At 36.5% G+C, this 526715-nt stretch overlaps 3 protein-coding genes and 1 pseudogene across 4 annotated transcripts; 3 read left to right on the forward strand and 1 right to left on the reverse strand.

Annotated features, from left to right (window-relative positions):
* Positions 1 to 32189: 32189 nt before the first annotated feature.
* PDE3A (phosphodiesterase 3A) lies at positions 32190 to 344235 on the forward strand. Its single transcript, XM_043563131.1, has 16 exons — positions 32190 to 33338; positions 216174 to 216224; positions 279047 to 279304; positions 280773 to 280927; positions 286981 to 287105; positions 302960 to 303179; positions 306564 to 306649; positions 309702 to 309856; positions 311227 to 311364; positions 317604 to 317715; positions 323977 to 324090; positions 324225 to 324424; positions 326064 to 326267; positions 327474 to 327629; positions 330031 to 330289; positions 340155 to 344235. Exons 1-16 carry the CDS (start codon positions 32379 to 32381, stop codon positions 340394 to 340396), a joined length of 3435 nt encoding a protein of 1144 aa, XP_043419066.1. The 5' UTR covers positions 32190 to 32378; the 3' UTR covers positions 340397 to 344235.
* Positions 344236 to 346480: 2245 nt separating this feature from the next.
* On the forward strand, positions 346481 to 433235 carry SLCO1C1 (solute carrier organic anion transporter family member 1C1). The gene is made up of 15 exons (XM_043563133.1): positions 346481 to 356096; positions 360788 to 360957; positions 362386 to 362527; positions 379631 to 379763; positions 391561 to 391685; positions 395048 to 395194; positions 397075 to 397173; positions 399158 to 399403; positions 400448 to 400612; positions 408316 to 408511; positions 412537 to 412702; positions 415547 to 415731; positions 417774 to 417838; positions 427905 to 428022; positions 429530 to 433235. Exons 2-15 carry the CDS (start codon positions 360829 to 360831, stop codon positions 429750 to 429752), a joined length of 2139 nt encoding a protein of 712 aa, XP_043419068.1. The 5' UTR covers positions 346481 to 356096; positions 360788 to 360828; the 3' UTR covers positions 429753 to 433235.
* Positions 433236 to 442089: 8854 nt separating this feature from the next.
* LOC122474016 (solute carrier organic anion transporter family member 1B3-like) lies at positions 442090 to 522286 on the forward strand. Of its 2 annotated transcripts, XM_043564951.1 has the most exons (17): positions 442090 to 442224; positions 451890 to 452022; positions 452795 to 452869; positions 456926 to 457056; positions 484833 to 484974; positions 488489 to 488621; positions 491820 to 491941; positions 493294 to 493440; positions 493601 to 493699; positions 493968 to 494210; positions 495251 to 495415; positions 497016 to 497211; positions 501120 to 501285; positions 503383 to 503567; positions 509225 to 509289; positions 512384 to 512501; positions 522016 to 522286. In XM_043564951.1, the coding sequence occupies exons 4-17, from the start codon at positions 456970 to 456972 to the stop codon at positions 522221 to 522223; spliced, it is 2076 nt and encodes a 691-aa protein (XP_043420886.1). In that variant the 5' UTR covers positions 442090 to 442224; positions 451890 to 452022; positions 452795 to 452869; positions 456926 to 456969; the 3' UTR covers positions 522224 to 522286. The 2 variants fall into 2 exon arrangements, with proteins under 2 accessions (XP_043420886.1, XP_043420887.1); XM_043564952.1 differs by lacking the exon at positions 452795 to 452869.
* Positions 485625 to 488398, reverse strand: LOC122473045 (annotated as a pseudogene).
* Positions 522287 to 526715: the final 4429 nt, after the last annotated feature.

Genomic DNA, 526715 nt, shown 5'->3' on the forward strand with positions numbered 1-526715 from the left:
ATTATCACATACTTGATGGCTTCATATAGTATTCATTTATAATCTCACAGTTTGTAGATTGGAAGTCCAGCACCATGTGACTGAATTCTCTGCTGAAGGCATCACAAAGCTAACATCAGTGTGTCAGTTGGCCTGAGTACTCATCTGAAAGCCATAGACAAAAATTCTCTTCCAAGCTCATTTGGGTTGCTGGCAGGATCCAGTTCCTTGTGGCACATGACTGAGGTTCCCATTTTGTTTCTGGCTATTGGCTGGAGATGACTTTCAGCAACCAGAGGACATGTTCCAATCTTTTTCACATGGCCCCATCAATTTTTTTTCCAGTTTTTTAAAATGTTTATTTTTGAGAAAGAGAGAGAGCACGTGCGTGTGAGAGGGAGAGACAGAGAGGGAGACACAGAATCCAAAGTAGGCTCCAGGCTCTGAGCTATCAGCACAGAGCCAGATGCAGGGCTCAAACTCATGGACCGTGAAATCATGATCTGAGCTGAAGTTTGACACTTAACTGACTGAGCCACCCAGGCGCCCAGCCCTATCCATCTTTAAGTCAGTAATGGCATGTCAGATCCTTCTTATAACTTCAAGTCTCTGGACTTCCCCTTCTGCTACCAGCTGGAGAAAAACTTCCACACTTAAAAGGCTTCATGTAATTAGGTTAGACCAATCTGGATAATCTTCCTGTCTTAAAATCAACTTATTAGTAACCTTAATAACATCTGCAAAAACCCTGTTGCCAGGTAACATAACATGATCATAGGAATAACCCCAGGGGGTGGAAATCATGATAGCTATCTTAGAATTCTGCCTATTACAGTGGATGTTCTATTTCAATCACCCTTCCTGGTTATCACCACCTTTTATTGTTTTCAAACTGTGATACAATTCTCTAAGTTCTAGCACACTAATAATGCAAGTGATACTTACCCATGGAAATACAAGTGAAATGTGCATGCTACAATGCAAGAGATTGTTGCCCCATGGATAGACTACTTTTGCATCTGTTTATAAATTCGTTTTAGCATTCCCTGTTGCATATATATGTATGGTTCTTTAAACTCACCTTTGAATTACTTGGAACATCTTTCTAGTCCCCTCATTAAATAATGGATTAAATAAAATATTTAACTTGTGTTCATTTTATATTTCTGTGTATGATTTGACTTTAAAAAAATTGATCCTTTAACAATATTTGTTATATGTAAGTTACTATAGTGTTCATCAGTACACAGAAATAACAATCTTAGGTAAGGTCATAAGAAGCTAGGTCTTTAAATAATTGAAAAGTTTCCTAGAAAGGAAGGAGCATAGTTGAGTGGAAAAGACATTATTGTTTTAAGTGAAATTTTAGGCTAATACCTTATAGAAGGTATGGAAAGATGTCTCAGTTTCAACAACTTTATAAGTAATTTTTTTTGGTTAAAGGGTAATAGTGAGTATGTATATTTAGTAATAGTAACACAAGAAGGATTTCCTTGAGCTTTCCCTAAATGAAGGAAAGCCACGAGTAGATGGGTTTACTGACCAAGGGTCCAGAGAAGTAGAAGCATTGATTTTAACTGGCCTGTGTTCCTGAGAACATGAATGAATCATTCATGAAGCTGTCAACTTGTACTCCATCTTATAATTTACAGCTTTGTGGATCAGTAGCCAATATTCAATCATTATAACAAAATTTGTAATTGCACTTGATTTGGTAATTATTACATGAACACTGCTGTTTGCCTTCAACTTTATCATTAGGTACAGATCTTTCTCTTACAATGAGGTTACTTCCCAGTAAGCCCATTATCAAAAATATCATTAAATCAGGGCACCTGGGGGGCTTAGTTGGTTAAGCATCAGACTCTTGATTTCAGTTCAGGTCATGGTCTCAGGGTTTGTGAGTTTGAGCCCCACATTGGGCTCTGTGCTGACAGTGTGGAGCCTGCTTGGGATTCTTTCCCTTTCTCTCTCTCTCTCTCTCTTTCTCTGCCCCTCCCCCACTTGCATTCTCTCAAAATAAGTAAATGAACTTAAAAATATATGTATCATTAAATCAAAAATGCATTTAATATTCCTAACCTACTGAACATCATTGCTTAGTCTAGCCTACCTAGTACCTACTCAGAACATTTCATCATTGTGAAGGAAATCTCCCACAAGTCTATAATACAAATTTATTTTATCCACTTCAGGATGATGAAGAGTTTTATCCTACAGTTGAGTGAAATCATCCAAAATAAAGCCTATTTTATCATAAAAGTATTGAATAGCTCATGTAATTTATGGCATCCTGTATTGAATGTGAAAAACAGAATGCCTGTATGGGTACACAATGGGTGTAAGTGCATCAGTTGTTAACCCTTGTGATTATATGGCTGACTGAGAGCAGTGCTTCACTGCCACTGCCCAGCATCAATAGAGAGTATCATATTACAGATCACTAGCTCAGGAAAAGATCAAATTCAAAATTCAAGGTACAGTTTTTACTGAATGCGTATTACTTTCACACAATCATAAAGTAGAAAAATTGTAAGTTCAAGCTATGTAAGTCAGGGACTGTCTGTAGTAAATAATTTAGAGTGCCCTGGCATAAATCAGGTAACTAGTATGCTTTATACTTTATAAAGCAAATATAAGTACTCATCTTAAACAGAATTTTAAAACAACCTAAGTGTCCATCCATGGATGAATGGATAAAGGAAATATACACACATGCGCGCACACACAGACACACACACACACACACACACACACACACACTGGGATATTATTCGGCCATAAAAAAAGAAGTAAATCTTGCCATTTGCCACAACATGGATGGACCTTGAGGGCATTATGCTAAGTGAAATAAGACAATAAAGGACAAATACCAAATGTTCTCACTTATCTGCAAAACCTGAAAACAAGAACCAAAATCTAAACTCATAAATACAATAAATTGGTGGTTGCCAGAGGCAGGGTGGGGGTGGGCAAAATGGTTGAAGGTGGTCAAAAGGTACAAACTCCTAAGTCATAGGGATGTAGTATGTAATGTACAGCATGGCAATTATAGTTAATAATACTGTATTGTATGTTTGAAAGTTGCTAAAAGCGTGGACCTGAAAAGTTTTCATCACAAGAAAAATAAATTGTAATGATGTGTGGTAATGGATGTCAACTAGAATTATGTGATGGTAATTTTGGTATATACAAATATGAAATCATTATGTTGTATACCTGAATCTAACATGATGTTATATGTCAATTATATCTCAATGGAAAAAAAATTTAAAAGAATGGGTCTATCAATTGGCTTGACTAGTATATTTTTATGTATCCCTGAAAGATATCTAGATCTGTCACACAATTGATTATACTTAGCAATTATGACAGGCCCAGCATTCTGAACTTGAGTTTTGCACAAACACTTTGCTCCATTTGTTTCAAAATATCACAGATTATAATGAACTGCAATGATAAAACATAGAAAAGTTTTTGTGTTTGGATGCTAAACAGTACCCCAAATTGGCATTTTAGTTTGCTAAAAATAATCTCTAAATAGGTAATATTACTATAAATTCTCTTTACACAAAAGAGTGAAACTGTAACTATGGAAGGAAAAGAAAGATAGCTAAATTTGCTTTACTTTGTTTCTAAAATTTTATATTCTGTTATTAGATGCAGGAAGTAATACACCAGATGTTTTCTGGAAAGTTTGTTTTAAGAAAACAAATGTCTTAAATTAGCATCAATGAACAGTAACTTATTCAGTAAGAGTAGCTTACTTAAAAGCTTCTGAACTTCAGAAGGAAAGCATAAGGCTATACTTGGCCATCATCCTTACTGAGAAAAAATAATTCTCATAGGAAGCATCTTACCATGACTCACAGTTTTGCATCCATGAGAAAGGAGGAAGAGGCTAATGCTGAAATCAGTATTAAATGCGTAAAATAAATCTATATTATAGACTTGTAGGGGATTTCCTTCAGCATGATGAATAATTAGTCATTTCTAGATTCAGTGAGTAGCAATTTCACCTTTAACCCCTCTCACTGGTGCTGTTTTTTGTTTATTTATTTATTTTGAGGTGGGGGGGGGGCATGTGCAAGTAGGGGAAAGGCAGAGAGAAAGGGAAGAAAGAGAATCCCAAGCAGACCCCACACTGTCAGTGCAGAGCCCAACACAGGGTTCCATTCCACGAAACGTTAGATCATGACCTGAGCTGAAATCAAGAGTCTGTTGCTTAACTGACTGAATACCCAGGCACCCCTCACTGTGCAGTTTTTTAATACAGGCATTTGGCCAAGTAAGATCAAGCTGTTGTGCTACAATCATGAAGTATAAAGTACTGCTTTTAGACTTTACAAGTAGAATACTTCTATTTAAGTAAACTGTATAGATTGTGTTTATTTGTACTACTCTAAAACAAACCCTTGAGACAGTGTCACTTTTAAAAGTGACCTAGTATGGTGCAGAAAATATTTATAAATAAGTCCAAGGAACAAATAAAAGTGAATAAGCATATTCCAAAAAACCAATGACAACTTGCTGGAGAAGTTTTTACAAATATCTAAAGCTGTGGTAAGATAGACTTGACAAGTAAATATTATACCTTTCCAGCATCATCTTCCAGTGTCTGTGAACACTGACTTTGAGTGCAGCTGTCTCATGGTCACATCGAGCTGCACTTTGAATTTCTTGCCTTTGATGCATTCCTGATTTTATTGGTGCTTAAAGGCAAAGTTTGGGTTCTATTTATTTTAAATGCATTAGAGAAATATTTGCAGAATTACTGGATTTATAATAAATGCCTCTAACAAACAGATATGTTAATAAACCAAGAAAACTACACCCTTATGGATTCACTTAGAAAATTGATAAAATTGCTTAGTTGATGACTCTTAAACATGAAATATTTTTTGAAGCTTTTAAAAAGTGTTAGTGGTTTTTTACACAAGGACAATCAAGTTTAAAATGAATGCCACTGTTCTGTTAGATTTCAACAAATGTAACCTTAGAAACGTGTTTAATTGTATATTACCAAATGAAAGCGGAAAACATATAGGCTATAGAGCTCTAGATATAGAGCTTTACAGGGCCAAAGTAAACAATTACAAGGGGAAGAATTTAGTGTATATACATGTGGACTACATTATGACAGGCAATTGTTGGACCAAGGTTTTTAACTAAATTGATATCACTACTCAACTCCGACTCTTTCCTTTGGCCAGCACAGACTTCTCAAGTCCACCCTGGCCTCCAAAACAACATTCAAGTTCAGCTTTCTCCATGAGGTCTTTACAACTAATTAAAATTACCTTGATGTCTTCTCACCAATACAAAAGTCAGTATCAAAAATGTTTCACTCGCATATGTACTGTGCTGTATTAGTTTCAAGGTGCGTGTGTGTGTGTGTATGTGCATGTGTGTGTTTCTATGCACATGTGAATCTTGTCCCCCATGCAGGAGTTTGCACTTCTCCATGTGGGAAGCGTGGCCTCGTGCCTTTTTATTTCCCATGGTGCCTAAAGTTATTAAGCATGAAATGGTTCCACTGTAAAACTCCAGGCTGCAGCCAAAGGGGTTTTTAATGGGGTACACAGGAAGTATACTAGAATCCATGTTTTTACCTAGTGGGGGATTCATTTTCATCTTGGACCTAAGCTGGAATTTATTCTCTGAACCAAAAGCAGTAGAATATACACCTCGTCCTTGCAACTGCTCAGCAGAACACAGAAGCAGCAAAGAACACTCAGAGAAGACAGAGAGTTGCCAGGCTGCTCAAATAGAGACAGAAGCCAGTCCTTGTATAATAAATACTAGCAGTGGCCAGTTAGCTGACAGCAAGGAGTGAAACAGCTTTCATATTGAACTACGTACAGTTTACAAAGACTCTATATTGAAATCTGAAAAGCAAGCAAAATGGAAACTGAGAATTTTCTACCAGCGGTAGGAATTTGATAAGATGACATGCTAATCCTAGTACAGAAGAGTTAGGGGTATAAAGAAAACAATATGGATGACAAATTGACAACACATAGAGAAAATTCATTTGTGCTGTACCTGAGTAGAGACATTTCACTAGTCTCACTGAGTTAATAATACAGAATTAGAAAAAGAATTTCCAAACTCTACTCAATATTATTTCTAGTTTGTTATGTATACGTATCCTTAAATGGAGGTAAACTCTAATGCAATTCTTATTTAATACTTTTCTTCCTAGAGCCTTGAGATAAAGAAACCCTCTAGGTATCATTAATGATAGAAATCTGAACCTAGTCACTAGCGGACATGATTCTGGTCCCTGTATTGAATATACCAGGGCAGCATTCTTTATAGAGGATCTGTGTGAGAAAACTTACTCTCATCAGGTTACAATACACTAACAGCTGGCTGGGCAAACATGTCTGTTCACTAAATTCTTGTGGATTTGTTTAACCCCAAAAATTGCGAATATAGGAATTTCTTCTTTCGAGCTCAGTTCTAAAACAGGATAAAACTACCTAATAATCTATACACATTTAAAAGAAAAAGGCAGGGGCACCTGGGTGGCTCAGTAGGTTAAGCATCTAACTTCAGCTCTGGTCATGATCTTGTGGTCCATGGGTTGAAACCCCACATTAGGCTCTGTGCTGACAGCTCAGCTCTCTCTGACCCTCCACTGCTCGCTCTCTCTCTCAAAAATAAATAAACATTAAAAAAGAAAAGAAAAAGACAGGGTGATATTGGGTGCTTAATAACCTTGGAATTAAAAGAGAGAAAGAGCTGGATCTTCATGAGCCTTAGAGGTGACATTTACTTTGGTCTGTTTACCTAGGCTCAGAGTTTGAAATCCCAGCCAAAATAATCTTGTCAGTCACCCAGAGATTGTGAATGTCAGGATGGCTAACTTGCATTTTCTAAACTCATAAGAGGCCAACTTTGTTAATTTACTATGTTATAACTTAGAACTCTTGGTCACAAGTGACAAAAACCCCAATGTCAAGCTCGCTTAAACAGAAAGGAAACGTATTGATTTAAATAACACAAGTAGTTTGGAGGTTTAGTTAGATTGATGGTGAGATTCAAACAACATCAAAATTATCTGGTTCCCTAGCTTGAGTTGATTTCCCTCCACATGTTGGATTCATTTGCAGACATGATCTTTCCTCTTGAGTAAAAATTTATTACTGCAGCTTCAGACTTTACATCAGATGTGGAAGGGAGAGCATCTCTCTCCCAATAATCCAGGATTCTGTTGTGGTGATTCCCACAAGGTCATACACCTATCTGTGTACCAATCACCAGACCAAAGGGATGGGATGTGCAATGTTATGTTAGCCAGTCCTGAAGCTGAAGGTGAGGTCCCACATGATTGTGTAGCAGAGAGGGAGTGTTCGTTATTCCTCGAAGGGAAAGCTATGCATTATTAGAAAGTAAGAAGGATGCTGGGGGCTGGGGGAAAGGTCATTTCATTATACAATAAAAAATACAACTGAACTAGCTGTTGACCTCAGCCTGAGAAGCACATTCTTTTTCCCTAAGCAAGCTAAAAATGTGGATACAAATTATCAGCATTTTTTTTTAGTAGACAAAGAATTTGATTGAAGGAAGTTAGTTATGTGATTCAAAATATTTTGTGACGACAACCTGTCCTATCCTCTTCATGTTGATTGTATGTTCTTAAGTGCTCTAAGCATTAGTTGCTGGGCCTTCCTGCAGTCCCATGTACCAGCTCCCACACCTGTTGTATGGAACTCTAGCTGGTTAAACAAACTCCATTTTAAATTTGAGCAGCCAGTTGCCAGCAGAGATTCATTTTAGAACTCTAATGCAAAACTCTAATGTCAGTCTGTTAGACTTTGGTGGATTCTACAGACTGGCACATTGCCTAGAGCATGATACTGATTTATTATTATTTTTCTTTCATTTTCTTGAAAATAATGTCTGTTCATTAAGTGTGTAATCTTAGGCAAATCATTTAATCTCTCTGGATCCCAGCTTTATCAGTTGCAAATGAGATGAAATTCCATCCATCCTTTCCATATTCTTTATGACACTTTGTCACTAAAAGAGGTCATTAAATTGTCTCCTTTATTTTACATGTTGTGTATATTCATGTTATCCTTTTGCTAAGTTAGCACGTTGATATTAAATTCCAAATCTTAGTGGCTTGGAAAAAGAGAGGTTTCTTACACATGGTACGTGTCAGCTGGGACTCTGCTCCTTATCATCCTCATTGAAAAACAAGGCTGGAGGAGAAGTCTGTACCCAGGAAATGTCAGTTTGATGGCAAAGGGACAGTAACTGGTGGAGCCCATGCCCTGTATAGATCACTTCTGCTCATGTTCCATTGACTAAAGCAAGTCACTTTAGTGACTCCATTGACTAAGGAAGTATTAATGTGGTAGGAGGTGAACAGGCTCAGAAGAGTAAGCCTATGACAAAGAGCTGAAATACATAATTCTCTCACAAGAAAGGATGACTCACTGCCCAAGTACATTAAAAACTTACATTATATTGCCTTATATTACCTTATGTTGCTTTATTTTAAAATTAAAAAAAATTAATATTTATTTATTTTTGAGAGAGAGAGAGAGAGAGAGAGACTGCACACAAGCAGGGAGGGGCAGAGAGACAGGGAGACACAGAATCGGAAGCAGGCTCTAGGCTCTGAGCTGTCAGCACAGAGCCTGATGCAGGGCTTGAACTCACGGACCGTGAGATCATGACCTGAGCCAAAGTCTGACCCCTAACCCACTGAGCCACCCAGGTGCCCCTATGTTGCCTTATTTTTAATGTGAATTAGTAAGACACTTAAAAATATATTAGAACATTGTATAGCCCCATTTACAGTAAACTCAGTAGAGAGGCTGAGAATATGGGACTGTAGCCCCATTTACAGTAAACTCAGTAGAGAGGCTGAGAATATGGGACTGCTCTGAGAAAAAAGAATGTCAAGTAGATGTTGCAGTGGTAATGAAACCTGTGGAGAAGAATAAAATAAGTATGAGCCCTGGGTTTGTGACTTGATCTTTACTCTGACTTCTCCTGGTTACCTTTCAAAATCTGAACTTGGGTGGCACAAATGATGATCCCTCAACAAACTGAATATCAAATATTCACCAAGTAAGTGATTGCTGCAAGATATAAGCGGATTTAGCACATATAAACATGATATGAAATTGTAATATTGATGTGGACATGAGGCTCTCTTTCCCCTGAAGGGCTGCTGTGACATCCAAGTCAATGTAATGCAACAGCTCTCGAAGTGTGGTCCAGGAGACCACAGAGTCAGCAGTCTTTGGGAATTTGTTAGAAATACAAAATTGGGGGCCCATCTTTCTACCCAGTGAATTGGAAGTCCTGGGGTTGAGATCCTGCCAAGCCCTCCAACTATTTCTGAAATTCACTAAAGTTTGGAAACCACTGGTCAGGGAGTATTCTTAAGCCTCTGGGACTTCAAACCTGAATAGGTGACAGCTTGGGTCTTGAGTGCTAATGGCACATCAGCACCTTTGCTTCTGTCTAATAGAATCTAGTGCTGTTTACAATCTTCATCTTCACCTGAAACAACGTAGCCTATATAGCCTAGTGTTCTAAAACTTCAACTAGATCGTTGACATGGATTAGTGTGAGAAATATTTCTATATCACCGCATATTTGCTTTAAAAATATGTTTTAGCTATTTGCCTCACTATGCCACTTTGACCAGTGTTATGTGATCTTGAAATAAAAAACCTTGTCTTATTTTAGGGTCTGCTTTGCCAAAAATATTTATGGCTTTCCCAGCTTTGCCAGGATAGGAAAGCTGCAGGGGTTTGGTTTATAGCAAGCCGACTTGTGTAGGTCAAGGAGGCCTGTGGAAAAATCTGAACTGTGCCTCTTTCCCAAACCAAATTCAGGCCATGATCCAAGAAAAGGGAAATAAACACTCAGGTGAAGAATTGTTCATTTCTTCTGGAATATTTAAAAGATCTTTCCTAAGAAGGCTTGATTTAAGATCAAAGAAATAGGATTAAAAATAAAGCTTTAGTGGAAATTGGTGAGTTTAATATTTGGGATTGGATAATTAGATAGTGCTGGGTTCCTAGCCTGTTTGAAATCTTCAGATCATTTTGGGATAATTCCTTTTTAGCAAAGTATAGCTCCTTACTTACGTTAGCACAGATATATTACTGACTGAACCTCCCATTGTTATTCTGGTTAATGTTTCTGAATATACTTTGGGCATTTTTGTAGATTTCTTTAAAAAAAACTTTTGTCTATTTTAGAAAACTATGTTATTTTTTTAAATAGAAGGATGACTTCTATAACTGAAAATTTTATGCTAAGATTTATGCTTTCTACTTGGAAGTGTTTACAGTTCATGCATTTAGATGCTTGCCTGACATTTTTACTTAGTCATTGTTGTATTTTGCACAATTTCTTTCCTTTAGAAGAAGGTACTGGGGGAGGACATAAAGATATGGTAATATATTGATAGTTAACATGAAAATGAAAAAAAAGGGTAAAGAATACCTTTTCAAGATCATATTAATAATCTGATTTTCCCAGGACATATCAGTCTGGAAGCTGACATGAATAGGGTGCTACAATGAAAGAACACAGGGAAAAATAATAACAATAAAAAATGTATTTCTAGCAACTGCCATCGCTGCTATAGCACCTCCTGGCATCCCTGTGTGTCTTTCTCTGTGCCATCCATCACATCGCTGGTGTTGACACTCCCTTTGTGACATCATTCACATTACAATACAGTCTTGCCTTCATTTCAGTTTCAAAAGCACTTACGGTGAAGACAAGTACCTTCTCACGATTAAACTCTACAGATGTGTTCCTTCTTTTCCCACAGTAGCACTCTTTCCCCCTATTTGATTTACTGATCTAGTCTCTTACAGCCTCCTTCCCCAAAGAGTCTGGCACAGGTTTCCTGAGGGCTGTTCCAGGAGACAATTTGTGTGACACATTATTTTGCTTCTTTCTTCCCCTCTTGTTCCCAGTGTGTTCCAACTCAGATTCAAAAACAGTCCTACCAGGCATGAGCTTTTTTTGTTGTTTTTTTTTTTCAAATGTATACAGTCCCTGAGAGGTAAAGAGTACACCATTTTTGCCTAAATGCTTTTAAAAAGCAATTTAGGAATCGTGTCCTGAGTTTAGGCCCTGTGTTGGGCTCCATGCTGGGCAAGGAGCCTACTTAATAAAATAAAATAAAAAAATAAAATAAAATAAAACATTTGCTATTTTTTAAATGTTTGTTTATTTACTTATTTTGAGAGAGAGAGAGAGAGAGAATATAAGTGGGGTAGAGACAGAGAGAGAGGGAGAGAGAATCCCAAGCAGGCTCCACACTATCAGCACAGACCCCAATGTGGGGCTCAATCCCATGAACTGTGAGATCATGATCTGAGCTGAAATCAAGAGTCAGACACTTAACTGATGGAGCCACCCAGTCACCTCTAAAATACATTTTAAAAAAAAAAATACCATTTATATAATTTCAATAGTCATTATAGGGCCCAGAGTAGGGGGTGTTGAGTTAGCTTGGGAGTAAAAGAATCACAAGGCTTTGTCATGGTCATCTCTTACTTGATTATTGGTGCCTATAATGGACTAAATGTTTGTGTTTCCCCAAAATTCATATGTTGAAATCCTGACTCCCAATGTCATAGCATTAGGAGGTGAGACCTTTGGAAATGAATTAGATCATAAGGGTAGAACACTCATAAATGGGATCACAGAGGGGCTTCTGGTTGGCTCAGTCAGTTAAGCATCTGACTTTGATTTCTGCTCAGGTCGTGATCTCACAGTTCATGAGAAAGCCCCGAGTTGGGCTCTGGGCTGACAATGTGGAGCCTACTTAGGATTCTCTCTCTCTCTTATCTCTCCTCCCCTCCCCCCTGCTCATTTGTTCTCTTTCTTTCTCAAAATAAGTAAACCTAAAAAAATAATAATAAATGGGACCACAGAGAGACTGTGGGGAGCTCTCTCCATTCCTTTGCATGTGAGGACACAGGGAGAAGTCAGCCATCTGCAACCAGGAAGTGGGTTCTCACTGGATACCCAATTGGCTAATGTTTTGCTCTTGGACTTCTAGCCTCCAGAACTGTGAGAAATAAATGTTTGTTGTGTAAGCCATCTAGTCTATGATATATTTGTTATCAAAACCCAAGCTAAGACAGTACCCAAAAATACGGTGCCAGGGAGGAGCAAAATGACCAAAGGGCAAAAACTTAAATAAGATCACGATCCAAGATAGTAGGTAAAATATTTTATTGAATGAAGTATGGCAGCGGGGAAGGAGCTTAGAATGAAGCATTCATTGAAGAATAGAATCAGGAGACATTAAAGACTCCAATGGGTCCAGGAGAGGTTCAGAAGCACAGAGATCCATAAGCACACAAGCACTGTCTATGACAGTGGTCTTCTTATGCACAAGATGAGGAATTTAAAGTAAAAGCTATTCCAGACCTATTAATATAGTCTTTTACTATCCTTTGCATTATTTAGAGATTGGGAGATTCCTTAGACTTGACTTTGGGTGTAAGCTACTCTATCCATTGAATTCAACTTTGATCAACACTGAATCAATCATTCCTTCCTTTATTTTAACCTTTCTTTCATATACTGGTTGCTTCTCTCTGTGTTGCATTTATGTGTAATCTTCACCCCCACTTTCCACCTTACCTACACTTCATGATTTACAGTCTGGTAAATCTTACTAACTGATTGTCTACCCTGAGCTAAAACACCAATAGTGAAGAAGCATCACTAACTCTCAAAGCTGTTGATCTTTTTCATTTTCAAATGGCTTTAATTGTTAGAAATGTCTTCCTTCTGATCACAAAAGCATGTACTCTACAATATGATTGTGCAAGTAAAATGTGGTTTCTTTACTACATCAATGGCTGCACTGATGTCTGTAATACCTGCCTACTACACACACAGACATTCCAGAAAATGTGGACACTGCAGACTTACAAATGAATGATATTTCTGTCTCTTTTGATTCAAAGCAGAATATTCATTATTTCTAAATTGCACCTTCCTTGCAGGCTGGTTTCAACAATACATTTTTGATGACTGAATTTCCTTAGGTAATTGCCCAGTCTTTCAGGTTTTGCTCCTGTTTCTTTGTTCCCCCAAGATGGTATCTAAGTAGATGAGGACAGCTTACTGTATTTCCCTGTCATCAGGGAAGAAGTTTCCTCATATTCATATGGTATCCTCCAGATTATCTAGTCTCTGATGTGAAAGTGCAATATAGTCTGCCTCTTGGTATTGAAAATTTTGAGGGATGAATGGTCCCATATAGTATTATAGGCAAATATGAAAGTACTCAACACTGCAGCCCATGAGCTTGGCAATTTTACCCCCATTGTGAAAGAGCCCACCCATGATAACCTCTTTAATTTAATGTCTCTGTTCATCTGCTGGTGCTGCCAGCACATCTGCGGCCCCTTACTAGGGCATGTGGGAACCATTGGGGTCCCTAAACACAAAATATAGGCCAAGGGAAACCAGGAACATGGCTACAACTTGGTAGATATCCAATATCCACAAATGCCTCTGAGGTATCTTTTCTTAGCAATGTTTGCTATGGCGCTAAGCTAAACCCTGTCACCTTCTTTGGGACCTGAAGCTCCCCATTGCTAAACGGGGGGAAACTATCCCTATTTCTAACATTCACAATCACTGTCACTCCTTAAAAAAATTTTTTACTGTTTATTCATTTTTGAGAGACAGAAACAGAGATTGAGAAGGAGAGGAATGGAGAGAGAGGGAGACACAGAATCTGAAGCAGGCTCCAGGCTCTGAGCTGTCAGCACAGAGTCCAACATGGGGCTTGAACCCACGAAATGTGAGATCATGACCTGAACTGAAGTCGGATGCCTAACCGACTGAGCCACCCAGGTACCCTGTCACTCCTTTTAAAGCTCAGCCAATTGAGAAGAGTGTCTAACCCTTTTGCTCTACTCTGTCTCCTTTCTTCCACAATCCCTGAAATGTGATGCTTTTCTCTACCTAATATCTGTCCAGGTTTGCAAGCCTAATAGCCAGCAATGTGCTGACAAATGTTTAACAACTGGCACTTTGTGGGAAGAAAACTAATTTGTAGGGTTTGCAGAATTTCATGGGGTAAGTGCTCCTACACAGCCAATTTCTAGCTACAAACATGATGTCTCTAAATGAGTTATGGAGTGATGCATATAACTAGGTCTTGGAAGCCAGTACCAGCCCACCCCAGCACACCTGCTTAAGGTCTAATGATCACACACTAAGCAGAGGATTTGCTGTACAATTATCTGTGATCTGAATCTTTTAGCTTTCCTAAATTGATAGACTAACAATATTCTTTTTATCCCTTTTTATTCCAGTTGAGCTGCAACTACAGTGCATATTCAGGGAGGATTATGTTTTGTTTCATGTATTTATCAAATTTTCCATTGTTTCAGGAAACTTTCATGGTATTTGAGCAGCCAACAAATCACACCTTTGTGAGTCTGTTGGTTCATGACCTTGGGAATTCCTGGGTAGGATTTGAAAGTGGCCCTTGTAAACAGAGAGCAGGGGGAGATGAAAGAAAGGTCAGAACACTCCAGATTGGTAGGTGACAGCTTCAGTAAGCAAGGGAAGTTACACTCAAGCCTTGTCTTGAGTGACCGCAAGATCTTCTTGGATCTTTACACCCACCCCCTCAGAGTCTTGAGTTTATACAGAGGACTTAACCAGGTTCAGTCACGCATCCAGTCCAGATGGTCTCCTTAACACATTACTCTCTCAAGGTTGCATTCCCAAAGTGGCTCCTAGTGTGGGAACAGTGGGCAGAACATACATTCCAAGGACAGGGGAGGGGCTGGAGACTCTGATTGCCCAGCTCTCAGGCCAACCTGCTGTCACATACTCTCAATGACTTCCTCTGATTCAATCTGCATTTATCTCTCTTGAGATTTGTGTCAACTGGTATTACAGGCAAAATTCCATGATTTCTCCTTATATAGTGAAACCCAATAATTGACATATTGAAGTATACATTAATTTATCATAAAACTTTCTCCTTTATAGTTTTTCCAAACTGACAAGTGTGTTTGTAATATATTTAAAGTGCACAATGTGATGATTTGATGTATATATGCATTGTGAAAGGATTCCCCCCATCAAGTTAATCAACACCTCCATCACCTCACATATTTACCCTTTTTTATTTTATTTTATTTTATTTTATTTTATTTTATTTTATTATTTTATTTTATTTTATTTTATTTTATTATTATTTATTTTTTGTTAAATTTTTAATCTTTATTCCTTTTTGAGAGAGAAACAGAGTGTGAGCAGGGAAGGAGCAGAGACAGAGGGAGACACATAATCCGAAGCAGGCTCCAGGCCCCGAGCCATCGGCACAGAGCCCGACGCAGGGCTCAAACCCACAAACCGTGAGATCATGACCTGAGCTGAAGTCAGACGCTCAACCGACTGAGCCACCAGGTGTCCCTATTTTATTTTATTTTAATTAATTAATTTTGGTGAGAACATTTATGCTCTACTCTCTTGGAAAATTTTAATTATACAATATAGTATTATATCAGCTACAGTTATCATGTTATACATTAAATCTTCAAACCTTATCCATCTTATAATTTAAAGTTTATACCTTCTAACCAATCTACTCCTATTTCCCACATACCCTAGCCCTTTGGCAAGCACTGTTCTGTTTCTGCATTTCTTTGTTTTAGATTCCACATACAAGTAATACCATGCAGTATTTGTCTTTCTCTGTCTGACTTATTTCATTAGCATAATGCCCTCCAAATCCATCCATGTTGTTGTACATGATGGGATTTTCTTCTCTTTTTTTAGGACGGAAAAATTCTCCTCGTGTGTGTGTGTGTGTGTCCTATTTTATTTATTTAGTCATCTTGCCGATAAACATTTAGGTTGTTTCCATCCTTGACTATTGTGAATAAAAGCCAGATATAACCTGCAATTTCTTTTTCCAAAAAATAAACGTTGCAAAAAACATGGAAATACAGATCTCTTTAAGATAATAGTTTCATTTCCTTTGGCTGTAGGACCAGGAGTGGTATTGCTGGATAATAGGGTAGTTCCATTTTTAATTTCTTGAGGAAGCTTTATGCATTTTCTGTAGTGTCTGGGTCATCTTATACCACCAATAACAGGGCACAATGGTTCCCTTTTCTCCACAGTCTTGCCAGAATTTGTTATCTCTCGTCTTTTTGATAGTAGGTATCATAACAGGTTTTAGGTACCTCCCTTATATGAAGACTGGGAATTACAAATTATCTAGGTGGGTAGGTTACATTAGTAATGAATTTTATTTTGGTAAAGGTGACTGTTTTAAATTTTTTTTTCAACGTTTATTTATTTATTTGGGACAGAGAGAGACAGAGTATGAACGGGGGAGGGGCAGAGAGAGAGGGAAACACAGAATCAGAAACAGGCTCCAGGCTCTGAGCCATCAGCCCAGAGCTTGACGCGGGGCTCGAACTCACGGACCGCGAGATCGTGACCTGGCTGAAGTCGGACGCTTAACCGACTGCGCCCCCCCAGGTGCCCCAAGGTGACTGTTTTAGATTAGGATCCCCAATAAGCAGGCCCTGAGAAAGGATTTGAATGCAAGGAGTGTTTTTGGGAAGTAATCCCCAGGATGCACTGGCAGGGGGGTGTGGAGTGAAACAAGAGAGGAAGGGACAGGAGAGCAGGTGCATTAAAAAGCAAGTTAGCTTCCATGAGCCCCTGAAGCACCATCTCTTTGGAAGCTTCTGAGAGAGTGTGCAGAACACCACCATCTCTCAACTATCACACCTGAGATGTTAGGAAACTAGAGTGTAAGTTATCCATTGCCATTTGTCATTGACTGGGGGCAACTGCCAGGGACTCTGGCTCCCCAGCACTTTTGGCCTGTTTCATGTATGGATCAAGCATGGACCTGTGGCTACAGAAAGACCTCAGGCAGAGGGGCACAAGTGTTAACACAAAGAGGTTTGTAGGCAATTTTAGGGCAAGTGCTGATAAGAGGGACACGACCAATGTCTGCTCCAGTCCACCCCTTGTACCACCACATCCACTCAGGCCCTGCCTGAAGTTATCTGTTTTGTAACTGATTCCACAAAGTTCCGGCAAGTCTCTCTCTCTCTCTCTCACACACGCATACACACACACACACACACACACACATAATTTCCGAAACAAAACTACCTCATTTATTACCCATTTTATTTTTATTTTTTAAAATTTATTTATTTGAGAGAGAGAGAGAGAGAGAGAGAGAGAGGGTAGGTGAAGGGCAGAGAGAGAGGGAGAGAGACTCCCAAGCAAGCTCAGCACTGTCAGCACAGAGCCCGATGTGGGGGCTCGAACTCACCAACTGTGAGTGAGAGCATGACCTGAACTGAAACCAAGAGTCAGACGCTTAACCAACTGAGCCACCCAGGTGCTCCTCCACCACCTGTTTTAGAGTCTCCTCACTTTTCAGCCAGCACTTGTCCTGGCTTACGTCTCCCACCTGGTTGGGCAACACAGACCTAGGTCCTCGGTGCATTGTCTTGAAGATGTCAGATTATCCCCTGAGATGGAACGCACCAGGAGGCTCCACAGTGAATTCCATGAGTTCTAGCCATGTTCCTCTCTGCTCCCAGTATGCAGCACAACCCTATCAGCTCATGTCAATCATTATAGTAACTCTTTTCTTTGCCCGCTCTTCTATTGGCATGGGATGCCCAATATGCCTGGATAGCAGCCAAAGTTCTAGGTGCAGTGAAGGCTCTGCCCCACCACCCTTCCCTCCCCCATTGTCTGTGCCCTTATGAGGTCATTCTCCATTCTATCCTGCTAGCATGTTCTGGCCTGTCACAGTGTGTGAGACTAGCTCTCTCTGCAACCAGAAAACGTCCCCTGGCAGAGATCAGCAATCAGAAGTCACTGGTGTGTACGACCAAGGGATATGGGAGAGAAGTGACAGCATCTGTTACACTTATGCTACAAAGTATTTGTTATAAAGGGGGGCTATGATCTTGTGGTTTATAATAAGAAAGACATATTTGTTCTTATGGCACAGAGCTCCTAAAGCTCTTGGAATTTCCTAAGTGATGAGAGTGATAAAGGTCTCTTTTGTTATGTTAATGAGACAGCTCTCGGAAAGCACCTAAGGATAGGTGCAGAATCAACCAGGTGCTTTGAGGGTTGGAACTCTCAGCCCCATCCCCAACCTCTAGGGAGTGGAAAGGGGCTGGAGGTTGAATTAATCACCAATGGCCAATGATTATAATCATGCCTATGGAATAAAGACACCACAAAAACGCAAAAGGAGAAAGACTGGAGAGCTTCCAGGTTAGTGAGCGTGTGAAGTTCAGGGACAGTGGCATACTCAGAGAACATGGGAGCTCTGCACCATTTCCCCACACTTTGCCCTATGCATCTCTTCTATCTGGCTGTTCCTGAGTTACATCCTTTTATTATTTATTTATTTATTTATTTAAATGTTTATTCATTTTTTGAGAGAGAGATGGAGACAGAGCATGGTTGGGGGAGGTGCAAAGAGAGAGGAGGAGACAGAATCCAATGCAGCCTCCAGGCTCTGAGCTGTCTGCACAGAGGCCAACACGGGGCACGAACCTACAAACTGCGAGATCATGACCTGAGCGGAAGTCTGATGCTTAACCCACTGAGCCACCCATGCACCCCGAATTAATGGACCCGTAATCTTGTAGGTAAAGCGTGTCCCGGAGTTCTGTGAACTGCTCCAGCAAATTAATAGAACCCAAGGAGGAGGTCATTGGATCAATCAGCTAATCTATAGCTGATTGACCAGAAGCACATGTGACAAACAGGGCTTCAAAGTCAGATGACTGGTGGGGGGGAAGAGAATGGGGGAGTCTTGTAGGACTGACCCCTTAACCTGTGGGATCTGATACTATCTCTGGGTAGATAGTGTCAGAACTGAAGTGAATCGTAGATGCCTCGCTGTTGTCTGAGAACTGCTTGCTTGGTAGCATGGGAGAAAAAAGTCACACTGGAGTGTGATAATAGATATGAGGTAAAGAACCACTGGCTATACTATGAACTATACATTTATGTACCTAATTGCATTTGATAGCTGGACTCTAAATCTTTTATCACTCAAGGTATCCCTTATTTTATTTTATCCTTCATGTTATCATTTGGACATCAAAAATCTTTACATAAGGAAGTCCTGGGGACAGAGAAAAGGAAATAAAGCAGAGCAGACATAACCAGTGTCCTCCCAATTTTCAGGACCTCTTCAATAAGGACAGAGAAATGCAGCTGTAAAAGTGAGCAGGACTTGAAGAGCTCAGTTACTGAGTACAACGTGTGAGTTTTCCGCAATCAAGTGGTAACAGAGAGTAGTCTGTTCAGATCCCACTTAGCTCTACTGCTTGGGTGCAAGAGGGAACTTATTTTAGCCGTCGGCCCAAATATATTGGTTAAATTATTACCATTTTAATTTGGAGGCAGCTGAGAAAATATATGGCAATTACTCCCAGTGACCACTAGATTCAAGATGTCTTTTCATTCATTAATTATTAAGGATTGGGCTTTTGTAAGAGGAGGTGATGGTGACCTCTCTCTCTCCCTCTCCCTCTCCCCCCCCCTTTCATTTAACACCTCTTTCATAGAGGTGCTGTGAGGATTTCTGCCTGTGTGGTAATGAGGTTCAGTAGCCTGCTTTGAATTTGTCAGTGGAAAAGGTGTTATAAAATTTTAAAGTAAAAAATATACTACTACTAATAAGGATGTTGATCTTGAAATGCAATATGAAAACCAGAGACTGGAAATTTAAAATTTGTAATGAAATGCTCTAAAGCTGTGATCTCTTCAGACCTCTGGAGTTCAGCAGGGGTGGGCCCAGGGAAGACTTGGATGGAAGAAGATGCAGGATGTGGTGGCGGTGATTCAGTAGGTGGCCCTCTTCCATCCCAAGGTGGTCCGGAGCCAGCTCCCAGCCCTGGGTTATGGAGCACTGTGCTGCAGGAGAACCATCCATTGGATGAGATGTAAGACTGAGTTTCTGACCACCTCTGCTCATTAAAAATTCTGGGGCATTTTTATAAGGTTAAGGATGTATCCTTGTGTTCTACAATCTGGTTCCAGTTGGGTAGCAATATTGGCTTCTTGGTAAAGTCTAGAGAAAAGAAAATGCATGGAAATTTCAGGAAGATGGTTAGCATTCCTATAGGAGAACATGCAGATAGATTAATTCAAAATTTTATCCCCAAATCTTATTTTACAGAGTAGCAAAACAAAACACCTGTTTGAGTAAGTTTCTTATTGGAGTGTAAATGTATTTGTAGATGAGAGATAGATCCCCTTTCTTGGTAAGTTTATATAATAGGGGTTAATTTAAGGAGCCACTCCAGTATTTATATATGGTGATGAAATATAATTTGAGGTATTTTCTGGGTTTTGGTTCAGTCCTTTGAATAACTCATCTTTGGGATACTAAATGGAAAAAGATACATAGTGAATGATAATTGTGTTGATTTAGAATAACCTGAAAGCTTTTCTTCACCCCGTTTAGCTCTGTGTCATCCGTAACTTCCTGAACTCTTAGTTCTATGTCACCTATAACTTTACATGTTATACACTGTGATTACAAAAATCAGAGCAAGAATGTAAAATTTATTCTTAATAAGAAATGGACTAGGGTAAAAAAAAAAAAGAGAAACAAAAATTAGTATAAAGATTAGGTCAAGGAGAGGAGAGTGATTATCAGAGAAAACTTGTGCATTCTGAGATTTATTCAGAGTCACCCCTTTGTTGGGATGTGAGAAGAACCACTTTGCTTTCTCCCTTGCATCACTTACTATTCTTACTGAGCTCAAAATGCCCCATTTCTAGATTTTTGTTAAAGAAAATCATTGAGCCTAAGCTCCCTATGTGATTTGCCATTTCTGTGGAAAGTTACCATAGCACTGTGGTTCCTGTAGAATGAAAAAAATGCCTCACAGCTTCAGGCAGACATCAGCTCAGATTAACTAATATGGCACTTCCCTCTCTGCCTCTGAATGTGAGATATTGATTATATTGAGAAGCCCTGATGTCTTCTTTTCTGAACTTCATATTAATGGAAGAAATAGTAGACTAGCATATTGCTTTCTGTATTTAAGTCTTTATGAGTACATAATAGTTACCTATGCACACTGATTACTTCTTTTCTACAGTCTCTACAGGTAGTTAGTTTTAAATGCTGTATTTTGACACTTTTGCTATGCTTTTAACATACTTATTGTGTTCAAGCCAACCAGACATGCCATAGTCATAAGTGAGATTGCCCTTTGGGGGCTAATGCTTTGAGGGAGGCAAGAATATAAGAGACAGTATAACAGTATAATAAATAGCCCTAGATTCTGTAGGATCCAATGCAGCTACAAATAAAAATAACATGTAAATGTAAGGATAACTGGTCAAGTGCCAGTATTCTTTAGCTACATTTACTTAAAGGTACAAAATATATAATTGCTGGATCATGGTATCAACAGATCCGGAATCCAGACTGAATTGTGGGGTACCTTAGCTGAGGGACCCGAAATATCTGCATCTCTGTTTATATTTATTTTGAATTATCCTCGTTTATAGCAGTTAGGATGCTATCATTCTCTCCTCCCATTTCATGTGAACAATGTTAATAAATCGTCTTTAAAAGCAAAGACTAAAACTATATTTAAATGAAGTTCCCCCAAAGTTCATGCTATACCACTTTTCTTTTACAAAAGACCTACATTGGTACCTGTTTTTGCTAACTGAAAGAAATCGAAGAGGATTTTGACGTTTATGAAAAGTGGCAAAAAGTGCAAATAACATTCAGCATGTGTTTGACAGCGAGCCGAGCTGTTACAGAAGCCGTGCACACTCTGAACAGCGAGTGGTACCAACAAGCTTCTTCTTGACAACTACGCTGAGCATCTCAGCATTAAGCCACCATGACTTTGACCTGTGTCTGTAGGAATTTGTGCTTTATCTCGACTTATTTGTGCACCCGTTAGCAAGATGTGTCTTAAAGTATAAGAAAAGCCTCAGAGAGGTTATTTTGGGGGTCTAGGAATGCTCAAAATTTTCCCAATGGATTAATGGTAATTGCTTCTTTGCTTGACTCCACTTGGGCTTACAAAACTTTACATAGATACACTCTACTTTCAGATCGCAGGGGAAGCCTGTACTTGTAAGTATTTCTTTTCCGGATAAACTGCTCTATGAGAGCCAAATACTAAATTTTTATATTTTTAATATTCTTCAGTTATACATTTATTTTGCTTTACATGATATCCAGCAATTATTTTATAACAGAATTAACCAAATATCAAAAGAATTTCAATGTGTGACTAGTACAGAGAAAACCAGTGCATTTTTTAAAAATGATCTGCCTAAGCATAGGCAGAAGTAATAGCAATTCTCTTTTTAGCAGTATCACAGATAATGCAAAATATAATTTGTTTTCTTTTTATATTATAGATTTACATGTAGTTGTGAGAAATAATTAACAAATTCACATACCCTTTACTCAGTTTCCCTCAGTGATAACATCTTGAAAAACAATAGTACAATATCACAAGCAGGACATTGGCATTGATATAGTCAAGATACAAAACAGATTCAGCAACACCAGGATCCCTCCAGGTGACCTTTTGTAGCCACACATATTTCCTAACCACTCAGTCCCTGCACCTGGCTCCCAACCTCTGCCAACCATTAATCTGTTCTCCATTTCTATACTTGTTTAAATTTCAAGAATGTTATGTAAACAGGGTCATACAATATACAACATTGGGGGTTGGCTTTTTTCATTCAGCTCAAGTGTCTGGAAATTTATCTAAGTTTTTGTGTGGATCAGTAGTTTGTTGCTTTTAATTACTGAGTGATTGGTATTCTGAAAAATACATTCATTAAGTTCTAAACACACCTTACTAGGAATGCTGCTTTACCTAGGGGATCCTTGTTTTTGAGTAAAGTGCACAATGAAAGAATAATAACACATAATGAGAGGGCTATTTCTTGCTACAGTCTACTTTTAAAATTCTGGTAGTTTAAATGAACTATGAGCAAAAACAACATGAATGTATCTGGAAAACACAGTTAACATTTTTAAATTACATTAATATAAACATGGATCCATGATCATGGGAAGTAATACAACAGTTTTGTTCTCTTCTGTAGTGCAAAACCAGACCTAGAGCATTCCAGAATGCTGCTGATAAGCAGGTATAAAGGTACAAAAGATACTGAAGGGCCAAAATCCATGTTGCTCAATAAACTGTTCTACAAACTGGGGATCTCTCTCTCTCTCTCTCTCTCTAATGTTTATTTATCTATTTTTGAGAGAGAGAGTGAGAGTGCAAGTGGGGTAGGAGCAGAGAGAGAGAGGGAGAGAGAATCCCAAGTAGGCTCCATGTGTCAGCACAGAGCCTGACACAGGGCTCCAACTCATGAACCATGAGATCATGACCTGAGCCGAAATCAGGAGTTGGATGTTTAAACAACTGAGCCACCCAGGCACTCTATCTATTGGGGAAAATAAAGCTTCATAAGATTTCAAATATTTTGAATGCTGGCTGCTATGTATGGAAACTAACAAAGTCTTATTTTGTATTTCCCCAAAAGCAGAATTGGGAAATATATTTGAGAAGAGGCAAATTTTATTTCAGTGTTAGAGAAGGCTTCTCCCTGCCTTTGTTTTACTGAGATACAATATGTATAGACATTTGGCTAATTATGATTTCCTCCAAAATGATAAGGAGGCTCAAAACATTTTATTAGCCTTTAGGAACACTGGTGGATTTCATTTATAAAAGAGGATTACATTTATAGACCAAAGATGTTTCTGAGCTATGCATAATTTTTTTCCTGGCATCTTTTTATGACATGCACAAAAAGTAATAGTTTGGGTGCTAGTATAACTTCTGAGTGTAAAATAAAACTAACTTTAAAATTCAGTGGTATTGGAGTATCAAAATAAATAGGCTATACTTACATATTTTTTCTATCAAGTAACCATCAAATTTTTCTCTATAAATATGCTCTAATTGAAAACACAAATGATCCTTAAATTCGAACATTTTAAAGTGGTCTGCATATCAGTATCAGCTGTAGAACTGAGGTATTTGCTCAGGGAGTCAGTAAGAGCAACATATTGCATATATTTTGAGATGAGGGTTATTTTTAAAGTAATTATTACTGCTCAGAGATTAGTTCACATTCAGTCCAACCCCTATCCTCTTACTACCATTTACTTCTGCAGACACAATTGAAAATTACTATTCATAATGATGAGTCTGAGACACTAGACAAGTTTGAATCATCACAGAAAGATTCAATTAAACCTGTCATGCTGATCGCACTAAACAGAGAAGTGGAACAATTTATTTAAAAAAAAAACTCTTTAGGGGGCGCCTGGGTGGCTCAGTCGGTTAAGCATCTGACTCTTGATTTCAGCTCAGGTCTTGATCTTGGGATCGTGAGTTCAGACCCTGAACTGGGCTACATGCTGACATGGACTCTGCTTAAAACAAAAGCAAACTCACAAAAAAACATAAAGCCTCTTTAAAACAGTAATATGAGCATTTTTAAAGCTCTCACTACTCATACTATTTATAGTATTTTGCTATTTGTATGAAAATAGATGTACAATAAATGCATTCACAGCTCTTTTGACTCAGGTACTATGTGCTCTGCTATCATGGCCTGTGATTTCCTTCCTTCTTAATAGTCTTGTCCTCTGAGGTTGAGACATTAAGGGTGTCGAGGAAAGCCTTAAGTCTTCACTTCTATACAGAACATCACCTTTAGATATGTATGTATATGAGACTCTTAAGTGAAAAGCATATGGACTACACACATTTTATCATTTATCATTATTTAGGAGACTAACTATACACACACACACACACACACTCACTATGTATCATTACATAATGATTCACTTTGAAGAGTTGCAGTTGTAGAGGAGTTACTGAAATTACTGGTGTTACTAATGAGTTACTAATATGATCAATGAGAATAACTGATGTGATGGAGAACACATCAACGTATGGTAGGGAAGATTTGGATTCTAGGCCTGGCCATGATCATGTCCATCCTACAAATCATACCGAGTATGTCTCATTTCCAAATTTGAAAACTAGATAAAAATCATGCATTTGAGTTGGAGACCAACTGAGGGAGTTTATGGGGAAGTGGCTGGAAGGAAGGGCTAAGAAATGTGAACATGGTAGTCTGCAAGCTACTGAGACCTTGGGATTCACCCCATGTTTATTTTAACAGCCTTCAGAAGGCGGCTTTATATTTTATTAGTGAATCAAATATTAACTGTTTCAAAAATTCCCAGATAAAGTGCCACCAGTTAGAGGTGTGCCTGAGATTATGATCTCCTCAGGCCCTGTGCCTGAAACCTTTGTCTGCAAAGGGCTTTGTCCTTTAAATCCGATGTGACAATAAATATTATCATTTTCTGCATGTGCCACAAAGTGAACAAGGTTGGGAACCCCTGTACCTAAAGCACTCTGATTTCCTTGACAGTTTGTTTAGAAAAGGTGGAGCCAGCAGTTAACAACATCCAAACGTGTTGTAGGAATGCCAGCTGTGTGTCAGACAACGTGGATACAGAGGGCACGGAGGGTAAAGTAACTGTCCTGGTGGTTTGTGCTGCAGACAGTCTGACGCTTTGTTAAAAACTTTTGCATGGGTCACCATCAGTCCTCACACCTTGGTTTTTCCTTTAGTGTTTCTATGCAAGTTCACAATTGTATTTCGAAAGCTGTTACTTAAATTCTTTGGAAATTAAATGGGGGCAGCACTCTACAGAAAGAGTGGGATGTTTGCACTTAAAAATACAAGTTTTCTATGTGTTTTCTCTGACTAGATGTGGAGCAATGAGTATTAGTATGGTCTATTCTGGCAAAATGTTTAATATTTTAAATTAAAAAAAAATTTTTAACATTCATTTATTTTTGAGAGACAGAGCATGAGTGGGGGAGGGGCAGCGAGAGAGAGGGAAACACAGAATCCGAAACAGGCTCCAGGCTCTTAGCCGTCAGCACAGAGCCCGACGTGGGGCTTGAACCCACAAACTGTGAGATCATCGCCTGAGCTGAAGTCAGACCCTTAACTGACTGAGCCACCCAGGTGCCCATTGATTTAATGGTTTAAATTTAAATTCAACTCCTAAAGTAGTGTTGTTAATTGGAATAGCTGGAAACTATGTCACAGGTCACGATGTGAGAGTTATGACTCTTTAGTAATTTTTATTTAGACATCTCCTAATCCTCCTTTCTCAGCTGACTTGCTACCCAGATGCATATAGTTAAACTGATTTTTTTTCTGCTGGGCCCACAAGAAAACGGCTGTGGATTATGGACATTTCATGTGAGAATCCATATGGAGCTTTCAAAACAGTGATTTTTTAAAAGCAACTTTCTATTAAAAAAGTGATGCTCCATGATTCTGCCTATCAGTCCATTCTGGGCAGCAGTATCTTCCAGGCAAGATTTTGAGGGATCTGTCCACTTGAGCAATTAGTTGTATAAACATATGAAGATTGTCTTTAACTTAGACTTTGACAGAGATACCTGTTTCTTTTATTTGTGCATCTATTATTCGTTGACTTTCTTCATTCATCAAGTATTTATTCAGCAAGTATGCACAGAACTACTACCATGTTCTGAGCACTATTAGGGTCATCGGTACTACCCAGCAAACAAGCCAAAGATGTTCATGGCCTTTGTTCACAGGGCACTTACACCCTAGTGAAAGGAGATGTAGGATAAACAAGACAACAAATAAATGAGCAAGACTATAGCTAAGTGCTATAAATAGACTGCAACAGGGTAGTGTGGTAATAAATGAAAAAAATGTGTGTGTGCACAAGGAGACCCAAGACTTTTTCATGTTTGGGAAAAAGCTTTTCTAAAAAGGTAACATTTCAGGGGTGCCTGGGTGGCTCAGTCGGTTGAGCTTCCGACTTCTGCTCAGGTCATGATCTCTTGCAGTCTGTGAGTTCGAGCCCCGCATCGGGCTCTGTGCTGACAACTCAGAGCCTGGAGCCTGCTTCGGATTCTGTGTCCCTCTCTCTCTGCCCCTCCCCCACTCATGCTCTGTCTCTCTCTGTCTCAGAAATAAATAAACATTAAAAAAAATTAAAAAAGGTAACATTTCAGACGAGAATTGATGGAGCAGAAGGAGGCAGCTGTGTGAAGTTCTGTAAATACTAAGGTCATGAGCAAGGTTTTCAATTTGACCTGCTAAAGAATGGAAAGACGGCTTGAGGAGCAGGAGACGAACCCATCAGAAACCACTATTCAGGTGAGGCTATTACATTTTTTAAATATAATTTCTTTTAATGTTTATTTATTTTTGAGAGAGACAGAGCGTGAGTGGGGGAGGAGCAGAGAGAGAGGCAGACACAGAATCCAAAGCAGGCTCCAGGCCCTGAGCTGTCAGCACAGAACCTGACACGGGGCTCGAACTCACGAACTGTGAGATCATGACCTGAGGTGAAGTTAGATGCTTAACTGAGTGAGCCACCCAGGCTCCCCGAGACTACTGAATTTTAAATTAATTAAAATAAAATATAAAAACTCAGTTCCTTGGTGGCACTATGTTTCAAGTTCTCAACAGCCATATGTGACTAGTTGCCACCATACTTGACAGTGCAGAGTATATCTGCATCATTGAAGAATGTTCCGATGGACAGTGTGGCACTAGTGAAGTAGGAGAATTGGAATAGGGCAGGTCACAGAGAGTGGTTTGCAAAGATCATGAAGGTCCCTGTAGGTGGCCATGAGAACTGCAAGTTCAGTGGAAAGCCTCTGGATGGTTTTAAGCAGGGAATGACATCATCTGACTTGCATTTAAAAAATTTAAAAAAAAAATTTTTTTTCAACGTTTATTTATTTTTGGGACAGAGAGAGACAGAGCATGAACGGGGGAGGGCCAGAGAGAGAGAGGGAGACACAGAATCGGAAACAGGCTCCAGGCTCTGAGCCATCAGCCCAGAGCCTGACGCGGTGCTCGAACTCACGGACCGCTGAAGTCGGACGCTTAACCGACTGAGCCACCCAGGCGCCCCCCAAAATTTTTTTTAACATTTATTTATTTTTGAGACAGAGAGAGGCACAGCATGAACGGGGGAGGGGCAGAGAGGGAGACACAGAATCGGAAGCAGGCTCCAGGCTCTGAGCCATCACCCCAGAGCCCGACGCGGGGCTCGAACTCGCGGACCGCGAGATTGTGACCTGAGCTGAAGTCGGACGCTTAACCGACTGAACCACCCAGGTGCCCCTCATCTGACTTGCATTTTAAAACTCTCATTCTGACTACTGTGTGGAAAAGGGTAGGCGAGCAAGACCAGTGAGAAAGTTATTGCAATATCCTGGCCAGGGATGATGATGGGTCTTTGGTTGGTTATTGTAAGAGGGAGGGTGAAAAGTTGATGGACTCAGGATCTATTTTAGATGTAGAATCAAAAGGACTTGCTAATAGATTGGAAGTAAAATAAGGTAAATAAAAGAAGGAATTGAGGGCAGTGCCCTCTTTTGGGACCTGAGCAGTTAGGCTCAAGGTTTTTCGCTCAGGTGCTTAAGCTTTTTCCTATGGTAGGAGGACTGGGGAGAAATAGTTTGGGGTGGTGGGGATTGGTGGAGGATGGCAGGGAGGGAGTTGGAAGTCAGGAATTTTGTTTTGGATGCATTGTATTTTAGATACCCATTTGATATATATGCATATCATATATATGCATATATATAGGTCAGGGAGGTCAGGGAGGTAGTAGGGAATGAATAAACCCCTGCTATAGAGTATAAACTTTTAAAATTTAACAGAATTCCCTTAAGGATAACTATATTTGGCAAATGATATGCAACCGGGCTGATTTCTAGATCCTCTTCACAAAGCACTAATGAAAACACGGTTGCTAGATTTAGCTAAGTGGAGAGCTTTACCAAATGGATTTTTCCTTTCCATTTTCCATACTCTACTTTCCCGTGGGTGCCTTTTTCTTATCCTTTGGCTGTGCTGTCACGTTCTGAATTGGGATTCATCGCTATCTGTAGAAAATAGGCAGTTTTATATCTGGGTGATTATTCAGTGTCCACTTTATGTACTGGGTCTCACTTCACTTAATATATTCTGCCCAAAGTTTGTCACTTTTTCAGTATAGTGTTGTAGCTTTCTGCATCTCTCTAGTAAGAGTATTTGTTATTTTCATTCATCTGCTTCCAGGTTTGAGATGATAATGAAGGTAAAGGGGTGAGGGAATCCACCTTATTTCCTCTGGGTGGGACAAATAACTTTCTGGGTGTGATTTTCGTTGAGAATGGGGAGAAGCCCAGATGCCAGGACATTGCCTCTGTAATACCATGGAATACCTCAAGGATGTCAGTTTAACATTTAGATCTAGTATTTTTGTGTTGGTGCATTAACAAATGTCATTCTTATTTTTTCTATTACAGTTTCTTAAAATGTCGACATTCCATCTCTCATAAATTCAATTTTTATGATGATGATTATTTTCTAAAGAACTGAGATAATTGTGGGGGTGGGAAAGAGAGAAAAGTGAAATATTCTAAAATTCCCCTCACTATGCCTTTCTTTCTAACCTTGATACATGCCGTATTTTTCATTTTAATATGCTGTTTCTGATCACCATTGGATATTAGCATGATTTTCCATTCAAGGTTTTTTACTCTGAAGTGTTCCAGGTAGGCTCTGGCATATGAATCATATATCTAAAAAGGAAACTCAGAAAAGTATGTGTGCATGCTAGGGGGCTCATTTGTCTTTGGCAAAGACATTGCTGCTTCTGTTTCCTTAATTATCAAACAGATGGTGCCCACTGCCATTGACTAGCTGCCCAACTTGTTCTCCACGTGATAGTATAGTTCTGGACATCTGATGGAGAGTTGTATCATCATAGCTCCTCGTATCCATTTATATCATAAATTAATATTAATACCTGCCTCTAAGGAGAGCAGGCTGTTTCCCGTAAAGCTAAGTTTAAGACTTCAGCCATCTTCTTCCCCCTACCTCTATGAATTAATTTTATCTCAAGTATCTCCTTTGGCTTTTCTTTATATTACTTCATCTCTACACACAAAATACAGTGGCATATTGAACCAATTATCCAAATACTCCAGGCTAACAACACACTTTAACCTGGAATGTCAAGATAATTAAGACAAAATTGGATTATTATTAATATTAGTGAAGGCAAATGACATCTAAGGTAGCCATATTCAACACGAACAAGAGTGGACGATCATATTCTTATGTTCTAAATGTAAAAAGGAACTAGCTCCCAACACTGATGGATTTTAAAGGCCCACCGGGTGGATATTGAATGATTTTTCATAATCTGCCTAAAAAGTTAGTTTTAAATTTTTTTAGTTTCTCAAAGACTACATTCCTACAGTATATGAAGCATGCATCCTGTAAACATTCATAACGAGGGTCCTGATTTTTTCTCACAAGCATTCTTTATGGTAGACATATTATTTCACAACCATAGTGAGTCTTCTCAGAGCTCTTCTGCTGTTAACCTACCTGGCCTCACTTCTCCCTTGAGATTTCTTTTAATTCCTTTTAGGCTTCTTAATTTGGTAAACCTTCTTGAGGCTGGGGTCACTTAATCTCCATGTATTTACCACCCACCATCAACAGCTGTTGCCTAATACTCTCATACCCTGGATTTTTCAAATAACAATTTGGAAAAAAAAAACTAACAAAAAATCCCGCCCTCAACTCTTATTTCCCAATTTAATAATGCTGTTATGGGGTGCCTGGGTGGCTCAATGGGTTAAGCCTCCGACTTTGGGTCAGGTCATGCTCTCACGGTTCATGGGTTCAAGCCCCACATTGGGCTCTGTGCTGACAGCTCAGAGCCTGGAGCCTGCTTCGGATTCTGTCTCCCTCTATGCCTCTCCCCTGCCCACGTTCTGTCTCTCTCTCTCAAGAATAAATAAACATTAGAAAAAATTGAAAAATAATAATGCTGGTACTGTCTTGGTAACTTTTTGAGATTTCCCATCATTTGGAATAATAGGAAAGGCTTGGGTTCTGTTTAAAACAGACCTTCCAGCAGGAGCAGCCAGAGCATTACAATGCCACCTGAAATTGGTTTGCTGTTGTAACTGACTTGAGAACTAAGCATCTTTGAATCACTGACAGTAGATGTGGCTTGTCATCAGGAGGTAGCATGTTAGTTTCCACTGCCTGACAAGTAGGCAAGGACAATCCATTTTTCCTAACGTCCTAGGAAGCTCGGCCTGAGGGCCAGCCGCAGAAACCCGCAACCCCTGGCTTCAGTAAGCTGGGCGGTGGTAGACCAGCCTCAGCAACCCTTTCTCCAACGTGCTCAAGTGCGTGCGGGACCCGCTCAGGAGAATGCCGCAAAGTGCTGAAAGCAGCGCCTCCTCCGGGGGAGGAGGCGGGAACTCGGCTGGGAAAGCTTTCCTAGGGAGTTGCCTTAAAGAAAGCAGCAAGCAAGCTGAGTCGCTGATCACTCCAGTTGCCCGCTTTTTTAATACAGTTTTAACCAGTCGTCTAAACTCGTTTCCCTTTTGCAAAACTGCAAATCACCACCTACATCGCACCAAAAAGAAGGGGAGAAAAAAAAAAAGAAGTAAATCTCGTTCTCCCTTCTCACCCTCCCTTCCTCTCACCCTCCCTTCCTCTCCAGCTCGCTCGCTCTCCCTCCCTCCCTTCTTGCCGCTGCCGCTAGCCTCTCGGACTGTGTCTCTTTCCGACGGGACTTAGCAACTTCTTGGTTATTTCTCAGCCCCCTTTCCATTTTTTTTGCCACCCTTTGCCATGGACTGGACCGACAGACGCAGGGGAGGCTTTGCTTTCTGCCCCGGGGAATGGCGGTTCGCTTCCTGGGGCCGTGCCGGGGAGGATCGGCCGAGGAGAAAGAAAGAGTGATAGAGAAAGAGCTGCAGGAAGGAAGAAAAGGGGCACCTCCAGACGCCGCGGGCCCGGCGCGCTGCAGCGCAACGCCGAGCGCCGCACGAGATGGCCCCGAGCTCGCCCCGCGCCTCCGGCTCCTCCAGCGGCTGCAGCCCCCGTGCGCGGGGCGCGTGGGGCAATTTTTAAAATCCTGAAGTAGGAAGAGACCCCGGAGGATAGAAATCGGGGGTGGGGGTGGAGCACAATTTTTAAGAGTTTTCCAAAGAGAGAAAAGGAGGAAGTCTGATCGTTTGTGTCTGTGCTAGCTTTTAACTTGAAGGCGTCTCTCTGGAGCATCCAGGATTCCCCAGGAGTTTACTGGGAAGCTGAAACTTGTAGTGGGGCTCGGGGGCCCGGGGAGAAGGAAGGATTCCGAGGGTGGGATTAGGGAGAGGGTGCGTGCGTGCATGTGTGTGTGTCGGGGTGGGGGCGTCGGGGGGACCTTGGGGATTCCGTGAGGAGGGCACACAATGGCAGTGCCCCGCGAGGCCGCCCGAGTCCGAGACAAGCCAGGCCACGGTGGGGTGCATCCAGCCCCCGCCGCGGGCCGGGACTACCCCGCTCGCCCCGGCGCCGCACCGCCGCGGGACTCCGGCAGCCGCGGCCGCTGGAGAGACCTGGTGCTGCAGCCGCTCCGGCGCTCCCGGAAACTTTCCTCAGCGCTGTGCGCCGGCTCCCTGTCCTTTCTGCTGGCCCTGCTGGTGAGGCTGGTGCGCGGGGAGATCGGCCGGGACCCGGAGCAGAGTAAGGAGGTGGCGGCTGCGGCGGCGGAGGAAGCGGCCCTGGGAGCAGAAGGGGGCGTCTTCCCGGGGCTTCGGGGAGGTGCTCCCGGGGGCGGCGCGCCGCTCAGCCCCTGGTTGCAGCCCTCGGCGCTGCTCTTCAGTCTCCTGTGTGCCTTCTTCTGGATGGGCTTGTACCTCCTGCGCGCCGGGGTGCGCCTGCCTCTGGCCGTCTCACTGCTGGCAGCCTGCTGCGGGGGGGAAGCTCTTGTCCAGATTGGGCTGGGCGTCGGGGAGGATCACTTACTCTCGCTCCCGGCCGCGGGGGTGGTGCTCAGCTGCTTGGCCGCCGCGACATGGCTGGTGCTGAGGCTGAGGCTGGGCGTCCTCATGATCGCCTTGACTAGCGCGGTCAGGACCGTGTCCCTCATTTCCTTAGAGAGGTTCAAGGTCGCCTGGAGACCTTACCTGGCGTACTTGGCCGGCGTGCTGGGGCTCCTCCTGGCCAGGTACGTGGAGCAAATCTTGCCGCAGCCCGCGGGGGCGGCTCCGAGGGAGCATTTCGGGTCCCAGCTGATTGCTGGGACCAGGGAAGATATCCCAGTATTTAAGAGGAGGAGGCGGTCCAGTTCCGTGGTGTCCGCCGAGATGTCCGGCTGCAGCAGCAAGTCTCATCGGAGGACCTCCCTACCCTGCATACCGAGGGAACAGGTAAGCGCTGGCAAGCTCTTCTTGCTCGCCTCTCGCCTCTCGGGAAGACTCGAAACGCTTGGGATTCGCCCCAAAGTGGAGGGAATCCCAGAACTGGGTACTAAAGCAAAGATAGCCTGGAAAAGTGCTCTAACTTCAGACCTAGTAGGAAAGTAGACACGTATTCTCCTCGTCTCCCACAGTATTTTACAACCTGAACAACAGAAACAATAATAAGTAACAAAACTAGGTGGCGTTTGCAGGGTCTTCCACAGCTGGGTCAACTTTTTAGATGTGCTACACCTGGCGTTTGACTTCCCTCCACTTAAGTACTCTCCTAGCTTTACTAATGTAGCAGAAATCTTCCAATGCAGCTTTTTAGCACTGGGTGATTTTTCAACACGTGGATCTTACTAGATTTTTAAAATACTTTTGATAAAGTTTCATCCAAAGTGACAAATGTTTATGGAAGTCAGTAAAAGCAAAGAATGCTTGAAGGTGAGGTGTTGATACACGCTTTCTGGCTTTGCGGTAAGTTTTCCTTGAAGAGGCTGCGTCTGGTGGTGCCCAGTTTGTTTTTAAATGTAACTTGGGGACATAGTTATTTATGTGCTAATGTGTTTTGTATCCTAATGATAAACTTCTATTTGGGGAACAATATGTCTGAACTGCGGAATTTGTCAAAGTCTTGAACTGAGCTCTTAGTGTCAACTAAAAGAAAACATTTCTCTTGAGTGCGCGCTTAAGTGGATGTTTAGAAATTCAAATGAATTTATTCAGATTTATACAGGAAATATTAATTCAGGAGAATAATTCTAAGATTGCTGGTGGTATAAATCTCTCAAAAAGAAAGAAGAGAATTATGAATGAAGTTGTCCTAGAGGGGGGAAAAAAAGGTTAGTGAATTTTGGAGATGAATCTCCTTATCATTAAGGGATTTGAGACCATGGAATATAGCTGCTATAAAGGGCATAAAAGAACAAATCCCAATTTTAAATACAAATTGTTTCTGAAAAGGTATACATAAGTGTTTGCTTCTCTATTCCAAACTGATAATGACACTTAAGGGGGTGGGGGCTGTAGAGAGCTTATTATGTACACAGCAAGTGGAAATTTACACTTTTCCCATTTAAATTTATGCCTACCTATGGTCTTTTTAGGACAACTTTAGTGAGTGGGAGAATGTCCTAATATATAGTAAGCTTTTCTTTTTAGGTTATTCTGTGTAGAATCATGTAGATTCTAAGACCTAGCAGTCACCATATGGTGTGGTGGCTAGTTTGTTTTTGAAATGGAGTTGATTACACAGAATGCAGTTGTTTGACAGTATTTGGCAGAATGGATGACAGCATCATAGTCTCTGTGTTTATTTTAAAAGAAATGTACTTATTTAGCTTTTTGTTTAGATAAAGCAAATATTTCTTGGGTATAAGCTTACTCTAAGAGTAAAGTTAAAAACAGGCCACTGACTGATACTTAGTTTTGGTAGAAATTTGGAAATCACCAGAATAAAATAAGCCATCTATTTAAAGGTAAACCAATTAGGGGGAAAACACAGTTCAGTTTCTTTTCAAAGTGTCAGGAGAGAATGTTTTTTAAATGAAAACACCCCTAGTTTAATTACAGTTTGAACACTTTTCTTTGACTTGAAGGGAAATGTGATATGATCATTGCAAAATTGAACCATACTTTGTAAGGCAAATCTGTGATTTAATCATAAATAGCTTGACCACAAATTAATATCACTTAACCTCTTACATTTCTGAAATTCCGTACAACATTTAGAAGTTAAGGAGCTCCAAGTGGATTTAATGTAAAGGTGTTTAGGTGAGTTAACTAGCAGTGTTAATTATCTACGGATTTTTCTTGGTTTTCTCTGATTTGAATTGATAAATGGAAAATTCAAATAATGTGCAGACTTACAAGAAAACAACTTAGCATTGCATTTTTAAATGTTTTGCTGATTAATGCTGTTGAAAATGCACATTTATAATCTACTTTGGCCATTTTCTCTGGTTCCTATTTTTTTTTAAGACTGTTTATGAAGAATGTTCTCAAGTGAGAGAGACTAGATCTCTTATGGTTGATGGAAAAAACAAGGTTACATTTAGTAGAAATTTAGATCCTTGAAGTTTTAATGAAGGTACTGGTTAGTGTGTGCGTATTACTTAAGACTAGTTTTCATATATGGCTCATTAAAGTTGTTGCTGCGTAGAATTGGGGGTGGGTGGGTGGGAACTAACATGGAATAGTCTCTTACAAGATAGGGCAATATCTCATACGTTAGCCTAACTGTGTGAAAAGTTCAGGAGCTATATAATAAAAGGCTTATCTGTTTTATCATAAGGAAACAAACTTCTGGTTAAGAGTGCAAAGTGTACACTGTCATCTGCATACTTTATGAAGTCAAGAATCAAAATACTTGTAAAGCACATATATGACCCTGCCCTGAATGCTACCTTTATGAAAGAATGTCTGTTCTCAACTCAAGATGATAGGCAACAAGTGACTTTTAAATGGAGGCGTAAGGACATAAAGCCCAGAAAGGCTGGCAGAGGCCTCTTGAGAATTTACTTGGACCTTGCTCATTGCGAGGTTTAAAGGTGAGAGAATTTCAGCCTTTTCTTCTCTGTATGAATGGTAGTGGCCGCTTGCTTGCGAACTGCCTCTTTTCAATGACTCGATTCTAAAAGGTCAAGGAGAATGGATGATAAAAATTCTCGTAAGACAAACTAACTGACAGAGATATTTTCCTCTTTTCCCCCTTCCTTCCTGAACCATAGCTAAGTCTACAGATTAGATATTGCACATGGGATTAGTTTTGCAGTGTGGATGATGAAGATGGCTTTAAGCGAAGGAAGGAGAAATAGGGCTAGTCCTCAGTCACAGAATTAATCTGATACTGGGTCTGTCTGTGAATGCAAGTGGAGGTATCTTGACTCTTCGTAAAGAAAAGTTTGTAATATTTGTGTGGCTTTTAGTTTAGTAGTATACTAGTCCAGTATCCTCAAGACTCAGGCTGATTTTGTAGATCAGTGTGTCAAACTGCACTTTTTTGGTTGGCAGATGTGTGTCCATTATGGTATATGTATCTTTTCTAAGTGGGTGTTCGTTCACGTTCTAGAGCAGATCTGTCTCTCTCAAGTTATCACTGCACTGTCTAAACACTGGACTATACAGAGATACTTAGAATTTCTTGAATTACTAGATATTTTGTATGGTTAATGCTATTTTTCAATATAAAATTTTAATTATGAAATTTTTACCACATGGAAATTGTGTTTGAAGTGGTGTCTCTATTCTCTTTATAAGTCAAAGAACACCATTGGCTGGTCATTACTCTCTAATTACTGTGACCACCTTGCACTTTCAATTTTGAAAGATTCCTAACCAGTGCAATTTTATTTTGGTTGCATGTCAAGAATTTAGTATTTTTGCCAATGGCTTCACACAAAGCACACCCCAGGTATGTGTCTCTCTCTGTTCGTGTTATTTGGACCACTCATTGACAAAATTCTTTAGGATGGATACCGTATCCATCAGAAATGTATGGCTATATACTTTATATTGTAGAATTAAAATTCAAAATGTTCATTTCCCTAAAAACTCTTAAACATCTTTAGCAACAACAGATTTTTGTAGGAATGTAGTGGAGCCTGGTGGTTGGTTGTCAAAAGTAGAATCAAGTTTTTCATCATTGACATAAGAAAGACATTTTGAAATGAAAAAGCAAGTAGCAACAATAAAACAAAAATATGAGAAATACGTATGCTTTTTGCTGGTAGACACAGATAGGCCTTGATACATCTTTTATATGGAAAAGTATGACTTCTCTTTATAGTGTGGCTATAAAAATACAGAATTATTTCTTTTGAAAATAAAGACTATATTGTCCTTTGAGTTCCTAATACATTTAAGTATAATACACTATATTCCTCAAACTGAATAAATTTCAGAAACAATCATAGGTTTTTAATTTTATAACATTTCAGTAGGATAACTCAGCTTATGGTGATACAAAGAACAATACTGATTATTTATGACCTGCTGACAGAATTAAAATTAATTAATCTCAACTTCTGAAAACATTAAAAAAGAAAAACACAAGACTTTCTTATCCCTTGGGAAAGGTAAAGGGAAATAATTTTGTGTGTTTGTGGGGACAAAATTGTGATTTTTACTTTGTATATACAGATAAATTTGAAGCATACTGAAAAAACGGTTTTAACTGACAGAAATAGTCAGTGAATCTATATAAATTTACAGAGGTTGGAAGGAGTCAAACAGTAATTTTACTCTTTCTGTATTGAGTCTAAAGTGTAAAAAGTTAAAACTGTAGAACTGAAAGAAATGCTGTGTATGCTGGGCTGTCATGTTAATTAAATAAACAACCAGAACAGTGACTCTGTGTATGAAATACATTTTGAAAAGCCTGGGCAGGGGGTGCAGGCAGGCAGGGGTGAGTGACACTGGCATGAAAAAGCATTCATTGTATTTGTAGTGACATTTGTGTGAATTTGTTGTATTCTATTAGGAAATAAAATTCTGAGACTAATCTTTGCACGACTCTAGTTGAATAAAGGCTTTACTAAATTTAATTTCACTTCTCCTTTAAATAGAATTGAAATGGAATGTTTATGAACCTCAAAATTAGATTTCTATATGTTTTAAGATTTCAGTTAATATGGTTGGTGCCAGTAACATCCCAATAGAGTCTATGTAGATTAACACAAGTTTTCAATGATGTCTATTGAATGAATGAGTTTATTTTGGATTTAGCATAGGAGTTGTATTTTTCAGGAAACATTATTGTTGTGAGATGTGATCTCATGGATGTAGGAAGGCAATCAATGCAACTGTTGTAGCATGTCGTATCCTAAAGAGGTTTTGACATGCAGACACAGTGCCTTTGCATAAGGCAAGTTTCTTTGGCTTTGTGAAATTATGTGTGACCCTACATGTTTGTGGTGAATTGTTTATTTAGTTGGTCTTCTGTCTCCTATCCCATCAAGTCTTCCTCCTCCTCCTCTTCTCTTGTGATATTTATAATTGTATCTTTGAAAAAACCCTCAAGATATGAGATTGAAAACCTAATTTATGTTTGCTTTCTACATTCATGTTTTTAATGAAGCTCTATTAAATAATTCATAATGAACCTCAGAAGGTTCAGGTATCTTCATATTCTTATATTTAAATTTGCTCGGTTAATATTCAAATGAATATTATTTTTTTGTATGGGAATTTAAATCCTCTTAGTAACTACTTATATATACTTTTATTGTTGGTAGTATTTTTTAGAAGGATCTCCTACCTCCCCAATAAGGATTTTAGGGAATTGTCTTAACTTGGATCTAAGAATATAATGCTATTGTCAACATAAAATACACAGCTTACTGTCTGGAAGAAAAATATCTTGAAGATGTTGAATAAGTTGTAGTTCAGAGAAAGATCTGTTGGATAAAAATTTTCAAAAATATTAGTCGGCTATATGTGTTCACCATAAATGTATACTACGGTTTTAAAAGAAGATGCTACATTTAGTGAATGTTATCCGTAAAGGTCTTTGGTCAGTGAACCTCTCGAATGTCATATCAGCACATTTAATATATTAGGCCTTGTGCGAAAAGCCATACAAATTATACACAGATATAATATAGTACTTGTCTCTCCAGAGCTTAAAGCCAGTTAGGGTAATGAGAGATCAACATAAGAAAAGGGGAAATCAGTAAAATAGCTAAATGACCTCTTAGATAATAGTTGAAAGAATGCATATAGGTTGAGCGTAGGTTTTACATCTAGATCCAGAACCATTCATCTCTTCTCTGAAATTTTATGAAAAACTTCATATGTTCATTTTTCTGGGATAAAAGTCTATAGTTTCATAGATTTTCATAACTTCCTCATTACTGGTTAAACATAAATGTTTTTAGAATTTCAGCAACTTTGCATTTTGAAGACAGAATTTTTTATTTGAAATGGAAGTTACATTAGTATACCTTTATAGTACTTCTGAAATAAAGTTACTACAGGATTTAGGAAGTTACACTTCAATATAGTACAATGATTGTTTTCATATCCTGAGGTAGTTTATGGCCTTAAGTAATTTGTAGCAAGGAGATCTCAAAATGCTCAATTCTGTACAGTTTGTAGTTAAGAGACTAAAATTAGTCTGATTTTAGAAGAAACTGAGGGAAAGTCAGCTAAATGTATGTAGTCAGACTGAGGCAAAATGTTGGTTTTTATCCATTTTTCTCTTGGGCCTGAATATGCTGCTTGGGGAAGAGTAGGAAAGGAGTCAGGCTGGTAAATTTAAGTATCATTTGTGAGTTGCACATGGAAAGAATTCTAAATTCTCATTCAGAATTTGAATAAAACCCATTGAATGGACAAATAACAGAAAACTTGAGCCCTTACAATGAATTTTCTGGTTATCAAAGTACCAGGTAGCCTCCGAAATGTATCATTCAGGACTTTGTCCCATGATTGAATATCAATTGCATTGCAAAGTCTAACTTTGTGGAGTCTTTATCTCATCAAAGAAGAGCATGCTCTGGTGACTTGACTATTGATTTTTGTTTTTATTTTAGTTTTTTATATCTATTTAAAAATGTTCAGGATTTCAAAATCCAAGGCAAAAAGTAATCTGCACATCAGTAAAGCATTTCTTTGTTAGCAAAAACAGCTGGTGGTTTTTGTTCACCTAAGTTATTTTGCATGGTTTCCTCAGGAATCCATTAAAATGTAAGTAAATAGGATGTAATATTAGAGGAGGTTGTGAAGAACATTGCCATTTATAAGGTGGAAAACTAGTTGGGAAAAATCAGCAACTAAACAAGTTCAGCCTGTTTGATTTGATTAGAGCTGTCATTTGTTATCGAGGAATCTGAATGATCATTAAAGACTTTTAAATATAGCTAGTCCTGCTAAAATGGTAATAAAATTACTTAAATGTGTTCATGTTGTTATCCTGAGATAGTAATAAAATTACTATAGTGTACTTTTTTCTTTCATCCTAAGAAAGTTTCATCCTATGAATATAGATATAAAGAGCATTTTATGTCTCTTGGTGTATATGTCCACATGGGTACATGTATGCATGCCTGTGTGTGTGATTTTTTTTCCTCTGCCAGGAAATTGCTTTGGTTGTACCAATTTAGTGGAGAAACAGTGTCACCCAGTGGCTTTGATGAAAACAGTCTTGTAAACATTATAGATAAGCGCTGTCCAATAGAAATCTAACATGAGCCACGTATTTAATTTTATATTTTCGAGTAGCCACATAGAAAAGTAAAAAGAAACAGGTGAAATCCACGATAGTCATATTTAAAGTAATCCATTATGCCATATCAACATAAAATCAATATAAAAATATCAGGATTTTTTGCATTTTTTTTGTTGTTGTTGTAAATTTAAATACCTGGTGTATGTTTTACACTTACAGCATATCTCAGTTTGGTGTGGCCAAATTTCAAGTACTCAAATGATATATGTGACTAATGGCTACCTTTTTGGACAGTGCAGCTGTACTTAAAACAATTTTTTTAAATATTTATTTATTTTGAGAGGGTGTGAGCAGGAGGGGAGTAGAGAGAGAGAGAGAGACGGACAGAGAGAATCTCAAGCAGGCTCTGCACTAGGCTCTACACTGTTAGTGCAGAGCCTGACACAGGGCTTAAATTCACAAAACAGTGAGATCATGACCTGAGCCCAAACTGAGTCAGATGCTTAACTGACTGAGCCATCCAGGTGCCCCTACCTTTTAAACAAATGATATATTTGAATATGCATGTGACCTGTTCAGTTATAATGAATAGCAAGTCTATGTAGATTTAATAATGGCACTTGATATACAATCATTCAAATTTATAAGTGACCTTAGTAACTCTTTCTTGTACCACTAACTGCTACACTTATAGGTGGAAAGTCTGTTTTTCGTCTTTTCTTCATTTCACATTATTGCACATATTTAAAAATATTATTTTAATTGGAGGGGAGTTTCACAGACTTCTTGAATAAGGAGACTTTATGTTTACATGATTCGTAACACAGTATTAAAATTGCCAGTTATTTATGATTCTGCCTTTCAGAGTTTGATTTTTAACAGGGATTGCTTGTGTGGACAGTGTGACCATGTGATTAGTCACGTTCATGGTGATTAGTGTATAATTGGGTTATCTAATGTCTCTTTAGAAATGAAAGTGTTTATGTTTATAGTGCAGGTCGTTATCTTGGTAACTTAGGAAACTAAAGTGACAAACCTGCTGGTAATTTTAATGGACGAAAAGTATAACAGTGTCTGTAAAGGGCTGATGACTTCTCACCATTGTTTATGCAAACACTATACAAAACGAAATGGAAATAGTTCTATTTTGTGTATAGAAAGGATTAGAGATTCAGGTAGTATGGAATTTCAAGACTAGGGATTGAGATGAGGTGGCTTTGGAGCTCTGTGTGATTTCAAACTGCAGGGTGAACTCAGAAAAAGGTACAGGTTTTGAAAAAGGTAGTGATTTTTGAATGTCCCCTTCCATCTCCTCTCCCCAAACCCCACAAATTCGTTAACTCTAGGCAATGTTCCAATATTACATTGAGAATGCGGGGAGAATTACTTTTTGTATAAGGCATGTTGCTTTATATACACAGATACATACAATGATTTTTATTTAAGTATGTGTTTATTTTGTGTATAATGGTTTATATCTGTGTGTGATGCTTGTGGTGACCTTTGATTTATAAATTCCTTTTCTTTGAGCCAGGCCCATTATTTATCTTTGCATTCCAGAATAAAAATAGTGAGATACATAGATTTTTCACGTATCACTTGGGAAATCTAAAATGAACAAAAGGCAGTAGAATCATGATATGCAAAGAAGCACATTTAGCTAAAATGAAATAATGTGAACTCAGGCTCACTCCTGGTGAAGTTGGCTAAATTTAGACTTCTTGAAGTAGCTAGCTGGAGAATAAAGTATCATAATAATCATAACTGTTAACTTGAAAGAGTTTGTATTTGAATGTAACTAGTCATTCACCCTGGCTAATTTTTGAAATTGCTTTAAAAAATGCAGAAGTTGGTTGTGTAAAACTTTTTTTGCTAGTCATCTTTTCTGATAAAGTGTGTGTGTGTGTGTGTGTGTGTGTGTGTGTGTGTGTGTATTTCAAAGAAATGCTTTTAATTCATGTGTTTTTAACCTAGGAGATTCTTCTCCCTCAGAGTATATTTAAAATTTGAGGAATACCTTTCTATCCCCCACACCCCACAGTACCCTGTCAGATTATGGAAATAATTTTATGCAAGAAGCTTGTGGTTTTGATTTAATAGGATTTTAATAAAAATATTCCATCTTCTGAAGGAAGTTTAAATAACTGAATATTTATGCTATGTCTATGGCAAGTGTTTGCCTCTGTCCAGGTATAATCCACTTAAATAAAGTTTGAAGTCATTAAAAATGTTCTTTTGGGAATGCTTTATTTTGTGGCAACCCACGTGGAGTCGGCACTCTTACCTAAACGCTAGTTTAAAAATGAAGGAAATAGTTCTTACTTTTAAACTAAGCGTTGCATATGATTCAATTCACAGGTCCACTTAAGCAATGCTCCTCATGAGGCATGGTGATACAAAGCATCCCCTTGTTTGGTAGTTTGTATTTTGGGGTCCTGACCCCTCGACAGCCTCTCAAAGTTTGAAAAGCAGAGGACCTGTTGAGTTGCCTAGGCTACCTTCAAACTTTGCTTTCTAGGCTAACGAACTAACGTCAGACTCTGATCATAACTGTTTTCATTATAAAAGAATCAAACTTCACAGCCTGCTCCAGCCCAGCGCCTTGCTCATTGTGGGTGCTGGCTGGCAGGTGTAATGGATGGAAAAGAAATAAATGACTTTTAATCTGAAATATTTATCTCCCTAATCTGATTGAGCTAGTGATTAAACGGATTTAAGTGAATTTCTATGGAAAGTAGAAAAGAAATAGCCTATCAGCTAGTCCACAAACTTAGATTTTTAATGTATTTGTATTTTTATTACTTAAAAAACTATTCTCTTGCATGTGTCAGATAAGGGGCTGAATTTGCTGTGCTCTTAGTGGGAGGAAATCCCACTTTCAGCATGAGTCCTAGATATTTATTTTTAGCTCATTCCAAACTGAAAATAACCAAAGCTACCACCAAGATCGTCACAGTGTAAATGTTAAAACAAGCTTTGAAATTAGGTACATTTTTTTAGAAAAATAAAAATTGAAGTCTTCTAAGCCTTCTCCATGTTCAACTGATAAATTAATTGACAAAGAATCAGCATTGACTTTATTTGTTCCCATCACTTTCTGCGAAGAGTTGGCAGGTGATCTGAACTGCCGCCCTTAATATACTGTGTTGGTCTCTATTTTTGTTAGAGGTTCTTACTGAATAGCTGTATATCTGGAAACGTCTAATGTAAAGTAAATCTCTCTTTTTTTCCTTTAATTGTGCTCAATTATGAAATCTGATTTGAGTCTGTTGTTTCCAGAGATGACTTGTCAATTGTGCTAAATCTAGAACCTTGGTGGCATAATTGTAGAGTCCAGATGAGCTGAAAAACCAGAAATGGGCACCATTTTCTTGAGATGGCAAGTTTTAGTTTATCCAATTATCTTGATATATCTAGTTTTTAATAGAACTTGTTAAGATAGAAAGCTTTAAGACCAACAATATTTTGTTGCTGAAGTTTTAATACTTAATAGAGATATTGTCATGGCCTTTCACTGAAATCAGAAATATCTCTTTTCAGCATGGTAGTCAGATTATCATGCCCTTAGATAAACTGGGAGTACAAGTGTAGTGGAAAAAAGGTTACGTTCAACTATATTATATAGTGACAAGTTTCTTTTACTCTGTGGATGTCAAATGGTCTCATAGGTAGATTTTTTTTTTTTGAAAGGTTGCCGTTACTGAAAACCATCAAGAGTTTGAGATTTCTTTAAATATATTATTTTTTAAAAACCTGAATGTTTCTATTTGAAAAAAATAAATTACAAACTAAGAATTTAGTCCTAATTCGTATTTTGAAATGAGCAAAATATATTTTTGAAAATAAGCCATTTCCAATATGACATTTTAACACAAAATTTAGAAGCAAAATCTTTTAACTACATTTTGGGACAGGAAGCTAGCTATGTGTCTATGCCATCTTGAATAGTGTCTGTTTTTACTCTTAATGATTTGTTTTTGCTCTGATTGGAATTGTTTTTGCTAGATAAGCAGCACCTAAATTATAGCCCAGTTTTAAAGGCAGTGGCCTCATATTGTCGGCTTCTTTTTATTTCTTTTTGCTTGAATAATAATTGAATCGGCTCTTCTTAACCCCTTTAAAGAATGACACTAGAACTTTTAAGTGTCCAGTGGAGCTTCTGTAAGGAATTAAGTAGTCCTAAATGAAAAGTGTGAGAATTTGGTTAGGAATGTTGGGTACAGATAGAAATGGACACTGATTAAGTTATCTAAAAAAGTGGCGTTGGGAAATGGAAACTGCCCGCAGTAAATGAGTGGAACAAATTAAGGCTGGTATTTGCTTGTGCAGAAAGAAGGCTAGATCAAAATCAAAAGAATAATTCCTCAGCTTAAAAACATATATTTACTGTATAGTCTTTTGGGGTTATAACATTGGTGCACTTAAAATCTAGAACTTTTTGTGATTTGGAAAGAGGAGAAGACCTGAGAGAGTCACTCCTGGACACTGGGCAGGAAGCCCATCCATGTATTGGGTCAGGATCTGTCTTCAGACCAAAAGCACTTAGATTATTTTTCAGAAGTCGTGATGCTATTTGTGAACTTTCCTGACATTATTACTTTCCAAGACATTGATTCATAGTCTTTACTTCTTTAGTGCATTTACCACTTTGACTTATAAATGTACTCTTATGGCAATCTTGTGTGACTTTTTTTTTTTTTTTTTTTTTTTTTTTTTTTTTTTACCTCTTATGGGCCCAGATTGATTAAAAATGTCAGCAACTAGGGTCTCCTGGCTGGCTCAATCAAAAGAGCATGTGACTCGATCTCGGAGTCATGAGTTCGAACCCCATGTTGGGTGTAGAGATTACTTAAATATTTCAGCAAGTAGATGTATCTCATTTAACATCCAGGACTGTTTCACAATGACTATTTGTTACCTTCTGGGTATCTCAGTAAGTCTAGATTCTTAGCTTCTTTTTCCTTGGTGTTAATTAATCTTATATAATTATAATGCTGTGTTAATCAGACTGTTTTATGAATTCTAATAGTGCCTGTTTCTGATTAATAGATTAGTAGACTTCCTTTAGACTCTTTACAAATCTGCGAGGAGATGGCCTGACCTCACCTACTTATAACTACATATCATCTGGTACTTTCTAAATCCAGTTGCATGCTGTAGTTCTCAAGTTTTAGTGTGAATAAAAATTAGATGGGAAGCATATTAAAATGAAAATTTCTAGGTCCTATGGTGAGATATCCTGATTTAGTTATGTGTAGAGTGGGGTCTAGAAATATGAAATTTTTAAAATTTAATTTTAGAGAAAGAGTACATGACCGGGAGAGGGGCAGAGGGAGGGAGAGAGAGACTGAATCTCAAGGAGGCTCCATGCTAAGCATGGAGCCCGACACAGGGCTTGATCCCATGACCCTGGGATCATGAGCTGAAATCAAGAGTTGGACACTGAACTGACAGAGCCACCCAGGTACCCCCAGAAGTCTGAAGATTTAAGGTGCACTGTAGGTAGCTCAGTGGGAAAACATGGGGACTACAAACTTCTGTCTACTAAAACTAGACAGAAAGTTCTGACTTCTGCAATCTGATTAAACAAATAAATAGTTAAAAAATGATTGGTTCGGTGTTGTGGGGAAAACTTCTTTATTTATACATGTGTACAGATTATGGTTTATGAACGTATGACATTCATAAAATTTTCACTTTGGCTTCCCCATTGAGGATATCTCCAAAAAATTATTTTACCACTCTGCATATCAATTTCTTCTTCTGTAAGACAGGAATAACAATTTTTCTACCTATTTCATATGGTTGTTATAAAACTTAAATACACATAAATTGCGGTACAAATGTTAAGTAGAGTATATGCACTTTGTAATGTGTACAGGTTTCTTCAACTTCTGAACTTTAATAATCCATATCATAACATGGAAATAATACAGTCTTTTTAAGGTGTGAAGATAAAGTTAGTGGAAATAATGGGCATAGGTTTTTGTCAAACATCACTTCTAACTGAATAAGAATAGTATCTATTCCTACCCATTAAGGCCAAGTCATTGAAGGTTGTGGGCTTACTATCAGAAAGTATCAACTTACATTTGATTAAAAAAAAAAAACAAGCTTGTAAGTCATATAAAAGATTTAGGTTTTCTGGAAGTTAATTAAAATGATATAAGATTATAGTTGCTTACATACAATCAAAGCTGACCAATGAAGAGCCTGGGGAGTCAGACAGATTAACAGTGGAAAGAGAAAAATCTGACAAAGATGGTGAGAGGTGCTTCTGAGGAAAATGATGCGAGTGAAAAAGGATGAAGGGAGATGTTGAGGAAAATTGATGGAGTCTTTGAACATCTTTGCAAAAATGGCTGATGATGCTGTTGAGAGTCAGCTTTGCAATCATGTGTCATAGAACCCCATCAGAAACGCGTTTTGTGCTATAGCTGCCATTATAACCCATATTTTGTTTTGAAAGTTTTCTCAGGATTTTTTATTTCATTTTTCATGGTAAAATTCCAGTCTTATCCTTCCTTTTTTTTTTTTTTTTCATTATTTACCATTATTCTCAAACAAGGGACTTCCTGCTTATAATCTCTGGAAAATAGCAGTACAGCATAGGCTCAGAAATGACCCTCAGTGGAAGGGGGTAATGGTTTATTTCACCACATAAAAATATTTCTCTAGATGTTCCCTCTTTTTTCTAATTTTCACAGGACTTCAGTAATCAGACCACTTTTCTTCCAGATTTTCCCACTTATTGAATGATCTTTCAGTCTAGTCTGAGGTGGTTATTTTGGTTTGACCTCAGGGGAGCAAGAGTCCTGCATCATTTCACTATACCACCATTGGCTTCAATTTAGAAATTCTTCCTGTGGTAGTCTTCTTTCCCCCCAACTTGGTCATTGAACATTCTCTGGTTTTTGCTTCTGTCATGTAGAAGGAGATGTCAGACAGGTGACAGGAAAGGGCAGTAGATAAGTAAGCCATGGGAGTCATTGCCAGGCTGTTGCTCCAAGCAGAATGGGAAGCCATTGAAGGATTTTTGGTAGAGAAAGAATGTAATCAGGCCTATGTTGAACAGGATCTCTCAGGCTTTTTGTGTTGAGTGAGAATAAGTGTTAAGATGGACGAAGAGAAAAGGCTATTGGGATAATTGGGAATTAGACCAAGAGGTAGTGTTAGTGAGAAATAGATCTTGAAGGCAGTCCACCAAGATTGGTATTGACTGACTGAACTTCTCTTTGAAGGGAGAAGAGTTTCTTTAAGTTTTCTCTTTTATTCAGAGGCCAAATATTAAGGGAATATCTATATCTTCATTTCCTTTAAAAAATCTGATTGGTTCGACTTTATTGCTTTCCAAGTTTATCTTTTGTCTTTGCTTTTCAGAAGATGTACAAATTGTAAACCCCACTTTCAGGAAAACCATCAGATCTCCTTACATTGAAACAAATTACTTTAAAAAAATTTTTTTTAATGTTTATTTATTTATTTATTTATTTATTTTTATTTTTATTTATTTTTTTTTTTTATTTTTGGGACAGAGAGAGACAGAGCATGAATGGGGGAGGGGCAGAGAGAGAGGGAGACACAGAATCAGAAACAAGCTCCAGGCTCTGAGCCATCAGCCCAGAGCCCGACGCGGGGCTCGAACCCACGGACTGCGAGATCGTGACCTGGCTGAAGTCGGACGCTTAACCGACTGCGCCACCCAGGCGCCCCAATGTTTATTTATTTTTGAAGGAGAGAGAGATAGAGCGTGAGCAGGGGAGGGGGCAGAGAGAGAGGGAGACACAGAATCCAAAGCAGGCTCCAGGCTCTGAGCTGTCAGCAGAGTCTGATGCGGGGCTTGAACTCATGAACCATGAGATCATGACCTAAGCTGAAGTCAGACACTCAGCCGACTGAGCCACCCAGGTGCCCACATTGAAACAAATTTCTAATCAGGTGTCTTATACTCTTCAAATGTCATTAGTTTGTTAGGGTATTATAACATTTGATAAAAGTTGGTTTTGGAATTTTATTCTTACATATGTGTCTTATTATTTTAAAACAAATTTTTAATACATTTAAGTGTCCTCATGCTCTCCCTCTTAAACAGATGTATTTGTAGATGCTTTAACATTTCAGCCTCTAATACAGCAAAAACATTAGACTGTTCAAAGAAAATTCAAGTCTTTCTCTTCTTATTAATCTTCAAATAGTCTGACAAATCCCATCTTATCTAAAGGCATGCGGCCAGTCCATCCCACACCTTCCTATAGAGGAAAAACTCCTATTTTGTTTTCATATTAACTCAGACCATTTGTCAACCTACAGAGCACTTCAATGATAGGTGCTATATAAATATTTAAATTCTGATAGCCTGATTGCCCTGCAATTTCTCTGAGTTTGCTAACTCTACACTGTGGTTAATATCTGATTCTGAAACATTTTATGTATTGCTTGAGAGCAACACAAGATAGGAATTTTAAAAAGTGCTAAATGAAGAGTGTTTAATCACATGGGAAAATGTGTTGATGAGTAGAGAGGAAAACTAGGAAACAGAATCGAGGATACGGCAAGCTATCACCTGTAACAACAAAATGCATAACAGAGAGGATAGTTGTCAAAATCTATGTTTGTATGAGTGCATCATGGGTGATTTTTACTTTTCTATTTTCGGTACTTTTAAAGTTTTTAAACCTGAACACACATTTTATAATCAGAGAGACAATTAAAACATTGTAAAGAAATGTAGTCATTTGACATTGTTCTGCTTGACATGTTCAGAAAGCATTTTTAGGACCACCTGCTCTATAGTTGTTGGACCTATGGGCAAAATTAATAAAATTTTGAAGTAAAATTTTACATTCCTGTCTCTTGACCCAGATGGCTGGACAAGCTTAAATTTCTTAGAAGATCAATGTTTAACTCGTATGTGACCCTCTGAAATGGGTTCCTGAAACTCTAGATTGACATATACACAATTTTTGTGATGTGACCTGGAAATATAGTTTCATGAAAGAAATATGCATATGCACTGAAATATGTATACATATTTGAAAATGTATTTCAATTTTTACAAAGGCTCTTGGACCTGTTTAGGTTAAAAGGTGGTAGTAAAACTGTAACTGCATTCCTGTGATATGTTGAGATGAATATGAAAACAAATGATGTTCTACTAAGGAGAGACAATTCTTTTTAAAATGTACATAAGAGAGTACTGAGCCTACTCCACTGATTCTCAGGCCAGTAAAGTTGAAAAAAAGTCAGGTTCATAATGATTTTCAAAGTAATGGACGTTAAAAAAAATATCTTTGCCTGAAGGACTTTTAAGTACCAAAGTATTTATTAAATACATAATATAATTTTTCTAATAGTTTATGCATAGTCTAGAAATATAGGCCTTTTTATTTTATAATATTAAAAAAATTTTATCCATCATTTATATGCAGAAACATGTTATTTTTATGCTTTGCTTTTTCTGCATCTGAGTTATACCGTGTATAATGATTTTTTTTTTTTTTAATTATTTTTTTTTTCAACGTTTTTATTTATTTTTTTGGGACAGAGAGAGACACAGCATGAACGGGGGAGGGGCAGAGAGAGAGGGAGACTCAGAATCGGAAACAGGCTCCAGGCTCTGAGCCATCAGCCCAGAGCCCGACGCGGGGCTCGAACTCACGGAATGCGAGATCGTGACCTGGCTGAAGTCGGACGCTTAACCGACTGCGCCACCCAGGCGCCCCACCGTGTATAATGATTAATTTCAGTTTTACTTGTCAGGATTTTGTTGATTATTCTTTGCATTTCCTGTGTGAGACTAAGGAACTTCATATATTTTCATTTGCTATGGTTTGTTTAAATCGATGAATGGGGGAAAAAGCAGTGTGTGTGTAACATTTTAAAAATTATTTCCACACCTTGGATTATTACCATGCTTTAAGAACTGTAAAGTTATGTAAAACTAAATTTTAAAATATTGAAACAATTTCTGTAACTACCTAAAAACATAAAGACAATGTGTCTACCTACTAAAGAACAATCTTTGCAGGGGCGCTTGGGTGGCTCAGATGATTAAACATCCTACTCTTGTTTTCGGCTCAGGTCTTGATCTCAGGGTCCTGAGTTTGGGCCCGGCATTGGGCTCCACACTGGGTGTGGGCCCACTTAAAAAAAAAAAACCTTTGCAGAAATAAATATGATAGAATCAGAGATGGTGTTTAAATAAAACAAAACAAAAAATTTTTACTCAAGCATTTCATCTTTTTACTATTCTATCCAAAGAGCATAAGTAGATTAGTCTTAGCTGATTGCTGGTTATGTTTAATATGGTTGAGTTAAGGTGACAGAGACTGGTAGGCATTTCTCTGTCAAGTGTATGTGTGTGTGTTAGGGGTGGGGAAAGGGGTGTTGGTTTTGGCATTGAAGTTAGCATTTGGCTAGAATCCAGATTTCAGCCTTGCAGGTCAGAGATGCACTTTTTCTATAGAACCAGAGGTTATTCATTGCTAAAGTACACTAATAAAATTCTAAGTCATGAATCAGAATGTCAGGTTATTAATTTATATGAGGGAATTTAATTGTGAGATAGATCAGAATACCAGTACTTACTGGTAAAGTAAGTAAGTTTCTCGTTCCTAGTGGGAAAGTCACCTTTAGCATGGTTAGCTCCTAGATTGAAACTAGGGATCCCTAGCCTGTAGGAATTTTCCTTGGAAAACTTACTGTGTTCATGTTTTTAAATTTTAGAACCTTTGAGGAGTTCTCAGAACATACCAGAGAGGTGGGATTGTTGGTGAAGGGTTCAGAGTGGACCTCTGTTGCACCCCCTCCCTGAGTAGATAGTGAAGATACAACATTAACAAATGATTGCAGTGCAAAGTGATAAATACTTTGAAATATGGGAAGTTATGAGAACTTGGCACTCCTGAAAGATCAGAGCTAAATTCAATGCTTAAATACTGTCACCTTCTTTTTTTTTAAGTTTGTTTGTTTGTTTGTTTGTTTATTTATTTAGAGAGAACGAGCGGGGAGGGGCAGAGAGTGAGGGGGACAGGGGATCCAAAGTGCGTTCTGTGCTGACAGCAGAGAGCACAGAGAGCCCAATGCAGGGCTTGAACTCAAGGACTGTGAGATTCTGACCTGAGTCCCAGTCTGATTCTTAACAGACTGAGACACCCAGGTGCCCCTCAAATACTATCACCTTCTTAGCATGGATTTGTGGTAAAATTCTGTCTCCCCTTCCTTTCTAACTTCTCTTTTATATTTGTTTCCCACCTTTTCTTGTGTATATAGGGTACAATATAAAGAAGGTATCTAAAAAAGAAGAAAAGGGGATGCGTGCGTGGCTCAGTCAGTTAAGGGTTAAACGTCTGATGCTTCACCTTGGCTCAGGTCTTGATCTCAAGGTTGGTGGGATCAAGCCCCACCCGCTGGCTCTGCCCTGACATTACAGAGCCTGCTTGGGATCCTCCCTCCCTCCCTCTCTCTGCCCCTCCCCTGGTCATGTTCTCTTTCTCTCTCATTCTCTTTCACTCTCTCTCTCTCAAAAATAAATAAATAAACTTAAAAAGAAGAAAAATCTCAATGTATCCTTATAGGAATGTTTGTGTTTCCCCTGTGCACATGAGGTTCAGAGGGAAGGACAGAGAAAGGACAAAACATGTTGTGGGACTGGATGCCATGTGTGGAGCGATGGTGTATTCTGGAAATGACATGTAGAATGGAGAGGCTAGCCTTTGTGATGTGGGAGGGGTGGGATGGTGGGAAATTTTTAAGAGTTAAGATAGAGAAGGGTGGGGATAGAGGAACGAATAATGGAGTGTTCTAAGATTAGGGTGAGGAATAGGAACATTATTTTGTCTGTGCCGAAAGTTACTAAGTTTTTAAATTTTTTTTTAATGTTTATTTTTGAGAGAGAGAGAGAGACAGACAGCGTGAACAGGGGAGGGGCAGAGAGAGAGGGAGACACAGAGCCTTAAGTGGGCTTCAGGCTTTGCACTGTCAGCACAGAGGCCAACGTGGGGCTGGAACTCAGGAACCCATGAGATCATGACCTGAGCTGACCCCTCAGAGGCTTAACCAACTGAGCCACCCAGGGGCCCCTGACAGTTACTAAGTTTTTTAACCAGAGAGTGATGCCAACAGATGAAACAGTGGATCAAATACTGGACAAACTGACATTTTTGGGAGATGTGTAAGGGACTATTGTAAAAGTCCTGGTTAGAAACCATGGGATTTATTGGAAGAGTTGAGGTTGGAAAGCATAGATGATTCAAGAAAAAACAAAGAGCTGCAATTGGCAAGATTAGTCAGTGATCGGTGGTGGAAGGTGTTAACGAAGTGTCCGGGACAGTCCTTTAGTTTGTGAATCTGGGAAGCTGGAAGTATTGTAATGCCCTTCTTGGAGAGAGAAAGCATCAGAATATCAGCGTGCATTTGTTTTTAGGTTCAGAGTGAGGAAGGGAAGGTGATGTGTGTATGTGTTAGATTTGGACATATCCCATGAAGGTTACTTTTGCAGCCTCATGTGACCTTGTTTGCTTGAAGGTGCCCAATTTCATTTGTTCACACAAAATATTTCAGTGTCAGAGTTACATTTGCTCCCCATGTTCCCTTGCTCAGTATGTACATACTTTTAAAAAAGAACCAGAAGCCTCTTGTGCCCTGTCTGTAACCACAAGGGTGGAAAGGTTGTAGGCTTTGGCCATTTTAATAAGTTCAAAGATGATCACCCTATTTAAGATTAGATTGTAAATTAGTCTTAAATCTTACAGGACAGACAACTTAGTATTTTTGGTGTTGATCTTACCACTGAAATAGACCATCTAGAGTCAACGGACACTGCAGTCTGTGTGTAATCCTCTGAGATTCTTGGGTGATTTATGTCATAGCCCCAGATTGCATTCTAAGTTTTTAAAAAAGTTTACTTATTAGAAAGAGAGAGAGAGTGGGGAGGGGGGGCAGAGAGAGAGAGAGAGAGAAGGAAAGAGAATCCCAAGCAGGCTCTGCACTGTCAGCACAGAGCTCATTGAGGGGCGCCGGCTGTACCAACCATGCGATCATGACCTGAACTGAAATCAAGAGTTGCATGCTCAACTGACTGAGCCCCCCCAAGACCACATTTTAGAAGTACATGGTCAAGCTTCTCATCGTCGAACAAATGAATGCTGGATCATAGAACTAGTTACAAATTATTTTGTCAGTTGAGTTAATCTAGGCAGTCTAGAGCCGTTAACCTTGTAAAATCATCTGGTTGAATTCTGCTTTGGTAGATTTCTTGGGTTATTCTAAATGTTTAACATGATTTGTGTTTATATAAATAAATAAATGGTTTGTTTTCATAAACATATATTACATATGTATAAAATATATTAGGCTATGCATTCTAGGTCAAGTTTCCTTAAGTGCAATGCAACTTCTATTCTTTGCCCACTTGTAAAGTTTCCCACCTGGTAAAACCCTTCATTGCTCTCTGTATTCTTCTGAACTTGTTTTTATATATCATTGTGGAATTTTGGAGATCTTTTTTTTTCTTGTTTATGTATGTGTTCCTTTCCCTAAAAAGCATCACTGCTGTTACATTCTAGAGTTGGAGGGAAATTAAAGGTAGAGCCAAATTTATAAAATTCCTAACAAATGGCCCTCTATAAGCTTTTGCTTCATTGCTACCATGATGGGAACTAAGTTCCCTTCCATAGTATTTCTACTCTCCCTTTCCTCTTCCCCTCTACCTTTTGTTGGAAGTCATGGTCTTTTGAAATTGAGAAGTCTGGAACCTGGTACAGTAGTTTAAATGTGGTATAATTGGGACAAAGCAGTGTGTGATTGTCTCCTTTTTCTTACCAAATAATTTAGACCTTTGTTTAACATATACTTGCCTAAGTACCAATCCTAGACCTAAACTATATTAAAATACAGGTGAACAGGTAGGTAGGATGTGTGATTCTGTAATATACTTGCTTACAAACCACTAATCTAGATAGTAAGATCCTTAATATATACTAAGACTGCATTTGCTTTTTTTTGTTAGCAAAATAATCTATAGATATATATTTAATTTTTAGTCCAAACTTTGAAGACCTTCACTAAGCTCTGTCTGTATTGTGTGTTTGGTACTTTCGACTTTCTGCTTTTGTTTGATTCACATGAAAAGAGGAAGATAGTCAAGGTTTCTGCTGTGTTAAGAATCTTTCAGTGATTTATGTATGGTTAGAATAGTGAAAAGTGAGAGGAAGCAACACTATATATGTGAAATTTGTTCAAGTTTTAGGGATTTAAAATAGTTCCATTTATCTGCTTTCTCTTCATTCAGAGTAGACCTTTAACACAATAGAAATCTGTAGCAAGTTTAATAATGTCTTAAGTTCTCATTGGTACAGAACCAGTACAGAAATGTGACATTTTGTCCATGATTTTGTACATAATACTTAAATTTGAAAAAAATTGTTTTAATATTTGTATTAGCACTCCATATAGATCTGAAATGTAGCTGGAAAGGGAAGTCATGAGCTTTGATGCCCCAAATTATGGGTGCCCTTGGAAATACTATCAACATAAGATGGTTCATTTCAATGGTGAAATGAGCTTTTTATCCTAGGTGAGATCTTTGAGTTGGCAGGAACATTGCCTCTTTGTTTCCTACAAAGGTGATGATCACATAGTAGGCTTTTCAGACGCTAACCTGCCTTTGATTCTGATATGTTCTGTTGAGGGAGACCTCCCCACCTCCTGAATCAATGCTTTTGTGAGCCATAGTTACTGATGTGTGTGTGTGTGTGTGTGTGTGTGTGTGTCACATCCATCAGGTATGTTGAAGTGAGAGAAAAAAAAAAAGAAACTTGCAAATCACATCTCTATAAATTTAATCCAAGAAGGGCACGAACCTAATTTAGGGATCAAGTGAACATTTACTTTCCTGTACAAAGTTCCTGTAAGGAGGTATTTAAATAAATATAGCTTAGAGGAAGGGCCTTTTCAGGAGTTTCATTTGACATGAATGAAATATTCTTGCAAGAGGCAATATTTACCTCCATTTTTACAGGTCATATAGATTTTACTTTTGATTACTGGTTTTCTAACCTTGGATGACAGACGATTTCATATTTTTCCCCATAAAGTTATGCTTCGTTATTTATTTTCTATAGCTAATGAGTTCATGCTTGTAACTTACAGGGAAATCATAAAAAATGAGGCAGAGAGTAGCTTGAGCACCGGAAGTTCTAAGAGGGTATTTCTGCCTTAAAGATGGTATAAATTACTTTTTCAGGAGTTGGGATAAATACAAACCTCTGTAGCACTTTGGGCAATAAAGGAAGGTGTACTTTATTTAACATTGGAATGACACCAACTGCTAAAGAATTGTACCTGAAATGTTTTTTTTTTTTATCTAATTTAGTTAAATATTTGTAGAACACATTAGCTATCATAAAAGCATTGTAATTATGTAGAACTCCACATTTTCTTCTAGAAGTGCCAAATTCTATAATTGTAATCTTCACAGAAGAAAATAGGACTTTGAAATATAAATTATCAGAACTTGAATTAGTCATTCTGATTCTGTGTTTCCAAAGTTTGAGAGTATTGTATTGTTAGCTGGGACTGATTTTGCCCCTAGGGAACATTTGGCAAAATCTGAAGATAATCGTTAGTGGTTAGGATCTGAGGGGTGCTAGCAACATGCATGTACTAGGTGGAAGCCAGGAATGCTGTTAAACATCCTATAATGCATAGGACATTCCCCCAAATAAAGAATTATCTGCCACAAAAGGTTAATAGTGCTAAGATTGGGAAAGATTTTAGAGTATTGTGCACTTATTTTTATTATCACTGTGTATGAACAAGAGGATGAAATAAATTGAATTCTTATTGTAAATGTGAAATAGTGGTAGCAGGATCTATTGATGGAATGGAGGAATTCAAGTCTAGTGCAGTAATTAAGAAGTAACATTTGTTATCAGATTTGGGTTCTGATCTTTACTCCCATCGCTTGTTAGCCATCTGGCCTTGGGTAAAATGATTAACCCCTCTAACCCTGAATATATCCATTTATGCAATGTAGATAGTAAATTTTACCTTATAAGCTTGTTAAGTTAAATGATGTTTGCAAACTAGAAAATATTATACATTCAATAAATGGTAGCCACCGTTACTATGTTTAGGATGTAATGTGGGATTGGTAGTGTAGGATTTATATGGTTATATAGGGAGTGAGATGGCAGAAATGTTCTCAGTAGAGATGAATTTCTTGAATGAATCTAACGGTTTCTCTGTAATTGAAGGATCCAGTATATTCTTAAAGAAGCGCTGGGGTTTGTTAAAAAGAAAAAGAGAGTCTTTTTTTTCTAATTTTACATTCTTCTATGTTTAAATGTTTGTTTAAAGAATCCATTCCTTTTGTAATTGAGAAAGCAAACATGACAACAACAAACCCTCATAGTTTCTTAGAAGTCTTGAAAAATATGATACTTATAAAACCATTCCTCTCCTAATTTATAGTTACCCTTTTGCTAGTTTTTCTACATTAGTTGGTTTCCCTCTTTAGTTCCCTTTCTGAACGTGGTTAAACTGTGGGACCCATTACAATTTTACTGGCATGATAAAGCTCGTTGTATTGATACCTTTATCTTCCAGTTGGCATCTGGTGCTCTCCCTGAAACCACCAAAATTTTGTCTGGGTGGGAAGTAGAGAAGAGCACAGGAGAATTTATAACTGAATCTCCAAAGCCAGGACACTTCACTTGATCAGGTTCTCTTTAGTGCTTTATTAAGTACATGAATAAAAACAGAGGAAGCATATTTAGTAAATGTCTACTTGTCAAAAATTGGAAAGCATAGGTAATTGGATGATTAGATATAGATTTCACAGTGTGCATAGATTTTAACAGTGGGCAGAGACTAAAGGCATGAAATTTAATGGGAGAAAATGGAAATTCTGTAAATTTAGTTTTTGAAATGATTGTATCATTTCACAACGAGAGAATTTGGACACTTATCTAATTCCTGTTTAAGTAAAGAATAAATATTAAGTGTTGAATGGTGCAAGTTCAATGAGTTGACTCCTATTTGCTGCCTTATTAGACTTGGTTTTGGCAGCATAATATCCAGAATTCCCCTGGGTTTGTAGCTTTGTGACCAGTTCTGCTTGCCATTATTTTGAAGGCAATACTGACCGCTAGAAAATGGTCAGAAAGCCTAGAATTAGTCATATCCCTGCTTTGTCATGTAGTAACTGTGTGACTTTAAATAAATTATAATGTGCTTAAGCTTTAGAAATTAAAGTTTAGGTTTTGTCATATAAAATATATTAGGTTTTATGTAAAAAAATTTTAAGTACCACATAGAGATGTTTTACGGGCTGAGATTGATGATGATGCTAATAATAATTATTATTAAACTAATGTATTGCTTATTCTAAGCCTGGCTAAATGCTAAGAATTTATAAGAACTTCACATTTATGAATGCCTTTTTTTTTATGTTTTGCACCCCCCCCCCCATCCTTTTCCTGCCTCTAAGAACCACCTATCTGTTCTCTGTATCTGTGAACTTTTCCCCTTCCTTTCTCCCTTCCTCCCTTCCTCCTTCTCTCCCTCCCTCCCTCCCTCCCTCCCTCCCTCCTTCTCTCTCTCTCTCTCTCTCTCTGTCTGTCTGTCTGTCTTCTGATTCCACATATAAGTGATATCATATGGTAGTTGCCTTTCTCAGACTTATTTCTCTTACCATAATTCCCTCCAGGTGCATCCATGTTGTGGCAAATAGCAATATTTCATTCTTTTTTATAGTTGAATAACATTCTGTGTGTGTGTGTGTGTGTGTGTGTGTGTGTGTGTATAAATACATGCCACATTTTCTTTACTCATTCATCCACTGATGAACACTTAGGTTGTTTCCATAAGTTGGCTATTATAAGTAGTGCTGCATTGGACATGGTTGCATATGTCTTTTCTTGTTTTTGCTTTCTTCAAATAAATACCTAGAAGTGCAATATATAGTTCCATTTTTAAATTTTTGAGGAACTTCCATGCTGTTTTCCATCATGGCTGCACCAATGGACATTTCCATCAGTAGTTCCCAAGGGTTCCCTTTTCTCAACATCCTTACCAATGCTTGCAATTTTTTGTCTTTTTGATAATACTCATTCTAACAGGTATGAGGTGATACCTCACTGTGGTTTTGATATGCATTTCCTAGATAATTAATGATCTTGAGCATCTTTTCCTGTACCTGTTGGCTGTTTGTGTATCTACTTGGGAAAAATGTCTATTCAGATATTCTGACTATCAAGCTTTTTTTTTGCTACTGAGTTGTATGAGTTCTTTCTATATTTTAGATATTAATCCCTATCAGATATGTATTTGCAAATATTTTTTTCTTCAGTAAGTTTCCTTTTCAGTTTGTTAACGGTTTCCTTGCTGTGCAGAAGTCTTTTAGTTTGATGTAGTCCTACTTGTTTAGTTTTGCCTTTGTTGCTTTTACTTTTGGTGTCACATAAAAAAATCACCAAGACCTATGCTTTCTTCTAGGAGCTCTGTGGTTTCATGTCATACATTTTTAATGCTCATCAGTACTCTGGGAGGTTGGTAGCATTATTCCCATTTTAAAGCTGTGGAAACTGAGACACAGTAAAATTAATGTCACTATATATTCTAGTAAATCACAGTTTCATATTTTACACATATACAATGCTAAGCATTATGACATATGTGTCCTGACAATATCATGTATTTTACATACTTTTGTGGCCTTATTTCACTTTGCATATGGTCTTCAAGGTTCATTCATTTTTTTATTTAAAACATTTTTTTAATGTTTGTTGATTTTTGAGACAGAGACAGAATGCAACTGGGGGAGAGGCAGAGAGAGACAGGGATACACAGAATCCGAAGCAGGCTCCAGACTCTGAGCTGTCAGCACAGAGCCTGATGCAGGGCTTGAACCCATGAATCACAAGATCATGACCTGAGCAGAAGTCTGACACTTAACTGACTGAGCCACCCAAGCACCCCTCATCCATGTTGTAGCATGTGTCAGAATTTCTTCCTTGAGGCCGAATAATATTGTATGCATCACATTCTGTTTATCCCTTGGTGAATACTTGGGTTGCTTTCACTTTTTGGCTGTTATGAATAATGCTACTATGAATACATGTACACAAATAAGATTTTTATATTATTTAAAACGGCATTAATATAACTTTTTATATAAAACTGTGAAGTTCACGAAGGAGCTGCTGCAAATGTGGGTGACTTGACTGCATTTATTTAACTAGTACACTTTTCCCAAACTGATTCTAATCAATCACATCCTTATGGAAAGATAAAAGATAATAGGAAGAGATTAAAAGGCATATGTGAAACAGTTTTAGAACATTAATTAGGAACTGTTGTAAATTTTGGGTTAAAATGGACATTTAATTACTTGGCTGGTCATTACTTTTAGGATTCAGATTATTAAAGAATTAATTAGAAAAGCTGAAAGGTATTGTTATAATTTCAGTTATTTTCTACTGGAGAAGCAAAGAAACCTCTCTCAACAAATAACACTGTAGACAGAAATACATTTAAGAGCATTCGATGCTTTGATTTTCAGTATTTGTTTTAGCAAGGCATAAATAAATTATTTTTTCACCTATACAACTAGTATCCCAATATTCTGAGTTCCTAATTGTTGTAAGGGTGGTTTAACCATATTCAGCAAATCTTCCACAATTTTTTTTTAAATATCGTTTTAAGTATTTGGTTGTAAATTCGTATTAACTTCTATCTCGTCATTCCAATTGAAACAGAATTTTGTTAAGAATGATTGGACAGAGGGAAGAGCACATTAACTTTTCTAATTTAGGAGCATTGTCAGGTTCTCTGCTTGTGGTGTGTGCACAGTTCCCCCTCAGTCCTATCATGTCCACCTCTGCTCTGAGACATCCATTATTAGTAGATAGTTTTCCCAAGCATGTGTGAGATCAGGAGCCAAGGCTTCAGGTCATTTTACCTTCTGGAGTTCTGTTTCTGTGTTCTGCTGAATGTCAGACTGAGCTCTGTTTTAAAAATAAGGAGTTGCTACCTGAAGCTAGGGAGCTACTGGAGAATGAACAGCCTTGAGACCTCTGCTCTCTGAGGGAGCAACACAGCCAGATGCTGATATGTGGGTGTGATAGCTGAAATCTTCATTATAAAAGCCCATTTTGACTCCTTCATATTTTTTTAATTAAAAAAAATTATTTACTTTTGATAGAGCACAAGTCAGGGAAAGAGAGAGAGAGAGGGAGGCACAGAAACAGAAGCAGGCTTCAGGCTCTGAGATGTCAGCGCAGAGCCCGATGTGGGGCTCGAACTCACAACCTATGAGATCATGACCTGAGTGGAAGCCAGACACTTTGTCCGACTGAGCCACCCTGGCGCCCAACTCTGTCACATTGTTAATACTTTTGTTTCTCTTGCTAGTTCATCCTTTTCCTAATTACTAATTTTTCCCCAGTATGCTAAGCATTTTCCAGCATTTTTCCATGATAGCTAAATCTCCTAACAACCTTAGAGAGATCTATTATTGTGTCTGAAGCTCGAAGACGTTAAGTAACTTACCCAAGATTTCATTGTTTATCAGATGCAGAGCCTGGATTTGAGTCCAGGTCTGTCTGGCTCTGAAGGCTTCCTGTTTCCATTGCACTAGACAGCAGAAGCATTGCCGGAATTCACAGGATATAACTTTCTTCAAAGTGATAATCATTATGTCAAGCTGTTCCCTTCCTTTTCTGCTCTTGCTGTCCTACTTTATGGCCTGGTCACATCATACTTGAATGGACTGCAGGCATATGTCAGAGATATTCCATGTTTGGTTCCAGATCATGCAATAAAGCAAACATTGCAATAAAATGAGTCAAGTTTTTTTGGTTTCCTAAATGCGTGTAAAAGTTATGTTGATACTATAGTCTATTAAGTGTGCCATTGCATTATGTCTAAAAATACAACGTACATACCTTAATTAAAAATTACTTAATTGCTAGGCATTATATGAGCTTTCAGCATATTATAATCTTTTTGCTGGTGGAGAGTCTTGCCTCTAATTGCAGTTGTTGAAGGTCATCTGTGGCAAATACTTAGAATAAGACAGTGGTGAAATTGGCCATATCATTTGACTCCTCTCATGAATGATTTCTCTGTAGCGTGCAATGCTGCTTGATAGTATTTTACCCACAGCAGAACTTCTTTCAAAATTGGAATTCTCTCAAACTCTGCTGCTCCTTTGTCAACTAAGCTGATATAATATTCTAAATCCTTTCAACAGTCTTCACAGCATCTTCACCAGGAATAGATTCCATCTCAAGCCATTTTCTTTGCTTGTCCATAAGGAGCAACTTGTCATTCGTTAAAATTCTAACATGAGATGGCAGCCATTCAATCTCATCTTGAGGCTCCACTTCTAGGTCTGTTGCTATTTCCACATCTGTAGTGTTATTTCTTCCACTGAAGTCTTGACCCTTCAAAATCCTCCATGAGAGTTGGAATCAACTTCTTCCAAATTCCTGTTCATGTTATTTTGATCTTTTCCCATGGATCACAATTATCATTTAAAATATTTTAGAGCGCGAGCACGTGCAAGAGAGGAAGAGAGAATCCCAAGCAGGCTCCATGCTGTTAGTGCAGAGCCCGATGCCAGGCTCATACTCATGACCCATGAGATCATGACCTGAGCTGAAATCAAGAGTTAGACATTTAACCGGCTGAAACACCCAGGTGCCCTGTGTCACGAATATTCTTAATGGCATCAGAATGGCAGATCCTTCCCAGTTTTCAGTTTATTTTGCACAGATCCATCAGAGGAATACTTACCTATGGGAGCCATAGTCTTATGAAATGTATTTTTTAAATAATAAGACTTGAAAGTTGAAATTACTCCTTGATCTTTTAATTTCCTTCAAGAACTTTTGCTCTGCATTCACAGCTGCGCTGGTTGGAACATAAAGGCCTAGCTTTTGGCCTGTCTTAGCTTTGACATGCCTTCCTTACTAGTTTAATCGTTTCTAGCTTTTGGGTTAAAGTGAGAGAGATGTGACTGTTCCTTTCACTTGAATACTTAGAGGCCATTGTAGGATTATTAATTGGCCTAATTTCGATATTGTTGTATCTCAGGGAATAGGGAGGCCCTAGGTGTGTGTGTGTGAGAGAGAGAGACAGACAGATATCTGGTTGATGGAGCAGTCAGGACACACACAACACTTACCTGTTAAGTTCACTGTCTCGCATAGGAAAGGTTCCTGGTGCCCCAAAACAATTACAATAGAAACACCAAAAATCACTGATCACAGGTCACCATAACAAATATAATAATAATGAAAAAATTTGAAATATTGTTAGGATTATCAAAATGTGACACAGAGATAGGAAGTAAGCAAATGCTGTTAGAAAAATGGTGCCCACAGATTTGCTGTATACAAGATTGCCATGGACCTTCAGTTCGTAAATGAAAATAAATAACTAAATCGAAACCCAGTACGTGTGAAGCATAGAACGTGTAGAACGTGAAACGCTCTACAGCAAGGTGTGCCTGTATTGTGTGGTGGCTTCCCAACTGATCTTCCTGCCTTCATGCTTTCTAAGTATTAACTCATCCCCTGAACTTCTGCCTTACACCTTCCTGGTCAAGTGTAATCATGACAGTAGTTTTGTTGAATGCTCATGTAAGCTCTTGTCAATCCCTTGATAAACAGTAGTTCATAGTTCTTAGTTGCATTTCAAACAAACAAATACCTCTTAATTTGGGATTCTGGACCCTCTCTCATTTGCCAGTCCTCCCCTTCAGTCACTGCACACTGCCACTTCTTTGTCACATTAATTTTCTAGCTTGTTTGAATTGCTTATAGGGTGCGTGCTCTCTAGCTGGTGCTGGTTTGTGTTCTCTGCTCTCTCTGCCTCTCCATGCACCACCCCCATTAGGTAGGTAGGTAGGTAGGTCTCTGTAGAAACCTTGTTTCCTATTTCTGTTGCATTTATTGCCCCCTGCCTCTAATGCCCATCTCTGAATCCTGATAGCCAACTAATGTAAATGAAAAAAAATCACCCATCTTCTACCTGCCTCACGATGCATTTTCTGATCATCCCAACTGGCAGTTCTTTCTCCTTTGAATCTCCGGAGCACTCTATGTGTTATTCTCTTATAGCACTTATATTTTTCACCTTGGATTGTGAATATTTTTAGAAATAAGAGTGAGGTCTTGTGGGGGGAAGGGTCCATGTATAATTGGCCTGCCTTTCTCATGTGCCACATTGTTTTCCTGCCATGTAGATGGTCAACAAATGTTTTTAAGTAAATGAGATTTTATAACTTACATGTAGATAGTGCTTGGAAATTCAGAAAATATCTTAAGTGTACATTTTCTCATTAAATTGGGCAACAATAGTGTAGAATTGGGTGGTTATCTCCATTTTATGGATAGCATTTGGAAGTTTATGGAGATAGGGTCAGGAAATGTCAATGGAGTTTTATAGGCAGTTTTCCGGGGAGAATGGCAAGATGGGACTCCAAGTTAAGCAGTGTAGAGCTTTAAGGACTTTTAGGGCAATTGAATTAAGGGTTTTGAACCCTGTTAGTGCCTTGGACTCAACCTTCAGGAAATTAAATACAAAATCATTTACCAAGCCCTCCTTCCCCTACTCAGACCCAGACATTGGTATTTTTAAGTGTAGTGATTTTTAAAAATATTTTTTAAATGTTTTATTTATTTTTGAGAGAGAGAGAGAGAGAGTGCGAGCAGGGAAGGGGCAGAGAGAGAGGGAGACACAGTATCTTAAACAGGCTTCAGGCTCTGAGCTGTCAGCATCGTAGGCATGAGAGTCCATCGTAGGGCTTGGAATTATGAACTGTGAGATCATGACCTCAGCAAAAGTCAGATGCTCAACCGACTGAGCCACCCAGGCATCCCAGTGTAGTGATTTTGAAAAATATTTAATTGTTCCAAATTTATGGAAGAAACTTATTAGTAGAGATTTATGATTTCTATTATAAACACATTAAAATTTTTTGAGCCAATCGTTCACAGACTTTTTTTTTTATAAAGGGAAACTTTTTTCCCTTATTTGTACAGTACTGTCAAAATTACTTTCTGATGCTGGTTTGAATAATAGGTCCATATTCTAGTTGTATGAGGCATAGATTTATGTTGATGTGGTCCTAACTAGGCTGTCAGAGTTGAAATATTCTATAATGTGTTACTGGGAGTCTACCTAGATTTCTGGGAGATGAAACTTGGGTACCAGTAAAGGTTATATTTAAAACTAAAAAAACAAAAACATAAACAAAGAAGTCTTGTGTCTTAATGAAAATTATTTGTTGAAAGAAAGTTATATAGGAATAAAGAAATAATGTGTAACTCTTATTTGCATGGCAATGTCTGTTTTTTTCTCTCGCCTAAAGCAATGTCATCGGTTGGATTTTTATTGTTGCTGTTCAGTTGGTAACTGAATTTCTTTCTTTCTTTTTCTTTCTTTATTTCTTTTTTTTTTTTTTTTTTTTACTGTGTGGGTGTGTTCATAGTGCACACTGACTTTAATTACATTTTTTCTTGCTAGCTCAAGGTCTTGATTTTCAACTTGAATTATTTTAAAATGCAGCAGTACAGTAACATCCTCAGAGACCATTAAAATATTTAGAGATATTTTCCCGATGCTGAATGGCTCATCCTTCCATGCTTCTGTATCATAATGTGTGTTTCTTTAAACTTTCCTCCCCCCTCCTTTATAGTTAGCCGTCCAAAGTGCCTGGCAGATATCTTTTTGATTCTGCTGCAAGGAATAATTGTCAGCCTGCTACAAGAACAGTCAACCACACTTCCTTAGTTAATAACTCCGTGAGCTGTAGGTCGAGGCATGAGGGTGACAATTCATCTTTCTTACGCAGGACAGTGTTTAGGATATGTGACCACAATTGTATCTAATATTTAGGGGCTAGATTTACAACTGTGTTATGAATGGAAGGGTTTTGTTGGAATTGCTTCTTAAAGGAAGTAAAGACACTTAACATCAGAATGTTCAAAATGGCAATCTCTTATGCAGAAGGAGATTTAGAAGTTTGACAACCAAAAATTTGTCCTTTTTTTTATAAGACAAAGAATGGTATTGCTTGTCATTTTTATTTCAAAACTATTTCAAATAGTTCTAACTATTTCAAGGGAGACTGTATACATGGTAGACATTCTAATGTTTATTCTAACTTTCTACTCTGAAATTTAACAATTTGGTCAAAGTTCAGTCTTGAGCTTTCTACTTGAACTTCCTAATGAATTATATCCTTTCAAAGGCTTTTCCTGGAATTTCTCTTTTTGGCAGGTAAGTTTGCATATCTAAAGTGACATCATTTGGCCAGATTCCTGAAAAAGAATAATTTAAGAGACAGAAGAATGTAGGTTGGTTTTTGAAAGTTCTAATGTTAAAATTCAGGGAGAAGCTAAAATAGAGAAATCATATGTTGTATTAATAGGAATGTGTTAATTTCTTAAAGTTCATCAATATTTCATGAGGTTTTTTTGTTTTAATAAGTTCATGAGGTTTATAACTTTATTTCAGGTGGGAAATACTACTTTTCCTTTTTTTACTGGGTTAAGTTTTGGCAAAAGTGACTTAGTTATAATTTTGGAGTGCATCCTGCAAGAAAGTAATTGGGTCTGGACTTAATAAAACCACACTGCTATAGAAAGCCATACAATTGTTGGTGTGGAAAAGGAACAAGATAGCTTTGGTAATTTCGAAGTTAAAAATATAATACTGGAAGTTGCTTGAGGTAGGAACCACATCTCGTAATTTTTTCTTTATCCTGAATTGAACTTAAAAAAGTGCTATGTACATGATGGACACTCATTAAAAAATTTTTAATTGATTTATTGGTTACCAAATAAATGCCTGGAATAGTACTAGCCATTCTAACTCAATTTGGCTTTATCTAGTGTTTTTCTAATGGAAATAGTCCTAGAAGTTTTTTCCAGTATTGCTATTATAATTTGGCTTTCTCTAATACATATTTCTATTATGAAAATAGTCATTCTCAAGGACTTTAGCTAGCATTTGTCTCCTGGAAATCACCATTCCTTAATGGTTTAACTCTTTTTGAACTGTTAACCTCAGATCACCTTGTTTCTGTCTATTCAGATTATTTTCCTTATGAGCCATTATTCATCTTTCTTGAGCTGTTGGCTACTTGCTAAACTTCATGCTCATTTGCATCCATGTAGTTTATAAGTTTGGTGGGGGGGATAGGAACTAGCACAAATCCTTTTTTAAAATATGCATTTGTCTACTGGCCTTAGCTAAGAAGCGCTAATGGTTCCCCACTGCTTGCTGATTCAATACAGAGTTTTCTGCTGGCTTCCTTTATCTCCTCCCCAGTTTTTATTCTGACAGACTTATTCAAAGAATGAATCAGCTTTTCTGTATAAAGCTTTGAATTGGTTGTGAAGGAAGAAGTGACAGAGGTAACTGAAGAGAAATGGGAAGTGTGAGGTGTGATCCATGCTGCTTAAATTGCTACTTATTAATCCATCCTTGTTCCCTTCAATTTTCTCTTCATCTGTGTTATATGTATTTTGTCCATTCTATTATGTGAGGGTCTGGGGTGTCTTGGTGGCTCAGTAAGTTAAGGGTCTGAATGTTGATTTCAGCTCAGATCATACTCTCAAGAGTTTGTGAGATCTAACCCTATGCGTGGCTCTGATGGTAAGGAGGCCTGCTTGGGATTCTCTTCTCTTTCCCTCTCTGCCCCTCTCCCTCCCTCCGCACCACCCCCCCCCTTCAAATAAAACCACTTTATTGTGTGAGGGCTTACTTCTGGGATTATCCAGGCCTCTCACGGTTTCTTTGTGCGTACAGCTTGTATACTTTGATGGATACTCCCACTTTCTGTGAGACCTCCAGGTTTCTTCCCACCCTCATTCTCTTCCAGTCCCTGGGATGACCTAATTTCTCTTTGGCGATTTACTAGAATTCTGGTCCTCTTTCACGCACTGATCCAGAGCATTCTTTCACAAACCCTTCAGAACCTGTGCAGCTCATTCTCATTTACCTGAACTCCTCCTACATAGCACTGCACGGCTTAGCATTTCCTTACCTTTTGTGTGGTCTTATTTCCATGCCCACGTCAGAGACATCCTATCTGAAGCTGCTTCTCAGCATTATTTAGTCAGGAGTCATAGTGGTCCAACACAGAGTTTGGGATCAAGGCAGATATTCACTGCCAGCTGTGTGACTTAGGGGAAGTTACCTAGCATCTCTGAGGCTTTTTCTTCATCTGCTTAATGGGGATAACAATTTCTACTTCATAAAGTTATTACTTAATTTTAAGATAATTTGTTCACAGCATCCACCAGTGTCAGGCACATAGCAGACACTTAATAGATCCTTTTCATCATACATACATGGTTGGGTTTAGAATAGGTATTTACTAAAAACTTTTTTTTTTTTTTTTGCAACTAAGTAGCTATACTCCATTTGAATGGCTGAATTTTTAGAAAGGCATTAGGAAGGCAGGAGATAGAATTAGTTTGACGTATTTTCGCATAGTTATTCTTTGTCAATGAAGGTAGTAGCTCTAAATGTAGCAAAATGAGGTTTGTTGTTACATAGTGTAGCTGTTACCAAGGTTCCTAGATAAGGAAAGGAGTTGGTGGAGAAAGATACAGCAGTACTCCCCAATTTTGTACAATTCAAAGATTCTGTTGCTTGGAATTAAAATTTTAATGGATTTTGGAGTCCTAAAGTTTAGAGTTTCAAGTTAGTTTTTGTAAACTTTGTTTAAAAATTACTTTCATCTGCCTTCCATGTGTTCAGCATTGTATTTGTATTCTTAAAATAGGCATCTGAAAAGCAAGTAGTATACATAATAAATATTTATGTTTTTTGTGGAATTGGATTATATTTTAGACTCCTTGTACTGAAGTATGGTAAGACACATTTTCTTACAAGTAAAACTTTATTATAAATGTCACATGTAGCTTAATATTTTAGAAATCTATAATAGAGTATGGATGAAGTTAAAAAAATTAAACATATGAATCTGTCTCCCTTCGTAAATAATTGGAGGAGGACCTATTTGCCTTAAATGAAAACTGGTATTATGGTTAACAAATTTATATTCTTAATGATGTCTTGTGTTATTCTGGTCTGCTGTTCAGCTCTATAGATGTGAGAAAACACTCATTACTAAGGGCACCCTTTTTCTTTGTGGAAAATTAGCTCAAGCTGACATTAATTTGCAGATAGTTTTCATTAAAGAGTTTCTTTTTGTAAGGGTCATTCTTCATTCTTATTTCAAAGATTAAATGACTTTATAAATATTTTAATGTAGCATCTGTTCTTATTTTTCCCTACTCACATTTTTCTTCTCAAATATTCCATGTTTGTGTTCTGTAAGCTATACAAATGAGATTTCAAGAAGAAAATGCAATAATTATTGTGCAATTTATTGCCATTCTTTCTCTTATAATTTTCATTTTATTAAACATATTTCTCAAGTCTTTCAAAAGGCTTTTCTAAGTGCCGTGAAAAATTTAAATGTATATGACATTACTTATGTGTGTATGTATATTATTTCTGCTGCATAGTTTCTCAGAGTGCAATGATGAATCCATTGACAGTGAAGGGTCTGGAAGGCTCTAAAAGAGAGATTTTTCTTCCTTCTCCCTTCCCCATTCCTCTCTACTTCTTCTAGAATGGAACGTTTGTTTCTTCTGAAATCGTATGCAAATCTAATGAATGGATAGATTAAAACAAACCAACCTGATCCAAGCCCTTGAAGGCAGTGGGGGCTTGTGGACCCAGAGCACCAGACTTTTCCCATCATTCCACCTGAATTCCCCCTCCCTGCCTCTCCCCTCTTGTCCCCTCCCCTAGGTTCTTGGGCTAGTGTGCCAGAAATCTGGAGGTTGAAAGTGATATTTACTACAGGATTTGAGGTCCTAATGGTGGTTATGTTTTGTAAGTCAGTGACCCAGTTTGAAGCCACAGGCGACATTCTACTTTGAATAGTTTGTACTTTTAAAAACTATTTAAGCTGTTTCACTAACTGTGGTCACTTCTACAACTCTTCCTAGAAAACACAGTTTCTTAGATTTTAATATATTTGCTATTATTGGCCTTCTTATTTAAAGATGAACCAGATCTCTGTTCCTTAAAACCAAAGAAGTCCCAACAATTTTAACGCACTAGATGGAGAACAATTTTCTTTTTAGAAGTTATCAGGATTGCAAAACCTTTAATAGATGGGAAAAATATTCATCTTTGCTTGTGATGAATTCTTTCAAAATGAAGTCACTGATTCCAAAATAAAATTATGAAATATTACAGCTGGACATCATCAGAGAAGTGAGGTAAGTTTCCCACCTCAAACAGTAATTATTCCTATAGTATTTCTGTGACAAATGTTTATTTACCCACCCCCTCAATACCTTAAGTGAAAGCTAGCAAAACACATTCAAACCAATACAAAGCAGTGGTGTGTTAGAAAGAAAAGGGAAGGAAATGAATGTTAACAACTGTGAGATGATATGTTAATTATACCAAAACATCATGTTGCATGCATTAAATATATATAACTTTTTGTCACTCATACTTGCAATAAAGCTGGGGAAGAAAAAAAAAGAGCTTTGGATCCAAATGAACATTGGTGCAAATTGTGCTTTGCTACATATTAGCTGTTTGGTGCTGGGCAAATATGTGAATTTTGTAGCTTTGGTTTTGTATTTATTAAATGAAAAGTTAAATCCCAGCGCTGCAGGTTTGTTGAGTGATAATATGAATAGATTATCTCATATGTGGGATATTTAATAAAACATTGCTATAGGATGGTTGTTATGTTGAGTCAAAAAGTGCCCTTTTATAACTTTGACCTCTTTTCTTAATATTTATTTTCTATTTTATGTAATAAATTTAGATGGTGACCATTCTCATTTGCCTCTTAGAACTCTTACGTCTCCCTCCCCCCACCCCCATGGCTAAAGATGACCCTTTCATTTAGTTGTCCTTTGTGGGACTTGATTTTCATATCTCAACAACTTTCCTCTTCCCTGGTGTGCAGTTGTGGTCAATTCCCACTTGGGTATTGGGCTATACTTGGTGTAGCCATCAAAGCCACACTTACGTGGCTTGACCCTGTTATCTGACTGCACTAGATTGGACTCAGGAGCAATGAAATTCTGATCCAGAATTTGGTATTGGGACTGAGAGTTAAGTCAGTCTTTTCCATAATGGAAAAGCACCTTTCTGAATTCCTGTGGGGCTAAGGAGCATAGAAAGTCAATTTGCAGAATGAAGCAGTTATGGGGAGTGGGACAAAGGGAGAGGGAATCTTAATTGACTCCGGGCTTTCCTTACTTTGCTTCTGCTTCTCCCCTAAGGCTGCGCTGTGCTCCTGTCCCTCATTCTATGAATAACCCTGCCCTAAGCTGTATCAAGTTAGTTTCTGTTTAACTACTGTTTTGTCATCAAAAGATGCTATTCCTCTTTTGACCAAAACAATTCAGAGATATCAAAATGTGGGGGAAAATATGTTAACATAATAAATTTTAGAAACATCTCTGTTAAAATCTAGGGCTCAGAGTTGATCATGATGATGGACTCCCCCACCCCCCCCCCCCAAATGGGGACACCAAAGTAAAAACCAGCATATTTCCTGTTCTGTCCACAGAGCACTTATCTGTTGCTTCCAGCTGCCTGAGAAACATTTCCATTTAGATGTTCCTATCAAACATATTTGACAATTGACCCTCTTCTCTGTCAGGCTGGATCCCCTTTGTTTCAGTGTTCCTTCCTCTTCTAAGCTAGTGGTCCAGAGGAGTTGAGAATTCTTTTCTCATTCTTACCTAATTCCATTTGACATGAAGTTTTGACATTTAAAAAGAATTATTACTTTAAATTGTGGTATATTATGATATTGAGTATATTCATGCTGTTGGGCAGCCAACCAGTGACCACTGTCTCCTCTCCAGAGCTCTTTCCTCCTCCAAAACTGATACATTGCACCTGTTAAACAAGAACTCCTCACTCCCAGCTTTCCCTGGACCCTGGACCTTCATTCTACTTTCTGTATCCATGAATTTGACTACTCTAGGTGCGTCACATAAGTAGAATCGTACACCGTGTCGTCTTGTGACTGGCTTATGTCATTTAGTGTAATGTCCTCAAGTTATTCCCAGTTGTAGCATGTGTCAGAATTTTTGGCATTCTTTATGTTATCATTATTCTGTGACTCTTTTTCTTTTTTCTTTCTCCCCTCTTTTGACAGTCAAGATTCTAAGCCTTTATCACTGTACCTGTTACTGAAGTTATGTCTTAGTCTCTGAAGATTCTCTCTCTGATTACAGTCATAATCTATAATGCATGAGTCATCTTTAAAAACACGGATTTCATCTAGTTATAACCACAGGACGACTATGAATGGAGCTCCGTGGGTGGTTGGTGCAACATGGAGGCCCTGAATAGCCGCTTCTTGCTAAAAACAATACACTTTCCCACCCGATAGCCCCTGTCTCCTTAATTTTTGAGGCCTTCATAATTTAGTTAGATTTTCTGTTAATTATCTCCTCACCATGTGCTTTTATTTGTATACCTCTATTATTAGTCAAACACTTTCATTTCAGTCAGATAGTCATTTAACTTTCTCTACCAAATCCATTGTTTATACTTGTTTCTTCCTCTTTTTTGCCTTTAATTCCTCTCAGATGAAAATTTCAACTTCTCATGATCTTTCTGAATACCATGTACTGGGTGTAGTTGACCTTCTTCATGAAAATTTCACAGCTGTGAAAGCCCCACATATACAGGTCACTTCATTGTAGTCTTACTCTTAAGCCCTTTCACTGTTGATTGTGTACTGCTGGTTAGTAGTTTCCTAACTAGATTACAGTTTCTTGAAAACTTATGTTTCTTTTTTTATACCTTTATATTAGCAAGCATCGCGTGAATATGTATTCAGTGGGCAATAAATACTTGTATTAGCGACATGTTTATGTTAGTGCAATAAAAGAATATGGATGTGCTTTAAAATCTTTCATGACACGACTGTCATTTTCTATTTCACCATTCTTTTTAAACCACCCACCCTTAATCTACTTGCAAGTGCTTTTAAGTTTGAAAATATTTAATTTTTTTTAACGTTTATTTATTTTTGAGACAGAGACAGAGCATGAACGGGGGAGGGGCAGAGAGAGAGGGAGACACAGAACTGAAAGCAGGCTCCAGGCTCTGAGCCATCAGCCCAGAGCCCGATGCGGGGCTCGAACTCACGGTCCGTGAGATCGTGACCTGAGCTGAAGTCGGACGCTCAACCGACTGAGCCACCCAGGCGCCCCAAGTTTGAAAATATTTAAGAAAATTATTGGTGATAGTCTTTTTCCTTCTGTGAAGCACATGGGCATCTTATGATTTAATGTAGCATCATTCCAAAATGAGAAGTATTTGACATATCTATAGGTAACTATCATTAGATACATATCCATGAAAGGAGGAAAAAAAAAAACAAACTCCACTTGAATCCATAATGCTGGCAATAGGACATAGATGGCTATTACAGATTTGAAATGCTAGCCTTCCTGCACGGGTGGAAGAATATTGTTTAGTCCTTTTGCTTTTTGCTCCTTTTGAACCACTCTTTTTTTTTTTTTTTTTATTCTCCTAGCCCTATTCTGAAACTTAAGCTCAAGGTTATTGATGAGTGTGAAGGATGTTTCTTGTCCATCTTTTTCCTCCAACTCAGGTGGATGGACTTATTGTTGGCCCTGATTTCTCTTCTTTCCAGTAACCTGAAAAACACCATACTAGCTATAAAAATAAAATGTTGTAATTAGAGTGCAGGGGAGTATATGTTTAAAGTCGTAGATATATTAGCTTATATCACATATGTGGAAAAAGCAGATATTATACAATTTAGTTCAGTAGCAATACATTGAAACACCATTAGCATTCTCTACTAGGAATAAAGTGATGAACAAGGTAACATCATTCTGCCATTGTGGATTATACTGTAGTAGGACTATATTAAGTAATTATAAATATATAAGTATGATTGAAGGGATGTGGAATATTGATTGCTGTGGGAGAGAATAGCAAAGGAATTTTATTTTGTCGATGGGGTCAGTGAAAGCCTTTGATAAAGTGTTCTTTAATGTATATGCATTATTTACCATGTGTGCCAATCAGAACTCTAAGGAAGGGTTCAGGAAGTAACTGGGGTATAGGCTGTAGATGAGACCTGATGGAATCAGGCACCCATGATGGAATCTTCTCTCTACAGATGGTGTAAGGCCATGGGAGTAGACACAATTCCTTGGAAGTTTGTAGAAAAGAAACACTCTTGAGAACCAATATTTAGCAAGAGATTAGAGGTGCATTTAGGACTGACAACCCCAGATATAAAATTATGTAAGTGGAAATATCTTGTACATCATCTAATCTGATTTAGTCAGAATAAAGATGAGTCAGATAAGGTCCTGTTAGACTCAGTATTTTTCTATACGACATGGCACAGAATGTCTCCCAACATTTACCTTTCTACTGTAGGTTTTATATTAATCTAACTTAGCCTTTTAGTGGTATTTTATCTGCATTGAATTACAAATTGTGAGGGTGCAAGAATTTTTTCCCCTATATTTGTCTTTAACACCCTTTGGTGGTAGAAAAACTTAAGATATCTCTCATGTAATCAAATCTAAATGTCTGCCTTGTCCCTGCTTATAAAACAATTATCAAATAAGATAATTCTTGGACATTGACTCTAGGTTGTTTTCCTTGGTTGCTCAGCCTGTTACATCTGTGTGCTTAGAATATCATGTACTTTTTCTTACAGCCTTTATTCATTTCTCTTACTAGACTCTAGGCTACCTGTGGGCAATTTCTGTTTCTAACTATGGTTTGAATCCAGAGAAACATAGTGCCTGGCAAAAATAGGAATGGTATTTGCTAAATGAATGAAACATGCAGATATCTGAGACTATAAATTCTTTAAAGATAGAAACTCACTGTTTTCTTCTGGACAAGTACAAATATTTGCACATAATGAAAACACAATTATGTTGACTTATGGTTCTTTCTTTCTAGGAGATATCTTTTCTTATTGTTTGAACTGAGGGCAGTAAGTGATAGCATTAAGAGTAAAAGGTGGCTTTTTAAAAAAATTGAGTCTCACAAGAAATATGAACCATTATTAGACATAAAAGTATGTCAAACAATAAAATTCACAATTGTAAAATACTCATTACCTTTGGATCTAAAGATTGAATTGTACAGGATTGCTCATAAGGTTCATAGCATATATATTTTTAAGCCTCCAAAATATCTTTTATTTAAAGACCTTCTTTTTAAACCACAGAGTGTAGAGATAGTTAGGTTCTATTTATTGCTAATTTCTCTCTGGCTATTTTTTTTTCCTTTTTGTATCATGCCCACAGCAGCTGTTTCCCTAACCCTTACCCCAGCCCACAGGCTTTCCCACGGTCCTTTTTGGGCTGTCACTTGGCATTGATCCTTAGTGTGACAGATTAAACATGTGTCTGAATTGTAGTTATGACCACACTACCATCCATCAGGTTTCCCATAAGGGTGATTATGCTTATTTTTACTCCCAAACCAGGTGATCATTTTACAATGAAAGTATTCAGTTAACTTTGAATAAGTCTTCAGGCTCCTCATTTAATCTCTCATTCCTTGGTAACATGCTGATACTTTGCTCTTAGGTTTTGTAGTTCAGTGTGAGTCAAGCTCATGGGATATTAGTGTTGGGAACACAAAGAAGGGCCTCTGTGTTAGACAGATTGGGCTTCCAATCTTCCACAGTGATACCATTTGGATCAGTGTTGCCAAAAGCACATAATTTTATAGATAAGGAGGTTAAAACCCATAGAAATTAACTATCACACGTGCAGGCTTACAAGCTAACACATGATGGGCCCTATCCCTGTTTCATTCAAAGGTATGAAATCAAGGCTGCTACTTCTAAGGTATGCATCCATGGCTCTACGATATTCATAGCACAATTTGAACTTAAGTTGCAGGGACACTTCCCAGGTTGACGTATGGGTGTATGTGAAATCATGGTGGACAAGGAAGGAATAAATCACTTAAAACAGATTACAGTTCTCACTTGTGAACATTAGCACACTGGCATTAAAGGATCTGGTAATCAGTGGTCTAACTTATATTAGAAACAAAACAAAACTACCTTCAAGTTCGTTTAGCTATACAGAGTAATTGGTAACTAAATTAGTTGCATTCTTAGGAGCTATCTTTATTGTCCTTGTTCCCAAGCGCTATTTAATACATTTCAAGTGTTAAAAGAAGAATAAGTAGTGGGTCAATAAATAAACAATAAATGATTTAAAGATGTTCATTGCATTCATAAATTTCAGACATAAATACAAACAACCTACCTTTGTGTGGGTGCCTATATGCATATGTGTCTGTGACTAAATGGTTACAATTTAAAATCAGGCCAAAATTAAACATTCAAAAGAACACTTATTAAGCAGCTACTGTGTACCAGGAATAGTAGGAATATTTTCATCCAAATTTAGGACTCCTCTTGCACACACTGTATAAAACAACTTAATTTTTTTTTGGTGTGTATTTCAATCACATCTTTATTAGTCTTCCTATGAATGCCTTCATTACTTCCCAAAGCCCTCAAGAAATTATGAAAGAATTAGAAGAGACCTTTGATTTTTAGATTCAAATTTTCAGACAGGATCATGTGAAAATTCTTTTCTCAGGTTCTCATACATATATGGTTATGAATACACAAGTATGGGCTATTCTTAGTTACTGTTAATTTAGAAAGAGCCCTCCTTTAGGAATACTTTTTATAGCTGTAAAATGGCTTAAATTCATATCTATACTCTTAATTTTATACTCAAAGTATATAAGGTAATCTGTTGTGATTTTTTCCCCTTATATATGTACCTTATTAAGGGAGTATGGTTATTTTTATTAAAAAAATTTTTTTTTAAGTTTACTGATTTTTTTTTTTTTTTTTAGGGTGAGAATCCCAAGCAGGTTCCACACTGTCATTGCTGTCAGCACAGAGCCCCCTGCAGGGCTCAAATTCACAAACTGTGAGATCATGACCTGAGCTGAAATCAAGAGTCAGATGCTTAACTGACTCAGTCACCCAGGTACCCCTGATTATTTTTTTTAAAACAAATACACATTTTACAAATGATAGTGGAAGCCTTAACCAAAGTATGCTTAATATGTATACAAGATAAGAAACTTCGTTTCTGCAACTAGAATTCATGCTAGAATATGGACACTGATACTTAAGGCATAAATATATTTTGTAAAAAAGAGTTTATTTATTTATTTTGAGAGGGAGCGGGGAGAGAATCCGAAGCAGGCTCTGTGCTGTCAATGCAAAGCTCCATACGGTACTCAAACTCTTGAACTGCTAGATCATGACCTGAGCAGAAATAAAGATGCTTAACTGACTGAGCCTCCCAAGTGCCCCTAGGCGTAAATACATTTAATTTAACCTTTCCTCTGTACTTGATTTGTTGTTGGCTAAAAGAGTTATTTATGTGACATTTATGTGGCAGTCCTTAGCTTTTAGAAACAGTTTACTTGTTCAAAAAATAAACTGGCAGTGCACAAAATTACTATTATATAAAAAGGACATTTTAAGTCTGATATTAGAATAATTTATTTTTTGTTTTACATTAAATTTTAAAATTGATTTATTTAGAAACTTAAAAATTTTTTTTAAGTTTTTTTTTTTTTTTTTTTTTTTTGAGAGAGAGAGTGTGAGCGAGGGAGGGCCAGAGAGAGAGGGAGACACAGAATCTGAAGCAGGCTCCAGGCTCTGTGCTGTCTGCACAGAGCTTGACAAAGGGCTTGAACTCACAAACCGTGAGATCATGACCTGAGCTGAAGTCAGACGCTTAACTGACTGAGCCACCCATGTGCTCCTGGCAACTTCTTAATAAACCACAAATTATATCTTGGATACTGACATATTTAAGAATATTGCCAAAGTTATGGTATAATTAGGCTTGAGAAGTCAAAGTTGCCCATATTTTTAATTTCCTGTGGTCGCAATTCATAAATGAAGATTCTGGTATAAGTGCTAAGAGTATGGATTTTTGTTTTGCAAAGTTTCTTTAAACTTGAAGAGACATCCAGAAGGTTCTGAGTTCATCCACCCAGTTTCAGCCAGAATGGCTTTCAAATTGTCACATGGCTCATTTAGGCAATTAAAACATTGTAATTGTCCTACTAAAGGTCTAGAAGTATGCATTTACCTCACAAATATTATAAACAGGAATACTAGTTAAGTTTTATGGAATGATTTAATGGGAAAAATGTAGAATGATAAAACCTACATTTGTAGAATGCTTGTTATATATCCTAGGCAATTTATATCACCTCATATTTTTGTCATAAAGATTAAGTAAATTAATAGAAAATACATACACATGCCTTGCATATGTGTTATCTATTTATAATAATATCAATTATTAATTATAAAAAAGTAATAGGTGGGAGAGCCTTAATTTGAAATCTGTTTGAATTTGAATTCCTGCCTGACCTCTATGTCCATTCTGCTTTTCATTGAGCTTTTCTAATTTTCACATGTAAAGAATCAGGATGGTCCAAACAGGTCACCAGGGCCTCCCTGTTAGTGATCCTTCAAAACAACCTTTTTTATGGGTTTTATTTTTATTTAATTGGAAAGTTCTAAATTTTACTTCCAATATAGTTCACATACAGTGTTATATTAGTTTCAGGTGTAAATATGGTGATTCATAATTCTATACATTACTCAGTGCTCATCATGATAAGTGTACTCTTAATCCCCATCACCTATTTCACCCTTCCCCCTTCCTTTCTTCCCTCTGGTAACCATCAGTTTGTTCTGATTCTATACATTACTCAGTGCTCATCATGATAAGTGTACTCTTAATCCCCATCACCTATTTCACCCTTCCCCCTTCCTTTCTTCCCTCTGGTAACCATCAGTTTGTTCTCTATAGTTAAGGGTCTGTTTCATGGTTTGTCATTTTTTTCTTTTGTTTGTAAGTTTTGTTTATTAAATTCCACATGAGTGAAATCACATGGTATATGTCTTTCTCTGACTTACTTTGCTTAGCCAAGATTTTATTCTTTTTTTATGGCTGAATAATAGTCTTTGTGTGTGTGTGTGTACGTACAACATCTTTATTCATCTTTCAGTGGACACAGGTTCCTTCTAGAATTTGATTATTGTAAATAATGCTGCAGTAAACACAAGGGTACATGTATCCTTTTGAATTAGTATTTTGATATTCTTTGGGTAAATGCCCCATAGTGGAATTACCGAATCATATGGTATTTCTATTTTTAATGTTTTGAGGACCCTCCATACTGTTTTCCACAGTGACTGCCAGTTCGCATTCCCACCAACCAGTGCATGGGAGTTCCTTTCTCTCATATCCTTGCCAACCCTTGTCGATTCTTGAGTTTTTGGTTTTAGCCATTCTAACAGGTGTGAGGTAATATCTCATTGTAGTTTTGATTTGTATTTCCTGATGATGAGTGATGTTGAGCATCTTTTCATGTGTCTGTTGGCCATCTGTATGTCTACTTTGGAGAAATGTCTGTTCCTGTTCAAAAAAAAAAAATCAACAACAAACACAATAGACCTTGGGAATAGAAGTTGGCTTGTGACGACTTACCAGACTATCAGGATGCCTTTCAGTGGTCACTGGATTTACACCAAACTACCTACTACCTACACTTTCTCAATTTCTTTTGTAAAATGGGGATGATGACAATACCAACCCTAGATTTATTGGAAGGAGGAAATGAGATACTGCATGTAAATTGCTGAGCACAAAGCTTGGCATATAACAAGCACTCAGTAAAGTTTAACTGTTACTGTTGCATTGAGGACTGTGTATCATATAACTGTATTGGCTGTGAGTGCTCACTTGTGGCCTAACTGAATCCTATGTCCCAAACTTGATGCTATACTTGGGGAACTAATCTTACTTCTTATTGTACCTTGGCACTACTCTTCTTATTTTCTGGGAATCCACTTGCCCCATCCATTTTAAGTTTTTTTTTTTTTAATGTAGTTATGTTTTAAAAAGATTTGTTAGCTTAAATTCTGTGATAAGCAACAAAATAAATGACGACAATCAACGTTAATATTTTAGCAGTTTCTCCCATTTTTTTCAATGCTTTTACAGTTTATATAATTAGGATCATAGGTTACATATTGATTTGTTTTCTGTATTTTTAATTAACAGTATTTTCTAACCATTTCCTACAGCATTAAAAGTATGAAAACTTTTATCACTTGTATGCTTTTTCGCTGTACCTCATTTTTATTACTTGTATACTTCTTAAGAGTCTGTGTATGAGCGTGTCCTTTTTTATTTAAGCATTTCTCGTTGTTAGACTTGTTGATTATCTCCAGGTTTGATCAGTATAAATAATACTGAAGTAAATATTTGAATAAGCCTTTGTTTAATTTCTGATGATTACTTCCAGATACATTTCTATGTATGTGATTATGGATTAAGTAACTAAGCATTCTGGGAAAAAAAAAAGGAACCAAGCATTTTGTACTTTAATGGTTTACAATCTAATAACTAAAATTGGGAGAAAATTTCTTTTAAAAATGCAGCAATGGTTTTTAAAGTGCTCTGTGACCTCTTTGGGGTTACTATTGAGACGGCAAGAGCTTTACACTGATGATAACCTTTTTCATGTCCCTTTCTTTCTGACAGCAAGTGAAATTTGTTATTTAATAACAAGGATGCATTTCAAAATATCAGGCTTGACAAAAAAATTAAGTTACGTGTTCTTGCTTCATTTTATAATATATCTATTTTGAGCACTCATATACTAGATACCATGTTTATTTTTTTTAATGTTTATTTTTGAGAGAGAGAGAGAGAGAGAGAACGAACAGGGGAGGGACAGAGAGAGAGGGAGACACCGAATCTGAAACAGGCTCCAGGCTCTGAGCTGTCAGCACAGAGTCTGACACAGGGCTCAAACTCATGAACTGTGAGATCATGACCTAAGCTAAAGTTGGACACTTAAGGAACTGAGCCACCCAGATGCCCCAAGATACCATATTTAATAAATAGTTTAAAATTAAATTACAATCCTCTGATTAAATTTAATATTAGTGAAGAAATGTAGTTGGAGGAAGGTGGTTTTAGGAACTTTTTTTTAAGTCAGGTGAAGAATATTTTACTGACTTTACAACTATTATCAAAATTCTTAGAAGAAAGTATGGAAAAATATTTAGCTATTGTTTCAAGTATAGAGAGAACATTACACCCTTTTCACTCTACCCATTTCCATAAAGGGTTTGGGTGTCAGATGGAGCCAGACTTCAGAGAGGAAAGAAAATATCTGTGGCACAGATAGAATGTTTTGGAATCTTCTTGGGAGCTTTATAAGAGTGTGGGAAGGAGAAAGTCCAGGGAACCAGGTGAGCGATAGACTGCAATGTGCCTCTTCCTTGTAAATCCCCCATCTCCATCCTCTGAACTCAGAAATCTCATCAATTCACGAATGCTTGCTTGCAAGTTTTACATCATTCTTAACATGTGAGAATGGGCTTAGCTTCGTGCTGAGGTTGACATGTGGATTGAGGCAACCCTGAAAGACGAGTGAAAACTCTTGAAATAGACTAGCACCCAAGAAGAGTGAAAACTCGTTGATGACTCCTAGGGGCAGGAATTTGACGAAGAGGAAAGGTTGGAATAGGAACCTTCACCAACTGTGGAATTTGGGGGCATGAGATTTTACTTGTACCCACGGGTCATGGAGGCCTCAGTTTGAAGGCTTGGCTATAGGAGTTTTCAAGAGCATTGCAGAGATGGTAGGATAAGCCCGACTTTTCATGTTGTATGGAACAGAATCCCTGAAGGATTGGCTGCACAGTGCCAAGTAAAGTCCCCACGCTGGATATGCATCAGGTTTATCACTAGAAATACAAACTTCTGGATACATAGGGTTAGGGTTTGGTCATTCCACTTTGCTATCAGATTCCAGGTAAGTTATCAGGCAATAAAGTGATGAATGTCTTGCCCTTTATTCATATGTCCTGGATCTGACAAATGTTTGGACTGTACTTCAATAGGAATAGGGGAAGGGCAGGTATGAGTGATAGATCTCAATATTGTGCCATGTAGTAGAACGAGGGCAAAAAAAATTTTTTTTCTAATCACAAGAGGTGTCTGAATGGAAATACAGTTTGGTGGAGATAAAATAGAAGATGTTGAAATGGTAAAGTTGTAATTATGATGATACATGAAATAGGATACTTCTATTACATAAATTTGTATGTACTGCTAGTACAGAAATCATCAAAGTGGTGGATTACCCATCTTAAAATATCTTGGCATTGATTTTTAGGCACATATATTTGTATATTTTTTCTAGGTTTTTTTTTTTCTTTCAGAAGTTGCCTTTTCTGCTATTTATTTTGCCTTTCTGTAAGTACCATTTTAATGTTTTGCTGTTCAGGAAACAAACTAGTGGTAGATTTAATTTTGATGATCAGATTAGTTAATGTTTTTATATATGTCTTTATCAGACTTAATTCTGTGTTCACACCAAGTGACAACTCAAGACTGTGAGAATATTCTATTGGCTATGAGGTTTTTTACTTTAATTGCAGCTGAGTTAATCTGTAGAATTTAGCAATTATACTGCCATCTATCTTAAGGGTTTATAACACTAGTATAGAATAAGCAAATAGCATAAAACACTTGTACCTGTGTGTGCTTCAGAGTTTTATTGGTAATAAAAAAAAAAAAAAGGCATGCTGATTTTTGTGCTTGGGAACAGAATCTGTTTCTAACCTTTGCTATTAACAGGAAGTGGGAGAGGTGAAATGAGGCCTGGTTTTGTGGCTGGGCCAGAGCACTCTGTGTTCCTAAGAGTGGCATTTAAGTTTCATGTCTGTCTAGCTTCTTGCTCCTTGGAATAGCTGGCCTTTGAAGTCCTGAAAACATAGATTGGTAATGAGCAACATAAAGTCAGGAGTGGGCAAATATTTGGAAAATCCAAGCTCTGAGAATAGCCAGTCTAGAATAATTTGGCTTAGACTGTTACAACTGCAGTTTCCTTTCCCACCTACATTATGAAATTTTTCTAATATAATGGTATAAATTTCCCAATTAAGAATAATTGAGAAGTCTCAACTTCACTTCTATATTCAGGTAGAGTGATTGCCGTATTTATTTTTAAATTGTAGGATAGCACTAACTTGCTGTCTAGAGTATTAAAGGAAAATTCAGCCCCTGAAGTGCCTAGTTTTGCAGGTAGAAGTGGAATCAGAAAAAGGAATTCTAAAGTAAATTTTTGGTTATATACTACATACCTTTGAATGAAAGTTATTAACCTTTTATTATAATATATACAGTGTCCTGTTTTAGAAAATATTCTCTGCCAGAAAAAAGTTCACATAATTTATTACTTATTTCCACCAAGGTCCTGTTCTAAAAATATTTCTATTTTTATTTTTTAATTTTTTAAATAATTTTTAAAGTTTATTTATTTTGACAGAGACAGACAGAATGCTAGCCGGGGAGGGGCAGGGAGAGAGACAGAAACCCAAGCAGGCTCTGTCTGCAGAGTCAGCACAGAGCTGGATGCGGGGCTCGAGCTCACAAACTGCGATCATGACCTGAGCCGAAATCAAGAGTTGGATGCTTGACCAACTGAGCCACCCTGGTGCCCCTAAAAATGTAATTTTTGTTTTGTTTTGTTTTGTTTTGTTTTGTTTTGTTTTGGAGGATGGACATGGCAGTAGCTCCATCTAAGCTTAGGTGAATACTGGAGAATATCCCATTTACCAATGCTCTACTGTCTCTTCCTTTAAGAAAATAAAAATAGGCAAAGTTTGCTAAATGGTCCCAAAGGGAGGACATACATGTGTGTGCTTTTATATATTTAGGAATATGTTAATTTTATTAAAAAATTTTTTTTGAAGTTTATTTAATTTTGAGAGAGAGAGAGAGAGTGAGCAAGCAAGCAGGAGAGGAGCAGAGAGAGACGGAGACACAGAATCCGAAGCAGGCTCCAGGCTCCCAGCTGTCAGCACAGAGCCCAATGCGAGGCTCAAACTCACGGATCGTGAGATCATGACCTGAGCTGAAGTAGGACACTTAACTGACTGAGCCACCCAGACACCCCAGGAATATATTAATTTTAAAAGGCAATCTGAGCTATTAGCATATTTATCTCTTGCCTTGGAGACTGTTCTTAAAACTATGAAGATTATTTAGTTCCAATTACTATAGACTTTTGAAATCTGATTTGATATTCTATTATTTACCTTTTAAAACCTTACATTTATAGTTGTGACTGTCAAAATATAACACATGTATAATTTTTGGAGAAGGTAATTTTATAATACTGATACCTGTATCTAATCTGTTATAATTATGTAACAGTGATAGTTTAAAATTTCAGTTGCCTGATAATTAGACTTGGAATACTAGAAATCACTAGAATGCATAGCTTGAGTTGGTTTTGGTTATGTTTGGTTTTACACAGTAGCAAATTATAATGCCAATCTCTATACTCAGGTCTCTGAAAAAACAATGTGGCCTTTCATTTATGAAAATACATTTAACATATTTATCACATTTATACATATTTATAAAATATACAGAGGAAATCTACATACATTTTAAAATAGAACTCTATAAATATTTGTATCATCCTAGATAAGAAAATTACAAAAATAATGGCAATTAGATGTCACATGTCTGTTAGGAGCTCAGTTTTTTCCCCCAAAAGATTCCTCCCTCCCTTAGACACAATGTACACACTTTTATATATGAACTCATAAGCCTGTATCTGCCTTGATTGACTTCCTTCTGGAGACTTTAATCCCGAAATATTTCATAGCACACATACAGCTAAGATTAAAGTGTTCTTTTTAAGAGCACACTTTTCATAATGCCTTGAACGTGTTTTCCTGTGGCAGAGGGAAACAACCTCTCATGCACCTGGACAAACAAAGGTGTTCCTTCAAAAACAGACTTTCAGAATCATTAATTCTGGTTTAGAAGTAATTATAAAGGTTAAGTGGACTCTCATGCGGAAGGCTTTAGAGCTGGTTAGTGGCCCATCTGTGGTTTGCCTCTCCCTTGTTTACATCTTCCCCATGCCATCTACATTACTGTGTCTCCTCTTCAAAGTTGAATTCCCTTTGCAGCAAGGGGGGCAAAGACAGCCTTCCAGCCTCTTCTAGCCTCCTGGTGGGATGCGGGGCCCACTCACTGAGATAAACACTTGGGCTGAAACACATCCTGAGGTAAGGCGAGTGATTGGTACGGGTTGGGAGAAGGGTGGGTTTGTTAATTCATTTGAGTCCTAAAGATGTAGAAAGAACAGAGAGTACACAAGAGTACAAATAGCAATAACCAGGTGGGAAATCAGTAGTGGGTTCACTGCTGATTGGAGTGGAGTCACTCTGTTTTAGTGTGAGGTTGAAGAGGTAGCAATGTCTTTAAGTGAGATCGAAGAGGTGAAAGTTGGTAAGAGATGATGCAGACTAGTGGGAGAAAGCATTGGATTTTTGTCCTTTCCTTAAAACGTAATCATAAATTCAAAATTAGGAGAAAATAAGTATTACCAGAGTAAAATTCTCAAAGGATAAATTATTTTTTGCTTGAAATTCTTAGTACTTTTATAGTAATCATATTGGTTCTTACTTGCTGTATTATAGAATGGCTGTACAATAAGGAGGTCAATTCTTGGTTGTTAGGAAGGGAAAATGTGGAGATGAGAAAGGAAAAGATAGTGATTAATGGGGACATGAGCTGAAACATGGCATTTTGTCTCATATCTGAGTGGGGTGGAGGACTCTATATCAGTAGGCCTCTTCTTCTGTCTCATTTTCTCTCTCGTTTCCTTTAGTACTTCTCCTGAATCACAGGTTTTTATTTCAGTAGGAAAATAATTCAATGAATACAACTAGATGAAGAGAAGCATATATGAATTGACTTTCTAAGGAAAAAATTTGGACATATGCATATGAGTTTATTAAAAATCCTATTATTGCAAATTATTAACATGAATTCACCCATGAGTCAACAATGAAGTGCTTCTACCCATGCAAAACAGAAATTGTTTTGGAGGTAGTATGGAATAATGTTTACAGCTACCTTATGGATGATTTATGTTAAAACTGCTATGCATACATGTCAAAATCTCTATTGGAAAATCGTAGAACAAATAAGCAAGTTTCCATCACTCACACTGTAGATTGAATCAAACAGCTAATGACAAAGTTTGATAAATATTAGTAATGCTTATAATTAGAAAGTAAAGAAGCAGAATATCAACAATAGAACAGCCATCTCAAGACAGTGGATTACTATGTAATGACAGGATTCCATCAATTGTGGCCTGCACGTTCTGCTCTGTCTGCTTGAATGGCATAGCCACACACTTCAAAGGCAAGTGAGGGCTCAGTGTGCTCAGGAAATTCTGATGGCATGCTGCTAGTTTTACTGGTTATATAGCTCTTAGTTTTAGGTAAAAAATGGTGCTCTGTGAAATCCCTGTGTCATTCATCTTAAACAACTAACAAAAGAACATATTTTAGATAACCTTACGTTAGCGGGAACACACATGGGTTGCCAAAAATATTGAATACTTAAAATCCAGGTCAGTTCCTGGATTGGTTAGGTGACCAATAATGAGTGGTGGCAATGCATGTTTCTGAGAGTATTTTTTATTTGTAACCCCTGAATATGTTGGGGACATATATAAAGTTAGTGGACTTCTTTCCATTAGAAGATGGGTGCTAATGAAGTTGAGTGATTTTTTTTCTTCATACAGTGTTTCTGATTGTCCTATCCACTTCCGCAATTCTCACTGTGCTTCTCTTCTATATTTAAGAGAATATTTCACTTTTTAAAATAAAGCCTCATTGCAATTTACTTAAAAGTTTATTTTTTTTGCCCTAAGGAATGGTGTAATTTATGAGTTTACATATATGCATGTTTGTATGAATAAATAAATTTATAATATTGATATTTAAATAGAGCTAGCACCTAGGTTGGGCCAGACATTATTCTAAGCACTTTACAGATACTAATTTATACAATCCCTTCAACAGCCCTAAAAGTGACCTTTGTTTTTTGGATTCAATATAAAGTTATGCTCAGAATGTCTATGACCAATTTCTGTGTTGTGTATCATGATTCTGTTTATTATCTATTTGATGGAACTAAGACTAGCATATAGAAAAATGAAGATGTTGTATTTTGTTTGTTTTCCAGGTGTCTGGCACAGTACTTACTTTTCTAAGTATGTAAATCCTTGGATTGTGAGTAACTTGTTCAGCCAGCATTCCACAAGATGAGCAAACATTTCTAATAAATTTTAACTTGATAAACAAGCGATGTCTTGCAATATGAGTAGTACATGATGCCGAATGTCACATGATCACAGCTGAGCCAGTGGTTCTTGATATTCGCTTTGAAATATGAGAACTTTGAAATCATAAACATGTTTCCAGAATGAATTATGCTCACAAACCAAGGTTTTACTGTATTTAGTTAGGATCAAGAAACAGCATAACATCATGATTATGAGCCCCAGTCTAGTCCTGGACTACCTGATTTTGAATCCTGGCTCTGCTTCTTACTGGCTGTGTGGTTTAAGGCAGGCTACTTAAATTGTCTGCACTTTAGTTTCTTCATTTGTTAGATGTATATAATAGAAGCACCTACTTCATAATTTTTATCCACGTAAAATGAGTTAATATTCTTAAAAGCACTCAGAACAGTGACCAACACATATTACGTATAAGTAATGGTATACATAAATGTGTTATTTGAATTTTCAAGAGTTCCCCAAAGGAAAAATACTTAAGTCTGTTGAAATTTTAAGACATAAGAACGGCAACCAGAAGAGATTTTGTAACAAAATGTAGTGGGTTCTCCCAGATTTTTATCTCTGCCTTAGGCAGGTACACGTGTCACTGGCTTCTCTGTTAACTGGAGTAAGTGGTTGCTGGCTCCAAATGTGAACTGAATATGAAAAGTTTCAGTTTGTGAAAAAATCTGGAGGTTTTACTTGACTACAAACTTAGTATGAGCCAACTGTAAGATGCAGCTGCTTAAAGGGAGGGGGAAAGAAAAAGAAAACCATTAAGGCTTTCCTAGGCTGTATAAATAGAAATAGAGTGTCCACATCATGGGAAGTAGGATCTTTGATGTACCTAACACTAGCTAGATCACAGTTGGAATACTGTGTTCTAAGACACTGTAATTTTATGTAAGACATTGACAAACTGGTGTGCCAGGGGTCTGGAAATCATGTAGAAAACCGGGGAAGCAGGGATAGGTAGCCTAGAAAAGACCAAAGAGAACTAAAACATTTATCTCCAATTATTGACAAGGTTGCCATTTAAAAAAAAAAAAAAGACACACTTTTGTCCTGCTCTAGAAAGCAAAAGTAGAATCAATACAATGAAAGTAACATGCACATTTTAACTCAAGGGGAAAATTTTATAACCATCAGTCCAATAACGGGAGTAGTTTGCTGTTGTCCTTTAATAATGTGTACTGATACTGAGTCTTGCAGGAGTGCTGTAAGAATTCCTGTATATGGTCCAAGATTAGATTTGATCACTCACATGTACCCAAATCAAATTGATGTGTTCATATCCTCATTGGGATTGGCTAGTGAAGACCTCTGGAAAATTCATTAAGATTTTAAGGCTGTTATATGATTGCATGGCTGGTAAAGATTAGACTTGCTGGCACTATTGGCTATATTTCCCATAATGAAAAGAGTAAAACATGTGATTGGTTCACTTGTATATGCAGGTTGGTTTTGAACCCAAGTAAGGCTGCATCAAGGAGCACTGATGATACATTGTTTTCTTAAATTTCATGAATTCTTCTGACTTAGATTTAGTACGTTATTAAGAATTTGTTATATGTATGTCAACAAAAATAGTTTGATAAAGGACTAATTGAATATTGTATGATGTTGGGATCTGACCAGAGATCTTATCCCTGGTCTCTAGTTAGTTAGAACGGTTAAGAAGAGTGGAAATAATGTGTACTTTTGAGTTTTATATGTGAACAGTATTTGAGATTCATACTAGTACATTAAGGATTCTGTTTAAGGATGAGTATGAAAGTACACTAACTACTGGAAAATAGGAAACATATATGGTATATCTTTGAGAACTGACTTCATGTCTAATAGGAATGTTTCTCTTTTGGTATTTTGTTCTTGCGTCTTCAAATATATGCTCTTTGGGTTAGGTATGTGCTAGATCTTAGCATTCCTTTAAGACTCATCTCATCAAAATATTTGCCTTTATTGTATTAATAGTGCCTAGTTTCAGTGATTTGTTATAATTTCTTTGAAAAAGCAATAAAGTAGACTTAGTAATTTTATAGTTTTCTCATAGAAGACAGATAATTTTAACCAACAGACTGTGAGGGAGGGAGGGAGGGGCAGAGAGAGAGGAAGACACAGAATCTGAAGCAGGATCCAGGCTCTGAGCTGTCAGCATGGAGCCTGATGTGGGGCTCGAACCCACGAACCATGAGATCATGACCTGAGCTGAAGTTGGATGCTTAACCAACTGAGCCACCCAAGCGCCCCAGAAAACAGATATTTTAAAATTTTATTTAATAAATTTAACCTTATAATGCACGCATTTCCACATAGGATGGAATAAAAAGTAAAGGTGATCTAAATAAAGAATTAAAAGGCACATTCACATATTTTTTGCAGTACTAGATAATAGGTGTTTGCTATGATCCAGAATATACTGTCATCCTCCCAGACTATCCAAATTAATAAAGAATTTCTTAGTCTTCTTTGAAACAGGAGTGGGTACAGCTGAGAAATTGTTTCTACGTTTCTGGTTCTGGTCACATCTATGCTAAAGTCTGAATTACTAGGACTTGGTGAGGGACTATGCAGTTAGTTAGTCCCTGTCCTCCATATAGAATTTTTCTTCCTGTTGTAATCCTGTTGTGAAGACACTTTACAAATCAAACCACCCTGGTATGAATGTTTATTTCAATTTTTGATACATTTAAAAAACATAGATAAGAACATGAAAGGTAGATGTAATGTTTATTGATTGTAATCTATAAGTTTTGGAGGTTTTTTTAAAAATTCCAAAGCATGGGACTGGGTATGTGCAGAAGTAGGGAGATGATTGTGCATTCAAGTGTTCGGGTTGCAAATTATTTCCTTTGTTCATCTACTTCAAAAGTAGTCAAATGAACGCCATCAAAAGAGGTTTAATTACTGGAATATTTTCTTAAACACCCTTATATTAACATATTGTCATCTGTAAAGTGAAATATCTGTAACGGAGATTTGTGGAATATGTCTACTGTAAATAACATTGATGTTATGAATCTTGACCTTGTCTATCCTTTTCTTATAATTCTACCATGCAAATTCTCAATTAGGACCTCTGAGGAAAATGACTTCTATTGATAGTATAAATAAGCATTTCACTAAGTAATGGTTTTGGGTGTAGTTAAGTTCTGTTGCTTAATATTGCCTTTAATGAACATAGACCAGAAAAATAGCATACATAGGTTTGACTTCTGATTTCTTTCTTTTTTTTCTTCAAATGGTTACTTTTTGGCTGTTTTATCTTTTAATTCTTGTCTCAAATTGTTCCCTGGTACAGTGCTGCAATGGACAGCCCTTTTTATTTTTTTAAATCGTTAAAGATATGAGAAAATACGTCTATGGGCCTTTGGAGGTGAGAAACATTGTGGATGTAAGAGTGTTGGGTTGTAAACACTGTATTGGCCACGTCTGTGTTTATGAAGCTTTTTCCTAAGTCGAGCAATTTTCAGTCAGCTAACCAGAAGACTATCCTAAGTAATGTAATGGGATCACCTTCAATGAAGCAAATGAACACTTTACTGAGCACCTGCTACAGCCAAAACTCTTTGGGAGACAGGGATTGTAAAAGAGAATGTCGATGTATTTAGATTTGGTCGTTAGAGTATATATACTTTTTATAGTTAGTGTTGATGTTTTTTTTCTTTTATCTCCCATCATTTCAGTTTCTCATTTTGTTTCAAATACCGAAGCATCAAATCCATGTTTCATATATCCTAGACACTGGTTGTCTATGTTTTCCCTGCATCCACCCAGCACCCAAATGCCAACTTTTGCTGCATTTTGCCCTATGGTTTTAGACTTGAACTCCAGAATGCCCCCAAATGTTTTAAAATTTTATTTGTGTACATTTTCAAAATACCCTTCCTTGGAGGTCTCAGTTTTATGTGAGCTGTAGTTAAACTCTTTTTTCCATGACTTGTAGCATATGGTATTTAACTGTTTGCTAGTGTCACTTTCTCAAGTAAACATATTTGTACAAAAGTATTTTAAGAGAACAGTACACTTAATAAAAGGGTCTCCTCTAAGGTGACTCTATTGCTTAGACTTGGGTTTAAAAATTAAAATATATGTGGCTTCACACACTATTTCATTATCTTCCAAAGTTTGTCATATCTGATCTCTGGGAAAGAATCAGCATTAAAACTTTTTAAAGCCAGAATAATCTTTCTTACATTTCATCCTGAGATAATTGTTCCTAACAGAAGAGAATCAAATCCATTGACATTGTGGCCAGCCACTATCAACCTTGCATTAAAAAAAATACAAAAAAACAAACAAAACCCACCAAAAACCCATCTATTGCATATGATTTGAAAATATAATCAAACATAAATCTAGGAATAGGAATTCTCTGACCTAATAGAGTATAAATTGCTTTCCATAAATTGTACCCTTAGTGCCTTTTTCATTTCGAATATTTTTCACTGAATTCTTCCATCTTTTACCTCAACCACGTTATCACAAAGAAAGGACCTCTAGCCTTTTTCAATTCTGTTAGCCCTGTAATACCAATACTAATATTGGAATACATATTCACTATTCTAATTGTGGCTTCTCAGAGTGCAATTGTGGGAAGTGTTAGGCGTGCTAGCTGAATCATAAACACAGCTGCAAACATCTAGAGCGTGATTATTGATGCCATTTGTAAATCAGAGATGTTCGTCACAGAATAATTTGGAGACTTGCCCCAAATCACGTGGATAATCAGTGGTCGGGTCATGATCATAGTCCAGCTATTCTAGTACTGGGGTGCATTGCTTTTCCCAGGAAATCAGGGGATCATACCCAATGTGCCATAATCAAATAAATTTGCAGACTCTGATCTTTTCATCCATAAAAAACTCCACAAAACAAAAATTTCAAGACGTGGGGAAGGAAATATCAGTAGTAGTAGTATCTGTGATTCCAATTTAGTGACTCAAATACTCAAGGGGACTGTTTGTGTTTGTGCTTACATGATAAGTAGCAAAATGGTAGTGTGGCTAGTGTGGGTTTTCTTGTGGGTTTTGGCTTGAGACAGAACTGGACTCAATCTTGGCTCTGCAAGTTACTAGCATTGTGGCCTTGGATAAGCCACTTAAACTACTGAAGCCCTGGTTTCTTCATCTACAGAATATGAAATGGATGTCATGGCCTTATTGCAATGTTTTGATAAGTTAGAGATGCTATACATAAACCACCTAACACAGTTCATGGAGCTGTGTGTATGCGCGCACACACACACACCAACATCTCCTGAAATGGTAAAACGAAGTGATTATTTAACCCCTCTCAATATTTAAAGTTATTTGTTAAAGTTCTGAAATTGTGAGGCAATTTTAGCAGAGGCATATATGATGATCAGAACGCCATAGATCATTATTAGTCCTTCAGCCAAGTATTTTTAAGTACGGGAGTTTTCTCCTTCAAGAAAATCAAAGAAACAGCAGAGATTACTAGAACATCTGGAGAAGTGATAGTGTCATTCATTTTGAAATTCTTTTTTTTTTTTTTTTTCAACGTTTATTTATTTTGGGGACAGAGAGAGACAGAGCATGAACGGGGGAGGGGCAGAGAGAGAGGGAGACACAGAATCGGAAACAGGCTCCAGGCTCTGAGCCATCAGCCCAGAGCCCGACGCGGGGCTCGAACTCCCGGACCGCGAGATCGTGACCTGGCTGAAGTCGGACGCTTAACCGACTGCGCCACCCAGGCGCCCCCATTTTGAAATTCTTAATATAATTCCTTAGCTACTACCAAGAATCTGGGATTTTTTTTCCTACATGAAAACGTTGATGTACTGTTTAGAAAGATGGTATTTTGCTTAAACACCAGTTCAGTGTCTTCAGTAAAGGGTAGACACTGATTGCTTTGGAAGATGATGTGAACATTTAATCTTGAACACAGGTCTGATTTTGAGGCTTGGAAAGTAGAACCTGGTTAAATCGTTTCAAATAAGGAAATCTTTTGAAAAGCTACTAGTTTAGGAAATTTATTTTCCAGATGCTCACACATTGCACAGGATGAACCACTTAACGATATAGGAGAAAACTAGTAATTCTTGTATGTCAAAATTTCAGTTATGAATGCTGCTCATTCTGGCATCACTCTGGATTTCTTCCGTGCACCTTGTATAAGTTATCTCATGCACTTGGCAGGATCATCCTGCATAGTTTGAAAGCATCAAAAGCTGCTAGAATACTGTTATTGAACATCCAGGTGTTCTGAATCCTAGTGAGCGCTTTCCAGCCCTGCTTTCGTAAAAACGGATGTCCCAGTAGTCTCTGTGTGTCTAAGCACCAATAGCTCTTGGCCAGGCAGGGTTATGCTGATCTGAAGGTGCTTTGGGCTCAAGACCCTGGTTGCTAGAGGCATCCCATAGCGGACATTAATATTCTTGGCTTACTTGCATTTTCTGTGAATGGCTCATCAAAATGCTGTTTGACATGAAACGAGTGTTCCCTGTAGCTCCCTCTAATGGGCCTGGCAAACATTGCAGTCTGTCTTAGGGAAACCGGGTCTGTTAATTGGAAGGGTGCTTAACTAGTAAGCCATTCTTCATACCTGCTTCTATTTCTTCTTTAAGAAAAGAGCAAATTATCTGAGAAGGAGAAGAAAACAGGCATGTATTTTAGTTTAAGTTACTGTAAAAATATGAGTGGGTTTTGGGACCCTTCACTGTCTTGATGCTCTTGAAAATAAGCTGAAAGTAAACCCTACACTGATATAATTTGGTTAATCTATTACCTTGGGCAAAAATTCTGGAAAACTACTTTAAAAGATATGAAGAAGAGGACCCTCTTGCTGAAAGCTTAGAAAATGGTGTTTATACCAACTATTAGTGAATAAAGAGAACACAATTGAAAACTTTTATGATGAAAATTTGTTATAGTGAGAAGATTCTCTTAGGTTTTGTGTTTTTTGCCACCTCCCTTAATACATCTGAGCTTAGGCACACATACACAGAGACCCCCTAGAAAGACGTCTGTCTTCAATAAAACTTTGAATGCAACAAATGAATGCTTCACCTTGTTCTCTTTTATGTCATGGAGGTACCCCTTCCAGGGAGGAAGGAAGCACTCATGATTCTTGATGTAGCAAATTCACAACCTGTATCCTGTAGGAAAATATATTTTTTTAATCAAGGAAGTTTTTGCTAATATTAATAATTTGATACAATCCCCTAGTTCTTGAAAAATACCATGGCTTTATTGAGCTTCTGTATTTTGACATGTTTTTCTTTTGTCTGAAGGAAAGTTGTCCACTTTGTTTTAGGGATAAATTACCCAGTTTTTTTTTTTTCTTTAATTCTTTGTTCTGGGGTCTGGTTGCATTACCTTACTTTGCTACAGGAGACCAAAAACAAAGCACTATACTGAAAGAAAGATCTGTAAAACTCTGGAAGTGAGCAAAGTTGAAATGGGTGACTGCATAGAAATTTAGCGTTTTATTCTAAAGTACGGTACTTTAACATAAATAGGTCCCTGTCGTATATGTAAGCATTGGCTGCTCTCTGGATCCCTGGGCACTTCCATTCCCTACTTTAATATGTATAACCACAACTTCACTGAACTTAAAAGAATTGTGTTTTAGTGAAGGTAATATTTATGGGCTTTCTGTTATTCTGTGGAGAGGGAGACATTTCATGGGAAAATTACCTTAAATCCATGTTTTGTCCAGGACTACAGCTGACCCACCCCTTGGCTCCAAGCAAGGCATTCTTTCTATGCCACAGTTACTGCCATAATATTTAAATATTCTGGATTCACTGGAAGATTCTTTTTTTAAATATCTCTATTATGTCCTTTTTATTTATTTATTTATTTTTCTATTGTATCCCTTTAGTTTTCAGTCATCATATCTCCCTCAGATTGTCTCACTGGTGGGACATTACCATCCTAATACAAAGTTTGCATATTTGTTTGTCATTCTGTAATTCTGTCTAAACAGGTTGATTTTATGTTTTGAAAGTAAAAGACACAGAATGGGATAAAGCTGTGTAAGGAGATTCTCTGCATAGCTAAGTCTGGCTCTTTACACATAAGCACCATGTTCACATAAGCATAATGAATGAGCCTCAAATGTTAGAATTTCTGAAAACAGTTTCTTCATAAAGGTTGATAACATGACTTTTGTTGTTCACTGCAAGTACTGTTCTGCCACGTTGGTTCATGGGGAGGAAGAAAAGTTTCTCATCGTTTGAGAGGAGGAGAGGAGGATGCTGTATATAATATGAGAGGGGTAGGAGAAGATTTTATTGGGTCCATGACCTTAAAGTAACTTACTTACCTTTTTTTTTTTTTTTTTGAGTTTATCTTTTGAGAGAGAGAGCGCGCACACATGCATGAGGACTGAAGAGGGGCAGAGGGTGTGGGAGGGGGTGGAGAGAGAATCCCAAGTAGGCTCCAGGCTGTCAGCTCAGAGTCTGAGGCAGGCTTGATCCCCCAGAACTGTGAGATCATGATCTGAGCCAAAATCAAGAGTTTGACGCTCAGCCACCCACGTGCCCCAATTTACCTGCCTTTTATGAAACTATTTCTTTATGCTTAAGACAAGGACATTTGAATTGCTGTGAGGATTACTTTAAATCAGATGGGTTAAGTGTTAGCACACTGTGCCTGTCAGATAGTGACTGGTAAGGGGAAAAACAAAATGCCACTGCTATTAAATGTACATGCAGCTATAATATGTCTAGATTTTCCATGGTATCAGATTACACTTCAGTTCTTTGAAATTCACTGGGAGAGCATAAAATAGACTGATAGAAATCATGAAGTCAGAGATAATCTATGTGCCTTATCTTTTCAGTTGTTTATGACCTTTTGAAAGAAAATGTGTTTGTTTCATACATTAGGTTAATGATACATCATACAACTGTGGTAGAGTTCCTAAGTTTCTGTTAGCTAAGAGTTAAATTAAGGTTCTAGATTGACTGGCCTGGTTATCTGACTTCAGGTATTAACCTGTGTGCACTTTTAAAATGCACAGTTAAAAGCATGATTTCTTTTTTCTTCACAAATCTTTTACAAAAAGCTATGATAATATGCTGATGTTGATGAAACATTTGAATTAGAAAAGATGCTTTTACTTATAGGTGAGCATGATAAGACCTCAGGTGGTTAAATGATTTGCCCAAAGTCACATCGACCTGGTTCTAATTTCTCAGTTCACCAAATATGTAGGTACTCTTTCCAAAAAGCAAACTTCTCCGAACATCTATCGAATTTTCACTGTTTCCGGGATTATATGTGATTCTTGGAATTTTTTAAACAAATTTTTTAATGTTCATTTTTGAGAGAGAGACAGAGAGACACAGCACGAGTGGTGGAGGGACAGAGAGAGAATGGCACAGAATCTGAAGCAGGTTCCAGGCCCTGAGCTGTCAGCACAGAGCCCGACTCGGAGCTCAAACCCAAGAGCTGTGAGATCATGACCTGAGCTGAAGTCAGATGCTTAACCGACTGAGCCACCCAGGCGCCCCGATGCTTGGAAACTTCTTAAAGAAAACAAAAAGGAAGAGGTTCAGTTATTTTTCTCTTCTTCCCTTTTTCTATGTCACTGTAAAAAATCCAGAAAGTCTGAGGATCTTTGCTGAGAAGCTAGCATCTGATTAATGGAATCTGTAATGACTCTAAGAGTTAAGGAGAAGTTTCCAATCACGTTGTCATTTGTATTTATTCCTAAGCCAGGGGTCAGTCAGGTTTTTAGTGCTTGTGGAAGGAGAATCTGCTAGACTGAAATAAAAAGTCATCCAAAATGGGTTACAAAGATGGGTGCTGCTGCTGAGATCTCTCATAGTGACAGGGAGCAGATCTGGTCTAGATAGTCCTGGGAATGTGGGGGTGCAAATGTACTAAGATTCACAAAGGTAAATGTATCTAATTGGGTATGTACTTTTAAGGGGAGGTGATTATAATTTGCAGTGATAATGGGAAAAGAAGTGAAATTGGTCACAGGGAGGACCAGGGGATCTCTCACATAATGACCAGTATAACGATCTGAAAGGTTAACCACCCCCCCTCCCTTAGCAAATGTCCTGGCAAATACAGATGAGGGCATTGTCTTTCCATGTCACTGCCAGAGTAAAGAAATGAAAAAGGAGGAGAGAAAGGGTATCATGGTGGGTTAAAGAAAGAAGTCTTGATTCAGCGTCTTGGGTAGAAGCAGTGTACTTCATTTCAGACACTTCCTCATCAATGTGATATAGAGGTCTTCAGTGTCTATAAAAGACCAGCTGTCAAGTGGAGACTTATTTAGCTGTGAGATGTGTACTCAAGGCCCAAGACCTTCTAGTTTTGCAGCAGTGTCCATAGTCAGAAACACTTGGTAAGGAGGGTAGAGTGGTCTTCCTCTTATGAGGCTTCTAGAATACCCAGTCACCAGGCTCTAGATTGTGACCAACAGGATCCTTGAATTGGGATCTGGGAAAGCTTCTTTATTTAATATGTTAATGATAAGCTCGAGTATAAGACCTTAAAGACCTAACAGTAACTGGTTATGCCAGCATGAGACAAGAAGGCATCAACAGAAGGTTGTATACCAATAGACACTGGTCAGCTGGAGACTATTTCATGTGGAGTGAGTTTATGTTTCCCAAAGTGGGTACTGCAAACAGCAAGACCAAAGGCAATATCTTAGGTCAGAGAGTTCAGTGGTTTCAGCAAGTTTTGAGATTCTAAGTTTGTGGATCTGATTAGTTCTTTTGATCTTATGTGATGACTGAGGGTGTTAGGGACAGTGGTAATTATAAGAAATTTTTGAGATTTTCATTAAGGTTTATATGATTTTCCCAGTGAAGTAGGTGCCTTGATCACTGGAAATTATACTGCAAGTATACTACTCTAAGGACATCAGTCTTGCAGCAGGAGACAGCTTCAATCCCTCATTTAAAAGTGATTTTAAATGCACTGTGGTTAGTGAAGGAATGTAAAAAATGACAAAATGGGGTTTGCTAGGGAGACTGGAAGAACTGAGTGGCTTTCTTGGGTTTTCCATAACTCCAAATATTTGTTTAATTTACAGTCATTATTTACCCATCTTCATTTCTCCAGTTCAGGAGCAGACTGTTAGTACCACAGGGACATCAGGATGGCAAAAATCTGGCAATGAGGGGTCACGTTTTGCAGATGCAGAATGGACTTCATACACATGTTCCACAATCTTTATAGATGTCTGTTGCTGCTACCTTTGCAGCAAAGTCAGCTGGTACATTTCCCTGATACTCTGGTTCCATCTTTTTAGTGTGAGCCTCAGTTTTGATGACAGCAATTTCAGAAGGTAAGAGAATAGCAGCTAGAAGATTGTTTACTTGTTGCCCAAAGGCATCCCAGAGGATGTCAGAAAATCCCTTTTGTTCCCATAACATCCCAGAATCAGAGGTGACCCCAAAGGTATGCTGGATATCAGTATAAACTTTATCCATTTGTCTGATAATTGCATGCTTATATCAAATCAATAATTGTCTTTCTGATAAACTGGCATGCTCCAGTAAGGTCATGGAGCTCTGCTTGTTGGGCAGGTTAACTTTGTACAAGGTCTCTTCTTTTGAGTAGTTCATATTGGGTGGTAATAATATTATCAGCTTGAACATTTCCTTTTTCATTTCTACAGTATGACCCATCAGCAAAAAGATTAGATCAGAATTAAAGGAGTGTCTTGTAAATCAGGACATGGTGTCACAGAATGGAACATTATTACCTCGCTGTCACGCTTTCCTTTGTCAGGCAGGGGTAGTAAATTAGCAGAATTAAGGACATAGCGACATTTAAGATTAAGGATGTTGTGACGTTAAGATTATGTGGTGAAAGCAGAAGATCTCATAGGAAGTTAGTCTACTTACAGAGAAACGTTGAGTCAGTTCAGTGTTAAGTCGACTTCGGACAGTGTGTGCAGTCTGCAAATATTTCCTAGCATCAGATCTGTGAGGCATCCAGTAATTTTGCATCTGAAGTTATAATCTTGAGACAGGTGGGAAAGACACACACAACTAAGTCAAGTTGTATGCTGTAATAGTCAATAGACCTATGTTTATTACCATGGTCTTGCGTGAGCTTGATCGCAGGGCTTGATTATCTCTTTGGTGCACAAATAAAGTGAAAGGCTTTGAATAGTTAGGTAGCCCTAGGGCAGATAGTTCATGCAGTATTTGAGTCTTATAAAAGTGTGTGTATGCTTGTCTTCCAAAGAAGGGGTTCAGAGACTGAAATTTTAGTAAGTCTATAGAGTGGGGAAGCTAATAGAGAAAAGTTAGGAACCCATAGTTTGTAATAACCAGTCAAGCCATGAAGCTGTTGCTTAGTTGTGGGTCTAGGGAATTCTTGATTAGCTTAATTCTTTTTGGAAACAGCTGAATTTTTTCAGCACTTAGATCATGACCTAGGTAATTAACAGTGTCTAGAGATAATTATAATTTTTCCTTAGAGACGTTGTGTCCTTTTTCAGCTAACTGTTGTAGCAAATAAATGGAATCTTTTATGAATGCCCCTTTGGTAACTGAGCACAGCAAAAGATTATCTACATATTGTACAAGCATCATTTTTTAGGGAGCTGGAGGGTGCTTAAATCTCGGTGGAGTACTGAAGAGAAATAAGAAGGGGCCCCAGTGAACCGTTGAGGCATGACTGTCCAGGTATAGCATCAGTTGTTCAAAGTAAAGGCAATTAGATATGGACTGTTGGGATCTACAGGGATGTTGAAAAAGGCCAAACCAAGGTCTGCAACAGTGAACCATTTTGAGTCTGGTGGAACCTGTGACAGAAGCGTGTTCAGGTTTGGAAAGACTGGGAAATGGGGTATAGTCTTAATAGTTCTCAAATCCTGGGCAGATCACCATCCCATCCATTAGGTTTCTGGACTGGCAAGATCAGCTTGTTACAGGGACGAGTGCAGGGAATAATTTGCTTTGCATGGCCTCAGGCTTGAATGGATCTTGAGGTAATATAAGTTTAGTATCTGAATCTCTACATATTCTGTACTTCTCATTCTTCCAATGTCAGTTTTGGAAATAGCCACAGATTTTCGGGTACCTTGATTAAATTCACGCACTTTTGTTGAAGTTTTTCCTCTTCTAGGTCAAGGACAGACTAAGGAACATATAAGAGCAGGTTTGGGTTGGTCAGGAAACTCTAAGGAGAGGTCTCCATTGGAGCAAAATGTATTAGCCCTTTTAATTTAGAAAGGCAGACCTTACCTAACTGATTGGTTGGGCTGTATGACATAGCAAAAATGAATGTGTTTTAGTAAAAGGCTGCAGAATTATTTGTACTGGTTGAGGTAAAAATTCTGAGCTTTATTAGATACCCCCACTATGGAAACTTCCTTTTTGCTCCAAGCAATTTGTTGTCCTAGGGGGGTAAGGCTTAAGGTAGAAAGCATAGCTCCAATAAAATTTAGCAAGGCTCCCATTAATTTTAATTTTAGTTTCCCCTTGGCTGTTTAAGGAAATTGTTGGTAACTTTTTACTGAAGAACTCTGAGAGCCCTGTCAGCTGTGGGAGGGGCCCAGTGGGGTTCCCTCCTTTGGAAATAAGTATGAGGACATTTGAGAAGTATTCGCATAGGACTTTTGAGGAAGATCTCTTTTTCTGTGTCCCAGTTGATTACAGCTAAGACCTCCATCTTTGGATGGCCATTTTGATGATGGACCCCTAGAGGGGTGCAATACGTAAGGCCCAGGTGTTGTTTTGGGTCTCTGGCTTTGTAGCCGTAAAGCTAATAGCTTGGCAAGTTTTTGTTTGCAGTCTTGTTCCAGTGTTCTTTCAAAATGCTCAGCTGTAGTCATGAGTCCCCAAGCTGGTGACCTCCCAGCCTATTTCATGCCTTTTCTATCAATTCACTAATCTCAGGAGATAATCCATTTACAGAGCAGGCAGCTGGAGCAGGCTGGGTGACCTTATTTATTGTATGGAACCCTGAATACCATAGAAAATGGGCTTCCAAAGGAGCTTTAAATTCTGCCACAGATTCATTTTCTGTTTGTTTGCAAGTCTGTTTAATAGACCAGTCAGTACAAGCAGGAAATACTCTAGGAATGGTTTGTAAAAGTTTAGCTGCTATTTGGCAAGCTTTCTTTTTCTCTGGTCCCTGAGAGGTTGAAAACCCTGAAGGGTTTTGCCATCTTCTTGTATCCCTTTTTGGGCTCTAGCAGGTCCTACCAATGTGCTGATAAAGATCTGGCAGCCAAATCTAGGCCCCAATCATGACTAAATTCTTCAAAAACACTTTTTGGTTCTTCCCTAGATTTAGGAAATGCTTTTAGTTTCAGGAAATTCTTTTAACTGTGGACCTGAGTTTAGTCTTTGACCAAGGGGTGAAGGATACCTGGGGAGGTTCATTGCAACACTGGGTAGTTTTATTTTGAAAGGTAACTGTCTAATAGTCTCATAGAGTCTAATAGTCTAATAGAGTGGAAAGGCAGTTCAGCCCTGGAATGAGTAAAGCATGGGTACTCAAGTAAAGAAGGATAGAAGGGAGCAGTAGGAGTTCTGTCAATCCTGTCATTTTTCTGTTTAGGTACTTCTTGTGTCTTGAATTTTTTTTCATTTGCCTTTTGTAACAATGCTTTTAATGAAGCTGTTTTGCAATCTTGAAGCCTTTTGGAAGCTTCTGCATACTAATTAAAGTCGGCATCCTATTCTGTTTGTTCAACTTGGGATCCCTTGCTTTCAAGTGCATTTCTTAAATGAACCATCTTCTCTAATTGGAACATTCCCCTTAATGGCCGTTGTAATTGTAGGTTATATTTAGTAAAATTTTGCCATTTAGCATTACTAGGTATCTGCAGCTTCTGGGACTATAGTTACAAGCCAAGTGTGCCAGAAGGTGGCCCTACCCACCCTTTGCATATAAAACATCCCATTTCTTTTTGCTACATCTTTGGGTTTCCCACAGCAAAATTCATACCTGTAAGCTCCTATCTCAGTAGTCTTCTTGAGATGGCGAGCACTCAACAGCCTTTTTAAATGCCTGACCCCTACCCACCAATGTTTGGGGCTTTTTTGACTTTAAAGATTTCCATTAGCAACTTGCCTTTTTACTTTCAAGAAGGCCACCGACTGGACTCTGTCCTCCCACTGGACTCTGTCCTCCCACTGGACTCTGTCCTCCCACTGGACTCTGTCCTCCCACTGGACTCTGTCTTCCCACTGGACTCTGTCCTCCCACTGGACTCTGTCACACTCAGATCAGACCCAGTCTGATCCCAGACCTAGTCTGGCTTTAAGCTGGATCCAGTCTAGCTCTGGCAGGTGACCATCAACAGTTCCTTACATGGAATCTGGGGATTAGAGATGATTGAACCAGCAGACTCCCCCCTCCGCCCCCAAATGGGGACTGCAGACAGATTCCAAACAAATGGGGAACTGTAGCTGCCCCTAGCAGCTCTCATATGGTGGAATCTGGGGATAGAGCTAAGGGCTGGGTCTCCAGTCCCGTAAGGGAACTGTGCGAAAGCTAATCAGATCTGGAGCTCAACAGAAAAAGAGCAAAGCCCAGAACTGGGAGGAACTTACCCTCGGTCTTTGGAAATAGTGAGAAAGAGAACTCAAAGGGTTTAAAGGCACCACATCTGTATTTCTCGTTGTCCCAGAAGCTGCCAGAAGTCTCCTTTGGTCCTGCTGCTGCCACCAAATCTGTCAAAGAACAAAAATTCAGCCAAGTAAATTTGAAGATTTAGTTGCTTTTATTCAGTGATTCACAAACCAGGCAGCATCCCATCTGACACACAGAAGGTGCTCTTGGGAGTTGTACAAAATGCAAAGCTTTTATAGGCAGATATGGAAAGGACAAGGAAGTTACCAGCAAAAGAAAAAAAAAAGAAAAAGGCAAGGTCACCTTCCCTTAGGGGTAGGGGCAGGGGGTCTTATCCTGCAGATTGCCCCTCTCCTGCTGATCAGGAGATTCCAGACTGACTGGTTTAGAATTCCTCTCCAGGGAGAGGCTGGAACTGCAGTTAGGTTAGATATTAAGTCTTCCTGGGGCTTAACGGAAGTGACTCCATTTTGGGCATGCTGATTCTTTTTAACAAAAGAAATGAGGGTGTCATTTTAAAACAGGTTTTGACATTTATTACATTGTGTTATAATAAAACTTTAATTCTTCATTTGTTTTAAAAAGAATATTTAGGGAGCCCGTCTTATAAACCAGGCGTTTTTCTGGGTGCTGGGATATAGCAGCAAACAAAGCAGAAATGGCCTGGGATTCTTAAAGTTATACTCCAGAAAGAGCTTCTTTCTGAGGATAACTTGGACAGGCAGGCAGTACCTCTCATTTCTCACTTTGCCATGGGGAGTCCCGGTTGCAGTCTTTGTTATATGGTGTCACTGTGAGATTCTTGACTGTGGCACATTTTCACTCAGTTACTAATATTGATGATCTGTGATTAGCATTTGTATTCAGGTTGATCAACAGTGTCTCTCCACTGTTAAATCAAGTGTTGAGGATTCTAATTCTTTTCTTCTATCCGGCTGTAAGTCATTCAGCAGAATTTAGGATTTTCTTCCAGGTTAAAAAATTCAGTTAGAATGCACAATATTCTGAAATAGTGAATACCAAACAACATAGGACATTGCTATTCCTTTTTTATTTTTTTTTAATACAACTGTGGGAAAAATAGTGTAATAAATACCAAAGAAAACATGTCTGGAAGGTAGAAGATGGGTGATGTGGAAGGCACTGTTTTAGTGGGTAGATTCTAGACTTGGAAGTGGGGGGAGGAGGGGAGGGCATGTCAAAATTTGAGCCTCATTCCTGAATCTGATTCCCATGTGTTATGAGATGCCATGGATAAGTTGCTTAACTTGATCAATCTGTTTTCTCCTTTTCTGAAATAGTAATTATGTCTCCTCTGCTCAGCTCACAGTTATTGTTACGGATTACATCAGAAGTGCATGGATGCTTTCATGCTGTAGTGAAGGTACAAAGGTAGAAATGGTCAGATTTCAGACTACAACTGTGGTCTAACCACTCTTGATACAATACGGTGTTGGGTCTGTACAAACAAGGTTAATAAAGAAAACTGGCAATTTTCTCCTATGCGCGCGCATGTGTATGTGTGTTGTCTGCTATCGGGCAAGCTGAGATTTTTGGTGCAGAAGAATTTTTGTCATACCCCTCAGATTAAATGACATAGGTAAAGTTGGAGTAGATCCTTACTCCTTAAAGTAAGGTTCATTGGTCTGCAGCGTCAGATTTTGCCGGGAGCTGCTAGAAATATGGACTCTGAAGCCACACCTTAGATTACTAAATTGAAATCTGCATTTTACTAACCCCCCTAGTAATTATATGCAAATTTTCTTAAGCACTGGGGTTAACAGATTTCTAAATCCATCCTGGTCCTTCAGAAGACTCTTCAGAAGGTTTCAGGTACCCTGATAGCCAGCAGCTGCTGCATGTTTTGGCACCACCTGGGAGAATGGGGGGCTCAGGAGGGTTATACTAAAATATGTACTGCTTTCTGTTCCCAAGAAACCATTTTAGGGGTGAAAGGTTCATATTCCATTATCCGTCCCCTGAGCCCACCAGTGTTCAAAAATGTTTTTTTCCCAAGACTTTTATGGTGCTTAAGTCAGACTTTTCATATTGGAATAACAGACCAAAAAATGACGGACAGTTATAGTGTCTGGGATTAAGGAGGGAAATATTTAGTCAGAGGAACTTGGAATTTATCAGGAGATATGTATGATTGTATCTCTAGGATTCTGATTTCTAGTCACCTTTGTTCTGTGAGGATAGCGAGTAAATACTGTTCTACTCTGCCTAAGTTCCACAAGGCACACATTCTCAGGAGCTTAGGGCGTTTTATAAAAAATATCTTATTCTGTTATAGAGGGAAAGAATGAAGTCAGTTTAAACCTGGAGAGGCTTAAATTCTCAATAAAGACCACATGCATGTTTGAAAATAGGAACTACTTCATAGTCCGTGTCTAATAGCAAAAGCTTTTCTGTATAAATGCAAATTAGCCCTCACTTCCAGTTTTAGCAAGGTTTAGGTAGGATTAAATAAAATTGAACTAATATCCCCCTTAGAACAGGGCTTTTCTTTTGCAGGATACATAAAATAATTTTTTTTAAGTTTTTATTTTTGAGAGAGACACAGCGTGAGTGGGGGAGAGGGAGAGAGAGAGAGGAAAGAGAATCCCACTAGTAGTGCAGAGCCTGATGCGGGCTCAAACCCACGAAACACGAGATCATGACCTGAGCTGAAACCTAGAGTCAGGTGCTTAACCAACTGAGCCACGCAGGCGCCCCTAGATAAAATCATTTTTAAATCTTTCCTCCTGTGTAATTATAGTAGCTGTAACTTTACTTTTTGCCCCTTCTCTTTCCCTCCTGCCTGGGGTGCTGGTAAAATTTAAGACATCTTCTGAGCTGCATGCTATGTGATTCCTTTGAGTTTGGACTCCACATCTGGAATGTGTAAATAAAAATTCAGAGCGTTGGGTGATGTGAAGTAAATCAGCTTTACTACTAGAGATTGTAGATGGCTCAAGACAAAATTTCAGGCCTTAGTTTTCCATTTTTGCTACAAATTAGTGAAATTTTGTCATGGCGAGCATTTGGGCACCGTGTTGTACCCGACTCAGCCTTCCTTTATTTATTCAGCAATCCTGACTTGTTTCTAGTAATATTATAGATGGTAGGCCTGGAGTAGAAAGTAAAGACTTGTTCTCACTCACACAGTTTATAGTTCGTTGTGGTGGATATCCTTCAGAGCCCATAGCTCCAAAGTTTGAAATGAACTGAATTGTAAGTTAGCTTGTTGCTCATCTTAAAGCCTTTTATTTTATTTTTCAGTTTTAGCTAAACTTTTTATGGAAGAAAAGAAATTGCTTTTCACAATAGGTCTACCAGTCAAAGCCTAAAATTATTTCGTTATAACTGTCTTGAAAGCAGACCCGTGCTGGGGTATTGCTGACATTAACACTTTTCTTGACTTCTCCTGTGGCTGATTCCATCTAGTAAAGAAGGCTTCCTATTCTTGGATTTGGGAATTTTGCTAGAAAGAATTACTTCCATTTTCTCCAGTGTTCACCAAGTTACTCCTATTTCTCTTTGAAGGAAGCTCCTAACTATCCACAGGTGTTCAGCCTCCTAAAATTTCAATTTATCTTCAGCACATCCAGCTTTTGAGTGTTTACTATAAGACTTTAACCACATAGTAATTCCTGCCTTAAAGAAGTCTGCTGTGTATATAATGTTAAGGCGGAGTTGTCATGGCTGTTATCCTGTGTCTTAAGCCAAATACATTTCTCAGCATTCCAAGGTTATGTGAATACACAGAAATAATTATTTTCAGATGTTGACATTGTACTTAGTGCTTTAGTAATGTAAGAAAATATGGTTCAAAAGTCAGTCATCTAAAAAGCAATGCAAAATATGGTGCAGATAAATATGCTGTACATGCAGGCATATGCTATAATGTAGAAATGTTGGAGTAATTTAGCTTTCTGTCACAATATCTTCAAAACAGAGGATATGAACTCTGCTATGTCCTGAATTAGCATGTTTCCTGGACTGCTGTCCAGAGATGGTATGCGTTGCTTCCAGTCAAGTAACTGCTTTTAATCACTGAGCCAGACCCCTGAGTCTTGGATTCTCTTGTCACTTAATATGTTCTGTCTTTAAGTCAACTTCAAAAGTTAAAAAAAAAAAATTGAAATCTTCACTTAGTTTCAAAATACGTTTTTTTCTATAATTGTTGTAAAATGACAGTAGGACTTAAAAAGCCTCATATATCTCAGATTCTTTTGGAAGGAAGGAGTTGAGGACAGTAAGATTTAATCATTGAAGAGACCAAGACCAAGTTGAAAAATACGCTGAATTAATTTTTGTGTCAACATACATGGGAGACATCCAATATGAATTCTATCTGTTTATATCAATTTGTCTTCTAGTCCATCGAAAAAGAGACATCGATGAAATTTTGTGATAGCCACAAAATTCTGATTCTTTACATTTATGAAAGGGAAAATTATTTTCATCATCCCTTAATAATAATTAAATTTTTATAGTGACATTGGAAGAAATAAAAAACTTTGATATAGGAAGTATTGCACTTGAAAATGTTCAGATCACTGAGTATTGTTGACTGCTTGCAAAGCAAAATATTTTGACTTTACAACATTGTAAATGTTGTGGAAAAACGAGGAGTGTGCTAAGGTTTTCCTTTCAAATGCATATTTCTGTCTTTACCTTGTAGACTTGCAATACATAATTCAAAGTGTTTGCAAAGTACAAGAAGTTTATTGTATTGTTTAACTATCTGTTTTGAATTATAACTTTAAAAAGAAAATGGGACTCTTTTCCTGCCCCCCACCCTAGAGACAGATTTTCCATGACAGAATAGTTTTAAACATCAGGATATTGCATAAGTCTGTCTGGAAGAAGTAGGGACAGACAGCACTATCTCATAGGGCTTTGCTTTGTGACAACATATTTTTGTTAAATGAACCATACATAAGTTATAATTTTCCTGCGTGTTTGGAACAGCTTTCAAAATCAATTTTTTGCTTATGTTGTTTCTGATTGTCTTTGGACACTTCAATAAAAATAAGAAAAATCTTAACCATCACAGTATAGGGTAAGACCCAAAGAAATCTAATTAAGCTTTGGGTCTAAGAGAAAACCTGTTCAAGGAATGTTCGGAAGAGTTAACATTTGTGGTGAGGTGTGAAAAGCTAAAGTCGTGATATTGCCTGGCTTTTATGTACACAAGGACTCATTGGGATTTAATTTTTAAGCTTGCCACCCAAAGACATAAATTCCAAAGTAGTTTATAATGGGAAAGAAATTGGTGGGATAGTTCCATTATCCTACTGGTGGCTCAGGGCTGGCCCTAAAATAGTTCATGGGGTAGAGACTTAAAAGTCAGAGTCTGTTTCAAGAAAGTTGTAATCAGGGTGGGAAGGAAGAACTGTTCCTAAGTTCCTTTGAATTTTATGTGATCACTTAACCAACAAGGCCTGGGTCAGGCCCCCAAGTTTTTCAGGTTGTCCTAATGAGCCTACTGGGCTGGTTGCTTTTCAAGTGCACATCTATTCCTCAGTAAGTCCCACTAACACACTTCTTGAGTGCTTGTTTATTACAGAGGAGACAACGAGGGTATCAAGGAACATTAGGTTTACTTTTTGGTGGAATCTGGCAGAAAAACTGTTGTTCAACAGCCAGTTGTTTACAAGGATCCCTGTATGTCTGGTGACATCTTTATGGCCATGGGAGGGAAGAATGCTTTCTGACCAGTTGTGGAAGATTAGCTTTCTTCCCTTCCTGTTCCTGGAATATAAGAGCCAGGGGTTTATTATCAGAGATTGTAAATTTTCTTTTAGGACTTGTCATCGACAGGCCATGCAGTTTTAGAATAGTTACTTAAGCTATCTAATCTTTGATTACTTATAGATAAAAGGAAGGAAAATATTACCAGTTTTGTAAAATAGTTGTTGTTTCTGAACTTTATGAATAAAGATTGTATATATTATACTAAGAAATTGAAACCAGTTATGTGTAAGAATTAGATCTAATTTCTTAAGTTTTTCAACAGCCAAATCAGTACATTTAAGGCATTACAATTAAGTACTGTTGGAAATATACATGGAGAGATAAGAAGTAATACTGGCCGAAGGAAAATATAATATAGTTGGGGGGGGGGGGAACACTGTATTTTATTTATCTTTGATCCAGCAGATTGTTTATAATGAAGTGCCATGAAGCAGTTCAAAAATATATTATAGTTCAGAATTGGAAGAGATTATTTCCTGGTGGTGGGGAGCATTCAGAACAGTCTTCATGGTGCAAATGGTATTTAAGCTGGATCCTGAAGGGTGAGTGGCATTGGGGCAGGTGAAGACTGAGAAAAGATATAGTCCAAGGCAACATCATTAGTAAAGGAAGAATGAAAAGATATGGTATTGAGGATAATGGCCTACTTGTGTTATGGGTAATAAAATGCATTAGATTAGTTAACCATTACTCAGAGCCAGGGACTGGCTAAATAAGCATTTTACATATTTACATATTGCTAAAATAAGCATTTTACATATTTTATTTTATTTAAATCTTTATGGTAAGCCCCAGAAGTGTAAATTTATGGATCAGGAAACCAGGACATCGTATAACTATTATGTGGCAGAAGTTGTACATTTCATTCTGTAAGCTGTGGTCATTCATGGGATATTTTTGAGCTAGTTGAGTGATGTGTTCCTCTCCATTCCTCTCTTTGCCTCATCTTGCCCTCCTATTCCCACATCCTCTCTTCAAACCTGCCTTCAAACTACAGAACAAAAACTTTCAAAATTAATAGGTCTGATCTTACTGTGTTCCCAGGTCTGGAGCATATCTTTCCTGATCCGTCCCATGGTATACAGTGCCCTGCCAATCCCTTGTAACTACACTTGGAATTATTTTTCATTCTCTGAAATTTCTTTGTCTTCTCTTTCATCTACTTTTCCTGGGTTAGTACCTCCAGGTGGAAGACCCTTTCTCAGATCTTATCTCAGATGAGGGATCTCTGGATTCCCTCACCCTTCCAACTGCTCTCATTTATTGTTAAACATTGAGCCACTTAACCTTACATATAAATTTTGAAAATTTATTTCAAACATGCATTTCTACATCAAAATGAAATTTAACCGTTGACCCTACATGTTTCATATTAAAATGGCCTTGGGGTGCCTGGGTGGCTCAGCCAGTTGAGCGTCTGACTCTTGATGTCAGCTCAGATCATGATCCCAGGGTCTTGGGATTGAGCCCTGCATTGAGCTCTGCACTGAGTGTGGAGCCTGCTTAAGATTCCCTCCCTCTCCCTCCCCCTCCCCCTCCCCCTCCCTCTTCCCCTCCTCCCCTTCCCCCTCCTCCCCTTCCCCCTCCCCCCTTCTCCCTTTCCCTCTCCCTCTCTCCCCTCCTCCCCTTCCCCCTCCTCCCTCTCCCTCTCCCCACTTCTCCCTCTCCCTCCTTCTCCCTTTCCCTCTTCCTCTCCCCCCTTCTCCCTTTTCCTCTCCCTCTCTCTCCCCCTCTCTCTTTCCCTCTCCCTCCCTCTCTCCTTCTCTTCCTCTGCCCTTCTCCCCTGCTTGCACATGTGCTCTCTCTCTCTCTCTCTCTCTCTCTAAAGAAAAATAAGGCTCCTAAAGTTAATGTAGGTTTCCCGCCCCCCCCAACCACCCAACTTCCAGCATGTTTCATATAGTCAAAACCAGGTAGTCGTCAGAATATGCTAAGTTATGTTGCAGTGTTAATAACCACCAGAATCTTAATGACTTACAACAAAAACTGTTTCCCTCTTATTTACATGTGTTTTGGCAGGAAGAGTGTGCTTATTACACTTCCAAAGGAAGCTCCGCTTGACATATGCTTCCCAATCACCTGAGCAGGGGCAGAGAACACAGTAAATCACATAGTGGCTCTTAGGACTTCTGCCTGGTAGTGATGCACGGCACTTGAGAATACACTGATTTCACATGAAATCAAATTTCACTGATTTCACATGAAATCAGATTTCACTGATTTCACATGAAATCAGATTTCACTGATTTCACATGGCCTCACTGAATGTCTAAGAGACAGAGAACTGCAATCCTACCATATGGTGGAAAGTGGGGGACAAGTAGAAATATTTAGTCAACAGCACTGGAGAGTGTGAGAGATTAGAAATTGTATGCCAGTTCTTTTGAAATTTATGCTTATTAGCAGTGTGCAAAAATGTAGTCCAGTCTAGCAGTTTGGAAATTAAAAGTAAAAATGCTTAAGGTATGATTATGTGTCTTTTGATATCATTAACTCAATTTAATACATTGAATTTGCAGTAGATGCTTAAATTTAACTCTGTAAATGTAAGCACTGAATGGCTGAGCACAAAAACATATGTTAAAATCATCTTGTTCACTAATAGTGTGGAAAAAAAAGGCAGTGTCACAGCAAACTGGTTGAGTTATCCTTGGATATAAATCATGCTTGAAGGATGCTTTTTTCAGGGACAGAGGCCATGATCGTCATTCAGAATTCATCAAAGACAATGAGCAGAGTTTCAAAGAATCAAAATTCCGCATTGAAATACTTCTCTATAAGTGTTTTGAATTTTATAAAAACATAATATTTTTCTTAATATTTATTTTTTTGGTTTATTTTCATTTGTCATTACCAATTAACAGCCAGCACTTGTCAACACTAATTGCTGGGTTTTGTTTCCTTTTGTGAGAAGAGGTTCTACATAAATTGATTTCAGGGACATTAAATGTAACATTGGAGAGAAATCTTACTCTGTCCTTTGTGTGGATATTGCTAAATCGTATCACTGGTCCTCACACCTCACTTGGATATAGGATCCTGACTACCTACATGAATGAGGATACTGGGGAGAGGGGAAAATAAGAAAATAGTTATACTAGAATTACTTGCCTTTTATAAAAGCTTCTTAGGAAATACCTCATTTTTTGGAATGAATAATGACTGTCAATATGACTGAGTATACAGACACAGAAAGAGGAAGTCTAAAAGCAGTATCTGTTTGATCCAAAAAATTTGTCCATTAATTGCTTTTTCCTGTGTTTTGCTTTTATTGCACAATGAGAACATCTCCTTCCATTTCTTATATGTAAGTTAAACATGTCTGAGTATATATTTTAGCTTTCTTTTGCCTCATGGTGTGCTAAAAATTATCTGGAGATGTATTAGCATAAATTAATGATTAAATATGGAAATCATAAAATAAACTATTCCATGAAAATAATTTTTTTAAAGAGAAATAAGTATTATTGCTTGTCTTTTTTTTTTTTTTATTTAGCAGATTTGCTTATGGAACTTTATTCTTCTGCCTCTCAGAAAATTTGCCCAATCCCTCAGAACTCCCCTCCACACCCCCCAGAGTTTGTGTTTCAGTAACCTGTCAAAATAACAGCTGATTTGCATATGCCAGGTTTACTTCCGTTTAAAGCCTGGATCCTGCAGTTAACTTCTTTGTGTTAATGTGAGAGAAGAAAAAGGAGGAGGGAGAATCTTAAGTATTGGTTTATGCAGCGGAAAGTTAAAGGACAAGAAAGCTTTATAATTATGGAGCACAGGAACATTGAGTTCTGTTCTCAGTGGTGTGGTGTGGTGCATGTTGACAAAGTTTTAAAGATGATGCATCCTATAATTCCTTTCCTTTTTATTGTATAATTGACCAGCACAAGTTGACTAAGTATTTATTAGTTTAAGGTACTTGTGGCTGAGTTTTCATTTCTGTCCTGCTTTTTCTGTCCCCTCCTTCCCAACCTCTTTGTCCTGGATATTGGGTTTTCATGTGCATTAAATTCTCTGATAGGCCTTCACACTACCCACTTGTCCCCTCTGGCACTGAATACACATGAACAACAGATAGCAATACCTCTTAAACTTAGAAGCTTACACAAAAAACAAAACCAACAAAACCAGTTGGTTGTATTGATTTTTATCCCTCCATTTCATTCTGAGGAATCTAGTCAATGAGATCAAGTATATTATTCTGTTTAAATTCATGGACTTTGTCCATCCATCACTGTTTCATGTATGTAGCAGTGGGTTCAAGGATATTATTGACTTGACAGTGAATTGTTGACAGTTACAAGCTTAAATGTTGCCTTGTGAGTTTTCAAAATTAAAGAATTAATGCATTAATTCTCTTTGATGTGAACGATTCAAGATGCACCTCACCCACTTTATAGGTCAGGTTGTGGAACAAGGGAGTGTGATGAAGCATGACCATGCATGCTTGGGGAATTAAAACCAAACGTGATTTTAGCAAATGATGGGAAGGAGTGAAGCGTGCCTTAAATTAGCTGCCTCGGAAATGATGGGAAGACTTGGGTGGCGATAGAGACAGGAACTATTTACATTATGAACTATATTACTTTATTCAAAGTAAGGCAGTTTGTGATCTATGAAGGAATCCCAGGCTCCAGGTTGGAGCCCATGTGGATCAGTAAATTTTGCACTAGGAAACACTTGATCCCGAGCCTTAGAAAACACCTCATACTTGGACCGGTGGTCGCCAACACCATGCCCACTGCTAGCAAAATAACTCCAAAAACAAATCAAGCTGGGAGAAATTGCACAAATAAATGGGTGACAGAAGAGCAAAATGGGTAAGTGTGACAACATCATTTCCGTTGCCCCCCACACTATACTGCTTACATTAGAAACAACTAGAAGTCTAGTTGTATGTATGTTAATGTAAAGCCTGGTATTACATTCTTCAGTGATGCAGGAGTACGTGTTAACAGCTGTGCCTGGGTGCTTTCCCCTGCTTTGTCCTGGAAATCTATCACCATTTAAGAGAAATTGACTACATACCTTTGGAAAAATGTTTCTCTACCATATTGTGCAAATCCGTGTAAATCTTCTCATTTCTTCCCCTTTTTTAGAGTTAAGTCACACAAATATCTGTAAGGCTTTTCCAAATACTTTGTTAAGCCTGAAGAACTTTTCCCCCAGATTTTCAGCATGTCCAAATGGCTGCAGATTATAGCCAAATGTGAGTATGTATGTGCATGTGGAGTGAAGCCAGTTTTTAAAATGTGGGTGGCAGTGTCTTTAGCTCAGATTCAGGATGTTTTCTTTACACAGTAGTAGGAAGCATGAGGGATCACCTTGAAATTCTTTAAAAGCAATCAGAATTTTAGAAAGACAAAGGGAAATGGGAATATGGCCTCACCTTTTATTTCTCACTAACAACATAAATGACTCCCCTGCTGTGTTGTTTATTGTTTCTTCCAGATGATCTTTGCATACTCAGTCCATGGAGTATAGAGTCATTGCCCTGTACTCATTTTTTCCTTCCTGGAGGTATAAATAGACCGATGACGCCCTATGCTCTCTGCAGTCTGTGCATCATTCATACCGTACATCTCCTTTCTAGGTCACAAAGCTTTTAAAAAAATCAGCAGCGGTAGCAGCATGTGAGAAGATGAGCATATGACCCCTTCTCTCACCTCGAAACAGTGCTTTTGATAGCATCCAGACAGCAGTGCATGGAAACATGACATTTGGATGGTACAAGAATATCAGAGGGAAAAATAGCCATTCTTACCAAATAGTTTAAAAATAGCACAGTCTGAGCATTTTCCCCTCCACCCTTTCTCCCCTACATGCCTGAAATGAAGCCCTTCCCATCCAAGGCATAACAAGGAATTTGTATTTTGTGAGAATTTGGAGAGCCTGCCTCTCCCTTCCACAACAAATATCTGCCTTCTCCCTTGGTGCAGTCGTGTACGCTCAAATCATGAGAAAATGTCCTCTCCCTTTTCCCTCTTCCCTCTCTAGTCAAATAAAAATGGTCTTGCTTCCAGACCAGTCATTTATTATTGAGTGCCTACCGAACAAGGAACAGTGGATTGAGTGTTTTGAGATGGTGTGAGGGAGGAACATGATTCTCTGCTTTCCTCCAGCTTCTTCACTTTGCTGGTAATCAGTGATCTCTAATCCAGTTCTTCCACAGAGGGTTAATTGGCCAGCGATCATCTCCTATTTGGGTAAGGCTAGATAGAACAAGGTTGGTGAATAACCAAGGCAATGCCTTTGTAGTCCCTGAATTTGTGTCCCAGACTCCAACTTACTCATCACATTGTTCTCTTCTTGGTCTGTCAATACTTTTTAGGCACTATTAATTCTCTCTTAGAGTAAATATTTGAATGCCTACTAGGTGCCAAACTATTCTAAGCATTCAGAATACCAGTTAGCAGAAAAATCTGTTCTCTTTAAATTTCATTCCAGTTGATAATATCTCATGTGGAGTAAGTGCTGTCAAGAGAACTCAAGCAGGCTGAGTGCTGTCAGTAGGGAGGAAGAGAGCAATGTGTTGTATTTCATGCAGGTTGGTCAGGGAGGATCGAACTGATAAAGGGGCATCTGCTTCTTTCAGGGGAACAAGCCACATGCATTGTCGGTGGCAAAAGCGTTCCAGGCAGAGAAATGAGCAAGTGTAAATCTCACAGGGGAGGGCACAGTAGAGGGACAACGGCGAGAGTGGTGTGACTAGGGGTTATGGAGCAGTGGGACACACCTAGGAGGCCCTTCTAGGCCATGCTGAGGCTTTTGTGGCCAAGATATGACATTTCAGAAGAGCGGCACAATCGGGTCTACTCTGCAGAAGAATAACGTGGAATAGAGAGTGGGCATGTGCTCCTATTTTGATGAATACATCAGATGTACTTTTATTTCAAAGGAAGATACATGTCAAAATTTTGAGCTGAGTAGGTCTTGCTTGGGGGCAAGAAATGTATATTTGAGAACATGTTCATGGTAGTAAACAGGCTTTAATTGAGCCAGAGTACGAAAGATGAACAGATAAAAAGTCCAATGACCTGCAGAAAGGTGTTTCACTTTTATGAAGCTTGCTGTTTAAATCTAGTATTTACTTTTTAATCCCTTCAAATATGTTTGCAAAAATTCTAGTATTTGAAATATGCCTGGATCACTTGAAGGCTGTAGAGGTCAGAGGTAATTGTAAAATATCAGGTATTTAAGGATATGTTTCAACTGAGTCCAGGAAAGTCTCAGGCCTGAGTATATTAACAGCTGTCCTGACACTAGTCAGTGGTCTCTAATTCACATGTAGCTTTTAATGTTTTTTCTGGAATAAAGGACCAATGACCTTTTTGAATGACCACAGGTTCCAAAACAAAAGGGGATTTATTTCACCATCTTTAATTCTACTACATTACATGGCACCCTGGTGTCTAGAATAACTTTCTCATGTATGAGACTGCAATGCTGGACTTCTTTTGGAAATAGCAAGATTTTAAAATCATTTAGGAATATTTGTGCCTAAAATGCATTAGCAGTTGAACATAGTGCACAGTTGTTTAACTGGTTTGTGTTTCATCCCCTCATCTTGTATGCTACACTCACACCTATTAAATTTTTTTTTTTTTAGTTTATTTATTTTGAGAGAGTGGGAGGGGGTGAGAGAGAGAGAGAGAGAAAGCACTAGTGGGGGAGGGGCAGAGAAAGGGGGAGAGAGAGAATCCCAAGCAGGCTCCACGTTGTCAGCACAGAGCCTGATGCAGGGCTTGATCTCATGAACCACCTGAGCCACCCAGGCACCGCCCCATCGCACCTATTAAATTTCTTTTTGTTACATTGCTCTGACCTGACTCACCTAGCCCTTTACCTGCTAAGTCTGCCTTGTTGCTGTGTCTGAGTGGTCTTTTCTCCTCACCTGGTTTACATGCACTGCTCCTTTAAGTCTCAGCTCAGTTGTTACTTCCTCTTGGAATGCTTCCCACATTCCTAACCTCGAGTATTTGTGCTCCTGAATCATGGCTGTCCTCTGTGCACATCAGCCTTGTTCTCATATCTCATACTGAGTTGTAGTGACTCACCTAGACTAAGTTGTGCAAAGGCAAGAATGGTCTCTCTGATGTTTGTTATTCTTGTTCTTGGTGTTTGCTTTAGTGCATGGAACACAGTAATCAGTAAATGCCTCTTATTGAATCAAAATTCAATATATAATTTTGATTACATATAATTGAATCAAAATTATTTTTAACTTTGGAAGTCCATTGTTTTATATATAAGTTTTCCTGTTTCTGGTCATCGTTATTAGAACTGAAGTCTTTTTTTTATATCTACCTCTCTGTCACCCATTCGTCATTCACCAAGTTTTGACACTTTTGCTTTACAGGGTGTCTTCAAGGGGTCGTCATCTTCTCATCGTCCTAATTAAGGTCCTTGTTTCCTTTGCCTGTGGGTAAAATAAGTTTGGGAAATGCTAGTTAAACAGAGGTTTGATTACCACAGGACTTGACAAAAACTTTAGAGAAGCAGCATTGTAAGTATCCACAGACGAAATATAGAGCATTCCCTACCTTTATTTGATCAGAGAATCTTTTTTGTCTTCGAGGGGCTGCTGTGGTTAATGATCTGTAGAACTCACCTGGGGAAGTTCTGGCAGAGACTGGGGACTAGCTGTGCTCTCCTTATGGGCTGACGATCATTTGGTTTTAACCTAATGACAGACATAAGCCATAGACAGCAAACACATGGAAAGGAGGCATGCCGGACCCTTGCCCCTGAATGACCTTTGACCCTTACACCCCTTTGGCAGGTGGGACCAGTTTACTTTAATGAGGTAATGGGGCTCTGCATGGGGAAGCGCACACCTTATTCACCTGCCAGAGATGCTACTATGTCTTTTTGCCGTGCGGCCGATCGCCTGCTTTCCTTGATGCTGTCTTGCTAAGATTTTAAAGTTGATAGCCTCCATCTTCAGACCTTCAGAAAAAATACGATAGACTCTTTATTTTTTTAATCTTTCTTAATGTATATTCATTTTTTGAGAGAGAGAGCATGAGTAGGGAGGGGCAGAGAGAGAGGGAGACACAGAATCTGAAGCAAAAATACGATAGACTGTTAATGCCTGCCCACATGGTTTGGATTAGTAGGTTCAGGAAATTTAATAGCCAACCTCATGGAAGTCTGGTGGCAGGCTTACGGGCTTTTGTTTTCCAGATTTGGGGTAGGTGTGAAATGGTAAAGGTGTATAGGCAGCAAAACTATGGAAAGAGAGAATCATGATTTATCAGAGTATCCAAGAACTAGGCAAAATAAATTAGAAAGTTCAACTGTTTGGTTAAAGAGGCCAGAGAGGAAAGGCTGTAAAATGTTAAATACTTTTTTCCCTTGTTTTGGTTTTGAATAGAGATTATATTCAGGAAATCATGTTGTTGATGCATTGGTTGGTCTGTTCCACTTCTGCAGTTGCTCACGGCACGTACTTGGGGTTATGCTTCTGGTTCTATTGCTTTCACATCCCACATCTGATCTGTCTGTAATCCTGGTCCACCCAACTTCAGAATCTATCCAGCGTCTCACCATTTACCACCTATACACTTACTGTCCCGCTGTCAGTCACCATCATCTGTTGCCTGTGTGATTACACTAGCCTTCTGAAAGATTGCTGCTTCTGCCCTTGCCTCCATGTGGCCTGTTCATCACACAGCACTAGAACGAATCCTTTGAAGGGTGAGTCAGATGACGTCGTTCTCTACAACCTTGTGATTGTTTCAGCTCTCTTTCAGAATAAAATTTAAAATTCGTAATGCAACCAGTGAGCTCAGCTATGACCTGCCTACCTGTTCTCTCTTTGACCTCCTCTCCTAACACTTTCCCCGTTACTCCTTTGGTCACAGCAGCTCATTGCTCTTGTTTTAACTTGCTGAGCATGTGCTCGCCTCAGGGATTTTGCACTACTGCTTCCTGTGTTGGAATGTACTTCCTTTCTGTATCCACATGGTTGCTTCTCTCATTTCCTTACAGTCTCTGCTCCAGTTTTCCTCATCAGTGATGTAATTAAGATTATCATCATTAAAGCAGTCCATACACTAACACTCATCACTCTAGCTTTACCTGCCTGTATCTTTCTGCATTGTCTGTATTCCCACATGGCATGTGTTACTTCCTTATTGTTCTTCTGTTCCAACTAGAATGCAAGCTCAAGGACTTTATCTTGTTCACTGCTTAGAACAATGCTTGTAGCAAAGATCATGGCACAAGGTAGGCATATGATAGATGCTTGCTAAATAAATGAAAGAATACACGAACAAGCTTTATGTGTTGTGGCAGTCAACATTTACCAAGAAATGATAAGCGGCTTCTCAGTAAATCTCTGTCATCTCTGTATGTTTATGGTAAAATCGGTAAGCTTTCTAATTAAAAACATAGAGGTAAACGTTTTATGAATTGTTGCTCTCCAAGTTCTCTCTTTTGTGGCATATGGGGCAGACGGGTATTTAAAAATGGTGACAATGTTGGGCAAAGGTCAAAGCAACAGGAAGTAGAATAATCTATTTAGATAATACCTCTTGAATCTGCCTGAGCCCATTTTAGGGACAATTATTGTTTGATGTATTATCTAAAGCTTTTCTAAATCAAAACATCATAGATCCCTGTAACATTTCTATCAGTGTAACATTTTCACTGGTAAATTGGCACTTGACCACAAAATACGGTGGTTTTTCCTGGGCTGAAAAATACATGAAGGAAAATACTAAAAATTATGGGTTAAAAATTAACTGCCTGTTTAAACAGTTATGTCCAGGACATCTTGACAAACTTGTTGGTTCCCATGTGAAGGGATCATTATCCTCTCTTGCAGCACTCCAGTGGAGAGAAGGAGAGTCCACATTCCAGAACAGGGAGAATTGGAGGCATGTATTGTGTTCTGCCCCATAAAAATTTACTAAGTGTTGGAGAGTGATGTAACTCAAGTTTACTAAAGTCCAGAAGCAGGTAGAATTTTAAAACACTGAATTTTGTAGTGTGTTCTCTGGCAGTATGTTTGCTCAGATAATACAACACCAAAGAAGAGATAGTGTATAAATCTGGGAGCAGGTTTAATAAAACAAATATAAATATTTCACCTTTGAACCATAACGTTTATATCTTACAGTTGGCTTCTTAGAAAATTACATTTCCAAAAGAGTTGTTGAAAATATGCATCTCTCTGTGCTGTAGGGTGAACCAAACCCTGCATAACCTAAATTGATAGCTGTGAAGCTAAACAAATTTATAAATAACAGGTTACAGTAAAATATGACCAACTCAGGACAGTACTCTTGATATATTGATAATAAAGAATCCTTACCAAATAATTTGCTGGAAATCCCATTGAACCTATGTGTGTTTATGGTAGAGTTGCCAAGCATTGCATGGTAGTTGAATAACTAGTGATTTGGTTATTTCATTTGATTAATATAAAGTTTTAATAATCTTTTTATAGTTCCCTTGTTTCTTTATGGAGTAGCACTTAGTCACTGGTAAAAAGAATTAAGGCTGTGACTTTGCCCACCAGATTCAAGCAGAGGGATTATGCTTTTGGATAAATTTTCCAGCTGAGGACCTTTCTGAGAAGAACTACTTTCACTCTAAGCATAGAGATGCTTCTGTCAATTTACCTTGATTTTTGCTTTGTTCTCCCTTTGCTTACGTTATGCCAGAGCTTCCTTCCCAGGACATCCTTTTAATTCCCTTTTATTCAAGGCTAGCCAATCACTTGTTTCCAATGTTGCATCTAATGCCAACAAAAAACAAACAAAACCCCACATGAAACAAGAAACAAACCTGGAAATTCACATAAATTTAAATTTTAAGGAAATTCTGAGAAAGGACCTGAGTGGAGAAGGAATGCCCTTCCTAATGTGGAGAGCCCTAAAAAGAAAGGATTCTAGTTTTTAATTCTAGGCAGGGAATATTTTAATTTATTCCTTTTCTTCTGTTTTTCATAACAAATCTGTACTTAGACCTTAGATGTTTATAGCTATACTCAGTTTATATAGGAGTCTCAATCATATTATGGTATTTTACTTATGGTTTATAGTATTTTACTTATGGTTAAAATAAGGCATGTATGAATTAAGGTACATATGTATATATGTATGAATTGGTGTGTGTGTGTGTATACATGCATTCACAACATATGTCAACACACACAACTTAATTCATGTGTATTTTATTTATCCATATATGAATAATTTATTTTGATATACATGTTTTACATATAAATTATTATATAATATTGTCCTCTATAGTAAGTGGTAGATCCAGAGTAGACTGCTGATTTCATAAACTCTGAACTTAACTGTTAGAAAAGGATATGTCTCTATTCAAAGGTATTATAAAGGTTAATCCACTTTTGGCCACTTAGAAGTTAGGGTATTTCTTATCTGAGTGGTTATATCTGTTAAAAAATAACTTGCAATATAATTAAATTTGTCATAGCTCATTTATGGCAATGCTGTAAAATTTAAAAAAAAGAACTTGTAAACTATGTCCTGATTAAATTAATAAACATGTCAGATAAGTTGCCATTTAGTAAAGTTATTCTTGTTTCCCTAAAATTGCTACATCCTGAGCCTGTCTTCTGTATCAGTTTTCACAGTGTTCTTTCATTAGTTGTTATGGTTATTATGGCCATTCCATGAGATATTAACTTTCCTAACTAGCAGATATGATTTTTGATATCTTTTTCTTCAAAAATATTTCCAGATATTTTTTTTTTCTTCTGGATTTCAGGAACGTGGATATGTTAGTCTGTTAATGATTTTTCATCTGTATGTGCTTACCTTCCCAGGGATGGATTTATTATTTATAAACCAGTTAGCTGTGCCATCACAAAAGTAGGAAGGGCAGTGCCCAGCGACTCTAGCTTTATGTCAAGGTTGTTAATATGTTTTCTGACCACCTTTCTATTTGGTTACCTCTTATGTGGAGAGAACACTTACCATCTCCATTTCTTTTCAACGTAGTATTGAGTTTGTTGCCAATGTTTTTATGTTTTTTTCCAGTAATAGTCCTTATATTTATTCTGAATTTCATCAATTTGTGTAAGTAATTACTCAAACACCTATTTTGGAATGAACATGTTATGTTATGCTTTGTATTGGTACAGGAGTGGACTTGGTTTTAGTTTAGAAGTGGTGTGTAGTCAGTATGTCTCGCATTTTCCTGTTGATGTGCCCTTAGAAACACGGGAAGAGATGTATGCAGGACACTGGGGTTGATATTTAATCTGCTGCCTGAACTTGGGAAGCGTTTTTGCTAACTATAAGGAAGAGAGAATCAGAGGTCAGACCCCTGGCTTCACTGCACTTAAATAGGAAGACAAGGGGTCCTTCCTAAGATTCACATGGTAGAAAGGCATAATTTAGGATGCTGTCCATGTTTTTACGTGGATATGGTCTTTGGAGGCCATCAATATGTCTCCCACTATATTATATAGTTAATCGCATGGTGTTTACAGTGTTTCATAGAATGTTTGAAAATGCGTATGGTGGAGTCTTGAGAAAGGAAAAAGGGTGGATTTTCAAAATGAGTATGTAAGGGAATAAAAAATATGTAAATATGTAAATAAAAGTGCATAGTTATAAAAGTGAAGGAAATATGTCAGATGTGAACAGTGCTTCTTTGCCAGGTGGAGGAATTAGGGGGGACTTTTTTTCCCTACTTAATGTTTCTTTTTACTTCTCAACTTTTATAGTAAGCATCTGTTATTTGTGATTTTATGTATCAAGTTGATATTTAAACAAAAGACAATAAATAGGTGGAAAGGATAAGGGTGCCCCACTTTTAGTATATGCAATTTCCTATAAAATTCTCAATAGTCTTGTGACTTAGACTTTTATCAACATTATGTAATTAACAAGTGGTTAAAAAAAGAAAAGAAATAGTCAAACTAAGGTCCTAGTGCAATCTGTCTGACCCCAAATACTGTGCTCTTGACCTTACACCTTGTTACAAACAAAATCATCCTGATAGAAAGAAAGCTTCAAAGGTAGAAAATAAAAACACATATTTACAGAGTAAAAAGTTAAAAAAAATTTGAAATAGGCATAATTTCTATCTTTTAAAACTTGTGTGACTTTCAACATGATTTCTTATTAGTAAAGTAGTATGTAAAGAGAAAACCAAGAATGATTTGACCATCAAGATGTTGTTTAACATTTGAAACAATCTTGTTCTTATCTGTTTTGAGTGTGTGTGTGTATGTATATTCATGTATATTTATATATATACTCATATTTTGTAGCCTTAGCCTGAGATCTGTATATCAGAACTTTGCAATGTAACGTGGGTAATGATGAAAAGAGAACATGTTTTTGAGTTATATTGGTTTTACTCTGTGGCAGTAGCCATTCAGAAAGGTAGAACTCATTGAAGCAGCAGAAGTTTGAATGAAGAGAATGACAAAGGTAACAGAAGGACTGGAGGCACCAAAGTGAGAAAGGGTTGCTGCCCCCAAATCAGAAGCTGTTACCACCCAAGGCTGGAGGCCAGGAAAGTGCATTTGACGCTGAGTTGCTGGTGGGACAGACAGGCTGCTGCTTCTGCTACCAGTGGTGAACCAGCTACTGAGTAGCTGGCTCCCAGGAGCCAGCATTGCTAATATTTCTGAAATTGTGAGGCTGGATGTCAGTCACCTGCAGTGTTTCTCAGGCACCTGCTGCTGCTGCTTCTATTAGAAACAGAAAATAATAAAAAATTTTTTTTCTTTCTTCCATGGGCAAATTTCTAACCGGTGCCTCCACTGGACAGAATAATTTATTAAAGCATAACGTGGCCAGGAAATGAATAGTTGGGGGCATAGGATACTAGCAAGAAAGATTAATGTACTTCTCCAAAGTGCCTAATACACTGTTTGTAAGAAGAATGTGATACAAAAAAATCTAAATTATGGTAAATGAGAGATCATTAAGCTTTTGCAGTAACAAGAAAATTGTTTATGCTAATGTTGTGGTAGAATTCACGTAACTGATTTGTTAAAACAAAGAATGCTACTTTATCAATATGTATATAATTTTACTAGTTATTTTAGGATTATTAGTACTTTTTAAAAACATTCACTTCTTGAAAATATGACTTGGCCCAATTATTTTAAAGGCTGTGTTGGTCATCAGTTGAAATAGGGACATGGGAGTTGATCTCAGAAGTGCTCTTTAGTTTCTACCCCTTCTTTTGGCTCACTGCTCCCATTACCGTCCCTGGGTCATAGATGAATGCCATTTTGGTTTTAGTTTGACCACCATCATTCTTGATAAAAGAGAACTTCAGCTTTTCATTTAAGTAATGTGTGCCTAGTATATACTATAGTATTTCTTGAAATGTGGAGTCCATATTAGTGGTAGAAGGAAACACTGTTTCATATGCAACCAGAAATCCTTTGTAGATCATATGTGCTTCATATGCATGTAAGTTATTTGCTTTTCAGTTCTCTAATTTTTCTGATTAAAGAGCAAGGAGCAGATCTCAGCATGGTGGTAGTACACCATTAGCATCCCTCCAACACTTAACTGGTCTCCATTTATTACTGAGAGTAAACCTTGGTCTCCGTGTTTGTTGGGAAGTATGTAATGTCATGGCATTGTTTCTCACTGAATTTGATTTTATGGCAACTTTCCACTTAAAGCGTTACTGAGTTTTTATTTAAGTAGTAGTATAAAATTAAAAAAAAAGTAAATTCAGGGTGCCTGGGTGGCCCAGTTGGTTGAGTGTTCGACTTCGGCTCAGGTCATCATCTTTCATTTGTGGGTTTGAGCCCCTCATTGGGCTCTGTGCTGACAGCTCAGAGCCTGGAGCCTGCTTCCGATTCTGGGTCTCCCTTTCTCTCTGCCCCTCCCCTGCTCGCACTCTGTCTCTCTCTCTCAATATCTCTCAAAAAATAAAATAAAAAGTGTTTAAAATTTTTTTAAAAATTCAGTTGAAGAAAATTCCAGTTTGAGGGTATTATATTATATGTGTGGTTACTCCACAGTGTGGTAAAATCATGAAGATGATAGCTATGTGAATAATTGAAATTTGGGAAACAGTGATACATAGTACATTTACTTCCATCTTATCCTTCTTTCTAGTTACTTTTGCCATAATGATATTAAGTGTAAAAGGATACACTTATCTTCAAAAATGATATTAAAATGATCATTTTTATCTACTTTCTTCCCTGAGTAATTATATTAAACTTTGGGTTTAACACAGCAATTAAAAGGGACAATGATGATTATTGATTACTGAGGTTTTAAAACCACAATTCCTAATAAAATAAATTTGTAGCTGATTTTAACAAATTTTGATTGGTCGATTCAGCAAATAAAGACAGGTATTGTGTCAAAATGTCAACTGAAAAGTGTATAATATCCTGTTCTATTCCAAAAATGATTTCTCGATCTACAGTATATCAAGCTATAGACCATTTCAGAGGATTTTAAAAATAGCAATGAGGATAGTAATAAAAGGAATGTTAGAGTGAAGAAAAGAGAGGAAGTACTTCTTTTGCCCCTTCCCTGCTGCATTTCTCTGCTGTGGGTACTACCTATATGTAGATACAGTCTGTGTCACCATCAAACAAGGCTTACCACCAGTCCTGGATCTCACCTGTCACTTCTAATTCTAGGTTAAAAAAAGATATGCTAGAAGTGTTACTATCTTTGACAAGTACTTAACCTCGGAATTTTCAAATCAATTTTGAATATAAAGAAGATTAAAATTTAAATTACAATGTAGTTTATGAAGATTGAGGTTAGGATTAGATCTCTTATCAGATTTGTACTTTGACTCCCCAGTTGCCCTAGACAACACTCTGATTGGTTTGGTTCATTATTCAATTTAGTTTGATTGGGTTCAGTATTCTAAATTTCCTTTTATTTTCAATTTACGTTAGTAAAACATTTACTTCAAGCTTGCAATTAGTTATTATTTAGTTAAAAACCTCTGGTAAGATACCAACACACTTTAAGAGGTTATAATCTATACTGCGCTTATGCCCAAGGTCACTTTCTGAGCAATTGTACATTGCCTGTGTCCATCTGAAAATACGAGCAAGACTTCTCTTCCCTTCAGTCAGACCTTTTGAGAATAAATAAGAAAATATTTTGCTGGTCATCTAAGTTGCAGGCATTAAATTGTTTCAGTGCGATGAACAATAGACCAGGAGTCAGAAGACTTTTAGCTTATCTGTGGCAGAGCTGGAGATAAATACCTGATCTCTCTACATGTCCATTTCTTCATCTGTGTAATGAAAATAATTATATTTTCCTTTTTTATGTTGGTATGCTATTAAGTACATTGATGACTAATTTATATGTATTTTCTTAAAATTTTTGATGTTTATTTTTGAGAGAGACAGACAGAGCATGAGTTGGGGAGAAGCAGAGAGAGAGACACACACACAGAATCCAAAGCAGGCTCCAGGCCCTGAGCTGTCAGCCCAGAGTCCAACATGGGGCTCGAACTCACGAACCATGAGATCATGACCTGAGCTGAAGTCGGATGCTTAACCGACTGAGCCACCCAGATGCCCCTTATGTGTATTTTTAAAACTCCACATAAATACGTCTCTTGCTGCATCAAATCTTTTCTTAATGCTATATCTAAGCATCCTATAGTTTGTTCCTAGATGAAGAATCAGCCAAAGAAAGTCTCTGTATCTACAAATATATACAATTAGGGAACGGGAAGCATCACCTCTCCTGAAAGATTTCTGGTTTTAGTCTTGTTTTCACATTTACATTTGTTTCAGTACCCACCCAGAGTATTTGAAAATGTTGTAATTTGTAATTACAAAAGTAGTATGTCTTCACTGAGGAAAGATGCAGAAAAACATCATGAAGGTGACAGAGCATCAGGCTTAATTCCACTCCCCAGGCCTGTACACTGTTAATATTCTGTCATCATTACTTCCATCCTTTGTGTTGTGTGTGTCTGTTGTGTATGTGTGAAAATTGTATATTTTGAGGCTTTTTTGATTTTATAAAATGCAGACCATACTATGTAAAAGTGTATACATTTTTATATGAGTTTCTCTTGTTTTTTCTGAAAAGCAGAACTATTTTAAATTTGTTTCTGTCTAGTTGTTAATTATATTTACTGCTGCTATTTTGTTCTTTGGGGATTTGATGTCCTAGTCATTATTCTGCACTTGCCACTAGATGGCTCTGTTCTTGGAGTGACTATTTCCTAAAAGTGTGCCCTGCATTAATTATGTGTAAATGATGAAAATTTGTATTGGCCTTATTGGTATTATGTTTAAAATACATAAATATAATTGTGTAATAATTTGTTGAAGTAAGGCTTGTGATATTTAAAATGGTATTTTGGCAGATCCACAACTTTAATATATACCTTTCAAATCAGGATTATGTGTATTTAGAAATTAATGTATTCACCGGACAAGGTCCACTGCCAGTTGATAAACCATTACGTAAAATGTTTTTTCAAGTATTGCTTTTTAAATCTGTAGCTATAATTTTGAGTATATCATCTTTTTGTTCATTAATTAGCTAATTTTTATTATAATTTTCCCTTCTGTGGCAATGTTCATAGTGATATTGTAATTCTGGGCCATGAGATATACTGTATATATATGTAAGATTTTATTTTGAGTGTTTATGATGGTAAGATGTTTTACCATGAGTTGAATCATAATTATTTTCAAAGCTTCTCTGTTTTTGTACAGGTCCTAAGACCATGGCAGGATAGGGTATGATGCAAATTTTCTTTCTTCTTGAACACTGACAGCAGGGCTAGAAATGACTTATCAGTTGAATGAAATGAGATGTATGGGCACAGACATCAGTTTCTCATGTGTGAATAAGTTCTAGTCTTTGAAAACAAAGGTTTATCTGAAGATTTCCAGACATGCCTAACTAATTGCTATCACACCTTATCTTACAGTGAGGAAATAAAATATCAGGGGAAACATTCTTACCACATTATGAACGTATTAAATAACATACTGTATACCATTAAGCAGATTTCATTTTTATGAATTAAGCAGTCAATAACATGAGAAGTATAAAACAGGAGCTTAGCCATGACATATAGGCTTGTTGTACACAACTGTAACTTTTGTGGTTTTAGGTTCATGATACTCTATTTATTTTTATTTTTAGACTTTAGATGTTACATATAACCTTGTAAAAATTCTGGGTGTTTTTCTCGGTTCATCAAACCTTCCTTTCTGTGAAAAGAAGTCAGTGAAATTGGAGATGGCTCTACACAGTTTCTTCTCTCTGTTGGTATGCCATTTTCCATTTCTGCAGCGTATGTATTCCAAGAACAGAGTAGCTCTTATACTAGGTCATTAAGTTGTAGCATTACACATGCCTACAACTCTCATATGATTCCCTTGCTGATTCTCTGATAGAACAGCTTTCCAAGCAAACTAACTTATGCATTCTAGAATGTTAAATATTTCAAGTACTTTTATTTACAATTTTTAAAGTGGCAACATGTCCTGCATAAAATAAAAAACAGTTGTAAGTCCTGGAGATGGATAAAATGGGAAAAGCAGATAGGACAAACGGTTCCTACTTCTTAGAATTTGAGGGGCTATATCTAAAGGAATGTTCCAGAAGAAGAAAGTGTTATAAATAATACAAATATGTGCCAAAAAATATTGCTCATCTTACATCTCTCTTTTGGAGATTTTAAATCATTAGGAAATCGTGTTTTGATGGAAGTCAAGTGTAGAGGCTATTGCTGAGTGTGAAGAGCCAATGAACTAAGTCAGCAGGTTAAAACCTGACCCTCTGGCCCATTTATTTTTCTCTTTTCTGCCTCTTGAAAAGCATGTTCCCTGGAGATCTATCCAAATAGTCACTGGGAGTCCTGAGGCCCCACCCTTTGTCCAGTACACTGAACTGTGTTATGCAACGTGGAAATTGTTCCCATTCCAATTCCTGACGGCCAAACTCTTAGAAGTCAAGCAAAGAAACAGGATGCTTCTGTGAAGCACACTTTTTTCACTGACAGCTAGGATCTATGAATGAAACTACTTTTTATTAGATAAAAAATAAGGTTTTATTTCTTTTTAAAAATTTTATAAAGTATATCAACTCTTTCCCCCCTCCCCACCCACCAAAGGTCTAGTAACTAAGAATTCTTGATGAGTGGGAAGCAACAGTTCTCATGTGTATTAGACACATGAAGCAGGAGTGGAGGAGGTGAACAGGTGCCAACTGATGATCATCTAGGGTGCACTGAGTTGTATTCAGGTGACTATAATGTGATATAATGAGTGGTCATGGGTAATACTTTGAATGCTTTTTAAAAATTTTTGGGTAGCTTTAAATAAATTATTTTAAGACTAAATTTTGGCCATACATTATTTTTAAATGTCTCCTAGTAACACATTTACTCCGTTTGTGTTTTTAACTTTGTGTGTAGTTCATGTTCTGGACAAATCCAATGTCCAGAAATTGACATTGGATTGACATTCATTCCAGAATAAATGTAGAAACCACTTACTCTATTAACAGTTGCCTGACTGTGGCTGCTTGTATGACAGAAGAAGTTTGAATTTTAAGATAGAGCATTTCTTCCTCTTTCTCTTCTTTAACCACTGCTACCTGTTTGTTCCCTTTCCTAAAGGGACCTGTCTTTCCCTACCACCAATTTTTAGTTTGAATGGTAAAATGAGATCTTATACATGTGCTTCCCATCTTACGGTTATGAGGACAAAAAATAAATTGTCACTTGAACTCTAGAATTGAGCTCAAAATGTGCAGAAATAGCACAGATTTTATTAGCTTTTGGAAGACTTTTTTGCTTTTCTCATTGTTAGGTGGGTAGCCTTTGTTAAATATGCCTTTCAAGGTTTTTTCTTTGTTGTAGAATTACTTGATCTGTGTATTATTTTAATAAGTACACTCAATTTTTGTCTAATTAAGAGTAAAAGAAGACAGCTGTTAAACATAAATTCTAAGTTATTGGTTGTTTTCATCTTCTAGAAAAATTCATTTGAGAAATAGCAGATAGACTTGATTAAAACAATAGGTTATAAATATGTGAAATATGTGGAAGAGACTTTTTAAGGAAGAAGAATAAAAGAAAGATCAGTGCAGTGACACTCTTGTGTATGTAGGAATCTTTAATTTTAAAATAAGTTATAAAAGTGAGTTAACCCAGCCCCTTTTTAAATGTTTTAGATTACACACTCATTATAAAAATGAGTTAACCCAGCCCCTTTTTAAATCAGTGATGACATCTAGGCCCCTAAAGCTTTGCATATGATTTCCTGTGTTCCTGCCTGGTAGTGTTTCCATTGCCCTATAGCCCTAGAAGTATTAGTATTAAATGTTTTATAAAAATGAATTATTACTCTTGATTATATAAAAGAAAGATTTTAAAAATCTCTTTAAAATTACCTCTCTATGTGATATGCTCTTAAAAACATTGAAAATACATTTTCTGGCATCTTTTTCTAGGTTTTGGACTTTATTCCTTATCCATTATTAGAACATCCACGGGGCACCTGGGCGGCTCAGTTTAAGTGCCCAACTTTGGCTCAGGGCATGATCTCACGGTTTATGAGTTCGAGCCCCACGTCCGGCTCTGTGCCGACAGCCTGGAGCCTGCTTCAGATTCTGTGTCTCCCTCTCTCTCTACCATTCTTCTTGCACTCTCTCTCTCAAAAATAAATAAACATTAAAGAAAATTTGAAAAGAACACCCACTTTAATTTGAATTTTTGAGCTAATTAAACGATGAAGTGTTGGTCAGTGGGTACGAACTTTTCTTGAAACGCTCAAATTAGTAGAAAGACTACATTTTGTAGCCAGCTTTGTAATTTTGTCCTTTAAGCTCAAGCAGAGTAAATTTTATTGTTCAGATTTTAAAACAACACCATTCTTCTACTAGGATTGAACTCTGTTCATACATCCATTATGGGATTTATTTTTCCATTTGCAAGTGGTTTCTCAGTATTCCCTTTCATACTCGGAGCTGTTGCAGAATCTTGCTTTTATTTTGGCACCATTTTGCATATTATGTATTTTGCATTTATATCGGTTGCTTAGTAGTAATAGTATTTTGTCATGAAATTAAAAAGATAGATGCTTAAATTCTGTATTCGCCTCTGATCTGGAGCAAGTTATTTAATTTTTTTTGGATCTAGTTTTGTCATCTGTAAAATTGCCCTGGTAGTTTGGATCTATAATATTGATGGTAAAGATGGAGTGAAATGCCTGGTGTGGCCTCAGAATCTTCGTAAAGTTGTGCTAATAGTAGTCAAGAAGCAAGAGGCAAGTCAGATTATACCTACAGCAGGTCTGCCTGATGTTTCAGATTATACTGATAATCTCGCCGTGTTTCTCTCTCCACCATTATGCGACGTCAGGTATGCCAGATTTAAGAGAATTATTTCACTGTTGTTGTTACAACTCTTAACCTAACTACTGTTGAGAGGAATTAGACACCAGTACTTTAAGGAGTGTTAATTCACTGCATGTTAGTGGTGGACTGGCAAGCACTGTAATTAGATTTTTTAGGACTTCTTTACACAAAGGGTGGACGAACCACTAAGCACCATTTCAGAGTTTCAAATGTCTTTTCTGGCAGAAGTTATTTTCTTAGATGACCTTAGGGAAGAGGTTACCTAAGCTTATTTTGCACATGATGAGGCTGCCACTTTGTCACTAAGTGTATCATTAACATGGTCTGATTATTTGATCCCTTTCAGTTCCTTTCTGAACTGGGAATTAGAGTTCAAAGCCTTGGAGCTCATGGTGCTTCTCTGCCTTTCAGAACCCAATGGTGGCAACCTTGAAAATGATTAATCATGAAGTCGGAGAAGGCAGAGATCACTGCATACCATTCTCATTATTACTTTTTCTTTTTTTGGCAAATTTTGAAACCTATTTGTTTGTGTTTAACTGTGAAAGACTTCCAAGCCATTCCTTCAGCCTCAGAGTGACTGAAATTTTCAGATTTTCCTGGCTACCTCAGCAATCAGTATCTTCCTAGTTGCCTGGGTGTGACATCCAAGAAACATGTTTTGTTTGTTTTTTTTTTTTTTTGCCTGCCCTCTAAACTTCATTTCTTACTTTCAGTATGTTGTAACATCCTGTCAGCTTTGTTAAGTGCCAATGTTTCTCCGTTCCTGTGACCTTGGCCTATCTTCATCATCTCCCACCCAGCTATCTGTCACGGTCTTCTGTTTCCAGCCTCTCACCCCCAGAGTCTTTTTTCCACATCACCTTCATGGTCACTTCCCTGAAACATACATCTGCAGTGATTTCACTCAACACAGAAACCGATGGACTCTTTCTGAATTTGATAAATTTTTTTTTTCAACGTTTATTTATTTTTGGGACAGAGAGAGACAGAGCATGAACAGGGGAGGGGCAGAGAGAGAGAGAGACACAGAATCGGAAACAGGCTCCAGGCTCTGAGCCATCAGCCCAGAGCCTGACGCGGGGCTCGAACTCACAGACCGTGAGATCATGACCTGGCTGAAGTCGGACGCTTAACCGACTGCGCCACCCAGGAGCCCCTGAATTTGATAAATTAATTCAAGCGCTATGTTGTTGATGATGTTTATTAGGAACTATTTTAGTTTAAAAACTCCTACAGTTACCTTCCAGCAAACACAGGTGCTTCTATATGTGTTTAAGAGATGTTACCTGTTGAATAATATCTAGAGAGAGGGGTAAATATTTTTAGGCACAACATTTATTTTTGATGACCTCTGAAAAGCAATATTATATGAGAGGAGTATAGGTATTATTACCTACTATGACTTACTTCAATGTTATTTATGAAGTAAAGGCAGACTAATTTATTTAACACAGATTAACAGTATTGTAACTGTAAATAACACCTAAATTCTGAAGTTAAAGTTCATTGTGGAGAATGAAGACAGACAAAATAGAAATTCACATGGCAGGGAATTTTGGGCTTTCAGGGAATTGTAAATGACATTCTCTGCCAGAAATGACTGGAAAATTGTGTTGTCTTCTTTTCTAAACTTGTTTCCGTTTCCACCTCTTGGAAATCATATCTTGAGTTTAATCTCTTTTTCTTGGCAATGAATTTTTAGATATGACACCAAAGCACAAGCAACAAAAGCAAAAATTTTTTAAAAGTGGGGTGACATTAAGTAAAAAAGCCTCTGTCCAGCAAAAGAAAATGAAAAGGCCATGTATGGAATTGAAAATGTTTGCAAATCTTGTATCTGATAAGGGGTTATATCTAAAATATATAAGGAGCCCCTATAGCAAAAAAAAATAGCAAACCCTCTCCAACCAAACAATACAATTAAACAAGTGGCAGAGGGACTAAGTAGACATTTTTCCAAAGGAGATGGGTAAATGGTGAAAATCCTGAAAAGATACTCAATATTACTAATCATCAGGGAAATGCAGATTAGAACCATAATGGAATATCACTTCCACACCTATTAGAATGGCTGTCATCAGAAGGAAAAGAGATTAAGTGTTGGCAAAAATGTGGAGAAAAGGGAATACTTCACTGTTAGAAATCTAATTGATACAGCCCCTATGGGAAATGGTATGGAAGTTTTTCAGATAACTAAAAATAGAATTACCTTCTCATTCACCAATTGCATTTCTGTGTATATCCAAAGGAAATGAAATCAGGATCTTGAAGAGAGATCTGTACTTCTGTGTTTATTGCAATCGCAGCATTATTCCCAATATCCAGGATATGGGAACAGCCTAAGTGTTTGCCTATAGATGAATGGATAAAGATGTGGGGTGTGTGTGTGTGTGTGTGTGTGTGTGCGTGTGCGCGCGCACGCATACATACGGTGCAGTAGTATTCAGCCATGAGAAAGAAGGACATCCTGCCATTTGTGAGAACATGGATGGATTTGAGGGCACTATGCCAAGTGAAATAAATCATCCAGAGAAAGACAGATGCTGTACGTTATCACTTATATATCTCAGGAATTTAAAAAAGTCAGACTCCTAGAAATAGAGAATAGAGTGGTGGTTGCCACGGCCTGGGGAATGGGGGACATGGGAGATGTCAGTCAAATGGTACAAATTTCCTATTGTAAGATGAGTACATTCTGGGGGTCTAATGCCCAGCATGGTGGTTATAGTTAACAGGACTGTATTATACTTGAAAGTTGCTGAGAGGGTAGATTTTAAATGTTCTCAACACAAAAAAAGAAATAGTAATTACTTGAGGTAATGGGGGCGTTAACTATGTTTATCATTTCACAATATATGTGTATTACATCAACCTGTAATCTTAAACTCACACAATATTATGTATCAATTATATATCAACACTGGAAAAAATGTTTTTCCTATTTTTTTTCTACTTCTGCTTTATATATTAAGAAAACTTAGATTGCTTTTTCTGGCTTGTATAGTAGTAATCATTCAATATCATCCATTTTTCTTAACTTTGAGGGTAGCTTTTTAAAATTTTCTTTAACACTTATTTTTGAGAGAGAGAGAATCCAAGGCAGGCTGTGTCAACACAGAGCCCGATGCGGGACTCAAACTCGCAAGCCTTGAGATCATGACCTGAGCCAACGTCGGATGCTTAACCGACTGAACCACCCAGGTGCCCCAAGGGTAACTTAAAAAAAAAAAGTATACTACAGCTAAGTATACTAAAGCTTTGTTTAATGAAATAAATAAATTTGTTGATGGACCTTATGGCATAAAATAGAAGTTTTTAAAGCAGGGATTTTGAGTGTTGTTTCTACTTGAGTTGAATGCTGTGTTAAGAAGGTCTCTGAGGCTATATCTCAGCTCAGTGGAAAACAGGTAAGAATTAATGATGTCTCACCTGCCACATGTGTAGGGAGAGAGTGATGTCCTACAGGCCTTCTCTGATTTCAAGTATGACCACTGTTATTAGGGATTTGAACCCTAGGGTCATCTGATTACAAAGCTCAAATTATTAAATAGCTAATCTGTATTGGCTCTTATAATGGTATATAAGTAGACAGGAAAGAATAGTATAACTTATAATATATATATTTTAAAGTTTACTTGGGGAGAAAGACAGCATGAGTGGGGGAAGGGCAGAGAGCAGGGGAGAGACAATCTGAAGCAGGTTCCATGCTGTCAGCTTAGAGCCCAATGTGGGGCTCGAACCCACCAAGTTGTGAGATCTTCACCTGAGCTGAAACCAAGAGTCAGACTGAGCTTAACTGACTGAGCCACCCAGGTGCTCCTAATTGATAGTATTTTTACACTTTAAGCATTTTGAGATGGGAGTTGGGGACAGTGTAGCCATGTGGGTTGGGAGAGGTAGAAAGGATATTCTTTTCCTTTTTCTTTAGTCAAACAATAATCTCTGATTTCTGAATTTGTAAGTGTGGGCCTTAGGTTATCATCACAGTAATTGGGAAACTTTTGGAATGTAGTTCTGTGGACTGAATTGTGTCCCCCCAAATTCATATGTTGAAGCCCTAACCTCTCGAATGAGGCCTTCAGAAAGTAGAATTAGAGAGTAGAGTGGGGGTACTCCCCTCTTACCACCCCCTCCCACTACCCTCACGCCCGCCCCCCCCCCCCCACACATAATGTCAGGACACAATGAGAAGGCAGCCATCTGCAACCCAACGAAAAACCTCTCAGCAGAAACCCACCATGCTGATACTCTGATCTTCGATTTCTAGTCCACAGAACTATGGAGTCTATGGATTTCTATTGTTCAGGCCACCCAGTCTGTAATATTTTATTATGGCAGCCTGCACAAACATGCAGCTAAACGAGAGAACCACAGGCCTAAATCTGTCCCTTTCCTCTGTGCTTCGGCTCTGTAAATCCTAGTTTCTGGCATTGGAGTCTGATCACACTGTCTTTTCTTACTGGGCTCCCCATTTCCGCATTCAGAGCAACATTCATATTCTTTTCTAAGTGGCAAGTCTACAGTTTCAGAATTCATGTTTTTTCTATTGCCTCAAGTTCTTTACTACTTAAAATCCCAGAATCAGGATTGAACAAGTAAAAAACGTGTATTTTCTAGGTTTATGGATTCTGGGTAAATTGGTATTACTTATCCAAAACTGCACATTTTAATGAATTTTAGACTTTATACCAAAATAACATTTGAATAACGTTCCTTTCATGTCCCTTTTTCTGGTGTTCTCATTTAAAAAAATATTTATGAAATATCTTTTACCTGTCTTTTAGCTTCTGTATTTGGCACTTGAGATATAAGGGAGAAGGTAACAGTGGAGTGTAGCACTGACATGACTAGTCAGAAAGGACGTGAACCGTAAACAGCCCTTATGTTCATACTGGGGAATATTGGCCCCAAATGTAACAAACACTGAAAGAAAAGATCCATCTCTCCCACCTTAAGAGAGCTGTTATTTTTTTATAGAGTTACACTTGAATGTGTGTCAGTATAACTTAGTTGATTTTTGGGTACCACCTCAGATTCTGATGCAGTAGATCAGAACTGGAGTTCAGGAATCTGCATTTAAAAAATTTATTTATTTTTTAATTTACACCAAAGTTAGCATATAGTGCAACAATGATTTCAGGAGTAGCCCTCTTTGTGCCCCTTACCCACTTAGCTCATCACCCCTTTCACAACCCCTCCAGCAACCCTCTGTTCTCTATATTTAAGAGTCTCTTGTTCTGTTCCCCTCCCTGTTTTTATATTATTTTTGTTTTCTTCCCTTATGTTAATCTGTTTTGTGTCTTAAATTCCTCATATGACTGAAGTCATATGATATTTGTCTTCCTCTAAGTTTGTTTAGCATAATATCCTCTAGTTCCATCCATGTAGTTGCAAATGGCAAGATTTCATTCTTTTTAATTGCTGAGTAATACTCCATTGTGTATGTATATATGCCACATCTTTATGGATTCATCCATCGATGGACATTTGGGCTTTTTCCATACTTTCGCTATTGTTAATAGTGCTGCTATAAACATTGGGGTGCATGTGCCCCTTTGAAATACCATACCTGTATCCCTTGGATAAATAGCTAGTAGTGCAATTGCTGGGTCATAGGGTAGTTCTATTTTTAATTTTTTAGGAACCTCCATACTGTTTTCCGTAGTGGCTGCACCAGATTGCATTCCCACCAGCAATGCAAAAGAGATCCTTTTTCTCTGGATCCTCACCAACATCTGTTGATCCTGAGTTGTCAGGAATCTGCATTTTTAACATATTTCTTGGGAGAATGGATGAAAAAAGACCACCAGGAAGGGATTCCTCAGTGGTCACATAAAACAATTTAGTGTCTGAAAAACTCTAGCCCACACCATGTTTTTTTCTTCTGTTTTTTTTTTTCAGGGTCTTTAGTAGAAAATCTCTGCTGCCTGATAGTTGGCATCTTTGGGGTCAGTTTTATGGGGGGTTAGTTTCTATACATTCCAACAACTTCAGTTCCTCCCTTCAGGCCCACTGCAACCCCAGTCAGCAGGAAATTCTGGAAACTGGAAGACAGAGTGACCGCTTTTTTTTTCTTTCTCCTCAAGGTACAACTATCTAGTTAGATATAAAATCCTACACTCTTCAGTTGTTAAATCTATCAATCTAGTCATCCCTCTGGGATTTGATTAATCAAACAGCTGTAACTCATCTTAAGGAGTTTGTCTCGGAAAAAAAAACCAAAAAAACAAAAAAAACCCAGTAAATAGTTAGTGACTTTTTTTCATTCTGAGAAAAATAAAGAACAGTTTAAAGTCTAAATCTTATCAGGGTTTCCTCTGAAATTTTTTAGAGGTTGGAATGTGTAGCTTTTAATCTTGTTTGGGGAATTTTAAAATTTGGCTCAGATTAAAGGGCCAAGTTTTTAGGCACATAAGCAGCTTACTATCTAAAGACACTAGAATATATATTTTCAGATGCACATTTTAAATAAATTAAAATGATTATTTACTAACATGGTAGATCTTTTATTATTTTTTACTTTTTAAAAATATAATTTATTGTCAAATTGGTTTACATACAACACCCAATGCTCATCCCAACTAGTGCCTCCTTGATGCCCATCGCCCATGTTCCCCTCCCCCACCCTCTCCATCCATCCTCATTACTCTGTACTTAACAGCTTTTGTGGTTTGCCTCCCTCTCTGTAACTGTTTTTTTTTGCCTTCTCTTCCCCCATGGACTTCTGTTAAGTTTCTCAAGATCCACATATGAGTGAAAACATATGATATCTGTCCTTCTCAGACTGACTCACATGATAGATCTTTTAAATATGTTTCTGTTGACCTAATTTAAGTGGCACTCAAAACAAGCTGGTCGTATGTGAGCTTACATGTAGTTAAGGTGTAAGCTATAATTTTTTTTCTTTAAATGTTTTTATTTATATATTTAGAGAGGGGGTGAGGGACAGAGAAGAAAGAGAGAGAGAGAATCCCAAATGGGCTCTGTGCTGGTAGTGGACTTGGGGCTTGATCTCCTGAATCATGAAATCATGACCTGAGCCAAAATCAGGAATCAGATGCTTAACTGACTGAGCCACTCAGGTTTCCCATATATATAACTTTTCAACAATTAATAATGAACGATTCAAATAGAAAGGTGGATCTTAGAAATATGTAATTTGCTATTGTAACATTTCTGGTAAGTTGTATCATTGAACTTTTGTAGGTAAATGCTTTTATTTCCTATTTTTTTAAGTTTATTGATTTTGAGAGAGAGTGGGAGAACATGAGCCGGTGAGGGCCAGAGAGAGACTCCCAAGCAGGTTCCCTGCTGTCAGCACAGTGCCTGATTCAGGACTCAATCTCCCGAACTGCAAGATCATGACATGAGCCTAAATCAAAAGCCTGATGCTTAATTGACTGAGCCACCCAGGTGCCCCTGTAAATAAAAACTTATAATTGTGAATATTATGCATATGAAATGAGTCTATGTGATGTATGTACAGTTTGAAGAATACAGAACATTCATATTCCATCAGAATATTGCTTTATAGTTCACTGGAGGCCCTACCCTGACCCCATACTCCTCTTTTCCTTATACTGTACAGTTAATCCATATCCTCAGTTTTATAAAAATAATTCTTTTCTCTATAGTATGAATCCTTTAAAAATGTTTTGTCTATTTTTGAATGTTATAATATTAGAATAACACTGTTGTTTTTTTTTTTTCTGATCTGCTTTTTTTCACCCATCTCTTTGATTCTCAATGTTGATCTCTTTATCTGTAGTTCACTCATTTCCCACTCTATGTTCATTCATTGTGTGAAGGTACATGCCACAACATATTTGTCCCTCTTTGTGTGGATGGGCTTTTGGATTGTTCTCAGTGTTCTTAGAATACTACTAACAACATGAATATAATTGTATGGCTTCTAGCACAGAATACAAGAATTTCTTCAAGGTGTGCACCTTGGAGTGAATTGCTAGGTCATCTGGTATGAGCTTGTTCAGCTTGGCTTGCTAAAACCAAACCACCCTCCATAGTGGGTGTAACAGTAGAAAGTCCTCCCTGGCAGCTTGTCTGTATGTATTCTAGTTGTTCCCCATACTGATGAATCTGATGGGTGTTGAAATGAACTCTACTGTTTTTGTTTTTGTTTTTTTTAATTGCCATGTCAATGATTGCTAGTGCAGTAGAATCTCTTTTCGTATATTTAGGAGTCATCCATGAAATGCCCTTTTGTATTTTTTGCCTAGTTTATTATTAATGGTTTATCCTCTTGTTATTTCATAAGAATTCTTTGTATATTTTGTATACCTATCTTTTGTCAATTGTGTGTCTTTTTTCTTCCTATTTTCTTGAATGATTTTGGTGACAAGACTTTTTATAGTTTAATGTGGGTGTATTAGTTTCCTATGGTTTCTTTTTTTTTTTTAATTTTTTTTCAATGTTTATTTATGTTTTGGGGGACAGAGAGAGATCATGAATGGGGGAGGGGCAGAGAGAGAGGGAGACACAGAATCGGAAACAGGCTCCAGGCTCTGAGCCATCAGCCCAGAGCCCGACGCGGGGCTCGAACTCACGGACTGCGAGATCGTGACCTGGCTGAAGTTGGACGCTTAACCGACTGCGCCACCCAGGCGCCCCTTTCCTATGGTTTCTAAAACAAATTACCACAAACTCAGTGGCTCAAAACAACACACATTTATTCTTATAATCCTGGAGGTGAGAATTATGAAATCCGTTTCACTGGTGCAAAGTCGAGGTTTCAGCAGGCTTTGTTCCCTCCAGAGATTCCAGGGGAAAATTCCTTTTTTTTTCCCTTTCCAGCTTCTGGGGTTGCATTCTTTGCGTTCCTTGGCTCTTGGCCTCTTCCTCCCTTTTCAAAGCCAGCAGCTTAGTGTCTTGTTTTAGTCCTCATATTGCCTTCTGTCTCTGTTGTTTTTAGATTTTTCTCTGACTCCTTCCTATAAGGATCTTTGTGATGACATTGAGGCCATTCAGATAATCTCACCTTCTTAAACACATCTGCAAAGTCTCTTTTGCCTTTTGGGTAACATTCATAGGTTCTAGGGAGTAGGATGTGATATCGTTGGGCCATTATTCACAGAAGATAAACTTCTGGGTTTTTTTTTTCCTCTTTCTTTTCCCTTCCCTTTTCCTTTTCCTTTGCCATGTAGATGGGAGGGTGCTATGACTGTTGAATCTTCACAGGCTAGATTAACTGAATGATTTTTTAAATCTCTTTCGTTCCCTTTGGTCAAGAATGAATGACAAAATAGTCTGTCCTTTAATGATGTCCTTTAATTATCATCTACCTTTTATGCTAAATGTAGGAAAAAAATATGTATATTTATATAGACTACACAGGTATACTTCAGAGGTATTGTGGGTTCAGTTCCAGACCACTGCAATAAGGCAAATATCACAATAAAGCAAGCAAATGATTTATTTTGCTTTTCTAACACATATAAATGTTATGTTTACACTATACTGTAGTCTATTAAAGTGTGCAATAGCTTTTTGTCTTAAAACAATCTACATACCTTAATTAAAAAATATTTCTAAAAGATGCTATCATCTGAGCTTTCAGTGAGTTATAATCACTGATCACAGATCACCATAACAAATATAATAATAGTAAAGAAGTCTGAAATACGGTGAGAATTAGGGAGATGTGACACAGACACTTAAAGTGAGAAAATGATGTTGGAAAAGTGGTACAGATAGATATGCTTGATGCAGGGCTATGATAAGCCTCCACTTTGTTAAAAAAAATGCAATATCTATGTAGCACAGGAAAGCAAAGCTCAGTAAAATGAGATATGCTTGTATATCTTTTTGAATTCCTGGGCCCCTCTTCTTTCTCCTATATTGAATTCAGTAAAATGTCCACATGCTTGGGCTCAGTGTCCTCAGTGAAATCACATGTACTTTTCCATGTGAGGTCTGTTCTATGGTAAAATCTGAAGAGTGAGAAAAATGATGCAGAGAGCTTTTGCAACCTCTGCGCCTAGTTACATGATTTGTTAACTTTATGCATGCTTGGTATATAATGAACGAAAGAAATCTCTTCGGTTTTGTGTATCTGGAAATGGGGATTTCAATGGACTGAAGACACAGGCCACACAGGCTCAACTCCTAATAAAGGAAGAAACAGAAAAGCAGATGTTCTTGGAACTATTCATGGGGATACAAGAGGCTGGTGCTAGATAAGCATGGAAATAGAAACAGGAGTGGAAGTGAGGCAAGGCCAAGAAACGATAGGCGCAAGAATTATTTAAATGCTTCAGTTTGTGTTTTAGTTCATGCCAGAAGTTATGGAGTTTAAAATTGGGTGCCTTTCTTAACTTAAATCTCTTTGCTTTAATCACTTGCATTTTATTTAATTTATTATTCTTTCCTTTGAGATTAAAATAATGATTTTGTTCTTCTGACTTTTAATATTTGGAAGTTGTGACAATCTTTAGAAAAATACTAGCACAGCATTGCTATTATTGACAAATAAAGTACTAATGTCACAAACTTATCAACCTATAATGTCCTTAGACTGGGAAAAATTAATACCTTCATAATATCTATGCCATGTGGTAAAGGGGAGACAAGAATCTATATGTATTTTGTGTTACATAATATTTGATTTTATGATATTTGAGTTTTGTGAGATGGATTTGATACTGCAATCCTATGAAGTAAAGATTGCCGACTCTTCTGTGATTGGAATAGAAAAAGGATTCAAGGATAGCTCAACATCTGCAGACCATCTATTTGACACACCACATTAACAAAATGAAGAATAAAAATCATAAAATCAGATGCGGAGCAGAATAAGCATTTGACAGAACTCAACATCTGCTTGTGATAAAAGCTCTTAATAGAGTGGGAATAGAAGAAACCTATCTCAACATAATAAAGGTCATATGGAACAAGGCTACAGCTAACATCAAACTCACTGGTGAAAAGCTGAAAGCTTTCCTCTAAGATCATGAATAAGCCAAGGATGCCCACTCTTGCCACTTTTATTCAACATAGTATTGGAAGTTCTAGCTAGAGCAATTAGGTAAGAAAAAAATAGAAGGCATCCAAATTAGAAAGGCAGAACTAAAGCTGACACTACTTTCAAGTAGAATGATACCATATATAGAAAACTCTAAAGGGGCCATTAAAAACCCGTTAGAACTAATAAATTCAGTAAAGTTGCATGATACAAAATCAGTAAACAAAAATCTGTTGCATATCTTTATACTGTTAATGAACTGTCATGAAATGCATTTACAATTGCATCAAAAAGAATAAAATACCTAGGAATAAATTTAATGAAGGAGGTAAAGATCTGTGTATTGAAAAATACCAGAGGTTAATGAAAGAAATTGAAGACAGAAATGAATAGATGTCCTGTGCTTATGTTTTAGGAGAATTCGTGTTGTTAAAATACCCAAACACCCAAAGCAATCTATAGATTCAGTAAAATTCCAATAAGTATAAAAATTCCAGTGGAATTTTTCAAAGATATAGAACAAATAATCCTATAATTTGTATGGAACCACCAAAACCAAATTAGTCAAAGCAATCTTGAGAAAGAGGAACAGAAGACATCATGCACCCTGATTTCAAACTATATTATAAAGCTGTAGTAATTAAAACAGTATGGTATTGGCATAAAAACAGATGTGTAGATCAGTGGAGATCAGAAAGAGGAAGAAAGATCATACAATGGAGAAAGGATGGTCTCTTTGATAAATGGTGTTGGGAATAGCCACATGCAAAAAAATGAACTTGACCACTATCTTGCATCAGAACAATGTGGGGGTTCCTCAAAAAATTAAAAATTTTAGAACTACCACGTGATTTAGCAGTTCCACTTCTGGATGTTTATCTGAAGAAAACAAAAACACTAACTCAAAAATATATCTCTACCCCGTGTTCACCACAGCATTATTTTCAATAGCCATGATATGGAAACAACACAAGTGTCTATCAGTGAATGAATAAAGAAGTTGTGGTGTATCTGTACAGTGGAATATTATTCATCCATAAAAAAGAATGAGATCTTGGCATTTTTGACAACATGGATGGATCCAGAGGGTGTTTTGCTAAGTGAAATAAATCAGACGGAAAAATATAAATACCATATGATCTCATATGTGGAATCCAAAGAAACAACAAACAAACAAAAAACAAAAAAAAAATTCTGAGAACAAATTGGTGATTGCCAGAGGCAAGGGGTGGGAGGTGGGAGAAATAAAAATTGAAGAACAAAATGCAATGTAACTATATTTTTTTGACCCATCATATATGTGTGTGTCTATATAAAGCTTGAATTTACTTATTTTATTCATTGTAAGTTTTGAAGATCTATCTAGGAGGTTCCCAACAGTGAGCTAAGCACCATACAGTATTGATGGACAATGAAGGAGGCTGAATCTTACAGTGTTAGGGTAAGGAAGATGTGTGCTAATAGAGAGAAAGAGAAAAAGAAAAGAAAGAGAAAAGCAAATCATATGTTGGCTATGGATACAAAAGTTAGGGAAAAATCAATAAAAATAATCTTTAAGACTCAACAGACTATATGAAATCTAAAATACAAAGTTGGTGTATTTATATATACCAGTAATATTTTTACTTACACATAATGTGCTATATACATCCTTATATCCGTATTATACTAAGCACACACTTTCCCTCTGGAGAGTCCATTGTTAAAACATTTGCAACCATATTACTGCTTGTATAAATGCTTAAAATATATATAATAAGGCAATATATAAATTAAAACTGTTTTAAAGTAAAACATGACACATAAAAATGGGGCCAGAAGTGAGACTTGTAACGATAACACGAATATTAACAAATATTATCAGTGTCTTTTAATTTTCTGTGGGTAGCCTAATTTACTCTAAACTTTCTGGTAGCTACTGTAAAAAACAAGACCCAGTGGATGATTGATTGATAATATTTATTAATGAGAGGATATTGATTACTTAGGAGAAACTACTTTTGATTCTATGTGTGTTTGTAGGACCCTGGGTAAAATAAAAACAAAAAAAAACCTATAATAATCATATAAAACTTTCAAAAGCATTCAAAGAAACTTGATTGAGTATAGTGAGTCATTCAATGATATCTCTGCCTAATGATGAGAACTTAAAGCAAATTTCCTGGCACTAGTCTGTCTTGATCATTGCCTGCTCGGTTCCATCTTGTGACATATCATGTGAACCTACTGCGGGAGAATATAGTTGGCATTGAAGGATAATTCATTCCATGTGATTATCTAAATTATCCAAGAAGGATAGACTGTGAGTCTCTTGAACATATGGTTGGGTCTGTGGGGATTCAAACCAACGCCTTGGGGTTTAGATGAAAAGTCCTTCCCCGAAGAGCAGAAAGATATGTCAACAAGATTATAACCCTTGGCAAATTCCATCAAATTGTTTCGAATCTGTGGGCTGAAAACGTCAGTCCTTATTAAACTGCACACTGAAAATTATCAAGACTGTAATTGCTGAATGTCCCATATTCCTTTCTGCCACTAGCAATGAAGTGACAGCTGATTTTTTTTTCTTTTTGGTGTAGCAGGGTCACTGTTTGTTATGAGCAAAAAGACAAAACACAGAAAAGTTTCCTTGTTTCCAACAAATACTACCTGAGAATTTAGTGCTGGTGAGTCAGCCCATCATTTCATCTGTATACTTACTGCTAAGCTACATTTTGAGGATGTTCTTCTCTCCAGTGAACACTTAGCAAGTATTAAATCACCAGTAGAGTTTAAAAATGCAAAGACATATTCTTGACATTTTCAAGAATTTCAAAGTCCATTGGAAATCTTTTGGAGCAAAGAAGTGCTATACATTTGATGAGAGATTGCCTGTGAAATCTGGAGCTACTACAAGAAAAGTATGAGTTAAATATTTCAGCATAAATGCCTCTTCTCCCTGTTTCAAAAGTACCATATCAAAAGAAAAAAAAACAACAGAATTATGTGCCAGGAAATTTATACCCCTTGTTATCATGCAGTTTGCAAGTAAGTGATTCAAATCTTCTAATTTCTGATCAGAAGTAATGCACTTATGATCCTTTGTTAAATAACTTAAAAAAAAAACAGGTCATAAGGAACAGCACTTCTAGCTGGTAGACAAAATAAAGGCCACAAGTCAAAAGGAATAATTCAGTATCTAGCTAGATAAATGAGATGTGAAAAGACAAGACTCTGGGTTTCTGCTAAAATCTTCCCAAACATAAAACAAGTAAGGGTGTCTACCAGCTGACTTGGGTGTGGAGGTAGAGAAGTAGGACAGAGGGCAGTAGAGGCATATTTTGAGAATTAGAGACACATATCTGGTTCCTAGGTGTTAAAACATAACATACAAAGACTCACTTTGTAACAGATTCTCTCCAGTGTCATCAATAATAGGTATGCTCTTAAACAGGGTTGAGTTTAAGAGGAAATCTCATGACTGACATAATAGTTTACATAATAAGGAAAAGGAAAATTGTTGATTTCATGGGTGTGATTCATACATTAGCCGGACAACTCAGGCTGCTGTGTTTCGGTTAAAATTCTAAATATCTTAACACCTTCCAAGCATTATTTTTGACTTGAAGAAGGCAGTTGAATATCTCCCTACCATTCCCCTTATCTGGAATTGAACTTTGAAATTTCTAAAGATTCAGAGGTTTCAGTGAGGCACAATATGGGTATTTCCCCACCTCCCAAACTTTGTATACAGAATGTCAACTGTACTGAAAAGTTGAAAGAAATTTACAATGAACACCTGTGCACATACCAGCTAGATTCTACCATTAACATTTTATAATATTTTCTTAATCACATATCCATTTCTCTAAAACTTCATCAATGTACCAATGCATCTAAGTTTTTTGATACATTTCAAAGTATGTTGCAGAAAGGGGTACACTTCTCTGAAATCCATCAGCATGCATATCGTTAAGCAGAATGCAGTGTTTATTTACTGGTTATGCAGTGTTTATTTAGCTAGTTATGTCTTAAACCTAACTACTCCAAAGCTGTCTGACTGAAAAAGAGTACTTAGGGGGAGAAAAAGCTGCCAAAAAATAGAGGCAGTTGAGATTTAGCCAGAAAGGAGCAGTTTTTATCTTGGATTAATCAGAGTTTTCAGTTATTCTTGCCATGCTAAGCCCTTTAAATGTACTATTTCATTTGATACAACAACCCTATAAATTTGTTTTGTTCCCTTCACATTCCTCATAAGCAAATGGAGTTTTGTAGAGGTTAAATCATTTGCTCCAGGTATACAGCAAAGCTGAAATGCATATATCTACATGTGTTGGACCTTGACTTGCAGGGTTTTTAAAAATGTAGATAGAAATAGCAGTGTGCTCAACTTGTGCATCCATTTCTTTCTTGTATTTATAGACTGATGTTAAAGTATTTGATAGTAAAAGTTAACTTGTGTTAATGTTAAAGCTTGATGATTATCTCTTGGGTTGTTTCTAGTATAAAATTTATTGTTCAGAATTACACTCATTTGTAATATTTTAATGTTCCCTCTTGATTTGATATATGTAGGAGTGAGTAAAGATATTAGTTACGTCCATTTTTAAAAACTATTCCAAATTTGAAGTTAGGATTGATGAGTTAAATTATTATAGCTATTAAGTTAATATCCCTTTTTTAGCCATCAATACTCCTAAGGGAAACACTGCCTATAAAACTGGAAAAAAATATGCCTCTTTTTTAGATTGTTAAATTTCGTTGCCGGCGTTTCCTTTATTTGACACTGAGGTTCAAGCAGAGGAGCACAATGTAATTTCCACTGAGGGAATCATTTCATACGTAAGCATGTAAGCTTTGTTTCATTGAATTCTAGCAGAGGCTTCTGAAACTGAAGCTTCTCTCTCTCTCTCTCTCTCTCTCTCTCTCTCTCTCTCTCTCTCTCTTTGTGTGTGTGTCTAGTTCTTAATACATGAATATATAATTATGATTGTTGAACTAATGTTTCTTGAGCTTGTTATGCATTAAGATGCCAAAGAGTAATAGCAACTAAATCCTACCTGAAGAGATGCCATTCACTGTTGAGTAAACCAAAAGCCTCATTTAAAAATATTTTGCCAAGGTGCACCTGGGTGGTTCAGTCAGTTGAGCGTCTGACTTTGGCTCAGGTTATGATCTCGTGGTTCATGAGTTCGAGCCCCACATCAGGCTCTGTGCCGACAACTCAGAGCCTGGAGCCTGCTTTGGATTCTGTGTCTCCCTCTCTCTCTGCCCCTGCTCATTCTCTCTTTCCTCTCTCAAAGATAAATAAACATTAAAAACTTTTAAAAAATATTTTGCCAAGAATAAACACGTGTGTACAGTATTTTTGTTGCATTTGTGGGGAATGCATATTGCTTTATTCTCAAGCCTGTTCTACCTTAAAGCCTATGTACACATCATGATTTTCAGTCCTATATAGAATCATGTATCCTTCCATATGTAACTCAGTATGCTAGAGTTTTAAAGAGAGTAAAAGATTTGTATATTTTAAAGTAATTAAAATATTTTTGATTTAACGAAACACCATTCTGTACAAAAGGAGGAAACTGGTAAGATTTCTTTTTCTCTGTCATTAAGTATGTTAGCCTGGGGAGTGAGACCCTTAAATAGCAACTGAATCCTTTTTGGAAAACATGTTAGTGTCCCTCCTTCCTTTATAAAAACCAAAGATGGAGCTTGAAGAGTCTCTTCATGATTCATCTCCAACAGCTTGCCTTTCTCCTTTGTCACCAGAGTAAGCAGTTCTCTCCAGATATAATCTTCTGCCAGAAGCCACAAATTTGGCTTCTTGAAATCTCAGAACTACTTGTTTCTCAAATAAGTAATTAAAAACAAATAAATAAAATGTGTAAGGCTTTAAGTTTCCGCACGTGACTCATATTCTTCCAAAATAGTCTGTTCACAATTGTAATGTTCATAATAACAGTTGTGAGAAAGGGATGTTTAACTTTAGGAATTATTCTTCACGTAAATTTTTATTTTAAAGTGCTCTTAGGAATAAGGATGGTTTATCCCCATTGACAGCCTGGTCTGTGTGGAATAAACAGGGGAACCATGTTCAGAGGCAGCCTGCTATATTAGAAGGAGCAAGGATTCCGAAGAGGATACTTTGAAAATAAATATAGTGGTAGCTATAATCAGACATAAACACCCTAGGGAGCTATTTGTATGTTATACACCTTCATCAGATGAAGCTTCTGCAAACACTTAAGTTATGCATAATTAATATGTACTGGATCTAGAGCCCCTAACTCTTGCCACTATGCGTATTGCCTTCAGTGAGCCCCTGATGACTTGTTATTATTTTTTTATATCTTCAGTACCTAGCACAGTACTTGACACTCAGTAAGAGCTCAATAAATGTTGAATGTAATCACAAAATTAAGAATTGCCTGTAAATGCAGCTACGTAAATATTTATTGTAACAGAAAAATTTCCAGGAAGTAATACTTTTCACCCAAGTGTATTACCTATTTTGAAATAGAATTTAAATGACATTTCTCCTTCTTTGTAATAGGAACAAATTTTAATAGGATAATTATATACTTCAAAATCCTCATAAACACCAGTATTTTATGGAATATATTACAATATTACTACTACTAATGTAAAAAGTTCCTCTTTTGCTATGAATCTCAGATCATTTTAAGGTCACAATTTCAGCATGTGCATTTTTGCCTAGATTCTTGGATAGCTGAAAAGTCTTCCAGCCTCCTGAATCTTCTCGTGCATTTTCTTCTCCATCTTAATAAAATAACTGAAGTAATTACACTAATTTGAAAACAAGTAATTACTGTGGCATCTTCAGCATTTATTAAAACAATTTCTCACGGCCAGATTTTTTATCTACACCTTTGCTAAGAAAAATGATGCTCAGTTAGGATTGACCTAGGATTTTTCAGGTAGTGCTGAGATACTTCTCAGGAGTAACAGCTTACCTATGGTATCTGTTGCTTGTAAATACTTTTTCCTCTTAAAATGTTTTAGTCAGTCTCTTAAAAGATAACTAACATAGTTTACAGAAGTTGAAAACCAGTGAATAAATCACTTGTCCTTTATATGAAATATATCAAATGTGTGCTGATGGATTCCTCTCTTTTTATGGCAATAATGTGATCATACTGTCGCCAGGAGACCTTTTCACCACACTTCCTTATTGATCAGTGCCAAAGTTCATATGTCTCTCTACATAAATTCCTTTCAGTTTATTCTCCTGTGATATATATACCAGGACACATCTTGCATCCTTGTTGCTGAGGGCCAGAATTTAAAAATTACCCCAGTTTCTGAGTTAAAAGGAAGTGAAGGAAAAAGAGTCTCACTGCAGAAATAGTTGTTCATAATATTGTCCAAATCTTGGTCCTTTGAGCTTATGATCAAACATGAGCACATTTATGAAATGCTTTCCTGGGGCCAGCATGGCAACAACTGTGGTTGGAAAGTGATTCAAATTACATGGAGGACATCTGGATCAGAGACTTCTGCAGCTGGAATTGCTTAGAAGTTTCTCACCATTACTTGAAATCTTTTTACATGTTATTAGTTGAGCATTGTATAATTAAATCTTCGGTTGACTTTAAGTTGCAACAAAGAGATTGGCAGGTGCGCAAGAGATCAAAACCCCAAAGGTAGACTGTCTAAACCTGAAGTTCATAAATGATCAAAAGGCTTCATCTGTCAAGATTTCCTTCATCGTTTTTGGAGTCCTTCTGATCATTGTTGACAAAAGCAAGTATCTGAGGAAAATTTTTCTTTTGGCTATAGGGATGGCAGTGAAGAGGAGTTCATTTGTCCATGAAGTTCTTGCTCTTGCCTTCTAGCCTCATTTTATAGCAACGTGAGGCATGTTCCCCACTATCTCTGAAGAGAATGTGCAAAGTTTGGGCCTTCTTGGGGATGTGCTAATAGCCAAGCAGTAGGAGGGATTTGGCAATTAGTCTCACTGCTACAAAATGACACAGTTAATTGTAGAAAATTACAGGGTAAAATGCCAAGTCAAAGCAGTAAAATACCTTCTTGCTTATTTGATGTTTGTTAGCTATATAACAGAGGCCCTCTATCTTCATGGTGTTTATGATCATTTTCTTCTTTATCAGTCACCTAGTATAGTATCCAGGATTGAAAAATTATTCTGATTATGGGTAAGCCACTATATGTACTAGGCATTGTATAATTTAACATGATCAATTACATCTTCTAAAAGCATTATTTCCCAAATAAGAGGATTTACAAATTTAATAGAGAATCTTATTAAAGAAATGCCCTGATTAATTGCAAGTCTATCAGGAATAAATTTCCTTAACTTGGTCTATAGGTCATTTTCATCTCACAGAAAGAAGTTTTCCTTTAATATTTGCTTTGGATTATATAACCTCCTTCTCTTTAAAGCAATCATTTGCCAAGAAGCTATTTTATTTAGCTTGAAACCATAGGAGGACAGTAGAGAGAAGAATATATGTGAATAACAGTTCCACCATGTTCTCATAAAGATAAGTTAAAAAGGGAGAAGCTAAACAAACAAAACTAACCAAACAAAACTAGCACTGGCAATGAAGGCAGAACACCATTTAAGCTCTGAAATGAAGCCGTAGGAGAAATTCTCTTCACTGACTTCCTCTTTTTCTTTTTATTAATTTTTAAAATTTTATTTTAGAGAGGGATAGAGACTGTGCAAGTGAGGGAGAGGAGTGTGTGTGGGGGTAAGGGGGGAAGGAGAGAGAGAGAGAGAGAATGAATGAATGAATGAATGAATGAATGAATGAATGAATATGTTCAGCAGGCTCCACACTCATCATGAAACTGGATGTGGGACTCAATCCCATGACCCTGGGATCATGACCTGAGCCAAAATCAAGAGTTGGACACAAGCAACTGAGCCACCCAGGTGCCCACCCACCCCCCTTTTTTTCCATTTTTTTTTATTAAAGTATAACATGAAGTTATATCAGTTTCAGTGTACAATATAATTATTCCACAATTCTGTACATTACTCAGTGCTCATCATGATGAGTGTACTCTTAATCCCTGTTATCTGTTTCACCCATCTCCCTATCCAGTTCCCTCAGTTTGTTCCCTGTACTCATGTGCCAATTTTTTGCTTGTCTCATTTCTTTTGTTTCTTAAAGTCCACATGTGAGTGAAGTCATATGGTATTTGTCTTTCTCTGTCTGACTTATTACACTTAGCATTATACCCTCAGGGTCTGTACATGTTGTTGCCAATGGCAAGATCTCATTTTTTTATGGCTCATATTTCATTTATACACATGCGTGCACACACACAACATCTTCTTCATCTATGGATGAACACTTGGATTGCTTCTGTATCTTGGCTATTGTAAATGATGTACAATATACATAGGAGTGTTTGAATTAGCGTTTGCATTTTCTTTGGGTAAATACCAAGTAGTGGAATTCCTGCATCATATGGCACTTCTATTTTTAATTTTTTGAAGACCCTCCATCCTGTTTTTCACAGTGGCTGCACTGATTTGCATTCCTACCAACAGTGCACGAGTGTTCCTTTTTTCCTATATCCTCACCCACACTTGTTATTTCTTGTATTTTTGATTTTAGCCATCCTGACAGGTATGAGGTGTTACCTCATTGTAGATTTGATTTGCATTTCCCTGATGATGAGTGATCTTGAGCATCTTTCCATGTGTCTGTTAGTCATGTGTATGTCTTCTTTGAAAAAATGTCTTCTCAAGTGCTCTGCCCATTTTAAAATTGGATTATTTGTGGGTTTTTTGGTGTTGAATTGTAGAAGTTCTTTATTTTAGATATGAACCCCTTATTAGAGTTATCATTTGCAAATATCATCTCCCATTTGGTAGGTTGCCTTTTGTTTTGTCAATGATTTTCTTTGTTGTACAAAAGCTTTTTATCTGGGTGTAGTCCCAAAGTTTATTTTTGGTTTTGTTTCCCTTGCCAGAGGAGACCTATCTAGAAAAGTCTCTACAGCCAGTGTCCACTGACTTCTTCTTAATCAGCTCACCTAACTGACCCGTGCTGCCCAGTCTCTGTTGAAAATACCAACTGATGTATGTTGACAGTGTTTGTTCCCAAACTTCTACATACTGCTCCATCAACTGTGTTTGTTCTCACTTATACATAATTTCATTAAAATTATTTGATGTAGATACATTTAATTTAAATATTTGCTATTTAAATATAAACAAAACCATTGTGTCTGTTTTATGGACATTTGGTTAAATGTTTTCTTTGGAAGCTTGATGAAGGCCAAGTATATTTAACATATATGTTACATTAACTGTAGGTGATATAATTGTGAAATATTTGGAGAACTGTTAAGATCAAATAACCTTGCTGTATTGGAGATGTTTAGGTCATATTCTCTTTAAAGGTGACGTGTAATACCATGTTGGAGACCCATACCTTGTAGGGTCTTGTCCTTCATAGAAAGAATGGTGAATGAATGTGTGGATGATGAATATTTCAAGTTAAAATCAAATATTTATTCTAAGCAAATTTAATTTGTTGAAATGCTTCTCTGCTTTACATGACTCAACCGTGTGAACTGAGTTTTGTTAACCAACTACCAGTCCTGGTTGCCTAGATACAAAGACTCTTGCTGTAGTAAATCTAAGCGTCACCAAATCTGGGATGTCCTGGGACCTAGTCTGTGAGTTGCACATAAAGAAACACAATGAAGCAGCCAAAAAAATTAAAATAAATACAAGAAACATTTTAATCATTACTTGTATCTTTTTCAGACCTTAAAATAAATCCCACTTATTGCTCACAGAATCTCTTCTCAAATCCCCCAAACTCTGCCCAGCTTCTTGGCTTATACAGTTCACTCAGCATCTCCAGGGAAGTGACCTGGTAAATATATATTTTTAACAGGCTCCCAAAATGGCTTTTCTCTGGCAAGTATGAAAAGCACAACTTCATTTCTTTTTGTTTTTTGACTCTTATGATGACATAATCATTTAACTGGAAGATGAAAAATATTTTGTTAATTTCATGACTAAACGTATGCATTGCACACCTCTGTTCTTTTTTCTGTGCTCTAAAGAAAAAAAATACCCTGATACAGAAAATATTTATAATCTATACAGAAACGAATATTTTTGTTCCAAAACAATTGACTGGAAGCTATGGCATAGAGAAATTCTGTTTCTATAGGTATGTATTTTTTTTTTAAATGAGCCAGATACTCAGGAGCATGTGGGAAAAATAAACAAACAAACAAAAAACAAGGACAACTGGAGGATGAGAAAACGGAGTTCTAGAAGAAGTGAAGCAAATTCTGGCACACAAAGTTGACAAATGCAAATCATTAGAGCCCAGTAGTATGTATTCAAGCTGGTTTGGATAAAACACACATGAAAATAAAATAAAAGTTGTTTCTCAAAGGACAAAATTGGAGCTAAGTGTCTGACTGTTTCAGAGATAAGCGCTTCTCAACTTAGAGTGGAAAAGGAGAAGCTGGTGTTTATGTAAAAGAATCTGTGTAAAAGCCATATGGAGCTGTTGCTAATAAATATCCATTTAATCAAATGTCACTATGTTTTTTAATGTTTTGTAGTTTGATGCAGAGAATGTACTTTTATTTCTTCAACAGCTGCTCTTTTTAAATGGGTGCAGCTGTACTACAGATTTAATTGGCAACAATTGCTTAATTTTTAGTCCGTTGCTTCCAGTCTTTCAAAAGCAATGTTTCATGTTCTGTGGAAGGGAAAGGCTTGATTTATTTTTCCTAGAAAGTGCAAAGTACAGTATGAAGTAGGAATTAGGCAAATAAAAGTTTCTGCTTGAGTTTTTGGTTTATTTGTTTGTTTAATGTGAAAGTGCTTTTTATTATCTTTATATCCCTACTTTTTGTAGACATCCTTTTCAGATCGCATTGACAGAGATTTCGTGCCCGGTCATCAGTCCATCTCAAAACTCCCCAAACACTGTAAGCTAGAACAGATTCTGGCAGATGACCTGAACATGAGGGAGAAAATGACACCTATTGGTTTTAATGTTAACTGCTTTGAGAATAACCCAGTATCAGATATTCATTGCTTGAATTAGAAATGTGACTCTTCAGTACATACAGAAACTTGCATCTCGATGTGTTTGATGGGGTTAAAATAGGAAGCACATGTTCTCCTCTACTATTTATTACTTTTTTTGTTTCTACTGTGATATTGAAAATCGCTGGCTCAGTTGCTATGGAAAATTCATCCTTTGCAAGCCTTCCAATTCAGTTTCTTTTTTCTTTTTCTTTTTTCATTTTATTTATTTTAGAGAGTAAGAGTCGGGGGGCAGAGAGAGAGAGAATCTCAAGCAGGCTCCATGCTCGGTGCCAAGCCTGATTTGGGGCTTGATCCCACAGCCCTGGGATCATGACCTGAGCTGAATCAAGAGTTGGACGCTCAACTGACTGAGCCATCAGGTGCCCCAATTCAATCTCTTTTAAACCTAGAACAAATTTTGGAGGAAAGGGATTAATGTTACAGTACCTACTTTTCATCCGGTTTCACCATCTTTTACTTTTCAGGCTTTCATCCTCCAAACAGGATTGTGAGTACAGAGTATTGGATAGATAATGAAAAACTCGATTTCCAAAATGTGTGCCACTCAGAATCTCTCATGCAAATCTTATCTAGAGAGCTCTGAATGTATAGGTCTGCTGAATAAAACCGCCTTGGTTATCTGTTTCTTCCTGCTTCACATACCCACTTGAATTTAACTTACACTTTCTTCATGGAATGTTTCCAAAGATCTCTTTGTATGTGTTAGGCTCTTGTTCAATGTTGCCTAGGCACTTCTTAATTGCTTTATATAGTAAGCTGTGCAGCCAGAATTCAGTGATACATGTGGATTTGAATGCCCGATTCCACACTATTAGTTACCTAGTTATTATCCAGAATTAAGTAGATAACCCACTAGTTACTGTGATTACCTTGAGGCTTTGTAGCTCTTAGAACTATCCTGTGCTTAATGGGAGTGACATACTATATAACTCAGTAGCAAAGTCTCTTCTGATTTTTATGTAACATTTTCTTTAACATTTTAAGTGTTCTTTATTAAACAGTAACCCAGTCATGATAAACTGAAGTAAATATAGCTTTGTATATTCCCCCAAATCAATGAAACTTTTCTTTATAGTTTTCAGTCTTTTGGGTTAAGGGAAACTTCTTAGCTTACTTCTGATCTCTGCAAGAAAGGGGTTTCTCTGTATAATTCGGTGTGCTTATTATCCTTTCTCACTTTGATATTATTATCTATTAATGGATCATGAGCTCCATTAAGTTTAATATATATTTCAGAAAGCTTTTGATTTAATTTTGTTTTAACTCTTTGCCTTGTCTTTAACATTTTTGGTCCTTATTCCATTGTCTCATTTTAATTTTTTAGGATATCTAAGATAAAACATAAATCTTGAAGTATTTTTAATAAAGGTATGCCAGTAAAAGGTGAAACAATTAGCATTAAAAGAATGTCATTAATGATAATTGACGTACAGCGACCAGAACAGTCCATTGTAGTTTATATTTAAAAAATTACCATGTTCCTTTCAAAGAGTTCTTTAAGTTTCGCTCTTTTTCCTGGTGTGTGTGTGTGTGTGTGTGTGTGTGTGTGTGTGTGTGTGTGTGTGTGTGTTGATAGAGGGCAAGTTGAAGGGAAAGAGTCAAAATAATTCAGTTAGTCATTAATGTGCATTAATAGTATATTATATTGAGATCATAAGTAGCATGTGAAGTTAGACAATGAAATGTCAATTCTTGGGCTAGTTTTCAGGGGCTATTGTAACAGTACCACAGACAGAAAGGCTTAAACAACGGAAATGTATTCTCTCAGAGTTCTGGAAATAGAAGTCTGAGATCTGTGTGCTGGAATGTTGGTCTTTTCTGACAGTTTTCCAGGAAGGATCTGTTCTGTACCGCTCTCCTAGCTTTTGGTGGTCTCAGGTATTCCTTGGCTTGTAGATGGCATTCTCCCTGTGTCTTCACATCATGTTTGCTCTGTACATGTCTGTCTCTGTGTCCAAATTTGCCTTTTTAATAAAGAAGTAATCATACTGGATTAGGGCCCCCACAAATACCCTAATCTTAAATCAGTCATCCTCAAAAGCCTTTTTCCAAATAAGGTCACATTCACAGGCACTGGTGGGGGGTTGAGGGGTGAGGGGGTTAGGACTTCAAATCTTTTGGGGAAGGGGGCACACAATTCAACCCATAACAGTTCTTGAAACATTGGCTGTTCCTTCATGATTGATTTTTAATATGTCTTCAGGGTATATTATATTTTTATTCTGAATGTTCAGAATAAGGTAAAAAGTTAATTCACATATATTGATTTGTTCAGTAGGAAAATGGGCAGGTATTTTGTAATGATACATAATAGAGTTACCTATTTTCTGTCATCTCTGTGCTGATGTGGGTATTATATGAAAATTAATAAATTGTAAGGATTCACCTGTCTACATTTGCAATGGAATTCATGTTTTTAGAACCTGTGATATTTAACTTCTCTGTGTGCAAATATTTACTTTGCATTTAAATACTATTACTTATTTCTATAGTAATTTCATTATGGGTGCCCTGTTATGATATAGCAGGCTACAGAGTGCAAAGATTTATTAATTTTTATCAGTAAAACACTTTTATTTATTTATTATTGTTTTAAATGTTTTTATTTATTTTTGAGACACAGGGAGACAGAGCATGAGCAGGGGAGGGGCAGAGAGAGAGGGAGACACAAAATCCAAAGCAGGCTCCAGGCTCCAAGTTGTCAGCACAGAGCCCGATGTAGGGCTCAAACTCACGGACTGTGAGATCATGACCTGAGCCAAAGTCGGACACTCAACAGACTGAGTCACCCAGGCATTCCAATAAAACACTTTTAAAAAATTAAGATGAATACTTTGGAATGGCTGAAGAGATTGTGGCTTGAATTAACGAGATTGAAGACTTTATCTCATTAATGCTTAGACACTAATGTCTATGATTTTATTGATACTTCATTGTTTCTCCAAATAAAGTCCAAGGAATAGTTATTTTTGGGGGTTCCTGGGTGGCTCAGTGGATTAAGTGTCTGACTCTTGATTTCGGTTCAGGTCATGATCTCATAGTTAGTGAGTTTGAGCCCTGCATCAGGATTCTCAGTCTCCCTCTCTCTCTACCCCTCCCCTGCTCATGATTGCTCTCTTTCTTTGTCAAAATAAATAAACTTTAAGAAAGAGAGAAATGAAAATGTAATTGATATGGTGTTTTAGAAACTGGCTCCTTTTGAATGGGTCACCTGATGACAGCATTTAAAAAATATATTTGGGAGTTAGATATCTATGTGTAGAAACTCTTAGAGGATTACTTTAGCCTTTTTAAAAAAAAACAATATTCTTTTTTAATCAATGAAGTAATTCATGATCATTAAATCTCAGACAATACAGAAAAATATATGGGAAAAAGTACTTGGAGTCCAACTCAACATAATTTTAAATCTTATTGGTTTCTGTGTCCGTTTCTGAGGGTATGTGTATATGTGCACGGCTGTGTGCAGAGCCTAAGGATAATTTTTTTTTAGAAAAGTGTAAGTCATGACTCCTATGAAATGAGTGTATTTATTTACTTAACTGATTGAGGGAACTGATGTTACAGCTGATTCAAAGGAGAAGTCAATGTATCACATTTATAGTCAACATAGTGAATGATAAAATGAATTTTAAAAAGATGTAAAACTGGGTACTCCTGGGTGGCTCAGTCAGTTAAGTGTCTGACTCTTGATCTCAGCTCAGGTCTTGATCTCAGGGTCATGAGTTCAAGTCCTGTATTAGGCTCTGAGCTGGGTGTGGAGCCTACTTAAAAAAAAAACAAAAAGATGCAAAACTCATGAGTATCCACAGAACAAGAATCAGTTGCATTCTAATGGACATGGCTTATATTTATGACAGTTTTCTGACAGTAATTTGCATTGCTCTCAAATTTCTATTACTTAGGGAGTTCTAAAATGGCTCAAAGACTTTGGAAGGAGGAGATAACTAGGAGGTGTGAGCTGGTAAGGATACCCATGATTTAGGATGTATGTTTTATCTTTTGCCCATTTCAAAGTCTTTCACAAACTTTCCATGTGGCATATGTTAACATTTATTTTATCTTCACCAGTTGGAATTATATGTTTACATTTTTTCCACCCCAAACAAATATAATTGACATCATTGCTATCCACATGCACATGAAGTGCATAAACTCACACTTAAAAACAAGGAAGCAGGGGCGCCTGGGTGGCGCAGTCGGTTAAGCGTCCGACTTCAGCCAGGTCACGATCTCGCGGTCCGTGAGTTCGAGCCCCGCGTCGGTCTCTGGGCTGCTGGCTCAGAGCCTGGAGCCTGTTTCCGATTCTGTGTCTCCCTCTCTCTCTGCCCCTCCCCCGTTCATGCTCTGTCTCTCTCTGTCCCAAAAATAAATAAACGTTGGAAAAAAAAAAATTAAAAAAAAAAAAAAAACAAGGAAGCAAAGTAAGACAAAACCATTCCTACCTTTCATTCTTTTTACTCTGGGAGGGGTAGTATATCACTCTTTCACTTCCCTTTTCACTCACCCTGTCCCAGTCACCCTTTCCCCCTTTCATGACTCCACTCCTCACCCCTGCTACCCCCAACATGCACACATAACCTGGTCAGTCCAGTCCTGATTCTGGAGCCTGGAGTTTTTCTTGCTTCAGTTGGTGATACCCATCACACTATCTGAGAAGTGCATTCAAGAATGTCGTTTGGTGTTGATGAATAAGTATTCTTAACATTTTCCTTTAAAGCCTCTATTTAACTGTGTTACAGAGCTTTACCACATTAGTCTGATCTTCTTTCTTTTGAAAAATTCATCTTCATTGTTATTCCCATGAGACCTGCCTCTTTTTCAATGAGCCAGCTTTTAAGAGAAATAGCTTCTTTAGCACTGAATGCAAAGTGTTATTCCCAGTGCTTAATCACCATTATTTTGTCTAAAGTATCTGTGGTCAAGGTGATAGTTTATATTTTAGTAAATATTTTTAACTAATAATTCTTCAAGAACTAGTCAATTCTTTGGGAATCATCAAAGAAGTTCTTTTTCCAAGAAAGAGAAACTAAAGTTCTAAAAAATTCATTTTCTGTTTGCTCTAAGAACAGATTTTTACTAATAACGATTTATTTCCTTTTTTTTTTGTTTTGAGAGAAACAGAGAAAGTAAGTGAGATGTAAGTGAGAGAGGGGGAGAGGGAGAGGGAGAGAGAGTATCTTAAGCAGGCTCCAGGCCCAGCTCAAAGCCCCACGTGGAGTTCGATCTCATAACTATGAGATCATGATCTGAGCCAAAAATCAAGAGTCTGATGCTCAACCCAGGCACCCTTTTCATTCCTTTATTAAGGAGTTTTGTAATTCATTCTCACTTGAATGAACAGGCAAGAGAAGAGAAAGATGCATTCATTTTTGTCTTTTCTAGAAATTAATACAGAAAACTTGTACTAAAAATTTCATCTGGCTGTAACTTAGAGTCAGAGTGATACAGCTACCTAGCTTGGCAGTCAGCCCCTCACAATGTGAGCAAGCTTCCAGGTGGTCACGAAAAATGATGGCCATCCTTGTGCAGAGACTTATTACCATTTTGATCCAAAAAAATGTTTGGGTATAAGTAAAATACTGTAGACATGAAAATAAGACAGTCATTTATTTTGTCCTATGTATACTCCATGTAGTTATATAGAAGAATGAAAAGTCAATGTGCAGTTCTCTACCAATCCCTGTACATGAAGGAAATCATTTGTGGCTAAACACATTAATGTTTAATTCAACTCTTCTATATAAAATTGTATGTGGTCATAAAATACAACATTTATTTAACATTTGTAGTTAATTCCAGTTCTTCCCTTACCTATAGAGTAGGTAGCTTTATTCTAGTAAAACAAGTCTGAAAATAATGTTCACTGATTCAGATGTTGATGACAGATGGGTTTTAGGTCAGGCTAATGTCTGTGGCTTGGAGACAATGATTGTTAACATTTACGCTCCAATAATGAATGACCTGAATTTTTCCCACATGTTTGAGGTCTTGACGTCACAGAGGCTGAAGGATTTGTAGCCGTGGGTATATTCAATGTTGGCAGCCATTCATTAGTAAATCCTTGGTAGGAAAGTTGGATATGAGTGACATCTGGAGGCTTTCTATACCCAGAGGTGGGGGAATTCTGGGTTTGTGGGGTTTTTGTTTTGTTTTTGTTCCCCCCAGTAAGCTAGATTCAGCTTTTAGGAAATAACCACATGTGCAACTGATGAGTTTAGCATTTCGCAGAGAGAGGGACTGAAAGATTGAAAGAATGGAAGGAGAAAGATCTTTTATGATTTCTTTCACTGAATAGAATTGGTTAATTTGATGTTAGGTGCTAATATAAAACACTGCCTGAACTATGTGTATATCAAGGATATATATGTGTTATCAATTGCTACTTAAAAGTGAACATTAAAATTTTTATTTTTACCTATCAGAAAAATGACAGTTACCCTTAAATATTTGGAAAGGGTGCATTCCAAAGTGTCTAGCTATGAGGCAAAATTGCTAATATTGATTCTGTTTTCTTCCCAGAGTCCATTATAATGTGGGAAACTGTGAACACTGGAGTAGTGTGGGAATTTTGTGTTTGCAATATGGAAAAGGGAAATGTTAGGCTTGTCTACATTGTGACTAAGCAAGGCAGTGGATGCATAGTGAGGCTGGGGTGGAACTTAGACTCCAGTTCCCTATAAGACATAGTTCAGATAGTTTGATCATCCAGATTTGATGAAATGAAATTTGAAGCATACTTACTCTTCTGTACATCAATATTGTCCCAAGGGAAACTATAAAATTCTATCTTTATTAAACTCTGGAGTATATTGTTAAAAGTAGAATATTAAATGTTTTTCTTTTGGTTCTCATCCCATTGGAAGAACTAGTTAATCCAATATCTCTTTGGCACATTGTCAACAATAGGAATAATAATTTAGTAATCCTTTACTCTTTTCATATTCAAGGATTTTTTTTTCCCAATCCAGGAGTGTCAATACGCAGCATATTGTCTAGACCTCTACGTTACAGAATGATTATCCATGATTTGTAAGAAAGCCCTACAGTCAAATTTTTTTAATAAAAATTTAACTACAAAATGGGTTATTTGTCCTAAGAGATTAGACCAAATTTCTTTAAAGGAGTAATAGTAAGTGCTGTCATTTCCCATTGTTGCCATCTCACTATTGAATGTATAATGCATTGCATTTTTATTAGGAAAACATAAAAATTAACAAAAAATAATGTTTATTTTATTTTTGAGAGAGGGAGAATGTGAGCAGGGGAAGGGCAGAGAGAGAGGGAGACACAGGATCGGAAGCAGGCTCTAGGCTCTGAGCTGTCAGCACATAGCCTGACATGGGGCTTGAACTCATGAACCATGAGATCATGACCTGAGCTGAAGTCAGATGCTTAACTGACTGAGCCACCCAGGTGCCCCAGAAAAACATAATGTTGTAGAACTATAAAATATAGAAGTTTACACTTCTTCCTATAATTCTACTTCCCAGATAAAATTCCTATCAATAACTTAGTGCATGATCTTTCAATACAAAAAAGACATGTATATCAACACAGCAAGGAGGCAGTATTCCATGGTGAGCAGAGAGAGAGAGAGAGAGAGAGAGAGAGAGAGAGAGAGAGAGCGAGCACATGCGTGTGTGCGAGAGCATAGCCTCTAGAACAAGACTGCCTAGGTTTGAGTCCTATCTTTGCTACTGTAGGACTCAGGGTCCTGGGAAGAAATAGATGACCCAATCATAGGAGTCACTGAATACTTTGAGAAAAGCATGTGTGTGATTTTTTACTCTAGCAATATATCTTGATCATCTTCTATCTCTGTATCTACACACACACATATACTAATAAACATACACAAACATACACAAATGCATACCCATTTCTCTCTCTCTCTCTCTGCACACACACACACATACACACATACACACTCACTCACTCACTTACTCTTTATTGGCTTTAGAGTATTCCGCTGTGTGCATATACCATGATATATTTAAACTTTTCTGTTTAGATGGGAATTGGGACTATTTTAATATTGCACTATTATATACAATGCAGTAGTAACATTTCACCTTGTAATCCCTAATTTTGGATTTGAGAGAAGCGAGTAAGTTTTTTTGTATTTTGAGTCATGTAGATTAAATCATCTTCAGGCCACTCTTTAATAAGAAGGAATGTACATGACTGACATTAGTTCAGCTGTTCAGGAAGTGACTGAAGCCTTTTATTTCTCTAGGTCCTAACCCCATCAGTTTTATAAAGAAAAGGTTTATAGACTTCTTTCTATGGCTTTTAACTTGATTGAAGAACAGCTTTTTGAATATTTTTTCTTGATACAAATATTCTGTGCACGTAGGTTTTAGGTAGTTTATCAAAATATTAATAATTATGTAAAATTCAGGGGCAAATTTTTGAACTGGTTGATCTCAGTGTAATGAGGTTAGAGAAGCACAATTATGAGTTATTGGAATCCCATGGTGTGTTTGTAAAAATTTTTTTAAGTTTATTTATTTATTTAGAGGGAGAGAGAGCACAGCAAGGGAGGGGCAGAGAGGAGAGACAGAATCCCAAGCAAGCTCTGTACTATCAGTACACAGTCCGATGTGGGCCTCGAACTCACAAACTTCAAGATCATGACCTGAGCCGAGATCAAGAGTTGGATGCTTAACCGACTGGACGACCCAGGTGCCCTAGTGTTTGTAAAGTTTTTAGATGCAATAATATATATCATGATTATTTTTTATTTATATATATTGTTGGCCTAGAACTTTTTTCTCCTTTTGTAACAACTAATGAACTAAATTTGCCCTTTATTGTGTAAATTTTATAAAATTCAGTAAGTGAAATATGAAAAAAGTAACATTTGTTTATTTTTACTTCTGGTCAGAATTATGGTGGACGACAATATATTTCATGCTGCTTTGAAATAATTAAGAATATTGCTGTAATGGAGAATCTAGACTGAGTAAAGGAAAGTTTCCACCAACTGTTCATTAAGGTTACACTGACGAGAATTGGAACAAATAACATTTTTAACAGTACTGTAATAAAACTATGTTTTAGTGGCATTGGTGACAATCTGTCCTAAATACAGTACTTCTCAGTTACATCATTTGAGGATTTAGCATGAATGAGATTGTTGTAGAAACAAATTCTACAATATTACTTATTTTAACATATTTCCTCTCTAAAAGAATTCCTTTTGAGAATTCTTCCATAAGGGCAGCAGAAAAGAGGACATTTCATGACTTTCTGTGTAGTATCTTTTGTCCTAACTCTCCATCTGCTAAGTGCTCCCTCAGTGCCTCCTGGTAATTCTTCCGCCCTCTCCCTGGATCTCTTGCCTGTTTTGCCAGTTGTCTTGTCATCTTCAGCACATGCTCTGGTGATCTGTGCCTCTAGTCTCAGTCTTAAACCTGTATTCCTGGCACCTAGCAAATCATCCAACCAAATTTGAATTGCTTTCAGAATATCAGATTTTGGATTTCTTAGATTTGTAACCACAAGTTCAGTGTTTAGAAAGTTAGGATAATACAAAGAAGAAAAGGAAAAAAAAAATACAGTGTTAACATGCTAATCTGAGATCAGCAGCTCATGTTTTCTGTATCTTCAGTTAAATGTTTTACATAGTGCGCTGTATTTAATCTTGAATGTTCCTTTTAAATATGTCTATTTTACAAGCATTTTGTTTTGTACTAAGTGTTCAAAACATTTTTAGTGGTCATGTGCCAATTTTCTCTATGGCTATGACATAACTTACTCTCTTGTTAGACATTTTTGTTTCCTGATAGTCCTTATTACAAATAATGAGATAAAAACTTTGTATAAAAATATCTCAAGTTGTAGATCTCTTTATGAAGTATTCCTAGAAGGGGAATTAGTGGGCCAAATGGTATGAATACTTGAGAACTTCCCGTACATATTGCCAAATTGCTTTCCAAGGAGGCTGTACCAATTTGCACTTCCACCAGCAATGTAGAAAAGTGCCTGGTAAGTTTTCAATTGGATTTCTTTGATAAGAAGCCAAATGGGCAACATTGAGCTGGTCATTAAAACAAAGATGAGAACACAACTGTACAGGCATTTTGCTGTCAAGATGGAAATTCTGGTCTGTTGGATTTCTGCTGTGTGCTAAAGGAATTCAGCGTGTTAAATTATTATATCATTTTTATCCTCATTAGGTCATCAGACAACAATCATACTTGAATTTGCTTTTTACTTCCCCCTCGTTGGCACTCTCAATGTCAGTGTAAATAAGCAGATGTTGGGCACTTGGTTAAGCGTCTGACTTTGGCTCAGGTCATGACCTCACGGTTCACAAGTTTGAACCCCAAGTCGGCCTCTGTGCTGACAGCTCCAAGTCTAAAGTCTGCTTCAGATTCTGTGTCTCCCTCTCTGTCAGTCCCTCCCCCACTTGCACTCTGTTTCCCTCTGTCTCTCAAAAATAAATGTTAATAATTAAAGCAAACCAGCAGAGGTCAAAGAATACTGTGCCAAGATTCTGACCCCTCTTCATTGGGCTGGAATCGGTGGTGAGAAGTGGGGGTTGATTCTGAATTAGTTACTGAAGACCGTGTGCTGGGCTGGCCCATTGTGACTGACCCTGTCGGGGGAAGGGACTGAAGAGCTGAATGCCCAACACCAAGTACGTGATATATTTAACGGCTGGATAGATTGGATACATCAAAGGATTAGTAAGTGAAGTAATGAAGTGGTAAACACACAAACCTGCTGACATAAAAAACCTGAAGTCATCCTTTTTGATATAGCTGGGTAACCCTCTTTACACGTTTGGCTAGTTAGAATTATCCTTGTTAAAACCTCTTGGACTTCCTGGTCACTGAACGGAACCATTCCCCCCACCCCAAGCAAACAAGCAAAACTAATCCTCAGAGAGCCTTAGGTGCAGATTATCTCTGTACCATCTCATGGACCCAAGTGCTTTTAGAACCATACAAAGAATTTATTTTGGTTCTTCTCAATCAGAACTCTACTTTTGGGTGTTGGAATTCATCCAAAATTAAGTGCCTGACTTTCGTATTGAAAAAGATACTTTTTTAGAGATTTTGATTTGCTTTGCTATATTGAACTAAAGAGGTATTGGTTCTAAACTTCTGTCACTCACTGAGTTGGGCTTTATACTTAAGGAGAAAGGTCTTCATAACTGCTAGATTTTTTAAAATGTAGCGCACACATATATGAAAGTGACAGGTTAGAAGGGTTCCAGAAGAGGATCGTTCATGTTGCTGGCTATGTCCTCTGTACTAGCCTTGCTACATACAAGGGGATGGGCCCAGCATACGTGAGAAGTTCCATGAAGAAGCACTGTGCTTGCATTCTGCTGGCCATATTTGAAAGTTTCAATATTACCATGGTGGTTTATGTTGGGTATTAAGATGGGTACTTTTTCTATAACAGAAACTCTGTTATTAGATACTTCTTCTCAAGAGATCTCTCAGGTTACTATAATGAAAACTGTCAGTACTGGTTCCCTAAAGAGACTGTACTTATTTAGGAAATATCCTCATAAGATTAAAAAAAATTAATGTGATTCTGATATAATTGCTGGAGTACTTTAAACCTATCAGTCCTAGAAGTATAATTTATCTCTGTTGAAATAAATAAATAAATAAATAAATAAATAAATAAATAAATATATATTTTCTATCAAAGGAAAATTTATCCTAATATTAAATAATATAAAATTCTAATTCTCCTAGATGTTGGGCAGTGTGTTTTGTGAACTTATTTAAATCAAAATGGGAGCCAATATATATAAAGAGAAATTAAAGAGTTTTTCTGTAAATTAAGGGACCTCTTGAAAACAGAAACCATATTACATATATGGTTTTATATATATATATATATATATATATACACACATACACACACATAAATATATGTGTGTATGTACGTATATATGTGTATGTGTATATATAGTGAAAAACAGCAAAATATTTTAATTAGAATTTAATGCATTTTAATATAGAATATGTAGATCTGTCATTTTTGACTAATGACAAGTTGCCATTGCAAGAAGCAATTTTTTTACACATTGTTTTATTTTTTTTTTTATTTTTTTTTTTTTAAATTTTTTTTTTTCAACGTTTATTTATTTTTGGGACAGAGAGAGACAGAGCATGAACGGGGGAGGGGCAGAGAGAGAGGGGGTCACAGAATCGGAAACAGGCTCCAGGCTCGGAGCCATCAGCCCAGAGCCCGACGCGGGGCTCGAACTCACGGACTGTGAGATCGAGACCTGGCTGAAGTCGGACGCTTAACCGACTGCGCCACCCAGGCGCCCCTTACACATTGTTTTAAAAGAAGAAAATGATTAATCTTTATACTTTGAAGAGAGTGTGTTTCCCTATATTAACTGAAAAATGGCCCATAATCTTAACTTGGTCCCTTAACCATTTTTTATTTAGATTCTGAATTATTTTTTCTCTTTGGTATGATTAAAATTATTTTTTTTCATTTTTCAGGAATTTGTTTCTTATTATTTGGACTGTTCAACAACTGGTTTGCTCAGCAGAAAAATATAATGAAGTTATTTGTTTAAATGAATTTCTTTATATTTAAAAAATATGTATATTGTATCTTAGAGGGTTTTCCTCCCCTAATATTGGAAAAATTACTGATTAGGGGCATCTGGGTGGCTCAGTCAGTTAAGTGTATAACTTCAGTTCAGGTCATGATCTTGCAGTTCAAGAGTTTGAGCCCCACGTTGGGCTCTGTGCTGACAGCTCAGAACCTGGAGCCTGCTTTGGATTCTGTGTCTCCCTCTCTCTCTGCCGCTGTCCCCCCTCTCAAAAATAAACAAACATTTAAAAAAATTAAGAAAAATGACTGATTAAAGGGGAAAAGGCTTTAATTATTTTACTGTAGAGAATTTACAAGTGTTACAGGTAAAAGAGAAAATATTGGCATGGAATTGTAGTCCAAGCATAGGAATTCCCTCTTTAATATTATGTTCTGACTATTCTTTGATCAAGAATTTACACTACTTTTTTTTCTGCCTTTGGATTTAGGTACATTGTGAAGCAATAAGCCAAAATGATTGAATCAGAAATGAGAAAATATTCGTTGAGTTCAAAGATTATTTTTTATTCAAAGATTGGTGTCTATGTTAGTGTCAGTATATCCTCAGCACCAAGTCAGAGTTTGTTTATTGCCTGGAAAGTGCTAAGTAAATACCGTACAATTAAATTAATGAAGGAATAAATATTTCAGCATTTTAACCAGCTATGAACAATATTACTACTCTAAATAGATACAAAATTATTCCCACAACCTGTTTGTATCAACTTTTTCAATTGTTTAATTGGAATAAGAATTTCTGTTTAGTTCAGTAGAAGTGATTTGAAATGGTGCATAGAATTGAAGTAGTTAAATTTTATTATTCTTATTTTCCTAGAAAATTATACTGAGAGAGTTGCGTTCTGTTTCTCTAATGAGCACTTATAAAAATGAAGCTATTTTCTGGTGCATTTAATATTGTAAGTGATAATTCCAGACTATTTTACATGTTTCAAGTTAGTCTGATGCCTTGGTAATAAAATTGAAAAAGGATGCTAAATCTTGAGATGTTAATGGTAGTAGAAATGACTGCATTATTGCTTTTGACATGTCAAATGTACCACATTAAGCTGTCGTCCCAGTCTTATGCTAAATAACTCACCTGTGTGTGCAGCTCATCCTGTTATAGAATTGATTATACCCTCGATTCTGACTTCCATAAACTCTGTACTTGTTAAACTTACAAACCTGTATGCGCTGAACTTTTAAAAGGGAATACAAATGATTGTTCATCCATTTGTAAATAATACTTCATAAAATAATATTAACCTAAAAAAACCCTATCCTTGCTTATATCCTGTAAGGATGTACGTGAAGCAAATACTCCCTATGTTTTTGGTAGGAATTATTATTACCAGTTGGGTGCTTTCTACTGAATCACATGACTTCCTTCATTCCCAAATATTAGATTTTCAGTTTGTAGCTGAAAGGATATAGGAACAGTTAGGAAAAGCTGGATGCTTCTAACCACTTCCTATTTTTAAAAAATCTTTTAAAATTTATTCCTTTAAGTGTTAATCCAGCAATCGTATGAGGAAGGATATTTAGTCAAAGGATGCTTAACACAGGTAGAGTTTGAATGGACCAATGGAATGAGTCTTCCTGCCTAGAAAACCTTTTTCCGAGGGTATATCCATGGCTTAAATTCTTATTTTGTTCAGGTCACAAGTCAAATATCCCTTACCAGAAATACCTTCCCTGAGGTCACATGCCCAAAAAGTATTCATTTTACCAGAGGAAATGAGATAAGTCAGGATCTTTTTCTGCTGTGTTCACTGTGGTATGCTCAGTACCTAGAAGGGGTCTGGCAAAAAGCATTTGATGTGTATCTATGGAATAAATGAGTAAAAACATGAATGAATTATAGAACTAAAGTCCTTTTGATCTCCTCTGATCTTTTAATTTATATAATGGGAGCTAAGTCCAAGATCGGTGCATTGATTTCCTCAATATTCCATAGGTAAGAATTGAGGACATCCCAGAATTCCAATTCAGTACTTCATTCTGCGACCTTCACTTCTGTCCATGAGAGGCTGTGTAGGAAAGGGGAAGGACTCATGTTTGGGAGCCAGACCAAATCCTGATTTTATCGCTTACTAGCTGTGTGACTTTGTGAAAGATACTTAATCCTTCCATGTCCCTTTCTTCAACTGTAAGTGGAGATGACGTGTATATCGCTTTGGATTATTGTGAAGAATAAATGAGACAGTGTATCACAGAACTTGTCATAGAGCAAGCTACTATGGCTATCCTCATCATTTAGTCATTATCTATAAATCATACGGGTATTTAGTCTGTTACTTCCTATATATTACTACAGTAGTATTTTTCTCTGACTTAATATATATAAAGCTTGTTCATCATCACCTGAAGTGATTATGGAGTTTACTAGGTTGATATACTAGGTTCAGAATACTAAGTGATATTAATATGAAGTGTGTTTTCTATACTAGTTTACAACACTAATTAATATTAAATATCAATCTAGTGCTTCTAACTCCTGAGGCTTTACCCAGTATTCCACATAAAGATTATTCTCTTATTGGCAATACACTTTAGAAATAAGCGGGATGTAAATCTAGCTACAGAGGTTGAAACTCGGTGAAAAAAATTACCTTTGATTTTCTTCTTATCAATTTCCTATCCAAAATAGAAAAATTTCTGTCATTCAGTAACCAATCAAGAGAAGGCATGGAGAGTATTCCAGAAAGAAGTAAGTTGTATAGATACATATTGATCATTCTTTTGCTTAATGTGCCATCTAATTTGAGTATTTGTTTTTTGAAATTAGAATCATGTAGAATAATTATTACAATTAAGAAACTAATTTTTAGATGCATATTTTTATGACATCATGATTCTGTCAATAAATTTCTGTGTGGTAGCTTTGCTTCTATTGGATTTTAACTTTAAAATCGACATCACAGGGGTGCCTGAGTAGCTCAGTCGGTTGAGCATCCAACTTTGGCTCAGGTCATGATCTCATGGTCTGTGGGTTCGAGCCCTGGGTTGGGGGTCTGTGCTGATAGCTCAGAGCCTGGAGCCTGCTTCGGATTCTGTCTCTCTCTCTCTCTCTCTCTCTCTCTCTCTCTCTGCCCCTCCCCCATTCCTGCTCTGTCTCTCTCTGTCAAAAATAAATACCCATTAAAAAAATTAAAAATAAATAAATTAAATAAAATCGACATCATGTTTGATGTTCACTAGAATTTATAGACCATCCTGGGGTCCACTGTCTTTAGATTTCCGTTTTTCAAATGTAATGGAATGTGTAATAATTTATTATTACCATTACAAATTATGGAGCAGTTCCTTGAGTTGAGAACTTTTGTTCAAGATTCTAAAGTCCTTCCTTCTACTCAGCTACTCTGTTAACCTTTTACATACAGAAACTTTTATGTACACAGACCCATGTGCACATAAGCCAGTTCCTGAGTGCATCTTAGTCTTCTTTTAATCCCATGTCCTTGAGTCTAGCACACCTTAGACTTTCAGTAGATGTTTCTTAAATGAATGTTAAGATCTTTTTTCATTTATAAAGAAAACATGCTTTTATAAGCCAAGTTTACAAATTTTCTGTTCCTGCTGTAGCCAGTTATCACACACTTAATGGCACTAACCCATATTTATTTTTTATAGTTCTATAGATCAAATATCTGACGTTCACACTGGGCTAGAATCAAGGGGAGGTGGTTCTGCATGTCTGTCTTTAGGCTCTGGGTAAGATCCATTTTTGTGCCTTTTCCGGCTTATAGAAGCTGTCCAGTTTCCTTGGCTCGTGGCCCTTTCCCTCCACTTTCAAAGCTAAAAAGGCCAAGTCCGTCATAAATCACATTGCTCTGACCTCTTCCATCTTCACGTGTCCTACGACTGACTCTTCTGCCTCCCTTTTATAAGGATCCTGTGGTTACAGCGATGATAGTCTGGCATAATTTCCTGATCTCAGGGTCTGTAATCCCATCTGCAGGGTTGCTGTTGCCATGTCTTCACAGCTGCTGGAGATCACCATGTGAACAGCCCAGGGTCTGTTATTCTGCCCAGTACATTGAGCTTATGCCAGCAGCTGAAGCCCCAGAGGTCGTTTCCTTGTTAAGTATATGGGGAAGATGCTTGTTGGTTAGCAAGTGTAAGTGCTTTAGCCAACCCTGTCTGAGGTTTTAGCTCAAAAAGATCCATTCTTTAGGTTTAGATTTTATTTCAAGTGTGTAGTCAGCAATTAGTTTATATAGCCCTGTATTTATGGCCTATCACTTAAGTTCCAGTAAATTCACAGTAAATTCATAACACACTAGTTCATCACACAGTGACAGAGGTCTATGTGGTCCGTGGCAATTTCCCTTGAACTGGACTTAGGAGAATTCTTCTCTCTGCTAACTTTGCAGCCCTGCGTGAATCATTTTTTGCCACTGCACTTCATTTGCTTATGTAGAAACGGCATATAACTAAGTCTCTTACTCATTTTCCAGAACCACTAAGATCTCAATGAAAAATGTCCTATGAAGTACAGAGTTCTCTTTCCTATATATAGTATTTCTCTAGGTTTTATTAAAGGACTCTTTTGTACTGAAATGTTTTATTTACTTTGATGTAAACGTACACCGTGGTGAATCTTAGCACATTACTGAAAATAACTCAACATTTTGTAAAACCACTACTTAGTACTGCTTCACATGTTAAGCTTTCCAGTAAATGATACAAAACAGATTTTTTTTTTGCCTGGTTTCTTTGGGAAAAGTAATGTTAATCCAAGTGTCTGTTGATGGTTACACATTTCTTTCTGTAGTTCTGTTACATAAATGTGGAACTTTGATGCCTCAGTAATTTTATTTTTAATTAAGAAATATCGAGGACAGTGGTTTTCCAAGTAATTTTGTAAGCTACAGAAGCCCTTTTGCTACAGAATATTAAACAGAGCTGACATATACAAAACAAATGTATGCGGAGCTGCTCTGGTTGGTTAAGGTCCCCATGAATACACCTTCCAGTGACTGCTAGGGGACCAGTGGGCCTCAGTGAACAGTGGTTACATATTTGTAATGTATTTTGTAAGCTCTAAAGTATATAAGATAATATAGGTCAAGAAGCTATGGGAACAGTAAATGTGTGTGTGTGTGTGTGTGTGTGTGTGTGTGTAGAACAGGTTAAATAAATGAGTTCTCCACAAGTTTATTTTGTAAATGCTAATGCTAAGTCAATGTTTGTTCTCTGAGTTAACCTCCTATAAAACCATAACCCATGTGAATATTTACATTTAAAATTATTTTCTTGAAAGTTATAAATTCATAGACCATGTATTTATATATATCATTTATATCATAATATGCATACTATGTGTGTGTATATATAATTAAAAAAATAAATTCTGTGTAACTTGGAAAATTTATTTTCTGCATCTGTCCATCATGACCAGAGAAAACAGATGTTATAATGATATAGCCCTGGGTCCTCAATATTTAATGTATATATGAATACATGAAATATTTTTGTTAATCTTATCAGAGTAAATTTGGAAACTGTTTTTGGTCAGACTAGCATATTTAGTTTGTAGTAAGAAATCTTGAAGTTCTATTTTTTTCTCAAACTTTTTATTTTTTTATTGGTATGTCTATAATTTTACAGTAGAATTTATAATTTGGCTCATAAACATTGTCAGAAATGGTATGTGATACTCTTACCTATTGAAAAGATATGTATCTTCTGCATCCGAATATTCTTAAATAAGTTAACTCTTAAATACTTAAAAAAGTACAAGACACGTAATAGATATGAAACCTTTAAAGCCAAATGATTAGGAAAAGAGAGAATTGTACTATAATTCTTTGAAAAATATGGTATCAAATGAATAAGCCATCATTTTTATGTTCTGTTTTAGAGAAATAGGTTACTTAATGTTCTACATATGTGTGCACAATTTGGCTCATTTGGTAACATCAAAATAAAGTAAGTGACTTGTGAGAAACAGGTGATTTTTCAAGAAGACAATTTACTTAAGAAAACCAAAATGTTTTAAACATTTTTATTCAATCCTAAAAGACTGTAAATTTTCATTCATTGCAAAAGACTTATTAAACTCAACTTTAAAGTTAATTCACATCATTAAGGGCATTTATTATATTAGGTCTATAGTTCTGCATCCGCTTTTTGGATTCCTTTTTTCATTTATCACAGCCAGAATATAAGCTACATTTCTATTTGTATTGGGCCCTTGAGAGGTTATATAGCTAATGGAAAAGCCTACATAGGAGTCCAACGTCTGCCTCTTCCAAAATTCATTGCCATAAGGAAAGCTGGTTAGCCTCAGGGAATTACTTAGACTTTCTCAATTTAATTTACTAGGCTGTAAAATGGTCTAGTCTGAAAAACAGGGGAGTTACAAGAATTAAATGACATAAGGCATGTGAGAGTTTACGGTGTAGGGCATGATGTATGTTAAGTGACCAATGAGTGCTTTGCTTCTCTTGCTCTTTTAGCTAGAAATTAATTTTCAGACTGACAGCCTCTAAATTTATATCTCCTGCTTGGACCCCTCTTTTGAAATCCAGACTCCCATATGCAGCTGCAATAAATGACCTCTTGACTCAGATATCTAACACACATCTCAAACTCCATGTGTCCCAAAGGGAACCTCCAAACGTTGCCTTCAAACCCAATCCAGATGCAGTCTTCCTAATCTCAGCTGTTGGCAACTGCAGCCTTCTAGGTGTTTCGTCGGAGATCTTGGGGGCAACCTGGATTTCTGTCATTCTCTTATCCATCACACCCAATCTACCAGCATGTCTAGTTAGTTCTACCTTCTGAATAGTCCAGAATCTGAGTACTTCTCTCCATCTCGCTTTTACAGCTGCCGTAGAGCTTATATCTTGCCTAGCCTGAGTGCTACCAAAACCTCTCAGCAGTTCTCTCTGCTTCCTTACTTAACTGTCAGTTCCCAGCAGAGCAACCTAGGTGACTTGAGAATAGAGGTTGGTTAATGTTACTCCTCTGCTTGAAACCATCCATGACTCACCTAGTCAGAGTAAAAGTCAAGGACTTTATAACCCCTACAGGGACCTCTGTAATTGAGCTCCTTTATCTTCGCCATTATCTTATGTCTTATTACCTTTCTCTTCACTTACCCTGCTTCGGCTACACTTACCTGTACTATTCTTTGTGCATGCCAGTGTACTCAGTGATAGTATTTGCATTGGCTATTCTCTCAGCCTGGAACACTTTCTTCTTGAATATCCTCCTAGCTCATTTCCTATGTGCCTGTGTCTTCCAGTCTTAAATCTGATACTGGCTTCCCATTGTGGTTTAGCCTGACAACTCCCCCTCCCCCACTTCAAGATGAAGCCCCGCCCCCTGTAGTACCCGTCCCTACTTATTATCTTACTCTTCCTTCAAGAGCACTTGTCATCTAATACGTGGTAGAATTTGTTACTTTCATTATTTACTCTCTGTCTCCTTCTCTAGAATTTAAGCTCCATAGTGATGGAGCAACTTTTGTGGCTGTTGTTTTGTTTATTGATACTGCCGAAGCATCTAAAACAGTGTTTGGTACATAATAGGGGCTCAATAAATATTGACAGAATGAATTAGGTAAACCATTAGAAAAATGCATCCCTAGAGTTTTTTTGTTTTGTTTTGTTTTATGTTTTTTTTTTTTTACATTTCATCCTTTACTATTTATTTAAAAGGAACCCATTTAGAATAACAGAACAGCAAATTTGCAGTTTGGAAACAACTGGGAAGCAAACACAGATTAAGCAGTTAAGATATGGTAATGACTTTGGATTTGGGCTACCTGAGATTGATTACTGCCTTTGCCACATAAAAAGCTCATTGGGATCATCAACTTTCTGATTATTTCATCACCATGAATACTTTAAAATAGCCATCGAGTTGGTAACAAAAATAAAGAAGAAAAATCTTGCCTTTTTTTTCAGTTTTTTACCCCAGCACTTGTTTTTCTTAAGCATCCAAATCTGTAAATGATGACATTTGTTTTATTTTTTGATGAGTCCATCCTTTCGAAATAAAGAATTGTATCTCCAAACCAAACAAAATCTCATCGTCATTTATCTAGCTACATCTTCGAATAATACCCAGCGTTTTCCACTCATTTCATGTTAGTACACATGCATTCAGTCACCAGATCTTAAACTGCCCTTCTTATGTTGGATTTGTGACATTGTGCGTCATCAAGAGCTGTTCTCAAAAACACAGATTCAATTACATCTAACAAACAGGCCAAATATCTAATCTGCCACCATTAAAACTATATTAACCTGCTTTTATCCAGTTGGGGCTTGAATAACAGAGCAAGACCACATCTGTGTCCACAGCTGCTTTCTTTTAGGCAAGAGCTAGCATAATCTGGACAAGGGCCTTTTGAAGAGTCTGTACACAAAGCATACTCTTTGCTATCAGGGAAAGCCCGTCTTCAGGGTTTGGGGTCTCTACTTTACCATCCGTTTCCCCATTTACAGAGTGTACACTTTATCTTTTTGCATTACCTTCTGTTTCTCTCATTAATACTTCTTTTCCAGAAGTAGTCTATCATTTATGCCTTAGTGTGAACTATTTATTCTGGAAGTGTTTGCTTTTATAGCTTAATTTTCAACTAAATAGTCTTTTTTTCATTAAAAAAAATGGGTGTGAAGAAGTTGGTAGGAAAAGTATTTTGAGAGGGCTTTTTTGGCACTATAATAGTCCCAGCAGGTATTTCAGCCTGCTTCATTACTTTATAATGTCTCATCCTAAACTGATGATTTTGTCTCCTGATTATTTTATTAATAGATGGTATTTAACGTTTTCTTTGTATTGTTAAATGTCTTTTGTTCTTTTTAGTGCAGCTTTGAAAATCCAGAAATAAATAGAAAAAAAAACATACACACTTTTACTCTTTTCTAGAAACCATTGCTATAATGCTAGTGTTAATTCACATTTACTAGAATTGGGAGAAATATTTGAATTAGTAATTGAATAGGTGAAAAAAGAATAGTTCATCTATTTAATTCACTTTTTTTTTTGGTTTTTACTTAGGAAGCTGAACATTTTGTTAGCCATTTGTATTTTTTCTCTCATGAATTATCTTCTCATTAACACTTTAATAATAATTATTTTGTGTGATAAGACATTTCAAATGTGTTGCTTGCCTTATACATTTATTTATATTTCAAATGCATTTTTAAAATCATTTTGTATTTAGACATTATCTTTCTATTTAAAAATTTTCTACACTCACAAAGTTAAAAAAAAAAAAAAAAGGAGACACCTGGGTGGCTCAGTTGGTTAACCTTTTCCAATTTACAGCTTAGGTCATCATCTCATGGTTTGTGAGTTCGAGACCGTATTGGGCCTTGTGCTGACCACTCAGATCCTGGAGTCTGCTTCAGATTCTGTGTCTCCCTCTCTTTCTGCCTCTCCCCTGCTTGCACTCTGTCTCCCTCCCTCAAAAATAAACAAACATTAAAAAAAATTAAACAAAATAAAACTTCTGCATTCAGACAGCAACAGATTTAATCAGCATTTTCTTCTAAACTTTTTGGTTTAAGTGATTTGAAGTGTAGCACTTGAATTCTTTGAAATTCACTTATATGAATGGTAGTTTACATGTAAATAAGCAAATTGTGTGTATTTTCTAAGTTGCTACATAAATTTGTCAGCAAGTTTAGTTGAATAATGTATGTGATTTTTCTGTTGGTTTATCATATGTTAGATCACTTAAATGGTAGAGGAGAATTCACTGGAACTAGCTAATTAGGTAGAAGTTATATTTCATTCGTGGTAGAAGCCAGGTAACAGTGGGTAGAGAGGTAGATGGGAGTTGAGGACATGGAAAATTTTATTTAGATTACATTTCCAAGGTGCTGGGGCATGAAGAGAAATAGAAAAAGAGAAAAATAGCTAGAAAGTGTTTTGGAGATAAAAATCTACATTTGTAAGAAGAAGGGAGGGCCTTGAGTGTGTTTGCTGAGGAGAAAGAAAGTGGAAATGGAGAGGTTTGTAGATGCAGACGATTCAGGCAAATTAGTGGTGGGATTAGGTACCTGGAGAGGCAGGGAGAGGGAAGCTAACTCTTACATGGGTCCGTTAACACCAGATGAAGGCAGACTGTTTTCTGCTGAGTGGGAAGTGGACCATACAGATGTGTATGGTGCATGTATCTTTGTAGGAAGGAGAGCCTGAGGTTGAGCCAGGTTTCTTGACATCTGCAAAACAAGAAGGAAAGTATGCTCTGTAAGTGCAGAGGAAGGTAATAGATGTCATTTTTGTCTGGATTTCTTCAGACATCTATTCAGCAAATGCTGAATGTTGCCATATGTCAAGTCCTGTGTGAAGACCACGAAAGGTGACCAGAAATGAAGTGTACAGTGAAGTCTATCAAATCACTCCAGTCATGAGTCGACCAGAAAGTCACACAGGGAAGAGGACTGTATGACTTCTGCACTGCAGCATCCAGAGTACCGTCCGTTCCAAAATGAAGTCTCCTTAAAGGGGTGTGTTCAGTTTGGGGAGAGGTGTATTTTCAGTTTGGTTAATGACATAAAAAAGGCTTAATATAGATGCAAATAGATAAATATGGAAATATTTATTGTCATGTATATAATTTAGGATTAGTATACACACAAATACTTCCTTGCTGTGTCTGCTGAGAGGGCCTAGAAACACAACACCCCGTTAGCACTGAGCATCTCCAGCTGAGACTGGTTTCTGATTCCATCCCCGATAAAGGCATGGGGGTTCTTTGGAGAAGTGGTTTATTTGAGGACTGAGGTGAAGAATATACAATACAAGTCTGGAGTACCTTTTAGTGCCAGTAAGTTAAGAAGTGCTTGCATATACAGTCATCCCTACACACATATACACAGTGATAGGTAGGGTATGTCAGTTGGACCTAGGAGTCAAGTGAAAGAACGCTGATGGCCAAAGCTGGAATAGTCTGAGAAACAAAACATGTAACATAGTGTTGGATTACAACCTAACGTTTAAGGTAAATATTCGTGAGTCCATACTGATCTAAATGATTGACTAAATAGGCTGAATAGACAAATCTCCCAGTGCAAAAGGAGTCCAAATAATTTATGTAAATACTTCTCTTGCGAGGATGTAGAATATAACTCCCCACTCCTTAAGTGTGGGCTGCACTAAGTGATTCCTTCCAAAAGTGTAGCATGGGAAGTGGAGAACAGATTAACTTTACACCTTATGGAACTGCCTTAGTCAGATGATCAAGGTTAATTTAACCTCAAAAGCAATGTCAGGTTGATAGTATATACCCATAATATGATGTGGTGAGAATATATTTACCTATGTGATCTTCCTCCTCAAAACCTTTACCTCCAGTGTAATCATGAGATAAACATCAGGCAATTGAGAGATATTCCACAAATACATTCCTAGTTCCCAAATTGTCACAGTCATCAAAAACAAAGTCAGAAAAACTGCCATAGCTGAAAAGAGTCTAAGGAGATATAACAACTAAATGTACAGTGATTTCCTGGATCGGATTCTGGAGTAGAAAAAAAGACATTAAAAAACAACTAAGTATATCTGAATAATATATTGGCTGTAGTTATTAGTAATATATCAATATTGGTTCATTAATTTAGTGAATATACCACACTACATAAAGTGTTAATAATGGCAAAGTGTGTTTGTGGGAGAGGTGGGGGTCGCATCTGACTCTGTGCTATCTTTACAACTTTTCTGTATATCCAAAACTATTCCAAAATAAGAATTTTATTAACCTTTTTTTTTTAAAAAAGCCACACTACAAACCATATACTCTTCGGTAATTATGAAGCTATTCTTATATCAAAAGCTAAAGACAAATCCTATTAGTGCTAACTTGATTTATTGAGTAATCCCTTTGTAAACACCGCAGTGTGCTGATAAGAGTGTAGTCTAGTGTTTCTTTCTTATCTTTCAGCAGAGGAAACAGATGAAATAGTCCATACTTGACAACAGTCACTTTGGGGTTTAGGGAATTTCATCTTCCAGAAAGGTTCAGTGAGTTTATTTTTAATTACAGAATGCATTCTGCCGAAGAGTGTAGCACATTTTAAGCTACACAAAATGACCATCCGAGAACTTCTGCGTGGGTTAAGCCTACATTTACCAGAATATTGCTTGGTAAATTTCAACTCCACAGTAAGCAGTGACCTGACACCCTGAGACTGATGACAGATTTGAAAGTGCCAGGTTCCAAGGAAACAGTTGACTTGGTGCAAAGCATATTATTTATCATCATTTTGGAAGCATCTGTCATGATACAAATACATTCATTTATTAATATAGCATTATTCATAGTAGGAGGCACCAGATTCTTCTTATTCATTCTTTGCCCTTCGGGCTTCTTTTGAATAAATATATTTTGTTCTTTTTGCAGCATTAATTACGTAGAGTGATTTCCACCTCACCAAAGGATGTTGTTGAAGGCCTGTTCCTCTCTCCCCTATTAATTTCTCCTTTAAAATGATAGATGCTCTTGGACAGTGATTCTTGATCTTTCATGTTTTGCATCATACCACCTAATGTATTAAAAAAAAAAAACCTGTGTCCTACTGTCATAAAATCAAACCATGTTTATAGTCATCCATTGTAAATATATTTTCATTTATATTTAAAGCATAAACTGATACAATTTTAGCAGCAAACTATGTTAATCCAGTATGTCAGAAATATTTGAAGGAGGTGAGATGGCAAAAAATAGGTGATTTGGTGAAATATTTAATGTCTATCAACCAACATGAATAAGAATTACAGTCAATTATGTGATCAGAAAGGATTGGCAAAAGAAAGTATAACTTGTGAGGATTGAGAGAAAATCTGAGTAATAGTTGTGAAATTCTTTGTATCTCACGATACTACTGTGAATGTTATTGGGGAAGATTCTAGGTGCCATTTCTTGTTCCTTGTGCCAATTTACTAGTTGTTTCCAGGAGTTACTTGGTAATGACAACAGAAGAGACTTTACGCTGACAACATTTTACATATTAAGTGATAGGTACTTATAATAATTTTTTTCTTTCTTAAAATTTTTTTAATATTTATTTATTTTTGAGATAGAGAGTGTGAGTGGGGCAGGTGCAGCGAGAGGGAGACACAGAATCCAAAGCAGGCTTCAGACTCTAGGCTGTCAGCACAGAGCCTGATGGGGGGCTTGAAATTATGAAGCTTGAGATCATGACCTGAGCCGAAGTTGGACGCTTAACCAATTGAGCCATCCAGGACCCCTGTAATTTTTCTGTCTGATTTTTGATGCAAAATTTCTAGGCAGTAGTCTAAAAGAGATATAACCATACGATCTTTGCCTTGTTTAAATGTATTTTCGTGCTTAAATATTTAGTTGAGCTGAACTCGAACATGTGTACCAGATGTTGAAAATTTGTAATAGGCTTTTTTCTTTTTTAGTAAGGTTTATATCCCACCATCCAGAGCCCATATATCTAAACAAGACTTCCAGCCTGCTGGCCACTTCATGCACATTTGTTTGATTAGCATGATACAATAGATCAGTGTGACATTCTACAGGATATCCAGACCATTCAGGACATTGCAGATTATGTTATGACAGAGGGACAGACAGTTAACATGGCCCCAAGGGCAAAACTGTAAATGTATACATTTGTACATTACAGGTGAATGCAAATTGTTTCTGATTCTCTTCTCTGATAGGTATACGAAAACTCATGTTAAACCAAAGCCCTATGTCATATGAATCAGAGATAGGACATTTGGTGTGGGCACTGCTAGTTCATGGACATTGGGGCTTTGCTTGTAGTTTGCTGTCATCTTCAGGATCCTTCTGGTTAGTGGAGGAGCCAGAGTGTTGAATTGAGACAAAATGAGAACCATACTGTAGATCTTAAGGGGGACACTATTTTATGTCCTGGAGGATGTTTTGAATTGTGACCTCAAGGAACTTGCAGCTCTATAAAGGGCACCATACCCAAGAAAGTAATGGTAGATTTTTTTTTTTTTAGGACAATAATAAAAGTGAATACATGGTATTTGAACAGTTGTGGCCTCGGAATAGAGGAGGGCCTAGAAAACTGTTTAAGGAAGTGAAATTAGTAATGCTTTGAACTGAACTGTGTTTTTAAAAAGGGAGCTAGAAAGGGAAGAGGGGAGGAGCAAGAAGATAGGGCAGAAAGAGCAAGAAGCAAGAAATAATGACGGTGCAGGGAAACTGCATTCTGTGGTTAGTTGCTGAGGCATCAGTTGTGGGGCTCCTATGACAGGAAGTGAGACTGCAGAAGAAAACAAGGCCAGATTGTAGAGGGTCTTCATCATCATGTTCAGGATCTTTTATCCCATCACAGAGAACCAGGTTATGCCAAAGTCAAGGTTGTATTTCTAATATAATGGATCATTCTGGCTCACTCCCCAGTGAGGACCACAGCTTTGGGGTGGAAAGTTTGGAGACAGGTAAAGCTGTTGGAACTTAATTGACAAACCCATGGGACTGATGGTGTGAGTGGACTACTGCTAGAGTAGGGTGGAAATAGAGTTACTGAGTCCAAGTGAGGTGACTGGTGTTGGAGCTTCAGAAAGGACCCAACGTGTAGACCTAGAGATTAGATGGTTGAGGGATGTGCAAGAAGCAGTACATTTGGGAAAGTTCAACAGGAATGATTAGGGGGATTGAGGATAGGGTGCATTTACTTTGAACTTCAGCTTCAGGTTATAAGGCATGTTTGGATAGAGACATCCAACAACAAATCTGAAGCTCAGAATGGCAGATGGGGATCTTCTGGCTTTAGAAAATAATTATTAGAAATGTTGAAGATAACATCAACTTTCTTAGAAGAGTTTTGGAGATTTTCTTTAGCCCTTCTTTGTGTGAGGTCACTTGCTCTGGTCCACTGACTGAGTTGGTAAAAATATTCAAAGAGTTGATTTTTGTAGTTTAATTTCTATCAACTTGAAACCTAGAAAGAAAATCTGAAATAATGCTTGACTTTTTTGTCTAGTAATTGTATAGCTAAAATAAAATATCAGATTGTCACGATGTATACACTTTTGTTATTTATTCCCACTAAAACATAATTATGGACTCTAGAGACCATTTTCATATGTTAAAATATAATTTTTACACAGGTAGAATCATGGTTCATAGAAACACAAAATGAACATAATTCGAATATTTAATTAATGAGGGAACCACTAATTTGTTAAACCCCTATGAGACAAAATTAGTTTGCATTGTCATGAGGAGGAGTCATTTGAATTGCTGCAAACAGAAAATGTTTGCATTGCTACCAGTGTTCTCTGACTTAAGGATTATCCCTAAAGTTGTAAAATAGTCTAGCCAAAAGCAATCAGAGAAAGCATAAAAATGCATTCTTATTTTTAATCCCTAGAAGAATCATTAGAAATCCCTAACATTCCATTGAAAAGACAGTAATCTTTTTTGTATTAAGGGCCTAATACACTGTCTGATGCATAGTAAATACCCAGGAAATGATTGTTGACCATAATTATAATATACCTATACCACTCACATATTAAGTGTGCTTCAGAATGCATGGCCTCAGAATTTCTGTCCAATTTTTATGAACCCAAGTGTTGCTATTTTTACATATATGAAAAATTAAACCTCAAATGTCTTCGGTTGATAACAAATCAGTTATTCCAGCATATGAGATTCTCACGTTATTTTTAATGAGGTTTCTTTAAACTTTTTGAATTATCTTCACTGTGATTAATTTAATAGTGAAGATGTTTATAAAATCAAATTTTTTATTCTCAATGTTGTCACTTTTGCTTCATGCAATTAAGCTTAACTAATTAAAAAAAATCACCAAGGCAAATTACATCAAGATAAATTTCATTCAAAAAAATTTAGCTAAAAGGAGAATATATTTTATTATGCAAAGCTAAAAGCTATAGTTAGGATGAGGAACTCTTTTCTCCTAATTCAAATTACAGAATTTCAAAGCAGGAAGATCATCTTGTCTCGCTCCTCTCTTTATAGATGGGAAACAGAGCCCCAGAGAGAGCACATGATCTGCTCAGTGTCTCAGAGGCACTTAGTAAATGGCAAAGGTGTGAGCTTAACTACAGCAGTGACAGGAGTTCCTTTTTCTTTTTCATACTTTCTAATGCAGCACTAGGAAATGAGACGTAATTTTGAAAGTTGTTCAGTGTCTTTCAGAGCATCAGGTGTAATTTACTGTTCTTGTTTTCGTTGATGTATCCATCCATCCATTCAAAAGGTTTAATTTACTAGCTAAAGTAATCCAAGAATAAAACACGATGACCAAAACAAGACATGGCCCCACTTCTTGGCCAATCGACAGAGGAAGGAGTTGAAGGCTGGGTTTTACAGTGGCTCTTTGAACAGTAGGCAGAGAAGGGTGAACTTTCGGAGTATTTTTGGATGGCTTTACAAATATTGTGTGACTACAAGAGCTTATACGTGGAATGCTTTTCTCAGTTGTATAATAGGTACCACAGTGACATAAATAAGCTTTTTTACTGATTTTCTACTGTGTTTTTATAGCTCCCTCATGCAGCAAATTGTGTATTGGTTATGCCCTAATTGTACTGATATCCTTGGGGAAAATATGTTTTCTGTGTATGTGTGTATACATATATATGTGTATATATATGTTATATTTATAAATATAGCACAGTATCTTATGTGTAGTATAATTATATATAATCAATATATGTGATATATGTGATTAATATCAAATATAATTGTTATAATTATACATAGCATTTATATATCACATTACTATATTATTAATGTAATCAATATTATATTTATTTATAAATTATTAATTAAATTAATATAAAATTAAATAAAATTAATTAAATTATTTAATTAATTTCTAAATATTTATATAAATATATATTTATTATATAAATATTTAATATGTGTTTAATATATATAATATATAACACAATAATATATAATATTATATTTATATATAATTATGATATATAGTATATAATTATATATTATATGATTATATAATATTTACATAAATATTTATTATATATAATTTATTATTTATGTATATTTATTATATATAATATATATTTATATAAATACTTATTATATATTATTTATTATTTATATATATTTATTATACATATAACATATGTAATAAATTTATATTTAATTTAATTTAATTTATAAATTTATTTAATAAATAAATTAAATTAAATTAATTAAAATAAATAATATAAATTATTATATTTAATTATATAATTAATTATATTGCCATTATCTGAACTATCAGGCCCTGCTCTCTTCCAGCCCAGTAATACTGTCAGGATATATAGTGCAGGGTCCTTTACCTTTGTCCCTGTCACTGTGACAATGGTTGTCAAACTGGAATGTGCATACCAATCTCTTGCTCACTTGTCAGATGTGGAGTTCCAGGCCCCAACCTTAGGATTATGACTTAATAAACCTGGATCCTAGGAAGTGGCCCACAGGTATCTGTATTTAGCAACACTTTCCTGATAGAAGAGCTTCTAATGTGGGTGGTCCAAGACCATATTTTGAGCTCTGACTCTGTGGTGTTCTTTTCTGAAGACAGGCAGGAGTTTCTCTCTCCCTCCTTGGCATGGACAATGCCTATACACTACTTGAGCATGTAAATATTTGTCTTCCTAAGAATTGGTAGATGGAAGTAAATTTGCTCCACAAGAGGGTAAATTGCAGGCAGAATTCATCAGTTTTCAGATCTCATAAAGGACTGGCTGTTCATTCATTAAACGGCTTATAAAAGAGCAATCTTCTCAATATTCAAATGTACTAAGGGCACAGACATTTTTATGAATAAACACTAAGAATCAGTTCATTTATATAGGACACTTTTTGAAAGCTTTCTAATCCTTGTTATGAGCATGAACTTTTAGAGAGTTCAGACTTAAAATTTGCAAGGGTGTTTACCACTGGAAAAAAAAGCAATCCTTTTGGGAGATGATCTTGAAGTATTACCACCATTAGCTCTTTGCTTATTCCTGTGAGAATAACTGACTTAAAAAAAAAAAAAAAGCAGTAGAGAGCATGGATAGAGACTGCTTTTTAAAATTTAAGCACCTATTTTTTCATCAAGAAAAATCTATTATTGGATTGGACTATTTCCATATTTGTAAATTAAATTTAATAGATGTTTCAGACCTGAAGAGTCTTTTCTCCATCTTCCTCCTTCCCTTTTGCATGTAGAGGATCATGGTGACCAATTCTTTTTGGTAACAGACAGCCAATAACCCAATTAACAATAGATTACATGAACAGAAGGGCATAGCCAGATTAAAAAAACAAACAAACAAACAAACACATTTTCATGGTCATTCTCTAGGTGCAGCACAGTTCAGTGGAACTTTCTGTGGTGATTAAGATGTTTTATGTGTCTGTTGTTTAGTCTGGAAGCCACTAACTACATGTGGCTACCAAACACATTAAAAATGGAGCTAGTGCAACTGAGGAACTGAGTTTTTAATTTAACTTCAATTAATGTAAATTGCCACATGTAGGAAGTAGCTACTGTATTGCACTGTGTCACTCTAGAAGAAAGTATAATGTACAGTTTTTCATAACTGTAGTAGTAGTAAATGAGTTCTTTATGAAGCTAGAAAGCATTGTAGCCTACTAAGGTGGCTTTTAATGGAGCAGTCCTTTGACTTTCTCAGACTTATGGGTGTGGTTATTATCTCTCTCCTTGCTTTTATTTTGTTTGTTTCGTTTATTTTTTTTTGTAATGTTTATTTTTGAGAGAGAGAGAGAGAAAGAGAGAGTGAGCATAAGCAAGGGAGGGGCAGAGAGAGAGAGAGAGAGGGAGACACAGAATCTGAAGCAGGCTCCAGGCTCTGAGCTGTTAGCGAAGAGCCAAATGCCGGGCTCAAACTCATGAACTGTGAGATCACAACCTGAGCTGAGGTTGAATGTCCAACCTACTGAGCTACCTGGGCACTCTTCCCTGCTCTATTTTGAAAGTCCTTCCTTAAAGCAAATAGATGTTCTAGAGTGAGTCAGGAGATCGTTACACAGCACCTGGAGGGACCATGTCATGAATGGCTTTCCTTGGGATGATGCTCACAGCATCCTGGCCACCCTATAAAGCTGCACCACTGCTCAAGGGGATTCTTACTCCTTTTTATATCTAATGTGTTTAGCATGCAGTCAGTTCATGATAAATCTTTGTCAGATAAAATAGCAATGTATATCCCAATTTTAAATATCCACCATGATGAAGCATACTGATTTTACTATGTAAAAATCATCTTTAACTGTGCTAATAGAACCCATTGCATGAATTTTCCCTTCAGATCTGCATTTATTGATTTGTCCTACACGTTTAGAGTACTTACTTTGTAGCAAGTATTACTTTAAGTATTTTGGAGTTCGAAGATAATTTTTAAAAAGATTTTTGTTTATTTTCAGAGAGTGAGTTGGCGGGGGGCAGAGAGAGAGGGAGACAGAGAATCTGAAACAGGCTCCGTACTGTCAGTGCAGAGCCCAACATGGGGCTCGATCCCATGAACCATGAGATCATGACCTAGGCTGACATCAAGAGTCAGACGCTTAATTGATTCAGCGACCCAGGCACCCCTGGAATTCAAAGATAATTTAGATACAGTATGTGCCTTTATGAATCCACTACTGATTAGTGAAGATGGGAATTAAATGTGCTGCATCATAAAATCGAAACTGATAGTTATTGTATATGTGTGGCGTAGTTTTGAATAGCCAAGGAAAAAGTGATTTTCGTCTGGCTGAGAGCAAAATGGAGGGGATGAGGGCAGAGAAGGCTGCACAGAAGAAATGACTTTTGGGGCAGGCTTTGAAAGAATAGCGGGGGCAACCGTAGGGATGAGTAAGGAAGATAAGGACTGCTGTGGTCCAGGCATTTTGCTAAGAACTTGAGAAATGGTATCTCACTTCAGTTCTCTCAGTGCTCCTCCGAGGTAGGTGTCCTTATCATTATTTTAGTGACAATGCAGCTAAGACTCAGAGTTTAAGAAACTTGTCCAAGGTAACCTCGTTATTCAGGGAGGGCGCCAAGCTTTGAACCTAGGTCTGTCCAACACCAGAGCCCATTCATTGTACCAGAAATCATGAGTGTTAGCAGTGACCAACCCAGCATGTTTGGAGCAACTGAGTAGTATGGGATCACTGAAACACAGGATACAAAGAGGAGTAACTGAAGAGGCAGGAAAAACCACTGGTGCTCTGGTAAGTATGTTGGAATTTTTTTCTGTAAGTTATTTGGAGTCCTGGATGGGTTAGTTTTAGATTAGGCAATGACATCATGGTTCCTAAGGAAATTCAGGAGCTAAAATCAACAGCAGACTTGGCTAATTGTTTGACTTGAAGTTCTTTGTTTTTGAACTGGCTTTATTATTTCCTGAATGCACAGTTGCTGGGAAGTGGTTGAGTTCTACTCTGGCGTGTTGGCTCTCAGCCAACAGAGAAGTAAAAATTCACCGTGAACAGTCGGCCAAGAGACACATGTGGATATTTAAGAAATAATTATAATTGCTTTTCACATGTCTGCCAATGGAATGGAAAGCTTTTGCTCTATTGTGTTTTTTGATTGTTGGTTTGTTTTAATGTGTTTTCAAAAACATAAAGTAACAGGACAACAGATATCTGACGGAGTTGCCAAATCATTTCTAGGCTTTGGCCCAGGGTTTGATCATCCCTCTGCTGTTTTCTGGCTTCCTATGCTCAGAAGCACCCGCCATCAGCTCTCAGCCCTGTGGCAAAAATGAGGAATGGGGTCAGAGTCAGGCAAGCAGAAACCAGAGCCAGGAGTTGCTCTGGGAAGTTTGAGCATATGTTTTGTGCAGTGAGGAGTTCTCTGCTTTGTACTTGGCAACCCACATGAGACTCAAGCTAAAAAAGGGGGCTGATGATCTGAGATTGAGAGAAAGAAACCAGACAGGAGACCTTGAATCATGGCATGGCCCTTTCCCCACCTGTCTGATGGAGCATTCTTCATATTGACCCACAACTTAGACTAAAGCATTGCCCCTGTTCCTCATGCAGATGAAAACACACTTTGTTCTTAGTGTAGGGATATGTTTTTCCTTTCCTTTCTGTTACACTCCTTCTCCTTCTGCTTCAAATACATTCCTTGCCTAACTCCTGGCTGTCTCTCTAGGACCTTCCCTTTTTTCTTTGGCTTATAAACATCAGATTAACCTGCAGGTGTCTAGAAACAGGCTGGCTGGACAGGAAGGAAACAGGCAGACCTAGTTTTTAAATCTGTACACAGCTTTTGGAGCCAGGAACTGCTGTACAGTCTAGCTGCTTTGGGATAAGAATTTAAATTAGTAAAGAGGAGTGATGATGTAATAGGGAAATTAAAAAATATATATGTAATAGGGAAATTAAAAAAAAACCATAGATGATAGGAATGCAATCAGATATTTTAGTTAAGCATTTTGAGAAATAAGTTTAAATAGATTAAGTATTCAGTTGTGGACATTGAAAACGTATCACTGTCTTGACTGTCAGTGCATTTAATAATGATTGGTAATACCCAGATTTCCAATTTGATGAGTAGCCCATTTAAAAATGATATACACAGGTATTTATACTACACTTTGTTTTAAGAATGTTTTGGTATAAATTATTTAGGATCTGAAGCACATGGAAATGTCTCTTACATTAAATCAAGTTTATTCCAAAATGAATTATTCATTTATTCACCGCAGTTCATTGAGCATCATCCATGTGTGATAGGCCAGGTGCTCTCCCATGTGCTGGGGATACGGTGGTGATCTCTTTCATGATGTTTTGTGGCTCCATTCATAATTTTATATTCTTTTAATTTGTCTTGTTCTTCCAACATGAATATACAGTTTTCAGAGCTCTTATATTTGGAAGGCTGAAAGGGCTCAGGCTTTGAAAGTGTCTTGTTTTCACTGCTTTTGCCTTGTTTTAATAAGCTATATAAAACTTGTGAATTAATATGTTTTTTAATAATTTTTTAATGTTTATTTATTTTTGAGAGAGAGAGAGAGAGTGAGACAGAACACAAGTGGAGAAGGGGCACATAAAGAGGGAGACACAGAATGTGAAGTAGGCTCCAGGCTCTGAGGTGTCAGGACAGAGCCCAGTACGGGGCTTGAACTCTCAAACCGTGAGATCATGACCTGAGCCAAAGTCAGACATTTAATCGACTGAGCCACTCAGGCGCCCCATGAATTAATAAGTTTCTTGAGGGACTCATGGGTGGCTCAGTTGGTTAATCGTCCGACTCGATTTCAGCTCAGGTCATGATCTTGCAGTTTGTGAGTTTGAGCCCTGTATCTGGCTCTTCACTGACAGTGTGGAGCCTGCTTGGAATTTGCTCTCCCCCCTCTCTCTCTGCTCCTTTCCTGCTCTCACCCTCTCTCAAAATAAATAAATAAATAAACATTAAAAAAATAAGTTTTTTTAAACGTTTGTTTATTTTTGAGAGAGAGAGAGACAAAGCATGAGCAAGGGAGGGACAAAGAGAGAGGGAGACACAGAATCCGAAGCAGGCTCCAGGCTCTGAGCTGTCAGCACAGAGTTGGACTCAGATCTCAAACTCGTGAACTGTGAGATCATGAGCTGAACCCAAGTCGGACGCTTAGCTGCCTGAGCCACCCAGGTGCCCCAGAGCTTAGTGTCTTAAGGACAGGTGGTGTGTTATCTTATGGGATCAGACTCCTGGTTCCCTCAAGTGTTTGTTGCAGGCTCCCCTTGAAACTTGGGAACCATGCATACAGCATACAAAACTGTTTAGGAGAAGAGAATTCCCCCTTTCCTCTGCCTCAGTTGCCATCTTCAATCTTTTTTCTCCCTTTTTCCATTTCCTGGATATTCACCTGGTAACTTCTTTGGTCCAGACAGCTAAGAATAATTAGTTTTTTTTTTTTTTTCCTAAGTTAATAGTACCTAGATCATTTTAGAAATTGGCATACTCTACCACTCTGACAGAGGTTTTTCTTAACATTGAATTACATTGTTGATTTTTTGCATTCTAGAACTTGATGTTTTCTGATATGATCATTTAAATGCACTGAGTTATTGATCAAAGCAACAATGGAATTTATAATTTCCAACTGGGCCTATGATTCTTGGGGTTTCCTTCAGAAAAGAATACCTCTACAGTGGAGGAGCGTATCACTTAAAATGAAAAGTATCTTTAAAATCTGAATTACGAAAGAAAATAATCAATAAATGATTCACTTCATAGGAAAGTTCTTTGACCTTATCTAAGGTTTCAGACCTCTTTAGTGGAGAATCAAGTCTTGAATCTGGGTCTCCTCGGGGCAGGCTCACTTGTGGAATTGCCCACCACAGCTTCGGGGGAGTACCTTAGAAAGGGTGGAGGGGGATCTCTAGGAAACATACTCAGTAGAATGAGTCTTGATCAGCACAGGTTTATTTATTCATTCATTCATTCATTCATTCTAATTTTTTTTTTTAACATTTGTTTGTTTTTGAGAGAGAGCACAAGCAGGGGAGGGGGCAGAAAGAGAGGGAAACACAGAATCTGAAGCAGGTTCCAGACTCTGAGCTGTCAGCACAGAGTCCAATGCAGAGCTCGAACTCATGAACCACAAGATCATGACCTGAGCTGCAGTTGGATGTGTAATTGACTGAGCCACCCAGGCACCCCAGCACTCCTGATTTAACACATTCTTGTACTACTTGCAGTGTTTAGATTTGACTAACAAGTTTTCTTGGCAATTGTGGCTTCACTCAAACCTGTACAGCTATAAATTTCTAAAGCTGTAAGGTATTTTAATGATGTTCTAATTTTCTTGTTTTTAAGTGAGGAAACCATGGCCTTGAGTGGTTATTACTTGCCAAAGCTTATTTCTTAGAAGAATGGGAGATCTTCAAGTACCTTTCAGAATGTGACCGAAAATTACCCAAATCATGACATGTGTTCACTAAAAGATGATAAACTTCTCTGTCTACATTTCAAACCCAGTCAGGATGCCACTTGGGCCAACTTCTAAAGTTTTTAGAATAGCCGCTTTCTTTAAATTTTTAAATTGTAAAATACATCATTAAAAAGAGCATATGTACCATATATTTTAATGTATTTTGTTATTTTAAATCTATATTGTTTTACCTATATATCCAAAACTATAAATACATATATAGTTAAAATAATAAGAAAAACGGGGCACCCATGTGGCTCAGTCAGTTAAATGTCCAACTCTTGTTTTCGGCTCAGGTCATGATCTCATGAACCGTGCGATCCAGCCCCGTACGGGGCTCTGTGCTGAAAGCGTGGAGCCTGCTTGGGATTCTCTCACTCTCATTCTCTTTCTGCCCCTCCCCTGCTCGCGCTCGCTCGCTCGCTCTCTCTCTCTCTCTGTGTCTCAAAATAAATAGTAAACGTTAAAAAAATATAAAATAAGAATTAATGAAATATAAAACAGACACACAGGTACCAGTCACCGAGTATAAGAAATAAACCTTCCAGAATCTTGAAGGGTCCCTATGGATTCCTGATCTAGCTCCTCCCCTTCCTTGTCCTCAGAATAATCTCTGTGCAGTGCAGTCTAGTGGTTAGGAGTGTGAAGCTATGTAGCTGCTCTACACCTCTTGGCAAGATACTAACCTCTCTGTGGCTTAGTTTCCTCATCTTATTGTCTAAAGGGAATGATAATATACTTCACAGGGTTGTTGGGAGGGCTAAATAAGTTCAGCTATGTAGCATGCTTAGAAAAGTATATTGTGTTGCAAACATTATTTGTTTACTGTTTGGTTATCATCATGTTGAATTTTATATCTGAGAGACTTCATGCTGTCAACCAGATGGAATATAAAGGTCTACAAGCTGGTTTTAAGAGGGATAATTTTATTATTCCCTTTTCAAATCTTTCAAAGTGGAAACATCCTGATTTCTCTTGGGCCTTTTAGATTTCATCTGTTTCACTTTTTAAGTGTGTATTTTCAAAATACTGTCCTAAGAAGCTTCCATTGAAACATCATGAAAGTTTATTTAAGCAAAGACTCTTTTATGTTAGAATCATTATTTGAAAAGATAATACCAGTTGCTGGCCAAACAATTTTGTTTTAACAGGGGGTACCTGGGTGGCTCAGTCAGTTAAAGCATCCAACTCAGGCCATGATCTCACGGTTTGTGGGATCAACCCCACATCGGTCTTTATGCTAACAGCACAGAGCCTGCTTGGAATTCTCTTTCTCTCTGTCCCTGCCTCTTCCCCCACTTGTGCATGCTCTCTCTCTCTTTCAAAACCAAATTAATTAATTTTAAAAAAGATTTAATTTTAACAGGATCTTGCTATTCTGTTGTGTAATAGTGCTGGTTGCATTAAGATACAGTGAAGGGTGATATTAAAAATTGACAGACTTTCCAGAACACTATTTTGGGTCTTTTTGGGTTTGGTCCCTCTGCTGAGTTTACTAAAGAGTACCTCTAAAAGTATGAGAGAATAAATGTTTAAGAGTGACAAGGGGATAATTGGCAAAATAAGACTGTAAAACAAGAAAATGAGTTTCTAAAAATTGCTATCTTATCAGTATGGAGAGCCAAAGAAAAATTTCCCACTTGGAGGTTTTTGCTTTTTCTCTTAGTATTTATAAATACGGTTGAAAATCAACAGTACATTTTCTAAGTAAAAGAAAATACCCTTCTGCTCTCGGACTTTGTTTTGAAGTTGCCAATATAAAATTCACCAGTAAGGTATTTGGAAACTCTTGACGTCACTGTTCCTTTTCCTCTCAATTCATGCAAAGATTATTGTCTGAGCTCTTTGTTTTGCCATGAACGTCATATTTGATGACATACCTTTATTGCCTTTACACATTGGTTTAGGCACTCCATAAAATTTCTTATGCTCTATTCAGTTGGTGCTCTTTTCCCCCAGTAAAATTACTTTTTTCCTTGGTGACATAATTCTCAAGTTGACTTCTAGTCAGCAACTCTGTAGGCACTTGTCTCTTGGTTTTTAGATTCTGTAATGCAATAGGCTAGCAATATTTCCTTTTTATTGAGATTGCATTGTATCTTTGTTAAACTCATTTACACATGTTTACATTTTAAAAATGTATCTAGGATCTAAAGATTCACTTAGAAATTCGCTTTCCTATCAGATTTGCAAAAGAAAAAAAATGTTGCAATGAAACCATGTCAACATAGGAAAAGAAAATACTGCGAGCATGCATAACATGTCTTCTATATCTCTATGCATCTGGCAGCAGAGATCTGTGTTTCATGAATGATCTACAAATCTGCTTAATGAGTTCATAACCAAGCATGTGGTACTTGGAGTAGTGGAGATGATAGGAAAAGCTGTCTGTCATTCATTTGCTTCTGAAAACATTTAATGGCAGTCTTAAACTTATTTTTTTTTTTACTTGTGGAATCTCACTTTATAGCAACATGAGTTTATATTGATCATATTTGTAATTGATGATGTACCCATGTCCCTCGGTGAAGTAAATTATGAACCTAGGAAGATTTTCATGTGTCAGTCCATCAGGAAATATTTTTTTCTTTGTATTTTTTAGCATGAGGAATACAGCAGCAGAAGCATAATAAAATAGCTACCAAACATCTGAAAAGATAAATACATTTCCCCTTTCTAAATGAGATAGTCAAGAGAGAGTTAGTTAAACATTTCTAATCTTACATTTGATGATAATGTTTATACAACCTAATAGTTGCTCCCTTTCCTCTCTTTTGCTTCCCTAATAATAACAGCACTGCTTCTGGCATTAAACGAGTACAAAATAAATAGAAAGGCCATGAGCTTGATGCGCTGTTTCCTTTCTTTTTTCTTGATCCTCCTCGCCTCCCAACCTACATTTCTTGGCATCTTTCCACTCTCTGTTTGTTAGAACTCCGACTCTGACGTAAAGAACTCACAGCGAGTGACCCCCGTGGCAAACCTGTAAAACATTATACAACATGAATAAGAACTTTCTTATTAGATCTGCAGCTGGCTGGGTGCAGACATATGGCAGCAAGAATGTTTTGGAAGAAAGGCATTGCTTGACAAAGAACCCAGTCTCTTGAATAAAGGTTTACACTGGCACTTCTGGATGTTTACAATACCTGATGCCAGGGGCAAGACTGCACACCGCCCCCGCCCCCTCCCCCCCCCCCCCCCCCCCCCCCCGCCCATTACATTGTTATTTTACTGTTTAAACCTCGTGGTTTCATATGTCGAGGTGGCTAAAATGTAGAAGCAGACGTTTTATGTGTGTCTGTATAACTTTAAAAGAAAAAAAAAAAACCCACAGAACTTTCTCAGGCTCTTCCTGCCCAGCTGGGAGTGCTCCTTTCTCTGAGGCCCAGCCTGTGATGGAAAGTGAGGGAGTTTCTCCTCTGCTGAGAAGACCCAAGTTTTCTGACTGGGATTAAAAACGACCATCAAAGGGTCACCTGGCTGGCTTAGTTGGTAGAGGATGTGACTCTTGATCTCAGGGCTGTGAGTTAGAACTCCACGTTGGGTGTAGAAATTACTTAAAAAAATAATAATAATAACGACAAAACAACCATCAAAGGGCGCATAGGCTTTGAATGCCTGACAACATCCACTGTTTCTTCTGGTCACTGTTGTTGACAGTAGTTATTTTCAGTTGCTAAAAAATTAGGTGGGGAACGATTTGTAAACTAGGAAGTTGTCACACTGGTTTTCATTTGACTTGTGATTTCTCAGTCTTTTCCTTGCTGCCCTACTGCCATTTCTCCGATGCCAGCTGCTAGAATTGCAAAGAACGTGGTCATGTTTGGTGATCTGCACTAGCACACTGACATTGAATAATATAGTGAGAAATTTCCTGACGGTGGCAGATGTGCAGTTGCCTCAGGAGGGATGATGACACTTTGAATTACAGTTACAGGAACAGACAGGTTACATCTAGTGGCGAGCCAAGGTAAATGAATGAAAGCTTCTGCTTCTACTAAGATTATTGATCTCCTTTTATTACTGATTCTTTGTAACCTTGATGATATTTAAAATGCTCAAAATCTTAGATGTGGTCATTAGCTTCCTTCCCCTTATTGCACCTGTGATAATTTAGTGATAAGCTAAGCAAGGCATGCTCACTATATATCCTTGAGAGTATTTTCTAATTATCCCCATGTGATAGCTGAGAAAACTGAGGCAGGGAGCCACCCCCATGAGCTTCCCAGAGCACACATCATAACAGAGGCAGAATGAGCTGGGAGTCTAACACTGAGCAAGTAGGTGCTTGTTGGCGCTTCTGATTTAGCATATGTTAAGAAGTATATATTTACAGAAGCAACATAGTGTATGCAGAGAATGGACTCTAGTCTGGGAAGATTGAAGAACACTAGGAAAGGTGTTAATAAGAATAATGTTAGAAATGCTCTGAGCTGTAAGGATGATTTTTTCCCTTATTTTTAGGTGTTCATGTTAAAAATTCTTTGGCAAGACATCTTGTCTTTGTTGATTTCATCTCCATAGTAAGAATGCAGGCCTAAAAACTGCCCTAGATTTGGAAAAGTCCTATCTGTAAAGGTCTTGGAGATCATCTAATCCAGGAGTCCTCAATCTCTAAATCAAATCTGCCAGATGAACCCTATGGTCAGTCATTATAAACATAACTGATCCTACTCTAGAAAAACTCAGGTTTTTCTAGAAAGTGCAGAAAGCACAGCTCTTGCCAGGATCTTGCATTCAGCAGGTGCTATCAGCACTCATGAAGTATACATTTTTATTTTGAGAAAATGAAAATTGCTTTATTCCTTCAATGGTTGAGAGCCCCATTAGGTAGTCGCCCTTAGTAATTTTCTATGTGTGAAAACTAAGACCCATATGTTATGGGTTGAATTGTGTCTCCCAAAAAAGATGTTAACATCCTAACCCCCAGCACCACAGAATGTACCCTCACTTGGAAATAGGGTCTTTTACAGGGGTAATCAAGTTAAAATAAGGTCTTTAGGTGAGCTCTAATCCAGTATGGCTGATGTCTTTAGTGGAAAATTGGGAATTTGGACACAGAGACAGGCACACACAGAGGAAAGATAGCTGTAAAGACAGAGGATTGGAACAATGCATCTATAAGCCAAGGAACATGAAAAGTTGCTAGGAAACCAACAGAACTAGGAAGAGGCAAGGAAGGATTTTTCCCCCTATTGGTTTCAGAGGAAGGGTAGCTCTGCTGACACCTCGATTTCAGACTTCTGGCCATCAGAACTCTGAGATAACACATTTCTCTTGTTCTGAGCCAGTCAGTTTTTGGTACCTTGTTGCGGTGGCCCTAACAAACCAATGCATCATGGGTATTACTGGTCATAGTCTCATAGGGAATTAATTAGTAAGGTGATCAAATCTGCAGCCCAGTCTGTCTGAGTTCTGAGTGCTCAGTGCCTGCCTCTAGAAATAAATGATTTCATTTCATTCCTGTAAAGGAATTACAAATTAACAAATTGTTATAAGGGACTGTCACTTTACTGTTACCCATTTGAAGTTATCTGTGTCCATGAATTACTTGATTTAGAAGTTCCTGAAATCTAATATATATTTTCAGGTTCAGATTTCATTTATTAAAATTGAAGAATCGAATTTGAGGAGGTAAAATTTCTTCAGCCATTTCTTTCACGTCTCACCGTTGATCAGTGAAATCTGGAGAAAACCGTAATTACTCTTCCTTTTCCTTTACTTCGTGTGAACACTGAAACCATAGTTAATAAAATGTGTCAGATTCCATAGTAGTCAAGGAATTAGGGTCAGCTAAAGTCGACCCTACTATATCTAATGGGCACACCCTTCTCTGGAAAGTAGAAATAAGACTCAGAGTATGTATTTCATAAGATAAATCCAATGTGAGCACCAAGTAATAGATTCAAATATAATTTTTCAAGGCTTGAATATGAGTTCACAAATCAGTATTAATGACTGTAAAATACATTTTGTTAAGAATTAGCCTCATGGCAAAATCACATTGAAAACCCCACCCTTTCTTTTCAAATTAAAATTAATTAGTAAATTAGAAGTGTGAATGCCTTACCAAGCTCAACAAATTAAAAAATGGTACATGGATCCAACAAATCCTTCCTCCCCTGGGCCTTGTCATCTGTGTACATTAATTGGAATAATGCTTTGTTCATTCTGTAGAAAGTGAGTGTGTTTTTAAATACCTCATTTAATGTAAATTCTGACTGGGTTTAATTAAAACATTATAGTAAATCAGAATTGGGATCCTGAGCATGAAAAAGGATTTATTGTTGTCTGGTTCAGAGTTCAGCCAGGAAAAGCACTCTCATGATAATCTAGAGGTTTAATCCTTTGAAATGTCACCCCAGACTGAAGTTCCCAGAGGCTAATGGGGTTTTCCTTATCAGGACATATTTCTGATCCCCATGCAACTCTCCTCTTAGCTTTATCCTGTTAGACCGGTTTTTATTTATTTTGACATTCCAAAACAAAATCGTTCCATTATTCTACCAACCTCTGCAAAAGCAGTGCTCCTTATGTTAAAAAACAAAAAACCCAAAAACCTTATCTATGTGAACGCATTTCCCATATTCTTGCAGGATACTTTACAACACATTATAAACAATTATTTTTTTTATTCTTTCATTGTAGGGCAAAATAGTGTTCATTTGATGTGAAGAGTATTCTTTAAGATAATTCTGTATTTCTGATGCTTGACCACATGTTACATTTATAAAATGCATAGTCAATAGTTTTAGGAGTAGCTTCACAAATTTAAATAGATTTGTCCTACTCACAATCATTACATCACATAAGAGACAGGGCAAAGGATAAAGGCCTTCAGAAAGCACTTTTTTGTCTGTTCTGTCATTTGCTCCCTTGTAAAATCCCTGTGAGATGGTTAAGACAAGTAGTGTCTCCATTGACTTAGAAACTGAAGCTTCAAGAGGTCAAATATATTTCTCAAGTTTGCTTATATAGTAGAGGTTAAACATTAATGTGACATTTGCTCTGTTGTGGAAAAAAATTACTCTATAACAATGTATATGAACAGTGAAGGGTGTACCCTTATAAGGGAATTTTTTTCAGTTAAGATATTGGATTATTATTAAATAAATGATAACACTGTTTTTGATAAGAGTAGTACTTTCTAAAATACCTAAGGAATTAATTGAATACTCCGACTATTATAAGATTTGTTTTACTCAGAAAATTCTGAGTGATCTTTAAATTGTTTCTTCTATGTCTTAGGCTTTTTTTTGTTTACTTTTTTTTTTTTTAACATTTATTCATTTTTGAGACACAGAGACAGGGTGCATATGGAGGAGGGGCAGAGAGAGAGGGAGAGGCAGAATCTGAAGCATGGTCCAGGCTCTGAGCTGTCAGCACAGAACCTGATGCAGGACTTGAACTCACAAACCGCGAGATCATGACCTGGGCCGAAGTCTGACACTTAACTGACTAAGCCACCCAGGTGCCCCTCTGTGTCTTTGGCTTCTGTTTTTTATTCAGTGTTAGCATCTGTGAAATAAGAGATTAAGAAAAAAAATGTCTTGTGTCCTGTGCTCAAGTCTGATATATCTGTGTCCTCTGCTTGCTAAATGGACAGTTATTCCCTTAAAGTTTCAGTGTCTTCCCGCAGAGTACAAGTAACAGCAAAATAGGAAGCAAATACATTGGAAGCCTCAAGGAATTTTGTTTTTAATTAGTTTATGCTTATTTGCTAGCATATGCTCTGAACACAATTTAATTATACATCTGGAGTCATATTGAACAAAGCTATATAAAAGTAATGATAAAAGCTATAAATAAAAGTCATGATAGATGCATGGGACAAAAAAGGGTAAACTTTGGTAAGATCTGTAATAAGGAATATGAAGATCTGGATGCTTGGCATTTGTCACACATTTATTTAACGCAGAGCAGTTAGTTGGTACACTGTATAGATACTTGAAAATTTGAATATTTGAAAATTTATTTTGGAAATTATTTTCAATAGCCATAATCAGCAGCATTTATTAAGAACTAACAGTGTTGTTTGGGTATAAAATGAACTAAGCCAGAGTCTCTAATCTTGAGTTTACAAATTAAGATTGACAACATTGATATGGTTAGATATAACAGGCAGATGACTACCATTTAACGTGAACATTCGTGATATTGACATCACACAAACATTTGGGTTGAGGTATCAGGTTCCCATGTGACAGTTTCTTGTGAAGGCTTATTCAAATCAATCTGTAAGAATGTATTAAGGGTCTCATGCTGTATTGACTGAGAGAAACAACACAACTAAGGTATTAACTAGATATCAGAACTCAAGCTATACTGTTGTTTTCTCTGGATCATTGCCCTTTGTCCATGTTCTATTGTTATGTTAATATTGCAGCACTTAAGTAATTAACTATTAGTTCTGGAACATCTTCTAGTGAAGACACAGTGTTAGGCTCAGCAGTTGGCAAATGTGCCTGACATTAAGGAATTTGCATTTTTTAAGCTAGAGGTCTGTGGTACGGTATGAGAGGTACACAGATTGTAATACTTGCCTTTTTCTGAAGCTGTCTTTTTGTCTTTGAGTAATAAACCTCCACTTCAGGAATCTCTCTCACTCTCCCTCATCTCCTCCATTTATGTTGTCTCTGCCTTGCCCCAGATCCTCCTTAACTCTTGACCAGATAATAGAATTGTTTCTTAACTGGTCTTCATGCAGACTCCCTTCTTTACCTGACCCCAGTCTACTAAACACTGTCTTAGCCGATATCTTTCTAAATCTGAACAAAGCAGTGACTGTCTTAACCCATGGTGTAAATACTCCAAGTTCCTAACATGCCTTATCAGGCTTTCCAAAATTTGCTACCCTTTTCATAGTGCCTCCTAAGTATAGGTGATCAGTGAATTGGTCTTCTTTTCCTGAACACAGAATCCATGTGCTTTCAAATTCTGACCATTTGCCAGTGGCCCATCCTCCTGGGAAGATCACCAAACCCCTTGACCTCCCTCTCTTTCTTTTTATCAAAACCATCTTCACCCTTCACAACACATAATAAATGGTTTATGCAGCCCTCCTTGTCTTTGAGAAACAGATATTTTAAGGGTTATAAGATTTTATTATAATTCTTCATTTACATGTTTTCTTTTCCTCTGGTAAATGAGAGTTCCTTCAAGGCAGACTCTCAGCTTTTTATTTGTCTTCTATAACCCAGCATCCGACAGTTAGTAAGTGCTTAATAAGTGTTCAATTTGTGAATAGTAAATATATAATATAGATCTCATCAAAGCATGTGTATCCTTGGCTTTCTGAAGGCCTTTATCCTTTGCTCTTGCCAGGGCTACCCTTTTGGTCTCTCCAGTGATGAGGTATAATCTACCTCTAATGGGTAATACATTAGAGTAATTTTTTAGAATTTCTTTTTTTTAATGTGTATTTATTTTTGAGAGAGACAGAGCACGAGTGGGGGTGGGGTAGAGAGAGGGGGAGACACAGAATCTGAAGCAGACTCCAGGCTCTAAGCTGTCAGCACAGAACCTGACGCACGAGCCTTGAGATCATGACCTGAGCCAAAGTCAGATGCTTAACTGAGCCTCCCAGGTGCCCCTAGAATTTTCTTATCCATATTTACATTTATACTTTAAATGCTGTGTCCTGTGTGGGACAGCCCTTATACTGATCTGTGTAATTTAAAAAAATGGAAATCTGAGTGCTTGTCAACCACTCTAGACATTTAGATTCATTTTGGGGCTCATGGATCCTTTAAAAGTGCTCAGGCTACAGTTGATTTAAATTACCTATTTAAAGGGAAAAAAGAGTATAAGATTCTCCCCCACCTTCCTTCTGAGTTGTCAATTCTCTATCTCTTTTTGTTGGGTTCTAATTTATTAGCTTTTAATTTTCTTTGGTTAATTAAACCTGTTGATACAGTTAACAACCTCAGATGAAAACATTGATGAGAGCATGAATATTTAATGGCCTTAATCTTTGAATGTGAGAGGAGAAGATGCTCATGTTTCAATTCAAATGTATCTTGAATTGATTAGACACTTCCTTATGAGAATAAGGGAATGAGTATGAACTTTAGTTTCAAACTGTTGTATCCATTCCATGTTTAGTAGGGGTCTTATTCTTAGGGATCTTGCCATCATTCTCCTTCCCAAAAGTTGCCCTATCGTTCAAACAATCTGTAACTATGTTTATAGACTTGTCTTTCTAAAGCGCAAATATGTTCATGTAATTTTTACTTGAAAGTGTTTAATGTTTCCTTTGCTTTAAACATTTTTTTTAACGTTTATTTTTGAGAGAGACAGAGAGAGACAGAATGTGAGCAGGGGAGGGGCAGAGAGAGAAGGAGACACAGAATCTGAAGCAGGCTCCAGGCTCTGAGCTGTCAGCACAGAGCCCAATGTGGGGCTCAAACTCACAAACTGTGAAATCATGACCTGAGCCGAAGTCGGACACTTAACTGACTGAATCACCCAGGCCCTCCTCCTTTTGCTTCTAAAATATATTATGAAACCTTTAACTTAATGTACAAGGATCTTTGTATCTTGACCCCAACTTACTTAGAATTCTCCCTCATCCCCGGCAATCTCCTATGCATTCTTTAAAAACCAATTTAAACATCACATCCTATCCTTTGTTCAGCCCTCATTGTTACCTCCTACCTCTCAGGGAAGAGTTCATTGCTTCCATATCTGTGATTAATTCATGATATGTGAGGAGTACAACGTTGAGGATAAGAGCTGGTGTTTCAAAGGGAGACCTTGCTGTGTATGCATTCTGGCTGTGGGACCTTTGACAGATTCCACATAATAAAGAGCCCTCTGTATGTCCCAGTTACATCATTTATAAGAGAGGGGAAATGATATTACTCTAGAGGGATTATTTGGAGGATTTTTGAAATAATGCATAGAAAATACTTAATGCATGCCTGGCACACAGTAAGGACTCAACCACACCAGTGGGAAAAACAAATGTGTGCTTACGTTTTATTTTAATCGCTTATGTTTCTTTCTCCTTTATTAAAATGAGATGGCCAGAATCCCATCTGTCTTTGTTGTACACAAAGTATCCAACAGCCCTTGGCATAGAATATTGGCTTATATGGTTATTGATATTAATATATATGGAAGGTCACATAGTGGTCAAAACATTAATTATTTGGAGAAGAATCATCAGATTATTACAATGCTTTAAATTACCCATATTAATGTTGTAGTCGGCACTCAAATATTTTGAGAAGGGTTTTGTTCACAGAGAAAAGGAAAATGAAAGCTACTGTGTGAGCCACAGTTTAAAATAACAAACCCCAAAATGTCAGATATTGTATCTCCAGTGCAGAATTACTCCTGGAGCCAATTTAGAAATAAAAACAATGTAAGTGCGTATAAAATCTCCCTTTGGTTCGAACTCCGCAGGTAGAGCCGGTATAAGTGGAAAGTTTCCTAAATATTTTCAGAGTACCTAGTAATAGGAATAGCAATCACCATGCATAAACTTATCATTTTCTAATAGGAATAAGTCATGCTTATATTTACTTTTTAATACAGCTAAAATATCTTGCACATAAGGAAGTTAATTATAATTCTCTGTTCCACAATATTTTTAGCAGCATACATCAAATTTAAATAGGGATTATTAATGCTCATAATTTTTCCTTAAGCACTTCTGTAGTGTGGAATGTACATGCTTATTAGAAAAAAAAAGTTTTAATTGATATATAATTCACATACCATAAAATTTACCTATTTAAAGTATATAATTCATTGGTTTTTATATATTCATGGAGTTGTGCAACCATCACCACTGTCTAATTCTGGAATATTTCTATCATCCCCCCAAAGAAATCCATCCATCGATAGTCACTTTGGATCGATATATCCATCGATAGTCACTTTGCCATTTCTGCTTCTATCCCTGCCACCTCCCTACCATTTGTCTCTCTTTTTTTTTTTTTTTTTTTAAGTGGTGATAGTCATTTTCAAGATCCAAGTGTCTGGCAACAAAGGCAACTGAGATGTTCACAGGTTACATCTGTGCTTAATTCATGAAGTTGCATATATGTGTCATAGCTTGATACATGTGTCAGATACATAATCAAACTACCAATCTTATAGTTAGCATGTTATGATGATTTTGCTTTGGAGTAAATCCAAAGTCAGTTAATGTGTGTGGATCTGTTTCTCTTCCATTTCCAAGGCCTTTCCTGGTATGTATTGATTGCCTTTCATTGTTGCTACTCTTCCATGAGAGGGAGAGAGATTGCGTTTGTACATGTTTGCTCAAATAGAACTCAATAATGACATTTTCATGGCTTCAGGATGTTGGGGCAGAAGCAATTATCTCTCTCTCATGGTCATTTGTATCAGATGATAATTGTTTCATCTCCAGAATTCTATATCCCTTCCAGGCAGGAAGGTGGGAAGGCAGAAGGGCAAAAGAGACATGCCAGCCACGTTTCCTCTTTTAAAGAATTTTCCTGGAAGCTTCACACAGTGACTTCTTCTTATATCTTAGTGACCAAGACTGTCCCATGTCTGCCTGATTTGTAAGGGCGGGGAGGTCAGGAAATGTAGTTTTTAAGCTGGGCATGTTGCCATCTTTATGAAAATCGGGGTCCTGTGAAGAAGGAAAAAGAATAGAAAGTTTATGATATGAGCAACTACAGGTCTTTGGTCACATAAGACAAGCAACAAAAGAGAAGATTCTGAGTTGGAATGAAGAGACAAATCATCTTTACTATTAGGTGTTCTTTTTTCCTCTTGGTTGATTGTTTTTATTTTTTATTCTATTTTTATTTGAGTAGAGTTGACACACAATGTTACATTAGTTTCAGGGGTACTTACGTACTTCTGTCTGTACCTCTGAGCTTATAGAAACTTGGTATGCCTACATTTCCATCAAGAAGTGCTACAGAATCTTAAAGTTAAAATAATAGGCATTTTATTCTTTAAAATTTGAAAACTTATGTATTTCACAAGATGTGTTTTTGTAGCAAGAGAACTCTAGGGAGAATGAAATTGAAGACAAAGGATTCACAGCTATAGAAGTTTTGATTCAACTTCTCATTATTTAAATTTCTATCTAGTTAACTTCTCTTATTAAATTTTCTTTGGGACACACCAATCAGTCATTCTTTAAACAATATTTATTGAGTACCGTAACTGGTACCAGGCACAGTGTACATAGAAAATAAGACCAAAAGTTTGTGCTAACTTCAAACTCACTTTCCAGAAATGGAGACCAACAATACACAAGTAATGAAATAAATAGACAAGTTAATTTCATATTGCAATAAGTATAGGAAACAAACAGTGTTGTCGAAGAGTAATGGGGGAAGATGAGGACAAGGCTGGCCTCTTTTCTTTACTCCCTAACCCCAGTGTCTTGTATCAAGCCTGGCCAAGAGTAGGTGCTCAATCTGTATTGGTTGATGTTGGATGGATAGATGGATGGGTGGAGAGATGGCTGGCTGGAGGAAGGGATGGATAGATAAAATGGGAAAATTCATTCCAGGCCTGATCAACAATATTCAAACCTTGAGTTTGTAGCAGGGAGTTCAAATTTAATTCTAAAGTAAGTGAAAAGCCAGTTGCATGGTTTTATATGGGTTCTCTCATCTATAAAACTTACATGAAGTTGGTAATATTCTTATCTCTATTTTACAAATGAGGAAACTAAACACAGCAATGATAAAATAACTTACCCAGATTGATGAGACTAGGAAGAGTGAAATAGGGATTTGTTTTCAGGAAATTTGACTCAGGAGTCTACCCTTCCAAGGATACTGTCTTGGGCACATCACACACACCCTGCAGCCAGAAACAGCACGAGAGGAGTGATTCCCTCATGACTGCTTCCAGAAATGAAGAAATGTGGGCTAACAGGAAAATTGCCCTAATATTCCCATAAATGACCATAATTTTCCATTTTCAGATGTAATTTTCTGATCATTTGGAATCCCACAATTCTAATTCTTAAATTTCTTAACAAAGGGTGAGAAACCAAAACATTTTCTATGGCAGTTTCATTAAAGAGGTTTGGCTGTGACGTGGCATTGATGAACAAATATTTTGTCAAATTCCATCCCTCTCCCTATTTCTATATTGCAATTTCAATTGAAACATGTTTCTTGGTAAAATATTCAGTACTCCTAGTCATAGTTGGAAGCAAAGAAAATGTGTTTAATAAAAAATATATATATATTGTATACTTTATTTAAGATGGTCCTTTCTCCTCCCTAAAATATCCAGAAAAATTTCAGTGTATATAAATAATCTACGAAGCAGGAATCCCATTCTTTGTACATTATTAATTCACATTGACAAGGTCAGTAATAAATTGATATATCAATCAGGACTCGCCTTCTACAACCTAGAATAGCCATCATTAGTTAGCTATGTATCTATTTCCTTGTGTTTCTGCGCTTCAAATTAACTTTTTTAGTTGTTCCTCTTTTTTATATTTGGCCTTTAATACAGGTTCTAGCATATAGTAATGCTTAAAAAGAAAGAAATAAAAAGGCAAGAAGTCTCTCTGCTCTAGCAGTAAGAACAGAGTTAGAGAAGAACATGATAATTCTTTTCGCACTTGTAATTCTACTGACCTCGTCAAATACAAAGAATTTATTAAGTTCCTAATTCAAAGTTCATAAATTTTGAAATTCAGAGAGTTCATGAAATACAAAGAACTTTAGATCTTATTATACTATTTTTTTCCTCCTCCTTCCCTTTTTCTTGCCACGATATCTTATATTCTAATTTATTTTCCTTGGTCCCCAGTGACCCAAATAATATATCCCCAAAGGGAATACATTTCCAAGAAAAGTTTTTTTTTTTTGTTTAATGAAAAGAACACTGGTTGCAATATAAACAAACACATGAAATTACTCTCAACATATCAAATGGCTCTTGGAGCCATGAAGAAGAATGGAGGGGCTAGGTCAAATTTGGGGAGGTGGTTATATATTCTGCCTTAAACTTGAGCTAAGAGAATATCTTCTGGCCTTATAATAAATTATTTCCAATAACATTTAAGAATCTGAGGACAAAATTCACGTTTTGTTAAAACTTACTAATTGTAGAAAGTAGAAGTAAAGTAATTTTGGCAATACCAAGTTCAGAGGAAAAAGAAGAAACCCAAGGGACGTGTAATGGAGTTGGCATATATTGTTCTCTGCCATGTAAGTGAATCTGCCCTTTTCTCACCGACCCCAAAATGAAGCTGTTTGACAAGAAGGAAGTAGTCTGGAAAATATTGGGAATTATGTCATTTTGCTGAAGTTTCTTTGGCGCTAATGAGAAACATAGCTTACAACTGAATAAGGCTTTTAAAAATTTACAAAAAGCATTTTTGGGCCAATGTTGAGAGGAAATTTTAAAAAATTCAGTATTTTATGTCATTTTATGAGACTTAAAATGAGTTCAGTTTTTTTAAGTCACATGAATTACTGAGATTTATTTGAAAAAAGTCATGCTATGGACTTTTAAGACCCTTTCTGAGAAAGATGGTTAAAGTGGAGAATTTTCCTCTGATTTAGTTTTGTTGATACATAACAGCTTAAAAACAGAGTAGTAATATATCTGTATTTTTTTGGGTTCACAAGTGTTAAACTATTTGGGGATAAAGGTAATTTTCCCACTTCTCAGCACACAGTGTTAATTTTAATGCTTTTACATTAAAGAAACTATTCTTGTTTATACCACATACAATGCATAAGAGTGTTTGATTTAGAAAAAGGAAAAAAAAATCCTTAAAACTATCCAAATGCAAGACCTCTTGAATCTTGAGTTAAAGCTTTTGTCACAACTGAGGCTATTTCTGATTTTATTATTTATCCCTGGGATTTCCAAATTTTTCTTATAAGTAAAGATCAGTTTTATAGATTAGTTTCATGAATTTGCCCTCTTGGGTTTGACTGGGTTTTAATTTTTCTGGGGAAAATACTCTTGAATGAGCCCTTTCAGGAGACATTGTATAAATGCAATATGAATGTAGATAGGGAAACAGAAATATTGGCATGATCTAGTCTAAAAATAACAGGTGAAAAGCTGGAAATAATAAATGAGACCCCCATTTTTAAAGATTTCTACTCAGTTATAGAAATTGGCAGAAATCACATAAGAGGTAGTTTAACAAACTGTAAAATACAGATTTATAATCACATTCAAGGCTGCTCACAGATTTGGGTTTCACTGGAAGTAAACTTGATAAAGTTAAATGACTTTAAGCCGTAATGCCTCTTTACTATTTCACAAGAAAAATGTATTTCTTTTGTTGCTTAGAACTTAAAAGCTTTTTTACTGTGATTGTTTTACATGGATTTTGTTTTGTTTTGTTTTTGCTTATTGTTTTAGGGCTAATTAACTGTCACTTGCATGGGAAATTTGGTTGTATTTCCAACTAGTAGATCATACAGCTGAAGGTGCAAGTCTTTTTGATATTGAAGAAACATAGCATAGCCTTTACCTAACTAATCTTTTCAAGTGTTTGTTCTTTGTGATTCTCAGCTTTTTGCTACTCTTTATGTGTCAGGAAGAGTAAGCCATCCCAGTTGTCATTACTGCATGCGTCACCAAGGGGTCCTAGTAATGTTAGAGGTTGGGTTTTCCAATTGATACACAGAAAGTAAATCTGACCTGATGCAGTACACTCAGTAGACTCCATTGTCATGTACATCTCTTATGTTACTGTGAGTAATGATGCTTGAGTTTTATTTTACTTATGAATTTGATCAAATTTTATAAACTGTGTGGTGGCATGGGTCAAGGAATGGGTTTCTCCCATTCTAGTTTAATAGAAAGTAACCGTATATATCATCAGATTTATACTTTTTAAAAAGAATCAGAATACAGTAACACCTAAATAATATTATATAATTACTAATGGTGACAGAAGTAACAGCTAAGGTTTGATGAGTGATACTTATTACACACCCGGTACTGTACTAAGCCTTCTTTATGTAATGACTCATTTAACAATCCCCTAACCCACATGAGTTAAATGCTATTATTATCTGAATTCTAATGGTACAGAAACTGAGGCACAGAAACATTCATTAAATTTTCCAAGATCATGTATCTTGTAAGTATCATGTCAGATTGTGATTTAAACTAATCAGCCTCCCAGAACCCATGTGCTTAACCAATGTGCTATACTTGATTAACAGTTCAGAAGGTACTTCAAGATTCTGTGGTGACTCTGGGTTGGCAATATCAGTATTTGTTATGTTTACATAGAGCATGGGGCTAGATATATTGTGGGCACCCAGTAAATATTTGTATGAATAAATATGTGAATGTAGCAATGAATAATGTGTATTAAAGAGACACATTAGTAGAATTTAGTATAACCTAACTTCTGACATGTAATTTACTATATACATTTTGAGGTAATTCTATAGCCCACATTGAAAAAATATAATTAACTTGTAGGATTTACATAGGATTTTCTGAGACATTAATTTTTTCTCTTATTCCACAGTTTTTAAAGGAGGTGGAGACTAGAGAGTGGAAAATGGATTTTAGAGAAATAAATCTATCACATTAACTATCATCATTATTAATTCCATGAAGACAAATAAACTCCCACATCTTTTTCTTTTTTCTTACCAATATACTTCATTGCCCAGGATGAGATATTTGGTTTGGCTCAGTAATTCCTTATTAAAAGTAATACAGTAGGAAAGAATTAAGTGATCATACATGATTCTATAAATTGTATGAAAATAATGTATATGAAAAGCATTTAGAAAACTGTAAAAAATAGTTTCTCAGAATGTATTCCAAATAAAATTATTACTCCCTTTTGAAAGAAAAGTATTCTGTGATCAAATTCTACTGGAAATGTTTAGTTGAATTGTGTTTCTTTAAGACTTCTTCAAACTTTAACAATGCTAATATATATTGCGACTAAGTAGAATTATATTTTGCAGAATTTCACAAGCTTATTTAACTTTACTGCTATTTCTTTGTGAAATGTTGCACTGTTTAAGCACAAGACCGATGTGATTGCATTATTCATAGTAGTACCAAAAATGCAAATTAGCAGTAAAAGTGTCAACAATTTATGTAATCAAGATAGTACAGATGTCATATGTAAATATGTAAAAATAATGGAAGCGTTAGTTTCATCGGTGACCACATATAGGTTTAGAGTAATGATTGTCGTTAGGATAACAGAGACAGAAATAGAATTATGGAAACACTCTAAATCAGAGTGTGTGAATATCATCATAATTGTCAGAAATAGATCTATGATTTACAGTAGAGAGGATGGGATTTCAAACTCCAGAATTTTTGAATTTCTTTCTACTTGAAGTATTTTCATTTCTCATGTTTATGAAATTTATACTTGGTTGGCATGTTAAGAGTCAGGATCAGGGATGGACTGATCCCTGTGTAGAGTGGATGGAATTTAGGTAGTTATCAGCAACTGTGAAAACAAAGATATCCCTTAATTTCAGTCATTCAGTTCTTTACTATTTCCAGGGTCTCAGTGCTAAGGAGAGTTAGTTCTAAAGAATCTTTGTTCCCCCTACTAATTTGTCTAAAGATTCAAGATGGGGAGAATAGGAGGAAGCTAAATTATTCTGGGAAAAACAACAACAACAACATATTTAGAGCCTGAGAAAGATCCTTGAGGCATGAAAGGCTAGGACCAGTAAGTTGAAAAAGACTCACTTCCCTTGTCCTGCCTCAAAAGTAAAGGGCAAGAGGTGTGACAGCTGCCCTCCTCCCACCCCACCCCCAAATGCTGAAGGATGCCTTTGGAGTATCTGATGAATATTTTTGTGGCTTTTTGCAGTATTCAGTGTAATGTAACCATGTCCTGTTTCCCCCTAAAATCTTTGATAGTATCTCCATCACTTGATAATGCCTTTGCAGAGTGAGATGGACTTGGGTATGGGTGATGTGATAAAGTGGTGGTGGTGAAGGTAGGCTATGGGTAAGAACCAAGGCCACTGATCAAACCTATCTGGTTTACCCAAAGGTGTCTGATGGAGTCTCCCAGTTTGTAAATTCAATTATAAAGGAGGGTAAATCTTGTCAGTGTCACCTGCATTAGGCCTTTCTATGCCCCAAACCCCAGGGAAGAACCCTGCAGGGCTGGGTGACAGTGTGTGGGAGCCTCAGGGATTCTGTCAACATCTTTGGCCTAAGGCCCAAATCAAATATAGATTTCAGCGTCCCTCTTCTGCAGAGCACAATGTCCTCTTGAACTTGTTACTCCATTGATAGCAAGAGGTGAAGGAAAGAAACAAAGGATTAAGAGCAGTTCCCCTCAAAGGACTAGACAGGAACTGAGCTTGGCTAGACTGTCTGTCAAAGAGCTTCCCAGGCCAAGGCACTGGCATCTAGTAGACCCTGTGGTCAGGGGAGTGAGCCGTCCAGGTCTACCTTCCCACATGGAATCCTGAAGAGAGAAAACTTAAGTAGTAAAGAGATTATAAAAAGAGTATGCAAAGGGGAAGAATCCAAAGGGAAGTGCTAAGTGTAAAGAGAAGCTTTAATTTGTTTATCAAATGGAAAGTTTCATGCCTCTCACAGTAAGTAGAGTTAAAAGGCAGCCTGCTGTGTCTTTTATGACTCTTGAAAAAAATGTGTAAAGGGACACCAGATTTGTGCTATGTGGTATGGCTAATCTAAGGGTGCCTTTGTGGAGTGTGGGATCTATTGCATAAAGTTGAGGAAGAGATTGGGGAAGAGGGGGAATCCCTGGTCTGTTATTGCTGAAGAGAATGTACTTGGCAATTTTTAATTAGTGGATCGAAAGATTAACTTTTGGGCAATTTTATACCAGAGGAAGGGAGTAAATACCAAATATATACCTATGGTTAAAAAAGACCAGCTCTTTTTAAAATTTTAGCTTAAGGATAATCTGCTCTTTCCCAAATGAACCACTTCTCCCATCTCGAGATCGCGATCGTTGCATCTCCTATTTCCTCTGTCTGACACGCCCACCCCCCAGATATCTGTGTGTACAGCTCTCACTTGATACAGTTCTCTCCTAAAAAGCCACTTTTTCATAAAGGATTTCCCTGATCTACTTATATGAAATTAGCTCTGTTCCCAGGCCCTCTCTGCCTTGAGCCGCTGATTCTCCTTCCTTTATTCCAAGCTTCTGTGTAGCTTTATCATCTCCTGCTATCTTCTGTTTATTCATTTATGTTCTGTCTCCTTTCACTAGAATTGTAAGAGCCAGGTGAGTAGAGATACATCTTGGTTTGTTCACATCTAGGTTGTGCCTAGAACAGTTCCTTGAACACAATAGGCATATAATAAATATGCATTAAAAATTTAATGAATAAATGATGCAATGAAAAGGAGGTTTATATAGCAACTTTGGCATCCTCCTATGCACCATCTATGGTAGATATAAGTGTACATAGTGTGTGTATATATATATATATATATACACATATATATACACACTATAATATATATTATATATTATATAATTATATATTATATAATATGGCATATATATGTTATTTTATGTGTTTTTAAAAATATGCTTTAGTAATTCTTGACAAGTGAAGTAGAGGAATGGTTTCTAGAGAGGAAGGCCAGGATAACAATGGGATTGTCTCTCTGTGTTACCTTTTTTTTTTTTTTTTCTTATGTAAAGCCTCTTACCTCCTTAGGTATGTGCAAATAATTATTTTTTTCACACCTAGTGGGCCTCATGCAGCTTTCATCTCTTTGCAGTAATAGCGATGGTGAACTTTTTCCTCCCATGGAGCCCCTAAAAAGGTGTTCTTTTTTATATTAACAAACAAAAAATAATGCAATATAGCTCAGGGAAAAATCTAGAAACAAGAAAGGAAAATATTTTACCTACAGAAGCATACTTTCAACTGTCTGCATTTCTCATGCTATTATTAAAAATACCTCTGCTTGGATAGAACCATTTTGTTTCCATGCTGACTTCTCCTTTGCTTTCTCCTGTGAACTTTTTAAATTTGGTGTTTGGCAGCAGTTTTGTTTTCCTTGGAACTAAGTACTGTGTAACATACTGTTAGCTGAAGGCTGTGATGTAGAAATGTATTATTAAAAATAAAAGAGAGAGAAAAGAATTTATTCCATAAGGATGAAAATGACTCAGTGTCAAGGAAGTTAGGATTTTTGAAATGCTTTAAATAATAGATTGTGTTTCTTTTAAAGGAAGTATACTTTGTTTCCTAGAAATAAATATAAGGATCTGCATTTTCCTATCTTGATTAGTGGGACCTGGAAAAGAAGAGAGATAACTCTTGTGTTTTTTTTTTTTTTTTTTTTGAGAATTCCTTCATCAGATAGAAAGATTTTTGTTTAGCATTTGTGGGTATAACTTTGGTGACCTATATATCCCCAAACCTTCTTATTAAAATGCCTTTACCCAGAGGGGTAATCATATTTCAGTAGTTAAGAAGGTATTTTTAAAGGTGAGAGGCAAACATTCTTTTTTCTTCCTGAATTAAGCAGCCATGTATTCTTGACCAGCTAGAATACATTTGAAAACCTTTTTTTTTTTCATTTTTCTAGTCAGTCTCAGTATGTGTCTCTCGTTCTCTCTTACATTTCTAGAAACTGTACATAACTAATCATAAAATCCTAAGCATTCTTTCTCCAGAAAGAGTATCATATCATGTTAATGAAGTGTCTCTTTCCCCAGAGTTATCTAGGTATCATGCTCTTCATTTTTCTTGAAAGTTTAGTCCAGATGAATTAAAGTGCAAAAAGAAAAAGATAATTCCACAGTTTCTACTTCTGTTCCTTATGGTCCATGACCGATTTCTGTCTTTCATCTAAGCCCATGAAAATGTCAAATGACTACTCTTGTCATCTGCAACTTTTTTTTTTTTTTTTTTTTTTTTTTTAATTTTTTTTTCAACGTTTTTTATTTTATTTTTGGGACAGAGAGAGACAGAGCATGAACGGGGGAGGGCCAGAGAGAGAGGGAGACACAGAATCGGAAACAGGCTCCAGGCTCCGAGCCATCAAGCCCAGAGCCTGACGCGGGACTCGAACTCACAGACCGCGAGATCGTGACCTGGCTGAAGTCGGACGCTTAACCGACTGCGCCACCCAGGCGCCCCAGTCATCTGCAACTTAATACTAATCCTACCTGTTTGATTCAAAGGATGTTTTGACTTTCTCATCAGTATTGGTTTGCACTTAAATCTGAAATTCACTGACTTCCCTGTTCAAGATCCCCTTTTCACTGTTTATTATAACCAAGATTTTTGGTTTGTCCTAATTTAGTCATGAGAGGGAAGCTAATGAGATGTCTATATACTTCCTAAAGCATTTAGTCCTATGGTGCAGCATTAACAGGAATACTTACCTGTGGGCAAATGCTTCATTTTAATGTAAATAATCTGTAATAATAAATAAGTCAGGCCGTTTATCACACTATGGATGGTTTTTTAAAAGGGATAGTGAAAACATTGTGGTTATTTTAGTCTTTTGTCCTGTCTAAAGGCAGTGCTGTTATAATAGTAAAATAAATTCTTTGTGCAAATAAGATGAAAATGCATGTGCTATCATGTGCTTATCCTCACTCCCTACCTCACCCCTACCTGTGCCGGTATGATGTAATCACAGGGAGTGCAGAGCCCTGACACCCTGTACAGCACCCCCACTACTTCCTACTACTGCCTTTAAAAAACAAATTACAGAGAATATTATAACAAAACCCATACATTCGACACTGAAACAATTAATGTTACATTTTGACTCAGATTATTTTAATTAAAAACAAAATCTTTGTATGATTTCTTCAAGTCCAAAGGGAAAAAAAAAATCTTGTTGAAGTTTCTTTGACTCTCTTTCCATCAAATAGAGAATATTACAGTATCTTGTTTATCATTTCAGAGTTTATTGCTTTTTTGATTTTATTGCATAGCATGTAGATTTCTTTAACTTTTCATTATTTTGAAAAAAGTAGTGATAGTATCATTTAAAAATAGATTTTGAAATACTACCAAATGGCTGGTCCACTCAGACTTTTAAATATAATAATATATAAAATAAATATGTAATAATAGAATAAAATAGAATGCCTTTACCCTAAATCAAAAGGTCAGATTTAGAGAGTGAACTTTTGGAGGTTTATAAGCTCTGGCTTATTATTATCAAGTTTATCTTCTTGTTCTGTGCTAAGGGATGACCCAAGTGACTCTGTATTTTGAAAGTTTTTGTTCAATGTATTATGTATTATGTATTATAACTTGTGTTTGTGGTTTACTTACCTCTTTTTATTGTGACACTCATGATAGAATTTATTAAATTATCCCATTAAAGTCATTAGCAAGAGAATAATGGCATAACAGTTTTTATAAAATACTATTTTCAGAAAATTTAGGTAGTACTCAAGTTATCATCTCTTTAAAGTTGCCAAAACAAGTATCTCCTCTTTCTATTATTTTTTTTCTTCCTATTACTGACAAAAGTCAATAATAATAGTTTAATAATAATAGGTTAATAAGGCAGGTGATGAAATGTGTCAGGAATGGGTTTTGATAGTTCTGGTGAACAACTAATTAAATGTTGATTTATATGTTTCTAAATCAGACTATTTATTTCACTAGTTGATTAGTATTTAACTTTTTTTATAATCAACTTTATATAAATATTAATATTTACTAGCAGATGTAATGCCATTAAATCCAGAAATTAAAAAAAATTAAAGCATTAAAGAAATGTCCGCTAAGTGTAAACATTCAAGTTATATGATGATTACCTGGGCTAATTTACCCCAAACTGTGTGCTAGCCAAATTATAATTAAATCATTTCACTAATTCCAAGGCATACAATAACTGACCTTCTTATTAAAAATGAGTAATTTAAAATTACTTTGTTATATTTTTCACTTATTAAAACTTGAGCATTTTGCATGTAATTTTTAAAAGGGCCCTGAAGGCCACATTGTAAATGCAATATTATATTCTTTTGTATACTCTAATTTAGTGGATAGTTCCCCTGTGGTTGGATGACACAGTGATTGACACATTATAATTACTGGATTTTTACATTTTTATTTTCTAATTCAAAGGGTATGAATTTTTAAGAGTATGTAATATCTATTAAAATTGATATATATAGTGTATACATGTCTGTATTTACAAGTATGTAAATATATACATATGTGTGTATCTGTGCACTACATACTAGCAATATATAGGCATACTAAGTTCCCAGAATATTATGTTTGCTAATTTAATAGGCAAGCGTCATTTCTTGCTTTTGTTTATATTGAAATTTTTTCACTTCAAATAAAGTTATTTCCAGTATTGATTATTGATAATTGTTTTGTGAACTATCTTTTCCTGTAATTATTTTGTTAAGTTGCATTACTTTCAAATTTGTAGAAAATTAGTGTGCTGAAGATACTTTTTTTTTTTACCTGCCATTTAAAGCAAATATTTTGCCAGTGTGACATTTGTACACGGATATTTGAGGATTTTATGTAGTTGAATCGTAATCCTGTGTGTATGTGCGTGTGTGTGTGTGTTTTGATTCTGTGTATGTGTGTGTTTTGTTTAGTTTGGAAAATCTTTTCACATTTCAAGGTAGTTTAAATATTTTCCTGGACTTTATTTTATTTTATGCTTTTTATCTTTTTAAATTTATCTTTTTATCTATCTAGAATTAATATTTGTGTATAAAGTTCAGTTCTAATTTTTTTCCAAAGAATCTATTTCTCTTTTTTTCATTTGTTGACTAATTCATCAAATACTCATTGATATTTATGTTTTCTTTTTCATATTTTGTTGCCATATGTACTTGAGTTCATGTCACAAGTGTCCACTACATCTCATTCATTTATATTTGAGTCTTAAATCACTAGCTCATAATTAGGGTTAAATTTTAGAATATATTTTAATATCCCCTAGGGTATTACTCTCTCTTCTAATATTTTCTCATTCTTACCAATGTTTATTCAGATAAAATTTACCTAGTTGTTTTTTTTTCAGTTTCCTAAACAAATATGGATCACTTGTCGCTGAAATTAGGTTAAACCTGTAAATTTGTGTGGGTAGAACTGAACGCTTAATAATTTTATACAATTCAGTCTTTTTAATCAAGAGCACTGTATGACTCTCAGAAAAGTTTTACCGTTTTCTGTTTATGGTTATCACACATGTCTTGCTAATGTTCAAAACTATAATACTTTTTTGTCGCTATTGTGTTGTGAACAGATTTCTTTATTTTTTTTCAATATATGAAGTTTATTGTCAAATTGGTTTCCATACAACACCCAGTGCTCATCCCAAAAGGTGCCCTCCTCAATACCCATCACCCACCCTCCTCTCCCTCCCACCCCCATTAACCCTCAGTTTGTTCTCAGTTTTTGAACAGATTTCTTTATATCCACTAAGAAATCATTGCTGTTGTATAGAAAATCTGATAATGTATATGCATGTGTTGAAGGGTCTGTCCTGTTGGTGTGCTAGTTTATTAGTGATGGGGAATTCTTCCATTGGGACACACGAATAGTAAGTGTACTGGACAGATGAATGGAGTTTTATTCCTTTCAGTCAACATCTTCTATTTTCTTAGTATTCTTCTAGTTGAATGTTATTTTCAATAAATAAATACAATGCTTTGCAAGTAGAGTAGTTCAGGTCCATTACAACTATGGGACAAACTTGATAATGTCTTATAGTGTCTCTTTTGATGTAAATCTACATTTTGTGACCTTGGGGGCATATTTCACATTAAATCATTTCACTCTTTAGAATTCCCATGTTTTGTGATATTATCAAAACAGAATTAAAAATGATTGAAATATTTTTGCCTTCTCATTTTTGTCATTCATGACAGTAAATTAAGCTATACTAATGATTTATTTAGCGTATTTTCTTAATAAACTAGAAACCTAATGGCTTACAAACTTAAAAAGCTTAACCTGGGTTAACATCTCTCTAGGACATTCTGACAAAAGAACCATAAAGCTATGTATTAGCAGACTCTTTCTATCAGACAGTAATATTAAAATATCTTCAAAACAACCAACATTTGGAATCTTAGCTATCAAAGAAATTATTATGACTAGGTATATTAATTTATTCATGATAGCTATTTAATACATTACTATTAAAACTTAGATTTCAAAAACTTGATCTTTAGAAGAAGGAGTACATATTTTTTGCCACATAAAATAAGCATCATTGAATTTATGGTAATTATTATATTACAGCTCATGGGACATTCAGAATGGGACCACAAGCGAGGGCCAAGAGGATCACAGGTAAGTTTGTTTTCCTTTCCTTTTTTTTTTGCATTTTGTTTCTTAACGTTTTGAGCCATGAGTCTTCTAAAACTCAAGAAATAACAAGTAGAAAGAGGAAGAGGCAAATGATCATGCCATTTGTTTTTATTTAAGTTAGTTGTGATTAAAGTCTGGTTTGAAATCCCAAAGGCAGATGCCTGCGTATTCTTCCTGAGAGCTTTCTGGTATCCCAGATTGGTTGTGTTTACATGAATGTAGATTTTATATTCATCTTGTCTCTGCACAATACATTTTGATCAGCAACCCACTCTCTTGCTTTTATTCACTTCCTTTGATAATTTTTCAGTGTATTTTCTTTCTTTCTCTATCTTCCTGTTTTTGGTTAAATATTTTGAAACATAATCAAAGTAAACCCTGAACTAATTACAGATTTTGTCTCTAAATTAACTGTCTTCGTCTTAGGGAAATAGAAAGATGAAAGGACCTATTATTTTTGAAAAGAAACAAATTCTGAACCTTTCTATATTACCAGATTGTTTTCATTGTCTTACTTTATGTCTTAGGCAAGGGGAAAAGCTTCCATGACGCATTTATGCTTTTTAATGACCTAATTAGACAATGTGGATTTGTTTTGGTTCCATAATTACTTTGCCTGACAGAATAAGGACTGAGTTTTATACTAAGAAAATTCTCTCTCCTCCTAGGGTGTTTGTGAAGAAATATGAAAATCATTTATCTCCTAGTAGCCTGTGTGTTTACCTGTCTGTAGACATGCCAAGTAAAAATTAAGTGGGTGGAACATTTTTACCTTTCCTGCTCACACTTTATATTTGTCACTAAAAAAATATGGCTGAAAGAAAGTTGAATATGTAGCACTGCATATGAAAGTCTGTTGTGAACTGTGAGATTCTCTGGAGTGTTTTATGAAGCTGATGCAGACTGGCACGGTCATCAAGTTGGCATGGTAGCTATCTAATTTAGGTCATGGGAACATAAAACCCAGTCAATCAGTTGTTTTTCGTTGAGATTTTAATAGCTGTGGTTTTATTGTTGTCCATTATCAACTTGATTAGTAAATAATATAAGCCAGGCCAATTAAGTCGGTTATCCCACAGTATTTATGCCCTGCTTTCCTTCACTCTTATTTCCTCTTCTCCATTCTCTGTCAGCTCTCCATCTGTATACATCTGTAATGTTTTAAATCAGAATTTGCCGCAAGATTGGTAATGAAATGACGACTGTGTGGTAAATGCTTTGTGAGTCCAAACCAGTTAAAAAGTAAAGATGAGCACAAGAAATTCAACAATTCTGATAATTGCCACCAAAAACATTTTGATATTCAAAACATGCCAAGAAACTTCATGCTGACATGCCCCTTCAAAGGGATGTAGTGTTATATATGTTTGTTTAAAATTTGTGTTATTTACTCCTCATATGACCAATTTGGGTTTTTTAAGGTTTTATTTAAATTCCAGTTAATTAACCTACAGTATAATATTAGTTTCAGGTGTACTATATAGTGATTCGGCACTTCCATAGAACACCTGGTTCTCTTCACAACAAGGGCACTCCTTAATCCACATTACCTATTTAGCCCATCCCCCTACCCACCTCCCCACTGGTAACCATCAGTTTGTTCTGTATAGTTAAGAGTCTCTTTCTTTGCCTCTCTCTATTTTTTTTCCTCTTGCTTGTTTCTTAAATTCCACATATGAATGAAATCATACGGTGTTTGTCTTTCTCTGACTTATTTCATTTAGCATAATACTCTCTAGTTCCATCCATATCATTCATTGACTGATAAATGGATAAAGAAAATGTGACACACACACACACACACACACACACACACACACACACACACACACTGGAATATTACTCAACCATAAAAAGAATGAAATCTTGCTATTTGGAACCCATGTGACCTATTTGGATAGAATATATCTTCAAGTTTGAATTGGTCACTCTGTTATAAATTAGAAAAAAAAATGTCATAAAGGCACAATATTGCTTGTGTTAAATATAAATGTAAAGAACTCAGAGTGAAAAACTTTTAAATTCTAGATACTGCATATAGCTAGAAAACTTCAAAATTCCATATAGACAAATATTTTTATAAATAAAGTTTGATCATATTTGAAAGCCCGAGATGGTTCTCAAAAGCAAAGGCATTGGAACATTCTTGCATGAACTACCATTATCAGCATCAAGGCAGTCTTAGACCTTTCAACTAGCTAAATAAGTATTCTAAACAAGTGTTCCTTTGTCTCCCTTTGATTCTTCAACACAGCTAAAAATTGCTAAGGTAGAAAGAAAAATACGCATCCAAAACTGAAAACAGTAACTACAACAAAAAACATTATTCTTTGGAAATTTCAGATAACAAGTATTAGGTAATAATTTCTTACCTAATTTTGATTGCCCACTGGGGGGAAAAAGATACTGTATTTATGTTTTATATCATTGATCCCTTATCTTGCTATTATTTTCTGGGGTGATATGTCAAAAGCCTTTTAACCATTTCAAAGGAATTTCAGACAGTCTTCATCTGAATACAGATTTCTTAATTTCCTAATACTCAAATCCCATCTCAGTTTAGTTTAATTGGAGACACTTAGTAAGTTTTTAAGTACTTACAGTGTATACACACTGTGGCAGATCTAAGTCTGAGGAAAAACTGAGTTGACAAGGTTACTGTGTTCCAAGAGCTCACAAGTTATATTTGGAAGTAGAACAATATTTGAATATATAATTTTCATATAAGGCAGTCTGGTAAGTGTAAAATTAAATATATAAACAAAACATGATAGGAGTTGAAGTGGGACAGAGTATTTATCCCTAGTGAAACTACTTCTTGGAGCTGATATTGGAGGTGAGCCTTCAATGCTGGATAAGATCTTAGAAGTACAAAGGGAGGAGAAGGAAAAGCTTGAGTAAGAGTCTGAACTGGCAGAGTATAGGACATGTTTAGATATATGTGAGTTTTCTTTATAACTTCTTTGTAAACATTTATTGGTTAAGGGCTGTTGCAGGAACTACAGCAAAGGAATGATTCAGAGAATGTCACGCATTATTGATTAAATGTGAGGAGGAAGTAAGGAGGGTCAAGATGTTGAAATCCAGTACTTGAGGAACTAGCACCATTCACATAGCCCAGTTTACAGAGAAGACGATGAGTTTGGTGTTTGTGATGTTACGTGAGAACATTTCCACAAGGATATTTCCACAAGGAAATAACAGACAACTACTTGAGATACCATTCTGGTGCTCTGTAGCCAGATTAGAGCTCTGTAATCAATTGAGAATGCTAATCATACATGTGATAATTGAACTACATCAGACATAGATCCTAGAGGAAGAATATTAAAAGGGAAAAATGAAAGAAAGACTGATTCTTGGGGAAGGCTAGTTGGAAGGGCTGGGGTGAGCCTGGGCAGAAAATTAAAGCATGCCTATGTTCCCACTAGGAGACCATTTGAAGGAGAAATGATGCAGAATCGAAAGCAGCATACTATGAAGTTACACTAGGAAGAAAATTGAGACAACAAACAAAGGTTCATGGAAACAAAACAAAAACATAGGAAATACCTTTCAATATAGTGATTAGCAGGACATTAGTGAGCTTTGAGAATGCCATTTTGATCAAGAAGGGATGGAAAGCAGAATACAGAAATTAAATGACTAGTATCAGATAGAATGTTCTCTTGGAGTTTTTAGAAGAGAGATGGCAGCAGAAGTGAGTGAAATTTCTTTTTATGCCACAGTGAGATGTGTCTCAACAGTTATTAATGGCAAAGAAAAAAGAATCTGTGTAGAGAGGAAAATAGTGAAAATTCTTGACACTGGCCTGTTTAAGGACTGGAAAAATGGTGTGGTTCAGGGAAAGGAATGTACGTTCTTCCAGAGTGGCCCTTTTGGCACCTGTTGATGTGCTTTTCTTACATGCCATCAGTCCCCTCACCAAACGCCACCATTCACCCTTTAGTCAGAAAACTGACCATGTTCTCAAAGGAACTATTGGGTGGATTCACCAAAAAGCACACATGAAGAAGTTTTGGAAAGAAAGTAGAGGCATCTATACCAGAGCAAGTTATAAGAAAAAGAGACAGATAGTACAAAGTAAAAGAAATACTGTGAGCCTAATGATTTCAGTTTTCTTGGTAGACAAAGGGTGCAAGAAGTTGATGATTAATAGTGGAACATCTTGAACGGTAGAAAAATAGATGGAATATATTTGTTTTGGGTATCTAAGAAAAGGGGACTGGCTTGATGTTTGAGTATCAAGAAGTGCCTAGTAAAAGCAGAGGCATTTTCTGTGAGTGGGTAGCCTGTAAGACAAATTTTCACCCCTTTTGTGTTGATTTACAACACCACCAATATATGTCAGGCACTTTCTTTAGCCTTTAAGGGGTCAAAACTGAACTGAACAACTTTGGTCTTCAAGAAGCACACAGTTTTACCTGAAGTCAGCCTTAGCTAGAGGATAAAAAATAATCAGCTAGTGGTTTCTTTTAATATTTTTATTTATTTTTGAGAGAGAGAGAGAGAGGGAGGGGGAGGGAGGGAGGGAGAAAGGGAGAGATAGCACAAGTGTGCAAGGGAGGGGCAGAGAGAGAGGGAGACACAGAATCTGAAGCAGGCTCCAGGCTCAGAGCTGTCAGCATAGAGCCCAATGTGGGCTGAAACTCGTGAACCCTAAGATCCTGACCTGAGTAGAAGACAGATGCTTAACCAATGAGCGACCCAGGTGCCCCTCAGCAAGTGTTGAGAGGATTAGTCATTATCAAGATAGAGTTAAGCTTGTCTTGGATTTCCCCCCATGTGTTTATTACTAAGTAAAAGATTTTCTCAAATTTAATGTGATTCTCCAAAATTGTATCATGTGTGCACTATTACAGATAATAAGGGGTACCCTTCAAATATTTATCATATGGAAAAATGTATATCTTGTTTCAAGTAAACTGTACCACTTAATTGCATATGACTTTTCAGACTCAAAAATTTAATTCAAATTGATTTATTGCAATAATTTTGTGACATAATTTATGAACTCACTCACAGCTTTCTGACTGTCTCTTCTTCCTCTTCCTCCCCTTCCCCCTCTCCCTTTTCTTCCTCTCCATCCCCTTCCTCTTCTTCCCCTTCCTCTTCTTCTCCCTCTTTTTTCTCCCCATCCTCCCTTTCTTCTATCTTCTCCCTTCTCCTCTTCCCCGCCCTGCCCCCCCATCTTCTTCCTTCTTCCCCTCCTCCTTTTCCTTCTCCACCATGTTCTTAAAGTATATATTCCCAAATAGTAGATCATCCAAATTAGGGAATATGCTAAAAGATTAACTTCCAACAGCATGCAGAACTCTTTCCTCTGGCAGCATTCCCAGTAATACCAAATGAAGTCAGGGATGAAATTCTCAGAAGGCAATTAGTTTTTTATTTTTCTTTAAATTCTTGAAGAAAAGTTTTCCAGTGGGAAGTGAAGAAGGGCAATAGAAAATCACTCTCCTTTGAAAAGGTTAAAAATGTGAGGAGTGGATTCCAAGGAGTCTTGTGGGAAAAGATTACTTCAATTTGTGAGCTTGCTAAGATTTTAATATACTAGGAACCAGCAGGCTCTTCTTTACCAATAGTTAGAGACTAGCAGGTTCCTTAGTTGTTTAGTAAATTAGTGATGATTGACAGAGTACCAGTCAGGATTCATCAAATAGACTTAAGACCACTTATTGAAGAAACAGCTTTTTGTGTGATTTATGTAATTCTGTAGACAATGAAATTCTGATTTGTATGTCCCTAAATAAGTGAAGTAATGTGTATATAATAGAAGAGCACAGCTAAGTATTCTGATGGGGAAAAATAAGTTATCAGATACACTAAGCTATTGGTATGCTTAAAAATGAAACAAAGATGGATATGTAATGTATCAATATTTATGGGATGCAGCAAAAGCAGTTTTAAGAGGAAAGTTCATAGAGTCTACCTCAAGAAATAAGAGAAGTCTCAAACAATCTAACTTTCTACCTCAAGGAACTAAGAAAGAAGAAATGAAGGCCAAGGATAGTAGAAAGAAGGAAATTATAGAGATTAGAGAAGAAATAGATGATGTAGAGACTAAAAAGAAAGTTAAATTAAAAGCTGTTCTTTGAAAAGATAAAAGTTGATTAACCTTTTGTTGGACTCACCAAGAAAAAAGAGAAGACTCAAAAATCAGAGATGGAAGAGGAGATGTTATAACTGATACCACAGAAATACAAAGGATCATAAGAGGATCAGTCTCTTATAAGACTAATGTGAACAATTATATTCCAGTAAATTGGACAACCCAAATGGAATGGATAAATTTCTGTAAACATACAACCTACCAAGGCTGAATCATGATGAAATAAAAAATCTGAACAAACCAATGACTAGCAGGGAGATTGAGTCAGTAATCAAAAAGTTCCAACAATCCAAAGTCTGGGACTGGATGGTTTCACTGGTGAATTCTACCAAATATTCAAAGAAGAATTAATAACATTCCTTCTCACACTCTTTTAAAAAATAAAAGAGGAGAAACTCTTTCAAACATACTTAATCTGATACCAAAATCAGACAAGGATGACTCACAAAAAGAAAACTACAGGGCAATATCTCTAATGAACATAGATGTGAAAATTCTTAACACAATATTAGAAAATCAAAATCAACAATACATTAAAAGGATCATACACTGTAATTAAGTGGGATTTGTTTCAGGGATGCAAAGATGGTCCAACATTCACAAATCAGTCAATGTGATATATACCACATTAACAAGGTGAAGGGTGAAAATGATATAGTAATCTTGGTATATGTAGATAAAGTGACAGAATTCAGCATCCATTTATGATTAAAAACTCCCAACTTCCTTCCCACGGAAGGAATGTATCCTACCGTATTAAAGGCCATATATGAAAAGCCCATAGCTAATATCATATTCAACAGTGAAAAGCTGAAGATATTTCTTGTAGGATCAGGAATAGATATTCACTCTTACCACTTTTATTCAATATAGTATTGGAAATCTTAGCCAGAGTGATGAGGCAAAATAAAAGGAAAAAACAAAACAAAACAAACAACAACAAAAAACTACCGAAGGCATCTAAATTGAAAAGAAGAACTAAAATTGTCTCTATTTGCAGATGTCTTGATATTATATATAGAAAACCTTGAAGACTCCATTAAAAAACTGTTAGAACTAATAAGTGGCTTCAATAAAGTTGCAGGATATGAAATCAACACCCAAAAACCTGTTAAGTTTCATTACACTAATAATGAACTATCAGAAATAGAAATTAAGAAAACAATCCCATTTATAATTGCATCAAAAAGGACAAAATACCTAAGAATCAATTTAATGAAGGAAGCAAAAGGCCTGTCTATTGAAAGCTATAGGGCATTAATGGAAGAAATTAAAGACATAAGTAAATGGAACGATATTCTGTGCTCATGAATTCAAAGAATTAATATTGTTAAAATTTTCATACTTCCCAAAGCAATCTAAGATTCAGTGTAATCCATATCAGGATTCCAATGGCATTTTCACAGAAATAGAATAATCCTAAAATTTTCATGGAACAACACACACACACACACACACACACACCAACTAAAGAGCCAAAGCAATCTTGAGAAAGGACAAAGTTTGAGGCATCATACTCCCTGATTTCAAACTGTATTACAAAGCTATTACAATTAAAACAGTATGATTTTGGCATAAAAACAGACACATGGGTCAGTGAAACAGAATGGAGAGCCCAAAAATAAACCTACACACATATGGTCAACTTATGACGAAAGAGCCAACAATATACAGTGGATAAAGTATTATTAAATTATTAAAGCCTCTCTTTAATAAATGGTATTTGGAAAATTGGACAGCCATATGCAAAAGAATGATGCTGGGTTACTATCTTACACCATACACAAAAGACAACTTTAAATGGTTTGAAGATATGAATATGAGACCTGAAACCATAAAACTCCTAGGCAAAAACATAGGTAGTATGCACCTTAACATTGGTATTGGCAATATATATTTTTTTAATCTGACACCCAAAGCAAAAGCAACAAAAGGAAAAATTAACATCAAACTGAAAAGCTTCTAAGCACCAACAAAATGAAAAGGCAAACCACCAACTAAGAGAAAATCATCGTTAGGTCTTATGTCTGACAAAAGGCTAATATCCAAAACATACATAGAACTCCTACAACTCAATAGGGAAAACATATTTTGATTAAAAAATAGGTAGAGTATCTGACTAGACATGTTTCCAGAGAAGTATACAGATGGCCAACTGTATACTTGGATGTGAAAAGATGCTCAACATCATTAATCATAAGGGAAATACAAATCAAAACCACATGATTTATCACCTCACACCTGTCAAAATGATTATTACCAAAAAGATAAGAAATAACAGTGTTGGTGAGCATGTGGAGTAAGGAGAACTCTTGTCCATTGTCAATAGGAATGTAAATTGATGCACCACTGTGGAGAACAGGCTTCCTCTAAAAATTAAAAATAAAACTACCATATAATTCAGCAGTTCCACCTCTGGGTATTTTTCCAAAGAAACTGAAACACCAATTTGAAAAGATACCTGCACGCCACCTTCATTGTAATGCTGTTTACAATAGACAAGACATGGAAACAACCTAAGTGTCCATTGATAAGTGAATGGATAAATAAATTATTATATGTATTATATACACATACCCCCACACATCAGTGGAATATTATTAAGCCAGAGAGAAGAACGGAATCTTGGGATTTGAGACAATGTGGATGGACCTCCACGGCATTATCTAAGTGAAATAAGTCAGAGAAAGATAATACTATATGGTGTCTCTTCAATGTGGAGTCCTAAAAAAAATTATTACACACAGAGAATGGGCTGTTGGTTGCAAGAGGTAGGGAGTAGGAGATAGAAATGGGTGAAGTGTTTTTGGTTTAAACAAACTGAATAAAAATTTTAAAAATATTAAAAGTAAGTAAATAAATTATCTGTGTCTTATTTAGTAGCATGGCTTTAAGTGTCTATCACATACAAGAAACTCCAAACTATGAAACTTCTAGAATAAGAAGCATATATGTAGATAAATTAGCTTTTGCAGTAATATTTTAAGTCTTAAGGATGGAGTTTGATGGCAAGTTATCATACTTGAGGATCCTGTCCTCTCAGGTGTTCAAGAGAATGATACTTCACAGCTACTCAAGTTGATAAACTTAAGCATTTGCATCCTAAGGATCTAATTCAGGGCAAAGCAATTCTTTTCTATATTAAGTAATTTGCTTTTGTTATGAGAGTAATTTAAATGCTGTCCAGGTTTACCTGGAATAATGCCATATAAATTTATTAAAGTTAATTTCATTTAATACATTTAGAAAGACAACCATCCAGATTTTTCAGGAATTTATTCCAAGGGATTAACGTGAGCAGACTGGGAATCCATGATTATATTGCCCAAACTCCTGATGTGTTACCAAGGAATAATTCATATCCTAGATGAAGCTAGCTGCCAGTGTTAACTTTTTCTGCAAACACAGTGTTTTTCCCTTGTACTTCCATCTCATTTTTTACTTTACCATGTATTAATCTAATAATTATTATCATTTTTTGGCATCTCTCCAAGGGAATATTTTTATTGTTGTAAAATTTGTTTGAATTTTTTTATATGGGCCAAAATGCCAAGTATTTGCCTGGGCCCTACATGTTTTAGGAATGGCCTTGTCGTCTCATACAATAGAGGCAGGAAAGGACCTGATTGTTTAATACTTATTGAATGACCCTCTTATCTTGGAGACTGTGGACATCATTTACTTGACATGTACCTTTTACTTGTTTTTGTTAAATCAGAACTTTTTGGTACATCTAAAAAACAAAACTGCCCATTAAATCCTTCTCTGAGTGTTTTAAATTTTACCCATTAGTCAGATCTAAATTTTTGGATAATCTCTCCCCCATATTCCGTGAAATTGCTTTTATCTGGTGTTATTTTACTGTTATGTCTTTAATTTACGTTGACACACTTTATAAGGTACAGTCTTAAAAATTTGTCCTGATGCTAACATCCAAAGAGGACATATAGACATTTCTTTTTATCTTAGTTCAGAGAAAGGGAAATGGTGTTTCTCTTTAACAACTGAACCCAGTGGTTTATTACTTCTCCAGCATCTCTGGTCTCTCCCCAGTAGAGGCCAGTAGCAAACTCCCTAGTAGAGGCCACCCACAGTTCATATGATAATGAAAAATGTGTCCAGACATGGTCAAGTGCCCCCTGGGAGGCAAAATTGCCTCAGGTTGAGAACCACTGAGATTACAGCATAATCTCTTTGCTATACATATAAAAGATAATAAATAAATATTTACTAATGAATGTTGATATTTCATATAGGAATATGGGAAAATACTTTTTAGGTGTAGCTTTTGAGCTTTCAGGTTCCATCTTTAAGTCTACTAAGCAATTTTAAAGAGCATATTCATTTTATTATGAGGTAGTTACTCACAGTAGAATCATTCCTAGAAAACTAGGAGGAGAAAATGCACTGTTTCCACACGTAAGCATCCAAGTGATTCAGAAGAACAACCTTAAAGAGCACATGGCTGTGTCTATGCAGTGGTTGCACAGAATGTGTTTCTGGTGAATTGATGGATGGCCTTGAGTGAATCACTCTTCATCAAGGTCCCTGGTCTCTAAAAAGGCATTGATCGATGAACAGGAATTAAACAAGTCCACAGAAATAAAAGGGGAAATTGCCACTGGCATTTATGCTCTCCTCCCTCCATGTTTATAGATTAGTAAAAATGTTGTTCAGTAATTATTGAATGACCCTCTTGTTTGGGGACTGTGGACAACATTCATGTGGCATGTGTACTACCTTATGCCTGTTTTTGCCCAATCAGAGGCTTGTGGTCCATTATATGAAACACAACAAAGAAATGAAACAAGCAGCTGGAGATGACACACGTTTATCTGCAGGAGCTGTAAATAGCTTAAGCAATAGTCAAATGTAATAAGTGTATAAAAGTATACTTTGAAGAAAATAAAAACAATAATAATTCTTTTCATTTGTTAGAATAACAGAAGAAAGATAGACTATCTGGAGAACTGTTAGTTTTGTCTTGGAATTGAAATGCCTGACAGAGGGAAGTAATTTTTACTGCAGGCTGGATGATTTTATGCAATCTTTGGCATAGAGTAAGATCTCGTTCTTCATTCATTATGGAACGTGCTCTACAAGGAAAGCTTTGGGGGTTGACTTTTTAAATTTTTACTCATAGATAAAGCTGATGAAAAAAGATGGAGTTGAACATCGTTAGATTTTCATGGGAGACAAAAATCCAAGGCTAGGATATATTGACTTGAACAAACCGTCCTGTAGAGCAATAGGTGAAGGTGAGGTGAAGTGAAGGTCATATGAGAATTAGAAAGCCAGTTAACTATAAGGGGTCAATAAAGGCAACAGAAATAAGAAGTGACTGCAAGAAAGAAAAATAACTGATCTTTTAAAGTGAACATGGACATCTGTTTTGGTATACTAACAAAAACAAAACAAGACAAAACCCAAGATGCAGGTTTTTAAGCATCTTCTTTGTATAATTGGTAGACATTTGGAGACAGTGAATGTTATTTAATTTCTTAATGCAAATCTAGGTTACATGCAAAAATATACATTTCTAGTACATAACAATCTTATGGAATTTTTCTTTGCTTCTTTTGTAGGGGATGAACTAAAAACTTATTTAAGAGATTTCCCCACATGATTTTATATTGTCATCAAAGCTACTGATTTTTTTTTTTATAACATTTTACATTGGAGAAGGAGGTTGCTTGGCAGTTGTGTTCTCAATTTAAGTGATTGTCCCATTTTGCGTAGAATAAAGCCATTGTGTAAAATTAAGTAAATCTAAGGAACGGGGGCTAATAATTGCAAAGCAAAATCCTGGCGCAACATGAGAGATATTAGCGAACTGAAATTTCTCAAAATTCACAAAACTGAAGCTTCTTGTCAAGTTTGATTTTCCAGATCATAGGGAGGGTTTTTGTTTGTTTGTTTTTATTTTGTTTTTGTGGTGATGCCTTATGCAATGACCCATTCCCAGCAAACTCTTCGTTTTACTAGTTAAAGCTTGTTCTCATTGGCAATCTGCAGGTTATCAAACTTGAATCAAAATAGTTTGGTTGCTGAATTATCTGGCTGTATGGCTAAATACTTCTGGGTGACAGTACGCACTTGGATCTCTACAACTATTTCCATTTTAGAATTTTGTAACCATGTGGTTTTCTTTTCAAATCGTTTTAACCCCAAGTGTACAGAAAGTTGTTTACACACCATCGGTGATACGCATTTACATGAGCAATTAAAAAAAAGTTTAGGAGAAAAACTCTCAGAAGGAGATTATGGGTGAGACCAACAGATGGAATGCAAATTTCTAAAGTTAAACCAACGTGATCATTCAGGAAGATAAAGAAGTGCAAACAGATGTAAAAGCTCTAGTTCTCCAAGGATTGAAAGCAAAGGAATGGAAAGAAGTTGTCTATCAAAAATGATACAAAAGAGACCCAAGGGAAAAAGGATTAGTCAATAGAGGAAATATTATTTCATGAAGCGAAATAAGGACATGACCATTGCAGCCATGTTGAGAAGGTTAACATGCATAAAACATTGCATAAAAGCCCTTTGATCCTGGGCATCATGATTTGGGGCAGCGGTGGGGGGTGGGGTTTGCATGCCTTAAACCCATTTTTACTAGTCAGGATTACTGTGACTCACTGCCATAACTTGTTGACATTTCTCTGGTACTTCAAGAATGTGTCAGTGTGATACATACTTGTGTTCTTAGGCCTCTTACAGTTTTTTCAAAAATATTCCAATGCACCAAGTCAATTTGTGAAAACTAATCCCAGTGTAATTTTGTTTCCATTTTGAGTAGAAATACAGCATGACTTTACATAAGTTTTGGCAAATACTGTAGTGTCATTCCAGCAGTCAGTTTTATTTTATGCTGATTATGGTAACTCCATACCCCAAACAGTAGATTTTTAATGAATATTTCCAAAATAAACGGAAGCATGTTGAAATTTAATAACTTACAGTTTAATTTAGTAAGTTTTGTTGAACCAGTGTGTTCTGAAGAAATTTCTATTAATCCACCATAAAATATAGCATCTCCCTAGGATTTATTGAAATGATTTCTAAAGCGTAAAATAATAAGGCCAAAAAGCCTTTTGTTCTATTTATGCTATTCCTTTGCCTTCCAATTTCTCTCTTTCAAAGCTTACAGGTAAGTTGAGATTCCCTCCTTTTAATATCTCTGATGCCATATTATAGGATGGTATTTGATTACTTGAACTGTAAACTGCCATTATGATCTGAGGAAAAGTTGTATTGATATTAATGTAGGAGAAGATAGAATTTAAATATATACTTTTCCATATTGGAACATGTGTTCCTCTCATTCTCCAGACCCCTGTGGCTTCTCCCTCCCTTCCTCCTCCCCGCTTTGTTCTCATGACATGGACCTTTTGAGTGCAGGAGTGGTCCTGTCTCATGCAGCGTAGAGATCTGAAATTTACATAAGGACTTTAATAGAAACTTGTGACACATGATATGACCAGGCTTTTCATTATTTTTTTGCTATTTATTTGGCTTAAAACCAGTGGAACAAACTGAACTTGGCATTGCTATTTCTGTTCAAAAAGAAGAAAAATATATAATTTTACTATTTCTTATGTTTTCGTCTTGGCACTGCGGCTTTTGTTTATGGAAAAAGATAGGAGAGGAAAGTGCATTATTTTAACTTCACATGATAAATAATCATACCAAACTAAAATTCCCTTAAAAAGCATTTGTTATTTTTTTTAATTATCATTATTGCAACGCACACTGCCACTAAGTCAGTGCAAGCTTGAAAAATAATATTAATATTTTGTTTAACATTATAGGTTCAAATGCACCACTAAGATTATATTAATGTATTCCATTAGAATTCAACTAGTTTCTGTGCCTGTGCATGAAAGGGAAACCTTCCATTTTATTATGGATGTTATTTCCTCTTCATAAATCCTTACAGAATTTATGGAAAAGCATTTTGATTACTCTTTTTTTTTTTTTTAAGAGAGAGAGGGGGGAGAGTGCATGCTTGTACCCACCTGCAAGCAGGGGAGGGGCAGAGAGAGAGGGGGAGAGATTTACTTTTGATAAAAATGATTTACCTTTGGTAAAAATGATAACTCACACTTTATTGTTAAACTTACTTGTAAGTGTTTTATGGACGTAGCTACTTGGAAATATTAACTATTTTTATCTGAAGTAAATTTATACCAAATAATAAAGAAAAATGGGAATACAAGTAATGTCTGACTTACAAATGTTTCAAAGAGGTTCTGTTTTCATCATTTTATGCACTGATGGTCATGAAAATTTGAATTGGGAGATGCAGTAGGGGAAATAAACAATTTTCCCGGACTGAACAGCATATTATCCATATTAAGTGCATACATAGCATATAGGAGATGCTATGTTACACTGAATATCAAATAGTTGAAGACTTTCTCCCTTTTTTTATATTATATTTGAAACATGCAGCAAAGTACAGTGAACAGTGTACAAAACCATATGCTTACTACTTAGACTTAATAAATATTAACATTATGCTACATTTGAATTTTTTATTAATTGATGATTGCTTAGAAATACTTATTAAACTTTTTTATAACATGTACACTTTTCTCATTAAGAGATATGTATTTAGTTAAATTTATTTCACTATACTTGACAATGGGAATGCATAGAATGTGGAAAAAATTAGTATGGAAAAGAATTAGAGAATCTGGAAAGGAATGTGGAAAAAATTAGTTTTTCAAGGAGATAAGCAAGATGCAGGGGTTTTTTTGTATGTAAGCAGTACATTAATAAATATGCATACAAGTAATATCTATTTTAACACCATTTGGAATAAGCTGGTGGTATATGACCAACATTTAAATAAATACATATCCAGAAACAGGGTTAACATAAATGTGTGAGATAATCAAAGCATGCCCTGTATTAAAATAATCTCTTTGGAGATATTAAGAAAAGAATATAAGAAATTTTATTAACATTAAATATTCTCTTCTAACAACATTAAATATTCTCTTCTAATTCTCTAAAGATAATAACAATTAGCTTTGTTAACTAGACCTAAATTTCTTTTAAATCATATTTTAGAAAATCATCCCTGTATGGGTCATCAGATCAACTTCTTACAATCAACTGTATGTAAAATTGGAAATGGATGTTACTATCTATCCCTGTAATGTTTTCTAAAAGTGTTACTTTCTATACATTGCACATAAATATTTAATGGTTATTTTAACAGCTTAAAAGACAAAGATGTTTGATATATTTTTATTTTAAAAGTGTAATTACTTATGTAGGAGTTAGAGTTATCAATAGTGTATTCATCTCTTCAAAACCTTACAAGGGTTGTCACATTTGCATACACAGTGAATAGTTTTTGCAGAGCAGATTCAAAAAATAAAATAAGAATTGTAAAAATCCTTAAGATACCACCCTATATAACATTTTTATTGATGACTAGTTTGGACAAAAAATGCACACTTATATTTTTTGTTAAACATAGGATATGAAGCTTATATTTGAATAATAGAGTATATTTTCATTAAACTGCAGCTAAAATACTAAACCAAAAAAGATTAAATTGAAGAGGAGTAGACAAAATTTTGCACTTAAGTTTTCAATAAATTTCTAGTATGAAGGTGCCTGCATATTTTTATAAACAAGTGAAGAAATAGAAAAAAGGCTTAAAGGTCCGGGTTAACTTCAAGCCCAAATCGTGGCTTTTTCTAACAGCATGTGCAACCTTGGGCTCTATTAGCAGTGGTTAGCAATGGCATGCAGAGAAGGAGTTATCTAATAAAATCTGCACTGGCGACATGAAACCTGCAGTGTTGCATTCAATTCACATTCCCAGATTTCACGAAGGGTGTTGAAAAGCTGATCCATTTACACAGAAGATCACCATGTGTAGACAGTATGGGAGAAAGAGTGCTTTCTTGAGTCGTCAGAAGTAGTAGGATGTTGAAGGGGAGTGCAAATTCTTTTTTTCTCTTTGAAGTCCTATAAGATGCTATTTGAACAAATGGATATAACCCAAGAGCAGTCAAATTTTGATTAGATATGAGGAGGACATTTCTGGCTATTCAAATTGACCTAGAAATAAAATAATAGTGTTCCTGACTATGAAGTTGTTTAAATGATTGTTATGTAGAATGGTTTCTATTAGAGCAGATGATCTAACCTAATAAGAGTGTGTCTCCTGATTGTTTCTGAACAGTGATTAATAGTCAAGATACTAAAATCTCAACCTCCTAAGTTAGTGTGACTCAGAGAAGAGTCCTGTTATGCTTTTCATTTGATGGAAATTTCCAAATCTGGGGAAACCATAAGTTTTAAACTCAGATATAGACCATATTCTTTATAGAGTATTCCATATAGAGTATAGAGTTTCCCTTGGGGAGCGGCTTTAAAGCCATCGTTTACATGGATTAGCAATATATATCCATTCAGTATCACCTAGGGAGTTTATCAGAGACTGATTGACAAGGTTTTAGATGGAGCTAGGCAACTTTCCTTTTAAGAAGTTTCCCAGGTGATGTGAAGAGTACCCATACATTCTACCATTGACTTAAAGGAGTTGTATTGGATGCTGAATGGATTTCAGTGCCTAAGCTAATCTTTTTCTCACTCCTGTCTGAAATTCTGAAGTTAGAGCTATATTTCTTTACTACTCATTGGTGTTGATTTGTAAGTTGTGAAAGCTTACATTTTGTATTGATATCAGTCATTTATTCATTAGTATGAATGAAGCATAATGAGAATGTTTGATGAGGGAGCATAGAAGGGCAAAGAAACAAAGGTACTCAATACTGGAGTTGAAAGTCAGGGAAACAATGCTGACAACTGATACTGGTTTCTCTTCCCCCAACTTAAGGTGCCAGGACAAGAAATTGAACAACTCCAACAACTACATGTGTAATCTACATGATTGATGCACATCCCCCTCCCCCGAGTTGTGCAGTGTACAACATGAACAACTGCACATGTTTAAAGGGCCCTTAATGCCCTTTAAACCTCTTTCTACACATACAACAAAATGTTTGTTCTAAAACCTAAACATGACTGTGTCCCTCCAGTTAACTCTGTGGAAAAGGACATAAGGCCCGTTATTCACTCCTAGCTTTCTACTAACATCTTCACTCCCCAGAATAGATCAGATTTCCTGTTCCTTGGATGGCATTGTGTTATTTCACCCTCCATGCTTTGTAGATGTCTTTTCTCTGCCTGTAATAAATGCTCCCCCACCTTTTATTGTCTTCTTAAATCCTTCTTCAGTGCAGTGAAACACTGAGTACCGATGCTTCATTTAAGCATTAACCATTGTCCCATAACACATTTTTATCCATCATGGATTTGACATAGAATATTATGTAAAATTTCACACCAGCCTAAAATTTCTCATATTCAGGAACTATGTCATGTTTGAACCTCCCATAGTGACTGCTCAGAAGTTGGTCAAGAAATGTTGAATCAGTGAATGAGTGAATGGGGTGAAAAGTGTGAAATCTGAGCATACAGAATTTTCATTTAATTATACTTCATGAGTTGGTTTTGGTGTGGCCCTGCTTTGATTTGAAGCATACCTGGAGTTTCAATCAATATTCAGGAAAAGCAACTTTTAAAGAACTGAGTATTGTTTTAACAGTTTCTGAACATTAAAAAATATCTTATTACTGATCATGCATGGTGACAATACACCAATTTACCAAATTGTAGAGCTCCTACTTGTGGAATGTCTGAATAAAATTTTATCCTGTAAGGATTTTCAATAGTTGGATCAATTAGAGAAGATGAATTGAAAAACTTTCAAAAACAAGGAATCCAGGGGCGCCTGGGTGGCGCCGTCGGTTAAGCGTCCGACTTCAGCCAGGTCACGATCTCGCGGTCCGGGAGTTCGAGCCCCGCGTCAGGCTCTGGGCTGATGGCTCGGAGCCTGGAGCCTGTTTCCGATTCTGTGTCTCCCTCTCTCTCTGCCCCTCCCTCGTTCATGCTCTGTCTCTCTCTGTCCCAAAAATAAATAAACGTTGAAAAAAAAAAATAAAAAAAAAAAACAAGGAATCCAGAAAGTAAGAGAAATCACATCTATAATAAACTTGTTCAGCTTATTTCTTAAGTAATCTATTAGGTTAATTTTAGTGTTAATTTTTCAACAAATATATAACCTGGAACCAAAAAAACTTCACAGCCAAAGTTCTAGAATTTTTAAACTGCTACAAAACTACCTTAGAATGTTAAACAGAATTTTTATTAGCTTAGAATTCTTCAGTAACATCCCAAATAGAACCCCAATCTCTCTACCCAAAAGTAGAAGGTTAAAGTGTTGTGACACTTGATAATCTTTATCCAGTACCAAATCTACACTTAAAGCTTGATAATGTATTTTCTTCTGCTTGTTTTCCTATTTTCTTTGTGAATTAATTGCATACTTAGAATTTTTAAAGGTCTAATTTAAAATTCATGGAAGAACGTAAAAATACATAATACCCTGTCACCATAGCAGGAAGTAATAAACATCTGTTGAAAGAATCACTATTTGAGCAGACAAGGCATTTATATATAAGATATGCAAGTGATTTAGTGTTTCTGTGGCTGCTAAACTCTAATGTAGTTCAAGCATATATTTCATACTTAGAAGTTATCTTTGTAAGATGTATGAAATACAAAATTAGAAATGTCAATATATAATGTCCTCCCCCCTCCCCCATATTGGTTGGTACCTATCAGTCATTACTAGCCAAAATGGTGATCCTGTGTTTCTGACCATATTAAACTTTCCAAACTTGGGTTTTGGTTTATCTTGGACTAACATGCTAAAGTAGAGATCCTGCATGCCTTTTCTTTTCATTGACTTTGATGGTACTTTTTTTTTTTCCCTATAGTAATTTCTCACTGCTTCCTGTAACAAAAGATAAATGATTTGAAGTAAAATATTAAAAACATATCTTGAGTTAACTTGAGGAAAAAGAAACTAACATTCAGTGGATAGGTTTTTGTTTTGTTTTGCCAGATACTGTGTGAGGCACTTCATTCACATAATTTATTTTAATCAATAAATAATTCTGGAAGGCCAAAATTAAATTACTTTTTCAGCTGAGGTTTTTTTGAGCACCTCCTGTGTATGGTTTTAGTGTTAGTAATGAGACAGTGTCATGGAAACAGGGCAGACAAATTTTGCCCCTTAAGAAGTTCATATTCTGGGGCGCCTGGGTGGCGCAGTCGGTTAAGCGTCCGACTTCAGCCAGGTCACGATCTCGCGGTCCGGGAGTTCGAGCCCCGCGTCGGGCTCTGGGCTGATGGCTCAGAGCCTGGAGCCTGTTTCCGATTCTGTGTCTCCCTCTCTCTCTGCCCCTCCCCCGTTCAAGCTCTGTCTCTCTCTGTCCCAAAAATAAATAAACGTTGAAAAAAAAATTAAAAAAAAAAAAAGAAGTTCATATTCAAGAGTTCTGGATAACATTACACATTCACAAATGAAGAGAAAGACTTAAACAGTCTATAGGACTAGCCAAACATCACAGAGCTAGAAAGGGGTAAGGTTGTGTTCAAATCCACGTCTGGCTCTAGAGTGCCGCTTCTTTAAAAAAAAAAAAATTAGCATTCATTTTTGAGAGACAGAGTGTGAGTCGGGGAGGGGCAGAGAGAGAGGGAGACACAGAATCTGAAGCAGGCTCCAGGCTCTGAGCTGTCAGCACAGAGCCCGATGTGGGGCTCGAACTCACAGACCGCGTGATCATGACCTGAGCTGAAGCTGGATGGTCAACCGACTGAGCCACCCAGACGCCCCCTAGAGTGCTGTTTCTGACTCCACTGCGCTATATTACCTTTCACCAAGATATATTTGGTATCTGATTTATGAGACCATCAAAACATTTTACCAGATAAGGTAAAAATTCAATTTTTTATACCACTGCTAATTACCATCTGTTAAAATAAACTCACTGTTATTGAATGAAACCTTAATTTTAATTAGAAACAAAGCCCCATCTCGAGATAGAGGTTATAAATTTAGAGTCTCAGAAATTTAAATAACTGCAGGGTTAATCTCTGAACACCAGGTTTTCTGAACAGCCTTATAAATGTGCAGGAAATAAACATTTCGGAATTACTTTTCTGACAAAAAAAAGGTGGTTTCAGGCAACACACATATACCACTGCATTTTCTGCTGCCAAGCCTGACTTCCATAAATTAAATTTATTATGTACAGTGCATGAGGAAGTTCTCCTCCAAACCTGTGCAGCTCTCACACCCTCCCACTTGACCACGTATGCAGCAGGACTGTTAAAGAGGTTAGTTTATTTATGATGGAGTAGAAATTACCTCTAAATATGAACTTTGGAAGACCTCTGAAAGTGCTGCAACCTTTCATTTTCCCACTGAGGTAAAATTTACTGTACTTCATCGTCTTAAAGCTGCACATCTGTCAAAGCAAAAGGTTGTAATTAAATTTCCTTGGAATTTTATGGAACTACAAATTTTTGGGTAGAGTCCTGCTGAATTCCACACTAACTGAAATGAAAAGTAGTTCCGTGTGGTGGTTTGGAGAATGCTCTTTGAAGTAATAAAGATCCCAACTCCACCATGGAGCACATATATCATCTTAATACGACACTTAACTGCTGGAAGTCATAATTTTCTCATCTGGAAAATGAGATAATATCTACTTTGTAGGGTTGTTCTGTGGATATGGTACATCGTAAAACATTAAATCAAAAAGAGTGTCTAGAATAGAGTAGACATGCTCATTTAAATGGTAGCTTGAAACACCTCAGCATCCATCCTCTGCCACCATGACCATCACCAACCGCCTTTATCTGTTTCTGTTCAAGAACTATGCATATGTACCCTCAGAACATATACTACTCATTTACCCTAGGGCCACAGAGAACCACCTCACACGGGCACATTTGTCAAAATGTCCTGCATACGTCAATTAAGCCTTTTCTTGTGTTTCTTTCCCAAGACAGCAAGATCTCTCAAAGAGAGATTATGCTGCCTTGTGAACTACTCCACTGAAAGACGATTAGCTTGAGCTCACCATTACACAGATTTCTTTGTTCTACGAGAAATGGTATTGTAACTGAGCTCCAAAGTGGAGATATCTTCCTTCCAAGTGTCTGTAAATGTCATTTAACATATTATTTATTGAGTTACCTCTGATTACATAGGTAAGATAAAATACCTGTCTCATTGGGAATGCCCACTTCTCGAGTAATTTATGAAGATGAATTGTAACATCATCCATAATCATTTTCAATGAGGATATTAATTTTTATGTGCTCTATTTTGCAAAACAAGTTGTCCTCATTAAACTTGGATTTTAACTTTTTAAATTAATATTTTTGTTTACTTGGAATGTGAAGCAAAACGTAAATTTACAAAAAGTAAATTTCAGCTTCCTTAATAGTTACCTAACCATTTCGTTAGAGCTAATATATTATTTAAGATTAAGCTACAAAATTAAGCTGTAGAAAAATGATTCAAAGCAGGAGAAGAAAATAGAGCTCTGATGAAATCAACAATGACCAAAAAATAGAATTTAATCTAGCCATAGAAAGAATTTTTTTTAACCATAGAAAGAATTTTTGATAGCCTGTGAGTCGATTTTAATGTGTACTTTGGGTTTCACCTAATTAAGTAACTTTAAAAATCACCTGATGCTGTTCACTGGTAATTTTTTGGTGTTTGGGAATTTTATCTATATAAAATTAAGTAATTTAAGGTATAACATGTTAATCTCTACGATTGGGATCATCTATAGGCTTCCATCCATGTAGAAAAAATTCTTTCTCTGCTTCATTCTGAGTTACATCGTGTTACATGATTCTGTTAAAATTAGCAGTTGATGCAATTTTCACTAAAGAGGCTGTTTCTTTCACCCTCCTTTTTTAACCCCCAAATACTTGATTGGACGTGACAGAAAAGATTTAATTTCAAATTGTAATCTGACAGTTTCATTTAGTTTCTTAAACACAGTATGATTGAAAAGATCTTTTCCAAATGTACAGCTAACCTCAGATGCATAGAACTAATAGAAATTAGGTCAACATTTGCATGTTCACAAATCAAAGAATTTATACCTAGAAACTATTACCACATCTTAATTTGAACTTTTTACAATACTAAACTATCTCATAAGTGAATGTTACTGAAAGAATTGCTTAAATTTTACATTACTGGTCTTTATGTTTCCTAAATGTGGTTTGGGAATAAAATATTACCTTATTCTGAAGCAGGAATTTGAGAACAAAATTTGCCTCAAATATAGATTGAATTGTGAGCATGTGTTATAATTTTTATGTTGTCCACTGAATGTTAGAGTAGCAGGAAGTGGCAAAATTGACAAAAATAAAGATGTGAACATATTTGAAATAGAGTACTATATGCAAACTAATTAAAAACAGAGGGATGAGTAGCTCGGCAGAAGCATTAAGGTATCCTAAAAACAGGAAACAAGGATTGCCTTGGTCTTACATACTGTGAAAGGACTAAATCCTCTACTAGCAGTAGACAGAACTGAAGAACAACTCTTTGAGCATTAAGCAGTCCATTGCCAGTGGGAATAAGATTAGGCAGTCTTTATTTTAAATATATTCAATTTATGGAAATTTACAAAAATAAAATTTGTCTTGTAGAGAACAATTTTCTTGTCACCTAAAGACCTTCCTTGATAATGAAAATATTATATATTTTTTCTTAGTTACGTGCTATTATAGGCACAGGTGGACTTTCTTATTTTTCAAATGGAGTATGTCCACTTGTGAGAATGCAAGATTCAGTGACCCAGAAAGAGTAACATGGAATTACACAAAGGAATAAAAGAAAAGGGTAAATTGATAAATGTTGAATGAATGTATGCTTTCCAGTTTCTACTTTTAGATCTTTACATTTCAGAGCCACTCGTAAGTTTACAGTTAGTTATCTGTAATCTTTGTTAGGCTTATCTTTTGCATTTTCATTATGACACACAGCTGTACCGTGTTGCCCTAAGTGTTCATTCAGAAAATATTCTTTGAGTATCTATTTTGTGTTAAGTGCTATAAATGCAAGAATAAGCATGATTCTTGCATACCTGAAAAAAAAAACAGCTACACATCATTCATCAATTCATTAAATAATTCATTGAACGTTATGACTCTTCTGTGTGGACAGACACTGCATTAGGCATTAGAAATAGGAACACAAAAATGAAATCGCCATGTTCTTAGAATGGATGAAAGTGTGTTTGGTACTGTGTTGGCAGCATGCTTTGAGAATGATAGAGACTATAAGAAAAATATAAATACATTTGATATTCAGGTCATGCCTGATAGAAATGAGGGGCATTTGAGACTCTTGAGAGTTGATTCAAAATTAGACAAGGGAAGGGTTGTGGAGGACTTCCCATGCAAAGGCAAGGTGTATAAAAGCTTAACAGAATTTTAATTCCGTAAAACAGAGCGAAGAGTGCTGGTTGGGAAGGAGCTTGAGACTGACAGAGGTCACATCTTGCTGGTCCTTGTTACTTTTTTTTCATTCAAGTGTAATTAACATACAATGTTGTGTTAGTTTCAGGTGTAGAATATAGTAATTCAGCAATTCCATATATTACTCACTACTCATCATGATAAATATACTCAATCTCCTTTACCTATTTCATCCGTCCCCCTCCTACTCCTCTGGTAACCATCTGTTTCTTCTCCACAGTTTAGAGTCTACTTTTTTGTTTGTTTTCTTTTTAGTTTGTCTCCTTTTTTTTTAAAGCTAATTTTTTTTTTTTTTTTTTTTTTTTTTTGGCGGGGGGAGAGAGAGAGAGAGAGCAGAGGAGGGGCAGAAAGAGTGAGAGAGAGAGAGAGAGAAAGAGAGAGAGAGAGAACGAGAACCATAAGCAGGCTTCGCACTGCCAATGAAGAGCCCAGTGAGGGGCTTGAGCTCGAGAACTGCCGAGATCATGATCTGAGCCAAAACCAAGAGATGCTTAACTGACTGAACCATCCAGGTGCCCCTTGTTTTGCTTCTTAAATTCCTCATATGAGTGAAATCATATGGTATTTGTCTTTCTCTGACTAACCTCGCCTAGCATTATACTCTAGATCTATCCCTGTTGTTGCAAATCATAGGATTTCATTCTTTTTCATGGCTGAATAATATTCCATTATATATATATATATATATATATATATATATATATACACACACACACACACACACACACACACACAAACACAACTTTCATTCATCTATTGATGGACATTTGAACTATTTCCATAATTTGGCTATTATAAATGATGTTGCAATAAATATGGGGGTGCATGTGTTTTTTTTTTTTTTATTTTTACCCAGTCTTCCAGGTATAAAGTGATATCTGATTTTGATTTTAGTTTACATTTCCCTGATGATGAATGATGTTGGGCATCTTTTTATATGACTGCCAGCCATCTCTTTGTCTTCTTTAGAAAAATGTCTATTCAAGTTCTCTATCTATTTTTAATTAGATTATTTGTGTTTTTTGGTATTAAGTTCTATATGTGTTTTGGATTCTAATCCCTTATTAATACATCATTTGCAAATATCTTTTCCCATTCAGATTTCCTTCTTGTTTAGTTGATGATTCCCCTCACTGTACAAAAGCTTTTATTTTGGTGTAGTCCCAATGTTTAATTTTTCTTTTGTTCCCTTGCCAGAAAAGATAAAAAATGCTTCTTCGGCTAATGTCAGAGAGACTACCACCTATGTTTTCTTCTAGGGATGCTATGGTTTCAGGTCTCATATTTAGGTGTTTGATTTAGTTTGTGTGTAGTGGAAGAAAAAGGTCCAGTTTCATTCTTTTTCACGTTCAGTGTTCTCACACCATTTGTTGAAGAGACTTTTTTCCCATTGTATATTCTTGCCTCCTTTGTTATGGATTAATTGACCATATAAATATAGACTTACTTCTGGTCTCTCTATTCTGTTCCATTGATCTATGTATCTGTTTTTGTGCCACTATCATACTATTTTGAACATTGTAGTTTTTAGTGTATCTTAAAATCTGGGATTGTGATAGCTCCAGTTTTATTCCTTTTCAAGCTTGCTTTGGCTATTCAGTCTTTTGTGGGTCCAAACAAGTTTTAGGATTGTTTGTCTAGTTCTGTGAAAAATGTTGTTGGCATTTTGATAGAGATTGCATTCAATCTTTAGACTGCTTGGAGTAGTATGGACATTTTAACAATATTGTATTTTTAGATGATACTTTGCTAAGGCTTTTGAAGGACCCTGAATTGGGAACTAATATGATTAGATCTATAATTGAGGAAGATTATTCTGTTAGCAACATAGATAGGAGATGGATTGCTTAACACTTTTCAAAGTCATTCTGTAGCACTTGGATAATAGATGAGCTGAAAGCAAGAGATGTGAGGCAGGAGACAAGTTAGGAGACTATGAGGATAAAAAAGATAAAAACAAGCTGAACAAGTGTGATTGTAGAGATTCAAAGGAAGGTTATGTCCTGTCATGTCATGTGTTGTGTCTTGTCCTCAGGCCTTTTATGACCTCCTCTAAACTAGCTAGTCCCCTCACCATACATCTCTATTATTTACTACCACAGCCTTATGTTTCCTTTATACTATTTATTATAATTTTTAATATTTTTATTTACTTATTTATTGTACTTATGAGTATAGCTGTAAATGGGGTGAACCCAGGCATGCTTTTTTCACATTTGTGTTCCCAGTGCCTGAGCAAAATATTTGGCACATAGTAGCTACTTGACAAATATTATATTTTTACATTTATATATTATATTATATTATATTATATTATATTATATTATATATTATATTTTATATTACATTAATAAAAAATAAATATGTGGGACGAACAAGCAAAGGATATCTTTTATTTTTTTAATGAGGTAAGTAGGTAATGTGGTGTAATCATTGAGATAGGAAATGGAGGAGGAGAAGCAAATTTGGGGGGAAAGAGAATACAGATTAAGTTTTGAGCCCATACAGATAGTTTCACTTTAACGTGATCACCTTCTAAGAGGCAGTTGCACATATGATTGTGAAGTTCATGAGAAGGGGCCAGACTAGAGATGTAGATTTGGAAGTTTTTGAAGATTTGGAAACTTATGAACTAAGCCAGATGCAGTTGCCCAAACAGAATGTGAAAGAATAAGGAGATGGCACCCTGCGACACAACACAGCCTCAGGAAATGCAGTAGCATTACTAACAGCATGAGAAGAGGAAAGTATTAAATCTTCCCAGGATATCAAGCAGAAACCAGCATAAGGACTACCTACACTACCCAAAGATTACCCAAACAAAGAATCCTAGGAATGGTTTTCAATTCTGAAGAGTCAGCTGGAGCAAAGTTACAGGAGGAGGCATAAAAGCACAGTGCTTTGAGAGCCCAGTGAATAGGTCAGCATGGTGGAGTAGCACTCCTAGCACATGTGATTCCTGTGGGTCAAGTGTGGTGGAGAAGATGGGTTAGGTAAGAACCACTGTGACACACTTTGTTTGCCCTACTAAGGAGTTCGGAATGAAACCAGTACATAATAATCACTGAAGGATTTTAAGGAAGGAAGGTCTGCTACATTAAGTCCCACCCCTCCTCCCACCATGTCATTGAATTCTGTATTTTTTGGATTGGTGCATGTTCACATTCATGTGTATTTTTGCATAACTTCCATGAGTCTGGGAATCAGAGTGTGAATTTGGATTCTAACTGGCTTAGTTAGCCCCTAACTAGTACCATGACTTTAGACCTTAAATAACTTCTTTATGTTCCAGCCTTCTTAATTAAAAAAAAAAAAATCATGAATTTGGCTGTGTTATCTGTAATGTCACCCATTGCTTTACAATTTTGTCGTTGTGGTATGTGCTTTGGAAACGGGATTTTATGTATCCTAAAATGCCCAGTCATTTTATTTGCCAGAAATAAGGGGAAAAAATTCCTTGGTTCTTTTTATAATTATGGGAAAGCTAGTGAAAAATGTAAAGACTACTGAAGTAATAGTTTTCGGGAGATGGGACAAAAGTGGAGAGGTGCAATTAGAAACGAGTAATAAATTTAGGTTTGAAAAATTCATCAGAGCGGGAGAGGAGCTGTTCTATGAGAATTGCACCCATTTCACTACTTGTTCCAGGGAGAAACTTTAATGGAGTCAGAAGAAGTTGGTAAAGATTATTTGTGAATTAGGTTTCACTTCCTCTGTGAGAGTTTCACACTATTCCGAAGGAGTACAAGGCCAAGGCAGCCTTCATAAATAAGCGGTATTTCTTATGATGTTTTTATTTTTAATTTAAGGATAGTATCAATCAGGATGGAAAAGTACTGAAGCATTAAAGAGACCTCGACTCTCAAGACCATAAGGTTTATTTCATGCTCCATCATGTGTTGTCCATCATGCTTTGGCTTGGAGCTGTGTCCATATTGCCCTTCCATTAAGACAAGGTGGTGGGGCAGCTGCCATCTAAGGCATTGCCAATCATTGGCAGGGGGTGGGGGGTGGGTAGGGAGGTTATTTCTTGAGCAATTAAGTACCACACTCTGAAAACACGCATCACTTCTCCCTATAACTCATTGGCCACAGCCAGTGGCATGGCTCCACCTAACCATGGAGGAAGCGGGCAGTTGTAATCCCTCCAATGTGTCCAGAAGAGAGGAAAGTTGGGAATATTTTACAAACACCACCTTGGTTCACCCTTCTAATTGTTGCTGGATGAGAAAATTATTCTCCCCAGAGTTAAAAACAATTACACTTCTCTCCTTCTCAGGGGAGACAACCAAAAACTTTCATACAGTGTCCATGTGATCTGTTCTTTCCTCATTAGGGAGTGTATTAGTTTGCTAAGGCTGATGTGACAAAGTGGCTTAACGTGAGTGGCTTAAACAAAAGAAATTTATCGTTTCACAGATCTGGAGGCTAGAAATCTAAGATCAAGATGTTCATGGGGTTAGTTCCTTCTGAGCGCTGTGAGAGAGAACTTATCCCATGTCTCTACATAGATTCTGGTAGTTTTCTGGGCATCTTTGTTGTTCCTCGACTTGAATAAGCATCACTCCGATCTTTGCTTTTATCTATACATAGCATTGGCCTTATGTATGTGTACGTCTCCAAATTCTCCCTTTTTATAAGGACAGCAGTCCCATTGCATTAGGGTCACTCTAAAGACCTCATCTCCAAATAATGCCACACTCCAGCATATGGGAGGTTCACATCTCAACTTATGAATTTGGGGGAACACAGTTTAACCCATAACAAGGAGTAATGGGCAGTAATTTCTGTATCAGATGTGGATGTGGCTCCTGTTGATCCTGAGACCTCTAAATGTAAAAGACAGCTTACCAGCCTTCTCACTCTCCCCCGACTAGTACACACACATACAGACACACTCATACAGTATGCACGGGTGGAAAATAGACAGAATCAGCACAGCAAACACTGTCACTTGGAAAGGGAAGAAAGGAAGTCACACAGCATCACTAATGTGAAACAGTTCCAAAGCCTTATTGGGAAACCCTTATCCTGGGATAGTATACATTTTTTCTTAGATCTTGGTTCTGCTCCCTGGAAGAAGGCCCCTGTCCATTGTTCCCTAGGTCCCTGGCTCTGACCTCAGAAGTTCTCCCTGATTATCCTCCAGGACCACTTGTAAACTGGGCATTGGGAAGCATGCCCTTCTTTGGAACTGAGCACCCTTATTTGATCACTACCTACAGAGTGTTGGGATCCAAAGGGTTGTGTTAAGTACTGAAAACTCATTCATTTCCTGTTATAACACTTTCAAAAACATAGCTCCTTTTTAAGCCGATTGCATTCAGCTTTGTATACTAATTACATCTACAGTTTGTTTCTGCATATATGTCTTAGATGTGCTATATCTTCCCATATGGTGTATGCTTCTTACTCCCACTTTAGATTCTGATAATATGAGACTATTAGACTTTGTTGGAAAACCCTACCAGATTTTGATAAGAAAAGTATCTTTCTTTAGTCTCTTTTTTCTGAGTTATTTTATCCTACTGAAAGGATATATTGAGTGCTGTGACCTTAATTTAGTTTTGTTTTAAGACAACCTGGTCCATTCAGAGGTTTCAGCAATGGGAGTGATGCCCATATTCTTATTAATCCTTACCAAGACTGAGTAGTTACAGGCATTTTTAGTTCAGTCTCCTCAGCTTGCTCTTTTGCCATGTGAGAATGGGAAGCAGTTGCCTCTTTTCTTTCTTACAAATGATAACACTTTTTTTCTGAGCTTATCTGTTTCTTGTCCTGCCTTATCAAATACAGCTCACAGTAACCAACACGTGCTACTCATATCCTGTTTTTCATTCTTTCTGCTAGAGCTACAAGTTCATTAGATCCATCATCTACCTTCAAAGATACTGAGAGTGACAGTGTTACCAAACATTCCTTCTCTGCATCACATAGACTGTCTCTTTCCAGATTCTGAGGGTAGGTTTCTCACCACCTGCCACCAGATCCCTAACCCATTGCCTCATATATTAGTGATTTTTTTTTACAGCAACACTCCACTTTTGTCTGCCAGTTTCTGAATAGCTTTTTATTACCTTAGGTTATGTTTTGTTAAAATCAAAGCAAAGATCTTAGACTCAACCTATAGGTGTAGAGAAAGCAGTTGAAGAGCCAAGTACAATGAGAGTGAGTGAAGGCATCCTTGACAGGAAGAAAAATGCATGCTTACAAGGTTGGCTTAGAGTTGATTCGTTCATAAAAAATATTCTAAAAGCTTTAAGAAACACCTATTTGGGATGGAGAAATGAGACCAGGCATATTAGATCAAAATTTAATATAAAAACAAAATATAGCCAGCTAAAATTGTGTAGTGAGCACTACAGAGGTGTCCAATCAAATTAAATTCACTGTGCCCACATTATATTTATCATGTAATAAACCATTGTGGGAGGAGGCCTCCTGCACCACTTTTAATGAGCCCATGACTTGGAGGTGGGGGATTCTGGGGAGGGAGCAGAGAGTTTTTGACTAATTCTTGGGGTTCAAAAACATGACTCCCTTGTTCAGAATTTAAAATTTGAATTAGAACCATGAGAACACATAAAAGTTAAGAAAACAGGACATAACATTTTAATGGTCTAATATTGACTATAGTGGGTGGAAGTCAAAGAGAAAAATCAGTGTGGACTGAAGTCTTCAGGGATAATTTCACAGAAGCTGTTGGCTTTAAAGAATGAATAAATGATGGGGTGGAAATGAAGAAAAGGTCATTTCAAAATTCAACCCTTGTAACCATACTGGTAATATTAAAAATATTCTAAGGTCCAAAAGCATTTAGTCAATTTAGTGCTGTGATCCTAGCAGTCAGTGAACCAGTGTACCTTTTGACGGGCAAGGGCCTTTTGATTCTTTTCTGTTTCTATTTCTATTGATCGTGGAGCTGGGAAAATGACTGCAAATTATTTTTTGCTCTTTATTTTTTGTGACACTGAGCGCAGTAGTGTGTGCTAAGTCAGAGGAATAAATGCACAGGCTAGTATTAAAATCGTGCTCTGCATACTCACATCGCTTTCCTGACACGCATGAAAATGTGCAAGCATTTCCTAAAAGTGACAGCTAATGGTATAAATTAACCTCCTGAATCTGGTTCTGTCATTTTCAAAAGTACTGTAGCGCGTGAAATATGAATAGTAAATGGGAAGAAGAATGGCATCCCCTCCTCCCGCTTTCAGAAGCAGATGGAAGGTTCCACTATCAAGAAAATTATAACCTCTCAGTTTGTTTATTACTGAGATTTTCAAACAACCTTCCTTTACAGTGAACTAATTTAGGCTTGGGGGGAAAAATAGCAGAGGACAGTTCTGTTTAAATTTCCTTTTAAAACTGAAAGGCTTGCCAAATACTGAGCTTTATCACCGGCGGAATAAAGGCAAACTAGCAGTAGTTTATCACCATGGCAAACATATTCAATTCAGTGTGAATAGCAGGTACACATTTAATGCCAGACGGAATGCTTACACTTTTAGGACTTCGAGGTAAAATTCTAGTTTTTGTTTTGTTTTACTAAAGAATCATTAAGCAACAGGTGACTAATATTGATAGAGGTCATCGTATGAGAAAGATACAAGGAATGGAGAACATGCTTCGTAGCTTGGAGCCAAATGTGTCTTCCACTCCTTCACCTGATACCTTCCCCCTCATGTTAGACTTCGCTGCTACACTAGTTAAATACACACATGCATAGACATTGCAAACAGCAACATGTTAGAGCTTGCAATATCTTTCTTTGGAATCGAGCGTTTAGTATATTCATACATACTTGTCTCTAAATGTGAAATCTATAGAGAAATCGTGAAATACCAGAATTTTAAAATTGGATAAAACTTCATTGACTAATAGGACTAAGAAGAGAAACACCTTTTAAAGACTTCTTTTACATTGTAAAAATGTGGTTTTTCTTTGTATTATTTAGTTTGGTGGCTTTTTATTTTTCATACTCTTCACAAGTCTCTGTTCATTGATTCAGAAATTTCTAAAGACACATTTTTACAAAAAAAAAAAAAAAGAAAAGACATTGCCCTCCAAATTAAGACCTAGTGGAAATAGCCTTGTCTGTTCTGTTGCTTTAAAACTGGATATAAATGAAATTATTTTGATGGAAAGAATTCAAGTCATTTTGTAAATAATAGCAATATTGTTGTTAATTTATATTTAAAATGGTTCAGAATACTGAAGTTGGAATATTATAGTGAAAAGCTATATACATTATACTGTAAATTATTAAACAGAATGATTTGTCACCAATGATCCATGGTACAAGTTAGAATCTGAAACAATAGTCATTACAAATGCACGTATTGATGTTTATAGCAATATGTTGGGGACTGTAGACTTTTTTTTCATTTTTGTGTTTGCTCTTGTCTGTAAGTAGAAATATTTACTCTGATGTGATTCTTGTTTGCACTTGAAAACAAGTGCCGTGTTGTAGAGTGAAGTCATGGTGAAATATAGAAGTGAAAGAATAAAAGGAAGTACATTTAGAAATAATATTCTCCCACAGTCCTAATATGCAGAGGGGGGAAAAAAGGACAATTTTAGTAATTACTAGAGCTATTCTTAGGAAACTACTGCCTATGGAGCTCTTAAATTCTGCAGAACAGTTTTATAATTGCAGACCTATTCCCTGTTCCTTCCCTTTTTTCTCCCTCCCCCACTCATTGTCTGAAAACTGTTTTTTGTTTGTAAATATCCAAATTGTACCAAGTCAAGCCTCCACCAGAATGCTGGAATTACCTGCCCGCTCCAAAAGAACTCAGATTCTGAAATATTCTCCTAACCCCCACCTTGCCTCATGCATGGTATAAATTCTTGAATATAGAAAATATTTTTTAATCTCCTATATTTTCTGTGCTCTCCGTAAATAAATAGTTGTGATTTAGGGAAGCACTAAGTATAGGTAGATAATTTTTCCACTGATTTCTAGATTGCCCTCAAGGAGTTGCTTTATTTACCTTACTATAATTCCTACAAGTCATTTCATCTAGAATGAGAGATTGGTTAAGAATCTCTTTTAGTTGGATTTCACTAAGGGGAACAGTATAGAGGATAATGGTGAAGAGAGCAAAGACTCTTCTCCAATTTCATGGAGTCAGAGACTGCCTGGAATCAACCCCTGCCCCTTACTTATTACATGTATGCCCTTGAGCAGGTTACTTTAACTCTACCAACTCCTCTGTAAAATATGTATATAATGTTAGTACCTTCTTGACAGGGTGATATGAGGACTAAATGGCAAAGTTATATCAAGTGTTAAATTAGTTGCAGGCATAAAATAAGCCCTTAGTAAGTGGTAATTTTTATTCAATTTCCCACTATGATATTTGTTCACTTTTTTTTCTTGATCAATGAAATTAAGAAATTACTAATGTTCCTACAAAAAAACCAGCTTTCATTTTTATAGTCTACAAATAGGAGAAGACACAGATGGAGTGAGATATGTATTAATTCTAGTATATTATAGAACAGGAGTGCCACTTAGTTTCTGTGGAGAGCTTTGGGTACAGAAGAGGTTTTTTTTTTCATTAAATTTTTTTAATGTTTATTTATTTTTGAGAGACACAGAGCATGAGTGATGGAGGAACAGAGAGAGAGGGAGACACAGAATCTGAAGCAGGCTCCAGGCTCTGAGCTGTCAACACAGAGCCTGATGTGGGGCCCGAACTCATGAATGGCGAGATCATGACCTGAGCCAAAGTCAGATGCTTAACCAGCTGTGCCACCCAGGCACCCCCAGAAGAGGTTTGATGAGGACAGAACAAGAGCTGATTGGCAAAGGCCAGTTTCAGCCCAGATTCAGAAACATCTTCTAATGACTACAGCCTTCCAGTTTAGAAAGACTGCTTTGTGAAGTGGTGAAGTCCTCGTCACTTTCAACAAAAAGGATCCCAAGAAAGACTGGGTGCTCTTGTTTAGCAGTCACACAGATGGTCAGTGTCCGTTGTCAAAAGTATGACCCTCGATGCTCTCAATTTTTTTGTGAGGTAACCTACAAAATCAAACTTGGAAATACTAGGTCATTAGAGATTCACATTTGGGTGGGATGATATGTTATCAACTCAAAAATCAAATGTTAGTGTGATTGGTGAATTATAGACATTGGTCAGTTGCCCAGGAAACTGTATTAAGTAGTATATTACATGACTTGCAATCCCAAATTGTTGATCAAAGGGAGTGGACCATAAAATTACTGCCATAAGGAGCACCTGGGTGGTTCCGTCGGTTAAGTGTCTGACTCTTGGTTTTGGCTCAGGTCATGATCTCACCTTTCATGGGTTCGAGCCCCACATTGGGCTCTACACTCACAGTGCAGGGCCTGCTTGGGATTCTCTCTCCCTCTCTCTATGCCCCTCCCCTACTCACACTCTCTCTCAAAATTAAACATTAAACAATTATTGCCATTTGAATGTGATGCCTTTAAGTTTCTTATCTCTCTAGAATGTTTCCATCTAGCTAAGGTTTAACAGCATCATTGCCCAATATCAGGACCTTCTACTTCACCTTGACAGGCTTTACACATACTGATTGTTCCATGGTAGCAACCAGTAATCCTGACTTGACATAGTAATGCCAGACACTTGATTAAAATATCCTTTTTTTTTTTTTTTTTTTAGAAACTGATTATAAGACTGTTGTATAAGTTTTCTTGTCCTTTTTTACATTACAGTCCTAGGAGTAACTCCCCAAAGCACTATTATGAATATGAGATGTTTTATGTCTTACGTTGACTCAAACTTGGGCTAGGTCTTAGACAAGACAAAGCTTGTTCTGTCTAATGGATCTGTCTCAAGTGTGCCATTAAAATTTTGAGTATCTTCTTTTTTCTGGTGATTTTTATCTTTTGTGTCCTTGCTTCTCTTCCTCTGAAAACGTGTTAACTGTTTTCTGGACAGTTTTAGAGTCTGTTCTCTTGATTTCTCTATTTTATTAGAAGAAAAATAGTTTCCACTTAAAGACAGTTATGATTAGGTAAGGCACTCAGCACATTCTTTGCTTCTCTGCTTTATTTAATACTTTCTAGAAGGGATGTTAGATATTTTTGCTGATTATTAAACGTTTTAAGGTACAAATCTAATAATTCCTTGTTCTTATTCTCTCTTCATTTACCAAACTGATATTTTCCCTTGCCTGATTCTGCCAGGGCCTTCTGAGTTTTTTATTTTCCATTCTTAACCCAATACACAGAGCTCATAAAAAACAGTAGTTATCAAGTGACTGGTGTTTTTTAAAAACTTGCTTAGTTTATACGTTGAGTGAAGATGTTGCCTCTAAATCAGCAGCTGCTAATGACCTTTTGTTCCAGGAAGCTGTGAGAAATCCAGATGGAGTCCTGGAGCTGAAGCATAGTTTAGGCTTCGCCCCAAGTTGGTATTTTCCAAATGTACCTTGTTGAGTTTTATCTTAGGCCCTAATGGATTTATTCTTAGACTTTGCAAGATTCACCTCAACTTCAATAACAGGGTATTCATTCCCTTGCCTTCTCTTTCCCATTACCCCTTCTGCCTTAAAGTAACACAACACAAGGTATTAAATATCTTGTAAAGCTATAGGATCAGCATACTTGCCTTCCATCCTGCCACCACCTTTTGCCAGTTGATGGGCCTTTTGGTAGTTTACAGAATCTCTCTGAATCAGATTCTTCTTGTGTAAATGGTAATAACAATTCCCACTTATCAGGTTTTTGTTTTGTTATTAAAATGGATAATGTGTGAAAATACCTAGCATGTTACTAGGCACATAATAAATCTGCAGTAAGTCCTAGCTGGTTTTCTCTAGCTATAAAAAAGTTGTCTTTTGAATTCTTTTTTTTTTTCTTTGCTGCACTTGTTCTGCCTTCTTTCCTTTCTTTCATTACTTCCATAGCCATCCCTTGAACACTTAATACCATGCTAGGCACTGAAGACGCAAAGATGAATAATACTCTCCCTACAGTGGAGAGAGTTCACAGTGTCATGAAAAAATGGACATGCACCATCAAGTGTTGAAATTAACTTGAGGATGTATGCACAGGTCATTTTCAAAAAACTTCTGGAAAAGGGCCAGCAGAGGCCTTCTGGAGGACAGGAATTGCTAAACTAAAGCTTAAAAGATGAGCAGAAAGACTTGAGAAGATACGTCTTCTGTGTAGAGGAAACAACATAATCCAGAAGCGTGCAACAGCCTACTCAGAAGAACAAACCAGAAATATTTTATAGAAAGAAAAAGAGTGGCAAGAGTCGAGTTGAATATGAGAGGGAGAGTAAGAGCTCAGTCACACAAGGCCTCATTTTGGATATGCCATGTTCCCTTTTAGAGTTAGTGGGTGAAGACTTTCAAATTCTACATCCCTCCCATTATTTCTTCTCCCTGCACCCTGACCACCATGCGTACATCACTAACTTTGCTCTTTCTACTATTGGAACTGTATCCTATTCCTCCAGTGAGTTGAAACAGGGTAGAAAGTTTAATACATAAGAGGGAACTCTTGAAAAAAAAGTCAGCCCAGAGCACACATAGTCCTATCTGTACTTCATAATCACTCACCTAACTTAGAGGATGAATGTATTTTCATCAGAAGTTATAACTGGAAAATAAGGATATTAAAAGTTCTTTTCAATATTAGATGTTTAAAATTTTTTAAAAAGTAAAAAAGCAAAACTTTTAGGAAAGGTGAAGAATGAGGTCCATAGCAATGTCTCTAAGCAATACCAAGATTGGTTAATCTTAATTAATAGACTTATCCTTAATATATAAAATTATTTTTTCAAAATTGTTTACCTTTGATAAAGGTCTGCCTAGGTAAGTGAAGTGTACCAGGATTTGGATAAAATTATCTGAGTCAAATGTGTATGCTTTTACCTTGAGAAATAATGTGTTGGGAGCCTAAAAAGGAGCTGATTAATTGGCTTTTAATGAGACCAGTTTACTCTTTATGGTTGATAGTATTTGCCCATTTCCAGGAACAGACTGGGTATTGTGAGTATTCAACTTCTCCCTTTTAAGTAAAAAAAAATAATAGGCAATAATAATTTAAAATGTGTATTCTCCTTTACACTGTGTGTAAATATTAGAGTTGTTTTTTTGTTTTGTTCTAATTAGGACTTCTGGAAAGGATTTGTATTGGATGGGTGTCTCTTTTATGATTCTGTTTCTTTGATGAGGTGCAAACATTCAGTTGACTTATTTGCTTTTTTTCAATAATTTAGAAAAATATGTGTTTCATGGAGTTATATCTAAGGCAAAATAGCTTGATAACTATATCATATGATTTCAACATTGAAAAAAATTCTGTCCATCCAAGTTTCTAGTGAACTATTAAAAGATGTGTGCAGATATGTAAGCTCTCAAGCCATTGCATTCAGCCTAAGGCTGCAGACTTATTCTCTGTAACACTGGGTGTTTATTTACAGGGATCAAAGAGAGCATGTGTGGAATCACAAGTCACATTAATAGTTTTCTTTAACACCTCTAGTCTTGGAATAAATGTACTTCAAGTCCTAAAACACAAATAGAAAAGACTTTAAATTTTCTTTTTAATGTAATGATCTATACAACCTTTGACTGGAATTTGGAGAGCTGGGGCCAAATGGCACTGTTGCTCTGATGCTAAAGCCGGTTCTTAAAATGGAGCAGAGAAGAAATAGAGAAAAATCTTTTAAAATGGCTACTCTGCTCCTGTCCTCCACAACTGAAAGTCAGAGCTTTTTGCCAGAGAGGAGGGGAGAGCAAAGTTGGGGGTGGAAGGGAATGATGAAGAAGGCAGTGGGGGCAGTTGTTTTTCTGTGCCTGCTGACGTCAACGAAATTGCCAGATGGCATTTGAATGTTTTGCAAAAAGACAGGAGCCTTTTATTACAGCTGTCACATGGGGTTTCATTCATTTGCATTCCCAGAAGTGGTCCAAAGCTTTCCCTAACTGTAGGAGTAATGAGGGCTCTGTACCTTCGGAGACCCAGAGAGCCTTTTGTAGGATGTTGTTACCTTAAGTGGCTCTGATAAGGGACACATGCTCAGAGAATGGCATATTTCACTGTCAGCTTCAGAGGGCTATGAATTACGCAGCTTCAATTAGGACTATAATGTGATCATTCAGAAATATTCTCTGCAGAAGGTCTTTTGTGGATCCTGACAGCTTTGGAAGCACACTCAGCAGCACCTGAAGGGTTAAAAATGGCAATAATGAGCTCTAGGAAAAAACCCAGGTTTTGTGAATTTATCCCAGGACAAAAAAACACCTAATGGAAATAGACCTGTGCATATGTACAAACAGCTTTAGCATCACCATCTTGCCCTGTGCTGCCTGTCATCCCCACACCATTTGGAGGGACAAGAAAGGAAAAATGAACTTTTAGAAAATCTGTGGGTCCATGCATAGAAGCAAGAGGCTTTGAAATACCAGGGACTGTGCTCAGAAACTGACTCCAGGCCACTCTCTTGAGCCAGGCTGACCTGTTCCCTTCATACTCCATTCCTCCCACTGCCAGAAAATTTCATGTTTTACTTAATTTTCATGCCTAGAATTTCTGAAAATTTTAATTCACTGGATTGTCAACTACATTTTAAAATGACATACCTATTTCTGGGACAGGTAATTGGATGCGTTGATTTCCACAGCTAATTTGAGAATGACAGAAGAGATAAGGTACTTATACCAGAAAAGTTTTTATCTTTGTTTGCTATCACTCATATTACTTGTTACCACAAATACCAAAATGAGTTGATATTTGAAGACGGAGCTGTGTTACCCAGGTCACTTCCTCCTTCTTACCTCAGGTGAATGATATGATGCGCTGTTTTGATGGCAATAGGTCTGTGTGTTGTGCTGAAAGGAAAAGCAGCTTATATACCAAGGGAATTGGAGGCAAGGGACAAGGAAGGCTTAAAAAATTAGCTATTTGTATTACCTAGTTTCAGTCTTAGGCCCACACTGGCAGTGATAACAGAGTACTTACAATGGGACTGATCACCTCAATTTGGTCAAAAATCTTCCGCCCTTTTGTCAGTGGCAACACATGATGCAGATGTCAAGACTACTGGCTCAGTGATGGACAGACCTAGAGCAGTTTCTGTATGCCCTGTTATGCTGCCAATGAAACCAGTCCAGTCACTGCTACCATTCCATGCTCCAAATACAGGGTCAGCCATGAAATATTTTCCAAATATTAACTATGAGAGTGGAATTGTGGGGAGTGTGTTCATCTTATTTTAATTTCACTTTCTGGTTCCGATTTAGGATCTAGGGAGATGTAGGAGATGATGATGAAGATTATGAAGGTTTCATACAAAACCTTGCGGTTTCCTCTGATTCCTTTTTCCCTCTCATCCTTAGGGGCAGGGGCCCATGTAGTGGCATGACCAGTGTCTTATATTCCTGAATAGATCCAGATCTGAGAGGTGGCTTGAGGTCAGGAGCAAGGAACATAACACCAACATCAAAGAATACCTCTTAGGAGAAAGATGGTATCAGGAAACACGACCAAAATGGGCAGGATGATGGGAATTAAAAAGAGATGGGATATAAATATAAATCACCCACTCCCAACCCCAGGCAGCACCAAGGTGTTTTACAGGTGGAATCAAGATGAGAAACGTATTCATAAATACATATTTCACACAGAGTGTACCTGGATGTAAATCTCAAGAGCATGCAGACAACGGTAGATCTATTACACACCGTGTTCCTGTTTCCCTGAGAATAAACTCTAGGACAGCTGTCGTGTTAATAGCAGTGTCCTACTTTGTGTGTCCTAACTATCCACTCAGAAAGTACAGAGCACTTGTACGAGGCATAAGTATTGCTACTGTTGATACTACAATGGCCATTATTCATTGCCACCTATCTAAAATGCTAGAGTTTTGCCTGAGCGTTACCAGAATTAAAACAATATGTTCCTGAATATAACTTCAGGTGATAGTCATTTTTGCCAGATTGTGCTTGTCCCCATAAAGTCCTAAAACAGCAAGCCTATGATTCATTTATTTCTCAACTATAGAGACATAATGTTCTGTAAACTTATCTCCTTTTTTCATGAAGTAGGTTTCTGATTGGGCAGTAATATGGTATATTGCATATATTGGACAGTGCTACAGTTCAAGACAATATAAAACCATATGTAGATTTCACTGTTTTGAATGGAGTATCATAGCAAAGAATTGAATAGCCAATTGCCAACTTACATTAGAGTCAAACCACCATCTACTCTTATTTTAATAACACCATTTCTCAGTCAGAACCAGTTAGTGTAGAGTTTGTAGGGTCTGGTATCTCATTGCTGGTGCCATAATCCAAAACGCAATTCCATTTCACAAAGGAGTAGCTACAGGAACAGCTTCATTCTGACACACAGGTATAACCTTCCCATGCTTGAGGCAAATGGCCAAGACCTGTGCTTTGTTAAGGAATCAGAGGCAGTGATGATGACAGGCTGTGCTAGGCTGAGTGTCATGAGTCTTGCCAAGGGGCTGGTAGAGATGTTATTTTTCTACTAAATTCACCCAGATAATCGAGGTTTCAAAGAACTTATGAATTTTAACTTCTCTCATGAGAGGCTGATAAACCATAATGCTAGTGTACTCACTTTTCTTGAGAAATATCATTGCCAAACATTATAACACGGTGGCTATTCTGTTTTTGCTTTTGAACTAGAAAAGTCTACCTAGGCAGGGGTGCCTGGGTGGCTCAGTCCATTAAGCATCCAACTGTTGATTTGGCTCAGGTCATGATCTCACAGTTGTGAGATTTAGCACCGGGTTTAGTTCTGTGCTGAGCATGGAGCCTGTTTGGGATTCTCTTTCTCTGCTGCTCCACTGCTCACACACATATACTCACTTGATATCTCTCTCTTTCTGTCTCAATAAATAAATGAATAAATAAATAAATCTTAAAAATGTAGAAAGTCTACCTGGGCGAATAAATCAGTGAATAAATAAATGCAACTAATAACTTGCTAAGCATTTTGTATGCACCTAATGAGTTGCGCACCCTGGAATAAGCACTGGAAATAAAAAAGTTAAATAAAGTCAAGTGGTGAAGACAGGTATGCAAACAAAGCATTCCAATTTCAGGGCAGTGATTGATACATAATTAGGGTGATATAGGAGTACAGGTGATGGGTATCTACCCCAGTTTGGTGTAAAGTGGGGAGTCAGAAAAAGTGTTTTTGGAAGAATGAAGTAGTAATGGAATAGTAGGAATAAACCAGGGGCACCTGGGTGGCTCAGTCATTTGAGTGTCTGACTTCGGCTCAGGTCATGATCTTGTGGTCCGTAAGTTCGAGCCCTGTCTGTAGCCTGCTCCAGATTCTGTGTCTCCCTCTCTCTCTCTGCCCCTCCCCCACTTATGTGCTCACTATCTCTCTCTCTCTCTGTCAAAAATACATAAACATTAAAAAAATTTTTTTAAGGAATAAACCAAAGGAAGGTGGTGGTGAGAGATGGAGGGCAGGGGGTATTGAGGAAGTAAATACCTTTACCAAGATGTATGATTAAAAACTAGCATGTGGAAAACATAAGTAATTAAGTACTTTTGGAGCAGTAAAATACAGTGAATACTCTTTTTAAGAGTGAAATAGAGTAGCAAGCCATATAGCAGGTAAAATGCCAAGACTCAGTGATTAATGAGATGAAGTTGAGGGAGGGGACTTAAGGCTTTGGAGATAAGGGTGAATGATTTGGGGCAGGGGGAATTGAAGCAGCGACTGAGATCCTAGAGTCAAATAAGCAGATTAGGAAAGTTGGTAGGTGAGGTGTGGGTGCTAGGCTCTGAGGAGCCATGGAGTCTCCAGGGGGTCCAGTGACAGTAGAGGCACTGGATAGAGAAGTTTTGGGCAGAGATGGTTTAGGTGTTATTAACTAAAAAAGATCATATGGATTTCATGAGAGCTTGTGAACAAATTTAGGGAATGTCTATAGAATAGAGAAGAGCAGTGGGCTAAGAGAGGAAACCTATGGAAATGGGTTTTAAAATGTTGAAGGATCGGGAAGGAGGAGGAAAAAAAATCCAGGAGAGAAGTGAACTGTTCAGAGAGATAGGAAAAGAACTAGAAGGACATGATATCATGGGAGTTGAAGGAAATGAGGTTTCCAGAAAATGCATGCCACCAATACTGTAAATGGAGAAGTCCAGTAATGCAGGATCTGAAAAGTATACTTTGGATTTGGCAATTAAAACCCACTGGGATGGCAAGAGCAATTACAGTCTTGATTCTAGAAGACCAGCTCAGTGGGATGGGATCTAAATGGAAAATTAGAAAATGAAGACTGTGAATACTAACTGTTCTTTCAAAAAGGTTGGTAGAAAAATTGGTTGGTAGTTAACAGGGGTGTGGAGATTGGGGGAAGAATATGGGATTAAAGAGGTATTCTAGCAAGGGAGTAAGAGGTATTCTAGCAAGGGAGAGACTGGGGTGTTTCCAAAAAGGTGGGGTTTATATAGGCTGAGAAGACTCTAGTATCAAAAGTTTGCTTACAACATATACTTTCAGAGTAAAGAGACAAATGATCTTAATGGTTACTGTCATCTTGCCGTCAGCTTAATGTGTCCTTCTCAATGTCAGGGCTTTTTCTGCCAGCTCCTTTTGAGAACGAGTTGGCAAGTTAGGAATATTTGAGTCGCAACAAACAAGCTCTTTCTTCCCAGCTGCTCCTTTCTAATATTCCCTATCATAACTCGTCAGCAAGAAATTCTTACCACAATAAATTCTTCATGACAAACATAATTTTCAACATAGTATTTACAGTTTATGGCTAAAATCTCAGAACGGATACCAGTATGTCTCCCGAGCAGAAAGGCAATCATTCAGCATCTTGGGTAGGTCATATTGTGGAAAGGTGGTAAATCTTATCTATTTAAAGATTTGATTTAAGAGGCTTTTTAAAATTTTGTAAATCTGAAGAAAGAAAGAATGTTGTCTCAAAGAGCATATGGGGTGATATTTGCTGATGACAGTGGAAAGCTCAAAAGTTAGTATATTCATTTTGAGAAAGCAGATAGATTAACTATAGGTCTCCAGAATTATCTCTTCAGAAGAACTGATGATCAGCCTGCACTCAATAAATTTAAACATTGTATATGGCCATAGACAGTATATAGAAATAGTATATAAAACTCTTTTAGCAATGCGTCCGAATTTTTTCAGTCTTCTGTTTCCCTTCTGTGTTCTAGAATTTTCTGATAATGTGACTGTATTGTAAATTACCACAAACAAAGCCACTTTCTGCCAAGTGTGCACGTATGCTTGAGTGCTAACCACAAACAGGAGCCCTGGAAATAAGTAGTGTGTCCCATCATCAGGGACTAAGGAAAATCAGCGAGGGCATCCAAAGGAAGTTCAAACACGCAGCCTCTCCTTTCTTCAGCACTCTCTTTTTGTTCCTGGCTCCTGGGAATCTACGTTTGCCAGTCACTTGAGCACTTAGGCCATCGCCTTAAGTAATGTGGTACTCAGTAGGAGGTTGTAAGAACATGAAGGGGATGTTGTTTGACTATAAGGACCAGGCAAAGGCACACTTTTTGGACTGATTAGTATGACTGAGAGCCTACAAACTTTTGAGAACCATTTGTTAGACTAACATATTGTGTTAGAAGGCAGAATTCATTTAATAATTATGTTTTTGGAGTTCTTACAGCATGCTGAGTGCTAAGATTATAAAAATTAATAAAAATCATCCTTGCCCTCAAATTCACAATCTGGCAAGGAATTTATTCACAAACAATTAGCAGTAGTGCAATATGATAATAGATGTTGGGAAAGAGTGCTACAGAGGCTTTGAGGCTGAAGTGATTAATTTGGTGTCAGTTTGGGAATGAGGCTAAAATGTTTTATGTTTGAATGTTGGATCTTGATCATTAAAAACAGTATATCAGAGAAATGAAGTGGTAGGCAGAAGTAATACCATAAGCAAAGGCATGGGGTTGTGGTAGCATATGGAGGAGGTAATCTAGCACAGTTGAGGAGGAAGCACATTAGTGGGATGTGTGGAAATGTAACTGGGGGAAAAAGGGTTAAGGATTAAGTTTTAAGATACCTAAAGCCATCCCAAGAAGTTGAATCTTGTTCTATAACTTCAGAAAACCATCAAAGAAAATAACAGAGCAGCATATTAGTATCTCTGTATTGGGGAAAAAACAAGTTTGTGGTAGGAAAAAACTGGGGGAAAAAACCCTACAGCCATTCTCATGTGAAATAATGAGATGGACTAAGGCAGGGATTAAGGAATTCTAAAGGAAGAAGTAGGTGAGGGGCTCCTCAGTAGAAATTTTCAGTTGCAGTGATTAGTTTGATGTTGGAGGTGAGAAAGTTAAAAATCCATTAGAAAAAGCCAAGGTGTCCAGTTCAGGTAAGTAATTTTGTCGTTAGCCAAAATAAAAAATAAAGGAGGGGAAGAAGAGTCTAGAAGATGGAGGTGAATTATTTTCTTTGGGAAGGTAATGATTGTGGGGTATCTGAGTGAAGCTATCCAGAGAACAGATAAATACACAGGCTGAGTCCAGAGAATTGGTCAGTGTTGGAGCTCCAAATTAGCAGGTTCTCACTGTAATGCGAGAGCTGGAAGGGAAGGGCATAGATAGAAGAAGAAAAAAACAGTACAAAGGGTCAGTAGTTAAGGAGGGAAGAAGACCCAGCAAAGGAGGCATGGAGTTCCTTCTCAGAGGGACTGGAGAAAGCCAGGGCAGGAGAAAGAGGCTGTGAAACTGGGCTAAGAAGACAAAACCAGGAATGTTATCATTAGATATTTTCATGAGGATATTGAATGGACTTGATAGAGGATTTTGCTTTATTTCGTTTATTTATTTGAGAGCAAGAGAGCATGCTCATGCAAGCTCAAGCAGGGGAGGGGTAGAGAAAGAGGGGGAGAGAGAATCCCAGGCAGACTCCGTGGTGTCAGTGCAGAGCCCCACTCGGGGTTCGATCTCATGAACCATGAGATTGTGACCTGAGCCGACATCAAGAGTCAGACTCTTAACCAACTGAGGCACCCAGGCCCCCTGAGGATTTTATTGTATCAGATACATCAGTAGAAGATTAAGTATCTTTAAAAAGGATGTTAAGAGAGAGTAGAGCTCTCTTTCCAAGGGTTTAACAGATTAGAATTTCAAAGGAATAAAGAGCATCTTAGATGGGGTCAAAGAACAATTTTGTCGGGAAGGGAAATGCTAATAATGTTCTTAGGTTAAGAGGAGGGAAAGGGGGAGAAAAAAGAGTGAATAAGAAAAACACGAATGAATAGAAGTATACTGTTTGTGTTTGAAGAAAGAGTAAGTAATTAGGCATCTTTTTGCTGAACATGGTTAAAGTTGCTGTGGGAGTAGAAAAATAGATATAAAATGATTCTCATTGCCAAGAAGCTCACAAAATCCACACTTGAGAGTAGAGTACATTTGCACAGGAAGATTTTATGAATGGCATTTTGATTATTACAAGTCATATTGAAAGTCCATGGCATCTGGTAGTTTGCAATTAAGGCACAGTTAGGGATAGTGTACTGATGTTAGAAGTGAGTCACTTAGCTAGAGTGAAACTAGTCCTCGCTCTGCTCTCATATCTCCCAGTGAGCCACCAGGGTTTGCTGAACCTGTGATAATCATATTTTATTGCCTCCTGATATCCTGAATGTAATAAAATCACTGAAACCAATTTTTTAAATTAACAGGATGAACTCTGTAGATAATGCTGCTATAAACACAGGCTATCTATAATAGCCAAATTATGGAAACAACCCAAGGGTCCATCAACTGATTAATGGATAAGGAAGAGAAGGAATATTACTCAGCTATAAAAAATAATGAAATCTTGCCATTTTCAATGACATAGATGGAGCTAAAGAGTATAATGCTAAGTGAAATAAGTCAGAGAAAGACCAATACCATATGATTTCACTTATATGTAGAATTTAAGAAACAAAACAAACAGACTAAGGGTAAAAAAAGGCAAACCAAAAAACAGACTCTTAACTATAGAGAACAAACTGATGGTTACCAGAGGGGAGATGGAGGGGGATGGATAAAATAGGTGAATGGGGATTAAAGAGTGCACTTGTTGTGATGAACACTGGCTGTTGTATGAAAGTGTTGAATCACTGTATTGTACACTTAAAACTAATGCTGTATGTTAACTGGAATTTAAATGAAAACTTAAAAAAAATAAAGTGATTAACTCGGACTTGCAAACACATTATAAAATTTTATATTCATTACCACCTACTTATCTACTAATTCCTTATACATTTGTTAGTTTTATGCTGTATTAGTTACTTCCAACCATAAGAAAAAGAAAATTTTATTCAGATTACTGGTAGGCCATAATTTGAAATGCTTGTTATGTTATCTCTTATAATAAGGCCAGAGAAAAGAACGCTTCAGGGCTAATGAATTCATAACTCAAGAACATTGTAACAGACCTCGTTTTTGTTTTTTTTTTATTCTTTCCACTTTGCTACTGTCTACACTATTGGCTTCATCCTAAAGCTGATTCCACTTGGTTATCCAAAGATGGCTGCTGGCAGCAACATTGCTTCCTTCTGGAGGGTGAAGATTTTTTTTCCTAGAAGCACCGAGCAAAGTTCCCCTCAAGTCTCATTGAATCACAGTGCTTAGGACCTACCTACCCATCCTTGACCAAATTCCTGGCCTTAGATATGGAATCACCATGATTAGTGTAGAGAGTCAATGACAACATCCATTGTGTATAGTTTGAAGAGAGTTAAGAACTGGGGCATGTCACTGGACATAGGCCTTGATATCAAAATGTTACAGTAGTCCCAAGGGCAACAATCAAGTCTGCCAACTGATCAACAGCCACAAGACCTGCTTGACGGGCATCTGAAAACCTGTTTAATCTTTTGGGCACATGTAGAGTGTGGTTAGTGACAGAGATACAACAGTAAGTTTAAATTACTGTTAGAAATATTGAAACCAGCAGGAAGACAATTTGAGGCTATGTATAGTTAGATCTCACTCTATATTAATTTCAGTCTTTAGTTTGCCATCAGAATCAGCATGTGAAAACATTCATTGCTTCTGTGTTTGTTTTAATCATGCTTTGCTTATTTTTTCCTATGGGATATTTTAATTAAGTTCTTGAATTATATTTCCACTGACAACTTCTTTTAAGATGAAATAAAACTAAAAGAGACTGAAATGATGGCTAAAGGGGAATTAACTGCCAGCTTCTCCCTAGATCCTTCCTCTTGATCCCCAGGGGAAAAAAAATAACCACTTTTTAATCACACTTTTATTAATCTTGTAAGATCATAAGATCATAATCTTAGAAGATAATTTCTGAAGTCAGTTTGTCTTCTTTGCATAGACCTTTGTCTTAATGAATCTGTGCTGAATCTCAACAAATTGTTGGCCATTTGTATTCCTTCAATATGCTATTATTACTATACTAACAGCATATGGAAGCATTGACCAAACTAACAATTATGTCCACAAGGAAGAAAAATCTATGACATAAATGTTGACTGATGCATCATTATGACCAAATGACTTCTTTTCTTGCCTGATTTCCTCTTCACTCAGCAACACATTGTTGCTAAACATGAGGAGTAGGGTATCATTTTGAAATGCTTCTCATACAGAACCTCTATAATCTGGCTCAACATCTGCCTATTAAATATCTTGGTGAGTTACTGGGGTCTATTGACCCAAAGATAATCATATTTATTATCTGAATGTCTCATAACGTTATGAATATAATAAGATTATAACTGAAACCAGTTTCATAAACTGAAGTAATTAACCCAGACTTGTAGACAGATGCATTATAAAATTTTATTTTCATTACCACCTAAAAGGAAAATGAAGACAGATGCTTTCCTATTAGCAACAGAAGTCTCGACAAGAACCACCAGTTTTTCCTTCCAGGAGCAAATATTACATGAGATCTGGCTCAAGTATGAGAAATAAGGACAAAGAATAAATGGCATTTTTCTTGATGGAGAAACCGTGGGATCATCCCTAAAAATTCATTCTGGGAAGAGTCTAATTTGATTTTCAAAAACAAAACAAAACAAAACAAAACAAAACAAAACCTAAAGGAAGGGCATATAATAATATGAATTCTTGGGTTGCCTGGGTGGCTCAGTCAGTTAAGCGTCTGACTTCAACTCAGGTCATGATCTCACAGTTTGTGAGTTTGAGCCCCGCGTTGGGCTCTGTGCTGGTAGCTCAGAGCCTGGAGCCTGCTTCAGATTCTGTGTCTCCCCCTCTCTCTGCGCCTCCCATGCTCATGCTGTATCTCTCTGTGTCCCTCAATAATAAATAAATGTTAATTTAAAAAAAAAATAATATGAATTCTTAGAGTATAGTGATGATGTTAATAAGTTCTTGATAAGGAGAGCCTAAATTGATGAAGATTAATTGCAGGAAGAGTTTATGGAACTAGTAGTATGTAACAAATTGACGAAGATATTTTATATCATCAAAGGTAAGTGACCATACATAGGAATAGTTACCCCCAGATACTGGTAGGCACTTTTGTGCTGTGATTAGTAGTGTAGGTGCAGACTGCCTGGGTTGAAATTCCTTCCTCTTACTATCTGTGTAATGTTGGACAAATTACTTGTGCGCTAGTTTCAAACTTTGAAAGTCATTCCCTTTATAATTTGTAGAGCTCTGAGTTGCCTTCTGGGAAATCCAGAAATGATATTCCTCAATAATGTAATATTTTTAAGTTTTGATATTTTTAAGATTTTAACATTTTAAATATTCTGTGCATGCCAAATGGTTCACAGGTAAGCTTACCTCTTCTCTTAAAATCAGTTAGCAAGAAGCAGACCCTCAAGTACTCTGAGAGACAAGGGAGTTTCCAGTTCCCTACACTTTACTGGGGGAATGGGAAGCTGGGGAGCCTTGCAATCCAAGTTTCAAAGTGGAAACTTGGGTGGTGGAGCTATGGGAGTTCTAAGGGCTAAAGATTTTGAGGGAAGTGTCAAGAAACTGAACGTTTCTATGTTTGAGTGATAAGTATCTTTGCAACCAGTCCCTCTCCCTTCTCATGCTTCTCTTCTCTGGAGAGTTGATTTTTATTTTAATCCTATGTTGAGGAGAGGTATGGATGATAATGGTGACTCAGCTCAGGGTAGTCATTTTCAGAGTTGGCCAGAGGTAGGTGTTTTGAGACCTGCATTTTAAGAAACAACTTACTTCCCTTCTGGTAACCAGAGGTGGTGTGATTCATCACAGGATTCCTTCAGTTTCCTCTTTAGTCCTCCAATCGCTTTTAGTCCCCTGAACATCTGCCACTAGACTGCAGGCTTCTTGATGGCAGCTGCCAAATTTGTCTATCTCCATAGCCCTAGGATGTAGACGGTACAAAGTACCCAGTACATGTTCAGTTAATAACTGTTGAATAAATGAGGCAGAGATGGATGTTTCCCAGTGCCTCTGTATTTCCTTTTTGAATCACACCATTGATAAAATGTGTTTTGTCTTAAAATATTGAGATATAGTTGAAATAGGGTACATTTGCACTGTAGAACAAAAAAGAATGCTTTCATACCTATTATTAAGTGGTTGTATAAGTTTGTGTGAGCTTGCCTAGGAATTTCATCACTGTTTATAGTGTTATTTCTCTAGAAAAATTCTATGTTCCAAAAAAAATGGTTTTAAAAGCATTTTGAAATTTGATCTATTTATAAGTTTGGAAACCTTGTTACATAATTTATGGTATCTTTGACTAGTTGTAGAAAATAGAATTTACTGTGTTTTAACAGTACATTTATGAAGTATTGGATGTTGTATTAAAACAGCTTGGGCCTATTAAGAGTATCCATTCACCCCTATGTTTAAATTTGGAGGGCTACTACCAGGATATATCAAAAAAAAAAAAAAAAGAATATTTTCTTAGTTGCTTAGACCCAATGTGGATTTTATACCCCGCAAGTGGACTCTCCACCTTTTATTTTGTGAGGGCAAGAGTACTTGAAGAGATTCTCAAAAGAAGGAACTGAGAGAATATTGTGGACAGAGTAAAAGAAGACTACTACAGGAATAAATACATTATATTTTTTTCATGTCTCAGTCTTGGATGAATTTACAGGTGCAACTGATTCTCCTTAATGTTACTTTCACTCTTCCCTCCCTGGCCATTCATACTGTAAGTATCTAGTTGGACAAAATCATTGCTGTGGCAGCCTTGGTCAAGTCTGTCTTCTCTCCACACCTTAATCTTCCTTAAGCACTGTGCGCTGTTCGATTACATCATTTTTCTTCTCAGACATCTTTCATCAGTCAATTACCAACTGATAGAATTAGAAAACTTTGTCCTTCATTCTTGGTCATCTGAAATCAGGCTTCATATTTCCTTTTCAACCTTATTTTCTGCTAATAAAAAGCAGAAACCTTCCATGCCTGAGAGACTAGCCTACTAATGGCATCCTGTATTTGTTTTTCTCATACAAACACCCGACCCTGTATGTTGACTCCATGCTTCTTCAAGCTTTACTGCTCTGTTTCTCACCTGCTCTGTGCCTGCTCTTCCACTTCGCCAGAATCTTCGGTCTAGTTGTTCAGTCGTCTTTCTTTTCCATCTGGCAGACCCCTCCCGTTTTCACTTTGTTGCCTTTTCGTGTAAAATTTCATGCTGAGTAACACTGAAAAGTACACAAACAACATATTGGAGCTGAGGTCTCTAACCTCAGCTGGACCTTCAGGATTGCCTGAGAATCTAGCCAGCTATTTCCTACTCCTTTTCCAAACGTTCTTTATTCTCTTCTATACTTCTAACCTCCACATTGCCTACATCGCTCTCTCTATGAGGGACTCATGACTAATCTTCAGAGTTAAATAAAAGCCAAAGTATAGGAACTCCAACCTCTCACCTGCAAATCTTTAGCCTTTTTTTCTCACTGTTACCATAGAAAATGTTAGTCACCCTCTACTTCCTTCTCTTGGACCTTGATCTCTTTATCATCTCTGTGTTTTTACTGCAGTTTAAACCCCTCACACTAGTGAGATTCCCCCGGTTCAATATTTATGCTAGCCAGCTCTTTAGAGCCTGTTTTCCCTCTGGATATGAACATATCTCTATCTTCTGTTTTACAGTAGTTTTCAGGAAAGAGTTTTCTACATTATTTCCATTTTCATATCTTTTCTTTGCTTCATTTATTGTGGTGTGACTTACAACCTCAGCATGTCACTAAAATTGTTCTCTCCAGAGTTACCAGTGACCTTCCAAATACTAAACTAATGGATATTTTTTTAGAATTTATTAATCTTTCACATTCACTGGCCATACCTCTCCTCTTGACAAAAGCATTTATTTTATCCATTTGGCCCCATGCTCTTAATTTTCAGTTGTCCTTTCTCATTTTCCTTTGCCAGTTTCTCTTCTCCCTGACCTTTTCAAACTGGTATTGATTATGGCCCTGCCTTAAGTCTACCTTTCTTTCTCCTTATACACTGCCATGTAGGGTGTTACTGAAATGACCATATCTGTGTCATTGATACCCAGGTGTATATTTTCAGTTCAGATGTCTCTCTTGATGTGCAACTTGAATCATCATGTGAATATCGCATATTTACTGAAGGATGAGTATCTTAGCATCCACATCAAAACTCATTCCTTCTCTTGTGATTCCTAATTTAAGGGAAGGTTCTTAGCTACCCATGTGTACAAGTCAGAAGCCTGAAAGTCAGCCTGACTCTTTCTTCCACACGTACTGATGATGTCACTACCCTGCAGGGGCTTCTCATTACTCTTAGTAGTTAATCAAAGCTCTTACATTTGGCTCATGTTCCTGTCATGATGTATTCCCTCAAACCTCTCCAGACACATCCTTTTCTTCTTCTTCTGTTTTTAAATTTAAGTATAATTGACATGTAACATTATATTAGTTGCAGGTGTCCAACATAGTGATTCGATATATATGTATATTACAAAATGATCACCACAATAAGTCGAGTTAACATCCATCACCATGCATCATTACAGATTTTTTTCTTGTGATGAAAACTTTCAAGATCTACTCTCTTAGCAACTCTTAAATATATATTATAGTATTATTAACTGTAGTCACTATGCTGTACACAGACAAATTCTTTTCAACCTGAAGCACTCTTACTTCACCTGAGTGTTATCACTGAAAGGTCATTCTTTCTCTTCCTCCAGTCCTTTTAACTCCTTTCCCCCCTCTAAAAAATACTCATACATTTACCTGAATCCTCTGCTTGTTCATTTCATACATGTACCAGATTATAGAAAAATATGTAGAATCACTTTCTTTTTTTTTTTTTAATTTTTTTAATGTTTATTTTTGAGAGAGACAGAGCATGAATGGGAGAGGGGCAGAGAGAGAGGGAGACACAGAATCAGAAGCAGGCTCCAGGCTCCGAGCTGTCAACACAGAACCTGACACGGTGCTCAGACTCATGGACCGTGAGATCATGACCTGAGCTGAAGTCGGACACTCAACCGACTGAGCCACCCAGGTGCCCCCAAGATCACTTTCTTTTATCACTACTATTCATTCTCCTTGGCAATTTCATGATTTTCTACTTATTAGTTATTCCAGAATCAGTTTGTGAAATACAGTTTTTACTTATGTCTCCAGTATTTCAGTCTAACAATTCTCAATATTTTTATTTAAATTAAAATGAGAATATGAAATTGTGCTAGAAGGTTAAATGTTTTAGGATGGCTTCCAGAAAATTCATTTATCTGTCTTGAGGAAATACCTTGGACGCTGTAATTTGTCTGTCTTTGTATTCTTTAAGACACAGAACTGGAGAGAGGAAATTTAATTCTCTGGAGGTTTAGAATATGCTACTTACAACTTCACTCATTTTTAAAATCATCGAATGTCTAAAAATTGTAAGATCCTAAACTAGGGTCTGGGGTTAAACTGGCAAAGGAAAACTAGCACTGCCTTTGTGCTAACGCTGGCAGCCTGAAAGAGGAAGACAAACCTTTATCAAGATCACACATCAAAAGTCGAATTGAACACTGTTACAAGTGTTTATGACAGAGATGTCCTAAAAATACATGTGAGAATTGGTCAGAGACGCAAGGTTTCTCTGAAGTTACAGCTTCCAAGGCTTTTCATTTGTTTGTTTTGTTTTTGATGCTCCCAGCATGAGGTCCAGGCACTCATGTGGTGAGCCCTTTGGGTGCTACTGTACCAGTCCAAGGTAAGATCTCCTGGTTGGACAGCAGCTGGAGCAAATTGGTAGCATAGATAACTGCCCGTTGCCCATGAGGTTGGAAAGAGTCTACTGATAGATAACACAGGGCAGATAAAATAGATGCCAATGAAGACTGACACAACCAGTCATGTCAGAATTCATACTTGGATGGTTTTGTTTTGGTTTGTTTTGGTTTTAGTTTTTATGGATATTTGAATCACAATGGAAAATTACATGGGGAAAAATATTTAATTGTATATGCAAATGGATCATCTTTAAAGTGTTTACCTTATGAAAATGGGAATAGGCGACAGAACTGAAGTGTTTATAGTGTAAAAGAATTAGTAACAATGTAATTACAGTTTCTCTTTGACAATGATCCTGAAACATATAACACAATTTAAGATTTTATATTACTTTCTACCAATAATCTTATGTAAGTTATTCTTCTTTTAGTGTTTGTTTTTTTCTTGTGAAAAAAGAAACTGAACTGTGCTGGTTACTGAGGGAGCAGCTCTCATTCAAAAAAGATCTTCAATTAGAGTTCTTTAAAAAGGCAGAATACTGCCATCTGTTGTTCACTGAAATTGTTTCTAGGCTAAGCACACAGAAACCTCAAGAGTTCAAGTTTAATAGCAGTTCTTAAAATTTAATAAATAAAAGACCATCAAAATTCATCAGCTTTTATGAGTTCATACTTGAGAGAGTCTTAAATTTTCTATATTTATAAACTCATGCGCAATCAGAAAACCCAGTTTCTTTCACCAACAGAAATAATAATGCTTTTTGTTTATATAACAGTTGGCACTTTACAGGGTACTTACCCACCTTCATTTGTGGGAGCAGTCACATGACTGGTTCTGTACCTGAGTTCCTCATAGAGCCACCAGCCGCCTCATCTTTTCTAATTAGAAGAAACTGAGAGAAGCAGCCCGATATGGGTGCTTAATAAATATAGTTTATTTCCTAAATGATAAAACAGTGTTCTGTGTTAATTGTTGTTTTTGAGGCTGTTTAGTGACTTTGCTAGTTTCTGGAAGACAGAAAACAGGGACCGCTTGAACAACTTTCGGCTTATCTGCAGATAGATTATAGGGAGGTATGTAAGGACACAAGATGGTGTACTACATCCCATTTGGGGGTACGGAATGTTCCTTGAACATCTAAAGAGAAGGAAGTTAAGAACTCTGACAATTGCTGCATTTTGCTGCATCTCTCCTCTCACATGCGGCCGGCCCACAGAGATGTTGGAACACAGTTTGATAAAGGGCCCTATATGTTTTCCTCCTACTGTACATACATATTATCTTAAGGAGAAAATCCAAATGTAAACTTCTAGTCCCTGCCAGAAAATTAAAATAAGCAAACATCTGCTTCCTTAGGATGGCATGTAGCCAAAGTTCAGCCTACAATGAGTGACTGCAAAATTTTCACATGATTTCATTTTTAAAAAATTTCCCAACCAACTTCAAGTCTAAAATTATAAATGGGTCCTATGAAAGTATAAACACATATGCAATTTTACTGGCTTTGAGGTCAGAACCAGTAATACACCAAAGACCATTTATCAATCCAGCTCACCTTCTAAGTGAATTTAGGGCCTTAAAGACCAAGATACTACTCCCTGGTACCACAGACAGCCTTCCAGAGAAAGATTTGGAGGGTTGGGGGTGGCAAACTGTGCTTTAAAGATGCAGGGGACTGCTCCCAAAAACCCATCAGGCATCTTTTCCCAGCATTGAGGACCAAAGTTGGGTAAGAAAAGTCCCAGTGACTCTTTCCTTTTATGTGTCATCTCTTACACTGTTTATTCCTCTCTTATCCCAGCTTGCTCTTCACCCTGAGAATGTTCTTCCCATGCTATGTTTGCCTCCCAGGGTGCCTCCCAGGATGACTAAATAGAAAGGAAGAAAAAAAAAAACTTTCCAACAATGGAGCTAAGAGGCCTGCTCTTAGAATTCCTTTCACATACTGTGTTATAAATTATACCAGTGCAATCAGCCATATTAACTGAAACCAGGACTTTTGTACAATTACTTTCTGAGAGCCTAAAATCTCAGAACAATTTTCAGTATACAGGAATAGGGAATACGATCTTTAGATTTACCTAGAATAAGAAGTGAAAGTATTCAGGTTTTCATTTTTGTTATTTTGTTTTTGTTGATAAAGAAATATCTCTATGCTGCCTTCATTTATGAAGAAACTGCTGTCCCAGTATATGTTGAAGACAAACATACATGCAGTACTTTACCACAATGTTTAGTGCAATAATAATGGTGGAGATATATAATATTTATCAAACATGTACAGTGGGCCAAGCAACTCTGCTGAGCTCTTTATGAGCATGATTTCATTTAATCATCAACAATACTATATAGTATCATATAATAATATTATTGTTATCCCCTGTTTTGGATACAGGCAGTCTAGCTGTAGATCCTCTGTACCAATTCATAAAGGCCCATGTACCAATTCATAAAATAAAAATTTGGGGCACCTGGGTGCCTCAGTCGGTTAAGTGGCCAACTTTGGCTCAGGACATGATCTCGCGGTCCGTGAGTTCTAGCCCTGTGTCAGGCTCTGTGCTGACAGCTCAGAGCCTGGAGCCTGCTTCTGTTTCTGTGTCTCCCTCTCTCTCTGCCCCTCCCCCATTCGCACTCTGTCTCTCTCTGCCTTTCAAAAAATGAATAAATGTTAAATTTTCTTTTTAATTTGATATAGATGAATGAGTAAAACTTCCTCTTTTATCTCAGTACTTTATCATTTTGCTTTCCAACTTCTCACGTATGCAAACTTCCAAATCACATACATGATGAAAATAGGCACCTGTTCCTTTTTGCCACCCCCATGTGCTGATTCATAAACCAAACTTTGCTTTCTACACCTTGTTTCAGGAGTGGTAATGAACTAGCTATGACATAACTGTTAATAATAGTTCCTTTCACTGGAAGGCTTTCAAGTGAAAGGTGTTGTATTTAAAATGTGGGACTCTTAACAGATACAATCAGGATCGTAGTTGGTCTGTTCATTTTAAAAACTTTAAAGCAGAGAATTATAAACATTTGACCTACATTTTCGATACCTCTAGTGATATATTTTAACTTAATACATCTAAATATGCAGGCTTTTACACATCTTTTGATGAAGAGCCAAGACTATTTGCTGTAAGCATGTGTCCACTGTATCGATTAGAGTTGCAAGTTGTCTTTCTTACATGTACCACACCTGTACCTCGTTGTATACACTGCCAGTTTCTGTTTATTTCACAGTGGAAATGACTTAGGCACTTATAAAAGCATTCTGAGTTCAAAATCTTCCAGGTATGTTATCACTTTCTTTTTGAACCCTTACAGTTGTACCTCCCCTGCTTAATTTAACAGAAATCAATATTAGGGCCTCACTTTTATGAAATGTATTTATGAAGTCTTTAAAGTTGTTCAACTTAGTTTTCAAAGGAACTCTTCCAGTTTTGACTCATGTATCACTGGTTTATGGATATTTTATTAGCATAGGTAATTTACAGTGACCGAATACAACTGGCCTCAACAGATGTGGGACTAAAGGAAACCGACATTTGGCAAATGTACAACTCCATTCTTGGGAGAAGCATGTGGAAATTCCAGAGAATAGCCTATTTGCTTGTGAGCACTCAGTGGACACTGGGCATTTTAACACAGAAAGGAAACAGCACCAGTAACTCAATAATAAGTTATAAGGTAGAGCTTAGATAAGTTTAGCAATCAGTGAAACAAAGAATTTTCTGTCTACGTAATATCTTTTAAATTGTTTTAAAATTTTTTTAAATGCTTACCGATGCCAAGAAATAAGTTTTAAAATAATTTCCTTCTTTCTTCTTTGATGTATGTTTATGTGTATATGTGAAATCTTTAGATATATAGAATTGGAAGGGACCTTGGGAAAATCCAACCCAGTTCTCTGATTTCACAAGGGGGGAGCCTGTCTGGCCCCCAATGGATACAGTATTGCCTAGAGACAGCCTGTGTGGTTGGTTTTGGAAACCATCATAAATTAAACTATTAAAAAAGAGGATCTAATTTGAGGCATATAGCATCTCAACTAGGTTACTTAGATAACTGTCTTCAATTCTGGTTCTTTAGCATATGTAACCTGTCTTTGAGTTTCATGTAGAGTTATGAAGAGAGGCATTTATGCTGCTCCTAATTCTGTTTTTTTTTTCCAGTTAGAATAAATTAATCTCCAAAGCAAATGACTCATCAGATGATTCACTAATTCACTGAGTCAGAAGACTTGAGAGTTATTACATCTTCCACCTCGAAGTAGGGATGTGTGCAACCTATTTGATTAAATTATCAGTTTAATGTTTGCTTCAAAATGTGTAGGAAGAAAAGCTATAACTTGGGGCACCTGGGTGGCGCAGTCGGTTAAGCGTCCGACTTCAGCCAGGTCACGATCTCGCGGTCCGTGAGTTGGAGCCCCGCGTCGGGCTCTGTGCTGATGGCTTAGAGCCTGGAGCCTGTTTCCGATTCTGTGTCTCCCTCTCTCTCTGCCCCTCCCCCGTTCATGCTCTGTCTCTCTCTGTCCCAAAAAATAAATGTTGAAAAAAAAAATTTAAAAAAAAAATAAAAAAATAAAAATAAAAAAAAAGAAAAGCTATAACTTAGCTATATTGGTGCTGCCTCCAAAAGAATTCATCAAGTATTAGATGACTTACTGTCACCCGACTTTTGAAAGCAGATAACCTCCCTGATCATTTTGAACAAGTAGTTTGCTGTTGACCTGAAGTTTCCCAGTCCTTTTCTGATTTTTATCTTGGGCATCTTCTCATTCTTTAAGTGAAAGAGTGTTTGTTGGCTTTTTTTATTTACCTTGTTCCTGTAGCTATTTTCTAAAACTTCTTAGCAATTATTTCTTTTAGGAATTCCCCATTTCTAAATAATATGTTGACAGAACCCCAAACACAGTGCCACAGTAAATAATCTGACATGTTACTTTATTTTACATGCTATTAGTAATTTGGTCACGTGGATTTATCTAGAATTTTTAAAAAATTGCAACTTAGGGTAATTTAGAAACTTGAGTGCCCTTCCTAAAGTGCTCGTTTTTTTTTCTGATCCCTACACATATTGAAAGCTTTCCCTTTTCTTGTACTAATAGTGTAATTACAAAGTTTTAACACAGCAATAGTAAGAGTGAAAACAAATTTCCTATAATTGAATTGATTGATACCTGCTTAGTCTAGGAGTTATGTTTAATGGTGTTTATGAGTATATTTGTTATTGTTTCTTTAACTTCTTATCTATAACTCCAGATTTTCCCCTGCCTTTGGTGTTCAATAAGTGAAGTAACTTGGAAACAACTAGATCATACTGTATAGCAAGACCATTTGTATATTCACAGCCTGGAGATGGTGAGATAGACTGGATGGAGATAAAGAGGGAAAGGATGATATTTTAAAAACTGGACACTTTGAATCAGCTATTTTTGCTTTAACCTATAAATATATATATTTAACATATATATTTGTTATGTTATATGTTAACATTTTATTTTAACATATATATATATATATATATATATTTAAAATATATAAAACCACACTTTACTGTTCATCAGACTTAAATTCCCTAGTTTCTATTTAAAGGTAACAATCCAAATTTGGTTGTCATTTAAACGGTGTGTAGGGAATTGTACTTGCATCTTCTTAAATGTTAAGTGTAAATATTTCTGTTATAAGGAGAGCTTGCTAAGTAGAATGTTTTATATTGTTTGATCCTGTTTTTTTTTTTTAAGGAAAAGATTTGTTTGATTATCTCCACCATAAAACAACTCAACCGTGGTTTTATGCTCTAGTATATATAGTTCATTACTGCACTGAAAGATGATTTCATGCGTTAGCTTAAGACTTTCCTTTAAAGTAGCTTTTATATAAACTTAACCTTTAGTATTTATTATCACTAAGGTTTCACCAGTGAAATGGAATATTTCTGAGTATGCCTAGAAATTTAGTTATGTTATTTTTAAAGTTGGATAGGGTATGGCATTATCCTCTTTGTGAGTCACTCTTGTTTCATATTTTGTATCTTCCGATGAAAAAACTCTACCATTGACCGAAGCTTGTCTCTCCTAAAATTCCTTGTTACTTACTCCTTGGACTCGCCTGTGTCTTCATAATTTGCCTGCTGTTTATTGAAATAGTGATCTGTCTGCCTTTCAGTGAGTCACGTGTGGTAGTCTTGGAGATTTTGTGGCAAACAAATCTGATTGTTGGTTTTAGATTTTATGCCTCATTGAAGCCTTTAGTTATTTGAGCCAAAAAGTGGTGATAACGTCTGTGTGTGATGCAACTTTTGACTTTTATACAATTCTATTCTTTTTTTTTTTAATTTTTTTTCAATGTTTTTATTTATTTTTGGGACAGAGAGAGACAGAGCATGAACGGGGGAGGGGCAGAGAGAGAGGGAGACACAGAATCGGAAACAGGCTCCAGACTCTGAGCCATCAGCCCGGAGCCTGACGCGGGGCTCGAACTCACGGACCGTGAGATCGTGACCTGGCTGAAGTCGGACGCTTAACCGACTGCGCCACCCAGGCGCCCCGATATACAATTCTATTCTTGAATCAGAAAACCAGTAGAGCAAAGACCTGGTTTCATTCCAGTATTAAGTATATTTCATTAAAGTATACTTTTTTCCATAGTAAAAATGTTCACTTTGCTTTCATAGCTAATTCCAGTGTGGATAATTTACTACTTACTGGCATGAATATTGCTTTGTTTTTACTTGAAGACCTTTGCTTTTACAAAAGCTATGGCATAAATAGCATTGAAATACATATTGTGCTTATTTTCTAAATTCTTACGTAACACTAACAATGACAGGAGAATGAGTTTTCAGTACTGTTTCTATTTTAAAATTACTTTAAAAATGTTTAAGATTTGTTTTTTTCTGAGTACATAAATGCATTAAAAAAGAAAATATGTTATAATCATAAAATTAGAGAATTATAAAAAAAAAGACTTGTTCTCTCACCAATAATTCATTAAAAATTATAGTTCTAATTATCAATGAACATTTGTAAATTTTGTATGGTGAGAGCATTTTGAGAAAACCTCTTTAATTATTAATTATTAGCACATAAACTGTTAATTTCATTGTCAGAAAGTCTGAAAATTTTATGTCCTAAAAACAATTTGACTTAAATTTTCACTTTTTAAGGGGAACAATACAGTGACTTGTTATTTTAAGTTCATTAGAGAAACATGGATAGGAATAAATATTAGTTTTTCAGAAGGTCACAGTGAGTGAGTTTTTTAGAAGCATCATAATTAGAGATGCACTTGAAAAAAATGTGTTTCCAAAGGAAAATGTTAACTTAGTTCAGTGGCGTTTCTTATGAACAGTTTTGAAGTTGGCAATGTAGGTACATATGTGAAGTATGCATAATTATGTATCCTAAAGATATTAACATTACACTTAAATTTGTACATTGGTTCATAACAGATATTTAGTCTTCCAAACAGAGAAAAGCTTGACACAGTGATTAAATAAAGCATTAGATAATTACAGATATATTTAGGAACATAAGGTAAAAAAAAATCAACATGTATTCTGGTGTACTGGGTTAGCACTTAAGCTGTAGAATCAGAGTACCTTTATTTGCAGCCTGTTGTTTCCATGTTTCAGCTATCTGAGTATGATTTTGGCAAGTTATCTTAATAAAAATGGAGTTAATAAATGAAGTAACTACTTTGTAGACTTGTGCTGAATAAGTATCAGCTGCCACTATGATCATTATGGTTACTATTATTCCAAGGTAAAAGACATAACTATTCTATACTGTATCTTTACAGAAAAATTTAGCCTTTACTTACAGTTGTTACAAGGCTACATGTCTTCCTGTATGATGGGTGTTTTCATCATTTTTATATTTTTCTGATCATAAAAAATAATGCATATTCACTTTTTTGAGAACCTACCTTTCTCCACCAGTGAACAATATGAGTGTTTTTTCAAGTAATCATTTATAGATCTACCCAAATCTTAAAAAAAAAACAAACTATATACCAGTGTATAATATAGTCAGAATACAACTTTGTGTCATTTTCCCTGTAGATACCCATTTATGACTGCATTCTCTGGTTGTTATAAGAGTACTATTGTACTTTTTGTGTCTTTGTCCTCATGTTTTTACGTATTTGTAGTTTTTCTTTAGATGTCTGTCAACATTGTTTTACTGGATAATAGGATATATGCACTTAAATGACACATTGATAGACTCAGCAAAATGCCCTTCCACAAATACTGGGTTATTTTGACTCACTGCTTATTTCCTCAAACTATTACTAATACTTGGTGCTATCAATCCTTTATTATTTTGCCACGTTGATGACTAAAGTTTTCATTACCTTAATTTGCATTTTAAATATGTGGGAGACAAGGAGCTTTTTATGTATTTGATTGTTTACATTTTGTTTGAATTGTCTATTCAGTCCCTTTATCCAAATTTGTCTTTTATTGATTTTTTTTAGAAGCTCTTCATTTGGATATGTTTCTTCTTCTCTGTGGGGCAAATATTTTCTCAGTCTTCTTTACCTTTGCTTATGGTATATTTTCTTACATAGAAGCTTATGTCTTTATTCCTACCTGTCATATATTTCATTGACAGGTTATGAAGTTATATAATTTTTTCTAACAATCCAAGATTATAACTTACTCCCCAGTATTTGCTTTTACTAAATTGCTTGTAATTTTATATGCTTAAATTTTTCATCTCTCTGGAGTTTATTTTTGAGTCTGTTGTAGATGATTAAACTTTTCTTCCAAATATATAGCCAAACTTGTAACATCCTCTTATTGAAAAACTCTAGAATTATCATTATTATTTTTACCATTATCCGTATTGAGCACTTAGAATTGCCAGCACAATATTGAGTGCTTTACATGTATTGCCCCATTTAATTCTTACAATTACCTTCTGAAGTTGGTGCTATTACTGTATCCACTTTACGGATGTAGAAATCACAGGATGGAATCTTAGTGACTTGACAGAGATCATGCAGCTAGATAGTGGTAAGGTTACGAGTCATGATTTGGATGTAAGTAGCCTAGTTCCAGAATCTGTTATGCAGTTATGTGGGTTTCCTATGCCTCATATTGTGGCACTATTCCAATATTAACGGTCTATGATGCGCTGTCTTTAAGCTTCACCTGCTCTCTTGGCCTTGACTTTGCCCATCCTCTCCTTTGCTCTCATGCCTTCCTGCCTGCATTTGGGCCTGGCCAGCATGTCCGGGAGCATTCCTGTCCTCCATTTTTTGTGCTCTTCCTTTCTTCAGCAAATACAGAATAATGACTCTCAGTGTTAGAGGCACTTTGCAAAATATGACAGATGTGCCGCAGAATACCAGAACTAAAATGACTATTCTTACCAACCACAAGAAGAGGGACAATGTGTGAATTTGATCACAAATGGAGTTGCTTTTTGTGCTTGTCTTTAACATTTAATTAAATAACTACCACATACCAGGCTAAACTATCACATTAAAATATTACTGAATTAAAAGTTACAGTACATTGGTGCACCTGGGTGGCTCAGTTGATTAAGCGTCGGAGTCTTGATCTCAGCTCAGGTCTTGATCTTGAGATTATGAAGTCAAGCCTTGTGTTGGGCTCTGCGCTGGCATGAAACCTACTTTAAAAAAAGGAGGAAGAGAAAAAAGTTTACAGTATATTAATGTTACTTTCAGAATGAAATTTCTAAATAAAGTGCAGTTAAATGTTGAGGTATTCATAAGGAGTGGCTGGTAGGAAGTTTTTGTTTGTTTGTTTGTTTTTTTCCCCAGTTCTCTGAAACTTCTTGCCTTTGAAAAACTAGTTATCTTTTGGATTTCTTCAAATATGTCTCACCCCTCCCCAAGTTCTAACATTAAAAAACATGCATGAACACAAAAATGGCAAAAGACATGGCACATTTGGGTAAATTTGAAACAGAAATGTGACTTGAATATACTTTACTGCAACCTGAAAGAGTCAATCAGCCCATTTCTGAGAAAAAAGCCCAATTTTGTCTGTGCCTTCAGCCTCAGCTCTTCTCTCACTTGACTGTTCCTTTGGTGTCTCAGTCTTCAGGAACCAGTATTACTGTGGATATTGCCGTGATGGGTGAAGCTCATGGTCTCATTACCGACCTCCTGGCAGACCCTTCTCTGCCCCCCAACGTGTGCACATCCTTGAGGGCTGTGAGCAACCTGCTCAGCACCCAGCTCACCTTCCAGGCTATTCACAAGCCCCGCGTGAATCCTGTTATTTCCTTCAGTGAAAACTACACCTGTTCTGATTCTGAAGAAAGCTCTGAAAAAGACAAGCTGGCTATTCCCAAGGTAAGTATTAAGGACACGTTCCTGGAAAGGTTAAATTTTTTTTGTTTGTTTTCTGGGTCTGTTTGTTGTCACCCCACACCCATATGGAAGATTTATGTCAGTGACTCAGTGAAGACGTGTTGATCATGGTGATCAAAGTTAATAAAAATTTAAACATAAAGACTTGTGTCCTTAAACCTAATAGCTTTCTACAAGTGAAAGCTTTACCTTGTTATGTTACCTTTATTATTATTATTATTATTATTATTATTATTATTATTTTGACTTTGAAGAAGATTTTACTCCTCTATGCCAGGCTCTGTTCTGTGGGCTAAAGATGTAGCAGTGAGGGGTGGGGGCAGGAAAAAATCCCTGCTCCTAGTGTTTAAAATCTGGTGTCTTCTGAAACCCAAGGATGCTCTGCACATGATTTCTTTGTGTGATACCCTTCAGAGTATGCTCCTGGTTTTCCCAAACCCAAGAAGTTTTGAACTCAGAACAGTTTTGATTGATTCTGGATTATTTAAGGTAAAAGATGGCCTTAGTTATTTGTAGAATTCTTTCTTTTTACATGTAAGATCGGAGTTTTACAAACATAAGCTGTAGGAAATCAGATCCTACAGCCAGTTTAGACCTTGCATGAGAATGGGTCATAGTAAAGACTAAAAAAAAAAAAAAAAGTTTTAAGTCATCTCTGGCACATCCTGCAGTTGTCTGTTTGGTAAACAGGCTTCTGTCCTCTTTAGCTAGTGGTCAGTCAGTAACACCCTTGCTTTAGCTATTCTGAGTCTCTTGACTCAGGAATGTGTTTTTCACACAGCTTTCTCAATTAGGTATTTACATAATTTTTTGAACATCTGCTTCTCTGCAAAAAGTATGGCTAAGCATGATAAGACAGTAAAGGAATGAAGAAAGATTAACTGATTCCTTTCAGTCTCAAAAGAGACATGAAGTTAGGCATCAATCCTGATATGTAAAATGCTTGACCTCTTCTCTTACTATTGAATTACATTCTAAGATGAATATTCAGACCTTTAGGAAATATAGGAAGCTAGTATCAGAGTCATTCTTTTTTTTTAATGTTTATTTTTGAGAGAGGGACAGTGCAAGTGGGGGTGAGGCAGAGAGACAGGGGGAGAACACAGCATCTGAGGGAGGCTCCAGGCTCTGAGCTGTCAGCACAGAGCCCGATGCGGGGCTTGAACTCACGAACTGCAAGATCATGACCTGAGCCGAAATTGGATGCTCAACTTGACTGAGCCACCCAGGAGCCCCTGTCATCGTTTAGATGAAGACCCCAAAATGTTAATTTTGTAATATTCATTCCTTTATTGAATTCCTGACCACCTAGATCCAGATAGGTAATATTCAGCCAATAGATTTTAATAAATTTTCTTCCAATTTAAAACCCATTTCCTCCCATTATATTACATAGAAGTCAGTGATCAAAAATATGCTTGATAATAAAATCAACACTCCTTCTTCCTAGCGTCTGAGAAGGAGTTTGCCTCCTGGTTTGTTGAGACGTGTTTCATCAACTTGGACAACCACCACCTCAGCCACAGGCCTACCCACTTTGGAGCCTGCCCCAGTCCGGAGGGACCGTAGTGCCAGCATCAAACTGCATGAAGCATCTTCATCAAGGTTAGGCAATGCTCCTGTTGGTTTCATGTCTCTAGAGAAGTTATTTGCCAAAAGGAATGATAAATTGCAGAGGAAAGGTGGCCCAACTAATTACAGTTGCCTGGAGGCCAGTGTCAAAAATGAAGATGGTATATGGTTTAAATGCAGAGCAGTACTATAGGGATTAATATTAGATAGTTAGGCTTAAGTTGTGTTGTGTGACCTTACATGTAAATGGGAACAGGGAGTTGAGTTAATGCCCGCCAGTATGACAGGATGGGAAGAGTTGAGCCCAGAGCAAAGGTAGGCTAGATTTTACAGAGACTGAGATTCATATTGAGATTCTTAAATCAAAGGTATACAACCTGATATTTGCAAATTGTTGTTAGATTTCCCCCAGCCCACCAGACCGGTTATCCTAGTATGATATGAAAGGCAAAAGATCAGATCAAAAAGTAGATCGTCATCCGGAAGGTATCTGGATATGTTCAAACATTTGGTGATTTAAAGTTTATTTAGACAAAGGACAAATTGGTGGCTAGCAGAGACAGGACATGGGGGGTGACGTGGGCCAAATAGGGAAAGGGGGTCAAAAGGTACAAACTTTGAGTTTTAAATAATTGTGATAGGGATATAATATACAGCATGGTGACTATAGTTAGTAATACCATATCACACATTTGAAAGTAGCTAAAAGAGTAAATCTTAAAAATCCTCCTCTCAAGAAAAAAAATTTTTTTACTGTGTGGTGATGGATGCTAACAAGACTTATTATGGTGATTATTTCACAATATATACAAATATCAAATCATTATACACCTGAAACTAATATGTTGACAATATCTCATTTGAGAAACAGAATAGACTTTATGTAGTATGTTAATTAAAATTTTACAAAGTGATTTAAAAGCCAGAATTACCAAAGCTAAAGAAAGATAGTGTTAAGATCTGGAAAGAATTTTGAAGAAAACTTCATGAAAGAGGTGCTTTTAGAGGGAGCTATTGTGTTTGTCCTTTTCTAGTTAGAATAAAAATAGCATACTTTGTATGAATTCAGTAATTTTGAGAACATTTCCCATACGATTTCAGGTTTTCGAAACATTTGCATCAGTTTTATTAATGATGAAATGACTAAAAAATAACCACATCTTTGTTGAACTCCATGAAGGTAATATTAAAAGTAATTTTCTCCTGATCTGGGCCTTGAATATCAATAAAGCACTATTTTGAGATTGGCAGAGAAATGGAAACCTTTAGAATTAGAAGTTTAATGACTAACTTTTCTTTCTTTGTCATTTAAAAATATGTTTAATTGGTTTCTCCCATATTAACATGGATAGTCTAATGAACCTATAGAATCCAAAGCAAACTCAAATGATTCTTTCACGTATCAGTGTAATTCTCCATTTTATTACCTGGACTTCTGTAAAACTTTAAATGCCACCACAGGAGAAGATTACCCAATCTGATTCATGAACATTTCCTAAAGTTTTAAATTACAGGTCTTTGGTGATATATTCCTCTGAAAATATTGACTATTGTCACTGTCTCCAACAGCAAATATTGATAAGTGATACTGGGTCATAGTTAAATATTTGTTCCTTAAGAAAATGAATTTTGGGGGTGCCTGGGTGGTTCAGTTGGTTAAGCGCCTGACTTTGGCTTGGGTCATGATCTCACAGTTTTTGAGCTCAAGCCCCATGTTGGGCTCTATGCTGACAGCTCAGAGCCTGGAACCTGCTTTGGATTGTGTGTCTCCCTCTCTCTGCCCCACCCCTGCTTGTGCTCTTTCTCTATCAAACATGAATAAACATTAAAAAAATTTTTTTGTAAAGAAAGAAAATGGATTTTGTTCTCAGTGTATATCTTTAGGGAAGCTATTTTACGGACCAATTTTGCCAGGATTTCTGTCATAGAATAGCTAATGCCCCATGATTTTTTTTCCATACAGTGACTTTGCCAGAAATCCATTTGTGCATTTTTGCATGATTCCTTTATTTCTGTAATTGTTTGTTACTTCTTGTCACATTTCATTTCTTATATTTCTTTTCTTCTTAGTTAAGTGAGATTAAGAACTGTAACTGAAATTATCATGAAGAGGGTTTCAAGAACTTTTATGAGCTGAACTCCCAGGGATCCTGTCATCCTACTTAATGAAATAAATACTCATAATCAAATATTTTCAACATAATTTAGGAAGAGTGTAAAATCTCATTCATTTTCTTTGTCCAAGAAAAAAAAATACTTAAAGCTGACTTGCCAGAGTATACTTTCCCCCCTAATTTTACTATTCCTTAATTTCACTATACTATTGAAAATCCTGATATAAATCTGAAAACAGTACAAATTTTCACCACAATGAGTAAATGAAATTCATTCTGAAGATAATTTAAGGGAATAACCATATATTAGTGGCAATAGTACCACCATTAACTACAACTAGTTTTGGTGGACTCCTTTGTCATGGGTGAAAACAGTGAAAAGATAGCCATAGATCATCTTCAGCCCTGAATATAAACCAAAATTAAAAATTCACTTAGAAGACCTATTGATAAAACTACAGATCGATTTCAAAACTGATTTGAGTGTTAGCCCTTGTGGTTTCTTCCCTTTCAGCCTTTTTGTTTCTTCCTTTCCTATGTGCCTATTGACTCTGAGGACTGTAGTTATCAGAAGAACAGAGGTGAGAAGTGGAAATTAGGAGCAACCCTCAGCTTACCTTACGTCCCCTTCAGTATTTAGCTAGGTGATTCACTCCTGGGTAGTTTTACCTACAGCCGGGTAGAAAGGATGCTGGACTGAGGATCAGAAAGACCTTGGCCCTACCACTCAGAGATGCGTGTCCTGAAGAGCAGTCCTTGTCTGAGCCTCAGCATCCTCTGCAAAGAATCCTTCAGAGAAGGGGGAACTGTGGCACAATTGTGAGATAAATCAGGTAGAAGAATACCAGATGCTTCAAAAACAAATAGGCTTGAGATAAGTCACAAAAGTCTGAAATAAATCACACCCTAGTGACTGAACTGACCCCTCCTTCGGTATATTAGGCAGAAAGGAAACTTGGTTTAAAAACAAACAACAACAACAAAAACTTAGGATCTGGTAAGACTTTTTGAACCTTGGATGGTGTTGTTATGGGTAGAACTAAGATTATAAAATTTACTTTTGTGGAAGGGGATTGAGATCTTCCACAGCAGACATGTACAAACTTTTCCTGTAGTCAGCTTGAGGTGACCAAGTAAAGGTTTCCCCAAGCTACTTTCCTCTTCCAAACCCAAATTATTATGTACATATTTATGTGATTGAAACAGCAATCATGAAGGTGTGAGGGTCAGTCCAAAGCTGAAAGCTATTGTGAGACTCACAGAAGGCAATGTATTTGAAAGTGCCAGTAAATTATAATGCACATATATACATACGCATATACGTATATCTACATATACATAAACATATAGCTTTATTGTTGATATCTGTTTTAATAAATGTTATATTAAGGACTGTATAGCTAGAATTTTAATTTGTCTTCAAGTTCATTTATTAACTTAATTATTAAAGGTACTCTATTATACTTTATAAAACTTTGCAGAATTAGCATATTTTCAATGTTTTCATTAAAAAGTAGACAGCTTTTGAGCTAGCTTTCATAATAGAAAACTTTTTGTGATAATAACAAATATACAAATATAATAAAATGCAGTTAATGTTAAGGTCTTTTCTTTTAAAAGTCTACATAGAAAAGTAATAACCATTCATTGTGTTATGTACTAAGAAATTAAAACTCCTAGGCCAATATACATTGCATAAAAATTCTTCATAGTAATCTTATTGGTCATTCAGTCAAGCAAAAGAAGTTAAAGAACAGCGCTGTAAAGAAATAGTGTAGTTATCTATCTCAGATTCTAAGTTTTCTTTGATTTCATTGTTTCAGAATTTTAGGCATTCTGAAATGCCTAGAATGAGATTTCAAGAAGAATATGAAACAAATATTATTTTGTGTGCTTTTCTTAATTGATAATCACTGGAGTTCATTCTATAGTTCATTCACTCTATAACATGTCTTTGTTATAATTTGTTTTGTAAACTGCTATTAGAATTAGGAGAAAAGATGAAGTTTTTAAATACCTAAGTCAATAAGTGAAGAAAAATGTGAAAAGGAAAATAAGAAATGAAGAAGTAACATAAGTGTCAGAGTGTTAAATGGAATTCAATATACAGATTTTTTTAAATTGTTTTTAATGTTTATTTATATCTGAAGAAGAGAGAGACAGACCATGAGTGGGGAGGGGCAGAGAGAGGGAGACACAGAATCCAAAGCAGGCTCCAGGCTACGAGCTGTCAGCACAGAGCCCGAGATGGAGCTCGAACTCACAAACCATGAGATCATGACCTGAGCCAAAGTCGGATGCCCAGCCGACTGAGCCACCCAGGTGCCCTGTAAGTTATGGATTTTATTCATTGCTAATGTTACTAATAATCAGAGAATATAGGCAGTAGTAAAACACATGCTTAGCATTCTTCCCTTCAAGAAGTATGAAACTATTAGTGCAGCCCCCTAAAAAAGTCCTTTTGTTCCACATTAGCACATGGGTCTATTTTGTATTTAACGTGCAGAATTCTAAGTAATTCATGCATAATGTTGCTTGTACAGAGGAAGCCATTTTGCTTATGGGACACCTCTAAATTATGTGTTATTAATTATACATCTTACACGACCAATCTCCACCATTCATGACTCCATGCCTCCATCAATTTCAGGTTTATTTACAATAAGCCACACAGACCAGGTACATCCTGCTTACACTGCCAGAAAGGAGGCTGCCTGTCCAAGATTGGCAGAATGTCAAATTGTCCAGTTATACTCATGCAAATTATAGATCTGACCTAGTACCAAATTTACAAATGTTTAAAAGCGCAAAGGTATTAGCAAAACATGACCAGGTGTTTTTCCCATGGAGCATTCCAAGATTGCCAACATAGCTTCCTAAATTTTTTTTCTCTCTCAAATTACAATATATTCTGTTTCAGATTTAACTTAAGGTTTTGAGCACTGCATTCAAATAAATTTTGCTTTAGAACACCTCCAAAATTCATATCCCATTAATTACATGGGTGTGTAATATTCTCCTCCCCAACCTTCCATAGATCCATTAATTCCAGATTTATTTATAGTTATAATCTAGGCAAACCAAGGATAGCTTGATAAAAGCATCCCTAGATGAAGACTTAACTGTCCATTACCTTTCTCCTACTAAACAACATCACTGTGTTTATCAAAATATCCATCATAAACGTGTTTACAAGGGGATTTGGCTCAGCATCCCTTTCTTTCCAGGGTGTCACCAATAAAATAAATTGTAGGCTAAATGCTTGTTGCTAAACTCTTCTTCACAAAAAAATGCTTGTGCAAAGAATACTATCTTTGAATAATTTTATAATCACTTAATTTTCGAATTCAGATATACCAAGAATAGATGAGGCACCTGCCATTCATAACTAATGTAAATTACGAACTTTGTTAAAAGCTTTGTCAAATTTGGGGCACCTGAGTGGCTCAGTGTGTTAAGCATCCAACTTGGCTCAGGTCATGATCTTGTGGTTTCTGAGTTCGAGCTCTGCATTGGTCTCTCTGCTCTCATTGGAGAGCCCACTTCAGATCCTCTATCTCCCTCTCTCTCTGCCCATCCCCAGCTCACACATGCTCTCTTGCTCTTTCTCTCTCTCAAAAATAAACATTAAAAAAACAACTTTGTCAAGTTTTTAGAAAATCTGTGAGGAACATGATTATAATAGTACACTAAGAAGGTGTCTGGTTCCTACTAACTGGATAAATAGGAAAATTATCTTTCCTCTTTTATTAACCCAGTATGTTTGATGAGTAACTGCTGTATCCCTGAAGCAGAAATTGAGCTCAGATAACTTATTTTTTTTATTTGGAAGTAATGTAGTCATGTTGCTGAAGCTGGACCATGACTCAGATTGGCAAGCTGAATATGGAAATGCTGATTGTGTTCTGGCAAGATCTATCCCAATAATTGAATAATAATTTCTTCATTTTTCTTTATGCTCTGTCTTTATAGTGCTGTTTGTCCTGATTCTTGGAATAACCCAGTGATGATGACCCTCACCAAAAGCAGATCCTTCACTTCGTCCTATGCTGTTTCTGCAGCTAACCATGTAAACTCAAAAAAGCCAAATCGACCAGGTTAGTAGCTTTTTAGGAGAAGAGTTCCTCCTTAGTGAGTGTGTAGTCATGGGGTAAACTAAGCCTTAAGTGTTGAAATAAGATTCTGAGAATTCATACTAGGATATGTTTGGTTTGACTATTCTAAAAAGGAAGAGCCTCAATAACCAATTAATTTCTTAAATTTCCACAGATGCTTTCAATTTCTGCTAGGTATCCTATCTTGAACTTATTGGATGAATAGGAAATAAGTATCATCATTGAGGATAATCTGTGGAAGCATCATCTTGTAATATAAAAGCTAATGATGTACATGCCAATTTCAATTTTATTTTTAGTGTTAAAATTAGTTTTCAGGAGTATGGTAGTTATAGGAGTTAAGAAATGCTTCATTTGCTATACATATTATAATTCTTTCAAATAAATTCTTTTGTTTTTTAATTTTTTTAATGTTTGTTTTAGAGAGAGAGAGAGAATGAGCAGGGGAGGGCACAGAGGGAGACACAGAATCCAAAGTAGGCTCCAGGCCCTGAGCTGTCAGCACAGAGCCCAGCACAGGGCTCAAACCCACAAATTGTGAGATCATGACCTGAGCCAAAACCAGATGCTTAACTGAGCCACCCAGGCGCCCCTCAAATAAATTCTTTATGTCACTCATCCCCTAATATATAAAGGGGTGTATGAAAGGAAGAGGTAATTAAATTTGGAGAAAATACAGTTCAGAACCTTTGAGAGCCCTTTGGAAAAGCCCACAAATTAGCAATGAAAAAACCCAATAGCACAATGGGCAGGAAGTTTTCCTTACCTTTCAAGACTGGTACAAAATGAAATTTGATGTGATTTCTCCCATCTGGTATCTCGAATATAACTCTTGCATGGGGTTTTCCATGTTGGACTCAATGTACACTGTATACTTCTAAGCATCAGCTTCTCCCTTCCCTTGAGCTTCCTTTATTCAAGAAATATTTGTGAAGCAATCACAGTCTCAGACCCTAAACTAGTTTGGGGAATATGGCAGTGATTAAGCCAGACCCACTTCCTCCTGTCACTAGAATTACATTCTGGTGGGGAATACAAACAGATCGATAGCTACTACTATTTAGTGTGTTAAAGGCTATGATGAGGAAGAGAGGGAAGACTTTCAAATAATGAAAGATGAAAAGAGATAAGATCCAACACATTGAGAGAAAGCTTAAGGAACTTGAGTCTAGATGAGTGGCAAAATTGGCAAGCACAAGGGGGATGGAAACAGACATGCAGATAGGACCTGGAGATCTATGGAAAAGAGTATAGATATCAAAATTAAGGATAGTTAAGTATGTTTCAGATAGGAAAGTGAATGTTTTGGGTAAAATTACTTCATTTAGTTAGAATTTGGGCTGATTCAAGACTGGAATATGGTTTTTGTCAGATTCTTTTGCTAGATTGTCCCCCTCCTAGAATGTCACTTGAGAGTCTGGGGTATATACGATGACCTCTTCTTCTTAGAATGTTCTGACTAGAAGTTTTCACCTCTCAGCACTGCAGAAAACTCTGATGAAATTTTCAGTAGCTTCTGGCGTATGTTCTTAATCTTCTGCCTTTATAGCAGCTTAAGAATTCTCCAAAAGGCTCCACGGAAAAACTGCCCCCTTCTCACTTGGCCGTTAGACATTCACATTCTAGCTGCCATGGCGGCAGTCCCAGACTCCAGTTTTCCTGTCATTAGCGTCATGACGTTGCTAAAAGTTCTGCTGACTTGCTTCCTTAATAGCTGCACCCTTCTGCTTAGATTCTTAGACTTTTGCTCGATGCAAATGGTCAGTAAATAATGTTCTGAAAGGAAGAACAGTTCCTAAGACTTTTGCTTACCCTTCCGTGGTATCTTCTCTTTGCTCTCTCTGAGAACCTAGTCCCTCTGAATTGATCATCTTGTCTTAAAAGCTTTTTATTTTTAAACTCTTCTATTTGTTCTCAAGGAAACATGGGTTTATTACAAACTATGGCATCAAAGCCAGAACCAGAAGTCCTCAAAATGGCAAAGTGTCTATGTGGGTCAGAGAAACAGTGCTCACATTCATTCCACTAATATTTCAAGACACCACCGTGAAGTAGAAACTTTTGATTTTAAAAGAGGTGCATCTCCTCTATTGTTTCTTACATCTGGAAATTTTAGTACTCTCTTCCCCCTTTGATCATCCACTTTCTATTGGTGACTATTTCTTGGAATCACGTAAGCAACAACTTTGCTTAAGTCTCTGTTTAGTGTAGAAAGACACTTCCTCCAGAAAAGACTCCAGGGAAAAACTGGAAAGTATGATTTTGTTAGAATTTCATCATTGACAGAAACCACTAAAAGCAATGCAGGTTTCCAAAAACTAATCTCGTCCTCTCTGCTCTTTGGTAATGTTCATTAAGTCATGTAATTTAGAAGTTATTAATGACCTGAGAAATATGGACCTGAGTAATATGGATCCTCATCTTGGGCTCCATCAAGACAGAGGAACTGAATTTGAGTATTCCACATTAAGCCGGAGAGAGATTTTAAGGGGGCACTAAAGTCATTCTAGGTCAGTGGGACCCTTGGTTCTCTACAAAAATATGTGCAAATAATTTTGGAGGAAAGCATCACCAGTTAAGGGCTAACCTATCAAGTTCAAACAAATTGGAGCTTGTAAGCAAGAGCACTAAACACACATAAAGGACACACACAGGGTTTCTAGCCATGAGTTAGAAACAAACAACAAACAAAAACAACTTTACAGATTTCTAAAAGGGTTGAAATATTTAAATGCTAAAATATTTACATATTTATGTTATAACTTTAAGGTATGTAAATATTTTAAGGAAAATATGAGGTCATAAAAAATAACAGCAATGAGAGAAGACATAACTGCAGAGCAGCTAAATATAACTTTCAGAAATGTAATCAAGGAAAAAGGATAGATTAAATGGAATAATACACTATTAAAGGGAGAAATAGTAAACTGGTGAGTGGAGAATATGAAGAAATTACCTAGAATGTGGTAGAGATGAAAAATGGGGAGTATGAGATTTTAAGAAATGTACGAATATAAGAAAAGGCTAGTATAACATCATAGTTTTAGTACAGGATAGGGGACATAAATGCTGAGGAAGAGCAGAGTAAAGGCAAAAAAAAAGTTACACAAAGACAAAATACTGAAATTACACAACACTGAAAACAAAACAAAACAAAAATCTTAAAGTCAGCCAGAGAAAAAGGAAATTTCAGGGAAAGCAAGTCAGTCTGAGAGCGAGCGGAACTATCTAAAATAAAGGGCATCAGAACACAGAGCATTTTTCTTCCAAGTTCTGAGAGAATATAACGAACTCTAGCAATGATCCCTGAAAGTATAGTCTTTCTGAGAGAATATAATAGCCTGAAATTGTGTAGCTGGCACATCTATCTCACAACAGTAGAGGAATTTTCAGATTCCTAAGATATTTTCAGAAAGTCAAAACCTTGCCACCTGCCAAATCTTAACTAAAGGAATTTAGGATGGATGTATTCTAGAAAGCAAAGTAATAGAAGAGAAGTCTGAGATCTAATAAAAATGGTTACTAAATTTAAAAACCATCAATTTATCAAATATTATGTGCATAAATAATAGTATTTTTAGATTTGTAAGTATTTTTTTTAATTTTTAAGGACAGTATTAAAATATCAGACAATAATAATATGTACCATAAGGGATGAAATATAAATGTAAATGTTCTACTTTCTTGTGTAGCTCAGGAAAAGGACTCAGATGAGGAGCCTGAGGCACAAAGATGTTAAGTAACTTGCCCAAGTTCACACAGTTATTCCTGAATCTTTTATTTTGTCCCAATGACTTTATACTAGAAGAAAATTGATGACAACAAATGGAGGTAATTTAAAATTAGGATTTTCTTTTTTTGTTGTTGTTCCTGTCTGGCCAAGTACATGACAATGGAAGGATTTGATTTTGTATCTCTCAGTTTCTTCATTTAGGTTAGAAAATTAAAATTATCAAAATAAACAACCAATGTGCTCATTTTGACAGTACATATACCAAAATTGGTGTACAAATGCTGAATCATTGTACACCTGAAAGTGATGTTCCATGTCAATTATATGTCAATTAAAAAAAAAAAGCTGAAAACTATAGTTGGTGCATTCACTGGAGATAAAGAGCAAATGATGGCACAGACATGAGGAACAGCCTCATCTTCCTGTGTCCTACTCCTCAGTTTATACAACTGTAGTCAAGAAGAAAGAACAGAGTACAAAAAGAGAAAAATTTCCATGTTACATACCCCAAAGGCAGATGGTAGAAATTAGAACCCAGGCATGGTGAGAGCCTCTCTCCATTCTTGCCATAAAGTACATAAGGTATCTCCATCATGATTACTTTGGAGGGGATTTCGCATTGTGACATAGATTGCTGTCACAGCAGAACTAAATGTTTATAAAATAACCTACATCCTATGCATGCTGAATTCAACTAAACAAATCCCTGAAAGTCTGCCAAGAGGGAAGAAAGTCCATCAAGAATCAGAGAGCTGAAATTCAATTATAGTTCTTCCTGATCAGATGGGCTCTTCTGTTTTGAAACCTTTGTTTTTCTGCATTGATGACGTATTGGTGTTGATTGAGCTAAGTGGGTGTGATCTGTTTGATGTTATTGACTGAGATGCCTATGTGGAAAGGGGCTAGGAAAAGCCCCTTTATGTGGCAAAGAGTATAAGGAAATGGAACCAAATGAAGTGTGAAGAGAATAGGAGGAGGAAAGTAAGAAGTAATAGGCAAGAGAGGATAGGGGGATGCAAGCATAGAGAATAAACACTGAAAGGTAATGTTTCCAGAGGGAACTAATGAAATCTATTCTTTCCACGAATCAAGCAAAACAGTGTATTCTCTAGCTCAATCAGTGTTAATATAAATAGTTGAAACAAGCCAATTATTATACAATTGCTAATATAAATGGATAAAATCACATAGAAGTCCTTTGATTAAAGCGCAGGAGCAGGATATTTAAATATAATTTACATTTTCAATCTTTTTTATTAGGAGTCACTGGCAATGTAGAGCTGCCATTGTCATTCTGCTTTTAAAATTCCTCCAGGTCATACTTACTGCATTTGCAGTAGAACCTTTCAAGATTCTTTTCATTTTTATAAGATTCTTATAATCCTTTTGCAGTGATTACAAATCTCTCTACACCTACAAGGTAGACGGAGTTTTCTGTACAGAAAATTTGAGGTGAGAGAGAACTTTAATTATGGTGCTCGGTGGTTATGGGGGAGGGGGTTGTTTCTTTTTGCATTCTCTATACGGTAGATACATTTTCTGTTTTGGAAAAGTATTAGGGCTGTCCATTTTACTGAGGGCATAGAAAAGAGACATGTATTTATTAGACATGCTCACTCCTTTCTTGTTCAATTAAAATTAAAATGAGAGTTTTACAGCATAAAACAGATGGATTCACTTAAGTAATTTTCCTCCAGTATTGTTTATCATCTCCCTTTAATTGTCCAGAATTCCTAGTGTCTTGACACATTTTCTCATGCTCTTAGAAGCAAGGAATTAAAAACTGAATCACTCAAAGGATTTGGGATTTTAAAATTTTAAAGTTACATTTTTAATTTTTTTTTAATGTGTCAGTTTTATGTATTTCACATCAGGATGGTTTGAATCATTCAAAGATTTATATTTCATAAGCTGTATCTTTTTCCTGGAGTCTCAAATACAAAATGATAAATAAAATTAAGAATGCATGTTTAGGGGTGCCAGGGTGGCTCAGTTGGTTACGCATCCAGCTTAGGCTCGGGTTATGATCTCACAGTTCGTGGATTCGAGCCCTGCGTCAGGCTCTGTCCTGACAGCTCAGATCAGAGCTTGGATTCCGTGTCTCCCTCCCTCTCTGCCCCTCGCCTGCTTATGCTCTGTCTCTCTCAGCAATAAATAAATGTTAAAAAAAAAATAAAAATAAAGAATATGTTTAACTGAATCCCTTCCCCACCCCATGCATGTGCATGTGTAAATGTGCAACATGAAATTGGATGAGACTCCAAAGCTCATAAAGTTAAGTCTTCTAACTTAGTACATGATCAAATTAAAAAAAAAAAAAAAAAAAACCTAGAATATAATTTGTTCTTGAAGATTTGTAAGGAAGGCATTTCTCTTGTTTCCTTGGAATATCCTCTTCCTTGCATCTGATAATTTTACTTGTAATCTACCCTTTCTAGAAATAAAGAGTATTTGGTTATTCTTAGCACTGGTGTATCTCTTTCTACTCAAAGACTAAAAATGTAAATATGTACCCATTTTCTATAGCATTCCTAATTCTTTTTGTTATTAAAACTTTACTGTGCACTGTATGAAATACTTTGATTTGGGAAAAAGGGAATTTATATATTTATACCTTTATCTTCTCACCTACAATATAAAAATATTCCTGCTTTTCCCACCAGTTTTATTGAAAAATAATTGACACACATTACTGTGTAAGTTTAAGGCGCGCAGCATGATGGTTTGATTTACATATATTGTGAAGTTATTACCATGATAGGCTCAGACAACATTCATCTTTCTCATTATAGATATAATAAAAAGAAAAGAAAGACAAGAAAAAGGAGAAAAAATGTTCTCCTTGTGCTTGGAACACACATGATTTACACTCTTAACAACTTTTCTATATATCATACAACTGTGTTAGCTATAGTCCTTATGTTGTACATTACATCCCTACATTATTTACCTCCTAACTGAAAGCTTGTACCTTTTGACCACTTTCCTCTAATTTCTCCTCCACCCACCCCCTGCTTCTGGTAACCACAGTCTGATCTCTTTTTCTCAGTTTGGTGCTTTTAGTTTTGTTTACTTAAAGTTTCCACATATAAGTAAGATCATACAATGTTTGTCTTTCTCTGTCTTATTTCACTTAGCATATGTCTTCAAGGTCTGTCCATGTTGTTGCCTTTGGTAGGATTTCCTTGTTTTTTTTTTTTTTTTTAATGGCTAAACAATATTTCATTATACACACACACGTGTGTGTGTGTGTATAATTTATCCATTTATCCATTGATAGTTACTTAGGTTGTTTTCATGGGACACAGTTTTTTTTTGTGAATGTTTTCATTTTCATGAAATGAATTTGAGAGTTTTTACTTGTTTTCAATATTTTTTGGAAGAGTTTGAAAAGAATTGGTGCTAATCTTTAAATATTTGGTAAAATTTACGAGAGAGACCATCTGGCTTTTCTTCATTGGGAAGGTTGATTACTGATTCAACCTTCTTACTAGTAATTAGTGTGTTCAGATTTTGTTTCTTCGTGCTTTGGTCTTGGTAAATTATAGGTTTCCAAGAATTTTTCCGTTTCTTCTAGGTTGTCCAGCTTGTTGGTATATAGTTATTTGTAGTAGCCTCTTTTGATCCTTTGAATTTCTGTGGTATTCATTGTATTGTCTCCTTTTTCATTTATATTTTGTTGATTTGGGCCCTTTCTCTTTTTCGCTTGCTTCTTTTAGCTAAGGGTTTGTCAGTGTTGTTTATCTTTGCAGAGAACCAATTCTTAGTTTGGTTAATCTACTCTGTGGTTTTTCTTTTTCTATTTCATTTATTTCTGCTCTACTCTTTATTATTCCTTTTATTCTGCCAACTCTGAGTTCAAGTTGTTCTTCTTTATCTAGTTCTTAAGATGTAGATTTTAACTTGTTTATTTGGGATCTTTCTTCTTAATGTAGGCATTTGTGCTACGAACTTTCCTACCAGAACTGCTTTTGCTGCATCCCACAGTTTCTGATGTGTTGTCTTTCCATTTGTTTTAAGACACTTTTTAAATTCCTTTAAATCTCTTTGATCCATTGGTTGTTCAGGAAGGTATTGTTTGATTTCCATGGGTTTGTGAATTTTTACAGTTTTCGTCTTGTTACTGATTTCTAGATTTGTGCCATTGTAGTTAGCAAAGGTACTTGGTATGATTTCAATCTTCTTTCTTTTTTTAATTTTTTTTATGTTTATTTATTTTTGAGAGAGTGGGAAAGTGAGCAGGGGAGGAGCAGAGAGAGAGGGAGACACAGAATCTGAAGCAGGCTCTAGGCTCAAAACTGTGAGCACAGAGCCTAATCTAGGCTGGAACTCAAACCACGAGATCATGAACTGAGTTGAAGTCAGATGCTTAACTGATTGAGCCACCCAAGTGCCCCTGATTTCAGTCTTCTTGAATTTGCTAAGACTTGTTTTGCGGCCTAACATATGGTCTATCCTAGAAAATGTTCTATGTGTGCTTGAGATAAATGTGTATTCTGCTGTTGGGTAGATTATTCTATTATTAGTCTTTTGGGTCCATTTGGTCTATAGTGTTGTGCAAATTTGCTGTCTCCTAATTGATTCTTTCTCTGGCTGATCCATGTATTGTGGACAGTCAGGTATTAAAGTTCCCAGCTATTACTATATTTCTTCTTGTAGCTCTGTTAGTTTTTGCTTTATGTATTTAGGTGCTCCAATGTTGGTTGCATAAATATTTTATAATTGTTATGTCTTCTTGCTGTAAAGACATATGCTGTAACATTATAAATAATGCTGTAACATTATAAATAACGTTCTTTGTTTTTACCATTTTTAGTTCAAAGTCTATTTTGTCTGAAAAAAGTATTGCTACTCCGTTTTTTCTGGGTTACCCATTTTCTTGAAATGTCCTTTTCCTTCCCTCTCAGTCTACTGTGCCTTTAAGGTTAAAGTGAGTATCTTTAAGGCAATGTGTTGTTGAATCATGTTTTTTTCACCAGTTGGCCATTCTGTGTCTTTTAATTGGAAAACTTAATCTGTTTCCATTTAAAGTATTTATTGATAGGTAGGGACTTACTATTGCCATTTTGTTAATTGTTTTCTGGCTATTCTGTAGGTCTGTTGTTTATTTTTTCCTTGCCTGCTGTTTATTTTTATATCTTTTATTATTTTATTATATTATTTATAATATTTTATTATTATATCTTTTATATCTTTTATACATTTTATTTTAATGTCTTTTGATATCTGCTTTCATTTCTTCAGCATATTTTTTTGTGTAATTATTAAAGGCTTTTCCCTTGTGGTTACCATGACACATACAGTATCTTAAACTTAAAATGCCATGTTTTATTTTTATTTTAAGTTTATTTATTTTGAGGCGAGGGACAGAGTGAGGAGAGAGAGAATCCCAAGCAGGCTCTGTGCCATCAGCACAGAGCCCCACACAGGGTGAGATCATGACCTGAGCTGAAGCCTAGAGTCAGACACTTAACTGACTGAGGCACCCAAGGTGCCCCCTAAATGTGGTTTTTTTTTTTAATTTTTTTTATTTTTATTTATTTATTTTTTTAATTTTTCTTTTCCCAGCGTTTTTATTTATTTTTGGGACAGAGAGAGACAGAGCATGAACGGGGGAGGGGCAGAGAGAGAGGGAGACACAGAATCGGAAACAGGCTCCAGGCTCCGAGCCATCAGTCCAGAGCCTGACGCGGGGCTCGAACTCACGGACCGCGAGATCGTGACCTGGCTGAAGTCGGACGCTTAACCGACTGCGCCACCCAGGCGCCCCCTAAATGTGGTATTTTAAACTGATAACAACTTACCTTCAGTATAATCCATAAACTTTACACTTTGAGTTCTTCTCCCCCTCACATCTAAGATTATTATATTGCTGTTATAAATTACATGTAATTTATGTTGCATAACTAATAAAGATTATTGTAGTTATGATTATTTTTACATTTTTTTAACTTTTAAAGAAGAGCTGTAAGAGAATTATGCTCCACTGTTACCATATTGCAGAATCTATGAGTTTATATTTGTCATTATCAGTGAGATTTACACTACCTTTTTATGAAGTTAATTAGCATTCTTTTACTTCCAGTCAAGATGTACTTAGCATTTCTTACAAAGCAGGTCTGATGGTAATGAAGTCCCCCAGCTATTGTCTGTTTGGGAGTCTTTAATCCCTCCTTTGTTTCTGAAGGAGAACTTCATCAGGTATAGAATTCTTGGTTGACAGTTATTTTCTTTCAGTATTCTAAATATATCATCCCATTTTATCCTGGCCTGAAAAGTGCTGTTGAAAAATCTGCCCATCATCTTATGGGAGTTCTCTTACATATACAAACTCTCTTTTCTCTTTCTGTTCTTAAAATTCTTTGTCTTTGACTTTTGATACTTTGATTGTAATTTGTCTTGGTGTAGCCCTATTTTGGTTGAACTTTTTAGGGGTCTTTGGGACCTCATGGATCTGGATGGCCATCTCTTTCCCCAGATTTGGGAAGTTTCCAGCCATTGGTGCTTTAAATATACTTTCTGTCCCTTCTGTTTCCTTTCTTATTCTAGAATTCCCGTAACACAAATATCATTTCCTTTCATTGTATCCCCATAATCCCCATAGGCATTTATCACTCTTTTTCATTCTCTTTTCCTTTTGGTCCTCTGACTGTGTAATTTGCAATGTTCTACTCTCCTGATCATTGATTCTTTCTTCTTCATGGTCGAATGTACTTTTGAAACTCTCTATTAAGTTCTTCAGTTCAGTTATTCTATCTTTCAAATTTGGATTTCTGTTTGGTTTTTGTTCATTTGGTTTTGGGTTTGTTTTGATGGTTGCTATTTCCTTGTCAGACTTCTCTTTTTGTTTGCATTGCTTTCCTAATTTTGTCTAGTTGTCTGTTTTCTTGTAATTTACTATACTTCTTTAAGAGGGGTATTCTGAATTCTTTGTCAAACAGTTCATAGATCTTCATTTCTTTAGGATTAGTTATTGGAGCTTTATTAGTTTATGTTAGTGGTGTCATATTTATCTGACGTTTTTGTGGTCCTTGATTTCTTAGGTTGGTATCTATGCATTTGGGTAACTGAGCTTCTTTTCCAGACTTTGCAGGTTTGCTCTACAGAGACACTTTTCACCAGTCAGCTCAGTTTGTTTCTGGCTTGTCTCCTGATAATGTCTTTGGGCAGGTAGGACCTGCTATTGTGGTCTATTTTGGAGTGAAACAACTGTTCAAGCTCTGAGGTTGGGAATGAGGGAGCGTGCCACTGGCTGATAATAATTGGAAAGGACTGTTGGCTTGGTCCCCTACCTAAATGAGGCTGTAGTACGGGCTCCACAATGCATTGATTCTCTGGTCAGGCTTAGTAGATGGTCAGGACTGCTATTATATACAGTAATAGTGAGACTATGACAGGGACCCTAGCAGGGACCCCGGACCTATGCAGCTTGTTGTTTGGGGACATGAATCAGGCCAGAGTATACATTGAATGCTCTGGTTAGGTAAGGTCATCAGTTTTGCTCTGCAGATGGGGGAACCCACAGGCTGTGCTCTCTGTTCAAGTGCCACTGTATGTAAGGCTATTGATGGGTTATGCAGCTTCCCGTGTGCTCTATTTAGAACCTGGTCAGACAGGCTATAGGTTGTATTTAGCAACGTGTAGGAGTAAAAACTTAGACTCTCTGCTTGGCCACAGCAGGAGAAGCAGCTCTAAAGCCTACAAAGCTCTTTGTTTGTTGTCTTAACTCAAGCTGTACCACATCTCATGTTCCCTGACCAAGCAGGGCCACTGGCTTTGTTCTGAAAGTTGTCTGTTCTCCCTGCCCATGTGTCAGCTCCAGTGATGCTGGACCACACAACTTCCAAGAGTTGGTCACCTGGGGATAAGACACTCTCTACAGTGAGTAGGGCTGTCTCAGGGCAGGAGGGGGAGGTGTCATTCCAGCTATTTTCAGTTTCCCAAACAGGCTCTCAGGTTGAGAGTGGCTAGGAGTCACCCTCAGGCTTAGCTATGAATGAATCTCCCTGCCTGTGCATAGCATGGGAGCACTCCACACCCAGCACTGGCTTTGCTCTCGGGGTATTCCACACTGCCCTTGCACCCCTTGGCTCAAGTGCCACCGGACCTCACTGCCTCTGGGAATTGTCACCAATCCTTTTGATCAGATGGGGCTGGAAGACACTCCCCACAGTGGGGGAGACTATGACTCACTTCCTTGCCTGGGTATGGACATACTGGGCTTTAGAGCTGACAAAACTCCTTGCTTAAGAATCTGAATCAGGCACATCTGCACCCACCAAGTTCACTGATCTGTGTGTGCCCCCAGCTTGGTTCTGCAGCTGAGCAAAGCTGCTGGTCAAGATTACTATTTGGGCATTGCTTGTATGAACTTGATCTGCCAAGATCCATGTCCTAGTTGTTGCAAACCCCTACTCCCCTTATATATCACAGTCCGATTCCCAGTGGTTGAGCCTCACAGATTCCCCTGCAGTCACCATGGTACAGATCAGAATAGGGACTTCCACAGAGCAACCTACAATTCTGGGAAGGGTGCTCGTTATCCACTTGGGTTGTCTTTTCCTGCAGGAGGAACCAGAATCTCAGGAGAGACTTTGCGCATTATTGTGCTTGCTGGGGTTAGAGCTGGTCATCCTGTAGCTTCTTTTCTTACCCTTCTAATGCAGTCTGTCTTGATCTCTGTGGTGCACAGGGAGTGCTTCAGCCTCACCCCCACGTTCTAGGACTCTCTCAGTGGTGTTTTTTGTTGAGTAGTTGTTGGTTGTTCTTGCGAGGGAGAGCTAAGCTGGGAACATCCTATGTTGCCATCTTTGTAACTGAAGGCAAATATCCCTCTTTTCATGGTTGTTGCCAGGGCTTGTACTTGTCAGAAGTGTTCAAAATATGTAGACTAACAGTACTACAGAAGCAACGTGCTTTTCCTCTCTTACAAGGTTTATTTTAAATTTCATCCCAGGCAGTAAGTTTGGAGTCTTAAGGTCTGCTTTTTGTTTAAATTTAGTCAATCCTTGAGTTCCAAGAACTCTAATCATTGAGTGGATTGTTAAATTTGTATTTAAGAGGGAATTGCATTTCTCTGAGAATCTCAGCTGGCATCTATAAAGAATTTGCAATGAAAAAGATCACTCTTCTCATAAATTTCCCTTAGAAAATATGTTGTATTAAGACACATATGGCACTACTCCCATTGACTTGATTAAAAAAAAAAGTGTTGGAAAACTCAAAAACTCACAATTAACTATCAAAATAATTAAAGAATTGCCTAAAGCAGTGCCTGTCAGAAGTCTTTTTTTTTTTTTTTTTCCAAAATATAGCGGTTAAAATCTTGCCTTGGCCTATCAGCTCTCTACAGCCTTGCCTGGCAGATTCTCTGAACATGTTCCCTGTCCCCTGCTCCTCCTTCCCCTTCACTAAGCTGCTTTCCCTTCCACACTGACCTCCCAACTGACCTTCTGACTTCTCCCAGGTAGGGCCCTCTTTCTGAAACATGCTTCCCCAGTACTGTCTAAATGTCTTCCTTACTGCACCAGGCCTCTGTTCAAATTTTACCCCTAGAACATTTCTGAATTTCTTTTCTTTGTTCTATGTTCTCTGCATAATTTTTCTTTATATCACTTAAAACTACCGGAGTTTCTTTTCTTTTAATCCCTCCTCCTCTCCTTCTTCTTTTTCTTTTCTCTTCCTTTCCCCACCTCTTCCACCTCTTTTTTTTTTTTTTAAGGTTCTGTCTTTTCCAAGAGAGTGGAAGCTCCACGAGAGCTGTTGTTGTTGTTGTTGTTGGCTACTTCATCCTTAGTCTCTGGAACAGGACACAAAATTTCTCTGTGCAGACACTTTCTTTATACAACGTCATACCTCCATCCCACTCCTTATGTTTACCTTGCTTTTCTAAGATTATCTGTAGGTGGCCATAATCTAACAAATAGTCTAAACTAGCTGTTTCCAACCTTTTTACATGAGAGCATATGATGTAAATCATACATGTATGATGTATATATGATGTGTTATATGTGATACAACGTGTGAATACAGTAGTGTTCCACAGACAGCAGTGGAGAAAGGGGAAAGGATTTAGAGCTTGGTGAAAATTTTATTTCCTTTGTTTTATAAAAATATAATACAATATCATTACAAAATATTAGAAATAATATTAAAAATTAAATTTATTCTGAAAGCTACAAATAAAATCTTATTTAAAAAAATTTACAGCCCTAGTACTTCACAGGACACCTATAACCCACTTGTTGCACACAATGATAGATTTGTTGGGAAACTCTAAGACTTAAGGGAAGTTTTTGTTTTGTTTGTTTAGGAGATTATATGTTGTGTAGGTTTGTCAGTGTCTTTGGTAAAATAGCTAAATCTTTTCCAAAGACATAGAAGACAGTATAAAAACCCTTAGGCGTGTTGTTGTTAAGTGCAGTACAGATGCTGTCTAGCAGATCATGGATTCTTCTTCCTCCTCAGACAGCCTCTGATAGAAGTATGGGCTAAAACCACATTTTACTAAGAACAGCTGCACTCACTCCATATTCTCCTGTCCATTAGCACTGTGACCATGGGAAGGTTATTTAACCCGAGTCTGAATGGTTTCTTTACCTATGAAGGCAAGTGATTAAGCTACTGATCAAGTATCAACAATAGAGAGGTGCCTGGGTCGCTCAGTCGGTTAAGGGGTTAAGCATTGTCACTCTTGATTTTGGCTCAGGTCATGATCTCACGGTTTGTGGGATCTTGCCCTGAGTCCAGCTCTGCACTGACAGCATGGTACCTGCTTGGGATTCTCACCGTCTCCCTCTCTCTCTGCTTCTCCCCCATTTGTGCTCTCTCTTTCTCTCGAAAATAAATAAATGAACTTAAAAAAAAGCAACAACAGAAATATTTGAAAGGAGTAGGAGGATAGGAGGGGCTCCCAGCTTCCACATTTATCAAACAAAGGAAGAGCACAATTTCTCCTCTGGTATAACAAAACAAAAGAAATAATGATGCCAACAAGACGTGGAAATTACAAAAGCCTTTCAGCACGCTTAATATTACTTTCAATGGACCCAAAAATCTTCGGGTGTAATATATCAAACTTTTGAGAGAACTGGACATTGGAAGCAAACTAAGCCAGCCGCGAGTTCCCCACACATATTAGTCAATGATGTGAGAGCTGCCTGTTGTGTGTTTCCCTTGAGTGGTGAGAAATAGAAAACAACTCAAGATTTCATTTCATTTGCCTTACAGTAGGTTGTTCAGCCATAAAATGCTGGAAAACAGTAAGCAGATGGCTGTTCAGAAGATAGTTCTCTCTTCAGTTTTCAGTGCAGGCTGCCTTCTCTGTGTTTGGGAGAATGGAACTTCAAAAGATCTCGTCCCTGTACTCAAGTATCAGCACTTTGAAATCTAAGCCAGTTTTCTGTACAGTTTTCACAATCAAGAGTAAACGCACTTTGGCACAGATATCAACACTTAAAATTTAGGCTTTAGTCCTTTTGTTTCATCTGAAATGGATCATATTACATTTTTAAATGTTTTCTTCAGATACTATTCTGATCAGAGTTCTGTCTCACACCAATAACGTAGGTTCACTAAAAATGTTGATGGTTAATAAAGTTAATTGCCTCTCAAAAATATATCTTCTTTATTTACGAATTTTAAGCATCGGATACCTGCCAAACTCTGCTCCAGATAAGTTAATGTTTAAAACAATAGCAGATCCTGTTACTGCTAAAAATTTCTCAACCTTAGAGAAGGCAAACACACGAGGAAATTTTAATTATTATCATTATGTCAGAGTGACAAGAAGAAACAAAGATGGGAGGAGAAAATAATATCCTTCTGTCCTGAAGTTACTCCTGGACACCAAGGCTTTAGCTCAACTTTCCAACATTGCCACTGATCTTTTCATGATGATCCATTCTTCCCATTTCATGCCATGGAGACACCCTACTATACACCTTGTCTCCAGATGGTGGTGTGCAGAGAGGGCAAGCCCCGTGGCCTGAGTGCTCACGTGGTCCTGATGGAATGAGAGGGGGTCTAAGGTGAAGCGTAAGAGCTGCAGTTTCTAATTTCCAAAAAATTTATTTAGTGGTTTAATAAATCTTTGTCTTTCTAGGTGCCCTAGCTAAAATTTCACCTCTTTCGTCGCCCTGTTCCTCACCTCCCCAAGGGACCCCCGCCAGCAGCCCAGTCAGCAAAATTTCTGCAGTGCAGTTTCCAGAATCTGCCAACACAGCTGCCAAACAGGGCCTAAGTTCTCACAGGGCATTAACTTATACTCAGAGTGCCCCTGACCTATCTCCTCAGATCCTCCCTCCACCTGTTATATGTAGCAGGTAAGGATTTTATCGTGTTAACTAGAGTTTAACTCATCAGAAAACGAATACTAGTTTTCTTCTTAGGAACACTTACCTCCAGTCCACATAGCTATGTGGAGGTTTGACAAAGCAATGGACAGGAAAAGTAGAAGATAATGTATTTTATGTTGAATAGAAACTTAATTTTTTGTGTGTGGTTGTCTGTTAATATAAAGCTTAGAGTCCATACAGTCCATACAGCTAAACTTTGGAGATGATATAAAATAATTAGTTGTATATTTCCTCTGCTTACTGATGAAGAATGCATAAAACCTGTAAGTAAGAAATTGTATCAAGTCATTTAGTATAATAGGATGTTGTGTTGGAATTTTTTAAAATTTTTTTAGTGTTTATTGATTTTTGAGAGATAGAGTGTGTGTGTCTGAGTGGGGGAGGGGTAGAGAGAGGGAGACACAGAATCTGAAGCAGGCTCCAGGCTCCGAGCTGCCAGCACAGAACCCAACACAGGGCTCGAACCCATGAACCGTGAGATCACGACCTGAGCTGAAGTCGGACACCCAACCGAGGCATCCAGGCGCCCCATGTGTTGGAATATTTTTATATCCAGGGAGGATTTTATATTGATTTTAAGGGTATTTTATCTTAAGCATGCAATTCCCACTTTGAAAATATGCAAATAACACATGACACGTTACAGTTGGACCAAATGGGTCTCTGAATGCAATTAAGCAATCGGTTTGTATTGCTCTATCATTTTTCAATAGAATTAGAAATAAGAAGTCATGTCTTGTCACAGAGGATAAGAAAACAAGGCCTAGCATGGTGAGAGTAGTTATTTTGCCAACATTGTCCTGAGAAGGAAATACCTCTTCTTACTGATATGGTAATATTATTGTTCTCTAGAAATAGCTTCAACTTGAAGAACTGGTTTTAAAGCATTACAGTATTCTTTTAACTACAAGAGTTGAGTGTTTTTAAACTAAGTATAATCATGAGAGTATTATTTCTTTTCTAAGGTTACTGAGGGTAACCATTTGCATAAATGACTTACATATTGATAGTTTACTATCACCTGGTGGTTCACAGACCCAGATTTAAGATTCACACATTTCATTTTCTGATCATTTATTCAAAAACTATATTCTTTTCTCTTTACAAATATTTTTAAAGGGAAATCATTTTTGTTAGTTTCCTGGTCCAGGGTCAGAGTAAAAAGTTATTTTACCATCCAAAAGTTATTCTGTTACCCTCTCTATGACAGCTTTTTTAATGAAATAATTTATGTGGAATATTAATCCCATCTTTCCCCCCACCTCCCCACACACAAAGCATGATCTGTGGTAAAACAGACCTATCATATATATTTCCCTCAGCGATTCGCAACACACATCACTTTATTAAAAGCTCTGAGAAGTCCTGCAAAAAGAAACCTCTTGATTTTTGTCTCATCTAGCATTTCCTGAATATATCTGACCACATAACCAGTTTCTTTAGGTGAACACACAGTAATTTCCCATGGAGCTAGTGTTTGATGGAACATCCTTAAGAAACATGTTTTTGTGGTATGCATCCTAAGCCAAGACAAAGCTCAGTGGAGTAATCACCATCAAGGACATCTGCTTCCAGCATTTCTAGGGAGACTCTCCCACTGCGGGCTTCAGACTTGTGGGAAATAAGTTGCCTAAAGAAAGCAGAGATGTTCTGATCTACCACTCACACAGCTCTTCTCCTCACAGTCTATTTTTTGTGAATTTAGCAGGAAGAATGTTAATGGGATTTTTATAAAAGAGGTTTTGGAGAAAAACAAGACAATTTCACTGCCTGCTTTTTCAGTAATGTTTATAAATCCAGTAGTGTGTCTTTTATTTGTTTGGGCTTTATAAATCTGTAATTCAAACCATGTTCTATTATTGCCTTCAAGGCAACCACCCATGTAGGCACAGAGAGCTCCAGAAACACACGACTAATTATTGTGGTTTCCCCTGCTGAACTCGAAGGGTTTGGCATTGAATCCGTCTTTTGGCTGCTGTAATGTCTACGCAACAAGCCATTTTTTTGGCATAAGAGGTAGTATATTTGGACTACTAATTTAAGTGTTCCTTTTAAGTATTATCTTGCAATGAAAATTCTTAAAACTAATAAACCCGGCATCTACCAAGTGTCACCCAAGAGTGTAAGCCCATCATTTGTGTCTGTTTTTTCCCCCACTTTGGTCCAGTCATTTTCTTTTGATTCCCTAAATCAAAGTGATGGGATTTCATAATTAGAAATATTTCACATGTGACGCTTTTCCATTTACGTTTAAGGCTTGAAAATAAATTTACTTAGGATGAAAATATTCTCTACCTAGAAAAATGCTTATCTCTACAACACATATCTAAGCACAATTCAGGGAAAAGAAAAGTGATGAGACGTTTAATATATTAAATTATGAACCATTTCATTTCTTTTCCTTTTAGAGTGAATAATCTGTGGTTAAATAACAAACAAAACCGTCCAAGACCATTTGTAGTATTAGGCAGAAGAAAAGAACCCATAAGCAAAAGGCAGAATTAAAATCTAACCATGGAGTTTCTAAACAAAATAAGTAAGAGAAGAAACTTGCCCAACCATTTGTGGGGTTGCTTTTTAATTTATGAAACAGTCAAAAGTGTTGAGAAAGTAAGTGTCCTACATTCTCCAAAGTCCTCTGTTAAAGAGCCCAGTCTCTCAAGTATTTTCATTTTTCTAGGTTACTCACAACATACCCCTTTGGCCTGTTTTTCTCAATTAGTGTTCTGTGCTAGTCAGTTTTACATTCACTCTTCATCAAAATGTATCTCTACTTTCTTCATTTCCTTAGGGCCTTAACAGTGACCGGTCAATATTAAAAAAAAATAATTTTTATTTTGTGACAAAAAGTTAACATACTAGCATTCTATTTTCACATATGCAATCTTTTCTTAAAGGGCTCCTTGGGCATAAAATGTCTCTTAATCCACAGAAATAAATCTAATAATGAGGCTTTTAAGCAGATACAAAGGGATTCCACTGGGAAACATATTTTTTAACTAAATGTGCATCAGCACCCCCAAAATCATTATTATAAATAGGTAGCAGACAATCCCAGGATTCTCTAAATAACGTAACAATTTTGCCAGTAGTTTCAACTCAACTATGGTCTAGATTATAGAGGAAGATGAGCATTGAGTGGAGTTTCTGATCATTTGTATTGATGACATTCTCACAAAAAAGAAAACAGTATATCAGCATCTGTATATAAAGCAAAATGAGGTTTTCTATCAAATAAGTGGAAGATAGAAAGATTTGATTATTATTGCCCTTCATGTGTACATAGATGGTGTATGCCTGTGACTTTTTGAAAAGAAAGAATATACTTACAGCTGTTCCAATATTTCTCAGCTGTGGCAGGCCATATCCCCAAGGGACCCCTGCTGCTGTGCCCCTGGAGAGAAGCAGTGCCACCATTCGGACACCAAGCAGAATGGGTAATTCTTTGTTTGGATTCTTTTGCTTAAAATGGAAATCACTTTACTTTTTTTTTTTCCTCTGATCAAAAAGGTAACATATATTTCTGATTTTTTAGATAACAAATTTAAAAAGATAGTGAAGGAAGACAAAATCATCCATAGTCCTACTACCTAAGAGCTAATCGTGGGTAAAATTTTGATGCAAAGCTATCCAAAATGGTTTTCAATATCTATACACAAATGTATGTATTTTTAAAACTAGAAGTCATTTTATATAATGTGTAGAACTATATAGAAATATCATATTATCTTGGACACTAAAGGGTCATCCCTTTTAGGGAACTCTCTGGAGATCTCCATTACAGGCTGAGAATCACTATAAGCTTGTAAAAAGACTTTTTCTTGAGGCAGTGTTATGGACTGGTTAAAAGAACACAGGCATTCAAGGCTGGTTTTACCTTTATTTGACTGTCTACTAGTTTGTATTGTAATCTCTGTGACTCAATTCCTTCATCTGTGGATGTGGATGATAATAGTACATACCAGACAGGATTGTTGTGAGAATTAAATTACTTAAAACATGTAATGGAAACACTACTTTGAAAAGATATATGCACTCCTATGTTTACTGCAGCATTATTTACAACAGCCAAGGTATGGAAGCAACCTGACACATGACAGAATATTACTCAGCCATAAAAACATAATGGAATCTTGCCATTTGTGACAACATGGGTAGACCTAGAGGCTATTATGCTAAGTGAAATAAGTCAGACAGAGAAAGACAAATAACACATGATTTCATTTATATGTGGAAACTGAAAACCAAACAAACAGAAACAAACTCATAACTACAGGGAAAAAATGTTATTGCCAGAATGGAATAGAGTAAGGGGATGGGCAAAATAGGTGAAGGGAATTACGAGGTGCAGACTTCCAGTTATAAAATAAATAAGTCATGAGCATGTAAGGTAGAGCAAAGGGAATATTGTCACTAATATCGTAACTGTACAGTAACTACACTTATGGTAAGCACTGCATAATGTATATAATTATTGAATCACTATTTTGTATACCTGACACTAACACAGTATTTTATGTCAACTATACTTCAACTTAAAAAAATCAAGTAAAATACTTAATAGTATCTAGGTCACTGTAAGTAAGTGACCCAATGTAAGTAAGTGACCCACTGTTTGCTGCCATCACTACAGTAATTATTATTTTATTTTTATTGATGCAGATCTAGGGACTTGCTTTTGTTAGCGCTGAAGATCTACATGGTAGGAAAAAAATGGCTTCTCTGAACTACAGAGTTTAGGGTGATAAAGGTATGCAAGAATGGTTCGTGATTATCTGCTTCAGCAGATATGTCAAGGGACACAGGCAAGAAAAATTCAAAAGGAGAATTCTCTGTGATATTGTAGCATTCTGAAGACTCAGAATATCCCCTCCTTATGTCCCTGATATTCTTTGACTCTACTGAGTCTGACAGAATATGGGTAGTAGTTTCTTATCTCCTTTGTGGCCTCATGTAGAACTATGGCCTTTGAGTGTTCTTCATTTTTTCTACAAATTCTGAGATTGAAACTTGTCTATTGTATTTTCATGCTGTGTCTCATTCTAACATAGAACAAACTTCATGAGAAAGATGGAAGAAAGACAGGTCCTTGGAAAAGTCTTATAAGATACCCCTGATTGCAATAGTCTACCTAACAAAAGCCATTATTCGCTAACAACTTCAGAAAAATTAGATAGTAAAGGTATGACGGCCTACAACAATACTAGAATATACGCATCTGAGAAGGGAGAACAAAGAGGAAATACTTTACCTGACTTCAAGACTTAAACTATAGTAATCAAGATAGTGTGGCGCAGGAATAAGGATCAGCAAATAGGTCAAATGGAATAGATCAGAAAGCCCCAAATTAGACCCGTGTCTACACCGTCACTGAATTTTCAACAAAGATGCCAGAGCATTCCAAGAGGGTTGGAAAAAAAATGAATTTCACCCCCTACTGCACACCGTATGAAACATGGTCCTGAGGTGGAGCATAAACCTAAATGTAAAAGCTAAAACAATAAAGGTTCTGAAAGAAAACAGAGGAAGATATATTTGTGACTTAGGAGAAAGCAAAGATTCCATAGGGATGTTAGCAATAACCATAAAAGAAAAAAAAAGCTAGGCTTTATCAAAAGTAAAGAATATAGGACGTTGGGTCAGATTTCATGGGTTCAAAGTCATGCGGCAAAATTTACCAGCTGTGTGCCTTAAGCCATTTACTTATCCCTTTTGTGCCTCCATTTCCTTTCTGCAAAGTAAGGATATGAGTAATGCAGTGATGTGCTGTAAAACCCGCCTCAGGATTGTGTAGGTTTAAAGGCGTTAGTACAAATAAGGTGCTTTCGGTGCTGTCCAGCACATGGCCACTCACACAGTAAACTTCATTCAGGCACTTGTTCAGCCATGAGAAGGTTCTTTCAAGGTCTTTGCCCCAGAAGCATGTTCTACAGACTGTTCACATTACCTGATTGGGCCTCTGGTTAGCATAGTTTAGTGCTGATTGAAATGGGAGACAGTGGAAGGAGGCATCTAAGGAGGAAAGCCACAGCTTCCTATGGAGATTGGACACACAAGATGTCCCCAGTCCTTCAGCACATGCTACTGTGCCATGTCCCACAGACACCACCTTGTTCTCAGGTGTCAGCTAACTTCTACCATGTGCCCATTCTGGAGTTAGTGTTTTGTCAGCTACTTGCTGGTTTAATGTGTTGGCGGATGCATAAAGGAAAAAGGAACATAATGTTGTATGATTTGTAAAAAGTATAAACTGCTGATCTACATATTATTACTGAGGAATTACTGAGCATAATATAAACCACAGGTCATAATTCTGTCTATTTTCTTGGGTTAAGAAATGTGTACTTTTCTCCATTTCATGATCTCACCTTCTTGGTGTGTCAGCTCATGAAAGCAGTTATTTCCCTACTCGCTTAGGAACATGCGCTCACATAGGACCCCTTTTTCCATTAGCAGGTTTCATCATAATCTGTTCTCTTGTAATTGCAGATGACACTACTCAAGTTACCTCTGATTATGAAACCAATAACAACAGCGATAGCAGTGATATTGTACAGAATGAAGATGAGACCGAGTGCCCGAGAGAGCCTCTAAGGAAAGCTTCGGCTTGTGGCACCTACACGTCTGAGACCATGATATTCCTGGTAGCCCCATATCACTGTGCTCATTCATTTACTTGAGAGATTGCCTTCTGTTACAGAAATTGACTTAGAAACGGATCCCTGAGTCGTTAGATTTACAGATGTATCTCTTTTGGAACACACATGTGTTATAGCCATACCTATGTGTGTCAGTATATGTTTTCCTTATGCAAGTATATCAATCTCTTAATGATTCTATTATTTAGTGATTAAAACCATAAATATTCATGTCCACAAGTGATTACAGGTGTTTAATCCTAGAATCTAAAAATGTAAATCTAAAAGTGCATAGAAAAAAAATTATTTCATCCAATAAAAAAATATTTTATAAACATCAGTAAAAGTGAAATATGTTAGTTGTCTTAGGGCTTCTGCTACTTTTTCCTAGCACTTCCTTTATTTAGAAAGCATGCCAATATTTATTTTCCTTATTGTATTAAGCTAGATTTATACTGACACTTGCTACCCGTTCAAATATCCTTTAATGATGACTGATTTGGGGTGTTTATAGAGATCCTTTTAAAGAAGATAAAAGCATACATTTGAGTCTGATTAATCTTGGGGAGGCAGTAAATAGTAGAAAATAGTTCACTGTCATGTAATTATCCATTGTTGCTATTATCATTTTTATTTTACCTGAGTTACCATTTATACTTTTAATTTAAAGAGATTGTCAGATAATGTAATTTGCATGTTTCCTAATCCTCACTATCATTTTTTACTTTTACCTTTTGGTAAATGTACTCTTAAGAATATCCTCATTTAGAACATACCGTAAAATGTCTTTACATTTCTTTAGCGCGGGTTTCTTTATAAACCATACATCACATGAATTAAATAAAAATAGTGAAAAATGTGGCAGTTATCATAGGATTAATGCTGATTTTGAAACAATAATATAAATTTGGCCAAGTAGGGGGTGATTGACTCCTCCCCCATCATGGGTTTCTCTTGAAAGTCCAATATAAACCAGGAACCCTCCCAGAAAAATTTACATATACTTCTAAAGAGATAAGTTTATATACAATTTCAGAGCATCCTAAAGTCCTTTAGTCTTTATTGAAGAATCCCATAGTAGGTGAAAAGCAGTTCTATTAGGAAAGAAACATCCATTTTTTTCTGTGGCATATATGAACCAGCAATAGGCAGGCACCTAATACGCAAAATTCATGGTATGAAACAGCATTAGGACCTTCTCTCCTTACTTTGGGACCAATGTCTTATTCACCTTGCTTTTTTTTTTTTTTTAAGATCATTCATTCACCCTGAAGTTTTAAGTCCTTTATTTTTGTAAACTCAGTTGTTGAACAAAGCACAAATTGCTTTGTAGAAAAAAATTTCATGTTCTTAAAATATTTTCTTCTTCATTATAGGACAAACCAGTTCTTGCTCCTGAACCTCTGGTCATGGATAATTTGGACTCAATTATGGAGCAGCTAAATACTTGGAATTTTCCGATTTTTGATTTGGTGGAAAAAATAGGAAGAAAATGTGGCCGTATTCTTAGCCAGGTAAGGAATGCATTCATACGTGTGACTTTAAAAAAATTTTTTTTTCAATGTTTATTTATTTTTGGGACAGAGAGAGACAGAGCATGAACGGGGGAGGGGCAGAGAGAGAGGGAGACACAGAATCGGAAACAGGCTCCAGGCTCCGAGCCATCAGCCCAGAGCCTGACGCGGGGCTCGAACTCACAGACCGCGAGATCGTGACCTGGCTGAAGTCGGACGCTCAACCGACTGCGCCACCCAGGCGCCCCATACGTGTGACTTTAAATGTAGGAAAAAAAAAAAAAACTCCTTGGTTGGTTAAAGCTCTGTACATGCTTGACACTGGTGGTGGACTTCAGGTGGAGAAAGGAAATTTTAGTACCTCACATTCTGTAGATTCCTTGGTAGTGGGTCAACAAAAGAAGTTGGAATTTCAAGTGAGTGAATACCATAATGTACAATTAAAATACGTAGTTTTTTAAGACAGTGGAGAGGAACAGGGACAAAACAAATAAAAGCTGATACAAGCCCTCAAGATAAGAAAGCTACCTAATAATAAATAGTAATTTATTGTCTATAATTTTTTCCAATGACTAGTTTTTAATTTTTTTTTTAATATTTCAGTGTTTAGGTCTTACCAAAAGACCTAAAATTGTGCAGAAACACATTTCCTTCCATTGCTGTGAGAAACATATCAGAGTTCTCTGTTCTAATATAGAAGACACCATTAAGTATCACAAGAAATAGACTATGAACTATTGCTACTTAACAAGACTTTTTGTATATTTTCCTTAAGCTAGACGACTCTCAAGACTTTCCACATTAAAAAATATATAAATTTGTGTCCTTGAAGGAGAAAGAAAACACAGAAATTAAGAATTTGAGTATGATCTCAATAAATGAAAAAAACAAAACAAAACACTGGAATTGTTCTGTTATCAAACACCTCTCAGAACACACCCTCAATGAAAGGGGCTAATACAATAATATTTATCAGCTTATGTAAAATGCTTCAAGTGTGTTCTCATAGATTGACTAAATATCACAGCAGAGATGCTAAGGACCACCAAATTAATATGAGACTTAGAATTCAAGACCCAGATTTTTGGAGCCACCAACATTTCCCTGGAAAACACTAGAAGAGAAATCACGTGTCATACTGATTTCTACTCCATGCATCAGAGACAGGCTTTCTTCAGACTTCTCAACAAGTATCTTAAGTGTGGAGTTTCAGGGTGAGGTTTCCTGATCCCTGAAGGTTTGAAGGAAGATGATAGAGGGGCCTTTCCTCTGTTTTTCAGATCCACAAATACAAAGTACTAGGCTAGTCTTCAAGAAGGAAAAGTAGGTCTGTGCCTTAAAGGGACTAGTAGGGAAGTTAGATATGTGTCAAAATAATGGCAGTTCAACTTCCTACGCAGAAAAGTGTGCTAAAATGATTGATGGCTTATGAAGGTCAAAATAATTATATGGTCTGTGTACCGTGTAGTTGCCTCTGCTAAACTGTCTTCTAACCATGAACACTGTGAGACCTAGGGTGACAGCCCTTGCACCTTTCCTAGGAGTTAGTGGGCCCATTTTCTCCTCTCTTTCCCTCTCCTCAGTGCTAAGTAACCTCTTTTATGCTAGGTGATCGTGAAGACAGCTTTAAGGGCAGCTGTTTTTATCCAGTCCACCTTCACCTCACACCTCGGGACTCCTCCTGGGAGATTTTGTATCCCACTTTCTGAACCCCCTTGCAGACTGCACCTCTGAGGGAAGGATCTTACCTGGAAATACCCCTGGAATGGCACAGCAAGAGGAGATGGCGGTGGGCCCAGAACTCTGCTTTCCCTTTCACTGCAGTGTGTTTCCTGTGAAGAGAACATTTTCACATTGTTTGGTATTTGATACGTATGTCACAGACTCCCCCAAGCTCTGCAATTTAATCCTCTCAGTAACGTTGATGCAGGTATTCTGTTTAATCTCTGTTTTTCAGAAGAGGAAACCAAGGCTTAAAACAGCATATCCCATTCATCTAGCTATATAGTAAATATCGGACCTGTGATTTGAAACCCATACTTATTTTTTTAAGTTTATTTATTCAGTTTGAGAGAGAGAGAGTGAGAGTGGGAGCAGGGGAGGGGCAGAGAGAGAGAGAGAGAGAGAGAGAGAAAGAGAAAGAATCCCAAACAGGTTCCGTACTGTCGGTACAGAGCCCGGGGCTCGAACTCAGGAACCATGAGATCAGATCATGACCTGACCTGCTCTGAAATCAAAAGTCAGATTCTGAAATGACTGAGCCACTCAGGTGCCCCAGGAAATCCATACTATTGACTTTTGTTTACCTTCAGCTGTTCTCAGCCCCTCATAAAACATTCACTTATTCTGTCTTCAAACTGGGAACAGAGAGCTTGAGCCAGTGGGAAAATGGTTATTGTAGTAGTTGGTTTCTTAGCTACAGTGACAGTATAGCAAATACTGTTCCAAGTACCTAGCTCCCCTTTAATTTCTGGGAACAAGGGGTGGGAATGTGACCCTTGACCAGCTTTGCCACAAAATGTTTTGTAAGAGTCCTGGATAGGAGTACACAATGGAAAAATTAGATGTAATGAACAATTAGATTGCAGTAAAATTCACTAATGTTTTTTTTTCCCAGTCATCTTTCAAAAATAAATACATAACTACATGATCCTTAGTACGTCACTATTTTGTCTTTCCGGTTTACAAAACATTGAACTTTGAGAAAATGCAGTTTTATTTGTCTTGCTGAGTAGAACTTTATGGGATTTTTTTTCTTTGATTGGAGTTTATAAGCACAAAATCATGAAATTTTCACTGTGTGAAAGGCATATTTTTTTTTTTTTTTACCCTAGTAAGACTTTTGGGACAGCTGAAATGAATTAACTTGAACATTCCGAGAAATCACCTTTTGGCTGAAACTACACAGAAAAAATCTCACTTCAAAAGATTTTTAAAGAGACATATGTGCAATGGAAATGACTTTTCAGTCTCAATATACTGACTGCCTTTTTGATGACTATCATATTTACTTTAACAAATTTAAAAGGGCATGGTTCAGATTTCAGAAGAGTGCTTGCTTTTTCCAGTTACCAGTATTTACCTGGTTAATGGAATCTGTATTTGTAGTGTAAATTATTAGTGGTTGATTTGTAATGGCATCTTAGTGAAAATTCTCCTATTTTAAAACCATACTCTAAGATATCCTGTTGTCTTAATTTTTTCAATTCATCTTTCAAATGTTTAAGAGAGTAATGGGAAACTTTAGTTATTTGCAATCTTAAAAACATTGCTTTTCACATACCAGTGGTAGGATCTAACACAATTTAGAGCACAAAATTTGGAGCCAAAAAAGGCTTGGCTTGAATTTTGGTTCTGAAAATGTCAGCTGTGTGATCTCGGACAGGTCCCTGAAGTAACATGCATAGTTAAGCCCTTTAGGTATTTATAAGCGAGAACTCATATACAGACTAAAGCAGTAGTAAGGAGGAGCTAACTTAAAAAAAACAGCCTGAAATATTACAGAAACCTTAACTTCACTTTCTGTTGCATTTTTAAAGAGAGGAGGTGTGGATGTTATGTTCCAAACAAAAAGGGTAAAACCTCAATGTATTTTCCATTCAGAGTGGAGAAAAGCATATAGAAGTTGATGTACCTAGGGTATAATCTGTTTCCAACAGCAGCTACGGTGATGCTTTTAAAACAGAAGTCAAATAAAGTTACTTCCCTGCTCTAATCTCTTCCAGGGTTTCCCTACCTCACTTAGAGTAAAAATCTTATAATGGTCAGTGTAGCTGTCAAACCCCCAACATTGCATCCTGCCCAATCCCACTCTGCTGTTACTAACATAAATTCTACTCCTGTCCTCATTCATTCTGTTTTAGCCATGCTGGCCTTCTTGCTCTTTCTTGAGCACAGCAAGCATACCTCAGGGCCTTTGCACAAGCCTTTTTCTCTGTATGAAAAACTCTTTTCTCAGATATCCGTGTACTTCAGTCTACATATCCTTCAATTTTTTACTCAAATGTCACCTTGGATATGTCTGCTCTAACCACCATACTAAAAAAAGCAAATTCCATAGCTTCTCTGGTATTCTCAGTCCTCCACCCCTGCTCCCCTCCCCCCCCCTTTTTTTTTTACATATTACTTACTACCTTTTGTCATAGTGTATACCTTATTATATCTGCTGTTTACTTCCCTTCCCTGCTATACCGTAAGCTCCCTGAAGGAAGAGATCTTTGTTTTGTTTACCTGTATATATATGCCTCATAAGCAGAAAATTGTCTGGAACGTGGTAAGGGCTCAATACATATATGCTGAATGAATAACTCTCCTTTTTAGTTATGCCAGCCTAAAGAAGTAAACCGAGGCAAGCTCAAAATTGTCAAAAAGATGAGTTTATTCAGGAATAACAGGCATACTGCGATTTTGGATATGCAAACTATAGCAAACTATCATGAGTCCCTTGAGGGTTTGGGGTGGGCTGTTATCTATGGGCAGGAAATGTAAAAAGGGGATAGTTCAATTAGAGACGGTTAAAATAAAAAACAAATGGGACCAGGTTTGAAAATTCCTCAAGCAGACGAAACCAGTGCAGTCATACAAACAAAGCTCAAGTCAGTTTATTTTGTGAGACCAGGCCGACCCTGACCATTCCTTGTTCACGCCTCTGGAAACCATAAGTACAACTTCCCAAGGTTGATAACGAGGCAACTGTTGATCAACTACCTATCACTTAAGAAAATTCCAGTGTTACCACTTTTTTTGTAAATCATTCATTTGTGGGAAATCAGTCTGTCTTTAAATTGTATTTTTCTGACAGCACATGTGTGCGATTTTTTTGTTTTATATCCTTCTGTTTCATTTTAGATAGAAATTCCTTTAGAGATATATATATACACACACACATATGTTAAACACTGAGGGCATAATTAAAGGAATATCATTGAGGGGCATCTGGGTGGCTCAGTTGGATTAGCATCCGACTCTTGATTGCAGCTCGGGTCAAGATCTCATGGTAAATGGGTTCAAGCCCCTCATCAGGCTCTGTGTTGACAGCATGGAGCCTGCTTGGGATTCTCTGTCTCCCTCTCTCTCTGCTCCTCCCCCTCTCACCCACTGTCTTTCTCTCTCTCTCTCTCTCTCTCTCTCTCTCTCTCTCTCTCTCTCTCAAATTAAATAAGCTTCAAAATGGAATGTCATTGACTTTAAATAAGTTTAAATAAATTTAAAGTCAAATGACAAAAGATAGGAATTTATGAAACAATATATCAAAGCTTTGGAAGAAATATTTCAAGACAATTTTTTTAATATATGAAATTTATTGTCAAATTGGTTTCCATACAACACCCAGTGCTCCTCCCAAAAGGTGCCCTCCTCAATACCCATCACCCACCCTCCCCTCCCTCCACCCCCCATCAACCCTGTTTGTTCTCAGTTTTTAACAGTCTCAAGACAATTTTAAGAAGAGATGCAGATAATAAAAATGATGAATAATTCTTTCATAAGGTCTCCTGAGTTATAACCAACTCTGTACCTTTGTACAGATACGAAGTAAGGCCACTTGAAATGGTGCTGTCCTCCATTCTGCCATGTGAATAACCATTTCTCTCCCCATTACCGCCTGTGCCTTTATCATTTTTTTCTCCATCATTTGCCTGTCAAATATGCCAATTGCATGCAAAGGTATTCACTGACTTTGAGTTGCCAGAGCTGTGAATGCAACTGAAAGGAGAATAGATATTTGGAGGAGAAAGAGAAGACATGTGATAAAAAAATAATTTAGATGGCATTTATACTGCAGTAGAATAAATTGGTTTCTCTATACATTTAGTCAAGGTAACCCTTTTTCTCTCTCATAATTCTTTCCCCTTCTCTAAGGTACAGCTATGAATCCTTTATCCTCTGGAATTTCTTTTTCAATAAAAATTAGTCAAATTAAAGCCTTTTCTCATTTGTTAGTGCTTATGTTATGCACTTTGCAGTCAGCAATTTAGGAAGTAGTGTTGCCTAGCAGTTGATATCACACACAATTGATTGCCTTGGTATGTTTCTGCAGTGTATATACTGTTGTTTGAGTTGGTTGTTTTCTTGGTTGCATATCCCAACATTTAAAAACAGATTAAGTACCCCTTGTGGTCAGGGACTGCAAGGGCTAGACACACAGAGTTCCTCAATAGTTACTTGACTTATTATTCCCAGGTGTCTCTACTAGCTATGAATTATTTGGTGTTTTATAAAGTTTGTGCTTCTGCTTATAGGTATCATACAGACTTTTTGAAGACATGGGCCTCTTTGAAGCTTTCAAAATTCCAGTTAGGGAATTTATGAATTATTTTCATGCTTTGGAGATCGGATACAGGGAAATTCCTTGTAAGTATAAGTTATTTGTGAAATAACACTTTAAAATCTGTCAAATTTTCTGTGGGTAGTGGGATATTGAATTGTTAGCAGCTAGCAGAGAATTCCTCATGGTAAACACAGTGTGTGGCCACATGCTATAGTGATTAGGAGAGAATAGCCTGTTTCAGAATCCCAGCCCCTACATTTATCAGCTGTGGAAGACCATGGGTCTTACTTAACCTCTGCATGCCTCATTTCTCAATCTGTGAAATGGGGATCATAATATCTGCTTTGTAGGATTGTTATGAGGGTAAAATGAGGTAATAATTCTAAAGGAGTTATACTAGTGCCTTCACCTAGTAAGACATTTAAGTGTGTGCCCCACAAATAATTAAATGTTAAATTTATTGCTCATTTTATTACGTACTCCTTTTATTGGGTGAGTTCAACTTTTGTTCTGGCATCTGCAGAGTTAAAACATTAACTCTTGATATTCTTGAATATAACAAAAACCTGCCTGGGTGTTGAGGGACAGGTGGGTGATGGTATAATTAATAAAATACACAAGAGGCACTCCTAAGTGGTTGCAAAGAAATTATTAGAAGCCTTTAAAATCAGATAAATGTGAAGACCAAAGGAAGATTTTGTGAACCAAGTGTTCATGTTTGTGAACTTTAAATATTATGAGCATAGTTTGTGATTTATAATAATGCAAAATAGAACAGAGGGAAGATGTTAAATTTCCAATATGGAGCATTGCAGGTTTCATCTGAACATCATCCTAAATGCTACAAAATATATGGAATGGAAGAAAATGTCCAAAAACCCAGTCATAGAAATTGTGAAAATGTGCAGAAATCACGTGGTACTTTTAGAAAATAAATGGCATACAACAAGAGAAATAGACATCATATATTGGTTGAGGCATGTCTTAGAAACGTGTTGTTCAAATCATGTTCTAAGTTTTAAGTTTTAAATTTTCTTTTATACACCTTAGACTTTAGAATCCCATGTCTTTTTCTAGTTGCAAAGAGCTGAAGTTAAATAAAAATTCCATGCAGACAAATAAAGTTCAGGTATTTCCAGACATTAAACTAGTGATCCATTATTAACATACTGTTTTTCAAAATGCCATCTGATTGGAACAAAAATGCACATCTAATGGCATGTGATAGGAAAAGAGAATGAAGAATTGGATCCACAATGAGATTTGTTGGAGAATATGGGACCCAAATGCAGGCAAAACAGGACAGTGGGTGTAGAGGAAAGAGGAACTTAAGAACACTGGTCCCCTTGGGAAGGTCTGGCCAATAGGGCCATGGAAATTGAGAGAGAAATATGAAAAAGGAGTAGTTGAAAGGATCTCAAGATAAGCTTTGCTTTCTTAATACCATTTTCCCAGGGCTCCCCTGGTTGGATGCCAGTGATTGACATAAGTGTTACTGAATTTTCAACAGCTAGTCACCAGACTAAATTTACAAATTGCTGTATTTCCAAATATATTTTAGTAACATAATCAGTGATAGCCAAGTCCAGGGAGTACAAATTGATATAATAACTACTAACTTTTCTCTAGGCAGTGTGTCATTAAATCGTAGGGAAAGTTGACTAGTATTTAAATGTATAAAGAAGTTTCCAGAGTCTAAATTTTATTATTCATGCTTATAGTTTTTATTTTACAAGTGAATGGATTTTTTTCCCTGAAAGAGTGGGTTCTTCATTCCATGTGAAAAGAATTTGTTTATTATAAACCTGCCTATTCTATTAGGAGTCCCAGACACTTTCCATAAAGGGAATTCACTGATATCTTCTCACAGGAAAGTTTTAGCTTGATTGGTGATCACTTTTCAATAGTAATTCTTTGCATATGGTTGTGTTGTAAATTTCAACTAATATAGATATTTATTAAAAGTTTTGTTTACCATTAATTATAATTATGCTACATAAAAATTTGTTTTATGTGTCCTTAACTTTAATACATATTCCTGGAGAACTATGCTTCTAATAGCTCTATCTAAATAAACCCATACCTAAATGAAAAAGCTCAAGAGTAACTAAAATGGGTTAGATTAACTTTAATATGACAGTCACCTAAAATAATAGAAACTAAACTGTATTAGACTTCTAAGTACACCTTTAATAATTTTTAAAAGAAGCGGGAAAATGTGAAAGCATTTATTTATTGATTGATTGGTTGAAAGCATGAGAGGGGAGAGGAGCGGACAGAATCTCAAGCAGGCTCCCACACTGACAACGGAGAGCCCCACACAGGGCTTGATCCCCCAATCCTCGGATCATGACCCTAAATCAAGAGTTGGACGCTCAACTGACTAAGCCACCCAGGTACCCAAAAATATTTTAAATTTGTACCCAGAACCCTTATTAAAATTTGAAGAATCTAGATTTAAAAATAGGGGCGACTGGTGGCTCAGTCGGTTAAGTATCCCGACTTCGGCTCAGGTCATGATCTCACAGTTTGTGGGTTCGAGCCCTGCGTCGGGCTCTCCATTGTCAGCGTGGAGCCTGCTTTGGATCCTCTATCTCCCTCTCTCTCTGCCCCTCCCCTGCTGGTACCCCCCCCCAGTTCTCTCTGTGTGTCTCTCTCTCTCTCTCTGTCTCTCTCTCTCTCTCTCTCTCTCTCTCTCACATACACACACTAAATAAACTTTTTAAAAAATAAAATAAAATAGACATGGGTAGCTAGGTAGATATGACAAGGTATAGATGTAGGCAACTCACTGACAGAAATATGATACCAAATATATACTTGCTCAGTAAATATTTGGATAGATTAAGGTATAGTTTATATTCAATTGCACAGAGAGATAATGTTTAATATTGTTCACAGTCCTTTTCAATTGGGCATACTGGCAGGTAAAGAAGATAAATCATCAGGTGATATTCATTAGCAAATTCAAAGTTACTTTTGAGAGTGCTTTTTCTCTTTTCGGAGAATTTCATCTCTAAAATATATGTTACCTAGCACCTCTCATTCTTGTTACTGAAGTTGGAGAAATGGGTACGATGTCTCAGAAATACCTGTGATCAGGTACTATTTAATGGCAGTAAGAGAATAATCTTGCTCGATCTGTGTTCAGTTCAGCTGAGCTGTATGTCATGTGCCCACCAATTCTAAAGTAGGTCCTGAGGTGACGCAGCATAAGCTGGAAAGGCAGAAATATTACAGTATTTGCTATATTCCAAAGGGGAAAATATTTACATTGTCACTTTTCTTCTTTTAACACTTTTCCATCGGCACATAGACAGAATTTTAAATTGAAAATCTATAGGCCTAAAAATGTATGGATTTTACGTATAACTCCAACCCTGCACACCAGTTTGCTTCAACTCTCTGCTTGAGGGATCAGGAGAAAGTTGAGAAAACAAGTGTCTCAAGACAGAAGAGGGAGATGGACAGGCTTTGGGTATGGGGTAGGGCCTATTATGTGTTAGTGTGTGTGCATGTGCGTTTATGTGTTGTCAGAGAGGCAGAGGGGCTTACCAGATGGGAGGGGGAACCACCGAGGGGGTTGGAGGTTTGTCCAAAATGCAGAGATGAAGGAAGAAGGATGACAGCAATGATAGCTCTGATACTGTTACTTATCCCTCTCAGTTGCCTACAAGAAGAGGAATATTTAAGCACGTTTGTGTGTCCTACAAAATCCCCTATGTGGACCTAGCTGGCTTATTTCCTGGGTGCTTTTGCTCCTGAGTTGGTCATCAGAAAGCTGATGGCGAGAACAGCAGCAATGTTAGCACTTGACACAATACTTGCACATAATACGTGCTAAGTAAATGTTTATTTAATAAACATGTTCTTGACTGCTTAGAAGGCAGGTGATTTTCCATCGTGCATATGTGACAGTGACAGTGTTATTCTTCTGGATCTACACATGCATAACTGGAGATACTTTTTTTTTAAGGAGTTAGGTTTGGTTAGCTATTGTTTTAAGTATTTCTGAACCTATATTCAAAAGCAAAGGGGGTATTTATTTCCATATACTGTCTTTACCTAATTTTTAAATCAAGATTATTCTAGCCTCATAAAATGAGTCAGGCAGCTTCCCTCCTTTTTTATATTTTCAGTACCAGATTATTTAGATAAGATTATTCATTGAAAATTCACAGAAGTTACCTGTGAAGCCTTCTGGCCCTGGGCCTTGGGGTGGGGAATAGGGCAGGAAGCAGTAACTCCACAGGTTTATTTGTACTTGATGTTGTCTGTCACCCCAAACAGACTCTGCCAACACCCTGATCCTGCCCGCATCCGCCCTTCATGATGCTGGATGCATACACAGGTTTCTGTGACTTGGAAGAGGACTGGGAACTACTTGCACACAGTCACTTTCCCAGCTTGCCACAAAGGGGGAGAAAAGAACTTGGAAGCTCTCTCCTGATATATCCCCTAACAGTGGCAGCCTGGGCAGTTTCTCCCTCTACCGGAACATCACTGCCTTCTCTGTCCCCCAAGGGTTTAGCATAGCTGTTATTTTTAGGTCTTCAGTGTTTAACAAATCCAGGATGGATTTTGGAAGAAAATTGGTGATCTGTACCATCTTGTTCCAACAGCAATAATTTATTTTATGTGACTTATATTAACTGCAAGCTTACTATGTGTCAGGAATTTAAAAATACGTCCTCTGTAATTCTCACAATTGTACCGTTGTGCTATAATAAGGCACCATTATTTAGTATGTCTATACTTTCAAGATTAGGAAATGAGACTGAGAATTTTAACTCACTTAAGGTAACCCACGTAATACTATCAGAAAAGAGACAAAATCAGATCTCACCTAAATCCAGAAACGTTTAGTGTGATCAATTTTGTACATGGCACAGGTGTGGATGTAAAATGTAATGGCCTTGGATGACTTGAGATAGTCCATATGCAGAGATACAGACTCCAGTTTCAATACAGTTGTTCTTTAGGGCACTAGATAATATCTGGCAATGGCAAAGGGCACAGGTTTTCCTTCCTCCTTTGGAGCCTGGGTTATCTGTTTCTCAAAGCTCTTCTGAACACATCTTCTCAAGTCCTCACAAGGCCCCTTGACTGAATTGCTGGGGTGTTTACGTAAGATCTAGCTACATGTCCTCACATAAAGACTGACTCTTAAGAGTTACCAGAAATGTAGGAGAATAGGCACTATCTCCACACATTCCCTCCGTGTGCCCACCAACACAGTGTCAGTTTTTTCTTTCTTCCCTGAACAGGGACCAGATGTTTCTCTCCAAGTCCCATTATTATTCTCACTTTTCTCTCTCTCTTTTCTCTTCATCTGTTGAGTATTATTCAGAGATATAATCTATATTGGAGGAGACTGTATGATCGTTGGCCATTGGAAATAAAGTATGTAAAGTTAGTAGACTTAGGGTAAGGCATAGCACTCAATGAAATACTATGAAGGGCCAGTAGACAAGAGAAAAACTTGGAAGAATTGCACCAGAAAAAGAAGGTGAGCCAAGAGCACACTGGGCCTTTTGTCACGGTTCAGTAGAAGCTGAGGTGCACACATAGAATAGACCCCCTTCCTGTGATATGACATTGTTAACTAGAGGATGTGGTTTTCCCATAGATTTTGCTCTATGGTCAATGACTCAACTCCCTACATTAATGTACAAAGAGGCTTTTATTGTTCTCTGTAGGTATGTCCTAGAGCTGTATTCCCAAACTGAACATCATTGATTCTTGTTCTTGATTTTTGCTTTGTGGATTTAATCTACATATAAAAGATATATCAGTAACTTTTAACCAGTGTTTTAAGTTTGATACAAAAGAATAGTACTATGTTTTATTCACAGAATATATTTGCATGCTATTTATCAGAGATGAGATATTGGGTGATATAGGCCATTGATCTGACCTATTTGAAGTATGTCACAGGTCTTTATTTTATTTTGGTCCTCTGCATAATCTTATAGGAGCATGGAAATATATATAAAGGTAAACATTACAGGGGTTTCACATATGTTTTCTTTATATGTTAGGTTTCTGGTAGACTTTATACTTTCTTTATATGTTAGGTTTCTGGTAGACTCTGCACACAGATTTTTCCACTTCAGACATCTGCATGAATAATGAATGTTGTGTGTGCTTTTTTTTTTCTTGTCACTATGGATATTTTGGAGTAATGGAAGAGTAATCAAAGAGTATTTGTCCTTGAATGTTTGGCTGCTTTTTGCTGGGGTATTAAAATGTTAAGACTAAAATGTTTATCCAGTAGATGGCACTCTTAGTCCTTGGACCCCAAGTTCACAAATTAATGACTGTTCCCTTTGCATTGGTTAAAGATCATAACAGAATCCATGCCACTGACGTCTTACATGCTGTTTGGTATCTTACTACACAACCTATTCCAGGCCACTCAACTGTGATTAATGATCACGGATCAGCAAGTGATTCAGGTATGTGTTAAGTATATCGGTGCTTCTTTGTAACTGTGGGGGGAAAAGTATTTCTTTAAAAAAGGAAGTCAAGACAAATGGTATCGCTTTAATACTTTTTAAAACTTTCTGTTACTTTCATTTTCTCTTCTCAGATTCTGACAGTGGGTTTACACATGGACATATGGGATATGTATTCTCAAAAATGTATAATGTGCCTGATGATAAATACGGATGTCTCTCTGGAAATATCCCTGCCTTAGAGTTAATGGCCCTGTATGTAGCTGCAGCCATGCATGATTATGATCACCCAGGAAGGACTAATGCTTTCCTGGTTGCAACTAGTGCTCCTCAGGTAAATCTTTCAATTTTGATTACAAGAGATAATTCAATTTAGAGATTTTTCCAAAGGAAATTTATTTTATAAATTTGACTTATAATAGGGACCAAATGAATATGAGCCAAGCTATATTTAGCCCTAGGAAAAAATTCTTACAGACCAAGCTAATTTTGAAAATATATCATGTTTGTTCCAAGATATTAATGGCAGGCATGCAAGTTTATTACCCATGGGACTCCCTTGTCAGTTTTCTTAAGAAGAAAAGCTAGTTGAATTCATATTAATGAACCTTCTCAACAAAGAAAATCAAACCTATACTAAAGTCTCTTTTTTGGAAAGATTAGAGAACCCAGCCTTTCTTGGACTTTTAAGAATATGGGGCTTATTTGTATATAAATCCTATTCATTTGAGATATATTCATTATAACAACCATGATTCTTATGACATTTTTATTGATTAGGATTTAAACATCAACTTATTTCATTCATTTGAAGGAATTTTTTTTATCTGAACATAGTATTCAAAAAACAATAACTTTAAAGAAGTTCATTTTCATATATATTTAAAGTTAAGTCAAAAATTAGTCACTGAGTATCTCAGCATCTCCATTTATACAATTAAACTCAGTAAGTTTCTCCTTCATTTAATTAGCTGGATCCATGTTACTAAGTATTCTGAGATCCTGTTTTTCTTTCTAGAGGATCTAGAAGACAATCTGGTCTCATACATTTTTTTGTTTTTTTCTTGTTTGACTTTTGTCCTTTACCCAACCCCTATCCATTTCCACCTGTCATATAGACTAGACTAGATTTTCCTCTAATCTATATGTTAAAAAAGTATCCTGATATTTTTTCCCTACTTATTTTAAACTTATTCCAGCATGTCCTCCTTACTCCAGAATTATTTTCCCTAAAGATGGGCAAATCATTTTGCCAGCACCATTTGTCATGCATATTTTCCTACACATGTATGCATTTTTACTTAATTCAATGTAAATTTTCATGTGCTCAGGCTCTCCTTTTTATCCTTATGCCTTTTAACCCTGTATTGTCACCTATCTGACACACTAACCTTCAAGCAGTTTTTAGGCAACTTCCTTCTCTTTTGCAATGTCCTTGAGCATTATTAGAGAATTCCAAGCAGATATTTATTATATACCTTCAATTACTACTTTAAGGATGATGTTTTCAATGGCTGCTTGTGAGGTGAGAATGTTTTAAATTATGAGCTTTTCAGGGATTCCATTCGTATGTATTAGTTATATGTGTTTAAGAAAAGGTAATTCTTACTCTAGATGCAGAAAGTAACTGAGTTACCTCCTAGGGATTTTAGTGTATTTGGATTGTTTTAAATAGTTAAATTCCTGTGCAAAGAAATCTGATAAAAGCTAACTCTAAGCCCCTCATTTGCAAGAGTTTAGAATAAAGTTCAAGGAAATGAACTTCATCTTATAAAAAAGGAAATTTAACCAAGAAAAGTAACCATCAATCAATGTAATTACAATATATAATTCTTAATAACCAACAGTCACAAGATTAAATTTCTGTGTTCTGTGAAAAAAGAGAATTCCGAAAGCTTTGCATACTCATGTATTATTATTATTTTTTTTTAACTTAAAAGTTGAACTCTTCAGTCTCTTACTTATTTGCTTAGGCGGTGCTCTATAATGATCGTTCAGTTTTGGAGAACCATCATGCAGCTGCTGCATGGAATCTTTTCATGTCCCGGCCAGAGTACAACTTCTTAGTTAATCTTGACCATGTGGAATTTAAGCATTTTCGTTTCCTCGTCATTGAAGCAATTTTGGCCACTGACCTGAAGAAACACTTTGATTTCGTAGCCAAATTTAATGCCAAGGTAAGTAGATTTGTACCAGTCTTCATTTTATGACCATATTGAAAGATGTCATGGAATCAAAGTGTGGAACAAAATTCATTGCTTTCACCTTTTATATGTCAAATGTGAAAATAAAGTGCAATAAAATGATTAACCAGAAGCAGATATATAGACATTGGTCCCAATCTAGAAATCTGAGAAGTTGAGGTGCTGTTTGTGTGTGTGTGTGTGTGTGTGTGTGTGTGTACACATACATACATTTTGTGCTGCAGAGAAATAAAACTCTCAGTGTCATTGGGTTTTTGTTTGATTTAATTTACTCTCACCTCTGTAGCATATTAACATAAATTATCTGACTGTAGAAAAGGTCAAAACCTCAAAACAAAATTTCATACTTCAAACATAAACACCAAAATTTAACTTAAGAAAATTTCTTACCGTTTGTAGCTATATTTATTTACTGGTAATTGGTAATATATGCTAATTTTATTTATTTGTTTATTTAGAGAGCATGAGCAGGGGAGAGAGGCAAAGGGGGAAATAAAGACAATCTTAAGCAGCTCCACGCTCAACATGGAGCCCAACACAGGGCTCAATCCCACAACCCTGGGATCATGACTTGAGCCAAAATCAAGAGTCAGATGCTCAACCGACTGAGCCACTCAGGCATCTCTTTTTATTTATTTATTTATCCACTTTAATTTACAGCCTCTTTACATATATATGCTAATTTTTTAAATTATTTTTTTAACATTTATTTATTTTTTTTGAGACAGAGAGAGACAGAGAGAGACAGAGCATGAATGGGGGAGGGTCAGAGAGAGAGAGAGAGAGAGAGAGACACAGAATCTGAAACAGGCTCCAGGCTCTGAGCGGTCAGCACAGAGCCCCACGCAGGGCTCGAACTCACAGACCGCAAGATCATGACCTGAGCCGAAGTCGGACGCTTAACCGACTAAGCCACCCAGACGCCCCTATGCTAATTTTAAGTAGCATTATTTTCACTTCAATAATTAATAATTATTTTGTCCATCATTTCTTATTTTAGTCTTCTGATAAGCTATTTTACTGTTATGCAAGCCAATAATGTTATTTTAAATAACTACGAAGTTCTTCATTTCTTGGTATTCTGATCTCTACATGTTAGGAAGATAATAAATATTGTTTATCTGTTCAACTTTTGCTTTCATTGAGGCAAAACACATTTTAACTTTGCCCCTCAAACAGGTTAATGATGATGTTGGAATAGATTGGACCAATGAAAATGATCGTCTACTGGTTTGTCAAATGTGTATAAAGTTGGCTGATATCAATGGGCCAGCTAAATGTAAAGAGCTCCATCTCCAGTGGACAGAGGGTATTGTCAACGAATTTTATGAACAGGTAACTAACTTAACTGTTTATCTTAATTCCTACTTAGGCTGCTCATAAATTCAGAAAAGCTTCCAAAAGCTGTAAAATGTGACAGTCTCTTTCATATTCATACATCAGAAAATGCACTGACTAAAAACTCTAAACATACACAATTTGCAAGGATTGTGGGAGGGGAAGGAGAAGATACTGAGATAATGAAATGACTTAGCCATTAGGAACACCATTGACATATTGTTTTTTTTTTATAAACTGATTATAAGGTAGTTTATATGGGTGAATGCATATCAGATTAAGTTCATTTACTTTTTAATGTTTATTTTGAGAGAGAGCAGGAGTTGGGGGGCAGAGAGAGAGGGTGGGGAGAGGCAGAGAAAGAGAAGGAGAGAGAGAAACCCAAGCAGGCTCTGCGATGTCAGCACAGAGCCTGACACAGGGCTCGGTCTCATGAACCATGAGATTATCACCTGACTGGAATCAAGAGTCAGACACTTAACCAACTGAGCCACCCAGGCACTCCCAAGTTCATTTACTTTTAGTGGTCAATAACAGCAGCATACAAAAAAACTTTAAAAATAGGCATTTTATTTGACATGATAATGTGAAAATAAACACACTAACAAAAAACCTACCAAACACATAAACATGAGGTGATCTTCCCCATATTATCCTATGCTGATTTAATTATATCTGAAACTATGTTTTGAGTACTGTGATTTACTCTCTTAAGAGGAATGTGGAGGCAGTAGATCATGGGTAAAGGACAGGGATCAGTGACATAAAAAGACATGAAAAAAGTGAAGATCATTACCACGGGAGAAAATGGAGGTGATGTAATAACTGTCTTCAGATACTTAAAAGGCTGACTTACAAATTTAGTGTTAAGTGATCATACACTGTGGAGATTAAAGAAGATAAATTATTGCTTAACACAGGACCTGATTTTTTTTAATGTCTATTTATTTTTGAGAGAGACAGAGACAGAATACGAGTGGGTTAAGGGCAGAGAGAGAGGGAGACACAATCTGAAGCAGGCTCCAGGCTCTGCGCCGTCAGCACCAGAGCCTGACGTGGGGTTCAAACTCACGAGCTGTGAGATCATGACCTGACCAAAGTTGGACACCCAACCTACTGAGCCACCCAGGTGCCCCAAGATGTGATTTTTAAGAAACATGAGATTTCTTTTTCCTTCCCTAAAAATGGTGTGGATATAACCAGTCTATAGAAGGTATAGTGAGATTGATTTCAAGACAATGAGAGAAAAAAATTTGTATTATGAAGAAATCCAGAAATAAGTAATAAATTGCCTGCTATCGCTGGACATATTTAAAGAGGGATTAGAAAGAATTTTATAGGTTTATAAGGTTTTGTAGACAGGATTCATATATAGAATAAAAGGTTTATACTTTCTAGATACTTTTCTAGAAATGAGATTAATTCATAATCAATCCCCAAATATTGAAATAAAGAAAAATAAAAAGGATAATTTATGATCATTCTACATAGGTATAACCATTGTTGGTATTTCAGTATATTTCCTTCATTAATTTTGCTAGATGACTACTAGTTTACAATCTGTTTTTTTTTTCCAGAAAGATTTGAAGCAGTTCAAAATAAAAACACACAATAGTACTGATAAACATATTGCCAAATAAGACTTTCAGAAACCGTATAATCACAGAAGATATAATTCAACCAAAAGCTGGGATAAGATAGCACCTTTAATTGAGTAATAAACTATACTAAGATTTCTGGCAGCTAAGGCAAAAGAAAAAAAAAAAGAAAACATGATAGATTATGTATTTGTTGGATAATTATTCCCAGCATTGCATTTTAAAGTGCATTTATATTCTCATTTAAAGAGGAATCATGTGTAATAAGACGTACCATCTAGTGAGACATTAGACCATTTCTTCTATTTCCCCTCAATCAAAAGCCAAAATCTCAAGATCACAAAAGTGATAAATAGCAACAAAACATTTCTACAGGGATCTTAGTAATTTGAGTAGAATCTTTTAGCAGTCAAGCAAAAGAGGGAGTTCACACATGAATGTCTGGGCTCTTACATAATTGCAAATTTTAGGTGCCAAGTGAATGTTGACTTTACTAGTATTTTAAATTTTCCATGTCGGGGCGCCTGGGTGGTGCAGTCGGTTAAGCATCCGACTTCAGCCAGGTCACGATCTCGCGGTCTGTGAGTTCGAGCCCTGCGTCAGGCTCTGGGCTGATGGCTCAGAGTCTGGAGCCTGTTTCTGATTCTGTGTCTCCCTCTCTCTCTGCCCCTCCCCCGTTCATGCTCTGTCTCTCTCTGTCCCAAAAATAAATAAAGGTTGAAAAAAAAATTTTTTTTTTTAAATTTTTCCATGTCATTTATCTTTCTGGTTGACTATTCATGCTAAATTCCTATTTCCAGGGTGATGAAGAGGCCAGCCTTGGGTTACCAATAAGCCCCTTCATGGACCGTTCTGCTCCTCAGCTGGCCAATCTTCAGGAATCCTTCATCTCTCACATTGTGGGTCCTCTGTGCAACTCCTATGATTCAGCAGGACTAATGCCAGGGAAATGGGTGGAAGACAGTGATGAGTCAGGAGATACTGATGACCCAGAAGAAGAGGAGGAGGAGGAGGAAGCACCAAATGAAGAGGAAACCTGTGAAAATAATGAAGCTCCAAGTAAGTTTTATAAAATCTATTTCTAGTGTGTTTTTCCTAGGATTGTTGTTTTATTTTTTGTTTTTTGTTTTTACATAGGTTTGGATGAATTTAGGCTTCTCATGAACTACATAGTTTGTGTCCACATATCATCTGCACTGGATTGTGGATAACCTCCCTTCCCTAATATCATAATAATAGCAATTATAGACTGTGGAATCTATTATAATACCATGTTCATACAAGGATACATTCTCTGTTATGAAACAAAAAGAAATCAAGTGGTTGAAGCCTGTTCTTTGTAGTATCTTAATGATTTAGAGATGAAAGGAATTTCACATACTATATAGAGCAACAATTGACTTTTGTTGGTCTAGTTCAAGGGAAGCCATGTGAAGTGGTAACAGGTAGTTATCACTCATTTATGTAACAAATTTTTATTAAGCATCAACACTGTGCCAGGCATTCTTCCATGTACTGAAGATAGAGCCATGAACAAATCAGACAAAATATAAATCCTTGCCCACTTAGACTTATCTTTCCAGTGGAGTCAGTAGACACTAAGCAGGACAAGTCAGTAAGTCTTTAATAAGTCAGGTACTGATAAATGCTCGATTTAAAAAAAAGGGGGGGATATGGAATACTGCAGAGAAAAGTTAAAATTTTAGATAAGGTACCACAGATGGTCTAAAGAAGAAAGACATGAAAAAAGAAAAAAAGAAAAAAAGACTGAAAGAAGTGAAGGAAGATCCATGGCAGTTCAGGTGGAAAAAGTGTTCCAAGAAGAGAAAGAAGCAAACCATGTAAACGTCCTGAGGTCGGCGTTGGCTGGGTGTTCAAGGAGCATCAGGAGAGCTGGGGTGGCTAAGACAGGAAAGGGGGTAGCAGGAGAGAGGCAGTGGGGAGCCAAATGATGTAGGGTTTGAAGGTGGGGCGCTGTAGGTCACAGTATGGAGTTTGGCTTTTACTCTGAGTAAGTTGGGAAGCCCTGAGAGATGTGGTGCAGAAGAGTTAGCTGATTCAGCTTACATTTTAAATGGGTTGCTTCAGCTGCTGTATTGAGAACACTCTTGAGTCTGAGGTGGGAATAAGGGTAATAAGAGGCTGTTGAAGTTATCCAAGTGAGAAATGACTGTGGCTTTGAACCAAGCAAAGTAGTGACATTAGGAACAATGAAAAGTATTCGCATCTGGTCATTGATTTGGAGCACATCATGTAGCCAACCTAATCCATTTTAACTCACCTGATGACAAAAAGGCATTAGTTTTATTCATGTCTTGAAATATGGTCTGCTACTTCTCCTGTCATAGGGAGGAGGCCCAAACATCATAATTAGGAAAACCCATAACCCTTACAGTAACATTGCACAAATAGTGTTATTATCTTCATGAAAACACAGTATGTGGTTTACCTCTGCCTTCATAAAAAAATATAGTGGTAATATTTTTTGAAGCCCTTACCCAAAATATTACCAAAGAAAGACATTCTGATCATTTATTCCCATCTTTTAGCACTGTCAGGAAAATTCATGACTCAGTTCATCTCAGCCATCTAGTAAATTCAGTCTGACATGGGTTTGACCCATTTTGCCCTCTATAAGTACTCTGTTGTAGGCTTGCAAAATAGAGATACAGAGATCTTCATGAACTATAAACTAATGAGGCAGGGTTTCACAAATTTGCTCTAGATTAAATTTTTGCTTCAGTTCTGTCTTATATTTTAACTTTGATACAGAATGAGGTGAAAATCAAAAGTTGTTTTCCTTCAATATTCTATTATCAAAGAAATTATATTTTATTTCTCTGGTGCTTATAAAAAGATTTCCATTAGCAATTTTGTGCTAATCTTGAGATTCAGAGGTTGGAGACAAGACTTGGGATTCATGGCTTATGTTTTCATTTCTTCATTTAATAAACATGTAGTGGTTGTTTTGTTTTGTTTTGTTTTGTTTTGTTTAACTTCAAAGAGCCAGGAGGTAGTTTGCTGTTGAAGGACAGGACAGGTTTTTTTGTTTGTTTGTTTTTTGTTTTTGTTTTTCTTTTCCCACTGAGTGACATTGGAAAGTGTTGTCGGCTTAGCCTCTTGGAAAAGCTTTGTTCCCATGGGCTCTTACGGATTGCTATTTGAACTCAAACACATTGAAAACACACACACATAATACCGGCATCAAGAATTGAAGAACACAGGCCAGGAGATTAAACAGGCTCAACTTGTCAGCATTGGCTTTAGCAGCAAATGAGACAACCAGATATTCAATTACTTTTCGTTCTGTAGGGTTAAGTTGCCGTACTGACTTCCAGATTCTGATGTGTTACTCTCCAAGCCCAGATTTCCTCATTTCTAACTCGACTGCTGTAGAATCCGAGTAATTTTAGTTTCATAATCAGATTGACTGAGACGGTTAACTTGATTGAGCCTGAAAGTTAGGTTTCAGAAAAAATTAAGATTAAATATGCACTGATAATTTCAGCAATTTGCAAAACTTGGAGATCTCCCAGGAAACACAGAATTAAATGTTTCAATATGGTATCCTAGGGAAAGAAGGCTTTTTCCCAACCTCATAATTAAATCTGAAAGATTCCTACAGTGAACTAAGAGGTTTCTAATGAAGTACTAAGCTGCATTTAGAATTTCAGCAATGAAAGGCTCTTTGTTCTCATTTCAAAAGGTTCCAGTGCTGAACAATTTGGCTCCCAATACAGGCATGTTTTAGACCACCTGCAGACTCTAATCTACGCAAATTTATTTGGTACAAACTTTCTTCTACGTCACCTTATTCAGTTCAAATCCAGAGAGGTTTATTGCTAACATTTAACAGCATTAATAAGAGAACAGCTGTTCTCATGGGAGCTGTCCTGAAAGGAAAAGGAGAAAAATCAAGCTTTTGTTACCTTCATCCCTTTGAATACACTGCCATGAATGTGTATAACTTTCAGATGGAATAATCACCTTGGGCAGTAATGTTTTCCTATAACCGTGATTCAAATCTGTCCTTTGGCCAGTGCTCATTGGTAACTCTCTTGATTCAAAGGATTAGGTTCAAAAGTATATTGACATTGAAAAATTCCTAAACAGAAGCCGATTTGACTTAACTATAATAAAAACAAAGTAGACACAGACAAGTAGATGACTTTGGTAGAAGAATAATTTTATAAATTTGCTTTTAAAACTCTAATGTGGTAGTAATATATTTTATTGATTTTTATAGAAATAATTCAGATTTCTTTAAATTTTAGTGTATATGTATACACACACACACACACACATGCATACACATATACACATAGAGTCTTTGTTAAGAAACGTTCAGTTGAAGAAATTGATGTCATGCTCCACAGACCCGTAACCCTGCCTGGTATGCTGCCAACACCTTCACCTAGAGTATTTAATTCTCAAAATTTACGTCTCACCTCAGGTGTCCTGTTCTTTGAAAAAAAAAAATCTTACCTATCCCCTCACAGGCTGAGTCTCTTGTGTTGCCATGGTTTTAATGTACCAGAGAGAGATTGCAATATACACTTTGTTAAAAATGTCAAGGAATGCTTTATTCAACATTGTTGCGATAAGGGAGAGAAATTAAACTCAACTCCATTGAAACTAAGGCAGGAGAATTTTTAAGCAATAGCATGAGCTATGAAAAAGTACTATAGGACCTTAGAGGGAAGTTGGCCCATGTGATTGAGCCATTTGTGTTTGCTAATTGGTACGTATTGAAGTTAGGCACCTTCCCTCCCATGAAGACTGAAAGGTAGGGCCCCTGTTTTTCTTGATTTCATTTCAAAAGAATTAATGCCCATGTACTTGAGGAAGGAGTTCCTGGGTTGTAAAACTGGCTAGAAACTGGGAGAAGTTTTATCTGTATTACAAAAGAGCAGAGAAAGTATCTGCACTTTCAAGTTTTATAAAGTAAATGCTATAATAAAAGGCAGGCCAGAGATACAATCTGGAAGAAACTGGTCTAGAATTTAGTCCAGCTAAGGGGAGCATCAAGACCATCTTAGTCACATGCATATGTCTGTCATAAAACATAGCATGTGTATTTTATTTTCTGGTCTTCTTTGCTCTCTCTCTCCTATAAACAGTAAACTCCTTTAAGGCAAGCTCTTGGACTAATTGGTATTTGTGTATGTAGCATCCAGAAATTTCTTGTCAATTCATAGATGGTCAATATAAATTTGATTGATGGGTTCATCTCATAAATAAAATAATGAAAACAGTAAATCGTTTTTTAAATTCTTGCTTATGACTCAGCCTATATCCATTCACCCTGGCATTTATTCAATTTAATAATTTTGTTATGTGTCTATATGGTTCAAAATTAATTCAAGATAGCATGTCCCTTTTTTTTTGGCATCTGTTTCTTTTTATTCTTTTTTTTTTAATTTATATCCAAATTAGCATATACTGCAACAATGATTTCAGGAGTAGATTCCATAGTGTCTCTTACCTATTTACCCCATCCCCCCTCCCACAACCCCTCCAGCAACCCTCAGTTCTCCATATTTATGAGTCTCTTCTGTTTTGTCCCCCTCCCTGTTTTTATATTATTTTTGTTTCCCTTCCCTTATGTTCATCTGTTTTGTCTCTTAAAGTCCTCATATGAGTGAAGTCATATAATTTTTGTCTTTCTCTGACTAATTTCACTTAGCGTAATACCCTCCAGTTCCATCCACATAGTTGCAAATGGTAAGATTTCATTCTTTTTGATTGCCGAGTAATACTCCATTGTGTATATGTATATATACCACCTCTTCTTTATCCATTCATCCATCGATGGACATTTGGGCTCTTTCCATACTTTGGCTGTTGTTGATAGTGCCGCTATAAACGTGGGGGTGCATGTGTCCCTTTGAAACAGCACACCTGTATCCCGTAGATAAATGCCTAGTAGTGCAATTGGTGGGTCATAGGGAATTTCTATTTTTAGCTTTTTGAGGAACCTCCATACTGTTTTCCAGAGTGGCTGCACCAGCTTGCATTCCCACCAACAATACAAGAGATCCTCTTTCTCTGCATCCTCGCCAACATCTGTTGTTGACTGAGTTGTTCATGTTACCCATTCTGACAGGTGTCAGGTGGTATCTCATTGTGGTTTTGATTTGTATTTCCCTGATGATGAATGATGTGGAGCATTTTTTCATGTGTTGATTAGCCATCTGTATATCTTCCTTGGAGAAGTGTCTATTCATGTCTTTTGCCCATTTCTTCACTGGGTTATTTGTTTTTTGGGTGTTGAGTTTGATAAGTTCTTTATAGATTTTGGATACTAACCCTTTATCTCATATGTCATTTGCAAATATCTTCTCCCTTGCTGTCAGTTGCCTTTTAGTTTTACTGATTGTTTCCTTTGCTGTGCAGAAGGTTTTTATTTTGATGAGGTCCCAGTAGTTCATTTTTGCTTTTGTTTCCCTTGCCTCTGGAAATGTGTTGAGTAAGAACTTGCTACACGTAAGATCAAAGAGGTGTTTGCCTGCTTTCTCTTCAAGGATTTTGATGGCTTCCTGTCTTACATTGAGGTCTTTCATCCATTTTGAGTTTATTTTTGTGTATGGTGTAAGAAAGTGGTCCAGGCTCATTTTTCTGCATGTTGCTGTCCAGTTTTCCCAGCACCTCTTGCTGAAGAGACTGTCTTTATTCCATTGGATATTCTTTCCTGCTTTGTCAAAGATCAGTTGGCCATATGGATCAGTGGGTCCATTTCTGGGTTCTCTATTCTGTTCCATTGATCTGAGTGTTCTTGTGCCAGTACCATACTATCCTGATGATTACAGCTTTGTAGTATAGCTTGAAGTCTAGGATTGTGATGCCTCCTGCTTTGGTTTTCTCTTTCAAGATCGCTTTGGCTATTCGGGGTCTTTTGTGGTTCCATACAAATTTTAGGATTATTTGTTCTAGCTCTGTAAAGAATGCTAGTGTAACTTTGATAGGGATTGCATTGAATATGTAGATTGCTTTGGGTAGTATTGACATTTTAACAATATTTGTTCTTCCTATCCAGGAGCATGGAATCTTTTTCCATTTTTGTGTGTCTTCTTCCATTTCTTTCGTAAGCTTTCTAAACTTTTCAGCATATAGATTTTTCACCTCTTTGTTTAGATTTATTCCTGGGTATTTTATGGTTTTTAGTGCAACTGTAAATGGGATCGATTCTTTGATTTCTCTTTCTGTTGCTTCATTGTTGGTGAATAGGAATGCAACTGATTTCTGTGTGTTGATTTTATATCCTGCAACTTTGCTGAATTCATGAATCAGTTCTAGCAGTTTTTTGGTGGAGTCTTTTGGGTTTTCCATACAGATTATCACGTCATCTGAGAAGAGTGAAAGTTTGACCTCCTCCTGGCTGATTTGGATGCCTTTTATTTCTTTCTGTCAGTTTTTCCCTTTTGAGAATGATATTAGTGTTGGGTCGTTCATATATGGCTTTTATGATCTGGGGGTATGCTCTTTCTATCCCTGCTTTCTTGAGGGTTTTTATCAAGAAAGGATGCTGTATTTTGTCAAATGCTTTCTCTGCATCTATTGAGAGGATCATATGGTTCTTGTCCTTTCTTTTATTAATGTGATGAATCATGCTAATTGTTTTGCAGATATTGAACCAACCCTGCATCCCAGGTATAAATCCCGTTTGGTCGTGGTGAATAATTTTTTTAACGTATTGTTGGAGCTGGTTGGCTAATATCTTGTTGAGGATTTTTGTATCCATGTTCATCAGGGAAATTGGTCTGTAGTTCTCCTTTTTAGTGGGGTCTCTGTCTGGTTTTGGAATCAAGGTAATGCTGGCTTCATAGAAAGAGCTTGGAAGTTTTCCTTCCATTTCTATTTTTTGGAATAGTTTCAAGAGAATAGGTGTTAACTCTTCCTTACATGTTTGGTAGAATTCCCCTGGAAATCCATCTGGCCCTAGGCTCTTGTTTTTTGGCAGATTTTTGATTACTAATTCAGTTTCCTTACTGGTTATCAGCGTCCTTTTTTTTTTAACTGTATTTTGAAATTGATCTTACCCTGTAAAATAAAAGAATTTTTGTGGTATATTATAATAAAACTGTTGACAGAATCACTAGTACTTCCATAAAAATTTTGGTGGATGGCCTCCAAAAGATCTACTTCCTTTGGCATATCTCATAGCTAATGTATTTTTTCCTATTCTTACTATTTTTTTCTTCTTTTTTCCTCTCAGATTGTACATTGTAAATCATTACTACTTCATTAGGTAAACCCAAATATCCCTGCTGATATTCCTGGTAACTTGTACTGTTAACTCTTTAATGTAGTCCCCATTAGATCATAATTTCCTGTGGACCGCTTTTTCATATCATTGTCATTTTTATCACTTATCACCACTTCATCATTTACTTGGACCTGTGGAACAGAAACTAGAAAGAACATGATTCATCTAGTAAACTCTTACTAAAGTCTGGAGCTTTGTATACAATATACACACAAAAGGAGGGACCTGGCTTCTCTGCATTGGAAAGTTCATAGTCCAATAGGGGATCTTAGCCTAATTTTTAAATTCTTGGTCTAAGTCTAAGATGGCCACTCGGATGAAGGTACTAAAAGTTATATTCTGGCCACAACCAGACCCTCTTCTAAACTCAAGTCTAGCTCTTACTTTACCTCCGCACTTGAAGGTCTCCCAGACATTTCATGTTCAGCATCTCCCTCAAATCTCCTCACCTAACATTGCCTTCTCAGTACATCTTATGACCACCTACTCAATGACTCAGACCAGACAGCTCAGGGTTGTCTTTGATTCCTTTCTCTTCTTTTTTTCCTTACATCTAATCAGTTGCCAAAGTCCTGTTGATTAAACCTCACAAATATGTCTCACATTTATCTACTTGTCTTCATTTTCATTACTTTCTTCCTAGCCCAAGCCATGGTCATCATGCCATATTCTCTTGGCTGAGTAATTTTTTTTCTCTTTCTGGCACCTTTAAAAGATTTTGTAAGACTCAGTGTGATTGTACCTACCTTTTCACTCTTGCCCACTAGAGTAAAAGCTCCATGCTGGCAGGCATTATGTCTCTCAGTGAATGACCAGAACCTACCATACTTGGTACATATTAGGTTCTTAATAAGTAGATAAAGAATTGGAAGACTAAATAGTGAATTATGGTATCAATTCAAAGGTCTTTAAAATGTCTTATGTTTCATCTGTCAAAGTTGATGATATTATAGTTCCTTAAGAGATTCTGTGAAAATTGTCCTTACTATTTCAATGTTGAACACATGAAATGTTTTGATCACCAAGACAATGTAATTTATTTACTTATCAAATGCATATTTGCTGAGCCTCATTCTGTATAAGATACGTACTTCTCTTTATAAGTCTCCCTAAAAGAAGCTGTAGTCTAGTAGAGGGGCTAAGGCCTGTAATATATGAGAGCAAGATAAGTGCCCTAAAGAATGCATGTTATTGGGGCACCTGGGTGGCTCAGCGGGTTAAGCGTCCAAGTTTTGGTTTTGGCTCAGGTCAGGATCTCACACTTTTGTGAGTTTGAGCCCCGTGTTGGGCTCTGTGCTGACAGTGCTGCAGAGCCTGCTTGGGATTCTCTCTCTGCCCTTCTCCTACTCGTGCAGTCTCTGTCTTTCTCAAAATAATAAACTTTAAAAAATTAAATAAAATAAAAATAAAAGAATGCACATCATTAAGGACATTGTTTTTGTTACAAGTGACAAGACTCCAATAAAGTGAGTATATACAAAAGGGAAAATTACTGGTTCAGGTAATTGGGATGTTGTCCAGTATTCACGCTTACTTGCACCTGCTCTTGTCTCTGAGTCACCTGCCTGACAGCTTGATCTTTCAACCTTTCTTTCTATGTGAGACTGGAAATCTAGCCAGCTCTATATTCACTTCATTTCACATAAACAGGCAGAGGAGAAAAGATCCCCGGCCCCCATTCCCTGACTGATTCCATGCTGTTGGGAAAATTTCCAGGGGAAGACGCTGATTGACCTGATTTGGGTCACACCCATTGACTAGCTGCTGCAACAGGGCTATATTGTGGGAAGGTGGGTGGGGAAGTAGAGTTTGACAACCTTTTCTAGAACTATATAATTGAAAGAAGGGATGAGAGTTTCTGATTTTGGATATGCAGTTATCAGAAAAAGATACCAAGATAATGAGAAAGGAAAAAAATGAAAACAATGTGTACTCTTGGAAGCATGAATGGAGGGAAATGAGAGTTTAGAAGAGTGAGGGGATACAGGGGGAGAGAATATTTCTTATAGAAGCAATTCAGTAAAATCTGAGTCTTAAAATAATAAATGGGCATGAACTTTTGAGGACTGAGAAGAGCATTTGAGAAGGAGGGCCAGTACCTGCTGGACAGTAGAAGAGTTCAGTGTATATATGGAAGTAGAGACAGAAGCCAGGCTGCGGAAGATGGAAGACTGCAAAAGCATGCTTTTGCCAGCTTGTGGGAGAACTTTGACAGGACTTTGAAATTAATATTTTAGTCCGTGTGAAGCAGAACAATAACGTTCAAACCATCCTAAAAGAAATCAATCTTGTAGACTTTTGTGGGTTGAATTAGCTGACAAAGTAAAGGAAGACCTAACAAGAAGTTCTTCCAGTAGTCCAGGTGAAAAATCTGGAGGATCTGACTGTATTGAGAATAATACCAAAACTTAAGCAGAACTTTTTATTGGGCATTACTGGATATTAAATCCGGTTCACAGTATGTCTCGATGTAACCATGATATATTAATGGTGGTTGCCATCTCCCTCTTATTTCCCCACTCTTGAAAGCAACATTATGATGATACACAAATCAAGTGGTATATGTATCTGTTTGGTACTTTAGCTCCTATTAATGATGTGAAAAAAAATAACCACCATGTACTCAGCACACAAATAAGTAATTTGGTGTTTTCTCAGGAAAGAAAACTTTCAAAAGGAGGAAAATCTACTGCCAAATAACTCAACACCTCCTGCAGAACCACAAGATGTGGAAGAAAGTCATTGAAGAGGAACAGCGGTTGGCGGGCATAGAGAGTCAATCCCTGGACCAGTCACCCCAACAGCATTCCTCAGAACAGATCCAGGCCATCAGGGAAGAAGAGGAAGAGAAAGGGAAGCCAAGAGGAGAGGAGATCCCAACCCTGAAGCAAAACCAGTGACGATGGGTATAATGAGCTGTGTTTCCCAACAGAGTGACTTGTCACAGACTCTTTTCAAGCCAGCACAACACTTAGACACAACACTGTAGAAATACAAGAAGATGGGCAAACAGCTATTGCATTTGGGAATTCTTCGCATTTTATGTGTTTATTTTTACAGTGAGGTACATTGTTAAAAACTCTTGCTCGGAGAAGCTTTCACATTTGCAACACCAGCTTCCAAGGATTTTTTTTAAGGAAGAAGTATATATGTGTGTGTGTATATAAGCTCGCACGTAGATACATGTAAAACATATTCACACACATACACGCACATGCACACTGAAAGCCAGGGTTACTGGCTCCACACTTTAGTAACATTCATATTAAGATATATAGTGGTCACTGTGATATAGTAAGTTATAAAGGAAAAAAAAAGGAAAACAATTCACAGAGGAAATGGGGCGGCTTAGCAGGGAAACAGTGCAGTGAATGTAAGTTACCAACTAAGGAGCTTTTGCTCTTAGTACTGACGGATGAAAGTTCCAGAGCATTATTTGAATTCTTCTACATCCTGCCGATATCGTGTGTGTGTGTGTGTGTGTGTGTGTGTGTGTGTGTGTGTGTGTGACAGAGAGAGAGGAGAGAGAGCATGCTTGTGTGTATGTATGTGCTTATGTCAACAGAGATTTTTATGGTTTTAGTCATTCATAGAATAGCTGCAGCAGATGACTCAGCACATCTGAACAAACGGAAGGCAGTTCACTCTGGAGTGTCTGAGAGGCAGCCATTCCAAATGCCTTCCTCCATTTAGCTTCAGTCCAGGGCCCTCTGAAGAGGGAGGGTATTCACAGGCTGGTGAGAGGGCCACGGGATTGGTACTATGCTAATGCACCACTTGGAGGCACTCTATCGCCGGCCTTAAACCTGGAAGACTGAGGCATTTTCCAATCTGCTTGCCTAATGAATGTATAGGAGCTGTTTGTCTGTGAGTATGTCTGTCACTCATGTAAGATCAAATCAACTATTTTTAAGGGGATGGCATTCTTTATACATAAACACCTAAGAAGGGGCTGAAGTCCGATCTTTTAATTAGGTTAGAATTCTGAAAAGTTGCCAGAGGAGACTTGGGGGAATTGCTCTTCACGGTGACCTTCCATGTCTTAAATATGCTGCAAAATGTGTGAAAAGAAAGAAAGAAAAGAAGAAAAAAAGGCAAACAGAAACCCACTATGGGACATATAGCGAGAGATGAAGGGGGAAAATTGCAACCTAGGGTGTGGTGTTTGTTGACGTAGTGAAAGCCTGATTCTGGGCAACTGTTGAAGATTGGCTTTGGGTGGTGAAGGTCCCACTGACAACAACCTTGTTGTGGTGTTCCACATGCCGTGGGGTAAGGTAGCTTCTGTCTGCAATCTGGCCCATTGTCATGTTTCTTTTGTCAGGGAAAATTATAGAGGGAATTTTGGGTACTGGGCCTATTATTGAAAGTCTTTTTTTTTTTTTTATTTGTTCATCTACACTTGTTTATGCTGTGAGCCAAACCTTATTTAAAAAGTTGATACTCACTTCCAATATTTTATTTCATATTATTATATTTGTCATGAATAGTTATCTTGATGTAAATATAAAGATTTTTTTTTGTTTCTGTAGATAGTAAACTCTTTTTTTTTAAAAAGGAAAAGGGAAACATTTTTATAAAGTTATATTTTAATCACCATTTTTATACATTGTATCTATCTCCAAGCCCAGTAAGAGAGTGATGAATCATTTGCACGGAGGTCTAAGGACAGCCACATATCTACCTATTCTAATTTAAATGATAATCAGATAGTTATTTTATGCCAATTAAAGGAAGATGCCACAAAGAATGTTTTTTTCCTAGGAACTTGGAACTTTTAGGTCACTTTGGGGTTCATGTCTCCCAAAGAGAAAGACTTGCATAACCAATACCGAATTTTTATAATTGGTATCCATTTCCTGCCAATGTTTTTTGGTTATAATTCCTCCTTCAGTACTATGTACGGAAGAACTTGTTCATCAATGAAACGATCTTAGCTTCTAAGTTAACCATGATGGTGATTTCTAATTTTTCTTTCCTCTGAAGTCATAGCAAAGAGTGTTTACATTAAAAATGCTTTTGTTTCTCATAAATGAATATTCTTCCTTTCCAAAGCAGTGATTTTACATTAACCTATGGCATTTTTCAAATAAGGCAAACATAATATCGAAAGTAAACACAATTTCAGGGCAGATTTCCCATTAAGTAGGAAAATATGAAAAAGGATCAAATAGATGCAGACTCTGTTTCAAAAATGAGAATAATTTCATATTTTTGTGTTAACACTAGGTCTTCACTATTCAGGATTTATTGAGTTGTTTTCCATTTTCTTAGTAATGCTTTTGTGTCTCATGTTTGCAAAAATTACTGTGAGTCCAATGCATTTCCCCAGTGACATTAACTGTTTTCCTTCCCTTGCAAATAAGAGGGGGAAAAATGTGCTCGTTTATCTCTTGTACCTAATTACTTAAGAAAACAAATCTTTCCCCATTCTCCCAATGTCGTATGACAAGTGTCTAAAACACAGGTGAAAGTGAGCACAAATATAGGTTGTGGAGCAAGTAGTGTGACAGCAAAACAGTCACGAGTCTATAACTGTGTATTGGCAGCTGCTGTGTCAAAGCTGGCCAGTCTGGCTGCCAGAGTAGAGGTCTTAGCAAATGACCCGGTTGTGTTTATTCTGTTTTAAAGTACCTGAAATAATGGTGGCCAAAGCACTTAGAACCTCTTCATTCCCAGATTGTGTTAATCAGTCCAGGCAGATTGATCACCTTTTTTTCTTCAAAAATCAGTTGCCAGGATATTACAGCTAAAAGTCCATTGAAATAAATAGAGATCAAGGATGACCCTTTCATACACATTCAGTACATCCCAAAGGATGACCAGGGGCATAAAAAGATCTTTTCTGCTGGCTATGTTCTCCCCCTCCTCGGTGACAGCAGTATTACTGTGTTCACTTCCAACTCCAGAGCTTATTCCCTGTGGTGCCAGTGTGTTTGTTGCAATTTGCTACATTTTTATATGAGCCTATTTATAGGTGCCATTTAGGTAAACTCAGGTCTTTCAAATGAAGGAATCTGTAGCCCATTTAGGAAAAAGGATCATTGTACAGACAGCCATAAACCCAATGGGAGGAAAACTCGGAGCTGGTGACCTTGATGCTAGGGGTTGCTCTCTGTTAAGGAAAAGACCAGGTATTACTATGAGTGTCATCACTGTCGTTTCCAGCATGCTATTATAATGTCCTTTCCAGGTATCCAACTAAGCCAACCTTTAGGATATCGTTCCCTTTAGCTTTTTTCTAAACTATAAAATTTTATTTGTCATTTCTATAAGATTTGGTTTTCTCTCAGTAGATGAAGATAGTAGCACTGTACAGGGATAGATCTATACTAGTCTTCATCTGGCAAGTGAAGGAATGTCCTCATGTTTAAGAAAATACTCATTTTCTAAAAAAAGAATACCCAATTCTATATGTTCCGTTTTGATCGACTTCCAGAACAAACCCCTAATTATTGCAATCCCAGTAAAACTAAAGAAAAGGGATTGTACGATGTGCAGACTGTTCGTATAACATGTATGTATTGTGATTTCCTCATGTCCCCTGCCTGTCTTGATTTGCGATTTCCCGACGTCCCCTGTCACGTGCCCAGAGAACTTTCTTTGAAGGTAAAAGCTGTGCAAGAGGCATGAGACTCAGGCCTATTCTTTGTTTAAATGGTGGAAAAATATAAATTATTTTCTAAGTAATAAAGATATGCAAATTATCATTGTAAATAAAGTCTAAAGTTTGAAATGACTGCTTTATATAAGTGATATTTGTGTGATGAACAATTCCTGACCAATGAGAAGTGACTGATCAAAAAATCATTTCTAGCCTACTTTGGGAGGTAATTTTGGTGCTTCGCTGTCAGTATGGGGATCTCCATTGTCCTCACCTTTTGAAATATTTCTAAAATAATAATGAAAACCACAGTAAGGATCTTACTGTCCTTTCTTCCATCCTAACCCTGAGTCCCACTTAATGCCTTTCCTGGTTTATATGCCACTTTGGAAATAAACTGTCTTTTCAAACTGGCAGAAGCCTCCAGTAAAACCAACTTTTGTAAGCTTTCATAGCCTGGGGTAAATCAAGATTCTCCTTATTCTGGGGATTCTCAGCTCCTGTGTGTGGAAAGAAAAATATCAGTAAAATTTCAAATGCTCATAGGTTACCTCCAGACCATTGATACCTAAAATATCTGTATACTTCAAAACCAAACTGAGTTTCTTTCATTCACCTTCGCTCCTAACAAGCAGCAAAATACTTTATGATCGTTGTTCTAGGTCATTCATTTCTCTTGTGATTTTTCCATGAAAGGAAACTGAATTTGCTGATACTGTTTGTCTGTTTTTCTAATCTGTTCAACAAAATTCCACCATAAGATTAGGAGACCAATTAGCCGTTTTAAGCGAGGAGCATTCCAAAATTAAATTACTCTTAGAACCTCTAATCAGGGCAAAATATGCAAGTTTTAGGTCCACCTGTATTCATATCAGTGTGTTCCTCTAGTAAATACTCAAATTCTTATTGCATATTTGATTGATTGCATATTCAGTGCATATAAGCACTGAATTAATTAAACTATAAACAATGCATTCAGCAACTTAAATTGAGGTTTGCATGGTATTTATAATGTTTAGCACTAATAATCCATGATCAGAGAAGAACAGATTTTTCAGTCTATATTACATACCATGGCAATTTGCGTATCACCTCACACATTTCATTTATTACCATGCTGCAATTTTACCTTACCTAATGGTGCTTTTACCTTACCTGAGTGATCTTTCCGTTCATACTATCACATCATTCAAACAGGTTAACAATGGTGACAAAAAATAATTAGGCATTGTCCTGCTAAATATGTTTAAAGACCCAAAACTAAACCTTAAAGCTTTATTATTTGGTGGAACTCCATGTTAACATCTGCAGATTCAAAAATACTGATCCACCGTAAATTATTTTAGTACAGTAAGACTATAAATTATATGGAATTGTATAGAGATGGAAAACAAAATTAGCTTTTGCTCTGTGCTTCAGGTTGCAAAATGAGCCCAAATTTCCTATCTAAAGGTAGCGGGCTCTTCTCCATATTCTACTCCTAAGGTTGATTACTTGAAAGGCATTGGTATTCATGGATTTCTGCTTCCCTCAACAGAAGAGAAGTCAACCCTTCTTTTGATAGATAGTGAACATGTACCTGTTCAGAAAAGTTTCCTCATTGCTTCACATCAAGAAGAGGTTCTTTAAGCATGCAAATAATCCATTAAAAAAATGCTTCAGAGAGTAATATTGTCATCGTATGTAAGTACTATCAAAAATATTTAAATTTGATATAGTTTTTGAAACAAAGCTGTTTAAAATTTTTTTGTTATTCAATTACAACGAAACTCACAAAATGACCTTCCATGGTAGAGAGACGCTAAATATATTGATAGAATTACAACTACTATTGTGTCATAAAAAACTGGAAAGAATATTTAATTATTTGTCTAATATCTCTCATGCCTCAGGGAGGAAATTGTTTTATGGCAGGTTCAAGAAATACATGAAATAGATAAAAATAAACTTAGTACCAATAATTTAATTAGATGAAATGCACAAATTATAGCCTGATTTTTTCAGACTTGTCCAGAAAAAAAAGGAATGTATTATCCAGCAATTTTTCATGGATTGGATTGTTTTAAAGTAAATGGTCTGTTAATGTAGATTATATTTTAGTAAATTATAACACTGTTAAAAAGCCAAATACATTATCTTCATTACTAAAAATAATTAAATCTTATTAATCTTGACTTTCACAGATGAAGCACTGACCAGGCAATAAACTACACCCACTACTTCATCTACCAAGACTGATCAAATGGTAGGTCGGAATTTGAAATTCATTAACAGAAACATAAATTTTTAAAAATCATGTTAAAGCTTTACTGCTTTAACTAAAATTTCAGTGTCAGTAAAAGTACCTATTTCAAATGAAACAAATTTTAGCAGGGCTTTAACTAAAATTTCAGTGTCAGTAAAAGTACCTATTTCAAATGAAACAAATTTTAGCAGGGAATTCTTCCTTTCCTCTTTAAAAAAAAAGAAAGTCAAACTCATAGGATAAAAGTGTGACTTCTCTTCAGTTTTACTTCTCTAACTAAAAATAGTCAAGGAAAAGTGATCAGAAATTCTCCGCCATAATAAGGAATAAGAAATACCCTTCACCTAAGTTACAACTCTCCACACCCAGTTTCATTGTGCAGTCCATGGTACCAGAAAGCAGGAAAAAAAAAAAAAAGTTATGGATCAGGAGTGAACACAACATAAAATGTGAAGGATCATGCCAGCACACCCCTCCATCTTTGTGATAAACCAATTTAGTTATCAGTTACTCTTGAGTAAAGACACTTAATGGATCCATATTTCAGCCCTGACTTCCGTTATACAGTCAGCACATACACATGCTTTGGAATGTGAATTAGCCCTTAGAACTTAGAAACTGCTGCTTGAGTACCTTTTGATGGGAAGGACTTTTTTTTTCTTTTAATTCTAGTAATTTTACTCCCTATATAATAGCAAAATATTTAGATGATTTAATGTAAAATTAAAAGTAGTTGTTTAAAGATGTTTTGTGTATATAACTTGTTGGTTAGAATTTTCCACCAACTTTCTTTTGAAAATTAACTGGTTATTTTTATGGCTTAAAAACTCCTATCACATATTATGTTTTAGCTAGTTATAAGCATAAACCAGTACTATAGTGTTGCTATCTTTAAATAATAATCCTAATTACCTATATATTACCTGTTAGTGGGGTTTATTGGCTTGACATTTAGTGTATATTTATTCATTAGTTTTTTTATATAATCACTATTTTTTAATATTCTGTCAAATATCTGCATGGGATTTTTACCATACTCTGTTTGCTTAACTGGTGGTTTGCTTTTGTTTTTGTTTTCCATTTGAGTGTCAATTCATTTCTTGATATATTCTCACAGAAGTATGCATACCATTTTTTGCTCCAACAAGGACAGTTTGTTAGTTGATGAGCACTGGAAATAAATATCACTGAACCCACCCACCCCTTGATATTTCTTCCTAAAGATTTTGGTCATGCAAATCAGAAAATGAAAAATCGGTGCTTTTAAAAATATTCAAAACTTTCAGTGCAAAACAATGAGTAAGAATTCTTCCTGGCTTTCTATCATAATATTTGTATATGCAACTGAAAGAACTTTAATTTGAATGTAGAATATTTTTGGTTTGGGCTGATTTGGTTAATTTGATTTGTTTTTTGGTATTGAAATGGATTTCTGATTCCCGATGGAACAGTTGTTCTGATCAGTCATTATTTCTTCCTTTTCCTAAGAAGAAAAAAACAAACAAACAAAAAAACTGCCATTAGAAAGTTTATGTTTTAAGTCCCAAATATTTGACTTTGTAGGGTATTTGCAAACCAGAGAGTATTACATTAACTTAATTTAGTATTCCTGAAAAGCAATATTTTCAAATAAGTAGCAACCAAAGTAACAGTATAGGGAATGCCTTTTGCACATGACAATTTTTAACAAGGTAGTTCTTACCACTCTCAACTGAACGTGTTTATTAACAACTCTCCAAATTTATCAACTTTTAGAAACCCAAGAGTGAAGCATTGGACTTAAGGGATCATTTTGCAATTGAAGTAAATCTTGTCCTTACACCTGTATCTCACACTTAATACATGTAGCAATACTTCGTATCTTCCTATCAAAATTATTTGTTAAGTGATTTAGTTAATGGCTGATAAATATTTTGTAAAACATAAAATTGTACAGAAAAAATATTAATTTGTATTTATTTTTATTATTTTTTAGCATAGACACTATATTGATGCTCCTTTTTTGCCAGAATTACTGGAAGTGCCTCTTGATTTTTTTATATATATATATATAAATATTACAGTAAACATATACTCAAAATTATTAGAATTGTGTCACAGATGATCAATGTGGATGTTACAATGTGAAAATAATGTATAATATAAATATAATTCTGTGGTATTATGTTTGATGTAGTTATTTGTACAATCCAAGCCCTCCGTCCAGTTTTGAAGAAATCCTTCCCTCTCATATCCAAATGCAGTGGTTTGTGCCCAGCTATACATGCTATAGTGAGACATCTGCTGGACTCCTACAATTCCTAAGGACTCCTGGGGGCTTTTTCCCCCATGGTCACATTTCCTTGCCTATTGCTGATGAATTCTTAGTTTCATCTCTCTGTAACTAAGCTGTGTTCTTTGTCTAATCAAATAGTTAACACCATAATCAACATACCTAGATTTCTGGCATTCAGCTGCAGAGTTCTATAAAATAGCTCTGCCATTGATCCTATAAATACTACAGTTTGTCCTATACGGATTGTCTGTTGATGCCTAATACATGGGATATTTGGTTGTACAGACTCAGAATAATTTTTGTTCTGCATCTTTGAAAGCTTTTAAGAAAACTGAACGATTCAAAACATTCAGAGTGTTTTAACTAACTCAAACATACAGTCTTCAGACAAAAAAAAAAGCAAATGTGATTTTTACCCACAGTTTCCAAGGAATTAATTCTTTAAGCTACACATACAGATTTCCCTCATTCCCTGTTAGGCAAAATCGCTGCTCCTAAACTTGGTATATTTGTAGCTTTCTTCACTTTGGCCCCAAACTATCCCTCACCAAAGGAACTAACCATCTATCATTTGTATTTCTGTGTCTTAGGCAAGTTATTATCAGTGGAGTATTTACACACACTGTATACATGTATTTTCTTTCTTTTGTATACACACACATACTTCCAATCACAGGCAGCACAAAAGGGCAGAAGATTGACAGTATCTTCCTGAGTTGTAAACTTTATCCCTCTCCCAAGGCTTTCCTTTTACAGTGATGTCCTCAGTGGAAAGGAAGCAATAGCTGGAAATTCCAGTCCCAACCTTCATCTCCTTCCTGCAACTAGGTGCTATCAAAACTGTTCGTAGGTAAGCAAATGTTCATTTACATGGTTGGGTAAGAGAAGTGATGATAGGTATCTTCTAATGGCTCCTGAGATTCAGCCCAGGGCAAAGGGAGGACCATAGCCACTGCCTTGGAGATCAGTTTAGTGTGTCCTGGGTCAGCTCTACAGATCACCCCTATGCCTGCTGAGCCATGTGAGGTGGAGCTCGGGATATGGGTACACCCCAACCAATGAAAAGAAAAATGAAATAAAATCAGTTCTTAAATAATTAGAAACTCTTCTGCTTATTAGGATCGATTTAAACTTATTTAATCCTGAAGCTACTTCAGGTCCTGATCATTCTTTCTGACATCATTGCTGGCTTTATAAAGGAGCCCAAGGTCCACTTCTGGTGAAATTTGTCAGATTTGAAGAATTATCAGGCTGCCCATGCTGGCTGAGATCTTTTGAGCTATTGGGGCCAGTTAGAGCTGGATGGGCATAGGGAGAACATATTGGTTCATACTTTGTGCTTACTCTACTGTCAATTTGACTGCCCTTTCCCTGTAAGATGCCAAAGGTGAATTCAGAGAAATCCTGGTCTTCAGAGAGTGCAAAGTAATTAACGATTACGTAATCATTTTCTATTTGTGCTATAATCAATTGCCACAAACTTGGTGACTTCAAACCAACAATCAATTACCACAACAATGGTGACTTATTGGGTCAGAGCTTGGCCAGTCAGAAGTCTAGAGGGACTTGGCAGGACTCTCATTCTGGTCTCTCACAAGACTGAAATCAAGTATTTGCCAAAGTGTTGGCCAGCCTGGACTCCTCTCTGAAGTCTCTAGAATCCACTTCTAAACTCATTTAGGTGGTTGGCAGAATGCAGTTCCTTGTAGTATAGGACTGTGGTCCCCCATTCCTTGCCAGCTGATGTCTGAGAGCCTTTCTCAGGGTCTTCAGGCAACTTCTTTCCTGTAGGCATTGCTTCTCTCACCACTCGTCATCTTCAAACTGGTGATGTCACCTGATTCCTTCTTACACTTTGAGACTTTCTGACTTCTGCTGCATCCTTCTGTCTCCAGCTAGGAAAGTTCTCTCCTTTTAAGGGCTCATGTTATGATATTGGGCCCAGATAATCCAAGAGGATCTCCCTACTTTAAGATCTTTAATTACATTTGAAAAATCTCTTGCCATGTAACTTAGCATATTTATAATTTTCTGGGGATGATGGGGTGGACTTCTTTGGGGGCTCTAATTATGTCTTCTACAAATCATGAATAGGATGAGGAACACAGTGAAAATAAAGAAGGCATATTAGCCACATGGTTGTTCCACATGATGGAAGCTCATGCCCACAGTGAAACTGCGGGGAAGGTACAGAGATTTCCCATATACCCCTGCCCCCTGTACACTCAGCCTTCCCCATTACCAATCTCACTATCAGAGTGACACAGTTGTTACCATTAATGAACTTACCATTTATGGACCATTTATGAACACATCCTAAATCACCCAAAGTCCATTATTTACCTTAGGATTTGCTCTTGGTGTGTACATTATAAGGGCTTGGACAAATGTATAATTACATGTATCTGTCCTTATGGTATCATACAGAGTATTTTCACTGCCTTAAAAATTCTCTGTGTTCTGCCTGTTCATCACCGCCCCCCGCCCCCTGCCAGCCCTAACCTCTGCCCATCACTGGTCTTTCACTATCTTCATACTTTTATCTTTTCCAGAATGTCATATAGTTGGAATCATACAGTATGTAGCCTTTTCAGGTTGGTTTCTCTCACTTAGAAATAAGCATTTAAAGTTCCTCCATGTCTTTTCATGGCTGGATAGCTCATTTCTTTTTAGTACTGAATTCTATTCCACTGTCTGGATGGACCACAGTTTATTTATTTACTTACCTGCTGAAGGACAAAATGATTACTTGCAAGTTTTAGCCTTTATGAATAAAGCTGTTAAAAACATCTGTGTTGCAGGTTTTTGAGTGGATGTAAGTTTTCAACTCTTTGAGTAAATACCAAGAAGTGTGGCTGCTGGATCTTATGGGAAGAATATGTTTAGTTTTATAAGATTCCACTAAACTGTTTTCCAAAGTGTGTGTACCATTTTATATTCCCACCAGCAATGAGTGAGAGTCCCTGTTGCTTTAAGTCCTTACCAGCATTTGGTGTTGTCAGTGTTCTGGAATCTGGCCATTCTAATAGGCGTGTATTGGTGTCCTACTGTCACTTTAACTTGCATTTCCCTGATGACTAATGATGTGGAACATCTTTTCATATACTAATTTACCATCTTTATATCCTCTTTGATGAGGTGTCTTTTAAGGTCTATGGTCCATTTATTAATTGGACCCATTTCCTTTCTTTCTTGCACTTTTGGTTGGGAAAAAAAAATAGTTGTTTGTCTTAATGAGAGTCTTCATTTTGGGTTTTGCTGATTGCACCTTTATAGTTTCATTTAGCATGTTCTTCTCTTCCTTGCATTTCTTCTTCCTTTTTTCCCCACACACTTATTGATTTTTGAGAGAGCGCAAGCAGGGGAGGGGTAGAGAGAGTGCAGGACAGAAGATCTGAAGTGGGCTCTGTGCTGACAGCAGAAAGCTGGATGCACGGCCCAAACTCATGAACCATGAGATCATGACTTGAGCCAAAGTCGGAGGCTTAACCAACTGAGCCACCCAGGCACTCACTCCTCTCTTCCCTGGATTTCTTAAGAACTGATATTTAGATCTAAACTGAGGTTTGGTAAGATTTTTTTTGAACGAGGGAAGAGTGCTATTTCAGAGGTGATATTTCAAGTTTCTAGCGTCCATTGAGATATTTAAAATAGCTCCTTCTTTTTTTGTATTGTTACTGATCGTTGGTGACCATTACCTAGATGCATTAATTCATTAGAGGTTTGAAAATTATGGTATTCTAATTCTTTCATCCTTTTTTTGTTCATTATTTGGAATACTTCTATACAGAAAAAAATATCTTCACATTTTAATGATTCTAATGACTAGGAAAGACAGGATAAATGTAATTTTTCTCCTAAGTACCAGTTTTAAATGTATTGAAGTGTTTCCTTAGAAGCATCCAGAGTTTAACATGTTCTTTTTTTGGAGTGCTATGAATTCATGAATTTAAACATTCTGTATATTTCAACCATTACAATTACTTTTCTTAACGATGAAAATTTCCTACAGTTGGTTAGTGGGAGCTTGTTCAAATTCGCCCATGAGTGACTGGGGCACAATCTAGTCTTCAAGGCCTCCCTGCTTTTTTGTATGACAAATATTCTGGGCTCATCTTATATTCTCAGACCTGGTAGTAATCACATATTGAGAAGCCATAATTCCTTTTATATAGCATTTATAGACCCAATTCAGTGCTGGTTGCATTTATTGCTATTGGTTGATCATTGGTTTTAGACCTTTTCAGTGCAGAGCTAAGATATATGTCACTCAGACTGAAAACTCCTGCTTCAAATATAGGACTACCAAGTTTTTCTTAACCTGGTTCATCTTAAATTATAAATGACATTTTAAGCCATGAGCCTGGATGAGGTGATTTGGGATTATATGTAGATAGGGCAAAGAAGATATTCTAAGGACTGAACTGTGGAGTGCTGTGGCAATGAATACTAACAGGAAATGACCACTTAGCCAGGAGGAAAACAAAGAGAGTGTGGGGTTATAAAAACCGGGTGAAGAGAATGGATTAAAGAGAAGGACACAATCAATGGTATGCAATTCTGCTAATAGCTCAATGAAGATGAAGCCCAGAAACTGCTGAATTTATTAATGTGAAGGCCTTTGATGTTATTTATGAAAGTAGTTGTGGTAGAGTTGTGGAGGCAAAAAAAAAAAGAGCTGGTGGGTCAAGAATTGGAGAAGAGGAATTTTAGGTAAGGAGTACAGATGAAAGCTTGGTCTTAGAAACATGGACCATGCAACCATAGGAATAGAAGAGGAAACAAATCAGATGAATACAAATGCAGATGGAGAGTAAATGTGGTGGGGGAAGAGTACAATATTTCTCTCCTGATTTCATCAGTGAGTTCCCTAAGCAAGGTCATCAGCTGATAATGAAAATTGGGAAAGAAATGTTGAGGGTTTGAGAGAAGTCATTTGGAAGAAAGGGAAAGAGATTAAGTTATTAAAAGTTATGCTTAACAATGCCTCTAAGACCCAGTGAGGTCAGTGGTCATAAATTTAAGATAAGCCCTTATGTCATGTTAATGAGTTTTTATTCAACTATTTAAAACAGTGTGGGTGTAAATACAGAGTGGAGAGAAATTTGAATTTAACCCAACTGTGGTTTGTCAAGGAAGAACAAATTGACCAATGGACAAAGGAAGTGATGCGCTGTGCAAGTGAGTGATTAAAACAGTTATGTGAAACAACTCAGGTAAGTAGGGAAATGACAATATGAATGATATGGGTTAAGTTGTGTCCTCCCCCCTAAAAACATATGTTGAAATCCTAATGCCCTGTATCAGTGAATGTGACCCTATTTGGAAATAGGGTCTTTGCAGATGTGATCAAGTTAAGATGAGGTCACTGGAATGGGTCCTCATTCACTGTGACTGTCCTTTTCAGAATAGGAGAAGACAGAGACACATAAGAGACAATGGTCATGAGACAATAGAGGCAGAGATTAAAGTAATGAATCTACGATTCCAACAATTGTCAGCAAACATTGACAGTAGAAGAGAAGGAAGAATCCCTTCTTTAGGTTTCAGAGAGAGCATGGCTCTGCTGACACCTTAGTTTTGGACTTTTAGCTTCCAAAACTGAGATAATAAAGTTCTGAAGTTTTAAGCTCCCCAGTTTGTGGGGGCTTTGTTAATGCAGCCCTAGAAAACTCATTCATTTATGGTTAATTTCACACCACAGCAGCAGAGGTGAGTGGTTATGGTAAAGTTTATATGGCCTGCAAAACCTAAAACACTTACTATTTGACCCTTTGCAGGAAAAGTTTGCTGATCTAAAATACGGAAGTAGGATATAGTCCAATGAAAGACTACAAATGAGAAGTGCTGAATATTGTGTAAAGTAAGTAGTATGTACATTCAAAACTGTAACTTTAACTGTGGACTGAAGAGGTCAGAAAAGGAATCATGTTAGAGAGTGAACTTGAGTAAGCTGAGGTAGACCAAATTACACTCTTGGGAAAATTCCATTTGTTGGTGAGGAAACGTAGGCTCTTTGCACTTTGGGATAGTAAACACTGCTTCCCTTTGAATGCACTAATGACCACACTGTTAAACACATTGAAAATACAAGATCTATTGCAATGCTTGCTCACTAGCAAAAGCTAGTTTGATTGCTAAAATAAAATATTTGGTCTTTCAGAATCTGAATGTACCATTGCCTCATTGTGAGATTTATCACTTTATTTGTATCCTTTTTTTTTCATTTGTAGTGAAATGTGCTTATAACCTTTGATTTTTGGTTAATGATCCTTACCATTGTGTGAACTGAAATTGTATATGTAATGATGATACTTTCCAGTCATTTATAACATTTTGTTATTTGGAATATACTTCTGAATAGCTCATATAATTTAATCTTTAAGAGAGCCCCATGAATCTATTTTATTTTGAATAAAAATTCTGCTTCACAGAGGAAGAAGCTGGAATTCAGTAAAGTTTAGTGACCAGGTCAGAGTCACAGCCATTTAAGAATATGATGGATCTTGGATGATACCGGTAGCAAATTCATTTATTACCATAACCAAATGCAAGCTGATATGGCTCAGAATCCTCCTAAAATGGTACTCTTGGAAAAAGAATTTATTGTAATTTTAGAATTTTTCAGTGCAAGGAGTTTTCTCTCCTTAGAATTTAGATAGCATAAACAAGTGGATGCTGAAAAATCCAATGTTGTTTTGTTTTTTTTCTTTTTCTATTGGATCCTCATAAATTGTGGATGTGAGCAACTGATCCTGTGTCTGAGAACTCTTTCTAGAAAGAACTCTGCAGAGCCTTGATCCTGACCTGGTATGTGTTCCCTAAGATTCTGGAATCCCAGTGGGAAAAGAAACCACACAGAGATTTAGCCTATGAGCCTTTTTTTTTTTTTAAACAGAAGTATCCCAATGATGTCTCAAGGAGCAGCTGGCTTAAAAACTTCTTGGAAGGAGAAGGAGGGATCTTTGTTACAGACTTCCGCCCCTCCTCCTGCTTCTGTTCCCTTCCCCTCTGCCCCCTGCAGAGTTTTGTTTCTGGGAATCAGCAAGTAAGATCACAAGTGGTCTTTTCTCTTTTCACTCTCTCCCATACAGAAAGCTTTATCACGTGTGGCCTTAAACTTGCAGCAAATTGCAAAGAAATGGCTCAAAAGCTTCAGCTCTCTCTGTGCCCTGGGAGCTGAGATGCACGTCAGTGGCTTTGCCAGCGTGGCCTGTTCTCTGCAGACTGCCAGAGAAAAGAGGCCAGGAGGAAAGAGGAAAGAGTCGAAATTGCCCAGGGGTGAGACCATGCCCTTCATCTTTTCTTTCCCCTAATTTGCTCTGTCTGTGTCCATCCAGGCTCTCCCCACCTGGCAGAACTGCTCAGAGCTGCTGTAGAATTCACCCCAGTTTCCTCTTTCAGTCTGTGGACTGGGGTCCAGCCTCTTGCTGAGCAAGTTGAGAGGAATTGGCTGTCTTTGATCTCCACCTCCAGGTAAGATTTAGTTCTCTGCTTTTGTATTTTGTGACTATCACACCAGATTCTCATAGGAGAGCAGCTAATAAACCCTTCAGTTCTGCACTACAAGTATCTTATCCATACACACCATTAAAATTGGGCCCTTGTCAGGTTAATAGAAATAGGAAAGGACACAGGTTAAAGTCAGATCAACTCAGATCTGGGTTCAAATTTTGACTCTGATGCTTATTGGTTGGGTAGTTCTTGACAAGTCACTTAACAGCTCTGAGTTGTATAATTTTCTATAAAATGGGAATTCTAATGCTAACCTTGCTGAGTTGTTTTAAGGATCAGCCAAAAGTATATAATTCACCTGGCACATAAATAGTACTTGTTAAATCTGAATCTGACACAAACAATTACTTGTATTAGGGGGCTTAGCTTTCTTAACAACTCACAGTTTGTATTAGCAAGTACCATGACATTATTTGGTGTCCAGAAGATAAGCTAGTCCAGAGGGTTTCCTCATGAGACTAAAAGAAGAGGGTGTTGGGGGTTGCTCTCTGACTTTCTCTCTGGCAGTCTTTGGAGTTTGACTATGGATGGAATCTATGTCACAGGATTAGGGCACAGAGCTTCAGGGCTTCTGTGTGATCCAATTACACCCTTTCAGGCTATCTATGCTCTTTCAAGACCAGAAGATTCATTTTCAAACTCATATGAACAGAGAATTCTGTCATTTTTTTTTAAGTGAAAAAAATGAAAAGCGGTTGGCTTCTTTTTCTTTGGCCTCCAGAGTAAGATCTACTCCAACCCAGGATGTTGGATGAAAACTTTGCCATAACTCTTTTCCTGGAGGAATCTGTTCAAGTGGTGGAAGAACAATTAAGGATTTGCCAAATGCGAATCCTTCTAAATAGTTGTGTGCCTTTGCTCTACTGCTGCAACTGCAAATGAATAGAGAGAGGGAGAAAATCTGGAGGATCTTTCCATTCATGTCCTTGAGCTTTCCTTCTTCTTCTCACACAGGAATGAAGAGCTCAATACTCATAAACATGGTGTCCTTGAAACAGACTATTCTTGAGGTGATATGCAAATTAGCCATCAAGATGAAATGACATTTTCAGTGAAAATATCCAGTGCCAGTGTTCTAAGCTGAATCCTATTTTGCCCTAACACAACATCAACTAAGATGACTATAGCTTTCTTATTTTTGTCATTACTTCTAGATTAGAAGTGATTTTTGTGTCAACACTCCCAAATATAAGAAGACAGTGTGTTTTGGTGTCTCAAGGTTTTAATATTGTTTGCAACATGATTGTTTTTCTCTTTAGCATTAGCATTCTAGATGTAACCTTTGAATCTTTTAAAGATAGATTTATTATAAGTGATAGTATATTTAATTATTAAAGAATTTGTTCTGGTCCATTGGCTTTATTATAACTGGCCAGAAATAATATATTGAAGTTCTGAAACAGTAGGCCAATTTGAATTAAATTTAAATTTTTTCTGGTATATATTCCTTGCTTGGTGATATTTTTACATCTTTAATGTTTAAAATATTTTTGTATGTTCATTATAGAAACATTAGGAAATATGAAACACAAAACATTTTTAAAACATTGCCTACAGTGTCGCCAACCAGAAATAATGTGTTAACTTTTTCTTTATATCTAGACTTTCTGAAACTTCATTTCTATGCATATACACATGTGAAAATGTATGCTTCTGTTGTAAAATAGCGTATTATGTATATTGTTTTGTACCATGAAGTTTTAAAATCAGCTCTATAATAAAAATATTCTATATAGCTGTATTTACTTCTTTACACTAATTTCTAAAGGCTTCAAAAGATTTTCTTGCATAAATAGACCATAATTTGTTAGACATTTAGGTCATTTAGATGTTTTGACTTTTATTATTATTATTATTATTATTATTATTATTATTATTATTATTATTATTATTGGCAGTGTGTCTCCAGCAATTTAATGAAGGTACAGGTACTCAGTAGTCTTTTAGCAGAGAAACCTATGTAACATTGGATAACCCAATGTTTCTCAGACTCCCTTTTCATTGTTCTGACAAAACATTGTTCTGGAAAACTAGTTTCAGTGACTCAGTGGACATAAGAAGTTGGCCTTGGGTATCAGAACACGGTAAAGAAGAATCTCTATGTCCTTAGTTTCTTAGAAGTTGTGGTTTTTTTTTTTAATCAGAAATGGATGTTAAATTTTATCACCTGGTGTTTGGCATCTACTGAAACTTTATTGTTTTTTTTTATTTTGATTTTTTTCAGCTTTCTTGAGATGTGACTGACAAAAATTGTCTAAATTTATGATGTACAATGTGATGTTTTGATATTCATTATAACATGTAACATTATAAATGTATACATTCATTAATGTAATGATTTGGTAAATAAAATTCCTAATATTGTTACATTTGTAAACTAGATCCTAATTACAGAATATAAATTAATTTGGATTTACTAGTATTTTATTTAAAATTTTAGCATCTCTAAGTTTCACCTGAAGTTTTTTTTTCCTTGTGCTATCTAAATGAGATTTTGCTCAATATAACTCTGACGTTTTTAAATGAATAGAGATTTTTATCATCTGTTTTAATTACCTAATATTTTCTCTTTGAAGGCTATCCCTTACTAAACTACTCCTTAGTATTCTTGTGTAAGGGATCTGTCCTTAGTATTTTTGCTTAGAGGATAGTTTCAGCGTATTTTTGTTAATGGTTCCCTTGGCTATTTTTGTTTTCTCGGCTGTATCAGTACAGGTAATTAATATTTGCCAGAAAGTTACCTATTTGGTCAAGACTTTGAAGTTATTTCTATATATTGTGCATAATTTCTATGTTTTATACTTATAAACATCTATGTTTAGAGCTCACTGATATTGTATTCTTGGGTCTTTGTCTTTTCTTTTTTTAATCTTTATTTATTTATTTTTATTTTTAAAAAAAATTTTTTTTTCAACGTTTATTTATTTTTGGGACATAGAGGGAGACAGAGCATGAACGGGGGAGGGGCAGAGAGAGAGGGAGACACAGAATCAGAAACAGGCTCCAGGCTCTGAGCCATCAGCCCAGAGTCTGACGCGGGGCTCGAACTCACGGACTGCGAGATCGTGACCTGGCTGAAGTCGGACGCTTAACCGACTGCGCCACCCAGGCGACCCTAATCTTTATTTATTTTTGAGAGAGAGAGCATGAGCAGGGGAGGGGCAGAGAGACAGGGAGACACAGAATCTGAAGCAGGCTCCAGGCTCTGAGCTGTCAACACAGAGCCCAACATGGGGCTCGAATTCAAGAACTGCCATATCATGACCTGAGCTGAAGTGGGATGCTTAGCTTAACCACTGAGCCACCCAGGCACCCCAATGGGTCTTTGTCTTTTGATCTTGCTTAGTATTATCTGCTCTTTGTTTAGTTCTTTGGTTTTTAACTTTTTTCCTGTTTCACTCAATTTTCCTTGCCCATTTCTTAAAAGTTAAATTTATGTATCAAATAATCTAAAAATCAAATAATCTAAAAATCTAATACTAAAAAAAAGAAAGAAACAGGCCCTTGCTTTACCCTTCTCCACTCATTTCTCACTCCCTAGAGGAATCCCCTCCAGTTTTAATTGTTCAGGTCTTACTTTTGATATTTAATTCCGTATTTCAAAATAAATTCTTGATTTTTCAGTTTTGAGAAATTATCTATGAATTCAAATTGTGAAGGATGAGGTTTAGGAAACACAGAATAAGTATTACATAAAGTCAAGGTAATATATTCATAGGCAGAATAAGCCTAAATTTCTAAATACATTAAATTTTACTCCTAATGTTATTCCTTTAATTAGTTTTATGAAAATATGCAAGATTTATATTAACATACAAATGCATCATTAGGGTGATCCAGAAGTTATTTTGTTTTTTCAATCTCTTCACTTAATTTATTTTTTCAGGCAGGTATTGAGCCATGCAGAATCCTAAAAAAGTAAATACGGATATGAATAGGAGAAAATAGGTTCAGAGCATGTGAAACTGTCCAGGGCTTGGTAAGGACAAGAGGATGGAAAATTAAACATAGGAAGGGAGGCCATCTTTTTTTAAGGCACTAAAGTAACTTTTGCCTGAATTAAATGTAAGCCTGAGGCACAAATCATGCTCCTTCCTTGTGTGTCAAACTAACATGATACATAAATTGGTCCTCTTCTCTTTTTTGCCATATTTTAAACCTTACTTTGGATGCTGCAGACCTATAGGAATAACAGTGTGCTACAGGGACCTATAAGGGGCATCAATCTTTTCTACCCATTCTGTTAAGATAGATTAAAAGGCTTTAATGACTTAATTTTAATGAATCAATATTCAAATGGTTGAATGCCTCTTCCTTTCCTGCTTGCTTCTAGTTTAAGCTGGCAAGACCACAAAGTTTGCAAAATTCTGCCTCGTTATTTATTCCAAAGACAACATTTAAATTTATTCTTTGCCATAATGAGGCTTAAGCTGGAGGGATTGAGAAAGAATGTTGGCTACAGAGTCCTGATAGCTGGATTAGTTAATCAAATATACTGGTCAATTTTAATTGAAAAATTTTGCCAACTTCTGTGGTAAAATAAGGTAGCTTATATCAAACTATGTCTCCAGAATTGTGATCTGTGAAATAAAAACATTATTTAATAAACAGTGGATTTGAATTTTTGTTTTGTTTTGTTTTTTTACTGTCAGAAGCAACCTTGACAGGATCAGAGTCAAGGAATATTTTCATAATGGACACTTCATCCAAAGAAAATATCCAGTTATTCTGCAAAAGTTCAATGCAACCTGTCGGGCGACCTTCCTTAACAACAGAATATTCTTCCTCAAAGGGGAAACAACAGTGCTGTGGTGAACTGAAGGTAACAAGCAGTTCAACAGTAAACAACAAATAACCCTATGTAGTGAACTAAAGAGTAACAAAGAATTAGGGGGGGGAGGGGGGTTATTTGGTGGAGTCCATGTTTTTGACTCTCCATCCAGATGTTTGCTACACAATTTTATAATTCATGTTTCTATGCAATTACTTATTTTCCATATGTAGTTAGAAGCAAGAATTTTTTTTTTCCTTTTTAAAAAGCGATCTTAGATGCAACTTATTGAAACCACACTTTATCAGGCAGTGAAAGCAGTAGTCTCTCTCTACCATGTAGGTTGTTACTGCATATTACTTTCGGGCCCCATTTCAATGCCCCTCCTAAACTGAAATGAGAGAGAAGAAACTAACGTTTATTCAATTTCTACCATGTACCAGATATTATGCTAAGTATAGTGATAGCATTTAATCTATGAAATGTCCATCTATTCCCATTTTGCAAATGAAAATTTTGAACTTTCCTTGCTCCACAGTAAAGGGTAGCATTGCTTTTTATTTATTTTTTTTATTTTTATTTTTAAAAAAATTTTTTAACGTTTTATTTATTTTTGAGACAGGGAGAGATAGAGCATGAACAGGGGAGGGTCAGAGAGAGGGAGACACAGAATCTGAAACAGGCTCCAGGCTCTGAGCTGTCAGCACAGAGCCCGACGTGGGGCTTGAACTCACGGACCCAGAGATCATGACCTGAGCTGAAGTCAGCCGCTTAACCGACTGAGCCACCCAGGCGCCCCTAGCGTTGCTTTTTAAATGGTGCTCAGTGTGACTCCCAAGTTCCTGTTCTTTCTTTGTACCAAACATTTGCTTAGCAAATATATGTGTGTGTTTTCATACAAGTGCTCATCTATTCTATGGATATTCCATCACAGACTCAGGTCTGGCAAAATACATAAGCCAGCTATTAAAAAAACATTCATTTGAGAATGAATTTAACTTGAATATGAACTCAAGCACAAGGATAGTTGCACTTTTTTTGGTCTGCTATGTTCCTGCTATGACTGTGAAACAGTCATGAGTACTAGACTTGATAAGATGTTAAGTGTTTGATTTATATCCTTGTTTTATTTTCTTACCTATGTATGGTTCCTTCCCTCTTTGCTTCACCATACAGTGGATCTTTTTTTCAAAGCCAAGACTCCTTCAAGTATCCTTGAGGGGAGGGGGTGGAAAGAAGGGAAAAAGCAGAATTCAATATACATTCTGAATGAAATATATTTCAGAATTTATATTTTTAGGAATCTGCATGAGCTTGAGGCTGAAGAAAGCCTATACCCATCCTTGAGAGAAATCTTCAGTGATAACAAGCTTGTTAGATTGTTCTTGGTTTGCATTCTTGTTTGTCTGTTTGTTTAGTAAGTTTCCACATGTATGTCAAGCTGGAGTCAGACTAAGTGTGACTTGTCATATTTTCCAGGTATTTTTGGGTGCCTTGTCTTTCGTTTACTTTGCCAAAGCATTGGCAGAAGGCTATCTGAAGAGCACCATCACTCAGATAGAGAGAAGGTTTGATATCCCCTCTTCACTGGTGGGAGTTATTGATGGTAGTTTTGAAATCGGTAGGTATTGCAGACACATGGCTTTACTTTTAAGTACAAGGTCTTCTAGGCGTTACTAAATGACATCCTCACTGCATTCTGTTGTTGCTAGGATCAGACTCTCTCTGTAGATTCATGTTTAGACAGAATTTACTAGGACCTGTTACAGTGGAGGCCAGGTGTTCACTATTATATGACACACAATTCACAGTTTCCAATCAGAGTGAGAGACTTTCCTAGAGGAGAGGGTGAGATGCTATTGGGATTTTGAGTTAAAAATATTCAGGAACTGTCTTTACAGAAGAGTTCTATATCCTGAAAGCCCTGTGATTCAAAATTTGGAAGAATTCACATGGGTTGTACAAATCTTTATTGTAATGATTTAAGAAGTGAAACCATAAAAGAAGTTTTCTGCCCAGTGACCTAGAAAAAAATCTTATTAACGAGAATAGTAGAGCAAAGCAGGCAAGAAAACTTCTACTCTCATGTGTCTTTGGGTAGCATTTGACTATAGACTTCCTCTTGGCACTTAAAAAGACCAAATGATTGTAATCACTGTGTTGGAAGTACTTTAAAGAGTATAATTCCACCCAGAGCTTCCTGAATTGATAAGGTACAAGGCTGTAATTCTTTGTTAAAATAAACAAAGAATTGGGGTCCTTACTACCTTGGGACTCAGATATATACTTTATGTAGTAAAAGCTCTAATGGCTCCAGTTTCAGCTCATGTGAACTTATAGAAATGTGAGGAAATATTTTTCAACTCTTCAACAATGACTTTTTTAGTTCATCCTGTATATTTCTGTTCTTACTCTGAATATCACAAAACTAATTAAAAGAATGAAAAGGTAACCTTTTACCTTCAGGGTTTTCTTCCCAAATCCTTCTTTCATCATCCTATCAAAAAAATGGGAATGCTTAGGTCAGTACTAATCAAATGTTAATGTACATCCGAATAACTGGGCAACGTGGTGAAAATGCTGATGCTGAGTCTGTAGAAATTGGAATAAGACTCTGCCTTTCTAACAGGCTCCCATATCACATGAAGCTGTTATTCAATGGGCCATACTTTCTGTAGCAAGTGTTTGAAACATCTGATCATATCACTCCCTTGAGTAAATTCTGTAGACAGGCCTAGATAGTTGATGTAGTACTTGATGCCTGTCCTGTCTATAGCCCTAAACTGAATGAAGGGCCATGGAGAGTCAAGATAAGGATGACACACATAATCACAGGGAGAAATGAGTATAAAGAGGCAACTAGTTCTAATTGAAAGAACAAATCACACAAAAAGAAGGAATGAACAGATAGAAAATTATATACCAAGTGGTACTTCTTGCTCACTCTAGGTTATAGTATAAAAACATTTTAGAGCTGAAGAGACTTAGAATATGGTCCAAACTTTTTCTTAAGTCCCCAGGTCCTAATGCAACTTGAGAGAGCCTTTATTTGATACAGAGTACTAACGTTTCACAAGAAGTGACAAAGGACCCTGAGAATAAATTGATATTAATTCTTTCAGACTATTCTAAGGATAGAAGCTGTTTATTGAATTAGATACAGTAAAATGCTTTGAAATCCTCTCACTTCCATTGCAAACCTTTATTCCAAAACATCACTAGGTTTTCTCCAGTAGTTTGCAATCCACAGTTTTTCAGAAAAGTGGGTTTCCTGACCATAATCCTAATTTATTCCTCTTGCCTCTCTCCACATTCCTTCCTTCCAGGATTCTGGATGCACTATCACCTTTGTCTCTAGCTCCCATTTCTTCTTTTTTGCAGAACAATCTCATTTATCCTTTGACATCAGTTGGCATTATTATCTAATGTCCACACAACAGGCACTCAGTTTTTTCCCAAGTAAAGTATTTTTTCAAACCAAAGTCTTTCTCCAGCAACAGCAGAGTTGCCAAGAAAATAAAATGTTTTCTATATTATCACTTCCTAATATTTCCAGATACTCTTTCTTTCAAAAGTTTTCCCATATATTCTTATAAATATTTAAAAGTTTTGCTTTTCGTATTTTAGTATTTAATCAACTTCATGTAGACATTATAAAAACTTTGTTTTTTAGAGTAGTTTTGGATTCACAGCAAAATTAAGTGGCAGGTACAGCGATTTCTTATATATACCCTACTCCTACCTATACAAAGCCTCCTCCATGAAAAGATCCCCCACCAGAGTGGTATATTTGTTACAACTGATGGACCTACCATAACATTATCATTCAGACACCATAGTTCGTATTAAGGTTCACTCTTTGTGTTGTATATTCTAAGGAATTGAAAAAATATATATATGTATAATGCTAGATATAGCATTATATATCTATCTATGTGTATATATATATGTACACATATATGTGTACATATATGTATGTGTGTGTGTGTGTGTATATATATATATATATATATATATATATATATATATATATATATATAAAATGCTAGATATCCATGCAAACTACTTTCCCTGCCCTAAAGATCCCTGTGCTCTACCTGTTCTTTCATCATGTTCCCCTACCCTCTGGCAACCACTGATCTTTTTACTGTCTCCATAGTTTTGCCTTTTCCAGATTGTCATATAGTTGGAGTCATATAGTATGTAGCCTTTTCAAATTGGCTTCTTTCACTTAGTAATATGCATTTGGGGTTCCACCAAGTATTTTCATAGCTGGATAGCTCATTTCTTTTTAGTGCTGGATAATAATCCATTTTCTGGATAGGCTTTAGTTTATTTATCCATTCATCCACTGAAGGACATCTTGATTGTTTCAAAGCATTGGCAACTATGAATAACACTGCTATAAACATCCCTGGGCAGGTTTTTGTGTGCACATGTTTTCACCTTCTTTGGGTAAATACCAAAGAGCATAATTGCTGGATCATATGGGGAAAAATATGCTTAGTATTGTAAGAAACTGTCAATTGTTTTCCAAAGCTTCTGTGCCATTTTGCATTCTCACCAGCAATGAACAAGAGCTCCTTTTGCTCCATGCCCTCACCAGCATTTTATACTTTGGATTTTGGTCATTCTAATAAGTGCATAGTGATATATAATTGGCACCTCAATTTGCAGTTCTCTTATATGACGTTCAACATCTTTTCACGTGTTTATTTGCTATCTGTAAATCTTTTTTGGACACCTGTTAAGTTATTTGGCCCATTTTTTAATCTCACTGTTTGTGCTTTATTATTGAGTTTTAAGTGTTCTTTGAATATTTTTGATAACAGTCCTTTATCTGATATGACTTTTGCAAATATCTTCTGTCAGTCTGTGGCTTGTCCTTTTATCCTCTTTTCATTATCTGTCACAGAGCAGAAACTTTTAATTTTGATGAAGGCCAGCTTATCCATTTTTTTGTCACAGATTATGCTTTTGATGTTGTATCTAAAAAGTCATCACTAAACCTAAGGTCATCTAGCTTTTCTCCTAAGTTATCTTCTAGAAGTTTTATAGTTTTGCATTTTACATTTAGGTCTGTCATATATTTAGACTTTATTTTTATGAAGAGTGTAAGATTTGTGTCTAAATTCATTTTATTGCATGTGGATGTCCAGTTGTTCCAGCACCATTTGTTGGAAGGATTATTCTTGCTCTCTCATACTACATTTGCTCCTTTGTTAAGGATCAGTTAACTACATTTATGTAGGTCTGTTTCTGGTCTGTGTATTCTGTTCCACCATCTATTTGTCTATCCGTTCACCACTGTTACACTATCTTGTTTAATGTGGCTCTATAGTATATATTGAGGTTTGGTAGTGTTGATCCTTTAACTTTGTTCTTTTTCTTTTTTTTTTTTTTTTAATTTTATTGTTAATGACACATTTTAATTTTCTACATTCATTATTTTTAATATGTGTACTAAAATTGACAGATGGTATTTGTGTATCTATGGAAATTATCTATACATTATTATTTTGTGTTTTTTATGTTTTTTTTTTTATTTTTTATGAAATTTATTGACAAATTGGTTTCCATACAACACCCAGTGCTCATCCCAAAAGGTGCCCTCCTCAATACCCATCACCCACCCTCCCCTCCCTCCCACCCTCCATCAACCCTCAGTTCTCGGTTTTTAACATTCTCTTATGCTTTGGCTGTCTCCCACTCTAACCTCTTTTTTTTTTTTTTCCTTCCCCTCCCCCATGGGTTCCTGGTAAGTTTCTCAGGATCCACATAAGAGTGAAACCATATGGTATCTGTCTTTCTCTGTATGGCTTATTTCACTTAGCATCACACTCTCCAGTTCCATCCACGTTGCTACAAAAGGCCATATTTCATTTTTTCTCATTGCCACGTAATATTCCATTGTGTATATAAACCACAATTTCTTTATCCATTCATCAGTTGATGGACATTTAGGCTCTTTCCATAATTTGGCTATTGTTGAGAGTGCTGCTATGAACATTGGGGTACAAGTGGCCCTATGCATCAGTACTCCTGTATCCCTTGGATAAATTCCTAGCAGTGCCATTGCTGGGTCATAGGGTAGGTCTATTTTTAATTTTCTGAGGAACCTCCACACTGCTTTCCAGAGCGGCTGCACCACTTTGCATTCCCACCAACAGTGCAAGAGGGTTCCCGTTTCTCCACATCCTCTCCAGCATCTATAGTCTCCTGATTTGTTCATTTTGGCCACTCTGACTGGCGTGAGGTGATACCTGAGTGTGGTTTTGATTTGTATTTCCCTGATAAGGAGCGACGCTGAACATCTTTTCATGTGCCTGTTGGCCATCCGGATGTCTTCTTTAGAGAAGTGTCTATTCATGTTTTCTGCCCATTTCTTCACTGGGTTATTTGTTTTTCAGGTGTGGAGTTTGGTGAGCTCTTTATAGATTTTGGATACTAGCCCTTTGTCCGATATGTCATTTGCGAATATCTTTTCCCATTCCGTTGGTTGCCTTTTAGTTTTGTTGGTTGTTTCCTTGGCTGTGCAGAAGCTTTTTATCTTCATAAGGTCCCAGTAATTCACTTTTGCTTTTAATTCCCTTGCCTTTGGGGATGTGTCGAGTAAGAGATTGCTACGGCTGAGGTCAGAGAGGTCTTTTCCTGCTTTCTCCTCTAAGGTTTTGATGGTTTCCTGTCTCACATTTAGGTCCTTTATCCATTTTGAGTTTATTTTTGTGAATGGTGTGAGAAAGTGGTCTAGTTTCAACCTTCTGCATGTTGCTGTCCAGTTCTCCCAGCACCATTTGTTAAAGAGGCTGTCTTTTTTCCATTGGATGTTCTTTCCTGCTTTGTCAAAGATGAGTTGGCCATACGTTTGTGGGTCTAGTTCTGGGGTTTCTATTCTATTCCATTGGTCTATGTGTCTGTTTTGGTGCCAATACCATGCTGTCTTGATGATGACAGCTTTGTAGTAGAGGCTAAAGTCTGGGATTGTGATGCCTCCTGCTTTGGTCTTCTTCTTCAAAATTCCTTTGGCTATTCGGGGCCTTTTGTGGTTCCATATGAATTTTAGGATTGCTTGTTCTAGTTTCGAGAAGAATGCTGGTGCAATTTTGATTGGGATTGCATTGAATGTGTAGATAGCTTTGGGTAGTATTGACATTTTGACAATATTTATTTTTCCAATCCATGAGCAGGGAATGTCTTTCCATTTCTTTAAATCTTCTTCAATTTCCTTCAGAAGCTTTCTATAGTTTTCAGCATACAGATCCTTTACATCTTTGGTTAGATTTATTCCTAGGTATTTTATGCTTCTTGGTGCAATTGTGAATGGGATCAGTTTCTTTATTTGTCTTTCTGTTGCTTCATTGTTAGTGTATAAGAATGCAACTGATTTCTGTACATTGATTTTGTATCCTGCAACTTTGCTGAATTCCTGTATCAGTTCTAGCAGACTTTTGGTGGAGTCTATCGGATTTTCCATGTATAATATCATGTCATCTGCAAAAAGCGAAAGCTTGACTTCATCTTTGCCAATTTGGATGCCTTTGATTTCCTTTTGTTGTCTGATTGCTGATGCTAGAACTTCCAGCACTATGTTAAACAGCAGCGGTGAGAGTGGGCATCCTTGTCGTGTTCCTGATCTCAGGGAAAAAGCTCTCAGTTTTTCCCCGTTGAGGATGATGTTAGCTGTGGGCTTTTCATAAATGGCTTTTATGATCTTTAAGTATGTTCCTTCTATCCCGACTTTCTCAAGGGTTTTTATTAAGAAAGGGTGCTGGATTTTGTCGAAGGCCTTTTCTGCATCGATTGACAGGATCATATGGTTCTTCTCTTTTTTTTTGTTAATGTGATGTATCACGTTGATTGATTTGCGAATGTTGAACCAGCCCTGCATCCCAGGAATGAATCCCACTTGATCATGGTGAATAATTCTTTTTATATGCCGTTGAATTCGATTTGCTAGTATCTTATTGAGAATTTTTGCATCCATATTCATCAGGGATATTGGCCTGTAGTTCTCTTTTTTTACTGGGTCTCTGTCTGGTTTAGGAATCAAAGTAATACTGGCTTCATAGAATGAGTCTGGAAGTTTTCCTTCCCTTTCTATTTCTTGGAATAGCTTGAGAAGGATAGGTATTATCTCTGCTTTAAACGTCTGGTAGAACTCCCCTGGGAAGCCATCTCGTCCTGGACTCTTATTTGTTGGGAGATTTTTGATAACCGATTCAATTTCTTCGCTGGTTATGGGTCTGTTCAAGCTTTCTATTTCCTCCTGATTGAGTTTTGGAAGCGTGTGGGTGTTCAGGAATTTGTCCATTTCTTCCAGGTTGTCCAGTTTGTTGGCATATAATTTTTCATAGTATTCCCTGATAATTGCTTGTATCTCTGAGGGATTGGTTGTAATAATTCCACTTTCATTCATGATTTTATCTATTTGGGTCATCTCCCTTTTCTTTTTGAGAAGCCTGGCTAGAGGTTTGTCAATTTTGTTTATTTTTTCAAAAAACCAACTCTTGGTTTCGTTGATCTGCTCTACAGTTTTTTTAGATTCTATATTGTTTATTTCTGCTCTGATCTTTATTATTTCTCTTCTTCTGCTGGGTTTAGGCTGCCTTTGCTGCTCTGCTTCTAGTTCCTTTAGGTGTGCTGTTAGAGTTTGTATTTGGGATTTTTCTTGTTTCTTGAGATAGGACTGGATGGCAATGTATTTTCCTCTCAGGACTGCCTTTGCTGCGTCCCAAAGCGTTTGGATTGTTGTATTTTCATTTTCGTTTGTTTCCATATATTTTTTAATTTCGTCTCTAATTGCCTGGTTGACCCACTCATTCGTTAGTAGGGTGTTCTTTAACCTCCATGCTTTTGGAGGTTTTCCAGACTTTTTTCTGTGGTTGATTTCAAGCTTCATAGCATTGTGGTCTGAAAGTAAGCATGGTATAATTTCAATTCTTGTAAACTTATGAAGGGCTGTTTTGTGACCCAGTATATGATCTATCTTGGAGAATGTTCCATGTGCACTCGAGAAGAAAGTATATTCTGTTGCTTTGGGATGCAGAGTTCTAAATATATCTGTCAAGTCCATCTGATCCAATGTCTCATTCAGGGCCCTTGTTTCTTTATTGACCGTGTGTCTAGATGATCTGTCCATTTCTGTAAGTGGGGTGTTAAAGTCCCCTGCAATTACCACATTCTTATCAATAAGGTTGCTTATGTTTATGAGTAATTGTTTTATATAATTGGGGGCTCCGGTGTTGGGCGCATAGACATTTATAATTGTTAGCTCTTCCTGATGGATAGACCCTGTAACTATTATATAATGTCCTTCTTCATCTCTTGTTACAGCCTTTAATTTAAAGTCTAGTTTGTCTGATATAAGTATGGCTACTCCAGCTTTTTTTTGGCTTCCAGTAGCATGATAAATAGTTCTCCATCCCCTCACTCTCAATCTAAAGGTGTCCTCAGGTCTAAAATGAGTCTCTTGTAGACAGCAAATAGATGGGTCTTGTTTTTTTATCCATTCTGATACCCTATGTCTTTTGGTTGGCGCATTTAATCCATTTACATTCAGTGTTATTATAGAAAGATACGGGTTTAGAGTCATTGTGATGTCTGTATGTTTGATGCTTGTAGTGATGTCTCTGGGACTTTGTCTCACAGGGTCCCCCTTAGGATCTCTTGTAGGGCTGGTTTAGTGGTGACAAATTCCTTCAGTTTTTGTTTGTTCGGGAAGACCTTTATCTCTCCTTCTATTCTAAATGACAGACTTGCTGGATAAAGGATTCTCGGCTGCATATTTTTTCTGTCTAGCACCCTGAAAATCTCGTGCCAATTCTTTCTGGCCTGCCAAGTTTCAAAAGAGAGATCTGTCACGAGTCTTATAGGTCTCCCTTTATATGTGAGGGCACGTTTACCCCTTGCTGCTTTCAGAATTTTCTCTTTATCCTTGTATTTTGCCAGTTTCACTATGATACGTCGTGCAGAAGATCGATTCAAGTGACGTCTGAAGGGAGTTCTCTGTGCCTCTTGGATTTCAATGCCTTTTTCCTTCCCCAGTTCAGGGAAGTTCTCAGCTATGATTTCTTCAAGTACCCCTTCAGCACCTTTCCCTCTCTCTTCCTCCTCTGGGATACCAATTATGCGTATATTATTTCTCTTTAGTGCATCACTTAGTTCTCTAATTTTCCCCTCATACTCCTGGATTTTTTTATCTCTCTTTTTCTCAGCTTCCTCTTTTTCCATAACTTTATCTTCTAGTTCACCTATTCTCTCCTCTGCCTCTTCAAGCCGAGCTGTGGTGGTTTCCATTTTGTTATGCATTTCGTTTAAAGCGTTTTTCAGCTCCTCGTGACTGTTCCTTAGTCCCTTGATCTCTGTAGCAAGAGATTCTCTGCTGTCCTGTATACTGTTTTCCAGCCCAGCGATTAATTTTATGACTATTATTCTAAATTCACTTTCTGTTATATTATTTAAATCCTTTTTGATCAGCTCATTAGCTGTTGTTATTTCCTGGAGATTCTTCTGAGGGGAATTCTTCCGCTTGGTCATTTTGGATAGTCCCTGGCGTGGTGAGGACCTGCAGGGCACTTCCCCTGTGCTGTGGTGTATAACTGGAGTTGGTGGGCGGGGCCGCAGTCCGACCTGATGTCTGCCCCCAGCCCACCGCTGGGGCCACAGTCAGACTGGTGTGTGCCTTCTCTTCCCCTCTCCTAGGGGCGGGATTCACTGTGGGGTGGTGTGGCTCGTCTGGGCTACTTGCACCCTGCCAGGCTTGTGATGCTGGGGATCTGGCGTATTAGCTGGGGTGGGTAGGCAAGGTGCACGGGGGCAGGAGGGGCAGGCTTAGATCGCTTCTCCTTAGGTGATCCACTTCAGGAGGGGCCCTGTGGCAGCGGGAGGGAGTCAGATCCGCTGCCGGAGGTTTGGCTCCGCAGAAGCTCAGAGTTGGGTGTTTGCGCAGAGCGAGCAAGTTCCCTGGCAGGAACTGGTTCTCGTTGGGATTTTGGCTGGGGGATGGGCGGGGGAGATGGCGCTGGCGAGCACCTTTGTTCCCCACCAAACTGAGCTCTGTTGTCAGGGGGCTCAGCAGCTCTCCCTCCCTTTGTCCTCCAGCCTTCCCGCTTTCCGAGCAGAGCTGTTAACTTATGACCTCCCAGACGCTAAGTCGCGCTTGCTGTAGGAACACAGTCCGCCCGGCCCCTCCGCTTTTGCAAGCCAGACTCGGGGGCTCTGCTTGGCGGGCGAGCCGCCCCTCCGCCCCGGCTCCCTCCCGCCAGTCCGTGGAGCGCGCACAGCCTCGCCGCCCTTCCTACCCTCTTCCGTGGGCCTCTCGTCTGCGTTTGGCTCTGGCGACTCCGTTCTGCTAATCCTCTGTTGTTTTCTGGGTTATTTAGGCAGGTGTAGATGGAATCTAAGTGATCAGCAGGACGTGCGGTGAGCCCAGCGTCCTCCTAAGCCGCCATCTTGCCGAAAGTCCAACTTTGTTCTTTTTCAATATTGTGTTGGCTATTCTGGGTCTTTTGCCTCTCCAGGTTGTCAGTTTAGAAGTCAGTTTGTCAGTATCCACAAAATAATTTCCTGGGATTTTGACTGAGATTGAATCAATAGATCAAGTTGAGTAGAACTGGCATCTTGATAATACCAAGTCTTCCTATCCATGAACATGAAATGCCTCTCTGTTTTCTTAGTTCTTTGATTTGTTTCATCAGAGTTTTTTAGTTTTTCTCACATATATCTCGTACATGTTTTAAGATTTATACCTAAGCATTTCATTTTGGGGATGATAAGGTAAATGGTTTTCAAGTTCATTTGTTCATTGCTGGCATGTAAAAAAGCAGTTGACTTTTGTGTATTAACCTTGTAGCTTGCAATCCTGCTATAATCATTTGTTAGTTTCAGAAGTTTCTTTGTCAGTTCTTTTGGATTTTGTACATAGATGCTCATATCTTCTGGGAATAAAAACACTTTTATTTTTTCCTTCCAAGTCTGTGTACCCTTGTTTCTTTTCCTTGTCCTGTTGTATTAAGTAGGACTCCAATACAGTAATGAAAAGTAATAGTGAGATGGGACATTCTTGCTTTGTACCTGATCTTAGTGGGAAGCTTTGAGTTTTTCATCATTAAGTATGATGTTAGCTATATATTTTTGTAGATATTCTTTGTCAAATTGAGGAAGTTTGTGTCTCTTCCATGTTTATTGAATTTTTATCACGAATGGTTGTTGGATTTTGGTCAAGTGCTTTTCTGCATCTACTGATACGAGCATGTGATTTTTCTTCTTTAGCCTGTTGATGTGATAGATTATATTAATATAATTTCTAATGTTTAACTAGCCTTATATACCTGCGAAAAATCCCACTTGGTTATGGTATATAATTCTGTATATTGTTGGATGTGATTTGCTAATATTTGCTAATATTTTGTTGAGGAATTTTCTACCTGTGTTCATGAGAAATATTAGTATTAGGGCAATGTTGGCCTCATGGAAATGACTTAGGAAATTTCCCCTCTGCTTATATCTTTTGAAAGAGATTATAGAAAATTGGTATACTTTCTTCATTACGTGCTGGGTAAAATCCACTAGTGAATCTTTTGGAGTCTGTGCTTTCTGTTTTAGAGGGTCATTAATTATTGGTCTAATTTCTTTAATAGATACGGGCCTGTTTATATTATCTATTTCTTCTTAGGGAAATTTAGCAGATTGTGTCCTTCAAGAAATAGGTCTATTTTATTTAGGTTATCAAATTTGTAGGCATAGAAATGTTCATAATACTCCTTTACTATCTTTAAAAAAATTTTTTTAAGTTCATTATTGTTTGAAAGAGACAGAGTGTGAACAGTAGAGGGACAGAGAGAGAGGGAGACACAGAATGCAAAGCAGGTTTCAGGCTCCGAACTGTCACCACAGACCCCTTTGTGGGCCTCAAACTCACAAACCTGAGATCATGATCTGAGCTGAAGTCAGAAGCTAACCCACTGAGCCACCCAGGCGCCCCTCCTTTATTATTTAATGTCCATGAAGTTTGTAGTAGTGTCTCCCTTTTCATTTCTGGTATTAGTTATTAGAATCTTCTCTTTTTTCTTCTTGGTGAACATGACTATAGGTTTATATTTTTATTTAAAAAATACATTTTATTAAAAATTTTTTAATGTTTATTATTTTTTTGAGAGAGAGAGAGAGAGCATGAGTGAGCACAAGTGGGGAGGGGCAGAGAGAGAGAGGGAGACACAAAATCCCAAGCAGGCTCTGAGCTGTCAGCACAGAGCCCAACGTGGGGTTCTAACTCACAAACTGCAAGATCATGGCCCAAACTGAAGTTGGACACCCAAACTGAGCCACCCAGGAGCCCCATGAGGTTTATTTATTTCATTGATCTTTTCAAAGAATCATCTTTTGGTTTTGTTGATTTTCTCTTCTGAGTTTCTGTGCTCAGTTTCATTTATTTCTGCTGTAATTTTTATTATGTCTTTTCTTCTGCCTCATTTGGATTTAATTGGCTCTTCTTTTTCTAATTTTCTAGGTGGAAACTTAGATTACTGGTTTTAAATTTTTCTTCTTTTCTAATATATGCATTCAATGCTCTAAAGTTCCCTCTAATCATTGCTTTTACAACAATAGTCTTCTGTTACATTTTCTATTTAGCAATTCCTGGAACATTAGAACAATGTTAATATCTAATATATTTATGCAGAAACCTTGTTGAATTTATGTTAATTTTTTTAAAAAAAATTTATAGTTGACACACAATATTACCTTAGTTTCAGGTGTACAACTTAGTGATTTGGCATGTTTATACTTTATGTTGTGTTCACCACAAGTGTGGCTACCATCTCTTCCATTATATCACTACGACAGTATTATTGACTGTATTCCTTGTGCTGTGCCTTTTATTCCCATGACTTATTCATTGCATAACAAGAAGATTGTGTCTCCCTCTTCCTTTCATCCATGTTGCCCAACCATCCTTCCCCTCTGGCAACCATCAGTTTGTATAAAGGTCTTATTCTGCTTTTTGTTCATTTTTGTAAGATTTCACTTATGAGTAGAATCATATGGTATTTTTCTTTCTCAGTCTGACTTATTTCACTTACCATTATACCTACTAGGTCCATCCATATTGTCCTAAATGGCACAGTCTTGTCCTTTATATGGCTGCATAATATTCCTGTGTGTGTGTGTGTGTGTGTGTGTGTGTGTGTGTGTACGTGCACACCTCCTTTATCCATTCATTTATGAATGGACATCTGGGTTGCTTCCATATCTTGGATATTGTAAATACTGCTACAATAAACATAAGGGTGCATACATCTTTTTTAATCAGGGTTTTCATTTTCTTTGGGTAAATACACAACAGTAAAATTATTCTTGTGGTATTTTTGTTTTTAATTTTTTGAGGAACCCCCATACTATTTTCCACCATGGCTGTACCAATTTTCCTTCCCACCAACAGTGCATGAGGTTTTCTTTTTCTCCACATCCTTGCCAACACTTGTTATTTTTTGTCATTTTGATAGTTGCCATTCTAACTGGTGTAAGGGGATATCTCGTTGTGGTTTTGATTTACATTTCCCTGATGATTACTGATGTTGAGTATCTTTGCATGTGTCTGTTGGCCATCTGTGTGTCTTCTTTGGAAAAATGTCTATTCAGGTCCTCTGCCCATATTTTAATCAGATTTTTTTTTGGTGTTGAGTTATATAAATTCTTTATGTATTTTGGATATTAACCCTTGTCAGATATATCATTTGCAAATATTTTCTCCCCTTCAGCGGGTTATCTTTTGTTTTGTTGATGGTTCCCTTTCCTGTGTAAATACTTTTCATTTTTATATAGTTCCAATAGTTTATTTTAGTTTTTGTTTCCTTTACATGAGAAGACAGATCTAGAAAAATCTTGCTACAGCCAATGTCAGAGAAATTACTACCTGTGTTCTCTTCTAGGACTTTTATTGTTTCAGATCTCAAATTTAGGTCTTTAATCCATTTTGAGTTTATTTGGATGTATGGTATTAAAAAGTGGTTCAGTTCCATTCTTTTACATATGGCTGTCCAGTTTTTTCAACACCATTTATAGAAGAGACTGTCTTCCCCATTATATATTTCTGCTCCCTTTGTTGTGAATTAATTGGCCATTTAATTGTGTTTATTTCTGGGGTGTCTATTCTGTTCTTTTGATCTCTGTGTCTATTTTTTGTGCCAATACCATGCTGTTTTGATTGCTACAGTTTTGTAGTTATCTTGAAATCTACTTTGTGATACATCCAGTTTTGTACTTCTTTCTCAAGATCACTAGTCTTCTGTGGCTCCATACAAATTTTAGTATTATTTTCTCTTGTTTTGTGAAAAATGGTGTTGGTATTTTGACAAGGATTGCATTGAGTCTGTAGATTGCTTTGGGTAATATGAATATTTTAATGATATTAACTCTTCCCATCTATGAGCATGGAATATCTTTCCATTTGTTTTTGTCATCTTCAGGTTTTTTTTTTAAGAAGTTTTAAATGTTTGTTTATTTTGAGAGAGAGCGTGCCCACGAGTGGGGGAGAGACAGAGAGAGAGGGAGACACACAATCCCAAGCAGGCTCTGCAATTGTCAGCACAGAGCCCGGCTTGGGGCTTGAACTCATGAACCATCAGATCATGACCTGAGCCAAAACTAAGGTCAGATACTTAATCTATTGAGCCACCCAGGTATCCTTGTCATCTTCAGTTTCTTTCATCAGTGTTTTATGGTTTTTGAAGTATACTTCTTTCGCCTCTTTGGTTAAGTTTATTCTTACATATTTTATTCTTTTTAGTCCAGTTATAAATGGTGTTGTTTTTAAAATTTCTCTTTTCTTCTCTTTTGTCATTATTGTATAGAAATGCTACCAATTTCTGATTATTTATTTTGTTTCCTGTTACTTTACTGCATTTATTTATTATTTCTAGTAGTTGTTTTATGGAGTCTTTAGGATTTTCTTTTTTTTCCTTTTTTTAAGTTTATTTATTTATTTTGAAAGAGAGCAACCAGTGAAAGGGTAGAGAGAGAGAGGGAGAGAGAGAATCCCAAGCAGATTCTATGCTTAGCAGCACCAACTCACCAACTATGAGATCATAACCTGAGCTGAAACCAAGAGTCAGACACTTAACCAACTAAACCACCCAGGTGCCCCAGGATTCTTTATAGTATAAATGTGTGTCATTTTAATTGTCTATAGATGTCTATAGTAGAGTTTTCTGAATGGACAATCATATTGTCTGAGACAGAAGTCAGTTTTATATTATTCTTTCCAATTCTTAGATCTGTTGTTTGTTTTTGCCTTATTGCCTTGGCTTCAGTACTGTCTTAAATAGAAGCAGTGACAATGGGCATTCTTTTCTCATATGTGACCTTAATGAAAATGCTTTTATAAATTCACCATTAAGTAATATGTGTGCAGTGTAATATGGTAGATACATTTTATTTAAAAAAAATGTTTAATCAATTAGCATGAGTGAAGGAGGGACAAAGAGAGAGAGAGAATTCCAAGCAGACTCCACACTGTCAGTGCAGAGTCCTACGTGGGGCTTGATCTCGCAAACCATGAGATCATGACCTGAGCTAAAATCAAGAGGTGAACACTTAAGTGACTTAGCTACCCAGGTGTGCCTGGTAGATATACTTTAAAAGTTAATATGCTCAAATATTTTTCTTATCATAAATTTTTCTTACCCAATTATATTGGATGCATTTACTACATCTGTTAGTATAACCATGGAATTTTTCTCCTTCTTTAATACAATGGTTAAATTAATATATATATTTTTTTATCTTATTTGGTGGTACCCTTGCACTTCTGGAACAAATTGCATTTGGTCTTTTCTTTCATTGTCCTTGTCTAGGTTTGGTTTCAAGGGTATATAAGTCTTATGAGTTGGATGGCTTCTTTTCTGTTATCTAAGTACTATGTGTGTGTGTGTGTGTGTGTGTGTGTGTGTGCGCGCGCGCTGAGAGAAAGGAAGAAAGAGAAGGTGGGGAGAATCTGTTCCTTCAAAGCTTGGTAAAACCATTTTAAAACACTCTGGATCTGTTGTCTTTTTCAGAAGCTAGTGATAGTAAATGTGAAAGAATTTCGATATCCAATTTAGTTTTTTAGAGATTACTTATTGCCATTTATTTTCTATGTGTATCTTCTGAGAACTCAGAGGGATACAAAGTAAAGAAAGCAAAAACACTATAGATATCATAGATGCTAAAATGGTATTATGTAGTCTTTGGCATACTCACTAATGTAACACAGAAACAGTCTGTAAACATGAGTTCTTTATTGTGAAGTGTTGGTGGTGTGGGAGTTGGGGAGAATAGGTAATGTTGGTTGCAGGGATACATTACCTATAACTGAAGGTCAGCTTTTACTTTACTTTGGCTTATTCACTGTGACACATTAACAAAAGTATAGACATAATTATCAATGTAATATGATACAAAGTTTCTTCTACTAAATGCTTAAATACCGAATGAGAAATCTCATACTCAATATTTTTCCCCTGTGAAAATTAAAACAAGTTTAATTCTTTCTGAAGCCATAAAACCTAGAGCCACTGTGCAAGCTAATTTTCTCACTGTCATTATTGTCCTCAAGTCTATAAAAATTGCTACTCTTTTTGCATTTGACTAAAGCTGGCAATGTGAACAAACAGTAGTAAATTAGATGATTGCTTACAGATGTAAGCAAACACAGTCTTGCTCGAAAATTGGAAACATCGAAGAAAGCTTCAAAGCAGCACTATCCATCAGCCATCACAATCAATTGCTGGGGAATTGCTAACTTCTTACTCTGTCTAGCACTGAAGATTTTAAAGACTATTCCAAATGCAAAGAAGTGAAACTTTAAGCCTTTTGAAATCTAAGATTCTAAACAATGTTTATCAAACCGTATTTCAGGAACCATCTCCATCAGCACATATGAGCTAGTTTTAAAAATGCAGATTTCTTGACCTACCCCTAGATCCATAGAATCAGAATCTGTTGGGAGCTTCCAAGATACTGCATTTTTAAGGTTTCTGTTACTGTCACCACCACCTTTCACCGTTTTTGTGTACAGCAAAATATGAGGACGTTTTCCCTAAAGCATATTTAATCACTCATCACCATCATCAACTAAAAGTAATTTATCATATGCTTCTCTAGAGACATTTTCAAAAAGCATAACTTCTACATGCAGAAAAATTCTTTTTTGTACTAATATGAATTTCATAATTTGATTTCATAAAGTGAGGTACAGTTGTGTTTATCATACTTTTTTTAGAAGGAATATCTGCTGAAGCAAGAATTTGTAATGTATGTTTTAAGAGCAAATGGGCAACTGACAAGTTTTAATAAAAAATATTAATGAATGAAAAAACAGTAATAAGGTTCACTTCACAATCATTGAGGAAAACTTAAGAGAACACCTAAAGGAACTCTTCTACAATTTGATTTACTGTTAAAACACTTTTAAAAGGACAAATAATCAGGGTAGATGACAATGAGGTAGTTGTGTTGATAATTAAAGTATTTTGATAAATGGATGAAATAATTGAAGTAATGAGCATGGAGACAATTTCAACAGTCATCTCAGATTAAAGAGAAGAGAGAAAGGATGGGAAGAATGGTGGGGAGACAGTTTAGTTAAAACAAAGAATTGCCAGAACCGCTATAGACATTCATGCATTTAGTATGCTGATGACTTTTTCTAATTTATCTAACTGATGCACATTTTATTCTTTATCTGAAGGGAATCTCTTAGTTATAACATTTGTTAGCTACTTTGGAGCCAAACTTCACAGGCCAAAAATAATCGGAACAGGGTGCCTAATCATGGGAGTTGGAACACTGCTCATTGCAATGCCTCAGTTCTTCATGCAGCAGTAAGTCTAAAGCAATTATCTTTTTCTTGATTTAACCAACTGTATTGCTCCCTTTTTATAATTACAATTAATTGTTTAAATTTAAGAAAATCACACATGGCTTAAAGCATGATGACTTATACCTTATTTTTGTTATATCCTCTGAGAAAAAATTCAGAATACTTACAAGTTTGCTTAAAATTTAATAATCTGTAAAAAAAAATTGATATATAGCTATGTATCGGTGTCAGCAAAAACTAAAGGGAAATTTCACTATATGTCTTCATTCAAATAATTTATCTGGGGAGACAAAATAAGTAAAAAATTAATGTATTGTGGTAGATGTCAAATGGGTAATGAATGAATGCTTCTGACAATATGTTGGGTCACTTGACTGGCAGATCATTGACTAAGGGTATTTTATCAATTCAAATAGCTATTCAGTGTCCAAATACTATCTCATAGAACTTTTTCAGTAGGTATAGGTTGTCGGTATCCTTTAACCCTGAAGTCTGCTTTTGGTACTTTTGCTACTAAGTTTGTTAGTACTTGCATACAACTTTAGTAGTTCCAAAGATTTTCCACCATCTTTGTATCATTTCACCTTTACCTGTGAAGTAGAAGAGCAGTTTGTCTTTTTATTTTAGGACTAATGATTATGACTTAGTCAACTTTTTCAAGGTTAGGTGTCCTGTAATTATAGAACTGGAATCCTAAAACAAGTATTCTGACTTCATGCATATCTATGTTGCCTTCCTTATCCATGGTTACCTATTGCCAACTGAGAGAAGTGACTACCTAGAGGTTTTGAAGCAAGATAATAGTTTTTTAAAATTATATATCAAATAATACTTTGATACTGTTCACTCTAGATCATTGTACGATGACATTTTAGAGCTATAGAGACTTAGGTATGATATAGTACAAACGTTTTCTTGGAGTTTGTATAGTTACTATATAAATATAGTCAGATTTTTACCTCTGTGGTCAATCTAAGGAGATAGTGCACAGAATCCTCTGAGTGGGATCTCTTGTACTTATTTGGATAGTTTCCCTGGCCCCTTCATTTTTACTTGGAGAGAGATCGGTGTTTTCAGAACTTCTGCCTACTCTTTGAACACCTATCCAGCCTCCTTTTCATGAGGCAGAAGTTTTCCTTGGATCACTGAGGTTCTACAAAGGTGCCATTTGGAGTCAATGGAAAAACAGCAAGCAAAGGAAAAGGCTGAGGGAATGGATCTTCACTCTGCCTAATCCCTGCTTGATCAATAGCTGTGACACTATTATCTGTTCTAGTCACTGAACCCCCCATGCAACAGTTTGCCAGGTGGGGCGGGGGGGGAAGAATTCCATTACTTAAAAACATAAAATTAGAAAGTAGTTGCAGAGGATAAATAAATCTATGACTCTTGACATAACTCATTCTGCAGTGGGTTTTTTCTGTATGACCTTGGACATGTTACTTAAGCTTTCCAGGCCTCAGTTTATGCATATTAAAAATAGGTATTATAAGTATTAAAAATAATACCTAGCTTATAATATTGCAAATATTAAATGAGATGACACAGGTAAAATGCTTACTAAGTTTCCTCATATATCTAGTAACTGTGTCATTATTGTTATGTATTGTTGTGAGACCTTCTTAGATCATTAAGCCACCTGGTTTTAACCAGAGACAAGTAATGGGTTGTCTTCAGATTAATAATTTTGTCACCTCAAGTTAGTGACAAATATAAAACATTCTATTTCCCCTTAATCAAAAGCCAAAACCTCAAGATCACAAAAGTGGTAAATAGCAACAGAGCATTTCCACAGGGATCTTAGTAATTTGAGTAGAATCTTTTAGCAGTCAAGCAAAAGAGGGAGTTCACACATGAATGCCTAGGTTCTTACATAATTGCAAATTTTAGATGCCAAGTGAATGTTGACTTTACTAGTATTTGAAGTTTTCCAGTAAAAGAAGTAAAATTTTCTAGTAAAAGATTTTTCTTTTTTCTAGTAAAAGAAAATCAGAAAAAGACCAGCCAGGCAGCCAGGCTAGGGTTATCAAAGGTTGCCAAAGGGTCAAAGACAAATTATTAGACACTACTTTTTTGTATGTTTAAAGTTATATTTGTTTATTTATTATTTAGTGTCTGCATTGGCCTGATACTGTGCCATGTAATGGGGCTACTTCAGTGAGAAAAAAACAAAATGAAATTAAACAAAAATATATGTGCACAATTTTTACCCATGAAGTTTACTATCTACTAAGGGTTATTATAATAACTTCTTTTTAACTTTTCACAGTATTATTTGGACAATTGTCCAAATGTCATTTTTGATCTCCAAGAGACCACTGTACTCTTCTGCCTAGCAGAAATACTTTTGGTTTCCAGCAAAACATAACACTGATCATGGATATCAATTATTGAGGGGCTACCATGAACAGACTGTGTTTAGCTTTATGTGTGTGAGCTCACCTGAATCATCAATTTAAAAAATATATATTGGTGGTTTTTGTAGGTAATGCAGATAGAGTAGAGACAAAAAAATCTCTGTTCTCTTGGATCTTATGAGGAGGAGACAGATAATAAAGAAATAAATAATGATACAGTATTCCAGATAATGTTAAGTGCTACATAGAAAAATAACCTTCTGAAGACACATAAGGAGTATGTTGCGGGGAGGAAGGGTTGCAGTTTAAAGTAGGGTTATGAGGGGATGGCTCACCCATATGATGACCCTTGGGAAAGACTGAAAGAGATGAAGGAGAGAGCCATGCAGACACCTGGGGAAGAAAGCTTCTGTGCTGATTGAATAATGAATATAAAGTTCCTGCAGCAGGAGGGAATCTGGCATGTGGGTAAAGAGCAGGGAGGCCTGTGTGGCTGAAGTAGGACAAGCAAGGGGAAAATGTAAGGGGGAATAGCAGAGGCTGTCAAGGTTGTTTCTCAAACTTTGGTGGACATTTGTGTCACCTGAAGCTCTTGGTAGAATAAAGATTCTGATTTAGTAGTTCTTCGATAGGGTTTGAGATTCAGCTGATGCTGTTGGTCTGCAGACTTCACCTTGAATAGTAAGGTTGCACACAATTGCAACTTCAGCTTCTTCTTGGGATGAGATGGGAAGCTGGTGGAGAGCTTTGAGCAGAATGGCATGATCTCACTTACATTTTTTAAGGGCCATGCAGACTCCTGCTTGGAAAAATAACTCTGATGAGGGAAATGTGGGAGTAGGAAGACTATTTAGATGGCTACTGTAGAACTTCATGTCTCTGAATCAAGATTGTTTCAGAGTCTGAATCCAGGTCAGGAACTAAAATCCCTGGTTTAAAAGCATTTAAACCACTGGTCCCCTGTGAAATTACTTCTATGTCTCCTTATCCAACAGAACCTAAATTGTACAGACTACATGGATACCCCTACTTTACCACCAAAAATATTGAAATTTGAAAAGGTTAATTGATTTTTCTAGAGTGTCATATCTAGTAATTAGTGGCAAAGGAGACACTTGCATAAATTACATTTATTCAAAATCTAAATAATTGTTATGCTAAACAGTTTCATTTTGATAGAATGAATTAGGAAAGCTCAAACAATTTAAAATTTTAAAAATTCTACATAATCATGATTGACATTAATTTTAAGAGCTCTAAGGCACTATAACAGTCCGTGGTACCTCTGGAATTATTAAAGAAAGAAAATTATATTTATCATGATTTTAATGCTGAATGTTCTCTTGGGTAGCTGAGAATCGACAAATAGTTATCCTCATTAAGTGGTTTTTAAACTATTTTGGCCAGAGAACCATATGATAAAAGTAACAACAACTCTGAACTTCTTTCTTTAAATACTAACATACATACAAAAATGTTGTTACTTTTTCTGTAAGGTTCATGGACCTAGCGAGGTATAGATTATGCAAAACTGATATAAGGTGACCCATCTATTAGTCTATATATTTTAATACCTCAATACATGTTTTACTTACATGGCTGAGTAGGTTGTTATTACTAATATTATAAATACATTACTCTGATTCCTAGTCTTTAGTCATATGGTACCTGAACAAAAAGAGAACCATGATGACGTTGAGAAAAAGATAATGTTGTGATGTCCTTTTATCAGGTACCTCTTTTTGGAGAGTGCAGTGGACAGAGAAATTGTCTCATGAAGGATAATTTGAGAGGGAGCATGGCTGGGGAACTGAAGATAGAATTATCACAGTGTTTCCATTCAGCCTTGGCTCTTCAATCCAGCTGCCATTGTAACCATACATCAGAGGAAAGAATGGCATTAGAAATAACTTCAAGCCCTAACAATAAACTCTAGAGAAAAGTGATACCATCCAGATAAACAGTTCAAAATCCCCTTATATCAGGGGAGAGGAATATGGCAGCAAAATAGGCAGACCCTAGGCTCACCTCATCCCATGAACACAGCTACTATCAAATCCTCCTAAATACCCCAGAAACCAACTTGAAGACTGACAGAACAAACTCCAACGCTAATGAGAGAGAAGAGGCCACATCGAAGAAGGTAGGAAATGCAGATTTGGTATAGGGGAGAAATAGGTCACAGGTGCTGCAGAAGGGAGGGTGCTGTGGTCACAGAGAAGGGCACGAGAGAGAAGAGCACACAGGGGAATGCACAAGGAGAAAGTTTCTCCAAAGTTACTGACTTGGAAAACAAGAGAGGTTGAACTTCATCTGTTTTTGCAACCAGCGGGGCATACAGTTTAGAGTTTAAAGGTCACCAGACCTGGCGGATAGAGCCCAGAGGGCACTGTGCTGCTCCTGGAGAGAAGGCTGACAAACAAGCCAGGGGCATACAGCATGGAGACAGCAATCTGAAGAGTACCTGAACCACACAGGGGTGAGATTATTTGCTCTTCTTGGTTATCTTGAAGCATATTCCAGAGAGATCGCATTCACAGAGATGCCTCTTGGAACAAAGGAGCTGGTACCATTCCCCTTCCCCATTGTTCCTCAGCATAAGCACAGAGCCATGTGCTGGAAGCAGCACAGCACCAACACTAACTTCCTAACTTGGTTATACCAAGCCCCACACCCCTGTGCTCTGGCAGGACTGCTCTTCTCTGTCAAGCTTCCATCAGTTCCAGTGCAGCAGGCTCCATCCTCTGAAGATGAGCATAAACCTCTGCCCATACCAAGTCTCCCAACCAGAGTTCTCCAGGGCCTTGGCTCTGGTGGAAGTGGTATCATGTCTCATTTCATGACCAAACCAAGCACATCTAATTAAAACTCACCACATTCAGGCCAGGGAGCAAACACTGCCCGCAGCAGACAACAAAAGCCTCTGAGGGCAACCGGCCTGAAGGATAGATCAGCTAAAACAAAACAGCAAAGCGCATGCAGCACATACCTGAGACACCCCCTGAAGCACCAGGCCCTGGACACTTCATGACCTCTTCATAAAGTCGTTACTTTCAGGCACAGGAGACATAGTTGGCTTTTCTAACACAGAGAAGAAGGCAGAGACTTAGGCAAAATGCAAAGATGGAGGAATTTATCCCAAATGAGAACACAATATAAGGCCATAGCCAGAGATCTAGGTGAAACAGTTTTAAGTAACACACCTGATAGAGAATGACAATAGAAGAAATCAGTGAGACCCTTACTACAGAGATAACAGAGTTGAAAAAGAAAAATGAAGAGTGCGATAAACAAGATTGGAAACAGGCTTGATGAAATAATCAGCATTCTGGAAGAAGCCGAGGAATGAATTAGTGACCTAGAAAGCAAAATAATGGAAAATAATGAGACTAAACAAAAGAGAGAAAGAATTATGGAACACGAGAATAGATATAGGGAACTCAGTAACTCCATCAAATGTAAAAACAGTCATATTGTAGGAGTCCTAGAAGAAGAGAGAGAAAAGGGTGCAGAAAATTTGAGAAAAATAATAGCTGAAACCTAGGGAAGGAAGCACAGATCCAGGAGGCACAGAGAACTCCCATCAAAATCAACAAAAGCAGGCCAACCATCAGACATATTGTAATTAAATTTGCAAAATATAGTGATAAAGAAACTAAAGGCAGAATGTCAAAATAAGTCCTTATACAGGAAGACCCCGTAAGGCTAGTTGCAAATTTCTCAACAGAAACTTGGCAAGCTAGAAGGGAGCAGCATGATATATTCAAAGTGCTGGAATGGGGAAGACTGCAACCAAGAATACTCTGTTCAGCAAGGTTATCATTCAGAATAGAAGGAGAGATAGAGTTTCCCAGACAAACGAAAACTAAAGGAGTTTGTGACCACTAAACCAGGCCTGCAAGAAATATTAACGGGGGCTCCTTGAGTGCAAAGGAGAGACCAAATGTGACAAAAACAAGATCAGAAAAATCTGCAGAAACAATGACAAAACAAATAATAAAATGGCAGTAAATACATATCTATCAATAATTACTCTGAATATAAATGGACTAACCAATAAAAGACAGGGTGTCAGAATGTATAAAAAAAAAAAACACAAGACCTATCTGTGTGCTGCTTACAAGAGACTCATTTTAGACCTAAAGACACCTGCAGATTGAAAGTGAAGGGATGGAGAAACATTTAACATGCAAATGGATTTGACATACAAGTCAAAAGCCAGAGTAGCAATACTTATATCCGACGAACTGGACTTTAAAACAAAGACTGTAACAAGACACAAAGAAGGGCACTGTCTCATAATAAAGGGGACAATCCAACAAGATCTAACAATTGTTAAGTATTTATGCAACCAACATTGGAGCACCCAAATATATAAAATAAATAAAAACAAAAATAAAGGAACTAATTGATAATAATACAATAAGAGTAAGGAACTTTAACACCCCATTTACGTCAATGGGCAGATCATCTAAGCAGAAAATCAACAAGGAAAAAGTGACTTTGAATGACACGCCGAACCAGATGGACTTAGACATATTCAGAACATCTCATCCTAAAAGAGCAGAATACACATTATTTTCAAGCGCACATGGGACATTCTCCAGAATAGATCTCATATTAGGTCACAAGTCAGACCTCAACAAGTACAAAGGATTAAAATCATACCATGCACCTTTTCTGACCATAACACTATGAAAGTAAAAGCCAACCAATAGAGAAAATTTGAAAAGACCACAAATACATGAAGGTTAAGCAACATGCTAGTAAACAATGAATGAGTCAACCAGGAAACTAAAAAAGAAATAAAAATACATGGAAAAAATGAAAATGAAAACATGATGGTCCAAAACCTTTGGATGCAGCAAAACATTTTTAAAATTTTTTTAATGTTTGTTTATATTTGAGAGAGAAACAGAGCGCAAGTGGGGAAGGAGCAGAGAGTGAGGGAGACACAGAATATGAAGCAGACAGAATATGACACAGAACCCGAAGCTAGACTCAAACTCATGAACTGTGAGATCATGACATGTGAAATCATGACATGAGCCAAAGTCAGATGCTTAACCGACTAAGCCACCCAGGCACCCCGCAGCAAAAGCTATTCTAAGAGGGAAGTATATAGTGATACAGACCTACTTCAAGAAGCAAGAAAAATCTCAACAACCTAACCTTATACCTAAAGCTAGAAAAAAGAACAACAAATGAAATCTAAAGCCATCAGAAGGAGGGAAATAAATATTAGAGCAGAAATAAATGATACAGAAACTAAAGAAAAAGAAAAACAAAAACAAAATAAAACAAAACAACAAACAATAGAACCAGAGCAATGAAAACAGGAACTGTTTCTTTGAAAATATTAATAAAATTGATAAACCTCTAGCCAGACTTATCACAAAGAAAAGAGAAAGATCCCAAATAATCACAAATGCGAGAAGATAAATAACAAATAACACCATAGAAATATAAAAATTATAAGAGAATATTATAAAAACTATATGCCAACAAATTGGACAACCTAGAAGAAATGGATAAATTCCTAGAAACATATAAACTACCAAAACTGAAACCGGAAGAAATAGAAAACTTGAATAGACCTATAATCAGCAAAGATATTGAATCAGTAATCAAAAATCTCCCCCAAAACAAAAGTCCAGATGCCTTCACAGGGGAGTTCTACCAAACATTTAAAGAAGAGCTAATATCTATTCTTCTCAAACTATTCCAAAAAACAGAAAAGGAAGGGAAACTTCCAAATTCACTCTATGAGACCAACATTACCCTGATACCAAAACCAGATAAAGACTCCACTAATAAAGAGAACTATAGGCCAATACCTCATGTACATAGATACAAAAGTTCTCAAGAAAATACTAGCAAACCAAATCCAACAATACATTAAAAAAATCATTCACCACGATGAAGTAGGGTCAAAGGTGGTTCAATATTCATAAATCAATAAATGTGATATACCACGTTAATAAAAGGAAGGATAATAGCCATATGATTTTTACAATAGATGCAAAAAAAGCATTTGAAAAAGTACAAATCTATTCATAAAAATGTTTTTTCAACAAAGTAGATTTGGAGGGAACAAACCTCAACATAATAAAGGCCATATGTGAAAAACACACAGCTAATATCCTCAATGGGAAAAAATTGAGAGCTTTTCCTCTATGGTCAGGAACAAAAAAGGAATGTCCTCTGTCACCAGTTTTATTCAATATGATACTGGAACTCCTAACCATAGCAATCAGGCAACAAAAAGAAAAGGTATCCAAATCAGCAGGGAAGAAGTCAAATTTTCATTATCTGCTGGTGACATGATACTCTATATAGAAAATCTGAAAGACTCCACCAAAAAAAAACCAAAAAAACAAAAAAACCTGTGAGAACTGATAAATTCACCAAAGTCATAGGAGACAAAATCAATGTACAGAAATATTTTGCATTTCTATACACCAATGAAGAAGCAACGGAAAGAGAAATTAAGGAATCAGTCCCATTTACAACTACATCAAACCCAATAAGATACCTAGGAATAAACCTAAACAAAGAGATCTGTACTCTAAAAACTATAAAACTCAGGAAAGAAATTGAAGATGACACAAAGAAATAGATATTCCATGCTCATCGATTGGAATGTCTATATTACCCAAAACAATCTGCAGATTTAATGCAATCTTTATCAAAATACCAACAGCAGTTTTCACAGAGCTAGAACAAAGAATCCTAAAATTTGTATGGAACCATGGGGCGCCTGGGTGGCGCAGTCGGTTAAGCGTCCGACTTCAGCCAGGTCACGATCTAGCGGTCCGGGAGTTCGAGCCCCACGTCAGGCTCTGGGCTGATGGCTCAGAGCCTGGAGCCTGTTTCCGATTCTGTGTCTCCCTCTCTCTCTGCCCCTCCCCCGTTCATGCTCTGTCTCTCTCTGTCGCAAAAATAAATAAAAACGTGGAAAAAAAATTAAAAAAAAAATTTGTATGGAACCACAAAAGACTCCAAATATCGAAAACCATCTTGAAAAAGCAAAGCAAAGCTGGAGGAATCACAGTTCTGGGCTTCATGTTATATTGCAAAGCTGTAGCAATTATGACAGTATGGAACTAGCACAAAAACAGACACATACGTCAATGAAGCAGAATAGAAAACCCATAAATGAACCCACAACTATATGGTCAACCAATCTTTGACAAAGAAGGAAAGAATATCCAATGGGAAAAAAAGTCTCTTCAATAAATGGTGTTGGGAAAACTGGACAGCAATATGCAAAAGAAAGAAACCAGACCACTTTCTCACACCATACCCAAAAGTCAAAATGGATTAAAAACCTAAATGTGAGACCTTAAACCAGAAAAATCCTAGAGGAGAACCCAAGCAGTAAACAATTTGGCATCAGAAGTACCAAGTTCTGGGACACCTGGGTGGCTCAGTCGGGTAAGCATCCGACTTTGGCTCAGGTCATTGTCTTACCTTTCCTGACTTCAAGCCCTGAATCGGGGTCTGCGCTGACAGCTCAAAGCCTGTAGCCTGCTTCAGATTCTGTGACTCCTTCTCTCTCTGCCCTCCCCTGTTTTCTCTCTCTCAAAAATAAATAGACATTTTTTAAAAAGTACCAACTTGTTTCTAGATATGTCTCTTGAAGCAAGGGAAACAAAAGCAGAAATAAACTATTGATATTTCAGCAAAATAAAAAGCTTCTGCACAGTGAAGGAACCAATCAACAAAATTAAAAGGCAGCCTATAGGATGGAAAAAGATATTTGCAAATGACATATCTGATAAAGGGTTAGTACCTAAAATCTCTAAAGAACCTATAAAACTCAACACTCCAAAATGAATAATCCAATTAAAAATTTAAAAATCCAATAAAAAAGACATGAAGAGACATTTTCCCAAAGAAGACATCCGGATGACCAATAGTCTTATGAAAAGATGCTTAATACCACTTATTATCAGGAAAATGCAAATCAAAACTACAGTGAGATATCACCTCACACCTGTCACAATGGCTAAAATCAACAACCCAAGAAACAACAGGTGTTGGCAAGGATGTGGAGAAAGGGGAACCCTCTTGCACTGTTGGTGGCAGTGCAAAGTAGTGCAGCCACTGTGGAAAACTGTATGAAGTTTTCTCAAAAAGTTAAAAAGAGAACTACCTTATGATCCAGCAGTTGCACCACTAGGTATTTACCCAAAGAATGCAAAAATACTTATGTAAAAGGATACATGCACCCTGATGTTCATAACAACATTATCCATAATAGCCAAATTAAGGAAACAGCCCAAGTGTCTGTTGACAGATGGATAAGGAATAAGTGCCATATGTTATTATTATATAATATTATATAATATATATGACATATATTTTTGGTGGAATATTTTTCAGTCATAAAGAATGAAATCTTGCCATTTACAATGACATGGATGGAGCTAGAGAATATTATGCTAAGTGAAATAACTCAAAGAAATACCACATGCTTTCATTCACATGGAATTTAAAAAGCAAAACAGATGAGCAAAAGAGGAGAGAGAGAGAGGCCAAGAAACAGACTCTTAACTATTGAGAACAAACTGATAGATACCAGAAAGGAGGTGGGTAGGGGAATGAGTTAAATAGGCGATTGGGATTAAGGAGTGCACTTGTCATGATAAGCATCAGGTATTGTATGGAAGTGTTGAGTCACTATATCGTATACCTGTAACTAATATTACACTAGATGTTAACTAACTTGAATTTTAAAAGTTTTTGTTAATTTTTTTATGTTTATTCATTTTTGAAAGAGAGAGCACAAGCAGGGGTGGGGCAGATAGAGAGGGGGACACAGAATCTGAAGCACGCTCCAGGCTCTGAGCTGTGAGCACAGAGCCCGACGCAGGGCTTGAACTCATGAACCACGAGATCATGACCTGAGCCAAAGTTGGACGCTCAACTGACTGAGCCTCTCAGGTGCCCCTGGAATTTAAAAAGTTAAAAAAAAAACCCACACATCATTATCGATTCTCTAGAATCAGCAATGCAGTTGTTCTACTAAATTTACAACTCTAAATATAGCATGCAATACCATAGTTTTTAAATTATTGCTTTTCCTCTGACTTGGAGATAGTCATGATTTTATCAAACATTGGATATTTTTTCACCAGGGGAATAGGTGATTTATAGTCATTATTTTTACATTAAAATGAACCCTTATGAATAATTCTTACTTTTATTTTCTTTTACTACACTAACTGGTTGAGATATGGTGTAATACCTGTAAATGAGACTTTGTGGTTATCTCTTCAGGACATCTGCTCTTAAATGCTGGTTTGGTTTAGTGATTAAGACTCAAGGGTAGTTGCAAACTCAAACAGGTTCCATAGTAAGTCATGTAGTGTACATTTAATATTTTTAGTATGATGTTAAATGAGTCTGTAGTGAAGAAAACATTCTTTTTTACAGGTACAGATATGAAAAGTATTCTCCTTTCTCTAATTCTACTCTGAGCATCTCTCCATGTCTCCTGGAGTCAGACAATCAATTACCTATCTCAATTATAGAAAAATCACAATCCAAAAGAAGTGATGGTAAGATGATTTTGTTTACTTGACTAAGATAGCTTTTTATAAAGACTTTATATTGCTTTAGTATGGGCAAAAAATTTATGTGATGTTTTTCTCTTAAAAGCTTTACTACTTAAATTGAGATACTATAGTGCCATAAAAATTCCTAGAATATAAAGCAGTATATGATGAGATCTGAAGAAAATATGGAAAAAGCATTAATTGCTGGTGACTGGGAAAAGCTTCCCATGGTTCCAAATAAGGTGGGCCATGAATTAGGATAAAACTAGTTTAACACATATTAATCTCAGTCCAGTGTTCAGATATGAAAGAAATATATTCTTCCCCAGATCTCAATTTAACTTCTGTGTTCAGCCCCTTTCCATCAGAATGGGATAAATTGAATCTCATTCAATTTGTCCCTAACCTTACCTTTTTCCCCAGGGGTTGCTTATATTCTAGGGAGCTTACATAATAGCAAAGAGGGAAGTTGTGGGAGGGGCCTCTTGGTGTTATTGGTCCCTTGTCAACTTAGGTATTTAAAATCCCTCTGGCCACAATATTTGGTCATACATGTCACTTTAGGGCCATCCCATGTCTACCTTTATGTCCTTTTTTAGCACAGAAGCTCTTCCTGATGCAGATGAGACAGTCTTGGAAACTTGGGAATAATTGTTTTCCACACAACACAGGATGCAAGGAATTTTGTCAGGATGTCTAGAATTCCATATGGCTGATGCACATTGCATAGCAATGCTTTGTGTGAGCACCCTTGGGAACATGGAAATCATCTCTTAGAAAGTTTTTGAGGAGCCAAAAGCAGGACACTTAGCCACACTGTTCTACATATGTAGCCATCTTGTCTTTTGGGTTTTGCTACCTTCCTGGCTCTACCATGGTGGCCCAGGTTCTTCCTGCTAGAGAATCCACAAATCTCCCCTGAGGTGTTTGCTATGTCTCCGGGATGAGCTCAAATGCCCTGTCTCCACTGCCCTTGAGCATTGACATGCTCGACACTTCCTCCTCACCACTCCCACCCCACTCCCTGCTCCTAGCCTACAGATTGCTGTATAGGCAGTGTGGAAGCTCCTCTTTTCTATACCTGCTAGTCATGCAAATCTTTTATCTATACCATAAAACCTTTTCTTTCCCCTAATATCATCATCAGTGCTTTCTTTTGAGATGCCTTTTTTCCTGAGCAATGAACTCCAGAGGTCTGGATGAAGGGAAGGGCCAGAGGATTAATAGAGATATGAGGCAGGGAGGGAGGGAAGATGTGAACATGTAACAAGTGTACCCCATCCTGCTGTATGAAAAGAAGAAGAAAAGCCCCCTGGAAGAAGAGAAGAGTGTGAAAGGAGGGTTTGGACTTTCACTTCCACATAATGTACAGTTATTGAAGATATTTTGTTTTTGACAGGAAAGATAGGATGTAGATGGCAATACAGCTAATCACGAAATATTTAAACCTTTAGTGTTAAGAAGAGAAACATAGCATCTAGAGGTGGGAATTAAATTTTTTTAATGTGGGACGCCTGGGTATCTCAGTCAGTTAAGCATCCAACTCTTGATCTCCGTTCAGGTCATGATCTCATGGTCATGGGATCGAGCCCCAGGTTAGGCTTTGCAGTGATAGCACAGAGCCTGCTTGGGATCCTCCCTCTCCATCCCCTTTCTCTCTAAATAAATAAATAAATAAATAAATAAATAAATAAATAATAAACAAATAAATAAATAGATAGATAAATAAATAAATAAACTTTAAAAATGTTTTTAATGTAGAGACAGGTTTTAGACAGGTATACAGCATAAGACCCACAATCTTTTTCTTTGCTTTAAATGAGGTCCTGCTCCCTTAAAGTCATAGATCTGTATAAACATCAGATATAGTGGACACAAAGTTTATCCTAAAAATTATAGTAGGGTGATAATAGGACTCTTGTCAAAAATGCTCCACCTACAACCCCCATTCCCACTACACTGGAGAGCTGAGATGTCCAAAAAAACTCTGCAACAGTGGAAATGTTCTATATCTATGCTGTCTAATACAGCAGCCACCAGCACATGTGACTGTTGACTTCTGTAATATAGCTAGTGTGACTGAGGACTGAATTTTTACTTTTATGTAACTTTAATTAATTTACTATTCAGTAGCCACATGTGTTGTGTAGTTACCATATTGGAAAACACAGATCTAAGCTATCTTCACCTGTCTACAAGATTTCCCTACCCTTGTGTGATCTTGGGATCACACAAATGTCAGGGGTAGAATTGACATTAGAATCAATTTTTTGGAAAAGGAATTCCCATTATATTTTGGGGAGTGAAATGGAAATCTAGAAAAGATAAGTGAAAAATGCTTGGTCGCTTGGCTACATTTCTAGAAGAGGCAGAATTAGAAGGAACATGACTACACAATAGTCTTGTCTGTTACGCAGTCTGATTCATCTACCCAAAAGGATTCATCCCAGTTCCAAATAACCTATATTTTACCTTCAAATTTTACTTAAGGGATACTAATAAGTGTAAATAACTCCTACCTCATATGATTATTAGGAGGAAATAATTTAAAAATGCCTGCAAACCACTTAGCCCAGTGCCTGGCAGAAAGGGAGCACTCACAAGTGGTGATTGTCAGAGATAGATAACATTATCACTTTTATTAAAGTGATCAAACTCTTCAAAATATATTTCACTTGTGATGTGGGGATAATTCTCCAGCTTTACATGATTATATCAAGACATGACTTCTATAAAAGCATTTTAAAATAGTTAGCTTTGAATGTCTAAGAATACTGCCAAAAGGTTCTTTTTGTTGGAATAGTTATACTACTAAAGTATATAGAGTTTTAAATTTTTATGTGACTTTGTTTCCTAAACCTGATCCCTAAAAATGGTTATTCACTAACAAACAATTGTAATGCTGTCCATATAAAAATTTAAATTTCAGATAAAACTTGATCAGCAATAAAATTACAAGGGATTTCTGTTGAAAAATAGAAAAGTTTAAAGATTAAGGCGAGAAATGCCTTTGTTCAAAATTTTGTCTTTTTTCCAAGACAGGATAGTGAATGTTATTGGAGCATAGGAATTCAAAGTACGCAGTATAAATATAAAATAAAAAGAGAAGAGAAAATAAGAAACAAGGCATCAGAAACAAGAAACAAAAGAGTCCTTTTTTCAAAACCTCTGGGGGATTTATATTGCCTAAAATATTGAGGAGAAAATATTTTCCAGTCTTGCTTAGACTCCTATCAAATTAAGTCTGTTGAAAATTTCATTTTTACATCCTAATCCAATTTTAGGACAGCTTGTAGAAATGCAAAATAAGTATTTAACTTTGATACTGATCTAATTTCACTTCTCTTGTTTGCTTTCCTTTTAAGAATGTGAAATTGATGCCAGCTCTTCCATGTGGGTTTATGTTTTCCTGGGGAACCTTCTTCGTGGAATTGGGGAAACTCCTATTCAGCCTCTAGGCATTGCCTACCTTGATGATTTTGCCAGTGAAGACAATTCTGCTTTCTATATTGGTAATGCCTACCCCATTAATCTTCTTGGGAAGCAGCATATCTGGTTTTCTCAACTCTATTCCAAACTGAGTGGAATAGAGTGTGCAATAGAGTTTGACACTTCATATCCAGTTCCTATATTGAGGTTCACACATATCTGAGGTCCACACTGAGGATTTGGATGATAAAGAAGCTTGCATTAGAAGGACCTGTCACGTTAGGGAAAGAACATTAGATTAAAAGAAAATAACTATAAGATCAACTGCAATCATGTATGACTTTGTACAAGTATCTTCATGGACTTCAGATTTCATAGGTTTTTTTTTTATTGGGTTAACTGTGCCACTGAAGCATTTAGGTATCATATATATATATATATATATATATATATATATATATATATATATGTGTGTGTGTGTGTGTGTGTGTGTGTGTATCTATATGTGTGTGTATATATCTATATGTGTGTGTGTGTGTGTGTGTATATATATATATATATAATTTTGTCTTCAGAGCCCTAGAAATTGCTTTCTAAGATAAAAGCCCTGATTATTTAAAGCATCTTTTTTTCCTACGAGGGATAGCCTGCAAGGAATTCTGAGTTATCAGTAGGAGGTATGAATGGATAAAGAAAAACAGAAAGTATGAGAGCAAGGCCTGACACGAACCCATGTCTGGAACAGGCCCCACTGGATAGACCAGCAGCTAAAATCACACACACACAAAACAAAATATAGCAAAACCAAACTCCAAGTCCAGATACATCTAAGCAGTATTGACTGAGTGCCTCTTATGTCTTAGAAACTAATTTTTTCTCTATTTCACACACCAGTCTTGGTTTTTTTGGGGTTCTGATCTTTGAGGGCCTGGCCTTCAAGGGACAGAAGGACAGGACTGAAATTCATTGGGAGGGGCTATGGCTAGCTCCACAGTATAGTTCTTTGCTGACTATGCACACAGAACTCCAGAGAGCTCTGATTACAGTCTGGCAGGCTGTAATTAAAAACAGGTTACCTGCTCTAATGGAAAACTCCAGCATAAATCAGAAACTAGAGTAGAAGTTGCTAGGCAATGACTCTGGAGACTAGAGGAAAGATTGCAAGCCAAGAGATGCAGGCATGTATCAAGGTGTCCCCTTCCTGTTCATTCTGTTCACCCTGTCTTCTCTTCTGAAAAGGATCTGTAACTGCCATTTACTCCTCCTATCAATTTAAATTAATCATCAGGGATATGCGTGTATCAAGCTCTGTGGTGAAATGAAAGGCATATAGTAGATACTTTGCAAGGAAGAGTTATGTTTCTGGTAACCAGAAATGATGTCATTTATACAGTCTGCTCCACTTTCCTGTTACAGCTGCCTAGGCTGGTCATGGTTGCTCCAAAGAGCACCTTCCTGCCCTCCCAGGTCTAGCTCCACTTGCTGGCTGCATCCAGGGATATGCATAGTTACTACTCTCACACAGACTCTCTGAACACATGCACTTCTTCACTAAGGTGGAAGAAATGAAGTTTAATGTCAAAATGACTCTTATGCTTAGCCACAAAAAAGTTTTGAAAGACTGTCAAAATAGTATAATTCTGATTTTTTATCAGTGGGGGAAATCTAATCCTAACGAGTAAAGTTTGCTCCATTTGGGGGAAGTTAACTTCTTCAGAGTCTTGGTGTCCCTTCTTTACTAAGAAGTAATTAAAGCCTTCCAAGTGTTCGTTCTTCTTTCAAAGCTGAGAAGGACTTATTTCCTGATTCAATAAGGTTGAAAAAATTGACAAATTAAGCACTCTTAAGTGAAGAGTTGATGAAATATTTTTAGCTACTCACTGGATTTCACTCATATTTCTTGTTTAAAAATGTATTAATTTACAAAAGCAGAGAAATGCCCCCCCCCCTTTTTTTGGTGCAGGGTGTGTGCAGACGGTTGCAATTATAGGACCAATCTTTGGCTTCCTGCTAGGCTCATTATGTGCCAAACTGTATGTTGACATTGGCTTCGTAAACCTAGGTAAGGAAGTTTATTTTTGTTTATTTATTTATCGTAGTTACTGCAATTTTTTAAATGCAGATGGTGTAAAAAGTATCAGAGTCCCTTTTTATAAAATGACAGGATTATAATCTTTCCTAGAATGAAAATAATCCACTGAAAATTTGTGGTTGATATAATCACCACATACATTAATAAATGAAATATGAAAAATAGGCAGTGATTAGAACCGGACGACCTATGGTTTGTTATTCAGATGTATCCTTTTTCACTTCTGGTTTGCCAGTTCAAACACATTCCAGCATAGTTAAGACTCAAAACTGTGGCTTCTCGTTGGCTCTTGTTGGTTCAGGTGTATCAACATGACAGTCACATCGATTGATCATGTATTTTGTAGACTTGCCAGGAAGACCGAGAATTGAAAGTCTTTCGGCAACCAAAATTCATTCTTTACAAATCATTTTCAGGTGGAAGCATATTAGAGTGGGACTACCTTACCCCCTGAGAGAGTAGTTATGGAGGGAATAAATGTCAGAACTCATCTTTCCATAAGTATTAATTTGTTTCTTTCCTTATGAGATGTACCTCCTAGAAATGGGCATTACTTTTCTTTATTTTTTTAAAACTTTTTTAATGTTCATTTACTTGTGAGAGAGAGATTGGGACAGAGTACAAGTAGGGGAGGGGCAGAGAGAGAGGGAGACACAGAATCCGAAGCAGGCTCCAGGCTCTGAGTTGTCAGCACAGAGCCTGACATGGGGCTTGAACCCACGGACTGCAAGATCATGACCTGAGCCAAAGTCAGATGCTTACCTGATTGAGCCACCCAGTCACCCTTATTTTTCTTTCTTTTTAAAGAAGTTCAAGAAATCGGTTAAAAGCAAGAAAATAAGTTGCATTTTTAAAAATTCTGAAATTGCTTTTTGAAATCATTGTGTGTTAAAATTAAATGCAAAACTCTTGCACTAATTTTCCTTTTTTTAGCAAATAAACTTCAAGATGAATTCCACAATTTTTATTTATTCATTCATTTATTCATTAACCTTAGTTTTATATCTATCTTAGGTGCTGTTCTACCACAAAACAGTGAACAAGATAGTAGATGAATTCCTTGAGTTCGTTAAAATCCTGTCATGGAAATTGGTACAGATAAGAAAGCATAGGTGTGATGAGTGGTACAGAGGGAAATTGTTCAGGGGAAGCAATGAAGATGCAGAGAACTAGTGTGAATGTTTTACCAAGTATGGTGTAGTGTCAATTGAGCCTAGTTGTCAAAGGACATGTATTTATTTTGTTGTTCTCATAGGGCACAATGGAGGTAGACCAGTTATATGCTTTATGGGTTCTTTATATAGAAAAGAAAAAAACGCTTGATTTCATTCATCAATACTTAGCTTCTAGTCAAATAAAAAATGGTGTCAAAAATAAAGTTTTTATAATGATTAAGATATTGACATTTTATTTACATATACAATTCTTGCTTCAGACCTTGAATAGCTCTGAAGTATTATTAACCATCATTTAATAAATAACATTCTGAGTGGTTTAGACCAGATTTTGACCAGAAGGTGTAGGATTTAGCTCTTTTTTTTAGTAAGATCTTAGACATTCAATTTGTGAACCAGGTGAAAGTGGTGCTGATGTGGGGTGGCTGGCAGATTTTGAGTCCTCAGAATTCTCCCTCACATGTTTCTTTCCTCCTGCCATGGGCTCAAGCGTTCTTATGCAGAACCTCAGGGCAGAGTAGAGACCACTCTTGCAGTATTTAGAATCTATATTTCAAATCTAAGGAACAAAAGAAGAAAAGCATCATGTCCCAGAAACACCTTGTTCCCTTCAAAAAGCAAGATGATGATAATGTTCAGACTAGAAAGTTATCCTGCATGAATTATTAGGTATTTTATGATGTGATAGAGCTAACACTAGGATTTTTTTTTTAAAGAGGCTGATTTCAACACACCAGCTTTGCTGTACATGCTATTTAGCTATCCTCTCTCTCTTTCAGATCACATAATGATTACTCCCAAGGATCCTCAGTGGGTAGGTGCCTGGTGGCTGGGTTATCTAATAGCAGGAATTGTAAGTCTTCTTGCAGCTGTGCCTTTCTGGTGTTTACCAAAGAGTCTACCTAGACCCCGAAGTAGAGAGGATTCCAATTCTTCCTCTGAGAAATCCAAATTTATTATGGATGATCGCACAGACTACCAAACACCCCATGGAGAAAAGTCAAAAATAATGGAAATGGCAAGAGGTGAGCCAGATTCTGCTTGATTTTGAAGCCCTTTCAGTTTTCCATTGACACTCTATACGGGATCTATATATAATATCCCTCTCTCCCCATCATTTGTTCAGAAAAATTGAGAAACTGTCCAGGAAGCAGAATTGAAGATTACAAAGTCAGCTTTATTACTGGAGAGTGGATTAAAGAACATGACCCAAAGTTTTGGTAATATTTCTTGTTGACATTCCCACCCTTATACTGCTTCAGGTTAAACCTTGCAGTTGCCCCCATCTGGGTTTGCGGCTTCACATCAGTCCGGGTGGACAGAAGAGAGTGAATCTTCATAGCTTGTGGCTTCTTAACAGATGAGGTTCAGCCATTTGACAAACATGTGTCAGTGCACGTTTCCCCCCAGTGATCAAAGGAATGAGTGTGGTGTGGGGCAAAAGGCTAGACATGTTAGAATGAATTCCTTCCACATGGAAAAGGGTGGCTGGCCATGAGGAAGATTGGTTCTTCTCAGTTGGGCCCAGCAAGCAATATTTACATTTACGGAAAATCTTCACATTTCAAACTATGTGGCTGCGTAATAGTAAGAAGGGGGAATGCCAAAGCTCATTTCTTACACTAAAGTTCATTGAATTCAGTGGAGGTAACTTGCATATTTCTTTCTCTGTGACCATGACCCAAGTTTGAAGAATAGGGACCAGAAAACTGAAGTTCTTAATGTCCTGCCAATGACTTTCAGCTCTGGAGTGAGGGAGTATTCTCGTCCCTCTTTCCTTTTACCCATATCAGTTAGAGGAATCTAGTCCTATCTGACTTATACCTCTAACTGTAATCTAAACTATATGCCTGTAGAAGCGAGTGCCTATGTCTCGATGTGAACCTGACAGATCTCAGTCTTGACTTGAGCCAGTGTTTAAAACCCATAGTGTGTGTGTGCCCCACACTGTACGTGTTCCTGATCGCTGTGACAGTGGGGCTCGGCCGTCTATGCCCTGCTGCCAAGGCTGTGTCTTCTGCCAGGTGTTACACTGACTTTAATTTCTCCATGTTACTTTTGTCTTACAGATTTTCTTCCATCACTAAAGAATATTTTTGGAAATCCACTGTACTTGTTATATTTGTGTGCGAGCACTGTTCAGTTCAACTCTTTATTTGGAATGGTAACCTATAAACCCAAGTACATTGAGCAACAGTATGGGCAGTCAGCCTCCAAGGCCAACTTCGTTATTGGTATGCTCACTTGTCCTTCATGCTTGCCAGTAGGTACTGTCAGCTGCATCTTTGTTAACCGTTAGCAATTTTAGAGAACACTATTCTCATATTTAGACTAAAAGTGATTTATGGCATTTTAGATACAAAGTTAGAAAGGTGAGTGAATAAAAATTTAGCAGAATGGAAAAAGATCCAGTGGGGAAAAAATATTTAGATAGTCTGTGGTATAACCTTTTAGCAAGAATTATTCACAACTGTAGATGAGTGACCTTAAGAATATTATATAAACCAAACATGCATTTTATTAGGAGGTTGTGATACTGGATATGTGTCTTTCAAGTATAGCCAAAACTTCATAACAGTGGCCACTTTACCTGAACAGTTTCTAGGACTTTAAAAAGTGAGTATTCAGACGGTTTAAAAGGTACTCATTGCAAAACAAAGTTTGTATTTGCTCAGAGTTAAAGGACTTTTCTGAGTCCTGGCATTCAGGTTATTTAAAAGGGCTGTGTTTTTAGTACAGCAGGTCAGTCAAGAATAAGAAAGCTATTCAGGGGCAAAGAAAAGCATGAAGAAATGAATGAAGAAGAAACAGAATCTACAAATACAAGAAGGTCCTGCTCCAAGTAATTGTGGATACTTTTAAAACCTAGATTAGCTCCTTTAGCCTATGAAGATGTTACTTAATGCTACTGTTTCAAGGCATAAATATATTTTATTCCATTGGATATATTCATTTATGGTAGGAGACTCTAAAAATTTAAAAACATTTCTTCTTCATAAATATTTCAGGAATTGTTCTATGTATCTATCTCTGAAAGAGAGCTCTGAGCTCATTTCAGAATATGTAATTGTCCTGTAACCATCCTGGATAATTTAATCCAGACGCTAATTTAATTGACTCTGTTTAGACTATTCTGTTAAATTATAAATATTAAAGCTATGCCAGTGAACTTTTGCTTTCAACATGAATTGGTTTGAATTAAGTTAATCGTATTATTTAATTGTTGATATGAGGAAACAGTTTAGGTTTTTTTGCCCCCCTCCATGCCAATCAGTGCTTTATACTGACTTTAAAAAGAAGAGAAATGAAAGTTTAAGAGACATTCTTTTTATTTGATTTTTAAAATTTCCTTTATGTTTGTTGAGATATAACATACAAGCAACATTTAACACTGTAGCCCCTAAATGGGTAGTGTAGCTGGATAAATGTTTATATGTAAATCTATATGGTAACCATAAACTAGAACATGTAGCCCATTTCAGAACCCCAGAGGCTCCCTCAAACCTCCTTTTACTGAGTACTCTTTCCTAAAGCTTGTAAGTATTCTGAACTCTGCCATCATAGATCAGTCTTACCTGTTTTTGAACTTTATTTAAATGTAATAGTGTGTTATGCACTGTTTTGTATCTAGCTTATTTCGACTGAAATGAAATCTATGAGATTCATGTTGTGTATAGCTGTTTGATCTTTTTCATTGCTGTGTCATATCCTATCACATGAATATACCACAGTTTATTCATTTTATGGTTGGTGGGCATTTGGGTCTTTTTTTTTTTTTTTTTTTTGCTGTTGACAATTAAAAATAACACTGCATGAATATCCTATATATATTTTGGTGGGTGTATACATATGTTTTTCTTGGTTGTATCTTGGAGCAGAATTGTTGGGTCATGTTTAGATCTAGTAAATATAACCAAAACGTTTCAGTAGGGTTGTGCAGATTTATAGTCATGCTAGTAGTGTAAGAGCGTTCCAGTTACTCCACATCCGTATCACACTTAGTATTGTCAGTCTTTGTCATTGTAATCATTCTTATATGGTGTGGTGATATCTTATTGTAGTTTATTTGCATTTCACCAATAACTAATGATGTTGAGCACTTTTTCTGGAGGCTTGTTGGTCATTTCAACATTCTCTTTTGTTAATTATGTTCAAATTGTCTATTTTTCTTGAGCTGTCAGTTTTTTCTTATAGACTTGCAGGGGTGGGTACTTTTTTTCTGATATAGGTTCACGAATTGTGATACAAGTTATTGAATATATGTATTATAAATATTTTCTCATAGACTTCAGTTCTTCTTTTCACTCTCCTAATGATGAGCTTCTTACTTTTACTTAAGTCTACTTCCCAGTCTTTTTCTTTCTCATTAGTGCTATATGTTTTCATGAAAATGCCTTGCTAATATTTCTACTAGTAGCCTGTTTTTTTTTTGTTTGTTTGTCTGTTTTTTTGTTTTGGTTTTTTTGTATAATGTGAAAAAGAAGGTCAAGGTTGATATATCAAATGGAAAATCTATCTTTCCCCCATGAGTTGTAATGAAGTGACACATCTTTAAGTGTATGTTTGTTTATTATTATTCAACATGTGCATAGCAGAGTTTGAGGGTATTTGATTTTGCTGTCAGTGGAATCATAAATACATTTTTATTTCAACTTAAAAACATTTCATAAGGGAAAATTAAGAGCATTTTTTGGAGAAATGTGTTTATAATAGAAAACAAAATTATACATAATCTACTGGGTAGGTAATAAATACTTTTTGCTTATAAAATTATTTTTGTGAAAAACTAGCACAGATGAAAGAAATTGAAATTTTGAGAGATTCAGTGGCCTGCCTAGCTGCATACATACATTATGATGTAGCCAGGAATAGAATTATTTCCCCTGAGTTTCTGAGTTATATTTCCTCTCTGGACATAATTATTTTTGGAAAACTGACCAAAAAAAAATCTAATAATTCTATTTTAAATTCTGGGTGACTTATTTCTTTTAACCATAACCCTTCTCTGTACACTCAGATGGTCTCTGAGATCCAAACTCATCATCAGAATGTTTTGATTCATCTATCAAAGTTTGCCTAAAATTCTGATTCCTCATAGTTTCTAGCACATCATGTCTTCAGCTAATTCAAGTACTTTTGTGAGAAATAAGTAATAGTGTCTAATGATTTCGATCATTGTAGCTAGGATTCTTTCCTGAGTGCATTTTGGTTTCACATTAGTTAAGGGTCGGTGTGTAAGTTAGTCGACATCCTTAACACCTACTTTGATTATCTGTAGAATGGTAAAAATAAAAGCATCATTAGTTTAAAATAGCAATGAAATAAGACATATAGAATACATTGTAAATGTACATAGCTGTCATTCAGTAAATATTGTTTTTTCACTTTCTCTTCTTCTATCCTATTTCTCTCTTTCATTTTGTGAGGGGGTGGGGAGGCTACAAGGAATGATCCTTTGTGTGATAAAGCAAGGGAGAAGCACAAAGAAAGCACATTTCCCCTCTCCTCTCAGAGTAGGCATTTAACATGACATGGAGGAAATAATAAGCAGAAATTTTCCTATCTGTTCAAAGGCCAGTTGTTACAATGACGATTTATTTTTGCTATACATGTTTTTACATATTGGCCATATTTCTAAAATTTAGAAATAATATTTTCTCAGGTTAACTACTTTAACTTTGCAAAGAAAATCAAAGAAAAATAGGCAACAAAAATGTTTCAAATTCAGGGACTAGGAAGTATATGACAGAATAATGTTGCTTTTTCAAATGTGTAACTTTTTTTTCCCATTGCTGTCTCCACTGGAAAAAGTTTAGATAGTGTAATTTTTCTCCTTTTATTTTTTTAAGCTTCTCCTATCACTGTTGAGTTATATGAAAATGACCTTATGTTTTGTTTTCCTTCTTATTACACAGATTGCAATTAGTGATTTTTCTTAATTTCTTAAAGTTTTTAATTGAATCAGTTTCTAGTGGACGTGATGCATTGACATTGACTATCATTGATAACAGTGATTATCATTCTCAATTCTTGGAGATGTCACACAGACAAATATGAAAAAATTATGATAATTATTTGGGGAACGTTGCTTATACTAGAAAATATTAATTTATGTGGCTAAGTTAGCATAGCAAATTAAATATGTGTTAAGATGTGTTCTGTATGTAGGTCAAGTTATTTTAAAAATCTGTGAGATAATGGAAACTAATCTCACTTTGTGAGGAAAAAATACTTTTATTATACTCAAGAAAGATGGCTAATTTTGCTTCTTTGTCTATACTAAATTGGCTATATGTGTGTGAAAAGTCCCGTAAATTTTTCCTTGTATTTCCCCCTGTAAAATTGAAATCTTAATATTTATATCTTCTAACATTAGAGTAATATAGTGAGGTCCATTACATATTACAGAATTTTACTTCACCAGAAGAGAAGCTCTAAAACATTCCAAAGTACTATTATTGTTATAGCCCATTACTATTCATCTTAATGGCTAAGCCTATCATATATTTGTATGAGAATCAGAGTTTCCAATTTATATTGTAACTGTAGCTGACCATCTTAAAGCATTTTACACAAGTCTAATAACTCTTGTTTGGGACAGTAACAAAGAATAAGGTCTTCAACATGAATGAGTGTAGTGAAATAGCAGTAACAAATTTGCTCTTAAATTTCTCCTAGCTTTCCTGTTATTTGAGTAAATATATGAAATTCAAGATAAATGCATAAAAAATTGAAACAAATTGTGGATGCTAGTGTAAATTACAACTAATATTTCCACTTGGAATATTTAGATGGTAGACGTTTTAAGATCAACACATTTTATGGTGTGAATAGCGAAGAAAGTGTGTAATGAAGAAATCAGAGTGAAATTTCTACCTCATTAAATGACTAAAGTGCCTGAAATCAAAGTAAAGAAACTTTGGGAGGCAAGTAGCACATTTCATTTAATGTTCAGGAAATTTGCTGTATACTCAACTTGGCCCAGCATAGATAGCTTACAGATCCTACGGAATTTGAAAGGGAGAATCAAGCTGACAGTATATTTGAAATGTACTACTACTATTTAACAGAATGATGTTAAAATTCCATTATCTTAAAATAGAGTAAACTATCCAGGAGAAATGTTATACTTGAATAAACTTAACTAAAGTTTGTCATTCAGCACCTTTTTAAGGAAAATTACAAGGAGCACAGTATATGATGGTGAGCACAGTTCTTGCCTTGAAGGTGAGATTGGAAGGGAAGGGGTGCAAACCAGGCAAGCTAACAGGTAATTGTGATAAGGATCAAGACTGCTGCCTATGGGACTCAGTAGAAGGGCCACAGGCAGAGGGAGGAAAGGAGACTCTGATGATCAACTTGAGTACCCTGATGCTAGATACGTCCCTGAAGGCACCATATGGCTGGCGGATGCTGTGATAAATCTCTAATGAGGAGAAGCACAGAGTACTCTGGGAAAACAAACCTAATCTTGAAGTTAGAAAAATATTCTCTAGCACAAGGTGCCAATACCTAAATCAAGAGCAAAAGGATAAGGAGGTGTTAAAAGACAAAAATATGGGAACTGGGGTGGGGTTTTGAAAGAACATTGTATCAGATGAAGCAGATATCTCTTTAAGAAAGGCCTGGAGGCAAGAGAACACATAAAACTTTCTGGAAGTTTTAAGAGAACACAGACCTCTTAAAGGAGGTCAGTCAAGAGAGGATATCCCTGATATTTAACATTCTGTACTGTGGGAACAATGCAATTAGCATAATCCCATTTTGGTTCTCAGGCTCTTCTATGGTCCTCAGGGTGGGGAAAAGTCAGTGGAAACCAACAGAGCATGAAGCTACAAAACAAAGGGTGTCCTTTGTGCTGTGATGCCTTATGTCCCAGGTTTGATTGGTACCTTACAAAACAAATGAAATTCTAAGCACGTTCTCTGAAGTTCTCAATTTAGAGTCTATTTTTCAGATGATATTTTTAAAAAATGTTTATTTACTTTTAGAGAGACAGAGCACATGCAAGTGGTGGGGTAGAGGCAGAGAGAGGAGAGAGAATCCCAAGTAGGCTCTGCACTGGCAGGGGAAGCCCAACATGGGCTCAATCTCACCGTGAGATCATGACCTGAGCCAAAATCAAGTCGGATGGTTACCGGACTGAGCTACCCAGGCGTCTACAGAAGATATATATTTTTTTATAAACTACTTTTGGAGGGATAGAATTGAAAGAGAGTGGACTCTGCCCTTTTTCTGTAAGTCTTGGATCTATGAGAGGGTGATTCAAAGTCAAGAACTATGAATATGTGTGTGTAAAAGTAGGGACTTAAATGATACACATCAAATCCATGGCAGTGCTTAGTTCTTAAGAAGGAAGATGGAATCTGGAACAGAGAAAGAATGTGTTTTATATATCTTCATATTTAAAAATCAGAAAAATTGGGAGAAAATATTAGCATTTAATTTGAGTCATGAGAACTCAAGTTTGTTATATTATCTCCCATTATCTTCTCTCTTTTTTAAAATAAATAATAATCAGGTTCCTCTTAGTTGATGTTTGGCTCTTTAGGGGCCCCATATACATTCATCTCTGCCACTTTTCATAGCCACAAACCTCAGTTTAGTTGAGAAAGCAAAAACTATCACCTCCTCTTTTTTTTTATTTCACTAATTTTGTGATTATGCCCCCTTCGAGGTGAGTTGATTTCTAATGTGACCATATTAATGTTACCGTTCCAATTTAAAAATCCAACCAAGTCATCAAAGAGCCTCTTTCCCCACCTTTTCTAATACAGACATGTTCCAATCTACCCACCCATCCCAGTATTTTCATCTTTGTGAATCTGATAGCTTGAAATGCTAATAATAACTTAATTGAATGATATTTTTGTGCCATATATTGTGCTAGGAAGTTTCGATGTTATTCAGTCACCTCAGCACTATTATTTGCTCCATATTATAGGTAAGGAGACAGATTTATAGAAATTCAGAGTATCACCTGCAGTTGCACAACTATTAAGATGTGTGACTGAGATCCAAACCCAGCCAGTTAGGTCTCCAGAGTCCAAGCTCTCAACCACTTTGTTAGACCTCTTCCTGGTATTGTTTTAAAATTACATTTATTTGATTACTAGTGAGGCTGCACATTTGTTTATCAAGAATCCTGTCTCCCAAATGCTTAGAAGGAGAGACAGTATAACGTAGTGATTAAAAGCAGGGGATTTAACATTAGATTCTATCTTGTCAAATCTGGTTTTAACACTTACTAACCATGACCATAAGTAAATTGCTGTCTGAAGTGAAATTAACAATATAGCTACCTAGAGTTGTGGTAAAGAGTAAATGTGAGAGATATATCAGATGCTTACGTGAGTGGCTGGTACATCATAAGCAAATAATAAATATAAAAGTAGTCTATTAATACATTGTTATTGTTGTTTTTTTGTGGTGGTTGTTAAGGATACCAGACTAAGCAGACAAGAGTGTAAATAAAAATAAATTTTGTTTGGGCCAGAAAAAAGAACGAACACTGTTTCTTTGTTCCCTAAATTCCACGTGCCTATTAGTCTTTTACACATAACCTTAAAGAACATTAACTTCACCCAGTTGCCCTTTGATTGAACATGTCAATCCTGGGATTAGACCAGAAAGACATTAACTCATTGACTAATTCATTGTTTGTTGATTTTGGACTCTGTGCTAGACACTGTTTTAGGCAGACCTCTGAGACTCTGTTGGGCTATCCTTAATCCATAACCTAGACATTCATCAAAATCTCTTGATATGTCAGTAGACAATAGTGAATGAATATTTCTATAACTTAAAATGACCAACTAGTCTAACAATTTGTCAGGAAGTATTATAATTTTGTATAATCCCTTAGAAAGTTTATGTCAGTGTACGCAGATTTCTTTTAGAGATTCACAAAATGACATATATATTTTTTATTCCTCAGGGCTCATCAATATACCTGCAGTGGCCCTTGGAATATTCTCTGGGGGAATAGTTATGAAAAAATTCAGAATCAGTCTGTATGGAGCTGCAAAACTCTACTTGGGATCATCTGTTCTTGGGTACCTCCTATTCCTTTCCCTGTTTGCACTGGGCTGTGAAAATTCTGATGTGGCAGGACTAACTATTTCCTACCAAGGGTATGTTCACTCATTAAGTTATCTGAGGACATTGGCTTGTTTAATCAAATTATTGATAGAATTTCAAAATAAGATAATTTGATTTTAAGCATCCTAACTATATGAGAAGGAAATTATTGTTTTATTGTGAAATAGCTGACTGTACTTTGACATGGAAACTGTTATTGTCACCAAAATCTGTCATCTCCTTTGAATTTGGTTGTCTAAGAGAAATTATTAAAAATACTAAATCTACATTTTACTTTAGGGAAGCAACCTAATAGTGGAAAATACAGACCTTGAATTTTGCCTCTGCCCATTATTAGTGAAGTGACATTGTATAGATCATTTAATCTAATCAAGTCTCAAATTTTTAAATAAGAATTATAGCTACCTTATAAAATTTTGTAAGCCTTAAGCAAGATAATATACACGGAAGTGATTAGTACTTGCCTGGCACAAAATCAATGCGCCATTTGTAAACAATTTTTTTTTTCTTTGAACCCTTGGATAACTGGAAAGGTCTCTGTGACACTTTTTGTTCTCTCTGTTATACTCAAATCATGTGAAGTTTCAGGAAAGAATGCTATTCCTCAGCCCGGTAACCCACACAACAGCTCTCTTTAGCTCTTTGCAATTGGTCAAGGGAATATTTATTATGCTCTCAAACCTATGCCATCTTATGTAAGGTAGATGATTAATTTTCTTAGTTTCCAGGGTCTATCACTCCTAATACAAAGCTGGATCTTGAAGAAACTACTCTGTCTTTTCCTTTCAAGAGTCCTTGATATCACTCTACCTCTGAACAAGAGTTCCCAGAGGTAGCTCTCTTCATTCTTCCACCTAATTATGCATTTTCTATTAAAAAAAAAAGTTATTAAGCCGCTACTATGTGCCAAGCCTATCACTGTGACTGCACTGCCTGACTGCCTAAAACTCTGCTGATCTAATGTTCTGTCTTTTGCTAGTTCAGGTGCCTCTTATTTACTGCTTGCTCTCCAGCTTTCTTCCTATACCTCCTTCCAAGCTCACCTATCTGTCTTGTTTCCATATTCCAGTCTCCAGCACCTTCATTAACCTGGTTTCTCCTGGTGTTAAGTGAACATCAACTACACTTTTCACCATCTAAAATGTCCAGGAAAATCAGTGACTGCCAAGTTTATATACCATTGCTCCTGGGAGTTACCGCAGTAATGTTAGACTTAACTGAGTGTAGCATTGACTTGGTAATAGTCAGCAATGTAGATTAAGGACATTAATTATCAATAGGAATTGCAAGAAGATTCTAAAGAGAGTAGAAGCTCTGTGTTATCTTTAACTGTCCCTGTAATCCTAATGGTAGATGGACAGTGGTAAAGTACTTTGTATTTTGCAATTTACAAAACAGTATAACTTTCATTATCTCACTTGTATCCTCAGACCATCTTTATGAGGTAAGTTTTGTTATCCTCGTTTAAAGGAAAATGTGTTTAGAAAGGTCAATTATCTCGTCAACATATAATATTCTGTCTACCGCATCATGCTGTCTTGAAGCCAGAAGCAAACACATAAACAGTCACTAACTTTTGAAGTTCAAATAAAAGTATACCCACAAAATAAATGATTAAATATTTTTAAACAAAGAAAAGATAATATATTCATTGCATGAGTACTAGCCCTTGAAAGCAGTCACCTTGAAAGACAATAACTACATTGCAATAATGCTATCATTGTTAAAACATTCTAAAACTCCTCTTTTGCAATTGCTTTCCATAAATTTCAGAATATTCTCAGTAATGGCAAAGATTTAACCTTACAAGTAGCTTTGCTATTGGAAGCTGCCAAAAGCAATGGCAGCATACCATGAAAAAGCTCTTCCATCCAGCATGACTATTTTGAAAGAAAAATCTCATTCAAGTATAAGCATTCTGACTTATTTGATTAAACTTATCTTAAAATTTTAAATAACAACACTGTAAGCACATCCTTTGTAAAATATGCAACTAATTTCCACTACAAGATTGTCCTAGATGATAAATGTAACTTACGTTTAGTAGATAACATGATTGGCCTTATAAGATACAACATGCTCCCCAGGGATTATCCTCAGTTGCTTTGTTCCACAAGGCTGTTTTGATTCTGGACACTCAACAGGAACCTTGTAGACAGCTTTAGATGTGGTAATGGAAGAAACTTTTCTTCTGTAATATTGAGAGTAAGTTTGATGTTATACCAGAATTTGGAATCCAGAGGCTTGGAAGAGTTCTCATTTTGAAGTTTGTCACTAATGAACATTGTGAAATCGAGCCAATAATTTGCCCACTTTGGACCTGATTTTCCTGATCTACCAAATGAGAAGTTGACCTAGATCTCCCCCAAAACTCTTTCAGCACCAGACTTCTGAGACCTTAGTCCTACAATATTCATAGTGGCCTGATTCTAAGCTTTCAAGGCATTTATTTATACTGTTAGATACTACCAACAGTCTCAATTAATTTAATGATTAGCGCCTTATGGAAGAGAATGGTTGAAATATTCCTACAAGATTTCTCAGGAAGCCTGTTTATACCCTTTTATTCTGTCTGAAGACATCTCAGAGGCTTTCGTTTTTATGTTTGAGGTAACCACATGCATAGGAGTTCTACCAGATGGAATATTCCATCAGTTACGAAATTATAATTGCAATCATTATATGAAATACCTCTTAGAAGGAGGGGCCAAAATGACTGATTTTTCCCCTCCAAAATAGAATAGCATTTTACTTCGACTTTCCAGAAATCTGGTTTCTTAACAGCATATATCCCAAATTGTTCTTAGTGCTGGAGATACAGGAGTTAATAGAAACAAACAGTTCCTGCCCCCACTCAGTATACATGATAGTGTATGTGGGTTTTTTGTTGTTGTTGTTTTGGTTTTAAGTCTCTCAAATACTTCAGGGAAAAAATGAGAGAAGAATAAGCAAATAAACAGATTCAAAACAAGAGAGAAAAAGCAAAGAATGATGGAGTGCCAAGGGATTAAAAATAAGGTACAGGTAGAAGAGAAATACCATTGCATAAGTACCCCCTCAGAAGAATAAAGGAATATGAAAAGAGCAAGGGGAATAAGAGTAGAAGGGTTAGGTAATTCAGGTGAGAGGAAGAAATAGATGTGAAAGAGAAGGAATACTGGGAGAGTTAAAAGGGGAAGGTAAGACAGAATGACAGAGGGGGAGAGAAAAGAGAGAAGACAATCAAAATTATGCAAAGGGAGCAATTAAAACAAAAAGCCAGCTCCTTAAGGGCATATATTCTCATTCATATTTGTAACTCTCTTCTCTCTTCCCCAAGCTAGCACTTAGAAGGCTTCCACAAAATTTTTGAACACATGAACAAATGAATGGGTAAGTCATTGAAAAAGCATGTGCAAGAGAGAAAGAATGCCTTAAGATATGGATGAGCTATGTAGTGTGGGAGATTATGAAAGAGAAAAAGAGAGAGAGAGAAGTTAGATGAACTGGCAATACATTTATTAGACAGACAAATAGGATATGTAGCTCTCCAAACCAAGGTCTGTTGAAATAATGTTGACTGCTTGATTGTTTTTTTTTTCTTTCACCACACCATCAGCAATGTCCATTCTACTGATGCTTAGACAACAATTCTGAGGGAAATTTACACACATGCACACATGTACATGCATACACTACTTGCAGTGCATTTCAGTAATGTCATAAATCACTCTAAAAGTTTATTTCTTTTCTGCCTTGTTAGCCATCTTCCTACATCTTTGCATAGGAATATATTAGAAGGTCCTAGACACTGTCAATTTTAGTAAAAACCATAAACCCGGAACTGGATATTATGTGAAGTTGTAAACTTCTAAAGATAACTTTCAAGAGAAAGCTGCTTTAAAAGTAGACTCACATCTAATCATCAGAAGCTGGCATTTCCGATGACAGTTGTGTTTCCAAAAGGCAAACTCTGTTGGCAGTGCCATTTATATCATTCAAGAACATTGATTTTTGAAAATATTAGGGTGCCGCCTGCTTAAGAGGTAATATTTTATACTGTTACATTTCTTTTCAGAACCAAACCTGTCTCTTATCATGAACGAGCTCTCTTTTCAGATTGCAACTCAAGATGCAAATGTTCAGAGACAAAATGGGAACCTGTGTGTGGCGACAATGGAATCACATATGCATCAGCATGTCTCGCTGGCTGTCAGACCTCCACCAGGAATGGACAAACTATGGTAAGAAAGCCCTAATGTGTGTGCTTGTGATGCCTGCGACAATACATAACCACACAGCTCTGCAGGGGCTCAGGGACAAACCCAGCAGCAGACTGCACTTATAGCAGACCTGGCTCTTACTCTACCCTTGTTATTTTGTATGGAGACAGGAAACATCACCGTTGCTAGTGGACTAGAGTTGTTGAAAGAATTAGGATAAGAATTAGAATCATGAAACATGTTGGAAGAGCCTTGCAATGATGTAGGCTAGTTCTCTCATTTTGCTTATGAGGAATCTTAGCCTCAAATGAGAAAGTCTTGGTCATAAGATCATATTATAAGGTCTGCATTGGGATCCATGTTTCCTGACCTCAAAACCAGTGGTCCTTGGAGGTTTTAGGGAGAGGACAAATAGAGGTCAGTGTTAGAAAGTCTACTCCAAGAGGTCTAAATCCAGGGATCACAAATTGAGGAGATTGATGATTCCAAACACTCTGCCTGAGAAATCAAGCTGATGTGTGTAATAATGAAGAGAGTAGGGGGCTCGAATGAAGGGGTTCTATAAGATGGATGAGGGAGTTGAGGTTGGAAATAAATATAAGAAATCAGTTGTGAAGGATATTAAGTACTTAAAGCATTAACACTCTTTCTCCAATCACACCTTTATGTTTCTGCCCCAAACATAGACTCTTCCTTAGTACAAACATGTACTCTCTGTATATATGGCTAGGGGTCAGACTGCTGTCTACTTGTGCTGATGAAATCTGCCTGTATTTGACAGTCCTGGAGGGCTGAAAATTAACCCACATGTCTATTTGCATATGCTTATCAACTAGATAAGAATGCTTAGGCAAAGACATCTGTAGACACAGAGTAACATGTTGATTTTCTCTGTTTATTGTTATTTTGACATTTTATTCAGAACATGAAGGATTGGTCTCTAGCAACAGTAAATAGGACTACTTATCCATCTGAAATCTGAGCGGTTTTTTTCTTCCTCTTCCCTTCCCTCTCTCCTTTCTCCCTCCCTCCCATCCTCTCTCTCTTTCTCTCTCTCTCCCTCCCACTTTCTCCCTTTTCTTCCTTTCTTTCATTCTTTCTTTCTTCTCTTTCTCTCTTTCCCATCCTCCTCCTCCTTCTTGTCTTTCAGCTACTACTTTTTTGTCCAAACTGCTTGGAAGTTTTCCTTGACTAGAACTTCCACTTATTGAAGGCATTCATGCCAGAAACTAAGAAAGGTGCTTAAAAAAAATGGATTTAAATAGCATGGTCTTCAAGTAATTGGGTATTACTTTACTTTTTTTTCCCATATGTGAGAACTGAGGCACTGAGATGCCTAAACTCGCATATCTTGTATGAAGCAGAGTCAAAGTTCAGAAGCCTTTTACCTGGCATTAAAAAAAAAAAAAATTAAATGTTGCTACTCTTCCTTGAAAAGGAAAAGCCAACTTTATTTCATTGTTTCTCTAAAAATTCACAAACTCTTTTGTTTTTTGTTTTTTAATTTTTAATGTTTATTTATTTTTTGAGAGAGAGAGAGGGAGAGAGAGAAAGAGAATGATCAGGGGAGGGGCAGAGAGAGAGGGAGACACAGAATCCGAAGCAGGCTCCAGGCTCTGAGCTGTCAGCACAGAGCCCATCATGGGGCTCGAACCCACGAACTATGAGATCATGACCTGAGCTGAAGTCGGACGCTCAACCGACTGAGCCACCCAGGCGCCCCATCACAAACTCTTTTGTGATAAAGTGACAACTCATAATATATACACATTTATACATGAAATTTACAAAAATAAACTAATAGGGATTATAAAAGTTGCCTTTATATCCAAGATTTAGTTGAGGTTTATTTTTTCAGGTTTCTCCCCCCTGGTAACCATTATAAAGTCCTGTCTTCAAATTGTGACCATTTATTTAACAAAGTTTTATTGAGTGCCTGAGGACCCGTTTTAGGTCCTCATGTACAGTGTACATGTACCATGATGAGAAAGCAGACAGTTTCTGCCAGAGGTTTCATTCTAGTGGGGGTATATGATTTAAAAATAAATGATTATATAATATTCTAATGGGTAGTGATAAGCACTGTAAAGAAAAGATAGAATAAAGGATGGAGAGATGGGGATAGTCTTTTGAATGGGTAGTCATGGACGCCCTCTCTAATGAGCAGAGACCTGAGGTATGTGTGCCAACCTTATAGCTATCTGGCAGAGCTTCCCAGCAGAGAAAACAGCAAGGCTATGAGACGTGGGTAAACTTGCCATGGTTGAGGGTTTGCAAGGACACAGTGGAAGCCCATTTGTGTGGCTGAAACAGAGGAAGAGGGGGAAGATCATTGAAGAGTGAGGTTAGAGCAGAATCCATGATAGTGTGTAAGCCACTATGATTTTGGATTTTATACAAGTGTGATAAGAAGCTATTGGAAAGCTGAGAATAGTGACTGCCATTTTTAAAGGCTCACTTTGGTTACTATGTGGGTAACAGATGATAGCTGGATAAGAGTGGATGTAAGTTGAGTGTAAAGAGATCATTGCAATAACCAAGACAAGAAATAATGGTGGCCTAGACTTGGAAGTGGCAGAGAAAGAGATAAGGTATGATTGGATTTACTAGGACTTACTGAGAGATTGTTCTGTGATGTCACTAGTTTGAAGACCAACCACCTTCTGTTTGGATAAAAAAAAAAGTTATCTATATAGATTTTACTTTGCTTGATATACCCTAACACCAAGAAGTAAAAGAATATTTACCTTATTGTTTATATAATACATATATATTATACTGTGAGGTCTTTTAAAATGAACACTTATCTTCAACTTTATTCAAATGTTAACTCAATAATTGGGACTCTTTTCTGTTGTGTTACAGATGTTTTATAACTGCACCTGTGTGGGAATTGCAGCCTCAAAGTCAGGAAATTCCTCAGGCGTGATGGGCAGATGTCAAAAAGATAATGGATGTCCCAAAATGTTTCTGTATTTCCTTGTAATTTCAGTCATCACATCCTATACTTTATCCCTAGGTGGCATACCTGGATACATATTGCTTCTAAGGTGAACACTGATTTCCCTGCCCCAATTTTAATATAATACTATAATCATCTAGAGGATTGATTTCAAATTCTGATCTATGGAATTATGATTCCTTATAGCTCTTTTAGGGAACTTGTCCCACATCCTTGTTCTAGTTTTATCCTTTTCCCACTTTGGGCTTTTATGTAAATATATGGTTGAAGTTTTTCTAGTTAAAATTTTTCAGATCAATTTTTCAGATCAGAGCGATGTCAGTGCCTACATCACTGTAGCTACTTAAAAACAGTATGCTATTTCTAATGGTGGCAGTAATATTAACCAGTGTAGACTAAGTGTGTGTGTGTGTGTGTGTCTGTGTGTGTGTGTGTGTTTAAGATTTTATTTTTAAGTAATCTCTTTACCCAATTGTGGGGCTCGAACTTACAACCCTGAGATCAAGAGTTGCATATGGGGCGCCTGGGTGGCGCAGTTGGTTAAGTGTCCGACTTCAGCCAGGTCACGATCTTGCGGTCCGTGAGTTCGAGCCCCGCGTCAGGCTCTGGGCTGATGGCTCAGAGCCTGGAGCCTGTTTCCGATTCTGTGTCTCCCTCTCTCTCTGCCCCTCCCCCATTCATGCTCTGTCTCTCTCTGTCCCAAAAATAAATAAACGTTGAAAAAAAAAATGTAAAAAAAAATAAAAATAAAAAGAGTTGCATGCTTTACCAACGAAGCCAACTAGGTGCCCCTAAACTAAACCTGTTTTAGATTAAACATGGTTTCACTGAATTATTGGTGATAAAATTTTAAAATACTTTAAAGATCATTTAATACCACAGTGTTTCACATTTATTATTTTAATCTGTAAGGTTATTTTTCTTGTTCTGACTGGAATTATCTGTGTGTGTGGGGGGGGAGGTGTTGATGATTTTTTAATCAATTTTCTCTAATTCATGAATATTTGTTAATGACCCCAAGGGTTTTTGCTTATAAAACACTAAAATAATTTTTAAAACTGTGCACCACTTTTGCACATTAAGTGGACATCTAAAAATTTATCATAAGTTTAATAGTAATTAAGCATTGATTTCCAGTATATTATAAATATTTACATTTACAAATATAATGATTTTATTTTATTTATTTTATCTTAAAGTATACTTATTTTGAGAGAGAACACTAGTGAGGGAGGGTCAGAGAGAGAGGGAGAGAACCCAAGCAGGCTTCACGCTGTCAGCACAGAGCCCAGTAAGGGTCTCCATCTCATGAATGATGAGATCATGACATCTGCCCAAATCAGAAGTTATACACTTAACCAACTGAGTCACCCATGCACCCCCAAAAATATGATGATTTCAATGTACATCACTCTTTTAAATGTAATCAGTGAGAATCTAGAAAAAAGATTAGATAACTAATATCATCTAACTTTAAATTATACAAAAAATCTTTTACAGTAAATATCTTACATATTTCTTCTCCTTGTGCTTATATCTTCATTCAACTTCCCTATAGGCTTCTCATCTGTTGTAATATAATTTATTTTTGAATATTTTTTATTGATTCTCCTATCATAGAGCTCTGTTAAAAAAGTGTATAAATTCAAACTTTAAAATATTAGTTTCATAACTAGTATGGTCATTGATAAATTTTTTATTATGAAATTAGCCTTGCAAATATTACTATTATACAATTAATCAAAATAACCTAAAAATATTACAAATATTGATAAAATTATTAAACATAAAACATCAAATTCATTGGAAACCAATCTTATGAGATGGATTAGGTGATTTTTAAACTAAGTCATAATATTAAAGGATGAATATTATATTATTCTAAAATTAAATTAATCAAAAGTATTATATACATCTTTAATTTCCCACAGTATATTATGGAAATTGATTAGGAAAGATAAAAAATAGAACCTGACATCCACAAATATGTTCTTCACAAAAGGGCTTAAGGAGAACCTGAATAATTGTTTTTTCAAATGGGAGCATGATTTAGAAAGCATTGCCCCAGAATTCTCAGACCAGAATTGTTCTTCACTATATTTTTTTTTATAGTGCTTTTGTTGTTTTTAGGTGCATTAAGCCACAACTTAAGTCTTTTGCCCTGGGAATCTACACCTTGGCAATAAGAGTTCTTGGTAAGTATAATTTATGTTTTAATTATGATAGCCATGATAAATGTATTTTGAATACCTTTCTATGTATTTTTATAGAATTATCATGCATAACTACATAATATAGGTGGTTAGATGCATATCGTTTTTCCTTCCTTCCTTCCTTCCTTCCTTCCTTCCTTTATTCTCTCCCATCCTTTGTTCTGTAAATATTTCTTGAGAGCCAATGCTCTGCCCATGGTATAATAAAGGGATTTTGTGAAATTAGTGACATTTTTCGTTTAATAATCTTGTCTCTTCCAGCATTGGTCTATTGTCAAAAAGTTTATTCTTATTATAAAAAAGCCCTCTGAGAATAAAGGAAGATATGAATCAGTAAGAAAGGCTGAAGCTTTAATATATTTTTTTTTCAGTTATTAAAATAGAAGGAATTCTTTTGAGCTACTCTCAATGCTAGGATGTATCATTTGTTAGAAATATCAGTTCATTCATGCAATCAAAACAGTATGGCTTTGAGTTGACAATTTTCTAAATGTAATTGGAATGTTTTTTACTAGCTAGAAGATTTTTCAATATGCATTTAAGTTAAAGTCCATAGAAAATAGAGTTAATGAGTCAGATAAATTTTCTATCTGTACAAAGTTTATATTCTAAAGAAGAAAGTGAAACAATCATAAATATTCCTCTGTAATTTAACAGAAAAGAAATACTAGAGAGAAAAATAAACTCAGATCTTTAAAAAATCTGAAAATAAATAGATCTTGATATGAAATGGGTATATATGAAGATGCAGTATGGCTGCAATATGAAGATGCCATCATGGCTGGCTTTAATTCTATGACCTAAAAACAAAGATTATCTTGAAAAATGTCAGATTATCGAGACTGAAGTATGTCCCTAGCTGGAATTGGTTTCTATATCTACCTCCCTTTGGAAATGTAATGTAACCTACACTGTGCAAAAGATTTCTACTGGCTGGCTCAGTAGAGCATGTGGCTCTTGATCTCAGGGTCATGAGTTCAAACGCCATGTTGGGCATGGAGTCTACTTAAAAAATAAATAAATAAAAATAAAGTATAAAAAAAGAAATGATTCATAAAATTGATTTCATAAAAATATATCCAGTAAAACCTTGGTTTGAGAGCATAATTCGTTCCAGAAACATGCTTATAATCCAAAGCATTTGTATATGAAAGCGAATTTCGAGAACCATTGGCTCAGTTGTGATCATGTGATGTTTGGCATCACATACTACTCAGATTGCAAGACATTGCTCATTTATCAAGTTAAAATTTATTACAAATGTTTGTTCATCTTGCAGAACACTCGCAGAACAAGTTGCTCTCAATCCAAGTTTTTACTGTACTTGAAAATGGCAAAAATATCATAAGCAAAGTCAAAAGGCAAATGATAAACTGGGAACAATTTTTTTTTGCAATTTATGTAACAAAAAATTTATAAAATCTCTGTGATAAAGAGAGCCTCTAGGTGTTAAGAACAAAAGGACCAACATGCAAGTTGAAAAATGGGTAGAAGATATGAATAGCCATTTCATAGAAAAAAATGTAAATGCCTCATATATAAAAAAATGTCAAACTCTCCCATAATAAGGAGAGCACAAATTGAAATTGCACTGATATAATATTTTTTGCTTATCAGATTTGCAAATTACCAAATGTTGTTTGCAATGTATGGGAAAATAGGTACACTTAAACATTACTTTTGAGCACATGGTACCATTTCTCAATGGTCTCAACACTCAATAGAGGGTTATGTGGCAATAACTAAAAAAATTACATATAGATATATCTTTTGACGTAGCAATCCCACTTGTAGGCATTGATGCCAAAAATATGCTAGCAAAACTATGAAATAAGTCAAAGGTTATGAATGTCTCATTGTGGCATTATGTGTAATAGCAAAACTGCAGTCTAGTTGTCCATCAATATGAGATATTTAAATAAAGTATAGTGAACCCATATGATGGAATCCTATGGAGCTGTGAGGAAGAATGAGGAAAAAAATCTCTGTCTAATGTTAACAAGTAGATTAGTCAGTTCTAACTGCCATGACAGAATACCACAGACCGAAGGACTTAAACAACAGAAATTTATTTTCCCACGGTTCTGAAGGCTTGGAAGTCCAAAATGAAGCTGCCCACAGGCCTGGTCTTTGGTGAGATCTCTGAGACCTCTTTTCCTGGTTTATAATCAGCCGCCTTCTCACGGTGTCCTCACAAGCATCTTAGTCTGTGTACACATGGAGAGAGGGGGAGAGCTTTGGTATCTTTTCCTCTTGTGATTAGAACACCAGTCACACTGATTTAAGTCCCCACTCTTATGGCTTCATTTAACCTTAATTATCTGCCTAATAACTCTATCCCCAAGTGCAGTCATATTAAGGTTAGGGCTTCAACATCTGAATTTTGGAGGGACATAATAGTCTATATACCAAAGGATACCCAGGATAGACTCTTAAGTGAAATGAAGTAAAATGTTGAACAATGTTCGTTGTATGATGCATTTGGTGTAAGAAGTATAGAAAAGTGGAAATATTATATGTATTTGCTAATATTTAAAAAAAGAAAGGAAGTATAAACTAAAAACATGATGATGATGATGGTGGTGGTGGTGACTGTAAGGGAAGAAAGGGAAAAAGAGAGGACAGGATGGAAAGTAGAGTTTGTAAATGTAACTCTTCTTTATGTTTTAATTTGAAATTATGCAAAGGTTTTCTATAATTAAAAAACAATGGAAAGAAACTAAGACATTTTTCGAACAAACTGAAACTAGCTGTATATCATATAAGAGGGCATAACCATAAAGAAAAACATTTAGACTTAAAAGGACATGATCATTACCAAATCCACATAGCCTCACTACATTTTGCAGTCTTATCTTTAATATTAACATTGGTATTGTTATGTTGAACTATTACATATTTTTAGATAAAACAGATGAGATGTTAATATAATTAGAATCAGTATTTTCAGCCCAATAGAAGGGTGATAAAAGCATAAAATAGTAAAACCCATTCTTTTTTTTTTTTAATGAAATTTATTGACAAATTGGTTTCCATACAACACCCAGTGCTCATCCCAAAAGGTGCCCTCCTCAATACCCATCACCCACCCTCTCCTCCCTCCCACCCCCCATCAACCCTCAGTTTGTTCTCAGTTTTTAACAGTCTCTTATGCTTTGGCTCTCTCCCATTCTAACCTCTTTTTTTTTTTTTCCTTCCCCTCCCCCATGGGTTCCTGTTAAGTTTCTCAGGATCCACATAAGAGTGAAACCATATGGTATCTGTCTTTCTCTGTATGGCTTATTTCACTTAGCATCACACTCTCCAGTTCCATCCACGTTGCTACAAAAGGCCATATTTCATTTTTTCTCATTGCCACGTAATATTCCATTGTGTATATAAACCACAATTTCTTTATCCATTCATCAGTTGATGGACATTTAGGCTCTTTCCATAATTTGGCTATTGTTGAGAGTGCTGCTATGAACATTGGGGTACAAGTGGCCCTATGCATCAGTACTCCTGTATCCCTTGGATAAATTCCTAGCAGTGCTATTGCTGGGTCATAGGGTAGGTCTATTTTTAATTTTCTGAGGAACCTCCACACTGCTTTCCAGAGCAGCTGCACCAATTTGCATTCCCACCAACAGTGCAAGAGGGTTCCCGTTTCTCCACATCCTCGCCAGCATCTATAGTCTCCTGATTTGTTCATTTTGGCCACTCTGACTGGCGTGAGGTGATACCTGAGTGTGGTTTTGATTTGTATTTCCCTGATAAGGAGCGACGCTGAACATCTTTTCATGTGCCTGTTGGCCATCCGGATGTCTTCTTTAGAGAAGTGTCTATTCATGTTTTCTGCCCATTTCTTCACTGGGTTATTTGTTTTTCGGGTGTGGAGTTTGGTGAGCTCTTTATAGATTTTGGATACTAGCCCTTTGTCCGATATGTCATTTGTGAACATCTTTTCCTATTCCGTTGGTTGCCTTTTTGTTTCCTGCTTTCTCCTCTAAGGTTTTGATGGTTTCCTGTCTCACATTTAGGTCCTTTATCCATTTTGAGTTTATTTTTGTGAATGGTGTGAGAAAGTGGTCTAGTTTCAACCTTCTGCATGTTGCTGTCCAGTTCTCCCAGCACCATTTGTTAAAGAGGCTGTCTTTTTTCCATTGGATGTTCTTTCCTGCTTTGTCAAAGATGAGTTGGCCATACGTTTGTGGGTCTAGTTCTGGGGTTTCTATTCTATTGCATTGGTCTATGTGTCTGTTTTTGTGCCAATACCATGCTGTCTTGATGATGACAGCTTTGTAGTAGAGTCTAAAGTCTGGGATTGTGATGCCTCCTGCTTTGGTCTTCTTCTTCAAAATTCCTTTGGCTATTCGGGGCCTTTTGTGGTTCCATATGAATTTTAGGATTGCTTGTTCTAGTTTCGAGAAGAATGCTGGTGCAATTTTGATTGGGATTGCATTGAATGTGTGGATAGCTTTGGGTAGTATTGACATTTTGACAATATTTATTTTTCCAATCCATGAGCAGGGAATTTCTTTCCATTTCTTTAAATCGTCTTCAATTTCCTTCATAAGCTTTCTATAGTTTTCAGCATACAGATCCTTTACATCTTTGGTTAGATTTATTCCTAGGTATTTCATGCTTCTTGGTGCAATTGTGAATGGGATCAGTTTCTTTATTTGTCTTTCTGTTGCTTCATTGTTAGTGTATAAGAATGCAACTGATTTCTGTACATTGATTTTGTATCCTGCAACTTTGCTGAATTCCTGTATCAGTTCTAGCAGACTTTTGGTGGAGTCTATCGGATTTTCCATGTATAATATCATGTCATCTGCAAAAAGCGAAAGCTTGACTTCATCTTTGCCAATTTGGATGCCTTTGATTTCCTTTTGTTGTCTGATTGCTGATGCTAGAACTTCCAGCACTATGTTAAACAGCAGCGGTGAGAGTGGGCATCCTTGTCGTGTTCCTGATCTCAGGGAAAAAGCTTTCAGTTTTTCCCCGTTGAGGATGATGTTAGCTGTGGGCTTTTCATAAATGGCTTTTATGATCTTTAAGTATGTTCCTTCTATCCCGACTTTCTCAAGGGTTTTTATTAAGAAAGGGTGCTGGATTTTGTCGAAGGCCTTTTCTGCATCGATTGACCGGATCATATGGTTCTTCTCTTTTTTTTGGTTAATGTGATGTATCTCATTGATTGATTTGCGAATGTTGAACCAGCCCTGCATCCCAGGAATGAATCCCACTTGATCATGGTGAATAATTCTTTTTATATGTCGTTGAATTCGATTTGCTAGTATCTTATTGAGGATTTTTGCATCCATATTCATCAGGGATATTGGCCTGTAGTTCTCTTTTTTTACTGGGTCTCTGTCTGGTTTAGGAATCAAAGTAATACTGGCTTCATAGAATGAGTCTGGGAGTTTTCCTTCCCTTTCTATTTCTTGGAATAGCTTGAGAAGGATAGGTATTATCTCTGCTTTAAACGTCTGGTAGAACTCCCCTGGGAAGCCATCTGGTCCTGGACTCTTATTTGTTGGGAGATTTTTGATAGCCGATTCAATTTCTTCGCTGGTTATGGGTCTGTTCAAGCTTTCTATTTCCTCCTGATTGAGTTTTGAAAGAGTGTGGGTGTTCAGGAATTTGTCCATTTCTTCCAGGTTGTCCAATTTGTTGGCATATAATTTTTCATAGTATTCCCTGATAATTGTTTGTATCTCTGAGGGATTGGTTGTAATGATTCCATTTTCATTCATGATTTTATCTATTTAGGTCATCTCCCTTTTCTTTTTGAGAAGCCTGGCTAGAGGTTTGTCAATTTTGTTTATTTTTTCAAAAAACCAACTCTTGGTTTCGTTGATCTGCTCTACAGTTTTTTTTAGATTCTATATTGTTTATTTCTGCTCTGATCTTTATTATTTCTCTTCTTCTGCTGGGTTTAGGCTGCCTTTGCTGTTCTGCTTCTAGTTCCTTTAGGTGTGCTGTTAGATTTTGTATTTGGGATTTTTCTTGTTTCTTGAGATAGGCCTGGATTGCAATGTATTTTCCTCTCAGGACAGCCTTTGCTGCGTCCCAAAGCGTTTGGATTGTTGTATTTTCATTTTCGTTTGTTTCCATATATTTTTTAATTTCTTCTCTAATTGCCTGGTTGACCCACTCATTCGTTAGTAGGGTGTTCTTTAACCTCCATGCTTTTGGAGGTTTTCCAGACTTTTTTCTGTGGTTGATTTCAAGCTTCATAGCATTGTGGTCTGAAAGTAAGCATGGTATAATTTCAATTCTTGTAAACTTATGAAGGGCTGTTTTGTGACCCAGTATATGATCTATCTTGGAGAATGTTCCATGTGCACTCGAGAAGAAAGTATATTCTGTTGCTTTGGGATGCAGAGTTCTAAATATATCTGTCAAGTCCATCTGATCCAATGTCTCATTCAGGGCCCTTGTTTCTTTATTGACCGTGTGTCTAGATGATCTATCCATTTCTGTAAGTGGGGTGTTAAAGTCCCCTGCAATTACCACATTCTTATCAATAAGGTTGCTTATGTTTATGAGTAATTGTTTTATATAATTGGGGGCTCCGGTGTTGGGCGCATAGACATTTATAATTGTTAGCTCTTCCTGATGGATAGACCCTGTAACTATTATATAATGTCCTTCTTCATCTCTTGTTACAGCCTTTAATTTAAAGTCTAGTTTGTCTGATATAAGTATGGCTACTCCAGCTTTCTTTTGCTTCCAGTCGCATGATAAATAGTTCTCCATCCCCTCACTCTCAATCTAAAGGTGTCCTCAGGTCTAAAATGAGTCTCTTGTAGACAGCAAATAGATGGGTCTTGTTTTTTTATCCATTCTGATACCCTATGTCTTTTGGTTGGCGCATTTAATCCATTTACATTCAGTGTTATTATAGAAAGATACGGGTTTAGAGTCATTGTGATGTCTGTATGTTTGATGCTTGTAGTGATGTCTCTGGGACTTTGTCTCACAGGGTCCCCCTTAGGATCTCTTGTAGGGCTGGTTTAGTGGTGACAAATTCCTTCAGTTTTTGTTTGTTCGGGAAGACCTTTATCTCTCCTTCTATTCTAAATGACAGACTTGCTGGATAAAGGATTCTTGGCTGCATATTTTTTCTGTCTAGCACCCTGAAAATCTCGTGCCAATTCTTTCTGGCCTGCCAAGTTTCAAAAGAGAGATCAGTCACGAGTCTTATAGGTCTCCCTTTATATGTGAGGGCACGTTTACCCCTTGCTGCTTTCAGAATCTTCTCTTTATCCTTGTATTTTGCCAGTTTCACTATGATATGTTGTGCAGAAGATCGATTCAAGTGACGTCTGAAGGGAGTTCTCTGTGCCTCTTGGATTTCAATGCCTTTTTCCTTCCCCAGTTCAGGGAAGTTCTCAGCTATTATTTCTTCAAGTACCCCTTCAGCACCTTTCCCTCTCTCTTCCTCCTCTGGGATACCAATTATGCGTATGTTATTTCTTTTTAGTGTATCACTTAGTTCTCTAATTTTCCCCTCATACTCCTGGATTTTTTTATCTCTCTTTTTCTCAGCTTCCTCTTTTTCCATAACTTTACCTTCTAGTTCACCTATTCTCTCCTCTGCCTCTTCAAGCCGAGCTGTGGTGGTTTCCATTTTGTTATGCATTTCGTTTAAAGCGTTTTTCAGCCTTTCGTGACTGTTCCTTAGTCCCTTGATCTCTGTAGCAAGAGATTCTCTGCTGTCCTGTATACTGTTTTCCAGCCCAGCGATTAATTTTATGACTATTATTCTAAATTCACTTTCTGTTATATTATTTAAATCCTTTTTGATCAGCTCATTAGCTGTTGTTATTTCCTGGAGATTCTTCTGAGGGGAATTCTTCCGCTTGGTCATTTTGGATAGTCCCTGGCGTGGTGAGGACCTGCAGGGCACTTCCCCTGTGCTGTGGTGTATAACTGGAGTTGGTGGGCGGGGCCGCAGTCCGACCTGATGTCTGCCCCCAGCCCACCGCTGGGGCCACAGTCAGACTGGTGTGTGCCTTCTCTTCCCCTCTCCTAGGGGTGGGATTCACTGTGGGGTGGTGTGGCTCGTCTGGGCTACTTGCACCCTGCCAGGCTTGTGATGCTGGGGATCTGGCGTATTAGCTGGGGTGGGTAGGCAAGGTGCACGGGGGCAGGAGGGGCAGGCTTAGATCGCTTCTCCTTAGGTGATCCACTTCAGGAGGGGCCCTGTGGCAGCGGGAGGGAGTCAGCTCCGCTGCCGGAGGTTTGGCTCCGCAGAAGCACAGAGTTGGTTGTTTGCGCAGAGCGAGCAAGTTCCCTGGCAGGAACTGGTTCTCTTTGGGATTTTGGCTGGGGGATGGGCGGGGGAGATGGCGCTGGCGAGCACCTTTGTTCCCCACCAAACTGAGCTCTGTTGTCAGGGGGCTCAGCAGCTCTCCCTCCCTTTGTCCTCCAGCCTTCCCGCTTTCCGAGCAGAGCTGTTAACTTATGACCTCCCAGACGCTAAGTCGTGCTTGTTGTGGGAACACAGTCCGTCAGGCCCCTCCGCTTTTGCAAGCCAGACTCGGGGGCTCTGCTTGGCCGGCGAGCCGGCCCTCAGCCCCGGCTCCCTCCCGCCAGTCCGTGGAGCGCGCACAGCCTCGCCGCCCTTCCTACCCTCTTCCGTTGGCCTCTCGTCTGCGTTTGGCTCCGGCGACTCCGTTCTGCTAATCCTCTGGCGGTTTTCTGGTGTAGGCAGGTGTAGATGGAATCTAAGTGATCAGCAGGACGTGCGGTGAGCCCAGCGTCCTCCTAAGCCGCCATCTTGCCTCTCTAAAACCCATTCTTAAGTAATGGGAAGATGACCAGGAAAAGTAAGGTACACAGGGGTTAGGTTTGTTATGGAGATTTATTTATTTATTCATTTATTTATTCATTTATTTATTTATTTATTTATTTATTTTAATTTTTTTTTCAACATTTATTTTTTTTTATTTTATTTTTTTTTTTTTTCTGAAATTTATTGACAAATTGGTTTCCATACAACACCCAGTGCTCATCCCAAAAGGTGCCCTCCCCAATACCCATCACCCACCCTCTCCTCCCTCCCACCCCCCATCAACCCTCAGTTTGTTCTCAGTTTTTAACAGTCTCTTATGCTTTGGCTCTCTCCCATTCTAACCTCTTTTTTTTTTTTTTTTCCTTCCCCTCCCCCATGGGTTCCTGTGAAGATTCTCAGGATCCACATAAGAGTGAAACCATATGGTATCTGTCTTTCTCTGTATGGCTTATTTCACTTAGCATCACACTCTCCAGTTCCATCCACGTTGCTACAAAAGGCCATATTTCATTTTTTCTCATTGCCATGTAATATTCCATTGTGTATATAAACCACAATTTCTTTATCCATTCATCAGTTGATGGACATTTAGGCTCAGAAAATTAAAAATAGACCTACCCTATGACCCAGCAATAGCACTGCTAGGAATTTATCCAAGGCTTACAGGAGCACTGATGCATAGGGCCACTTGTACCCCAATGTTCATAACATTTATTTATTTTTGAGACAGAGAGAGACAGAGCATGAACAGGGGAGGGGCAGAGAGAGAGGGAGACACAGAATCTGAAACAGGCTCTAGGCTCTGAGCTGTCAGCACAGAGCCCGACGCGGGGCTCGAACTCACGGACCGTGAGATCATGACCTGAGCCGAAGTGGGACGCTTAACCCAGGCACCCCTGTTATGGAGATTTAGCTGTACGCCTTCTCCTTTGCTAAAAGCCTCTTGGAATTAAGAATCATCCTTCTCTCCTTGGTACAGAGAGGGGGACCCTCTTATAAATGGAGATTTCTCTTATAAATGTAAATTTCCCTTACCAAAGGAAACGCATTCTATCTTCAGGGCTTCTCCTGTGCCTTCTGTTTCTCAAAATAACCTTTATGCCAGAGGAAGATGATGAGGTGGCATATCCCGGTCTCCTATAGGTACCCTATTACCTCCAAAGCAGTATTTTTTTTTTAGTTTGAAAGTAATTGGTTCCAGAGACTCATTCATTACAAAGATGTGTGTATATTTTTAGAAGCAATTATTTGTTTTCCACACAGCAGGAATCCCAGCTCCCGTGTATTTTGGAATTTTGATTGACACTTCATGCCTCAAATGGGGATTTAAAAGATGTGGAAGTAGAGGATCCTGCAGATTATATGATTCAAATGCTTTCAGGTACTGTATCATCCTCATTCCTGCATCTCACTGCTACTTTGCACAATGAAATTGGCAGTAAACATTCCTTATGTAGTTTCACTGTGGAATGATAATGTAACTAAGAGGTGTGTTCTATTTTATAGAATAATTTTATTATTCACTTGGCTAGACCTGTGTTTGTCCCCGTTCCTAATCTCGACTCCCATCTTAAATGAGTAATCATTTTTTTAAAAATTCACAAAAGATTCCAGAATACAATAGAATTTGGCAACTTTATGCGCACAAGTGGGTAATTCTCTGGATCTCAGAAGCATTTAAATTTAGGTCACATTTTGGGTTCAATTCCATTCTTTTTTAAACTGAGCCAAACTGTCCCATTTACGTCAGATATAATCCCCCTGGGCAAGAGTTGGATTTGGCTCTAAATCTGTCTAGCTTTTATTGCCAAACTGATGTTCAATTATTCCAGTACTTGAGATGCATAAAAGTAAAAGGTTTTTTCTGTGTGTATGAGTGTGTATGGAGCTGAGGGGCATGGCTTTTTCACTATGGTATCATTCAGTTCAGTTCATCCAACACTTAGTCCCCTTATTGCTTAAAGCAATGCTTCAATGGCTTAAAAGCAGGAAGGATTTTTTTTTTTTAGATTTACAATCTGAGCATTTTCTGGAGAAATAAACTTGGTACTGAACTGTGTAAGTTGGAAGTTGGATGTGAATTGAGCCAACCATCTTAAATAAGTTTGTTTGATTTAATAGGCTTTGATGTTATGTGAGAAATTTATTTTGGTTTGAAAGGGACTTGATCTGTGAGTAGAATTTGTGCTTTGCTCACATTTGCTAAGGCTGCACACTTTAATGTAAAGACAATGTATTTCAGTCAGAGACTGAGTATGTGTACAAGGTGACCAGAATAAATCACTTAACCTGTCCTGTTTTATGATAGAATGAAGAACTAAAGTCTTCTTATTGAAGAAAGTGAATCAAACCTCATTCTGCTCTACTAAGAGCTCTGATTCTCCCCTAACATTGCTCTTTTTTTTTTTTTTTTTTTTTTTTTTTTTGTAGAAGTGCATCTGGGCAAGTTTCAAGGGTAGGGTAACCACATAATTTATTATTCAACCTGGACACTTTTGAGAGTGAAAGGGGCACTATTAAAAAGTACATTGGGATAACACCAGCATAAGCTAGGACTGTTCTGGACAAATAGGCATATGGTCACCTCGTTTAAGGGAATAATTTACAGAGAGGATGGAACTGATTATGTAATTAGTAGTAACTAAAATTATGGCATCACTAAGAGATGGCTTTATATTAGTACACTGTCTTCAGTAGTCTGCCCAGTGTTCACAGAAAGCTCTTTTATAGCCACTGAATCTGCATTCTTAAGGAAAATCATCCTCATGATGGTTTCATTGGTAGATCGGTTTTATTCACATGATATTTATTGATTAACGTTGCCTTCCTTTCACACTTTAAAGTTGGATAGTTGCAATAATTGTGATTGAGCGTCTCTCTTCTTTTAGACACATATATCTGGGACTAACTGTGATGCTGGGCACAGTGTCTATTTTCCTAAGTATTGCAGTACTTTTCACTTTAAAGAAAAATTGTGTTTCAAAACATAGAAGCTTCAGAACCAAGAGAGAAGGAACAATGGTGTCTACAACAATCAGGAAGGAAAACTGTACTACAGGTGATCATTTGCTACAACCCAACTACTGGCCAGGCAAGGAAACACAGCTTTAGAAAGATTACGACTTGAAGCCATGTTTTCTAATTTCTGGAAATTCTGCAAATAGATTTCAATCTAAAGGGTTTTAAAGTGTAATTTTTTTTCTCCTTTCAAAAGATGTCTTGGATTTTGACCCTAGGTATTAGATGACGTATCTGATAACAAATATAATTAAACATATAACAGACAATGTAGATAATAAAGTTCATCTAAACCTTTTAATTCATTATATTATTTATATAAATTACTTATATTATTTACTCGTCCTGCTAAATTTTGCCTTGCGCCCATTGATATAGTAGCCGTATTTCTAGTAGAACAAGTGTCCTAATAGTCTAATGGCTGTGTATAATTTCTAAACTGAGATACTTGTCAAGGGGGAGAGAATACTGTTAAAAAATTAAATTATATCTTGGCCTCCTTTAAATATGACCTTAATGCAGATGCTAGGATAGAGTCAGAACATGTAGAGAAAGATATTTTTAAGCTCTTCCTTTTTTTTTTGGAATACAGTAATTGATACAGAAATGTATAGTGGCAAATAATCTTGGGGGATTAGAATTTTGAATTATTACCTATTCTACCATTCATTATATGTGCATTGTGTGTGATGCTTAAAGTGACCATGGTGGTAAAGTAATAAAATTAATATTAACATGCTTTATTGTCCTTCTATAAATTTAGTGGATTAAAAATATTGGTAATACAATACTGTCCCAATTTGAATGTAAGCTGTTCCACATGTATGCATGTGACGTGATCCTAAAACATATTTGAAAGTTGAATTTCTGAAAGTACAGTAGCCGTAGGTGTTATAACAGGAATGCAGACTGAGGGGTTGAGTGATGGTGTGGTTCTTGGGTGCTCTAACTGGCACTCATCACAGGGCCTAATAGTTTCTGGGCAGGCTGCTGACACTGCTGCGGCCTGCCAGATAGCTCTCTGTTTCTGGACAACTGAATAAGTCAGGGCAGCCCTTTCCTCTTTGCGGGCTTCCTGGTGCTCCTCTGAGAAGATATAGTAGGCTCAGCGGTCCACCATCTTTAATCGTCAGCTCTATTATGTACTATATTTTTCTATCTCCACCACAGCTGCATGAGAGGGGCTTGGGCCTCACAAGAAAAGCAGAATTAAGGTAGAGACCGCCCCAGTGGAATCTCGAAATTGTACTGCAATTATTAGCAGCCTATACAACAAACAGAATGTGCAATCAGGAAACTCCCAAAAATAAGTTTTTTGAGGAGTTTCTTGGAGCCTATGTCCAACAAGAAGGCCTAGCTCAAAAAGGTAATAGTCTTCAACAATGGAAGGATAATATAGTACAAACAAAATAGTTTGCTGTCTTTTCATTTTTCCATTACATACCAATCCTGTAAGTATGAATAGAAAAAAAAAAGATGGAAAGTTTAGGATGGAGAGAAGAGAAAATTTCCTTTAGGTGTATATTCATTTTGTCATTTGATTTGAATTAGTGATGCAAGGTTTTCTCATATTTTACTATTTTTGAAAATGAAAATAGACGTTTTTTGTTTCAAGCATACCTACATCAGACCTGCTGCTGATGTGCTAATGTGAGAGCAGGAATTCTTTTTTGTCATCTCAGTATCAATCTTACCCACAATAAATATTTACCAAGTTGGTGAGGGAGTATACTTGTCAAGAATTTGCTCTGTAGAGATATAATTAAAGTTCAAGCTCTTCATCCTGTCTCCCACATCCTCTTTATTTTTTAAACATTTGTAGCAATATCATGAAAAATAATTTTTTTGCAAGTAAATCTGTAAACAGAATCTTATCCAATTTACTCTTGAGTAACTTGAAAAATGAATATTGGCATGAAAGTTGATTGAATGATTTTTTTTGTTAATGTACTGTCAGTGAAAAGGAACCATATTTTTATGCATAGCCATTAATTCAACAAGTGGAATTCTGTATATGAAACTCAAAAATATGGCATATGATTTAGTATGATTTAGTGGGAATTGAATTTGCAAAGAGAAACCCTGATTATTTTAGATGAGTAAATTCATCTGACAGAAATAAGCAGGCTTTTTATGCCTCAAAAAGCACATGATTAATTTTTTTTCTAACAAACCAAACTTCATTTCAGAGGTCAAATAAATTCCCTCAGTCCTAGGGCCAGACATTTGGAGGTCAAGCCTTGACTGACATGTGGGAATCTCACAGTCGCTCCATATTCAATGGGTCACTTTATTCTCTTATTCTCCAGCCTTTAGAAGTGGCCAGCACCTCAAATGAACATCTGATTCTCTATAATTTTCAGACAGGTTAATCTCCAGCTATGCCATTTTATAAATGGAGTGACTTAAATTGGATTAAATGACTTACCCAAGGTGGAGGGGGACAAATTAATCCCGGGTTCCTCCAATACATCATGATGCCTCTAAAGCAGGTAATAAAAATGTTCTGAAATTCTTAAAAACTAGAAGAATTTTTGTGACAATTAGCATTTAAGAAATCTCCACTTACATATTACATATTTATATGCTCATACCTAAAGGGAGATTGAAAAAATACATTGACTACAGCATATAATCGAGAATAATTTTAAAAACAACTATTAAGTTACTTTATAACTATTAAGTATAATAATATTAAGCACTCTCCATATGTGTGCTGTGTGCTTTAGACACATTATCTCAATTTCAAATATCAAAATAACATTATGTGGTAGTTATAATTACTGATATTTTTAGAGGAAAAAACTGAGGTTTAGTGAGTTTTAGTGACTTATTTAAAATCATCAAGTCCTAGTAGTTGGTTGAGCCAAGATTGAAATTGAGTTTTAGTAGTTTTGAACAGTCACATTATGCCTGTATTAATCTATATCCTAAGTTGTCATCTTCCACTAACTCTGCTAAAAATGAAATTTGTACATCTACACATTTACATTAGAAAAGCTTTAACATACCAAAACAGGCACATCATTTTTAAAAAAATCAAATAATACAGAAGGATTTAAAATGAAAAGTAACAGTCCTCCACCCCAACTTCACTTTTGTTCCTCAAAGGCAATTACTTCTAATTAGTTTGGGTTGTTGGTTTTTCAAAATAGTCACTTCCACATCTTTAAATAATATGTTTGTGCCACTTTCTTGACTTACCAACTGTGGGCAATGTCTATTGACTGTCTGATAGATTAGGAGTTATGTCTCTCATTCCTTGTAATTAGTACTAGTGAGGTCACTATTCTGAGTTCCTTGAATGTCACATCAATACCTCCATTTCTTGTTCAATAAACATAAATCATATCATGTTTCCCCACTTTGTGCAATGAAGATCTTGGAGCTTCCTCCCTTCCCTCGATGTCTCCAAACTCTCTTTATCTCCTTTCTGTTCCCTGTATTTTTATTTTAACTTGACAACATGTTTAATCAGCTCTGTAACCATTCCATCAGGAAAAGCCTGAATGGTTATGATTAAGCTCAATGCCATCTACTGTTGAAGACACAAAATCTCACAATTAGGAAAAAAGAGAGAAAAAGAATAACATATTTATTGAGGACCAACTATGATCAAGCATTAGAGGTACATTAACGTATTTCAGTGTTAATAATGAAGATGTAAAAAAATGTTATATGTTTGAAAAATTTTAGAATTTGCCGTTAATGATAATTCTCACACAAGTGCAGAACCTTTAAGATGTGATGATGTACATTGCTGATCTCTTCAAGAGGATGTGTAACTCAAACTCATTTGGCATTAAATCAACTTTTTGTTAACAAGTCTTGGGCCTAACTAGTTTTCTTCAATGCAATGTATTAAAAATACAATCTTATCCTCCTCCTTTTAATTTTTTTTTTCTATCGTATATGTCGGCTTCTGGTATCAGGCTTATGTAGTTTTGTAAAGTTAACTGGTAAACTATTTAGTTTTTAAGGTTCTGGAACAGATTTTATAACATTGGAAATATCTGTTTCTTTTACATTTGAAAGAGTGCTTCTAGCTTTTTAAAGAAATAATATTTTTAAATTTAAATATTTTTAAATACTTAAAAATATTTTTTAAAGTTTTTGATTGGTTATTGTAGCTTTTTTTTTGAAATCTGCTTCCTGATTCAACAAATTGTATGTTTTCTAGGAAATTCTAAATTTTTCTTAACTGCTTATTTATTTTTGAGACAGAGAGGATGCAGGGAAGCAACAGAGAGGGGGGAGACTGAGGATCCAAGGCAGGCTCCATGCTGTCAGTGCAGAGTTGGATGTAGGGCTGGAGTGGGTGAGATCATGACCCAGCTAAAATCAAGAGTTGGTCGCTTAACTGACTGAGCCACCCAGGCACCCCCAGATTTTTTAATTTCATAAAATTAGAGCACATAAGCCTCAACTTGCTATTACACTCTTTTCTCATTCCTAATTTTATGACCGAGTTTGGCTTTTTTCTGAATTTTGCTTAACAGGGAATTATTTTCTTGAAATTTTCAAAGAAATGGCTTTTGGATTCTGTTTCTCTGCTACCTAATTGATTAATTTTTGTTTTTTACTTTACTTCTGCTTTCTTTAGGCATGCTTTAAAAAAATCTTTACCTAAATTCTTGATTTGTAAGCTTATATCATTTACCATAGTAAACAATATCTCTTACAGTAAAAATTTGTGTATAATTAAAAGGTTTGCCCTGATGTAGTACCAATGATGTTTTTGTAATTGTTTATAAATACATTCTTGATTTTCAATTTGATTTAAAATTCCTATTTGCTCTAAAAGGAGAATGATTTAAAATTTCTCTGTTTGGAAATTTTAATTTAAATTTGCCTTTTAGTTTTCAGATTAATCACATTTACAATTAGGGAATGTAGCCTATTCATTTTATCCTTTTGGAAATTTATAAAAGGTTTAAACCAAAGAAGTTAATTTATGAATATTAATAAGTTCAGGTTTTGAAAATAAAGGATGTTTATTAATGATAAAGGACAATAATAAATATATATGTACCATATCAAACCAATTAATTATGCACCTCCCATCTTTTGATATTATTTTCTTTCCTGTTTTTTAAAGCTTGAGAGTAATCATATATTAAAATCTTTCAATATAATTGAAAAAGTTTTATGAATTAATTCCATTTTTTCAAAAATTTTTACTTGTAGAACTTAATGTGTTTTATAGCTATCATGTCTTTATGAAGTATAGATTTGATTTTCTAAAAAAATATGTGTAATATATATTAATATGTTATATTAATATTTATAGTTAATTTTTTGAATTTTATTTTAATAAAAATATTGCTACTTCTGTCTTCATTGATTATGTTTACATGATGTATCTCTGTTCCTGCCTTTATTTTTTTCAATTTTCTGTGTTCTGTTTAAGGTTAGAAATTTATTAACAGTATAAAATTAAATTTTCTAAAATTTTACCTTATCTAAAATTTTGTCTATTAGCAAATATATTTAATTGTCATACCTGATGTTTGGTTTTCCTCTTTTATATTATGTATTGCATTTGGTTTTACTTTTCCTGGTATCTTCCTTTATTCTTCCATATGTATATGTGCTATATTTTTGCTTTTAGTTTTTACTAACAGTATGGAAATCATAGCCACTTCTTTAGCAATTTGAAAAATATTTTGCAATTGGTTGTCTAAAAATGATAAAAATATACATTAATACTATTTTTCTCTTCTGAAAAATGCAAAAGAATCAAATAATAAATGCTGTCTATTGACTCCCTTTGTGTAAGATTAAACATTTAAAATGTTAAATTTAAAAGACTTGAATGTAAGAACAAGCCATAAAACTCCTAGAAGAAAGCATAGGAGGTAAGCTCCCTGACATTAATATTGGCAGCGATTTTTTTGGATTTGACACCAAAAGCAAAAGCAACTAAAGCAAAAATAAACAAGTGGGATGACACCAAATTAAAAAAAAAAAACTTCTTTGCAGCAAAGGAAACCCACAACAGAATGAAAAGGCAACCTACAAAATGAGTGAAAGTATTTGTAAATCACATAGCTGATAAAGGGTTAATAGTCAAACTATATAAAGAACTCCTACAACTCAATAGCAACAAATTAATCCAATTTAAAAATGGACAGAAGAACAAAGTAGACATTTTCCAGAGAAGACATGCAGATAGCCAACAAGTAAAGGAAAAAATGTTCAGTATCACTAATCATCATGGAAATGAAAATCAAAACCACAATAAGATATCACTTCACACTTGTTTAAGTGGCTATTATCAAAAAGACAAGAGATAATAGGTGGTTGACAGAAATGTGGAGAAAAGGAAGTCCTTGTGAACTATTGGTGAGAATATAAATTTGTGCAGCCATGATAGAAAACAGTATGGAATTTCCCCAAAAATATAAAAATAGAACTACCATATGATCCAGCAATTACACTTCTATCCAAAGGAAAAGAAAACAGGATATTGAAGAGACATATGCACTTCCATGTTCACTGCAGCATTATTCATACAGACAAGATTTGGAAACAACCCAAGTGTCCATCAGTGGATAAATGGGTAAAGAAGATGTGGTGTATATATATACAATGGAATGTAATTCAGCCATGAGAAAGAAGGAAATCCTGCCGTTTGTGACAACATGGATGGACTTTGAGGGCACTGTGCTAAGTGAAATAAGTCAGCTAGAGAAAGACATACTACATGGTATCACTTACCTGTGAAATCTATAAAAAAAAAAAGATTAAATTCTTAGAATCAGAGAGTAGAAGAATGGCTATCAGGAGCTAGAGGGTGGGAGAGATAGGGAGAGGTTGGTAAAAGTGTATTGACTTTCAGATATAAGAGGAATGAGATTTGTGGATCTACTATTAAACATGGTGACTGTAGTTGATGACACTGTATTGTATAACTAAAATTGCTAAAAGAGTAGAACTTAAATGTTCTCACACACCAAAAAAGTGAGGTTATGGATGGGTTAATTGACTATTTGGGGGATTCTTTCACAACACATATGTATATCAAATCACAACTGTGTACACTTTAGATATCTTACAATTTTGTATGTCAATTTTACCTCAATAGAATTGCAGTTTAATTTTAAAAATTAAACTAAAAATTTGTTTTTATTTTCTATTTCCTCTTTTCACAATTCCAAGTTTGTTTTACTAATGTTATCAAAGATCTAAGATATAAATCATTAATAAATTATTTTTATGTGTCTTCTGTTTGGTATATAAACAAATCCACAAGGAAAATTTCATGCATGCATCCTTTTGCTTTATATTTATTTCTTTAAAATACATTCCTAGAGATAGAATATCCAAAAGGGAAAGACAATAGAACCTCACAAACAGCATTTGAAAGATTAGCTGTCCTCAAACTTCACCAATTTATCAAATATACAAATTAAAAATGGCATTTCACTGTTTTGATTTTCACTTTTGCTAGTGTATTAAAACTTACATATCGGGGCGCCTGGGTGGCTCAGTCAGTTAAGCGTCCAACTTCGGGGCTCAGGTCATGGTCTTGTGGTTTGTGGGTTCAAGCCTTGTACTGGGCTCTGTGCTGACAGCTCAGAGCCTGGAGCCTGCTTTGGATTCTGTGTCTCCCTCTCACTCTGCCCCTCCCCAGTTTCCACTCTGTTTTTCTCTCTCTGTTTCAAAAATAAATATTAAAAAAAATAAATTTTGTTTAATGTGAATTTTGACTTAAATATATTTTTAAATTCTATAATCATATACTCCTATATAGAATCTAAATTTGTAAATGTGCTTAAAATAATTTTCTTACCTTATGATGATATGATTACCTGCATTTATCTGTGTTTTATGATTTAGTTTCTAAAAATATTTAATGTATCTGGATTTATTTTGATGTAGTAGTGTTTACAAAGATTTTTTAAAGTACACCCAATGTGGGGCTCAAACTCACAATGCTAAGATCAAGAGTTGCATACTCTACCAACTGAGCCATGCAGGTACCCCTTGATGTAGTATTTTGAGGTAAGGAACCTAATTATTTCAACAAATTGTTAGCCACTTGTCCTAAATACTATGTGTTTAATAATCTATATTCTCTGCCTTTGCAAATTATTAAATTATGAGTGTCTGGGTTTTCTAATCTCATTATTATGCCTATTTCTGTCCAGGATCACACAATATAAGAATTATATATATAAAGTATAAAAATACATTTTAATTTCTGGCAGCACATACCTTTCTTCATATGATTCCCTCTCAAAGTCTCTTAGATATATTCATTTTTTTTCTTCTAGATACATTCATGATTGTTTTGTCAGCTTCTAAAACTATCTAGTTGAGACCTAAGAGACCATTTATTTATAATCTTTATATATATGGCATTTATACATAATGCATATTTCCTTGGAGTCCATAATGCATGTTAGTATATGCATTTTTTACTCCACATAATCTTAAACATCAATGTTTCTTTCCATTATAGATTAAAAATTTGAGCCCATAAAAGGATTATATAAATATACCTGACTTGCTAAGGTTGTAGTGTCAGGTTTTGACAGAGTAGAAGCTTAAACCCATATCTGCTGATGCCTAGTCTAGTGCTTTTGACACTCACTATATGTGGTTGATATTGTTTTAAAGCCCCCAACCAGCAGAGATAGTGATATGATACAGGGTACCATATATCCAGGATATTCAATTTTGATTTTGAAAGAATCAAGTTTTCAACTCTGTTCCACAGTTTTTGCCTCTATATAAACAATAAAATTAGTTTGCCTAGTTGTTGTTTTTATTTTTCCTTTTTCTTTCTGGTATAGATCTCTAGGCTGGCTAAAGTGGTTGACTTGTAAAAAAAAAATATTTCTATATTTGGTAGCTCATACAATGCAAAGAACCTCACAATGATAGTAGGGCTGACTAATGAACACAGAGTACCTACCACCATAGTAATCAGTGTCAGCACTGGAGGTGAACTCAGAAGTCATTAGTCAACAGGCAGGAGGATCAGGACCACTGAAATGAAAGTTCTCATAGACACAAAACCAAGTTACTTACTAGCAGTGTGTGGGTTGCTGTGCTAGCTGGGTGCCCTCTTACTACTAAGACCTGTCATTGACCAACCTGAGTTGAAAATCAAGGCCTTTGAAGTTCAAAGTAGACTAATCTGGATAAAAACTGGTATGAGAAACCCTGATAACTTTATAAAGCACTCACACTGATACAACATATAATTTTTGGCATCATATATGTATATTTAATGTTACCATGGCATTCCCAGGCCTTACATGTTTTAAGCACAGTTACCTGTAACCTCTCATTTCCTATTCTCCTCTTCCCCGCCTCACTATGCTCCACTCCGGCCTTCCTCATGTTCCTCCAACATATCAAGCAGCCTCTATATCAGGATCTTTGCATTTCCTAAGCCCTTTATCTGGAACATTTTGCCCCCTATGATTTGATCCTTCACTCTCTCTTTGTTCAAACGTCAGCTTCTTGAAGGCCTTCCCTAAAAACCCCATCTAAAATAGTATGTGCTGTCCGTTTCTATTTCACTAATCTTACTTATTTCTCTTTATAGCAATTAACTATTCCTCCTTAATATATGTATCCTCTTGCTAATTTCTTTCTTGCCTGCAAGTCCCACAGTGTGTCAAGAAATAGTTTTTCCCCACTGTAATGGTCTTGGCATAGAAGTACCCAGTGAATTAATGAATGAAACATCCTAGATTTGAGAGAAATAGAATAACTGAGTAAAAATTTGGAGGTGTAGAAGGTGTAGAAATCGCCCCTACAAAAATGTGTAAATAGACATCACATGCTGGAAGCTTACAAACTTTATACACAAAGTTTTATATGATGAATTTTTACCAAAAGGCTTTATTGAGGTATTATTTACAATTAATTGGACTTTATTACTGAAGTTATTCAGGTGCATCTACACATAAGATTCTTTAACAGATTTCATTTTCTAACATTCATCCTCAAACATCAGTAGAACTCAATCTTAGGTTATACAGTGCTTTCGGCCAGGTCTGGAGTGGATTAAATCCATATTTTAAAAATTCAGGCATTGATTTATTTCATGCCTAAGGCTCCGTCCTTCATAAGCAAAATCCGAAGTAGTGAAATATTCCAATTCCAAGACAGAAAAGTATTCAGGAGTGCATCTGTTTTGCCTTATTCAGAAATGCATATATTTTTTTTAAAACCCTGCCAGAACCCTGGCCATTTTGAAAGTATTTACTTTATTGCAATTCTGCTTGTGATGAGTGTTTATTGTGAATCTGTGGATTTGCCATTATAAATCTGAGTATGGATTTCCTGGGAACTGGCAAAGTGCCATCGCTGTACATGAATGTCACCTACTCTCCTGTCCACTTCACCGCACCTCAGGGAATCTAGTCACTCTCATGACAGGGGTTCCCTGATTCTTTGCTCCACCAAAACACTCTATAGTCCCTAGGAATTTTTCATGTAGCCAGGGGCATTAGTTCCCACAAATGTGCCCCTGCTCCTGAATGGTTCCTCCTTCCTGTTATCTCTGTGCCTCCTATTCCTCCAACTTGTAGGGGCAAGGTTGCTCAAGCACTTGATTTCTGTTCACAGGATGCTTATTAAAGCTCTGGGTTCTGAAATAAAGTGCTGCTTCAGTTTCTAGCTTTTTTCTTATATTGTATTCCCACTAGATGGTAAGTTCTCCTTCATCCAAGGAGATTGATCAAACTTTATCTCCAGAGTGAACAAGGATGGGCAGAATAGCAACTGGAGTCTGTGGGAAAATAGAATATCTATGGTTGAGTGAATGATATCATTATGATCAAGCTGGCATGCCCAGTATGGAGTGAGATCTCAATCTGAGGTAATAGCAAATGAAACGGATTCAGTTTCTTGGAAGAGAATCGGCTAACTGGAACTATGGTCAAGGGTCTAGACAACTAGGGTTTCTAGAGTGGAGCATGATAAACTAGATTATGTTCAGAATATCAAATATATTTATTCTCCAAGAAGGAAATAACAAATTTCATGACCACTGGTCAGTTATGTTCATGCAGTTAGAAATATATGAGGTGCATCCTCTTAGCCACCAAGACCATAAGAAAATATAGTAATTTACTATGATAATATAAGTGGAGAGAGTTTAGAGTAGCTGCTAACAATAGAAATCCCATTGAATGGTACCTGGAACCCACCTATGAGCTGTGAATCCTGGATATAGTACAGCAACACTTATCACAAACCTCACCCACCAGAGATTTTTTATATACAACATTCAGTGACCGTTACTTGAACATTTCACTATTGACAGTTTCTGTAAGAGGTAGGTATATGGAGGACAGCAGAGGAAGTGAGAGGAGGGTTGACGAAGGCAGTCACCACCTATGTTATTTTCCTACTGGTACTATACAAGGTACCACAAACTTAGTGGCTTACCACAGCACAAATTTATTCTGAGTCTTGAAGTCGTAAGTCTGAAATCAATCTCACTGGGTTAAAGTTGGGCATTGGCAAGGCTGACTCCTTTCAGAGACTCAGAGAAAAGAGTCTATTTTCTTGCTTTTCTCAGCTTGTAGTGCCTTTTTGTATTCCTTAGCTTGTGGCCTCTTCCTCCCTGTTCAAAATGTGTAGCTCCAGTCTGCTTCTATCACCACACCACATTCCCCTCTGAGTGTAGTCAAGCCTACCTATACCTCCCTCTTAACACTTTCCATTACATTTAGGCCCAATACAGATTATCCAGGATACTCTCCCCATGTTAAGTTCCTTAAACTTGATCATATTTGAAAAGTCCCTTTTGTCACATAAATGAGCATTCACAGGTTCAAGTGATGAGGACACGGATATGTTTGGGGGACATTATTCAGCCTCCCACATCATTTGCCACTACCTTTCAACTTTGTTTTTACATAACATAAATTTTACAAGTGACCTGCTGAGATAGCAAATCATATGGAGATACCATTTGAACTTCTGTTTAACCATTCACTGTTTTATTCAACAACTATTTAATGGATATCTACCAGGTGTCCAGAACTGTGTTAGCCTATGAAGCAAACATCACAGATATATCCTTTCACTCATGGAACTCATAGGCCACATTATTCCCTTTACTAAATTATGTATGCCCTTCCCCTTACTCCTTTTCTTCTGTGAATTTGCCCGTCCTTGTCTAATCCTGCCTTTCTGATTTTAAACCAAGTAGCACTCTTTTTCTGAGAGGATGGGCCAAGAACAGAATTCATTTAAACATGTAGCACGATTAGCTTCTTAGCATTGAAAGCCTCAGATGATATTTTACTCTTTAGATGTTTACTTCACCTAACTTGAAATTATGTGGAAAAAATGTCATATCCTAGGCATGGGTTAAATTAGTGAAAGGCCCTAATCTCCTTTGAATAGGGATTAGTGACTGCATAAATATTGCCCAAGAAAGAGCTGATCCCTGGAGAATGAAAGCTGCTTTTACTGCAAAGTGCTAAATGACTACTCAGATGTGTGAATTATTTATAGTATTCATCTTTACAGATAGGATTCTGCTTCCATCTACTGGCTGGAGAATTTTACAATCTTCAGTACCACACAGGTAATTTTTACTTGGATTATTGTATTTGTTTCTGATTTACAGGCATACTATCAGCTCTTGTCTACCTAGGCCTTCATTACTCCAAAATTAAACAGCTCTTTCTAGTCCTACCTTCTGGAGTGGTTGATTAAATTAACCAATGTGTTGTCTTATGAAAATTGTTAGGTAGCTACAGATAGCCAAGGTATCTAAGAGGACATCTGAAGCCATGAGGAAGTCCATGGTACACAAAACACACTTATAAAGGCCCAAGAATAAAGGAACAAGGCAATCCCAGGAGGTAAGGGCATGACTGAAATTTCTGGAGGCCTGGGGTTAGCAGTCATTGAGGACAGGAGAATTCTGTTGCTCCAAAGACAATTTTGGGGATTGTGACTAGTCTTTGTTATGTTGTGTAAGAGAGAACAACTTGAGAATTCTCTAGGAAAGTTATAATTTCCAGAAAAAAATAATATTTGTGCTCTGAGGTGTTAAGAATCTTTCAGAAAACAGGGTTAATTAGGATTTCTCTTTCAGAAAACCAAATGTTATACTGGTGTTATTCAAGAGGACACACATTTTTGCCATTTGAGTATGAAAAATATTATTCTGAATTTGAGCCAAAGTGACCTAGAGAGAATTGAGGTAAAGAAGATTTGTAGCATATGAAATATAATAGAGGACTCTGTCATAAAGTCTTATGAATTAGCATTAGTGTAGCCTGTAATCAAATAAATGCAAAAATGAAACAGTAAGATTTCATTTTGTAATTGTCTAAGATTGAAGAAATATATGATTGATGGATATAATCCATCAGAGGTGCAATATATTTGTAGGCATTGTTCTTGAGATATTCTTTTTTGGAAAGCAATTTGAAAAGTGAGCTTTGAAAAGCTTATACTGTGATTTGGTAATATTGATTCTAGGATATACACTATAGAAATAATCATAGATATATCTAAATGTTTACATAAAAGGATATTCATTATAGCATTGTTTAAAATTAGAAAAACTCAGAAAAGGTCTAGGGGAGCCTGGGTAGCTCAGTTGGTTGAGCGTCCCCCTTGATTTCAGCTCACGTCCCCATGGTGGGCTCCACACTGAGCGTGGAGCCTGCTTAAGATTCTCTCTCTCCCTGTACCCCTCTCCCCCACTCACACACTCTCTCTAACAAAATAAAATTAGAAAGGCCTATTACAATAGCTACCACATAATGAGTGATTATAATGTTTCTGTCATTTGTGCTTGATCCTTGATCCTGAGATACAGCAGGAAAGTAAAGGGAGAGAAAAGAGAAGGAGAAAAAAGGAATAATATAAGAAAATAGAAATAATAGAGAATTACTTATCCCCTATGTTTCCTAACAGCCTAATGATTTGGTATTTCAGCCCTTGAAAAGAGTTAGATAAACGGTAAAAGCCTTAGAAATGGTTAAGTAAGATTTTGTGACACTTGTAGGAAAAGACCATTTTTCCTCTGCTCTACCTCAGTCGTGCTACAGACTGATAACCTGAAGTTATGTTGCCCAATAAGGTAGGCACTAGCTACTTATATCTAAATTAAATAAAATAAATTCAGTTTCCTGGTCACACAAGCCACATTTGAAGTGCTCCCTTAACACACATAGTTGCTACTAGATTTGAGAGTGTACTTATAGAATATATCATCATCTGCTGCCCTGAAGACTCAACACAGATAACTGAGGAGAAATTCGACACCTTTCTGAGTATTGGAAAAATTGTAATCTATTTCACTTTTGTTACCCCATCTTGTAGCTGCTTTCTGGTATTTATCATCACCTGGAACTGCTTCACAATAATACATTTAGATTTCCACTTTTCCCCCTCATCTCATTCCCTCAATTAGTCTCTTCCTAATTCATTGAACTTTCAATATATTGGCCCTTCTATTTTCTTCCTATTCATTAGTACAATGATGTCCAATAAAAATACAATGAAGTATGATGATTATATAGGTATTCTGATAGACACTCTTCATTACTTTAAGGAAATTCTAATCACGGTTTGCTGAATTTTATCATGAGTTAAAGAAGAGTTTTATCAAATGCCTTTTTTACATATTTTAAGATGATATAATTTTAGGGGTTTTTTTCCTCTTTATTCTATGGATGCAATGAATTACCTTGATTGACTTTAGACTTTTGAATTGACTTTTGATTGACCTTAGTGATTTAAGATTCTCAGATAACTAGAAATAAAAGAGAACCTCTTTAACCTGTAAGTACAAAAACCTACAGCTAGCATTATTCTTAATTGTGAAAGACTGAAAACTTTTCCTCTTAATATTGGGAACATGGCAGGGACCTGCTGTCACCATTTCTATTTTGTAATCTGATAGTCCAGAGAGAACACTGCAGGTTTTAGACAGTACAATAAGGCAGGGGGAAAGGCATCCAAATTGGAAAGGAAGAAGGGCAACCATTTTCATTTGCACACAGCATGGTAATTTACATTAAAAATTTTAAGAAATATGTTTTTAAAAATCCAGTAAAACTACCAGCTGAGTTTAGTAAGATTGCAGGACATAAGTTCAATATACATATGTAAGTTTTTATACACTAGCATTAAACAATCAGAAATTGAAATTAAAATAATATAATTTATAATAGTATAAAAATAATAATGCTTAACAAACTTGACAAAATATATGAAAGAATTGTCACTGAAAAATACAAAACTGTGCTATGAAAAATTAAAGAAAACTTAAGCAAAGGGGAGATACACCATGTTTATGGATTATATGACTTAATATTACCAAGATGCTAATTATTCCAAAACTGATCTATAGAGTCACTGCATTTTCTACCAAAATTCCACCAGAGTTTTGTTCAGAAGTTAACAAGTGTATTAAAAAATGTTTATGGGAATGTCAAGGACCTAGAATAGTCATAACATTCTTGAAAAAGAAGGACAAAGTAGGAAGACTTATATTATCTGATTTCAAGACTTGTTATGAAGCTATAACAATGAAGATAGTATGGTATTGACATAAAGATAGACATGTTGATCAATGAAAGAATAAACAGTCTAGAAATAGGCCCACACATTTATATTTACCTGTTATTTTACAAAGATTCCAATCAAGTTCATAGGGAAATAATGTTTTAAACAAATGATGCTAAATAAATTGGATAATGATATGCAAAATAATAAGTTTTGAACCTTGCCTCATGTCTTATACCAAGAACAACTCAAAATGGAGTATAGACTTCAACATAATAGCTAACAGCTCTAGAACAAAACAAGAAAAATTTATTGACCTTGATTTTGGCAAAGATTTCTCAGAACACAAAAAGCACAAAAGGTAAAGAAAAATTGATAAATTAGAATTCATCAGGGGCACCTGGGTGGCTCAGAAGGTTAAGCGTCTGACTTTGGCTCAGGTCATGATCTCAGGGTTCATGGGTTTGAGCTCTGAATTGGACTCTGTGCTGACAGCTCAGAGCCTGGAGCCTGGATTCTTTGTCTCCCTTTCTCTCTGTCCCTCCCCTGCTCTTACTAGCTCTCTCTCGCTTTCTCTGTCAGAAATAAACATAAAAAAATTAAATTAGACTTCATCAAAATTTTAAGGTTCTGGCTTGAAAACATTTGTAAATGTATACCCAACAAAGATCTTGTTTGTAGACGTCTAAATAACTCTTACAACTTATTAATAAGAGGACAAACATCCCAGTAAATGCTGAGTAAAAAAAATTGAGCAGACATTTTACCAAAAGACAGAAAGAAAGAGAGAAGGATAGCAAATAAGCACATGACAAGATGCTCAACATCATTAGTCATTAGGTGAATGCAAATTTGAAATCAGAATTACATACTACCACATATCTATTAGAAGGAATAAAATTTAAAGACTATTCATACCAACTATTAGGAGGGAGAGGAACAAAACTCTTATACATTGCTATTGAGAATGTAAAATAATACAACTATGTTAGAAATTTCCTAAAAACTTAAGTACACAACTCTCATATGACCCAGGCATTCCACCAGTAGGCATTTTTCAAGAGAATGAAATCATATGCCCACACAAAGTCTTATAAACAAATATTGATAACACTTAATTGTAATAGCCAACTGGAAACAACTCACATTTCAATAAACAGCTGAGTAGATAAAGAAATTGAAATAATTTGTATAATGTGAGCTAATCAGCATAGAAAGGAATGAACTGATATACACAACAATATGATTGAGTTTCACAATAATGATGTTGAATGAAAGTAAGATAAAAGGTATCATTTGTGTGGGTGATAAAAGATGGTGATGGAGTGAGCTATGCAGATATCTAGAGAAGAATAGATTGGAAGAACAGCAAATACAAATACTCTGAATATGGGGACTATATCTTAAAAGTCTTAAGGCCATTCTTTGGACTTCATGCTGAATGGTAGGAAGCCATTGGAGGATTTGAGCAGATCAGTGTCATGATATGACCTGTTTTGACATGATGGAATTCTGGCTGCTGTGGTGAAGTTTACATGGGAGAGTGCAGTTGGTGAATTTAAAGAGATAAGCTGAAACATGAATTGGAGAATGTCGCAATAATTCAGGACCAGAACGACAGCCGTGGTGGTGGTGAGAAAAAGTCAGATTCTGGGTATATTTTGAAATTAGAACGTATGCTTTGAGTAAAAGAAGAGTCAAGAATTATTCCAATAGTGTGTGTGCATGTGTGTGTACATGTGCGCATGTGTACACACAACTAAAAGGATAGAACTACAATTGACTGAGATGGGGAATATTATAGGAGTGGTTTGGGAAAGGAAGATGAGAGGAACAGCTTTAAAATTTTTTAGTATCAGAAGCCTATTATCTATGTAAAGGGAGATGGTGAGCAGGCAATGGAAAAATCTACCATAAAGTCTTGAGGAAAAATCTCAGGAATAAAGTCTTTACCAGAGGTAAAAATTTTAGAATTCTCAACATACAGAGAATATTAAAGATATGAGAATAGATGAGATCACCAAAATATAATGGTTGAATTCTGAGGCTGTCATGGAATAATTGGGAGTGACTTGTAAGACTGTCATGGAATAAGTGGGAATTGAATCCTGAGACATTCCCATTAAGAGGCCAAAGATATATAGAATATTTAGTACATGAAGTGGAAATGGAAGCCAATGAGTTAAGAGGAAAACCACAAAGGATAGTATCCTGAAAACTGTTTCCTGGAGAAGGGAATAGTCAGCTCTGAAAGATGGCTAATAGTTCAAGTCAGATAAAGACCATCACGTTATAGCATTTAGGTAATTTATGACTTAGGGAAGAGTAGTTTGAGTGGAATTGGGGGTATAAACTTGATTGAGTGTACTCAGGAAAGAATGTGAGAAAAGGAATAGAAAGCGATATTATAGATAAGTCTTTTGAGAAGACTTTTTAACAGTACAAAAATAGTGCAATACCTGTAAAAGGTACAGAATCAAAAGAGGGATTTATGAACATGGGAGAGTGACAGGATGCTTATATGCTGATGGGAACATTTCTTTAGAGCCGGAAAATTGATATCCTTTGGAACACAAGGAGAGGAGACAATCTGGTGCACAAATGGAGAATGATCTTGGCTGCAGCATGGACAGTTCCTCAAGGCAAAATATGTGGCACTGATGCTATAGGTAGATAGATGTATTGGAAGGAGGTTTTGAGTTTTGTTCTTCATTTTTTGTCACTGAAATAGTCACCAGCTGAAGGTAAAGATAGGAAAGGATGTTTTAGAGTTTTGAGGAGATAAATTAAGTTTAACAAGAGTCAAGGGGCGCCTGGGTGGCGCAGTCGGTTAAGCGCCCGACTTCAGCCAGGTCACGATCTCGCGGTCCGTGAGTTCGAGCCCCGCGTCAGGCTCTGGGCTGATGGCTCGGAGCCTGGAGCCTGTTTCCGATTCTGTGTCTCCCTCTCTCTCTGCCCCTCCCCCGTTCATGCTCTGTCTCTCTCTGTCCCAAAAATAAATAAAACGTTGAAAAAAAATTTTTTAAAAAATAAAAAGAGTCAAAAACAAGGTGACACAAATTAGGAAAATGCAGCATGATACCTACACAAAGGCATTTGAGTTTCTTAATCATAAACTTAAAGTCAATATGTTGAGGGTTTTTCTTCAACCTCATTCAGTAGCATGGATGAATTGACAGAGTAGTCTGAGAGTTGGGGTTAATCAAGGTTGTAGCTAAGCAATTAAGATGATGCAAAGGTCAATAATGACTTGAAGAGATATGGAAAAAAGTTATTACCATGACCATTGAATCTAACCCAGAAATGCAGGAAAATGAGGACATGAAACCAAGAACAATGCAATCTCTGGTAGAATCAATCAGTGGTTTATAGATCCTGATTAGTGAAAGTGTTGTTGCATCTGAGGTATAACACAGTATATGCTGGAAAGATAGACAGTGGTAAACCAATCCTTGGAAATGATATTATGGGGGAAGTTCCAGTTTTTTGTGTAACAAGGTCTAGGATATATCCATTGGAGTAGATAGAAAAGCAAGATCATTGGAGAAGGAAAGTTAAAAACCAAGAAGCCAGAAAATTAAAAGGATTATCTCCATGATCATTGAAATCACCAATAATTATGATAACAGTAACATTCTGAGAGATTGACTTTGAACCAGGAGCTTAAACTGTCACAGAATAAGTGGAAGTGACTGAAGGATTAGATGATTCCAACAAGAAGAAGGATAAGTGATAGTGTCTTTTGATATGAAATTCAAAACTATGCCTTCTGAGAGAAGAGGGAATGAACACAGAAGGGAAGTAGCAAAGTAGAGCAAACTGAAAACCAGCCCATCTGGTATGGAGCAATATGGAGAATAGTGCAGCTCCCACTGATTACAGCAGCGGGAGAGGCAGTCTTCAGGAAAGTGCCAGGTTTAAGTTAGAGCAAGAGATGAACAACAGCAAGAAATTCAGAGAAGAGACTGAAGGTAAAGGGAATTCTATGTTTGATTAACCATGAGTTCCAAAAGCTCAAGAAAAGGGTCTTAGTTCAGGCTTGGCAGAGCCATATGGGGATTAGAGAGGAGGTGATGAGACTGATCAGGAAATACCTTCCTTCTTATGGTGGTACCTATAATAACAAAGGTGATGGTCACAGTAAGAGTAATCATAATGACACAAGGGCTTTAGCATCAGTACATACAGAAATGTTGGGTTCTTTCCAGGAGTATATACCTCCTGGAGCTGCCTCATGACCATTGCCAAGGGAAGTGGGGTAGACAGGTGGCAGCATGTTTGCTTTGAGCTTGAAGCCTTTCTCTCAAAGCATGCCTGAGAACTCGGGCAATAAAAATTGCCAGAAGAAACTGCTAGGCACATGTCTTAGAGATGTTATTTTTACTAATTTGATGTGAATTAATTGCTGTAAATATTTATAATACAAACATCATACAATGAATCCTATTAGAAAGTAGATATTGAACTATAATGTCAAGTACTGTGTAAAGCACTTTATATACATTATTTAATCCTTACTCCAAGTATTGTATTTTACAGATGAGGATATTGATGCTTAGAAATCTTAAGTAACCTTAAGCTCATACTGCTAGCAAGTAGCAGAGACAAATTGGCATTGAAGTCTATCAGATTTCAAGGACTATGATATGCCATCAGAACTGTAATGATAATCTCTGAAACAAATATCACTAGAATATTTTTATAAAATTATATAATTCTCCTGACCCATGGATGTTAGCATTATATGGATCTTAAAGGAACTATTGTAACATCTTTCCTCTGACCACCTTACTTCTCCACAAGTTGCACAAGCACGGTCTAATTAGTAATTAAACAGTCATACGGAAGGAAGAGCACAGAAGACGCTCTTTGACCTATGAAAACACTCCAGGATTTCACCAGAAGGCCTTAGTTTAGGGATTAGGATGGTTCTTAATTTGTACTATTTTACCTTCATTCCCCCTTGGTAGAATGGAAATTTGAAGAGGAAATCACTACCGTAGAAGCCCCTAAACTTATTTCCACTCTGAATAATAGGGAAGTCCATAATGTCCTGAAAGTATTCTCTAGGTCTGCTCTAGTGGTTCTCAAAATCTAGAGATACATAAATATTAAATGAAGTGCTTATTAAAAAAAAAAAAACTTTCATAAATGGAATCAAAATTTCCAAGTGGGGAGATTGTTGGGTGGAGGGGTGGGCCTGGACTACTATAGATTCTGACTCAGCAGAGGGCTATCTGGAAAACCAGATCTTAATTTCCTTTGTCCCAGTTCTACATTTCTCAGTTCCCCTTACTTGGAAAATTGGGGGTCTCCCAACTCTTCTATCCCTCCACAATCTCTGGTTCCTCCTGTGATTCCAATGCTTCTAAAAATAAACATGGACAGAGCTAATGTATCAAATAACTGAGATACAGAATTTAAATACATATTGCTGCAGCTGTTCCAGTAATTGTCTTATAGAAGTGATTAAGGGGTAATGTTTTCATATATGCAGTCTCACATTGCTATATATGCATGTGTGTGTGTGCACGTATACATACAAGCATATATATATACATATATACATATATATACACATATATATACATATATACATATATATATACACATATATATATGGTGTTCTCTAATAGCTATATATATATATGTGTGTGTGTGTGTGTGTATGTATGCAGTATTCATTGACCCTGTATTAGAACTGTACCAAAGTATCAAGCAAAAGAGTATGTTTTATCTTAAATGCTAAAGGAACCAGTAGACACATTTAAAAAACTGCCTTGAATTCTTTTCTAGTTCTAAATATCTTAGATAATCTATGTTTGTATTTTTAAAGAAAAAATATTATGCAACCAACTCAAGCAAATATAAGTTATTCTCAGAAATGAAGTTTAATAATTAAACTTTTACATAAAAATAATTTATAAATTCTGAGAAATTAATGTAATGTAGTGTAAAATCTGACATTTTTTTTCCTTTTCTGTAACACAAGTGCCTAGGTTAAGCTCTGATTGCCAAAGCATCCATTTCAAAGAGGCAGACACGTCAAAGAGAGCTATCTCAAATAAACAGCTGCCAGCCACAGAACAGATAAAGAGCCATCCCCCATCCTCCACCTTTGAGGCATCTTTGTTTTAGAGATCTTGGTTGATTTCAAAAACTGACCATTTGGGGTCACTTTTCTTTTACTTTTCCTGAGCTTTACATTTTCACTCTTATGTTTTAAATTCACCAATAAGAGTGATTTGGTAAAACCCTAGGCCTCAACCTTCACCCCCAATAAAAGCAGAACCCCAGGCATTGCACTCTCTCTCTCTACCTATGACCTTGCTGTTTGCCTCCACGTGTGCTGTGTAAATCCCAGATCCTATAAGAAATAAACCTGTAGTTTTTCAAAGTTCCCTGATGCTTATTGCTGAGGAGCATCTTGAATAAAAGCAGAACCCCAGGCTCTGCGCTCTCTCCCTCTACCTATGACCTTGCTGTTTGCTCCCATGTGTGTTGTGTAAATCCCCAGTCCTATAAGAAATAAACCTGTATTTTTCCAAAGTTCCCTGATGGTTTATTGCTGAGAGGCATCTTGAAATCATAATAAAAACCACCCGAATGGGTCCAACCACAACATTGGTAATTAATAGACGGAGATCACAAAATATATAACTTTTAAAATGTAGAAGTCTGGAGCAGGCTCTTAGAATAATTAATTTTCTTCTGCTTACTTAGGACAATGACCTAATAATATGGTTAATCATCACTGAACTGATAAAAAAAAAAAGCCAACTCACTATTTAAAGAGAGATTTTAACAACAGATAAAGGGATGGACTCCTTGCTACTGGTGTAGGATCTAAGTCCAGGTAAGAACCTTTGAGAACCTCTAATTTCAGTGTTCCTTCTATGTGAGAAACTGCCACGGATTTCAAGGGAAAAAAATGTTTTGATGAACATGATAAATATTACATGTTTTATGCTTTGTCTTCAGCACACTTATATGTAAGCCTATAAAATTTATTAAATATGACTTCTGGAGATAGATGAGCCTCAGGTTTCTATGCTCTGAAAGTTAAAATGTAGAAAATAAGACATTCATAATTTAAAAATAAATTTTGAAACCCTGTTACCATTACTTTCTAGATAAGTGAAACTTCAAGTTAAAAAAAACGGATCTCTGTTTACCTTCTCAAAATATACTACAAGGCATTTATTTGCACTGACTATATGGAATAATTAGATGTATTCCTTCCCTACTTTTTTTTATCCCATATTAACTGGATAATATAGGGTGGAGAGTTAGTTGGCAAACATAAAAAAATGGGACATGTCTCAAAGTCACTTACCCACCTCTACGTTCCTGTTTCAACTCATTTGACTCAAGGTGAGGACAAAGAAAGAAGTTTTCTAGATAATTTTGTCTCTGATCAAATGAGAAAAAAAATTTTCCCAGCATGGTTCCTGGCATAAACTAAGAATTCAATAAATATTAGTTCCCTTCTCCAATTCAGGAAGGTGGCTACTCTTAATAGACCATTGTGACTGCAAAAGTGAGGTAGAAAATGAAGAAAATCCTTCATAAAAGGTCTAAAAAGTTAATAAATTTGTTTTCTCTTTTTTTCCTCCTCGGTTCCATAGGTATACAGTAGAGACTGGGTCACCTGGCTTGCACTGCTTTTTTATGATCTCTCTAACAGTAAAAGCTTGACACAGGTAAGGAGAGGCTAGTGAGATTCTGCCCTCCACTCCAGCCCAATCAAATGAGGCAGAACTGGGCTGTTCTGTTGAAGAAAGAATGGCAGTGCTGTGTCTGAATGCCTGTGGTGTTGTCTTAGAAACATATTGTGTCCCCAAAGTGTATTTAAATGTCAGTTGTTTGGGGCCCTGATGGGGAAAAAAAAGTGTCCAGAGAAAAGTAAGTTATATTCTCCAATCAGGTTTAAAATGCCATGATGAAGTAAAAAGTGTGGTGGTAAGAGTCAAACCTAAATTGATACTCCAACTCCGTTATTACTTTGAGGTTACCTATTACAATTCAGTCTTTCTCAGACATGAGGGGGGGAAGTCCTACATTTCCCACTTTTTTGCTATTTTTTCTTGGTATCTAGGAGAGAGGTATGGAATTGTAATCTATCTGAGAAAGTTGTAGAAATAACAGGGAAAAGTAATGACTGTGTTACAAGTTATAAGCAGCAGTGTGAGAAAGGTTTTTTTCAATTGGGAGTAACTGGGAAAATATCTAACAAGAGTGATTTGGGGCAGAATTACCATGAAAAGATGAGGAAGAACATTACAGGTTAAGAAGAAACATAGGGCAGAGCATTCTAGAGACACTTGGTTCCATATGGCTGTAGGTGCTAATGGATGTGTTGGGAAATGAGACTGAAAACAAGGGCTGGGTTTAGTTTGTAAAGAATCTCAAATAGGAAGTGTGAATTTTATTCTGTATGATACAGGGGACCTCTGAAAGACTCTGAAGATGGATATGATAGAAATAAAATAAGAAATCATAATTTAATCAAATGCAATAAACAGGGCAAGACTGCAATAAAGAATACTTGTTCACAGGGCTCCTGGGTGACTCAGTTGGTTAAGTGTCCAGCACTTGATTTTGGCTCAGGTCAGGATCTCAGGGTCACTGGGGAGCCTGCTTGAGATTCTCTCTGCCTCTCTTCCCCTCCCCTGCTCACTCGCTCTCTCTAAAAAAACAATTAAAGAAAAAGAAAAAAGAAAAAGAATACTTGTTCAGTAGCCAAAAAACAAAGCACAACAAACAGAACTAAAGCTATAGGGTGTATATACACCTCATAAATCATTCAAAGAGATTTTCAGTAATAGATTTAAGTGGAAAAAATGACTTCCTAACCATTTAAATTCTGGGGAAAGATACAGAAGAAGGTATTCATGAAAAATATAACAGGAAATTTATCAAAGGGCTGGTTATGACTTTGGGGTCCCTAACTACTGATTTCTTCCTCATTCTTCTCCACTTAGTAACTGAAAAGGTATAGGCATGTTTGGAGCACATGCAAAAAAAGTGGAATAACTAGGATTTACTTAGATGTACATAGACGTGGGTTTTTGCATTGATGCATATGTTTACATACACATGATAATATCTTCAGCTATTTATCACTTCTACAGTTATACATTATCTATTAAATTGGCATTATATATATTCATTGTCTTTAGAATATAAGGACTCAATAAATCCTGATTGAATAAATTAATAAAATACATAGTTGATCCTCATTATTCATGGATTCAGTATTTGGGAACTTGCCTTCTCACTAAAATTTATTTGTAACCCCAAAATCAATACTAATGTTCTTTATGGTCATCCATAAACTTGTCCAGAGTGGCAAAAAATCTGAGTTATCCAAAACACACGGTCCCAGCTGAGGTCAGACAAATGTGGCTCTGCCTTCTTTTTTTAGCTCTCATGTTCTAAACAAGTGTTCTTTTCACAGTTTATTTAGAGCCATAATTTTTCACTTTTGTGCATTTTTTTTATGATTTTGCTGTTTAAACAGCTCCCAAGTATAGTGCTGAAGTGTGGGCCAGTGTTCCTAAGTGCAAGAAGGACGTGATGCACATGATGGAAAGAATATATGAGTTACATAGGCATCCCTCAGGCATGAGCAAGACAGTGCTATTGGCCACAAACTTAAAATTAATGGATCAACAATATACATTAAATAAGATATCTTTAAACAGAAGCACACATGAAACAAGGTTATAAATTGATTGGTTGATGAAAATGATGTGGCCAGAGATACACGGACATCTAACCCTCTATTAGGAACAATGTTCAGGTCTTGCTGTTTGCATCAACTTTATAGAATACAAGTACTGCAAATAATAAGAATCAACTGCACATATGACATATTTTAAATATATTGTATAATTATAGCCCTATTAATTATCATATATCTATGCTTATGTGTGTTTCTATATATAAATATCTTAGATACATAAGTATGTATTATGCAGATATGTATAAACAAGAATACATTTTCTAAACCTCAGCGAAGAACTCACTGTTCCATATAAAAGAGCAAATCTAAGGAACAAGTTGACTCATTTTACTAGTCTTTAAAGTAGAGGCTTAATAAAATAAGTCAATCAGAGAAAGATACATACCATATGATTTTACTTATATGGAGAATTTAAGAAACAAAGCAAATGAGCAAAGAGAGAGAGAGAGAGAGAGAAACCCAGAAACAGATTTTTTAACTATAGAGAACAAACTGATGGTTACCAGAGGGGAGATGGGCGGGGGGAAATGGGTTAAATAGGTGATGGGGATTAAGAAGTATACTTATGATGAGCAATGGGTGTTGTATGGAATTATTAAATCACTATGTATTACACCTGAAACTAATTATTACACTGTGCTGACTGGAATTTAAATAAAAACTCAAAAAATTAAAATTAAAATAGAGGTTTAACAATTTACAAAATTATAATTTATCTTGCATTTTGACCTCAAAATTCATAAGAATTTATCTTACACATAAATAAAATGACATATTAAAAAAATTTTCTAGGGGCGCCTGGGTGGCTCAGTCGGTTAAGCGTCCGACTTCAGCTCAGGTCATGATCTCGCGGTCTGTGATTTCGAGCCCCGCGTGGGGCTCTGTGCTGACAGCTCAGACCCTGGAGCCTGTTTCAGATTCTGTGTGTGTCTCTCTCTCTCTGACCCTCCCCCGTTCATGCCCTATCTCTCGCTGTCTCACAAATTAATCGTTAAAATTTTTTAAAAAAATTTTCTAGTATGAAATATTTAGACACTAAATGTTTATCAACATGTAACTAGATATATTATGGACAATAAGATAACTACAACCATAAAGAAACTGAAAAAAGTCATTACTATAAAGTAGCATAAAAAGGTAGAGAGCAGTGTTAACGGTATGCCACCATCTGTGTTAAAAAAGGAAGCTGTTATGTATTTAATTAAAAATGCATATCACATTTCTGGATAATATTCACTGAGAACTGGTTAAATTAGTCCTCAGAATAAGAGACTGGATGTTGGGTAGACAAGGGCTACAGAAAGATTCTTTAATATACGTCTTTTTGATATTTTGTACTTTCAAATACATATATTTTACATACATGCAACTGCATACATTTTATCTTCAAAAGCAAATGAACAAAATAAAAATAAAGTAGGGTTGTGATAGTGGTAAGGTCAAGCATGGCCAGAGTCTCTCTGAGAGGTACTCTTTAACAAGTCCAAACTCGACCTGCATTTCATACCTGGTTCCTGAGGTATCTCTTCCATGAAACCTTCTTAGGTCACTCTAATTACAATTCCTTACATTATTTTTCTGTCTACCCATTTTGACTGTCTACTATGTACAAGGCACAGTTTGACCCTTTGTAAAACTATAAAGATGAATTAAATATATATTTGCCTACCTAAATTTTATAATGGAGATATGTGAAACACTTAAATTTTTCTTTCAGTACTTTAAATTTTTGATCTCATCTAGTGTATGATCTATACTATTCATTTGTTGTTTCAAATTATTTTCAGAAATTTATCTTCCCAAACAAATTGTAATCCCTGGAAATTAAGACTCTGTGTGTGCATGTGTTTCCCCCTTCCTTTGGTGTCTAGCATTTGCCTAGTGCTCTGGACATTGAAGACCCCGAATGAGTATTAGTGGGTTTATCTATTGATTAATGTCAGCCTTACAGCATATTTCTGAATTATATATTGTCAAAGTGAAATAAGTTATCCTTTTTCTCCCTGAATAGGTGGTCGTTTCAAACCAAGCATCAACTACAATTGAAAACACTCAATGATGGACCCAAATCAACATTTGAAAAAGACAGCAGAGACAACACCTTCAGAGAAAAGGGAAACTAGATGCTGCAATGGATTCAGGGTAGAAAGAATTTCATGTTTCCAAATTAAAACAAGTGAAGGGGGAATTTTTTTTAAAAAACCACAGCCAGTTTTTAAAAAGAATATTTCATTTCAAATTAGCATTTTTAATGAAAGCATACACTAAAATATTAATAGAATGATCTATATCATGATTTAAATGAGTCTTTAAATCTGAAAAAAGGAATTTCTTAGTGATACCACCACTGGCTAAGAGTTTGTTAATGTTAAAAATTTAGAAGTCTTTTGATTTAGAAATCTTCTCTTTGGTACTTGATGGACCAAAAGATATTTATAGATGTCATTAAAATAAGTCACTATATAATGAATAATATATAAATATATTCTTAGAATTGACTTATAAGCAATGGATTATTTAGTCTTGTGAATCACTTTGCGGTCTTGACCTATTAATTTTTTTTCTTTTAGAGAAAGGCATTTTTCATTCTAATAATTTAAATAACAGAGTATGATGGAAAAGAGATTTGTAGTAATAATCGAAAGACGTCCAAACACCTAGTTACTAACTACTAACTTAGGACAGTCATTTAATTTTTTCACATGCAAGTTACTGAAAATAATACTCTTGTGTTTTGATTTTGTCTTAAAACTATGAGACATTAAATGGTAGACTGTATTGGGATTTTCATAGAATAAAGTACTCCCTGAGCACAGTGTTGAAGAAACAAAGATTGAGGAAAATTGAGAAGTTTGCCTAAATTCATCTAGCTTGTAAATCAAAAACCTTTAAACCCACGTCAAAGCCTTTAAACTCCTGTAGAGAAGTTTTGAAGAAATAAAAAAAATAATAATAATCATGGCTGCCTTTTATCAATATTTTGATTTTTTTTTTGTTTTTGTTTTTTTGTTTTTTTTTTTACTCACAGATGTAGTCTTAATTGCTGAATAAGGACTACAGAAGTCAGACTCAATTGCAATAATGTTATGTAAGGCCCCTTTTAACTTTGTCCAGAGAACATGTTTTGTTTGTTTTCAGATATTACTGATAAAGTCTGTTCTGATGAAATATTTGAACAGCAGTCACAGGTAAAAGGTAGTGGTAAATGTAAGTCTAAGGGTAATACGGTGTGCTGGGCTGTTTCTGCTTTTTATTTATTTTTATTTTTATTTTTTAATATGAAATTTATTGTCAAATTGGTTTCCATATACCACCAGTGCTCATCCCAACAGGTGCCCTCCTCAATACCCATCACCCACCCTACTCTCCCTCCCACCCCCCATCAACCCTCAGTTTATTCTCAGGATTTAAGAGTCTCTTATGGTTTGGCTCCCCCTTCTCTAACCTTTTTTTTGTTTGTTTTTCCCCTCCCCGATGATCTTCTGTTAAGTTTCTCAGGATCCACATAAGAGTGAAGGCATATGGTATCTGTCTTTCTTTGTATGTCTTATTTCACTGAGCATAACACTCTCCAGTTCTATCCACATTGCTACAAAAGGCGATTATTTCATTCTTTCTCATTGTCACATAGTACTCCATTGTGTATATAACCACAATTTCTTTATCCATTCATCAGTTGATGGACATTTAGGCTCTTTCTGTAATTTGGCTATTGTTGAAAGTGCTGCCATAAACATTGGGGTACAAGTGCCCTTATGCATCAGCACTCCTGTATCCCTTGGGTAAATTCCTAGCAGTGCTATTGCTGGGTCATAGGGTAGATCTATTTTTAATTTTTTGAGGAACCTCCACACTGTTTTCCAGGGCGGCTGCACCAGTTTGCATTCTCACAAACAGTGCAAGAGAGTTCCCATTTCTCCACATCCTCGCCAGCATCTATAGTCTCCTGATTTGTTCATTTTAGCCACTCTGACTGGTGTGAAGTGGTATCTGAGTGTGGTTTTGATTTGTATTTCCCTGATGAGAAGCTATGTTGAGCATCTTTTCATGTGCCTGTTGGCCATCTGGATGTCTTTTTTAGAGAAGTGTCTATTCATGTTTTCTGCCCATTTCTTCACTAGATTATTTGTTTTTTGGGTGTGGAGTTTGGTGAGCTCTTTATAGATTTTGGATACTAGCCCTTTGTCCGATATGTCATTTGCAAAATCTTTTCCCATTCCGTTGGTTGCCTTTTAGTTTTGTTGATTATTTCCTTTGCAATGCAGAAGCTTTTTATCTTGATGAGGTCCCAATAGTTCATTTTTGCTTTTAATTCCCTTGCCTTTGGGAATGTGTCAAGTAAGAAATTGCTGCGGCTGAGGTCAGAGAGGTTTTTTTCCTGCTTTCTCCTCTAGGGTTTTGATGGTTTCCTGTCTCACATTCAGGTCTTTTATCCATTTTGAGTTTATTTTTGTGAATGGTGTAAGAAAGTGGTCTAGTTTCATTCTTATGCATGTTGCTGTCCAGTTCTCCCAGCACCATTTGTTAAAGTATGTTGAAAACTATAGAAAGCTTATGAAGGAAATTGAAGAAGATATAAAGAAATGGAAAAACATTCTATGCTCATGGATTGGAAGAATAAATATTGTTAAAATGTCAATACTACCCAAAGCTATCTATACATGCAATGCAATCCCAATCAAAATTGCACCAGCATTCCTCTCAAAGCTAGAACAAGCAATCCTAAAATTTGTATGGAACCACAAAAGACCCCAAATAGCCAAAGTAATTTTGAAGAAGACCAAAGCAGGAGGCATCACAATCCCAGACTTTAGCCTCTTCTACAAAGCTGTAATCATCAAGAGAGCATGGTATTGGCACAGAAACAGACACGTAGACCAATGGAATAGAATAGAGACTTCAGAATTAGACCCAGAAAAGTATGGCCAACTAATCTTTGACAAATCAGGAAAGGATATCCAATGAAAAAAAAAAAAAAAAAACAATCTCTCTGCTTCTTTTTAACATTAAGGGTTACAGTAATTTCATTTGCATATGCATAGTAAAGTGACAACAATCTGGCTGAAACAATTAAAATTGCTAGAACAGTCCCTTGCAGCATATTTGGAGAGGAGCTAGAAGTTAGAAAGTTTGTGTGTATAATGTATATTAATTGCAGTCTAATAATCTAGACCAGAGAGCAATAATAACAATAGAAGTTAACATTTATTGAGCACATATTATATGCCAGACCCTGTTCTAGTGTTATATTTCTTTTAGTAGGTTTATTCCTTACCAAAATTCCATCAGCCAGATGCTATTATCTCTCTTTTACAGATGAAAAAACTTAGATACAGAGAGGGCAAATGAATACTTCTCAGTCCCAAAGCTGGTAAGTGGTGGAGCCACGGTCTGAACTTAGGCAGTCTGATTCCAAATCCCATGCTCCCAATTCTATTCCACATTTCTGAAGTAACTATAGCTTTCCATAATATTAGACCCCTTACGATGTTCTGGTAGGTAGGGATTTATAAGTAGGCTATTTAATCATCTTCCTCATTTTATATTTTCAAATATTCACCTTCAGACCAACTATTTTCAGTATCAGGCAACCATAGGATTCTTACACTTGTTTATGTGCATGGGCACACACATTTACACATGTTATTATTGGCATGTATATACAAACTCAGAGATGTATAAAAGTGCAAATAGATAATAGGTTTTTAAAAATAAAAACAACATAATTTGATTCTTTCATCCCCCTTTTCCTTAATTTTTGGACTAAACCAACCACATCATGTATATTTTCATCATCATATATATATATATATATATATATATATATTCTTCATCTTTACACTTGATATTTCTGTGTTTCAGATTTCTTATACTTTTATGCTACAATAAAATTTCAAGACAAGAAATAGTAATGCATCATCATCAAAACCCATATATAATAGGACAAAAGTAAAGGTCCCCCCTCTTTGCCTTCATTCCTACTCACCCTCCAAAAATAACCAGAATAACCATCCCTTATGTAATCATTAGTGGTATTCATATCCTGTGTTTCCTCTCACTTTTCACATTAGCCTTTAGCCTTATTAGCCTTTTTGCTATTTATCAAAAATGCTGAGCAAACTTCTGACTTGGAGAAGTTTGCACTTGTTTTCCCATCCGAACGTTCTATTTCCAGATACCTTGCTCCTTCATTTTATTCACATTTCTATTTAAACATTACCTCATCCTTGACCACCCTGTATAAAATACCCTTAGTTATTCATAACACTTTGATAAGATTTATTTTTTCTTTTTTTTTTTTTTTTAATTTTTTTTCAACGTTTTTATTTATTTTTGGGACAGAGAGAGACAGAGCATGAACGGGGGAGGGGCAGAGAGAGAGGGAGACACAGAATCGGAAACAGGCTCCAGGCTCCGAGCCATCAGCCCAGAGCCTGACGCGGGGCTCGAACTCACGGACTGCGAGATCGTGACCTGGCTGAAGTCGGACGCTTAACCGACTGCGCCACCCAGGCGCCCCAGATTTATTTTTTTCAAAGCATTATCACCACCTGACACTAACACACAAACACACATATGTGTATGTGTGTGTGCATACATATGCCCTTAATGGCTCAAAAAAATAAATGTGTTAGAGTTCTCTCATAATCTTAAAGTCCTGACGTTCAGAAGTCTGAAATGAGTCACAATGTACTAAAATCAAGGTGTTAGCAGGGCTGTGTTCGTTTCTGGAATCTCTAGGGGGAAAAGCCACTTCCTTGCCTTTTCCAGCTTCTAGAGGCTGCCCAAAGTTTGTGGCTAGGCTCTCTTTCATATGGAAAGCTCATGGTCAGTCAAGTAATTCTCACACTGCATCACATGAACACTGACTGTTAGGCCTCTCTCTTCCACATTTAAAAGACCTTTGTGATCCCATTGGGTTAACCAGGATAATTTAGGATAATCTCTTTAAGGTCATCTGATTAACAAGTTTAATTACATTTGCAACCTTAATACCTCCTTTCCATGTTACATAATATATTCATAGATAGGCAGAATAACAGCCCTCAAAGAAAGATGTCTAGGTTCTAATCTCCAAAACTTGTGAAAAAAAATATATAGTTTGTGTATGTACTTATTTATTTATATTTATATATGTGTGTGTGTGTGTGTGTGTATATATATATATGCACTGTTTGTATATTATATATGTTTAATATACTTATATATTTAATATATTTATATATTTAGCTTTGGTACATTGTATGTTTCTAGTAATTTATTCATATCCTTTAAGTTACCCAGTTTGTTGGTGTATACCTTTTCATATTAGTTTCTAAAGATCCTTTTTATTTCTATGGCATCAATTATAATGTATTTTTTTATCATTTCTGATTTTATTTATTTGAGTGTGCTTTTTTCCTTAATCTAAGGGTTTGTCAATTTTTTACTCTTTTAAAATAACCAACTTACTGATTTTTCCTATTGTTTTCTTATGTTATTTATTATTCCTGTTCTACCTTTTGTTATTTCCATCCTTCTGCTAACTTTGGTCTTAGTTTGTTCTTTTTCTAGCTCATTGACATGTGAAGTTAGATGGTTTATTTGAGGTCTTTCCTCCTTCTTTTAACTTGGGTGCTTATCACTATGAACGTCTCTCAATACTACTTTTGCTGCATTCCATAATTTTTGGTACATTGTGTTTTCGTTTTTGTTTGTTTTGAGGTATTTTCAATTTTTTGTTTGAATTCTTCTTTGACCCATTTTTATTTGAGAACGTGTTGTTTAATTTCACATATTTGTGATTTTCCAATTTTCTTTCTGCTGTCGATTTCTAGCTTTATTGTGGGGGGAAAAGATACTCTATATGTTTTCAATCTTTAATTTGTTAAGGATTTTTATGACCTAACGTGATATATCTTGGAAAAAGATATGTGTACACTTAACACAAATGTATATTTTGTTGTTGTTAGGTAGAATGTCCTATATATGTTGTTCAGGTTCATTTGGTTTATAGTATCATTCAAGTTCTCTATTTCTTTACTAATCTTCTATCCAGATGTTCTATCCATTATCTAAAATGAGGTATTAAAGGCTCCTACTATTACTGTATTGCCATATATTTTCCTGCTGTATTGTATATGTTTCTGTTCTGTTTTGTCAATGTTTGCTTTATATATTTAGGCATTCTGATGTTGGAGATATATATATGTATGTGTATATATATGTGTGTGTGTGTATTATATATAATAATATATATAAATACATATATATATATATATATATATATATATATATAATAGTTATATCTTCCTGGTCATTTGACACCTTTATCATTATATAATGTCTTTTTGTGCTTCTTGTGACATTTTTATTTAAATTCTATTTTGCCTGCCATCAGTGCAACCATTCCTGTTCTCCTTTGGTTACCAATTGCGTGAAATCGCTTCTTCCATCACTTGACTTTGAGCCTATATGTGTCCTTAAATCTAAAGTGAGTTTCTTGTAAACAGGGCAGAGTGGAGTCTTGTTTCTCTTTTTTATACATTCAGCCACTTTATGTCTTTTGTTTGGGGAGTTTAATCCATTTACATTTAAAGTAATTATTGATAGAAATGATTTACTATTGCTAAAGTATTGTTTTCTGTTAGTCTTATACAAGTATACGTCAGAGATATTTAGGCTTTGGTTCCAGACCACCCCAATAAAGCAGCAATCACAGTAAAGGGAGCCAAGTGATTTTTTTGGTTTCTTAGTGCACACAAGTTAGGTTTACACTACAATGTAGTTTAAGTGTGCAATAGTGTTATGTCAAAAAAACACAATAATGTACATACATTAACTAAAAAAATACTTTATTGCTAAAAAATGTTAACCAGAAATTTATAATCTTTTTGCTGGTGGAGGGTCTTGCCCCAAAGTTCATGGCTGTTGAAAGATCAGGGTGGTAGTTACTAAAGGTTGGGACAGCTATGGCAATTCCTTTTTTAAAAATGCTCATGTATTTATTTTGAGAGAGAGAGAGAGAGAAAGTGGCTGAGAGAGAATGAGCAGGGGGAGGGGCAGGGAAAGAGGGGTGGTGGGGAGAGAGAATACCAACCAGGCTCTGTGCTGACAGCCCCAGTAGGGTTCGAACTCACGAACTGTGGGATCATGACCTGAGCTGAAATCAAGAGTCAGATGCTTAGCTGAGTGAGCCACCCAGGTGCCCCGTGCTGTGGCAACTTCTTAAAATAAGACACAGCAAAGTTTGCTACATTGATTGACTCTTCCTTTTGCAATTTCTCTGTAGCATGAAATGTTGTTTGATAGCATTTCACCCACAGTAGAACTTCTTTCAGAATCGGAGTTAATCCTCTCAAACCCTGTTCCTGCTTTATCAGCTAAGTTGATGTAATATTCTAAATTGTTCTTTGTCATTTCAACAATCTTCATAGCATCTTCACCAGGAGTAGATTCCATCTAAAGAAACTAACTTTCTTTGTTTATCCACAAGAAGCAACTCCTCTTCCATTAAAGTTTGATCAGGAGATTACAACAATTCAGTCAAACCTTCAGGCTCCACTTCCCAGTCCAGTTCTCTTGCTATTTCTACTACATCTGCAATTACTTTCTCCTGAAGTCTTAAACCCTCAAAGTCATCCAAGATGGTTGAAATCAACTTTATCTATACTCCTGTTAATATTGATATTTTGACTCCTTCCCATGAATCATGAGTATTTCTAATGGCATCAGAATGGTGAATCGTTTCCAGAGGTTTTCAATTAACTTTGCCTAGATCCATCAAAAGAATGACTATCTATGGCAGCTCTAGCCTTACGAAATGTATTTGGTAAATAGTAAGACTTGAAAGTAGAAATTACTCCTTGATCCATGGGCTGCAGAATGGATGCTGTGTTAACAAGCTTGAAACAATGTTACAATAATAATATCAAAGGTCACTGATCACAGATCACCTTATTAAATATAGTAATAATAAAAAAAAGTTTGAAATATTGCAAGAATTATCCAAATGTGACACAGAAACATGAAGTGAGAAAATGCTGATGGAAAAATGATGCTAATAAACTTGCTTGCCACAAACCTTCCATTTGTAAAATGCACAACATCTGCAAAGCACAATGAAGTGAAAGCTCAATATAATGAGGTATGCCTATAGTTCTTTTATCTGTTTTTTTCAGTCTTGTCTTTCCTTGTGTTTTGTTATTTTTTAAAATTGATATGCTTTGATTCCTTTCTCTCTCTTTTTTAAAAGTTCATTTGTTTTGAGAGCATGCACAAGTGGGGGAGGGTCAAAGAGAAAGGGAAAGAGGGAGAATCTTCCACACTAGCAGTGCAGAACCCAACATGGGTCTCAAACCCAAGAACCGTGAGATCGTGACCTGAGCTGAAATCGGGAGTAGGACACTTAATCGACTGAGCCACCCAGGTGCCCCTCTCTTTTTCTTTTGTGTAAATTCTATAGGAATTGTGTGTGTGTGTGTGTGTGTGTGTGTGTGTGTGTGTGTGGTTAAATTGGTGTTTACATAAAATATCTATAGTTATACCATTATGTTAAACTGATAACAACTTATGTTTAATAGCACACAAAAACTCAACATTTTAACTCCCTCACCTACTTTATGCTATTGTTGTCACATTTTGCATCTATTTATATTGTGTACCTTTTAAATATTTTAGTTACAGTTATTTAAAAATATTTTTGTCTCTTCTATATTAGAATTATCAGTGAATTTATTCACCACTATTATAGTAATAATTATAGTAATACGGTGTTCTGTATTTGTTAATGTACATACCTTACAGTTTCATATTTTCTTATGCTATCCTGTTGCTGCTTCGCATAATTTAGTTTCAACTAAAAGAATTCTCTTGAGCATTTCTTGTAAGGGAGGTCTAGTCTTGATAAACTCCTTCAGTTTTTGTCTGGGAAAGTCTTTATCTCTCCTGCACTTTTGAAGGAGAGTTTTGCCAGGTATAGTATTCTTAGTTGGCAGGGTTTTTTTTTTTTTCTTTCTGCACTTTAAACATTTTGTCCCATTCCCTCTGGCCTTCAAGGTCCTCATAAAATCTGATATTCATCTTTTTGGGGTTCCCTTGTATGTAACAAGTTGCTTTTCTCTTGATTCTTTAAAAATTCTCTCTTTATTGTTGACTTTTGACAACTCGATTATCATGTGTCTTGGTGTGAATTTCTTTGAAATTAACTTATTTGTGTTTTTTGGCCTTCCTAAATCTGGATGTTGTGTCCTTCCCCAGTTTGGGAAGTTTTTATTATTTCTTTGAATAAGCTTTCTGGTCTTTTTTCTCTCTCTTCTCCTTCTGAGACTTTCATACATATATGTATATTGTTCTGCTAGATGGTGCCCTCTAAGTCTCTTAAGCTTTCTTTGCTCCTTTTCATTCTTCTCTATTTTTATTATTCGGACTGAATTGCTTCCAAAGACCTATCTTCAAGTTTGCTGATCCTTTCTTCTGCTTGATCTAGTCTTATACTGAATGCTTGTCATGAATATTTTAGTTTGGTTAGTGTATTCTTCAGCTTTATGATTTCTGTTTGACATTTTATTATAGTTTCTATCTCCAAGAATGTTGAAATTCTCACTTTGCTCATACATTGTTTTCTTGACCTCAGTGAGCATCTTCATGAGTTATTTGCATTCACTGTCAGTGAATGACCAAACTCTATTTCATTTTGGTCAGTTTCTGGAGATTTATCTTGCTCCTTTGTTTGGAACATTTTTGCTGGATTCTTCACTTTCATTGATTCTCTGTGTTGACTGTATATTAGACAAAGCAGTCATATCTCCTAGTCTTCAGATACTGGCTTCACAAAGTGAAGACCCCCACTAATAAGCTCAGCCAGTTTCTGGGGTCCTCTACCAATTTTACCTTTGAGAAGCTGAGAACTGGGGATTTGTTCTTACATGCTTACACTGTGCTGAGCAGGGAAGAGGATCTATTGTGTCTACCAGTCCTTACTGCTATCTCTGTTCTCCTCCACAGTGGCTAGACTATTCTGGATCTATCAGAGCTCTAAGACTGGTAACACAGAAGCCAGTCCTCTAGAAAAAAAAACCCTTGGAAAAAAATGGAATGCTGAATGTATAAGTCAACTTTCTTTCTCACCTGGGAGAGGCTCGGGGCTAGGGATCTCATCCTGATCATATGGTGCTATGTCAGTGCAAGGACTCTGGTGAGAGGGTATCCTAAATTTCCCAAGCAGCTTCTGTGAATCTGGTTTCACATTTTCCATGTGTGCAGAAGCTGTTCAACTTGTTTCTGGATTTCTCACAAAGGGAATTTTTCTGTGAAAATCTACTTCACTATCTTGCTGATGTATCCCCTTATTGATTTTTGTTTATATGTTTGGGAGCTATGAAGTACATTATTTTTTAACTGTTTCTCCTCCTCACTCCTCCTTCTCCTCCTCCTCCTCCTCCTCCTCCTCTTCCTCCTCCTCCTCCTCATTCTTTCTTCTATTTAGAGAGAGCATAAGCAAGGGAGACGGGCAGAGAGAGAGAGAGAGATTGGATCTTAAGCAGGTATTATGCTCAGCGTGGAGCCCAACAGGGGCTTGATCCCATGACCTTGGGATCATGACCTGAGCTCAAACCAAGAGTCAGATGCTCAACTGACTGAGCCAGCCAGGCACCCCTTAACTGTTTTACCTTCTAAGTAGATATATACCTATATTAATATATAGAAACCTCCTCTATCCCTGATAATGTTTATTTAAGTCTACTTTGGCTAATATTATTATGGCTAAGAGAGTTTTTATTTAGTAACTGTGCCTTCTCTCTCTTTACTATGATCAGAATTTCCTCATGATTTAGGGGCATCTTTTATTAAAAGGGAACAGTTGGATATTGTTTTTAAAAAGCAAAACTAAAATATTTGTGTCCATTTACATGTATTGTATGTGTTGATATATTTGGAATGTTTATATTAGCTTATACCAATTTATCCTAATTTATATGCTCCTTTTAATGTTTTCTTATACTTTTTAATTGATATATTATCTTTTTCCATAACAATGCAAACCCAAAGGCATGTTCCCTATCCTTTGATGTGTCTCCTTATCCTCTATCATACTGATACTCTTTGGATCTTAAATCTAAAATTTTAATTTTTAGATATCATAACTATTTTTCCTCCTTTCCTGTTTTTGGTCTTATTTTTCTAAATACAATAACAAAATTTACCATGTAAATTTATCCACCTTATTTTACAAATTCATGCATCATCTCCTGGTTCTGGTTCTCCTTTTATTTAAGGAAATCTTCCCAAATTTTTTTCTTTTTTCTTTTTTATAATGTTTATTTATTTTTGAAAGAGAGACAGAGTGAATGGGGGAGAGAGAGAGGCATAGAATCTGAAGCAAGCTTCAAGCTCTGAGCTGCCAGCACAGAACCTGATGTGGGGCTCAAACTCATGAACTCTGAGATCATGACCTGAGTTGAAGTTGATGCTTAACTAACCAAGCCACCCAGGCACCTCTTTCTATACTGTTTCCAATGTGGGTCTGTATGTGCCAAATTTTTTGAAAACTTATATGCTTAAGAACATTTATCTTTATAGTTGATTGGCCATTTGGACAAATGTAAAATTCTAGGTTCAGTGTTCTTTTATTTCAGTGCTTAAAAAAATATTATTCTTTGCATCTGTTTTGTGGTTTTGGGTTTTTTTTTATTTGTTTATTTGTTTTTATACCCACTCTTGCTATTTAAAAGCGATGTGCTATCTCTCCTGGAAGACTTCAAATTTTTCTTTACTGTTAATATTCTTAAATTTCAATCCACTGTGCCTAGTTTTCTCATATACATGCATGGGTTCTTCCTTATCACCCTTTTCGGATATTCTCTTGTCCCTTTCAACCTAAAGTTTTTCATCTTTGCTGAATATTGGTAAAGTTAAATTGTTTCTTTAAATATTCCTCCTCTCCTCTGTATTCCTTTTCCCTTTTAAGGCATTTATTATTTAGTTAAGTTCTTTATGAATGAGATCCTCAATTTGGTTTTCCAAATCATCCTTATTTTTATCTCAAATATTATTTTAAAGTATTATACTTTCCATATATCATCTTTTCCACTTATTCTTTTTGTTATTTTATTTTGCCTTCATTTTGCTAATATTTTTCCTCATCCATTTTGTGTATTTATTATGCTTGCTTTAAACTCCTTTGACGTATGTTCTAAAAACATCTACTACTTATGTCTACATCCCAGGCATTTTTTTTTTCTTTTCTTACTTTTGAAGAGCTTTATCTTCCTTACATTCTCACTATTTTGTCCTAAGGTCATATGTCTCTGGTTTTGATGGTTACCCTTTTTAAATTATTTTTTTCTTTTAATTTTATAATGTTCATTTATTCATTTTGAGAGAGAGAGAGACAGCATGAGCAGGGGAGGGGCAGAGAGAAGGGGGGTGGCAAAGAGAGAGGGAGAGAGAGCATATCAAGCAGACTCCTTGCTGTCAGCACAGAGTCCAATATGGGGCTTGATCTTACAAACAGCGAGATGATGACCTGAGCCAAAATCAAGAGTCGATTGCTTAACCAACTGATCCACCCAAGGGTCCTGGTGATTACCTCTTTTTGATAATGCAACAGCAGGGAGACTAAACAACAGACCCTTGCTGATGTCAACCCCAACAGCTCAAGAAGAAGGAAGGGAGATAAACCTTAGGGTGAAGAACAGTAGTCACTAGTAAACACATGTCACTTTACTTTTCCAAATTCCTCTGACAATGCTCTTTCAGTCTTCTAAGAAGAAACAGGTCTAGGAATTTTGAGGGAGATATCCACGGAATAAATTACCCTAGATTAGTGAGGCTTACCTCCTTTGCTTAGCTCCTCTGTTGGTCAGGACTTTTGAGAGACCCTGATTTTACTGTGGGGGGCACTTACTACTGAGGTATGGTCAATAATTACCATTCCCTGCATTGAGGTGGAAGACATTGACTTCCAAGGCTGCCCTGGGTCATACAACTATATTGAATGCAGCCCAAAAAAATGTAATCGCTTTGTATTATATAATAGGTTGAGTAATTGCTGAGCAGGGAAACTAAGATCAAGACTGAGTCCAAAGTACAAAAGTGAAGTTGAAGATAAACTTGCGAAGATTTCAGAGCAGAGGCCTTTAGTTGCTAGGAGGTTTCTCTTAATTCCTTTTAAAGGAAAGTGTCAGTAAATGATTAAGGAATTATGTCAAAGTCTGCCATTTTGAAAGTCTAGTACATATTAAAACATTATACTTAAATGATTATATCAAAGACATAATTTATGACACTTTTTTTTGAAGTTCACCTTTTAATAAAGCATTTTAAAATTTGTAAGCAATTAAAGGTAATCACATAATCAATGCCAAGATAGCACAAAAAGCTAGGGATTATGACAGTGAATACATAAAACTGACTGAAATGAATTGAGTAAGAAAGATGGAAATGCACGGAAATAAAAATGACAATCTGTAAGGCACCTGGGTGGCTCAGCTGGTTAAGCATCTGATTCTTGATTTCAGCTCAGGTTATGATCTCATGGTTTCTAGGATTGAGCCCCAAGTTAGGCTCTGCACTGACAGCACAGAGCCAGCTTGGAATTCTCTCTCTCCCTTTTGCTCTGCCTTTCTCTCACTTACATGCTTTCTCTCTCTCAAAATAAATAAATGAACTTAAAAAATATTTTAGGGGCACCTGAGTAGCTCAGTCAGTTAAGTGGCTGACTCTTGATTTTGGCTCAGGTCATCTACTCATGGTTTGTGAGATTGAGCCCCACACTGGGCTCTGAGATGACAGCACAGAACCTGCTTGCTATTCTCTCTCTCCCCCTCTCTCTGCCTCTTCCCCACTCACATGCTCTCCCTCCCTCTGACCCTCTCTCCCTCTCTCTCTCTTCCTCTCTCTCTCAAAATAAATAAATAAATTTAAAAAGTTTTTTAAATGACAAACTGTAAAAGCTGCAAGTGGAATTAACTGTAAGATGTTTATTTAGCCAAAGTGACTGCTAATGAGAATATAGTTGCTCACAACTAGTTAGTAATAGAAAAAAAGGAAATTTCAAAAAATTAAAAAGTCTAACTATATTAAAATTATATAAAGCAATATTAAATAAAAGAAATGTAGATTTAAAAAGACAAAGACCAGGGCACCTGGGTGGCTCTCAGTCGGTTAAGCATCCAACTCGGCTCAGGTCATGATCTCATGGTCTGTGAGTTCGAGCCCCACATCGGGCTCTGTGCTGACAGCTCAGAGCCTGGAGCCAGCTTCAGATTCTGTGTCTCCCTCTCTCTCTGACCCTCCCTCATTCATGCTCTGTCTCTCTCTGTCTCAAAAATAAATAAACATGAAAAAAATTAAAAAAATAAAAATAAAAATAAGACACAGACCTTTTTTTTTTTTAAAGCATAAGGTTGATACTTAATACTGCTTAAATCTTTAGGTATGGGATGCACTGCCCAGTTTATGCATCAGACAAGTGCTTTATAATTTTTCAGTCTATAATATACATCTTTCTAACTCAGTTATAGTATATCTTATAGAGCTTGTAGGCAGGGTCTTGGCAGTCAACACTATTCCTATTCTTCTCCCACTGCCAAGAACAATTAATATAAACAGAGAGTGTGAATGGAGCAAAGTTTCAGAAACAGGTCTTATATTCATAAGTAGAGAAAAAGGATAAATCAATAAAGGGCTTCCAAATTTCATATATGTTTGGTGTACTGACAAACGTTCACAAACATTTCCATGAATTCAGGAACATAATTTCCTTTCAAACTGAGAGTACTTCTATGAAATAAGTTAAAAGTTATATTATTCTTGTATGTATGAGGCAACTGAAGTTCAGTGTAACATTTCCATCTTTGTTAGGTTATTAAGTGGGAAAAGGGGCATCTGGATCTAGACTTTGTCATTGCAAAGTAGATTTTGTTTTCTTGCATCACATGCACACCAAGTCCATGGATAGTTTTCTTCTTTTGCCAACAAGAAAACAATGCAAAGAGAAAGAGGTATAAGGAAAAAGAAGGGGGAAAACATGAGATATAGAATCCAGATATGAAATAAAATGAGGTGAAGAGAGAAAGAATGTATCTGAAGCCTAATTTTTCTGAAACACATCAGTATATTGTCCTCGAATCCTAATTGGAAATAGTGTATTAAATTTATAATATTTACATTCAATTCTAAATTAAATTAAAACTTATGGAAGTTGAGAGCTAACAACAAAGACATTCACAAAGCATCCTAACTAGAAATTCTTTTGCACAGCATGAAGATGAGAGAAAAATAAATTTATTTCACTAAAGCAAATAGCATAATAATTTTACATTATAAATATTTTTGAATTAAGATTAATTTAAAAGCTGTATACCTTGACCTTAAAAGGCAGGAAAAACATTAGATGTAGTTTTCAAGAGATAACTAAAAACAAAAAAAATCAAATAATAATTTGTAGATTTCAACCATGAAAATTTTGGTTTTCAGTAAAACATGCTAATAGTGCCTTATATCACCATATTAACATGGAAAATAAACAAGTTTTGAAACATAGGAAATCTAAGAATAAAAATGAAAACATTGAAGGATTAAATTTCAACAAAAGATTTAATGAGTGTATACAATCACCCTATTTTCCAATTTTCCACCCCTCCCCCCACCATCCCACCACCTACCTTCTCTGGATCTCTTTATAAGAATCTCCCCCTAACTTTTAGGTGACTGTGGTTAAACTAAACTCTTCTTTCTTATTCTTCAGATTAAAAGGACTATAGGTTTTCTAAAAGAGTCTTAGCTATGAAGGTACTGTGACCTTACCTCAAAGCCATAAGAATGAGAAACTAACCTTAACCATTTTCTTCTAAGTATCATCTCCCATCCAGAGTCTGACTGCTTTTGTTTGCCCTCCCCTGTGTTCCTCCAGGTGATTTTGTTTTCCCCTTTGACTTTATAATTGTTATTTGTTGGAGGATTAGTTTAGTGGGAATTTATTGAGGTCTTTTAGAAATGGAAATGGTTATACATATTTAAAAATCACCCTGGCTGCAGTGTGAAAAGAATAACAATGAGGAATGAGAAATACTGCTTAGAAAAGGTGGTAATCTGGGGAAAGATGATGGTCATTTAAGTAGAAATATAAAGTGAAGTATGTTGAAAAGAGATATTTATAAGGTTACGTTTTTAGCTTTGGAATATCGATTGGAGGTAATCAATAAGAGAGTAGCTCTGGCCTGGGCAGCAGGTTGAATGCAGTGATCCAGGAAAAGGAGGTGAAAAATGAGGAAGAAGACAGTGAGATCTGTGCATAACAATGAAGAGCCTGAATGGAGTTCAAATGTAGGCACTTTGGAAAAGCAATCTAAAATTCAGCAAAAGCAATCTTGGCTCAAGATATAGATTTGGTAATCATCATCATCTAGGTGGTAATAAAAACAATGGCAATTGTGGAGCTTTCCGAGAAAGAGTATGTGGAGTTAAAAAAAAAAAAAAGAGCCTGAAACAAAACCCTGAAAAAACAAATTGAAAAGTGAGAATAATATAGCCTGTTAAGGATACTTGAGAAGTGATGCAAAAAATAAGATTTCATTTATGCAAATGTAAACAACTCTCACTTTGTAGTGGAAAGGACAGGAATATTTTTAAAAAGGGTATGAGATTTTTTAATGGAATTGATGAAGTTTTGGGGTGATGTTGGGTGGGGTGGTCTGGAGCCCAGAGACAAGAAAGAATTCTTGAAGACATCTTTGGTGCAAAAAGGTCATTTTATTAAAACATGGGAAAAGGCCCTGTGGGCAAGAAGAGCTGTGCTGGGGTAGTGACAGGTAACTCATTATATACCCTCAGTTTGGGAGGGGGTTGGGGTAAAGTAAGTCTCTAAGATATTTTGGAAGCAAGGTTTCCAGGACCTTGAGGGGCTAGGTGTTGGTAGGAAAATGCCATTTATTACCTTTTAATAAAACATCAATCATGAGACCCTTCAGATGTATATCAGGGGGTCGTAAGTTTGGAGTATGATTGCCAGCACGTACCTTGGGACAGTAGAGATACAGGAAGTAGACTTACAAGATACTCAAGGTTGAGATAATGTTAAACTAAGATTCTCTTTTGCCCCTACCAAAGTGTCATCCTTGAAGCAGCTGAGATCCTAGAGGGAGGTCATTCTGAGGGTTTCAAGGACTTGTCATTGGGTTATAGGCAGTAAGGGAATTTAATTTTTTCATTTTTCTTAGTTTTCCACATTACTATGGCAAGCACTTAAACCCCTTTCCTTTGTTTTTGGGTGGCCAGAAGTGTCCGAGGAATATCACACACATTCCACCTGGGGGAGAGTGGTAATGTTAGCCTATGTTTTGCCCTCAGCTTGCCGCAGCGTCCCTCATCAGAATAAACATGAAAATGGATTATATAGCTATTCCCTAGTAAATCTGCAAAGGACCTCCAGACAAAACTCTCTCTTGAGCCCCAAACCTGCCAGATGTGTCTGCTTGATGTATGTTTATTTTTAGGAATCTCAAACTTGATTTGTGACTTCATTGTTTTTAACCCCAAAACCTCTCTTTTTCTCATCCCAAATAGCAATAATAGTTATTTGCTCATAACTATTGCTCATAGCATACAGTTATCCAAACTAGAAACCTAGAAAACAAGATCAGAAAACTCATTTTCTATTATTCCCACATCTTATTGAGTCTCCTCTTAAACTCCAAAGTGTCTGTGATTTTTTGTTTCCTTCTTTCCAACTCATCTTTATTTTCTGAAATCAGCTTTCAAATAAATTTGTCATAAGTCCATCTTCCACAGGGATATCAGAATTGGCCCTCTAAAATTTGATCTCCTTATGTTACATTTAAAAATACAATTTCATCTCCCAGTGTCTGCGTATTTCTAATGTTCCACCTAACAGATATTCTTTTTGTTTTTCAAATGATCTGTGTTCTTCCACTGCTCAGATTTTTCATGTGTTTCCTTTTTTGTTTTAAATGTGTTTCTTCTTCAATTTCTAAGTTACTATTATCTCTTTTAAAAAAAATTAATGTTTATGTTTGAGAAAGAGAGAGAGCATGAGCAGGGGAGGGGCAGAAAGAGAGGGAGACACAGAATCTGAAGCAGACTCCAGACTCTGAGCTGTCAGCACAGAGCTCAATGCGGGGCTTATACCCATGAACTGCGAGATCATCACCTGAGCTGAAGTCCTACATTTAACTGACTGAATGACCCAGGCACTCCAGTTTCTATTATCTCTTAAAGACTTAGTTCACATGTCACCACACCTATAGAAACTTTAACCATTATAGACAGAATTAATCATCTTTTCTATGTATTCATAACATTATAAATTTATAGTACTCATTACATTATTATGCTGGAATTATTTATTGTTTTTGCCCCAGGAAATTACTAGTTCATTTGGGACATTGATTTCATCTAGTTTTTTCTGCCCTTCTTACTCTGCACCTGTCTCAACTCCAAGATGTAGCAGAGTAATTGCTGTATTGGAGTTGCTCAATAAATGCTGAGTAAATGAATTGAGGTTCAGATGAGTTAGCAGAGTTAATCTTGGCTGTACTTGTAACCAATTGGAAACTTGGAACTGTCTTCACGCTTCAGTTCCAGAACTCTTGCCAAAAAGCTAAAGGACTGACTTGCCATGATTGCAGGTAAATATCAACTTGATCTCTTATCTGCATGCCAGTTGTCTCTATCTGTGATACTTTAAACTCTATTTGATAATTGTGAACATTTATATCTCTATTTTGAAATCTTTCAATCTTAAATTCTCTACCTAATGGCACAGGTGTTTACATGTTTTTCACTCAAGATTTCAGCTTTCTTATTCCTTTTGATTTTTTTTTAAGTTCTAAGAAAATCATCGTGTCATTCTTTCTCTGAACCTCAGTTCTGTGTTAGGAATAGGGTTAAAAATGCCCATCTTATAGGGTTATAGATTAAAAGAAAACCCAATTTGGGGCAACTGGGTGGCTCAGTCAGTTAAATGTCCAATTTTGGCTCAGGTCATCATCTCACCATTCATGAGTTCAAGCCCTGTATCAAGCTCTGTGCAAACAGCTCAAAGCCTGAAGCCTGCTTCGGATTTTGTGTCTCCCTGTCTCTCTGCCCCTCCCCTGCTTATGCTCTCTCGCTCTCTCTCGCTCTCACTCTGTCAAAAATAAATAAACATTAAAAAAAATTTTAAAGCTCATTTATAAATCTATCTATATTAATTCATTTCATATCCTTCTAAAATCCCAGCTCGTTGGAGAGATTCTATGATGGCTATGTATTTCCATCTATTACTTTTTTCTTATTTGTAAAAGGAATTTAGAATTATACTGTGAGATTTTTACTTTTTTAGGTCCCTCTCTTATCTTGAGCTAATTTTCCTTTTAAGATTGGAGACATGGACTATACAAAAGTTTTGTCTGAACTTTTAGAAATTCCTTCTTCTACAGGACAGAGTTTGTATTTAGTTATACTTACATATGCTTTAATGATATGTTCCATTACTTTTCTGAAATTTTCTTCTTTGATTTCACAAATGAGAGCTTGATGGTCAGTATTTAAATGAGAGTTCACTTTTGTATTTCTTAAATAGTCAATAAATCATATTGTCAATATGCTCATTATTGATTCTGCAATGCCTATAATAGTGCATGGCATAAAACTGTATTTAGCTAAATGATCATAAATCCTGTTTTGGTCTAAATGAACTTAAACCTAAAAACTGGTTGATGGTAGTTCGCAATGGTAATAAAAACACACTTGTGAGTGCTTTCTGTGTGGCTAGCACTTTCTGCAAGTCAAAAATTTTATGTATGTTTTTTTCAATTAATCCTCATTGTTTATTATAATAAACATGTTGTAATAATTGCCATCTAAGAACTGAGGAAACCAAGAAATGAGAGGTTTCACTACATGTTGACTGTGTACCAGATTTATAATCTGAATTGGAGGAATAATAATTTTTTCAACAACCCAAAAACATTTATTGAGTATTTGCTCATTATGTGTCAGGCATCTGAGTTTGATGGAGAGCCTCATGACATTTTTTCTATTTATTCATTAGAAGAGAGCTCTAACTTGAAGCCTTCCAGTTCTTCATAGCAGGCTAAGAATAATAAGGCAGAAGCCACCTCTTCCTCCCTCCAATTTTAATAAATAGTCTAAAAGGTATTAAAAGCAACTCATAACTGTGTTAGAAAACAAGAGATATATTCTGTAAATCAGAAACCATGAGGGTTTTCTGAAAGATAATTAGTAAAAAGAATTAGAAAAAAATCCTAGTCTAAGACTTGTGCAGGAGAAGAAAACTGAAAAGCATGGAAGTGGCTCCAAGGGTGCTTCAAGCCACAACACACTGGTGAGAGGTCCCAGGGAAAACTGACAGGTGGTTAGTTAGGGTATCCCACTCAATACATTAAAACATACATCTTTCCTTGTTTAACATGCCTCTCTTCATCATCAACATACCCCCACTTAGTAGGTTGCACATTTTAACTTTGGGTAATACAGACCTTTTAACAATATCACATCTTCCAGTCTGCTAGCACAGATGTCCCATTTATTTGATCTTTGATTTCTTTAGCAATGTTTTGTAGTTGTCAGTGTACAAGGCTTTCACCATCTTTGTTGAAGTGTATTCTTAAATATTTTATTACTTTGATGCTATCATAAATGGTATTCTTTTCTCAATTTTCTCTTCAGATTGATTATTTTCAGTGTATAGAAACACACCTGATTTTTGAGTGTTAATTTTTTATCCTGTATCTTTGTTGTACTTGCTTATTAGTGCTAATAGTTTTTTGTGTGTAGAATCTTTATAGATTCTTACATATAAGATCATGTCATCTGTGAGCAAATAGTAGTAACAGTATAAATTACATAAATTATAAATAAGTAGGAAGTATAATTATAAATAAATAATATAGTAAAAATATGATTTTACTTCTTCTCCAGTTTATATGCCTTTAATTTTTTTTTCTTGTCTGATTGGTCTGGCTAGACTTTCCAGTATGGCATTGAATAGTAGTGGGTAGAGTTGGCATTCTTGCCTTGTACCTAATCTCAGAGGAAAAGTTTTCAATATTTCCCCATTGAGTCTGTTAGATATGGGCTTTTTATATACAGCCTTCATTCTGTTGAGTTAGTTTGCTTCTATTCCTAGTTTGTTGAGTGCTTTTATCATAAGAGTGTTGAATTTTGTGAAATGCTTTTTCTGTATCTATTGAGATGATTGTGGTTTTATTCTTCATTTTGTTAATGTGATGTATTACATTGATTGATTTTCATATGTTGAGTCAGACTTGCATTCTAATTGTAAATTCCACTTGTTTATGATGTATGATCCTCTTAATGTGCTGTTGGACACTGTTTACTAGTATTTTGTTGAGAATTTTTATATCAATATTCTTCAGGGATATTGGTCTGTAGTTTTCTTTCCTTGTGATGTCTTTGTCTGACATTGATATCAGGTAATGTGGCCTCATTTAATGAATTTGTGCCCTCTTCAATTCTTTGGAAGAATCTGAGAAGGATTACCATTAATTCTTTAAATGTTTGGTAGAATTCTCCAGTGAAACTGTCCTGGGCTTTCTATGTTGGGAGGTTTTTAATTACAGCTTCAGTCTCATCACTAGACATAGGTCTGTTAAAGATTTTTTTATTTCTTCATTATTCAATCCTGGTAACTTGTTTCTCTAATAACTTATCCATTTCTTCTAGGCTACCCAATTTGTTGGCATATAACTGTTCATAACAGTGTCTTATAATTTATTTTATTCCTGTGATACTATTTGTAATGTCTTCTCTTTAATTTCTAATTTTAGTTATTTGAGCCTCCTCTTTTTTTTTCAGTTAATCTAAGAGTTTGTCAATTTTGGTGATTTCTTCAGAATCCAACTCGTAGTTCCATTGATTTTTTCTATTGTTTTTCTATTCCTTTTTTCATTTACCTTTCCTCTAATCCTTATTATTTACTTATTTTTGATAACTTTGGGCTTACTTCTTTTTCTAGACCGTTGAGGTATAAGTATAGGTTGTTGATTTGAGATCTTTCTGTTTTTTTAATGTTATCTTTTATCACTATATACTTATATTTTAGCAGTGCTTTTACTACATCCCATATGTTTTGGTATGTTGTGTTTTCATTTTCATTTGTCTCCAGATTTTTTCTAAATTCTCTAGTGATTTCTTCTTTGATCTGTTGGTGATGTTGTTTAATTTCTGCATATTTATGGATTTTCCTGGTTTCCTTCTGCTATTATTTTTTAATGTCACTCCATGCAGTCAGTGAGAATACATTGTATGATTTCAATTTTATTAAATTTGTTAAGACTGCTTCATTACCTAACATATGGTCTGTCTTGAAAAATGTTTCATGTACACTTGAGGAGAATGTATATTCTGACAGATGGAGTGTTCTATAAATGTCTGGGTGCAATTGAGTCTAATTGGCTTATGGTGTTGTTCACGTCTTCTGTTTCCCTGTTGGTTTTTGTCTGGTTGTACTATTGAAAGTGGGGTATTGAATCTCTTATTCTTAATATGTTTCTGTTTCTACTATTAGTTCTGTCAGTGTTTATGTATTTGAGTGCCCTGTTAGACACATATTTATAATTGTTATATCTTCCTGATGATTGACCCTTTTCTCATTATATTGTCCTTCTTTGTCTCTTGCAATACTTTTTGGCTTAAAGACTATTTTGTCTGCTAAAAGTATGGTCATCCCTGTTTTCTTTAGGTTTTGTTTGCATAAAATATTGTTTCTCACCTGTGGGGGTAACTATAACCAAAAAATCATAGACTGGGTGGCTTAAATAATAATAACTTATTTCTCCTAGTTTTGGAGGTTGGGAAATCCGAGACTGAGGTATTAGCAGATTAGGTTACTGGAGATGGCTTTTTACTGATTCACAGATGGCTGTTTTCTCATTGTGTCTTCATATCATGGAAAAAGGGCATGAGAGTCCCCCTGGGGTCTCTTTTTTAAGGACAGTAATCCTATTCATGGGGGCTCTGTCCTTATGACATAATAACCTCCCAAAGGCCACACTTCTTTATACCATCACTTTGGAGATTAGATTTTCAATATGAATTTTCAAGGGACAGAAACATCCAGGTTATTACATACCCTTTCATTTTTAGCCTTTGGTATCCTGGATTGAAAGTGAATCTCTTATAGACAGTATATGGTTGAATCTTATTTTTTAAAGAAATTCAGACAATCTATGTCTTTTAATTGATGCACTTAATCAAGTTACATTTAAAGTAATTGTGGATAGAAAAGAACTATTGCCATTTTGTCAATTGTTTTTCTTCCTTTCTTAAATTTTTTGTTCTCATTTCCTCTCTTGCTAATTTTCTTTCTTTTTCTTTCTTTCTTTCTTTCTTTCTTTCTTTCTTTCTTTCTTTCTTTGTAATGATATGTTTTGATTCTCTTCTCATTTCCCTTTATGTATATTCTATAGACATGTTCTTTGTGGGTAGCATTGCAACTACATAAAACAAGTTAAAGTTATAACCATCTATTTTATTTTTTTAAATTCTTTTTTACATTTACTTATTTTTGAGAGACAGTGAGGCAGAGCATGAGCAGAGGAAGGACAGAGAGGGAAGAAGACACAGAATCTGAAGCAGGCTCCAGGCTCTGAGCAATCATTCAGGACAGAGCCCAATGTGGGCTCGAGCCATGAGATCGTGACCTGAGCCAAAGTCAGACACTTAACCAACTGAGCCACCCAGGCACCCCATTTTTAAATTTTTTTTAATGTTTATTCATTTTCGAGAGACAGAGACAGAGCATGAATGGGGGAGGGGCAGGGAGAGAGGGAGACAGAATCCAAAGCAGGCTCCAGGCTCTGAGCTATCAGCGCAGAGCCTGATGCAGGGCTCAAACTTGCAGATGGCAAGATCATGACCTGAGCTGAAGTTGGTCGCTTAACCGACTGAGTCACCCAGTTCTCTATTTTAAACTGAGAACAACTGAACTTCAACTGTATATGAAAATTATACTTTTATGTATTTGCCTCCATCCCACTTTGTTGTTAATGACACAATTATCCTTTTTATATTGCATGTCCATTAACATAAATTTACATTGACTCTTTATGCTTTTAAAAATCTAAATTAGATTTATAAGTGATTTACTCACCTACATTACAATAATACAGGAATTTATATTTCCTTTACTAGGGAATTTTTCATTTGATATCGTTTTGTGTTGCTATTCATCACCCATTCACTTCAACTTGTAGAACCTTCAGTGTTTCTTGTAGGGCAGATCCAGTGTGATGAATTCCCTCAGCTTTGAATTATCTGGGTAAGTCTTGATTTCTCCTTGCTCTTAAAGGACAATTTCGCCAGATATAGTATTCTTGGTTGGCAGTCTTTTATTTTCAATATTTTGAATATTATATTATATTCCTTTCTAGCCTGAAATGTTGTTTTGCTGAAAAATCTGACAATAATCTAATGGAAATTGCCTTGTGTGTGATGAGTTACTTTTCTCCTATTGCTTTCAAGATTTTCTTTTTGTCTGTGACTTTTGACAATTTGATTGTGATGTGTCTTGGTGTAGGTCTCATTATATTTTATCCTAGATGAGCTTCTTTAAATTCCTAAAATTTCTTCACTCAGATTAGGAAAATTTGGGTCCATTGTCGTCAAATAATTTTTCTGCCTCTTTCTCTTTCTTCTTCTGGCGTTCTCATAATGCATATACTGTTCTGCTTCAAGATGGTGTACCATAGGTCTTTTATATTCTTCATTTTTATTAATTTTTCCCCCTTGGGTCAGTCTTTGAATTTGTTGATTCTTTTCTGTTTAATTTTGAATCTCTCTAGTGAAGTTTCCATTCAGGCAATATCTTCTTCAGTTCCAGAACTTCTCTTAGGTTCTTCTTCCTAGTTTCTATTTCTTCATTAATAATTTCACTTTGCTTACGCATTGTTTTTCTGATTTCATTTAGAGGTATATTTATTTATTCTGTATTTTAATCCATTGAATATCCCTTTGATGGTAAATTTGAATTCATTTTCTGGCAATTCATATATCTCCATTTCTTTAGGGACAATTTCTGGAGATTTAATTTCTTCTTTTAAATGTGTTGTGGTCCCCTGTTTCTTTATATGTCTTATTATTTCTTGTTGGAATTTTGGCATTTGAAGAATCAGCCAATTCTCTGTGGTTTTGTACAGGGATAAGTTTCACTACTTAGCCAGACTAGAGATTCTCTAGACCTCTCAACTTTTTTCTGGGTGTGTTTCCTCCCTGGGCTATTTGAAGAAGTTTGCTGGTGCCTACTTAGAAGTTCTTCCTGGTGTCTGAGATACTGCAGCCTCCCTGTGTTAGTAAACTACAGTACTGGTTCTCCACCTAGTGTCTATCCATGGTACTACATGATTCTGGTGCATGGTTTATTGTCTTTGTTCCCAGAGCCTCAAATCTGGCCATCTACTCTTGTCAGTACTTGGATACAAACTGGTCCCTCATGCAGCCCCCTTACAAGTCAGCACATTGGATATAAGTTCTACTGATTTAAGTCCCCATAGAGAATATAGGATTTGGGGGTTTTGTCCCAAATGGCAAGAAAGTTGACAGTGTCAGATTTTCCTACTGGGCTTGCATGGTTGGCTTCACACTCTCTAGGATGCAAAAATGTTTTAAGTGGTTTCTGGATTTCTCATAGAGGTATTTGTTCAGTTGTTGTTGTTAAATCTATGTATCCATGGGGGAAGGTGGGTTGGGGGCTCCTATTCTGTCATCTTGCTGACATCATTCCCATCTACATTTCTTAATTTCTGATGTCAGTAACATGATTATTTTTGAGAAATGATTAGAACCTGAAAATTTTAATTTCTCTTTTATAATGTAAAGACAGTAAATAATTCTACAAGAATTCCTAATTGGCGTTCCTTGAAGAAAATATTCATACAATTTTTTTCTAATCCTGCTGGACAAATTTAATATCTTTGTCCTGTGAGTCTTGTTGTTCCCTTCACCAATTTAGTAAAATTGATTTTGATATAATTCCACCTTTTATGTTTCACTCTTGGATGACTTCCTATATCTTATATAAGAACGCTTAATTATTTCTAATAAGTGGTAACATTTACAACTTTTCTCAAGTCTTTTCAACTTCATCAAAATTCCATATGCAGAATGAAAGTACACACATCTTTCCAGCCATGGAACGGCTGTATTGGGCCTTTTATCTCTTTTTCTAAGCATGACCTCATGCAAGACACATACTAGGTTATAGTTAGACAAAAGATCAACACAGTTTCATTGAGCAAAACCCTCAAGGATCTGAGGGAGTGAGTGATAGGGACATAACTATGGGGAAGAGTTTTCCTTGTAGGAATAAAAGCAAGAACAAATAACCTGAGGCAAAATAATAAGCCTGGAATGCTCAAGGTACAAGAAGAAGACTAGTGTGGATGGAGAGGAATGAGTAAGAAGTAGAGTAACAGAAGATGAGATCAGAAGAGTAAGAGGGAATACTTGTGGGGAACAGATAGTTGGGGTGGGGAGGACAGATCATTTAGGGTCTTGTAGGCCATCGGAAAAACTAGATATTACTAAGAGTGAGATGGGAAAACAGGGAGCAATGGCATGATCCAATTTTTATTTTGAAAGAATTTTTGTAGTTACTGTGTTGAGAGGGAGGATGAGAGCAGAAGCAGAAAGATCTAATAGGCTGAACATGATGGTGGCTACCCGCAGTGGTGTAGAAGGCAATGAGAAAGACCTGTCTGAATCAGCTTGGGTTACTATAAAGAATATACCACAGACAAGGTGGCTTAAACAACAGAAAATATTTCTCATAGTTCTGGGGGCTGAAAGTCTTAAGATCTGGATACCAGCATTGTTGGGTTCTGGTGGGAACACTCTTCCTCATTTTCAGATAGTACCTTCTTGTGTCCTCACAGAGCAGAAAGAGAAAGTAAGCTCATATAAGGACACTAATCCTATCATGAGGGCTCTATCTTTATGACTTAATTCCCAAAGAACCCATCTCCAAATATTATCACATTAGGGTTTAGGATTTTAGCATATGAATTTGGTGGTGACACAAACATCCAGTCAATAACAAAATAATATTTTAATGCTAGATTTAAAAGGAATTTGCTTATGGGTAAATCAACAAATTTTGTTAAAATTAATTTGAAAATAAAACACCTATAACCACTAGAGTTAAAGTATTTTTTTAGAACATTGAATACTTTGTTGTTTTCATTTTAATTCGTTCTCCAATAATAGTGATGATTTATAAATTAAAAAAAAGTTCCATTTCTAGCTGAATTCCTGGAAATGCCACCTTTGAGAATGTCTAGCCACTTCCCTCTCAGTTAGTCTATACTGTTCATGAAGGAATAAAGAATAGCTTACCACCATGGCCATCTCAGACATCATCTAGAAATCTTTAATAATATTAAATAAAAAATAACAGCCTTGACTGTCCTGCTCTAATTACCTGATGTTGTAACCAAATTAGAAAATGATGCTTTAGGGGCGCCTGGGTGGCGCAGTCGGTTAAGCGTCCGACTTCAGCCAGGTCACGATCTCGCGGTCCGTGAGTTCGAGCCCCACAGTCAGGCTCTGGGCTGATGGCTCAGAGCCTGGAGCCTGTTTCAGATTCTGTGTCTCCCTCTCTCTCTGCCCCTCCCCCGTTCATGCTCTGTCTCTCTCTGTCCCAAAAATAAATAAACGTTGAAAAAAAAATTAAAAAAACAAAAAAGAAAATGATGCTTTATCAATGTAGCGATGGTAATGTTAAAGGACTAGGTAATGTTAAAGTACCAATTGGTATAGAGGAAAGGTGGGTATGCTTTTTATGATAAAAATAATGTTTTTAAGTAAATAAGATAAGCCATTTTTAATTCTATGCATATATAAGCATTATAGTCTTTTTATTAATCATTTTAACTTATCTTTCTGCTTTTTCATAGATGTTCTTAGTAGCCCTGTCACTCAGCTTTATGTGTAAGGCACTCGGTGGAGTTGTTATGAAAAGTTCCATCACTCAGATAGAAAAGAGATTTGACATATCATCTTCTGTTTCTGGCTTAATTGATGGAGGCTTTGAAATGGGTAATTTTTATTTCTATTTTTATTATTACTTAGTAACCAGATTTGTTGAGGTAAAACTGTTCATAAAAGCTCTACACCATTGATTCTTAGGAGTAAATTCTATCCCCCACCCCAGGGGCAATTTGATGATATCTGATGTCACTTTTGGTTGTCATAACTGGGGGGAGGGAGATTGTTATAGACACCTAGTAGTAGAGGGTAAGAGTGCCACTAAAAATCCTACAATGCACAGGACAATCCCCACAAAAAAGAATTAATCTAACTTAGAATGTCAATAATGTAGAGGTTGAGAAATGCTGATTTATACAAACTCATTGCTTGCAGCTAATACTTTTTAGGGCTGTACCTCTCCTCTCTCAAGGTGCCCTAGTGAAAAAAAATTTTTTTTTAAAGTTTGGAGAGAGGATTATGATTCTGATGATTTAAGGAAGGAGGAACAGCTTTGGAGCAACCTCTGTTCTACTGTTTGACTGGGTATAAGATTTGGGGTGAAAGGTTTTTTTTATAGAACATTGAATGTATTGCTTTGTTTTCTTTAATTCAGATATCTCTAATAACAGTGAGGTTTTATATTATTACTGGACAATATTTTCTCTTACTTTATGAATTCATAGCTTATTACCTTTGCCTTCCCCCCTTCAGAATTTTTTTCATTTTAAATAATATCCAAGCTTATTGAACAAATATTAAAAAGTATTATAAAATGTTTAACTTTCATCAGCTTCAAGGTTTATGTTGCTCTCGAATTTTGCATGTAATTGAATCTGCTAACACCCACTGAATTAATTCCATTCTGGATTTTAAGGCATTAGTTTACTTTTGCAAATTTTTCTTTGCTTCTCCTAACATGTCCTGTGTTTCTTCTTGAGGATGACTGGTGAAATATCACCGATTTGATAAGATATGATTAAGTGGTCATCACCTTGTAAGCGTCATGTCCTCACAACAACTTGTAAATTTTACAGTTGTATCTTTTTCACATCTTATTTCTTCCTTCAGCTCTGTGGTTCTACTTGCATTCTGTGCATGTTTGCTGATCTTTTTATTGGTCTTCAAAAGTAACATTGACATCTTCTGCATCCCCCTTCTTCGTGGTGGCCACCGTTTTGGTCCCTTTTTAGACTTAATGATTTGAGGGGACTCAAAAATTATGTATGCTGTATTAATTACAAATATTTTCTGTAAGTTTGCTGTGTATCTTTTAAGTTAAAGTGTATTTAGCTATTGAATATTTTAAAAAATAATTGTATAAAGAAAGACCCATCTATATTTTTATTATGAATTCCACTTTTTCATGATTAAGAGGTTATCGACACCTTGCATCCTTCACTCTTCACCTCTGAGATTTAATGAAACCATCTAGAATTTTAGTTTTGGATTATTATTAACTTTAAATTGTAATTTTCTGTGTGTCTCTTTTTATTGAGGAATGGATTCTTAATATTTTTGTTAAACTTCGTAGCTATTTGACAGCAATTATGTGGGCATGGTTTTAGGTTTTCCTGGTTTCTTTGCTTACCACTGTTACTTGAATCTTATCACTTCAAATCTCATCTTTAGTTTTTCTGGAGTAGATCTTTAAGTTGTTATATTTTCCCAGAAATAATTGAACACATAACATATTTCCCAAGCTCTTGCTTGTTGGAAAATATATTTACCACTGTATTCAAGTAATAATTTGTGTATGGAATTAAAATTTCAAAATATTTTCCTTGGTACATTTAAAATATTTACCTCCTGCCTTTTAATACCCAATATTACATATAAGACATCATTATAAATATCATTGTCATGCACTGATGAGTACCTCCTCTTTATCTCTGAATTTCAGAAATTTTACTAACATATATCAGGGCTTTTTTTTTATATATATATATTACTTCTGGAGAAATGTATCTGAGGGGTTAACTTTAACTGAAGGTTTCCCTTTAACTCAGGGAATTTATTTTCTATTTTTAGATGTGTATCTTTCTCTCTATTATTTATTTTCTTCTGGAACATATATAAGACAAATATTAAATTTCCTCACAGTTTGGTTCCTTTAACTTTTTCTGTCTAAAATTATCTTTGTTTGGAACACCTGGGTGGCTCATTCAGTTAAGCGACCGACTTTAGCATAGGTCATGATATTGCGGTTCATAGGTTGGAGCCCCCATGTCAGGGTCTGCGTTGAGAGCTCAGAGCCTGGAGCCTGCTTTGGTTTCTGTCTCTCTCTCTGTTCATCCCCCACTTGCTCGCGCTTTCTCTCTCTCTCTCTTTCAAAAATAAATAAACATTAAAATTCTACTTTCATTGACTTTATTTTCCATCAATCTCTGATACTGTCTTCTATCTTATTAGCTCCCAATATGTACATTTCTCTATACTATTTAAAAATTTTTTTAATGTTTATTTTTTTGAGGGGGGAGGGGCAGAGAGAGAGAGAGAGAATCTGAAGCAGGCTCTAGGCTCTGAGCTGTCAGCACAGAGCCCGACTTGGGGCTCAGACTCACTAGCCGTGAGATCATTACCTGAGCTGAAGTTGGACACTTAACCAATGTAGTTACCCAGACATCCCTTACTATTTTTGATTTACAAAAATTCTTATTATTCTCTATTTTTAGTCTTCCAGTTCTTATTTTATGGATGCACCATACCATAGTACCTCTAGAGATACTAACTGGATTTTTTCAGTTCCTCCTCTTTTTAGTTTCCTTATTTAACTGTTTCTCCATAAGTTACTTTATCTACCAGTTCATTTTGGCACTTTTATTGAATTTTTTTTCCCTATCAACTGCTTTAGTAATTCTTGATTTGTGTCTATTTGCTGTTATACATGTAGCTCCAGATGGATTAGGTTGGTCATGACTTCCTCTACTTGGAATACTCTTCTTCCCCTTTTTTAATCTAAATAATTTATACTAGACATTAAACTTCAAATGGCCTCTCCTCCAGGAAACTTTCTTGTAACCCCTACTTAATTTAAGCTCTTCTTTTCTGTGATCTAATACCACCTCTGTTCATCTATTTATTTTTATCACTGGTATATATGTTCCTGGAGGACAAATACTATTGTTTATTCCTTTTTTTTTTAATTTCTAGCTCTTAACACTATGGCAGGTACTTAATAGGAATTTAAAAAATGATAGGAGTGAATCAATAAATCCCTGAATGAACACCTTTCTCTCAGGTCAGGAAGATTTTCTGCATTTTTTTTCCAGCCAAAAACAATTCAAACCAATCTAAATTCTTCAGTAAAATTTTGTGTCACTAATATTACCTGGTCATTCAAGTGCTTTCTTTCCTATCTAAAACTCATTCTTCTTATTATTAATAACATATAATTTTACAGTGAGTGATTTAATGTAAGTAGGTTTCACCTTCTCAATTGAATTACATGACCTTTGGGGGAAGGTACTATGTCTTATGCTTTACTTGTATTCATTCTGGGGCTTTCCATTCTACTGGACACACAATTGGACTGTCAATGTTTGCTATGATTAATCATGTCAAAATAATTTTATTCTCTTTCTAGGAAATTTGTTTGTGATTGTATTTGTGAGTTACTTTGGATCCAAACTACACAGACCAAAGATAATTGGAATTGGTTGCTTCATTATGGGAACTGGAAGTATTTTGACTGCTTTACCACATTTTTTTATGGGCTAGTAAGTGTTAAACAGTTCTGTCCTTAATTATCATTTAACTATAAATTAATGGTAGAATTTCATCTTTTTTTCATTTTAAACAAGCAGTCATCTTTTAAGAGGAATACCCAGTAAGCATGTGTAGAAATGAAGTATATTTTGTGTAAGTAACTTACTGCTTTATCAGCCATGGCTTTCATTGACTTTCAGATATGAATAGCACTAAGGAAAGTATACATTTTCATAGGGAGTAAATGAACTTTTTATGGCCTTTTGATATGACATACACTGCATGTATTTGCTTACAAGTTTTTTTTTAATGCTCAATAAGAGTTTATCACCTAACCCACTACCATATCCATTGAGAGTATTCTTCTTAAGGTCATTGTATCATTATGATTAGAGTCAAATACTAATGACAGCAAACCTAAAATAGTGATGGCTTAAATAAGATAGAAACTTATTTTCCACATAAAAAAATTAATGTAGCCAGACTAGGCATAATAGATTCATGCTTCTTTTTTATCATATTTCTCTGCCTTTTTAAAAAAATGTTTATTTATTTTGAGAGAGGGAGAAAGACAGCACGAGTGGGTGGGGGCAGAGAGAGAGGGAAAGAGAGAATCCAAAGCAGACTCCGTGCTGTCAGCATAGAGCCTGATGCAGGACTTGATCTCATGAACCATGAGATCTGACCTGAGCCAAAATCAAGAGTCAGACACTTAACCAACTGAGGCACCCAGGTGCCCCAATATTTCTCTGCCTTGCATGGCGTTAACCTCATGCTCCAAACTGGCAATGTTGTTCCAAGCAACAAGATAAAAGAATGGAAGAAGAACCAGAAGAAACAGTGCATGCTGGCTGGGGCTTAAGAAATATTTTCAGAACTATAACACTTCTCCTAACTTCACATTGGGCAGAACTTTGTTACATTTCACATCCAGATATAAAGACGTTGGAAAAAGTACACTTTATTCCAGGCTACCATGCTCCTAGCTAAAAATCCCACCTACTATTACAATGGAAAGAGAGAAGAATAGATATTGAGAGTTAATGAACAATTTCTGCTAAAGATATTACTTATTCATTGTCAACACAAACAGTCTGTCTTTTGGCATACTAATTCCTTTCCCCACCTTTATTTGACTGTCATAAGAATTTTCTTCTTCCTGGTACTGCTGCTTCTTATTTTCATTATATTTCTGTTTCTTGATTTATTTTCTATATATGTGGTTTCTTCATCATGCCCATACTTCTGTTGCTGACACCATAATGTCAGTATCCCCTAACCTCCCTTTTCAGTCTTCTTCATTTTTCATTCTGGATTTTTTGTATGAAGTGTGTGTATTATACGTATCAATCACATATATACATTAATTTTTTCTTACACTTAGTCTCTATATAGTCAACCACTTCATGGGTATCTCCAGCCTAACATCCGATAAGAATTTCCCATTCATATATTCAAAACTAAATTCATCCTTGTGTCAAAACCAGTTCAGATTTTCCACATTCACTCTCTCAATAATGATTAATTTAACCACAGTGGAACTCAAACCAAAGTCAAGGGGCCCATTCTAGATTCTCTATTTTGACACAGATGACAAGTGGCCACCAAATCTTCCTTATTCTACTTCCAATGTGTCAGATTGTCTCCTTTCATCCCTATTTTTCCTAACCTAACTTAAGCTTCCCACATCTCGGGCCTAGAGTTTTTGCCTTCAGTCTCAACTCCATTATAACTCATATTCCATACTATTCATTTTCAAACGCAAATCTAATTATTTTATTCCTGCTTAAAATTCCCAATTTCCTATAGCAGTGTTTTTCAAGCTTCAGATTCTGACCCACTAGGGGACCAATTCAGATTATTGAAACCAACAACTTTTGAGAGGATAGGATAGAATAAAATAGAAGAATATACAGTATGAGAGCAAATATTATTCTATGAAACTTTTATTTTGATTGTATATCTATATATATATATATAGATATAGATATAGATATATATTTGTGTGTATGTGTGTGCACGCACGCATATGTATATGTTGTTGTGATGCAAAATGTGTTTCTTACTGTTGGTCATAGTTGAAAATGTTGAATGCCTCTTGCCTATGGATTAATATCCAAACTCATTTACATATAACCTGACTATCTTTCTAGCTTCATGTTACACTGCTCCCCAGAGTGGAGAATCATACTCAAGGCTTGTGGTGTGCCATGCATGATAATGTTATATCTTTGTGCATGGTGTTTCTATAGCCTTGCATAATCTTCCTTCTTTGTCTAACTGTTGAGCTCCTATCCTTTTTTAAGGTTTATCTTGCATGTCCTCTTCATTGTGAATTCTTCTTTAGTTTACCACCTTCCCCACCTCAGAGGAAAGCTGATCATCCCCTTTTCCTTTATGACAACTCAGGACCTATTATATTAAAATTATCATGTCTTTTATTGTATATGTTTATCTAATAGAGAATAAAATGCCCTTGGTACAAAAGCTGTGTGTTTTATTTCTAGTTCCCTGGAGCTGAGCATAAAGCCCGGCCTGCAGTAGGCTGCCCTTGGAGCTCACAGGACACCTCAGTATTTTTGGATCAACACTGTCCCTATGCTAGCTCCATCTCTGTTGTTCTTATTAAGTTCTTCCTCACTCAATTGAAATAGACTAGAATTTTTTAAAACTAAGTTTTGTAGTCAGACATTTGAGTGTGTGGGGGGTATGAATATCTGTGACAGAAGATCAGACAGGTATTGATAAAATATATAGATGAACTGGTATGCATTATAGATTGACTTGTAAAACACTAAAGTTTATTAAATGTTATCAGAAAGTTTATCAGGAGGTTTAGATTGGGACCACTTGAGGATAATTCAAATGGGTGGATAGGTATAGTTAGCAGGGGATTTTTTTGTTTTGTTTTTTAACAAAGCATGAAACCAAGATATTGTACCTCTTGAACAGAATACAAGCACTCCTAGAATGATAATCCTCCTTTCCTGGGGAGTATTGAATAATATTTCTTAGCGGGCATTCCCATTCATTTGTACCCATTTCTTCCCCTAAAATACAAGCTGGGAAATTCACAAAAGGGATTCTGATAACTTAGAGAAAAAAAAAAAAACCAGTGCAAATAAAGTGGGAAAATTTATCTGTATTTCTGGGAAAGTGAAACTATTCAGTAGATAAGCAAAGCTTTAAATCTGGTGACATTCTTACAGTTACAGGTATTCTAAAGAAAGTCTTGTCAATCCATCAGAAAATTTAACAACAAGCTTTTCAACCTGTTCAATTAGTGAAAATTTGTTACTCAATAGTACATCACCTAAGATAGTAGAAAAAGGTAAGAATTGATAATGTCACTAATTCTATAACTGGTCAATTTAATTATATCTGTGAAAATTATTATGAGATTTATTAGCAAAAGTGGTTAAAAATAGTAAAAGTATTTGCATTATTATGTATATATGACAAAACCATGTTAATATATGTTATATATAAGAAGCTTTTAGAAGTAATAAGAAAAGAAGAATATTTTGGGGCATGTGGGTGACAGTTGGGCCTCTGACTTCGGCTCAGGTCATGATCTTGCAGTCTGTGAGTTCGAGCCCTACGTCGGGCTCTGTGCTGACAGCTCAGAGCTTGGAGCCTGCTTCAGATTCTGTGTCTCCTTCTCTTTCTGCCCCTCTGCCTCTCATGCTCTGTCTCTGTCTCTTTCTCTCACTCAAAAATAAAAAACATTAAAAAATTTTAAAAAAAGAATATTTCAGTAGGAAATTGGCAAAGAATATATACATTTAAATTAGGAAAGTGGCATAAATATGGTAAAAATGCAACTTTACTCCTTAGGAGAAACACAATTATTACATCAATTAAAGATTATTTTTACCTATTAAGACACAAATTGTAAATTATAGTTATAATTTTTTTTGCCTATTGGGTGTTTCTACTTATTAGGGAAACATTTCAAAAAATATTTTTCTACCTGTTTTTATTAAAAATAAAAAGAAATGATATAGAGGGAAAAACATTTATGTATTGCTGGGAGTATATAAATTTCTAGATTTTTGAAAGTTAATTTTCAATATAGTAAAGAACATACATGCTTAAATCAGCAATTCTACTTTTACTGACTTATCTTAAAGAAATAATCTGGAATGTGACCGGATTTATTTACAGTTCTAGCTACGGCATACCTGTTTAACAGAATGAAAACTTCAAAATATTTTGTGAGTAAAAAGTAAGGGATTAATTAATTAATTAAGTTGCAAAACTTACTCAGCACACCACCATGCAGTCATTAAACCCTGATATAAAAGAAATCTTAAAAATATGGGGAAATTGACATAACATGGTGTTAAGTGTAAAAGGAGATTATAATATGATCTGGACATTAAAAAATATAATGTACATAAATATTATGCATATTTTTATGTGAACTGAAAATGTGGAAGATACATGCAAACATGAGAAGTAGCTCTCTGCATGTGGTGGGATTATAGATAACTTAGTTTTTACTTGTGTACTTTTTGCTTTCCTATATTGTCAAATTTTGTAAAGTAACTATGAATCAGTCTTATAATTCGAAAAAATAAAAAAAAATCTTAAATGGAATAATTAAGGGATTAAAGCAGTTGAGTTTCTTATATAAATGCTAAAATTAATATTTAAAATAAAACACTCTTGTCTGCATAGGTTGTGAAAAGGAATCTGGATCATATCTATGGATATATGTACTACTGGGTAATATGCTCCGTGGAATTGGGGAAACCCCCATAGTACCCTTGGGGATTTCTTATATTGATGATTTTGCTGAAACAGGACATTCTTCTTTTTATTTAGGTAATGTACAGAAAATATTAGATTTTATGATTACTTTCCCTGGGTCCACCCTTGAAATAATAGTGTTCCTAAATTCATTTTTTACTTACTAAAAAATTCTTTGGAGACTTGTATAATTTTATTATTGGCATCTGATAAAATTGTTTTATAATATTTTTAGGTACTTTGCATGCAATATCAATGATTGGTCCAATCATTGGCTTTATACAGGGATCTCTGTTTGCTAAAATGTACGTGGATATTGGATATGTAGATCTCAGTAAGTATAATAAGAACAAGGTAACATAATAATACTTTTCAAGTACAGGACATCATCCTTCCAAATACTGAATCCACTTTTTCAGTAGTCCTTTACTGACTATTTGTGTGATGAAGTGTGAACAAAATTAAAAAAATAGTGTCTCAGAATTGATGTAATAGAGTTTAATTTCTGTATCTATGAAGGGCAGCAGTCATTATTATTGCTCAGAATTTATTGCATTTCAAAATGATTTTTTTGACTGGCTACTTATAATTCTTTATTCTAGGCAGTATCAGAATTACTCCTAAGGACTCTCGTTGGGTTGGTGCTTGGTGGCTTGGTTTCCTTGTGGCTGGACTATTATCCATTATATCCTCCATTCCATTCTTTTTCCTGCCCCAAAATCTGGATAAACCACAGAAAGAAAGTACAGATTTAGGATCTTCGCATTTCCCCAAAACAAATGAGACAAGGAGTCAAATAGCTAATGTGACCAACCATGGGCAAAATATTAGTGAAAATATAACTGGTAAGTATTTCACATTTATAGTCAATTTGGAATTGTTAATTTCAAATGAAAGTAGACGAAACTATTTCTTAGTTGCCACTGGGCAAAAAGCATAGTTCTGACTCTGTTTGATGGAAACTTTTAGAGACGTATAGAACGAGATGTTTCAAGGTCCACGTCATCCATCTCTAGATAACCATACCTGGTCCTGTCTTGCTAGACTCTAACACTTACTACAATTATTTCTAAGAAAGTCCTTCCACTTTTAACATCTGTTACAATTAGTCACCCCTCTAATTATAGACCCAGACTACAAAATTCATGCCATGGACAGAAGTTATGAATTTTTCACACACTTGTTTGTAGGCACAGATTGTTCTACTATTATTGTAATAATGTCACCTGAGACACAACATCATTATTCTCTTCTCCTTGTACCACAAGAAAGGTGATTTATAATACTATATAGTATTTTAAAGCAGAAAAGTTGCATACCAAGAAACAGATCTGAGTCCTGCATTAAATAGAACTTTATAATTTTTTAACTTTGGTCTTCTCATTTCTGTGAACTTTCTACTTAAAAGTAAAATTCTACTTAATAATTGTATTATTAACATAAAAATTAATACTAAGTGCTAACAAATAAGAGACATTGCATGTCTATTCACTTTTGTTTCTTGAGCACCTAGCATATTGCCTGGGACCCAGTTGAAAACCAAATATTTGTTGAATGAATGAATAAATTAATTAATGATACATGCAGTTGTATGGTAGAGTGCTAAGAATAACCAAATATGAAGTGAACTGAGCAGGTTGCAAAACAGCATGTATGTATGATTTCACTTTGGGGTAAAATAAACTAATTGAATAGATATTAATGAACATATGGAAAAATGAAGGAAAATATAAAAACTGTTGACAGTAGAATTGTAGGGTACTCTGATTTTCTATGTTATATATTTAAGTAATTTTCAATCTTATATAACTTTTGTATTTATAAAATTAAGATATTAATGTATACTTAAGCTGCATTGTAATATCTTATCTTTATAATTTTATAGATTTTTTCCAGTCCTTGAAAAGCATCCTTACCAATCCCCTATATGTTATATTACTGTTTTCATCATTGCTACTGTCCAGCAGCCATATTGGTGCTATTACTTATGTCTTCAAATACATAGAGCAACAGTATGGTCAGTCAGCATCTGAGGCTAACGTTTTTCTTGGTAAGACACGTTATTTATGTTTGTTTGATAAGCTATATACTACCAAGTAATTGAGTTTCAAGTGACATTTCGTTGTGAAGGCAATTTTATATTTTAGTAAGTATAACTTCTAATTATTTTTTTGCAAATCTTGTTGAATTTGTCTGTCTCATGGTGTCATCATTGTTCTGCATTTGAAGTCACATATCATGCTATTTTTGAGAAGATGAATTCCTAGAAGAAAAGTTGCACGTGAATGGACTATTTAGATATAGTATCTGTATAATTGAATTTTATAGTTTAGTGTTGAGATCCTGAGACAAATCCTTTTGTAATGTAATCATAATTTCATAATTCGTTGACTTTAAATCAGAACTCAGCTACCTACAAAAAATAGGAAAGAGAAAACAAACACATCACTGATGTCTACATAACTCAAACAAGTATCATATTTTATGAGTTATTTTGCTATAATATCTGTTTCTAGTGACATATTGAGACTTGCTTTTGAAGAAAAGGTTTTCTTATATAATTCTTCCCTCACCACCAGTATAAAATGAGGTTACTATTATTTTATTTATTTATTTATTTTTGGAAAGAGAGAGAGAGAGCATGAGTTGGGGAGAGGAGCAGAGAGAGAGGGAGAAAGAGAATCCTAAGCAGTCTTCATGCTCAGTGCAGAGCCCAACACAGGGCTCAATCCCTCGACCTTGGGGTCATGACCTGAGCTGAAATCAAGAGTCAGACCTCAACTGACTGAACCACCCACGTGCCCCAATATGAGATTTTTAAGAGCAGTACATTACCTAGTACAGTACTCAGCACATTGTAGAAACTCAGTAAATATTTGATAAATTAAACTGAACGTCTCAAGTGGCATGTGAGTAGGTCTTAAGTAAACAAGAAAATGATAATTATGTTCAATACTTTTATTGAACTTAAGGTAAAAGTTTAAGTGGTAAAAGTTGAGTTTGACTCCCAGTAAGGTTCCCAGCCTGAATTATGTTGTTGTTGTTGTTGTTGTTTTTGTTTGTTGTTGTTTGTTGTTGTTGTTGTTAGAGGGATCTTTACTTTTAATAACTCTTGCAGGACAATGACATGGAAAAGTTATAATAGGGGTCATTTTTAATACCATATTTAGGCCTATTTATCATTTTAGGGTATATGTGTGTTGGGATGAATAAAGAAGAGATATTAATTCTAGTATTTAATTTTAAAGTGATAGACAAATTTAGAATGAGTTTTTAAGGATTGGAACTCTTCATTTTGAGGAGGTGTAAAGGATTTAGATGGTAGAATGCAAGTCTCATAGACAGGTGATATTTTGTTGCTGTTTTCCAGAAGAAACTCCCTCATAGAAACCATCTGTTCAGATATTCAAACATTCTCAGTCCCCGACTTTTGCTATAGGGGGACCCAAATTCCCAGCACTGGCATCAAGAAGTTATTTTTGTTTCTCCCATGTGCTACACTGGGTCTCCTACCTCCATGCAGGGCTATTGGCTTTCTACTTAAGTCGTAAGATGGGATACATTTGGTTGATGTACTCTGTGTTTCATATTATAACACATTTCGGAATAACCATATTTATATAACAACAATTTTTTTCTCTTATTTCTAGGAACCATAACCTTACCAACTGTTGCAACTGGAATATTTACAGGAGGATATATCATTAAAAAATTCAAACTTAGCTTGCTTGGAATTGCCAAATTATCATTTTATACCAGTGCATTGGCCCTCATATTTCAACAATTCAACTTTGCAGTAATTTGTGAAAGCAAATCAGTTGCTGGCCTAACATTGACCTATGATGGGTTTGTATATGTCAATATATTAACTGCACAATGTATAAATTATACAATGTAAAAGACTATAAGTAAAACAGGGAAGATAACAATCTTAGATAAACTTTTTTTTTAATTTTTTTCAACATTTATTTATTTTTGGGACAGAGAGAGACAGAGCATGAACGGGGGAGGGCCAGAGATAGAGGGAGACACAGAATCGGAAGCAGGCTCCAGGCTCTGAGCCATCAGCCCAGAGCCTGACGCGGGGCTCAAATTCACGGACCGCGAGATTGTGACCTGGCTGAAGTCGGACGCTTAACCGACTGCGCCACCCAGGCGCCCCAGATAAACTTTTTTTAATTGAAATTTCAATTTACAAATTCTTAAAACCTCCACTTCCTAAAATCTCAAAAATTTCTCCTTTTATTCCTTCCTAAAAGAAAAACTACATAAGTTGTAATAATAATAGTTATCTTTTGGGCTTGTTTATAATGACTGACAGGTACTTTTACCCTCATTTTATAGATAGGGAAAGCAGGGTGTAGAGAAATACACATATTACAAGACTAGCAATGTTAAGATTCTGACTTAAATTGGGGAGTTTTGACTCCAAAACTTTTAGTCTTAACCACTACAATTTTGGATGCATTATAAAAGGAATATAAATAACATTTTCCAAAAGTGACTGAAAAATTCTTATCTACAGTTAACTGTAATGTTTAACAACTATCTATTTTATTTTAAAGTGATAGACAAATTTAGAATGAGTTTTTAAGGATTGGAACTCTTCATTTTGAGGAGGTGTAAAGGATTTAGATGGTAGAATACAAGTCTCGTAGGCAGGTGATATTTTGTTGCTGTTTTCCAGAAGAAGAAACTCCCTCATAGAAACCATCTGTTCAGATATTCAAATATCCTCAGTCCCTGACTTTTGCTATAGGGGGACCCAAATCCCCAGCACTGGCATCAAGAAGTTATTTTTGTTTCTCCCATGTGGTACACTGGGTCTCCTACCTCCATGCAGGGCTATCGGCTTTCTACTTAAGTCGTAGACTTTCTACTTAAGTCTACTTCCTTACATTGTATTGAATTCTCCTTTTCTGCAAGCTAATACTGTTTCTTATGATATTATCTTTATTAGCAGTAGAATTAATAAATATCCTATATATGATTGTATATTAGACCTGGGAAAACCTTTACTTTGTAGTATTATCTGAAGTATTCCCAGTACGCCAGTCTCTACCCCAAATTAGGGGCAGGATTCTGGTGTAGATTTCTTATAATCTCCAGAATATAGCCATGAATTTAAGCTTGGAAAGGTTCACATTCAGACAACAAGGAAAGATCTTTGGATTATGCTTGTATAACTGTGCTATGTAGTGCTGGCTCTGAGCTTCTAAAGTCTCGATCTCATGAGGTGTCAGTTTGAACTTGTCAAATTTCCCCACAACTGCTTACCTAAACACCATCCTATTCTTAGATACTTGTCAACCTGGTCTTGAATTATCTCTCTGCTTCCTCCCAGTCCTGACTGTTGGTAATTACTCCTATCCACCCAGCATTACCCACTCCGGTAAATACAGAGTACTTAGAACATTGAAATTTTTTTATTCCAAGCTAGTTAACATATAGTATAATAATGGCTTCAGGAGTAGAATTTAGTGATTTATCACTTACATGTAGCACCCAATGCTCGTCAGAGTAAGTTGGAACCCCTAATGCCTATTCACCCATTTAGCCCATCCTCCTACCCAACACCCCCTCCAGCAACCCTCAGTTTGTTCTCTGTATTTAAAAGTCTCTTGTGGTTTGCCTCCCTTTCTGTTTGTATCTTATTTTCCCTTCCCTTCCCCTATGCTAAACTGTTTTGCTTCTTAAACTTCACATGAGTGAAATCATACGATATTTGTCTTTCTGTGGCTGATGTATTTCACTCATCATAATACATTCTAGAACATTGAACTTTTGAGGTAAAAGAACCTTAGAGGGGCACCTGGGAGGCTCAGTCGGTTAAGCATCCGACTTCAGCCCAGGTTGTGATCCCATGCTTTGTGGGTTTGAGCCCTGCATCGGGCTCTGTGCTGACAGCTCGTAGCCTGGACCCTAGTTTGGATTCTGTGTGTCCCTCTCTCTCTGCCCACCCCCACCACTCTGTCTCTCAAAATAAATAAACACTTAAAAAATATTTTTAAAAAAGAGCCTTAGAGATCATGAAGCTCAAACCTCTTAAATCCTCTTAATTTATTAGTTGAGACCCAGAGGAACCATAACTTATTTGAAGTCACACAATGACTCCAGACTGATGCTATATCACATCAGTAGTTCTAAGGGCTCCCAAGTTGTCAGATATGCGTTAGCCTAAAGCCAGTTTCCTAAAAGCATGTATACTAACTGTGCTATCTATTCAAAAGAAAGCAGCTAGAATTGTGTGGGATTATTTTCCTTCAGTAATTTTACTGAGTGCCTCCTTAAAGATCAAGAAGATTTATAGGATACATCGCTGCCTTCATGAAAATCATAGTTTAATCATAGTAAATAATAGAATAGATGTATTCAACATTTATGAAGTGCTAGTAACAGAACTAACTTTTTAAAATATAAATAAGTTCAGAGTTTCTTTGAATGTGGCCTTAGGGTCAATAGGAGTCCCTGAGACCTTATTGAAGTCTCAGCAGATTCTAAACTATTTTTATAATAATACCAGAATGGTATTTGTCTTTCTTATTCTCATTTTCTCATGAGTGTAAAGTGATATTTTCTAAGGCTACAATAATGTAATGATAACATCAGTCTGGTGGCTAATGATGTGTGCTTGTGTATTCTCATGTATTAAACATTTGTAGTATTAATTTCTAATTAGAGTCTATATATACCAATACCAATACATATAACCCACTTGAACAAAAAACCTTTGGGGTCCTCAATACTATGAAGGGCTACTGAGAATAAAAACTTGAGAACTTCCTTATTAATTTTTTTTTTTCCAAAAAGTCCCTATGCGATTGATGTCATTATCTCTGACTTACAAATGGCAAAACTGTTTTAGGAAGAGTAGTCACAAGTATCTTATTCAAAGATAATTCATCAATTCTCAAATGTTATCAAGATTTTTATCAAAACCAAAAGCATAATTTTAAAAATCTATAAGCAGAAAATTAAATTATACAAATAATCCATTTTATAATTTTAGCCATGTTATGAAATTATATCTTATAAATACAACCATGTTTTATAGTCCATCATTTTAAAGCATGTTGTCATTGCATTTAAAAATTATATGGAGTTTTTCTTGTCTTTTTTGAGTGATTTTATTTTTGATTTTTAAAAATTGATCCTTAGGAGTTCTGCTTTGACCATATTGAATTATTTTCTTATGTAGTTGAAATATAGATTTTAAAATTCAAACTAAGTAACACTAACAGATTCATGGGACTTTATAGTAAGCTGGGGAGAACTTTAGTTTATCGCCTTACTGAAGAGAAACTGAGTCTCAGAAAAATGAAGTGACTTGTTTAATGAATAATTTCTTGGTAGGATCACAAAGATCTCCTATCTAAGTCTTATTGATCTTTTTTTTTCTTTACGTTTTACTTTTTCTAGGTCATAAATTATGTCTGGGTGAAGATGGGGGTATGTGTTAAGTTAATAAGCAGTATTAAAAATGCCATTTTTGCATCATCATTCACCAAATTTCTCTGGTTAAAGCCCAACTGTTTTCCTTGTTTCTCTTCTGCCCTCCTCTGCTTTCTCCTTCCCTGCCCTCCTCATCCTTCTCCCTCTCCCCTCGTGCCCTCCTCTCTTCCTCCCTTCCCTTTGCTTCCCTTTCCTACTCTACCCTTCCTTTCTCTTCTCTCCTCTCTTCCCTCCTTCTCCTATTTCTCCTTCTTCTTTCTCTCTCGCTCTCTTTTTGATATATGTCTACCTTATATTTCCAGAAATAATCCAGTGGCATCTCACATAAATGTACCACTTTCTTATTGCAACTCAGACTGCAATTGTGATGAAAGTCACTGGGAACCTGTCTGTGGAGCCAATGGAGTAACTTACATGTCACCTTGTCTAGCAGGTTGCAAATCTTCAAGTGGCAATAAAAAGTCTATAGTGAGTATTTGTTTTTACTTTCTCTTCTCTCCTTGATCAAAATCACATATTTTGTTTACCTATTACTTATCAAATCTTTCTGAAAGTGAAGTCTCCAGTAAAAAGATAAAAGAAAAAGACTCCCAGTATTGTCTGTCATTGTGATAGTTGTGGGGTTGTGTTTAACCTCCAATAAAATCCTGTTTGAAACACAAATGGGTTTTTCTGTTGCATGAATTCTCATTGAGATTATTTCTACTTTCCCCCTTGAATTTATGAGAATATGACTGTCTGGAATTTAAATGCATTTAAGATCTCTAGGAAGCACTTCATTTGACTAATTAGATTCAATTAGGGTTACTTTATCCTCTACCCTTCAGAAGTTAGGGGAAAGTCCTGACCCAACAATTTGTCAGTACTTTCTGCCTTTCCAGTACAACAATCTATATACAAAATTGCCTTTAGGCTCACCACCCTTTTGACTTTCCAAAAAATTAATCAAGGCTTCATGCTCACTTGACTATCCAATTCTTGGCTTCCAATTTTCATATCTCCAAGGGCAGCACTTCTATCCAGTATAACTTAGTCATTTGCCTACCTATTCCAGACCACTTCCATAGAAATACCATATCCTTCTTCACTTAAAATATTCCCTTCCATGCAAACTATGGGTTCTCCCTAATTCTCTGGGTTAATTTCCAGTAGTTGGGGATCAGGTATTCTACTTACAATCTACTGAGTACTCGCAAAGTTGGGAGCCATTTTCTTATCACCAACATTAGCAATATAATCAGCTTATGATCAATCATTGCCCTCTTCCACACATTTCTGTCTTTGATTTTCAAACTTTTTCCATCTTTTCCTTGTCCATAACCCTACTAATTGTATTATTGAAGGGTACTGAGAATTTGAAGAATAAAGCACCCAGAGTCTTTGAGGCCAGGCCATAAATTAACATCCAAGGACTATACTTAAAAACCCCTATTTTATATTCATGGCTCTAGTGCTTTTCACTGAGAATGCCCTGTTTAATCCATGGTCCCATTGGCCCCTTAGTGAAGGCCTGGAAGAGACATGATGTTAGAATCCTAAAGAGAACTCTGTGTACTGTGGAGACATTTTCTTAATGCTGGCATGACTATAACATTTGGGGATTGCTGGGGAGTTCTTTTACCAAATCCTTAGTAAGAAATCATCCCTTCCTAATTACTCAAAATAACGTCCTTTGTACCTGAGTTTGGTTATATTGGTCAATAGGCTTGATACATAAAGGATTCCTCCATATTATTCCTAGTGAAAAAGTAAAGTTTGATCATCAGATAAGTACGGATTCAAATTCTCTTCCAATTCCTTCTTCAATAAATAGTCTAGAGTACTAAGAAGTTTAAGCTTAAGTGAATTGCTTTTTTTTAGCCTAGCCTTAAAACAGGATTTATTTAAGCCACCTATATAAATAAACTGCCTGCCAAATCAAATCTCTAAAATCATTTGTTCCTAAGATTTCTTCTCCTGTGCTCTATTCATTAGGGTATTCTGTTGTGTTGAACCTCCCTGGTGATAACATCATCTATCCTCTAATCTGTCATTATGTTCTTGGATGTTGTGTTTGCTGTATAAAGTAGTTCCAGTATGCCTGCATAGTTCCTATTCCCCTAGATTCTGCCCCAATTCTAATGGGTAGCTCCAGGCTTTGCCCCCCCCCACAAAACTATATTTTCTGGATTCTCTGAGTAGCCTCTCCCCAGAAGATATTTCTGACACTTAGTAGGATTGTTAAGGAGAGTAACTAGATGTTTTATAGAAAGTAAAAGTGACTGGGAGAAAATTATTTAAAAGAATTTATATTAATGAGAAATTATTTGCAGAGTTTCAAACATTAATTTTTCTATTCTTTTCTAATTTTTAAATTAGGAATGAGTTAAATGTTAATAGTGAATTGCTTTTTTTCTAGAGTAATAGAGGAAACAATTTTACCTTTCATCTATTAAACAACTGTATGTTTTAAAAACTAAACATTTTAGCTTGATGGGTGAGACTTCTTTAGCTATAATTAAATGATTTAAAACCCAGTCATAATTTACAAATATATTCTGTAATATCTCAACAACTATTTTTTAGGTGTTTTATAACTGTAGTTGTGTGGAAGTAACTGGTGTCCAGAACAAAAATAATTCAGTGAATTTGGGTGAATGCCCAAGAGACAATCATTGTACAAAAAAATTTTATATTTATGTACTGGTGCAAGTCTTGAACTATTTTTTCTCTTCATTGGGAAGCACCCCAACTATCATGCTGGTTTTTAAGTAAGTATGACTTTTTAAAAGCACTTTAATGTATATTTAGACAATAAACACACCTAATAATGTACATATTTTCCATAATATATTAGGAAAATGAATTTATATTTTGTTACATTTTAATTTTTAAGAATGCATTTTCTTAGGATTATTGTGATACTCCAATGCCATAATGAATGATAAAAAGATTTCATATTTTCTCCTCTTATGAAGAATTTTGTGACATGGAGTGACTGAAAATCACTTCAATTCTGAAAAAAAAACCCATGTTGTGATTCTAAAAGAACTTCTAATTTTGAGATGCCTTACACCAGGATAAGCCTGTCAGAGTGAATCAACCATTGATTTAATTGAAAGAAAACATTTGGGAGCCAGACTGTGTAATGTAAACCATCTACAATATTCTAAAGTTTTCATATACCCTCAAAATTGCTTTTGACTTGGTCTCTCAATTACCCTCATAGATAAGAAAAAAATATATGAGCAGAATTCATTCCTTTTTTCACTCATTAGACTAATACTTACACCATGCTTGAAGAATATTCCATGGTGAATAAAACAGATACACATTAGAATATTACAGGAAATAATGATGTAAGAAAAATAAGTTTAAAAATAAATACATAATTAGAAACTGTCATTAGTACTAGTAAGGAAAAAGAACAACATTAAAGAAAATAAAGAGGAAAACCTAATTGAGGATTGAAGCGAGGAGCAGTGAGAAGAGGACTCAGAGACTTCTCAAAAAAAGCAACATTGAATCCTAAAGTCTAAAGAATAGGTTAATATTAGTCAAATGAAGAACTTTATAGAAAAAGAGCATCAGTGCCAATTCTTCAAGACCAGAAAGAACTGGAGTGTTTGAGTTGGTTGGAACATACTGAGTGAGAGGGCTATGACATAAGATAAGATTGGAGAGTTAGGAAGGGAGAAGATCACACAGACCATGTTGATGAAGTTAATTGTTCAGTTACCTAAAACTGAAAACATATTAAAACTTGCATGCATATCTCAAAAATATACAGGTGTAAATATGGTAACCTGGGTTAACATCCAAATTATACTTTTAGGACCTAGGTAGTTAACCACAAGTTCACTGTCAGCCAACAACATGACATGGAAGGGAAAGAAAACAAATGTGATAAGTTGTGTTAAAATGAATATACATGAGTAGACAGAATCTATAATTGTTTAAATTTTATTCTTACCCCAAATCTTGTTAAATTATTTATGCTAATTTATTCTACAGCTATGTCTCCACCTTAATATAAAATGTCTATTCAAAAACAGAACTCTTCCATATTTGCCAAATTACACATTAATTATCAGAAAAAAAAACTCCCTCAAAATTCTGCATTAGCTTTATCTAAGTCTTAGCTTTAAAAAAAATGTTTTAGTGCTTTATTTTTTAATTTTTTTAAATGTTTATTTTTCAGAGAGAGAGAGAGCAGGGGGAGGGGCAGAGAGAGAGGAAGACACAGAATCTGAAGCAGGATCCAGGTGCTGAGCTGTCAGCACAGAGCCTGATGCGGGGCTCTAACCCATGAACCATGAGATCATGACCTGAGCTGAAGTCGGACACTTAACCGACTGAACCACCCAGGTTCCCCTAAGTCTTAGCTTTTTAATTTAAAATCTTTTCAGAGTGAATAGAGGGTTTTAGAGAACACTGTTTCATCATTGATGACATTTATGTTTTACCTTATTAAGTGGTTAAGATAAACATTACCATCAAAAACATTTACTGATCTCTCACCAGCCTTTAATTTTAATGAAAGAAAACTTTTGTGAAGCAGACTGTAGAATAAAAATATGAACTTCAGTCTATTAATGATTTTCCAATGCTTACATCATAAGGCTATTATTAAAACTAGACTAAGCAGGAATGATTATATTCACTCATTCATTATATTCATTTTGTGTGTCAGACACAATTTTAGGTGCTGAGACAGAACTATGAACATAAGTGATAAAGGCTCCTCTTTTACTAGCTTCCAGTGAGGGTGAAAGACTGGATGGGTATAAAAGAAGAAACAATAAATAAGCAAGTAAATATGTAAAATAGAAGTATTAAGCACTAGGAAGAAAAATAACTCAGACTAAGAATATAGAAGTGGGGCAAATAAATGATAATAATTCAAATATTGTGCATTGGAATTCACTTGATAAAAGAGCACAATAAAAAATGAGGGTATAAGCTATGCTGATCTGGGTACAAGTGAAGAGCATGGTCCAGATAAAACATACCCTGTGGGTCACAGTAACAACTTTTGAGTTTATTCTAATTGTATTAAGAAGCCAGCAGAGCCATTAGGCATTAAAATTATACACCTGACTTATCCAATTGTAAGATGACTGGCTGTTGTGTGGAGATCAAGTTTTTGGGACTCAAGGATGGAATCAGGGAGAATGGAAGGCTTTGATAGTTCTTCACAGGATGGGAATTTGATTGAGGATAGTGATGGTAAAGGAATTAGAAAGTGATATCAGTTTGTCTTTTATCTGTTTTTAAAACCAAGTCAATAGTATTTGCTGATGGATTGAATGTGGCATGTAAGAAGAAAAATTTAAGGATGATCTCAAGGTTCTGGCTCAGCTCTGAGAAGATGGTGGTACTTTCAACAAACTGAGGCAGACTAAGGAAGGGTAGTTGAAGATAGTGGATAAGCAAGAATTTGTTCTATCCCTGTAAGTCTGAGATGCCTATTGATGAAATATTGGAGCTGGAGACATTAAATTTGGAATGAATAACACACAGATGTTATTTACAATCTTGGTAATGTTGAGACCTTCTAAAGATTGAATACAGATAGAAATAAGATTCTAGAACCAAGACCCAGGCACTCTAATCTCAAACCAAGAATAGGAGGAGAATCCATTAAGGAAACTAGGAAAGAGATTCCATGAGGTTGGAGAGAAACCAAGAAGGTGTGTCATGGCAGTTAAAGATTAGGAAGTAATTCTTGGATTTCATTATGTACTTGTCACTAGATTTAACAAAAGTAATGCATAAAGATGGGAGGAAAGAAGGGCTGTTTTGCAAAGAACTAAGAGGAAATGCAAGAAGGGGAAGTGCAAATACTCAGGGAAAATCCTTCATATTAGTAATGTTATATAAAGAAGCAGAGAAGAAATGTGGTAAGCTAGCAAGGGTGTGGTGTCAAGATTTCTGTTTATGTTAGATATTATAGCATGCTTGTGTACTGATGAGAATTATCCAGTAGAGTTTAAGGAAATTGATGGTACAGGAAAGAAAGGGAACATGACAGGGGAAGGTGAAAGGGGATATGAACAAGTGCATGGAGTTTATTCTATAACAGAAAGGAATGTCTTCTATGTGAGTAAAAAAAAAAAAAGAGTTACATGTTTAGCTTTACTCATACAAGGGTATTGAAAGTCTGTTCTGATTGCTTCTACTTTTTCTGCTAAATAAAATGCAAGGTAATCAACTAAGAGAGAGGAGGAAAAAGAAGTAGCTTGAAATGAGATCAGAAAGTGGGAACTAGTAATCTTTAAGGTTGGGAGAATAAACTGGGAAAGTGGGCTAGTAAAATACAGTAGGATTGTACCAGAGGCCCTGGGGGGTTGTACTTATGAATTTAAAATGAGCTTAGTCAGAATGTTTGAATGATTTCCTCAACTCAGCACAGCTCTGGAGGGGTCGAATGAAAAAGGTAGGGGTTGGATGAAAGCATTTTTGCTTGCCTGGGACAATAATGGATGAGAGGGACATGAAAGTTTAAGGTATATGAAAGGAAGGATGATAATGAGAGAACATGGTAGGTAAGAAATTAGGCGGTGAAAATGGAGATGGGTGGGGACAAGGTGGAGGGTGGCAAGGTCCTGAAGAGCCCTGTGGATCTGAACTTTGTTGGAGTTGGTTTAGTGGATACAGTGAAGTTAAGAGGTGTTATGAAGAAGGGAGCTCAAAGCTGATAATTAGGGAAGTATGTACTGATTGGCATGACCATGCAGTGGGTGAGATAACCCCAAATGGGTGAAGAGGTCAAGAAACATGTAGGCCAGAGCTTTGAGAGGATGGTTTACATGGATTATTAAAATAACTAGGAAGAGTGGCAGATATAGTTTTGGGGAAAAAATCACAGCCTAGTACTAAAATTGCCAAGGAATGATGCGGGGGCGGGGAGTGTTGTGCTAGTCCATAGATATTTCAGCCAGTAAGTTAGAGAATGATATATTAGAATGGCACAATACTTGAGGGAAGTTAAAGGTCTTTCAGAGGAGGCACTAGGGTCTGCAGGTAGTAAAAAAACAAGGAAGGGAAAAGGCAAGAAGGACATCTATTCTTGAGGCCCAGTGAGACTGCAGGCTGTGGGAGAAAAACAGCCCCCACTTGAAAGAGTTGCATTGAAAGAGAACCATCAGGGGGAAGCCAGGCTTTGTTAGAACAAGAAAGTGAAAAATTTCCTAAGAACATATGATCTAAAGATTTTCCTGGTAACAAGGGATATAATGGAAGAGTTTGAGTGCTGTAAGAACAAGAGACTGGGTGTGATTAAAGAATGAACTAAACCATGTAAGAACCCAGGGACTCAGGAATATGGAAACTGATACTAAGAGAGGTTACATGATTTCTCCAAGTCACTTATTCAATATGAACCACCATTATCTCCTTATTCAAGAATAAGAACTAGCATGGAATGTCATAGGAGACACTTAGACATCTGTTGAATGACTAAGTCTGCTTATCTCTATGAACAAATACAGTCATCCAAACAGTTCAGATAAAAAAAAAAACACCTTTGTATTAGTTAATCAAGTATTTCCATAGAAATGTTCCATAGAAACAGTCATCTCCTCCCTATCCTGCCATTACTGCTGGATAATTCATTTCACTTGAAATGTATTAGGCTATCACAGGTATGGTAGTGTCATCATCTCATTGGACACAGAAAAATGGAATGGTGGAAAGAAATTTCTAAATGGAAGAGTGAGTTAATTTCTAAAAGAGAGGATACAAATGTGCTTGTTCCCTTTAAAATGCCATTTACATACATTAGACACTAGAATACACAGGTATCTTTTTAGCAGAAACGGCAGAAATAAGATGGTAAAAGAGTTCTTCTCCTCACACCAAGACCTCAATAAAAGCATCTGCTGTATCACGTGAACTGTGTCAACTGAATGGGTCACAGGAGATCTGTTTCTTTGTAGGCATAATAGTCTGTTTCAATCACAAACTGATAGGATTTCAAAGGATCAATTGTGAAAATGCTAAACTGTCTTGAAATCTCAATATATTGAAAAATAAGAGAATAATAATTATTATCACTCATATGTTCCCGTTTTAAAATAACTGAAAGACAACTTGAAATGTCAGCCATTCACTTGAGGGTTTTCATTTGAACATGAAGAACAATGCCACTGAGTATTTGTTTGTTTGTTTGTTTATGAAAGAGTAAATAGGGGCAGAGAGAGAGAGGGAGGGAGGGAGGGGAAGAATCTTAAGCAGGCTCCATGCTCACCATGGAGCCTGATGCGGGGCTTGATCTCATGACCCTGGGGTCACGACCTGAGCTGAAATCAAGAGTCAGATGCCTAACTCACTGAGCCACCCAGGAGTCCCAAGAAATGTTTAAGTATTGAACTTGGTTTGGTATTTTGGAGATGTTTAATGTTTCTTTGCCCTTATTTTATTTCAGAAATGTTCAACCTCAGCTGAAATCCCTTGCAGTGGGTTTCCATTCACTAACTATACGAGCATTAGGTATGCTAAATATAGAGATTAAAAATTTAAGATATAAATTTTCATGCCAAAGCTCACAGACTGAATATAATTAATTTCCAATTATAAGAAATGTTTAGAAGTTACAATTCAAAATAATTTCTATTTTTGTTGTAAATAAAAAAATGAGAGGAAAACTAAGTAACTTAAAAGAGAATTTGTTCATTCTAGTTAACGTCAAGGTTTAACTAGAACAAAGAGTCATCATATTTGTTTTACACTCTTTTTAACACAAAGATAAGTGATCCCCCAAGTTTCTCTACTTTTAGAATTAGGAATGTTACTTCCCATAGGCAAAGTGGAGGGCCTTCCTTCTACACAAAGACGTTAATGCCCAAAACAGCTTGGAAGTACTGGGTATCCGGTCAGGCTGAGATTGTGTGAAACAACAGGAGCAGACTTTTTGCTTTCCCTCTTCTCTAAGGCTGGGGACCCTAACCTTTATCAGAAGTTAAAAATGAGAGAGGAAATGGGAACTAAATGGTAGGACTGAACATCTGGGACTAAAGGAGTGTTCTGAACGAAAGAAAGATCAGGAAGTAGTGTTTTATGTTGTTAAAGAGTAGGGCTGTAGGCTCCAGAGGTTAGAGTCCTATTTCTAAATATTCAAATGAGGTGATTAGTACAAGATATAGGATATCGCCCTTTTCCCCTTGTTGTCATTTGTCATTTATACCACACAGATTTCCCTTGCTAGCTCAACAACTCCTAACTTAACTCCTGTGCAAGCCCCTTTGTAAGATGTATTAACATAATATGCTTATTCCTGGGAAGTAGGAAAAGAGCACCATTCCTCTAGGGATTGGGGTAGAAGACTGACCATGGCCTGGAGGCAGCCACTGATGGCAGAAGGAAAAGTAAGCGAGAGGGGCCAGTCCCTGGGATCCGTGCAAGCAAAAGGAAGAAACATAACTCTATGGCTAATTGCATTGGAGAAGTTGTACAGGAAGTATATTTGAGAAGGCCACAGATCCTTAAAGGTAGAAAGAGGAAATACAAAACACATGGAGAGAAGAAGATGGAGGTGCTGCAGGATTCCACTTAGTTCTCGACCCAGCCTTCCTTCTGTTCTCTAATCTCACAGCTCTGTCTGTCCTAGAAGCTTCCTGCCTCCACATATGATGGAGATGCCTCACTCCTAGAAGCTAAGCCATAGAAGCTAGCAGATGAAATAGAATGTGGAAGCAAGCACTCCTCCTTAGATTCTGAAATAAGATTGAGACTAGAGGAAATTATTCTAATGCCATAAAACAGAAAGCAAGGAATTTTACCATCCTAATTGAGCACATTATTTTGATGTGTCCAATATATGGTGCAATAGAACCTAACTGCTTTTATGGGGAGAAAAAAAGTGCATCCTGAGTAGTGAACTTTCACAAATAATTTTCTTGAATACAAAATATGTGTAAATTGTGAGGATTCCATAGAGAATCATTAAACTGAAAAGGATAATCAAAAAATAGATAATTTGAAGTTTTAAAATTCTAGTAATGACTTAAGATCAAGGTTGTTACCTAAAACATTTAATGCATTAAGTTTGGTCAGTTTGGTCAGACTGGTGGTATTATATGGGGAAAATAAATTATTGGCATGCATTTTTCATTTTTCAAAGGGTGGCTGTAATTTGTGGAAAGCTGCAGATTTTTCACCCATTTTCTCAGTACCAGTTTTCCTCAGATATGTTTAGCCCAGACACCAGAATTTTGTCATCTCCGATTTTTCACTCTCAGAAAATTGAGATTAATTAAAAGTAAATGGAATTAATAAAATTTGTGAAATATGAATCACTACCACTTTTATGTAACAAAATAAAAATTGTCAGCCACTCATCAAAATACAAAAAGAACAAAGTAAAAACATGGCCACTTCAGTTCCACCATATGCAATATAGATCTCTACTGGCATGTCCCTAAAATTTTATTCAAATTACTAGTCCTTTGAACTAGGAGTTTATCTCAGAGTTTATTAAAATAGCAGTAGGAATAGATGGGCACTTCTTCTATAAGGCAGCATATGTATTTCTAAAAAGATTTACATTCTGTAAAACTGTACACTACAAATAAAACCTGGGTTAGGCACAGACCACTAGACACCTAGGCATCATTGTCATCAGAACATTAACAGAAACAAAATTCAGCCACCAGCCCTAACTTGAACAGCCCATGCTCCTTCAGGAGATTTTTAAAATGTGCACAATCAATGGAGAGAAAATGCAGGATTGTGGGCTTTAATGACACCAACAAAGTGGAAGGGGAGCTCTAAGCCAAGAAAGGACAACCTGCCAAGATGCCTAGAATTCTGTGAAGCTGAGCCTGTGCTTGTCTGCGGAGGAAGAGCTAGTGTTGCCATTTACCTTCTAATTTGTTGTTTGTTTATTTAGTTTTGAGAAATTGAGCATGAGCTGTGGAGGTACAGAGAGAGAGAGAGAGAGAGAGAGAGAGAGAGAGAAAGAGAGAGAGAGAAAGAAAGAATCCCAAGCAGGCTCTACACTCTGTGTGGAGCCTGACACAGGGCTTGAATTGTGAGATCATGATCTGAGCAGAAATCAAGAGCTGGACGCTCAACTAATTGAGCCACCCAGGTGCCCCTACCTTCTAATTTTCTTAAAAATAGCGTACAAGACTCCCCTGACTTTGCAGTAATTGAGTTGAGAACATTTACCTTTCCCTGTGAAGTTATAATTCTACTCCCATTCCTCAGCTTTCCTTGCCTAAGAAAAATTATGTACGAACCAACATAACTTTCATGTTTTACTCACAACATTCTCCTTTTCACCAGTCAGGCTTAAGTTACTTGGGAATCATAAGAACAGAGTGTACATGCGTTTAATGTTCCATCTTCTCTTCCCTATGTGTGGCGGGTGAGGTAGATAACAGATATCTATGCTATTATATGTGATTTGAGCCTTTGAGATTCCTAACAGTCTCAATTATTGAGTAAATTTAGGTCAAAACAATGGAAGAGTGCTTTAAAATTTTCAACTTTTACTTAATATAAAATGTATCAGTGTGGAATATCACATAGTTATGTTTGAAACTTGTTTCTTGAATTGACCTTTTCTCATCTCATGTTGCAGGAGGAATTCCAGCTCCTATATATTTTGGGGCTCTGATTGATAAAACATGTATGAAGTGGTCTACCAGCAGCTGTGGGAAACGAGGGTTTTGCAGGTTGTATAACTCCAGATTATATGGGTAAGATGTCATAAATATATTTCTTGAATTGATTTTTTCCTTTGACTATATTAATTCCTAAAAGATGACATGTCATTTTCGGTATAATAATGATTATAAACACCATTTAATGAACTTTGTATTCATGTTGTATCAGGCAGCATGGTATCTCATTTTAATACTCTTAGCAACTGTAGGAGATGGATTTTTTTTCCTTTTTCCTTAAATATGAAGAAATAAAGACTCAAAAAGAATAAGTAATTTGTTCAAAATCATACAGTAAATAACAAAAAGATCTGGGATTTGTACTCAGGTTTTTTTGTTGTTGTTGTTTCTAAAATCTCTCCTAATACTAAAGAAAACTATGTTCAGTGACATTCTGGCTTCTCTAAGATGATATAAAATGATCAGCTGGAGCTCTGGTCACAGGTCTGGAAAAAAAAGGAAAAACGTTGTTTCTACAATCTTCTATTCATGGGGAAACAACTGGATGGTCATCTAGAAAAAAAATAGTTGCAATAGTACTTTAACCTTACATAAAAAATAAATGCACATTAATCAAACACATATATTTACAATATGAAACTACAAGTATTAGAAAAAAAAAACTCTGGTAGAAATACTTTTAATTATCTAGGAAGCAGGAATGTGTTGCTCAGTATGATCCTAGCCCCTAAAACCACAGTAGAAAAAAAAAACCAAAACTCTGTGTCCCAAAACTGAGGCAAAGTTCAAAGACAAAATGTAAATTGGAAAAAGAAGGTGTAACTTATAACCATCGAATATATAAACCACATCTTTATCCATTCATCAGTTGATGGACATTTAGGCTCTTTCCATAATTTGGTTATTGTTGAAAGTGCTGCTATAAACATTGGGGTACAAGTGCCCCTATGCATCAGCACTCTGTATCCCTTGGGTAAATTCCTAGTAGTGCTATTGCTGGGCCATAGGGTAGATCTATGTTTAATTTTTTGAAGAACCTCCACACTGGTTTCCAGAGCGGCTGCACCAGTTTGCATTCCCACCAACAATGCAAGAGGGTTCCCGTTTCTCCACATCCTTTCGAGCATCTATAGTCTCCTGATTTGTTCATTTTGGCCACTCTGACTGGCGTGAGGTGATATCTGAGTGTGGTTTTGATTTGTATTTCCCTGATGAGGAGTGACATTGAGCATCTTTTCATGTGTCTGTTGACCATTTGGATATCTCCTTTGGAAAAGTGTCTATTCATGTCTTTTGCCCATTTCTTCACTGGATTTCTTGTTTTTGGGGTGTTAAGTTTGGTAAGTTCTTTATAGATTTTTGATACTAGTCCTTTACCCGATATGTCATTTGCAAATATCTTTTTCCATTCTGTCGGTTGCCTTATAGTTTTGTTGGTTGTTTCCTTTGCAAGTGCAAAAGCTTCTTATCTTGATGAGGTCCCAATAGTTCATTTTTACTAGTAATTTAATTCCCTTGCCTTTGGAGATGTGTCAAGTAAGAAATTGCTGCAGCTGAGGTCAAGAGGTTGTTCCCTGCTTTTTCCTGTAAGGTTTTAATGGTTTCCTGTCTCACATTCAGGTCTTTCATCCATTTTGAGTTTATTTTTGTGTATGGTGTAAGAAGGTGGTCTAGTTTCATTCTTTTGCATGTTGCTGTCCAGTTCTCCCAGCACCATTTGCTAAAGAGACTGTCTTTTTTCCATTGGATGCTCTTTCTTGCCTTGTAAAAGATTAGTTGGCCATACATTTTTTGGTCCAATTCTGGGTTCTCTATTCTATTCCATTGGTTTATGTGTCTGTTTTTATGCCAATACCATACTGTCTTGATTACACGTTTGTGGTAGAGGGTAAAGTCTGGGATTGTGATACCTCCTGCTTTGGTCTTCTTCTTCAATATTACTTTGGGTATTCAGGGTCTTTTGTGGTTCCATAACAATTTTAAGATCATTTGTTCTAGGTTTGAGAAGAATGCTGGTGCAATTTTGACTGGCATTGCATTGAATGTATAGATTGCTTTGGGTACTATCGACATTTTAACAATGTTTGTTCTTCCAATCCATAAGCAGGCAATCTTTTTCCATTTCTTTGTCTCTTCTTCAAATTCCTTCATAAGCTTTCTATAGTTTTCAGCATACAAGTCTTTTATATCTTTGGTTAGGTTTATTCCCAGGTATTTTATGATTTTTGGTGCAATTGTAAGTGGGATCAGTTTCTTTATTTCTTTTTCTGTTGCTTCATTATTGGTGTACAGAAATGCAACTGATTTCTGTACATTGATTTTGTACCCTGCAGCTTTGCTGAATTCATGTATCAGTTCTAGGAGTCTTTTGGTGAAGTCTTTTTGGGTTTTCCTATGTAGAGTATCACGTGGTCTGTGAAAAGTGAAAGTCTGACTTCTTTGCCGATTTTTATGGATTTTATTTCATTTTGTTGTCTGATTGCTAATCACTATGTTAAACAACAGTGGTGAGAGTGGACATCCCTGTCATGTTCCTGATCTCAGGGGGAAAGCTCTCAGTTTTTCCCCATTGAGGATGATATTAGCTGAGGGCTTTTCATATATGGCTTTTATGATGTTTAAGTATGTTCCTTCTATTCCAACTTTTTTAGGGTTTTTATTAAGAAACCATGCTGTATTTTGTCAAATGCATTTTCTGCATCTATTGAGAGGATCATATGGTTCTTATCATTTCTTTTATTAATGTGATATATCACATTAATTGATTTGTGAATATTGAACCAGCCCTGCAGCCCTGGAAAGAATCCCACTTGATCATGGTGAATAATATTTTTTATATGCTGTGGAATTCAGTTTGATAGTATCTTGTTGGGAATTTTTGCATCTATGTTCATCGGGGGTATTGGCCTGTAGTTCTCCTTTTTTGTGGGGTCTCTGTCTGGTTTAGGCATTAAGGTAACAGTGGCTTCACATAATGAGTCCAGAAGTTTTCTTTCTATTTCCATTTTCTGGAACAGCTTGCGAAGGATAGGTATTAACTCTGTTTTAAATGTCTGGTAGAATTCCCTAGGGAATCCATCTGGGATTTGCTGGGAGATTTTTGATAACTGATTCAATTGCTTCACTAGTTATGGGTCTGTTCAAATTTTATGTTTCTTCCCATATGAGTTTTGGTAGTGTGTGGGTGTCTAGAAAACTGTCCGTTTCTTCCAGGTTTTCCTATTTGTTGGCATATAGCTTTTCATAGTATTCCTCTGATAATTCCTCGTATTTCTGAGGGATTGGTTGTGATAAATCCATTTTCATTCATGATTTTTCTATTTGGGTCTTCTCTCTTTTCTTTTTAGAACTCTGGCAAGGGGTTTATCAATTTTGCTTATTTTTCTTTTTGAAAAAATTTTTAAATGTTTTTATATTTTTGAGACACAGAGACAGAGCATGAGCAGGGAAGGGGCAGAGAGAGAGGGAGACATAGAATCCGAAGCAGGCTCCAGGCTCTGAGCTGTCAGCACAGAGACTGATGCAGGGCTTGAACTCATGGACGGGTAGATCGTGACCTGAGCTGAAGTCAGACGCTTAACTGACTGGGCCACCCAGGTGCCCCGCTTATTTTTTCAAAAAAACAACTCTGTTTCATTGATCTGTTCTACAGTTGTTTTTTTTTTTTTTGGATTCCATATTGTTTATTTCTGCTCTGATATTTATTATTTCTCTTTTTCTATTGGGTTTGGGGTTTCTTTGTTGTTCTGCTTCTAGTTCCTTTAGGTATGCTGTTAGATTTTGTATTGGGGATTTTTCTTGTTTCTTGAGATAGGCCTGGATTGCAATGTATTTTCCTCTTAGGACTGCCTTAGTTGCATCCCAAAGGGTTTGGATTGTTGTGTTTTCATTTTCATTTGTTTCCATATACATTTAAATTTCTTCTTTAATTGCCTTGTTGACCCATTCATTCTTTAGTAAGATGTTTAACCTCCATGCATTTGGAGGTTTTCCAAACTTTTTCCTGTGGTTAATTTCAAGTTTCGTAGCATTGTCATCTGAAAGTGTGCATGGTATGATCTCAATTATTTTATATTTACTGAGGGCTGTTTTGTGACCCAGTATGTGATCTATCTTGGAGAATGTTCCATGTGCACTTGAGAAGAATGTATATTCTGCTGCTTTAGGATGAAAAGTTCTATATATATCCGTCAAGTCCATCTGGTCCAGTATACTAGTCAGGGACATTGTTTATTCACTGATTCTCTGTAAAGATGATCTGCCCATTGTTGTAAATGGAATATTAAAGTCCCTGCAATTACCACATTCTTACCAATAAGGTTTATGTTTGTGATTAATTGTTTTATATATTTGGGTGCTTCTGTATTCCGTGCATAAACATTTATAATTGTTAGCTCTTCTTGATGGATAGACCCTGTAATTATGATATAATGCCCTTCTTCCTCTCTTGTTAGAGTCTTTAGTTTAAAATCTATTTTTTTTCCAGATATAAGTATGACTATTCTAGCTTTCTTTTGACTTGCAATAGCATGATAGATGGTTCTTCATCCCCTCACTTTCAATATGAAGATGTTGTCAGGTCTAAAATGGGTCTCTTGTAGACAGTAAATAGATGGGTCTTTTTTTTATCCATTCTGATACCCTGTGTTTTTTTATTAGAGCATTTAGTCCATTTACATTCAGTGTTATTATTGAAAGATTGGGTTTAGAGTCCTTGTGTTATCTGTTTCAAGTTTCAAGGTTTCATGCTTGTAGTGATGTCTCTGGTGCTTTACAGTCTTTACAACACTCACAGAGCCCCCCTTAAGATCTCTTGTAGGGCTGGTTTAGTGGTGATGAATTCCTTCAGTTTTTGTTTGTTAGGGAAAACCTTTATCTCTCCTTCTATTCGGAATGACATACTTGCTGAATAAAGAATTCTTGGCTGCATATTTTTCCTATTCAGCACGTTGAAAATTTCCTGCCACTCCTTTCTGGCCTGCCAAGTTGCAGTAGATAGGTCTGCTACTACCCTTATGTGTATATCCTTGTAGGTTAACGCCTGTTTATCCTTAGCTGCTTTCAGAATTCTTTCTCCATCTTTGTATTTTGCCAGTTTCACCATGATATGTCTGCAGAAGATCAATTCAAGTTATGTCTGAAGGTAGTTCTCTGTGCCTCCTGGATTTCAGTGTCTGTTTACTTCCCCTGATTGGGGAAGTTCTCAGCTATGATTTGTTCAAGCACACCTTTGGCCCCTTTCTCTCTCTTCTTCTTCTGGAACTCCTATGATACATATATTGTTCCATTTCATTGAATCCCTTAGTTCTCTAATTCTCCCCTTGTGATCCAGAATTTTTTTTTTATATCTCTTTTTCTCAGCTTCATCTTTTTCCATAATTTTATCTTCTATTTCACCAATCTCCCCCTCTGCCTCTTCAATTCTCGCTGTCAACCACCTCTAGTTTATTTTGTACCTCATTTACAGCATTTTTAATTCAGCATGACTATTTTTTAGTTCCTTGATCTCTGCAGCAATAGGTTCTCTGCTGTCTTCTATGCTTTTTTCAAGTCCAGAGATTAATCTTATGACTGTTATTCTAAATTATTATTCAGTTATACTGTTTATATCTGTTTTGAGCAATTCTTTAGCTGTCCTTTCTTCCTGGAATTTCTTTTGAGGAGAATTCTTCTGTTTCATCATTTTGGCTAGTTTTATGTCCCTTATGTATTTTAAAAGCTTGTTATGTGTCTTGCGCCTCGAGAACTACTATATTAAAGAGGGGTAATACACTGTCCAGGGCCTGGCCCTTCAGGAGGTGTTTTTTGGAGAGTGTACTTGCTGTCTGTTGTTGTGAGTTTGGTTACTTTATCTCCCTACTCATAGTGATGTTTTGAACCCTTCACTAGGTGTGCTTTGATTTGTTCCTTGAAGTATCCCCAGAAAGGAAAACAAACAAACAAAAAACACACAGAAAACAAAAACACTCAAACACACGCATAAACAAAAAAAAAAACAAAAACAAAACAAAAACAAACATGAGCCACAAGTAAATAAAAGGGTGGAGGAGGTACTGATGGAAGAGGCCTTATCCCATACAAAGAGAGAAATGACAAGGGAGGGGAAAAATAAAGAATAAAAATTGACCAGAAAAACTATATGGCTTAATCCAGAGAGAAAGAGTAAGAAAAATAAAGAAGGAGTAAGGGAAAAAGAAAAAGAAAATAAAGTTATCCATACAGAGAAACTGTAGGGCTTAATCCAGAGAGAGAGAAAGGAGAATAAAGAAAGAGATTTGGAACATGTATCAAGAGAATGGATTAAATATGTCTGTTTAAACAAGCCAACAACCAGAGTAACCAGACTAGAGGAGGGAAGAGATAAGAAGGAGAAAAGGAAAGAAGAATGTATTTATATAATAAGAATTGTCTGAGAATTAAATCAGGCAATGCAACAGCGCTGGTCTGGAGTAGGGGCCATCTGGTTCATCAGTATCAATCCCACTCCAGTAGATACACAGTTATCAGGTGCGGAGGGGCGTGGTATGGTGTGCGCTGGCCTTGCCTCCACTGTGCCCCCCCCCACCCCGGCTGTCCGTTGCTGAAATCCCACCTTGTTGGTGATGAGGAGAAAATGGTGACACCCCAGTCTCTCCTCCATGGGCCAGGTGTCCCAAACCACTCTGTTTGAGCTGTCCTCACTGTGCTGCAGCTGCAAATGAGGCGTTTTGTCTTGCTCCGCCAACTCCTGTGTCCTGTTGCTTGGCTGGAATTCAAACTCCCGCTCTGTGCACCCAGTACTGGGGAAGCAGCACTCCATGCTGCCCAATAGGTGGTCCCTAACTGGTGGGCACAGGCCAGGCAGCTGACCCCGGTCCCAGTCCGGAGAAAGCCCCTCAGTTAGAGATTGCCTCTCTCTGTCCCAGTCTGTGATTTTTTTTTTCTTGTCTAGATACAGACCTATGCTTCCCCAGCTGCTCCTTCTCTTCCCTTTGTCTCTCTGCAGAAGGGGATCCCTCCCCTCGGTTCATTTTGTCTCTTCCAGTTCACAGTCACACACCTATGACCCATAAGGTTGTCCTGGTGGGTCTCTGGAAGCCACAGTCTCTTTTCCTCCTGGACTCTTGGAGTTCAAAGTCCTTTAGCTTCAACACTACTTTGTGAGATGAGGGAACTTTGGATCCCCCTACTTCTCCACAATGCTGGCCCCTCCTCCTAGAAAGGATCTTAAATACACATTGCCAAGTGAAAGAAGGCAGTCTAAGAAAACTACTACTTTCTGCCATGAAGTTTGCAATATTGCAACCAGCTGGAGATAACTAACCCTCTTTAGAACTCTTAACACTTTGAAGCTCACTCAAGGGCCTTATCACTTTCCTTTTGGTCAGTTGTGTTCATTGCCTAAAGTACTTTGAAAAGTACTGCCTAGACATTGTCTAAAGTGGAATTTTAAAAAAGAGCAGTGTGTTCTCCAGTGAAGAAACAGCAAAACCTAGTCACCTTATGATTTTTTTGGATTTAATATCTGAGGTAACCAGACAATTGTTCATTCATTTTATCTGGCATAAAAATAATGTGAACAATTCCTACTCCAAGAAGTAGAAATCTACATTATGATATCAATCCCTAACCTAAACCCAGTTTACTCAAGTTTTCTTAGCAACAGTTACATAATCAGAAACACATACTAATTTTTCTCAGTAACAATAGAAATTCTGAAAAGTTTAACATTGTTGTAGAACTACTTGACATAACCCAAGGATGAGACAAATATATTTGAAGGTTTAAAATATTTCTTTTATTATATGTGGGACACCACAACATTCTATTGTAATTTTAATAAATTTAAGCTTATATGGCTCAAAATTCTATAAATCCATTCAGCTTCAATTAAGCCTAATAATTGTTCAAATATTTTTTGTGTGTAAAGCTTATCAATTAGTTAACAATGTCATGAGGCCAGTGAGTGTTTCCTAACCTCCTAGGTCAGTGATGATCAGTCTTTCTTGTTCATTATAATCACCTGAGGAGCTTTAAAAACTGCAAATATCTGTGTCCCATCTTCAGAAATTTTTATTTAATTGTTCAGGGACTGTGGCATGGGCATGGGATTTAAAAAAATCTGCTGGTATAATTCTAATGTGCAAACAAAGCTGAGAATCATGAGAATCGACCATGTGTGCAAGATAATTTAATGTAGCTTTGTTAAAAACTTCCAGTAGGTGGGCTAGATTCCAAAATCTATAAATAACTCACTAAACTCCACATCCAAAAAACAAATAATCCAGTGAAGAAATGGGCAGAAAACACGAATAGACAGTTCTCTTAAGAAGATATCCAGATGGCCAACAGGCACATGAGAAGATGCTCCACGTCACTCCTCATCAGGGAAATACAAATCAAAACCATAATGAAATGTCACCTCATGCCAGTCAGAGTGGCCAAAATGAACAAATCAGGAAACTATAGATACTGGAGAGGATGTGGAGAAACGGGAATCCTCTAGCACTGTTGGTGGGAATGCAAACTGGTGTAGCCACTCTGGAAACCAGTGTGGAGGTTCCTCAAAAAATTAAAAATAGGTCTACCCTGTGACCCAGCAATAGCACTACTAGGAATTTGCCCAAGGGATACAGGAGTGCTGATGCATAGGGGCACTTGTACCCCAATGTTTATAGAAGCACTTTGAACAATAGCCAAATTACGGAAAGAGCCTAAATGTCCATCAACTGATGAATGGATGAAGAAACTGTGGTTCATATACACAATGGAATACTACTTGGCAATGAGAAAGAATGAAATCTGACCATTTGTATCAACATGGATGGAACTGGAGAGTGTTATGCTAAGTGAAATAAGCCATACAGAGAAAGACAGATACCATATGTTTTCACTCTTATGTGGATCCTGAGAAATTTAACAGAAGACCATGGGGGAGGGGGAGGCAAAAAAAAAGAGAGACGGAGAGAGCCAAACCATAAGAGTCTCTTAAAAACTGGGAATAAACTGAGGGTTGATGTGGGAGGGAGGGGAAAGTGGGTGATGTGTATTGAGGAGGGCACCTGTTGGGATGAGCACTGACGTTGTATGGAAACCAATTTGACAACAAATTTCAAATAAATAAATAAATAAATAAAACTAAAAAAAAAAAAAAACAAAAAAAAACACTTCCACTAGGCCATACAGCATGGGCTGTGGACTGCATTTAGCCTATAAACTAAACTTTGGCTCCTGGTTCAATCTAAATGAATTCAATTTGATGATCTGTTAGTTAATTCATTTCCTTCATAGTCTCTTTCCATTACACATGAACTAATCCATCTTTGAGAAAGCTAAACATTCCAAGTATACCTTACTTTTATGGAAAGCATTTAGGTAGATCATTAATCATGCTTAGTTTCTGTGGCTTATATATTCCTTTTAAAATAATTTTAAAAACCCTCCTATGTATCAGTAAAAATAACCACTAGAATTGCTGACTGAATATTCTTATGTATAATTTCAAGTCCCATTTTTTTTCCTCTTAAGGTCTTCTGCATACTGGAGAACAACACTGTAAATTGTTTTAAATGACTGAAAATGGAAATTTAATTTTTTTCTCTTTTAACAGAAATACCTACTTGGGCTTGATTGTGAGCTTAAGATTTTCAGCACTTATTCTGCTTGTTGTATTAATTTTCACTATGAAGAAAATATATCAAGGAAAAAATACCAAGGCATCAGAAAATGGAAGAAAAGATATGAATGAAGCAAACTTAGAACCCTTAAATAATGATGGATATTTTGTACCTTCTTCAGACAATGAAGCACATATGTAAGGGGAAGAAAAGAATATGTTGCTGTGTTTTACACTAACATTGTATTAAAGTAGTAGGATGTTATTTTGAGCAGTTCTTGGTCTTTTCACTGAGAGTCCTCACACTCGTCACTTATGAAGGTACAGCAAATCACCTATGAATTTGTCATAATGAACCAGACTATATATAAAAAGGAATGAGAGTACTCTTTGTTCAGGGTATGACTATGAATTTTAGGTGAACATTAATGCAGATGATCCATACAAATTTATAGTGAGAGGTATGGTTAATATGTAATAAAAAATTTTTGCCCAGGTAATTGTAACTCAATAAAACAGTGACTAGAAAATAGAAGTAAAAAGGAAGGAGAAAAATAAATAAACTTAAAAAAAAGCCTAATACTTTTTTTTTTAAACCAGTTTGGCCCATGTTACTCAAACATGAAGTTAATGTGATGGAGGCTTTATACTATGATGACATCTGTCATTCATGTATTAAGTCATGTATTTCACAGACCTCATTAATTTATAATTTGAAGTTGCATTTGACCATGAACCCCTGATGTATCCTCTTCCAACTTTCCATTAAAATACTAGTGAAGAAGTAGACATAATTGAGAATTTGCAAGCTATGATTGCCAGACAGCATATTACAGAATGTGTTAAGTTTCTTTCAGGCCCATGGAAGTGGATTAAGAAAACTAACATTAACTTGAGAAACCAAAGCCCATTACAACGTGTATCTTCATTCCATTTGCTCCCTGGAAGACATGGAGTTTGTACCAGATAACTTACCAGCTGTTTCTCAATTACGTGTGTGTGTGTGTGTGTGTCTGTGTGTGTGTGTGTGTGTCTGTGTGTGTTTGTTTGTTTTTGGTGCACCAAGAGACAGCTTTCACAAATAAGATAAGGGTGGATGAGAACAAATGTTTGAATATTGTGTTTGTTAAGTGACAACAGCTTTATACTGACTGCTAAAAATTTGTAGTTTTTATACTCAATAAGGTTAAAGGACAATTTTTGGCATTGGAATAACCTGTAAAACTTTTTTTTAAAAGAAACCAGTTATGTACCCACCCCCAGAGATTCTGATTCAAAACGATTTTTCATGTATCCTAGACATCTCCTTTAAAAAAAAAAAGTCTAAGGGCGCCTGGGTGGCTCAGTCAGTTAAGCGTCCGACTTCGGCTCAGGTGGTGATCTCGCGGTCCATGAGTTCGAGCTCCGCGTCGGGCTCTGTGCTGACAGCTCAGAGCCTGGGGCCTGTTTCAGATTCTGTGCCTCCCTCTCTCTGACCCTCCCCCGTTCATGCTCTGTCTCTCTCTGTCTCAAAAATAAATAAACGTTAAAAAAATTAAAAACAATATTAAAAAAATTCTATATAGAGTTCCTGATAAAGAGATACAGAAAACCACAGGATAGGAGAAGGTATTCCCGAGTATGACAAAGTCACATAATATGATGCTTGCTAGAATCTGAGAATTAGCCTACCAGTTATGTATATTCAACTATTCTCAAACTGTAGCCCTGAGAAGATTTATTACTTCCACAAACAGAGATTTGGAAAAACCACCAACATGCTCAGTTACTATGTTACAAGTCTGGTGTGACCTTGTCTCAAAAAATAGTGAAAATTATGAAGCTGTTTTTTAAAGCATTATAAAAAAATAAAGGCAACATCTTGAATATTTACTCGACAATTTTTGAGTGTCAAATATATTTCAAGTATAAAATATCTGTCAAGCAAAATGAAATATAATAGTAAACAAAACAAAAAAAAGGACCCTATCTTGTGGAGCTTATACTTTAAAGGAAACAAACATTACCAATGTTATAAAATTAACTGTTATAAAATTATAAAATGATATAAATTAAAAGAATACATTTATATTTATAAATGTGATATGTGCAGTGAAGGAAAAGAACATTAAAATATGCCTCAGATTATTTGATCTAGTTCAGAATCCAAGAATCCAGAATATTAATCCTTAATTCAATGACATTTATTAAACAGGAATACAAATCCTAGGGGAAAACAGAGGGGAGTGGGAATTCTACAAAAATATGAATAAGGAAAGTTTGCAAGGTCGCAAAATAATGCAAGAGTGTAATTAAGACACACATTGGATAAGGTTAAAAGAAGACAATGGCCAAAAAACCTTATCAATGATGAAATTGAATTTGAAAATTTGTGAAAATGTGGAGGAAAAAGATAAAAAAGCAAATTATGGAAAAAAGGTAGGTGATTTAGAAGTCAGATGGCAATTTAGAGGACAAACTAAAGCACCAACCTAGGAAATTAGATATATTTGAAGAGGAAATCAGATCTAGAAAAGAAACACTAAAAATTTAGTGGCAGAATGCCTTTCTGCTGTGAAGAGAGACTTCAGTATACAGACTAAGACTTTTTATTTGCACCCTGTCTTTACATTCCCATCCATTTTCATGCAGGGGGAACTTTGACTATGATATTTCTTCCTTCTGGTTTTTTTTCCACTTAATTAACTGCATCTCAGCATTCAGATCTAGGCTCAATCACCATTCCTTCAGTGTCTCTGACTTCTCTGCTTAAAAGTCCTCCAATTATATTTGTAGCAACATAGGACTTAAAAAAATAGTGATTTTACATCTATTTATGATTTGTTAACTGTCTCCCTCACAGTCATATGCTCTAGGAAGGTAGAAATTGAACTCATTTTACCTATTTTATTTCCAGCATTCAGCTCAGTGTCCTACACATAGGTGGTGCTTTATCAATTATTTTTGAATGAAGGAATAAGTGAATGAATAAATGAACTCCAAAAATGCCACTCATAAAAACAATATGCAAACATTTTAAAGTTCCATTAAGGTCATTGGATAGGGAGTGGGGACTTTAGATGTTTTGAAATTTTTCTTTAATATTTTTAAATGAAAAAATAAAATTTTAAAACATTTATTTTCTTATTTTGAAAGAGAGAGAGGGAGAGAGAATGATTAGGGGAGGGGCAGAGAGAGAGAGGTTGAGAGAGAATCCCAAACAGGCTCTGCACTCTCATCACAGAGCCTGACATGGGGCTCAATCCCACAAACCATGGGATCATGATCTGAGCTGAAATCAAGAGTTGGACACTTAACCAACTGAGCCACCCAGGTGTCCCTAAGAAATACTTTTCAAAATGTTAAAAATATCTTTTGACTGCCATCTACATGCTAAGCACAGGTAACAAAAATATTTATGAAACAGAGTCTTTGCCCTATGGGAGCCCACAAAAGAGTTGGAGAAACAGGCATGTAAACATATGATAATATACACTATAATAAATACTATTCTAGAATAAACATGTCCTTGTCTCTCATTCACGGGGACCATTCTCATCTCTGTTTCAATTTCAACATAGGTATTTTTAGATATTTTACCAAAAATTGAGAATTAATAATAAAAAAATTCCAGTGAGAAGATCACTATGCAAGTGGTGCATTTTCAGCAACACTGTGGAGCACTCCTGCCCCTAAGTCATAGATGGATCTTTGACCCCAAACCAACCTCCATTATTAAACCTGATGTTGCCCCAAGTTCCATCATTAGAAGTTTATTCTTTTGAATTAACACTTGGTCTTCACTTAAATTGGAAGGGATCATGTATTATTAGTCATGTAATAGTGTGAGTGAGATTCCAATCTTTTCTCTAGAAGCAGGTTTGTGATAATGGGAATGGAGAACATGAGGATATTCCGAAAATAAGGATATTCCGAAAATAAGAAAAAAGGTCACAGAAAAGTGAGATTATAAACACCAAAATATCTTTTGTCTATTTTTAGGATTGATATTAATGATACAGTCCTATACATTTTAAATCTGCAAAAAATGTTCCATTGAGTCACATTCACTTAAATAAATGTCTTCATTTGTCTAATGAATTTGTCTAATCATTTGTCTCATAATCTGTTTAATATCTGAGCTTGATTCTGATGATTTGTCTATTCAGACAGTGTGTTTTATTGTTTTTTGTGTGTCTTATACTTTTTTGTTGAAGTCCATAAATGTATTACAGGACAGTCAATACTGAGATGAATATCTTCTTTATTTGTAGATGAGTCCATCTTTCCTTCGGCTAGGACTGTATTGTGGGGTTTGTTGCAGAAGTAGAGCTGGGTTTGGAGTTTGTTTTTGCTATAGATACCCTCAGTGTACCTAGGGCTTCAGATTCCTCCAGGGAAACCTTGTGTTTAGAGTTCTACTCCCTATTATATGGATTTGGTTCTCCCTTTTGTTTTGTTACCCAGAAATAATCTGTGTCTTCTAGCTCTCCCACTGTATTCCACTCTTATTCTTACTAGATGCTTGCTACTATGGTGGGGTTTACAGGTATAGAGGAGGGAGACTGAAACAAACTCTGTGAACCTAGGTCGTGGGAGTGAAACTTTTCTTTCTTGCTTCCCTTCCCAATTGTAGTAGTTTTCACCAGTAACCCTGAGCTACAGTTTTTGTTGCCATTCCCCACTGGAAAGAAAGGCTGTTGTTACTTAGTGGA

This window comes from Prionailurus bengalensis, chromosome B4, assembly GCF_016509475.1.
Source record: "Prionailurus bengalensis isolate Pbe53 chromosome B4, Fcat_Pben_1.1_paternal_pri, whole genome shotgun sequence".
NCBI classification, from domain to species: domain Eukaryota; kingdom Metazoa; phylum Chordata; class Mammalia; order Carnivora; family Felidae; genus Prionailurus; species Prionailurus bengalensis.

What these genes read in the sequence shown, in the direction of transcription:
- PDE3A (XM_043563131.1), top strand. Translation starts at nt 32,379, where the DNA reads ATGGCAGTGCCCCGCGAGGCCGCCCGAGTCCGAGACAAGCCAGGCCAC. An exon ending in GAGGGCCAAGAGGATCACAG is followed by an intron (nt 216,225 to 279,046) that starts GTAAGTTTGTTT and finishes TTGGTGTCTCAG; the next exon opens with TCTTCAGGAACCAGTATTAC. An exon ending in TAGCCAAATTTAATGCCAAG is followed by an intron (nt 326,268 to 327,473) that starts GTAAGTAGATTT and finishes CCCCTCAAACAG; the next exon opens with GTTAATGATGATGTTGGAAT.
- LOC122474016 (XM_043564951.1), top strand. Translation starts at nt 456,970, where the DNA reads ATGATGGACCCAAATCAACATTTGAAAAAGACAGCAGAGACAACACCT. An exon ending in TATTAGTGAAAATATAACTG is followed by an intron (nt 494,211 to 495,250) that starts GTAAGTATTTCA and finishes ATAATTTTATAG; the next exon opens with ATTTTTTCCAGTCCTTGAAA. An exon ending in ACTATCATGCTGGTTTTTAA is followed by an intron (nt 503,568 to 509,224) that starts GTAAGTATGACT and finishes ATTTTATTTCAG; the next exon opens with AAATGTTCAACCTCAGCTGA.
- SLCO1C1 (XM_043563133.1), top strand. Translation starts at nt 360,829, where the DNA reads ATGGACACTTCATCCAAAGAAAATATCCAGTTATTCTGCAAAAGTTCA. An exon ending in AATAATGGAAATGGCAAGAG is followed by an intron (nt 399,404 to 400,447) that starts GTGAGCCAGATT and finishes TTTGTCTTACAG; the next exon opens with ATTTTCTTCCATCACTAAAG. An exon ending in CTAACTATTTCCTACCAAGG is followed by an intron (nt 408,512 to 412,536) that starts GTATGTTCACTC and finishes ATTTCTTTTCAG; the next exon opens with AACCAAACCTGTCTCTTATC.